We start from the raw sequence: 467,624 nt of genomic DNA on the forward strand, positions 1-467,624 counted from the left end.
ACCAACTGCAGGTTTCAAGGTTTCTACCTTCAGGGTTTCGGCTGAAGGAAACTTTGAGGAGAGGCTTAGATTCCAGCCCACTAGTTTCGCTATAACTTTTCTACTCAGTGCTTTGTCAATACAGTCTCCTCCTTCCAGTCCTCCCCCTCCTCTGGTCCCATCATTTATCAATCAATCAAACAATCGTATTTGAGTGCTTACTGTGTGCAGGGCACTGTACTAAGCACTTGGGACAGTACAATATAACAGAATTAGTAGACATGTTCCCTGCCCACAGCCAGCGTATTTATTACCAAAGGACTTTTATGGGATGTGGGCATCTCCAGCTCAGTGTGGAGGATGCTGGGGTATGTTCTCTCTCTGCCCCTTTCTTCCTTTCACCCTGAGGGGTGGACGGTAGGACATTGAGCCCAGCAGACTGGATGAATTCCTGAGGTGCCAAGCCATTTGGTGACACTTCCAGGAGTGAGGCTTTGGGGGCTATCCTTATGACATCACTACCTTGTGAGGTTAAGTGCCAAAAGGTCTTGAATTCCCTCTGAAATAACTGGGGTGGCAGCACTCAGCTATCAAGGAATAACCAAAAACTTTCAAAATTATCACTCTGATCAATGTATGTCTCTCGACTCATGGCCGAAAACCACTGCCCAGGTCTGCACACCTCAAGGCAACTGGAAACTAATGCAATGATCCACTTGATTTGTTTCGTGGCCCTGGCCCAAAGGGATAATCCAGATACAGAAATCTACTTAGAGGTCTTAATGATCGGAAAGGATGTACACAGAGAGCAAATCAGCTGGAACTCTGTCCTCAATCCTCCCCATAACTTGGGCTGTGTAGACCTAACCATTGTTCCTTGCACACTGATTTACACTAAGTAATATCTGGGGTTTTCATTTATAAAGATTCAGAGCAAGCAATCAATCGTATTTATTGAGCGCTTACTGGGTACAGAGTACTGTATTAAGCCTTTGGGAAAGTACAATACAACAGAAATGGTAGATACGTTCCCTACCCACAGCAAGCTTTTCAAAAATCTACACTCCAAGGATTCTAGGTCTCATTCTCTCACTGTGCATCTCTCCCGTGGCATATCTGCTGAACCTGTCCTTTGGCGTACTGCCATCAATGTGCTGATCTAGCCCAAGTAAACAATCTCAGCTCTCAGAAGACTGTCCCACAAATGGCTGCCACACAAATACCTGGGAGGACTCCTTCTTTCATATAATTATGGCACTTACTAATTCTTACTATGTGCTCAGCCCTGGGGGTAGATTATTAGACTCTGAGATTTGGGGGAGGGAGGGACACTTAATGTAATAACCCCAAACTAGACCAAAATCAGCCATCCGGAATTTAGCACCATCCACGGAAGTCGTGGGATTAAAAGCTTCAGACAGGACCCAGTCAAAAAGTTGTGTGAAGGCCCCAGTGAGCATGGCTGAACCAGATTCCCAAACTAGATAAGATCAAAGTTGAAATTTAATCTGTACCTCCAAACTGGAATGAATCACAACAGAAAATCACAAAAGTTGAGTTTTACATGGTAATGATTAAAGCCACTGAAGTTCAAGACTGCCAGGGCCAAGAGGATGATTATCTGAGTACAGAAGACAGACGCTGTGTTTGAGAGCTTGCTTAGAGAAAGGGCAAGAAGCAGAGTTCAATCAACATTGTTACATTATACTCTTCCCAGCTCTTAGTACAGTGCTCTGCACACACTAAGCACTCAATAAATACAATGGATTGATTGATTCAGTCTAAAATAACCCCCAAATTAACTTGCCCTAGCTTCCATTTTGTCTCAGGCTTATGCCGAGAGGGATACTTTACCACGTGGCGATCCCTTTTGGGTGGGTTGCAGGGAGCAGGCGGGCACAGCACATCACATCACGTTACAGCAAGGCCATGAGCTAACTCAGGAGAACTCAGCCCAACCCCCAAGTGGAGGTGAGACTCTCCTACTCTTGAATGCCCCTTTGCTCCATGGGATTTGTAATCCACGTTTCCTGTACTTCAATTCTCCTGCCTGCCAAGTTAGGATTTTAAAGCACCTTTCTCTGTCCAGGGCTTAATTCTGCATCCTAGATACAAAGTTATAAGATTGGACACAGTCCTTATCCCACATGGGGCTCACAATCTATTTTATCCCAGCTATACAGGTGAGGAAACTGAGACCCAGGGAGGTGAAGTGATTTGCCCTAGATCACACAAGCCCAGGCAGAGCTGAGAGGGAAACAGTGTGGTCTAGTGGAAAGAGCATAGGCCCGGGAGTCACAGAACCTGGGTTCTAATCCTGGCTCTGCCACATCTCTGCTGTGTGACCTTGGGCAAGTCACTTAACTTTTCTGTGCCTCAGTTACCCCCTCTGTAAAATGGGGATTAAATCCTACTCCCTACTAGTTAAACTGTGAACCCCATGTAGGGCAGGGACTGTATCCAACCTGATTAACTTGTATCTTCCCCAGCACTTAGAACAGTGCTTGGTACATAGTAAATGCTTAACAAGTACGATTATTTTTGTTATTATTATTGAGACCAGAAACCAGGTCTCCTGACTCCCAGTCCCATGTTTTTTCCATTAGTCCATCCTGCTTGCAGGTCTGTTTTCAGTACTTCAAATGGAAATTAAGAAAATCCTGTCAGTATTGAAAATCTGCATATTTCCAATTAATCAATCAATTGTATTTATTGAGCGCTTACTGTGTGCAGAGCACTGTACTAAGCGCTTGGGAAGTACAAGTTGGCAACATATAGAGACAGTCCCTACATTACAGTTTATCAGGTGTCTTTGCTGGATTGGGTAAGTTAGAGTGAGCAGGGAGGAATCATATGTCTTTAAAAAGGGTCTAAAATATGAGTTCTGTATTTATGGGCCTGTTTTGTTTTTCAGCTTTTCAGATGTAACTGATGTTACCCTTAGAGAAGAATTCTGCACTCAGCTGTGTCCCAAAGACTATTATGCTCTGCAAATTTTAAGAAGTAATAATGTAGGTGATTTCTTTCACTGGGAATGTTCTGATAAACTTTGTTCACCTCCCCAGTATAAAATCCTGGGAAATTGAATTATAATCATTGAACTGAGAGGGGATGGATTGGTCCATGTGGTTGGAATGACCAATACAGGCCATTCTCCAGAATCCAACCCAAATGTGTGTGTGTAGTGAGAAACCATTTGGAGAAGAAAATGGCCTGTCTTAGTGGACAATGAAACATCTCTGAAGGAACAATAGATTGCAAAAACAAGTGCCCTGTTGGCTGAGAAGGAAATACCCAAGGTCCACCAAAAGCTTAAATCTTCTGAATGTGATTGCAAAGTACCACTAGGGGGAGATGATAAACCAATAGGAGGGCTGTTTAGTGGGGCCAGGAAGACATCATTTTTTTATTTCCTTATCTAGGAGCTCAGACCAGGCCACCTGCGGCGGGGGGGGGGGGGGGGGGGGGGGGGGGGGGGGGGGGAGAGATAAAAAGAGCTGTGTTCCCTGAAAGTTAGAAAAGTTTCTTTCTGTAAAGGATATGCAAAGGGCTGTATGGCAGACCAATGACACCACTCACTTTTCTTTTAGGAATATTGTTACAAAGCTAAACTTGGAGTAAGCTTACCTAGGTTGATACAAACCAAAGCCAAGTTTCAAGCCAAATAAAGTTCATTATTGTTCTTGAACCAAAAAGCCCTTCTTGCCCTGTCTGAGAACTAAGAGGGAGTTCTCTCCAATACCTCCCCTGGATGAGAATGGAATGTGTAGGTGAGGAAATTCCATGGGAGCAGAGATGTGATCTCTAGAAGTGTCAGTTTGACACATTACTTGGCCTAGAAGCAGGGAAGAAAATGGCTGCCTCAAGTGCATTCACCTTGGTCCACCACCACTGGCTTCACCATTTGCCTTTGGCCACCTCTGTGCTCATGGAGGGAATGTGTAACTAGTTCCACAAGGGAGAATAGAGGACACTGGGCAACAAATTCTCAGAACCTTGGGGAAAAGCATAGGTGCAGTCACACTGCTATTACCAGAGGTAGGAGAGGCTGTGACGACAATTCAGAGTAGATAAAACATAAATAAAGAGGGGGGTCAATTTGATGAAACTCTGCTCACCTTTTCCGTAAGAGCGGTCCTTGGAGCCCATTAAGCACCCTGTTGCTCGTTATTCTGTCGATTATCTGTAAATAGTGGATGCATAAGTGGATGCATGTCTATTTAGTATGAATTTCATTAATAAGGGTGTAGCTTAATTCTACTTGTTTCCTGCTTGAACTGGGTTGCAGAGAAGGTTCTCAACAGGAAACTACAGGGAGCTTTTGCACTTCCTGGGCAGTGGGACTGTGTAAAAATGAGACAGGCACACAATGGACTGGGGAAGTAGACACGCAGACATACATAGAGGGTTGCTCAAAGGTCTTAATGACATTACTACTAAACACACACACATGCACACACACACGCACACACACACTAGGCTTGGTAGAAGGTCCTTACACCTCTTGAGCCAGGGAGCAGGAGTGGCTCAGAATGCCTGTTCCTCACAGAGCCCAGGGATCAGAGCATACGGGGGCCTGGAACCTTGTCACAGGTCCAGCTTCTGGCCGGGCCCCTTCTTAGTGCAAGGGGCAAGGCAGGTGGCCCCAATCCTGTAGAGATAGTTGTCTCCAGCACCCCTAGGAGTTGGTACCCCAACTTCACCTAACTCTGTCCCAAGTTTTTTCCAAATAGGTTTCTGTAGAACCTTTGCCTGTCCAGCTGTCATTCAATCAATCAAAGGTATTTATTAAGTACTGTGTATAGAACACTGTTCTAAGTGCTTGGGAAAGTACAATAAGACATAGTTGGTAGATGTGATAATTATTATTATTAGTTCTTGTTAAGCACTCACTATATGCCAAGCACTGTTCTGAGCACTGGGGTAGATACAGGTTAATCAGGTTGGACACAGTCCCTGTCCTACATGGGGCTCACACTCTTAATTCCCATTTTACAGATGAGGTAACTGGGGCCCAGAGAAGTTAAGTGACTTGCCCAAGGTCACACAACAGACATGTAGCAGATCAGGATTAGAACCCAGGTCCTTCTGACTCCCAGGCTCATGCTCTATCCGCTAAGCCATGCTTCTTCTCTAAATAGATGCCCAACCAGACATGTGGTGGAGCCAGGATTAGAACCCAGGTCCTTGCCCATGAGGAGTTTACAGGCTGGAAACTAAAAAAATAAATAAATGAATTGCAGGTATGCACATAAGTGCTTTGGGACTTATGATGGATTGGGTCTTGATTCCTTTGAATGAAAATTAAACTCTTGAATATCTTTGGTTCAAATTTGCTGCAAAGTGTTCGCCTGTTTGGCGAACTGTGCCTGCATGTGGGATTTTCAAGATGGTCAGGCTCTCTCCCCAGTGATTTTCAAAACACTGGGTCTCATATGCACAGCTGTTGATCAGACACGGCATGGCTTCCCTGCAATTGATTCATCTTTTTTTTCCACTTCAAGAGGCAGCCAGGCTGTTTCACAGAAGAGCAGCATTCTGCAGGGCATGTGGGGGTTGTGATGATCACACCCTTTGGTTGCTGGAAGCTCTTGGTCTCTAGTAGCTGTAGGACTGAGAGATGCAGTTATCTAACAAACACCACTAGCCCAATATCATCCCCACAAGTAGTACAGCCAGTTACTGTCCTTGCCTGACAAGCTTAAGAAAGGATTGAGATCCAAGGGGCTGGAGATTCCCTCAAATGGTGGTTTCCTCTGTAAAACTCACCAGGGGAAAACAATGGTAAAGGTTAGCAACTTTAGAATGTTTCTATTGTCTGTCTTTCCCTCTCACCATTCCTTTGAAGACAAAATGTTGTCATGTGGTCTACTGGCAATTTTTTTGCTTAAGCACAATGAGATAATTGAGAGAAACTGACTGACTGGAAATTGCTGCATTAGTGGTTTTCTTGACTGGCTAACTCACAGGGTCTTTTCTAGTTCCATTAATGATTCTGGGCTACACTATTTCTCTTCTAGTATGTGGTGAGAGAGCTTCACGGAGGAACAGCCTGAGTGCAGGGATAGTGTGCAAATCAAAAGATGAATGGCAGTTGCTTTAAAGGTACTTGAGTCAATTTTTCCAGAGAATTGAGTGCGAAAACTTTACTCAATAATATTTATTAAGCATCTACTGAGAGCAGAGCACTGCATTACCATCGGCACCTCAAACTATCTTTCCACCGAAACCCTGTCCTCTCCCTGACTTTTCCATCACAGTGGGCAGCACCACTATCCTCCCTGTCTCACGAGTCCGTAACCTTGACGTTAGCCTCAACTCATCTCTCTTATTCAACCCTGCATATTCAATCTGTCACCAAATCCTGTCAGTTCATCCTTCACAACATTGCTAAAATCTGCCCTTTCCTCTCCATGCATACTATTGCCTCATTAATCCAAGTATTTATAATAATAATAGTAATGATGATGATGATGACATTTATTGAGCATTTACTATGTGCAAAGCACTGTTCCAAGCGCTAGGGAGGTTACAAGGTGATCAGGTTGTCCCATGTGGGGCTCACAGTCTTAATCCCCATTTTACAGATGAGGGAGCTGAGGCACAGAGAAGTTCAGTGACTTGCCCAGAGTCACACAGCTGACAAGTGGAAGAGGTGGGATTTGAACCCATGACCTCTGACTCCAAAGCCCATGCTCTTTCCACTGAGCCACACTGCTTTATCCTATTCGGCCTTGATTACTGCATCAGCCTCCTTGCTGGGTTCATTCATTCAATCGTATTTATTGAGCGCTTACTGTGTGCAGAGCACTGTACTAAGCACTTGGGAAGTACAAGTCGACAACATATAGAGATGGTCCCTACCCAACAAAGGGCTCACAGTCTAGAAGGGGGAGACAGACAACAAAACAAAACATGTAGACAGGTGTCACAATCGTCAGAACACACTAGACCACACTGCTTCTCCGCCATCAATACAGCGTGACTCAGTGGAAAGAGCACGGGCTTGGGAGTCACAGGTCGTGGGTTCAAATCCCAGCTCCGCCAATTGTCAGCTGTGTAACCTTGGGCAAGTCACTTAGCTTCTCTGTGCTTCAGTGACCTCGTCTGTAAAATGGGGATGAAGACTGTGAGCCCCACGTGGGACAACCTGATCACCTTGTATCCTCCCCAGCACTTAGAATGGTGCTTGGCACATAGTAAGTGCTTAACAAATGCTGTCATTATTATAAATAAATGAGAGATGTGTCCATAGGTGCTGTGGGGCTGGTCAGAGGGAAACAAGGGGGGGAGATGGACTCTGGTTTGGGGGTGAAGAGCCTGAGGCGGGTGAGGTGATGGCAGGCCTGAGGCCTGCTCCACAAACCAGCCTGGACCTCACGTCTCCTCTGGAAATGAAGAGGCTTTGACAGGAGAGGATGAGCCAAAGTCAACCCCAGAAGAGTCGGAGGCCTCGCTGAGGGGATTTTGGGGTGGGCCTTACTTATACTCCTCCTCCTTGGCGAGCAGTTCTCCTGGCAGGTTGGGCGAGGCCTCGGGGGTCTCTGCCTCTGAAATGGGACAAAGTGCACTCAGCCCCCCGTGCCCCCGCAGCAGGCACCTGCCCTCTGACTCGGTGCCCCCTGCCCGGCCTGGCCCGGCCCTGCCCCAGCCCTCCCACGCCCCGGTTCCAGCCCCACTACCTGGGACGCTGGGGGGCAACCAGGAGGGCCCCATTGCCATCCCGGCCTTCCGTCCGCCATTGCCCCGCTCCTGCTGTGGGTTCCCTGCCTCCTATCTCTCCCCACTCCAGTCCATACTTCACCCTGCTGCCTGAATCATTTTTCTCTAATACTGCTCAGTCCACGTTTCCCCATGCCTCGGGAACCTCCAGTGGCTGCCCAACCACCTTGGCATCAAACAGAAACTCCTTACCATTGGCTTTAAAGCACTTCTACCTTACCCCCTCCCCCATGATTCCCTACTACAACCCAGCCCAGCCCACATATTTCACTCCTCTAATATCAGTGTATTCACTGTACCTCGAGCTCACCTATCTCTCTACCAACCTCTCGCCCATGTCCTGTCTCTGGCCAGGAATGCCCTCCCTCTCCATATCTGACAGACACTCTCCCCACCTTCAAAGCCTTATTAAAAGCACGTCTCCTCCAAGAGGCCTTCATTTCTTCTTCTCCCACTCCTTTCTGCATCACCCTTGCACTTGAATTTTCACCCTTCATTCACCCCTCCCTCAGCCCCAGAGCACTTTTGCATATACCCATAATTTACTTATGTCTTCTCCCCCTCTAGACTGTAAGCTTGTTGTGGATAGGGAACATGTCTGCCAACTCTTATATTGTACTCTCCAAAGCTCTAAATACAGTGCTCTGCACACAGTAAACACTCAGTAAATACAATTGATTGATTGAGATAGGAGTGGGGTTTACAGAAATAATCCCTCCTCCCCAACTCCTTTTGCTTGTCGCTAGGTCAGCAACTAAAGTAGTTTAAGCCATTTAGATAATAGATGAGGCAATGAGACTGCAGTTCCTTAGCCCCTCATCTTGGAGGTCTTCACCAGTTAAATAGGTCAAAGTTCAAAATGACAATAATCCTTTTTTGAACCCTATTACCCACCTAGGAACTTCATCCGATCATTGGTGTCTAGTGAAAAATCAAGTGTTTTTCAAAAGCAAAATATCTGGAAAACAGTGTAGACAAGTTGATAGAGCATCGCCCCATGATTTAGGAGATGTAAGATTGAAACTCAGCTCTGCCACTGATTCAGTCGGTAACTTATTGGAGGGCCCTTAAGCTCTCTGGGCCTCTGGTTTACTATTTGAAAACTGGGGATAATAATGTCTACCCCAACCTACCATCTTGGGATTTCATGAAATATGTATGAAAATCTCTAAATAAATCCATGATAGACGTTTTATCCATCCAGTCCCTTGTAGTCAGTGAACAATTGGGGTTAACTGCCAACAGTTTTGCATTTCTTCGATGATCAGTATATTCAGATTTATGCAGGATGTGGGTTCCGCTGACCCTCCAAAATGTTTTCCCCATACTTCTCTATGATCTGATCCTGCTAGGTGGCCTCGTGGTATGTCTGATATCGATGATGTCATCCGTCGATCAATCATATTTATTGAGCACTAACTGCATGCAGACCACTGTATGAAGTGATTGGGAGAGTACAATGCAATCAAGTTGGAAGACACATTTCCTGCCCACATTTCCTGTTTACAATCTTGAGGGGGAGACACATTAAAATTTATAATGTATACAATATAACACAGTTGGTCTACATGTTCCCTGCCCACATGGAGTTTACAGTCTAGCGGGGAGACAGACATTGACGTAAATTACAGATACATCATTCATTCATTCATTCATTCATTCAATCATATTTATTGAGCACTTACTGTGTGCAGAGCACTGTACTAAGCACTAGGGAAGTACAAGCTGGCAACGTTTAGAGAAGGTCCCTACCCAACAACAGTCTCACAGTCTAGAACAGGGAGACAGACAACAAAACAAAACATATGGATAGGTGTCATCAGAACAAATAGAAATAAAGCTAGATGTGCATCATTAACAAAATACATAAGTGCTGTGGGGCTGAGGGAGGGGTGAATAAAGAATACAAATCCAAGTGCAGAAAGGAGGAAATGAGGGCTTAGTTGGGAAAGGTCTCTTGGAGAAGATGTGATTTTCATAAGACTTTGAAAGTGGGGAGAGTGATGGTCTGTTGGATATGAATGGGGGTGGGGGGCTTGCCAGGACAGAGGCAGGACATGGGGCAGGGATTGGTGGTGTGATAGAGAAGATGAAGGTACAGTGAGTAGTTTGGCATTAGAGGAGTGAAGTGTGCGGGCTGGGTTGTATTGGGAAATCAATGAGGTAAGACAAGAGGGGCAAGGTGAGTGGGAACATTAAAGCCAATATTATTAATAATAATAATAATAATAATAATGACGACGGTATTTGTTAAGTACTTACTAAGGGTCAAGCACTATTCTAAGCACTGGGGTAGGTTGGACAAAGTCCCTGTCCCACATAGGGCTCACCGTCTTAATCTCCATTTTGCATATGAGGTAAATGAGGTACAGAGAAGTGAAGTGACTTACCCAAGGTCACACAACAGACAAGTGGCAGAGACAGGATTAGAACCCAGGTTTTTCTGAGTCCCAGGTCCTTGCTCTATCCACTAGGTCATAATTTCTGTTTGATGCAGAGGAGGATAGTCAACCACTAGAGGTTCTTGAGGAATGGGGAAGCATGGACTGGAACATTTTTAGAAAAAGATCCAGGCAGCAGCATGAAGAACGGGCTAGATTGGTGAGAGGCAGGAGTCAGGGAGGTCAGCAAGGAAGCTAATGCAGTAATCAAGGTGGGATAGGCTAAGTGCTTGGATCAATGTGGTAGCAGTTTGAACGGAGATGGAAGGGTGGATTTTAGTGATGTTGTGAAGGTACAACAAACAGGATTTTCCTCAAAAATCTCCAGTGGCTACCAATCAATCTGCGCATCAGGCAGAAACTCCTCACCCTCAGCTTCAAGGCTCTCCATCACCTTGCCCCTTCCTATCTCACCTCCCTTCTCTCCTTCTACAGCCCACCCCGCACCCTCCACTCCTCTGCCGCTAATCTCCTCACCGTGCCTTGTTCTCGCCTGTCCCGCCATCGACCCCCGGCCCACGTCATCCCCCGGGCCTGGAATGCCCTCCCTCTGCCCATCCGCCAAGCTAGCTCTCTTCCTTCCTTCAAGGCCCTACTGAGAGTTCACCTCCTCCAGAAGGCCTTCCCAGACTGAGCCCCTTCCTTCCTCTCCCCCTCGTCCCCCTCTCCATCCCCCCCATCTTACCTCCTTCCCTTCCCCACAGCACCTGTATATATACGCATATATGTTTGTACATATTTATTACTCTATTTATTTATTTTACTTGTACATATCTATTCTATTTATTTTATTTTGTTAGTATGTTTGGTTTTGTTCTCTGTCTCCCCCTTCTAGACTGTGAGCCCACTGTTGGGTAGGGACTGTCTCTATATGTTGCCAACTTGTACTTCCCAAGCGCTTAATTCAGTGCTCTGCACACAGTAAGCACTCAATAAATATGATTGATTGATTGATTTGGGGATAGATTGAAAGTGTCAGAATTCTATAGTTGCTGAAACTCAACTAGCACTGAAAAGGTGAGAAGCAGCTTGGCCTAGTTGATAGAGATTCTTAAGTTTGGCAATAGCAAAATAGTCAGAATTCACATAAATGTGTTTAAAACACTACTGATTGGTGTCTCGCAGCAGCAATGAAGCAAATAGGAGTTTATTTTTGCAAGTCATGCTATGTGTTGTGTTGGCTGCTGATTGCTGGAGGCTTTTGTAGGCCTCCAACACAACAGGAGCCACTATGGAAGTTCCTTGCTTATTTCTTGCCGGTACCATCCCCTGTCAATATCAATGGCTGGCATGCAGTCCCACCTGTAGTGTTTGGATTTTGTCCTTTTCAAACCTGCAATTGTAAAATTCAGAATCACTTGCATCCGGTGTCTGAGTGTGCAATAGGGTGCATTTCATCGCTCTTCATTTGCATCCTATCACAGTTTCCCAGAAGTGACTGCACCCAAAAAGCTTGCCAAATGCTGAAGTTATAGATAAAGCTTGTGGTTAACCTACATGACACTTATTTTATTTCCTTTGCAGTCTTTTGCTCATAACACAGAGCCCTAAATTACTATATATAAACAGCGAAGTGTGGGGCAGAACTCAGCAGTGAATGTCTTTGTTCATTTTCAAATGCTCCCACTCTTGCCCTGAATCAGATAAGACCCACCTCACCACACAAGCTTTCTGTTGAGGGGGAAGGAAGGAGCGGGGCTAACTCCTGGGCTGGTTGGCAGGATCCAAGAAACTTGATGAGCACTGAATAATTTCATCTGGATGTGAATGAAACAGGCAGAAAATCCACTTTTCAGAAAGCCAGTCCCACCAGTCTTCACAAAATATCACTGATTCTGTGATGGTAACACATTAAGTAGCAATCATGGTCTCGGTCAATGCATAATGTAACCTCTCATCCCCTTTGGGATGAGGTGATTAGATGGGTCTTAAAGGGGAAGAGGGGTGTCTATTTGGCACTCTAACTGTGCACACAAACTTTCACCAACTTTGCTTATTCATTCTATTCCACATGTAAAGTTAAAAGGCCCTGCCATTTTGTTCCTCAGTGCGATTGAATTTTAATATCACTCTCAGGTTTATAAAGAAGCTCCCCCACCCCATCCCGAAGATAGTATGAGCCACAGTTCAGATCATTCCCAGGATAGCGGCTTTCGGAACACCTCACTGGCCCAGGTTCTTCAGCTCAGTCCTAGAAAAGATGCCATGCCATTGGATGCATTGACTGCAATCTCAGTTTGAATATTTCATTTCACCCACCCTCCCACCCAGATCCTGCTCATCAAGGTGATCCAACCCAAAGCAATATAGTGCAGAATTCTTCCACAATTCCTTAAGGATTTGCCCCTCTATTTTTTAAGATGGTGGGCATTTCCTCCATATTGCCTCCGAGTCATTCAATTGATAGTATTTATTGAGGACTTCCTGTGTGAAGAGCACTGTACTAAGGCCTTGGGAGAGTACCATAAAGTTAGTAGAGTAGGGACCGTCTCTATCTGTGGCCGACTTGTACTTCCCGAGTGCTTAGTCCAGTGCTCTGCCCACTACAAGCAAGCGCTCAATAACAAATGCCATTGCAGCATGGCTCAGTGGAAAGAGCCCAGACTTTGGAGTCAGAGGTTGTGGGTTCAAATACCGGCTTTGTCACTTCTCTGCTGTGTGACCTTGGGCAAGTTATTTCACTTCTCGGTGCCTCAGTTCCCTCATCTGTAAAATGGGGATGAAGACTGTGGGACAACCTGATCACCTTGTAACTTCCCCAGTGCTTAGAACAGTACTTTGCACATAGTAAGCGCTAAATAAATGCCATCATTATTATTATTATTACAATGTGTGGCTGGAGGGCATTCCAGGCCAGGGGAAGGACTTGGGCCTGGCAAGAATGAGGCCCTTTCCAAGTCCCTTCACTTTTCTGGGCCTCAGTGACCTCATCTGTATTTATTTTATTTTGTTAATATGTTTTGTTTTGTCGTCTGTCTCCCCCTTCTAGACTATGAGCCCACTGTTGGGTAGGGATCATCCCTATATGTTGCCAACTTGTACTTCCCAAGCGCTTAGTACAGTGCTCTGCACATAGTAAGCGCTCAATAAATACAATTGCATGAATGAATGATCCCTGCCCTCAAGGAGCTTACAGACTAGTTGTGTGGGGAGAGGGGCGGTAGGGCTGGGGCAGAACTCTGTGTGTCAGGAGGTGCTCTCCAGATGTATAAAGTCTAGGACTGAGTCATTGTCATTCCTTTCTGTTGACCGAGGGAGGATTGAGCACGGTGCTGGTCAGTGACGTGCTTCATGTATTATTGACTCCACACTGGCTCCACTTTCAAGTAATTTTTCCTTTGATGAAAAGCCTGGCGTTGACTAAAATATAAAGATGTTATTATTGATCGACAGAAGCTAACAGGTCCACTCATGAAACTTCGATTGTAGGAGGTTTAGAAGCTGTCATGGCTCTGGACTCAGAAGCTGCAATAGGGCCTGATTGTGGAATCTTGCACAGAGCTCCTTCCCATCTGCTGGAAGCACTCTTGATTATTATAGTAATAATAGTATTTATTAAATGCTTATTATGTGCTGAGCACTGTTCTAAGCATTGGGGTAGATTCAAGATTATCAGTTTGGACAGAGTTCCTATCCCCTATCTAGATAAGAAGAAATAAGACTTAATCCCCACTTTAGTCAGTCAATCGTATTTGTTTATTACTATGTGCAGAGCACTGTACTAAGTGCTTGGGAGAGTACATATAGCAGATGAGGAGGCACAGAGAAGTGAAGTGATTTGCCCAAGGTCATACAGCAGAGAAGTGACTGAGCCAGGATTAGAACCTAGGTCCTCTGACTCCCAGGCCTGTGCTCCTTCAACTAGATTACGCTGCTTTTCTGATGTTTTGCTTTGTTCCGTGGTGTGTTGGTAAAGGAGGACATGGCGGAAGGGGAAGGGAAATCTATTTTGCCACCTTCCTCTTTCATTTCACTTCAAGAAAGGCAAATTTAAATCCATTGACCCTAAAGTCAGCTCAATCAGAGTAGCTGGTGCTAAGGCTGACATTTTACCAGTGCATTTCTGGGAGGGTTAACTGATAAAAGTAAAGATGTTCATTTGGGAGAAAAATCACAGATACATTTCTATTTCTGCTCTTTAAGAATCTTGGCAATATTTAGCAGGAGGGTGGATTCAGTGAGACATTCTTGAAAGAGCAAATAAAATAAATAATAATAACTGTGGCATTTGTTAAACACTTACTATATGCCAAGCACTGTACTAAGCAAGGGGTTAGATACAAGACAATTTAATCCCACATGGAGGAGGAGGAGGAAGAGCAGATCTTGAATCCCCATTTTGAGGATGAGAGACCTGAAGTACAGAGAAGTTAAGAGACTTGCCCTAGGTCACATAGCAAGTAAATGGCAGAGCTAGGATTAAAACTCAGGTTAAAACCCTCTCCCTCCCAGGCCTGTGCTCTTTCCACTGGACCATGCTGCTTCCCTCATCTACTCAAATCTTTTAATCAGAGAAATTTTGGAAATAGACTATTTGGAAAAAGCCACTCGAGAGAAGTGGAAAAAGTCAGTCAGGATCGTACTTGACGATGAAGACAGGGTGAGGTAAGCAGATGAGGGGCCTGACCAGTGATCCAAAGCGTGGTAAGCAGGAACCTCTGCTCAGCACTGACTACAACCAATGGATGGAGGAACTGTGATTGGATTCAATTTCCTGGTTTTCCCAACTTTCTCTGTAAGGGACATTGTATTTTCCTAGCCTATTAAACTGCTCCTGATTTTAATGGCCTCTGGGTATTCAGCCCCCTGTCCTTAGCTGCTCAGTTGCATTTTGCATTATTTTCTTGTATTTATTGGCAGGTTTCCAGCTCTGTTCCCCCTAAGAGGCATGAGTGCAAATAAGTGCCACAGAGCAGAATCAGTAAGGCACAGTGGTAACACAGTGGATTTTGAAGTTGGGCAGTAAGAGCAGTTCGTGTCACACCTCCTTCCTCAAAAAATGTCACATCTAACCTCCATCAGGGGTTTTCCCAGCTTCCCCATTCATTCATTCATTCAATCGTATTTATTGAGCGCTTACTGTGTGCAGAGCACTGTACTAAGCGCTTGGGAAGTACAAGTTGACAACATATAGAGACGGTCCCTACCCAACAGTGGGCTCACAGTCTAGAAGGGGGAGACAGACAACAAAACAAAACACATTAACAAAATAAAATATATAGAATAAATATGTACAAATAAAATAAAGAGTTATAAATACATACAAATGTATATACATATATACAGGTGCTGTGGGGAGGGGAAGGAGGTAAGGCGGGGGGATGGGGGGAGGGGAGGGAGAGGAAGGAGGGGGCTCAGTCTGGGAAGGCCTCCTGTAGGAGGTGAGCTCTCAGAACACCAGTAGCAACAGCCATCATCTTTGTTGTTGAGCTAAAGAGGATGGTGAGTCTATTTTCCTTCCCTATTGATTTTTCCCTTTGCCCCACTTGCTCCTCCCCTTGCCTGGTCTCCCAGTGGCAGCATAGCAGCCGCAAGACTGCAGAGTGCCAGGTTTCCCCCACCCCAAGACTTCAACCTGGTGCTCTGTTGGGAATCAGCAGCATGGCCAAGTGGAGAGAGCCTGGACCTGGAAGTCAGAGGACCTGGGTTCTAACCCCACTTCTGCCAAATGCCTGCTGTGGGACCTTGGGCTGGTCACTTAACTTCTCTCTGTCTCAATTCTCCTGTTCTCCATCCTGCTTAGACTGTGAGCCCCATGCCATACAGGGACTGTGTCCAACCTAATTAACTTGTATCTGCCCCAGTGCTTAGAACAGTGTTTGACACATAGTAAGCAATTAACAAATACCATGAAAAAAATCCCAGAAGGTGCTCAGTGAATACCATATGACTACTACTACTACTAATATCTCCTCCAGCAGCTGAGACCTGTCCTGAGAGATAGGCAGCTGGAAGGGTGAGCTATAGACTCAGGAATGATCTGCTCTGGTACTGTTCACAGAGGGCACTTTCTGTGCCTGTTATACTGCCACACCCACTGTTTCCTGTGTCTATATCTGATGAGATGAATCAAAGCTTTTGACCATAAAATCCACTATGAGATAATGCCAGGCTTCTGTAATATACAAAGTCCCCATAGTTCTGATCTGATTTGTGAACACATTGAGAAAAGGGTTACCTGGTCACCAGCCCCTGAATTCATTTAGTGAAATTCTACATCAGTTTTACTCATTCATTCATTCATTCAATTGAGCGCTTACTGTGTGCAGAGCACTGTACTAAGTGCTTGGGAAGTATAAGTTGGCAACATATAGAGATGGTCCCTACCCAACAATGGGCTCACAGTCTAGAAGGGAGAGACAGACAACAAAACAAAACATATTAACAAAATAAAATAAATAGAATAGTAAATATGTACAAGTAAAATAAATAAATCTGTAATCAATCAATCAATCAATCGTATTTATTGAGTGCTTACTATGTGCAGAGCACTGTACTAAGCGCTTGGGAAGTACAAATTGGCATCACATAGAGACAGTCCCTACCCAACAGTGGGCTCACAGTCTAAAAGGGGGAGACAGAGAACAGAACCAAACATACCAACAAAATAAAATAAGTAGGATAGAAATGTACAAGTAAAATAAATAAATAAATAAATAAATAGAGTAATAAATATGTACAACCATATATACATATATACAGGTGCTGTGGGGAAGGGAAGGAGGTAAGACGGGGGGATGGAGAGGGGGACGAGGGGGAGAGGAAAGAAGGGGCTCAGTCTGGGAAGGCCTCCTGGAGGAGGTGAGCTCTCAGCAGGGCCTTGAAGGGAGGAAGAGAGCTAGCTTGGCGGATGGGCAGAGGGAGGGCATTCCAGGCCCGGGGGATGACGTGGGCCGGGGGTCGATGGCGGGACAGGCGAGAGCGAGGTACAGTGAGGAGATTAGTGGTGGAGGAGCGGAGGGTGCGGGCTGGGCAGTAGAAGGAGAGAAGGGAGGTGAGGTAGGAGGGGGCGAGGTGATGGAGAGCCTTGAAGCCCAACATATATACAGGTGCTGTGGGGAAGGGAAGGAGGTAGGGCGGGGGGGATGGGGGAGGAGGGGGAGAAGAAGGAGGGGGCTCAGTCTGGGAAGGCCTCCTGGAGGTGGTGAGCTCTCAGTGGGGCTTTGAAGGGAGGAAGAGAGCTAGCTTGGTGGATGTGCGGAGGGAGGGTATTCCAGGCCAGGAGGAGGACGTGGGCCGGGGGTCGACGGCGGGACAGGCGAGAATGAGGCACAATGAGGAGGTTAGTGGCAGAGGAGCAGCGGGTGCGGGCTGGGCTGTAGAAGGAAAGAAGGGAGGTGATGTAGGAGGGGGTGAGGTGATGGAGATCCTTGAAGCTGAGAGTGAGGAGTTTTTGCCTGATGCATAGGTTGACTGGTAGCCACTGGAGATTTTTGAGGAGGGGAGTAACATGCCCAGAGCGTTTCTGCACAAAGATGATCGGGGCAGCAGCGTGAAGTATAGAATATGTGAAGTATACTCGGCACATGGACCTCTATTGGACAGCCCAGAAGAATGTGGAGGAATGTCACCCAATTCTACATCTCCAGCCCTGATCACTCTCCCCCTCTCCAGTCTCGTATCTCTTCCTGCCTTCAAGATATCCCTATTTGGATGTCCTCCCATCACCTCAAACTTAACATGTCCAAAACAGAGTTCCTTATCTTCCCACCCAAACCCTGTCCTCCCAATGACCGACTTTCCCATCACTGTAGATGGCACCATCTTTCTTTCCTGTCTCACAAACCCATAACCTTGGTGTTATCCTTGAGTCCCCTCTCTCATTCAACCCACATATTCAATCCATCACCAGATCCTGTCGGTCCCACCTTTGCTAAAATCTGTCCTTTCCTCTCCATCCAAACTGCTACCACATTAATACAATCAATCACCCTATCCTGCCTGGGTTACTGCATCAGCCTCTTTGTTGACCTCCCAGCCTCCTGTCTCTCCCTACTCCAATCCATACTTCACTCTGCTGCCCGAATCATTTTTCTAAAAGAACGTTCCGGACATGTCACCCCACTCCTCAAAAAACTCCAGTGGTTGCCCATCCACTGTATAAAACAAAAACTCCCTTCCATTGGCTTTAAAACAGTCCATCATCTTGCCCCCTCCCACCTCACCTCAATTCTCTCCTTCTACAACCCAGCCCGCACACTTCACTCCTCTAGTGCTAACTTCTCACTCATTCTTGCCTGTCTCGCCACTGACCCTGGTCCACGTCCTGCCTCTGGCCTGGAATGCCCTCCCTCCTCTAATCCAACAGACAACCACTCTCCCCCACTTCAAAGCCTTATTGAAGGCACATCTCCTCCAAGGGGCCTTCCCAGACTAAGCCCCACTTTTCCTCATCTACCACTCCCTTCTGCATTGCCCTGACTTGCTCCCTTTGCTCTTCCCCACCCCACCCCCCACCTTCCTGGCAGCCCCTAAGCACTTATTTACATATCTGTAATTTTATTTACATGTATTGATGCCTGTCCTCCAACCCTAGATTGTGAACTGGTTGTGGGCAGGAATGTCACTGTTTATTGTTGTATTGCACTTTCCCAAGTGCTTAGTACAGCGCTCTGCACACAGTAAGTGTTCAATAAATTGGAGAAGCAGTGTGGCTTAGTGGAAAGAGCACGGGTTTGGGAGTCACAGGTCATGGGTTCTAATCCCTGCTCTGCCGCTTGTCAGTTGTGTGACCTTGGGCGAGTCACTCAGTTACCTCATCTATAAAATGGGGACGAAGACTGTGAGCCCTATGTGGGACAATCTGAATAGCTTGTATCTACCCCAGCACTTAGAACAGTGCTTGGCACATAGTAAACACTTAACAATTACCAAAATTATTCTTCTTATAATTATTATTAATAAATATGACTGAATGACTGAATGAATAATGGATGTGGAGGTGAAATTTTAGATAAGCTGATTTGGAATGAAAATATTAGCAGTGTATGCGAAGGGCAAATGTAGACCGAGAAATCTCACAGCCCCAAAATGAAAGGTGGCTTTCTTCCCTTGTAGAGTCTGGTACAATTTTAGAGAACTGGAGCACTTATTACGTTTGGCTAATGGGTTAAATCTAAATGATGACAGTAGAGTTTAACATGGCACAGTGCATTAACTATGGCCAGGGATCAGCAGCTCGGGCAGCCATGGAAAGTACCTCCCATGCCACTATTGCTACTGCTCTCTCCAGCTGCCACTGCTGTTTTGGTGCAGTCCTACAAATTTTAATATACAAGCAGCTCTGAGTAGAGTGCCCTTGAAGCCATTCTTTCTGTGGCAGGTGTGGACAGGAGAAAGAGTAGGAAAAGGAGGAGCAGGAGGAGATCGAGGAGGAGGAGGAGAAGGACGAAGAAGAGGATGACAATGATGACAAAGAGGAGGAAAATGGTATTTAAGTGCGTACTCTGTGAAGCATTGTTCTAAGTGCTAGTGTAGATAGAAAATACTCAGGTAAAACACAGTCAGTGTCCCATATGGCTCACAGTCTAAGTATGTGGTGAAGGTCTCTTATAGAAGACAAAAACTTAGTTTCTCCACCTTCACTTGACCCCAAATTGCCTTAGATGTTTTGTTTCATTTCAAAACGTCTAAATTTATGTTCAGCTCATATGGTCCCAAACCAATTCTAAAATCATCCTCCTAATTGGGCATAATTTGTTTTTCTCAGTGAGAAGCCAACAAATAATAGGAGAATTGCAATTCAGGATTGAAGCATCAACAGGGAATTAGGAATGGGTGGGGATGGACTCTGAGGAGGAGCTTGTTGGAATCTCTACAGTTGACAGATGTGTGAATTACAAATGCTTTTTTAAAAACCTTAAACTGGAAAAGAGCAGGAAAGTCAAATTCCTCCCATATAAGCCAAACATCAACCTAGAGGTCATGATGCGAAGCTTATTGATAAGCAAGTAAATTGGGAACAATCCTTTCCACAGAGAGAGGTTTATTGGAAAAGTCTCCAGTCACCTAGTTTGGCAATGCTCCAAGGGCTAAAAGTCCCTGCCTTCTGAGTTGGGAAAATGCCCAAAGGACTGGTTAGCTTGAGGCTTCTTCGACTAATTCAGCAAAGAGGCTAAACATCAAAACAGAACATTCCAAATTAAACCAAAATAAACCCCTAGCCCAAACTTGCAGCCCATCCAAGGAGAAGAGAAAACAGCTTTTTAGACTATGGATCTGTTCCCCTATCCCCTTCTTCATATACATTGTCAGGTTTAAGGATTTCAATAATAAGACTTCGTGGAAGCTTAGGGCCAGTAGCTTCTTTGGAGCATCTATTGGTTTGAACTGAAATCACTTGATCTCAACTGAGTTTCACTACATTCTGTCAGCCAGAAAAACCTCCTTTCTGATTTGTGCCCCAAGTCTGAAACAGGGTCTTCAAGTGATAGGAGAGCCAAATGAAGGAGAAGCCTCCTAGTTACATCAGAAATGCTAAGTTTTCTCTTGGAAAGAAGCCTCTGTGACATAAATCACAGTGGCCTTCATTTCTAGGCCTAGCCGTGCAGTTAAAGCACCACATCATTACTCAGTAATTTATCTCCTGTCAAGTCCCTTGGTTTAACTTTATGTGCTGTGATGGCATCAATCCTCAGCAATGTGTGAGAAGACACTTTGGTACCTAAGCAATGTAAACTAATGGGAGCACCTCCAAGAGAGAAACTTTCATTGTTGGTCAGTAAAATTGCTCCTTGGGAAAGACATGTCCAGGTTTCCTTCCCTTGGGGGAGAATGGCTCCTAGGAACAGTTGGAATCTCAATCACTTGCTCTAGTCCCCATTGCCTCAGCCAGTTCTACCCTTAAACTGTTCATTGAGAAAAGATTAGTCAATTGAAGAGCAAGAACTGAGAGGAAATATGTACATTTGGACACTGAATGAATAATGTACACATTTTAGGCAAACTTGCCTGCAAGCTAGATTTTTGTACAATGCACTGTACTAGACATTTGGAAAATGCAGATTAAAGAGACATGTTCCCTGCCCACAAGGAGCTTACACTCTAAGTGGGGAGACAAACATAAAACTGAAAGTCGTGCCTATAGTAACACACAAGTTGTAAATATTCCTCTCTCAGGGTTGCACCCGTAGAGTTTCCAGTACTCTACTGTCTCGACTATGGGAGGGAGAGTCAAGCAGAGGCATACCCATTACATTCCTAGCTTGGCCAGTGGCTAGCGAGTGAAAGGCGATCTGCCATAAATCAAAACTCTCCTGGGCTGGGCAGCAGTGGCATGGGAGAGATTCGAGGGTGGTGACTCAATTTACTGCACAGAAGGAGGCAATGGTAAACCACTTCCATATTTTTACCAAGAAAACTCTATGGATATACTACCAAAACGATTGCAGATGGAAGTGGGGAGTTCTGGGAGAGATGTGCCCATGATGTTGCTATGGGTAGGAAACAACTTGACAGCATAAGACAAGACAAGTTATAAATATAGAGAGAATGGTGCCTATAGGCACCACTTTCAGCTTCCAACTCAGGATAAATATTGTGGCCCAGATTTTGGCTGCAGTCTCCCCTAATATCATAATCAAGGCTGAGGCCATTGTGTCAATAGAACTACAGCACTGAGTTTAATGTATGAAAGTTCACCATGTCCAAATTTCCAAGTAGATGTAGTATAATGTTATTATCTTGTTATCCTAGGTGAAACCAACAGCAAAATATCTCGGCCTGGAGAGAGGAAGCGAGGTTGCCTGATGGAAAGAGCATGGGCCCGAGAAGAGTCAGGGAATCCGGGTTCTAATCCCAGATCTGCCACTTACCTGCTGTGTGGCCTCGGGCAAGACACTTAACTGCTCTGTGCCTCAGCTTCCTCATCTGTAAAATGGGGTTTCAAAGCCTGTACTCCCAACCCCTGGGACTGGGAGCCCGATGAGGGACAGGGACCATGTTTGACTTGATTCTCTTGTATCTGCCCCAGTGCTTTGTACAGTGTTTGGCAAATAGAAAGCACTTAATACTACAGGTGTTACTAAGAAATGATAACATTCTGCCCTCCATTCCTACAAGAGACTGGCTTGCTAGGCGGCAGACTATTAGGCACCTCAGCCCCCACTTATAAAATGGGATTAATTATCCCCTCCTGAGAGGGAGGGGTAAATAAGGTGGGCCAGGAATGTGGCCATCTGAAGGGGAAAACTATGGAAATGTAAGAACAGTATCATCTAACTATGCCTGTGGTGGTGCTTGGCCTCTCCCTGTTCTAATAATAGTTATGGTATTTGTTAAGCACTTACTATGTGCCAAGCACTGTTCTAAGCACTGGGGGAGATACAGGGAAATCAGGTTGTCCCACGCAGGACTCACACTTTTAATCCCCATTTTACAGATGAGGTAACTGAGGCATAGAAGTTAAGTGACTTGCCCAAGGTAATACAGCAGACAAGTGGCTGAGTTGGGATTAGAATTCAGGTCCTCTGACTCACAAGCCCATGCTCTTTCCACTAAACCATGCTGCTTCTCTAATAGCAAGGCCCACAGTCTCAGACTGGTCTGTTATTTTTACACTCAATCAGCAGGTCCTGTAAAATCATTCCATGCAAATGACAGCTCTGTGTAGCTGTAAAATGGGAAGTGATCGTGTGTCCTTTTTGCCCGCAAACATTTCCCTGAAACTACAATTTTGGTATTAGGGGAGCGGGTCACCGCCATCCAGGCTTCAAGAGTTATCTTGAGGTAGGAGATGAAAGCGGTTCCTATAGAGTCACTTTACTTGTAAATACATAGAAAATAAATGGTTTTATGTTTTACTCCTCTCTTAAAGGGTGAACTCTTTCTCAGCAGAGAACACGTCTCTTCAATCTGTATTTCCGGAAGACCTAGTACAAATTCACTGCACCAAATGGGCATTCACTCTATACTCCCACTATTGGGACGTAGGTGGAAAATCTCAAAAATCTCCAGTGGCTACCAATCAATCTGCACATCAGGCAGAAACTCCTCACCCTGGGCTTCAAGGCTCTCCATCACCTCGCCCCCTCCTACCTCACCTCCCTTCTCTCCTTCTACAGCCCAGCCCGCACCCTCCGCTCCTCCACCGCCAATCTCCTCACCGTACCTCATTCTCGCCTGTCCCGCCATCGACCCCCGGCCCACGTCATCCCCCGGGCCTGGAATGCCCTCCCTCTGCCCATCCGCCAAGCTAGCTCTCTTCCTCCCTTCAAGGCCCTACTGAGAGCTCACCTCCTCCAGGAGGCCTTCCCAGACTGAGCCCCTTCCTTCCTCTCCCCCTCGTCCCCCTCTCCATCCCCCCCATCCTACCTCCTTCCCTTCCCCACGGCAGCTGTATATATGTATATATTTTTGTACATATTTATTACTCTATTTATTTATTTATTTTACTTGTACATATCTATTCTATTTATTTTATTTTGTTTGTATGTTTGGTTTTGTTCTCTGTCTCCCCCTTTTAGACTGTGAGCCCACTGTTGGGTAGGGACTGTCTCTATATGTTGCCAATTTGTACTTCCCAAGTGCTTAGTACAGTGCTCTGCACATAGTAAGCGCTCAATAAATATGATTGATGATGATGATGATGATGAAAGTCTAACATATTTACTGCTCTCTTCTCTCATTTCTCATTTTGCCATTGAGCAGTTAAAACAGTTTCTCCCTGGGGTTCTAAATTAGTGGCTTCCAACAGATATGCTACAACCTGCCCGTGTGATGTGGCAACCACGTGGGTGTGCCCCAGCCATCCTGCGAACTGCCATGTTTGCTTCTCTTGCCACCTACAGAGGTGGTGACATGCACATCCTGTGAGCCTAGGACTTTGTTTCGTCTTGAAGCACACAGAAAACATGATGAGAAAGATGTGAGGAGCGTTTGCTCAGTGTCCATCAGATTGCAAGCTCTTTTTGGACGAGAATCCTGTCTACCCACTCTGTTATATGGTACTCTCCCAAGCTCTTAGTACAGTGTTCTGCACACAGTAAGTGCTCAAAAAATACCACTGTTATAAGGCCCCTCTTCATAACCAAGAACAAAGAGGATTGAAAAGCCCTGTTTGAAATATCCACAAGCAGCTCGTAAATATAGGCGGTTAAATGGCAAAGGGGAAGGGTAGACCTTATTTTTCAAGTCATCAGTTAGTCATTCACTCTCACCACGCACACTCATTCACTGAAAGATAAAGAATTTTCCCCACTTCTCCAGATAGGATGAACACCCTCTTCATTCATTCATTCATTCATTCAATTGTATTTATTGAGCGCTTACTGTGTGCATAGCACTGTACTAAGCACTTTGCAGTATTGGAAGTAGTAATTTTAAAATCTAAACACTTACATTGGTCCCCACACTCCAAGTGATTTCTGCAGTAAATTTCCTGTACTAAAATTATGTTTGTTGGATGTCATTTTGTCTCAGTGGGTGGTAGAAGGGATCCCAGTGGTCTGTTCATCTGTGACCTGTGGGTTTTTTTTGTTGTTGTTCATTTGTTTTTTTGTTTTTTAAATATATAGGCAGACCTGTTTGGAAATTTTTCTTCTGCTATTGTGGACCAGCTACACCCTACAGGCACTGCATCCTTATGCTCTGTGTATTTTTCCAGGATGAGAACTATTTGGATGTTGGTTTGTGATGTGGCCATGTGACCCAGAGAGAGAGGTGATGTGGCTTGATTTTATAATTAATCTTCAAAGGATAAGAAACCAGGCTCTTTTTCCCCCCCTCTTCATCAAGTCTAACTCTACTGTCATTCCTAAAGTTAGAGGTTCTGTTCTCATTTACCAGTTTTGTGATTTGCATTTCTGCAGAGTGTGATGTGCAAACTCCAGAAGTAGTGATCCTTGAGTCTTCTAATCAGACGTGTGTTCACAGATCTGACTGTGCATCAAGGTTGATGCACTAATCTATTTGGGCAGAACTGAGCACTACATGGCTCATGTGAAATTAGGAAAAAGATTTAGAAAAATCCACTTTGAAAATACCAACCACAGAGTAGGATATCTTTTCCTCTTAGACATGCTGCTGGCAACCTGCTTAATAAGGTTTTTAATAGAATCAATGTACACTTTACAAGGAAATATGCTTTTCTGTACACACACATATCTATGCACATACATATGTGTAAAACTGGCAAATATTACATTTAATGCTGCATTTTGCATTCAGTGATCATTCAGTATTTACTGAGCACTTACAGTGTGCAGAGTGCTGTACTGAAAGCACCTGGGAAAGTATGATAGAACTTTATCATGTATGGTGTAGATTTCTGCCTACAAGGAGTTTACAATCCAGCAGGGGAGAAAAGCATTAAATAATTGACAAATAGGAGGAAGAAGAGCTCAAATAGTAGAGTATGTGAAGTGAAGGGTACAAAAGTGAAGTGAGAAGTAGTGAATGTAAAAGTGATGAGGTAGTGCAAAAGTGTGGAGAAGATAGTAGGGAAGATGGACCTTGGGGAGCAGAAGGAAATGAATCTTCCCTATCTTCTCGGCACTTTTACAATAGACGAAACCAAAGCTAGGTAAAGGGGATGAGAAGGGTTCTTTGGGTTCTTCATCTATCAATCAATCAAATGTATTTTTTGAGTGCTTATTATGTGTGGAGCACTGTACTAAGCGCCTGGGAGAGTACAATACAGCAGAATTAGCAGACACGGTCCCTGCCCATAATGAGTTTATTAATTAATTAATTCATTCATTCATTCATATTTATTGAGCGCTTACCGTGTGCTCTTACTAAACCTTCGGAGAGTACAATACAACAATAAACAGACACATTCCCTGCCCACAACAATTTTATAGTCTGGAAGGGAGGAGAAAGACATTAATATAAAAAATAAATTACAGGTATGTACATAAGTGCTGCAGGGCTGGGAGGGAGGAAGAACAGAGGGAGCTTGTCAGGATGATGCGGAAGGGAGTGGGAGAAGTCAGGGAAGGCCTCCTGGAAGAAATGTGCCTTCAATAAAGCTTTGAAGGAGGGTAGAGTAACTGTCTGTCAGATTTCAGGAGGGAAAATATTCCAGGCCAGAGACAGGACTTGAGCATGAGGTCGGGGCCGAGATAGGCGAGATGGAGGCACAGTGAGAAGGTTAGCATTAGAGGAGTGAAGTGTGCTGGCTGGGTTGCAGTAGGAAAGTAGCGAGGTGAGGTAGGAGTGGATGAGGAGATTACAGTCTGGAGTGGGGAGATTAAGAACAAAGAGTTGGAGAAAAAATGGTCCTTATGGTCCAGTGCTCTTACAGTTTTGTAACCTTGGGGAATATATAAGGACAGCAAGGATCATGGTTGAAGAAAAGCCATCATGACTGTCCCCAAGGCCAAATCACTTCTGGCAGCAGCAGCTAGCAGTGAACTCTCTGAGAGAGGTATTTAGTTCCTGTGCTTGACAGTGTCTGACTCAGGCTTGTTGACCTGGTTTTGCCCTGGGGAAAGAAGGTTAAGAGAAGTTTGGAATAAATCTGCATAGAGCTGAATGTTCTTGTTACAAATCACTCTAAGTAATCAGATCATACAAAAACAGTTCCTGAGACTTTGACCAAACTTAATGCTGAGGAACTTTTGATGCACATGCTTAATTATTTTGTACTATTTTACACACTCTAGCTCCTCAACGATGGGTATAATTATCATTTATTTATTAATAGAATTACCATTAAAATTGCCCTCTAGGCCATAAGCTCCTTGTGAGCAGGAAGCATGTCTACCTACTCTGTTGTATTCTTCCAAGCGATTACAACAGCACACAGTAAGCGCTCAATAAATACCACGGATTGATCGAATGGGATAGCTGGGTCAGAAACTATAGGTCTCCAGAGCCTTGTGGGAGCCTATTTCTCATGGCAGGTGCCCCATCTTTGAGTCCTAGAATCCTAAGGGTTCATATCCATTCCCTCCAAGGACTGTGGATGGACTTGTACCATATAGAACATCATGCTCAGTACAATTTCCAGAGGCCCCAGACCTGTGCGCTGAGGCGCTTAGGTGCTCCTAATCACTTCTCTGGGAGAGACTCTATGCTTTCCAGTAGTATCCTCCTCCCCGCCGACCCCTCTCCTGCTCTCACAGTCACCACTGTTGGGTCGGCTGGGGGTAGGGGAGACTTGTCCCAGAATTCGTCCCCTGCGCAGAACCAACTCGTTCCACCCCGGGTTCCCAGCCATGTATTCCTCACTGGGGAACATTCTGATTCCATAATGGGGAACTTTAAAGAGACTCCAAATCAAATGCCTCCATTTTCCTTTTCCTCCTGTGGTTCCTTTAAATGCACTGATTAATGTCATAGCTGAATCACTGCCTCCATCCTGTTCACTTTGGGTTGTGTGACCTTCCACATATGTGGAACAAAAACCACATTTGCACTGGAATAAGAGAATTCCTTCTTAATCTTTATTATCCTACTCCTCACCACCAAATGTTACTTCTAGCCCATCTCCCTGCCACTAGTAATCACCTTCACATTCAATCATATTTATCGAGTGCCTACTGTATGCAGAGCTCTAAGTGCTTGGGAAAGTACTGGGAAAAAAAAAAGACCTGGTCTCTTATACCAAAGGCGCTTTGAATCTAACTGCTTCATCCACATCTTTTCCCTCTACCCATTACCGTCCCCCAGTTCCCTCAGTTCTGACTGCTTTTTAAATCTAACTCCGCTGCCTGAGCCTTGGACCCCATTTATATTAATGTTGGTCTCCCCCTCTAGATTGCAAACTCTTTGTGGGAAGGGATCATGTCTGCCAAATCTGTTGTATTCTTCTCTCCCAAGTGCTGTACAGTGCCTTGCACACAGTAAGTGCTCAATAAATATCATTGATAGTGATGATGATGGTGATGAAGATTCCCCTCTCATCTCTTAACAGTACTGACATCCACCATCCACCCCTCTGTCATCACAATCTTCATCCTTTGATTTCCTTCTGGCTCCTTCCCCTCTGCTTTTAAATATGCTCAATTCTCTCTCATATGCCTGCAGCCTCCAGCTATCATCTTTGTCCTTTCATTCCTGTCCAGACTCATTGAACAGGTTGAATTTGCCCGTTCCCTTCACTTCTTCTTCACTAAGTTTCTTCTTCAAACCCTGTAATCTGGATTTCACCCCTTTCATTCAACTGAGATTGCACTCTCTTCAGTTTCCATTGTCCGCCTTCTAAGTCTAATGGATCTGCTCTGTCCTAATCCTTTTTGACTATCTTTGACACTATTGACTATCCACTCCTCCTACCCACTCCTTCTAGAAACTCTCCAACCTTGGTTTTACTGACACTGTCCTCTCCTGCTCTCCTTTCTGCCTCTTTGCCTGCCCCTTCTCAGTTTCTTTTGTTGGCTCTTCATCCTCCCCTTGACCTTTAATTGTGACTGTCCCAAGAGGCTCTAATAATGATAATAATAATGGTATTTGCTAAGCACTTACTATGTGTCAAGCACTGTTCTAAACTCTGGGGTAGATACAAGCTAATCAGGCTGGACAAAGTCCCTGTCCCACATGGGGCTCCCAGTCTTAATCCCCATTTTACAGATGCGGTAACTGAGGCGCAAAGAAGTTAAGTGACTTACCCAAGGTCACAGCAGACAAGGAGTGAAGGCGGGATTAGAACTCAGGTCCCTCTGACTTCCAAGCCTGTGCTGTATCCTCTAGGCCATGCAGCTTCCTGTTCTGTTCTGTTTCGGGTCTTCTCACTCTTTTCACTCCACATTCACTCTTGGGAAGCTCATCTACTCACAGGGTTTTGGCTATCACCTCTACGTGGACGATTTTCAATTCTCCCTCACCAACCCCAACATAGAAACAGCATGGCTTAATGGATAGAGCACAGGCCTGGGAGTCAAATGGTCATGGGTTCTAATCCCAGCTCTGCCATAAATCTGCTGTGTGACCTTGGGCAAGTCACTTCACTTCTCTGAGCCTCAGTTACCTCATCTGTAAAATGGGGATTAAGAGTGTGATCCCTGTGGGGAACAGGGACTGTGTCCAACCTAACTTGTACTTACCCCTGCATCTAGAACAGTGCCTGGCACATAGTAAGCACTTAACAAGAACTATTATCATTACTATTATTTCCCCTCCTTTGAAATCTCACATTTCTTGCCTCCAGGATGACCAACTGACATCTTACGGTCAATATGTCTAAAACTGAGCTCCCCCATCTTACTTCCAAACCTTCTCCTTTTCTTAACTTTCCAATTGTAGTTGCCTACTCCACCATTCTCCCTCTCCTAGAATCTCATCACCTGGGTGTTTATTTTTACTTTCACCTTGCTTTCACCTCCCTCTCTCAGTCTTTCAATCCCACCTGTTTTTCCTTCACAATGTTTACCAAATCCACACCTTGGAGATCCTAGAATCTTCCTCTGTCTGCTAAGAAGAAGATCAGGACGTGTGTGGCTTAGTATGGCAGAGTGTAGCATGTGCTGCTGTTCAACTACCTCAGCATACCAGCGAAAGAATGCGCAAAATATCTTTCTCCAGACTGCTGTGCAGGTGTCTTCTCCAGGACAGATTTCCCCAAAGGGAGAACACTGAGCTGTTCAGAATGGGAACCCAGAACAGAGGAGTCCACCCACTGATTTGAGAAGCAGCATTGCCTAGTGGAAAGAGCGTGGGCCTGGAAGTCAGGAGGACCTGGTTTCTAATCTCGGCTTTGCCACTTGGTTGCTGTGTGACCTTGGGCAAGTCACTTCACTTCTCTCTGACTCAGGTACCTCATCTGAAAAATGGAGATCAAGACTGTGAGCCCCATATGAGACAGGGACTGTGTCCAACCTGATTTGTTTATATGTCCTCTGCTGCTTAGTACAGTGCTTGGAACATAGTAAGTGCTTAACAAATACCACAATTATTATTATTATTATTATTATTATTGTTATTATTATTATTATTACTTGACACTACAATGAACACAGTTCAAGTTTACCAGGACTTCTCATTGCTCCTGTCAAAAACATTGCTTATCAGAAACACATATCTCACTCATCTTCTTTTGGGAGCCTTGCTAGGTAGGCATTCACTTCAGCACTAAATAAATTAAAGGTATTAGTATTGGCAGAAAGTAATGGGAAAGGAACCTGAGGAATGCAGAATGAGTGGATGGGGAAAAATAAACTTTGAAAATAGCCAAATGATTTGATGCCTAAGGGCCTAAAAGGAATACACACTGATGCATAACTTATGTGGATCTAAGTGACTGATGTGAGGGAGAAATTGCAATTGGTAGGACTACTCCCCTGCCCTCACTGTTGCTCAGATGAAGAGGCTCAGAAACTCCAAATCTCTAAAATGGAGGTAAATGGGATACCTCATTTGTGACTGGTAGGCAAGAAAGTAAGTATATATATGTATATCAGTCTCTCATGCAGATGGTAACTGGAAAGGAACTTCTGTATGCATTATAAACACCTCAGACACAATGCTGTTTTTTTCAAGGGCTTAGTCCAGTGATTTGCACACAATAGGTTCTCAATACATGCTGCTGCTGATAGACACACACACAAACCCACACACTCCCTTATATATCTAGATACAGCTGTCCTTTGCATTGGAAGATGACACTACCCTGAATGATGTTCTACCCATGTGTGCAAATGTGTCTGAAAAGACTGTTGAGACACACCCTCCTGCACTGTTTACAAGTAAGGCTAGATCGTTGTTGTACTAAGGGCCTCATCAGGCCTCTCTGTTTTCTTGTCTGTCTCCTTAGGTCCTAGATTCATGAAGACTTTGCCCTAGAAGAGCAACCTGTCCTGATTTCTGCCCACCAGGCTGCTCTGTCTGCTGCTGTGGGCTCCCAGCTGTTCACTGCTATACTGCATTGTTTGAGAGTGCGCGTCACCAAAGCTGGTATCATAATGCCCTTCTGATCCACTGGGAAGCTGCTATGTGAATGCCACATCACCAGAATCTTATTCTCTCTCTCTCTCTCTCTCTCTCTCTCTCTCTCCCCCACACACACCCCCACCCCCCTCCTTATCTCTCATTTTCCCCTGTAGCCATTCAGATCCACTATGCACTTTTAAGGGAAATGGAGTGATTGCTCTGTTTTAACCATCATATAATAATTGATTAATATTTCTTAAGCGCTTACTATGTGCCAGGCACTGTACTAAGCTCTGGGGTGGATACAAGCAAATCGGGTTGGACTCAGTCCCTGTCCCATGTGGGGCTCTAAGGTCTCAATCCCCATTTTACAGATGAGGTAACTGAGGCATAGAGAAGTGAAATGACTTGTTCAAAGTCACACAGCAGACAAGTGGCAGAGTTGGAATTAGAACCCATGACCTTCTGACTCCCAGGCCCATGCTCTATCCACTATGCCATGTCATTTCTGACATCTGCTCCAGTATTGACCTGGACTGCAAATAATACTTTGGGCTTCCAAATATGACTAAACATCTCAATGAGCTGTTATGTGAACTCAGATCACAGCTCCTACCTTTCAGTGATGGCCACAGAACTTAGGGAAAAATACCCCAGTGTCCCCAGACTGCATCTGTTTTCCTCTCCTCACTACTGGCTTCAAAGATCTCCATCACCTTGCCCCTCCTACTTCACCTCCCTTCTCACCTTTTACAACCCAGTCGGCACACTCAGCTCCTCTGGTGCTAATCCTCTCACTGTGTCTCGTTCTGGCCTGTGACCCCTGGCCCACATCCTACTTCTGGCCTGGAATGCCCTCCCTCCTCAAATCCACAAAACTAGCACAATTCCTCCCTTCAAAGCCCTACTGAAAGCTCACCTCCTCCAGGAGGACTTCCCGGACTAAGGCCCCTTTTCCTCTGCTCCCCCTCCCATCCCCATCACCCCCACTCGCTCCCTCTGCTCTACCCTGTCCCCACCCCACAGCACTTGTGCATATATATGCACATATTTATAATTCTATTTATTATATTAATGATGTCTATATATCTTCATTCATTCAGTCAGTCATTTATTGAGCACTTACTATGTGCAGAGCACTGTACTAAGCACTTGGAAAGTATAATTCAGCAACAGAGACAATCCCTACCCAACAACGGGCTCACAGTCTAGAAGGGGGGAGACAGACAACAAAACAAAACAAGTAAACAAGCATCAATAGCATCAATATAAATAAATAGAATTATAGATATATATGCATCAGTAATAAAATAAATAGAATAATAAATATGTACATATGTACGCAAGTGCTGTGGGGCAGGGATGGGGGTAGAGCAGAGGGAGGGAGGGAGTGGGGGTGATGGGGCAGGGAGGAGGAGCAGAGGAAAAGGGGGGCTTAGTCTGCACATAGAGTAGAGAAGCAGCATGGCCTAGTTATAATTCTATTTATTTATATTAATGATGTGTATATATCTATAATTCAATTTATTTATATTGATGCTATTGATACCTGTTTACTTGTTTTGGTGTCTGTCTCCCCGCTTCTAGACCGTGAGACCGTTGTGTCTATTTGTTGCTGAATTGTACTTTCCAAGCACTTAGTACAGTGCTCTGCACACAGTAAGCTCTCAATAAATACAATTGAATGAATGAATAAATTCAGAGAAATTCCTCCCCAGCCCCTACTCCCTGTTCAGCAGAGAGCCTCAAAATGCAAATTCAGCAGCCAGTAGTCATATGTGAAGTTAAATTAAATGCTTACTAATAGAGACTTACAAGGAGTTGAAGGCCTCACGTAATAATAATTATGGTATTTGTTAAGTGCTTACTATGTGCCAAGCACTGTTCTAAGCAGAGGTAGACACAAGGTAAATAGGTTGTCCCACGTGAGGCTCACAGTCTTAATGCCCATTTTATAGATGGAGTAACTGAGGCACAGAGAAGTTAAGTGACTTTCCCAAGGTCACACAGCTCACATGCAACCCCCAAATTGTAAACTGGTTATACGTACACACATATACACACACACTTACACCAGGGTTTTGCCCCAGACTGTCTTAGTCATGTTCATGTCATGTTCATGTCATGATAAGACTGTGAGCCCCACATGGAACAACCTGATTACCTTGTATCTACCCCAGCGTTTAGAACAGTGCTTGGCACATAGTAAGCGCTTAACAAATACCAACATTATTATTATTATTATTATGTTCAGTGTCTGCAGCCAGGGAAGGCTCCCTTATGTAATCTGTTACTTCCCCCTATCTGTAATATATTAGTATCCGTCTGCTCTGCTAGATTGTAAATGCCTTGAGGGCAGAAATTATGTCTACTAACTCTATTGTGCTCTCCCAAGCACCTAGTCCAGTAGGTGCTCAGTAAATACAATTGATTGCTTCTTCTGAGGGAAGTTATCAGCTGGCTGATGAGGCACTGAACACTACTCAAGCACCCTGACATTTAGTCCCTATGTCTCCCCCTGCCCCCAACCAGTGCAGTTGGTCACGGCCTTTCCACTCTCAATAATAATCCTTTTACTGCTGAGATTCCCTCTAGAACAAAGTCTTGATGGGAGATAATACCATCCATTCAGTAGCATCTCTGGGATCCAGTGCCTGTGGAGACTACTCTCCTGGCTCTAGCTTCACTTCCTTGAGGACTCTGAGCTTGGTTCTCTTCTGAGCTTGGCATTTTTGAAGTGTTAACAGAGGCTGTGTTGGGTGCAGGGGGCTGGGTTTTGAGGTCTTTGACTTGCGACGGTGAAAACCAAAACCACCTCTAATTTGTACTGAGGGGTGCCAGGGGGCCAAAGAGTAGCATCTATCCCCGATTCCACCTGGCTCAACTGTTGTAATGTGTGAGTGGGGACATAGGGGGTTGAGGAATGGAAGGAGCCCTTTGGGTAGTACCGGGAGTGGTTTGTCTCAATGGCAGTGTCCACCCAAAGCTGGATGGGTGCATGACAGAGCACCCACACATCTTTGAGGTGCTGGGGTTCTGTCTAAAGATGCCAGAGCTGCCACATAGACTCTGGGGCTCTGCCCGACAGTACCTGACTGAAGCCCTGCAAGCCCAGCACAAAATAAATGCTGCATTGATCTTTTTTTTTCCTCCTCCAAGACAAAGGACAGTCGGTTTCCCCAGCACGCCAGCACGAGCGCGCGCGCGCGCGCACACACACACACACTCTCTCTCTCTCTCTCTCTCTCTCTCTCTCTCTCTCTCTCTCTCTCTCTCTCTCTCACTCACCAGCCCGAGGGGCCTACAGTCAGCTTCTCGTTTTATTGGAACCTAGAGATGCTTTATGGATCTGCATGCCCACATCTTATTCCCTTTTCATATGTTCAGGGTAATATTTTTCATCTTGTTTCAGAACCTATATCATTGACAAGGAAACAAATCCAATTATTGCTCACACATTTTAATACTCCCATCTCATTCCCAAGAGCTCCCTATCATCTGGGCAGGCAAATGAATGAGGGATTGGTTGTTGACTAGAGAGTAAATGGCTCACCTTTCAATTCTTATTGTTCTAGAATTTTACAAATGCTAAGGCCCAGGTCATTGATCACAGTCCATGCCCCTATTGCAGTTAGGAGATAATGGAACATGTCAGCCCTTGTTTTGCACAAGAGGGACAACATCAAAAAGCCAAGAGAACAATATGAGATATAGTATAGCTGACTATTGCTTCCTAAACATATTTTGCTTCCTAAAAATCTTAGTTTCTAAACTCCCTGACTCGCCTGTGGTGAGAACAAGGCGTCCCCAATTTCTTCACAAGTTTTGGCTGACGGAAACCTACTCTGTACCATTCAGGTTCTGACCCTATAAGTCCCTTCTCTTTTCATGCCATGCTGTCATTTCTGACTTTTCCTCTCTGCTTCCATGTAGCCTCTTCTTCTGGTAGGGATGGTGCCCTGAGAGGACAGAAAGGCTGGAGAGAATCAGAGTTCATCATCCCTAGTTTGCAGTTTTCTAAGTAAGGCTTGGGGCCGGGAAGCACTCTGGACTCCTTTGGGAACACTCTGCAGATAAATACAAACAAGGCTCTCCCCTTTGGATGCTATTCCCATAAAAAAACCAGCCCTGTTTCAAGGAACACAGGAGAGAAAAAACTGGGATGGGAGAGCCATTTAAAATGCTGGCATGGAGATGGAGGATGAGGAAGCAGCGTGGCCTAATGGAAAGAGCACAGGCCTGGGAGTCACGAGATCTGAATTCTAATCCCAGCTCTGCTACCTGCCTGCTGTGTGACCTTGAACGAGTTACTTCACTTCTCTGGGCCTCAGTTTTCTCCTTTGTAAAATAGGGCTTCAGTACCCGATTTCCTTCCCCTTTTGCCTGTGAGCCCTAGGTGGGACAGAGACTGTGGCTGAGCTGATGTCTTCAACCTACCCCAGTACTTAGCACACTGCCCATAGTAAGTGTTTGACAAATGCCACAATTATTATTATTCACTCTCCACAAGAGGTACTTTCAGTTTTACCTTGCATTCTCAAACTCCCAAATTCAGTAACATTAAAAGATCTCAAATGAACAAAAAGATTACATTGCAGCTGAATTTTCCAAGCGCTTAGTACAGTGCTCTGCACACAGTAAGTGCTCAATAAATACGATTGAATGAATTAATGAATGAATTGCAGTAGATAAAAATAGCACCTTTTCTCCCCTTCTCCTCCCCACTTCAACCCCACCTAGATGAGAATAACATTTTGCAGTACCTTTTTCCTCTTATTGTTTCTAGGATGACTGCAGTCCTGCCTGGAGGCAGCGAGGTAGATGAGATGATTCTGGATGTCTCCACTCGACATCCTTTTATTCGGGTCTTCATCTAGCCTTGCCCCCAGCAGTAGCACGAGATGGTAAGACTCTCAGGGATGTACTCTTTACTTGAATAGCAGCCCAGAAGAGGTCATCTTAAATTTGCCTCATATTAACAAAAAATGATTTTTCATTTTATTACGCTAGCCCTGGGTGGAAATTTGCATTTCAAATCATAGGATTAAAGGGGAAAAAATTTTGCCCCAGGGTAAACTTAGTTTGGCCTAAATAATTTATATTCAAAGCGATGGTATACAGAATTCAGAAACACAGGAGAAGCTCTATTAGTTTAGGAAATGAATGACTTTTTTTGCTTTGACTAGTTATGATCATTATTCAGTTTTCTACCAAGCAAATGGTTCGCCCAGCAGGTGCTAGGCTCCATATTAAATTATTTCACTAACTACATTATCGGGCTTAGCCAAGATCCGGAGACTATGATGCCTGACTTGTGGAGTTTCCTAGTCGTTGGCAGGTACTTGGGAAGGTCATTTAGTCCATTACTGTGCAACACCTTGCATGAAACAACCTGTCCTTACTGTGCTTACCTGTCCTGTTTTTAAAGACTCCAAGAAAGGAGGCCACCAGCTCTCTCAGTAACCCTTTGTAGGATTTAAAAGGCTTAAATGACTGTCAGATAATTCTGATGGGTATTTACAGATCAGCTTCTCCATAGGCTGAAGTGAAATCCTTGGTCCTCTCTGAGGACTAATGAGAAGTGCCTTTGATGTGGTTCCAGAGAGCTTCACTGAGCCAAGGTGCTGCAGTTCAGCATAGTTCTCTTAAAGCTGAGGGAGAACAAAGCCAACTTTTGAAAGATGGATAATTAGAAAACAGAGGGAAATATGCTGAAAGCTCTGTTTCTCATTTGTTGGTACCTAGTCAATCTTGCAGGAAGATTGGCCTGAAGAGAAATATCATTTCTGGGAGTCGTCCTTGTTTTTGGCTAGTTCACAATCTTTCTCAGGGTTGGAAGCTGTTCCTTGGCTAAAAATTGATGAATGAACCCAGATAAAGCCCAGCAATAGCTCAGAAACCCTCAGTGGGTTTTCCACCATTCATTTTTTAAATGCTTCCTGACAAGTTATTTCAGTTTTAACAGACCTAACTAGAAAGATGAATTCTGGGGACTCAAGTTTGACCTGCTTATTTTTTGCTCTGGAAAGCTGACAGCTTACATTTCCTGGTGAAATTATGGGCAGTTTACCTGTGGATAAATCATCTCATCTCTGCACAATGGCCTTAACCCAAACAGGCTGGTGGCAAAATTTTGAGCACAGCTTTAATGGGGCAAAAAATTCAAAATAACTTCTTATAAATGAGAGCAAAGGCAGGTTTAGGGGGCATGGGACCACCAATTTGAAGAAGCCACCAGACCAAAACCCTCCCCCTCCCACAAGCAGTAGAGCCCCTTAGGAAAGTGGTGTCAGCTTTTCAATTTGCATATAGGTGTGAAGTTGGGAACAGGGCCTTTGGGGTAGAGCTTTGAAGGGACAAAGGAGGAAAGGGGGGCGGCAAGAAAAAGAGGGACTGAAGAGGAAAGCAGAAGAGAAGGGTAAGCAAAAGTTATTCACTTGTGCTGTTTTTCCTCTTCTTCATTTTCCACCACTCCTTTCTAGTCCTTACTGATCACCTCTTGCCTCCACCCCAGAGCTTTATGAGGAGGAGCCCTTTTCCCATTTCATGCAGGGCCAGCTTCAGATACTAAACAAAGTAAGTTATTGTGCATGGCACCAGTAAGCAGGGGCCTTCCTAAGATGGCATGGCTTCTCTCAAAGATGGCCATGCCGGTACTCTTCTCCAGGTGGCCAAGTAGCTACGCTTCTCCAAGATGACAGTGGGGTGAAAGTGAGATATTAGCCAAGAAGAAGTCAGGGTCTCAGAGGAGAGCTGCTTCAGTGCTCGGTTGAGGGGCAGTCTTAGAGGGGGAGTGGCGCAAGGTTCTTCCGCAAAACATTGTGCATATATTATCCTCTTGTCTTGCTTGTGTGTGTGCAGCATGATGGGGTGGCATCACAGAGAAGGGAGGCAGCCCTACTGTCTGTGCCCCAAGGTGACCTATGCCTGACCCATCCAGGTAGCCTGGAGGAGCCACTATCCAGGGGGACAGCACTCCAGAGCTGCTGGAGCAGTGGGCCCACCCCATGGGGAGGCACTGTGCTGCTTTTAAGCCAGGATCCTCTAGCCTCAGCCATGACTGCTGTTACTACAGAAGCAACCTGTCTCTGCTGCTGTGAGCTGGGTTGTTTCTGCCATGCAGGAGCCACAGATCCCAACCTGGAAGCAGTTCAGCAAATGTGTAGCTCTGAGGGGAGAGCACCACTGTCTCAGCAGCTGTGGAGCACCAATCCATCCTGGTCCTTATAGATCCCCTGGACTAGCTGGACCAATTGGGTGAATGGCTTCTCATAGAGCTTCAGGCTGAAAGTCAGAGCTACCTCTTGTACCCAGCCCTGGTGTCGTTTGAGGACTAGAAAGCCAATGGAGGCACTATTCTCCTTCTCTTTTTCCTGCCTGCAGGATGCAGGCAGTTGAGCTTCCATTTTAGCTCCATCTTTCTGGCTCTAAGGGGTAGAATGGGCTAGCTGCAGGTGCCCATCCTGCCCCCCAAACTGTGGCTATGAAACATTTGACAAAGCTGATGCCTTTGCCTCCTCAGTGCCAGCTACATGGAGCTGATTGCCTGCTGGATCCTCGATGGAGTTGGCACCTGTGCCTGAGGGGATTGCCTTATTTTGATCCTCACCATCCAGTTGTTGTTTTTGTTATGTATATATATAGATATTTGTTAAGTGCTTACTGTATGCCAAGCACTATACTAAGCATTGAGGTAGATCTAAGATAATTAGGTTTGACAGAGTCCATGTCCCACATAGGGCAAACAATCTTAATCCCCCTTTTACAGATGAGGTAACTGAGACACAGAGAAAATAAGTGACTTGCCCAAGGTTACACAGCAGACAGGTGGTGGAGCCAGGATTAGATCCCAGGTTGACTGACTCCTAGGCCTTTGCTCTTCCCACTAGACAACACTGTTTCTGTGTGGGTGTTGAAACCTTTTGAGGTGATCTTGCTATTAGTCAGTGTGTCTTACTGAAGGGCCTCCTTTCTACATTTCCTTTTTCAAACTCAATACCCAAATCGCTGTTCGTTTCTACCATTTATCTGATCTACCATTCATCTGCGTGTCACTTTGTTTAATCATCATTTTTCACCGAAAGTGAGGTCTTGCCCAGAGGCAGTGTGATAGACAGGAAAACCTTGCCAAGTCCCCATCCTTAGGATTCTGACACCAAGTCAAGATGACGATGACCTTGGAGAAACTACTCTCGTATTCCTCTTTTAATGTTTATCTGCTTTTCATTTCATCGATTACTAGTGATAAGAATGTTTTCTCAGAGTGAAGGAACAGCTTTTGCTTTTTGTAACTTTTTCACACTCCAAATGACACTTATTGAGGTAGCAGCAGCAGCCCCAGGTTGTGGACAGGAAACATGTCACTGACTGTTCTATTGTTCTCTCCCAAGAGTTTAGTACAGTGCTCTGCACTCAGAAGCACTCAATAAATACCGATGATGATGATGGAACTGCCAAGAAGTACAGCTGGAGGCCTAGATCTTTTTGTAATGGTAATGGTATTTAAGTGCTTACTATGTGCCAGGCACTGTACTAAGCACTAGGGTAGATAAAGCTAATTAGGTTGGACAAAGTCCATGACCCACATGAGGCTCACAAGTCCTATCCCCGTTTTGCAGATGAGGTATCTTGCAGAGATATTAAGTGACTTGCCAAAATTCACACAGCAGACAAGTGGAGGAGCCAGGATTAGAACACAGGTCCCTCTGGCTCCCAGGCCCATGCTCAATCCACTAGGCCAGCATCACTGGCTTAATAAATCCCTCAGTGATGTACATACCAAAACAATCGGGTCAAATCCATTTAACCAAAAGAACTACTTTCAGAGGAGAGAAAGGAAGTGGTGTGAGAGTCTCTATGTGCTAGAACAAACCTCTTCAGGTTCTCCCCATCCGGGATGCAGGACTTGCATTTGGAGGGACAAATGTCCAGCAATCCCAACTAATGTTGAGACTTTCTAATCCTGTTTTTTTGGTCAGGCAACAAAACATGGGGAGGCACTGTGGCCCAACAGAAAGAGCACAAGTCTGAGAGTCAGAAGACTTTGCCACTTGGCTCCTCTGTGACCTTAGCTAAGTTACTTAACTTCCCAATGTCTCAAATTCCTCCTGTGGATAAAATACCCGCTTGTCTTCCCTCTAAGAGTATGAGCACTTTGTGGGCCAGAGACTGTCTGATTTATCTTAGATCTACCTCAGCATTTGGCACATTAAAAGGGTTTAATAAATGCCATTATCATTTTTTTATTAGAATGATTGGACCTGAGCCCAAATTGGAATTAGCAATCAAATGAGTACATTATGGGATTTGCCTTTGAGTAGTCTTCACCTTGGACTAGTTCTTGGGCGCCATATTCCCATAAGCTACATTCTTTTCAAGCCTGCCAAGTGAGGCTGTAGCAGTCCAGATATGGGCTCTCCTGAGAAGATCCAAGAAAACCTCAAATCCAACTGGACATTTGCTTTGGGGGATCTGCTTTTGGGGACGCATGTGCCATGGATACATTACTCTCTTTTTTTTACCATCTAATGGAAGTTTTCTGCCTGGGTGGAGAGGCAGTGAACATGACCTGCATCTTCCCCATCCTTAAATAACATTCATTAATTCCTCTTGGGCATGGTTCAATTCTAGACATGATACAGATAGGGTCAAGCAGAAAGGCCCCTTAAGCCTAGCAGCTTATATGCTCAACATCAAAGAGGATTCATTTGGAGCATGTTTAGCAGGTAAAATGACGATACAGATGGAAACAAATGAACAAAAGAAGCCAAATGTTGGCAGTGCGGTATTTGCCAATTTTAAGCGTGTTCAGATGTGTAGGGCAGACAGAGTTCCAACTAATCAGAACAATTAGAAACATCTGACAAATAATAGAAAGAGGGCAATGAGTGATAGGGTCCTAATGGTGTTTTTCCAGTAGGGCAAAGTCCCAGCTGAAGTTTTCAAAACATAGAAGATTTGCAAAGCGTGACATTCAGCAAAGGTAGGAAATGGAATCATGATTTCAACACAGGCTGAACTATGGTAATATCTTTCAAATCTTGCTCTTGCTCCAGTGGAAAGAGCACTGCTCTTCAGTCAGGAGTCAGGAGAGCTGAGAAGCAACCTGGCCTAGTGGAGAGAGCACGGGCCCAGAAGTCAGAAAGTCATGGGTTCTAATCCTGCCTCTGCTGGGACCTCGCTGCTGTGTGACCTTGGGCAAGTCACTTCACCTCTCTGGGCCTCATGATCTCATCTGTAAAATGGGGATTAGGACTGTGAGCCCCACATGGGACAGGGACTGTGGGCAACTCAATTTGCTTGTATCCACCCCAGCACTTAGTACAGTGCCTGGCTCATAGAGCTTAACAAAAACCATCATTATTAATAATGACAATTGCAGTATTTACTAAGAATTTACTACATGCCAAGGACTGTACTAAGTGCCAGGGTAGATTATAGATCAGACACCATCACTGTTTTCATAGGACTCACAGTCTAAGGAGGAGGGATAAGAGGTACTGAATCCTTATTTTACTTATGAAGAAACTGAGGCACAGAGAAATGAAGTGACTTGTCCCAGGTCATGCAGCAAGCAGGTGGTGGAGCCAGGATTAGAACATAGGCCCTCTGACTTCTAGGCCTGTGCTCTTTCCCCCAAGCTACCCTGGAGTATAGTGTGAAGTTCCACATGAATGTTTCATCACATACTAATCTCATCTGGTTTCCTTTTTGCCTTCTTACCAACCAGATCCAGGCAGCAGGACATCAATAAGCCAAGTCTCTCCCTTTAATGTGTTTTACATCTCATCTATAAAATGGGAATTAAGACTGTGAGCCTTTTGTGGGACAACCTGATCAGCTTGTAACCTCCCCAGTGCTTAGAACAGTGCTTTGCACATAGTAAGTGCTTAATAAATGCCATCATTATTATTTTACTTCTGGTTTGACACAGAGGAGAGATTTCTGATGGGAGCATGGTTTCCCTGTTCCTGGCTTCCTGGCAGGAGTGATGTGGATGATGGTGGATTTTTAAATCTTTTCAGGTGTTTAATCAATCAATCAATCAGTCGTATTTATTGAGCACTTACTGTGTGCAGAGCACTGTACTAAGCGCTTGGGAAGTACAATTCGGCAACATATAGAGACAGTCCCTACCCAACAGTGGGCTCACAGTCTAGAAGGGGGAGACGGAGAACAAAACCAAACATACTAACAAAGTAAAATAAATAGAATAGATATGTACAAGTAAGATAAATAGAGTAATAAATATGTACAAACTTATATACAGGTGCTGTGGGGAAGGGAAGGAGGTAAGATGGGGGGATGGAGAGGGGGACGAGGGGGAGAGGAAGGAAGGGGCTCAGTCTGGGAAGGCCTCCTGGAGGAGGTGAGCTCTCAGTAGGGCCTTGAAGGGAGGAACAAACATCATCATCATTATTATTAGAATTAACTTCATTATCTCTAAGCTCCCCTTCTACATCTTATCCCTGTTGCTTGGGCCATGAACGATAATGAGAACCGTTATTTTCCTGAAAGGGGAGCATTACCAGTAGCTCAGGTGAAAGTTGCACAGCTCTAGGTGGAATCAGTATCAAGGCACTGGGTGAGGCAGTACAGTCAGATAAAGGATATAGCTCACAGGCTCAGGTACTGGAGGCCACTTGTTTGGTGATTTTTGCTTTTGCTCTGGTTTTTGCATGAAAGCTGAAAAGACTCCACCAAGTCACGTTGACTGTCATGTGTATATTCATTTTCTAACAAGACACCACTTGTCTTGTCTTATGCTGTCGAGTCGTCTCTGACCCATAGTGACGCCATGGACACATCTCTCCCAGAATGCCCCACCTCCATCTGCAATCATTCTGGTAGTGTATCTATAGAGTTTTCTTGGTAAAAATTTAGAAGTGGTTTACCATTGTCTCCTTCCATACAGTGAACTTGAGTCTCCGCCTGGACTCTCTCCCATGCTGCTGTTGCCCAGCACAGGTGAGTATTGACTTGTAGTAGTTTGCCTTCCACTCGATATCTGCTGTCTAAGCTAGGAGTGGAATGGGTATGCCTCTGCTTGACTCTCCCTCCTGTAGTTGAGACTGGTAGAGTACTGGAAACTCTCCAGGTGCAACCCTGAGAGGGGGAAAGAAGACATCATTGATGGTGAAATTCATCTATGAGTCTATGGGTGACTGAAAAAACTAATGTTCCCCCCCTCCCTTTTTTTTAACGGTATCTGTTAAGCACTTACTTTGTGCCAAGTACTCTTCGAAGTGTTGGGGTGGGTAGAAGATAATCCGATTGGACACAGCCCTTGTCCCACATGGGGTGTGCAGTCTAAATTGGAGGGAGGTGGATTTAATCTCCATTTTACAGATGAGGTAACTGAGGCACAGAGAGGTTAAGTAACTTGCCCAAGGTCACACAGCAAGCAATTGGCAGAGCTGGAATTAGAACCCAGGTCCTCTGACTCCCAGGCCCATGCTCATTCCATTAGGCTACATTGCTTCTCACTAGTCCACACTGCTTGTTGCATTGTCATGCCTGATGTTTGCAGTGCCTGGCCCCATTTTCAATCTTACCTCCTTTTTTTTCTCGTACTCCAAAAGTCTCTCCCTTAGTGATAGCGGTACATCACACTGGTCCATCCTTTACAATTGACTCTCCCTCTTTCACTAGGCAACATGACCTAGTGGAAAGAGCACAGGCCTGAGAGTCAGAGGACCTGGGTTCTAATCCTGGCAATTCCAGGTGTCTGCTGTGTGACCTTGTCTCTATGACCGTGTCTCTGTGCCTGTTCCCTCATATGCAAAATGAGGATTCATTCAATACCTCTGCTCCCTCCTACTTAAAATGTGAGCCCTATGTTGGACCTGATTATCTCATGTCTGCCCCACGCCTAGTACAGTGCTTGGCATGTAGTAAGCACTTCGCAAGTGCCCTAATCATTAATTATTAATATTATTATTATAATTCCTGCATATTCAAGGGGGTTTTCTGGTTTGGCAATGGGCAGGGAGGTGAGTTGATTAAAGGGAAAGTGAGGACTCAACACATGTGCAAATAGGAGTTGTTCCAAGTAAAGGGGAAAGTGGGCTGTGGAGGGAATGAGAAAATGGAATACAGGGGATGAAGTGAAAATGTGATTGAGGGATCAAACAGAGAGGAAGGAAGAATTGGGTTTGATGAGAAAGATGATAAGAAGAGGCAGACAGGTGGAGAGCTTTGAAAGCAAGAGTGTCTCTTACATCAAATACAAATTAAACAACAGGGAGTCAGTAGAGGGCTCTAGGTAAGGGAATAACATGCTCAGCATGGAGGATGGAAATGCTGATCCTGAGGTCGCTACCTTGCAAGATTTGCCTTGAAATAACCTCACTAATTTCTTTAAACCCGGGTCACCCTTGTGCTTGCTGTGATTTGCTGTGGGGTACCCAGTTAATCACAAGTCTTCTCTACAGGGCCTTGATTGGGAAAATTTCCTGGGTTTGGATTAAATTTGGGACATATCGAACACCCCCTAAGTCCTCCTTGCTGTCTCAGCAATAAGGTGGAAATTAAGGGTGCATGAGTTTTCCCCTTAAAGGCACAAACTATTCCTGGATCCAAATGAAAAAGGATGAAAGTCCTGGCTATTTATTTTGCCTTTAATTCTCTAAGATTAAGGCAATGCTTAGTCTGTTCTCTGAGTTTCTTAAAGGAAAGATTTTGCTTATTGACTGTGCCCTCAGTTTTTCTGCTGAGAATTTTAAAGCGACTCAAGGTTTCATGTGGTAATTTCATCTTCCTGGGAGCATGGTTCCTAAATACAGGCCTATACCCCAGGTTATAACCATTTCACATAAAAATAATAGTAGTAATAATAATAATTTTGGCAGTGGTTCATTCATTTATTCAATTGTATTTTTTGAGTGCTTACTGTGTGCAGAGCACTGTACTAAGTGCTTGGAAAGTATAATTCAACAATAAAGAGAGACAATCCCTGCCACAACAGGCTTACAGTCTAGAAGGGGGAGACAGACATCAAACCAAGTAAACAGGCATCAATATAAATAAATAGAATTATAAATATATATACATACATATCAAAACAAGTAAACAGGCATTAATATAAATAAATGGAATTTTAGATATGTACATACGTACACAAGTGCTGTGGGGTGGGGAGGGGGTAGAGCAAAGGGAGTGAGTTTGGACGATGGGGAGGGGGAGCTGAGGAAAAAGAGGGATTAGTCAGGGAAGGCCTCTTGGAAGAGATGAGCCTTCAGTATGGCTTTGAAGGGGGGAAATGTGACTGGCAGATTTGAGGAGGGAGGGCACTGCAGACCAGAGGTAGGACATGGGCCAGGGGCTGATGGCGGGACAGGCGAGAATGAGGCACAGTGAGAAGAGGAGCGGAGTGTGCAGGTTGGGCTGTAGAAGGAGAGAAGGGAGGTGAGGTAGGAAGGGGCAAGGTTATGGAGAGCTTTGAAGCCAATAGTGAGGAGTTTTTGCTTGATGCAGATTGGTTAAGCACTTACGATGTCCCACAGTACAATCACCCCTAAAAGAACAATTTCTGACCATTCTTTTCACCGCATGGGCACATGGATGCCCCTTGCTGTACTCCAAATGCCTGGCACCATTTTTGTTTCTGTACCTTGGCATCATGACCTTCTAGAAGCCTCTATATTCTGGACCGCTTATCTTTTGTTACTCTGTCTCAACTATCCACAACTCTGGTATATTGTCTTAATTGTGTCTTCCAAATGTTTCTTCTGTCCACCTTATTTACAGTCCTCACATTTCAGCTCATCACACTGTTAATAATAATAACAATAATAATAATAATATTTATTAAGTGCTTACTACATTCATTCAATCATATTTATTGAGTGCTTACAGTGTGCAGAGCACTGTGCTAAGTGCTAGGGTAGATGCCAGATAAACAGGTCAGATCCAGTCCCTGTCCTACATGGGGCTCAAAGTCTAAGTGGCAGGGGAAAACAGGTATTGTAGCCCCATTTTGCAGTCAAGGAAACTCGGGGACAGAGAAGTTAAGTGACTTGCCTAAGGTCACACAGTAGTTAAGTTTCAGAGAAAAGACCCAGGTCTCCTGACTTCCACATCTGTGCTCTTTCTCCTAGGTCATGCTACTGTTGTTTGGGCATTCTACAGTTGTCCTTTCTTCTCAAGTTGTCCCCCAAAGAAAAGTGTAATGTGGTGAGCACTGCTCTGATGCTGGTGAAGGTACTGTACTGCAGGACCTCATTTTTGTGATTTTATCTAATCAGTTTGACCTGAATCTTAATACCAGCTTGGAGCCGCATATTGTTAGTCCCCCAGAGGGCATGTTAGCCTTTTAGAAACTCCTACTAGAAAGCTAATGTTATTAGGAAATCGGGCTATGTATCAGACGTATAGGCTCCCATGTCTTTCATCTTTAGTATATTGGTTTCCAATTCTGCTATTTTATCTGCAGAATTCTGAGGAAGTTTCCAGCTATTCAGAACCTCAGTGAATATACATTCACATTCCAGAATTACCACTTCACCACCCTCTTCTTCTTCCTTCTTTGCCTTTTCCTCCTCCTCCATTTCTCCTCCCCCTGCCCCACCCCGCCCCTGGCCATTCTTCCTTCTCCTTTTCTTCCTGTTTCTCTTTGTCCTCCTCAAAAATGTACTGAGAGATCATTGACTGCTTGGCATTGTAACAGACTCTATGGGCTAAACATAATTTAGAAGCCAAGACTGCTCTGTCTGTTCTACGGTTTTAAAAGTGACCCTATTTGGGGTACCTTAAGGAGTGACCAGGAGTGAGACTTCCAGGGGTGGAGCTTAAGGGGCAGGGCCAGAAAGAGAATTGAGGAGAGGAGTAGAGAGAAGGAGAGAGAGAGAGAAGAGAGTGGGAAAAGAGAAGTGGAAAAGGAAGAGGAAAAAAAGGAAGCAAGGAATAAAGGGGAAAAGATCAGGACAATGAAAGAAGGAGCTTACCTCCTTCTCTACTGCTGTTGTTGCTGTCACCTAGCATTCTCTACTGCTCACCTGCATTTGTTTTGCTGCATTCAGGCTGTCACTGTCCCCACCCAACCCAGAAGTTCTGCCACTGCCTCTACCACTCACGCCAGCTGGTGATGCTAGGTAGCGGTGAGAGGTGGGTAGAAATTGTGGGTGCCCGGTGCTCCAAAGTTGGTCCTTCTGAGCTGTGGATAGTGGGGTTTCTGATGCAATTGGGTGAAGTGCTTCCTCCAGCTGCACTGGAAACTCCCATCCATAGTCCAGAAGAGCAATGGCAGCAACTGCTGATGTCCCTGCTGAAGAACCACCACTACCACCCTTACCACCATGGGTTAGAGGTTCTGTCCCACTCCAAGTAGGATGTCTGGGCACCTTATTTATATGGGTTGGATAGAGAAAGAAGTGGCCAACTGCCTTGGCCAAGAGAAAAGAAGCAGGTGAATGGGCCTGAGGAACCAATGAGGCAGATTTTCAGTCATGTCTTCCTAAAAAAAGCAGCCTTTCTTTGAGAAGCAGCAGGGTGTAGTGGCTAGGGCACGGGCCTGGGAGTCAGAAGGTTATGGGTTCTAACCCTGGCTCTGCCACTTGTCTGCTGTGTGACTTTGGGCAAGTCACTTCACTTCTCTGGGCCTCAGTTGCCTCATCTGTAAAATGAGGATGAGATTGTGAGCCCCACATGGGACAGGGACTGTGTCCAACCTAATTTGCTTGTATTCACCTACAGTGCTTGGCACATAGTAAATGCTTAACAAATACCATAATAATAATTATTATTATAGCATTGGAAAAGATTTATGTCTCACAGACACATTTCTATCTCACTTCATTTTTTTGCCAACATAATGGGCAAGTCTATAGTTGGATCTTCCTAACTCTTAATTTCAGCTCATGCTTTCATCTTTTTGTTGACCGCTTCTAATATACTAAGCACATACCTTTCTCCTCCCCTCTGCCAAGTAATTCACGGTGGCTGTTGCCTAAATGAATTTCGTTCCGCATTGATGCTTTATTTCCTCTTTGACCCTAGGCAGTCAGAGCAAGCAACAACAGTGTATGTAAAAGATAATATTCTGAACCCAGACATCAGGGGACTCCTCTTCAGGGTCTGGTGTCCCCAAGCAGAAAGCCCCTCACTTGTTCTTTGATTGCAAAAAGTTATGCAAGCTGGGAGAATGCAGTCAGGATACACAGAGATCCTCTTTGCTCATGCATTTGTTTCAGAAAAGTTGAGATGGCCTCGAGAAGAATGTTCACACATACTCTAAGCATGTTCACACATACTTTTACTCTAAGCATGGGGAAAGCATCTGACTGAGGCAAACATATCTAGGGCCCACCTGCATAGTTTGAGTATTTTCTGGCTTGTGACCTCTGTGAAGAACAGCAGGGCAAAAAACTGCCTAAAGCAGAGTGACAAAGAAAAAGAAGAAAGTGCCAGGGCCCAATTCACATCCTGCTTTTGTATTACTGGTATTTCCACATCTGAGGACACATCTGCCACTTACATTAGTGGACCTCTTCCCATAATCAATCAACCAATCATATTTATTGAGACTTTGCCATGCACCAAGTACAAGGACAATACAGAAGGCAGTTGGAGAAGAGGAAATGAGGGTCTAGTCGGGGAAGGTCTCTTGGAGGAGATGTGCCTTCAATAAGGCTTTGAAGGTGGGGAGAGGATCATCTGCCAGATATGAAAAGGGAGGGCATTCCCAGCCAGAGGCAAGATGTGAGAAGCAGCATGGCTCAATGGAAAGAGCCCGGGCTTTGGAGTCAGAGGTCGTGGGTTCAAATCCCAGCTCCGCCACTTGTCAGCTGTGTGACTTTGGGCCAGTCACTTAACTTCTCTGTGCCTCAGTTACCTCATCTGTAAAATGGAGATTAAGACTGTGAGCCCCCCGTGGAACAACCTGATCACCTTGTAACCTCCCCAGTGCTTAGAACAGTACTTTGCACATAGTAAGCGCTTAATAAATCCATCATTATTATTATTATGTGGGTGAGAGGTCGGCGGTGAGATAGACGAGATTGAGATAATGAGTAGGTTGGTATTAGAGGAACAAAGTGTACGGGCTGAGTGGTAATGAGAAATCAATGAGGTGAGGTAGGAGAGGGCAAAGTGATTGAGTGCTTTTAATAATAATAAAGGTAATAATAATAATAATGGCATTTATTAAGTACTTACTATGTGCAAAGCACTGCTCTGAGTGCTGGGGAGATTACAAAGTGATCAGGTTGTCCCACGGGGGGCTCACAGTCTTAATCCCCATTTTACAGATGAGGTAACTGAGGCCCAGATAAGTTAAGTGACTTGCCCAAAGTCACACAGCTGACAATTGGCGGAGCTAGGATTTGAACCTATGACCTCTGAATCCAAAGCCCATGTTGTTTCCACTGAGCCAAACTGCTTCCCCCAGTGGCATTTGTTAAGTGTTTAAAGCCAATGGTAAGGAGTTTCTCTTCGATGCAGAGGTGGATGGGCAACCACTGGAGGTCTTGAGGAATAGGGAAACACGAAGTGAATGTTTCTGTAGAAAAAATGATCCGGGTAGTTGAGTTAAATATGGACTGGAGTGGGGAAAGAAAGGAGGCCGAGAAGTCAGAAAGGAGGCTGATTCAGTAATCAAGGCGGGATGGGATAAGTGCTTGGCTCAATGTGGTAGCAGTTTGGAGCGAGAGGAAAGGGTGGATATTAGCGATGTTGTGAAGGTTAAACTGACAGGATTTAGTGACCGATTGAATATGTGAGTTGAAAGAGAGAGATGATAATGCCAAGGTTACAGGCTTGTCAAACGGGGAGTGTGGTGGTGCTGTCAATGGTGACAGGAAAGTTAGGGGGAGGACAGGGTTTGGGTGGGAAGATAAGGAGTGCTTGGAGGGGTCATGTAACTCAACAAACTGGGATAATCATTCTGCCTCTGCCCATGTAGTTTTATATGCCTGGCAATGGCCCCATCAACTCTGGGGTGAAAGTTGCTTTTATTGATTACGGGTGGGAAACTTGTGAAATTTGACCTTGAATAATTCTACCTCAGGGTGGTATTTTTATCATCTGCCTTATGCTGTATCTGCTGTTCTTCCCGTGAGTGTTTATTTTTGCATGCATCTGTAATTATGAGGAGTTTTTTCCATTAGTAATTGATAGAAAAAAAAACATGTAATTGGGAAGCCATGGAGCACTCCTGGAATTAACTGCTGTTTGTGAATTGTTAAGTTTGATTTTTTAGAATTTGTCCTTTGGAGAACAGATACTGCTTCACAGTAGCTAGTTACTAGCTAGTTAGTATAGGATACTAACTGGGCCAGTAGCAATGTGAAAAATATATAGCAAAAAGTTGTGAGAAGGAGAAAATTTGCTGGAAAGGATTGAGTACTGTGACCCACTCATCTGCCCAACAGGGTATACTAACAATAATGATGGTATATGTTAAGCGCTTACTATGTGCCAAGCACTGTTTTAAGTGCTGGGGGAGATACAAGGTTATCAGGTTGTCCCAGGTGGGGCTCACAGTCTCAATTCCTATTTTATAGATGAGGTAACTGAGGCACAGAGAAGTTAAGTGACTTGCCCAAAGTCACACAGCTGACAAGTGGCAGAGCCAGGATTAGAACCCAAGAACCTCTGACTCCCAAGCCCGTGCTCTTTCCATTAAGCCACACTGCTCCTCTAGGAGAAAATTAGAATGTCAAAATGTTAACCAAGAACTCATTTTCAAATCATTTTAATAACTTAAATCTTTTCTGCCCATTCTGAAATGATTAACCCCCCATTTCCACCCATTTCTTCCAACCTTGGAATGCCATTTCTCTCTTTAGGAAAGTCATCTCAGGTCATCTTGGACTTTTCAGTAGAGCTGGGTGTGGGCCTTTTAAGAAATTCTGGTGTTGATGATGCCACAGAAAGGGCCCCTAAAGTGTAAACAGAAAATAAGAAGGTCAATTGCAGATTAAATCACAAATCTGGAGAAAAGCAATCCACCATGGACTTAGACTCAAGCTATCCACTGGAAAAACTCCAACTTGGCTAGATTTATGAGGGGTTATCTTAGATTATCTAACCCAAGCACCAATTTAGAGTAGTAGAGTTTATCCTGCTTTCTAGGCTGGGATTGCTTTATCCGTTTAAACAAGCAAAACAAACAAACAAAAAAGCACCCCCCCCCCAGACACATGCTTTATTCAGAAATAAAGATAAATAAATAAAATAAAGAAATAAATGTCAGAAATAAACGACACAGAAGAGACAAATACAGAAGGAGGCAGACAGAGAGGAGAACAGAAACAAAATAGGAATCAGAGAAAGAAATAGAGGCAATCAGGCAAATGGTAGAAATATAGAATGAGACCCAGAGGTAGACACAGTGACAAGAGACTTTACCTGCTATTGCCACTACTGTTCTGCTAACTTAGGGGTCTCCTGGTGCTACGCCCATCATGGCCACAGCAGTGGAAAATGGAACTTCTGTGTATACTGCTAGCTGTGGATGTTGTGGCTGAATGGCGTGGCTGACCATGGGATTCCATTCATGGGTGTAAATGTTGTTGAAAGATGGGTTCTTCCATGCTGGACACACCAAAATATGATAGAGCACCTTCCTTGCCCCCTAACCCAGTGGGAGTGAACACGACATCTCTCTAAGTAGGGGTGCTTGGACATTCATTCAGTCAGTCATTCATTCAATCATATTTATTGAGCACTTACTGTGTGCAAAGCACTGTACTAAGGGCTTGGGGGAGTACAATACAGCAACAAACAGACACATTCCCTGTCCACAATGAGCTCACAGTCTAGGGGGGGAGACAGACATTAATATATATAAATAAATAATTACAGACATATACATATGTGTTGTGGGGATGGGAGGGAGGATGAATGAAAGGAGCAAGTCAAAGTGACACAGATAGGAGTGGGAGAAGAGTAGAGGAGGGCCTAGTCAGGGAAGGTTTCTTGGAGTAGATGTGCCTTCAATAAGGCTTTGAAGTGGGTATTAGTGAAGGTCATCTAGATAGCTGTCGAATGGCAGCACTATCCTTCATCAGCAAGAACCAGACATTGGATTACTAATTTCGTAAGTCTTTGGTTTGGGGTGGGCAGGGAAGAGGGATATCCTGCCATCAGCAGGTCAGAGGTTTGAGTTGTTTTTGCAGTTGAGGGGAGGGGTGCATTGAGCCATCCACACTCTGCTGCCCAGTCTCCATGGAACCAACACCTCACATGGAGAAATGGGTGGCAAGGGCAGGGGAGTGCAATCTATGATTTTAGGATGGAATATTTCTGTGAGAGTGGTCAGCAGTAGACATTTCTGTGCCCTGAAACCTAACAAGGACCTGTTGTCCAAGGTAATGATTTCATCCTTCTAGAGTCCTTTAACACCCTTGACCTTTTCCTCCTAGCCTCCCTAACATTCCCTCTTATAATCAAAGTGGTAATCACTGTGTTGTAAATAGAGCATTTGAGAATGAGTGATCTTAAGAAAAATATTTAAGCAATTCCCTAGCCCTCAAAAGGTGCCTTCCGTAGCATGGCATTTTACGCAGCCACAAGCAACACACCCAACTAGGTGGGCCTTTATGCAAGCAGGTGGTCTTCCCCTGCATATGGCTTCAGACTCCTAGGTGAGGGAGAAAGGCTTGTGGAACAGGATGACCAAACCAAACTGCATCTCTCTTTTTTGCCTCTGAATGGTTGTTTCCAGCAGGGTCAACGTTAGATGGTTCAGTTCATCCATTGGTGGTGATAGTGGGGCCATTTCTGGAAAATGATTTCTCCCGCCAATGTTCAGTCCATATCTCCCCACTGAGAGTGACTGGTAGGATTCCCAGATAACGATAGCATTTATTAAGTGCTTACTATGTGCAAAGCACTGTTCTAAGCGCTGGGGGAATACAAGTGATCAGGTTGTCCCAAGTGGGGCTCATAGTCTTAATCCCCATTTTACAGATGAGGTAACTGAGGCACAGAGAAGTGAAGTGACTTGCCCAAAGTCACACAGCTGACAATTGGTGGAGGCGGGATTTGAACCCATGACCTCTGACTCCAAAGCCCGTGCTCTTTCCACTGAGCCATGCTGCTTCTCAGATGCTCTTAGCACTGGCCTCTGTGAGTCTCTAAGACTCTGAGAACTGAGGATCTGGGTCCCTGAGCCATGAGGGAAAACCCTAAACTCCAACCACCATTCATGTGTTTGAGATAATTTTCAGTTATGCCTCTTCTGAAGCATATATGTGTATTTAGCTTAGCTTATTTTTTCAGGCAGAAAGTAAACTATAGTAAATAGAACTCTCAGAAATAGCATCTCTCAGACAGGGAAATTCACAAAGGAAATGATTATGTTTGTTTTTAGAGAGGACTGACAGTGTTGGGTATGAAGTGTTTTAAATAAGTTAATTTAACTACTCAATCTAAGTGTTCCACTATGTGGGAAAAGAAATGCAAGGATTTAATATCTGTATTAAAACACAAGTAGATTTAGCAAGGGCTCTGCCCAGCTCTACCTGCATTTATAGCAAACTGGTCCCTCTCTCACAAATACTTTCCCTATATCAAGCCCCAGCTTACCTCCTCAGTCACCATAGCTACCGACGGTGTGGTGATGGTGTGGGTGAGTGTGTGTGTGTGTGTGTGTGTGTGTGTGTTTGTGTGTTTGTGTAATAAGATTAAATAAACATCATCAACAGAATTTATTGACCACTCTGTACTACGTTTTTGGGAAGAATACAATAAAAGTAGAATATACAGTCCCTGCCCTAGTGGAGTTTACAATCTAATGGGGGAGAGAGGCAGATACCAACTGTTTGCATAATGGGAACAGGAGGACAAACACAGATGCAACTGGCAAAACTGGTAAAAACAAAAGCAAGCAAACACGAATAAAGAAATGTAAAACACAGATGTATTTGTGAGCACTAAAGGTAACTAATGGAATGAGAAACATAACCAGGGATGTGGGGAATCAGGCAGTCAGGCAAGCCACCTGGAGGAGGTAGCATTTTAGGAGAACTTGGAAATGGGAGGGGAACAAGAAGTGGTCGATGTGAGGACAAGGGGTTGGAGGAGGGAGAAGTGTGGATGACATAGTAATTGGGCTTGGGAGGAGCAAAGAGTGTGAGTTAGGGTGTAGTAGAAACAAAATATACATAACTAGAATTCCTTGAAGTGAAATGGAAATGCCAGATTTGAGTATAAGTATTCTCCATGAATAGAAAGGAGGAGGGGGAGCTTATTCCCTGAGCTGGATCCTGGCTCATGAATGTGTGTAATTAATGTAAATACTTCAATACTTCAGTCTGGACAACACCCGTAAGTCCCTCACCCTACTAGTGAGGTTCAACCCCGGGTGCTGGGGGTGTCTTTGTGGACTGTGTGGCTGAAAGTTCTCATTTTACAACATGACTGGCCTTTCCCACATCTACACATTCACCCACTTCCACTTCAGTGGGGACCCCCTCTGGCCCTACTTCCAACCCCATTCCAATGACTGTTGTGAAGATGAGAATGTCATGACCAACTGCCCTGTGCCCTGAGGGGACTCAAGACAAGGATGTTCTCCAGCCACACCCAGCAACCTCTCCCCAGCAGACCACCTCCCTGTGACTCAAAGACAAATACTCTGTGTAGGGGCAGATTCATCATTCTGCTGCTCGGACGGAGACTTCAAGCAGAATGACACCCCTTGGATTTTTCATCAGAAATTGGAAATAATTTTAGTTGTCTTCTGAACATCACTTGGTGTTTTTTCTGAACAACTCTGACCTTACTTTCATCACTTCTTATTTTTTATAAAGTACCCGGTCTCCCACTCCTTGCATGAGACCGGCAGGAAGCCACTGTAAAACAGAAAGGAACCCCTCCGCAGTAGCTACCATGTGGGTCTTCTCTAATTTGTACGGCACAAACCTAAGCTAGGGCCATCTTCTTTAGTTGACTCTCATAGTGCTTGTAATAAGGACAGAATGCCCATATTTATGAATATCATGGAGTATATAGGTGTTTTCCAAAAAATTCTTATTGAACACCATTTCAGATGGGACCCACTAGGTCTTTAATCTTTATCCCTACCCTAGGTCTCTATATATTCTATTTTGTGGCTCCATTGTTCCCTTCGACATCACCAGCCAGAGCCATGATGGCCCAGAAGTTATCTCCAAGGACAGGTTTAGTCCAAGATGACTCTCACAGAATGTCAAATGACAGAAGCACTTTATCTAAAAATTCCTCCTGACTGCAGAAGAGATGTGAGGGAAGTAAAATAGAGAACTAGCAAAAATGCTAGTTTCTTATAGGTATTCAGTAAAAATGGGCATAAAATGTTGCCTCTCTTGAAATGAGGCAGGGTTTATCCCAACTTCTTTCCATTGAAAAAAAAAAAACCCTGACATTGCTTGTCACATAATGTCAGCATGGTTTATAACATGATGATGCACCATCCTAGGACACAGTGTGGTTCCTGCATGACAGGATGACAGCTTTCCCATATTTTACAAACATAAAAGTGCTTTACAACTGCATTCATAGAATCGTCTGTGAGGCTGCTGGAGATTGGTAGTGGTGGGTTTAGAGAGGGAGCTGGGCATGAACAGGGATTTCCGCAGTCATGGGGATGAATGCTAGAATGAGGAAAGCGGTAAACTTTAGATCAGTTAGGATTCTGGACATTCTTTTGCTCAAAAGTTGACATCATTTGAAAAGAAGGCTGGAAGTAAGTGGGCAAATGGGTAAGAGAGGGGTTAAACATGTCAAAGTCATTCAGCTGATCCTAGAGTGAAAGGGAGGAGACAAAAGGTTTCACATAATTGGATGGTGCTGATAACATTGGCAGTAAAAAGATAATGGGTAATGAGATACAATGACCAGAGAGTTAACTACTTTCTGTCACAGATAGTGGAGAGGGAATAATAGAGACTCCACATTCAAATGCCATAAGAAAATGAAATATGAAATATGTGCTACCCACCTCTGGAGAATAAAGAAAAACACTAAACCAAAAATCAAAGTGCTAAGAGAGAAAGATTTCAAAGGATTCTAGTCCTGGTAAAATCAAGACACCAGTGTTAGAGCTGAAGAGACTTATATAGATGTGAATGGGTGTTTTTTGTTAATATCAATCAATGGTATTACAGTCTCACAGTCTAAATAGGAGCCCCATTGGCTAGCCATCTCCTTCCACATCAAACAGAAGTTCCTGAGTTCCCTTTCTGTCTTTTTTTCATCATCTTCTCTGTCTTAGCTGTTTCTTCCTGCCGGTCTCCTACTCCTCCTCCCCTCCCTTCCCCTCCTCTTCCTCCTCCTCCCTTTGGTCACCCTCCTTCTCTGTAACTTCTTTTGCCAGGTGTGACTCACTCACTCCATTTTTCAAGAGTTAGGAAATCAAATCTGAGCAAACTGGACAAATACATTTAGAGAGGTTGCTCTCAGGTGGACATAAACAAAATACTGTCATGGCCAAAAACATAATTTCTAAGCCAGAAAATTGCATTTTCATGTGTGCGCATAACTGTGACTAGTTGGACACAATATGTACTTGTTTTTAGAACAAATGCCTCCTATGCAACGTGGCTAACTCGATTCTGCTTATCCATTAGTGATATGCTTTCTGCAGTATATTAATAGCTTTTGTTTGCCCACGTCTTAAGATGTCAAATAACCCCCAGATTGTATTGGTAACAGAGACCTCCACTTCATTCTTTTGCACCACTTTAGCCTTCAAGACAGATGGGTGCCCTGACACTTCCTTGAAATTTTCCATTTTACAGACCCAGCAGTTTGTGACACGTTTTCTTTGTGAGCATACTACGCTTGCTGCATAAGAGGGGATACAAAACCTTCAGCTTTCTATTTCCAGCTTCAGACAATACCCACAATGTGCATAAATGCAATAGAGCATAGATAAAGCAAATGCTGAAGTGTTTGAGTTAGAACTACAACAACAGAAATCAGAGCTGAAAGGGCAAACCTGTCTGTGGCACCAGTTGCTTTCTCCAACCCTTGCCAGAAGCTTTGCACTTGGTAGCCCAATCATCATCATGCAAACTTTCCTGGGGAATTTAAAAGTGAAATCCCCTCCAAAAAGAGCAAATTGCTTTTTGACAACCCAGTTTAACACTACTGCCACCAGGAATATGATCTCTAGTGGGAAGCAACCCCCAAATGGGAAACAGCGTGGCCTTGTGGAAAGAGCCTGGGCCTGGGCCAAGGTCACTTGTTTGCTGTGTGACCTTGGGGCAAGTCACTTAATTTCTCTGTGCCTCAGTTACCTCATCTGTGAAATGGGGATTAAGACTGTGAGCCCCGGGTGGGACATGGACTGTGTCCAACCCAATTAACTAGTTAGTGTCTACTCCAGTGCTTAGAACAGTGCGTGGCACAGAGTAAGCACATAAAAAATAACATTTAAAAAATGAGGGAAAAGACTGATTCTTATGAATCTTCCCTTTTTAAAACTCACTGAATGCATCTTCTCTCTTTTAGCCTGTTGAGTATAAACACAATAAGAAAGAACTACTCAAGATGTTCTTTTAGGCTGGGATATATTTTCCATATGTTCGTGCCGTGAATTAAATAGAATTGCTATTTTGAGGCATATTTCAAATTCCAGAATGTTTTTCTTATTTTCTTCTCAGCCTTTTAGGGGCTCAAATTAAAAACACCAACATACTTCCCCAGGTTCATTTTGGGATGCTTATTGTACACTGCATCACTTTCTGACTCTGGCACTTAATAAAAAAAGAACCCAAACCGAAAGATCCTGTATGAGTAGAGAGCCACTCTTACTGATTATCTGCTATTCTCTCTTAAAGAGTTAATGAAAAGGACCACAACATTTTTTTAATGGTACATGTTAAGTACTTATTACGAGCCAGGCACTGTGCTAAACACTGGCATAGATATAAGATCAGGTTAGACAAAATCCCTGTCCAACATGGGGCTCACAGTCTAGGTAGGAGGGTGAACAGGTATGGAATCCCTATTTTACACATGAGGAAACTGAGGCACAGAGAAGTTAAGTGACTCTCTGATTGTCTAAGGGGCTTCTTCCTGCTGCTTCTCCTCCTCCTCCACTTCCTCATCCTTTTCCCCTTCCTCCTTCTCTTCTTCCTCCCTTTTGTCACCCTCTACCTCTGTCACTTCCTCCAGCTTAACTCACTCCATTTTTGTCTGTTGCTTTATCCCTCGCTTTGTGTGTTTTGCCTCCTCTATCATTTCCCTTGTGCTTCGATGTCTGGGGCCCTTTACCTATCTTTTCTTTATGGTATTTGTTAAGCACTTACTATGCACCAGGAACTGTACTAAGTGCTGGGATAGATACAGGTTAGACACAGTCCATGTCCCACAGTCTTAATCCCCATTTATTCATTCAATCAATCATACCATTGAGCACTTAGGTGTGCAGAGCACTGTACTAAGCACTTGGAAGAGTACAATACAACAATAAGCAGATGCATTCCCTGCCCACAATGAGTTTACAGTCTAGAGAGGGGGAGGCAGACATCAATACAAATAAATAAAATTACAGACATGTGCATAAGTGCTGTGGGGCTGGGAGGGGGGATGAATAGAGGGAGCAAGTCAGGGCGATGTAGAAGGGAGTGGAAGAAGAGGAAATGGGGCTTAGTCAGGGAAGGTCTCTTGGAGGAGATGTACATCCAATAAGACTTCAAAGACAGAGAGAGTAATTGTCTATCGGATTTGAGGAGGGAGAGCATTCCAGCCCAGAAGCAGGACATGGGCAAGTGGTTGGTTTTAAAGGTGAGAGCGAAGCACAGTGAAAAGGTTAGCATTAGAGAAGCAAAATTCTGGGTTGTAGTAGGAGACTTAGTGAGGTGAGGTAGGAGGAGGCAACGTGATTGAATGCTTTAAAGCCAATAGTGAGGAGTGTTTGTCTGATGTGGAGATGGATGGGCAACCACTGGAGTTTTTTGAGGAGTGGGGAGAAATGACCTAAACATTTTTGTAGAAAAATGATCCAGGCAGCAGAGTGGACTGGAGTGGGGAGAGACAGGAGGCTGGGAGGTCAGCAAGGAGGCTGATGCAGTAATCCAGGCAGGATATTGTGAGTGATTGTATTGACATTGTAGCAGTTTGAATGGAAAGGAAAGGGCAGATTTTTGTGATGTTATGAAGTTGGAACTGACAGGATTTAGTGATCGATTGAATATGTGGATTAAATGAGAGGATAATGCCACGGATAGGGGCTTGTGAGACAGGAAGCATGGTGGTGCCATCTACACGCACTCCCTTGGTGACCTCATTCGCTCCCACGGCTTCAACTATCATCTCTACGCTGATGACACCCAGATCTACATCTCTGCCCCTGCTCTCTCCCCCTCTCTCCAGGCTCGCATCTCCTCTTGCCTTCAGGACATCTCCATCTGGATGTCTGCCCGCCACCTAAAACTCAACATGTCCAAGACTGAACTCCTTGTCTTCCCTCCCAAACCCTGCCCTCTCCCTGACTTTCCCATCTCTGTTGACGGCACTACCATCCTTCCTGTCTCACAAGACCGCAACCTTGGTGTCATCCTCGACTCCACTCTCTCGTTCACCCCTCACATCCAAGCCGTCACCAAAACCTGCTGGTCTCAGCTCCGCAACATTGCCAAGATCTGCCCTTTCCTCTCCATCCACACCGCTACCCTTCTCGTTCAAGCTCTCATCCTATCCCATCTGGACTACTGCATCAGCCTTCTCTCTGATCTCCCATATTCGTGTCTCTCCCCACTTCAATCCATACTTCATTCTGCTGCCCGGATTGTCTTTGTCCAGAAATGCTCTGGGCATGTTACTCCCCTCCTCAAAAATCTCCAGTGGCTTCCAATCAATCTGCGCATCAGGCAGAAACTCCTCACCCTGGACTTCAAGACTCTCCATCACCTCGCCCCCTCCTACCTCACCTCCCTTCTCTCCTTCTACAGCCCACTCCACACCCTCCGCTCCTCTGCCGCTAATCTCCTCACCGTACCTCGTTCTCGCCTGTCCCGCCATCGACCCCCAGCCCACGTCATTCCCCGGGCCTGGAACGCCCTCCCTCTGCCCATCCCCCAAGCTAGCTCTCTTCCTCCCTTCAAGGCCCTACTGAGAGCTCACCTACTCCAGGAGGCCTTCCCAGACTAAGCCCCTTCCTTCCTCTCCCCCTCGTCCCCCTCTCCATCCCCCCCATCTTACCTCCTTCCCTTCCCCACTGCACCTGTATATATGTATATATGTTTGTACATATTTGTTACTCTATTTATTTATTTATTTATTTTACTTGTACATATCTGTTCTATTTATTTTATTTTGTTAGTATGTTTGGTTTTGTTCTCTGTCTCCCCCTTTTAGACTGTGAGCCCACTGTTGGGTAGGGACTGTCTCTGTATGTTGCCAACTTGTACTTCCCAAGCGCTTAGTACAGTGCTCTGCACACAGTAAGCGCTCAATAAATATGATTGATGATGATGATGATGATCTACAGTGATGGGAAAGCCAGAGGGAGGACAGGGTTAGGGTGGGAAGGTAAGGAGTTCTGTTTTGGACATGTTAAGCTTGAGGTGATGGGAGGACATCCAATAGAAATGTCTTGAAGGCAGGAGGAAATATGAGACTGCAGAAATGGAGAGAGATCAGTACTGGAGATGTAGATTTAGGTATCATCCTAAATCTAGAGGTGGTAGTTGAAGCCATGGGAGCAAATAATAATAATGATAGTATTTGTTAAGTGCTTACTATGTGCAAAGCACTGTTCTAAGTGCTGAACAGCAAATGAGTTCTTCAAAGGAGTGGGTGTAGACAGAGAACAGAAGGGGACCCAGAACTGAACCTTGAGGGATACCAACAATTAGGGGGTGGTAGGCAAAGGGGAAGATTTTACAGATGAGGTCACTGAGGCACAGAGAAGTGAAGTGCCTTGCTGTAGATCACACAGCAGACCAGTGGCAGAGCTGGGATTAGAACCCTGGTCCTTCTGACTCCCAGGCCCATGCTCTATCCATTTGGCCACACTGCTATTGCTTCTTCAGTAACAGTAGCACCAAGCCGGTCCAACCTCAGAAATTGACTCCCAGTTTTTGGCTGTGATGTGGCATTGTCTGAGGCTTTGTTTTACTATGTCCTTAAAATTTTTCCCCTGTACTCAAACTTTTTCCTCTGTCCCCCTGGATTTTAGTTTCCCAATTTCAGTTCTCCATAGAACAGCTGTTTAGGTAGCCGACTGTCAGTCATTCTCCTCTTGCATCCCACCCCTCATAGCTATGCTGAGGTGAAGACAGTTTCAAGGCAAAGAGCCCTGCTTCATTCCAGAATTTCATTGCTTGTGATCCTATCCTGTCATTTGGTATTGAGTCTGGCCTGTAAGTGACACTGATAAAATTGCTCAAAGAGTTGACTATGGTGCCTCTGTAGGGACTAAATCTCACAGCCAAAGCCAAGATTGAACAATGCTACAGAGCTGTAGAATTTTAGTTTGGTCTGGAGCTTGATAACACAATGACACCACACTTTCTTCGACAGCCTTTCAAAGGATGTGCCGGCCTTCTTGTTTCAGTTTTCTAGTTCCTTGTCTATCATAAACTCATTATGGGCAGGGAACATGTTTGCTAATTTTGCTGTTGTACTCTGTACTCTCCAAAGCACTTAGTACAGTGCTCTGCACATAGTAAGTGCTACAGAAATACCATTGACTGATTGTGTCATTGGTGAGTGTGCTGCCTAGGTGACAGAATTCTGAGACAGTGTTTAACTGTATTGTCAATATCAATTTTTGGTGATGTGTATGGTTTAGAATTATCATCAGCGAGTAACACTTAGCTGATTTTGTGAGGCGGTTTACATTATTTTGCTTGTTTTCTTGGGTATGGACCGCTAGAGCAGCATGGCTTAGTGGAAAGAACATGGACCTGGGAGTTAGAGAACCTGGGTTCTAATCCTGGCTCTGCCATGTACCTGCTGTGTGACCTTGGGCAAATCACTTAATTTCTTTGTGCCTCAGTTCCCCCATCTGCAAAATGAGGGTTCAATATCTGATTTCCCTCCTTCTTAGACTGTGAGCCCCATGTGGCACCTGATGACCTCATAACTACCCCAGCACTTAGCACAGTGCTTGACACATAGTAAGTGCTTATTATAATTAACATTATTATGATGATTATTATCCATAACCCACATGCAGCGTTTCTTGAGCATCATCAAGGGCTTTGGATGATGCTCAAAGTCTGTTGAGTTGGAAGATTTCTCAAAGGTGTGGAAGCATATTCCAACACTTGCAATCAGTTCCCTGGTTGCATCTTTCAGTACACATTCTGCTTTACTCCATCGGCAGTGGGGAATGGATCCAACAGGGCATCCTGACCAGCCATGTCATCGTAAAGTAGTCTCCGTATCTTGATGAATTTTTCAGGGTAGCCAAATTTGTTAAGTAATTTTCAGAATCCCAATCTAATGATGGTATAAAATTCCTTCATTCATTCATTCAGTCATATTTATTGAGCGCTTACTGTGTGCAGAGCACTGTACTAAGTGCTTGGGAAGTTCGAGTTGGCAACATATAGAGAGGGTCCCTACCCAACAACGGGCTCACAGTCTAGAAGGGGGAGACAAACAACAAAACAAAACAAGTAGACAGGTGTCAATACGATCAGAATAAATAGAATTATAGCTATATACACATCATTAATAAAATAAATAGAATAGTAAATATGTACAAGTAAAATAAATAGAGCAATAAATGTGTACAAACATATATACAGGTGCTGTGGGGAGTGGTAGGAGGTAGGGTGGGGGGATGGGGAGGAGGAGAGGGAAAAGGGGGCTCAGTCTGGGAAGGCCTCTTGGAGGAAGTGAGCTCTCAGTAGGGCTTTGAAGGGAGGAAGAGAGCTAGCTTGGCGGATGTGTGGCGGGATGGCATTCCAGGCCAGGTGGAGGACATGGGCTGGGGGTCGATGGCAGGACAGGCGAGAACGAGGTACAGTGAGGAGGTTAGCAGAAGAGGAGCGGAGGTGCAGGCTGGGCTGTAGAAGGAGGGAAGGGAGGTGTGGTAGGAGTGGGCGAGGTGATGGAGAGCCTTGAAGCCGAGAATGAGGAGTTTTTGCTTGATGCGTAGGTTGACAGGCAGCCACTGGAGACTTTTGAGGAGGGAGTAACATGCCCAGAGCGTTTCTGCACAAAGATGATCCGGGCAACAGCGTGAAGTATAGACTGAAGTAGGGAGAAACAGGAGGATGGGAGATCAGAGAGGAGGCTGATGCACACAGTGCTTTTGTAAGGTCTGAGAAAACCACATGCTCTTCCCTGAACTTTCCCTGTTATTAGAAAAGTGGTTTTTTTATGGTATTTGTTAAGTGCTTACTATTTGCCAGGCACTATAGTAAGTGCTGGGGTAGACGCAAGATAATCGGGTTAGGCACAGTCCCAGTCCTACATAGGGCTCAAGGTCTAAGTAGGAGGGAGAACAGGTATTGAATCCCTATTTTACAGATGAGGTAAGTGAGGCCCAGAGAAGTGAAGTGACTCACCCAAGGTCACACAGCAGATAAATGGTGGAGCCTGGTTTAGGACCCAGATCCTCTGACTGCCAGGCCTGGGCTCTTTCCACTAGGCCACACTGCTTTCTACATTGTGATTCTTGAAGCATTCGCTTGATGATATTCTTTAGTAGCCAACCCAAGAATACTCTGGCTAGGATCTTGCTGAAGAGTAATAAAATGCTTCAGTAACTTTTGCAATCTGATATTTTGCCTTTCTTCTTGAAGACAGTGCAGATGGTGTCATCTTTGAGATCCTGTGACATTTCTTCAGTGTTCCAATTGTTGAGGAGGAGTTAGTGGAATTGTTTGGGGTCCCCTCCATGTTTGAAGATCTCAACAGGTACATTACTGAGTCCAAGTACTTTCCCATTATGCATAGCTCTGCCTGCTGCAATGAATTCTCAATAGTGGGTGCACTATAGATAGAGGAAATAGATAAATTAGATCGACATATCTGATGATTTTCTTCACAGTAATTGGGAAACAGTATTTACATCTTTCATTGTTGCCACAGAGAAAAACAACCAAAAATTATAGATATGTACATACGTGCCGTGGGAATGAGAGTGGAGTGAATATCAAGTGCTTAAAGGGTACAGATAATAATAATAATATTTATTAAGCGCTTTCTATGTGCAAAGCACTGTTCTAAGTGCTGGGGAGATTACAATAATAATAATAATAATGATGGTATTTGTTAAGCGCTTACTATGTGCAAAGCACTGTTCTAAGCACAGGGGGGAATACAAGGTGATCAGGTTGCCCCACGGGGGGCTCACAGTCTTAATCCCCATTTTACAGATGAGGTAACTGAGGCACAGGGAAGTTAAGTGACTTGCCCAAAGTCACACAGCTGACAATTGGCAGAGCCGGAATTTGAACCCATGACCTCTGGCTCCAAAGCCTGGGTTCTTTCCACTGAACCACGCTGCTTCTCTAATCCAAGATCCAAGTGCATAGGGGACAAAGAAGGAGTAGGGGAGATGAGGGCTTAGTCGGGTGAGGCCTCTTGGTGGAGATGTGATTTTCAGTCCAGTCAATCATATTAATTGAGAGTTTACTGTGTGCAGAGCACTGTACTAAGTAATTGGGAGAGTACAAAACAACATTAAAAGGACACAGTCCCAGCCCAAAATGTGTTTACAGTCTAGAGGGAGCTTACAGTCTAGAGGGATTTTAGTAGGGCTTTGAAGTGGGGAAAGTGGAGGTCTATTAGATATGAAGGGGGAGGGTGCTCCAGGCCGGAGGGTGGAAATAGGAATGGGGTCAGCAGCCAGACAAATGAGATCGAAGTGCAGTGAGCAGGTTGGTGTTAGAGGAGCAAAGTGTGCAGGCTGGATTGTAGCACGAAATCAGTGAGGTAAGGTAGGAGGGGGCGAGAAGGTTGAGTGCTTTAAAGCCAATGGAAGGAGTTTCTGTTTGATGTGAAGGTGGAAGGGCACCTTCTGGAGCTTCTTGAAAAGTGGGGAGACAGGGACTGAACACTTCTTTTTAGAAAAATGATCTAGGCAGCAGAGAGAAGCATAGATCGGGGTGGGGAGAAACAATGGAAAGCCTAGTGGATAGAGCATGGGTTTAGGAGACAGAAGGACCAGGGTTCTAATCCTGGATCTGCCACTTGTCTGCTGTGAGACCTTGGGCAAGTCACTTGACTTCTCTGGGCCTCAGTTGCCACATCTGTAAAATGGGGATTAAAACTGTGAGCCCCATGTGGGACAGGGACAGTGTCCAACCTTGTATTTACCTCAAAATTTAGTACAGTGCCTGACACACAGTAAGCCCTTAACAAATACCACAATTATTATTATATTATTATTAGTAGTAGTAGTAGTAGTATTGACAGGCAGGGAGTCAGCAGGGGGGTTAATGCAGTAGTCAAGGTGGAGAATGACAAATGTTTGGATCAGTGTGGTACAGGTTTGGATGGAGAGGAAAGGGTGATTTTAAGTGATGTTATGTAGAACTGACAGGATTTAGTGACAGATTAAATATGTTGGTTGAATGAGAGATATGAGTTGAGGATAATGCCAAGGTTATGGGTTTGGGAGACAGGGAGTGTGAGCCCGTTGTTGGGTAGGGATTGTCTCTATCTGTTACTGAATTGTACTTTCCAAGCACTTAATCTAGTGTTCTGCACACAGTAAGCGCTCAGTGAATACGATTGAATGAATGAATGAATGTATGAACGACAAGGGGAGGACAGGGTTCACATGGAAGATAAGGAGTTCTGTTTTTGATGTGTCAAGTCTGAGGAGTGGGTGGGACATCTAAGTAGAGATGTCCTGAAGGCAGGAGGAAATGCAAGACTCAGAAAAGGAGAGAGGTCAAGGGCTGGAGAAGTCCATTTAGGAATCATCCACATGGAGATGGTAAATGATGCTTCCACAATCTCTCAGACACCTCCATCACCACTGAGACTTTGAGTCTATTTCATCTATCTTTTTGTGTTGTGTTTTAATGTTTCATCACTCCTATTATGTCTGTCTCCAATCCCTTCTCCACACTTAAACTTTTAGGTTGTGAGCCCCATATGATAAGGGGTGGGGACTGTGTTTTATTCCCACCTGTGTATTTTTCACCAGAGATTAGTGTAGTGTTATGCACACAATAAGTACTTAATAAACACTATTACTACTACACCTAAAACTTTTTGCAGTTTTTACATATATATATATATATTCACTTTGGGCTAAGTGATGGAATCTATTCTTTTCATCCTGAAATATTCATCCTCCTACCTATTTTATTCATTCATTCAGTCAGTCATATTTATTGAGTGCTTACTGTGTGCAGAGCACTGTACTAAGCACTTGGAAAGTACAATTTGGTAACAGATAGAGACAATCCCTGTGGAGACAGACAACAAAACAAAACAAGTAGGCAGACATCAATAGCATCAAAATAGATAAATAGAATTATAGATATATACACATCATTAATAAAATAAATAGAATAATAAATATGTACAAATATACACAAGTGCTGTGGGGCGGGGAAGGAGATAGAGCAGAGGGAGGGAGTAAGGGCAATGGGGAGGGGAGGAGGAGCAGAGGAAAAGGGGGGCTTAGTGTGGAAGGCCTCCTGGAGGAGGTGAGCTCTCAGAAGGGCTTTGAAGGGGGGAAGAGAGCTAATTTGGCAGATGTGAGGAGGGAGGGCACTCCAGGCCAGAGGTAGGACATGGGCCGGGGGTCGATGGCAGGACAAGCAAGAACAAGGCACAATGAGGAGGTTAGTGGCAGAGGAGTGGAGTGTGCGGGCTGGGCTGTAGAAGGAGAGAAGGGAGGTGAGGTAGGAGGGGGCAAGGTGATGAAGAGCTTTGAAGCCAATAGTGAGGAGTTTTTGCTTCATATGAAGGTTGATAGACAATCACTGGAGATTTTTGAGGTGACATGCCCAGAGTGTTTCTGTAGAATCTTTGTTCTTCCTGATCACAGTATTTGTAATAATTTTTGTCTGTCTGTCTCCCTCATGAGATGGTTAGTTCCTTGAGGGTAGAGAATATGCATTTTGCTCATGGCATACTCTCCCAAGTGCTTTCAAAGCATTGTGCACTCATTAGGCACTCAATAAATACTATTGATTGATTGATTGGAAGCTCCACTGATCTTTATTACTCTTCCAGCATTTGAAAACAGCTACGGTGGCTAAAAGTGAAATTCTGAGGGGTCCTGTTGGCTGTAGTCCTGATCCCACTCCAGTGAGAGGTGGGGCAAGACTGCATCAGTTAAGTCCCTCTCAAGATCATCGTGATCTTGTAGTCCTGCTTTCAAAAGAGACCGGGTTTTGGCAGGTGGAAGGTGGAGCACCTTAAAGACAAACACCATCTTGGCCTAGTAGATAGAGCAAGGGCCTGGGAGTCAGAAAGACCCAGGTTCTAATCCCAGCTCTGCCACTTGTCTACTGTGTGACCTTAGGCAAGTCACTTCACTTCTCTGTGCCTTAGTTCCCTCATCTGTAAAATGGGGATTAAGACTGTGAGTCCCATGTGGGACAGGGGCTGTGTCCAACCTAATTAACTTATATCTACCCCAGTACTTAGAACAGTGCTTGACACATAGTAAGCACTTTACAAATGCCATTATCATTATTATTATTATATTAATTGTTAATAATAATAATTAATAATAAAGCTTGGGGCTCAGCCCTTCAAACCCAATCACCATCTGGGATTACATCCAGACTCATTATGATGATTCAGATGATGATCCCTGCCCCACTTCTTTTATATAGAGAAGGATCAATCAATCAGTGGGATTTATTGAATGCTTACTGTGTGCTGAGCACTGTACTGAGTGCTTGGGAGAGTATGACAGAGTTGGTAAACATGCTCCCTGCCCACAATGAGTTTATGCAGTCTAGAGGGGTGAGAAAATAGCTTCCTTTGAAATCTATTCTGCCATCAATTGAGATTCCAGTCTCTGTGCCCCATCTAGGTTTGCCAGTTAAGCATATAAAAGATAGGAGAGTAGTGAAATATTAACACTACTCTTAATGGCATCCAGCACTAAAATCAATCAATCAATCAATCAATCGTATTTATTGAGCGCTTACTATGTGCAGAGCACTGTACTAAGCGCTTGGGAAGTACAAATTGGCACCACATAGAGACAGTCCCTACCCAACAGTGGGCTCACAGTCTAAAAGGGGGAGACAGAGAACAGAACCAAACATACCAGCAAAATAAAATAAATAGGATAGAAATGTACAAGTAAAATAAATAAATAAATAAATAAATAGAGTAATAAATATGTACAACCATATATACATATATACAGGTGCTGTGGGGAAGGGAAGGAGGTAAGGCGGGAGGGATGGAGAGGGGGATGAGGGGGAGAGGAAGGAGGAGGCTCAGTCTGGGAAGGTCTCCTGGAGGACGTGAGCTCTCAGCAGGGCCTTGAAGGGAGGAAGAGAGCTAGCTTGGCGGAGGGGCAGAGGGAGGGCATTCCAGGCCCGGGGGATGACGTGGGCTGGGGGTCGACGGCGGGACAGGTGAGAACGAGGTACAGTGAGGAGATTAGCGGTGGAGGAGTGGAGGTTGCGGGCTGGGCAGTAGAAGGAGAGAAGGGAGGTGAGGTAGGAGGGGGCGAGGTGATGGAGAGCCTTGAAGCCCAGGGTGAGGAGTTTCTGCCTGATGCGCAGATTGATTGGTAGCCACTGGAGATTTTTGAGGAGGGGAGTAATATGCCCAGAGCGTTTCTGGACAAAGATAATCCATGCAGCAGCATGAAGTATGGATTGAAGTGGAGAGAGACACGAGGATGGGAGATCAGAGAGAAGGCTGGTGCAGTAGTCCAGACGGGATAGGATGAGAGCTTGAATGAGCAGGGTAGCAGTTTGGATGGAGAGGAAAGGGCGGATCTTGGCAATGTTGCGGAGCTGAGACTGGCAGGTTTTGGTGACGGCTTGGATGTGAGGGGTGAATGAGAGAGCGGAGTCGAGGATGACAATGAAAGAAAATGGAGTTTTATTCTGGCCATCATGCTCTACTCTGCAGGCACCTGGAATTGGCTAAGCTCATTCAGACCCGCTTAAGATGTATGATCTTTCTTGGTTAGCCGTCAAATGATTGCTTTCAACTTTGGTGTTCCTTTCTATTATTCTTTCAAAGAAATGGACTGAGGCAGGTAAGCAGGTTTCCATTTAGTGATTTGTTAGCTATAATAAAAAAAAGATGACTGGAATGGAAATCTCCTTTTTTTTTCACAGTCTCCTGGGTATCATTCAGTCAGCAGCAGTCTTTCAGAGGCCAGATGCATTCATTTGAAAGATTTAGGGCAACAGTGGAACCCGTAGGTCATCCAGTGGGAAAAGGCAAGTTTTCAAACAGCTTTTCATTTGGACAGTTGAATCAGAAAGAGTCTGGTTTCTTGGAGGTATTGTTGAATGGGATCAGAAAGTGGGCTGGATCGTGGTCAGGATGCCTTAGCAATGTAAACTGGATAGTTCATTCAGTCAATTATTGAGTGCTTACTGTGTGCAGAGCACTGTACTAAGCGCTTGGGAAGTACAAGTCGGCAACATATAGAGACGGTCCTTACCCAACTATGGGCTCAGTTCAGGCAAGGGGCCAGTTTTGCAGGCACCCAGAGAAGAGTTTCAATCAGCCTTACTAGACTGTTGGCCCCTCTAGACTCAAAGCTTGTTGTCGGCAGGGAACGTGTCTATCAACTCTGTTGTATTGTACTCTCCCAAGTGCTTAGTGCAGTGCTCTGCACACAGTAAGTGCTCAATAAATCCGATTGATTGACTGATTGATTGATTGATCAATCCGATTGATTGAGCTGTAGAAGAAGAAAAGGAAGGATGAAAAAATTCCTAGGCATTAGGGGCAATTGTAGTGAACCACTGATGAGAGCTAAACACAAATAACTCCCCACAATGGGTAGGTAGGTTTGGAGGCCTGTCCAACAGCTGACAAAATGGAGCCCTAAAAGATTCAGTGCTCTAGTTCCTCTGCTTCACTCTTGAGTAATTGCTCATGGAAAATCAATTCCCAAAATACTTCCCTAGCAACGTTTTCACCCCAGCTCATTCCATGTTCTTTGTTTGGTGTTTTTTTTAACTAAATAGTGAAAACAAAAATCCCCCGGGAAATGCATCTTGTTTGGGATGATCAGGCTCTCTGTTTTTCTCAGTCTCTCTGGTATTGCTCATTCTGCAAAGCCAGTTCCCTGCTGTTGAGCAAGAGCAATGAATCATTGCTTGTTTGCTTCCCCTTTTCTGAGTCTGTGTTTCCACTTGCCATACTTTGTGCCTGTGCCAGATGTGTCCTTTCCAATCACTCAGGAGCTCACTGACATCATGTTGAACGTATGAAGAGCTCTTATAGCCACTGTGCCTCTTACATCCGGCTCCAGGCTTGGGTTTGAAAATTAATTTCCTAACAGATGCAAGGGCTTGCTGGGTCAAAACAGGAGGAGAGGGTATGCAGGTGTAAAGAATCTCATCTTAGATTTAGCAAGAAGCGGAAAGGAAATAAGATCCCATTCTTTTCAACCCTTCAGCTTCGTGGTGATGTATATACTATAGTCTTGTCTTGGTGGTTTAGGTGTTCTCCTGCCTGGGCCAGATTAGTTCTAGACTTCTATGCTCCAAATTATAGTAGAAGCTATAGGTATCAAGGAGAAGTATCTGCAGAGAAGTGGCATGGCTCAATGGAAAGAGCATGGGCTTGGGAGTCAGAGGTCATGGGTTCAAATCCTGGTCATGGGTTCAAATCCTGATCATGGGTTCACTAGAATTTATCAGGCACTTAGTTTGCACAGAGCACTCTGCTAAACGCTTGAACGTACAATATAGTTGGTACACTCTGCTCATGAAGAGCTTACAGTCTAATGGGCGAGACGGACATGAAAACAAACTACAGGTAAGGGAAGGAATCTAGTAAAAGGATATGTATGTAAGTGCTCTAGGGGTGGGGTGAGTATGTAATTGCTTAAGGGGTGGGACTAAGTGAATGAGTGAGGAGAAAGGGTGGGAAAATAGGGTGGCAAGAGGAGACCTTCATCAGGAAAGGGCTTCCACGAGAAAATATCATTTCAGAAAGGTTTTCAAGATGGAGAGAGTGCTTTCCCCTTCTCCCACTCGCTTTTGCACCACCTTGACTTGCTCCCTTTATTAATTTCCCCCACAGCCCCACAGTACTTATATACATATCTGTAATTTTTAAAAAAATTTTTGAGTGTCTGTCTCCCCCTCTAGACTAAACTCGTGAACAGGGACTGTTAGTTGTATTGTTCTATTGTATTCTCCCAGGCATTTAGTACAGTGCTCTGCAAACAGTAAGCACTCAATAAATATGATTGACTGACTGGCTACCTGGTAGGAGGAAGGGCCTGAGCAAAGGGTTGATGGTGGGTGAAGCGAGAACAAGGGATGGTGAGTAAAATTGTGTTAGAGGAGGAAAGTGGGCAGGCTGTGTTGTAGTGGGAGAGGAATGAAGATAAGTAAGAGGGAGAGCTGATTGAGGCCCTTAAAGTCAAGGGTAGAGAATTTTTCTTTGATGCAAAGATGGATGAGCAACAACTGGAGGTTTTGCAGAGTGGGGAGATGTGCCCAAAACAATTTTTTAGAAAATGATCTGGGCGGCAGAGTGAAGTATGGATGGAGAACTCCTAGAACGAGTCGTCTACACTTGCTGCCTCGAATTCCTCAACGCCAACTCTCTCCTTGACCCCCACCAATCTGGGTTCCGTCCCCTACACTCCACCGAAACTGCCCCCTCAAAGGTCAACAATGACCTTCTTCTTGCCAAATCCAACGGCTCCTACTGTATCCTAATCCTCCTCGACCTCTTAGCTGCCTTCAACACTGTGGATCACCCCTTTCTCCTCAACACGCTGCCTAACCTTGGCTTCACAAACTCTGTCATCTCCTGGCTCTCCTCTTATCTCTCTGGCCATTCATTCTCAGTCTCCTTTGTGGGTTCCTCCTCCCCCTCCCATCCCCTTACTGTAGGGGTTCCTCAAGGGTCAGTTCTTGGTCCTCTTCTGTTCTCTATCTACACTCACTCCCTTGGTGAACTCATTCGCTCCCACAGCTTCAACTATCATTTCTACACTGATGACATCCAAATCTACACCTCTGCCCCTGCTCTCTCTCCTTCCCCCCAGGCTCGTATCTCCTCCTGCCTTCAGGACATCTCCATCTGTATGTCTGCCCGCCATCTAAAACTCAATATAAGAGAAGCAGCGTGGCTCAGTGGAAAGAGCATGGGCTTTGGAGTCAGAGGTCATGGGTTCAAATCCCGGCTCCACCACTTGTCAGCTGTGTAACTTTGGGCAAGTCACTTAACTTCTCTATGCCTCAGTTACCTCATCTGTAAAATGAAGAATAAGACTGTGAGCCCCACGTGGGACAACCTGATCAACTTGTAAGCTCCCCAGTGCTTAGAACAGTGATTTGCACACAGTAAATGCTTAATAAATGCCATTATTATTATTATATGTCCAAGACTGAACTCCTTATCTTCCCTCCCAAACGCTGCCCTCTCCCTGACTTTCCCGTCACTGTAGACGGCACTACCATCCTTCCCATCTCACAAGCCCGCAACCTTGGTGTCACCCTCAACTCTGCTCTCTCACTCACCCCACACATCCAATCTGTCACCAAAATCTGCCAATCTCACCTCTACAACATCGCCAAGATCCACCCTTTTCTCTCCAACCAAACTGCTACCTTGCTGGTTCAATCTCTCATCCTATCCCAACTGAATTACTGCATCAGCCTCCTCTCTGATCTCCCATCCTCCTGTCTTTCCCCACTTCAGTCTATACTTCACTCTGCTGCCCAGATTATCTTTTTACAGAAATGCTCTGGACATGTTACTCCCCTCCTCAAAAATCTCTAGTGGCTGCCTGTAAACCTACGAATCAAGCAAAAACTCCTCACTCTTGGCTTCAAGGCTATCCATCACCTCGCCCCCTCCTACCTCACCTCCCTTCTCTCCTTCTACAGCCCAGCCTGCACCCTCTGCTCCTCTGCCACTAACCTCCTCACTGTGCCTCGTTCTCGCCTGTCCCGCCGTCGACCCCCAGCACATGTCCTTCCCGTGGCCTGGAATACCCTCCATCCACACATCTGCCAAGCTAGCTCTCTTCCTAACTTCAAAGCCATACTGAGAGCTCACCTCCTCCAGGAGGCTTTCCCATACTGAGCCCCCCTTTTCCTCACCTCCTTCCCACCCCCCCACCCTACCTCCTTCCCCACCCCACAGCCTTTATATATATTTGTACAGATTTATTACTCTTTTTTACTTGTACATATTTGCTATTCTATTTATTTTGTTAATGATGTGCATATAGCTACAATTCTAATTGTTCTGATGATTTTGACACCTGTCTACATGTTTTGTTTTGTTGTCTGTCTCCCCCTTCTAAACTGTGAGCCCATTGTTGGGTAGGGACCGTCTCCATATGTTGCTGACATGTACTTCCCAAGCGCTTAGTACAGTGCTCTGCACACAGTAAGCGCTCAATAAATACGATTGAATGAGTGAATGAATGAATGAGACAGGGGAGGTTAGAATCAGGAAGGTTGGAATTTATTGGAGCAAAAGGCATAGTGATCAAGGGGCCCAACTTTGTGAATAATTATTTAGCTGAATCTAGGGAGTGGATAATGGTAATGGAGGTCAGGGAGAGTTTGGATAAACAAAAGCCACACACCATCATTATTTTAGACCATAAATTTCAGTATCCTGCTCCACTAATTATTGACTACATTGATTAGAGTGTCACTTCTTCTAACTGCCCTGGTGCACCCATAGGGAGAGAGACTGAAAAGCAAAGAAATAGCCCAAAGGAAGGTTGCAGGAGGGAGAAAAAGGAGAAACAAAAGTCCTGGGTCACCCTGAACCTGGATAATTAGTCCTTGAATAATTGACAGTTAACTGGATTTGGTTTTCAACTATTACACTCTTAGAATCATTGACTCTGAGAGCTGGAAGAGAACTAAAGAAGTCACTTGGCCCAGCTCTCTATCTCCTGGCTGGTCAATAGATACCTAAACCACCCAGTTGGTAAGGCAATGTTCTTTCTTACTATCAAATAATTATTTTTCATGTCAAACTGAAATTTCTGGCAGTTGAAACCCAGTTCCTCTTGCTTGTTCCTCTGAGGAAATGGCGAACAGCTGACCTGTAAAGTTCCTTACATGGCTACATAAGCCATCCTTTCGCCTCCTCATCTCAACGAAACATATTTCACCTTTTCATTGCCCCTCTTTGGTATCTATAGCCCACTGACAACCAAAATTCAGTCACTAAAGCCAGGCATTCTGGCCTTAGTAGGACACAAATCAGCCACTGTAGCTGGATCTGGAAGCTTTACAAGGGAAAGACTTGATTCCTAGAATAGCAAAATATATTGCAGCACCGTAATTGTAAGCCAGATGTTTCCTTCTCTGAAATAAAGAGCTTTGCAAGATGGTCCTTTACCACATTGCACTTGCATAATTATAAGTTGGGTCTCAAGTAGGTTTTCAGTATGATTCATTTGCCACAGCCTTTACGCTTATGAGATCCAGGGTTCTTTAAAGATCAAGTTACTGGCAGCATGTGAAGTGTAAAAAAATCAAGGGAGTTCAAGATGCCATATGATGGATAATGCACTGTTGATCAATGGTATTTAATGAGTGCTTACTGTGTGCAGAGCACTGTACTAAGCGCTTGGGAGAGTACAATACAACAGAGTTGGTAGTCACGTTCCCTGACCACAGCGACCTTACAGTCTACCCATGTCTCAATCTTAGGCATGCTTGTGTTTCCTAAAAGCTTGCTGGGCACTCACTTGTTGGGCATGCAATTTCTAGATTAATGAGGAAACTGAATCGGCTAGAAGGTTGAATAATAGACAGCAGCCAAAATCTTCATTTTCAATGTGTTGCCACTTTTCCCTCTTTCATCATTATCATCATCATTAATAATAATGATGGCATTTATTAAGTGCTTACTATGTGCAAAGCACTGTTCTAAGCGCTGGGGAGGTTACAAGGTGATCAGGTTGTCCCACAGGGGGCTCACAGTCTTAATCCCCATTTTACAGATGAGGTAACTGAGACAAAGAGAAGTTAAGTGACTTGCCCAAAGTCACACAGCTGACAATTGCCAGAGCCAGGATTTGAACCCACGACCTCTGACTCCAAAGCCCATGCTCTTTCCACTGAGCCACGCTGCTTCTCTAGTATCATTAGTATTTATGGAGAACATACTGTGTGCAGAGTACTGTACTAGGTCACTGGGAACATAAAATCAAAGTCAAAATCTCTTTCCCTTTCTTTGGGAAGCTTACAACTCTGAAAATGACTAGTTTTTTGACATTGGTTTACTTTAATTGGAATGCTAACATCCACTGCTTTCCTTCCTAATCACCTTAGGGTTATTCAGTGATCTTAATGGAAGTCGAATGGGTGATATGCAGAAATATGTGCAAATTAATGTCTTGGAAATTTCCACGTCTCCAAATGGCTAATTCAATTAATCATTTATTGAGCCCTTACCGTGTGGAGATCACTGTACTAAGCACTTGGGAGAGTGCAATACAACAATAAACAGACACATTCCCTGCCCACAATGAGTTTACAGTCTGGGGGGTTGTGGGGGCTGGAGATTACAGATTACATAAATGCTGTGGGACTGGGAGGGAGGGAAAAAGGGAGCAAGTAAGGGCAACACAGAAGGGAGTGGAAGAAGAGGAAAGGAGGGGGCTTAGTCTGGGAAAGCCTCTTGGAGGAGATGTGCCTTCAATAAGGCTTTGAAGTTGGGGAGAGTAATTGTCTGTCTGATTTGAGGAGGGAGGGTGTCCAAGCCAGAGGCAGGGCATAGGCGAGGGGTCGGCAGTGAGACAGGCGAGATAGAGGCACAGTGATAAGGTTAGCATTAGAGGAGCAAAGTGTGTGGGCTGGGTAGTAGAAGAAGAGTAGTGAGGTGAGGTATGAGGGGGTTATTATTATTATTATCATCAGCGAGTAAATCATTAGCATTTATTGAGGACTTACTGTGTGCAGAGCACTGTACTAATTGCTTGAGAGAGTTCAATAGAATTAGAAGACACAATCCCTGCCCACAAGGAACTTAGAATCTAATGGAGAAAGAGAAATAAAATAATTTACAAATAGGATAAAAAAGTGCTCAACTAGGTGAATATGTAAAATGAGATGCACAAAAGGGCAAAGGAAGGTGAAAAAATGCTGAGATGATAGTAGGAAGGCTGGGAGCTAGGAGAAGAAAAATGAATGGGGATAGCCTCCTGGAGGGTGGGATTTCAGAAAGGTTTGGAGGATGGGGAGAGCTGTGGTCTGGTGAATTTGAAAAGAGAGGGAGTTCCAAGCAGAAAGAGAGTGAGCCAGGAGTCAGACGTGAGAAAGTTGAGAATTAGGCACAGTGAGAGGGTCAACTTGAGAGGAATGGAGGCTGCTAGCTGAAGTGAAGTAAGAGAGGAGAGTAGATAGGTAAGAGGGAAAGAGCTAATGGAATGCATTACAGTCTGGTCTTGTGTAAAGAGTGAAGTCAGAAGACTTGGGTTTGAGTACCAGTTCCACCACAAGTGTCCTGTGTGACCTTGGGCAAGTCATTTAACCTCTCTGGGTCTCAGTTTTATTATTATTATTATTGTTATTATCATTATCATTATTTTGCTAATAATATTATTAATGAGCACTTCACAAATACCACTATTATTATTATTCCTACTAGTAATAATAATAATTGTGGTATTTGCTAAATGCTCAGTAATAATAATAATGATATTTGTTAAGCCTCTATTATGTGTCAAGCACTGTTCTCAGCGCTGGAGTAGATACAAGACACAGTCCCTGTCCCACATGGGGTTCACAGTTTAATCCCCATTTTACAGATGAGGTAACTGAGACACAGAGAAGTTAAGTAACTGGCCCAGGGTCACCTAGCATACAAGTGGAAGAGCCACAATTAGTGGCTCAGTGGATAGAGCATGGGCCCAGGAGTCAGAAGGACCTGGATTCTAATCCTGACTCTGTCACATGTCTGCTGTGTGACTTTTGGCAAGTCACTTCACTTCTCTGTGCCTCAGTTACCTCCTCTGCAAAATGGGGATTAAGACTGTGAGCCCCATGTGGGACTGGGGCTGTGTCCAAACTGATTAATTTGCAACTACCCCAGTGTTTAGAACAGTGCTTGGCACATAGTAGGTGCTTAACAAATACTATTATTATTATTATTATTATTATTATTATTATTATTAACCCAGGTTGTTCTGACTCCCAGGCCTGTGCTTTATCCACTAGCCTTGCTCTACTATGGCACTAAAGTAGGCACAAGATAAACAGGTCCCACATGGGGCTCAGTCCAATTAGGAGGGAGAACAGGTATTGAATCCCCATTTTGCAGACGAGGGAACTGAGGCACAGAGAAGTTAAGTGATTTGCCCAAGATCACACAGCAGGCAAGTGGCAGGGTAGGGATTAGAACCCAGGTCCTCATACTTCCAGGCCTGGGCTCTATCCCCTAGGTTATGCTGCTTTTACAGTCCTTCTGCATTTATCTTCATTTTCAGGCAGTACTCAAAAATGACGTACATGTTATAATGATAAGTATTTACAATGTTTCTAAAGCCACATCCTGTTGCAGTTTTACAACAAGAGACTCCTTTATGGCAGGCCAAGGGCAGTGGGATGGGAGTGGGGTCACTCTGGAGCTATAGGGGGAAAGGGGGAGGAAGTTTAAAGGAGAGGGGGTGGGGAAGAAGAAGCTGGGAGAATGAAGAGGTTACCTATCATGGAATCTCTTGCTGACATTACAAATACAATAACTGAGTATGCAATTGTGGGGAATTTGGGTAAAGATAGGGTATCTGACCTTGGTTCAGGAACTACTCCCCATTTATAACACTGTCCCCATGAGAAAATTGTTTCTGATTTACAAAGTTTCCACTTGGACCCAATTCTCAGGAACCATTTGTGTCACTATTCTGAAGACTGCCTGTGCTTAGGACCCCATTAGGCAAAAGTGTAATACATTAGAACATAGTGGTGCTGCATATGTGCATGTCTGACACTCTTGCACCATGGAACTAAATTTTTATGCTCCAAAATATGAGATAAAGACTGAAGTTTAGCAAACTTCTGTGGTTATGTGTTTTTGCTTTCAAAGGACTGTCCCATTTCTTGTTTTGTATTTTATACTTCCACAACTTCTTATTCCCATCATTTTCCAGAGGTGGAAAAAGAGGCCCAAAGAGTTGTTGAGTAACTTGTCCAAGGTCACACAGCAAAGCTTCATGTTCCACAGTTGATTCTTTAACCCATTCTCTAGACACATTGCCATTCTCATTATCCTTTGCTCTTGTTCCCTAATCGCTGCCACTATAGTTCAGTCAGATGGAACCAATAGGACAAGACAACATTGTCCCAGGTGCGGAGTATGCGTTTCCATCTAAGCTGCTGTGCCGAACTAGATCCCGGAGATCTCAGATCGCTTAAGCACAAGGAAGCAGGACGCTCTGGTGTAGGTTAGTAGGGTTTATTTCTAACAGTTCATTCATTCATTCAATCGTATTTATTGAGCACTTACTGTGTGCAGAGCACTGTACTAAGAGCTTGGGAAGTACAAATCGGCAACATATAGAGACGGTCCCTACCCAACAACGGGCTTACAGTCTCTTCTCAGCTGGAATGGGCTCAGCACACACAATGATAATATTCAACAATCAATCTATTGTATTTATTGAGCGCTTACTTTATGCAGAGCAATATACTAAGTGCTTGGGAGAATGCAATACAATAGAGTTGGTAGACACATCCCTGGTCCACAAGGAGCTTACATTCTAGAAAGGGAGACAGACATTACAATAAACCACGGATATGTACATAAGAACTATGGGGCTGAGGGTGGGGTGAATAAAGGGTACAAATCCAAGTGCAAGAGTGGCAGAGAAGGGAGAAGGAGTAGGGTAATTGAAGGCTTAGATGGGAAAGGCTTCTTTGGAGGAGATGTGATTTTAATAAGGCTTTGAAGGTGGGCCAACAACAATCCCACCCCAATCCCTAATTGACCAGCTATCAAGGATACATCTACCATCGGAGGCTCCAAAAAAATTAAGGACTAGCTTCTGGCTACCAGCTACAATTCTGTGGGCTGCAGAGAAGTTCAATGGTGGTCATGGGGTTTCTCAGCTTCAGAGTCAGGTGCATAGGTATGAGATCAGCTTCCTCTTATTGATTGGTTAGGTTTCTATCTCTTGGTCAGTGAAGTTTCTACTTCCCTGAAATCATGAGCTATGTAGTCATGGCTGCTTAGCAACAGAGTTGTCATTATGTAGCTATGGGCCTGGCTCAGCTAGATATGGGAGCCTAGTGGAGTTCATACAGTGGTCTTCCCGGTCATCCATTATCCCTATAAGCTAGTCGGGTTCATGTGGTGGGGCTGGCAATCAGGTGCAAACCCAATTGCTGACTAACCATCCAGAGTGGTTTACAGAGCAGTGCAGAGGGTTTGACTGGATTGAAGAGATGTTAGGATTAAGGGGTTCTTTTTTCTGCCTTTTAGACCCTTTAAAGACCCTGAAAATCAGCAGTTTGAAACACGGTGGAAAAGCTAACTTTGTATCATGATCATTTGTCCAACAGACTCAGCCAACACCAGATGCAGCTGCATCTGAGGGTGGAGTGTGGTACTCTGAAAAGTAGTTGCTACCCAGAATCTTGTCCATCACTGAAAAAGAGAAAAGAAAGAAAGCAAGCCCTACTTGTCCCCATAGAGTGTCTGAGAAAGGTGTAGACTTGAGGGCCAAATAGGGTGATTCTTCAAGTTTTGATTTCTCCAAAGCACAGCTGTGATGGGCAGCAGCTTTTCTGTTTTGTAGACATTCAATGTTCCTGAGTTTCTGGTTGAATTTCAGTATGAAGCACTGGAAAGAATAGCAGTTTCTCTTCTGAAAGCTCTCACATTTCATTTCTAATCTCATTTCAACTGAACCAACCTAGAACAGTGGTGTTCAAACTTCATTGTCCCATAACCTCCTCTTCCAGTGCCACAGACAGCAAAAGAAAAAGACAAACACAGTTCATCTTGCTCTTGTTGTGGTAGCAGATCTTGAGAGGGCCCCAGGAAGTGGAGAGCATCTATTATGGCCCTCCATTGGTTTGTCACTCCACCCAAAATCTGTGATAATGATGATGATGGCATTTGTTAGTGCTTACTATGTGCCAGGCCCTGTATTAAGCACTGGGGTGGATACAAGCAAATCTAGTTGGACATGGTCCCTGTCCCATTTGGGGCTCACAGTCTCAATCCCCATTTTACAGATGAGGTAAGTGAGGCCCCGAGAAGTGAAGTGACTTGCCCGAGGTCACAGAACACTGCAGCTCCAATCTCTGTTCTTTTCTCTTTGGAAAAGGCTTTTCCAGCCCTTGTCCTTATCCTAATGCCTACTGTCTGACTGAACCTTTGGTTTTAGAGTTTCCCTCTAACAACCCCCACAGGTCCTGAGAAACACTGGTGCATTCAACTGAACTTGCATCGTTTTCATTTCAATGAGTAATGCATTTGTTCCCAGGAATATTATCCATTTGGCACAATGCTAATGCAGGGTCTGAGCTCTAGTTAGCTCCCTGATTCACAGAAATGATTCTCTGATCCCCAGAGGTCCAATATTCTCTGAGCCAGAGTTTACATGACTTTTGCTCTGAAGGACGGGGAAACTAAATTCTGTAGTTTTTGAAATGGCTTGGGATTTCTCCATTATCACCCACAGAATGTGTCGGCTGACACCTTCCATGGGTGTCCTCTTCAGCCACGTCACGGGCTTGAGGTCTTGTGTTAGATCGAGAAGGTACACCAGTATGTTTCAATAGATTAGATCAGAAACTGAGACAAAAGAAAAAATCCTGTGCTCCTCCTTAAATAAACCTTCCCCTACCAAACCCAAAGCAACTACTCAGACAGGTGTTGCTGTGTCTTGTTACAAAAGTCTGTCAAACTTGTGCCTGAAAGACAGTAAATGCTTCTGGCATGCTGTTTTGGATGCAATTTTCATGCTATTATTCATTTAATTTGGAAATGCATGCCAGTTCTTCTGACCGCTGCACCTTTCTTCTCTGTGCCCCCCAATTCCTGCAGTCTGTTTCCCCTGCTCATCCCCAGTAACCATCCCCCTGAGTCTTGGGGGCAATTTGGGTTGTCGCAGCCTGGAAGAATGACATTAGGACCCCATCTTGCTGAATCCAGGTTTTAGCGTAGGACTGCCTGGAATTTCCCTTTTAGAAATCTCCTGGTGGCTCATGGCGGGGGTTCATTCATTCAATTATATTTATTGAGCACTTACTGTGTGCAGAGCACTGTACTGAGTGCTTGGGAAAGTATAATATAACATTGAACAGACACATTCCCTGCCCACAAAGAGCTGCCTGAAGCAGCGCTCTCTTTTGCTTGGAGTGCTTAGTACTGTGCTCTGCACACAGTACAAGTTCAGTCAATAATATCATTGATATTGATTGATTGATACATTTATCAATCTGGCGGAAATTTTTTCACCTACCCAAACCCACTGAATTTTCAAGACTTTTTTGGAATGCATTCATACATGGCTCAGTAGTCAATATACAGTGCTTTCCAAGAGATGAGAGTAAAAGTCTAGCTACCCAGCTACTTTTCATCATTGATTGGTTGATTGATACATTTATCAATCTGGCGGAAATTTTTTCACCTACCCAAACCCACTGAATTTTCAAGACTTTTTTGGAATGCATTCATACACGGCTCAGTAGTCAATATACAGTGCTTTCCAAGAGATGAGAGTAAAAGTCTAGCTACCCAGCTACTTTTCATTATGTTTGTTAAAAGTAGTAGTAATAGTAGTATTTACTGCACATTCCATGTAGTGCAGTGCACTGCACTAAACACTTGGGAAAAGCAGCTTGGCTTATCAGAAAGAGCACAGGCTTGGGAGTCAGAGGACATAGGTTCTAATCCTGGCTATGCCACTTGTCTGCTGTGTGACCTTGGGTAAGCCACTTAACTTCTCTGTGCCTCAGTTACCCCATCTGTAAAATGGGAATGAAGATTGTGAGCTCCATGTGGGACAACCTGATTACCTCATATCTACCCCAGCACTTAGAACAGTGCTTGGCACATAGTAAGCACTTAACAGATACCATAATAATAATTATTATTGTTACAGAAGAAAGACATAATATGGTCCCTCCTCACAAGGAGCTTACACTCTAACAGAAGAAAGATGGTATTCATAAGTATATGAATATATGTATATATGTACAGGTATATATACCTGTATATATGTATATATGTTTGTACATATTTATTACTCTATTTATTTTACTTGTACATATTTATTCTATTTATTTTATTTTGTTAATATGTTTTGTTTTGTTGTCTGTCTCCCCCTTCTAGACTGTGAGCCCGCTGTTGGGTAGGGACTGTCTCTATATTTTGCCAACTTGTACTTCCCAAGTGCTTAGTACAGTGCTCTGCACACAGTAAGTGCTCAATAAATACGATTGAATGAATGAATGAATAAGTATCCAAGCGTGTGATTTGTGAGGAAGCTCCCGTAATGACTGCCAATTGAAAAGAGAGGTAGACCTGGTTGTTGTTCCAAACCAAGGAGATGCAGAGTCTATAGTCAGTACAAAAACTGAGCAAACAACACAAGAGCCAGATTAATAGGAATCCATGGTGCATGGAAACCACTGGGGTGAAGGGTGGCTGTTGGCGGACGAAGAAGGATGAAGGATTGAGGCCATAACTGGAAAACCGACTACATTCTGTGAGATGAAGGAACTAGGCTTAAGAACTGGTGGAGTTTGGGGGCTGGGGGGAGAATTTATCACTTAGTCCAAGTGAATTTCAAACCCATAATTTCTTGTTCTCTATTTGTAAAGCTGTTTGTCTCCCTCTGAGGATAATGAGAAGGTTAATCAGTTAATGACTTAAGTGCTTGTGAGCTCCTAAGCAATCTCTTGTCCTTGACCCACAATACCATTCCCATTTTAGCTGTGTAAAAAGGTGAAAGAGTTGAGATGGGGAACAGGGAACATCCTTGGAATCTGGGCTGAAGTTGTGCCGAGGGTTGCTGGGGATTGGACCCAGGACTGCTGGGAAGAGCCCTGGGATCAGTGAGGGTTATATAAAGAGGGGGAAAGTATCCCAAGCTTTCCTTTTTGGTAAGCATGGAGAGGAGCTAATCTCTCTTTAAACATATCAGCTTTACTTCAGCTGTGTGGATCAGTGCAAAGAGTGACACCCTAGATTTTTCCCTGGCTGTTTCTCCACCTGCCCGCTCTTTGACCCTTGCAGCTAGCAGACAGTTCACTGGGGATCAAGACTGGGAGAGTGGGGTGCAGTTCTTTGGTGTCCCAGCATTTCTCCCAACACGGATAAAGCCCCATTCTTGTGTCTCTGGGAGTGGCACCGGTGACCGAAGCACATCAAAAGGTGAATTTTCCATGTCATGAAATCTGGGGATCCGAAAGGGTTCTCCTTTAAGATGAAAATCTGGACTTCCTTTGGCTCTTTCCTTAGCAGTAGCATTTTCTGAGCTTCCCAAACCCTTCTCCATGCCCCGCCTGCTCTGATGTGGTTACCTAGAGCTGTAGTTCGTGCAATTGCAACTATTTCATTTTTGATAAAAACCAACCAAACAAAAATCATGAATAAATCAATGAGGCTCCAGAAACTGGACATTTAGGTCAGGTTTTCCTGCTGCTATTTTAGGAGAATGCTGACCAGCTGCCTTCTAGTCCTTCAGAAGACAAAGAGGAAAGTGTTAGATTACAGTCAAAGATTTTGCTTCTACTAAGGTGACTGTATTTTTCAGAGCCCAGAGTGGAATGGGGGAGCCAAGGGCTAGGAGGCAAGACCTTTATGGTGTGAGGTAAGGCCTCTAGTGGGTAGAGCCAAATTGAATAGGCTGGTCATGATTTAGGGCTTCGGCCCCACCTTCTAGAAAGTTTAAGATGGAATCCACTCGGGTCCTGCCTTCAGCTAGTATGGTGGGAAGAGACCCCACGGTTCCATAACTGCAGTTGCCAGGTGGAGGGCGCAAGGGAAGTGAAGGCCCTCCTCCTCTTCAGCAGCAGGAGTTGCTACCATTACTACCTTGGCTTTTCTGGCCCACTCTGGAGCTGGGCATGATGGGAGTTTCCAGGGTATCTAGACCTAAGTTTTCCAGTTACACTATAAATTTCCTTTCATACATGGCCCCAGGCAGGGCTGCCTACAGAATTTTCCCTGAAGTAGGGGTGTGGGGAAATGCCAGCCCCTCCCTAAGTGGGGCAGCCCAAATAGAATGTTAAGCTGAGCACATCACATTAAGTAAGCAGAGTAACCTAATGATGTCATAAGATTAAATAGGCCCGAATCTAGAATGTTTTTTCAGAGTCACTGCATTTCCCTCCTGGGTTTCCCTTAACACAGGCTTCTAGATATGATTAAATACATAAAATTAAATAGGCCTCTACATACGAACGAATGAATGAACACAGGTTCAGCTTCTGACTCAGGTGGAGGGAGGCTGGGCCCTTTCAAATTTTCAAGCCACTGCCTCCCCTCCTGACAGTGTGACATTTGATGGCTACCTAGCTCACTTACTATCTGGCCTCAGGTCAGGCCAGAACAGTCACAGCAAAATCTGGGGCTGCTATCCTCCTACCCAGAAGGTAGCAGTGACCCTGGGTCATCTGGCCCAGCTCACTGAGGCTCCTTCCAGGGGTACTTCTGTCTGTTGGCAGCTCTCCTTCCCCCTTCAAACCCTTATTGAGGGCACATCTTCTCCAAGAGGCCTTCCCTTACTAAGCCCCGCTTTCCTCTTCTCCCATTGCTTTCTGTGTCGCCCTGACTTGCTCCCTTTGTTTATTCCCCCTTCCCAGCCCCACAGCACTTATGCACATATCTGTAGTTTATTTATTTATCTATATTGATGTCTATCTCCTTGGCTGTAGATTGTAAGCTAGTTGTGGGCAGGGAATGGGTCTGCTTTATTGTTGTACTCTCCCAAGCACTTAGTAAAGTGTTCTGCGCACAGTAAACTCTCAATAAATATGATTGAATGAATGAACGAATGAATGACAGCAGCCCCAACTCAAAATGGCTCACCAGGCTGGGCCTCCAGGGCTGGGGCTGCTCCTTTAACCACTTTCTTTTTGCTAGATGTCAGCAGCAGCAGCTTCAGTGGCTTGATTCAGGCCAGGCTAATTGAGTTGGAGTTGCTGAGGCTACCTTTGTCAGTGCCCAGGTGGTTGGTGAGTCACAACTTCTCTGTGCCTCAGTTTCCTCATCTGTAAAATGGGGGTTCATTACTTCTAATCCTGGCTCTGCCACTTGTCAGCTGTGTGACCTTGGGCAAGTCACTTCACTTCTCTGTGTCTCAGTTACCTCATCTGTAAAATAGGGATTGAGACTGGGAGCCCCATGTGAGATAGAGACTGTGTCCAACCCGATTAACTTGTATCCACCCCAGCGCTTAGTATAGGGCCTGGCACATAATAAGCACTTAACAGATACAATAATAATAATAATGATAATCTTCTCCCTATTAGACCCATTTGGGAAAGAGACTGTATCTGATCTGATTGTATTGGATCTACCCCAGCACTTAGTACAGTGCTTGACTCGTAGTAAGTGCTTAACAAATATCACTATTATTATTATTATTATAGATAATAATAATACTGACCCAGAAAGTGGCCCCAGCTCAATTTGCCCATCCTCAGGCTGATGGCCAAAGATGGTGGCAGCATCAAAGCACTTAGAACAGTGCTTTGCACACAGTAAGTGCTTAACAAATGCCATCATCATCATCATAGGATTAGATTAACAGGGGCAGAAGCTACCAACACAAACACATATGCACATGTATGCACACGCACGCACACACACATTCACCCTGCTCCTCCTGCACTGTAGCCACCACTGAACTGCTAGTAGCTACAGCAGCTTCTGTTGTTGTCAGCATCATCCTTTCTGCCCAGCCTGCAGTTACCACAAGCTGTTTCCTGCTGGTTTTCAGCATGACCACCCTGCATGAAGTTCCCTCCTGGGAATGGTGTGAGTTGCCATGATGGCAACAACAGAGCAGGAGGGAGAGGGTAAGGGTAATCTGCAGCTGTAAGCTTGTTGTGGGCAGGGATCGTGTCTACCAACTCTATTGGATTGTATTTATTTTATGGTATTTGTTAAGCACTTACTATGTGCCAAGCACTGTACTAAGTGCTGGGGTAGATCCAAGTTAATCAGGTTGGACACAGTCCCTGTCCCACAGTGGGCTCACAGTCTTAATCCCCATTTTACTGATGAGATACTCTACCAAGCACTGCATACAATGCTCTGCACACAGTAAGTGCTCAATAAATACCACCGAATGATTGATTGATTGATTGAAGAAGTGGGCAAAGCAACACATCCTGCAGAGCAAGGCATCCTGCAGGTTATTTTTGGGGTGGCAGGATGGTCATTTGCAATTCATGTCCATGCAGGATGCATCAGCCTAGGTGTCCTCTCCAAGGGGGTGATGGGGCAGTTTACCCTCAAAGTTTTTCAAGCTAAAGTCTCAGCCTCACTCATCCCAGGTCTCTGACAATAATAATAATGATAATAAAATAATAATAATAATAATAATAATAATAATAATAATAGTAATGGCATTTGTTAAGTGCTTACTATGTGCAAAGTACCATTCTAAGCGCTGGGGGGGATACAAGGTGATCAGCAGCATGAGAAGCAGGTGAGAAGCAGCATGGCTCAGTGGAAAGAGCATGGGCTATGGAGTCAGAGGTCATGGGTTCAAATCCTGGTCTGCCAATTGTCAGCTGTGTGACTTTGGGCAAGTCACTGAACTTCTCTGTGCCTCAGTTCCCTCATCTGTAAAATGAGGATTAAGACTGTGAGCTCCCCGTGGGACAACCTGATCACCTTGTAACCTCCCCAGCACTTAGAATAGTGCTTTGCACATAGTAAGCACTTAATAAATGCCATTATTATTATTATTATCATTATCAGGTTGTCCCACGTGGGGCTCACAGTCTTAACCCCCATTTTACAGTAACTGAGGCTCAGAGAAGCTAAGTGATTTGCCCAAGGTCACCCAGCAGACATGTGGCGGAGCCGGGATTAGAACCCATGACTTCTGACTACCAAGCTCCCAAGCCCGGGCTCTTTCCACTGAGCCACTCTGCTTAGTTTCCAGTCAGGACTAAAAAGACCCAAAATGGGGTGGGGGCTAGGCAGGTTTAGCCTGTTCTGTGAAGCCTATTTCCTCCCAGTCGACATTTCCCTTAAAGTTCTGCCTCCTTTATGCCCTAGCATTCAAAATGAAAAGTTGTCCCTAAGCATCATAGACATTGTAGGTTAGACATCAGGAAGAACTCCTTGATGCTGAACATTATCAAATATTAGAAGAGTGAAATTCTGGAACCTGTAGATATTGGAGAATAGAATCTCTAGGCTGTAAACTCCTTGTAGGCAGGGAACGTGTCTACCTACTCTGTTGTATCGTTCTCTCCCAAGCGCTTAGTACAGTGCTCTGCATACAGTAGGCACTCAATAAATACCATTGATTGATAGGTAGTCAGTCATTTATTTTAAATGGTTTGGGTGTAATTTTGCTTAGGGACATGAGGATGGATTAAATGACCTCTAATTCTAGGATTGGCAATACTTGATAGTAAGACAGAAGAATCAAGACCTTTGTGGAAAGGAAACCTTTGAACAGCTTGGAAAATGTTCTTTTAAACGAAAACAAATATGTTTGGTCTGATCCATGCTGTGGAAACTTAAAGAGACAGTCCTGAATACTTTCAAAGAGGGTCTTGGCGCTCTTAACCCCACCATGTACATAGCTGTCCTTCGTTTTTTGAAGATGATGCACTGGTCAATGAGATTCTGCTCATGAGTGGGAGTGGCTGAAAAGACTGCTGCAGGATCCACACATCCTTCCTTGTTCGCAAGAATAGATCTTTGTTGCACTAATGGGTTTATCCAACATCAGGCTTGTCCGTTTCAGCTCTGCCTTCTCATGGGTCCTAATCCTGTCTCTGCCACATGTCTACTGTGTGACCTTGGGCAACTCACAACTACTTGGGGCCTCAGTTACCTCATCTGTAAAATGGGGATTAAGAGTATGAACCCCATGTGGGACAGGGACTGTGTCCAGTCTGATTAACTTGTATCTACCCCAGAGCTTAGAAAAGTGCTTGGCACACAGTAAAATGTTTAACAAGTACCATAATTATTATTGTTATTATTATAGTTTATAGATCTCTCATTGCATTCTCAAGCATGGATGTGTAGAATTGGTTTAACAGAACCGGACATACCACACAGCCCTTCTTCAACTCTGACTCAACCAATCATTTCATCCTTGAGTAGCCTACGCATCCTGGTGAATTTCTCAGGATAGCTAAATTTGCTTAGTTCTTTCAAGGGCCCTAACCTGTTGATGGTGCCAAATACCTTGCAAAAGTGTTTGTTAAGCACTTACTATGTGCCAAGCACTATACTAAGTGCTGGGGTAGGTACAAGCTAATCAGGTTGGACACAGTCCATGTCCCACATGGGACTAATTCCCATTGTACAGATGAGGTAACTGAGGCTCAGAGAATTTAGGTGACTTACCCAAGGTCACACAGCAGACAAGTGGAGAAGCCAGGATTAGAACTCAGATCCTTCTGACTCCCAAGCCCATGCTTTAACCACTAGGCCACACTGCTTCTCTATATAATTTGATATCAAGGTCATGCTGTTGCTCTCTGCATTTTTTCTGCCACAAAAATCTAGTCTGATGCCACAGTGTGATTCAGGTAGTGCATGATTGACCATGTTCCTCAGAATTTGTGTAGAAAGATTATCTAAAATCTTGCCAACAAGCATAAGAAGTGAAAATTCCCCATAGTTTCCATAGCCAGTTTTCTCCCATTTCTTCTTGAAGATGGTGTTTATTGGTGGCATCTTTAAACTCTTGTGGCATCTCCTCAGTAATACATGGGTTGGGGTTCATGCAGGAGTCTTGAGGATTAGGCAGTAGTATTCATTAAGCACTTTCTATATGCAGAGCACTGTCCTAAGCACTGGAAAATATACAGGAGGGAATTAGACACAGTCCCTCCCCTCCACACTTGCAGATTGTTCAATCCAGCTGGATAAGATTGTGAGGTGCTTGAGAGCAGGGATCATGTCTGCTAATACTATTGTACTCTCCCAAGCACACAGTACAGTGTTCTGCACAGAGTATTCCCTCAATCAATCATTGCTAATTTGTGAGCGCTTACTGTGTGCACAGCACTGTACTTAGCACTTGGGAGAGTACAATATAACAGAGTTGGTAGATATGTTCCCTGCCCACAATAAATGCTATTGATCGCTTGACTGCCAAGGGTGTATTTTTCATAAGGAAATAGTCATTTGACACATTTTCTGCTGGAGGTATACAGGAATTAAAGATCGATATGAGGATTTACAGGACACTTATGGAGCTTGCATACATTCTTCAAGAAGCTATTTTGGAGTGTTGCTGAGCTTGTGGCTAGACTTGCTCCTTAAGTCACTGATGGGGATCACCTTTACAGCCCATAGACTACAGGGGCAACACTAGTATGTGTCTGCTGTGTGACTTTGGACAAGTCACTTCACTTCTCTGTGCCTCAGCTACCTCATCTGTAAAATGGAGATTGAGACTGTGAGCCCCATGAGGGACAGGGACTGCATTCAACCTGATTTGCTTGTATCCACCCCAGCGCTTAGTACAGTGCTTGGCACATAGTAAGTGCTTAACAAATGCCACAATTATTATTATTATCATTTTGCCTTCAGAGCACTTGCTATTCCTTCCCATGTTTGAACTAACTGCACCCTCTCTGGCTATGACCTGGCTTTACCATCCCAGGGATTTTTTTCCCATTCTACTCTACTGCAGGATGAGAGTCAGAGCATTGAGGAAAATGGTCCCGCTTCATGCCCCTTTTATGTCATAGGGACCCTGCCCCACTGTTGCAAAGTGTCATGTGTGTGGAGTTGGATTCAGGGGATGGAGATTCATGTATTCTGGGATGTGGGGAGAGGTTTCACTTCCAGGTGAGCAGGGGACTGCAGGTCAGCTCCAGGGCTGCCCCATCCCTGCTGATGTTGTGTACATGCAATGGCCATCTTGGGAATCTGGTTTGGGCACCATCTTAATAATCAGCCAGAGAGCCAAGCAGCCAGAGAAGTGGAATGGCCTAGTGGAAGGAGCACAGGCCTGGGAGTCAGAGGATGTACATTCTAATTCCGGCTCTGCCATGTTTCTGTTGTGTGACTTTGGGCATATCACAACTTCTCTGTGCCTCAGTCACCTCATCTGTAAAATGGGGATTGATTGTGAGCCCTATGTTGGACATGGACTGTGTTCAACCTGATTAGTTTTCATCAACCCCAACACTTAGTACAGTGCTTGACACATAGTAAGTGCTTAAATACCATTACAAAAAAAAGCAGCAGCTATGTTGGTAGAGTCAAAAGGCTCATGATCGCTGCCCAAGTCACACATCCCTGAGTGGTGCCAGACCCCTTTTCCTCTTCCACTCTTTCTTAGCCTGGGGCTTGAGAATACATTGACTCTCCTGCTGCTGAACTCTGGTTGTCTGAGAGAGGCAGGCAACATCCCTTCTTGATAATAATAATAATGGCATTTATTAAGCGCTTACTATGTGCAAAACACTGTTCTAAGCGCTGGGGAGGTTACAAGGTGATCAGGTTGTCCCACAGGGGGCTCACAGTCTTAATCCCCATTTTACAGTTGAGGTAACTGAGGCCCAGAGAAGTGAAGTGACTTGCCCAAAGTCACACAGCTGACAATTGGCGGAGCCGGGATTTGAACCCATGAACTCTGACTCCAAAGCCCGGGCTCTTTCCACTGAGCCACACTGCTTCTCGATCTTGATGCTTCTTGATCTTTCAGAGGTTCTCATTCCAGGGCTTCAGGATAGGCTGATCTTTCCCATCCTCCTGTCTCTCCCCGCTTCAGTCTATACTTCACTCTGATGCCTGGATTATCTTTGTACAGAAACGCGCTGGGCATGTCACTCCTCTCCTCAAAAATCTCCTGTGGTTGCCTGTCAACCTTCGAATCAAGCAAAAACTCCTCACTCTTGGCTTCAAGGCTCTCCATCTCCTCGCCCCCTCCTACCTCACCTCCCTTCTCTCATTCTGAAGCCCAGCCCGCACCCTCCACTCCTCTGCTGCTAACCTCCTCACTGTGCCTCGTTCTCACCTGTGCCACCGTCGACCCCTGGCTCACGTCCTTCCTCTGGCCTAGAATGCTCTCCTTCTGCACATCCACCAAACTAGCTCTCTTCCACCCTTCAAAGCCCTACTGAGAGCTCACTTCCTCCAGAAGGCCCTCACAGACTGAGCTCCCCCCTTTTTCCTCTGCTCCTCCTTCTCCCCTCCCCATCGCCCCCCTCCCCCCTCCCCTACCCCTTTTCCCTCCTCACAGCACTTGTATATATTTCTGCATATTTATTACTCTGTGGCTCAGTGGCAAGAGCATGGGCTTGGGAGTCAGAGGTCATGGGTTCAAATCCCAGCTCCGCCAATTGTCAGCTGTGTGACTTTGGGCAAGTCACTTAACTTTTCTGTGCCTCAGTTACCCCATCTATAAAATGGGGATGAAGACTGTGAGCCCCACGTGAGACAACCTGATCACCTTGTATCCTCCCCAGTACTTAGAACAATGCTTTGCACATAGTAAGCGCTTAACAAATGCCATCATTATTATTATTATTAATGACGTGTATATAGCAATAATTCTATTTATTCTGATAGTACTGACACCTGTCTACTTGTTTTGTTTTGTTTTCTGTCTCTCCCTCTAGACTGTTAGCCCATTGTTGGGTAGGGACTGTCTCTATATGTTGCCAATTTGTACTTCCCAAGCACTTAGTACAGTGCTCTGCACAAAGAGCAATAAATATGATTGAATGAATGAATAGCCTAATTCTCCTTGACCTCGGTGCTACCTTTGACACCGTGATCCTCATGCCTAGATTATAAACTCGTTGGGAGCAGGGAACATGTCTATCAACTCTGGTGTATTGTACTCTCCCAAGCATTTAGTACAGTGCTCTGCACACAATAAGTGCTTAATAAATACCATTGATTGATTGATTATTTGGTGTTTGTCCCTCCAACTTGATTGTAAGCTCCTTGGGAGCAAGGCCTGTGCCTTTTAACTCTATTGTACTCTCCCAAGTGCTTAGTACAGTACTTGGCACCATGAAGGTGCTCAAGAAATATTATTGATTATTGGGAAATGTAGTTCCTAGGCAAGTTTTCCAGCTTCCTGTTATCACTTCCTCTCAGTCCTTTAGCTCTGCTTCCAAAAGAAGTCTGAAGTCAGCCATGCTAACAGGAGATTCTGATACATTTTGTCAGCACTCTTTCACATTCATTCTGAGCCGGTGAGGGGTAAGATACAAATTGGGAACCCGTGATGAGTTTTGTGCTGAATCCTTGTGATGGGAAAGAAGGCATAGTCTAATAATTATTACGGTATTTACTAGGTATTTTCTAGGTACTTACTAGGTGATGAGCGCTGTGTTAAGCACTGAGGTAGAGACAGGCCAATCAGATCTGACACAGTCCCTATCCAATACAGGACTCACAGTGTATCATGCCCATTTTCTAGATCAGGATACTGAGACACAGGGAGTGTAAGTGACTTGCCCAAGGCCACACAGCGGGCCATTGGCAGAGCTGGGTCTCCTGACTCTCAGTCCCATATTCTTCCTCCTGCAATAGGAAGCTGAAAGAGCCTACATTTGGCCATCAAAATGTGCCCCAAATTCTAGGGTTGCCCAAGTGTAGACATGTTCAACTTGTGGTCCTACTAGGTTGTCAGAAGCCTAGGCAGAACAGTTAGCCAGATGTAGGGAAGCAGGAGGGCACGTAGTTGAGTCTACCTTTCTCTGCGTTTGCTAGCAGCCTGGCTCCTTGTTCCTGACTTAATGGGCCACTGGCTCTACTGCTCCTACCACTAGGGATTGCTCTTAGGGTTTCCGCATTCTGGATCGGCCACCCTGAGAGATAGTCCTTCTGTACTGGAAATCCAGAGAGAACAGCCCTTTGCAGCAGCAGTGGAAGAAGTTGCCAAGATGTCCTGATTTACACGGAATGGTCCCAATTTTGGGCGTTCCACCTGACCAGCCTAAGGTGGAACCTATTACGACTCTGCTTTTGGCTGAGAGAGAGCCACTCGGTCATGGTGGGGATGGTAGCAACAACCATTGTGAGGGTGGCTGCCATTACCACTACTGAAGCTGAACCATTATCTCCATGCCAGTGATGCCAGAAAATCTTCTTTCAGTGGCATAGGAAATGCCCATCATCACCCTGGAAGAGCTGGTTCTCGTGTGGCTGGCATCTGGGTGACTGTGATTACCATCAGCCTTCAGATGCCACTGCGGCATATTCATAGCACTGTGCTCTGAGTGGGGAGCGGTGGGAGCTGATATTATCCCTTGGGCTCTGTCAATGCGGCTCCAGTGTGGCATGCAGGGCCCAGGCAGTGGTGGGAATGGTACCTTGTACTGCCTCTACCCAGAGTGTGTTCATGTGTACATGTGATTCTATGTCTTTGTCTGTATCTGTACTTCTCTAGGTGAGGCGTGTGTTTCTATCTGTACATCTGTGTCTTTATCTCTTCACATGTGTGAGTTGTCCCCACTCTCCATCCCTTCTTTGTCCCTTTCCTGTCCCTTTCTTCTTTTTCTGTCCCTTCTCCAAGCCCCCTCCCTCTCGGTCTTTTTCTTTCCTTCCTGTCTTCTTTTCTCACTGTTCTGCACATCTGTCTCTCTATCTCTTCTGCCTTTTCACTCCTGCCCTCTGGAGGTCCCGCATTTTGGCCCACTTGGAGCTCCCACAGATCTGGTCACTTGATAATAATAATAATAATGATGATGATGATGACATTGATGGTATTTAAGTGCTTACTACGTGTCAAGCACTGTTCTAAGTGCTAGGGTAGATACAAGGTAATCAGGTTGGACACAGTCCCTGTCCCACATGGGGCTCACAGTCTTCATCCCCATTTTACAGATGAGGTAACTGAGGTGCAAGGAAGTGAAGTGACTCACTAAGGTCATGCAGCAGACGAGTGGCGGAGCTGGAATTAGAACCCAGGTCCTTCTGACTCCCAGCCCATGCTTTATCCACTAGGCCATGCCGTCCCTCTATTCTCAAGCAGGAGCCAGCCTGCTAGGAGGAAAGGTGGGGAAAGGGTGGTCTTGGCTGCATCTACCCTCTCTTTTCCTCAACTGACTCCCACCAGGGGAAGATTATTTGGGTAAGCTCTTTGCGTATGGGCCAAGGGCAGGTGTGTGTGTGGGGTGTGTGTGTGTGTGTGGGGTGTGTGTGTGTGTGTGTGTGTGTGTGTGTGTGTGTGTGTGTTTCTCTCTGACCATTTCTTCTGCCTCTCTGCTTTTCTCTCTCTGACCACCTCTGCCTCTCTGCTCTGTCTCCATTGCTCTCATTTTCCTCATTTCTCTCTCCTCTAATTTTGTGCCACTGTTCCTGCCCCCATGGGAGCCCTGCCTACTAAGGCTGTTTACCAATTTCCTTTCTTTTGTTCTCTTTAAAAGGAATGGATGATGTTAATCATTTGACGAAGCATGCATTAGTAATTGTTGAGGTGTAGCCCATTTACAAATACATAATCACATAATTACCTAAATGGTCCATCCACAGGAAGGAGTTTGACATGCCTTCCTCAGTTACTATTGGCTTGAGAATCCTTAAGGGAAATGGAGCCAAGCTTTAGCACTGTCTCTGAGTGAGTAAAGCCACACTGCAGTGATGATCGGTTCACAGAACCAAATCTTATTTGCACACAATACTGAAGTTGCAAAATGCCTCTGCTCTGAAAAATTTTTGTAAGCTTAAAAATGTCATAATTAAATCCAGAGGAGCACAATACTCTCACTTAGCCACTCTTGTTAATGTGATTGAATGCACGTGTAATGATAACAATATTACAGCCACAGAGTAATTGGGATGGTTTTTACTCCTCACCAGATATTTAGGTTTTGTTTTCTTTGTATTATTATGGCCCCTAACAGATGGTTATTACAGAAAGCTGCCTGCATAGCAAAGTGCCATAATATTTCATCCAGAGTACTAAAAAAATGAGAAACTCGATTCATTTGACTTATTTTTGCCACTAGCAAATGATCAGTTTATGCTTCAAAGGCTGGAGAGGCATTGATGGATGTCTTCAGAGTTTTGGTCAAGAATGATTTTCATTTCTTCCTTGTTCCTTAGAAAAGACTTCACAAGAGCTTAACAAGAGCACTAAAGTGCATCGGCTGCTGCAAAAACATGGCAAAACAAACAGACAAGTTTATTTTATCATGCTGAACCTGTTGATGACTCTAGTTGAACTTAAAGGTTTAGGGAGGCAGGGAGCAGTTCACAACCTATTGAATATCTTTTCTCTTGCATTGACTCACCAACAGGTAGTGGGAGGGAGGTTGTGTCTATTTGAACAGGTAGTAGGAGGCAGTGTCTATCACTGATGAAAGTGGTCGCTTTCTTGCTATATTTTACCTGCTCTGCCAGGGAGGGAGATGGGCTAATTTTAGGGGCATTGCAAATGTTTTAAGAAATTGGTAACACCAGTTGCCTTGTAATGGAGCAGCATTCTTGGACCACCAATCAATGGTATCTATTGAGCATTTGCTGTGGACAGAGGACAAAACGGTTGGCATGATTCCCTGCCCTCAAGGAGTTTACAGTCTAGTGGAGTTTACAATATCTGAAAGCAGATCATTGTGTGTCTCAGAGTCACTGAGACGCTGAGTGGTATGGTGATCGTGGGACATCAGCTACTGGTCTCAATCCTTTGTGACTGATTCCTTAGAATTCAACTCCTTTACCTTGGATATGCTTCCATTCCCTCCAAGACAACAGTTATTATCATTATTAAATATTGTATTTGTTAATCATTTACTACGTGTCAAGCACTGTTCTAAGTGCTGGGGTAGATACAAGTTAATTAGGTGACACAGTCCCTGTCCCACTTGGGACTCAGAGCCTAAGTAGGAGAAAGAACAGGCATTGAATCTCCATCTTACAGATGAGGAAACTGAGGCCCAGAGAAGTGAAGTGACTTGCCTAAAGCCACATTGCAGGCAACTGGCAGAGCTGGGATCTGAACCCAGGTTCTCTGACTCCCAGATCCGTGCTCTTTCAACCAGGTCATTCTGCTGCTGCTGCTCTTCCATCTCCTTTCTCTCCTCTTTGCTCTTCCTTTTTCTCCTCCTCTTCATCACCCTGGTAATAGACACTCAGCTTCTCAATTTAGGATGCATATGTCTCAGCACTTCCATTGATAACCTACAAAATTCAGTGTTCAGGATCTTAGCTTACTGCCAGCCAGAAGTGTCAAATCCCTGGGAGAGATGGGGGTTTAGAACTGTGGAGGTGAAGCCATTGTTTTCACCCATAAAGTCTTTTAGACTGAAATTCCAACCTCACTCATTCCAGCTCTCCAACAGGACACGGGAACTTCCAAGTGGGGATGGTAAGACTTAAAGCAGGTTTTGGTAGCCCAAGAATTCTCCTAAGCCTGTCCTCTTTGATTTTTAACTCCAAATCCTGATCCCCTTTTTGCCCCTACACTCAAAATGAAATGTTAACCCCCCATGCTGTGGTATTGAATAACACTTGTGCCCTTGCTCAAGGTCACTGTATCACTGTAATTTTTGCCCCCCTAGTCTCTCTGAGAGCGGCAAATTCTCTTCCAGACATGTTGAGATTTGCTAACTTGTCATGATAGAGGTTAGGCATGGGCCAAGAGTAGAAGTTGGCAGTCTCCAATTCACCATGAGGCCTCATTGAGTAACTGGAAATTTTCCTCAGATCTTTCATGATCAATGTATAACTGAGCTGATTTCTCATCGCTTTGAGAGGAAAGTGTAAATGAGGCTGTCCAGGCTAACTCCATTCTTAAGAGCAATTCATCTCTATTAACCTTTGATTCCTGAAAACCTGAGACACTCTGATTTTTCAAGCTGCTGATTTAAACCCATGTGTTTGAATGCATTCTCTCCTGTAATTCTGTATTGTCAATCTGCCCTCAAATTCTTAATGCTGTTCGATGTGATTCTGATCTGAGGAAAGTAGGCACTTATATGTTACTTGCCATTAATCAAAGATAAATCTTCACCCTGAAGCAGAGAGGTCCTTCTAATTCTAAAAATTACAAAAACAGAGCATGATTATTGTCGTAGCTACCTCAAAATAAATGAGATTAATCAAAGCTTGAGAAGCTAATTATAAAACAATGCTCTCCTAAAGGTTAACTTTAATTACTTCAATGTTTATTGAAAACTGTCTTGAGTCAGAGACTTACTTGGTTCGCAGTGGAGGTGGGGGAGAATAGTTGTTGAAGAAAACTCCCCTTACAGCTATCTTGGCCACATTCGAAAAGTCCCTGGACTGGTGACACTTACCTTTTCTCACCCACAGCTTCTTGGGTTAGGGGCACCCTGGTGCTTTGGATTTAATATGGCATTTATTAAGTGTTAAGTAGTTTGACCCTCATAGATGCAATCTCACCATCTTCTTTGAACTGAAGGACAGCACTATTATTACTACTAGTAGTAGTATTTGAGCACTGTACTAAGTGCTGAGATAGATACAAGGCAAACGGGTTAGGCAATCTTTGTCCACAGGGTGATCACATGATAGGGAGAACAGGCATCTTACCCCCACTTTACAAATGAGGGCACTGAAGCAGAAAGAGGTTAAATGGTTTGCCCAAGTTCAGAAGGCAGGTCTCCTGACCCCTAGGGGTCTCCTAGACCATGTTCTAAATACTCAGCCATGCTACCTCCAAAAGACTTTATAAGACACGGTAAATCCCAACTGCGATTACCATCTAAATTTACTTGCCTTAAACTGGAACTTTGCCCATGCAATGAACTTTTAAGGATTCATCTCACCCATCTGGTCCTCAAGAAAAGCCTTCTTTCTTTTGGATAGTACCCTGAATCCAGTTTCCCAAGATAAGTCAATCCTTGTTTATCATTGATCAAAGCTTTGTCCCGCAACTGACAGAAAATACTCACTCCTGAATTTTCTTTTGAGGTAAATGCCTTTTTTCTAGACAGTCTTTTAGGATGTGGCTCTTCTTCTAAATCCACTTTATTTAGCTAAAGATTCCCTGAGTCTGTGCAATGCAGGCTCAGAAAGGTTAAGTGACTTAGCAACTATCACACAGCAAGGAATGTCAGTAGTCGCAAGAAATACAAATCCCTAACTCTTGGGTCTCTTGATACTAGAAAGTGATGGTATTACATTAAGGTTCTAATCATGTGATATGTTCTACTGAGCATTTAGAAATGATATTAGTGTCCACAATGTCATGACAACAATCAAGAATTAACATTTTTTCTTGCATTACGGTTATGAGCTGAATAAAATAGTTTACAGAAATTAAGCAGGGGGATTCACATCAGCTTTCTTAGGCTTTGCTGAAGCTACAGAAACTACTTCCTTAACTGATTTTTATTTCTTTATAATGTAATAGTTTTATCAGTAGCACATTGAAGAATTCAACATTTTGGGAAGCAACATGGTGTAGTGGATAGGGCACTGGCCTGGGAGTCAGAAGCTCATGGGTTCTAATCCTGGCTCTGCCACATGTCTGCTGTGTGACCTTGGGCAAGTCACTTAATGTCTCTGTGCCTGTTACCTCATCTGTAAAAAATGGGGATTAAGAGTGGGAGTCCAATATGGGACAGGGACTGTGTCCAACTGATTAACTTATACTACTCCAGTGCTTAGCTAATAGTAAGCACTTAACAAGTACCACAAATATTATTATTGTTATTATTATCCTACAGATTAAAGGCTTAGTTTTAGAATGTGGTTGTGAATCAGTGTCTGTCTTCCAGTATCTGTTAGATTCTCAATTTTATATTCTTTTACTTATTCTGCTATTTCATCCTCATATATTTGAGCTACTTCCTACTATATGCTGCTCCTGCTATTAGTAAATCATTTTTATTGTTTCCCTCATAGGTTTGTGAGGTTTCTGAGGGAAGGAAATACAATAATAATAATGATTATGGTACTTGTTAAGTGCTTACTAGGTGCCAAGCCCTGTTCTAAATTCTGGGGTAGATACAAATTAATCAGGTTGGACACAGTCCCTGTCCCACATGGGGCTCATGCTCTTAATCCCGATTTTACAGATGAGGTTACTGAGGCCCAGAGAAATTAAATGAATTGCCCATGGTCACACAGCAGATATGTGGCAGAGCCGGGATTAGAACCCAGGTCTAACTCCCAGGCCCTCGCTCTATCCACTAAGCCACACTGCTTCTCAAAATAGGTGTCTTAGCTTCTCTTGTACTCTCCCAGGAGTTTAGTACAGTGTTTCACACTAAGTAGGTGTTCAATAGATAACCCTGTTTGCTAGTTGATTCCATAATGAATGGCAGCAGCCTGTGATCATGGTAAAAAAAGACCTCAGAAGCTACCGCTATTCCAAAGATTTTGCTTCTAGCCTAATGCAGGATTTCTGGCTACTTTAACCATTGGGCCTTCCAAACAATCTTGGGTACTCAACCATTTCTGGAACTCCCAGAGCAACATATTTCTATAGACGAAGAAAAATATTCCCAGAAAAGTACTATCTTGGTTGGATTTGAAAACAGTTTTAATGTTCCAGAAGCAAAGCAGATACTGCTGGCGACCTTGGGAAAGCAACCTTCTTTTACAAGCACCATTGTCAAAAGAGAAATGATTTTTTTTCTCTGTGGGTCAGGAATGTGTGTACCAACTCTGTTATATTGTACTTTCTCAAGCACTTAGTACAGTGCTCTGCACACAGTAAGTGCCCAGTAAATATGATTAATTGATGTATTGCTTCAGACCCAATGGCATAAACGTGTCCGAATGGCAGCATGATTTGGGGGGATAGTTGTCTCTGGTGTAACTCTCATGGTATTTGTCAACAATTAAAAAGTGTGAGAACGAAAGTGTATAATCTGGATTGCCAAGAATACGCTGATACCTGTCCATGAACTTGGTGAATTAATCCATGTCTCATTTAAACCTTTAGGCTCCAAACCACTGCCAATCAACCATTACACCATCCTAAGAGAAAGGTAGTGTTTAGTATTAATGCCTACTCTTTATTGTTGGAATTTTTCATTTTCGAGCTAAAATTACTTGAGTACTTGGGAAAAAAATTACCTGCAATAAAGCAGTTGGAAATCAAAGAACAATTTAAGTTGAGTACAAAAGGAAATGATCATTTCCTCCCTGATCTACATAATATTGCTATTGCAGGTATTTGTGTTCATCATTGTTTTGTTTCATGAGTTAATGGAATGTTATATTAGCTTTCATCAGAAAGAATTCATGAGGGTAGAGAATTCAGATCAGTGTGAACTAAATATAGCCAAATTAGACTGCATAGTCTAAATGACAAAGGGTACCACTACAAATCACTAGAGCATTTCAATCAATCGATCATATTTATTGAGCGCTTACTATGTGCAGAACACTGTAGTAAGTGCTGGGGAGAGTACAATACAACAGAATTAGCAGACACATTCCCTGCCCATAACAAGTTTGTGGTCTAGAGGGGGAGACAGACATTAATATGACTAAATAAGTAATTTTAATATATAATTTAAAGATCTGTACATAAGTGCTGTGGGTTTCAGGGTGGGGCAAATATCAAATGTCCAAAGGACACAGATTGAAGTGCATAGGCGATGCAGAAGGGAGAGCAAGCTGGGGGAAAGAGGGCTTAATTGGGGAAGGCCTCTTGGAGGAAATACACATGTATTTCATCCAAATTTTACAGTGTTCATGGTGGAACACTGAGCAGACTTCCAGAGAGTCGCCCACACAGGAGCACAAAGGGAATTAAGTTTGATTTTTATTACTCAATTATCTGCTATTCAGGGGCTGATTATCCCCATTTGTGGTTTACCCAGAACCTGGGTTTATTTTCCTTAAACCCTCCTACACCTGGGTTTTGGATGATTTCATTGCTCGTTAACACTTCCACCAGAGGTTGGGCAGGGGAATTCAAAGGGAAAGAGGATGGGGAGTTAGTCAATTTTGCTGCTCGGTAGAAATTCCCAAGCAAGGTTTGCTGAGAGAAATGGCTGAGGTTGTGGTTATAATGAAATTAATCATTATCAGTTTGGCACAGTTTGGATGTAATCGGAGTTTGGGGTGGGAGGGGAGAGGTGTTTTTTTCCTCTTACAGACCTAATAACATGCTAATAATAATAACTGTGGTAGGTGTTATGTGCTTACTATGTGTCAAGCACTATTTTAAACCCCAGGGAAGATACAAGATAATCTTGTCAGACACTGTCCCTGTCCCACACAGGGTTTACAATTTAAGTAGGAGAGAGACCAGATATTGAATCCTCATTTTACAGAAGAGGGAACTGAGGCACAAGGTCACATAGCAGGCACATTCGTTCAATCATATTTATTGAGCACTTACTGTGTGCAGAGCACTGTACTAAACGCTTGGGAAGTACAAGTTGGCAACATATAGAGATGGTCCCTACCCAACAGCGGGCTCACAGTCTAGAAGGGGGAGACAGACAAGAAAACAAAACATATTAACAAAATAAAATAAATAGAATAGTAAATATGTACAAGCTACATGGCAGAGCTGGGATTAGAACCCAGGTCCTTTGTCTCCCAGGCCTGTGGTCTTTCCACTAGGCCACGCTGCTTTGAGGTCTGATAAGAAATTTCAAGCAACACAGAGGGAAAACAGAAAATATTATTTTCTCCTACTTCCTCACGAAAAACCAAGGCAGGGAACAGATAAATGGCAAACAAGTGGGAGGGAAAGAAGAAAAAATTATTTTCTCCTGCTTCTCTGTGAAAAACCAGTATAGGGGAACAGAAAAATAGCAAATGTAGAAGGGAAAGCAGGAAATATTCCTATCTCCACAAAAACTTCCAGCAAGACCCTGCCCCACCCTTCTTCCTCCCCCTACCCTGCTCCCTCTTTGCTAGCAATGCTGAAAAACAGTTTTAGTAGACTTGAGAAAGGGAATAGTTGTTTTCATTCATTCAATCGTATTGATTGAGCACTTACTGTGTGCAGAGCACTGTACTAAGCGCTTGGGAAGTACAATTCAGCAACAAATAGAGACAATCCCTGCCCACAACGGGCTCACAGTCTAGAAGGGGGGGACACAGGCATTAAATCAAGTAAACAGGTATCAGTAGCATCATTATAAATAAATAAAATTATAGATATATACACATCATTAATAAAAATAAATAGAATTATAATTATCAATATGTACATATATACACAAGTGCTATGGCGGGGGGGGGGGAGGGGGAGGGGTAGACAAAGGGAGTGAGTCCGGGTGATGGGGAGGGGGAGTAGAGGAAAAGGGAGGGGCTTGAGCTGCTTCTAAAATGGTCAATATTCGGGGAATTCAGCAAACAGGAGAATCTCGGGCTGGCTTCATGGTACCAATTACACTGCCTCTGACTTTACTGCCTTCTCTTCCTTTTCATCCTCTCTTTGAGTCCAAACACTTTTCTAAGCATTCCCCAATTAAGTCAGTCAAATGAGATTTTTTTTTCCTGCTTAATAGTCCTGATTGGATGACATTCTCCACTGCTCCAACTCATTCTTGCTATGGTTATTTTCTAGGATTTGTGTTCTTGTAATGTTCACCTGCTGTAGAGTTGTTTGCAAAATCTACACGTCCATTAGTGTTGTCTGGAATTGTTGTCTCTTTAAGTTACTTTGTAGAGTGCCATATGCAGACATACATAAACTTCATTTGCTACTAGATGACTGATTCTCAGACCTTATCAATTCAAGAACCACTTTAATGAGGCAACAAGACAGGGTAGGGACCAGTTGTACAATTGAAAAAAGGTAAAACGAAGAAAAATTTTAAAACACTTAACTGGTGGGGAGGGAGGAAAGGAACCATGGGAATGTGGGCAAGGAAGAATGAATTTAGGGATGTGGCAGGCGAGCACATGGGAAGCAGCTGGGCGTAGTGGATAGAGCACGGGCCTGGGAGTCAGAAGGTCATGGGTTCTAATCCCGGCTCTGCCATTTGTCTGCTGTGTGGCCTTGGGAAAGTCACTTCACTTCTTTGTGCCTCAGTTCCTTCTTCTGTAGAATGGGGATTAAGACTGTGAGCCCTATGTGGGACAGGGACTGTGTCCAACCCTATTTGCTTGTATCCACCCCAGTGCTTAGTACAGTGCCTGGCACATAGTAAGCACTTAACAAATATCACTGTGATTATTTTTTATTATTAATAAAGACTTTTAAGACCTGTGTTGAAGATGGGGGGAGGGAGGGGGCAGAGGGAAATTGAAAAAGTGGCAACATGGGCAAGCTGGGAGAGATTTGAATGGGGCAGGGTAACAGTGGGCTTACCTGGCCACCCCCAAGGGATGCCAGCGAAGGATGCCACTATAAATTCACCAGTCACCACATTGTCATAGAAATCCCTCCCCCACCATTTTTAGTCCCCATCACTCCCTCACTTCCTCACTACCCTACCCACAACCTAGATTTGGCTCACCAGGCTAACTGACTCCCATCTGCCTGCTACTTGGGGCTAACTCTTTTGTATTTCACAGTCTTTTTCCAATCCGGGTGTTACATACCTCTGACTTGCTACCTGGCCTTGACTCCTTGGGCCTCTGACCTACATCTCATCCAACCTGCAATGCCTGTCCCCTGTTCCCGCCCTATGACCTCTTTCCCTTCTCATCCTCCACCACACCACCCTTCACTAATCTGCTTGGGAGCTTCTTGACCTGTTCTCTTCTTCTTAGGTTTAGACCTTTTGAATGAAAATAGAAAGGGAAGCAGTGGTGTCATTTAAAAAAGAAGAGCACGCTGGTTTGCTTTCTGAGTAACTGTAATGCTGTGTCATACAAGCAAATCATCTCCTCCCCTCTGAGATGGTTCTTGCTGGAACTCCCATTTGAGCTCACTCACACCTTCCCAGAACTTTGCTCAGTCAGAACACATCAAGAGTTGGTGGAAAATCAGAGTCTCCTGCTGTCCCCTTCTCCTGGGGAATATGTACCAGCAAGAACCTCCCAGAACCTTCTGCTGCCACCCTGCAACTCAAAAATTATCCTGAAAATTGAATTAGAGTTCAGTGTTTCAGTCCAGCCTGGTGGCTGAAACTAGCTGCCTTCCTGAAAGGCTTCATCTTTTGACATGCAGATATTCTCATTTTAAAAACAGTGTGAAGTATTTTACTAAAACTAAAGATATATTTGAAAATTATTTGAATAAACAGGGAATACACATTTAGCAAGTATAGATCTTACACTTCTAAATAGCATCACTAATGGCCTGGAGAGTATTGAAATACAGCCTACTGACAAAAGTCAGTCTTTCCTTTTTCCGCACTTACAATTTGAGCTTCTGTGGGTGTTCTTCATTCTCGCCTGTTGTGAACTTTGGTGAACAATGATTCCATGTCACCCCTGTCCATACCCTTCTTGATTTTGTCACCTGCAATCCTGTCCCCTTTCAGCCAGGGTTTCATTTGTGCCAAGATTTGGGAGTCAGCCCTGGCACCTGTGGGCAGAGCCCTGGCACCTCTAAGGTATGTGGCCATATAGCTTGGAGGGGACACTGTTTCAGAGATTGAGTACCTTGCCCAACACTGCTTGTACTTAGTCCCAGAAATAAAGGCATTCCACTCCTCAAACTCTCCCTCAATTTTGCCTGGCACTTCTGTCCCATTCAGTGCCTCCCCACTTTAGGCCAGAAGGTGTTTAGTTTGGCTGCAGAGACTGGAAGAGGTGCCAGCACTCAACACTCCCTCCCTTCTCTGAATTCAGATTAAATACTGCTTTCAGCCTTGGTTTTTCCAAACTGAGGCCCTCTCACCATTTCAGCCTATCCTCCTACGGAAGCTTCTCCACACCTTTCATCACCATCTTGGTGGCTCTTCTCAGAAGTTTCTCCAGCTCTATTATGTCCTTTCCAAGATTTATTGACCAGAAGGTCATGCTGAATTCCAGGGGCAGAAGTAGCTGGGCCTTTTGTTTAATTGTCTATCCCCTTCTTGATTATGCCCAGTACATTGTTGCACTTTTGGGTGACATACTGAATGAGGGATTTGAAAGAACAGTCAACAGTGAAAGCTGATATCTTCCCTGAATCATTGCTTATATCTCTGGGTCCATCATCATACAATTGTAATTTGGGGAAGCAGCATGACATAATGGATAGAGCAAGGGCCTGGGAGGTAAAAGGTCATGGGTTCTAATCCTGGCTCAACAGCTTGTCTGTTGTGTAACCTTGGGCAAGCCACTTCACTTCTCTATGCCTCAGTTACCTCATCTGTAAAATGGGAATTAAGAGTATGAACCCATGTGAGACAGGGACTGTGTCCAACCTGATTACCTTGTACCCCCTCTAGACTGTGAGCTCGTGGGCAGGAATGTGTCTGTTGTTATATTGTACTCTCCCAAGCGCTTAGTACAGTGTTTTGCACATGGTAAGTGCTCAATAAATATGATTGAATGAATGAATGAATTTACCCCAGCGCTTAGAACAGCTTGGCACATAAGTAAATGCTTAACAAATGTCATAATTATTAATTCAAGCATATTTATTGAGTGCTTACTGTGTGCACAGCACTGTACTAAGCACTTAATTATTATTATCATTACATTATTTTACCCTCCCTCTTCCAATTTGATGATGTTAAATAAAACCTATCCTAGGCCCAGTTGCTGGGGAACCCTACTATTTACACTTCTGCAATCAGAAAAGTCATCGTTCACCCTGACTCTTTGTTTCCTGTCTTTTAACCAGTTTTCTGTTCATGGAAGAACATTCCTTCCAATCACATGATTGCTCAATTTTTTTTTAAACTGTGGATAAGGACCCTTGCTGAAGGCCTCGTAAAAACCCTACATCCATATTATGCCCACTGGTTCCCCTCTATCAACATGGTTGTTGACCTTTTCAGAGAATTCCAGCAAATGAGTGAGGCATGATTGTCTTACAGAAAAGAAGTTACTTTTCCCCAACAGGTTGTGATTTTATTAAGTGCTCCCACAATGATGTCTTCTCCACAGCTTTCAAACATTCTCAGGTCTCCCATCCCCCTCCTACCATTCCTCTCCAAACTCCTTGAGCAAGTTGTCTATGCCCACTGCCTCTACCTCCTCTCCTCCAATTCTCTCCTTGACCCCCTCCAATCTGGCTTCCAACCCTTTCACGCCAAAGAAACTGTCTTCTCGAAGGTCACCAGTGACCTCCTTCTTTCCAAATCCAAGTGCTTCTCCTCTCTATCCTAATCCTACTTGACCCCCCAGCTGTCTATGACACTGTGGACAATCCCCTTACCCTGGAAACATTACCTAACCTTGGCTTCATTCATTCAATCATATTTATTGAGCACTTACTGTGTGCAGAGCACTGTGCTAATAGCTTGGAAAGTACAATACAGAAGTAAAGAGAGACAATCCCTGCCCACAACGGGCTCACACTGACATTGTACTCTCCTGTTCTTCTCCTGTCTCTCTTGCCACTCCTTCTTAGTCTCTTTTGCAGGCTCCTCTGCCTCCCACACCCTAACTGTGGGGATTCATTCATTCAATTGTATTTATTGAGCGCTTACTGTGTGCAGAGCACTGTACTAAGCGCTTGGGAAGTACAAGTTGGCAACATATAGAGATGGTCCCTACCCAACAGTGGGCTCACGGTCTAGAAGGGGCAGAGAACAAAACAAAATATATTAACAAAATAAAATAAGTAGAATAAATATGTACAAGTAAAATAAATAATAGAGTAATAAATATGTACAAACATATATACATATATACAGGTGCTCTGGGGAAGGGAAGGAGGTAAGGCGGGGGGGATGGAGGGGGGAGGAGGGGGAGAGGAAGGAGGGGGCTCAGTCTGGGAAGGCCTCCTGGAGGAGGTGAGCTCTCAGTAGGGCCTTGAAGGGAGGAAGAGAGCTAGCTTGGCAGATGGGCAGAGGGAGGGCATTCCAGGCCAGGGGGATGATGTGGGCCGGGGGTCGACGGTGGGACAGGCGAGAACGAGGCACGGTGAGGAGATTAGCGGCAGAGGAGCAGAGGGTGCGGGCTGGGCTGTAGAAGGAGAGAAGGGAGGTGAGGCAGGAGGGGGCGAGGTGATGGAGAGCCTTGAAGCTGAGGGTGAGAAGTTTCTGCCTGATGCTTAGATTGATTGGTAGCCACTGGAGATTTTTGAAGAGGGGAGTAACATGCCCAGAGAGTTTCTGGACAAAGACAATCCGGGCAGTGGCATGAAGTATGGATTGAAGTGGGGAGAGACAGTGGGGATCCCTCAAGGCTCAGTTCTTTACTCTTAAAACACTTGATATTCATCCCACCCTCATCCTTATAGCATTTATGTACACATTTGACATTTATTTTAGTGTCTGACTCCTCCTCTGTAAGCTTCTGGTGGGCAGGGAACGTGTCAACCAACTCTGTTGTTCTACACTCTCCCAAGCATTTTGTACAGTGCTCTGCACACAGTAAACACTCAGTAAATACCGTCGACTGATTGATCCTAATCTCAATTAGGTATTCAATCAAGTTTCTGTGAATGAAAGTGATATCTATGTCTACAACTCCCAGGATCACTCCTGGAACTCTTTTTCTAGATGGGAGTTACTATATCATGGCTCAGTGGAAAGAGCCTGGGCTTTGGAGTCAGAGGTCATGAGTTTGAATCCCGGCTCTGCCACTTGTCAGCTGTGTGACTTTGGGCAAGTCACTTAACTTCTCTATGCCTCAGTTACCTCATCTGTAAAATGGGGATTAAGATTGTGAGCCCCCCGTGGGACAACCTCATCACCTTGTAACCTCCCCAGCGCTTAGAACAGTGCTTTGCACATAGTAAGCGCTTAATAAATGCCATTATTATTATTATTATATCCCACAGTGCAGCCTTGTGGAAAGAGCACGGGGCTGGGAGTCAGAGGACTAGGGTTCTAATCCTGCCTCCACCACATATCTGCCATGTGACCGTGGGGTAAATCACTTAACTTCTTTGGGCCTCAGTTACCTCATTTGTAAAATGTGGATTAAGACTGTGAGCCCCATGTGGGACAGGGACTATGTCCAACCCAACTACCTTGTATCTACTCTAGTGCTTAGAACAGTGCTTGGCACATAGTAAGTGCTTAGAAAATACCACAATTGCCACTATTATTATTTGGCAATACACTCGTCCTCTGGTTCAGTGGCTGTTTGTAACAGTAAAATGCAGGTTCTTGTCTAGAGTTCTGCAACTTGTCAAAGTTCCTTCAGAATTCTCTGGTAGATGCCACTTGGACCTAGAGATTTGTTTACTTCTGGCTTATCAATTTGGTATACCCCCTCATAAACAATCGCCATAATTTGATCCAGTTCCTCCAAGCTGTCTGCTACAAAAAACAATCCACATGTGAGACTCTTGCATCTTCCTCAGAAAAGACAATTTAATATTTCATCTTCCCCAGACCTCTTTCCACCGTGAGGTTTCTCTTTGGCAACTACATTAAAAGAATGCTGCCTGAACAGTCAATCAGGTAGGATGCTGCCTGCACTTACTCTCTGTCTCTCTCTTATTGCTTCTGTCTCCCATTTCCAAGTCTGGTTCTGTACCTTTTGTCATACTGCTCAGAAAACCTGCCATCAGTATCCAATTTTCACATGCTGGACCTCCTTTTGTCCAGCAATATTTCCCAAATAAAGTTTCGCCCCTTTGCCCAAACCTCACGTAGAAGTAAATTTTTCTTTCTTTTTTTTTTGGTATCATTCAGCTGAGTGTGAGCTCCTCTCCATTAGCCACTGATTGTGCTTTCTTGGTGCATTCTAACTCAATATTTTCTGGGCAGGTATCTCATTTCTCTACTGCACCTACTGCCAATCCCACCTTGCCATGGAAATTATTGCATCGTTTTGTGTCCTTGGTACCTCTCTCCAATCTACTGCAATAGATTGCCAGTTTGGGACAACATCCCAAACATCAAAGATAATGAAAAGGGAAAAATCACCAAAGAGAGTGATAATGGTCCCTGTTAATACTTTGTGTCTCATCCCAGATATGTTCTGCAGCATCAACTAAAGCTTGCTTAAGGGCAGTTTTCTGTTGATATTAAAACCTGTATTGACTAAAGACAACATCGTAATCCGAACAAAAGAGCACGGCTTTCAAATCGAGTCACTATGTCCTTGCCAAAAAGTTAGTGTAAGTTCCATCATACCAACTTTTGCAGTTTGTGAGTGGCCTAAAGGAAAGAGTCCCAAAGACTACCCTGTCCTCTTTGCCACTATCCAGTCTTACATCCCTTCTTGCGTCCATGACATCTCCACTTGGATGGCCTGCTGGCACTTAAAACTTAACAGATCCAAAACTGAACTTCTCATCTTTCTTCCTAAAACCTCCTCGCCTCTCAATTTCCCATCCCCATTAACAACACCACCAGGCTTCCTGTGACTGAAGCACACAGCCATGGTATTATTCTCGACTCTTCACCATCACGCTGCTCTCTACTGCTAAAACCTGCTGATTTTTCCTCAGAAACATTTCACGAATCCACCGCTTCCTCTCCACCTTTTTGACCGCTACCCTGCTCAAGCAATTATCAGATCACAATTGGATTACTGTAGCAGTCTCCTTGCTCGTCTTCTTGATGCCAACCTCCCCTTGATTCAGTCCATATGCCACACTGCTACCAGAATAATCTTCCCGACAAGTCACTCAGCACACATCTCCCCTCTCCTCAAAACCTTCCAAAGGTTTTCCATCTCCCTCCACATCAAGCAAAGATACCTTACCAATGACACTGGCTCCCTCCACCTCACTTATTGGCTCTCCTCACCCACTATTCCCTGCTCGCCCTTCTTGCCTCTCCCAAGCCTGCCTCCTGGCTGTACCATGCTCATATTTTGCCCACCTCCAACCCCTTGCTCATTTTGTCCCCAGGGTGTGGAACTCCATTCCCCCTTATATCCACCAGACCTTGACCCTACCCACCTTCAGAGCCCTCCAAAAATCCCACCTGCTTCTCCGACTCTTTACAAGTTCCTAGATTCCTATCAACCCTTCAGCTGCCCCTTGCACTTATGCATCTATTTATTTAAGGCTACCCTCAGCACCTGTGTATATATACACATTCACTATTTCAATGTCACTCTCCATATTAGAGTGACAGGTCCTTGAGGGCAGGGAATGTGTCTTGTGCTTTTTGGGGAGTTTAGGAGGGCTGTGAAGGCTGTGGAAGAAGGTGAAACCACAGGCACTTAGTACAATACACTGCTTAGCAGGCACACAATAAATACTATTCCTCTAGGAGTGAGAGAGAAGGGAAGTGGGGGCACCAGAGATTCAGGAGGGAGTTAATGTTCTGGAATATCTGGTGTGGCTAATGGCCATGGGAGTTGATGAGAGAGGAGATGTAGTGTTGTTGAGAGGAAGAGAGGGCAGAATTATAGCAAGTAAGGATGAATTGGAATTGAGTGAAGTTGACTTGGTGTCTGGATTTCCACCACCAGCGCTCCTCAGCATGAGCACAGGACCAGAGGAAGTGTATTGGGGAGGAGATCTAGGGCTGCATGTTGATGTGAGATTGGCAGAGGGACAGTGGAGTGAGGGAGTCGTTTTCTGTGGATAGGGGGGAGTTCAGGGTGTGGATTTGTGCATCAAGATAGGGGAGGTGGGACAAGAAGTCCAAATGGTATATGACAGTCTGGGATAAGTGAAGGGGGTCTGGAGAGGTCTCCATTGGGGTGGTGGAGAGGATAGTTGTGCAGCAAGAAAGAGTGTGGGAGATAAGGCAAGTTAGGAGGTTGAGGTCTGAGAGTGTGATTTCAGTTGATGAGTTTAGAAATGGTACAATGACTAGTGATGATGAGATCCAGCCTGTATCCAAGTAGGTGAATAGGTAAAGTGCAGTGGAGTAGGGGGTAGGAGGAGTTGAGGAGTGAGAGGAAGTGGGCAGCTGGGGAGGGGTGGGTCATCAGGAGCATCCATGTGGATATTGAAGTCCTTGAAGATTAGTGTGGGAGAGGAGAAGGGGAGAAGGAAAGTAAGAAAGGCTTAAACGTTATTCAGGAAACTGGAGATGGGGCTAAATGTGGGGAATGGAGTTGGGGAGATATGACAGCAACTAGTAACTGTAGTGGGTGACAGAGGAGGTTGCAAAGGACTTTAGAGGAAGAAAAAGAAAGGGATGGTGGGGAAGTGATAGCAAAAAAATAACATTGAGAAATGAAGAGCAAGCCAGTTCCACCCATTTTCTGATGAGTTCAGGAGGGCAGGGAGGGCAGTAGGAGGTGAGACCCCCTCAGGAGCGAGCAACAGGGAGAAGTTGTTCTCTGGTTTGAGCCAGGTCTTGGCAATGGTGGGAAAGAACAGCGACTGGGTTAAGAACAGATCAAGGATGAAGGGGAGTCTGCTCACAATGGAGCAGGGCTTCACAGGCTGCATTTAGACAGGATTATGGGTGTGGAGGATAGCACAGGGAGTGGGGAAGGGTTAGATTGGAGTGAGCTGACGTGTGGTTTGAGGGATGGGGAGGTTTGGGGCTGTGGCACAAGACAGCTGAGATATGCTGAACAGAAGAAGGGATTGGGGAATGTCACATCATGGTAAAGAGCTACAGGGTCTAATCCCTGGTCCTGAGTGACCACAGCTCCCAGCGCGTGGTTCCATGAGAGAGTAGCTTCCTGACCATCTCAAGATTCTGGAGTTTGGTCTAATGTGATGTGACCATTTCTGAGCTCGAAGAAAGGAGGTCGTGGAATGCCTCAGGTGGGGGGGGGGGGGAATTCTTCTTGCTATAGGTTACTTATAGTGGAGGGGAGAAAAGAAGGTAAAGGAAAAAGGATTCAAGGGAAATCTGAACGTTCATGAGGAGTCTTTTGATAAAGCCGCTGGCAAAAATGCCCAGATGGTATGGAAAACCTTGGAGTTCTTCTGTTTTGCTTCTGATATATTTTCCCAGGGGCTAAAAAGTGCATTGAATGAAACCAGTGAACACTCAATAAATACCATTACTACTAATCCATAGGGCTCAGCATTATTTTTAAACTGGGTCAGTGTCCCATAGGCAGGTATTAGTGTCAGCAGAATTACAGCCAAGAGACACTGCAACCTATTTCACATTGATTCAATAGGGTCAGTCATTCCTGCTTTTGGTAGCCCTGATGTCAGAAGATGAGGACTGTAAGGGAGGAAGGCTAGGACTGAGTAAGGTTACTGAGGAAGGTTGTAGAATCTCCATCTTGGTGATGTTTTAAAAAAGAACACCCACCCACCTGGTCTGGTTTATATGCCATTCACCAGGCCGAAGGCAGTGGGGGTTGGAACAGATGAGTTCTTCCAGTTCATTGCAGTTCTACAATTCTATAATAATTACTCATTATCACAGTCATCATAACCATATCGTTGTTTTATTGACAGGGATGATTAACATTTTGGTGGGCCCAGGGCAATAGAGAACTGCCTCTCCCAACATCCTTACCCCCAAGTCTCAATGCATATGATCTCCTTCTCATTACTCCTGGGAATACTTATGTCCTAGAGCAGCCACTATGGCAGACAAAGAAAGAAAGAAAGAAAAGAAAGGAAGAAAGAAAGGGAGAAAGAAAGAAAGAAAGAAAGAAAGAAAGAAAGAAAGAAAGAAAGAAAGAAAGAAAGAAAGAAAGAAAGAAAGAAAAAGAAAGAAAGAAAAGGAAAGGAAAGGAATGAAAGGAAAAGAGAGTGAGCAGTGGTATGTCCTAATGGAAAGAGAATGGGCCTGAGATTCAGAGGTCACGGTTCTAATACCAGTTCTGCCACTTGTCTACTGTGTGACTTTGGGCAAGTCACTTAACTTCTCTATGTCTCAGTTTACTCATCTGTAAAATGGGGATTCAATGTCTGTTCTCTGTTCTCCCTCCTTCTTACATTGTGAGCCCCATGTGGGCCCCATGTGGGATAGGGACTACATCCAACTTGCTTATCTTGTATCTACCCTGGTGTTTAGTACAGTGTTTGGCACAAAGTAAACACTTAAAAAGTACCATAAAAAATCAAAAAAAGAGAGAGGGAGAGGAAGGAGGGAAAGGGGACTGTTAGGGTGTGTTCTCTAAATAGCTGTGATGAGTTCTGATGGCCCTGGCATTGGGAGGCTCTGGGAGGCCAAAGCAGATGACCAAATGCCCAATCATTTAAGCATATCTGTTTTCAAACCATCTTTCATTGGAGGACCATGGTGCGACTAAAGGAATTCCATATCTGGAGAGATTTAAGTAAAAGGGCAGAACCATGAACATGAAAAGCACCCCAAATTCCTCATTTCTAGAACACCCTTGCCCAAACAAAACTGCTAGGGCCACTTTCTTAGCAAAGAATTCTGCTAAACCACTGAAAAATGTTTTGGGGTGTGTTAATAATAATAATGGCATTTGTTAAGCACTTACTATGTGCCAAGCACTGTTCTAAGCACTGGGGTAGATACAAGGTAATCAGGTTGTCTCATGTGGGGCTCACAGTCTTAACCCCCATTTTTACAGATGAGGTAACTGAGGCACAGAGAAGCGAAGTGATTTGCCCAAGGTCACCCAGCAGACAAGTGGCAGAGGCTGCATTAGAACCCATGACCTTCTGACTCCCAGGCCTGTGCTCTATCCACTATGCCATGCTGCTTCTTGTTGTTCCTAGCTTAGCAGCAATTCAGTTATTACAAAATGAAGATGCAACAAAGTCCCTTAGACAGCCAATAAAAGTGCCTGATAAAAGGATATAGACAATGGCTATAAAAAATAAAAGCACTGTGATTGACTCAGGTTTAAGAAGATGCATTATGCAGATTATAGGTGGATTCAGGGTGCCTAGCAAATGGATTTTGTTTCAGGCTCTTGCTTTTGGTTCTATTCTTTCTTTTTTCCTTAAAGGACAGATATTACTGGATTGCTGTATACTGAAGTGGATCTGTACTCAAGCCCTCAAAATATGGATTTGTGATACAGGTACTGACCCAATTAACTAATGCACTGAAAATGTTGCTGCTCTTGTTCTCAATGTGTGACCAAGAGTGATGTTAGTACAAAAAGCGAAACTTGATGCATCCCGACCTTTTCAAAAGAAGGTCGCCTTTTCATTTTCCCACTGAACATGGAGGTGGGGGCCTTCACCCACCCATTTGTAGATCATTTTAGCAAATAAAACTACTGCTAAGAGACCAAGCATCTCCTTTCCCAGCAACCACTCCAGATAAATCTAGTTGCACTGACTTCTAAATTTCTGAACAACAACAAAAACACTTTACTGTAGAAGCTGCTGACCAAACCCTGAGGATCGAGGCCTGCTGATACCAGAGAAGTGAGAGATTACCAGAGCGAAGAGGACCAACCAAAAGCTCTGACTTGTACTGTGAAAGATGGCTGGAGGCATAATGACTACAGCTGCCACTCAAAGTGGGTCTCCGTACCATTTAGAGAAATAATAGTCACACGTTGTATTGACTTACATCTCGCAGAATCTTTGTTCCTAGGGTCTCAAAATGCTTAGCCACCACCACCTCGGTCCCCTTGTAAAAACATCCCTGTGAGGCAGGTAGAGAGCATCTATTAATCCCATGTCACAGGCCCTCAGTGGGATTTATTAAAACTGCATCTTGTCCCAGAGGCCTTCCTGAACTAAGCCCTCATCTACTCTACTCCCTCTCCCTTCTGTGTGGCCTATGAACTTGGATCTGCACCCTTTAAGCACTTGACATTCACCCACGGCACTTACATACATTGCTGCAGTTTATTTAAAGTCTTTCTTCCCCCTAGACTGTAAGCCTCCTGTAGGCTGGGAACATGTCTACTGACTCTGTTGTATTTTCCCAAACAGTACAGTGCTAAGCACACGGCAGGCACTCAATAAATACCATTGATTGATTCAGTTATTTAATAGCCTATATGAGAAGTAGATCCCCTCTCAGGACCATACCTGGAGAGTTTCCAGTACTCTACCAGTTTGGGCTATGGGAGGGAGAGTCAACCAGAGGCATGCTCATTCCATTCCCAGCTTTGGCCAGTGGCTAGAGAGTGGAAGGCAATCTGCTACAAGTCAAACTCACCTGTGCTGGGCAGTAGCAGCATGGGACAGAGTCGAGGGCAGAGATTGAAGTTTACTTCGCAGAAGAAGGCAACGGTAAACCACTTCCATATTTTTACCACAGAAACTCTAGGGACACACTACCAGAACGATTGCAGATGGAGGTGGGGTGTTCTGGGGGAGATGTGTCCATGGAGTTGCTATGGGTCGGAGATGACTCGACAGCATAAGACAAGTCAAGACACGAGAAGTAGAGAATCCAGGTTTTCTCCATCTTGAGTTACACTTCCCATATTCTCTGATCATCTAACCTTTCCTGAGTGCACTCCTAGTCTTTAGTGCCAAATAGAACCTATGGAAGAAACAGGGGCCCTTGGTTTTAAGGAGATCCTATAGAGTAGAAGAATGACAGAAAGTTCTTAGACTGGAGTTTTAGCACTCACTCTAAGGCAAGAATTGCAATGTTATATGCTATGCTCTTTGAGCTCTTTGGAGAAGGATGTCCGGTAAAAACAAGGTATAGTACTACTAAAATTTCAAAGATTTAAATGAACCTCCTCCCCCCTCCCTCACCCAAGGAAAAACCCTTTATTAACCCCAGCTATTTTTTTTCAGTGCTTCTGCGAATTCATCTCAGACTACCTGAGTGATTAGTTCCTGGCCTACAGTTAGTTTCGGCTGATTCCCTGCTTCCTCAATAAAAAAAGGTGCGTTGAATAAAATAACATAGCCCAGCTCTCTCTTCCTCTCACCTATGTTTCTGGGATGGGAGGACTGGAGATGGGCCAGATGGCCCTTCCAAGCCCCTGGGTGAAAATAGCACGGTCCTGATCGGCTTAGTAGCCCATCACTGTTGGCAGACTGCAACAGAAGTAGAGGTGGGGGAGAGGGATTAAGTGAACATTTTCTGAGTCAGGATGAATGAATGAAGATCTCTGCATTAAGGGGTTCACTGATTGCTTTTTCATTTCTCTTGACAGGTTCTTCAGATGATTACAGGGCATGTTAGTTCAGATAGCCCTGTCCACAATATAGATGCCACCTTTTAATTTCTAGCATGGCCTGGGACAGGGCATTTAAGGGTAACAGGAAATAAAGTCACACCCAGAGGCAAAGAGATGTACCCAAAGAGAACAGTCAGAGCCAGAGAGATGCAGAAAAACAGTGATTGCCCAAATTGAAATGCCCAGTCACCTTAGTCACAACCTGGGCATGTATGGTATTATATGTGCTTTCCCAACTTCCCCGTCACTGTCGATCACACCTCCATCATCCCTGTCCCAGAAGTCTGCAAACTTGGTGTCACCCTCACTTTTCGTCACTAGTTTTCAGCTCCCGAATTCAGTGGACCTGCTAAATCCTGCCAATTCTTCCTCCCCAAATTTCCCAGGTCCACCCAGACAGGCCTCCCATCAGTTCACACATTTGTTGTACCATGGTTTGACTACTGATTCAGCCTCCTCACTGGTCTCCCTGCCTCTACTCTCCACCCTTTCTCCCTACTGCTGCCCAGATCATCTTCCTCAAACATTGCTCAGCACACATCTCTCTATTCCTCATACACTTCCAACAGCTGCCCATCTCTCTCCACATTGAACAAAAACTCCTCAGCATTGGCTTCAAGGCTCTGTTCCAGCTTTTTCCATCTGGAATATTGGCTCTCTTCACCTGCTGCCCCAGCTCACACTCTGCTCCTCCTAGGCTCACCGTCTAACTGTAGCTAGCTCTTGACCTGCTTGCTCATGCTGTTCACATGACCTGGAACTCCTCCCCACCAAATCCAGAAGATCTCAGCCCTCCCCATCTTCAAAGGCCTCCCAAAATCCCACCTCCTCCAACAAGCTCTCCATGGTTAATTCCCAACAAAGTCGTATCGACCCAACAGCCACACCTGGCACCCGATTTACTTGTATCCACCCCTATGCTTAGTACAGTGCCTGACACATAGTAAGCCCTTTAACAAATGCCATTATTATTATTATTTCCTCTACCCGATAAACTCGTTGTGGGTGGGAAATGTGTCTACCATCTCTGGTTGGATTGAACTCTCCCAAGCGCTTAGTACAGTGTTCTGCACACAGTAATTGCTGGGTAAATGCCATGGATTGATTATGAGTCTGTGTCTATTCAATTGTACAATTCGTGATTTAGCCTGATATTTTATTTGGGGATATTCTACTCCCTAACAGATTCTTCTTTCTACTGCCCCCACGATTATAAACCCCTTCTGTAGAATGGCTTTTGCTTCAGTCGTACTGAACCAGTCACTGAATGCAGTGCATGGCACTCAGTAGGCATTCAATAAACATCATTACTACTATTCCTACGCCTGCTACTATTACATTCAGTGGGCGTGCGGCTCGCCTAGAATATCTTAGAATCGGCGTGTTGTGGCTCCACATGCTTGAGGGTGTACATGAGTCTGTGGGAATCGGTGCGTTCATCCCGGTGAAGCGTATACCTCGAAATCGGTAAGTGCCCGGGCATGTGCATCGGTTCCTGCGAGCATCGTGCGTCCTGTCTCTGTGGTTTGCCGGGACCCCACTCCTACCCCCCCACCCCCCACCACTTTCTTCCCCTTCTCTCCCCGAAACACGAGGTCCTCGCCCCAACTCTTTCCTTCGGGATCTCCCCGCTGCGGCTGCCGCGCGGAGGGGCGGCCAAGAGAAGGCGGAGCGGCTGCGGTTGGGGAAAAGGAGAAGCCAGCGATCGAGCAAAAGAGCACGACTCCTGCAGCGAGAGGCGGGAAGAGCCGCGGGCCGAGCTCTGGAGCGACCCGGACCTGCCCCGTGCCCAGCCCCGACCTCAGCTCGGACCTGCCTTGTGACCAGCCCCGATCCCAGCCCGGCCCGCCCCCGTGCCCGGCCCGGAACTGCCTCGTGCCCAGGCCCGGCTTCCAGCCGTGCGTACATGCTGCACGGGAGCTAGGACGCAGCCCCCAGTTAGCCTCGGCGGCAGTAGCGTGTCCCGCTCTCTGAGCCGAGAGCTGCCGCAGTTCCAAAAAAGCTGGGCCGAGCGGCACTTACCCCGTAGGGACTTAGCGGCAAGTAGGGCTGCGCTGGCGGGGGGAGGCAAGGAGGAGGAGGAGGAGGGAGAAGAAGAGGGAGGGCCCCTCCGAAGGGGTTCACCTGCCACAGCCAAGTGCGGCGCTTGCCCTCCCTCCGGCTGCCTTCTTCCTTCCCTTTTGCTCTCCCTGGCTCTGGCTTCGCGGGCTCGCTGTCTTGCTATTGCGCTTTCTCTTTATTTCTTCCTGTCTCTCAGTCCAAATCGCAGCCCGGGGAGGGGAAAGGAGCAAAGTGGCCAGGAGCAATGCCAACAGCCACCGCCTCCATCCTCGACCTGTCCCGGACTGTGGTGCTGGCCGAAGGAGGGAATCCCACCACCCCGAAAGACCACACAGGTAAGCGACCTGAGTCCGCTCTCCGCCTCCAGCCAGCTCCCCCAATCTCGCCAGTACCCCCACCCCCCACCCCCGGTCCCTCCGACACCTCCGGAGGAGATCTTGAGAGTCCAGAGAATGCCCGGAGGGCTGGCCACAGCCTGGGCAGGGATACCTGAGAGCTGGACTGAAACTAGGCAGTATGCCGCCAAAAGAAGGTTCTGATTTTGTTTCTTTTAGCTTCAGAATCCATTTGTAGTGCTGAGGTTTCTTTCCCTTTCTCTCTGGGACGATCGAACGGTGATCTCGGTGTAGCTACTGGGCCTAACTGGATCTGCAAGAGAGGGGAAACTTGTGAGCATTTTTCCTCTCAAGAGAGGGGCAGCTCTGGGCAGTCCGATTTCAAACCCACCTTGAGTTGCACGGACGCCGAAAAATCCCGAACATTGCACTTCTGCCGTTATCCTTTCAGAGGCTCTTGGTACCTGGCACGGGGCATAGGACATTTTGCTTAATTCAGGAACCTTGGGAATAAGCCGGTAGTGAAATATTCTTCTATTGCATCACCCTAGGTGAATGCATTTAAGGGGTTTCTTCGATTAAAAACAAAACAAAACAAAATCTGAATTCAGAGCAATAGCCAAAAAAAATAGCTTTGAAGTTATTTGGAATATGATCAATGCTTAATTTGACGTGTTTTTGCTGGGAGAAATGCAGGATCTTTCAAAAAATAAAACAAACCTCTGATCTTTGTAGGAAACAGCTGTAGCCCTGGACCCTGTCTGCTTCTAAGAAATAATCATTGCATTCTCTTCTGTTTTACTCAACTTTGTTTTAGAAAAAAAAAATGCCCCAAGCAAATCTTCAGCTTCACACTGATTTCATTGTGATGGGGTTCGAAAGGTGTGAGTCTATGTTCTCTTGGCTCAAGCTAGGCATTCCTTCTTTCATTTATTGGGATAAGGCCAGTTTGGAAATTAGGAATGTGGGAAATCCAGTAATAATAGTTTGAGAGCTCTACTAAAGGAAGACTAGTTTTAAATGGAATGAACATTTGACCAGACAGGATTTGCTAAGGGATCAGTCATAGGAATCAATAAATTAAGTAGCTGTAACTGTATGAAAAATCAGTTCAGATTGTATTCTAATTAAGGCTTTGATAAAGGTGACCTTACCAAAAAGGAAAGACAGACTGATGTGGTATAGGGAAATAGTGAATGCACAAGATAATCTTCTTAAAAAAAGTTCAGGTTTGTAATTCCCACTTTCTAATTTTTGCATGCAGAACTGTTCCTCGATTTACATGGCTTAATGCCTTGCTTACTGTGGATCATATTTTTGGTCATGGCTGGATGCACTTTACATGTAAGCATACTGAAGGGGTCATTATAGAAACAGTCTACTGTGAAAACTTCCTAAAGGCAAATCTCTCTTTTCTGGAATTAGTAGTTGGAACACTTTATTGCAGTTCAGCTACCCAAAGGTAACTAATTACATTTGCTCATTTTATGTGATTTGTGTCAAGGATCATACTATAAAGAAATGAATTGGAGTTTAAAACCACACCACAGGGGCATTGCTGGATTTCCCAGGCAACTTTACAAAGTGAGTCATGGATACATAAATAAATAATTTATTTATTTTACTTGTACATATTTATTCTATTTATTTTATTTTGTTAATATGTTTGTTTTGTTCTCTGTCTCCCCCTTCTAGACTGTGAGCCCACTGTTGGGTAGGGACCGTCTCTATATGTTGCCAACTTGTACTTCCCAAGTGCTTAGTACAGTGCTCTGCACACAGTAAGCGCTCAACAAATATGATTGATTGATTGATTGATTGATTGCAGGAACACTAAAAAAAATAGCCGTAGACTATTAGGGAATGATGGAGGGATACTTACCTTGGAAAGGGTATTAAATTTAGGGTCACTGAGCATGCAGAAATGAAAGTTTTAAAGGAAATGAGTCTTCACAGAAATAACAAACTCAAAGCCTAGGGCTCATTAGATCATCCCCTGACAAGTATGCAGGTTAACTTAAAGTATTACATTTTCTTGCAAACAATAATAATATAATAATAATCACTGTGGTATTTGTTAAGCACTCACTATGTGCCAAGCACTGTACTAAGCACTGGGGTAGATACAATATATGCAGGTTGGACACAGTCCCTGTTCCACATGGGGCTCACAGTCTAAATGGGAGGGAGACCAGGTATTTAATCCCCATTTTGCAGGATAGAAAGTGCCCATTTTTAAGGAAGGTTTGTGACACCAACGTTTGTATAATCCCTCTATTCTCACACATATCCACAGAACTTGCCTATGAATTAAAAGCACATCGAATTATGTTTTTGGTAGATTATATAAATTAGGCAAATCTTTGGTCTCTCAGTCTAAGTATTGAATTGTACTCTCATAAGTACAGTGCTCGGCACATAGTAAGTGCTTAATAAATACTGTTGTTTGATGAGTTCAGCCCAGCTACTTAGGTGCAATAATTAATATAATAATGATTTGTGCACCCCTCATTGAAATTTAATGCTAGTACATTAAAAATATTTTAAATGACTATCCTACACTAGTGTTATTTGATGTGCTTGTATCACCTGAGAACTTCTCCCATTTCTCTCACCTGTCATCCAGTTTACATTTTAAGACTTTGACTTGAGATCTTCAGCCAGATCATGTATGGCCATATAGTTCGAGGAACTTAGCAGGAAGTAGCTGGGAAATGAAGTTGAAGTCATACACAACTCTTGTAATGCCATATGTTACAAGTCACGTTAACTTCTCTGTGCCTCAGTTCCCTCATCTGCAAAATGATTCTGATCTCCCTCCTACTTAGAATGTGAGCCCCATATGGGACCTGATTATTTTGCATCTACCCCTGTGCATAGTACAGTGTTTGGCACATAGTAAGTGCTTAACAAATACCATGATTATTTTGTACTGTTATTATTCATGGCTAATCTCCCTTATCAGGTGATAGTCTTCCTCTGGCTAGTGTTCATAGTCCAACACTGCATTTGCTGCCAATATATTTAGGAAATCTGTCCATGCCATTGAAGATGGGCCAGGAGCCAGGACAAGAGTACATAAGTCAGCAGCCTCTGTCATGGATTAGTCCATATTCACCTAGTTCCACTAACCACTAAGCACCTATTGGTTCTGGAAGTGTGAGTGCAAATCCAGTACTCATTTAGTTTTCCCTCGCCCGCATATTCCCTAAACGAATAATGGAATTACAGGCTTCGAAGATGGGTAGCCCTTTTTCTTTAGGGTGTCAAGCCAGCCTAACCTTTACATGATTGCTACTGCTGTCAAACCTTAAAGCTATTTTATAAGAATGTACCATTTGAAATGCACAGTGCCTTTTTTCTAAAGCAAAGGGAATATACTTACTCCAGGATCATCTAAATGAGGGTTCAGCTAATCTCCGGTTTAGTAGGCAGTTCTCTGAAAGGGAGATCCCTGCTTTAAGCATTAATTTCCCCGGGCCTCAGCAGTCCAAACAGTTCATCACATTGACCAACTTTGCAGAAGTGTTAGAAGGTTCTTTGCCAAGCAGGAAGTGAGCACATAACATTTACTTCAATTGTATTGCCTTCCTGAGCTCAAAGTGAGGTTTGGATTAGCTGACCTCAGAGTTGTTTCCATCTCTGGCATCGGCAAGTTTCTTCTTGCATGACACTAGGACCCTCTCAGTTGAAGAACTCTGCTTTGGCCTGGATCTGGCCTGCTGACCTCAGCTTAGTTTTTGGAAGGTGGACATGTCTAGAGGGGGTAAGTAGGTCCACCCCCTCCCCATCCTCGGGGCTGGTTGCCTCATACCAGGGAGGGTCTGCAGGAGAACCTGCACAGGCTCAGGTCAGTTTGCAAGGCCTGCAGGGCCTGGAACAAATTTTGTTTCCATACCCCTGCAGGTTCCTCTTTTAGGCTGGGGGACTGTGACAGCTATTGTCTCACTGTTATACTGCTACTGCACTTTTATGGCAGTATCACTGTTCCACTGGATTCCTGGAACTACAACCCCTAGGACACAGCTCAGTCCAGGTTGGGCCACTGATTTTTCTGCCTTTGCAGGGCTCTAAATTGAACCTTCTGGCAAGAACAGTGACTGTAACTTCAGTGTGCCTTCTCAGTACTGTGTACATATGCAGAAGTGTGTGGGTTTCCTCTGAAACTAGAATCACACGTGAACAATACAGAGCATATATGTGAAACCCTGCTCTGAAAGTTAGGACTTGCTTTATCGTTTTTTAAATGGTATGTGTTAAACACTTACTATGTGCCAGGCACTGTACTAAGTGCTGGGGTAGATAAAAGATAATCAGGCTGGACACAGGCTATGTCACACAGCCATCACATAGTGGAGCTGGGATTAGAACCCCTTGTTCTCTGACTCCCAGGCCCACGCTCATTCTACTAGACCTTGCTGTTTCTCCTTGTGTGACCCTTCTTGCTTTGTTGTGTATGTTCTTTTAATTGTATTTATTGAGTGCTTACTGTGTGCAGAGCACTGTACTAAGTGCTTGGAGAGTACAATTCAGTAACAGATAGAGACAATCCCTACCCAACAACGGGCTCACAATCTAGAAGGGGTCCTTCCCCCCAGCCCTCCCCCAAAATAGGTTGGACTCATTTGGACCCAGACAAAGGAAAAGCAAGCTTGGGTCATAGGTAGCCTCAAATTCCTTGGCTCAACTTGGGTTGACCTGGATCTAGATTGAGTCATTTCAGACTGTGCAGAACTCCAGTGTGTTGTCATGAGGTGTTTATTCAACACGTCCAACAATTCATACTGACAAGCCAAAGACTCATACATTGTTTGGAATTTAGTTTTTGATGTATATGATTTTGGGTTGCTTTTTTAAAAAAATGATTTAACTGTTATGAGTCCCTTGAGGAAGCCTAGGTTAATGGTTCTTTTGAAAAATTGTAATTGTACTGGTTTCCTAATAAGAGAAAATGCCACACATAAGGTGTCTAAGCCTCTTGTGTAAACAAAGCCTTAGAATCATTTATGTAATCACAAGGTCTTGGAGAGTCTCTTTAAACTGCCTGCTCAGTTACTTTCTCACCACAAGTATTTTGGTCTTTACAGTACACTGCCCACTACCAGCATTTCAAAAAGTTTAAATATTCACCAAAATGCTTATGGATTCCAGTCTGCAGGATCCTGTGGTCACAGTCCCTTTGTACTCTGTTTAGCCACCCGACTAGGCAAATAACCAAACTGTTAGTTTCTGGTTTTATTGCCTAGGATCTGAAAAACATTTTAAAACAATGTCCATACTCAAGTACACACACTCCTCTACAAGAAGACAAAAAGGAGTTGATCTAAGGTGGCTAGATGTTCTGTTTTGGGTTAAACTCTCAGAAAATGTTTGGGTTTGTCCTGCTCCCCATACTCTGTACTTTGGGACATGTTCATATCCAGAAAAACCCGAAAGCTTAGCAGGTTGGTGATCCTTTGAAATGAAGGAAGGATGGAAATGCACACATCGTGGCTGATGGGAGGAGGGGTGAGATAAGAGAGAGTATTCAGCATGCATCTGCCTCCCAACTGGTGGTGAATGAGCAAGAAAATGGGGAGAAGAGCAAGGGGAAGCAGAGGGAGGGACAGGGTGCTCTATAAACGGGGCCCTGTGGAATCTGGAGCTATAGAATTGCCTTTCCTTGACCCTTTGTCCCCACTGACTTTAAGGGTCTTCCCCCATTTCACCTAGAAGAGTGCTGTGTCAAATTGGCATATGTCATATCTACTTCAGCACTTAGTGCAGTGCTTGGCACATAGTAAGCACTGAACAAATACCACAATTATTATTATTATTAAGATCAAGCAATAATACACTACAATATATACTTTTCACTTGAACCTGAAATTGTATTTTGTGGTTATTGTTGTTTAGCCCCACTGTTGTCCTGTACCCAGTGGTAATATCGCATCAAGTGAAGTAGCATGGCACAGTGGATAGAGCATGAGCTTGGGAGTCAGAAGGTCATGGGTTCCCGGATCCACCACTTGTCTGCTGTGTGGCCTTAGACAAGTCACTTCACTTCTTTGTGCCTCAGTTACCTCATCTGTAAAATGGGGATTAAGATTCTGAGCCCTATGCGGGAGAGGGACTGTGTCCAACCCAATTTGTTTGTATCCACCTCAGCTCTTTGTACAGTGCCTGGCACGTAGTAAGCACTTAACAAATGCCATAATTATTATTATCATTATTATTAAGTTCAACAGTCATATATGAGATATAAGGAATATGTGATTATTCATTGTATGTGTATGTTCATATGTGTTCTTGGTTGCTTCAGTTTCAGAACTAGAATTCCTATTTAAGAGGGAGTTTGTGAATTATTAGTTGATTTTGCGACTTGCTGACTTCTATTGCTGCCGGGGAGGCATTCAGCTAAGGTGGTTGGGGGCGGAGGGGGTGGAAGGAGGAGCAGCAGCATGCAGGAAGTTTCCCATGTCAATACTCTTGGGCCCCTCGGGAACCCTCTGTTACCACTTCGACACAGCTAGCTACTTAGACGAGGGTTAGGCCCCCATCATACTCCCACCTAGGAATCATCACTGCTTCTGGATAGCTGACCAGTGGCAGTAAGCAAAAACACAGGTGTGAGGGCTTCCCACATCTTTAGAAACCTCTACTCCTAATTTCAGAGCAAAACTCTTTTCTGTCTTCAATTTTTTTTCTTTTGCTCTTGTAACTGTAACTGCACCGGTATGCATGGTATTTATATTTTCTACAAGTGACTTCTGGGAGGAAAAGTAATCTGTTTTTTGATCCCTAATGTGATATTTTCCCCCTGGCAAGAGCTGGTTCCAGAGATGTACAATGACAGTGACATGACATGCCACCGCATGAGTCAAAATAATGGGTATTTTGATGAGATACTGGCTTGTGTGAAGGGAAATGCTATTTTCAGGTCTTATATTTGCTGGCTCAAATCACTTGTGCCTATTTGACAGATTAGTCCGCTATTTGCATAAATTGGACTTTTGGGGGTGGGGAGAGGGAGACTTTGGATAATTATGAAACCAGCCCAGCTTTGTACATCCTGACAGGTATACTTTAGAGAAAGATTTTATTCTATTTAATGAAATCAGTGGCTTTTTCTTAGGATTGGCATTTGGTTTACATGTCAAAATTCAAAATCTTCAACAATACCAAAAAAGAGGTAATTTCCAGAGTACATTTGTATGCTACTTTTATGGGAACAATCAAAGATTTATTTTCTGTGGTAATTACAGTGGTGGCCAGATGTGGGCAAAACTTGTGTTTGTCTTTGCCAGATTGTCACAATAGTCCTAGTTATGTTTGGCAATTTTTCACAATTTTATTAGAAATTCAAAGCAGCTGGAACAATTGTGAAAATCCATAGGCAATTATATTGGGGGGGGGATTGTTTTCCAACTCATGTAAGATTTTAGAAATATTTATTCTGTAATTTCAAGTAAGAAATTAGAAGTCGAGAGGAGAGACAACTGGCGGTTCTAGCAATGAAGAAAGACATACATCTTTTGACTTCTTTGAAAAGCAGTTAGAATTGTTACCTTCCCTAAAGTCTCTTCCTGGATGCTGCCAGATAAAATCTTACTGTGTACCAAGAAGAAATGTTTTTTGGGTAAAAATTGTAAAATTTCTACTTGGGGAAATTTGGATATTTTATCCTGAGGAAAAAACAGCCATTGATTAAAGCAGAGCAAATGCCTTCCTTTGTCAAGCCTCACATCTTTCCCCCTGGATAAATGAGCAGATTTTTTTCAAAGACACAGTTAAAAGCTTATGTAAGTGTAAAATTGTGAAAGTGCAACTGCATCTTCCAGACTCTTGGATCTCTTTCACTGATGCTCTCTTTGCTCTTGCAATGCAGGTTGCATAGATTATTGGAGATGGGAGAGAAGGGCTCTTCTCTGGGCTAGCAACCTTGAAAATGTTAATTGTTCTGATTTTTCTCACTGCTCTTTACTTCAGTACTGAGGGAGGCCCAATTCTAGATTCCCAGTTTGCCTCCAACTGTTATTATTTTTTTGTTTTTTGTTTTAAGTGGTTCAATGTTCAGGGCCTATTTTCAGTCTTCTCTTTTTAAACGAAAGGAGGGTAAGAGTTTCTGGAAAGTCTGCCTGCAGGCCTAATAATACAAGAGTGCCATGGCATACTAAACGAGAATATTTTCTGCAGGAAGGTTGCTAGAACCAGAGGATTGAACTCCAGTGCCTGGGTTTTCTCCCTGCATCCTTCTCTGCCTTGTTTGTGGTCTTGGAAAATTTTCTCAATTGAGAAATGAAAATCATATTGTTTGTTACATATGCACCTCCTGGTGAGACACCATGGATTAATGAAATATTTCCAAAGACTTTGAACTTCTCACAGAAATTACACCACCAACTACATGGGGTTATGTGTCTTTGATGATGATCAGACCAGTTGCTGCATGCTTTATGAAACCATAAATCATTTATTTGTAAGATTAAACTACAGTTGTCTCTCTCGTGCTCTGCTGCTTCCTGCCGATTCTGCTTCTTGGCCTCTAAAGGCATACTATCTTAAAATCTTCCCTTTTCAATAAATATTCACATATGATATTCAAAAATGAACAATAATGTAAATATATTAAACAATTCCAGACTGTCTTTTCACTCTGGTTGACCTTCTTAAAGGACTTTGTCATTATTCCTCATCAGGCAATCGATGGTATTTATTCAGTGCTTGCAGTGTGCAGATGTTTCCCTCTAACTAGCATTATTTGGGATATCCTTGTTCATCCTTTGTGATCTGACATTTTCCAAATGCAAGCTGTTTTTCTATATCAACCAAATTCAGATTATCTTCTAATATTAAGGTGACCTGGCTTTTCTTTGGGCTGAGGAGAGAAGTCCCTGGGCATGGCTGGAAATGATCATCTGGCCATGTTGGAATCTATTTCCAACCTGGGAGTGTCACTTTTTGCATACCCAAGTAGCCACAGTTGCCACCAGCCTCCTGTTGTCTGCTATCAGCCCTCCCCACTCCACCTCCCATTCCCCATCACCTCCATCTGGATGATGACAGTGGTAGCCACCAGGTCCTCCAGCCTGGGCAGAGTAGCTGAGCCAAGTAGCAGCAGCCCAGACCCAACTAGGAGGTTCTCTTTCCCTTTCTCATTTCCATCCACCCTCCCCCACTTCCCCCACCTCTCCATCAATCAATGGTATCTATTAAGCACCTACTGTGTGCAGAGCACTACCTAAGCACTTGGGAGAATACAGTGCAATAGAGTTGGTAGTCACATTCCCTGCCCACAATGGGTTTACAGTCTAGAGGATGAGCTCCTTCCTCTCTTTTTCCTATTCTCATTTCCCTGTCTCTCTTGCTCACTCCCTCCTTCACCCTTTCCTCTTCACTTTCTCTCTCTTTCCCTCCTCTACCTTCCCCCTTTTTTCTCTTCTCTCTCTGTCTTTCTCTCCCTCCTTCTCCCTCTCTCTCTCCCTTCTGTCCATACCCCAAACCCCATGGTGGCTAAATTTCTTGTTACCCTCTCTAACATATAACTTTGCTCATTATTGTTTCCCATCAGTTGCATACATAATGCAATATCTATTCATACAATATAAGAAGCAGCATGGTTTAGAGGAAAGACCATGGGCTTGGGAGTCAGAGGACTTGGGTTCTAATCCCGGCTCTGCCTCGTATCTGCTTTGTGACCTTGGGCAAGTCACCTCACTTCTCTGTGCCTCAGTTACCTCATCTGTAAAATGGGGATTAAGACGTGAACCCCACGTGGGATAACCTGATTACATTGTATGTACCCCAGTGCTTAGAACAGTGCTTGGCACATAGTAAGCACTTAACAAATACCATTATTTATTATTATCACATAATGAATTAGTTTAAGCTGTTTGGCACATTTTTAATTGTTATATTTATATACAGTTTATGCACTTCCAGTACCTTTCTCCATATGCCTCATTCTGTACTTCTATCACTATTTGATTCCTAATGAAGGAATCTGCTCGAGTTCCAGAATTGCAGGGTTGACCTAAATTCTTTAGTAGATAGATTGCAACAGTTTCGAAGCCTCCCTGTTATCCTACTTGAGAGTTAAATCTTTCCATTACTTCATTGTCCTTTGGTAAACTAGTCCTGAAATCTCTGAATTACTGGGCTACAGTTACCCTTTTCTAGCTCTTGAGATTTAATTTATTAAATAAGGACCATAGGAAGACTGGAGTAATAATAACTTGAATTCATATACCATTTATTTTTCCAAAATGCTTTCACACCACTTATATTCTGTGTGAAGTAGGGGGAAGCAGGTACTATTATCTCCATCTTACAAATGAAGAAGCAAAGACAGGGAGAGTTTAAGGTGTTTGAAGGCACACAGCAGGCCATTGGCTGATCTGGGAATAGAACCGAGGAATCCTGACTCCCAGACTCTTTCCACTAGGCGCCTCTTTAATTCACTGTCATCAAGGTACCCTCTGGAGTCAAAGTTTTGCACTCTAGTCTATAGCTAAAGGAGACAAACCTAGCCAAAAGAACAGTGGTCATCAGGAACAGTCAATCAGTCAGTTATATTTATTGAGCTCTTACTGTGTGCAGAACACTGTTCAAAGCACTTGGGAGAGTACAATATAACAATAAACAGACACATACCTTGCCCACAATGCATTTAAAGTCTAGAGGAGGTGGCAGATAATAATATAAATAAGTAAATTACAGATATGTACACAAGCACTCCACTTCCAAATTCAGCATCACTTGTTTCAACTCATTCTACATCCCTGGGCTTTACTGAACAAGTTGAAAAGCAGTGTGGCCTAGTAGACAAGCTCAGGCCTCGGAGTCAGAAGACCTGGGTTCTAATCCTAGCTCCACCACGTGTCTGCAGTGTGACCTTGGACAAGTCATTTAACTTCTCTGTGCCACAGTTTCCTCATCTGTAAAATGGGGATTAATTCCTACTCCCTCCTACCTAGACTGTGAACCCCATATGTGACAGGGACTGTGTTTGATCTGATTAAATTGTATTACTCCAGTGCTTAGAACAGTGTTTGACACATAGTAAGCACACAACAAGCACCATAACAGGTACATAACAAGGCTGACAGATGGCTGAGAGATAGTTGTGGGGGGAGGTGGAAGTTATTGTGGATGTGAGGATACTAAGCACTGTAAAATCTAAACATGGGTAAAATGCCACAGGCCACACCTAAGCATGGTCAGATGCCGCTAAAACAGTAAAGGAAGGTGCTGCTTCTTTACTCCAGGTGATAGCTGTGCAGATTATGAGAAACTCAAACTCATTTTGACTGCAGAAAGGGGATTTAATACCTGTCCAAGTACTTATCCTCTTCTGCTTTTATTACTGCATCTGCCTCCTGGCTGACCTTCCTACCTCCTGTCTCTCCCCTCTCCATTCCAATCAATCAATCAATCAATCAATCATATTTATTGAGCGCTTACTGTGTGCAGAGCACTGTACTAAGCGCTTGGGAAGTACAAGCTGGCAACATATAGAGACAGTCCCTACCCAACAGTGGGCTCACAGTCTAGAAGGGGGAGACAGAGAACAAAACCAAACATATTAACAAAATAAAATAGAATAGATATGTACAAGTAAAATAAATAAATAAATAAATAGAGTAATAAATATGTACAAACATATATACATATATACAGGTGCTGTGGGGAAGGGAAGGAGGTAAGACGGGGGATGGAGAGAGGGACGAGGGGGAGAGGAAGGAGGGGGCTCAGTCTGGGAAGGCCTCCTGGAGGAGGTGGGCTCTCAGTAGGGCCTTGAAGGGAGGAAGAGAGCTAGCTTGGCGGATGTTGGGAGGGAGGGCATTCCAGGCTAAGGGGATAACGTGGGCCGGGGGTCGACAGCGGGAAAGGCGACAACACAGCACGGTGAGGAGATTAGCAGCAGAGGAGCGGAGGGTGCGGGATGGGCTGTAGAAGGAGAGAAGGGAGGTGAGGTTGGAGGGGGTGAGGTGATGGAGAGCCTTGAGTCAATCAATCAATCAATCAGTTGTATTTCTTGAAGCCGAGGGTGAGGAGTTTCTGCCTGATGCGCAGATTGGTAGCCACTGGAGATTTTTGAGGAGGGGAGTAACATGCCCCGAGCGTTTCTGGACAAAGACAATCCGGGCAGCAGCATGAAGTATGGATTGAAGTGGGGAGAGACACGAGGATGGGAGATCAGAGAGAATGCTGATACAGTAGTCCAGACGGGATAGGATGAGAGCTTGAACGAGCAGGGTAGTGGTTTGGATGGAGAGGAAATGGCGGGTCTTGGCAATGTTGCGGAGCTGAGACCGGCAGGTTTTGGTGACGGCTTGGATGTGAGGGGTGAACGAGAGAGCAGAGATGAGGATGACACCAAGGTTGCGGGCTTGTGAGACGGGAAGGATGGTAGTGCCGTCAACAGTGATGGGAAAGTCAGGGAGAGGGCAGGGTTTGGGAGGGAAGACAAGGAGTTCAGTCTTGGACATGTTGAGTTTTAGGTGGCGGGCAGACATCCAGATGGAGATGTCCTGAAGGCAGGAGGAGATGCGAGCCTGGAGGGAGGGGGAGAGAGCAGGGGCAGAGATGTAGATTTGGGTGTCATCAGCGTAGAGATGATAGTTGAAGCCGTGGGAGCGAATGAGGTCACCAAGGGAGAGAATATAGATCGAGAACAGAAGGGGACCAAGAACTGAACCTTGGGGAACCCTCACAGTAAGGTCATGGGAGGGGGAGGAGGAGCCTGCAAAAGAGACTGAGAATAAACAACCAGAGAGATAAGAGGAGAACCAGGAGAGGACAGAGTCTGTGAAGCCAAGGTTGGATAGCGTATTGAGGAGAAGGGGGTGGTCCACAGTGTCGAAGGCAGCTGAGAGGTCGAGGAGGATTAGGATAGAGTATGAGCCGTTGGATTTGTCAAGCAGGAGGTCATTGATGACCTTTGAGAGGGCAGTTTCCGTGGAATGTAGGGGACGGAAGCCAGACTGGAGGGGGTTGAGGAGAGAGTTGGTGTTGAGGAATTAGAGGCAGCGTGTGTAGACAACTCATTCAAGGAGTTTGGAAAGGAATGGTAGGAGAGAGATGGGGCGATAACTAGAAGGTGAGGTGGGGTCAACAGAGGGGTTTTTTTAGGATGCGAGAGACATGGGCATGTTTGAAGGCAGAGGGGAAGGAACCAGTGGAGAGTGAGTGGTTGAAGATGGAAGTTAAGGAGGGGAGAAGGGATGGAGTGAGAGATTTCATGAGATGAGAGGGAATGGGGTCAGAAGCACAGGTGGCCGGAGTAGCACTTGAGAGGAGGGAGGAGAGCTTCTCTGAGGATACTGCTGGGAAGGATGGGAGAGTAGCAGAGAGTGTTGAGAGCCGGGGGGTTGGAGAAAGGGGGGGAGTGACTTTGGGGAGGTCGGACCTGATGGATTTAATTTTGTTAATGAAGTAGGAGGCCAGATCATTGGGGGTGAGGGAAGGAGGAGGGGGGAGGAACCGGGGGCCTGAGAAGGGAGTTGAATGTACGGAAGAGCTGACGGGGATGATGGGCATGGGTGTGAATGAGGGAGGAGAAATAGTTTTGTCTGGCAGAGGAGAGGGCTGAGTTAAGGCAGGAAAGGATAAACTTGAAGTGAACGAGGTTGGCATGGTGTTTAGACTTTCGCCAGCAGCGTTCGGCAGCTCGAGCATAAGAGTGAAGGAGGCGGACAGTGTCAGTGATCCAGGGCTGTGGGTTAGTGGTACGAGAGCAGCGAAGAGAAAGGGGAGCGAGTGAGTCTAGCTGAGTAGAAAGGGTAGAGGTGAGAGCAGTAATCTGATCATCAAGACTGGGTAGAGAGGAGAGGGAGGCAAGGTGGGGTGTGAGGCGCTCAGAAAGATGGATGGGGTCAAGAGAGTGGAGATCTCTGTGAGGGAGTAATATGGATTTACAGGGGAAAGGAGTGTGAGTGAGGAGGCAGGTGAGAAGATTATGATCAGAGAGAGGGATTTCAGAGTTGGTGAGGGTGGACACAGTGCAGCGGTAGGAGATGATGAGGTCGAGGGTATGACCAAATTGGTGAGTGGGTGAGGTGGGGTGGAGCAAGAGGTTGGCAGCGTCAAGGAGAGATAGAATGCGGGCGGCAGAGGAGTCATCAGGGATATCCATGTGGATGTTGAAGTCTCCGAGGATCTGAGTGGGCATGGTAAAGGAGAGACGGAAGGTGAGGAAGGGGTCAAAATCGTTAAAGAAGTTGGAGGTAGGGCCGGGGGGGGGGGGGCGGTAGATGACGGCTACAAGAGTCTGGAGGGGGTGGTAGAGGCGAATAATGAGCTTCAAAGGAAGCGAAGGAAAGGGAAGGGAGAGGAGGGATAGTGCGAAAGCGACATTAGGGGGCGAGAAGGAAACTGACACCTCCTCCTTTTCTGGTGAGTCTGGGGGAGTGGGAGAAGAAGAGGCCTCCACTGGAGAGAGCAGCAGAAGAGACCGTGCCGTCTGGAGACCACGATGTTTCAGTTAGGGCGAGGAGGAGTAGAGCGCTGGAAAGGAATAGGTCCAGGATGAAAGGGATCTTATAACGGAACGGGGGTTCCAGAGGCCACACTTGGCAGTAGCTGCCGAGGGAGGGGGAAGGGTGCGAGGCGTGGGGAGGGTTTGGATTGGGATGAGTTGGCGAGGGCCTAGGCGGGGAGAGTGGGAAGAGGGGTGGCGATGGAAAAGGAGAACTGGGATGGGGTGGGGGCGGGGAGAAGGGGGGCAGGGGGCTGGGAGGGAGGAGTGGAGGACTGGCGCTGGTACAGAGGGATCCTTGGTAGGGGGTGAGGGGGAGTCGTCTTTGTGGGGGAGAGGGAGGGAAAAAGCTGGGTGGGAGAGGGGAAGGGGAAGGTGAGGAATGGGAATGGCAGTTGGGAGCAAGGGAATTGAAAGTTCATGGTGAGGTCAGCAGGGCGAGTGACAGTACAGCGGGAGGTTAACAATTGAGATGCAGAAGTGACAAAACAGTAGCAATGATATAAATAAGTGATGGCATCACTGGGAGTAGTGAAACGATTAACATGCTATGGCAATAGTAAAATTGGCAGATAATGATGTCACAGAGAGCAGATACAAACTATTATGTACTGGAGTAGGGTGGACCTGTTAAGGGGATCAGGGAGCAGAGATACCTGGGGAGAGGAGTGAACAGCCAACTAGCATGGGAGGGCTGAGTAGGTGCGAATGAGGTTGTTGTTAATGTAACTTTTGGTGATAACAAGGGCCTTTTTCTCGGGGGGGGGGGGGGGAGTCAGTCAGGACCGGACCGGGAAGGGGGCGATGGGGGGCACTTTAAGGAAGGTCGCTTAAGTGCGGGGGATGGGGGGGAGCAGGAGGGGGCCAAGGGGGCGCTCTGAGGAGAGGATCCTTCCGGGAGCAGCAAGGCCGCGCGGTGTGATGGCGGGCGGGCCGGCCTCTCAGGAACGGAGTCCCGGGCGTCTATGGCGGCGCTCTGAGGAGAGGATCCTTCCGGGAGCAGCAAGGCCGCGGGGTGTGATGGCGGGCGGGCCTCTCGGGAACGGAGTCCCGGGCGTCTATGGCGGCGCTCTGAGGAGAGGATCCTTCCGGGAGCAGCAAGGCCGCGCAGTGAGTACGGCCACACTTACTCTGCTACCCTGATCATTTTTCTAAAACAAAAGTTCAGTCCATATCTTCTCCAGTGCTCAAGAACCTCCAGTGGTTGCCCATCCACCTCTGCATCAAACAGAAACTCCTTACCATAGGCTTTAAAGCACTCAATTAGCTGCTCCCTCTCTCCAACCTTACCTCACTAATCTACTACTACAGCACAGCCTGCACACTTTGCTCCTCAAGTGCCAGCTTACTTACTGTGCCTCAAACTCATCTATCTTGCCATTAACCCCTTTCCCACATCCTCCCTCTGGCCTGGAACTCCCTCCCTCACCATGTACATTAGACCACAAATCTCTCCACCTTCAAAGCCTTATTACGGTCACATCTCCTCCAAGAGGCCTTCCCCAATTAAGCCCTCTTTTCCCCAGCTCCCTCTCCCTTCTGCATCAGCTGGGAACTTGGAACTGTGACCTTTGGGCATTTGGTATTTGCCCCACCCTCAATCCCACAGCACTTATATATATATATATATATATATATATATATATATATATATATATATATATACATATATATATATGTGTATATATATATATAATATAGTGAAAATTATTTATAGTAATGTCTGTCTACCCCTCTAGTCTGTAAATTCATTATGGGCAGGGATCATGTCTACAACTCTGCTGTATTCATTCAATCGTATTTATTGAGTGTTTACTGTGTGCAAAGCACTGTACTAAGCACTTGGGAAGTACAAATCGGCAACATATAGAGACGGTCTCTACCCAACAATGGGCTCACAGTCTAGAAGGAATAATAATAATGATGGTATTTGTTAAGTGCTTACTACTAATAATAATAATGTTGGTATTTGTTAAGTGCTTACTATGTGCCAAGCACTGTTCTAAGCACTGGGGGGAGATACAAGGTAATCAATGTTGTCCCACGTGGGGCTCACAGTCTTAATCCCCATTTTACAGATGAGGGAACTGAGGCCCAGAGAAGTGAAGTGACTTGCCCAAAATCACATAGCTGAGAAGTGGCGGAGCCAGGATTAGAACCCATGGCCTCTGACTCCCGAGCCCGTGCTCTTTCCACTGAGCCATGCTGCTTCTCTATGCAGCTTCTCACTGCTTCTTTACTATGTGTGAAGCACTGTTCTAAGTACTGGGGAGGATACAAGGTGATTAGGTTGTCCCACATGGGGCTCACAGTCTTAATCCCCATTTTACAGATGAGGTAGCTGAGGCACAGAGAAGTGAAGTGACTTGCCCAAAGTCACAAAGCAGACAAGTGGCAGAGTCAGGATTAGAACACATGACCTCTGGCTGCCAAGCTTGTATTCTTTCCACTGAGCCATGCTGCTTCTCTGTATTGTACTCTCCCAAGGTCTTAGTACAGTGTTCTGCACACAGTAAGCACTGAATAAATACTGAATACTGAATAAATACCATTGATGATGATGATGTCCTTAGACTGGGAACCCCAAGTGGGATAGGGACTGTGTCCCACCTGATCAACTTGTATCTATTCCAGTGCTTAGAATGGTGATTGCCACATCGTAAGTGCTTAACAAATACCATTAATTATCAATAACTTTTATGTAGCCAGCTCCTGGAATTTGGCACCAATATACCAGGTAATTGGAAGACACTAGATCAGGTAAGCTTCTTGAGGGCAGGGATTGTGTCTTCTAATGTTTTTCCCCCAAGAATTCAATAACTACTATTGATCGATTGAAGATACCTGCAGAAAGGCAGAAAATATTAGCTACTGGGTAATTCATTTTCAGATTTGCTGTTGAAACGTTTACCTATATCAATGTTAATTATTTAATAATAGTGCAACTAAATTTCATAAAAAGTGAACAGAAATGCATGGGATCTCACAGGTTTTGCTGAGTGAGAATGAAACCATTTAATGTAGTTCTTATGAAAAGAACCAAGCTCTTGTTTCAAAGTAACCCAGTTTTAGTATGGGCAAGAGAGCAAGAGTAGTCATTGTTTCCACTGGAAATCATATGTCTGGTTACTGGAGTTTTTTAGCTGCTTGCATATGTTTTGTGAATGTAACATTTGTGAAGGACTCAGGATGAAAACAGGGAAAGTGGAAAAAATATTCAGCCAAGTTTTGATTTGGAGTGATTTGGTTTTAGTAGCAGCATGGTATATGCTGTTGATAGGGGATTTACTCTGCTGCTCATATCATTTTTCTACAAAAATGTTCAGGAGTGTTTCCCCACTCCTCAAGAACTTCTAGTGGTTGTCCATCCACCTCTACATCCAACGGAAACTCTTTACCATCGGCTTTAAATCACTCAATCACCTTGCCCCCTCCTACCTCACCTCACTACACTCCTACTACAACCCAGCCCAAATACTTGGCTCCCCTAATGCCAATCTTCTCAATGTACCATGATCCTTAGAAAGCCAGTGAAGCTTCGTGGCAAAAGCAAGGGCTTGGGAGTCAGAGGATGTGGGTTCTAATCCCGGCTCCTCCACTTGTCTGCTGTGTGACCTTGGGCAAACCACTTCACTTCTCCGTGCCCCAGTTACCTCATCCGTAAAATGGGGATTAAGACTGTGAGCCCCACATGGGACAACCTGATTACCTTGTACCTACCCCAGCGCTTAGAGCAGTACTTGGGACATAGTGATTGCGTAACAAATACCATCATTATTATTGTCTTTCTTGCCGCCGACCTCTCGCCCACATCCCGCCTCTGGCCTGGAAGGCCCTCCTTCTTTATGTCTGAGAGACAATTACTCTTCCCCACATCAAAGCTTTATTGAAGGCTCATCTCTTCCAAGAGGTCTTCCCTGACTAAGCCCTCTTTTCCTTTTCTTCCACTCCCTTGTGCATCTCCCTTAACTTGCTCCCTTGATTCACCACCACCCCGCCCCCCCCCGGCCCAGCCCCACGGCACTTATGTACATATCTGTAATTTTATTTATTTATATTAATGTCTGTCTCCCCCTCTAGACTGTAAGCTCATTGTGGGCAGGGAATGTGTCTGTTATATTGTACTTTTCAAGCACTTAATACACGTACTCTGCACACAGTAAGTACTCAATAAATACGAATGACTGTGTATGTGTGATTGTAATTGAAAGTCAGCCCCTTCCATGTTGATCCCACAGAAATAGGCACATTTTGTAGCTTGCTGTACCACAGGGATGAGTAGGGTGTCCTCAGCCAAGAGACCAACATCAAGGGTTTGGGGAAGGAAAGGGGAAAGTGACCTAAACTTTGTATGCTATAAGGAGGGCAAGGGGATGCGTGTTAGTGTTGGCACCCTCTCTAAGAACTTTGGGGCAGGGGAGGTTCAAAGCTAGCACACCTGATCCCAGTTGCAAAAAGTCATCATTTGGCCTTGATTGCAAAGGTTAGCTCTTGAGTGGGTGACAAAGGCAATGTGACTTTAAATATTTGAAGGTGAATTAGTCCAAGGGAATATAATAGTCATATTTAAAGTTTTGTTAGGTCTGGGGAAAAAATATCAAGCAGGTACTGTTATATAAGGCCATTTCTAGGCAGTGAGGGAAAGTGACAGGTGAACTGCATAAAAGGAAAGTAGTAGGTAAACTGTGTATGCAATTCATTGCCTTAGGTCACACCACGAAATGCAATAGGTGCATTTAAAAGGACACCAAACAGTTTATGCATCAACAGTGCAACACTGTAATAAACCAGTGGTATTTATTGAATGCTTACTGTATGCAGAGCACTGTACTGAGCTCTTGGGAGAGTTCAATGCAACAAAGTTGGTTAGACACATTCCCTGCCCACAAGAAAGTTATAGCCTAGAGAGCTAAACTGTAAGGTCAAAATGTTAAAATCACTACCTATTGTGAGATTGTGTGTGGCCCATGCATTCTCTCTCTCTCTCCTCACCCAGCCCCCCACTCCCTACCAGTCTGCTGAGTGGCAGGAGGAAGGAGAGATGCAACTGAAGGAACTCCTCCCCTGCCTCTGCCAGCAGCCCGTATATGCTCGTGGCCTAGGCGGGCAGAGCAACCACAACTGCTTGGAGCTTTTTTCTGTGGCTTTGGGGAAGATTCTCCAGCAGCAACACTGGTCACAGTACATGAGTGTTGAGGTGGTAGTTAGAGAAAATGACATGGGGAGGAAAAACAAATTCATCTGGGCAGGCCTCCTGGAGGAAATGTGATTTCCTTCCCTAGATTAAAAGTTCATTGTGGGTAGGGACCATGCCTGCCAATTTGCTGTATTGTAAAAATAATATTAATAATGGTGTTTGTTAACTATTTACCATGTGCCAGGCGTTGTGCTAAGTGTTGGGGTGGATACAAGCAAATTGGGTTGGTTACAGCCCCTGTCCTACATTGGGGCTCACAATCTTAATCCCCATTTTATAGAACAGGGAACTGAGGCCCAGAGAAGTGAAGTGACTTGCCCAGAGTCACACAACAAGTGATGGAGTCAGGATTAGAACCCAGGTCTCCTGACTCCCAGGCCCATGCTCTACCAATTAGGCCATGCTTATACTCACCCAAGCAGTCTGCACACAGTAAGCACTCAGTAAATACCCTTGATTGATTTGGAAGGGTTTTGACAATGGTGAGAATTATGGTCTGGCAGTTTTGAAGGGAGAAGGAGGTCCAGATAAGAGAAAGGGCATGAGCAAGGGGTCAGGGGTGGAAGAGATGAGAATGAGGCATTGTAATTAGGTTACCTTGAGAAGAAGGGAGAGTGTGAGCTGGGGCATAGTAGGAGAAGAGAGTGGATAGATAAGGAGGAAGAGAGCTTTAAAGCTGATGGTCAGAAATTTCTACTTGATATAGAGAGGAATCAGTTACCAATGGAGGTTTTTGAGAGCTGTATGCAAATGTTTTAGTAAAGTGATCCTGGCAGCAGAGTGAAGAATGGACTGAAAGCAGGGAGACCAATGAATAAGCTAATGAAGTAGTCAAGCCAGGATGTGACAAGGGTGGAACCAGGGTGGTGACTGTTTGGATGGAGAGGAAGGGGCAGATCCAGGAAATGTGGTGGTTGGGGTGGGTGGGAATCTGACGGGAGTTAACAGACTAAATGTGAGACTTGAAAGAGAGAAAGGAGTCAAACCTAATGCCAAGGTTTCAATCTTTGGACAGGTTGAACAGAAAGAGTGGTGGTGTCCACTGGGATAGGAAAGTTAGGCAGAAGAGAGGGTTTGGGAGGGGAGGTGAAGCGTTCAGTTTTAGACATATTGAGCTGAAAGGGCAGGCAGGAGATGGCAAGTGTAAAGGTGCCACGGAGGCAAGAAGTGCGAGATTGCAGAGGAATTGGTTGGTCGGGGCTAGCGGGGTAGATTCCGGGATCATCCGTATAGATAAAGTTGGAGCCAGTGGGGTCCATGAAAGGGTGGCACATTTTTCTCGACGACTCGTTCGTTGTTCAGCAGAAATCCTTCAGGATGAACTATGTAAGACAGCCCTCCCCCGTGTGTTTAGGACAATCAGTGTGCCTTCTCTACTGAAATACTTGGTCGCCCTATGTAGCGGGACTTTCCGTGAAGCTCGGGAGGAAGGAACCCAGGCTGACCGCGGGGACCGAGCTCTGTTTCCTCCGTAACCGAAGCGCGCGTGTGCGTGTGTGTGGGGTGAACCTGGAACTGACACCCGCGGCAGAGAGGACCCCAATTTGCCCCTCCGGCCCCCGCCACTGCCTCTCTCGGGGATGCGGGAAGGGAGGGAGCAGGAGAGCTGCCGTTACTGCTGCCCGGTAGAAAAACTGCATTTCCCGGTGCGGGGGCGCTCCCGACCCCACCTTTGGATTTTCTCCCAAAGCTTAATACAGTACTCTGCACGTAGTAAACGTTCAGTAAATACAATTACACAGTGGCTGTGACTGGCCGGATGCGGGGGTGGGCGGGGGGGAGTGGAGAAGAACATTCTTTCGATTTGGAAAAGAAGTAAATGTCCCGTGCTGGTGAGCCCCTCGCCCCCAACCCAGGGGTCTGGGCCCCGAGGAGCCCGGGTGGCTACTACCTCTCCCGGCCCCCCTCCGCCTCCAGGGCGTGGGGGAGAGGCAACCCCATTCATTCATTCAATCAATCAATCGCATTTATTGAGCGCTTACTGTGTGCAGAGCACTGTACTAAGCGCTTGGGAAGTACAAGTTGGCAACATATAGAGACAGTCCCTAGCCAACAGTGGGCTCACAGTCTAAAAGGGGGAGACAGAGAACAAAACCAAACATACTAACAAAATAAAATAAATAGAATAGATATGTACAAGTAAAATAGAGTAATAAATATGTACAAACATATATACATATATACAGGTGCTGTGGGGAATTTATTGAGCGCCTACTGTGTGCAGAGCACTATACTAAGCGCTTGGGAAGTACAAATCAGCTTCCAAGCCCTTCCCGTAGCAGGGGCACTGATCTTAGAAGCGGGGAAGGAGACGGATTTTGACGGTTCATAAGCATTCTTTCCGTCCCCCAGTCTCTGAGTCCCGCTCTGATCTAACTATTACCCGGGAATAGGGGGATTTTAATAAAGCTTCCGCTGAGACGCGGCGGCCTCGGCCCCAAACCCAAACCCCTCTCGCAGCAGGGACAGTGGATTGGGGGAAGGATACACATCCTCTCCGTCCCTAAATAAAGTGTCAAATTCTGTCGGCTCCAAACCCCTCCCGGCTCCCAATTTTGACTTGTCAGAAACATTCTAACCGTCTCTAGTAAAGCTTTAGTAAAGTCTCCGAGCCTGTCGGCAAGGACCAATCAAAGAACGCGGCTCATGTCGAGGATTAACCAATGAGAAATGACGTTTTATAACCTTGCCGCAGATTAACTCTTTCAACTGAGTGAAGGTAGATCCGCTAGGGGCGCCAAGGACGGCCATAATCCAATAAAACAGACAGTAACAATAATAATAATAATAATAATAATTATTATTATTATTATTATAATGGTATTTGTTAAGCGCTTACTATGTACCAAGCACTGTCCTAAGCGCTGGCATAGATACAAGGTAATCAGGTTGTCCCACTTGGGGCTCACAGTCTTCATCCCCATTTTACAGATGAGGTAACTGAGGCACAGAGAAGTTAAGTGACCTGCCCAAGGTCACACAGCTGACAAGTGGCAGATCCGGGATTAGAACCCATGACCACTGACTCCCAAGCCCGGGCTCTTTCCACTAAGCCATAATAATAATACTAATTGTGGCATTGATTAAGCCCAACTATGTGCCAGGCACTGTATTAAGTACTGGGGTAAATACAAGCAAATCAGGTTGGACCCAGGCCCTGTCCCAAGTGAGGCTCACAGTTTCAATCCGTATTTTACAGATGAGGGAATGGAGGCCCAGAGAAGTGAAGTGACTTGCCCAAGGTCACACAGCAGACAAGTGGCAGAGCTGGGATTAGAAACCATGACCTTTTGACTCCCAGGCCCAGGCTCTACTCACTAGTCCAAGCTGCTTCAAGACTGAGTGGCCACAGAGAAAGGAAGAGAGTCAGGAGACAACATGTTTGAAAAAACTAAGGTTAAATAGTGTCTCCAGGAGAAGGAAGTGGCCTACAGGGTCAAAGGCAGCCGAGAGGTCAAGTAGGATTAGGATAAATCATAGATTTGTCAGGGAAATGAACACTTGTGGCTTTGGAGAGTGCAGTCTCTGCGGAGTGAAGGGGGCAGAGACTATATTGTAGAGGCTTAAGGAGGGCGCTGGAGGAAAGAAACTGGCGGCAGCGTGTGTATACAAACAGTTGGAGAAGTTTAGACAGGAAGAGGGTGGAGGGAGATGGAACAGTAGCTGGATGATGCAGCGGGATCTCTGAAGGCCCTTTTTGGGATTGGGTTGAAGTGGATAGGTTTGAAGGCAAAGTGGTGGAACCATCAGAGAATGAACGAGACTGAAGGTGGCGTCAAGGAGGGAAAAAGATGTTCTAAATGTTTTTAAGAGGTGAGGGGGAATGGAGTAAGAGGCACAGGTAGAGAGAATACATTTTGAAAGCGGATGGGCAATCCCTTGGAAGATGGCTGGGAAGATGATTGAGAGGATGTTGGGGAGGTGAGCAGGTGATTTGAGGGCAGCTCATGCCTGATGGTTTAGATTTTTCTCTCTTTCTGTCCTGATATTTTTTTCTCCTTACCTTATCTTAGATCATTGTCTCTGCCCCGTAGAAGCCCCTCCCACTAGCACTGTACCTGTAAGTACAGTCATTTCTACTGTAACTCAGTAGTTGTGTTCTTGGAGAAAATTTCGTGCTATGGGAAAATCCTGTTAAAGTAGCCATTGATTCAAAGGAAATGACCATATTAGGGAGTGGGTGGTTCAAACACAACACTGTTGCTGACATTTTTTATACAAATTCCCCCATTACTGTAGCCACAACTAGCAGTATGCTTCAGACCCGTGTCATTTATTGCTATTTTACTGTCTTAAATGCTGTAAAGTGTCAAAAACACCAAGACGTACTGTCCTTGATAGCACAATGCAGTAAGACTACAGCAGAAGCTGGGAAGCATAGAGGCATCACATCTTGAATGATGCTGCATCAATCATATTTATGGAGTGCTTACTGTGTGCAGAACACTTTACCAAGTCCTTGGTAGAGTACAGTACAACAGAGTTTGTAGACACATTCCCTGCCCGCAGAGAGCTCACAGTTTAGAGGAGCAGTCAGACATTCATATAAATAGAAGCAGCATAGTCTAGTGGAAAGAGCACAGGCCTGGAAGTCAGAGGATGTGCATTCTTAATCCCAGCTCTGCCTCTTATCTCCTTTGTGACCTTGGGCAAGTCATTTAACTTCTCTGAATCTCAGTTACCTCATCTGTAAAATGGGGATCAAGACTGTGAGACCCATGTGGGACAGGGACTGTGTCCAACCTGATTACCTTGTATCTGCTCGTGCGCTTAGAATGGTGCTTGGCACATAGTAAGTGCTCAACAAATACCAAAATTATTATAAATAAATGACATGGATATTTCTTTCTTCACCAAATCTATTGGCACCAACTTGTGGGTCGTGTTGTGCCCAGAACAGACTAGTGATGTGGGACAAATGATCCCCAATACTTCCATCATGTTATGCCTAAATTGTGGAATGAAAACATTTGTTATATCAGGACTGACTACTGATGAATTTATTTCCATTGGTTAAATAATAATGTATTAGGTTGCCAATAATATTACAAAGAGCATATTAATAATTTGCAGGTTTTTAAAAGCGTGGTACACACACAAATGTGTAATTGTTTAAACAGCTCATCCACAGAATTGAAATTGACATCACTGTTGTAGGGGAAATCGATCCAAAGTAATTTTCTGCAACTCTCTGGCATACACAGATGAGTTATACATCTTTGGACTTCCAGCTTTGCAATCAGGAATCTCTTTCTAATTACTAACTTGAATTCTTATGTTTTAACATTTTCATAACCTAGCTTTAGTGGTACCTGAAATTAGTCATGATCAAAATAAGTTTGATAGACTACTAATTCCTTTTCCGTTTAGTTGCAATTAGCCATCTGTCCTATGGAATGCAGGTCAAATAGTTAATCATACTTTCAGTTAACCAATTACAGCCCCCCAAAGTTGTACTAACTTGTGAGATTTTTGCTCAGGCAGATAAATGGGTATAAGATAATAGCTGTAAGAGTGAAGCTGCTTTATGACAAAATGACCCCTGACTTTCAGAAAAGCTAGTATTGAATTGGTGCTCTTAGCACTTTGTACCTATCTGTAGACCACTCTCAGGTTCGCACTTGGGGAGTTTCCAGTACTCTACCAGTCTCGACTTTGGGAGAGAGAGTCAAGCAGAGGCATACCATTCCATTCCTAGTTTGGGCTGTGGCTAGCGAGTGGAAGGCAATCTGCTACAAGTCAAAATTCATCTGTGCTGGGCAGCAGCGGCATGGGAGAGAGTCAAAGGCATCAAGTTGACTGCGCGGAGGAAGGCAGTGGTAAACCACTTTAATATTTTTATCAAGAAAACTCTATGGGTACACTACCAGAATGATGGCAGATAGAGATAGGGCATTCTGGGAGAGATGCGTCCATGGAGTCGCTATGGGTCGGAGATGACTCGACAGCATAAAACAAGACCTATCTGTAATTTGTTTTAAAGTCTGTCTTCTCTGAGCGTGGCTTAGTGGAAAGATCATGGGCTTTGGAGTCAGAGGTCATGGGTTCAAATACCAGCTCCGCCAACTGTCAGCTGTGTGACTTTGGGCAAGTCACTTAACTTCTCTGTGCCTCAGTTACCTCATCTGTAAAATGGGGATTAAAACTGTGAGCCCACCGTGGGACAACCTGATCACCTTGTAACCTCCTTAGCACTTAGTGCTTTGCACATAGTAAGCGCTTAACAAATACCATCATTTATTTATTTATTCTCTCCCTGTAGACTGTAACCTCCTTGGGGTCAGGGAACATGTCTACCAACTCTGTTATATCATATTCTCCCCAAACACTTAATACAGTGCTCTGCACACAATAAGCACTCAATAAATACCAGTGATTGATTTATCTGATGAAAATAATAATAATAATATAATTATGGTACTTGTTAAGTGCTTATGATGTGTCAAGCTTTGTTCTAAGAGCTGGAGTAGATACAAGTTAATCAAGTTACACAGTCCCTGTCCCACATTGGGCTCACATTCATAATCCCCATTTTTTACAGATAAGGTAACTGAGGCACAGAAGTTACTGCACAGTTAAGTGACTTGCTCGAGGTCACACAGCAGACAAGTGGTGGAGCCGGGATTAGAACCCTTGACTTACTGATTCCCAGGCCGATGCTTTATCCACTATGCCATGCTGCTTCCCGAGCAGATGCAGTCCCTGTCCTAAGAAGGCTAAGAGGGAGGGAGTGCTTACATGTGGCAAGAGAAGTTAAGTCACCTACCCGAGATCATACAGCAGGCACGTGGCACAGCTGGGCTTGGAACCTAGGTCTACTGACTCCTAGTCCCATGCTTTTTCCACTAGGCCACATTCCCTCTTATGTGATGTACCGTAGAATGCATTCTTAATTGTGTTAGTTTCTCAGAGAATGCTCCGATTGGAAATCGATAGACTCTTAGCCACCGCCCCCTTTCCAAATGATCAAAATGAGTCCACCATTTTAAAGCATATTTTTTTTGTGACTGGTCTAAAGGTGCGATTCCAGTGAACTCCTCAGTTAATTTTCCAACTGAAAATTATCCACTGAAGAGCGAATATGATGAATGTTTCTCCAATGTCTCGGTTTCAATGCAACCCTCCCTTGCAAGCTTGCTAATTAGGTCATCCATTTACTTCTGATATGCTGTGCCTTGATTTTTCAGGACTACTGGGAAATATGTTGTAGAGGGTTTAGGAGACCTATTCATTTATTTTATCAAAGAACATTTTTTTAAATGCTACCTTTCCTTTACCTTATTATTTCTCAATTAGTTAACTTATCTATCTGTCCTATGTGGTTGCAATCTTTCATCATAGAACATGAGTCATGGCCTAGAAAAGTCTTGCTTTTATGTAAATTTCTGGTGGCAATATAATTATTTGGGCACAGAAACAATAGACTCCAACACAAATACATTTTTAAAATTAGATCTAGTGCTCTGCACATGTCTAGATATTTCCATCCTGGGGAAACTGAATAGTGTGTCTAGACAGTTGCCCCAAGGAAATGCTGCATATCTGGGGAGGCTGGGGGAGGGGGTGGCTCTGGACCAAAGGGTCAGGCACCTCATAAAGAATTTGTACAGAACAGAAGAGTTGGAGAAGGTTTTTGGAAGAAATCTTTATCTCTTCTAACAAAGGAATCGCAAGATGTACAAGCCAGAGGACCTGTGTTCTAATCTTGACTCTACCACTTGTCTGCTGTTTGAACTTGGGCAAGTCACTTAACTTCTTTGTGCCTCAGTTACCTCTTCTGTAAAATGGAGATTAAATCCTACTCCCTGCTACTTTGACTGAGAGCCCCATGTAGGACAAGGGACTGTGTCCAACCTGATTATTTTATATCTCCCCTGGTGCTTAGTACAATGCTTGGCACATAGTAAATGCTTAATAAATGCCAAAATAATAATTATTATTATTTATCAAACACTAACTGTGTGCCGAGCACTTTACTCGGTGCTGGGAAAGCATGCAGTGAGCCCGCTGTTGGGTAGGGACTGTCTCTATATGTTGCCAACTTGTACTTCCCAAGCACTTAGTACAGTGCTCTGCACACAGTAAGCACTCAATAAATACGATTGAATGAATGAATGAATGAGTGAATTAGGTACGGTCCCTGACCCTGAAAGCATTCACAGTCTAAGACTATAAGTGAGGGAGAGGTGACTGGAGGCAGATACGTCAGGAGTGATGAAACGATAAAAAATACAGTGGCATAAAAGTCAAGGATAAATACACAAAATAAGAACAAAACTCAGCAGTGTGCTGTGGCTAGAGGGACAGAATTTCAGGCTCCTCACAGCTCAGAGTGGAAGGGACCCCCATAGACACAGTGACCACTAGAATAGCCCTCAGTATTCCAGAGGTTTGTGGAGACCTCATGCTGCGAGGGCTGTACCCTTTCTCCCTGGGGTGGTGGAAGGCAGGACGGAATTTAGTCTCCCCAGTGGCACAAGGGGAGCCGAGGTCAGTTCCCGGGAAGGCAGTATGGTTGGCTGTCTCTCTGTCCAGTGGAGGGGACACTGAGAGCTCGTGGCAGCAGCATCACTTAACCCCGGCACACACACAGAGTGCGTCAGGAGCATGGGTCCCCGGATGACAGGGAGGGAAGGCAGGGCTGTTCTCTGTTCCTTTGCCTGGCCATGGTGGAGAGGAGCCCGGACCTTTCCTGGGAGGTGAGACCGCAATCACTGGCTGTTTTGCTGGAGACGACCACCCTCTCATTCACTGTGGTTCTCAAGTTTAAAAATAAACAAAGAAATCCCGAAACAACTGTGAGATGAATTCAGTGCCGACTCAGGGACATTTTTGATTGGGGAATGAAATGGGTTCTACTCCCAGCTCTGCCACTTGTCTTCTGTGTGATCTTGGGCAAGGCACTTATCTTAGCCTCAGTTACCTCATCTGTTAAGTGGGGATTAAGACTGGGAGCCCCAAATGGGACACGGACTGTGTCCAACCTGATTAGCTACCCCAGTGACTACCCCAGTGCTTAGTATAGTGCTTGGCACATTATAGGTGCTTAACAAATACCTTCTTAGAAAAATGAAATTGCTCCGTGTTTCTGAGCTGGAAAGCTATAAAGAATCGCCGCTGATTCTTCCAAGTAAAGAGGCACCCGCCCCTCAGCCTCTTACCTACTGTCAGGGATTCTTCTATCACATGGAGTACGTTAGGCCGACCCAGAAGACAATGGAACTTCTTCCACAATGCAGTAACAGAAAAGTCCTCCTGGTTTGAGGCAGACAACAACTTGCAGAACCTTTGAGCTTCCCACACTAGCATGACACTCAAAATGTGGAAATCATTAAACTGTATGCTCTCTGTGGGCAGCAATCATGTCTCCAACATCGATTGTACTGGCCTAAGCAGTAAGTAGACTGTAAGCTCATTGTGGGCTGGGAATGTGTCTGCTTATTGTTATATTGTACTCTCCCAAGCGCTTAGTACAGTGCTCTGCACACAGTAAGCACTCAACAGATACGATTGAATAAATACAATTGAGTGAATAAGCATAGTGCTCTGCACATGATCAGTAGAAAATGCAAAATATAAAACATAATGAATGCAGAATAAGACACTCGAATACTATTGATTGATTGGAAATGTTCTGATGAATATCGAGTTATTGAGCAGCCAATGCTATATTTCTTCATTAGAAACCAATTAAAGTACTGTTGAAACATTGTGAGCATAATTAGTAACAGGGTGGAATAACAATTTGGTCTGACTGTAGCTGTCTCCTACAGGTATGTAATTATAATTCTGATTATTATCACTAACTGGCAGTTTACTAAACAATTGTGTCTGTCCATGGTTTTCATGCCTCTCTCACTTTAAAAATCAGCATCACATTGGCATTCACCCTGGAGCATGTTATGTCATCACCATTTCCAGGAAGCATTTTAAAGACTAGTTGTCTACATCTTCTCTTTCCTACCTTTCAGCTATCCAGAAAAGAAAGGGAGATGCCACAAAGATATTCTGAGTTTGTTTTAATGCCAGTGTTCTCGGAAAGTAACAAGCCCTCCTATGTCAGCCCTGCAAATTGTTAATGATGGTAATTGGTAAGCGGTTACTATGTGCTTGGCACTGTACTAAGCGCTAGGGTGGATACAAGCAAATCAGATTGGACAAAGTCTTTGTGTTCTGTGAGACTCATAGTCTTGATCCCTGTTTTACGGATGAGGTAACTGAGGCATGGAGAAGTGAAGTGACTTGCCCAAGCTCACAGAGCATTTGTCCAGACCCCAAACCTTAGATCTGGCTATATTTTGTGGGAAGTCTGGATTGTGTTTTTTGCATATATGGTTCCCAAGTGATAGTAGATGTGGAGAGCTAGTGTAAGGAGTTGGGAATAGTGATGGATTCTCCTGTCAGGAATGACAACAGAGCCTTCCATGATCCTGATATTTCAGGACCAAGAACCTGCACAGAGAAATTGATGGTAGTGCTAGGGGCTTGCTCAGTGCCTTTAGCAATCTCACTTCCCCTGACAATCAAGTTCCCACCGAGATCTGGAGTACAACCTGAGTGCAATGGGGAGTGCAACTGGAGAAGCAGCTTGGCCTCGTGGGTAGAGCATGGGCCTGGGAGTCAGAAGGACCTGGATTCTAGTCCTGGCTCTGCCACTCGTATGCTTTGTAACTTTGGGCAAATCACTTAACTTCTTTGTGTCTCAGTTACCTCATCTGTACAGTGGGGATTATGACCATGAGCCCCATGTGATACGTGGACTCTGTCCAACCTGTTTATCTTGTATCTACCCCAATGCTGAGAACAATGCCTGACACATAGTAAGCAGTTAACAAATGTCATAAAAAAACCCCAGCAAGTAAGCAGGCTGGGGTGCAGCCTTGCTTACATAGCCCTGATAAATGTGGAAAGAAATCATGAACAATTTGGGATATGTGAAACAATTGTTAGACTGTACTCTCCCAAGCGCCTAGTACACTGCTCTGCATACAGTAAGTGCTCACTAAATATGACTGATTGATTGATTGTTACAATTTGCAAGACTGAATGAGAAGCAGCGTGGTTCAGTGGAAAGAGCCCGGGCTTGGGAGTCAAAGGTCATGGGCTCTAATCCTGGCTCTGTCACTTGTCAGCTGTGTGACCTTGGACAAGTCACTTAACTTCTCTGTGCCTCAGTTCCCTCATCTATAAAATGGGGATTAAGACTGTGAGCCCCACGTGGGACAATCTGATTACCTTGTATCCCCCCAGTGCTTAGAACAGTGCTTTGCACATAGTAAGCACTTAACAAATACCAAAATTATTATTATTATTATTACTTCACTTCTCTGTGCCTCAGTGACCTCATCTGTAAAATGGGGATTAAGACTGTGAGCCCCACGTGGGACAACCTGATTACCTTGTAGCTACCCCAGCACTCAGAACAGTGCTTGGCACATAGTAAGCACTGTTAACAAATACTTAACTTAACAAATACTATCATTATTAAAACGTTTCAAGCCAAAGTGTGTATTCCCTGGGCTCTGCCCAGGGCCTGGTAGAGTGCTCAGCAAATGCAGAATGAAGGTGGTAGGGGTGAGCTTTCATCCTAGTGGCTGTGATTTTTAAAAAGAGTGATGGGGGTCTGGGAAGCGGTCCTCAGCTTTGACTTCAGGGAATGAGGAACTGGGAATGCTAAATAAGGAACCCTTTCTGCAGAACAAGGCTGGATGGGGGTGCCACCCAAAAGCAAGAAGCAAGAGTGAACAGGTGCTGCTCCAGCCCTCTCTGTTTTGGGAACTTCCTTATTTTGTGGTGGTTCATTTTGCAAGGTCAAAAACTTGTAGGCTCATCCATGTGACAAAATCCAGACAGCATTTGCTGATCATCCTCAGCGGCAATGCTGTTCTCTAGACCAAGTTGTATTCTGCAATAATTGACTGCAAGTCAAGCGTAACTTGAGGCTCAGAGATAGACTCTTTTACATAAAGCCATGGGTCTATTTTTAATTTATTTATGTTTTGGTCCACTTCTCTGTCTCACCAATAGACTGGAAACTCCTCAGGGACAGTGATCATTGGCCCTGCTGTTGTTCTTTCTCAAGAGCTCAGTATGGGGCTTTGCACTCAGGATGGACTTGGTAATTACCATTGATTGATTGTTGGATTGATTGACTGATGGATGAAGAGAGGGGCTTTCTCTCCCTTCTGAAAGGTGACTGAGAAGATGGTTTCTTCCTGCGGCGGGCCGCCAGGGCTGCCGGGTGGGACAGAACCAGTTGCATGGAACAGCCCAGCCTGGGTGGCTGTGTTCAATGCGCTGCACCTAGAATGCACTCAATAAGTACTGTTGATTGATTGATTGACCACATTTCTTCCCTAAATGCCACGTCAGTCAGTGCCACATTTCCTCCCATAATACCACTTGAACGCTTCCACGTCACCTAAGCACTTGGACTTCAGTCACTCACTCTCATAGCACGGATTTGCATATCTTTGTACTCTATCATTTCCCCATTTTTAAAAATTCATTTCAGTATCTGTCTCCCACATTAGATTGTAAGTTCTTTGAAGGCAGGGATTGTGTTCGTTATCTCCATTTCCTCTCCAAAGTACTGAATAGGGTGCCCGACACATGAGAGGCCTTCAGTAAATACTGCCAATTGATGTGGTTTGAGCCAATTGGGGCCTGTGATCGTATCTGAGCCTGCTTCCTGGTTTCCCAGTCTTCACTGAGTCTTTGCTTGAGGAGAACATCCCTTGTCCTGATGACTGCCCGCTGTGTGGGGGTGTCTGCTCCAGTGGTCTCTCCCCAGTCCCCTGAAGACCCCATCTGCAATCCCCACATGGGACGGGGACTGTGTATGACCACATTATCTTGTATCTATCCCAGTGCTCAGTACATTGTTTGACATATTGTAAACACTGGACCAATCCCACAATTATCAGTGTGGGCACCTAATGGGAATAAACATGAGAGATCTTTAAGAGAGCAACGTGAAGGCAAGGTGACACCCTGCCCCCCCAACTCTGACTGCCAGAGTTCATGGCAGGGAAAGAGAATTGGAGACACACCCTCATTCAGTGCTGGATTCCCCATCTGTGTTTATCTTGTCACACCGTCCTCCTTCCCCCAAACTTTCCCTCTGCTTTTATCCCGAACTGTCTCGGCAGGGCAGGGCTGGGCACAGGGGAGAAGGACACAGCCAGGGACACAGCCAGCATGCTCATTGCTCGTTTATTGGAATGTGACGCTCGGATTACAAATCCTGATGACGCTCTGGTTGGCTCATAGTTGAGTTCTGCATCAGGTGTGTGTTCAGCATCGTATACCCCCGGCTACAGGTTGGTCTTCGGGGGCCAAGTCAGTTCCTTCTACTCCTGGGGATCTGCCTCCTCCTCCTCCGCCGAGCTGAGGAAAGAATGGGAGAATTATGGGGGAGGTGGTTCCAAAGGCGTGGTGCACTGGCTGGATGGCACAGTCCCCTCTCCACAACCTGGTATCCACTCCCCCCTCCCCGCTCCCAACGTAGTAGCCGCAGAAGGTGCCGGGACCGAATACTCACATCTCCTCCTCTTGACTCTTTGAGTTGATGGCTTATATCTTCGTTTCCGGGATGGGGCTCTTGGGCGTCGGCGACCTCTTTGCATCGAACGCTGAGTGCCGGCAAGCCTAGCCATGGCTAGAGGATGTGGCCTCGACTGCTGTTACTCGCGTTTGGGGCCTTGCCTGGTTCCTGCCCCCCAATTTATAGCCCACGGACACTGGGGAGGACCCAGGGCGCCTGCGGGGTTGCTTTCTGTGACTTCATAATTCACACCCCCCACCTGCCCCCCATGAACCGAGGTGGAGGCGGGGGTGGTTGGAGACAAAGGTTAAGTTGGAGAGAGAAGTGACAAAGGGCAAAATGTCTCAACCCATCCCGAGCACTTAATCATGAGTCCCTAGACAGTTGTCCATTGAATGACTGAGTCGATTGTTCAGGACTTCAGTAAGGACATGATCGCTCTACCACCTATTGGATCTTGGTCCCTACTCCTGCTCCTACTCTTTGCCAATGCCTTGGGATGCCCTGCCCCTCCACGCACCCTCAGGAAACTGGACACCCCTGGGGGGGCAGTGATCATTGTCCCTGCTCTCGTTGCCCTTTCCCAGGTGCTCACTATGGAGCTTTGCACACTCAGGATGGGCTCGGTAATTACCGTTGATAGCCCGATGGATTGATTGACTGATGGATGAAGAGAGGGGCTTTCTCTCCCTTCTGAAAGGTGACTGAGAAGATGGTTTCTTCCTGCGGCGGGCCGCCAGGGCTGCCGGGTGGGACAGAACCAGTTGCATGGAACAGCCCAGCCTGGGTGGCTGTGTTCAATGCGCTGCACCTAGAACGCACTCAATAAGTACTGTTGATTGATTGATTGACCACCTTTCTTCCCTAAATGCCACGTCAGTCAGTGCCACATTTCCTCCCATAATACCACTTGAACGCTTCCACGTCACCTAAGCACTTGGACTTCAGTCACTCACTCTCATAGCACGGATTTGCATATCTTTGTACTCTATCATTTCCCCATTTTTAAAAATTCATTTCAGTATCTGTCTCCCACATTAGATTGTAAGTTCTTTGAAGGCAGGGATTGTGTTCATTATCTCCATTTCCTCTCCAAAGTACTGAATAGGGTGCCCGACACATGAGAGGCCTTCAGTAAATACTGCCAATTGATGTGGTTTGAGCCAATTGGGGCCTGTGATCGTATCTGAGCCTGCTTCCTGGTTTCCCGGTCTTCACTGAGTCTTTGCTTGAGGAGAACATCCCTTGTCCTGATGACTGCCCGCTGTGTGGGGGTGTCTGCTCCAGTGGTCTCTCCCCAGTCCCCTGAAGACCCCATCTGCAATCCCCACATGGGACGGGGACTGTGTTTGACCACATTATCTTGTATCTATCCCAGTGCTCAGTACATTGTTTGACATATTGTAAACACTGGACCAATCCCACAATTATCAGTGTGGGCACCTAATGGGAATAAACATGAGAGATCTTTAAGAGAGCAACGTGAAGGCAAGGTGACACCCTGCCCCCCCAACTCTGACTGCCAGAGTTCATGGCAGGGAAAGAGAATTGGAGACACACCCTCATTCAGTGCTGGATTCCCCATCTGTGTTTATCTTGTCACACCGTCCTCCTTCCCCCAAACTTTCCCTCTGCTTTTATCCCGAACTGTCTCGGCAGGGCAGGGCTGGGCACAGGGGAGAAGGACACAGCCAGGGACACGGCCAGCATGCTCATTGCTCGTTTATTGGAATGTGACGCTCGGATTACAAATCCTGATGACGCTCTGGTTGGCTCATAGTTGAGTTCTGCATCAGGTGTGTGTTCAGCATCGTATACCCCCGGCTACAGGTTGGTCTTCGGGGGCCAAGTCAGTTCCTTCTACTCCTGGGGATCTGCCTCCTCCTCCTCCGCCGAGCTGAGGAAAGAATGGGAGAATTATGGGGGAGGTGGTTCCAAAGGCGTGGTGCACTGGCTGGATGGCACAGTCCCCTCTCCACAACCTGGTATCCACTCCCCCCTCCCCGCTCCCAACGTAGTAGCCGCAGAAGGTGCCGGGACCGAATACTCACATCTCCTCCTCTTGACTCTTTGAGTTGATGGCTTATATCTTCGTTTCCGAGATGGGGCTCTTGGGCGTCGGCGACCTCTTTGCATCGAACGCTGAGTGCAGGCAAGCCTAGCCATGGCTAGAGGATGTGGCCTCGACTGCTGTTACTCGCGTTTGGGGCCTTGCCTGGCTCCTGCACCCCAATTTATAGCCCACGGACACTGGGGAGGACCCAGGGCGCCTGCGGGGTTGCTTTCTGTGACTTCATAATTCACACCCCCCACCTGCCCCCCAAGAACCGAGGTGGAGGCGGGGGTGGTTGGAGACAAAGGTTAAGTTGGAGAGAGAAGTGACAAAGGGCAAAATGTCTCAACCCATCCCGAGCACTTAATCATGAGTCCCTAGACAGTTGTCCATTGAATGACTGAGTCGATTGTTCAGGACTTCAGTAAGGACATGATCGCTCTACCACCTATTGGATCTTGGTCCCTACTCCTGCTCCTACTCTTTGCCAATGCCTTGGGATGCCCTGCCCCTCCACTCACCCTCAGGAAACTGGACACCCCTGGGGGGGCAGTGATCATTGTCCCTGCTCTCGTTGCCCTTTCCCAGGTGCTCACTATGGAGCTTTGCACACTCAGGATGGGCTCGGTAATTACCGTTGATAGCCCGATGGATTGATTGACTGATGGATGAAGAGAGGGGCTTTCTCTCCCTTCTGAAAGGTGACTGAGAAGATGGTTTCTTCCTGCGGCGGGCCGCCAGGGCTGCCGGGTGGGACAGAACCAGTTGCATGGAACAGCCCAGCCTGGGTGGCTGTGTTCAATGCGCTGCACCTAGAACGCACTCAATAAGTACTGTTGATTGATTGATTGACCACCTTTCTTCCCTAAATGCCACGTCAGTCAGTGCCACATTTCCTCCCATAATACCACTTGAACGCTTCCACGTCACCTAAGCACTTGGACTTCAGTCACTCACTCTCATAGCACGGATTTGCATATCTTTGTACTCTATCATTTCCCCATTTTTAAAAATTCATTTCAGTATCTGTCTCCCACATTAGATTGTAAGTTCTTTGAAGGCAGGGATTGTGTTCATTATCTCCATTTCCTCTCCAAAGTACTGAATAGGGTGCCCGACACATGAGAGGCCTTCAGTAAATACTGCCAATTGATGTGGTTTGAGCCAATTGGGGCCTGTGATCGTATCTGAGCCTGCTTCCTGGTTTCCCGGTCTTCACTGAGTCTTTGCTTGAGGAGAACATCCCTTGTCCTGATGACTGCCCGCTGTGTGGGGGTGTCTGCTCCAGTGGTCTCTCCCCAGTCCCCTGAAGACCCCATCTGCAATCCCCACATGGGACGGGGACTGTGTTTGACCACATTATCTTGTATCTATCCCTGTGCTCAGTACATTGTTTGACATATTGTAAACACTGGACCAATCCCACAATTATCAGTGTGGGCACCTAATGGGAATAAACATGAGAGATCTTTAAGAGAGCAACGTGAAGGCAAGGTGACACCCTGCCCCCCCCAACTCTGACTGCCAGAGTTCATGGCAGGGAAAGAGAATTGGAGACACACCCTCATTCAGTGCTGGATTCCCCATCTGTGTTTATCTTGTCACACCGTCCTCCTTCCCCCAAACTTTCCCTCTGCTTTTATCCCGAACTGTCTCGGCAGGGCAGGGCTGGGCACAGGGGAGAAGGACACAGCCAGGGACACGGCCAGCATGCTCATTGCTCGTTTATTGGAATGTGACGCTCGGATTACAAATCCTGATGACGCTCTGGTTGGCTCATAGTTGAGTTCTGCATCAGGTGTGTGTTCAGCATCGTATACCCCCGGCTACAGGTTGGTCTTCGGGGGCCAAGTCAGTTCCTTCTACTCCTGGGGATCTGCCTCCTCCTCCTCCGCCGAGCTGAGGAAAGAATGGGAGAATTATGGGGGAGGTGGTTCCAAAGGCGTGGTGCACTGGCTGGATGGCACAGTCCCCTCTCCACAACCTGGTATCCACTCCCCCCTCCCTGCTCCCAACGTAGTAGCCGCAGAAGGTGCCGGGACCGAATACTCACATCTCCTCCTCTTGACTCTTTGAGTTGATGGCTTATATCTTCGTTTCCGGGATGGGGCTCTTGGGCGTCGGCGACCTCTTTGCATCGAACGCTGAGTGCCGGCAAGCCTAGCCATGGCTAGAGGATGTGGCCTCGACTGCTGTTACTCGCGTTTGGGGCCTTGCCTGGTTCCTGCCCCCCAATTTATAGCCCACGGACACTGGGGAGGACCCAGGGCGCCTGCGGGGTTGCTTTCTGTGACTTCATAATTCACACCCCCCACCTGCCCCCCATGAACCGAGGTGGAGGCGGGGGTGGTTGGAGACAAAGGTTAAGTTGGAGAGAGAAGTGACAAAGGGCAAAATGTCTCAACCCATCCCGAGCACTTAATCATGAGTCCCTAGACAGTTGTCCATTGAATGACTGAGTCGATTGTTCAGGACTTCAGTAAGGACATGATCGCTCTACCACCTATTGGATCTTGGTCCCTACTCCTGCTCCTACTCTTTGCCAATGCCTTGGGATGCCCTGCCCCTCCACGCACCCTCAGGAAACTGGACACCCCTGGGGGGGCAGTGATCATTGTCCCTGCTCTCGTTGCCCTTTCCCAGGTGCTCACTATGGAGCTTTGCACACTCAGGATGGGCTCGGTAATTACCGTTGATAGCCCGATGGATTGATTGACTGATGGATGAAGAGAGGGGCTTTCTCTCCCTTCTGAAAGGTGACTGAGAAGATGGTTTCTTCCTGCGGCGGGCCGCCAGGGCTGCCGGGTGGGACAGAACCAGTTGCATGGAACAGCCCAGCCTGGGTGGCTGTGTTCAATGCGCTGCACCTAGAACGCACTCAATAAGTACTGTTGATTGATTGATTGACCACCTTTCTTCCCTAAATGCCACGTCAGTCAGTGCCACATTTCCTCCCATAATACCACTTGAACGCTTCCACGTCACCTAAGCACTTGGACTTCAGTCACTCACTCTCATAGCACGGATTTGCATATCTTTGTACTCTATCATTTCCCCATTTTTAAAAATTCATTTCAGTATCTGTCTCCCACATTAGATTGTAAGTTCTTTGAAGGCAGGGATTGTGTTCATTATCTCCATTTCCTCTCCAAAGTACTGAATAGGGTGCCCGACACATGAGAGGCCTTCAGTAAATACTGCCAATTGATGTGGTTTGAGCCAATTGGGGCCTGTGATCGTATCTGAGCCTGCTTCCTGGTTTCCCGGTCTTCACTGAGTCTTTGCTTGAGGAGAACATCCCTTGTCCTGATGACTGCCCGCTGTGTGGGGGTGTCTGCTCCAGTGGTCTCTCCCCAGTCCCCTGAAGACCCCATCTGCAATCCCCACATGGGACGGGGACTGTGTTTGACCACATTATCTTGTATCTATCCCTGTGCTCAGTACATTGTTTGACATATTGTAAACACTGGACCAATCCCACAATTATCAGTGTGGGCACCTAATGGGAATAAACATGAGAGATCTTTAAGAGAGCAACGTGAAGGCAAGGTGACACCCTGCCCCCCCAACTCTGACTGCCAGAGTTCATGGCAGGGAAAGAGAATTGGAGACACACCCTCATTCAGTGCTGGATTCCCCATCTGTGTTTATCTTGTCACACCGTCCTCCTTCCCCCAAACTTTCCCTCTGCTTTTATCCCGAACTGTCTCGGCAGGGCAGGGCTGGGCACAGGGGAGAAGGACACAGCCAGGGACACGGCCAGCATGCTCATTGCTCGTTTATTGGAATGTGACGCTCGGATTACAAATCCTGATGACGCTCTGGTTGGCTCATAGTTGAGTTCTGCATCAGGTGTGTGTTCAGCATCGTATACCCCCGGCTACAGGTTGGTCTTCGGGGGCCAAGTCAGTTCCTTCTACTCCTGGGGATCTGCCTCCTCCTCCTCCGCCGAGCTGAGGAAAGAATGGGAGAATTATGGGGGAGGTGGTTCCAAAGGCGTGGTGCACTGGCTGGATGGCACAGTCCCCTCTCCACAACCTGGTATCCACTCCCCCCTCCCCGCTCCCAACGTAGTAGCCGCAGAAGGTGCCGGGACCGAATACTCACATCTCCTCCTCTTGACTCTTTGAGTTGATGGCTTATATCTTCGTTTCCGGGATGGGGCTCTTGGGCGTCGGCGACCTCTTTGCATCGAACGCTGAGTGCAGGCAAGCCTAGCCATGGCTAGAGGATGTGGCCTCGACTGCTGTTACTCGCGTTTGGGGCCTTGCCTGGCTCCTGCACCCCAATTTATAGCCCACGGACACTGGGGAGGACCCAGGGCGCCTGCGGGGTTGCTTTCTGTGACTTCATAATTCACACCCCCCACCTGCCCCCCAAGAACCGAGGTGGAGGCGGGGGTGGTTGGAGACAAAGGTTAAGTTGGAGAGAGAAGTGACAAAGGGCAAAATGTCTCAACCCATCCCGAGCACTTAATCATGAGTCCCTAGACAGTTGTCCATTGAATGACTGAGTCGATTGTTCAGGACTTCAGTAAGGACATGATCGCTCTACCACCTATTGGATCTTGGTCCCTACTCCTGCTCCTACTCTTTGCCAATGCCTTGGGATGCCCTGCCCCTCCACTCACCCTCAGGAAACTGGACACCCCTGGGGGGGCAGTGATCATTGTCCCTGCTCTCGTTGCCCTTTCCCAGGTGCTCACTATGGAGCTTTGCACACTCAGGATGGGCTCGGTAATTACCGTTGATAGCCCGATGGATTGATTAACTGATGGATGAAGAGAGGGGCTTTCTCTCCCTTCTGAAAGGTGACTGAGAAGATGGTTTCTTCCTGCGGCGGGCCGCCAGGGCTGCCGGGTGGGACAGAACCAGTTGCATGGAACAGCCCAGCCTGGGTGGCTGTGTTCAATGCGCTGCACCTAGAACGCACTCAATAAGTACTGTTGATTGATTGATTGACCACCTTTCTTCCCTAAATGCCACGTCAGTCAGTGCCACATTTCCTCCCATAATACCACTTGAACGCTTCCACGTCACCTAAGCACTTGGACTTCAGTCACTCACTCACATAGCACGGATTTGCATATCTTTGTACTCTATCATTTCCCCATTTTTAAAAATTCATTTCAGTATCTGTCTCCCACATTAGATTGTAAGTTCTTTGAAGGCAGGGATTGTGTTCATTATCTCCATTTCCTCTCCAAAGTACTGAATAGGGTGCCCGACACATGAGAGGCCTTCAGTAAATACTGCCAATTGATGTGGTTTGAGCCAATTGGGGCCTGTGATCGTATCTGAGCCTGCTTCCTGGTTTCCCGGTCTTCACTGAGTCTTTGCTTGAGGAGAACATCCCTTGTCCTGATGACTGCCCGCTGTGTGGGGGTGTCTGCTCCAGTGGTCTCTCCCCAGTCCCCTGAAGACCCCATCTGCAATCCCCACATGGGACGGGGACTGTGTTTGACCACATTATCTTGTATCTATCCCAGTGCTCAGTACATTGTTTGACATATTGTAAACACTGGACCAATCCCACAATTATCAGTGTGGGCACCTAATGGGAATAAACATGAGAGATCTTTAAGAGAGCAACGTGAAGGCAAGGTGACACCCTGCCCCCCCAACTCTGACTGCCAGAGTTCATGGCAGGGAAAGAGAATTGGAGACACACCCTCATTCAGTGCTGGATTCCCCATCTGTGTTTATCTTGTCACACCGTCCTCCTTCCCCCAAACTTTCCCTCTGCTTTTATCCCGAACTGTCTCGGCAGGGCAGGGCTGGGCACAGGGGAGAAGGACACAGCCAGGGACACGGCCAGCATGCTCATTGCTCGTTTATTGGAATGTGACGCTCGGATTACAAATCCTGATGACGCTCTGGTTGGCTCATAGTTGAGTTCTGCATCAGGTGTGTGTTCAGCATCGTATACCCCCGGCTACAGGTTGGTCTTCGGGGGCCAAGTCAGTTCCTTCTACTCCTGGGGATCTGCCTCCTCCTCCTCCGCCGAGCTGAGGAAAGAATGGGAGAATTATGGGGGAGGTGGTTCCAAAGGCGTGGTGCACTGGCTGGATGGCACAGTCCCCTCTCCACAACCTGGTATCCACTCCCCCCTCCCCGCTCCCAACGTAGTAGCCGCAGAAGGTGCCGGGACCGAATACTCACATCTCCTCCTCTTGACTCTTTGAGTTGATGGCTTATATCTTCGTTTCCGAGATGGGGCTCTTGGGCGTCGGCGACCTCTTTGCATCGAACGCTGAGTGCAGGCAAGCCTAGCCATGGCTAGAGGATGTGGCCTCGACTGCTGTTACTCGCGTTTGGGGCCTTGCCTGGCTCCTGCACCCCAATTTATAGCCCACGGACACTGGGGAGGACCCAGGGCGCCTGCGGGGTTGCTTTCTGTGACTTCATAATTCACACCCCCCACCTGCCCCCCAAGAACCGAGGTGGAGGCGGGGGTGGTTGGAGACAAAGGTTAAGTTGGAGAGAGAAGTGACAAAGGGCAAAATGTCTCAACCCATCCCGAGCACTTAATCATGAGTCCCTAGACAGTTGTCCATTGAATGACTGAGTCGATTGTTCAGGACTTCAGTAAGGACATGATCGCTCTACCACCTATTGGATCTTGGTCCCTACTCCTGCTCCTACTCTTTGCCAATGCCTTGGGATGCCCTGCCCCTCCACTCACCCTCAGGAAACTGGACACCCTTGGGGGGGCAGTGATCATTGTCCCTGCTCTCGTTGCCCTTTCCCAGGTGCTCACTATGGAGCTTTGCACACTCAGGATGGGCTCGGTAATTACCGTTGATAGCCCGATGGATTGATTGACTGATGGATGACGAGATGGGCTTTCTCTGCCTTCCAGGACGTGACCGAGGAGTTCGTTTTTCCCCACGGTGGACCACCAGGCCGGTTGTATGGGAGCGAACCAGTCGAATGGAGCAACCCAGCTTGCTTGGCTGTGTCTAGGGAATGGGCAGCTGACCCATACTAGATTGTATGCTCGTTGAGTGCAGGGATCGTGTCAGATAGCTCTGTCTTCTCTCCAAAGGTCTTAATACAGTGTTTCATACCTATGAAGCACTTAATAAATACTGTCTTTTCTTTATATTTTTTTAGTGCTTACTATGTACCTAGCATTGTACTGAACACTGGGTAATTACAAGATTGAATACAGCCCCTGTTTCACCTAGGGTTCACAGTCTTGATCCCTTTTACAGGTGAGGAAACTGCGGTGCAGATAATTTAAGTGACTTGCCCAAGGTCACACAGTAGACTAGTGGAGGAGCTGGGAATAGAACCCAGGTCCCCTGCTCCCAGGCCTGATAGATTTATTGAGTTTGGGCCAGGAGGGATCTGTGTTTGTCTCCGCGCCTGCTTCTCGGTTTCCCACCCTTCTTGGAGTCTTGATGATTGTCTGCTAGGTAGGGGTTGCCTCTGCAGTGGTCTCTCACCAGTCCCCTGCTGACCCCTTCTCCTACTACCTCCCAGTCCATACACTTGGCTCCTGTAGCTCCAGCTTACTCACGGTACCCTGATCTTGTCTATCCACCCCTTTCACACATCCTCCCTCTGTCCAGGAACTCCCTCCCAAGTCATATCTGACAGACCACCACTCTCCCCGCCAGCAAACCTTTATTAAGGTCACAACTCCTCCAAGAGGCCTTCTCCGAATAAGCCCTCTTTTCCCCAGCTCCCTCCCTTGGGCATTATGTTTGCATTTGGATCTGTGATCCTTGGACATTTAATATTATCCCCGCCCTCAACACCACAGCACTTATGCACCCATCTTTAAATTATTTATTATAAATCATGTATGTCTGTCTCCCCCTCTAGACTGTAAGCTCATTGTGTCAGGGAGCACCCGAGTTGTATTGTACTCTCCCAGCACGTAGTAAAGTCCTCTGCATGTAGTAAATGCTCGGTAACTACCACTGATGAAATACCACTGGTGATTTGCAATCCCCATGTGGTACACGGACTGTGTCCAACCCAATTATCTTGTATCTACTTCAGTGCTTGGTACACTGCTTGACATATAGGAAGTGCTCAACCAATTGGACGGTTATTATGACTGCAGACTCCTGCAGAGAACACAGATGAGGGGTTTCCCTGAAGGATTAGCGTCTTCGTGAACAACCCTGCTATTAGGCAAAGCTCTCCAAGATGATCCACCAAACTGGGGCAGTCCCTTGTCGCCTCAGCCATCGGCAGAGTGGTTTAAATTTGGTGAGGTGCCGGCCCAGTGGGAAGTTAGGGAACCAGCGTGGCCTACTGGAAAAAAGCACAGGGCTGGGAGCACCTGGTTCTAATTCCGACTCTGCCACTTGTCTGCTGTGTGACCTTGGGCAAGTCGCTTAACTTCTCTTTGCCTCAGTTTCCTCAACTGTAAAATGGGAATTCGATACTTATACTGTGAGCCCCATTTGGGATGGGAACAGTGTCCAACCTGATTACTACCTTGTATAATAATAAGAGTAACTGTGGTATTTGTTAAGTGCTTAATGTGTGCTGGGGTAGATACATGCTAGTTGGTTTCGACACAGTCCCTGTCACAACTGGGCTCACAGTCTTAATCCCCATTTTACAGATGAGGTAACTGAGGCACAGAGAAATGAAGTGACTCACTTCATACAGCACACAAGTGGTGGAACTGGGATTAGAACCCAGGTCTTTCTGACTCCCAGGCCCGTGCTCTATCCACTAGGTCAAGCTGCTTCCCCAGCAATTGGAGCAATGCTTGATACATAGTAAGCTCTCAACAAATACCATTGAAAACAGCAGTCAAAGACTCTTCACCTCTAAACAATGGGAAGGGAGCTCTGCTTATTTTTGAAGGTCTTTTGTTCTATTTATATGTCCTAGACTAGCTGAGCATCATTTCAAAGCCAGTAAATATCATCCTGTCTTTCCAGGTGATGTGGAGTGACTGATTGAATCACCTACTGCAGGGTGAATTTTTCTTCTGGCCCAATCGGGCGATGCCGTGCCAGGTGGCTTTAAAAAGCCCTCAGAGCTTTATGTCCAAAGCAGCGACGGTTGGGAGCTGGCCCTGGAGCTGCCTCGGTACCAGCCCTCCGAGACTCTTCCGAGCCATTGGACATGGGCAGAGGAGTCACCTCCCCTGCCTTGTCTGGCACAGTGGAGCAGACTTGTATGAGTGTTCATCTTGGGAATTGTCCGGGAGGGGCTTGTAGCAAGAGACAGACCTGGGAAACAGCTTGGCCTAGTGGATAGAACACAGGCCTGGGAGTCAGAAGGACCTGGGTTCTAATCCCAGCTCCACCACTTGTGTGCTGTGTGACCTTGGGTGAGTCAATTCACTTCTCTGGGCCTCGGCTACCTCGTCTGTAAACTGAGGAGTGTAAAATGTGAGCTTCATGTGGAACAGGGATGTGTCCAACTCAATAGCCTTGTATCTACCCCAGCACTTGCCTTAATGGAAAGAGCATGGGCTTGGGAGTCAGAGGTCATGGGTTCCAATTCCGGGTCTGCCACTTGTCTGCTGTGTGACCTTGGGCAAGCCACTTCACTTCTCTGTGCCTCATTTACCTCATCTGGAAAATGGGGATTAAGACTGAGGCCCACATGGGACAACCCGATGACCTTGTATCTACCTCAGTGCTTAGAACAGTGCTTGGCACGTAGTAAGCACTTAACAAATACCACATTATTATTATTATCGCATATCCGACAAGGGGTCTTTTACAGAGCAGCGTGAAGGAAAGGTGACCCCAGCCCCCTGGAACTAAATGCCAGAGTTTTGAGAGATGCTCCTGCAATCGGGGCTGGAATCCTGCTTTGTGTTCATCCCTGTCAAACCCTCCTCTGTTCCCCCACCCACATTTGCCTCTGATCCATCTTGGGGGGCAGGGTTGAGGGCATGGGTCAGGACACAACCAGGGACACGATCAGTGTTCTTGTAGCCCATTTACTGGAATACTACTCCTGGGCTAGAGATGGTGGTGATGTTCCCAGCCTGTTTAGGGCACAAGTTCTTCCCTGTTGGGAGCGTATTCGGTGTCACAGTCGCCCTGCCATGAGTTCTTCTTCAGGGGGTGGTGGTAATGAAATCAGAGTCTTCTCAGCCAGAGGTTCTGCCTCCTCCTCCTCCTCCTCCGAGCTGAGGGGGCAAGAGGAGAGATTATGGGGGAGGTGGCTCCTAAGTCACAGGTGTGCTGTCTTGATTACATGCCCCCCTCCCCACAACCTGGCACCCACTTCCCCATCCCCGCGGAGTAGCCACAGAGGGCGTCGGGACCGAATGCTTACCTCTCCTCTCCCTTCTCTCGGCTCTGCTTGTCAGTGGCTTGTATCTTCGCTTGTGGGTAGGGGGCTTCGCGCGCAAGAGATTTCTCTGCAGCTTGCGTAGAGAGCGCGGACGCTTGGCCATGGCCAAGTCGGGATACAATGTCCGTCACCTGTGTCGGGGGTCTTGCCTGGCTCCCGCACCTCAATTTGTAGCCCAGGGACATTGAGTAGGCCCCAGGGTGCCTATGGAATTGCTTTTTGTGTCATCACAATTCACCTCCCTGTGAATGGGGGCGGGGGCGGTGTGGAGACAAAGGCCAAGTGGGGAGAAAAGGGACCAAGGGCAAAATGTCTCAACCCGTTCCGAGCACTTAATCGTCCCTAGTCAATATTCTATTGAATGACTGAGTCGATTATTCAGGGCTTTAGTCCAGATGTGGTCATTCTACCATCTATTGGATCCAGGTCCCGCTTTCTGCTCCCACTATTTGCCAATGCCTTAGGATGTCCTGCCTCTCCACTCACCTGCAGTAGACTGGAAACCCCTTGGGGACCGTGATCATTAGCTCCGATCTTGTTGACCTTTCCCCGGGTGCTCAGTGAGGGGCTTTGCACTGAGGATGGGCTCGGTAATTACTGTTGATTGCCCGATGGATTGATTAACTGATGGATGAAGAGACGGGCTTCCTCTACCTTCTGAGAGGTGACCAAGGAGATGTTTTCATTCATTCATTCATTCATTCATTCATTCAATCGTATTTATTGAGTGCTTACTGTGTGCAGAGCACTGTACTAAGGACTTGGGAAGTACAAGTTGGCAACATATATAGACAGTGCCTACCCAACAGCAGGCTCACAGTCTAGAAGGGGGAGACAGACAACAAAACAAAACATATTAACAAAATAAAATAGAATAGTAAATATGTACAAGTAAAATAAATAGAATAATAAATCTGTACAAACATATATACAGGTGCTGTGGGGAGGGGAAGGAGATAGGGCGGGGGGATGGGGAGGGGTAGTGGTGGGCCGCCCCGCGGTGGGCCACCGGGCTGGCTGGGAGGGACAGAACCGATTGTGGGTGGCTGTGTATAGGGGAATGGGCAGCTGACCCTATTCCCCCCCCCCCCCCCCCGCCATAAATACCACTTAAATCGGTGCCACATGCCACTACAGGACTTCCACCTTACTAGAACGCACAGGCAGCCCCTCTCTCACATGGCACGTATGTACTCAATCGCTCTACTCTGTTTCTTTCCCCTTCCTCTAATTTGTTTTAGCATCTATCTCCCCACTTCATTGTAAGCACCTTAAGGGCAGAGATCATGTCTCCTAATTCTTTTGTACTCTTCCAAGTACATAGTACAATGCTCTCACTCACTCAGTCAATCAATCAGTGGCATTGATTGAACACTTACTGTGTGAGGAGCACTGTACTTTGGGAGAGTACACTACAATGGAATTGGTAGACAAGTTCCCTGCCCACAAGGAGCTTACAGTCTAAAGGGGGAACAAGTGCCCAATAAATGCTACTGATTGGCTATTACATTGCATGTAGAATCCCTAACTGTCAAGTCATAAAACATGATAAAGGGAGCTGCTTTTTTGTTTTGTTTTATGTTTTTATGGTATTAAGTGCTTACTATGTGCCAGGCACTGTACTAAGTCCTGGAGTAGATACAAGCTGATCAGGTTGGACACAATTCCTGTCCTATATAGGACTCACAGTCTTAATCCCCATTTTATAGATGAGGTAACTGAGGCACAGAGAAGTGACTTGCCCAAAGTCACGCCGTAGACACATGGCTGAGCTGGATCTAGAACCCAGGCCCTTCAAATTCTATACAAAGGCTTGCATGAATAAGGGAGTTTTGCCCCAAAACTAAGGGAGCTCTTGTTCCTGAACCATTCTTCAGCAAAAGATAGTCATTTAGTTGAAATTTAGATTGCGACTAAAATCATTTATCTTTTGGTGTTTTAGCTCCTGTTCTTCTCTTCAAGATGGGTGAAATTTTGTTTGTTGTATTCTCATTCATTCATTTATTCATTCAATCATACTTATTGAGCGCTTACTGTGTGCAGAGCACTGTACTTAGCACTTGGGAAGTACAAGTTGGCAACATATAGAGATAGTCCCTACCCAACAGCGGGCTCACAGTCTAGAAGGGGGAGACAGACAACAAAACAAAACATATTAACAAAATAAAATAAATAGAATAGTAAATATGTACAAGTAAAATAAAGTAATAAATATGTACAAACATATATACAGGTGCTGTGGGGAGGGGAAGGAGGTAAGGCTGGGGAGATGGGGAGGGGGAGGAGGGGGAGAGGAAGGAGGGGCTTATTCTGGGAAGGCCTCCTGGAGGAGGTGAGCTCTCAGGAGGGGTTTGAAGGGAGGAAGAAAGCTAGCTTGGCAGATGTGCGGAGGGAGGGCATTCCAGGTCAGGGGGAGGACATGGGCCGGGGGTCAACAGCGGGACAGGCAAGAACGAGGCACAGTGAGGAGGTTAGCAGCAGAGGAGCTGAGGGTGCGGGCTGGGCTGTAAAAGGAAAGAAGGGAGGTGAGGTAGGAGGGGGCGAGGTCATGGAGAGCCTTGAAGCCAAGGGTGAGGAGTTTTTGCCTGATGCGTAGGTTGATTGGTAGCCACTGGAGATTTTTGAGGACTTTCCCAAGTGTTTAGTGCAGTGCTCTGCATATATATAGTAAGTGCTCAACGCCAACTCCCTCCTCGACCCCCTCCAATCTGGCTTCCGTCCCCTACGTTCCACAGAAGCTGCCCTCTCAAAGGTCACCAATGACCTCCTACTTGCCAAATCCAACGGCTCCTACTCTATCCTAATCCTCCTCGACCTCTCAGCTGCCTTCGACGCTGTGGACCACCCCCTTCTCCTCAACACGCTATCCAACCATGGCTTCACAGACTCTGTCCTCTCCTGGTTCTCCTCTTATCTCTCCGGCCATTCATTCTCAGTCTCTTTTGCGGGATCAATCAATCAATCAATCGTATTTATTGAGCGTTTACTGTGTGCAGAGCACTGTACTAAGCGCTTGGGAAGTACAAGTTGGCAACATATAGAGACAGTCCCTACCCAACAGTGGGCTCAATGATGGCATTTATTAAGCGCTTACGACATGCAATGCACTGTTCTAAGCACTGGGGAGGTTACAAGGTGATCAGATTGTCCCACGGGGGACTCATAGTCTTAATCCCCATTTGACAGATGAGGTCACTGAGGCATAGAGAAGTGAAGTGACTTGCCCAAAGTCACACAGCTAACAATTGGCGGAGTCAGGATTTGAACCCACGACTTCGGACTCCAAAGTCCAGGCTCTTTCCACTGAGCCATGCTGCTCCTCCTCCCCCTCCCATCCCCTTACTGTAGGGGTTCCTCAAGGGTCAGTTCTTGGTCCCCTTCTGTTCTCGATCTACACTCACTCCCTTGGTGAACTCATTCGCTCCCACGGCTTCAACTATCACCTCTACACTGATGACACCCAAATCTACATCTCTGCTCCTGCTCTCTCTCCCTCCTTCCAGGCTCGCATTTCCTCCTGCCTTCAGGACATCTCCATCTGGATGTCTGCCCGCCATCTAAAACTCAACATGTCCAAGACTGAACTCCTTATCTTCCCTCCCAAACCCTGCCCTCTCCCTGGCTTTCCCATCATTGTTGACGGCACTGCCATCCTTCCCGTCTCACAAGCCCGCAACCTTGTGTCATCCTTGAGTCCTCTCTCTCGTTCACCCCCCACATCCAATCCATCACCAAAACCTGCTGGTCTCACCTCCAAAACATCACGAAGATCTGCCCTTTCCTCTCCATCCAAACCGCTACCCTGCTCGTTCAAGCTCTCATCCTATCCCAACTGGATTACTGCATCAGCCTACTCTCCGATCTCCCATCCTCCTGTCTCTCCCCACTTCAATCCATACTTCACACTGCTGCCCGAATCGTCTTTGTCCAGAAATGCTCTGGGCATGTTACTCCCCTCCTCAAAAATCTCCAGTGGCTACCAATCAAGCTACGCATCAGGCAAAAACTCCTCACCCTCGGCTTCAAGGCTTTTCATCACCTTGCCCCCTCCTACCTCACCTCCCTTCTCTCCTTCTACAGCCCAGCCCGCACCCTCTGCTCCTCTGCGCTAATCTCCTCACCGTGCTTCGTTCTTGCCTGTCGCGCCGTTGACCCCCAGCCCATGTCCTCCCCCTGGCCTGGAATGCCCTCCCTTCGCACGCCTGCCAAGCTAGCTCTCTTCCTCCCTTCATAGCCCTACTGAGAGCTCACCTCCTCCAGGAGGCCTTCCCAGACTGAGCTCCCTCCTTCCTCTCCCCCTCCTTCCCCCCATCCCCCCCGCCTTACCTCCTTCACCTCCCCACAGCACCTGTATATATGTATATATATTTGTATGTATTTATTACTCTATTTTATCTGTACATATTTATTCTATTTATTTTATTTTGTTAATATGTTTTGTTTTGTTCTCTGTCTCCCCCTTCTGGACTGTGAGCCCACTGTTGGGTAGGGACCGTTTCTATATGCTGCCAACTTGTACTTCCCAAGCGCTTAGTACAGTGCTCTGCACACAGTAAACACTCAATAAATACGATTGAATGAATGAATGAATGAAACAGCATTGATTGATTGATATTCTGGGAATAGTGGAAAAAAAAACAAAGGTCCCCAGAAATGTTTTATAGGTAGGCCTCTCAAGTTGCTCTTTTGCTTTAATTTGTATCAATAGAACATAAATCCACAGCTTGCTGACAGTGGAACCATATGGTAACTATTTCAAACACATTGGTACTGCTATGCAGATCATCTTGGCTGTACTTGGGTGGAAGAGATCAAATTTTCATTATTTGGCATTCTCAAGGGGGCTCATTTTCCAGACTTCAAGCTCCTTCAAAAGCCTGAAGGGTTTGTATATGATAAACCCTCAGTGGGGGTGATTTTGATCCATTCTGGTGACTTTTGTTCTAGTGTGGTCTCTGGTAGGGACTATTGCATATGCAACCTTTGGAGTAGATTCAGTGCATTTTGTTAGCATTTTTGAAAGCAAGATTCTAGTAGCTTGGGCCAACAAGTTCTGTTTACACAGATGTTACAAAACCACCCATGCACTGCTTACTAATTTGCCTGAGCTCTGAACCATAACCAACAAATCAATCAACTAGTCAGTCTGTGGTACTGCATTCATTCATTCATTCAACTGTATTTAGTGAGCGCTTACTGTGTGCAGAGCACTGTACTAAGCGCTTGGGAAGTACAAGTTGGCAACATATAGAGATGGTCCCTACCCAACAGCGGGCTCACAGACTAGAAGGGGGAGACAGACAACCAAACAAAACATAATAACAAAATAAAATAAATAGAATAAATATGTACAAATAAATAGAGTAGTAAATACCTACAAACATATATACATATATACCGGTGCTGTGGGGAAGGGAAGGAGGTAAGGCAGAGGGGATGGGGAGGGGGAGGAGGGGGAGAGGAAGGAGGGGGCTCAGTCTGGGAAGGCCTCCTGGAGGAGGTGAGCTCTCAGTAAGGCTTTGAAGGGAGGAAGAGAGCTAGCTTGGCAGACGTGCGAAGGGAGGGCATTGCAGGCCAGGGGGATGACGTGGGCGGGGGGTCGACAACGGGACAGGCCAGAACGAGGCACAGTGAGGAGATTAGTGGCAGAGGAGTGGAGGGTGCAGGCTGGGCTGTAGAAGGAGAGAAGGGAGGTGAGGTAGGAGGGGGCGAGGTGATGGAAAGCCTTGAAGCCAAGGGTGAGGAGTTTTTGCCTGCTGTGTAGGTTGATTGGTAGCCACTGGAGATTTTTGAGGAGGGGAGTAACATGCCCAGAGCATTTCTGGACAAAGACAATCCAGGCAGCGGCGTGAAGTATGGATTGAAGTGGGGAGAGACAGGAGGATGGGAGATCAGAGAGGAGGCTGATGCAGTAATCCAGTCAGGATAGGATGAGAAATTGAACGAGCAGGGTAGCGGTTTGGATGGAGAGGAAAGGGCAAATCTTGGCAATGTTGCGGAGGTGAGACTGGCAGGTTTTGGTGACGGATTGGATGTGAGGGGTGAACGAGAGAGCGGAGTCGAGGATGACACCAAGGTTGCCGGCTTGTGAGACAGGAAGGATGGTAGTGCCATCAACAGAGATGGGAAAGCAAGGGAGAGGGCAGGGTTTGGGAGGGGAGATAAGGAGTTCAGTCTTGGACATGTTGAGTTTTAGATGGCGGGCAGACATCCAGATGGAGATGTCCTGAAGGCAGGAGGAGATGCTAGCCTGGAGGGTGGGAGAGCAGGGGCAGAGATATAGATTTGGGTGTCATCAGCGTAGAGATGATATTTGAAGCCGTGGGAGCGAATGAGTTCACCAAGGGAGTGAGTGTAGATAGAGAACAGAAGGGGACCAAGAACTGACCCTTGAGGAACCCCTACAGTAAGGGGATAGGAGTGGGAGGAGGAGCCTGCAAAAGAGACTGAGAATGAATGGCCGGAGAGATAAGCGGAGAACCAGGAGAGGACAGAGTCTGTGAAGCCAAGGTTGGATAGTGTGTTGCTTATCAATCAATCAGTCAATCATATTTATTGAGCGCTTACTGTGTGCAGAGCACTGTACTAAGCATTTGGGAAGTACAAGTTGGCAACGTATAGAGACAGTCCCTACCCAACAGTGGGCTCACAGTCTAAAAGGGGGAGACAGACAACAAAACCAAACACACTAACAAAATAAAATAAATAGAATAGATATGTACAAGTAAAATAAATAAATAAATAAATAGAGTAATAAATATGTACAAACATATATACATAGATACAGGTGCTGTGGGGAAGGGAAGGAGGTAAGATGGCGGGGATGGAGAGGGGGACGAGGGAGAGAGGAAGGAAGGGGCTCAGTCTGGGAAGGCCTCCTGGAGGAGGTGAGCTCTCAGTAGGGCCTTGAAGGGAGGAAGAGAGCTAGCTTGGCGGATGGGCAGAGGGAGGTCATTCCAGGCCCGGGGGATTACGTGGACCGGGGTTCGATGGCGGGACAGGCGAGAACGAGGCACGGTGAGGAGATTAGCGGCAGAGGAGTGGAGGGTATGGGATGGGCTGTAGAAGGAGAGAAGGGAGGTGAGGTAGGAGGGGGCGAGGTGATGGAGAGCCTTGAAGCCGAGGGTGAGGAGTTTCTGCCTGATGCGCAGATTGGTAGCCACGGAGGAGGATTGTTGCTTAGAGAAGCAGCGTGGCTCAGTGGGAAGAGCTTGGGCTTTGGAGTCAGAGGTCATGGGTTCATGGGTTCAAATCCCAGCTCTGCCAATTGTCAGCTGTGCGACTTTGGGCAAGTTACTTAACTTCTCTGTGCCTCAGTTACCTCATCTGTAAAATGGGGATTAAGACTCTGAGCCCCCCGTGGGACAACCTGATCACCTTGTAATCTCTCCAGCACTTAGAACAGTGTTTTGTACATAGTAAGCGCTTAATAAATGTCATTATTATTATTATCATTATTAAGAAGGACTTATTCTTGTTGAGGACTTATTGAGCACTTACTGGGCAAAGTACTGTATTAAGAATTTGGGAGAACAACAGTCAGTAGACACGTTCCCTGCCCACCAGGTGCTTATAGTCTAGGGGGGAAACCAAGGTGGTAATTGAAGACATAGGGCGAATGAGTTATCCAAGGGAGTAGGTGTAGATGGAGAATAGAAGGGGACCCAGAACTGTATCTTGAGGGACCCCCAATGCCAGAGGGTGGGAGGAAGAGAAGGAACAAGCCAGTGAAACTGAGAAGGAGGAGCGATAGGAGGAGAACCAATAGAGGATAGTGTCAGTGAATCCAAGGTTGGCTAAATTTATGAGAAGGGGGTGATCTGCAGTATCGAAGATAGCTGAAAATTCTAGGAAGATTAGGATAGAATAGAGGCTGTCAGATTTGATGAGAAGAAAGTCCTTGGCTGTTTTTGGGGAGTGAAGGGGGCGGAAGCCAGATTGGACGGGATATAGAAAAGATTTGGAGGATAGGAAGTGGAAATGCGAATGTAAACAGATTTCTCAAGAGTCTTGGAGAGAAATGGCAGGAGGGAGCCGTGGGGCCAAGGGAGGGTCTTTTTAAGATAGGGGATATATAAGCATGTTTGAAAGCAGTGGGGAAGAAGGGGACGAAATCAATCAAGCAATCAATCATTGGTATTTATTGAGCACTTACTATGTGCAGAGCACTGTACTAAGCATTTGGGAGAGTACAATACAACAGGGTTGGTAGACGTGTTCTCTGTCCACAATGAGAAATGGGGGCTTAGTCAGGGAAGGCCTCTTGGAGAAGATGTGATTTTAATAAGGCTTTGAAGGTGGGGAGAATAATGGCCTGGAAAACCGTCTGGAAAGCCTCCTTCTGTGTAGAATGTCACACATTCTCACTCACTCATCTAAGTAGGGTGATCTCTGGTCCCCTTCTGTATAACTGAAGATTCCGTTTCAATATTATACCTTTCATTGAGAGATTTGCATCTTGTCATTAGAGAACTCAGGGAGTTTTTCAATTACACATGGACTTCACCATCCAAATTATGCAGAGGCCATTGTAGGAGGCCCTCTTGTTCCTTCTTGAACCAGTTGCCGGGATCAGTAGTAAAAAGAGACACTGTCACTAGCTATTCTAATTTCGGCAAAAAAGTGAGTTCAGTTTAATTAAGCTCCATTGGTGGAAAGCATTGGTTCCCTATTTTTGTGTTTATGTGAACTTTTGGAAATTCACATCTTTTGAAAACACGTAAAGTATATAACCGTTACCCTGAATGTCCATGGAGATCTTTGCTACTCTCCACAGGTATGTGAGAAAAATGGTCCTCACTGAAGTGTAAAGGACCAAGAACCATCTTTAATTTTCCACCAGTTGAAAAGACTGGCTCATGATTGCTTATGGACTGCATCCTCCGATTGGTTCACACAGACAGGATCTTATTGGTGGGGCTATCTGCCCATCGTTCTCACAGGGCACATCTTCTGATTGGTTCCCACAGACAGGATCTTATTGGTGGGCACCTCTGCCAATCAGGTCTGTATCCTCTGATTGGTTCCTTCAGGTGGGGGCAGCGGTGGTGGAGCGGCTGCCCCCCAGGGGTCAGGTGGTCTGTGTCTGTTTGAGGTGGGTCAGTGGGTCAATTTCAGGCAGTGTTTTACAGTTTATAGTCGCTGTAGCTTTATTAAAATCCACATAAAAGAAGCTAAAAGAGAACAGCGCTCCTTTTCTCAAACCAGTTTTCAAGTGGTAGTGGGATCATAGTGGGATACACAGAGACCAAGAGAGAGACAGAGAGAATATTTCTGAAAGATCAAAATCAGTGTACTTTCTCATCTCCAGCACTCTGCCACACTCATCTCCTCCCCAATCTGGGCAGGACTGCCGTTCCTGGATATCCCTCCTCTCCACCCCTCAAAACTGACTCCTTAAACCATAAGCCCAAGCCATTGGCATTGCCACTGTGCTGTTAGTGTTATCAAGGATTTTACATATGAATCCAGAATCCTGTGTAAACTGGTGGGTTGTAGACTTCTTTGTAATGCTGGCTCTTCTGCATTTCTTTTCCGGGAAATGGGAGGGGAAGTAAATTTCCTGGTAAATCTGAATGTGAACATGCCCCTTTCATTGTGAGCCCTCATTAGTCAAGCTCCCCAGCTCCCAGCCAGTGGTGAGTCCTCCGTGTCCCACAACCGCTAGGAAGAAGTGTGAGATTTAAGTTAGAATTTGGGCCAGAAAGCTTCCGAAAAAACTCTCCCTGGACCCCACTGCACCTTCCAGTTATTGCCCCATCTCTCTCCTACCCTTCTCTACCAAACTCCTCACTGCTTCCACTTCCTTCTCTCCAACTCTCACCTTAATCTCCCTGTAATCTGGCTTCCTCTCCCTCCACTCCACTGAAACTGCCCTCTCCAAGGTCACCAATGAGCTCCTCTTTGCCAGATTCAACAGAGTCTCCACATCAAACAGAAAAACCTCACTGTCTGCTTTAAGGCACTCAATCTGTTCTCTCTTTCCTACCTAACCTTGCTTCTGTCCCACTAAACCCAACCCACACAATTCGCTTAGTACTTAGTACAGTGCTCTGCACACAGTAACTACTCAATAAATGCCATTGATTGATTGATAGAAATATAACAGGCTTGGAACCGAAGCAGTGTGGCCTAGTGAATAGGGTACAGGACTGGGAGTCAGAAGGACCTGGGTTCTAATCCCAGCCCTGCCACTTGTCCGCTGTGTCATATTGGGCAAGTCACTTTGCTTCTCTGTGCCTCAGTTTCCTCATCTGTAAGGTGGGGATTAAATACCTATTCTCCCTGCTACTTAGTGGAATCCCATGTGGGTCCTGATTATCTTGTATCTACCCCAGGGCTTAGTACTGTGTTCGGCATATAGTAAATGTTTAACAAATACCACAATCCTCTTCCTCCTCTTCCCCCCTTTCCCCTCTTTCCCCTCCCCTTCCTCCTGCTCCACCTCCTGCTCTTCCTCCTCCTCCTTCTTCCTCCTCTTCCCTCCTTTCCCCCTCCCCTTCCTCCTCCTCCTTCTCCTCCTCAGTGCTTAGTGTACTAGGCACATAATTAATACTATTATTATTCTTGAAGGAAACAGGCATCACCTTCCTTCCTGCTCTTGACTGCAAAAATGATGAAATTCTGTGACGACTACAGTCACTGAATTTCTGATAGTCTCCAAATCGGAGGCCTGATTTGGTAGTGATAACGATTCTTCAGTTCAAGCACTAGTCTAGAAGATCAGGCTACCTGAAGCAGACCAAAGGCTCTTTTGCAGCCTCTTATCATGTAGCTCAAGTTTTGGAGTCAGCTTTTAGAAATTCACCCTCTGAAAGCCATCTCAGGAAAGGCTACATCAGGCCATAAGCAAAATGCTGAGAGGTGAAATGTACACAAAAATGACTAGTTAAGTGGCCTGGCCTTTTTAAGTAGTCAGCAGGTATATCAGATGATGGTAGCAAAAACAAAAATTGCCCATTTTTAAGATCAGAGTGAAAACCTGGAAAGCAAACTCTGTAGAACAGTGTAAACAAGAGGAATAGAAAAAAGTTCCAATAATGAATTACCTGGGTCCTTGGGGGAAAAAATGATCATAAAATGTTTTAGTATTTTGAAAAAAAACAAATGTAAATATTGTTATAACATCAACATTTTTGAAATTCCTGGTTAAAAGTAACAATCGTTCAACGTGAAAATACCTTTGTATTTGGAAAAGAGAAACACCATAGGTAAGACCTTAAAAAGGGGAAATGTAAGTAGCCTATATCTCTGATCGTCCCTGTTCATAATTTTCTGATTTGTTCTTTAAGAAGTAGAGTAAACTTGCAAATGTTCCAGATTGAAATGTCAAGTCAAGAAAGCACTTTTGGCATTTTCCTATGGGGTGTGGCCAAGATCCAGTATTTGAAGTGGAAAACTAGAAGTCTTTACTCTAGACTTTTCTTTGAGCTCCACACCCAGGAGTGTTGAAGCGCAGGAAAGGAGAGAGTCCAGGAAAGAAGAGAGTCCTCACCCCTAGCCTATAGCCTTCACCCCTCTCCCCCGACCCCAACTAAGTGGAAGCAGGTGTGTTTACCCACTTTTTAACCGCTTAGTGGTTGCAAACAAGGAGGGGAATGCTCAGGCCTTTTATTTCTGGCCCTGGAATGGGCTCAATCAATCAATCATGGGTATTTATTGAACGCTCACTCTATGTAGAGCCTAATACTAAGCACCTGGGAGAGTACAAATACAATAGAGTTGGTAGACACGAACCTTGTCCACAAGGAACCTCAGTCTAGAGGGAGAGACAGGCATTCAGATTCATTTATTCATTGTCGTATTTATTGAGTGCTTACTGTGTGCAGAGCACTGTACTAAGCGCTTAAGATAAATTACAGATTGGGGAGAAGGCAAAGTATGAGTATCTGTAGAAAAGTGCCGGGGCTTCTTTTTTTTTAATGGTATTTATTAAGTGCTTACTATGTGCCAGGCACTGTAGTAAGCACTGGGATAGTGACAAGCTAATCAGGTTCAACACCGTCCATGTCGCACAAAGGACTCACAGTCTTAATCCCCTACAACAGCTGAGAAGCAGCATCGCGTAGTGGATAGAGCACAGGCCTGGGAGTCAGAGCATCATGGGTTCTAATCCCAGTTCTGCCTCTTGTTTGCTGTGTGACCTTGGGCAAGTCACTTCACCTCTCTGGGCCCCAGTTGCCTCATATAAAATGGGGATTGAGACGATGAGCCCCACGTGGGACAGGGACCGTGGCCAACTTGATATGCTTGTATTCACCCCAGCACTTAGTACAGTGCCTGGCACATAGTAAGTGCTTAACAAATACTATTATTATTATTATTATTATTTTACAGATGAGGTAACTGAGGCTTAGAGACGTTACGTGACTTGCCCAAGGTCACCCAGCAGACAACTGGTGAGGCCGGAATTAGAACACATGTCCTTCTGAGTCCCAGACCCGTCCTCTATCCACTAGACCATGTTGCCTCAGACTTCGCCCCCAGGCTCAGAAACAGGACTCAGATGTACCCTTGCTGTTCTGCAGTCTCAAATTGGGCAGAAGGCTAAAGATGGGAGTGCTGTTATACCCCTGTTGAGATCTGCCAGGATCTCAAAAGGGGATAATCTGAATAAGAAGCAGGTAGCAGCGTGTGAGCAGGGGAAGAAGGGAAATTTAATAAGCTTGTAAATGATGATTCTTCCTCAGACGTTTGCTGCAAACTGTTAGAATGTTGCATAGCTTAAACAATTAAAGGGCTTGTTTATGACAACAGTAGGGATTGATCAAAGGCTCAGGAAAGAGGAAGATACTGCACATTTTCAAAGAGATTCTAAACCATATTCTCCTTACATGTTTACACAGGAGGTAAGAGCAGTACTTTTTGTTTGTTTTTTTCTTTCACACTTGCTTACATTATGTGCAGAATGTCAGCTATAACTATGAATTTTCTGGCTTTTGTTAATTTGATACCAAACTCTTAAGCTATTGTCTGATCACAATGTGTGTGTGTGTGTGTGTGTGTGTGCTTCTCATCGTATACAGACACTGAACCATAGCATATAATTCGATAATACAGTAAGTAGCTTTTAATCTAGAATTTGTCTACTGACCAAAACAAAGGAGTTTGCATCAGTCAGAAATAGCATACTGTATCTCAAAGATATACCAATGATAGAGACATTCTGAACCTTCTTTGTTACTATAAAATGACGGATATGAATCATTTTAATCAGTCAATCATATTTATTGAGCACTTAGCATGTGTAGAGCACTGTACTAAGCACTTTGGAGAGTACAGTGTGAAGCCGTTAACTCATCTCCTGGAAGTAATGCAAGAATAATTTTTTAAATTAAAGAAACAGGCATATAAAGAAAAAAACACTTGTGTGAATAATATGCTTTCCCAAAGGATTAATGAATTGTCAGTCAGTAAATACTGAATTTCCACTTGCAGAGTGTATAGCATTGTACATATTGTCCCATGTCAATTATGGGACATGAAAGATGTATGCATACTTATTTGTCTATGTCTAGACAAGGTCTCTGTCTTAATGGAGGGATGGCTGGGTCCCAGTTAAAATCTTGATACTGGTGGCTTATGAATTTGAGGGCACACCTGTATATATGTATATGTGTTTGTATACTCTATTTATTTATTTTATGTGTACATATTTATTCTATTTATTTTATTTTGTTAACATGTTTTGTTTTGTTGTCTGTCTCCCCCTTCTAGACTGTGAGCCCGCTGTTGGATAGGTACCGTCTCTATATGTTGCCAACTTGTACTTCCCAAGCGCTTAGTACAGTGCTCTGCACACAGTAAGCACTCAATAAATACGATTGAATGAATGAATGATTAAAGTGAAGAACTACCAAAAGTGCTTGAAGAGGAGAGTGTTAGGTGAGGGCAAGGAAAGGAGTTCAGAGAGACTTCTGATGTATTCTTGATGTTTCCCATCTTTCTAAGGGTATAAAGTGGGTATAAAGTGAGAAAACCATTATTAGACAGTCCATGTCTAAATGCTACAAATCACACAGGTGCTTTTGAGGCCATAATCTAAGATCTGGATTCTAGTCCTGACCCTGCCACCTGCCTACTGTGTGATCTTGGGCAAGTCACTTAACTTCTCTGTGCCTCATGTTCCTCATCTGTAAATTGGGGGTTCACTGCCTGTTCTCCCGCTGCTGGCGTAAGTCTAAACACCATGCCAACCTCGTTCATTTCAAGTTTATCCTTTCCTGCCTAAACTCAGCCCTCTCCTCTGCCAGACAAAACTATTTCTCCTCCCTTATTGACACCCATGCCCATCATCCCCACCAGCTCTTCCATAGATTCAACTCCCTTCTCAGGCCCCCGGTTCCTCCCCCTCCTCCTTCCCTCACCCCCAATGATCTGGCCTCCTACTTCATTAACAAAATTAAATCCATCAGGTCCGACCTCCCCAAAGTCACTCCCCCCCTTTCTCCAACCCCCTGGCTCTCAACACTCTCTGCTACTCTCCCATCCTTCCCAGCAGTATCCTCAGAGGAGCTCTCCTCCCTCCTCTCAAGTGCTACTCCGGCCACCTGTGCTTCTGACCCCATTCCCTCTCATCTCATGAAATCTCTCGCTCCATCCCTTCTCCCCTCCTTAACTTCCATCTTCAACCACTCACTCTCCACTGGTTCCTTCTCCTCTGCCTTCAAACATGCCCATGTCTCTCCCATCCTAAAAAAACCCTCTCTTGACCCCACCTCACCTTCTAGTTATCGCCCCATATCCCTCCTACCATTCCTTTCCAAACTCCTTGAACCAGTTGTCAACATGCGCTGCCTCGAATTCCTCAACACCAACTCTCTCCTCGACCCCCTCCATTCTGGCTTCCGTCCCCTACATTCCACAGAAACTGCCCTCTCAAAGGTCACCAATGACCTCCTGCTTGCCAAATTCAACGGCTCATACTCTATCCTAATCCTCCTCGACCTCTCAGCTGCCTTAGACACTGTGGACCACCCCCTTCTCCTCAACATGCTATCCGACCTTGGCTTCACAGACTCCGTCCTCTCCTGGTTCTCCTCTTATCTCTTCAGTCATTCATTCTCAGTCTCTTTTGCAGGCTCCTCCTCCCCCTCCCATCCCGTTACTGTGGGGGTTCCCCAAGGTTCAGTGCTTGGTCCCCTTCTGTTCTCGATCTACACTCACTCCTTTGGTGACCTCATTCGCTCCCACAGCTTCAACTATCATCTCTACGCTGATGACACTCAGATCTACATCTCTGCCCCTGCTCTCTTCCCCTCTCTCCAGGCTCGCATCTCCACTTTCCTTCAGGACATCTCCATCTGGATGTCTGCCCGCCACCTAAAACTCAACATGTCCAAGACTGAAAACTTTGTCTTCCCTCCCAAACCCTGCCCTCTCCCTGACTTTCCCATCACTGTTGATGGCACTACCATCCTTCCCATCTCACAAGCCCGCAACCTTGGTGTCATCCTCAACTCCGCTCTCTCATTCACCCCTCACATCCAAGCCATCACCAAAACCTGCCGGTCTCAGCTCCGCAACATTGCCAAGATCTGCCCTTTCCTCTCCTTCCAAACTGCTACCCTGCTCGTTCAAGCTCTCATCCTATCCCATCTGAACTACTGTATCAGCCTTCTCTCTGATCTCCCATCCTCGTGTCTCTCCCCACTTCAATCCATACTTCATGCTGCTGCCCAGATTGTCTTTGTCCAGAAACGCTCTGGGCATGTTACTCCCCTCCTCAAAAATCTCCAGTGGCTACCAATCAATCTGCGCATCAGGCAGAAACCCCTCACCCTGGGCTTCAAGGCTCTCCGTCACCTCGCCCCCTCCTACCTCACCTCCCTTCTCTCCTTCTACAGCCCACCCCGCACCCTCTGCTCCTCTGCTGCTAATCTCCTCACCGTACCTCGTTCTCGCCTGTCCCGCCATCGACCCCTGGCCCACATCATCCCCCAGGCCTGGAATGCCCTCCCTCCCAACATCCGCCAAGCTAGCTCTCTTCCTCCCTTCAAGGCCCTACTGAGAGCTCACCTCCTCCAGGAGGCCTTTCCAGACTGAGCCCCTTCCTTCCTCTCCCCCTCGTCCCCCTCTCCATCCCCCCATCTTACCTCCTTCCCTTCCCCACAGCACCTGTATATATGTTTGTACATATTTATTACTCTATTTATTTATTTATTTTACTTGTACATATCTATTCTATTTATTTTATTTTGTTAGTATGTTTGGTTTTGTCCTCTGTCTCCCCCTTTTAGACTGTGAGCCCACTGTTGGGTAGGGACTGTCTCTATATGTTGCCAACTTGTACTTCCCAAGCGCTTAGTACAGTGCTCTGCACACAGTAAGCGCTCAATAAATACGATTGATTGATTGATTGATACTTAGACTGTGAGCCTCACAGGGACTTGGTATGATCTGATTATCTTGTATGTACCCCATCACTTAGCATAGTACAATACCACAGTTATCATCATCATTACTCTTATTGTTGGTGGTGATGCTCTTATGATCATAGCTCTCAAATACAAACCCTTAATTGAAAGCTCCAAATTCCACATGGCTCTTCCATTGTAACATAATTTTTTTTTCCCTTCCTTCCCTTTGTTTCTGTACAGTTGACAAGATCTGTACAAGAAGAAATAGGGATTTGGAGAAAAGGGGTTTCTCACCTCACTCAGCTCACGTTACAAACAGAAGGCAAGGAGAGAGAATGGGGTGGGGGGCGGGGGTGGGGGCGAGAAGAGAGAGGGAGAAAGAGAGAGAGAGAGGGAGAAAGAGAGAGGGAGAAAGAGAGAGAATGTAATGTGTAGAGCAAAGGAAGAAAATGGGAAGAGAGGGAAAAGCAGATGTAAATTCCTGAACATTACGATGGTAATTGTATAAGTATGCCTACAGATGCCATGAGGGATGCTAGCTGTTTAGCAGAAGAAAATAGCAGAATACTATATACGTTCTGTAATGATATTGACTCCTCTGTGTTTACTTGAAAGAAGCGGGAGACTCTTGAGCCTGCTAGATATCTTGTCCATTATCACAGAAGAACTAATTGAAATAGGATGTTTCAGTTCACTGTGCCATTTTGGTTCTTGTTTCAGCATCACTGTGTTTTTCATTTTCCTGTTCGAACCTGCAGGTCAGTGTCGCAGAGTATTTCCACCTCAGCTCGGCACTTTCCAGATCACCCGTGGCAATGGCACCACCATTGGGACAGTGATAACATTCCAGTGTCCCTCTGGGCACCAGCTGGTGGGACAAGGCATCGTCACTTGCATTTGGAAAGGAAACAGCACGCAGTGGACCTCAGGGACACCCACATGCAAGCGTAAGGACTTCCTTCGGCATTTTGGCCTCCCAAATAGCTACTTCCTCTCTCCCTGAAATGCCAGCCTCTAAGAGCAGTCCCAGTTCTGGAGGCACTGCCCACATCGATGATCTGTATTAACAAGGTGCAGGGGGTTCGTCACACAACTACTGCTTGGCTCAAGCCCCATCTTACCCCTCACTGGAATTCTGCTAGGTTGGCCAGCACTGGCCTGTTGCAGAAATGGTATGGAGACTCACGGGGTGAGAGGTTGCAGCTCATCCGCTCTCACTCCATTGAGGGAAGTGTCTGGATAGCCAGTCTTGGTTGCAGCTGGGAGTTTGGGAGGGAAGGAGGGAGGGAGGAAGAAGAGAAACAAAGTCTCAAGCTGTGGCAGGGCCCATTACATTAAGATGCGGAAGTGCAAAATGCCTAGCAGTGCCCCGAGGGAACCTGAAAAGCAGTTTCTACAGGTGCTACTACCAGTCGGTAGGTGTCTAAGACATAGTCAGTAGCAGCTCTTCCAGAGTCAGCTTGGCCCTCAACTTCCTAGCAGATTCCTCCAGTTATTACATCTGCCCTCAGAGCTTTAACAGAGTGTGTACCATCCACATTCTCCCACCGATGCACAGTCTCTCGCCACCCATCAAAAGAGCTGAAAGAGTCAAAACGTACTCAACTTGTTTTCTCTTTAGACTCGCCCCGAGTCCCAAATTCTCAGCGTCTCTTAAGAGCCTTTACCAGCCGAGAGAAGGCAAATCCCTGGGCCCGATCTTAATGCAAAACAAGAGTCAAGTGCTTATCTAATGCCTTCACGTGTCTCTGATGGAGATATGAGGATGGCTTTGCCTCTTGGAACAGATGTTTAGTTAGTTCCCCTATTCTGGTCCTCTCCCTTTGTTAGCTCCTCTCGCCAGGGCGTCTAATCTTTAGGACTTTGCCGAGGGCTCCTTTAAGGCATCTTCTTATTTGTTACTTCTTCACGATCCACCCTCCTCTTATGATGAATCTCTCCCCGAATTGGGACAGGTCTTTTTGCCTTGGTTGCGGTCACCAATGTCTTATGGGCCAAGGATGGCTGACAAGGTATGCTGGGGCCTAAACTTGTGGGACCTGGTCAGGCCAGGACGAAGCTGAGTGTCCTGTGACAACCTCCCTCTCTTTCAGGGTCTGAGGTGGGAAGGAGGGGAGGAGAAGGCTGTCCAGCACAATGGCAGTTTGGCCTTGGCGTGCCTCTTCTGGCTTTCTAGATGGACCACCGTGATCCGCAGAGCAATGTGAAACCACTCTCAGGCCGCAGTGCCTCTCAGAAGCGGCCCCCTGACCCGTTTCCAGATCAGCCTGGATAACTCATTTGAGGTCTGGGGCCTGCTTGTAGGCCATGAGCTGGGGTTGTGCTCAGACCAGGCCCTCCCACACCTGAACTTACTGGAGGATCGGTGCTCTTTCAGCCTTTCCCAACTTCAGGCATTTAATACATCTTGCAGGTTAACTATAGAAATCTTGGTGGCATTGTGGGCAAGGAACGTAACTACCAACTCTGTTATAGGGTACTTTCCCAAGTGCTTAGTACAGTACTCCGCCTACAGTGACTGCTCAGTAAGTGCCATGGATTGACTGATTGGCAGGAGCAAGCCAAGAAGCCCTGTATTAAAGAAGTTGGCAAAGTGTACCTGCACAGACCAAACACTTGCACCCAAGTAATGAGTGTAACTGCATTAAAACACAGGTAGCATGGACATGTAGCTCCACAGCATGAACCTTTACACAAACATGCGCCCAGGCATGCATCTAGGTTTTGAGCATTCTGAATCACTAGTGAAATAGAAACAGTTTGCTCATCTCCATGAAAAGGAAGGATTGTGATGTGTAGCCCTCTTTATTAGCATGGCAGCCCACGAGACCCTCTTTTCCCCCTTGCCTTTTTTTCTCCATTCATGCTTGGGTTGAAAAGTGGGGAGAAGGTGTCGTGTTTGCATTTGCTATCCTGATGATATTGCTTTTCAGCTCTCTTGCCACTGGTAATTTTATGTTTTATTAATTGCGGTGACAAGTTAGCTGTGAACAGTGTATTACTAATTTACAACCAGGTGGGTGATTCAGCCTATTTTGAGAGATTGCTGCCATCTCCTACACAAATTGAAACCAAGCCAAAGTCTTCCAGATATCTTAATGAATCCTCAGCCGTGCGTCTGTTTTTGTTATTAACTCGTGTGAAAATCAGAAGGCTTAGATGCGGTTTAAGGAGAAGGTGAAAGCTACGTTTAATATGGCCTCTGGCAACCGTGCAAAATGTCTCTGTATTTACCTCATTACAGCTCTGTCCAAATATGAGACCTTTGGTTTCAAAGTAGCTGTGATCGCCTCCATCGTCAGCTGTGCAATCATCTTGTTGATGTCCATGGCTTTTTTAACCTGCTGCCTCATCAAGTGTGTTAAGAAAAGTGAGAGGAGACGAACTGAAAGGTAGGGTTCTTGGAACACCCAAACATGAAGTTCGGAAAGATGTTTAGGATGTCCAGTCGAGGCTTTTAAGGTCATGTCTTTCCAAGTTCGAAACTTGAACTTGCTGTTGCTGACTGTGATTTTCTGGTCTTACACTGAGAATATGGCCTTTTTGCCATGTGATTCAGTCATATGAAAATAACTGGAACTCAACATTCCTGCTGCAAAATATGGTCCATGAGTAAAAAGACACAGCCTAAGAGGATCGTGAAAGGAATGAAATTTTCTCCATGTTCATTTCCTTCATCATTTGCTCTTTGGTTCTTAGAAAGGCCTGAACATGAAATTACTCTGAGAGTCCCACAGTCACTCAAGACACTACAGTACCTAAACATAGAACAACTCCAAATATGGCCACCAAAGAAGGATGTGTCAATAAATCCTTATATTGAAGCAGTGTGGGTCAATGGAAAGAGCATGGTCCTGGAAGTCTCTGACCTGCCTGCTGGGTAGCCTTGGGTGACCAAATCACTTCACTTCTCTGTGCCTCACTTTCCTCATCTGTAAAGTGGGGATTCAACACCTGTTCTCCCCTCAGTTTAGATCCCCATGTAGGACAGGAATTGTGTCCAACCTGATTATCTCTTACCTACCCTAGTGCTTAGTATTATAATGCTTGCCACATAGTAAGCACTCAATCTATACCACAGTTGTTATTACTATATTGTTTTTGTCTTTCTTGCCCTTGTCTTAAGTGGCTCCTTTTTTTAGATTGAAGCTTTTTTCAACTGCGGAAAGCTGTAAGGAAACCTGAGGGTTTTTCCCAGTCATATCAAGGAGGTTGCATTTATTGTTCAGTGCTTATCTTTAGGTTAGTTAGCCCCAGAGTCTGTTGGTGGTATGCTATGCTGCATATTCTACAAAGTTCCTGAGCTTTGTAGAAGAACTCAACTGCAGTGTGGCCTAATGGATAGAGCACGGGCCAGGGAGTCAGAGGAACCTGGGTTCTAATCCCGGCTTGTCCACTTGTTTGCTGTGTGATCTTGGGCAAGTCACATCACTTCTCCTTTGTCTCAGTCCCCTTATCTGTAAAATGGGGATTAAGACTGTGAGCCCCACATGGGACAAGGACTCTGTCCAACCTGATTAGCTTGTACCTACTCCAGCACTTTGTACAGTGCCTGATACATAGTAAGTGCTTAAGAAATAGCATAAAAAACAAACAAACCCAGGAGAACCTTGAGACCAGGTCGGCTCAGCCTGGGGCTGAACCTGCCAAGCTGGGATTGAGCTCAAATGGTTTCTCAAATGCTTAGTACACGGTAGGTACTCAATAAATACCACTGATTGATTGATTTACCAGGTTCCCTGCTGCTTGTTGTTTGGAGCTAGTGCAAAGGCACTGGCCACAGTAACTCACAAGACAGCCTCCATGCCTCCAGGAAGCCAGTTTCCAACCATTTCTAGTTTGGCCCCAAGCACTGGAAGGGCCTCTGTGACTCTGCCATAGCAAATATCAGACTCGGGGAGATTGGAACCAAATCTTGAATTTCCAGCTCAGGTAAAACCGTCCTGTAGCCCTGCCCAGCACAGCAGGGCAGCAGGTAATCTGGATTGGGGCGGAAATAGTCCACTTTGAATAATTATAGCACCAATAATTCCTGTAAAACCCTCAGACACAAATGTTTTACTGAAAGATGGTTATTATGAGTGCTTCGTGCAGAGTCAAAACAGTATCTCCAACTGTGGCTAAGGAATTACTAAACTGTACATCAACTTTTGAATGTGTTTCTCTTTTTTAAAATTAGGAATGGTATGGAGGGGAGAGACAAGGGATAAAATGCCTTGTCATATAGGGGAAACAAATCTGCTATAATTTCAGGCCTCCATGGCCTGTGGGGAGTGTTTGAGGAGCAGCGTGATCTAGAGGTAAGAGCACGGGCCTGGAAGTCAGAGGGCCTGAGTTCTAATTCTGGCTGTGTCACCTGCCTGCTTTGTGACCATGGTCAAGTCACTTAACTTTTCTGTGTCTCAGGTTCCTCATCTATAAAATGGGGATTCACTCCTTGTTCTCCCTCCTACTTAGACTGGGAGCCCCACGTGGGACAGGGATTGAGTCCAACCTGATTATGTGGTATCTGCCCCAGACCTTAGGACAGTGCATGGCATGTAATATGTGCTTCACAAATACCACATCATTATTATTATTATTATCATTATTATTATCCACCAGGAAATTTTTCTAACTCAACAGCTCAAAAACATCACTGAAAGAGTTTTTGAGACATTCACCTAGAAGCTGCTCCATGTGATGCATGTGCTCTAGAGACATAAAGACTGAAAAAACATGGAGGTAAACAAACTGTTGTAGATTCAGCCCCATGCTATGAACTGATAGTAAACCTCAAAGAAGGCTAAGTTTATGAACTAATCTACACCAGGGAAATTCTAAATAGTAGGGTTTAAAATACCAAAGATTCTCAAATTCTGCCACCAATGCAACGTACTCTTTAAAAATGTTAGGTAGATTAAAAAATAGAAAGCAAAATCAAGAAGGACTTTGGTAATCTGATAGGTATTGAGCTTAAAGAAGCAGGGTGGCAAGTGGAAAGAGCATGGCCCTGGGAGTCAAAGGACCTGGGTTCTAAATCCAGCTCTGACACCTGTCTGCTGTGTGACCTTGGGCAAGTCACGTGACTTCTCTGTGTCTCAGTTACCTGTAAAACGGGGATTAAAACCATGAGCCCCATGTGGGACATGAACTAGATCTAACCTGATTAGCTTGTATCTACCCCAGTGCTTAGGATAGTGTCTGGCACATAGTACGTCCTTCATAAAATACCACAATTATTATTATCATTGTTGTTTTAAAAAGTTTCCTACTCAATTAAAAGCTTGTAAAGTCCCAGCAGTGTCCATCTCATGCTCTTTCTGACTGTGGGATATCAACCCATGACAGAAAACACATCCAGCTTCTTGAGCAATTTTACAAATGTCACCTACAAGATTGTATGCTCCCTGAGGGCAGCGATTGTGTCCCTTTACTGTAGACTCTAAGATCATTGGGTTTTTTTATGGTATTTGTTAAGCACTTACTCTCTTCCAGGCACTGTACTAAGCACTGGGGTACATATAAGCTAATCATGTTGGACACAGTCCGTTCCCAACATGAGGCTCATAGTCTTAGTGGCCTAGTGGAGAAGCAGCATGGCTTAGTGGAAGGAGCCTGGGCTTGGGAGTCAGAGGTCGTGGGTTCTAATTCTGACTTGGCCACTTAGCTGTGTGACTTTGGGCAAGTCACTTAACTTCTCTGTGCCTCAGTTACCTCATCTGTAAAATGGGGATTAAGACTGTGAGCCCCAAAGTGGGATGACCTTGTATCTACCCCAGCGCTTAGAACAGTGCTTGGCACATAGTAAGCGCTTAACAAATACCATAATAATTATTATTATTATTTTACAGATGAGGAAACTGAGACACAGAGAAATTAAGGGACTTGCCCAAGGTCACACAGCAGACACATGCCAGTTTTGTTGTGGGCAGGGAATGTGTCTACCAACTCTGTTGTGGTGCAGTGCTTAGTACAGTGCTCTGCACACAGTAAGCACTCAATAAATATGACTGACCAATTGATTGTACTCTCTCAAGTACTTAGTTCAGTGCTCTGCACACGGTAGGCACTCAGTAAATACCAAAATGAGTTCTTTGCAAGCATTCAGTTCACCAGCAGTGAGGTCATGCTCAGGGCAGCATTGGTTTGACGAGCCATATGAGAAAATGGCTAACAGTAGGATTCATTTCATTCATTCAATCGTATTTATTGAGCACTTACTGTGTGCACAGCACCGTACTAAGCACTTGCCCCAAACAGCTGCTGTGTGACAAATTGAAATGAGGCGTAAGCTAGATGGTAAGCCCGTTGTGGGCAGGGAATGTGTCTGCTAATTCTGTTGTAGTATACTCTCCTGAGCACTTAATACAGTGCTCTGCACATAGTAACCACTCAATAAATATGATTGATTGATTGAGGGAAGGCAGGACAGATGTTTTTAAATATATAAGAATGTACAGTGCCAAACAATGGGGTGTAGCAGTGGAAGATTGGAATCCAACTACTGCAGACAGACCATCTGGGCATGTGACAATTAGAAGAGGGCTGGAAAGGAAAAACACAAAAACAAAATGCAAGCTGCAGATCCATCAGCACAGACAAATGCAATGGAATGGATTGCCAGTTGTGCAGGAGTTTCTACAGCCCCACACCCTCCTGCAAGGATACGACTGCGCAGTCAGTGGTATCCATCCTCTTCAAATACCAAGTCCATATATAGTCCTGCCTCCTTTTTCCAGATGGTATTAATGCTGGCCTGGGGGCTTCTTGATGTAAGGGTGAAAGTGAACACAAGAAAATACTGAACTACTTTGCGGGATGGTTTGGGAGCCATCGCATTGTTGTCTGAGTTTGCCCCTCCATAGAAAGTGAAAAATGATTTTGGTGTTTGGGTTTAGCGATTGTCAGTCGATCAATCATATGTACTGAGTGCTTACTGAGTGCAGAGCCCTGTACAAATTCTTGAGAGGGTACAATATAACAGAGTCAGTAGACATGTTCTCTGCCCACAGTGAGCTTACAGTCTAAAGGACAAGCTTGCAGATGAAAAAATATGGTTTTGAGATTAGGCACTCAATGAATGGCACTGATAGATTGCTGCTTGGAGAAGCAGCGTGGCTCAGTGGAAAGAGCATGGGCTTTGGAGTCAGAGGTCAGGGGTTCTAATCCCGGCTCCGCCACATGTCTGCTGTGTGACCCTGGGCAAGTCACTTAACTTCTCTGAGCCTCAGTTACCTCATCTGTAAAATGGGGATTGACTGTGAGCCCCACGTGGGACAACTTAATCACCTTGTATCCTCCCCAGCGCTTAGAACAGTGCTTTGCATATAGTAAGCGCTTAACAAATGCCATCATTATCATTATTATTATTATTATTATCGATCAAAATTACTTCTGAGCTAGAGCAACAGTTACAAGATAGGAGCACATCCAGAACAGAATGTGCCATCTGCCTTATTAAGACTGGCTAAAGTCTTGTGAGAACATTGTCCCTTGAAAGAATGGAATGAGGATAGGATTCTTCCCAGTGCTGCTTCTCAGTAATCCTAGATTAGAAAGAGGAGTGATATGAAGTTTAGCTTCTGTTAAGTGCTCAGACATCTCTAGCATAAGAATAAATGTGTCAATTATCAGTAGTCCTATTTTCATATGGTCAGTGTCCTTCCTTTAGGTTGTTAGTTAATAATAATAATAATAATAATAATAATGTTGGTATTTGCTAAGCACTTTCTATGTGTCAGGCACTGTTCTAAGTGCTGGGATAGATACAAGGTCATCAGGTTGCCCCACGTGGGGCTCACAGTCTTAATCCCCATTTTACAGGTGAGGTAAATGAGGCACAGAGAAGTTAAGTGACTTGCCCAAAGTCACACAGCTGACAAGTGGCGGAGCTGGGATTAGAACCCATGACCTCTGACTCCCAAGCCCACGCTCTTTCCATTGAGCCATACTGCTTCTTAGTTAAGGTGAAACCCTGAGAAAAGCAGCATGGAGAGAGCAGGGGCATGAGCGTCAGAGGACCTGTGTGCAAATTCTGCCAACACCACTTGCCTGCTGTGTCACCTTTGGCAAGTCACTTAACTCCTCTGTATCTCAGTTTCCTAATTTGTAAAATGGGGATTAAAATACCTTTTCTCCCTTCGACTATGAGTCACATACAGCATGGTTCAGTGGATAGAGCCCGGGCTTGGGAGTCAGAGGTCATGGGTTTTAATCCTGGCTGCACCACATGGCTGCTGTGTGACTTTGGGCAAGCCACTTAACTTCTCTGAGCCTCAGTTACCTCATCTGTAAAATGGGGATGAAGACTGTGAGCCCCATGTGGGACAACCTGCTGACCTTGTATTCTCCCCAGTGCTTAGAACAGTGCTTTGCACATAGTAAGCGCTTAACAAATACCATCATTAATTAATTAATTAGAACAGTGCTCCAGCACTTAGAACGGTGCTTTGCACATAGTAAGCTCTTAACAAATACCATTATTATCATTATTATTATTATGTGTGATAGGGAATATGTTTGACCTGATTGTGTTATATCTACCCAAGTGCTTACTATGCCTGGCACTATTATTATTATAAAACTGTTTTTGCATCTAATACGTGAGAAAAATCCACTGTTCTTTCTGGATCCCTCTATGGAATTAGCGGCTACCCCTGTGTCGTTCACCAACTGGATACAGAAGAAAACAATTCTGATCTATTTTATTTCTTCAAAAGCTGATTAAAAAAATTTTTTTTCATAATACCATAACAGAATGAGTGGGCTCTGTTTAAAAATTAGTCAGATAAGGGGCCTGATCGGCCCTTTTCTCTCCATCCAAACCGCTACCCTGCTCATTCCAGCTCTCTTCCTATCCCGTCTGGATTACTGTATCAGCCTCCTCTCCGATCTCCCATCCTCCTGTCTCTCCCCTCTTCAATCCATACCTCACGCCGCTGCCAGGATTGTCTTTGTCCAGAAACATGCTGGGCATGTTACTCCCCTCCTCGAAAATCTCAAGTGGCTACCAATCAGCCTACACATCAGGCAGAAACTCCTCACCCTTGGCTTTAAGGCTTTCCATCACCTCGCCCCCTCCTACCTCACCTCCCTTCTCTCCTACAGTCCAGCCCGCACCCTCCGCTCCTTTGCCGCTAATCTTCTCACCGTGCCTCGTTCTTGCCTGTCCCGCCGTCGACCCCCGGCCCACGTCATCCCCCTGGCCTGGAATGCCCTCCCCGCGCACATCCGCCAAGCTAGCTCTCTTCCTCCCTTCAAGGCCCTAATGAGAGCTCACCTCCTCCAGGAGGCCTTCCCAGACTGAGCCCCCTCCTTCCTCTCCCCCTCCTCCCCCTCTCCACCCCCGTCTTTCCTCCTTCCCCTCCCCACAGCACCTGTATATATGTATATATGTTTGTATGTATTTATTACTCTATTTTATTTGTACATATTTATTCTATTTATTTTATTTTGTTACTATGTTTTATTTTGTTCTCTGTCTCCCCCTTCTAGACTGTGAGCCCACTGTTGGGTAGGGACCGTCTCTATATGTTGCCAACTTGTACTTCCCAAGCACTTAGTACAGTGCTCTGCACACAGTAAGCACTCAATAAATACGACTGAATGAATGAATGAATGAATGAATGAAGGTCAGGCCCCTACGTAAAGGATGAATGAAGGAACAGTCAGTTTGTAATGCACAAAATGTAAGGAATGGAAACAGAATAAATAGAAATACTATGGCATGTGGTTCTTCATCACAGTGATGTGTCCAGTACTTTTAAACTCAACCGAACAGCCACCCCGAGCACTCCATCCTCAGTACTTGTGTATATATGTTCATATTTTATTGAGCAGTCGATTTATTTGTTCTAATTACATTCTTTTTAGGACAGTCTCCCTCTTTAGAGATAAGCTCCTTATGGGCAAGGAACATGTCTCTTGCTTTTAATATACTTTACTAAGTGTTTAGTACAGTGCATTGCACCCAGTGAGTGCTCAATAAATACCATCACTCTTACAACTGCTACATCTAAGATCAGTTCATTTGTCTTCCCAGGGATATGCAGTTGTGGTACCAACTGAGAAGTGAAGAATTGGAAAGCATGCAAGCTGCTTATTTTGGTTTTAAGGGCCAAAATAATAACAATAATAAACTGAGAACCAGAGCAACATTCGATGAAGAGAATATTGTGGCGTACATTAACCATAGCTTCTCCAGGTGAGAGCCGCTGGCGATGTTTCAAAATAAGGTCAAACGTTGATTTTTAAAGATGTTGGCTTCACAGATTTAGATTTTTATGAAGTTTGTATAATTACACAACAAACAAGTAGAGAACTAGTGAGTCCAATACAGTAGGACTTTGTATTAATAATAATTATGGTACCTGTTAAGCTCCTACTCTACACCAAGCACTGTTCTAAACGCTGAGATAGATACAAGTTAATCAGTTTGGACACAGTCTCTGTGCCCCATGAGGCTCACAGTGTAAGTAGGAGGGAATAGGAGTTAAGGCCCATTGTACAGATAAGAGAACTGATGCCCAGAGAAGTTAAGTGACTTGCTCAGGGTCACACAGCAGACACATGGCAGAGCTGGGTTTATAACCCAGGTCTTCTGACTCCTAGGCCTGTGCCTTTTCCACTAGGCCAGGCTGCTTCTCCATTCCCTGGTAAGGACTGTCCAGGAACTTTCACCCTCTCTGGTCACTTTGGGAGGGTCATTAGCCCTTTCAGAACATTAAGTGGGCTGCAGTTTATGAATAGTTTATGGATTAAAAATAAGAATATCTGCAATTTAAGGAGGAAATGGAGAATTTAGAAAAGCCAAAACAGGTTATTGCTACCTCATAGTTAAAATGATTTAGAAAATGCTGCAGCATATGCACAAAGTATGCAGAAATGCATTAAATGGTTCATTTCTTAACATTCTGAAGGAATAAATGCTCTATTTAGAGAGTCCAGTTTACTACAAGGGAATATGTTTGGGCACAGGCAAAATCGAGGGTGGAGGCTTCTATGACTTCAGGTCAATAACAAAATCCTATTCATTTTTTGTTCATTTCTTAGGAATTTGTTGCCAGCTAAATTCAGTTATCTATTTGACTATAAATCACGTTTATCATTTATTCTGTAAATGCACTATCTTGTTGTTCCATCGGTGGAAATTAGGTGATGGGAAGAATTTGAGCCTGGAGTTCATGATTATATCAGTTCTAGTTGCCACTACGGTAAACTTTCTCCAAAAGGTTGCTTTTTGTTCGTTTGCTTGGTTGTTTTTTTTGCCCTACTATTTTCAAAGTAACCTTTCAACTACATCTCCAATGTTTATTCATTCATTTATTCAATCGTATTTATTGAGCACTTACTGTGTGCAAAGCACTGTACTAAGTGCTTAGCATTGTACTAAGTTTAGAAGTTAAAGTGTTCAAACAATGGTAGAGAAGCCTACTTCTCAAAAGGACAAGCGTCAAAATGGTTTGGGTTTTACACTTCTTTCAGAACCGTAAAATAATTCAGAAAAAGCTGTAAGATGTCACCTGGAACTTGAAATATGATTATGCTTTCGGAGGAAAGAGTAGGCTCCAATGTGTTTTATTCTGAGATGACTGTCCTGTAAGAAAATGTACATCCAAGCTAAATATGAACATAGTAGTTCTTTCCTTTTTATTTTATTTTAAGTGTAGTGAGTTGCTCATTAAATTGAAATGGTTAATAGCTTGTTTGACTAATAGGGTGACCTGGGTAAGAGTTGTTCCAGAATTTCCACCCTCACACCCTCCTAATCAGTCAATCAATTGTATTTATTGAGCGCTTCCTATGCAGAGCACTGTACTAAGCACTTGGGAGAGTACAATACAAGACTTTGGGCAAGTCACTTCAGTTTTCTGTGCCTCAGTTACCTCATCTGTAAAATGAGGATTGTCTGTGAGCCCCAAGCAGAACAACCTGATCACCTTGTATCTCCCCCAGTGCTTAGAACAGTGCTTGCGCTTAACAAATGCCATCATTATTATTATTACAATACTACAATAAGTGGACACATTCCCTGCCCACAACGAGCTTACTAAGAGACATCACCTTCCTTTTCCTCTGGACATTCCCTCCTCCCCCATTCCAGCCCATCCCTCCTGTAAATGCTTATCTCCACCGGAAAACCCTCCCCCTCCTTCTCCTTAGTCTTTTTCTTCTCCCTCTCCCTCTGCTTCCTCCTCTTGCTCCCAGACCTCACTCCCCTCCTCCAGAAAGTCCCTACCTCCACACCCCACTAGTGAACTCCTCATGGTCCTTTTCTGAAGTTTGAGGAAGGTGCTGCCCCTTGGGAAGTTTTGTGTGTCCAATTTCCACTTTTATTGGAGCTCTGCCAAAAAGTCTGGGGTTCTTAGCTTCCTGGGAAAGAAGGGGTTGTGTGGCAATGTGGAGTCCAGGTGAAGTCTCCCCCTTTTAGACTGTGAGCCCACTGTTGGGTAGGGACTGTCTCTATGTGATGCCAATTTGTACTTCCCAAGCGCTTAGTACAGTGCTCTGCACATAGTAAGCGCTCAATAAATACGATTGATTGATTGATTGATTGATTGTCCCTAACCAGAAAATCTGGGCCTTTGTCGTCCTCGCTCAATCAGGTGAGTGGAGAAGATGTCTGTCCCTGGTGCTTTTGAGCAATGATACTGTGAGATTTTGTAGAGGGAATTTAGAAACCATTTGTAGAAGGTGAGATTTAGGTGTAAACAAGACTATGACACCTTGTGCAGTCTCTTCATCTCCTCCTCTTCCCTATCCCCATAGCTGTGGTATCTCTGTCAATCAGTGCTCAGCGCTTAGAACAGTGCTTTGCACATAGTAAGCACTTAATAAATGCCATTTAAAAAATCAACCAATGGTATTTATGGAGAACTTACTGTGTGCAGGGCACTGTACTGAGGGCTGGGAGAGTACAATGCAACATGCTCCCTGCTCACAACTAGCTTACAGTCTAGAGGGCTACCAGACTTTCTCAAAGCTTTCATTTTTTTGTAACTGCATCTAAGGGTTCTAATTCTGAGAGAGCCATTTTTAGAGCTTCAGGATCCTTCTAGACTGTAAGTTGGTTGTGGGCAGGGGACATTTCTGCCAATTCTGTTATATTGTATTCTCCCAAGCATGTAGTTCAGTGCTCTGCATACAGTAAACGCTCAAGAAATGCAATTGATTGATTGGAATTCCAACCTAACATGCTTGACTGTGAATAGAAGTGGAAGACCAATAGATCGTAAAGTCCAGGAGGACAGGAACCATGTCTTTTACTTCTGTTTTTAGGCTCCCAGGTGCCTAAAACCATGCTCTGCACACATTTAGAAATCATCATCATCAGTGGTATTTATTGACCTTTTATTGTATGCAGACCCCAGTACTAAGCACTCGGGAGACTACAACAGAGTTGGTAAACACAGTCCCTGCCCACAGTGGCTAAATCAGATGATTCTGAGGGTGATGATGATAATGTAGCACCAACTATAAATTTTACAATGTTTTATAGTCATCTGAAACTATATGTAGATATAATTTCCAGTGACTATATACATAGATCATATATATGTATATACATGTATATACACACACATATATATCTCAGTGCATGTTGTTCCTAATTTACAATTCATTTTTAGAAGCATTACTGTGGTCTCTGACCTCCAGGGAGGCTAATCTGAAGTAGTTTACAGATGATAAAATCTTCTGTTCCCTGCTACAGATAAACACTCAATTTAAGTGGCAGAAAAATCTGAAACAGAAATCCGATGACTGCATTTTTAGCTTTTGTTTTTTTCAAAAGATTTCCCCAACCAATTATAGGTGATTATACTACAAGAAAAGTCTACAAAAAGATTAAGAACTGATTTTTAATATGAACAGCTGTAGGTCCTGCAGTGTTGACACTGGCAGAAAAAAAATGCATCTCATTTAGATTCGTGTTTCTCATCATCATCATCAATCGTATTTATTGAGCGCTTACTATGTGCAGAGCACTGTACTAAGCACTTGGGAAGTACAAATTGGAAGATTATCTGTAATTTTAGAAGAAAAACAAAATGATGATGATGATGATGGTATTTGTTAAGCGCTTTCTATGTGCAAAGCACTGTCCTAAGTGCTGGGGGATACAAGTAATCAGGTTGTCCCAAGTGGGGCTCATCGTCTTAATCCCCATTTTACAGATGAGGTAACTGAGCCCAGAGAAGTTAAGTGACTTGCCCAAAGTCACACAGCTGACAATTGGCGGAGCTGGGATTTGAACCCACGACCTCTGACTCCAAAGCCCGGGCTCTTTCCACTGAGCCATGCTGCTTCCCTAACAAAAAAAGTTCCCTAACAAAAAAATGGGAATCTGGAAAAATCTAAATAGAAAAGTTTTTGCTGTCCAGGAGCTAAAGTACCCTAGAAGCAGCAGCATGGCTTGGCAGAAAGAGCATGGACTTGGGAGTCAGAGGTCATGGGTTCTAATCCAAGCTCTGCCACTTGTCAGCTGTGTGACTTTGGGCAAGTCACTTAACTTCTCTGTACCTCAGTTACCTCATCTGTAAAATGGGGATTAAGAAAAATCTCCAGTGGCTACCAATCAATCTGCGCATCAGGCAGAAACTCCTCACCCTGGGCTTCAAGGCTCTCCATCACCTCGCCCCCTCCTACCTCACCTCCCTTCTCTCCTTCTACAGCCCACCCTGCACCCTCCACTCCTCTGCCGCTAATCTCCTCACCGTACCTTGTTCTCGCCTGTCCCGCCATCGACCCCCGGCCCACGTCATCCCCCGGGCCTGGAATGCCCTCCCTCTGCCCATCCGCCAAGCTAGCTCTCTTCCTCTCTTCAAGGCCCTACTGAGAGCTCACCTCCTCCAGAAGGCCTTCCCAGACTGAGCCCCTTCCTTCCTCTCCCCCTCGTCCCCCCTCCATCCCCCCAATCTTACCTCCTTCCCTTCCCCACAGCACCTGTATATATGTATATATGTTTGTACATATTTATTACTCTATTTATTTATTTATTTTACCTGTACATATCTATTATATTTATTTTATTTTGTTAGTATGTTTGGTTTTGTTCTCTGTCTCCCCCTTTTAGACTGTGAGCCCACTGTTGGGTAGGGACTGACTCTATATGTTGCCAACTTGTAATTCCCAAGAGCTTTGTACAGTGCTCTGCACACAGTAAGCGCTCAATAAATACGATTGATGATGATGATGATGATGACTGTGAGCCCCATGTGGGACAACCTGATAACTTTGTATCCATCCCAGCGCTTAGAACAGTGCTTGGCACATAGTAAGCGCTTAACAAACTGTGAGCCCACCCTCTAGACTGTGAGCCCACTGTTGGGTAGGGACCGTCTCTATATGTTGCCAACTTGTACTTCCCAAGTGCTTAGTACAGTGCTCTGCACACAGTAAGCACTCAATAAATACGATTGATTGATTGATTGAATGCCCTCCCTCCCAACATCCGCCAAGCTAGCTCTCTTCCTCCCTACAAGGCCCTACTGAGAGCTCACCTCCTCCAGGAGGCCTTCCCAGACTGAGCCCTGGAGCGGAGGGTGGAGCCCCCTCCTTGCCCTCCCCCTCGTCCCCCTCTCCATCCTCCCGTCTTGCCTCCTTCCCTTCCCCACAGCACCTGTATATATGTATATATGATTGTACATATTTATTACTCTATGTATTTATTTATTTTCCTTGTACATATCTATTCTGTTTATTTTATTCTGTGAATATGTTTGGTTTTGTTCTCTGTCTCCCCCTTCTAGACTGTGAGCCCACTATTGGGTAGGGACTGTCTCTGTTTGTTGCCATCTTGTACTTCCCAAGTGCTTAGTACAGTGCTCTGCACACAGTAAGTGCTCAATAAATACGATTGATTGATTGATTGATTGATTGAATGTCCTCCCTCCCAACATCCGCCAAGCTAGCTCTCTTCCTCCCTTCAAGGCCCTACTGAGAGCTCACCTCCTCCAGGAGGCCTTCCCAGACTGAGCCGTGGAGCGGAGGGCGGAGCCCCCTCCTTCCTCTCCCCCTTGTCCCCCTCTCCACCCCCCCGTCTTGCCTCCTTCCCTTCCCCACAGCACCTGTATATATGTATATATGATTGTACATATTTATTACTCTATTTATTTTACTTGTACATATCTATTCTATTTATTCTGTTAATATGTTTGGTTTTGTTCTCTGTCTCCCCCTTCTAGACTGTGAGCCCACTGTTGGGTAGGGACCGTCTCTATATGTTGCCAACTTGTACTTCCCAAGCGCTTAGTACAGTGCTCTGCACACAGTAATCTCTCAATAAATACGATTGATTGTTCCCTGCCCACAAAGAGCTTACAGTCTAGAGAGGGAGACGGACAATAGAAATATATAAATTACAGATATGTGCATAAGTGCTGTGGGGCTGGGAAAGGGGATGAGTAAAAGAAGCAAGTCAAGGCGATGCAGAGGGGAGTGGGAGATGAGGAAAAGAGGGCGTAGTCAGAGAAGGCCTCTTGGAGGAGATGTGCCTTCAATAAGGCTTTGAAGCTGGGGAGAGTCATTGTTTGTCGGATATGTCTCTTTTGCGAGCTCCTCCTCCCCCTCCCATCCCCTTACTGTAGGGGTTCCTCAAGGGTCAGTTCTTGGTCCCCTTCTGTTGTCTATCTACACTCACTCCCTTGATGAACTCATTCACTCCCAGGGCTTCAACTATCATCTCTATGCTAATGACACCCAAATCTACATCTCTGCCCCTGCTCTCTCTCCCCTCCTTCAGGCTCATGTCTCCTCCTGCCTTCAATACATCTCCATCTGGATGTCTGCCCGCCATCTAAAACTCAGTATGTCCAAGACTGAACTCCGTATCTTCCCTCCCAAACCCTGCCCTCTCCCTGACCTTCCCATCACTGTTGACAGCACTACCATCCTTCCCGTCTCACAAGCCTGCAACCTTGGTGTCATCCTCGACTCTGCTCTCTTGTTCACCACTCACATCCAATCCGTCACCCGCAACATCGCCAAGATCTGCCCTTTCCTCTCCATCCAAACCACTACCCTACTGGTTCAATCTCTCATCCTATCCCGACTGGATTACTGCATCAGCCTCCTCTCTGAGCTCCCATCTTCCTGTCTCTCCCCACTTCAGTCTATACTTCACACTGCTGCCTGGATCATCTTTGTGCAGAGACGCTCTGGGCATGTTACTCCCCTCCTCAAAAACCTCCGATGGCTACCAATCAACCTACGCATCAGGCAAAAACAGCTCACTCTCGGCTTCAAGGCTCTCCATCACCTTGCCCCCTCCTACCTCACCTCCCTTCTTTCCTTCTACAGCCCAGCCCGCACCCTCCACTCCTCTGCTGCTAACCTCCTCACTGTGCCTCGTTCTCGCCTGTCCCGCCTTCTACCCCGGGCCCATGTCATCCCCCTGGCCTGGAATGCCTTCCCTCCGCACATCCGCCAAGCTAGCTCTCTTCCTCCCTTCAAAGCCCTACTGAGAGCTCATCTCCTCCAGGAGGCCTTCCCAGACTGAGCCCCCTCCTTCCTCTCCCCCTCCCCAACCCCCCCGCCCTACCTCCTTCCCATCCCCACAACACTTGTATATATGTTTGTACAGATGTATTACTCTATTTTACTTGTACATATTTACTATTCTATTTATTTTATTTTGTTAATATGTTTTGTTTTGTTGTCTGTCTCCCCCTTCTAGACTGTGAGCCCGCTGTTGGGTAAGGACTGTCTCTATATGTTGCCAACTTATACTTCCCAAGCGCTTAGTACAGTGCTTTGCACACAGTAAGCACTCAATAAATACGATTGAATGAATGAATATGAAGAGGGGAAGGGCGTTCCAGGCCAGAGGCAGGATGTGGGCCAGAGGTCGGCGATCTGCGGGGAAACAGAGAGGCACATCTGCCCGGAACGTTGCCAATTACCACCAGGGGGCGGTAGAGGTCTCCCTACAGCCACCGACCTCTTGCCCACATCCTGCCTCTGGCCTGGAACGCCCTCCCTCTTCACATAATAATAATGGTAATAACAGAGAAGTTAACTGACTTGCCCAAAGTCACACAACTGACAAGTGGCTAAGATGGGATTAGAACCCACGACCTCTGACTCCCAAGCCCATACGCTTTCCACTAAGCCACACTGCTTCTTTGTCTGACAATTACTCTCCCCTGCTTGAAAGCCTTATTGAAGGCACATATACTCCAAGAGGCCTTCCCTGAATAAGCCCTCCTTTCCTCTTCTCCCACTCAATCAATCAATCGTATTTATTGAGCGCTTACTGTGTGCAGAGCACTGTACTAAGCGCTTGGGAAGTACAAGTTGGCAACATATAGAGACGGTCCCTACCCAACAGTGGGTTCACAGTCTAGAAGGGGGAGACAGAGAACAAAACCAAACATATTAACAAAATAAAATAAATAGAATAGATATGTACAAGTAAAATAAATAAATGGAGTAATAAATATGTACAAACATATACATATATACAGGTGCTGTGGGGAAGGGAAGGAGGTAAGGCGGGGGGGATGGAGAGGGGGGAGGAGGGGGAGAGGAAGGAGGGGGCTCAGTCTGGGAAGGCCTCCTGGAGGAGGTGAGCTCTCAGTAGGGCCTTGAAGGGAAGAAGAGAGCTAGCTTGGTGGATGTTGGGAGGGAGGGCATTCCAGGCCAGGGGGATGACGTGGGCAGGGGGTCGACGGAGGGACAGGCGAGAATGAGGCACGGTGAGGAGATTAGCGGCAGAGGAGCGGAGGGTGCGGGCTGGGCTGTAGAAGGAGAGAAGGGAGGTGAGGTAGGAGGGGGCGAGGTGATGGAGAGCCTTGAAGCCGAGGGTGAGGAGTTTCTGCCTGAAGCATAGTTTGATTGGTAGCCACTGGAGATTTTTGAGGAGGGGAGTAACAAGTCCAGAGCGTTTCTGGACAAAGACGATCCGGGCGGCAGCGTGAAGTATGGATTGAAGTGGGGAGAGACAAGAGGATGGGAGATCAGAGAGGAGGCTGATACAGTAGTCCAGACGGGATAGGATGAGAGCTTGAACGAGCAGGGTAGGGGTTTGGATGGAGAGGAAAGGGCGGATCTTGGCAATGTTGCGGAGCTGAGACCGGCAGGTTTTGGTGACGGCTTGGATGTGAGGGGTGAACGAGAGAGCGGAGTCGAGGATGACACCAAGGTTGCGGGCCTGTGCGATGGGAAGGATGGTAGTGCCGTCAACAGTGATGGGAATGTCAGGGAGAGGGCAGGGTTTGGGAGGGAAGACAAGGAGTTCAGTCTTGGACATGTTGAGTTTTAGGTGGCGGGCAGACATCCAGATGGAGATGTCCTGAAGGCAGGAGGAGATGCAAGCTTGGAGGGAGGGGGAGAGACCAGTGGCAGAGATGTAGATCTGGATGTCATCAGTGTAGTGATGATAGTTGAAGCCGTGGGAGCGAATGAGGTCACCAAGTGAGTGAGTGTAGATCGAGAACAGAAGGGGACTAAGAACTGAACCTTGAGGAACTCCCACAGTAAGGGGATGGGAGGGGGAGGAGGAGCCTGCAAAAGAGACTGAGAATGAACGACCAGAGAGATAAGAGGAGAACCAGGAGAGGACGGAGTCTGTGAAGCCAAGGTTGGATAGCGTGTTGAGAAGGGGGTTGTCCACAGCGTTGAAGGCAGCTGAGAGGTCGAGGAGGATTAGGATAGAGTAGGAGCCGTTGGATTTGGCAAGCAGGAGGTCATTGGTGACCTTTGAGAGGGCGGTTTCCGGGTCGAGGAGAGAGTTGGTGTCGAGGAATTCGAGGCAGCGTGTGTAGACGACTCGTTCAAGGAGTTTTGAAAGGAATGGTAGGAGGGAGATGGGGCGATAACTAGAAGGTGAGGTGGGGTCAAGAGAGGGTTTTTTTAGGATGGGAGAGACACGGGCATGTTTGAAGGCAGAGGGGAAGGAACCAGTGGAGAGTGAGCGGTTGAAGATGGAATCAATCAATCAATCAATCATATTTATTGAGCGCTTACTGTGTGCAGAGCACTGTACTAAGCGCTTGGGAAGTAAAAGTTGGCAACATATAGAGACAGTCCCTACCCAACAGTGGGCTCACAGTCTAAAAGGGGGAGACAGAGAACAAAGCCAAACATACTAACAAAATAAAATAAATAGAATAGATATGTACAAGTAAAATAAATAAATAGAGTAATAAATATGTACAAACATATATACATATATACAGGTGCTGTGGGGAAGGAAGGAGGTAAGATGGGGGGATGGAGAGCGGGACGAGGGGGAGAGATGGAAGTTAAGGAGGGGAGAAGGGACAGAGCGAGAGATTTCATGAGATGAGAGGGAATGGGGTCAGAAGCACAGGTGGCCGGAGTAGCACTTGAGAGGAGGGAGGAGAGCTCCTCTGAGGATACTCCTGGGAAGGATGGGAGAGTAGCAGAGAGTGTTGAGAGCTGGGGGGTTGGAGAAGCGGGGGGAGTGACTTTGGGGAGGTCAGACCTGATGGATTTAATTTTATTAATGAAGTAGGAGGCCAGATTGTTGGGGGTGAGGGAAGGAGGAGGGGGAGGAACCTGGGGCCTGAGAAGTGAGTTGAATGTACGGAAGAGCTAACGGGGATGATGAGCATGGGTTTCAATAAGGGAGGAGAAATAGTTTTGTCTGGCAGAGGAGAGGGCTGAGTTAAGGCAGGAAAGGATAAACTTGAAGTGAACAAGTTTGGCATGGTGTTTAGACTTTCGCCAGCAGCGTTCAACAGCTCGAGCATAACAGCGAAGGAGATGGACAGTGGCAGTGATCCAGGGCTGTGGGTTCATCCCCTCTCCCAGCCCCACAGCACTTATGTGCATATATGTAATTCATTTATTTGTATTGATGTTTGTCTCCCCCCCTGTAGACTGCAAGCTCGTTGTGTCAGGGAATGTGCCTGTTCATTGATGTTGATGATGATGATAATAATAATAATAATAATAATAATAATTGCATTTGTTAAGCGCTTACTATGTGCAAGGCACTGTTCTAAGCGCTGGAACTGTTCTAAGCGCTGATACTCGCCCAAGCACTTAGTACAGTGCTCTGCACACAGTAAGTGCTCAATGAATATGATTGATTGAAGTAGCCATTTGGAGACCTGGAAATTTCCAAGACATTAATTTGCACATATTGCTGACTGTGGGCAGGAGCTGTGTCTGTTTATTATTGTATTGTGCTCTCCCAAGTTCTTAGAACAGTACTCTGCACACAGTAATAATAATAATTACAATTGTGGTATCTGTTAAGCACTTACTAGGAGCTTCATTCAGTCGCATTTATTGAGGGCTTACTGTGTGCAGAGCACTGTACCAAGCGCTTGGGTGAGTACAGTATAACAATAGACACATTACCTGTCCACAACGAGCTTATAGTCTAGAGGGGGAGGCAGGCATTAATATGAAGAAATAAATTACAGATATGTACATAAGTGCCGTGGGGCTGGGAGGGGGGATGAATAAAGGGAGGAAGTAGGGGCGACATATAAAGGAGTGGGAGAAGAGGAAAGGAGGGCTTAGTCATGGAAGGCCTTTTGGAGGAGATGGGCCTAATCACTTTAAGACAAATATTTTCCAAGCATTTGGTGTTTAATAAAATGGGCCTAAGTCAATCAACTTTGCACTTAAGTTCTCTTTAATTTTAGTGATAACAGTTGAAAAGTAAATAAAAGTGGAACCACAAGTTATACCTAACATCTGTTTTCAGGGCTAACCATCTGTTGTTTGATATTAACAGCCCTTTGAGAGCACCAGTGTGTGCTGGTTCCAAATGTATAGTTCAGTACATAAATTGCACATGTACTTTGTAGATGAGGCTGCCTGCCTACTTCCACTGTGAAGGTCATTTTGAGCATCATTTCCAGAATTTGTTGAAGATTTTCCAACAGCCCGGAAAGCAGCCTTTGGAGGCAGGAGATTCAGGTTTGAGCCCCAAATCTGCCACTGGCCTACTGTGTGACCTGGAGCAAGCCATTTTACCTCTCTAGACCTCAATTTTCTCATTTGTAAAATGGGGATGAGATAGATTTGGAGCTCCATGTAGAACAGGGACTCTATCTGATCTCTTCTGCTTGTATCTATGCCAATGCTTAGCACAGTGCTTGGTACATGGTAAGTGCTAATAAATGCTATCATTATTATTATTACTACCACTAATAATACTCATTATTGCTGGAGGTAGGCAAAAGCTCATCAGTTCTTGAGCATGCACTCTCTGTGCATGTCAGTATAGCAGCAAGTGTAATAAACTTGCTTTCAAAACCCTCCCTTGAGATACTGCCCCACCTCCCTCCTACCATTCCTCCCCAAACTCGTCAAGCGAGTAGTCTACACCCACTGTCTCAAGTTCCTATCCTCTAATTCTCTCCTTGACCCCCTCCAATCTGGCTTCCATCCCCTTCACTCCACAGAATCTGCCTTCTCAGAAGTCACCTTCCTGCCTAGTCCAGTGGCTTCTACTCCATCCTAATCCCCCTCGGCCTCTCAGCTGCCTTTGACACCGTTTATCATCACCTTCTCCTGGAAACATTATCCAACCTCGATGTCAATGACATTGTCCTCTCCTGGTTCTCCTTCTATCTCTTTGGCTGCTCATTCTCAGTCTCTTTTGCGGGCTCCTCCTCTGCCTCCCCTCTCCTAACTGTGGGGGTCCCTTAAGGTTAAGTTCTGGATCCCTTTCTATTCTCCATCTACACCCACTCCCTTGGAGAACTCATTCGCACTGATGGCTTCAACTACCATCTCTATGCAGATCATTTCCAAACCTACATCTCCGGGCCTCCTCGCTCTCCCTCTCTGCAGTCTTGCATTTCCTCCTCCCTTTAAGACATTTCTACATAATGTTCCACCGACACCTCAAACTTAACATCTCCAAAACAGAACTCCTTATATTGCACCTAAATTCTGTCCTCCCCCTGATTTTCCCATCATTGTGGACAGCACCACCATCCTTAATTTCTCTCAAGCCCATAACCTTGGCAGTATCCTTGACTCTCCTCTCTCATTCAACCCTCATATTTAATCTATCACTAAATTCTGTTGATTCGCCCTTGTCAACATCACTAAAATCTGCCCTTTACTCTTCATCCAAACTGCTACCAAATTAATCCAAACACTTATCCTATCCCATTTTGATTACTGCATCAGCCTTCTTGCTGACCTCCCTGCCTTCTGTCTCCCCCCACTCCAGTCCATACTGCACTCTGTTGGCAGTATCATTTTTCTACAAAAACGTTCAGTCCATGCATGTTTCCCTACTCCTCACAAACCTCCAGTGGTTGCCCATCCACCTCTGCATCAAACAGAAACTCATTACCTTTAAAGCACTCAATCACCTAGCCTGGTCCTACCTCACCTTGCTACTCTTCTACTACCGCCCAGCTCATAACACTTCGCTCCTGTAACACCAACCTGTACCTCTATCTCATCTACTCACCGACAACCTCTCTCCCATGCCCTGGAGGCAGGGACTCCGACAGACAATTAATCTCTCCACTTTCAAAGACACATTGAAGGCACATTTTCTCCAAGAGGCCTTCCCTGACTATTCCCTCATTTCCTGTACTCCCTCTCCCTTTATTCACTCCTCCCTCAGCCCCACAGCACTTATATGCATATCCATAATTCATTTATTTATATTAATGTCTCTCTCCCGCTCTAGACTGTCAGCTTGTTGTGGGCAGCAAATGTGTCTACCGACTCTGTTATAATGTACTCTCTCGAGTGCTTAGTACAGTACTCGGCACACAGTAAGTCCTCAATAAATATGAGTGATTGATGGTATTTATTGAGTGCTTACTGTGTGCAGATCACTGTACTACAGGTCCTTGGGAGAGTGTGATATATATGGTATATAGACACTATCCCTGCCCTCAAGGAGCTCAGTCGAGCAGCTTGGCTCAGTGGGAAGAGCACGGGCTTTGGAGTCAGAGGTCATGGGTTCGAATCCCTGCTCCACCACATGTCTACTGTGTGACCTTGGGCAAGTCACTTAACTTCTCTGAGCCTCAGTTCCCTCATTTGTAAAATGGGGATTAAGACTGTGAGCCCCACGTGCGACAACCTGATCACCTTGTATCCCCCCCGCCAGCACTTAGAACAGTGCTTTGCACATAGTAAGCGCTTAACAAATGCCATTATTATTATTATTATTGTTCCTCCCAGACTTTTCAAATGCTCTCACTAGAAAAAAGAAAATGATATCTCCATTGTTAATTAAAAATTTAACTTTTTGCTTGAGTTATTTCAGGAAAAAAATAGTGATGGAAGGAGGGTTGGGAAGTGGGAAGTGTATATATAAGAGAACGTACCAACTTTAGATTTCAAAGCTGCATTCCTTCATAGTGCAAGAGTGCTATTCACCTTGGTTAGGGGGAAACTCCCAAATCCTTTATATAAGAATAGAGGCACTGTCATTACCATGTCAGGCTAGTGGTTCATCCAGTCAGGAATCCTCCGCCAAGCTAGCTCTCTTCCTCCCTTCAAGGCCCTGCTGAGAGCTCACCTCCTCCAGGAGGCCTTCCCAGACTGAGCCCCTTCCTTCCTCTCCCCCTCGTCCCCCTCTCCATCCCCCCATCTTACCTCCTTCCCTTCCCCACAGCACCTGTATATATGTATATATGGTTGTACATATTTATTACTCTATTTATTTATTTATTTATTTATTTTACTTGTACATTTCTATCCTATTTATCTTATTTTGTTGGTATGTTTGGTTCTGTTCTCTGTCTCCCCCTTTTAGACTGTGAGCCCACTGTTGGGTAGGGACTGTCTCTATGTGTTGCCAATTTGTACTTCCCAAGCGCTTAGTACAGTGCTCTGCACATAGTAAGCGCTCAATAAATACGATTGATTGATTGATTGATTGATTGAATCCTGTCACTGACAATGGTCAAGGGTTACTTGGAGGAAATGTGTGTGTTTGCTTTTTGTGACTGAAGTAACATTCAACATCCCTGACTTTCCCTGTAGCGTTGCATTACAGATTTCTTCTTGAAGCTGTTGCTATTTTAAGCCTCACAACTCCCTGGGCTAACAAATTCCTGGCTAGGTGAAGAAGCAGCATGGCCTAATGGGTAGAACATGGGCCTGGGAGTCAGAAGGACCTGAGTTCTAATCCTGGATCTCTCACTTGTCTGTTGTGTGCCCCTGGGCAAGTCATTTCACTTCTCTGGGCCTCTGTTCCCTCATCTGTAAAATGAGGAATAAGGCTGTGAGCTCCACATGAGGGATGGACTGAGTCCGACCTGATTCGCGAGTGTCTACCCCAGCACTTAACAAATACCATAAAGAAAGTGTTTCCTTTTGTTTGCTTTGAGCCCACCACCTTCAAGCTTCAACAGATTTCCCTTCATCTGTTTGTGGAATTTGGTGAATAATAGTTCTGTGTTCACGCTCCATGCCATAACCTAATAGACTCAATTACGATCTCCACTCAGCCTTCACCTTTCCATACTGAAGAGTCCTAATTTTTTCATTCTGTATTTTCATTGAGCACTTGCTGTGTGCAGCGCACTGTACTAAGTGCCTGGGAGAGTATTCATCCATTTGTTTAATGGTATTTATTGAGCGCTTACTTTGTGAGAGCACTGTAGTAAGCACTTGGAAGAGTACAGTGCAATAGAAGTGGTTACCCATGCTTCCTGCCCACATCGAGCTTACAGTCTGGAACATATGGAAGCCTTTCCCTGACCCCCCAGCTATTTTGGGTGCCCTTTTCTGTACCCTCCTCCAACTCTCTCACGTCAGTCCTGTCAATCTTGTCAGGCTATGCTTCTTCTTCACCTAGCCAGGAATATGTTAGCCCAGGAAGTTGTGCAGACTGAAACTATTCCAGGTGGAGGCGTAGTCATTTCATATTGGTGCAAAACTGGACCTTTGGTTTTGTTTTCTGTCCCTTCCTAATAATGCACAGCTCAGACTATAAACTCATTGTGGTCAGGGAATGTGTCTGTTTATTGTTATATTGTAACAGTAAGCACTCAATAAATACGATTTACTGACTGACTGCTGCCAAGCATTGAACCAGTCATTTTAAAAAACAGTTGAGAGTGACTGCATTCTTTTCTTAGTTGTGACTGATGGCTCAGAATCCATCATGATGTAGTTGTCTTTTAAATTACTTTTTTCTAGGTTGCACTGACTGACATTGAAACTGATTTTTTTTAAAGGGTATTCATTATTGGCTTACTAGATGACAAGCCCTGGGATGCATACAAGGTAATCAAATCAGACACAGTCCTGGTCCCATATGAGGCTCACATGCTAAGAAATAGAGAGAAAGTGTGTAGCTTATTCCCATTTCACCAATGAAGAAATTGAGGCCCAGAGAAGTTGTGACTTGCCCAGCTTCACATAATTGGGCAGTGGCAGAGGAGGGACCAGAATAGTGTGGCCTAGTGGAAAGAACACCAAACTGGGAGTCACAGGTCTTGGATTCTAATTCCCGACTCCACCACTTGTCTGCCGTGTGACCTTGGGCAAAACTACTTCTCTGTGCCTCAATTACCTCATCTGAAAAAAGGAAATTAAGGCTGTGAGCCCCATGTGGGACAGGGACCATGTCCAACTTGACTTGCTTGTATCCATCCCAGCATTTATTACCATGCCTGGCATATAGTAAGTGTTTCACAAATACCATTAGGGAAAAAAAGAAAAAAAAAAACCAGTTTCCTGACTCCTAGACCTGTGCTCTATCTACTAGACCACTCTGCCTCCCTATTTTCTGTCCAGTCAGCAATATGAGGTCTTCCTGAAGTTTATCCCTCCATCAGCAGTACAGACTGAAGTGGAAACTTCATTGGGCCTCATAACTGTGTTCAGTTGGCCCCACTGAGTCCCTAACTGGTTTAATACTTTTGACATGGTTTGTAACTGGGCTGAGAGCAATTGCCAAACTCTTCTTTGCCTGGGGCTGGTATCCCCCATGAGGTACTGTATGCTCAATTGTATGCCTCTGAAGAGTTTAAAGAGTTTCAACTTTCGCCATCCCAAGTTGATGGCATACACCGGGCAGAGTCTGTTCGGCAAGATGCCATCTCATTTATTTTCAGAATCTGCCTCATAGGGATCAGAGTCTGTCAGTCATCATTCACTGTGGGCCAGCTAAGCTGAACCAGAAAGGCTTAGGGAACTCAGGAAAATTGGGATCGAATTCAAAGGAAGTAAAAAGGTCTTAATGGTAGTAAGTGAAATGTTTGTCAGCTTGAGGGGATTTTCAGAATTTACTCAATCCCTTTTAGAATCCCGGGCTACCGCTCCAGTTACTTTCTGTCTCAGCTCTCCATCGGGCTGCAAGGTGTCATGCAGGCAAGAGCAACCCAGTCAACTTGAAGCTGATTTCTTACAAAGGAAAGAAAGGCAGGGAAAAGGGAGCAAAATAAAACAGTAGAACCAGTGATTCAGAGCTGTGAAGGTTTTAAAAAAAAGTGGTGGGAAATTAATATTTAACAAGAATTCAGTTTTTATGCAGAGTAGGAATAAAAATAACCATAAAATAAAGTTACAAGGCCCTTATGAGAAGCACTAGGTAGATAGAGAAAATAAAATGGGCACAAATCAGCCGGCTTCATGGAAATGAAGTTGTCCAGGCAGAAGGCCCGGCTTGGCCCGGTATTCCTCCCTGGAATGGTGGCATCCTCTTGTACTCCAAAATAGCCCAAATCCATCCGCTCTCAACTTCTTACTACTGCCTTCTGCTCCCCTGTCAACTAATCAGCAGTCACCTTTGTTGGGAGAGAGATGGGAAGGGTCCATGGCTGAGGTTGAGTGAACACGTGAGGTGCTAATTCCAGGAGTTTCTATATCAGAGTTCAGCCTGGATAAATGAGGAGTTTGTTATTCTTATTCTTGCATTTGTTAAGTGCTTACTGTCAGCGCTTAGAACAGTGCTAGTGCTTAGAACAGTGCTTTGCACATAGTAAGCGCTTAACAAATACCATCATCATCATCATGTGGCAAGCACTCTTACAAGTGCTGGGGTAGACATATAATAATCAGGTTGGACACAGTCCCCTTCCCGCATGGGGCTTACAATCCAAGTAGAAAGGAGAACAGGCACTGAATCCTCATTTTACAGGTGAGGTAACTGAGGCCCAGAGAAGTGAAGTGACTTGCCCATGGTCACCCAGCAGGCAGCCGGCAGAGCCAGGATTAAAACCCAGGTCTTCTAACTCATAGGCCCTTACTCTATCCACTAAGCCGCACTTCTCCCAGTTTTTGCATGCCATGGGGCTTTTTTTCCTGGATCTGTCAGAATGGGAGGCCTCCTGAGCTGACTGTCATTTTCAGAAGGCCTGGCAGAACAGAGGGCCAGTGGCTCTCTTTCTTTAACTTGGAGTGCCTGTTCCGGGGACTCCTGTCATACTTGCCCAAGTGCTTACTACAATGCTCTGCACACGGTAAACACTTAATAAATACGATTGAATAAATGTTCAGTTATGTTCCTCCTCCCCTCCAAGTTCAGGCAGGCTGTAGTGGATTGAGGGGTGCAGCTCAGGACCACTCATGTTCCTAGAAGCAACCATTTGAGGCCATGGGCCCATCAGGAATGAATTGTATTGGGTCAGTGTTATTTAATGAGCATTCAGCGTATGCAGAGCACTGTATTAAGCGCTTAGGATCAATCGATTGTGTTTACTAGTGCTTACTGTGCAGAGCACTGTAATTAGCACTTGGGAGAGAACAATATAACAGAGCTGGTAGACATGTTCCCTGCCCACAACGAGTTTACAGTTAAGAGGAGAGTACAGTAGAGTTAGTGGACATAATCCCTGCCCTCAAGCAGCTAACAATCTGGGGGCCAAGACAGATATTAAAAGAAACTACAGGTAGGAGGAAGCAATAGAGTAGAAAGCTATGCATGTAAATGTTATGGGGTGCAGTGAGTACCCAAGTGCTTAGGTTGTGGAAAAGAGCACAGATATGCAAGTCAAGAGACTTGGGTTCTAATCCCAGCTCTGCCAATTGCCTGCTGCGTGATCTTGGGCAGGTCAGTTGAATCTTCTGTGCCTCAGTTTCCTCATGTAAAATGGGGATTAAATACCTGTCCTACCCCAGTGTCTGGTACAGGGCATAGTATGCATTTATCAAATACCACAATGATTATTAATATTAATATTATTATTATTATTATATGGCAGTTGGTAAGCTATAGTATGAAGAGATAAGAAATTAATCCAGGAAGACTTCCTGGAGGAAATGTGATTTCCAAAGGGCTTTGAAGATGGAGAGAGCAGTGATCTGCTGAATGTAGAGGGTGAGGGAATTCCAGATGGAAGGGAAGCCTTGAGCAAGAGAAAGATGGCAGGAGAGATGAGAAGGAGGCACATTAAGTAGGTTAGCTTGAGAAAAATGAGGAGTGTGAGCTAGGGTGTACTGAAAGAGGAGTGAGGATAGATGGAGGAGGGAGAGCTGTTAGAGTGCCATAAATCCATTTGTCAGGAGTATCAATTGGGAAGCAATGTGGCTTATTGGAAAGAGCACAGATCTGGGAGTCAGAGGTTCTGAATTGTAATCTCAGTTTTGCCACTTGCCTGCTGTGTGACCTTGGGCAAGTCACTCAGCTGCTCTGTGCCTCAGTTTCCTCATCTGCAAAATGGGGATTAAATCTTATTCTCTGATTCTTTGACTGTGAGCTCCCATGTGGGACAGGCTCTCTGTCCAACCTGATCATTTTGAATCTACGCCAGCACTTAGAACAGTGCTTGGTATGTAGTAAGTGATCAATAAATACCCTATTTGTAATGATTATTATGCAGAGAGGATTGGGCAATCTTTGGAGGTTTTTGAGGAGCTGGGAAGCATGTGCAGAACGATGTTTTAGAAAACCCATCTGGGCAGCAGAGTGAAGTATAGACTGGAGAGGAGAGAGCCTGGAGACAGAAAGGTCATATGTATGCATGTACACATTGTCAGAGCAGGCAAGTACTAAAGCCTGAGTGTTCCTTTACTGGGTGCATTTTTTTCAACTTGGGTCCGATTTGCCCCATGTAGAAGTAAGCACAGCTACTCTCCATGTAGTAGAAGCCAGTTCTGCCTCTGTCCTAGTTCTTTCCCGCCAGGTTACTGGCCACAGTGGGCCAACAATCTGTCAGGGACATGCGACAGTCATCCTAAATCCGTTTCCTCATCTAGACATTAACCACTCTTTCCTGGGACCCCAAATTTCTCATGCGTCTTTGAAAACTTCCATATGACTTACGTTTCTTTCCTTTCGTACAACTGCACAAGAAAATCCTGCTGTAGATTTGGTGTTAGTAAAGTGTGAAAAAAATAAGTTTTTCCGCATGCGTGCAGCAGTTGTTGCCTTCTTCTGGGATAAATGATTGAGATTTTACACTTTCCAGAGCAAGATATGTAAAGTTATTCCTCCTACAGCAACTGTATGGTTTAACACACAGAACACATGGTCCAGCAGAAAGGTTAACTAGATGGTGAGCCCATTTCTAGACTGTGAGCCCATTGTAGGCAGGGATTGTCTCTATTTGTGGCAGAATTGTACTTCCCAAGCGCTTAGTACAGTGCTCTGCACACAGTAAGCCCTCAATAAATACTATTGAATGAATTTAACACCTAGAGCAAAACACCTGGACACCAGGCTGCTGTCCAACCTGATTATTATATGTCTATCCCAGCACTTAAAACAGTGCTTGGCACATGATGATGATGGTATTTGTTAAGTGCTTACTATGTGCAAAGCACTGTTCTAAGTGCTGGCAGTGTTCTAAGCGCTGGCACTGTTCTGAGCACTGATAGTAAGCACTTAACAAATTCAATAATAAGAATGAGACCACACATTTGTATTTCTTTACTTTTCTCACATTAAATATTTCTGTCATTCATACTTTTGTATTAATGACTCTGTGAACTGGGTTTGCAGACCTTTGGTACATTGAAAATCAGGAAATTTAATTTCGAGAGATGAGCAAAACAAAGATCTTCCTTCTGGTTTTTCAGAGTTTTTGATTTCCATAATTGAAAATTATGTTTTTGAGGGCAAGAAGATCATTTCCACTGTGCAAGGTAATTGCTCAAGATATGCATAAGAGACTGCAACTGTGAAATTGTTAAATTGCTGCAATATAAGGAGTAGAAACTTTCTAATGGCACTGAACATCTCCCCCAAGGCTTGATGTGCCTTTGAAATTAGTGGGTGACTGGGAGACAGGGGTCCAGGAGTTAATAATGGCATTTGTTAAACACTTATTGTGCATGACAGTTCTAAGTGATGAGGTAGATACAAGTTAATCAGGTTGGATGCAGTCACTGTTCTACACAGGGCTCACAGTCTAATTAGGAGGGAAAACAGGTGCCAAATCCCTATTTTACAGTTGAGGAAAATGAGGCACAGAGAAGTTAAGAAACTTGCCCAAGGTCACAAAGCAGGCAGTGGCGGAGCCAGGATTAGAACCCAGGTTCTCTGAGTCTTAGTCCCATTCTGCTGACAAAGCCCTCCATAGCTGACAAGCAGCATGGCGTATTGGCTAGAATATGAGCCTGGGAGTCAGAAGGACCTGGGTTCTCATCTCAGCTCTGCCACCTTTTTTTTTTTTCCAAAGGTATTTGTTAAGCACTTAACTATGAGCCAGGCACTGTTCTAAGTTCTGGGGTAGATACAAGCTAATCAGGTTGGACAGAGACCCTGTCCCACATGGGGCTCACAGTCTCAATCCCCAGCGTGGCTCAGTGAAAAGAGCACGGGCTTTGGAGTCAGAGGTCATGGGTTTAAATCCCAGCTCCACCAACTGTCAGCTGTGTGACTTTGGGCAAGTCACTTAACTTCTCTGTGCCTCAGTTACCTCATCTGTAAAATGAGGATTAAAACTGTGAACCCCCCATGGGACAACCTGATCACCTTGTAGCCTCCCCAGTGCTTAGAACAGTTCTTCTCACATAGTAAGCTCTTAACAAATACTATTATTATTATTATTATTATTTTACAGATGAGGCTACTGAGGCCCAGAGAAGTGAAGTGATTTAACCAGCATCACACTACAGGCAAGTGGCAGAGCCAGGATTAGAACCCCAGTCCTTCTGACTCCCAAGTCCCCACTCTATCCACTAGGCCATGCTGCCTCCTACCTAGACTGTGAGCCCCATGTAGAACGGGGAATCTTGTCCAACTTGATAACCTTGTATCTACCCCAGTGCTTAGAACAGTGCTTGGCACAGAGTAAGCACTTAACAAACACCATAACAAATACTATAAATAGCCTTAAATTCCAGGGCCAAGATTGCTAACTCAGGCCTGATGAGGGTGTGGAGGATTGGGCGGGGGGGGGGGGGGATGGTTTCCTACCACTTCACGTCTTGTTTTTCTTCTGCTTGTGCCCTGCTGGACTAGACCTGACTATTATAAGGAAGGAGGAGAGGAGAGGAAAGAAGCAGAACATGGAGATGCTTTGAGATTGTGGGGGCGATATTGTGTGCTGCTGGATTTGAAATCCTTGCTGGCCTCGAGTTCAGGTCTACCATCAGGACCCTGAGGAGATTCATTCATTCATTCAATCATATTTATTGAGCACTTACCATGTGCAGAGCACTGTACTAAGCACTTGGGCAGTACAAATTGGCAACATATAGAGACGGTCCCTACCCAACAATGGGCTCACAGTCTAGAAGGGGGAGACAGAGAGACAGACAACAAAACAAAACAAGTAGACAGGTGTCAATACCATCAGAATAAGTAGAATTATAGCTATATACACATTATTAATAAAATAAACAGAGTAATAAATATGTACAAATATATACAAATGCTGTGGGGAGGGGAAGGGGGTAGAGCAGAGGGAGGGAGGGGGCGATGGGGAGGGGAGGAAGAGGAGAGGAAAAGTGGGGGCTCAGTCTGGGAAGGCCTCCTGGAGGAGGTGAGCTCTCAGTAGGGCTTTGAAGGGAGAAAGAGAGCTAGTTTGGTGGATGTGTGGAGGGAGGGCATTCCAGGCCAGAAGTAGGACGTGGGCCAGGCTGGGTCGACGGCAGGACAGAATGAACGAGGCACAGTGAGGAGGCTAGCGGCAGAGGAGTGGAGTGTGCGGGCTGGGCAGTAGAAGGAGAGAAGGGAGGTGAGGTAGGAGGGGGTGAGGTGATGGAGAGCTTTGAAACCAAGGATGAGGAGTTTTTGCTTGATTCGAAGGTTGATAGGCAACCACTGGAGATTTTTGAGGAGGGGAGTGACATGCCCCGAGCGTTTCTGTACAAAGATAATCCAGGCAGCAGAGCGAAGTATAGACTGAAGTGGAGGGAGACAGGAGGATGGGAGATCAGAAAGGAAGCTGATACAGTAATCCAGTTGGGATAGGATGAGAGATTGAACCAGCAAGGTAGTGGTTTGGATGGAGAGGAAAGGGTGGATCTTGGCGATGTTGCGGAGGTGAGAGCAGCAGGTTTTGGTGATGGATTGGATGTGTGGGGTGAATGAGAGAGCGGAGTCAAGGATGACACCAAGGTTGTGGGCTTGTAGTGCCGTCTACCGTGAAGGGAAAGTCAGGGAGAGGACAGGGTTTAGGAGGGAAGATAAGGAGCTCAGTCTTGGACATGTTGAGTTTTAGATGGCAGGCAGACATCCAGATGGAGATGTCCTGAAGGCAGGAGGAGATATGAGACTGGAGGGAGGGAGCGAGAACAGGGGTGGAGATGTAGATTTGGGTGTCATCAGCATAGAGATGATAGTTGAAGCCATGGGAGCGAATGAGAGTTCACCAAGGGAGTGAGTATAAATGGAGAACAGAAGGGGACAAAGAACTGATTCTTGAGGAACTCCTAGGGCCACCCGATCCTATACCTGAAAGGAAACCTGATCTGCCTTTCTGCTGACCATAGTCCTGGTCTTAGTCCAGGTTTAAATCCAATACGGCTGGACCGTATCAGGAGAACAGACAGATTTCATTAGGAGACTAACGTGTTTTTATTACCCAGATAATAACAGGATCAGAACATAGTTAACTGTATTCAGCACTCAGGAAAAAGGGTGTTTTCCTTGAAGAGGCTTGCTAATGATGCCTGTCTACTTGTTTTGTTTTGTTGTCTGTCTCCCTCTTCTAGACTGTGAGCCCATTGTTGGGTAGGGATTGTCTCTATCTGTTGCTGAATTGTGCTTTCCAAGCACTTAGTACAGTGCTCTGTACACAGTAAGCGCTCAATATATATGATTGAATGAATGAATGAAGAAATTTTTAAAAAAGAAACAGAGCAAAGATCAAGCATTACATAAAAATAATAATAATCGTGGTATTTTTTAGGAACTTACTGTGTACCAAGAACTGTACTAAGAGCTGGGGTAGAGAATGGGATAATGGGGTCAGACTCAGTCCGTACCCTACATGGGACTCCCACCCTCGATAGGACAGAGAACAGGTAGTGGATCTCCATTTTACAGATGAGGAAATGGAGGCACAGAGAAGTGAAGTGATTTGCCCAAGGTCACACAGCAGGCAAGAGGCAGAGCTGGGTTTAAAACCCAGGTCCTCTGACTTCCAGCAAAGTACAGCACAGCGATGGGCAATCGAAAGGGACCAATCACAAGCCAGTGTTTATGGCTTCATATACGTACACCCGGTCACTGCCAATAGTGTCATTGTACAACAACAAAAGTCTTATACATATACATATAAATATATATATGTACATATATATATACATATATATATACATATATATATATATATATATATATATATCAGCGTGGCTCAGTGGAAAGAGCACGGGCTTGGGAGTCAGAGGTCATGGGTTCAGATCCCCACTCTGCCACTTGTCAGCTGTGTGATGTTGGGCAAGTGACTTAACTTCTCTGTGCCTCAGTTACCTCATCTGTAAAATGGGGATTAAGATTGTGAGCCCCACATGGAACAACCTGATCACCTTGTATCCTCCCCAGCGCTTAGAACAGTGCTTTGCACATAGTAAGTGCTTAACAAATACCAAAATTATTATTATTAGAGAATCAGTGTGGCTTAGTGGAAAGAGCCCGGGCTTGGGAGTCAGAGGTTGTGGGTTCTAATCCTGCCTCAGCCATTTGTCAACTGTGTGACTTTGGGCAAGTTACTTAACTTGCCTCAGTTACCTCATCTGTAAAATGGGGAATAAGACTGTGAGCCCCACATAGGACAACCTGTTCACCTTGTATACCCCTCAGCGCTTCAAACAGTGCTTCGCACATAGTAAGCACTTAACAAATATCATTATTATTATATATATATGTATTTTACTTTTGAAAGGCACTGTCAAAAGGACAAATCCACAAAATTCAGGAAATCCACATTTTTCTATGGTGTTTTTTAAGATCTCACTGTGTGTCAAGCACTGTTCTAAGCCCTGGGGAAGGAATAAGATAATCAGGTTGGACACAGTCCCTGTCCCACTGAGGGCTCACAATCTAAGTCAGAGGGAGGAGGATTTAATCCCTATTTTACAGATGAGCTAATTTAGCTCCAGAGAAGTGAAAGGACTTGCCGAAGGTCACACAGCAGACAGATGGCCGAGCCAGGAAAAGAACTCAGGTCTTCTGACTCCCAGACCCATGCTTTTTCCACTGGCTATGCTGTGTCTCAGCTCAGAATGTGCAGTGGAATTGAATGAAGGAAAAGGTATGCTGGACTGAATTACAGTTCATTCTGCCCTCCTACATTATGCTCCTACAGTATTACAAAGGAAGAGAATCACTCTTCAAAATCTGAGCAAGTTCAAACATTAAGAAACAACCTGGATTCCACCCACCTGTTTCCACTCTCCTGCTGCTCAGCAGGTGAACCTGCCTTTAAAAGGTAAATCTAGCTAATTGGTTCCTGGAATTTGTAAAACCCATCACTCCCATGTTGTGCTCAAAGTGTAGGTGAGATGGTAATGTTAACCCAATCCTTACGTCCTATAAACAACTCAGATGGAATTCCTCCTAGTAGTGAGAAGTCTGGCAAAAGATGCCATCAGTAATGTCTTCAAGGAGATAATGCAAGAAGCAGGGTGGCTTAATGAATAGAGGATGGGCCTGGGAGTCAGAAGGACCTGACTTCTAATCTCGGCTCTGCCACTTGCCTGCTGTGTGACCGTGGGTAAGTCACTTAACTTATCTGTGCCTCAGTTACCTCATCTGTAAAATGGGATTATGACTGTGTGGGACAGGGACTTTGTTCAACCTGATAAACTTGTAACTACCCCAGCACTTGGTACAGTGTCTGGCACATAGTATGTGCTTAACGAATAACACACACAAAAAAAAAGACCAAGACCTGAAAGAGTGGGAAACTGAACCTGAAAGAAATCAAGCTTTGAGCAAGTGAAAATCTTAATAAAGATGGAAAATATCATCTAAAATCATCATACTGCACAGTACTGAAAAGCTGAACCTAAAGGAGATCAAGCTGTGAATTAGAATCTTAATAAAGTTGGCAAATATCACCCACAATTCTAGTACTATAGAACAGTCTTCTTTTAGGGCTCTTTGGCTCTCCAATATTGAATATCCTGTAACGTTTACTTTGGTTTAAGCATTTCCCTTCCCCTCCCTTTGAAGTATTTTGACTGACTTGAATGATTAGAGCCCACTTCATTAGGTTTTGACAAGAAATTTAGAGATAGTGACAGATAGTGCCTTTTTGCCGAATAGGATGTAAGCAATAACACTTGGAAAATTAAGTGTTCTATATAACTATAAGCATCCAATTCAAAGATTTCATTATTAGAACATACTTGCATTGCTATGTGATCTTGTAACCAAATTTATTGTAACATTTACTTAGCACCTTTATTGTGTAGGGAGCACTGTACTAAGTGTTTTTGAAAGAATCCAATGAAGTTAGAATACCAGATCCTTGGCCTTAAGGATTTTACAGTCAAACTGGGAGGGAGACTGACACCTAACGAAATTACAAATAGGGGGGACTAATAGAATAAAAAGGATACGTACATGAGTGCTGTAGGATGTGTGGGAATTTAAGTGCCTAGGTGGCGTTTTAAATATATTTATTTTGTTTGGGTCAATTTTGTAGATTCTGAGAACACATTAATGCAACTCAGATGATTTCCTCTGGGAAATTATGCTTCGTGCAGGGCTTTTTCACTTAATTTTATTTTCATAGAATAAATGAAGAGTGATGACCAGAGTATAGTAGCACACTTCTGAGGTTGCTAGTGCATACTGCCAACAAAGCATCATTCTTACAACACTGGTGAGTGCGGGAAGGTCTATTGAATGTTTTTCAGACTGATACAGAAGTTTGCAGGTTTGGGGATTTTTTCCTATTGGGTGCCCCTAATATATACATATGGGCATATATTCATATGTATATATATATATATATATATATATATATGCATACATATGAATTATACCATTATGGGGATACAAATATAGTGTCTAGTTTATTTTTATTTAATTTTACACTACTAATTCACATCATGCTTCACATTTTAAATGAAGTAATTCCGTGGTTTTTAAACGCTCTTAATGTTCATTTAAAATAGCCCATGATGATTCTACGTAAGTCTTTATCCACTTCCCCTTATGATGCTTCCCCATGGTACCTGCAGAGTTTTGGCAGGTCTCCTTCCAGAGGCAACTCATTCTGAGATTTGGGAAATTGCAGGTTTCTTCCACTCATGCTGACATTTACCCAGATTCTACAAGTATCTTCTTGGTGTATGCTGGGTTGATAGCCAAGACCACGGCCACTCCCACCTGGTCCATACGAGGCTGTTGGCCACCAGTCAAAATGGCTGCTTTCATCACCACCCAAGTAATGTCCCCCTCCCCCCCCAACCCAGGACAACTGGCCCATCCTAGAGCTGTGTATGAACAGGCCAGTATGGCCATGATGGCCATTGTGGCAACCTAAGGTTTTTGGTGGCAGGATGGAATCCTGAAATTCATGATCATCCTGTCCATTTCAGGATGTCTGTTCACATCAATCTGAGGTCCAATGGTGATTCTGTCAATATCCATAAACTCTAGATCTGGAGGACTGTTCCTAAAATAAGATCCTAGTAATGGAGATGAAATTTGGTGCAGACTGCTTCCCGATTCTTAATTAGCAAGTGTCAGATTGCCTCTATTCCAGGCTAGAGATCTGAAATGAATCATGCAAATCCATTGTCCTTTAATGTGATGATCAGAGTATGTTGCCTTTACATGAGGTGAACTGCATAGCGCAGTAGGAGAAAAGGAGCCTGTTCTGAGAAGCTCCCTCTAGACCGTAAGCTCCCTGTGGGCAGTGAACATGTCTCCCAAGCAGTTAGTACAGTGCTCTGCACCCAGTAAATGTTTAATAAATTTGATGGATTGATTGCTTGCTTTTTATTCGAAGCCTATTTTTCATCCCAACACACAACATGGCCACTGGTAATATTCATCGTATAGGGGACAGTATATTCATTTGGATTCCTGGGAACCCAGAGCCAGCTTGGGTTATTGCTTTCTTCCTCATCAGTTTGCTTTCTGATTGGCCCAAGAGAACACTTGATTGATGGCTTCATGAGGCAGCATACCTAATAGTCATAATATGTATCAAGCCTGTACTGAGTACTAGGAATGACTACATGGATGAGAATTAGACACGGACCCTGGCCTTCAGGGTGCTCTCAATCTAATCAATCAGTTGTATTTATTGAGTGCTTACTGTGTGCAGAGCACTGTAAATAAAGCAGGAAGATGGGACTGGCGATAGACGCATAAGGAGAGAGGGAGAAATAGAAACACTAAAATAACATAAAAGACAAATACAGAAAATGAACTCATTCTAATTGCACTAGTCCCCCACCCAGCCACTGGCTGCCTGGATTCTGGGGACCCCTTGCGGCTGTTTATTCATTCATTCAATTGTATTTATCGAGTGCTTACTGTGTGCCGATCTTTGTACAAAGCGCTTGGGAGAGTACAATACAAAATAGCCTGGCTGGGATTGGAGAGCAGCAAAGCCTGAGAGCCTCTGTCAGTCAAATCATGTCAGGATTCCTAGGGTAGATTTGGAGATAGGACTAGCGATGGTGCCTCCATGATCAGTTGGGGTACAGAGACTGATTTCCTGCTGAGAGTGTGGGGTTCTTCACTAAGCATATGGTTTGCTCAAATGTAAGCTACTTGAGGGCAGGGAATGTGTATCTTTTTTCTGATATTCTCTCCCAAGTGCATAGTACAGTGCCCAATAAAAACCACTGATTGATTGAAAAATTTGCTGCAGCTGAACTTGCCTGCACTCACATATTCATTTTAGAAATGAGTAGAATCAGTTGGTAATGTTTTAATCTAAATATATGGGGCTTCAGATATGTTTTTGCGTACAGATTTATTATTTATTTAGTGAGAAGCAGCATGGCATAGTGGATAGAGCACAGGCCTGGGAGTCAGTCATGGTTTCTAATTCTGGCTTTGCTACTTGTCTGTTGTGTGACCTTGGGCAAGTCACTTCACTTTGCTGTGCCTCAGTTACCTCATCTGTAAAATGGGGATTGAGACTGTGAACCCCATGTGGAACAAAGACCGTGTCCAATCCAATTTGCTTGTACCCACCCCAGTGCTTAGTGCAGTACCTGGCACAAAGTAAATGCTTAAAAAATATCACAGTTATCATTGTCATTATTATTATTATTATCTTTTTCCAGTAGTGACAGGTACTGGCTCTATACTTTACCACCTCAGGTCTGCCACACCTCAAGTGGAAGTAGAACGGTAACTTGTTAATTGAGTTGAGGTTGGAATAATCCCATTATATGAGACATTCTTATTATTAATTCTTCTAGCCAGAAACAATTCTCTGTGCCACAAAGAAAATGTTCTTTATTGTTCAGGCTTCCATTTGTAGCTCAATATCTGCATACCTGTGTAAAAGTAAAGGTGAGTTTCTTTTCAGTTTCCCTTCCACTGCCTCTTCCCTTTTTGTTTAGTATATTAATGTAAGTCAGAAGAAAGTGTTGAAAGAGAGCTTAGAAGAAACAGTGGGCACCTGTTCAGGTTTAGCCACACGGCCCTAGGAGAATTGCAGTACTCATTTCCAAAGTCAGTGTGCCTCTGGGTCACTTCAGATAAGTATTAAAATGAAAACAAGTGAGGAGACGGCAGGCAACTGTCATTTAGAACAGTCTCAGGCAGAAATTCGAGCAAGAGAGATGAGCCAAACCATGCTGGCATATTTTGTCTACCTGCGGTTGTTCAATAATCATTCATTCATTCCACGATATTTAATGAATGCCTCCTGTGTGCAGAGCACTGTACTGTATTTGTTGGAAAGTACGATAAAAGCAGAAGACAATCTCCCGACAAAGTGGAAACAGAAAAATTATGGAAAGATGGATAAATAGATGGAGAGTGAGAGCTGATGCTGTTTAAGTGCTAAGAGTTTAAGTGCGAAGAGTGGCTGTTCTAACAATGCAACCTTGAGTGTTTAGGAGAAGATGGATTTGTCACGTGGGCTTTCATGTGGCATATTTGGGACTAGAGGGAGTTTCAGGAAGGGAATAGGGCAGGAGCACGGATTCAGAGACAGAGGAGTCAGGACTGAGGCTCAGTAAAAAACTTACTTTAGGAGGAGTGGAGCGTACAAGGTCGATAGAGCAGATATGTATGAAACAGAGAGCTGATAGATTGCCTTAGTGTTAATGGTGAGTAACTTAATAACAATAATAACAACAATAATAATAATTGTGCAGAAACGCTCTGGGCCTGTTACTCCCCTCCTCAAAAATCTCCAGTGGCTACCAGTCAACCTATACATCGGGCAAAAACTCCTCACTCTCGGCTTCAAGGCTGTCCATCATCTCGCCCCCTCCTACCTCACCTCCCTTCTTTCCTTCTACAGTCCAGCCTGCACCCTCTGCTTCTCTGCTGCTAACCTCCTCACTGTGCCTCGTTCTCACCTGTCCTGCCGTTGACCCCCAGCCCGTGTCCTCCCCCTAGACTGGAATGCCCTCCCTCCGCACATCCGCCAAGCTAGCTCTCTTCCTCCCTTCAAAGCCCTACTGAGAGCTCACCTCCTCCAGGAGGCCTTCCCTGACTGAGCCCCCTCCTTCCTCTCCCCCTCCCCATCCCCCACGCTCTACCTCCTTCCCCTCCCCACAGCAACTGTATATATGTTTGTACAGATTTATTACTCTATTTATTTTACTTGTACATATTTACTATTCTATTTATTTTACTTTGTTAATGATGTGCATCTAGCTTTACTTCTATTTATTCTGATGACACCTGTTCACATAATAATAATAATAATAATGTTGGTATTTGTTAAGCGCTTACTATGTTTCTTTTGTTGTCTGTCTCCCCCTTCTACACTGCGAGCCCATTGTTGGGTAGGGACCGTCTCTATATGTTGCCAACTTGTACTTCCTAAGTGCTTAGTACAGTGCTCTGCACACAGTAAGCACTCAATAAATACGATTGAATGAATGAATGAATAACAATAATGGCATTTGTTAAGCACTTACTATTCATTCAATTGTATTTATTGAGCGCTTACTGTGTGCAGAGCACTGTACTAAGTGCTTGGGAAGTACATGTGCAAAGCACTGTTCTAAGACCTGGGGAGGATGCAAGGTGATCAGGTTGTCCCACGTGGGGCTCACAGTCTTAATCCCCATTTTACAGATGAGGTAACTGAGGCACAGAGAAGTTAAGTGACTTGCCCAAATTCCCAGAGCTAACAAGTGGTGGAGTCAGGATTAGAACCCATGACCTCTGGCTCCCAAATCCATGCTCTTTCCAATGAGCCATTCTGCTTCTCTAAAATTTTATTATAACAATGATGGCATTTGTTAAGCACTTACTATGTACAAATCACTGTTCTAAGCGCTGGGGAGGATACAAGGTGATCAGGTTGTCCCACCTGGGGCTCACAGTCTTAATCCCCATTTTACATATGAGATAACTGAGGCACAGAGAAGTTAAGTGACTTGCCCAAAGTCACATTGCTGACAAACGGCTGAGCCAGGATTTGAATACATGACGTCTGACTCCCAAGCCCGGGCTCTTTCCACTGAGCCACGCTGCTTCTATTAGATGAAGATTAGTCAGAATCCTTACTGAGTAGAAAAGTTGCCAACTTGCACTTCCCAAGTGCTTAGTACAGTGCTCTGCACACAGTAAGCGCTCAATAAATACGATTGAATGAATGAATGAAGAGGAGGGTATGCCCATCTCTCACAATCAGTGGTATTTGACATAAATGTAGTGATCATCAATTCATAATTTTCTCCTTGGACCCCTTTATCCTGTTGCTTTTCATTACTTTCTTTCTTCTTTGCCTAATGATTCCTTTTTGTTGGCATTGGAATTACTTTCAGTGCATTTACCCGTGGATCTATAAACAGGTAACTCTGCAAACATCCAACAAAAATTGATGAATTTTGAGTCATAGAGAGAAAAGCATTTTCATGTTCTGCACCTGCACCAACCCCTGAATCATGTTGAGACTGAACTATGCATGCATGACTAGGTAATCTCACTATATGCCCCCTCTGTATTTTTTCCTTTAGGTATTTTCATTTCTTGAAATGGCAAGCTACGCTGCCTCAGTTTTCTGAGAAAGTTTGTCTTTGGTGCACTGTAGACCTATTTTTCAGAAATGCTTATGCAGGCTTACAGGTAGCTGTGGGAATTTCAAACAACTGCTTGACAGTAACTCCTAAATTTTTCTACCCTCTAGATTGCTAGATTATAACACCTCGAGGACAAGTGATCATGTCTGCCAACTCTGTTGTACTGTGCCAAGCACTTAGTACAGTGCTCAGCACACAATAAGAACACAATAAATACATTGATTGATTGATTGATTAGTGAGTTCAGAGAGGGTAGGTGGTGTCTTTGGAATAACTACATAGTAAACCGAACTTTGGCAAACTCAGAAATGCAGAATCATTCTCCAGTTCCATGGCAGAATCAACCAATGTTATTGATTGAGTGCTTACTTTGTGCAGAGCATTGTACTAAGCGCTTGGGAGAGGACAGTACAACAAGGTAGACATGATTCCGCCCTTAAGGAGCTTTTAGAGTCGAGTGGAGGAGACAGACATTAAAATAAATCAAAAGTCAGGGAAATAGCAGAGTAGAAGGATATGTATTTATGGGCTATACATAAATGCTTCTGAATTCACTTAATCCCTAAGAAATTCAAACCTGAAAAAAGAATGTCTTCAATACTTTTAACCAGAATCCACTTTTAGAGGATGAAAAATGGAGCATCTTCCAGCTCTATGCTCATCATGTTCCCAAAAGGTTGTTGTTGATAGCAGGGATTTCATGAAGACATTCAATAATTTATTGAAGTTATTTTAAGTTATTTAAGACTCACATCTCCAGTGGAAGACTAATAGTTTGGGTTTTGTTATGTGACCTTCTCTTCAGTGTTTGTTGCCAGGAAACAGTGGGTGAGAGTCTTGTGATGTAGCATATGAGCCCAGCTATAGCTCAGACTCACATCTTCAGTTAGTGGAGCCTTTTTTTTCTGATAACGACAAGCTGGCTGTGGTTTCGAACTTCTGATAGCCAAACAGCTCGAATGAAAAAATACGAGGCAGTTTTCTCTAGCTTTCAAGGGAGGATCATCTATCAATCAATCAATTGTATTTATTGAGCTCTTACTGTTTTCAGAGTACTGTACTAAGTGCTTAGGAGAGTACAGTATAACAGAGTTGGTAGATTTGTTCCCTGCCTATGAGCTTACAGTGTAGAGGAAGACATCTGATTTGTGGCTCCAGTTTTGGGATAGTGCAAATGAGGGTATTTTGGGTTGTTGCCCCCACCTGAACATATGCTTATGAGGGGGAGAATTAAGCTAATCATTTCCTTTATTGGTTGTTCAGCCAACTGTTTATCAAATAGTTATTTGCAGAATACTTAGCTGTAATAGTTGTCTTGCGTGCAGAACATTTCACTGTAATAACTGTCCTTCACATTCAAAGACACACCATAGCTAATCAATGTTAGCCACCTGTAGGTATGGCAGCAGCTGTTTGGGTATATGACTGTCATTTCTTCTGGGCATAGGTCGTATTTATGAAATCACATCGAGGGAAGCATAGCTACTGTGCAGGTAGACCAACTTTATTCTGGGACCTTGTTGTTTGGGATCTTGTTTTGAGTAAAGCTCATAGGTGACATTAGTGGAACTGCTAATCAGGTTAGATGTGACATGCCTGTGGGGAGTCCAGCTTTCTCAACCACAGAGAAGATCAGCCCATATTATGGCTCTGTAGAGCTTTGGTTTGGCCTGAAGCATGTCACCATAAGGTTTCCCTCTGTCTGGCATCAATCAATCAGTCAATCAGTGGTATTTATTGAGGGCTTACTGTGTGCAGGACACTGTACCAAGTGTATGTTGCCTAGATAGCAGAATTTGGGGACCGCATTCTGTTCCATGTTGCCAATGAGGATCTTTGGTTATATGTAAGATTTTGCTGATGTAGCCTGATCCTGTAACTTAGGTTTCTTTAGGTTTAAAACAGTGCCCTGCACTTAATAAGTGCTCAGTAAGTAACCTCGATTGATTTATTATTAGTCCATAGCACTCTGCTGACTGCCAAAAGAATATAGAGGTCTTGGGGTTGCTACATGTACTTCTGTATCTCTCATGCTAAAAGAATCATGCCTGCTATGTCAAGCTGTAGTCTAAAACCACATTGTGATTCCAGGAGTTGACAGGTAATAATATTCTTTAGTAGTCAGTCTAGAGAGACTGTGACAACAATACTGCTAGAAATGGAGAACAGTGAGATGTCAAATTGTGATTTTTTCCCCTTTCTCCTTGAAGAGGGTGAGGCTTTTAAGGCCCTGTGACATCCCCAGAGCTTAGAACAGTGCTTTGCACATAGCGCTTAATAAATGCTATTATTATTATTATTATTATTATTATTATTATTATTATTATTATTATTATTATCATCATTATTATTATTATTGTCTCCTCAGTGGTCTACTGGGTAGACCATGGTCCTGAGAGTCAGAAGGATGTGGGTTCTAATCCCGGCTCCACCACTTTCCTCCTGTGTGAACTTGGACAAGTCATTTAACCTCTCTGGGCCTGTGTTACCTTATCTGTAAAATGGGGATTAATACTGTGAGCCCCATGTGGGACAAGGACTGCATCCAACCTGATGAGATTCTATCTACCTCAGTGCTTAGAACAGTGCTTGGCACATAGTTAGCGTTTAATAAAAACCATCATTCTATATGTTAAGAAAAAGTTTGTGTAGGACGTCAAGCAGCATGTCCCATCAATACCATCAGGTCGAAGTGCTTTAACGTTTTTCATGGCTCTGACTATAGAACTGACTTCCTCAAATGTTGAAACTAGAACCATGTCTCCACATGTTATCAGACCTCTATGCCTTTTAAGGCTTCAGCTGCAATAGTAGGTGCGTGTTCAAGAAATCATTGGTGTGTTACGTCCTGTCTCTGATGAGGGTGTAACCATCTTCACTTTTCCATGGTGCCATGACATTTAATTTGGGGCTGTATACTCTATCAGAGGTTGGCAAAATGGCCATGGTAAAAACTTGAAAGTCCATAATAGCATTCATATTACAGACTCTGTCACATGTTTGTGTTATTAGTAGTAGTAATATTTTTAGTAATAGCATTAATAGTTGTATTAATATATAGCATGGAAAGTTGTCCGCTATTTTACGGGTTTACTAACTCAGTGACATGATGTCCTGTCTCATCCCATCCCTCCCCACTTATTCCATCTTCCAGTGTCCATCACTAAGTTCTATCATTTTGTCAAAATGTTGTTTTGCTACATGGCAATGTGATCTTTTTTTAAAAAAATGTATTTGTTATTTGTTAATACAAATTGTCTACTCTGTGGTGTTTCCAGTGACAATGTATGGATCAGAAAGCTGGACAGTGAAAAAACAGGATAGAAAGAACATCGATTCTTTTGAAATGTGGTGTTGGAGAAGGCTTATGTGAATACCATGAACTGCCTGAAAAACAAACAAATGGATTTTGGAGCAAATTAAACCAAAGTGGTGTTTGGAAGGTCAAGTGACTCGACTTAGATTAGCACATTTTGGACACATAATCAGGAGGACTAATTCTCTGGAGAAGACACTAATGCTAGGAAAAGTCCAGGGAAAACTTATAAGAGACAGACTGGCAGCTAGATGGATAGAGATCGTGACAACAATAACGGAGGAACCATTAGAAAGGTTGTGGATTATGGCATAGGGCAGGACGTTCCGGAGAAAGTATATCCATGGAGTCACTATGAATCGGAAACGACTCGACAGCACTGAATAATAATAGTTTGTTAAGCACTTACTGTGTGCCAGGCACTGTATTAAGCACTGGGGTAGATTCAAGCTAATCAGGTTGGGCACGGTTTGAGTCCCACATAGGGCTCCCAGTCTTAATCCCCATTTTACAGGTGAGGTAACTAAGACACAGAGAAAAGTGACTGCCCAAGGTCACACAACAGACCAGTGGCAGAGCCGGGATTAGAACCTAGGTCCTCTTACTCCCAGGATCATTCTCTTTCCACTAGGCCGCTCTGCTTCTCTTTTGATTGTGTACAGAGCCTTGTGTGGCTTCAGCCTTGGCTTCCCACAATTTGTTGCCTATTTTCCTTAACTTGACTTGCATGTCATGTCACATGTTTCAGTAGGCTGCTCGCATTTGTCAGTGTGGCTCAGTGGAAAGAGCACAGGCTTGGGAGCCAGAGGTCATGGGTTCTAATCCTGACTCCACCACTTGTCTGCTGTGTGACTTTGGGCAAGTCACTAACTTATCTGTGCCTCAGTTACCTCATCTGTAAAATGGGGATTAAGACTGTGAGCCCTACATGGGACAACCTAATTACCTTGTATCCCTCCCAGCACTTAGAACAGTGCTTTACACATAGTAAGCATTTAACAAATGCCATCATTATTATTTGTCAAGATCATCATGCAGAGTGTTACTGATGCTTTGCTTGTTTTGCTGCAAGTAGTTATTTAATCTCCGAGTCCTGTTGGCAGTGATCAACTCATTGTGCCTAGAATTCCGGTGGCTGCCTGGTAAACAACATTACTATTTACAAAGGAATGCATCACCTCTTTTTGTACTTGGAAATTAGATTTTAGTATTATGGACTTCTCGGGGTTCTTATTATTTTCAAAAAAGAAAATGGTAGAATCAGTCTATGCAGCTTGCCCTGATACCTCAGGAAATCATTCAGCAGTGAAAGAAGATGCTCCCCTCAAGTTAATCATTTTCCCCAGTTTTTTAGAGTTTGTTTAATATAAAACAAAAATATAATTTTATTAATTAAAAATCCTACTGTACCTAATAATTCTATAGTCTGTTCCACCTCTACGGGCAAAGATTATTTGGTGATCCTGTGCATTTTTGAGTGAAAAGACACCACATTTTTGAGAAAGTGAGTATCCTCAAATTAATTTTCCTTTACTTTCAGAAACCCTGAAGAATGGACTCTAGAAATCAAAAATTTGACAGGTTGCGGCAAAAGTGATTTGTGGACAGATCTGAACAGAAACAGTAGAATATCTCTTAGACACTCCATTCCAAGACCTAACATTGCCATACACACAGTGAGTACAGAGCATGTGGTGGAGGTCTATGGATGTGACAAGGAAATTCAGAAGAAACCTGAATCTCACATACCAGGATAGAAGCATTTGTTGGATAAAAATGAAACACTGAGAAATACCTGGTACATGTGCCTTAAAACTACGTTAAAGGTGACCATATTATTCATGCCAAGTCACAAGTTTTAAATATCTATGTGGACATTCATAAACATGCTTTCAGTTTCACCTAAAAAACATAATGCTGATACACCAAATCAAGTTATCAACATGCTGAAATTGTGTCCATTGCAAAACCATATCGTGTTCTTGTACAGATACTGAAATCATAGCAACTGTAGATTTGCTTCTTTGAAAATCACTAACAAATATAAATGCATTCACCTGCAGAATTCTTTTAACCTGTGCTTCTTTTGTAAATGTATAAGAGTGGGAAAAGGAAAAAAAACACACCATATTTTTGCACAGTAGGATGAGAAAATTACAATAAATATTTCCTTTTAAAGACTGTGAATGGTACTTATTGTGGAACATTCTTTGTTCTTCCTTTGAATATGTGGGAAAATTTTCTGTGGGGCTTTTTTCTGGTTTCAATTTTATATAGCAAAAGTTCCACTTAGCTTCTTTCTTTCTCTGTGGAATCCCAGAACTTTAGGGGGGAAGGGACCCTGAAATATCCTAAAGAGGTGAGAATCTGTCCTATTTTTAAAGACCTCTAAGGGAGGAGATTCCTCAGTCCACCTCAATAGAGTGCTCTACAGAGTGGACCCATCTCCTGGTGTCCACAGATTGAGAACTAGTAGTTTTAAGACTAAGAAAAAAAAGTGTGTGTGTTGGGGGTGTGTGTGTGTGATATTCCAGGGGGATATTCACAAAATAATGTGTACGTTATCTGTTTAAGTACAACTGGCGAAGCAGGAGTCAAGTCAGTCACCCACCTCAACAATTTAGAGCCAACTGAGGAGTGTCTGAGCTGGACTTCAGAGTGGCCTGGAAATCAAGCCCTGAAAGCTGTGAGGAATAACAAGATGCAGCAGACATACTTTCTCATAACAGACGTTTTTGATTTCTATCATTCATTAATGCAATCTGGTCCATCAGGCTGTAGAATTATAACAAGATAAAAAAACACTGTCATCGAGGTTTATGAGTCCTGTTGTTCTTAATGCCTCCCAATGTCTAACAATCTCCTCATGAGTTTAGTTTATTAGAACTCTCCCCAACTCCCCCCACCCCAGTTTACTTTCTTGCACATATAAAAACTATTATTAGAATCAAGATGAGTGCTGTGCAGGATGAAGGTGAAAGTGGTCGAGAATATTAAACAGACATTTGAAAATGATGCTGATTAAATAAACCCTTTAGCTTGTTCTCTAGCTAATGACTTGAAATGGATTTGTGTTATAAGCCCAGAACTTCAGAACTACATCCCCAAGAATGGTTTATATTGCTTGGGATATTTATAATGAGTTATCCATAAAACATCCGGAAACCTACAAATGCATTAAAATAGCAACTCACAGTTTATGCATGTTGGAAATTCACTGCCATATCTAGGAACAAAGTGAACTCATTTTCAGAAATTAAGGATGACAGATGGGTGCAGTGTTCCAAGGCAAAAAAAAATGTATGCATTCTTTGTGAATGTGCACTTTAGGCATTTGAGTAATATAAAGAAATACACTATGACATCTGAGGCACATCTACAGCTGCTAATATCAGCCTCCAAATTGTAAAGCAACAAGATGCTGGTGAAAACAGACTTCAGAGGGAAGTCTGAGAGGCCTTTTAAGCCAATTTGGGAAACATGTATTATAGCTAGCTACTATCAAGCTTGCTGATAGCTACTTTTGTGAGATAAGAGGTCCAGAAAAGACTAAACAGATTTGGAATACATTCAACAAAATGTACATCCCAAATCCCAGATTCTGCAGCTGGAACCTGTGTGAGTAAATTAAGACCACTGCTATTAATTGGTCAGAACAGTGGTTCATCCAGTCTAATGTTCAGTCTCTGACCATGGCAACAGGATTGCTTGGAATGGCAGAATGACAAATGCTTACCTTCCCATCCATTCTAGCGGTTAAAGATGTACCCTCTTAATATCCCAAATTTTCTCTGTCTCTCTATCACACTTGTAACTCCTTATGGTCTGTTTATTCAGGAATTCATCCCCTCTGGACATTTTCAACTGCTTAAATTTTTGTGGTAAAAAATTCCATCTGCTTACCACTTGCTGTGCAAAGAAGTGTTTCATACAGGGTGAAAGTGTTTTCTTGGTTTTGAATCTACCAATCAAGCTTCAGTGAGTGTCCCTTTATCCTGACGGGCATGAGATTTGGTGAAAAGCAATTCTATGTTTTCTGTGTCCACAACTTTCATGATTTTGTAAACTTCAATTTTAAACCCTCTCAGCCTTCATCTTGAAAGACCTAATCTTTCCCATGAAAACTTCTCCCTCAGGCTAATGTTGTTAATAAGGCCTTCCCTAATTAATCCCTCTATGCCTTGACTCCCTCTCCTTTCTGCACCCTGAATATGGACTCTTTGGGCATTTGACATTCACCCCATCCTCAGCCCCACAGCTCTTATATTCATAGCTGTAATTTATTTATTTATACTAATATCTGTCTCTCCCTCTAAACTCTAAACTCAATGAGGGCAGGGAATAGTTCTACCAACTCTGTTGTATTGTACTCTCCCAAGTGCTTAGAGAACAGTGCTCTGTAAGTGCTCAATAAATACCACGGATTGAGTGATTGATAAAGAAACAGCTACAAGGAAGCACACATCAGGAATTTGCACATTTTCTCTGTGAACCCAGGCTAGCCCTTCAGAGTAAATTGTGGAAAAAAATGATGGTTGCCAATTCCCCTTTGGTTAGACTGAAAATGAGGCTGGGACCATAATAATCACTATGTCTAATGACCACAGTAAGCGCTCAATAAATACCACTGATGATAGTAAGAAATGAAAGTGGAAAATCATCAGATTTGAAGTTAAGCTGTACTCACATGCCATTTAATACAGACCTGAGAATCAGTTGGAGAGAAATGCTTAGCTTTCAATCTCTGTGAGCTATCTGAAAACTCTATCTGAAAAGTCCACTTTTTTTTCCAGACTAGCTCTGCAGAGTAAATTGTGGAAAAAAATGATGGTATCTTTATGAACTGTATATAGGTCATCAGGCATAAATTAAGAAATAAGTGGAATGTGCTCCAATTTTTTAAAAATCAAATAATTGTAGTTGTGTGTTATCCACATAATTCAAGTTCCCAAACACATTTTGCTTCAACTATCTTTTAACAGTTTTATTGTACTAGACTCTCACAAGTGCTTAGTACAGTGCTCTGCATACAATAAGCACTCAATAAATACCATTGATTGATTAATCTTGATATTTGTACATTCAGATATTTTGGGCAGAAGCATCCAGAAGCAGCAAGGCTAAGTGGAAAGAGCACGGGCTTGGGAGTCAGAAGACATGAGTTCTAATCCCGCTTCTGCCACTTGTCAGCTGTGTGACCTTGGGCATATCACTTAACTTCTCTATGCCTCAGTTACCTCATCTGTAAAATGGGGATTAAGAGTGTGAGCCCCACGTGGGATAACCTGATTACCTTGTATCCACCCCAGTGCTTTAGAACACTGCTTGACACATAGTAGGTACTTAACAAATACCATTATTATTATTATTGTTATTATTCATTCAGATAAATAAGCAGCATGGCCAGTGGAAAGAGCACGAGCCTGGGTTTTCAAGGACCTGGATTCTAATCCCAGTTCTGTCACTTGCCTGCTGTGTGAACTTGGGGAAGTCACAACTTCCATGGACCCCAGTTCTCTCAACTGTAAAATGGGGATTCGATATATGTTCTCCCTCCTACTTAGACTGTGAGTCCCATGAGAGTCCCATGAGCTGGACAGGGACTGTGTTCAGCCTGATTAACTCGTATCTACCCCAGCGCTTTGAACAGTGCATGACACATAGTATGACCTCCTTCCCCCCCTCCACCGCCCACACCATCACCACCAGGGAGCCGAAGTGTTCTCTCAGAGGCATAGAGGATCTCCACCCATGCCACTCTGGGTGCACTGCTCTCCCCACCTCATGCACACCAGGCCATGTTTCCCCACTCCTCAAGAACCTCCAGTGGTTACCCATCCACCTGCACATCAAACAGAAACTCCTTACCATTATTCATTCATTCATTCATTCAATCGTATTTATTGCTTTAAAGCCCTCAATCATCTTGCCCCCTCCTACTTCACCTCACTACTATTACAACCCAGCCCACACACTTTGCTCCTCTAACACCAAACTTCTCATTGTACCTCGATCTCATCTATCTCGCCGCCAACCTCTCTCCCACATTCTGCCTCTGGCCTGGAATGCCCTTCCTCTTCATATCCAACAGACAATTACCCTCCCCACCTTCAAAGACCTATTGAGGGCACATCTCCTCCAAGAGGCTTTCCCTGACTAATCCTTCCTTTCCTCTTCTCCCACTCCTCTCTGCGTCACCTTGACTTGCTCCTTTTATTCATCCCCCCTCCCAGCCCCACAGCAGTTATGTACATATCTGTAATTTTATTTATATTAGTGTCTGTCTCCCCCCAGACTGTAAGCTCACTGTGAGCAGGGAATGTGTCTGTTATATTGCCCCAAGTGCTTTCTAGAGTGTTCTGTGCACAGTAAGTGCTCAATAAATACAATTGACTGACCTATTGACAGACCCTCTCCCCTGCTTTACAGCTACGGTGATGGGAGAGACCTAGATCTGCAAGCCTGCACCAGTAATCTTATCACAGCTCAGGGCCATCATTTATAGTCCAAATGGAGGACACAGTTGGAATTCTCTGAGTCTTGAGCAGTGATCTTGTCACTTGTACAGACATGGACTGAAATCATTTTGGGGGGCCTTTAATACCCTCAGAGTTAATGGTGCAACTGGGATTCTTAAAATCCCTGTGGTGTGTGAAGTAATGCCTTGAAGATTAGTTTGCTTTCTAAACAAAGCTTTTCCTTTTCAAAATTGGATCTGATTGGGTTTCTCCACATTCATTTTTCTGAGCAATTCATAGACATCAAAGTAATGGATGATAATCAGTTAAATCAATTTTAAGAAAATAATCAGGAACAAAAATAAGTAATTTACAATTCATTCTAGAACTTCATTACAGGAGATAGCAGTACTGGACATAAAGTAAAAAAATGATTTGCTTAGCAATGCTCTTTTATCTACTCAATTTAGAACACACTGCTGGCAGCTTTCCTTTTCAATTCAAGTTGTTTGAACTAGAAAAGTATGAAGTACCAGTATAAAACCTGGGAACAAATGATGGTAGAAACCTAAGAATTTTTGTTACATTTGGGCCTGGAAATTTGACACTTGGTTCAAAAGGCCATTTCCTAGCTTTTCCCTTAAAGTATGGCCATCACGGGCAAAGTTCTCCCCCTAGTGACCTTGCAAAGATTCATTTTAAATTGTGTATTTTGTGGGGTTTTTTTTAAAAGAACAGGAATCTGCATCTGTGTGTATGACTATGGAGATATTATTCCTTGGAAAATGTGACTTTTCCAGTGCTGTGCTTTGACTTTTGAGTAATTTGTTGTGGTCTCTAATAATGGTTACAATTGCAGCACTTAGCATATCCAGTATGTATGTAGTCATACATATTATTATCTTAAATAGCATTTTATTCGGTAGTAGATTAAGTATCACACTGATTTAGGATACACCCAGTTGGCATAGAAATACTACCTTTTCCAGCTGACTTTACTAAAAACAGGATGTGTTCTATTTTTCCATCATCATTGCCTTTCCCTTTCTTGTGTCTCATAGTTACTATTCATAAGTAAAAGAATGTGTTCAAATGTACAGGAAGGCTTCAACTTACAATGAATGCCATTTCCAACATCTCTGAATTTGCAACTGTTCCAGGTTTATGACTTCAGGTCTGATTTTACACCAGGTTCATGAAGTAAGTATTTCATAACGTTGCCCCCTCCCTCTACTTGCTCCCCACACCACTACCTGTTAGTGCCACTCCTGCCATTGCTGTCATTCTCCCTCTCTCCCTACCCACCGGGAGAAAGGCAGTGGCAGCAGGAGAGATGGCAGCAACTCTTCCCTCCTCTGTCTCCTCCCTTCTGTCTCCCACCACTGCTGATGGTGGTAGAATCTGAAGCAGCAGTTACTGGGCTATGTAACCCCCTCACCTCACTTGTTCCCCTTTCCCCCACCTCTGTGATCACCAGTCCCAGCCCAGCCCCAGAGGACAGGGACCACAGGTTGTGGAGGGGGCTGGATGCGGCAGCAGAAAAAAATGACATCCAAGACTCCTGAGAAGACTCCAGTCAGGAATCCTTCAAAAAGTCCATCCAAATCACTTCACAACACCCAAGAAACCTTGTCCAATCAGACCCACCCATGAGCCCATTTTTCTAAAAACAAAATAAAGGGTTTTTACATTTTCTATGGTTTTTGATCATCTGTAGGTACAGGTAGTGCACAGGGCAGTAAGTACTTTACTACATTTCATTTTGAACATATTTTTAACTGACTATGATTTTTATATAAGCGTGATTACTATTTTCTATACATAAAACATTGACATGTCCATTTTACTTCTGATGAAGTTAAAAGTCAGGTACCCTAACATAGAACCTCTCTGGCTTCCTATTAATGTAGCCATAGTACTCATCAGTAATCGATTAAGTACACCATTCTGGGTAATTTGGATAAAGGTAGAGCATCCACTCTTGGTTCGGGAATCAATCCCCCCTCTCTTCTAAGACCTCTGCTGGTGAAACAAAGCTGTGCAAGACTGAGATTTTACTTTCATTTCACCAATACAACAATAATCTCTGTTCTCCAGAGCAGGAAGCAACTTTTCCAGCAGTCTTCCTTTCCATAGTTCCAGATATAGAAAACTCCAGATTTTATGGATAATGCTATACAGAAAATGTAAGTAGTAACTAAAGAAATGAGCAATTAAAGAAGTAAGGGGAAAAGCGTTTTTAAAACAATTCCAGTGGTTTTAAGGAGGGAAAAAGAGGGGGAGGTGAAAAGGAAGGAAAATTCAAAAGCAGGAGAAGGATTTTAGGAAGTTTTTTTTTTTCTGGTATGATTGGGAATATTTTCACATTTAGGTAATTTGTGGGGGAAAACCAGCTTTAGGTAGTTATTGAATTTGTAATTTGACTCACTGCTTCGATGCTAGATATGTTTTTTTGACATTTGTGCATTCACTAAATAAACTTCCTGTTTTCTGGGTGAGAGAAAGAACCAAATACAGTTTTAATTAGACAAATTAGGCATTTGGAAAAGCAATATGCCAGATAACAGAGTGTAATATTTAACATCTAGCTAAATATAGTCCTTTTCTAATTTAGCATAATCACAGTGAAGTTTCCAAGATAAACATTGCATAAAAATGATTATGTTCTGTAGGGAGGAGTTAGACTCTTCAATCAAGCCCTGTTAAAATCCCTTCTTTGTCTTAAAACTTAGACTGCATTTTAAATGAGTTTTCAAACAATCATGTCCTTCCCAGACTAATGAAAGATAAAGTTCGGACAATAACGTGGCTTTAACTCTCCCGGTAATTTGGGAAAGGAAGTATGGGGAATTGGGAGGAGGAGAGGGATGGAAGGAAGTTTGATTTCCAGGAAGACCAGAATGACTTATGGTGAACTCATCTGGCATTTAAACCGAATCCATGTAACCTAAAGGATGCCTTCAGTATAGCATACATACGCCTTTGGTTTCTGTTTTTAGGTCTCTGACAAATGTGCATGGTATTAAATTCACATGACTATTCTGGATCTATATTTAAGTGGTTTTCTGCCTGCCACATGCTTCATGTTGACTTTCTCCAAAGGAGAATGGGCTTTTTGTTATCCTTTTGTCCCTAGGCACAAGATTGAACCTCAAAGCAACTGCGATTTTCATTATGAGTGTAACATCAAATGTTAAAGGTCCCAAAGTTCGGGCAACACATAAAAGGGCCCAGGATGAAATAATGTGTTCCTGAGTGTCACAGTACAATATCCGCTATCTACTATCTGATTTTTATGCAAGAAATTGCCATTTTGTTACAGTTGTTCATGCATTATGAAATAGTTTAGACATTGGAAATAAATTAGATTCTGTTCTGTACACTAATGGTGCAGTGGATAGAGCACAGGCCTGGGAGTCAGAAGGTCATGGGTTCTAATCCCTGCTCCACCACTTAATAATAATGATAATAATAATGATGGTATTTGTTAAGCGCTTAGTGCAAAGCACTGTTCTAAGCGCTGCAGGGATACAAAGTAATAAGGTTGTCCCACATGGGGCTCACAGTCTTAATCCCCATTTTACAGATGAGGTAACAGGCACAGAGATGTTAAGTGACTTGCCCAAAGTCACACAGCTGATAAGTGGTGGAGCTGGAATTAGAACCCATGACCTCTGACTCCCAAGCCCATGCTCTTTCCACTGAGCCACTCTGCTTCTTTATAATAATAATGATGGTATTTGTTAAGCACTTACTATGTGCCAAACACTGTTCTAAGTGCTGGGGTAGATACAAGGTAAGCTGGGGTAGATACAAGGTAAGCAGGTTGCCCCACGTGGGGCTCACAGTCTTAATCCTCGTTTTATGGATGAGGTAACTTAGGCACAGAGAAGTTAAGGACTTGTCCAAAGTCACACAGCTGACAAGCGGCGGAGTTGGGACTAGAACCCACGACCTCTGACTCCCAAGCCCGGGCTCTTTCCACTACACCACACTGCTTACTTACTTATCTTACATGAGAAGCAGCGTGGTGTAGTGGAAAGAGCCCGGGCTTGGGAGTCAGAAGTCGTGGGTTCTAATCCCGGCTCCACTGCTTCAATCAATCAATCAATCAATCGTATTTATTGAGTGCTTACTGTGTGCAGAGCACTGTACTAAGCTCTTGGGAAGTACAAGTTGGCAACATATAGAGACAGTCCCTACCTAACAGTGGGCTCACAGTCTAGAAGGGGGAGACAGAGAACAAAACCAAACATATTAACAAAATAAAATAAATAGAATAGATATGTATGAGTAAAATAAATGAATAAATAAATAGAGTAATAAATATGTACAAACATATATACATATATACAGGTGCTGTGGGGAAGGGAAGGAGGTAAGAAGGGGGGATGGAGACGGGGACGAGGGGGAGCTTGTCAGCTGTGTGACCTTGAGCAAGTCACTTAACTTCTCTGGGCCTCAGTTACCTCATTTGTAAAATGGGGATGAAGACTGTGAGCCCCACATGGGACAACCTGATGACCTTGTACCTATGCCAGTGTTTAGAACAGTGCTTGGCACATAGTAAGCGCTTAACAAATACCAGCATTATTATTATTATTATCGTGTGCCTTGTGACCTTATGCAAGACACTTTACTTCTCTGTGCCTTAGTTACCTCATCTGTAAAATGGGATTGAGACTGTGAGCCCCATGATGGACAAGGGCTGTGTCCAGCCTGCATTGCTTATATCCACCCCAGTGCTTAGTGCAGTGCCTAGCACATAGTAAGTGCTTAGCAAATGCCATTATTATTATTATTAATAATGATAAACAATAAGTGTTATTAGTCATGATCATTGTCAGGGATTTTTAAGTTATAATGCAGAAGAGTATGATTGGAGGGGAGAGGGACCCTGAAATTTAAATTAAATTAGTTCCAAAATCTTAGGGAAGGATAAGTCATTCTGCTTAGTGCACCCAGTAAACCAAATTCTCCCCTCGCCTCACCATGTCATCAGATCATTTGTAGTGTCAAGGACCAGAATGTTTTCAGACACAGAGGAGGCTACATCTGCTTTCTGCACCACCAGAAGCCAGTTCTGCATTACAGGATGACCCTAACCAGGCCCACCTGCTGTCTAATACTGCTCTTGCTTCTTCACAGAAGCTATTTTGAAATGAAATTAGCCGCAGCGGTGCCAGAGTGTGTTCTTGAAACTGGGAGGGAGCTCATATCCTCATGCAAGCGTGAGAGTGGCAAACTAACCGGGGGAGCCTCTGGGGTCCTACTACCCCAGGCCCGCCCTTTAATCCAGCACTGCAGCACTAGGGAAGTGAAGATTTGAGGCAACTATTCTGCTTGGATCAACCAAGTCAGAATCACATTTTTTGCCTCCACTGAGGCAAAATTAACCAAAGAGGAATTGTCCAGATTCTCCATGTTCCTTCAGTCACAGAGCCCTAGCTGGAGAGTTCTCTGCAGAGGTAGTAAAAGTCACCAAAATTAGAGAGAGCAGAATTTGGTCATAAGAGCAAAAGTACTTTGTTCTACAGAGATAATTCAATTACAAATTCCATCTGGCAAGAATGAATATTTTTCATGGATTCCATTAGGAGCTCTGCTGTATGCTCCCCTTTCACCCTTTCACCTTAACCCTGAACAGATATTTTACAAAGTCCTTGAGAACTAATCTACAATAGTAATAATAATGATGGTATGTATTGAGTGCTTCCCCTGTACCAAACACTGTACTAAGTGCTTGGGTGGGTACGAGATAATCGGAGTGGACACAGTCCCTGTCCCACATGGGGCTCACAGTCTAAGAGGGAGGGAGAATGGGTGTTTTAGCCTATTTTACAGATGAGGAAACTGAGGCATAGAGCGGATAAGTGACTTGTCCAAGGTCACACAACAGGCAAGAGGCAGAGCTGAGAGTAGAACTCAGGTCTCCTGACTCCCAGGCCTAGGCTTTTCCACCAAGACATGCCTCATCTCAAGTAATCCTCAAAAATCTCCAGAGGCTACCAATCAACCTACACATTGGGCAAAAACTCCTCAACCTCAGCTTCAAGGCTCTCCATCACCTCGCCCCCTCCTACCTCACCTCCCTTCTCTCCTTCTACAGCCCAGCCCGCACCCTCCACTCCTCTGCCGCTAATCTCCTCACCGTGCCTCGTTCTCGCCTGTCCCACCGTCGACCCCCAGCCCATGTCATCCCCCTGGCCTGGAATGCCCTCCCTCGACACATCCACCAAGCTAGCTCTCTTCCTCCCTTCAAGGCCCTACTGAGAGCTCACCTCCAGGAAGACTTCCCAGACTGAGCCCCCTCCTTCCTCTCCCCCTCCTCCCCCTCCTCCCCACCTTACCTCCTTCCCCTCCCCACAGCACCTGTATATATGTATATATGTTTGTACATATTTATTACTCTATTTTATTTGTACAAAGCTATTCTATTTATTTTATTTTGTTAATATGTTTTGTTTTGTTCTCTGTCTCCCCCTTCTAGACTGTGAGCCCACTGTTGGGTAGGGACCGTCTCTATATGTTGCCAACTTGTGCTTCCCAAGTGCTTAGTACAGTGTTCTGCACACAGCAAGCGCTCAATAAATATAATTGAATGAATGAATGAAGTAATATTTTTGCCACAAAAAGGTGAAAAGGATTTCATCTCTTCAATGCACTGTAAGGTTCCACCACGACACAGGGCAGGTAGTCCAGTTGTGAGAGTTTTGAGACTCAAGCTTCCCAGCTGGGCCACAATCAGTCTGGGTTTGGTGTAGGTAGTCGAGTAGGGAGCAGTTTTGCTCCAGTCTCCTTGCAGTGGCAGAAAGTGCCATCTGCCCAAGCCATGGAGTCAAATTTGGGGCAAGAATCCCCTCTCCAGGGAAACCTCACCACCCTTTACTAAACCATTCTGAGTAATCGTATTCAGTGATGTACAAAATGGGTGAGGGCACAGTGATTTCTGCCACTGATAAGAGCTCAAATATACTAATACTACTACTACTACTAAAAATCATAATGGTGGTGGTATTTGTTAAGTCCACAGTACTAAGTGCTGGGGTAGATATAAGATCATCAAGTCAGTCCCAGTCCCTGTCCCACAGGGGACTCACAGTCTAAGTAGGAGAGAAAACAGGTATTGAATCCCCATTTTACAGAGGAGGAAACTGAAGCTTAGAGAAGGTAAGTGACTTGCCAGAGCTCACACAGCAGACAAGTGAAGCAGTGTGGCCTAGTGGATAGACCACGGGCCTGGGAGTCAGGAGGACCTGGGTTCTAATCCCAGTTCCCTCCCCTTGTTTGCTGTGTGACCTTGGGTAAGTCACTTCACTTCTCTGTGCCTCCATTATCTCATCTGTAAAATTCATTCAATCATATTTATTAAGCACTTACTGTGTGCAGAGCACTATACTAAGTGCTTGGAAAAGTACGTTACAACAATAAAGAGTGACAATCCCTGCCCACAATGAGCTCATAGTGTAGAGGGGGAGACAGACAATACAAATAAATAAAATTACAGATATATACATAAGTGCTGTGGGCTGGGAAAGGGTGGGAAGAGCAAAGAGAGCATGTCAGGGCGATGCAGAAGGGAGTGGGAGATGAGGAAAAGTGGGGCTTAGTCTGGGAAGGCCTCTTGGAAGGAGATATACCTTAAAATGGGGATTAAGATGGTGAGCCCCATGTGGGACAGGGACTGTGTCCAACCTGATCAGCTTATATCTATCCCAGCACTTAGTAAAGTGCCCTTAACAAATACCGTAAAAAAGGCAGCAGAACTGGGATTAGAACCAAGGTCCTCTGACTCCCAGGCCCGTGCTCTTTCCACTAGGCCAAGTTCTGTTTTGTGATCACAAACCTCATCCATTCTTCCTTCTAGTTGTGTGGCACTGGGCACAGAGGGACTGGGCAAGAGAGTGTTGACGGCTCAGCACGAACCATTACCACTCCTGCATAAACAGCTCAAGCATATGTCCTGTGAGTGGTAGGACATGCTCTTCCCTTCTTATTCATGTCTGACTGGCAAGGATGGGCAGAAAGGTGCGTTACCATATTTTCATGGGCAAAGGGTGCCAGTGTGCAAAGGCACTTTCCCTGGTGGATACATTCTTATCAGCAGCAGCAGCATTGTCTTCAAAATTGAAGGACAACTCTATAAAGATCCTACCTTCTTTGTTTCCCCTTCCAATTCTGAATCCAAATCAGAATTTGATTTCAGTGCAGTGATGAGAACCAGCGTGGCTTAGTGGAAAGGGCACAGGCTTGGGAGTAAGAGGTCAAGGGTTCTAATCCCAGCTCCACCACTTGTCAGCTGTGTGACTTTGGGCAAGTCATTTAACTTCTCTGTGCCTCAATTACCTCATCTGTAAAATGGGGATTAAGACTGTGAGCCCCATGTGGGACAACCTGATAACCTTGTATCTATCCCAGCGCTTAGAACAATGCTTGTCACATAGTAAGCGCTTAACAAATACCAGCATTATTATTATTATAATCTCTGAAAGCAGTCATTGACAACCCCTTATCCATGAACCAAGACCTCTGGGACTTCACCCACAGTACATCTCTGGGCCCAGGCATTCCGTAATGTGTTCCTGTCAAGATTGTGCTAACAATAATAATAATCATTGTGGTATTTGTTTAGCACTTACTATGTGCCAAACACTGTGGTAGATACATGATAATCAGGTTAGACACAGTCTCTGTCCCACTTGGGGTTCACAGTCTAGGAGCAAGAACAGGTATAGAATTCTCATTTTACAGATGAGGAAACTGAGGCTCAGAGAAGTAAAGTGACTTACCCAAGGTCATTCAGCAGACAAGTGGCAGAGACAGGATTAGAACCTAGGTCCTTTGACTTCCAGGCCCGTGTGCTTTCCACTATCCTGCTGTGTTTCCTGGGTTACCCTGCTGAGTTTGACATTTCCATTGCCTATTGCTGTTTTTGAGTCTTCCTCAGGGCATGAGGTTGCTGAAACAAATGTGCAAGGGAATGGATTTTGGTGTGTGTGTCTCTGAAAAACTGGCAAAGTACCCATCCCATGCAAACTCTGAGGATGGCAGACTCTGGGTTTAGCTTTGCATTAAGCAGTGTGGCTTAATGGAAAGAGCACAGGCTTGGGAGTCAGGGTTCTAATCCCAGCTCCACCACTTGTCAGCTGTGTGACTTTGGGCAAGTCACTTGACTTCTCTGTGCCTCAGTTACCTCAACTGTAAAATAGGGATTAAGACTGTGAGCCCCACATTGGACAACCTGATCACCTTGTATCCCTCCCAGTGCTTTGAACAGTGCTTCGCACGTAGTAAGTGCTTAACAAATGCCGTTATTATTATTATTACTTTGCTTACTTCCTCATTTCCCAGTATTCTCTTAGTTCTTAATGTAAAAGAAAGTGGGTTTATGGTAGAATTGTGAAGTAGATCTGCTTTCATCACGGTCTTAGAGGTCTGGGGGCACATAGCACCCACAAATCACTATAGATCAGAGCTCTTTTGATTCATACCTCAAGGACACTGAAGTAAAAATTCAAATTGAGAAGTGAATAAAGGAGGGAGTGCAGGAAGCTACAAAAGAAGGAAAGAGGGAGCCAGAAAACTGTTCTTACTGAAATTGATTACTGCCAAGTGAACAGTATTTTCCACCCAGTTAAGATACATCCCTTGTTGAAGGTCAGTGTGTTCTGCATATGCCTGTATTCTGCTATTTTCTGTTAAGTTTTACTATGGTATGACAGACTCAAAAGGCACTTTGCCTTTCTCTGATTGCTGTCCCTCCTGTGTTTTGGTGTTCTGATTCCAAATTGGCGTGGCTGCAGGAACATGGACCTTCTAAACTCCACTACCTACTCAGTCACGGTCAGTGTTATACTGCAAGGCCTAGCATGGGCAGGTAAGAAACCTAGTGTTGAATGTCACGTGACGTGGATATTTTCTGAGTCACTGGTCCAGGGAAAGAGCACCGCTCTGGAAATCAGGAGTCCTGGGTTCGAGTTCCGGCTCTCAGCTGCAGCTACCGTTAGTGGTGAAGGTTTCTGACTGCAGAACCAGCTGGAGTGTTCCACGATGTGGACGGGTCCAGAAGGAATCCTGAAAAATAGCTGGCTAACATGAGTGGCAAAAGCTACCAAGGCAACCGCTTTGCCGGGTTATCCCACTACTACACAGCGTTGGCATTATCCTGAGGGCACTCGGGCATACACGGGCCATGTGTGTGAAAAAGCCTTTCTGTACATTTGCATTGTGCCTGCCTACTCACTCGTGGCACTCTGTGCCCAAGTTGGAACATAACTGGCAGGTAAGAGAGAGTGTCTGTGGAGTTGCATAAACCACTAGCACTATAATCGATTTCCGAAAGCCTCTCAGGACGGAGGCTTGTCCCTCTTTTCCAACAAGACACTTCATCATCATCACCACCTAGAAAACCCACCTGGAAATCTGCAGTCATAAATGCGGGTTATGGGGTTCTCTGAGGGCCACACTTTGCCAAAACTCCCAGTCTTGTTTGTGCTTTTCATGGAACTTCTCCCCAGGAACCTTGCTGAGCACCTGCATGCTGGTGGGATCATCTGCCAAGGGGAACCGTTAATGACATGGGGTCTCTTCATGGTTCCTGTCTCATGAGATAAGACTCATATTTAATTAGGGGCCTTCATTAGAAATGTTTTCTTCAATTTAGAAAACCCACTCTCCCCCTTTTCCCCTTAGCATTGAAAATCGAGCTGTCCACTTCATCTTGCATTTCCACCTTGTGGAGAAATAAATGAGTCCAATTTTCTAATTGCACAATTAAAGTAAATTATGCACCCAAAGATAAATTCCACATGCTGAGTTTAAATAGGCAAAGGTTGTATTGGGGGCATTATGCATGGAAATTACACATGGAACAGGTATAGTGTGTTATTAAAAGCCATAATTAATTGCTTTTTAAGCCTAGTGATTATTTTAAATTCAAGCTTATAGTCACAATGCCAATCATGTGTGTTTTCAGAATTCACCCTTTGCTATCGCTATAGTTTTACAGAGTCAATTGTCTCATGTCCCTTGAGTAGTTACAGTCCTGTCTAAATGTCCTGAAAAGAACCGATTAGTAAATTACATTTTATCTCTCCACTCCTTTCCATCATCAGCTTCTCATAAAATCTTCTATTCACAAGAAGGTTTACTGAGTAAATACCAAATAAGAGAAAAACATCCTGAATGTATCCATGGCCAAAATAATTACATTGGGAAACAGCATGACCTACTGGAAAGAGCATGGACCAGGTAGTCAGAGGATCTGGGTTCTAATCCCAGCTCCACCACTTGTCTGCTGTATGACCTTGGACATATCACTAACTGTTCTGTGCCTCATAGGTAAAATAGGGATTAAGACTGGAAGCCTTATGTGGGTCAGGGACCGTGTCTGACCCGGTTAGCTTGCACCTACCCCAGTACAGAGTACAGTGCCTGGCATGTAATAGGTGCTTAACAAATACCAAAGAAAATTTATCCACCTCTATATTGAAATGCAGTGGAGGGACTTAAAGGATGTATGGAAAGTAACAGTCACGTGGAGCAGAGCTCTTCACTGACAGCAGCATGGCCTCATGGAAAGAGCCCCTGCCCATTAGAACATGGGTTCTAATCCCCACTCTGCCACTTATTTGCTGTGTGACCTTGGGCAAGTCAACTCACTTCTTTGTGCCTCAGTTCCCTCATCTGCAAAATGGGGATTCAATGCCTGTTCTCCCTTCTCTTAGACTGTGAGTCCCATGTGGAAGAGGGACTGCGTCCAACCTGATCATCTTGTATCTACTCCAGCGCCTAGTACAGTGCTTGGCACATAGTAAGCACTTAGCAAGAACCACAATTATTATTGTTATTATGTCCCCACCTCGCTGTTTGTCCAATGGAAAGAAGAAAGGTGTAGGAATCAGGAGACCCGGGTGCTAGTCCTGGCTCTCAAAATACAAGACTGCCTACTGGGGCTTTGCTCTCAGAGTTAAGTTCAGTTTGCAGTTGGCATCTCACTGCTGTCTATTACTGGCCAGGTCCTAGCCAGAGGCCTTCTGGGCTGGCTACTGAAGAATCTCATTGCATCATGGCTCAGTGGAAAGAGTTCGGACTTGGGAGTCAGAGGTCGTGGGTTCAAGCTCGGCCAATTGTCAGCTGTGTGTCCTTGGGCAAGTCACTTAACTTCTCTGAGCCTGTTACCTCATCTGAAAAATGGAGATTAAGACTGTGAGCCTCACGTGGGACAACCTGATCACCTTATATCCCCCCCAGCGCTTAGAACAGTGCTTTGCACATAGTAAGCCCTTAACAAATGCCATCATTATTATTATTGTTATTATTATCATTGACCACATGCTTTTAGAACTCTAATGTGGTTTCACACCTCAATGGGCCACAGTGACTGTGGTCTGTGAGAAGTATCAGATACACATCTACAGGGAGAAGCACCAACACCTGTGTCTAGATTTAGAGACTATAAAACACAAACAATTAGCTCCATTAGTGCATTCATTCATTCAATCGCATTTATTGAGTGCTTACTGTGTGCAGAGCACTGTACTAAACGCTTGGGAAGTACAAGTTGGCAACATATAGAAACAGTCTCTACCCAACAGCGGGCTCACAGTCTAGAAGGGGGAGACAAACAAAAAAAAACATAATTACAAAATAAAATAGAATAGTAAATATGTACAAGTAAAATAGAGTAATAAATATGTACAAACATATATACAGGTGATGTGGGGAGGGGAAGGAGGTAAGGCAGGGGGTAGAGGGGGAGAGGAAGGAGGGGGCTCAGTCTGGAAAGGCCTCCTGGAGGAGGTGAGCTCTCAGTAGGGCTCTGAAGGGAGGAAGAGAGCTAGCTTGGCGGATGTGGGGAGGGAGGGCATTCCAGGCCAGGGGGAAGATGTGGGCTGGGGGTCGACGGTGAGACAGGCGAGAACGAGGCACAGTGAGAAGGTTAGCAGCAGAGGAGTGGAGGGTGTGGGCTGGGCTGTAGAAGGAAAGAAGGGAGGTGAGGTAGGAGGGGGCGAGGTGATGGAAAGCCTTGAAGCCGAGAGTGAGGAGTTTTTGCCTGCTGCGTAGGTTGATTGGTAGCCACTGGAGATTTTTGAGGAGGGGAGTAACATGCCCAGAGCATTTCTGCACAAAGATGATCCGGGCAGCAGCGTGAAGTATAGATTGAAGTAGGGAGAGACAGGAGGATGGGAGATCAGAGAGGAGGCTGATGCAGTAATCCAGTCGAGATAGGATGAGAGATTGAACGAGCAGGGTAGCAGTTTGGATCGAGAGGAAAGGGCGGATCTTGGAGATGTTGCGGAGGTGAGACCAGCAGGTTTTGGTGACGGATTGGATGTGAAGGGTGAACGAGAGAGGAGAGTCGCGGATGACACCAAGGTTGCGGGCTTGTGAGACGGGAAGGATGGTAGTGCCATCAACAGTGATGGGAAAGTCAGGAAGAGGGCAGGGTTTGGGAGGGAAGATAAGGAGTTCAGTCTTGGACATATTGAGTTTTAGATGGTGGGCAGACATCGAGATGGAGATGTCTTGAAGGCAGGAGGAGACACGAGGCTGAAGGGTGGGAGAGAGATCGGGGCAGAGATGTAGATTTGGGTGTCATTAGCATAGAGATGATAGTTGAAGCTGTGGGAGTGAATGAGTTCACTGAGTGAGTGTAGATAGAGAACAGAAGGGGACCAAGAACTGACCCTTGAGGAACCCCTACATTAAGGGGATGGGAGGGGAGGAGGAGCCCACAAAAGAGATTGAGAATGAACGGCCGGAGAGATAAGAGGAGAACCAAGAGAGGACAAGAGTCTGTGAAGCCAAGGTTGCATAGTGTGTTGAGGAGAAGGGGGTGGATCTATACTGCATCTATACTCTGGCATTCACTTAGTAGGTTTGATGACCCTACGAAGCTCACGTTGCCTAGTGGTAAAAGCAGGGGCTTGGGAGTCAGAGGACGTAGGTTCTAATCCTGGCTCCTCCTCTTGTCTGCTGTGTGACCTTGAACAACTCAACTTAACTCCTCTGTGCCTCAGTTACCTCATCTGGAAAATGGGGATTAAGAACTGTGAGCCCCATGTGGGACAACCTGATTACCATGTATCTACCCCAGCACTTAGAACGCACATAATAAACACATAACAAATACCATCATTATTATTATTATTATCATCAAGATATGGAGGGATCGTATCTACCAACCCTATTGCATTGTACTCTCCCAAGTGCTTAGTGCAATGTTCGACACACAATGTGTTCAGTAAATACCACTGATTGATGGATACTGATCCAAGCTAGCATGGTTGGTCAGGTTAGACCTGGGGGTGCTCTTTCTGATCCATTCCCCCTTGTCAATCAGTCAAACAATAGCATTTATTGAGTGTGAAGCTTGTCCCCTAGACGTCATGGGCAGGGAATGTGTCCGCTTAATCTATTGTACTCTCTCAAGCTCTTAATAGAGTGCTTTGAACATAGTAAGCTCTCAATAAGCTCTCAGTGTCAGGCACTGGGGTAGATATAAGCTAATCAGGTTGGACACAGTCCATGTCTCTCAAGGGGCTCACAGTATCAATCTTCATTTTACAGATGAGGGAACCGAGGCACAGAGAAGTGAAGTGACCTGCCCAAACTCACACAACAGACAAGTGGCAGAGCTGGGATTAGAACCCAGGTCCTTTTGACTCCAAGGCCCGTGCTCCATCCATTAGGCCATGCTGCTTCTCCACTCTATGTGCAGAATACTGTACTATGTGGTTGGGAGAGTTCAGTAGAGTCGGCAGGCATACTCTCTGATCTCAAGGAGCTTACACAAAATAGGGCTGTATAGGCTGTGAGAAGCAGCATGATGTAGTGGATAGAGTATGGGCCTGGGAGTCAGGAGGTCATGGGTTCTAATCCCAGACCCACCACATGTCTGCTGTGTGACCTTGGGCAAGTCACCTCACTTCTCTGTGCCTCACTTATCTGTAAAATGAGGGTTGAAACTGCGAGTCCCACATGGGACAGGGACCGTGTCCAACTTGATTTGCTTGTATCTACCCCAGTACTTAATACAGTGCCTGGCACATAGTAAGCACTTAACAAATACCATCATTATTATTATGAAGTCCAGCCCTATTGAACTTACTCTGCACAACTGTGCTGGAGGACGCCACAAGAGATCTGGACGTTGGTCTTAGAGCATGCTTCCAATCCTCTCAGAGACCGAACTAAACAGGTTGTGAGCATCATCAAAAGCCCTAGGGACAGTCACTCAAGAACTGTTATATGCCGATGACTGAGCCTTAGATTCACATTCCCAAAAGGGAATGCAGAGGATTGTGTGACCTTGGGCAAGTCACTTCACTTCTCTGTGCTTCAGTTACCTCATCTGGAAAATGGAGATTGAGTATGTGAGCCCCACGTGGGACAGGGACTGGGTCCAACCCGATTGGCTTCTATCTACCCCAGTGCTTAGTACAGCGACTGGCACACAGTAAGCACTTAACAAATACCATTATTTTTATTTTTATTGTTATTATTGCTAATAATAATAATAAACCCCTTTGGAGAGTTATCCCAGGGCTACAGACTGACAATAAATCCAAAGCGAAGCAAAGCAAATCCATTCAATCCCTTATACCGGGGCCCCAGGGCGTGCTGCATGGGAGAGAGGCCACCCCACACCCCACACACTCCTAGAACTCCCACTGGACACTTCTTCTCCAGCTGGGGGACATGGGGAGCGGGGGCAAGGAGTAGCCTCGCATAGGAGTAGCAGAATGAGAGGCCTTCTCAATGTTAGGAAGGCTGTGGCTGCGGCTATAACCGTTGGACCCTGAACCTCGAGAAGCCCCAATGTCTGCCCCTCTAGCCACCATGCCCTACCTCTCATTTAAATTAATCCAATTATGGTGTTTAGTAAGCCTTTTCTGTGTGTCACAGACTGTTCTAAGCACTGGGGTAGATACAGTCCAGTTAGATTGGACACAATCCCTGGGGTTCACAGTCTAATTAGGAGGAGGAACAGGTATATACTGTTGTTGTACATATAATGTCCTCTTTTATGTTATTTTTGTGTTTTGATTGTTTTATCATTCCTTATGTTTTCTGTCATCTGTCCCATAGAGAAGCAGCATGGCCTAGTGGATAGAGCATGGGCCTGGGAGTCAGAAGGACTTGGGTTCTAATTCCGCTTCCACCACTTGTCTGCTATGTGACCTTGGACACGTCACTCAACTTCCCTGTGCCTCAGTTACCTCATCTATAACATGGGGGTTAAGATTTTGAGACCTATGTGGGACAGGGACTGTTTCCAATCTGATTGGTTTATATCCACCCCAGAGCTTAGTACAGTGCCTGGCACATAGTTATTATTATTATATCACTTCCTTAGATTTTAAGTCCCTTTAGGATCAAGGAGCATATCTAATTTTCCCCATTCTCCCTGCCTCAGAGCTTAATAGCATACTCTGCTCAAAGTAAGCGCTTAATAAATACCATTATTACCTACACATGCACAACATGAAATTGAATGTTGCCATGGAATTCTGTTACCTAGGCTTCACACTGTCCAACAATAATAATAATAATAATGATGGTATTTGTTAAGCACTTACTATGTGCCAAGCACTGTTCTAAGCACTGGAGCACTGTTCTAAGCGCTGGCACTGTTCTAAGCACTGGCACTGTTCTAAGCACTTGCAAAGATAAAGGAAGTAGAAAATCAAATCAAGATGATAAGTATTTAGAAAATTAGCAAAGTTGTGCTGGCAACAAGGCATTACCCTTCATTCAAAAACAATGGTCTACAGAACTGTAGTACTGTCCAATCTTCTAAAATGTGGGTAAGACCTGGACTCGCCAAAATCACCACAACCATCTCCTGGAAAATCAATCAATCAATCGTATTTATTGAGCGCTTACTGTGTGCAGAGCACTGTACTAAGCGCTTGGGAAGTACAAGTTGGCAATATATAGAGACAGTCCCTACCCAACAGTGGGCTCACAGTCTAGAAGGGGGAGACAGAGAACAAAACCAAACATATTAACAAAATAAAATAAATAGAATATATATGTACAAGTAAAATAAATAAATAAATAAATAAATAAATAAATAAATAGAGTAATAAGTATGTACAAACATATATACATATATACAGGTGCTGTGGGGAAGGGAAGGAGGTAAGACAGAGGGGATGGAGTGGGGGAGAGGGGGAGAGGAAGGAGGGGGCTCAGTCTGGGAAGGCCTCCTGGAGGAGGTGAGCTCTCAGTAGGGCCTTGAAGGGAGGAAGAGAGCTAGCTTGGCGGATGTGGGGAGGGAGGGCATTCCAGGCCAGGGGGATGACGTGGGCCGGGGGTCGACAGCGGGACAGGCGAGAACGAGGCAGTGGTGTTACTATGGGCCATTAAGTAGCAAGACCAAGCATAAACAATGAAGTCCTGGAACAAAATCACTTCCACTAGCATTAAGGCGATGCTTATCAAAAGATATTTTTGCTAGGTAGGAATGTGTCTGTTAATTGTTATATTGTACTCTCCCAAACGCTTAGTACAGTGCCCTGCACACTAGTAAGCACTCAATGAATACGATTGGCTGACTGACTAGCCTGGTATAATGGCTGAAGGGAGAATACCCAAATATCTACTGAAGAGTGAGCTGAAACAGGATAATTGAAAGCTAAGTGAACCAAGGAAATGTTTTAAGAATACAGTAAAAAAAACCCCAAACCTTAGGAAATGCAAGATTTCGTCTGAACATTGGCAACTGATAAAGAGATGGCTCTTTGAACAGATGCTGCAAAAGTGTGAGACAAAGAGGTAAAGATGAAAACAGCATCGGATGCTGCGAAATTTGTGTGTATATAATAATAATGATGGCATTTATTAAGCGCTTACTATGTGCAAAGCACTGTTCTTGGGATGGTCAGACCTGGATCAGCGACATTCAGGGCTGTAGGTAAGCCTCACTTTCAGAGGCCTTATCTTCTAAAGAGAAGAGTGATTTTGTATTCATTCAGTCATTCAATCGTATTTATTGAGCGCTTACTGTGTGCAGAGCACTGTACTGAGCGCTTGGAAAGTACAAATGTGTGTGTGTATGTGTGTGTGTGTGCAAACACACTGACTCTTGGGAAGATCTGCTGGTGAATGAGCTGCCAAGTCAGGCTTTTCTGTTTGCTGGCCTGGCAGAAAGGGAGAGAAGCTCCGAAGGGAATCCAGCATCCTCTATTGGCAATAAAATTTTGTACAACATACTCAGGGAGTAGGCGCAGGGCACTACCAGGTCTGAGCTATTCCCCATTGTCTTCGTGCCTTACCTAAGGTATAGGTGGGCCAAATCCAGGTGCTTCAACCTGTCCTAGATCTGCTCTGCAAAATCTACATACATTCATAAGGTACAATATGAGATCTGTTTCACCAGAGGATAAAAGTCAGGCAGATGTGGGAGGAGGGAGGCTTTCTGGGAAATGGGCTATCCAGCCCTTGGCGAACATAGCAGGATAACTAGTTTAGCCTGCTTGTCTGCTTGTGAGGGGTTTCTGTTTCCATACTGTGTGAATGCTGAGATTCATTTGTCTATAAAAGATAAAAATTGATTCCCAATTGATTACTTGGCTTATGAGAGCTTCCTTTTCCTCAGAACTTTGAGCTGTTCTCAGGTAGGCCACAGAAGGAGCAGAATACTTCCAAGCAATCAATAGATGGTATTTATTGAGCATTTACTGGGTTCAGAGCACAGTACTAAGCACTTGGGAGAGTACTATGGATGGTCTGCATCTTCCCCTTCTCAACAAGTCCATTGAGGTTGAATGTAATTTGGGCTTTTGGAAGGCAAAATGAGAAGCCTCTGACATGCTCTCTCCATTGCCTACTGAAGGGGAGATTTGGAATCAACCAATCAATCAATTGATCATATTTATTGAGTGCTTACTGTGTGCAGAGCACCCTACTAAACTTCTGGGAGAGTACAGTCTAACAGAGTTAGCAGATATGTTGCCACTTGCCTGCTGTGTGACCTTGGGCAAATCACTTAACTTCTCTGTGCCTCAGTTACCTCATCTGTGAAATGGGGATTGAGACGGTGAGTCCCATGTGGGTTAGGGACTGTATCCAACCTGATTACCTTGTATCTACCCCAGTGCTTAGAACAGTGATTGGCACATAGTAAGGACTTAACAAATATCATAATAATAACAAGCTTACAGTCTCCTGTATTCTTTGTTCCACACTTCAGTTGGTTTTCTTTTAACAATTTGTTATTTGGAGCATCATGATGGGTCTTTCTCAGAAAGTAAAATGTCATTGATTGGTTCAGCATTGAGTGCTTGGGTTTTTTATTTCCTGCATAGACATGCAGATGGATTTTGTTTAAAGAATTTACTCAAAAACACAGCCAATGATTATTTGCCCATGTTTAGTAGTTGCCCTATTTAAGACTGACTCAATTATGCCATAACATTTTTTTAAATACCTGTTTGGGCTAGAATGTGATTAAGAAATTAGGGCATGAATGTTCTTCTGACAAGGTGAGCCTATTTGGATTCAGTATGCCACATTAACCAAGAAACTTGCTTCCCTTAATGGGAGGTTTCAAAAGAACACCACCTTCATATTATAGGAGAACTGGGTGTGTTTTATGCTGTATTGCTTTTTTTTCCCTCTTTACAATCATGCCAAAAATGTGTGGGTTTTTGTTTTTTGGCCAATTGCAGTAAAGTTATTGTCTTCCTATTTCCAATTCTGAGATACTGCTCAGTATCCCCCCAATTGGGGTAGGGGAAACGGGAGGGAGTTTAGGTACCATACCATTTCTTTTGTGTTGTGCTTTAATTGCACCTGTCTTTCCTTTGTTGACCCACTCAGTCTTAATCAGAAGGGTTTTGAATAAAAATGAAGAGCCAGTTGAGGCAAAGGGAGTGATGGTGGAAGAGTTGGTACTTGGTAAACTGTGCTGGGCAGCCACCTGGGTATGGGAGTACTTGACTATTTTTTTGTGTATATATGGTATTTGTTAAGCACTTACTATGTGCCAGGCACTGTACTAAGCACTGAGTAGATATGAGGTGATTGGGTTGGACACAGTCCCTGTCCTACGTGGGGCTCACAGTCTTATTCCCTATTTTATGGATGAGGTAGCTGAGGCTCTGAGAAGTTACTTGCCCAAGGTCACACAGTAGACAAGTGGTGGAGCCAGGATAAGAAGCCAGGTCCTTCTGACTCCCAGGTCTGTGCTCTGTCCACTAGGCCAGGCTACTTCTCTTGACTTTAATGGATTTCCCACCTGTGTTAGTTGTGGACAAGGAGATCCATAATAATAATTATAGTAATAGTAATACTGGCATTTGTTAAGTGCTATGTGTCAAGCACTGTACTAAGCACTGGGATAGATACAAGATGATCTGGTCCCACGTGGGGCTCAGTCTAAGTAGGAGGGAGCACAGAAATTGGATCTCCATTTTGCTGATGAGGGAACTGAGGCATAAGAGAAGTGAAGTGACAGGCCCAAGGTCACATAGCAGACAGAGCCAGGATAGAACGCAGGTCCTCTGATTCCCAGGCCCGTGCTCTTTCCACTAGGCCACACTGCTCCCCAGAATCACAGAATCACTAGGTTTCTAGCAGTATGGCATAATGGATAGAGCACAGGCCTGGGAGCCAGATGGTCATGGGTTCTAATCCCAGCTCTGCTACTTATCTTCTGTGTGACCTTGGGCAAGTCACTTCACTTATCAGTGCCTCAGTTACCTCATCTGTAAAATGGGGATTGAGACTGTGAGTCCCACATGGCACAGGGACTCTATCCAACTCAATTTGCTGGTATTCACCCCAGTGCTTAGTACAGTGCCTGGCACGTAGTAAGTGCTTAACAAATACCATCATCATCGTAGGCCCAGGGTGTACTGGTGATAGAGACTCTTTTCCTCAGATTTCTTTTGCCCTTGTTCCAGCCACTTCCCTTTGCCATTTACCCACATTGTTTGCCTTCCCCACAATCAAGTCCACAATAGTCCGTGATCCTTTCATCTTCCTCTAACTCCCATAATATATAGGTATTTCTCCTCTTCCTCTTCCTTCTTTTCATCCTCAGCTGGGTCTATTTGAAAAAGCATGAACCTGGGAGTCACTCAACTTCCCTGTGCTTCCATTACCTCAGCTGTAAAATGGGGATTAAGACTGTGAGCCCCATGTGGGACTTGGACTGTGTCCAACCTGATTATCTTGTATCTACCCCAGCACTTAGTACAGTGCCTGGGACATAGTAAACACTTAACAAATACCATTAAAAAAACCAATGAAAAAAATACCTTTCCTAAACTCTTCCTAGCCACTCTCATTTCCCATGCCTCTAGTCCAGATTCGGTCACATTCAGGATCTCTAGGGAGTTCCTGCTGCCCCTGAGCTTTGTGTGAGGAATTTTGAGGATATGGGTTGACTTCCAGATTGCATAATTCGTTAGCAAAAACAAAACTCCCTCCACTCAGGGCATGGGTTTCCTGTGGCAGTAGCTGTTGTGAACATGTCACTCCCCTCCTCAAAAAATCTCCAGTGGTTGCCTGTCAACCTACGAATCAAGCAAAAACTCCTCACTCTCAGCTTCAAGGCTCTCCATCACCTCGCCCCCTCCTACATCATCCCCCTTCTCTCCTTCTACAGCCCAGCCTGCACCCTCTGCTCCTCTGCCGCTGACCTCCTCATTGTACCTCGTTCTCACCTGTCCCACCATCGACCCCAGGCCCATGTCCTTCCCCTGGCCTGGAATGCCCACCCTCCCCACATCCGCCGATCCCCTGGCCTGGAATGCCCTCCCTCCCCACATCCGCCGATCCCCTGGCCTGGAATACCCTCCCTCCCCACATCCACCAAGCTAGCTCTTTTCCTCCCTACAAAGCCATATTGAGAGCGAACCTCCTCCAGGAGGCCTTCCCAGACTGAGCCCCCTTTTTCCTCTCCTCCTCTCCATCCCCCCGACCCTACCTCCTTCCCCTCCCCACAGCACTTGTATATATTTGTAGATTTATTACTCTATTTTACTTGTACATATTTACTATTCTATTTATTTTGTTAATGATGTGCGTGTAGCTATAATTCTATTTGTTCTGACGATTTTGACACCTGCCTACATGTTTTGTTTTGTTGTCTGTCTCCCCCTTCTAGACTGTGAGCCTGTTGTTGGGTAGGGACCGTCTCTATGTGTTGCCGATTTGTACTTCCCAAGCGCTTAGTACAGTGCTCTGCACACAGTAAATGCTTAATAAATATGATTGAATGAATTAATGAATATGAGATTGCAGTGAAGAGAGGTCAAGGCTAGAAAGGTAGATTTGGGATTCATCTGTTCTGGGGGGGGTGGCGGCGGTAGTTGAAGTTATGGGAGTGGACAAACTCCCCAAGAGAATGAGTGTAGATTGAAAAGACAAAGAGACTCGAACTGAGCCTTGAGGGACATCCACAGTCAGAAAAACCAAAGTTAGAAAGTAAATCCAGGATTAGGCGGTGGCCTACAGTGTCAAAGGCAGCTGAGAGGTTGAGGAGGATTAGGACAGAGTAGAGTCTTTAGATTTGTTGAGAAGAAAGTCATTGGTCAGACATAGCTATAATTCTATTTATTCTGATGGTTTTGACACCTGTCTACATGTTTTGTTTTGTTGTCTGTCTCTCCCTTCTAGACTGTGAGCCCATTGTTGGACAAGGGACTGTCTCTATATGTTGCCGACTTGTACTTCCCAAGCGCTTAGTACAGTGCTCTGCACACAGTAAATGCTTAATAAATATGATTGAATGAATTAATGAATATGAGATTGCAGTGAAGAGAGGTCAAGGCTAGAAAGGTAGATTTGGGATTCATCTGTTCTGGGGGGGTGGCGGCGGTAGTTGAAGTTATGGGAGTGGACAAACTCCCCAAGAGAATGAGTGTAGATTGAAAAGACAAAGAGACTCGAACTGAGCCTTGAGGGACATCCACAGTCAGAAAAACCAAAGTTAGAAAGTAAATCCAGGATTAGGCGGTGGCCTACAGTGTCAAAGGCAGCTGAGAGGTTGAGGAGGATTAGGACAGAGTAGAGTCTTTAGATTTGTTGAGAAGAAAGTCATTGGTCAGACATAGCTATAATTCTATTTATTCTGATGGTTTTGACACCTGTCTACATGTTTTGTTTTGTTGTCTGTCTCTCCCTTCTAGACTGTGAGCCCATTGTTGGACAAGGGACTGTCTCTATATGTTGCCGACTTGTACTTCCCAAGCGCTTAGTACAGTGCTCTGCACACAGTAAGCACTCAATAAATACGACTGAATGAATGGTGACCTTGGAGAGAGCACTTTTGGTGGAGTTGACGGTGCAGAAGCTGAGCTATAGCTGGTGGAGGAGGGATTTGGAGGGGAGGAAGTGGAGGCAGCTGTTGTAAACAGTCTGCTAAAGAAGTTTTGACAGGAATAGTAGGGGGGAAGTGGGACAATAACTTGATAATGCAGTGGCTTTTTTTGGATGGGGAAATATAAGCATGGATGAAGCGCTCAGTACAGTGCTCTTTTAGACTGTGAGCCCACTGTTGGGTAGGGACCGTCTCTATATGTTGCCAACTTGTACTTCCCAAGCGCTTAGTACAGTGCTCTGCACACAGTAAGTGCTCAATAGATATGATGGAATGAATAAATCACCAGAGAGTGAGTGAGTGGTTGAAGATGCTGGTCAGGGAGGAGATGAGTGGGTGCAAATGCTTTAATGAGTTGCAAAGTGAAGGGATCAGAGGCATAGGTAGAGGTGGTAGATTTAATAATAATAATTAATAATTGTGGTATTTGTTAAGCATTTACTATGTGCCAGGCACTGTACTAAATGCTGGGGTGGATACAAGCAAATTGGGTTGGACACAGTCAGTCCCTGTTCCACGTGGGGCTCATAGTCTCAATCCCCATTTTACAGATGAGGGAATTGAGGCCCAGAGAAGTGAAATGACTTGCACGAGGTCACACAGCAGACAAGTGGGGGAGCAGAATTAGAACCCATGACCTCCTGACTCCCAGGCCTGCAATCTATCCACTACACCATGCTGTTTCTCATGAATGCTTCCAGACTGTGAGCCTGTTGTGGGCAGGGATTGTCTCTGTTGCTGATTTGTACTTTCCAAGCACTTAGTCCAGCGCTCTGCACACAGCAATTGCTCAATAAATACAATCGAATGAATGGCTAGGGGAAGAGAGAACTGGAGAGGTGAAGAAGAGACTTTGGGGAGTTATTACGTGAACACATCTTATGTTCAATAAGGCCCCAAGCTTAATCAAGTACTCGCTGGAGTGCTTGGGGAGTACAAGTTAGCAACATATCCTCGGCATTCATTCATTCATTCAATCGTATTTATTGAGTGCTTACTGTGTGCAGAGCACTGTATTCATTCAGTCATATTTATTGAGCGCTTACTGTGTGCAGAGCGCCGGAGTAAACACTTGGGAAGTACAAGTTGGCAACATATCCTCGGCATTCATTCATTCAATTGTATTTATTGAGCACTTACTGTGTGCAGAGCACTGTATTCATTCATTCAGTCATATTTATTGAGCGCTTACTGTGTGCAGAGCACCAGAGTAAGCACTTGGGGAGTACAAGTTGGCAACATATCCTCGGCATTCATTCATTCATTCAATTGTATTTATTGAGCGCTTACTGTGTGCAGAGCACTGTACTCATTCATTCAGTCGTATTTATTGGGCGCTTACTGTGTGTAGAGCGCCGGACTAAGCGCTTGGGGAGTACAAGTTGGCAACATATCCTCGGCATTCATTCAATCGTATTTATTGAGCGCTTACTGTGTGCAGAGCACTGGGAAGTCCAGGTCGGCAACATCTAGAGCCCAACAGTGGGTTCGCAGTCAAGAAGGGGGAGACAGAGAACAAAACAAAGCATATTAACAAAATAAAATAAGTAGAATAAATATGGACTTCCCAAGCGCTTAGTACAGTGCTCTGCACACAGTAAGCGCCCAATAAATACGATTGAATGAATGAGTGTATATATGTTTGTATGTATTTATTACTCTATTTTATTTGTACATATTTTTCTATTTATTTTCTTTTGTTAATATGTTCTGTTTTGTTGTCTGTCTCCCCCTTCTAGACTGTGAGCCCACTGTTGGGTAGGGACCGTCTGTACATGTTGCCAACTTGTACTTCCCAAGCGCTTAGTACAGTGCTCTGCACACAGTAAGCGCTCAAATACAGCTGAATGAATGAATGGAGTCCGCCTGGAGGAAAGGGCGAGGGGGAAGGCGAAGACTTAGCCACACAACTTCTCATTTTTCCCAGGCCCTGCCTATCTCCCGAGTCGGTCCTAGCCCGGAGCGGGAGAGAGAGGGGAAGGGTGAGAGTCCCAACCTCCGGACTAGGTCTTTCTCTCCTAGGGAGCACGCTGAGCGGGTTAAAGTCTCCTCCGGCCCCAGCGGGGGCAGAGAAAAACCTTACTCGGCAACCCAGGAAGGGCGGGGTACGGTGAAGCGCGCACTTGGGGCGGGGGAGGGTGGCACGCGAGGCCGAGCGGACGGGGGTTGGGCCTCGAAGGCTCGGTTTGTCCTGCTCGTTGCTGGGAAACCTGAGCAGGGGCTGCTCTGCACCCAGTAAGCGCTCAATAAATACGATTGAATGAATGAATGAATGAATGGGGCGGGGGAGGAGGCGGAGCCCGGACTTCGGAGGGTTGGGGGAATGGAAAAAACTAAAGGCAGGGACTTCGGAGCCCATGGCTTGCCTCCGCCCACAGTGGGAGGCCCCGGCTACAGACCGGGACAGTCTGCGGCACTCCGGCCCGCTGCCCTGTAATATGCCAGGTCAGTGTCATCCCCTGAGAGAGACCGATCCCCCTCTCCGCACGAGGCCTGTTCTCCTAGGGCCCGGTCCCACCGGGCTTTCTCCGGTGGGGTCGAGGAAATTCCCGCCCCCCCCCACCGTGGCCTTTCCCGTTTCTCCCACCGCCTCCGCCCCCCACCCGAAGGACTCGGGTGCGATTCGGTTAAGGGGGCTCGTCACGCCATGGACGAAGGCCGCTTGGTCCCGGAGTCCCGAGCCGGGAAGGAGGGCGCGGCAAAGGGCACAGGCAAAAGAGTTGGGCAGAGGGAGATCATAAGGCAGGTTTCATTAAAAAAAAAGTTGGGGGGAGGGGGCAACAGACCTCCGTGTAGGTCTGAGCGGGGGTAAAAGTTGTTCTGGGACAAGGGGGTCCCACTGGTGAGCCCCATTGGGCTCTTGGAACCCTTCCGAGCCTTGGCAATGGTTTGCAACCCTAAGTACGTTCACGGTGGCCCAATCGAAGTAGTTCCCATTTAGTATGAAAATGTTTTCAGTGGGTTAGCAGGGATCTCTTCACTTCGGGACATCATACTGTTCCGTTTAGTAGAGGAATGGATCGACTTAAAGGACACAGAAAGTGCCCGGGCTCGTTTCACGTTCACTTTCATGACAAATCAAAATGGGTATAAATAGCACATTCCCCAGAAAAACCTCAGCGGCTCTCATGTGCGTTGGGAGAGCGAAGGAATCAGGAGTGGTTTTCATACCGGCACTAGTTGGGGAAAATAAATTCAGGCCCTCCCCTTAATCGGCCACCAATACGGTAATTAAGTTTACTGGAGGAGGAGGAAATGAGGCCTGGTAGCTGACCAGAGAGGAAAAAAGTGATGGGACTCGGGACTTCTTGGCCCCCAGCCCCCATGTTCATGGGGCCAAGACCATGCCTTCTCTAGAAGGCAGTGCTCATCGTGTCACCAACATTAATATCTTTGCTGCTGCTGTGGTTTCTTTTCGGGCAGAGTTTATGATGATATTTGAGCAGAGGCAGTAAGATCAAGGGTCAGTAAGGTAAGAATGTAACAGGAAGAACAGTAAAACACTGACACTGTCTTAGCATGCAATATGTCTTTGACCTAATGTGGGAGGGATAGCCTTTTCTGCTTTCCACAGTCCTAGATCTCCTCCCTTCACGTGACTGACAGAGAGAATCAAGTTACAAAGATGGAAAGAACCAGGTGACTTCCAGGCTGTGAAATTGGAGTTGTCAAAGTGTTGTCAAAGTATTGTCTAAAGACACACTAAAATAATATTTGTTGCTAGAAAATTAAAATACAACATAGTACAATTCTTTTGAAGCTCAATTGCCATCATTTAATAATTGATCCACTCTTCACTGGATAAGTTCAACAGCACTTTTTGTAATTGCACCTAATGCTGTCCTTAATGATATTCCAATATGATATTCTGAGTATCAGATTTAAAAAGGAATTAATCATATTTTATGTGCCACTCCTTTCCTGCTGAGTCATCTTTTTCGGAAGCCTTACAGACTAGAGTGATGTCCTGATTCATTGCCTGTGTAACTGTGGTTGGCAAAATGGGCCCCTGGATCAGTGTATGGCAGGTTAGTGCCATTTAAACATGTTTCTGAATATTTTGCTCCAAGCATGCCAAGTCTCCCGTCACATGAGCCTGTGCACATTGTCTACATTCCCTCTCTTTTCCCTAAAATGACACACTACCTCCTCTACTCAGGAGTGGAACAGCTTTCTTCAAATCTGGCAAACCTGGCCCAGGCCACACATGGCAAATAGTCAGTGACTGGATTTCTTTCTGAACAGTGAAACCTGAACCTTCTTACTGCAGAACCCACCTAGTCACCAGTGGAGGCAACAGAATTCTATCACTTTGGCTTGAATTTGGGGGATAGTTCTCTGGATAATTCAGGCCAAAGAGTAAGGTATTCAGGCTTGAATTTCTCAGGTAATTGCCGCTGGTGAGACCTAGTCAGAATTTGCTTACCACAGAAGAATTAAGGAATTATCAAGGGGAAGGAAGTGGACAAAGAGTAATTCTTACCACGAATAAATAATTTTTGATCGTGTGCAATTTTGTTGTTTCCTCTATGCATTTTATCTGCTAAACCAGCCAGACAGAACACATGGAAGATTCAGGACAGGTCTCACGAAATATGCTTGCTCATACAAGAAACTAAATGGGTGAGTGCTTTGGAAAATAAAAATAAAAAACCTATAAGGAAAAACCCATTTATAGTAATGATTGTGGTATTTAAGTGCTTACCGTGTGTCAAGCACTGTTGTAAGTGATGGGATAGATACAAGCTAATCATGTCAGACAGTCCTTGCCCCACATGGGGACTCATAGTCTAAGCAGGAGGTAAACGGATTGAATCCCAATGTTACAGATGAGGAAACCGAGGCACAGGTAAGTTAATTGCCCAAGATTACACAACAGGCAAGTGATGGATCCAGGATTAGAACCCAGGTCCTCTGATTCCACTAGGCCATGACACTGCACTTCTGAGGGTAAATTAAAATTAAAACCATGTCGCCTGGACCAGATAAGTCATAAGAGTTAGTGGGTTTTGGGCACCCCTGAGGTAGAGCATGTACACTGGAAATCTATGTCCTCTCAAAGTCACACTGGATTTTCTTTTTTTTTTGTGATTGGGGGCCTCGCTCACAAATAATTTGCTAGTCCCTTTTGGGACAGATGAACGCTCTACTACAAGGAGCAGGTCCTCAGAAACCCCAGTGGGGCAATTTCACCCTTGGCATTGGCCAAAATGTCCAATTTTAGGATTTTTCCTCTATCCTTACAGTCCAAGCAAAAGCCAGATCAGAAGGGCCCTCAAGAAATGGCTCCACACTCATTTCTCCATGGCTCTGTTGTTCATGTATGGCTGTTTTACGGGCTGCTAGGAGTTGTAGTCCCAGCAGCCAAGGGGATAATGGCACATGTGGGGAACTGCCACATATGCAAGGCAGTAACTGTTTGGAAATTAGTTACGGGCCCCTTCTGCTCCAGCTTGGGCTCGCCTTTGGTTTGGTGAGGTCTCAGCAGCTGAATTGCAGCATTTCCTCTGTCCATCCCCATAATGAGGGACTGGTTCAAACCCAACTGGTCAGCCTAGCTGTATGGGCCAAGTTCAGCCTGTGTCTCAGTCCCATACGCACTCCCACCCAGTTGGAAAGAATACCAGTTTATCTTAAGGATATATGTATAGTGTGCTTTTCCCTGAAACTCCTGGATCAAAACAGAGGCCACTCTAAATTAAACTAGGCTTCATGGCAGAGGAGTTTCCCTTTTAGGGAAAATCAGCAACAGCTGAATATAAATACATTTTACCAGGTCCGCTCCCTGTAAGTGGATGCTCTGGGAAGCAATCTTAGAGCTAAGCCAAGATAACCGACTGGTGGTTAAGATGTATCAAAAGTCACTCCACTGATGGATCGTATAGTGGATTGGGATAACTTGCACTTTTAAAAATGTTTACTGATGTAATCCAATTCCTATATTAATGAGTCACTAAACTCAGATTTGCTATAGGCTTCTGATTTCACTTTTTCATGATCATATATTTTAGTAGAGAAAGGAGACAGTAATACATAATGACATAAACAATGGATGTTTTGGCAGTAGACCGATGGTCCAGCCAATCTCCAACAGTGGCAACAGAAAGCGTAAGAGTGATGGTGGCCTTCCTTGACATCCACCCCGAATGCTTGTGGATGTAAGGTATAAAACGCCTATTTTCCCCCTCTCATAACGCATCACGGATCTAAAGCCTATGAATCTATTTAAAACCACCCAGGGAGGCTATTTTGCCCCCTGGTAATGCATCTTGAACCAGTCATTCATGAATTGATCCAAACCCATTTTAAACCTGCTGATATTTTCAGTCTGCTCAAATTAAATGATCAGAAATTCCACATTTCTCACCTGCTGTATGAAGTTTCCTCTTACTTTGAACTTGTCACCACCTAGCATCATTGGGTGCCCCCTGGTCCTCGTGTCACAGGAGTTGGTGAGTAGCAATTCCATGTTTGCTCTGTTCTGGCTCTTTGTAATTTTATACATTTTAGTCATTTTGTGATAGTTTGAGAGTCCCCTGTGGGCCAAGGGCAGTGTCTGAATTATCATCCATGTACCTGTCCCTGATATTTAGTACAGTGCTTTTATATAAAGGAGGAACTTAGAAAATGTAGTAAATAGTAGTAGTCATTCTCTTCTGAGTTTTACATCTTTTCAAAATGAAGAATCCTAAACTTTTCAGTCTATCCTTATACAGAAGCTTCTCCATGATTCAATTTATTCATGGGGATTTTTTTTTGAAGGGTATCTGCAAGAATAAGTGGGAAAAGATTTAAATACAGCATTCCTCCCCCCAACCCACCCACCCCGCAATCTCTCTAGCTAGTTGAAGAGTTGGAAGCTGAAATAATGCATCTGTTAAGAAAGCCCTAGCAGATCTGGTAATGTTATATACTGGATTGTTTGTGTTCCTTAGCAGAAGAAGAGTGATATTTCTATAGAATTGTAGTATTTCTTTTGCTGTAGTTGTCTCACATGATTTAGGTTTAAAATAGCATCCTTTACTAATATCCCATTACTTCTCCCTTCCCTCTTTCTCCCCTAAAAACCCACATCCTTCTTTGTTCTGTTTTCTATTTGCAGTCCTTTCTGAGCCCTTAGGTGGAAGAACATTTAAAATCCTTTTGCAAGCCCAAAGAGTACAATTGAAGTTTCAAGAAGTGTAGTTGCCAAATGTTCTTCATTTCCTGTGCTGTCCTATAAAACAGGGTGGTTATTAAAAGAGCAGTCATTTTACTAACGGTTTTATAGGAGGAAAAAGTTGAACAAAGTGAAAACATAATGTATCCTATCTGGGCCAGAAACTTTCAACTTTGCCATTTACAGAACTTTTACAGTGGACACAAAAGTGCTTTGGTAGAAGAATTCTGATCATTTTCAGTGTGACTGGGGCAGAGTCTAAAGTGGGGAGGGGAATAAAGAGAGGAGTTAGAAGAGGGAAGGCGAAACAGTGGGGAAAGCAAAAAGGGGAGAGGAGGAGCAAGTGGAAAATGAAAAAAGAGAGAGGCAATGGGTAAGGTAGAGCAAAGAGAAAATGGGGAGAAAGGGAGAAAGAAGAGATAGGGATGGGGTGTGGGACTTTGCTCCACTTCCCCCTCCCCCCACCTTCCTTCCCGGCCTGCTGCTCTGCCACTGCTGCTGCAGCTCTCCAGTCTATGCAGCTGCCACGTGGCTCCAGTATTTCTGCCTAGGCTGCAGTGCTGGGTGACTGATGCCATCTTTAAACAACATTGCCATCCAAGTAGTGGTGATAGTGGTTGACTGGGAAAAGTGGGCCACCATGGCCAAGCTAAAACTGGCCCTTCCAGACCAGAGATGAAAGTTTCTGTGGGAACAGGATCAGGTAGAGCATGTATTTCTAGCTGGGCAGGAATAACCATAGGCAGCCTGGACAGGCCAGTTTAGCCATGGCGGAAATAGCAGCAGCAGTGGTGGCTTAATGGGTTTCATTTTAGGCTTGGCTGGACAGAATACTAAAACATACAGCCTAGCCCTCTCTAAAGCAAAATGTCTGTTCACATTATACTGTACCTACATCTCTGTTCCATGGCCTTTTAGACTGTTGAGGCCCTTTTAGACTGTGATCCCATTGTTGGGTAGGGACCATCTCTATATGTTGCCAACTTGTACTTCCCAAGCGCTTAGTACAGTGCTCTGCACACAGTAAGCTCTCAATAAAAATGAATGAATGAATGAATGGCCAAAGATTGCAAATGTTACCCCTGGCAGCCATCTCACCATGCTTGCCACTTACTGGGGGTGAAGAGGGTGGGGGTGTGCAGGACCAGACAGGAGGGTATGAATGAAACAGCACAAACCATCGCTACTAGTGCAAAAAGAACTCGAGCACAGAATCTGCTGGTGGTAGGAGAAACCTTTCCTTTCCTCCCCACCCTATGAAACAGAGGCCACACACACAGCAATGCCATCAGACAGCAACCTGGCTAACTGATCAGCCAGTCTTAGGGATGTAATGCTCACTCCAAATGGCAGGGTTTTATTTTATTTTATTCATGCACCGGTCATCATTTCTTGGGATGTGAAAATGGCTTATTGTGTCATTCCACCTCTCCTCCCTCAAACTCTCCCCTCTCTCCCTCCATTTTGGGTAGCTGATTAGGAATTAAGACAACTTTTTAAAAAGTTTTTGCTTCTGAAGTGAGACATATTCTAAGAATAGCTTGCCATTGAAAAGTTGCCAAGTTAGCTGAAAAGTGCTGGCTTCCTGAGGTTGTGGTTCGATGTTTGGGTTCGCTGGGATATCCTGGCCCCTTGCCACTCGGGGGGAGCATTATGCAGAGACCAGTGGTTAAGAGGAGAAAGGCATACCCTACTGCATTGTCATGGGCACAGTGTTCAAATGTACAATAGGTTCTCAGTGTAACCCAGGGTTGCAACTCACTGCTAACAGTGTCCTCTATGAAGCGAAGGACAACTCTGAGATTTTTAGGGTGGGGCTATACCAAGCTGTTCTCTTCCTGATCTGCCAGGAAGAGTTACTAAATTGTCAATCAGAGACAAATTGTGCAATGCTAGAGTGTGCTTTTTATTGTGGCTTAGAGGGTTAGTCCATGGTCAGACATAGAGTCCCAGAGTTGGAAAGAGCCTTGAGAGCATCTGGTTCAGCCTCCTGCCTTTAGGCAGGTCAATAACTAAACTGTTCAGGACAGATGGTTGTTTAATTTGGATTCTACTTACTACTCTCCCTTATGTCCTCAGGTATCTCACTAAATCTCTATAGGCCCCTAGTTTCTCCTTCTGTAAAAGAGGGTGAATTATGCTTTTCATCTCCCCCTGCTCTCCTTCCCTGCTCTCCCCATAAAGGTGTTGTGGAGATTTTTTACTAAAGCCAGATTCACCTTCTGGGTGATTCTGGGATAGCCAGTCAAACATCTGTCTAATTAGAAAACAGGACCACAAAGCTGTCAACCTAGACCATACCTCAGTGGACCAGCTATGTATTTCAAACATAATTTTTTAGTAGAAAAATCTGGTTTGGGCCCAGAACTGCACAGCACTTAGTGCTAAGGGCCAACTTAAATTAACAGGTAGCATCCTCTTTTTATGAGCCACACACCACACCACTAATTTTGTCTCAGAGCTCGCCTCAGGAATCCTGAGCAGAAGTCTGCCTAATTGACAAGCCGTATTTCAGGATTTTGCAGCCCTTAAGGTCCAAGCAAGCTGGTAGTAGAATGGGGACGAGAGGAGAGCATCAACCTGACAGATGTCGCCTGAGAGTGCTAGCAAATGGACAGACCAATCGGAAAATAGGGAAGCACCCATAGGAATTCCATCTCAGAGAAAAAAAACTGTCCACACCAGCGAAGTCTAATGTTTTTCAATTCTAGTTTGTTGAGTTTCTACAAAGGAACTAGTAGCGAATCCCCCATCCCAACCCCAAAATTAAGTGGCTAATACGTCAGATATCATTAGCATCATTGATGCAGCCAGTTTTGCTCTGACACAGTAATTATGTTCTTGAGGAACCCAGAGTTATGGAAAAATTAAGTTATAGCATAGTCAGTTGTCCCATAATGTATGTTTTCATTATGAGATTGGATAGAAAGCTGTTGGAAAATTAGGGAATGCTCTTCCAACGGTATATTAGGTGACCACAAGTTGGTACTAGTATTGTGTGGCATTGGCCGATCAATCAATCAGTTGTATTTATTGAGTACTTACTGTGTGCAGAGCACTGTACTAAGCACTTGGGCCAGTACAATGCAAGAGAGTAGGTAGACGTGTTCCCTGCCCACAATGAGCTTACAGTCTAAAAGGGAGACAGACATTAATATAAGTAAATTACAGATATGGACATAAGTGCTGTGAGGCTGAGGGTGGGTTGAATTCTAAGGTTCAAATCCAGGGAGTGGGAGAAGAGGAAATGAGGGCTTAATTGGGGAAGCCTCTTGGAGATGTGCTTTTAAAAAAGCTTTGAACGTGGGGAGAGTGATCATCTGTTAGATATGAAGAGGGGAGGCCATTCCTGGCAGTACATGGGTGAGGAGTCAGCAGTGATACAGATGATATCAAGGTATAGTGAGTAGGTTGGTGTTAGAGTAGTGAAGTGTGCAGTCTGGGTTGTAGTAGGAAATCAGGGTGGTAAGGTAGGAGGGGCCAAGATGATTGAGTGCTTTAAAGATGGTCCAGACGTGGTCAAGATGTACAAGATGTTTTTTGAGAACACGACTACCACATCATAGCAGAACTGGTGGTACCTACACCATTTGAATAAGCACAGCTATTTCTTCCTGCACTAAATCTACTTACACCAGTTTATGAATAGCAGTATAGTGCATGGTGGGAAGAATGTTCCCTAATTTTTCAGTAGTGTGCTAACCAAATCACATAGTGGAAACAAGGGTTATAGCAGAACTGATTGTCAAGTTTGTCAGTATGCCGTAAGATTTGCCCTGTGCAGGCACGTCCATATTCTTGGTAGATACCTGGGGTCCAGTTCATATTTCTTATATTTCTCCAAAAGCCAATGGATTATATGCTGGAAACTTCATGCTCCATTTACCCTAGCTTCAACTAGTTGTTCCTACTCACAAAGTTAGAGAAAATAGGAACAAAATATTTAGGCCCCTGTGGCCAGTAGAGTCAGTGCAAATGCGCCCTTGTTTCTAAAGTTTTCTTGAAGACTGTTACTTGTAAGTAATCATTAGGCATCAATTGCCTCTCACAGTTTTAGTCTCAATATCCTGGGCAAATTAAAAAAAAAACTGTGGAAATTTACAGCACTGGAAATATACTACCAACTTATTGATTAAGAAGGAGCCTCTGCTCTGAAATAATGTATTCCTGTTTATAATCTTTGAAAAAAACCTCCATTGATTTATACTTTTTTCAATCTTATAACCAGGTTATGCTTGTAACACAACACACTGTTGACTTGAAGGTTGGGCTGACCATATGGCATTCTTTTTTCTTTGCCCATTCCATATTCTCATTTATTAAAGACTCAAACTCAAAAAATTACACACTGGGAAGCAGTGTGGCCTAGTGTAAAGAGCACGGGCCTGGGAGTCAGAGGACCTGAGTTCTAATCCTGGCTCTGACACTTGTCTGCTGTGTGAACTTGGGCAAGCCACTTAACTTCTCTGTGCCTCAGTTCCCTCATCTGTAAAATAGGAATTAAGACTGTGAGCCCCATGTATGACATGGACTGTGTCCAATCTGATTAGCTTGTATCTACCCCAGTACAGTGCCTGGCACATAAGCACTTAATACCATAAAAACAAAAAGCAAACCAAAAAATAAAGCTGGGTTAAAAAATAATTACGGTAATGGTAGGAAGTAAGAGCAAATGTTGAAACAGAGCTGGAGTGTTAAAAATAAGCCACATCTTTCACTCTTGAATTTAAATGTTATTGTCCATTTCTCCTCCAATATGTTGGAATGCCTTGTTTTATCACCTTGAGTATCTCCTCAAAGTTATATATTTTATATGGAGTTTAGATTGACAACTATGAAATGAAAGGGGGATTTATCTGAAACATTATGTACAGAGGAACTAGTAAACCAACATGAAATGTAAGGCTGAGAAGCAACATAAAAAAGAAGCATCCATAAATATACTTGACATTTGCCTATAATACTTGTCCAAGGACCTCATATCACTTTGCACATGTTCATTGATCAATTTTAGGAAACTCAGTTTTCATCATCTTTTACCCTGTTATGAAATTCGTTTTGGCTTCTGCGGGAGTCATAGGAAAAGAGAGTAAGAAATTATTGAAATGTAGGCAATTAATATTCAGAACCATCAATTCTGATTTTCAGCACTGCTAAAGGCTTCCAAGTGTGTTTTAAGACTTTTTAATGTAGTGGTATTTAGTTGGTATTGTTTCAGGGAACCAAAATCAGTAGAGGTGACATGATGATGTGATGTATGTTCCTGATGTACTACGGAGCCCGGGAAATGGGCACACTATGCACTTTCAGATGAAAGCCATTTGCATGGTAGCTGATTTAAGTGGGTCTATTTAAAGAGCAAAAACCTCAGAGAGTGGGGCCAAATCCAAGCAAGTGAACGTGTATCTGAATTTCGTTCCCCACACAATTTCAATTGGAAGGGGAGATGCAGTAGATTTTAAACCGGAAACATATTTAGAAAGTTTGGCACTGATTGATTTATTGATAACACCATCCCTTCTGTCTTTCGAGCCCCAAACCTTGGCATTATCGTTGAGTTGTTACTCTTTCGGCTACCCGCCTTTTCAGTCTGTCACCATACCCTGCTGGCTTTTCCTCCAGAACATTTCCAGAATCCCCTTCCCCCCGACCCCACTTCCTGTCCATCCAAATGGCTACCATGCCAGCCCAGGCACTTGTTATATCCCAGCTGGACTACTACATCAGCCGCCTTGTTGCTCCCCATCGCCATTCTCTCGCCTTTCTAGTCAATATTTCACTCTGCTGCCCAGATCATCTTTTTAAGACATCATTCTGCACACATTTCCATATTCCGCAGAAACTTTGAATAGTTTTCCATCCCTCAAAATATCAAGCAGAAACTCCTGACCTGTGTCTTCGAGGTGCTCGATCAGCTCTCCCCACTACTTTGTCCACTCTCTCTTCCCACTACACCCCAGCTCACATACTTCATTCCTCTTAAATTAATCTTCTCACTGTGTTCTGCTAATGTGTCTTCTGTGGCCAACCTTTTGCTTGCACCCTCCCCACTGCATGGAACTTTCTCTGCCTTCACATCCAACAGATCAATTGGTCTCACCAACTTGAAAACCCTTCTGAAATGGCATCTCTTCCAGGACATCTTCCCCAATTTTCTAATCTCCCCCAATTTTCTAATCTCCCCATTTTATATCTATTCTACGGCCACATCGGGACTTCGGTACCACTTGGGAGCTCATTTCCTACCAGCCTTCCACCCTCACTCCCCCATCAAAAGCACTTATATGTATATCTTTATACTCTAATCCTCTGATCTGTAATTTACTTTAGTATCTGTGCCCCCTGTTAGATTGTAAGCTCCTTGAGAGCAGCACTCACATTTTATGACTATATTGTACTCTCCCAAGTGTTTAGTACTGTGATATGCATATAGTAGATACTCAATAAAAAACTTTTGATTGATTGAATGATGCATAACCTGAAGTTTTGCAAATGCTTCTCTGGTATGGTAGTTTTTTTGTTTTGGTTTTTTTTTTCTTTATAAATGTCACCAAAGTTCCAAGAACAATTTCAGTGAATGCTGCAGTTGATAGCCACTGTGAAAGCTTCTGTTGTTTTGGAGAAGCTTATATTTTTTGGCATTTGGTTGAAATTCCAACACTTGAAATTTAGGAATGTATTTACTACTTTCAAAATGCACTTTCTGCGCCTGTGTATGTTCCATGGAGTTAGTGGGCTTAAATAATTTCATCTGGTGAGGCTGAGCAGGAAATTTGATTCAGGAAAATTAATCAGTCAATGGTATTTATTGGGCATTTACTGTGTATAGAGACTTATATTAAGCACTTGGGAGACAACAGTGCAACCGCATTGGTAGACATATTCCCTGCCCATAAGGAGTTTGCCAGTTTAGAGGAGGAAATTAATGAATACAGAATTAAAAATCTTCCACTAAATTTTACACCTTTTTCTTTCAGAAGGTTTGAGCTTGGAAGGAAACAAGTTACCAGCTGGTAAAAGTGGTTTATGAAGGTCTTTATTTTGCTTTTCAGATCAGACTTTCCGCGACCAACTGGTGCAAGACACACCTTTTCTAATAAGTAATGGCAGATTAAGTGAACAGGAGGTTGATAAAATTATCCTCCAGCTAAACAGATACTATCCACAAATTCTCACCAATAAAGAAGCAGAAAAGGTATTGACTTACACTTGCAAAATTCCGGAGCCTGTTTTGATTTTGGATTTAATGATACTGTACCTGACTTTACTTTCATTACAAATCTAAATGGCTGCCACAGCTAATGCTTAAAGAAGAAATTCTAAATGTCAGCAGATTTGTGCTTTTATTTGTCTAATCAGTGAGCTAATTCTGCCTGTAGGAAAGCCAGGAAAAGATGAAGTTTGTCTTTTAATATTTCAAAATCTCTTAATTTTGGAATTTTTGTCCTTTTCTAAAAAATATTCAGGAGGAAAACAGATTACAGGAGAAGAAACAAAATAATTGATTTTTGTAGTGACTCACAGTTCCCATATTTAGTAAGTAGGCTAGGTAAAGGCAAATAGATAAATGTGATGAAACCCTGGCATTCAGAGACCAGTGGTGCAAGTTAGTGGTTAACTTTTATAAGGCACAAATTGTGTTTTCTAGAAAGCCCAAGCTGTGAAAATTAGCAGTTAATGTGATGGAATCGAATAGCTGAATAGAGTACATTACGGTTAAAATAATGTTCCATGACATCCCCAAATAGGCGGGAAGGTCACTCTTTTTGATAGTCTATTCCATTATCCAAATAGCCAAGGGGAGATCCATTAAGGCAGGAAAGGCCCCCATAGCCATGGTGGTAATGGTGGGGGCTTGGCTGCAGGGAGGAAGAGGGAAAGGAAGAAGAGTAGGAGACTGTTTACCTTTTCCTCCACCTTGACAACAGCAGTAACCTCTACTGCAGTTGCCACCATCAGTGCCATAGCTGAATTGGGCCTTCCTGGGGCCAGTTTATCCAGAGTGACTTGCCCAGGCTTCCACTGTTTCCACCCTTGTGGCAGAGGCAGTGGCTATTCATTCATTCAATCATATTTATTGAGCGCTTACTGTGCAGAGCACTGTACTAAGCACTTGGGAAGTACAAGTTAGCAACATATAGAGATGGTCCCTACCCAACAGTGGGCTCACAGTCTAGAAGGGGGAGACAGAAAACAAAACAAAACAAAACATATAAACCAAATAAAATAAATAGAATAAATATGTACAAGTAAAATAAATAGAGTAATAAATATGTACAAACATATATACATATATAAAGGTGCTGTGGGAAGGAGGTAAGGTGTGGGGGGTGGGGAGGGAGAGTAGGGGGAGAGGAAGGAAGGGGCTCAGTCTGGGCTATCATGGTGGCTGTGGTTGGACTGGCCTGTCCTGAGTTGTGCCACTGCTTCTGTCTGGTGGTGTGGCCCAGGCAAACAGGACTGAGCTCAAGCCACCACCGTTGTCACTCAGCCAGAATTGACCATTCCAACAGTATTGGCGACCCCTGCTGAACTGGCTCATCCTGGGCTGGGAAGCTGAGGGAGTGACCATTTCCCCTCTTCCTTGTCCACTGTCCCCTCTCCTATGTCTCTTTCCCCCCATTCTCCTCTCTCCATTTCTCCTCCCCTCTCTCTGCTTTCTGACCCATTTCTTTCTGGCCTTGACCCCGGAGGCCTCACTGCCCACCCCCCACATGCAGCCTTAAAACCAAGGGTTGAACTTTCTAATTTGACGAGGTGATAGGGCAAGGCCTTTTTTGCTTCAGTACGCTTCCCCCACAGCTAGTTCTTACAATCTTGCACAGTAACTGAGGACACTAGTGCTAGGGGTGGTTATTTGCTACTTGCTCTTTTCTGTCCCCAGAGAGGATTGAAGTAGCCATAATCTGACCCAATCCTGAAATAGCAATAAGCAACCTGAAAAGAGGAGAAGGTAGTGTGAGAAATCATTAAACTGGTTGGGAATCCATTTTATGACACTTTTGTGGGAGTTTAGAACAGTAACATCAATGAACTCTAAGGAATTCTAAATGAATCAATGCATTCTAAAAATAAAGGCCTAAATTCTGATAATGTACTTATCCTTTCCTTTGTTCTCACCACATTTCTGTGAAAAAGAAGAAGCAGTAATTATTGTCCTTGTTTTATGCTTTGGGGTAAACTGAGGCCCAGAGTGGTTATGACCACACAGTAAGTGGCAGAGCTGTGGCTAATATGTGCCTGATTTCCAGACTAATTCTCTGTAAACTAGAAAATGCCGCCTCCATATCTTTTCCCTTTTTTGCAGTGCTTTTAGTATATAATTAATATTTAACACCATCGCACAGTACATGTGTCAGCAGTGTGGCCTAGTGGAAAGAGCACGGGCCTGGGATTCAGAGGACTTGGGTTCTAATCCTGGCTAGGCCCATCTAAGGCTGTGTGACCTTGGGCAAGTCACTTAATTTTGTGCCTCAGTTACCTCATTTTGTAAAATGAGGATTCAATATCTGTTTCCCCACCTACTTAGATTGTGAGTCTTGTGTGGGACAGGGACTGTGCCTGACCTGATTATATTGTGTCTTCCCCAGCGCTTAGGACCATGCTTGAGCCATAGTAAGCACTTAACAAATATCACAATTGTCATTATTATATGCACAGTAATCAGGAAGCCAATCTTTGATAAAGTTTAGGGATCAAGGTCAGGCATCAATTTCATAGGAAGGGTTTTTTGGACACACATCTGAAGAATCCAGATCTGGTTGCAGTTTGAGCCCTTGCTAATGTTTACTGCCCAATGATGTTGCCAATATTTTACATTTGCAGCCTTCATCCTAATTCTCCCTTCTGGTTTCCAGTTCAGAAATCCCAAAACATTGCTCCGTGTACGTTTGACCCACTTGCTAAATCATCTTCAGAAGAAAGGAGAACGTGATTGTCAGGAATTCTACCGAGCTTTATACATCAATGCCCAACATCAATATAACAGCTTGCCAAGCCGGAAAATTATGAGTAAGTTGGGTTGTTGATGGTGATTTTGATTTATTGGGTCAAAGTTTGCATTGCCTTGCCTAGTTAAAAAATAGAAATTCCCTTTAAGAAATAAGTGCACCTTTTCACTTGTTTACCTGCAATTAATGCACGTTCATCATGTTGAGCATTTCATTCTGCCAGACAAAGCCTACTAAAATCTTTTTAGCTTTTTGCGTTTTTTATTGCAGATCATTTTTGCTTGCTTGGATGTGGTTTTTCTAATCTATCTTCTGCATAAGACTTTTGAGGGTGACAGATGCCAACTTGAGACAGACTAACAAAATTTGAGCAGTAAAGGTTTTAGCCATTCTTTGGATTCTCTATGAACCACAGTGCTATGGTATGAGTCACGATACTTTTTGTGGCGGTTAAGTTTTGTTTTGTTTTGTTTTTTTACTGTGGAAGTGGGTATCATGATGGCTCGTAGTTCTGTATCACTTTGCAGAAAGCTAAATGAAAAACTGTTCTCTGGTTGTTGTTGGTGGTGGTGGTAGTAGACATAGCACATAAAGCACATAGTAAATACCATTGATTGATAAATACCATATATTGATAGTAGTAATTGGCATTTTTTGAGTGTCCACTGGGTTCAAGGCATGGTACTAAGCGCTTGGGGAACGTACAACAGAAGCATACAGTCCCTGCCCCCAGTGAGCTTACTTTCTAAGAGGGACACATGAAAATATTTGCAAATAGAGCAATCAGAATAGTGTAATTGGTTGTGTGTAGACACAAGTGCTGAGAATGGGTATAAAGAAAATATATCTGCTAGAGCTTGGTGTTTGGGTTGATATGACTGGAGGTGTTGATGGTCTGTTGTATATGAAGGGGGAGGGAGTTCCAGGCCAGAGGGAGGATGTGGGCAAAGGGTCATTAGCGAGATAGGCAAGACTGAGGAACAGTGAGTAGGTTGGTTTTGGAGGAGTTAAGTGAGTGGGCTTCATTGTAGAAGGAAATCGGTGAAGTGAGATAGGAGAAGGTGAGCTGATTAAGTGTTTTAAAGCCGAGCTGATTGAGTGTTGTAAAGCCAATGGTAAGGAGTTTCTGTTTTATGCAGAGGTGGAGGGGCAACCGAGTAACCAAGAGTAGTATGAACTAGAGTGGGGAAAGACAGGAATCAGGGAAGTCGGAGAGGAGGCTGATGCATTAATCAAGGTAGGATGGGATAAGTAGCAGTTTGGATGGAAAGGAAAGGGCAGATTTTAGCAATGCTGTGTAGGTAGTACCGACAGGATTTGGTGAATACCTGGGTTGAATGAGAGAGATGAGTTGAGGATAATGCCCAGGTTACGAGTTTGAGACAGGAAGGATGGTGGTGTTGTCTACAGTGATGGGAAAGCCAGGGGGAAGACAGGGTTTGGGTGGGAAGATGAGGAGTTCTGTTTTGGACATGTTTAGTTTGAGGTGTCAGCGGGACATCCATGTAGAGTTGTCCTGAAGGCAGGAGGAAATGTGAGATTGCAGGAAAGGAGAGTTCAGGGCTGGAGATATAGATTTGGGAATCATCCACATAGAGATGGTAGTTGAAGCCACAGGAGTAAATGAGTTCTCCAAGGGAGTGGGTGTTGGTGGAGAATAGAAGGGGACATAGAACTGAACCTTGAGGGACTTCCCATTAGAGGGCAAGAGACAGAGGTGGGGCCCACGAAGGAGACTGAGAATGAGCAGCCAAAGAGATAGGCGGTACAGCCAAAGTTAGTTCCTGAGCATTCTTTTTAGTTATTGGCAATTTAATCAATTAGTGCAAGAAGCATAAAAAAGGGGTAAGTACAGTGTTGAGTTGGAGCTAAACTATTTAGTTAATTTCTGCCCAAAACAAATGAACCATAACCTGGTTAATTACTGCTAAGATTTTGAACCTTGGATTATTCCAAAGGCTTGAGTTTGGTGACTGATTCTCTGGTAACCTTACCACACTGCTTGGGTTCAGGTGTAGGGCAGAACACTTTCCCAGTGGGTGGGAAGGAAAACGCTCTTGCTAGTGCTCAATGCCATAACAGTGTCTTATCCAGTCACCAAAGAATCTCTCTCTCCTGTTTAATGCAATATCACAGATCCCTCTTGGAATTATAATTAGCAGTCGCTGGCAGGTTAATACTGGGTGACTAGGGATTGGCCTCAAGTCTGACTTCATGGTAATACAGTGCTCTGAGTATCTCTTAACTCTTCCCTGACTCATAGTTTCCAAGAAAGGCCATTAACTAGGCAATCTAAATTTCCTGCACACAAATAGTTAATATATCTTAGCTGATGTGGACCTGTTAATATTTCAAAGCTGTTAAATTAGATTAAGTGCATTTTCATCTTTTTCAAAAAACCAGGTGACCTTACAATTACATTTTTATATTTTTTAGCATGTGAGAAGCACTTTTCATTTGTCAGATGTATGCCATAACTGTTTTCGTCAAGGATTTCTAATTAAAGGTCAAGCAGGAGGAAAATTAGAAATTAGATATGAGGTGTTGGATTTTAATTGGTGATGGGGGGCACCTACAACCTTTTCCGAGCACATTGAGTGGTTTTTTTTTTTGTTAATCCTTAATTTAGAATTGGACTCTTTCTTTGAATGCTACATACTACTTTTGTATTGGATCCTAATCTCCCATCCAAGTTCCTGAAGGGCCCTCAGTGCACCTCAGGAGATGCAAAGAAAATTGCTTCTTCCCTTCTTCTCTACTAATTTTCAGCAAAACAAAAATCTCTCCTGAGTGAATAGCTGTGTAGAGCAATGTCCACTAGTCATCTGAGAGTTGTCAGAAGGGATAGCTTGTACCTACCCCAGTGCTTAGTACAGTGCTTGGCACAAAGCAAGCGCTTAACAAATACCATAAAAAGAAGGGGGAGGTGTGGAGCAGTGGTGGCAGCGCTCACAACAGAATCTTGAGGAATGTGCACCATCATTATGCCAAGGGCCCATCCCTGGGCCCTGATAATCCTAGTATAGAGAATGGAAACTTCTCCCACTTTATATTCTCCCAAGTGCTTAGTAAACTGCTCTGCACATAGTAAGTGCTCAATAAATACCATTGATTGATTGATTGTGACATCAGCCTGCAAGGATTCATGATAACTGCTCTTGCCCCTCTTCAGAGGGGAGAATCTGGTTCTTTGATATATGTTCTTTAAACAAGTACTGCAGGTTCTTAGAGGATAAAAGCTGGATCCCATTTTTAATTCTCTAGATGCAATTTCCTTTTTGGAAAATGAGAAATCCTTCACTTGGTGACATTCCATTCCATTGTAATGTGATGGTCCCCATATCCTTTTGAGGGCTGATGGACTGAAGTCTGAAAGAAGACATAATTGATGTTTATAACACCTTGAAGGGTGTGGATGGGGCAAGCATTGAATTGTTTTCACCAAATCCCACAATAAGACGATGAAGGGACAACAAAAGAAAACTCTTCATCTAGCAGGTGATAAATATATGGAATTTGTCACCACAGATAGTTTTGCAGGCTGAAAATATCAGCTGGTACAGTCAATCAGTGGGATTTATTGAGCCCTTACTGAGTGCAGGGCACTCTACTAAGCACTTGGAAAAGTACAGTATGACAAAGTTGGTAGATGCCATCCCTTCTCAGAGGGAATTTACAGTCTGCAAGAAAATGTTCAAGACGATCAATTGCAGAACCACAGATATGTGGAGAAAGTTAAGCATGTCCATGGCATATCTGTAAACGTTAGGGTAGTTGTCAAAGGAGTACAAGAACAGTTCCTCCAACGGGCCTGTTACTACTGTCAGAGGCAGAATATGGGGCTGGGTGGATAAATGTGTGACCCAATAATGGTAGTGTTCGTGTTGGTCTGTTCTTGTCTTACCTTTGAGGTGTTCTCTTGGGGATTGCTAACAGATGTTTTGTATGAAGCAAACACTTCCCCATCAGCCAAACTTGGTGAAATCTTTTGCCAAAATTATTGGACACTTCAAGTGGCCTAAAATAATTTGCTTAGCAAAGATAAAGTCAAAGGTAAAGGGCTATTCCCCTCCATGGCCATGAACCAGTTTCAGTGTAGTCTTTTGTTTTGCACTCCCACGTCAGCATTCTCAAGTCCAGGCATCAGACTCAGAGTGAAAATTGCTTCTACAGTAGCCATAGATGCAGAGAATAATTGAGCTTTTTATGTTCACATTATTTGTGTCCCCAGACCCTCCCCAACCCTTCCCATTTTGAAATTGTCCCAGTGGATTTGAGTGCTTTTCCCAGCTTGAGTCACATAAACGCATTTTCCATGCTTAAAGAAATGTTTTTATAGGGGAGTCTTCTGAGCTGCCAAAACTCAGATGGGTTTGGCGCCTTAGGAAAAATACAGCCTCATGTAAGTGTGAACTGCTCCTGGCTGCTTTCCAGTGGTTAGTTCTACCTCTTAGAGAAATAAAATTCAGTCCTGATAAATGCCAGCAGTCTTGTGTCTTTAGGAGATGTTAATTCTATATGTACAATTTAAAGTTCCTGTAGAAAATAGTCAGTTATAATTTTAATTTTGCATGAATTGCGACCAATATGTGTTCTTAGTTGAACCCCATTACTAATGATTGATATGTTACTTTTATTTCTAGAAACCTCAGATTCCACAGAGATAGACACTGACAAGGAGAAATATAATCTAAATGACAGGGGTAAATACAATATATTCAGAAACATTGAAGAGCAAAACTCTAAATTCTTCCCCTTCATCTATCTCTCTGTTCATTTATTCCTAAGACATCAATCACTGTGGTGATGGCCAGTCAGTTGTTCAAAAATCTAAGTTATTGCTGGATGGAAAATTCTTCCTGTGTCCTCATGACAGTTATTGAAGTTCTTCACTTCTTAGTAAAATGAGCTTCCTATTGCACATGTAAATGTATTCAAAACTGATGCTTGGTGATTGTCCTGGACAGTTAAAATCATCTAAACAAATCAGATAAATTGACGTGTTATGTATAAATTTGGATAAATTCATTAGGGATAAGCATATTTTTCTTTTCCTCTTACCCCGACCTTGATTATTTTCAAAGAGAACATGAAGTGGAAATTTTCATATATTGTTCCAGTGGGTTTGGTGGCAAAATAGAGAGAGATTGGAAGCCCTTTAAACCCATTGCAAATCTTATTTCCCCCTTTGAGTACATTCCCCATGTTTGGTTTTGGTTGGGGATTGCCTTGCCTAATTATAATGGTCCAGATTTTCAACCAGGTTCATTCTGGCCTTTAAATTTGTAACCACAATTTTTCCATTCTTGTTTTTTTTTTTCTTGGGCGGGTCTAAAAGCTACATTTGCACAAGTCACTCTCTCCTTCTATCTCTTCTCCCCCCCCCCCCACCCCGATTTGTTTGTATGGAAATCTTTTGCCTACAGCAGTGCATGCCTTTTCCCATCACATCTATAACTGGAAAATGAATCCCCAGTATATGATTAAATCCGTTTCGCCTTTCTCTACTTTCAATTTTTTCTGTAGTGTCTTTGAGAATTATAAAAAGTTCATTAGCTAACAGCAAGCAGTACCTGGTTAATTACCTTTGCTTCCTTTTCAGGTCCCATGTTCTTCCTTGCTTGCTTCAGTGTGGCTGCAGGATTAGCATTTTTAATGTACTACCACCAACCAGGTATGAGTATGATTGAAGTATATTTTTCCTTTTTTTGGTTGTCCATTTACTGCAAATGATTTCAAAAGTTAAATTGTGGTTTTCTTTAAGTATTTAAACCACAATTAGACATTTCTGAAATAATCCCAGGAGATAGAGTTACCAACATGGGCACCCCGAGAGCTCAGTTCTCCTGTACTTTGAAAGTCAGTTCCATATGCTTCACAGATGCCCTAAGTGTAACAGAGAAAGAGGCACAAGAAGAAGTCCAGAGCAACCTTATCTCTACCTCTGCGTGCACTGTACCTTGGGATCCAGCTTTAAGGATGGCCCCTCTCTCCCCTCCATGCCTCAGTCCTCTTCTCAGGACTCTGTGAAAGTAAGGGGGCACATGGTGGGGCTGCAAAATCCCCATCCATCCCCTGGATTTAGCAAAAGCAACAAGGTCAAGTCCCTGCGGTGGTCTGAAGGCATTGCATCTGGCATATACTACCATTCATTCAATCGAATTTATTGAATGCTTATGGTGTGCAGAAAACTGTACTAAGCGCTTGGGAGAGTACAGTATAGCAATAAACAGACACATTCCCTGCCTGCAACGAGCTTACAGTGTAGAGGGAGCTTATGGGGCACCTTGGTTGTCCTGCCACCAGCCCAGGAACCTGCTCCTGAATTCTTTCCCTGAGCCTAGGGGTCGGATGAATCATGAGCAAGAGTCTTCATGTTTGCCCTCTTTTCTGCAATTCTCCTTCATCCTCTGCCTCTCTTAAGCACCAGGCTGGGCTTTGGCTCCCACTCCTTCCTCCTTCCCCTTTTAAAAAAGCTAAGGGTGGAATGGGGGTAGGCAGGATTGGGGAGGGGTTTTGGTAGAGTCTAAGCACACAGAAATGGTGCCCTCACCTTAGGCAACAGATTAGCACCTTTCACCACTAAGAACAACCCAGTAGTCACAAGCGTTTATAGGATCTTGGAATTTTAGAGCTAGAAGGGACCTCAGCATGTTATATAATCCAGCCTCATGCTTCTCACAGAACTATACCTAAACTCAACCGTATACTCCCTTTTTATATCAATCTCAGTAAAAAAAAATGGAGTGCTATCTAGGTCTGATGGCCCTGGTTTCGATGGAAACCCAAGGGAAGTGGTGCCACTAATTATGTAATTGTACTAGGCATATTTTCCTGCAAAAATACTCAGCTCACACTGTATTATAATTGGGTTCTGAAGAGCAACCAGTCAGTGATATTTGAGTGCTTGTTGAATGCAAAGAATTATATTCAGAACTCAGAGTAAAACAGAAGCAAAACACCTGTTCCTTGCCTTCAAAGAGCTAACAATCTAATTGAGAAAGAAACCTTCTTTAATTGATATTTTTTGTGGGGGGGGCAGGGCATCCACTTGTTAATAACTGTCTCTTTAGATTCTGAAGCATTTACTTCACCTCTCATTCTGTTTATTCTGTCCCATATTCAGATCACATATTCTTTTCTCTGCCATTCGCTCTATTGGAATGTTTTCCACTGACACATGTGAGAAATATCAACAAAGCATTTCACTCCCATCTGTTTTCCATGAAAACTGGATGGGATTTTTCTTTGAAGATGTTGTGCAGGGAATGGTTTCAAAGGCACATGCCACAGGAAATGATAGAATCTTTTTCACCCAATTTTACTCCTAGAAAGTTGGCTGAGCTCAGATGCAAGCACTGGCGTGTACTATCAAATTAGCCTGAACGGAATGGAGTTTTTTCAAAATGAACCCCAGGTTGACTGCTACTTAGAAGAAGTAGTTAACAGGAGAGACACTGCATGTTTGAAATATTATTCTGTGGCTCTATAATTCACTCAGGGCCAGTACCCAAACAGCATGTGTAGCCAACTTTCAAAAGAGCAACAACTAGCCTTGGCTTTGGAAATCACATTCAGCTCCATGTTCAAGCCCTCTGTGTCCTTTAAGTCATAGCTCATTGAAATATTTATGGGTGAAAACAAAGTCTTTTCACACACCCACGAGGTTTTCCTTTATGATAGCCTCATCCTTTGAGATCCATCTGGATATCCATCATTTTCCACTTCCCTCCAATACGTTTTCCCCCTTAAACCTGTCTGCTAATTCAGCTGTTCTCTCCAAAGTACTTAGTAGGCTACTCTGCACAAAGGTGGACTTGAACAAAGCAGTATCTGCCCTCAAAGAGTTTACAGGCTAAGTCAGTCAACACTGATGTGGGCAATCATTAAAAGGACATAGAAAATTCCATCCACCTGCTCAGACATGGAATAAATCCTTGTGTGGCTCAGTGGAAAGAGCCTGGGCTTTGGAGTCAGAGGTCATTGGTTCAAATCCTGGCTCTGTCACTTGTCAGCTGTGTGACTTTGGGCAAGTCACTTAACTTCTCTGTGCCTCAGTTCCCTCATCTTTAAAATGGGGATTAAGACTGTGAGCCCCACGTGGGACAACCTGATCACCTTGTAAACTACCCAGCACTTAGAACAGTGCTTTGCACATAGTAAGTGCTTAATAAATGCCATTATTATTATTATTATTGTGAATAAAGTGCACTGTATTATGATAAGATATCTTTCCTAAGGTTGCAGCCCGAACCATTCTACCAACAGGAGCAAAGGCCTCTTTGTCAAAGAAGCCAGCATCTTAGTAAATTCCTTTTCAGGCAGGTGGATTTTAGAAGTGCTCTATCAGGAGATGCTGTGGGTCTGGGTGGTGGCCTGAAACTCAAGTGAAGCAAGTTACAGGGAAATGAGGAAATGAAAATGGTGTTCTTTTATAACCTGAACAGACAGCTTTCTTTGATCATATTCCTGAGTATTTTTTAAAGCAGGACCTCTTCAGTCATCAGTCAAGTTAGGGTAAGGTTCAGATTGACTCATCTATCATGACTATAAGTATTGGGTTTTTTTTTTTGCTGGGCTGAGATTATTTTAGGTATTCAATTGGATGATGAAGTTAATGGAGTGGAATAGAGTTATTGCTATAAATAATTTATAGGGCTTTTTTTGCTTTAGGTATCTGTGTGTCTATATAAAAAAAAGTCAATGCTGCTGTCTGGGTTATCACTAAACTCTGTGACTGGCTAGGAGGCAGGAACCAGGCAGCAATTGGCTGTTTTGTTGTGCACAGAGCATTGGGGGCCATTAACAGCACATCCTCGAGACTGCAAACTCACTGTGGGCAGGTATCGTATCTACTGACTCGGTTGTGTTGTACTCTCCCAAGTGTTTAGTACAGTGATCTGCACACAGCAAGTGCTCAGAAAATACCATTGATTGATTGATAACCTTGCCTGCAGACAGGTCAATGGCTGTCTGCTTACCTCCCACCTGTGATGGTTTCTGTGGTTGCATGTTTACTTTAAACTTCTGGTTATGGAAACCACAGCTCCCATGAACCAATCTGTGTCAGTTTCACTGTACATCCACAGCCAGCTACTGCAGTGGAAGGCACACTGTCCCATCCATATTGGAACACCACATTGGATGGCTACAGGAGGCACCTCCAAATGCAGCTGCTGTGGGCCTAATGCTAACTTATGCTTCCTAATGCTTCTAGACTGTGAGCCCACTGTTGGGTAGGGACCGTCTCTATATGTTGCCAACTTGTACTTCCCAAGTGCTTAGTACAGTACTCTGCACACAGTAAGTGCTCAATAAATACGATTGAATGAATGAATGAATAAACTTAACCACCTAGTTTACCCTTACAGCTGCAGTGGTTTATGTGGCAGGGAGTTAGTTCTAAAAATGTTTTTGTTTCCTTTTTTTTTCCCCAATCTGAAATCATCAGTTTGCCTTGGGACAAACACTCAAGATTATTGACTATCCCCCTCACCTCAACAGCTGTCTATCCACACTGCACACAAACAAGTAGGCATACCTAACACTCTTTATTGGAAGAACAAGTGCCTAGGATTAAAATAAGGTTAATTAAGTGAGACACAGGATAAGTACTAGCTATTTATCTTGAATGATTCAGGGTGGTTTCCAGGTACAAAAGCCTAACTATTGAAAAAAGCAGTATGTTTCAGTGAATAGGTCACTTGATTTTCTTTTTTTCTTCCATTTTCTCTTTCTTCCAGATCCCAAAGTCTTCAAGGGTGCCAGAAGGGTAATGGGATTCTCCCCAATTATCATAGGAAAACACATCAGTCCTTATTTCTTGGCATTTTTGGAAGACAACTTGGAGCAGTAAGGGACACGGTTCCATCCATCTCTTCTGCATCTTCTGGATCTCCTGCCACATGCAAAACAGCAGTGCCCATATTTACAGCCTACCCGAAATTCCTATACCAAAGAATTAGTTACCTTACTCTAGCAATGAAGATACTATTCAGGGGTATGTTCCAAAGGTTAGCTCTATACCATCTGCTTTTTCTGTAGGAGCAGATTGTTTATTTTTTTAACTTTTTATTTTAAAATATTTATCATTTTGATAGGTAGTTTTTTCAACCATACCCAAAAATATGTTTCAGTGTATCGACTATCCAAATATTTAAATGGATGTAGGTCTCCATAGCCATGTTAGCATGTTTTTTGTCTTTTTTTAAAAAATGTAAAAGTTTTGAGGATTTATTTAACTGCTTCTTAAAGGTCAATTTTACAAGGACACTTTAAAGACTACCAAAAGCCTTATTAAGCATAAGACAGGTGTTTTTCTGTAATTGCCCCTTCTGTCCATGCACCAGAATCTGAGAGATAGGTACCTAGGTCTCATTCTGTGCCACAAAAGCATGGTAGGGCTTCTTAACTCCCTCTTGTGTCTCTTCTTAGTCTTTATTTGGGGAACCTTGTTCCAAATACCAACCTCCATTATTATCTATTAAACTACAGGTGATCGTTTGTTAAACTGGTGCCAAGTCAGATGGACCTACCTTGTTGATTCTTTTGGGCACTGACTCCAGCACTTTTCCATGGTAATGAAAGACAGTCCTGACAATGAAAGTTTCTTTTTTTTTTCCTGAGATGAGAAACTGAGTGGGAATGTGCCAGGAGAGTTTGGAAGGTTTCTGATAAGTTATGTATCTGAAAGGACCTCCACATGAATAGTTCAAGTTAGCAGCATACTTATAAATAGCAGAAGGAGCATAAATTCCTTTGTTTGGGTTTAAATAGGGTGTTTTCAGGACATCAAAAGTATTTTTTTAACTCTCCCACATGTACCTGTTTTGCAACAGGTAGGGGGAGTATTAATTAAGTCAAACCTAATCATTCTTTTGTTATTGCAGCATGAAGCCTTTAAACAAGATCTAAATAAGCAAAAAGAGTTTGAGACTTAAGGAGGCACAGCTGTCTAACACGATTTAAAATGAGAGGATTTTTCCAGAGTATTTTTGCTTGAATGGAAATTCTTTAAAAAACCCAAAGGCTGTTAGCTTTGGGTTAGGAATCTGATCTCAGGCCTATTCATAAACCTGTTTATCCTTCACGTTTAAGGTCATACTTAAAGGAAATTGAGGTATGGGGGAAATCCAGTGTATAGACAATTTAGCAAAGTGCAGTGCAGCACTTGACTATAGGGGGGATGTTGATTTTAATTGTTTTGGTGTGAGCTGTGTTCACCAGCTGAGAATGGTAGGTGTTTGTTTTTGGCAGGGTAAACTGAGTTAGTGGGATTGCTTCACTTAAGGGAAAACTATGTTCTCACCCTAGTTAGCCAAGGGGAAACAGGGTGATATCTCATTTCCTTTTTCTTTCGAGTATCAGCTTTAAAAAACCATGGAATGATGGTAATGGCAAGGTAATTTATTCCAGAAACTCTTTTAGACTTTTCTCCCACCTGTCCTTAGCTTAGTGTAATTTTAAAATTCCAGCAGATGGACTTAAGAGAAAAATTATGTATTAAATACTTTGGTGTACCATACATTATCTAACTGGGCATTACCTTTCTATACACCCACACTTATATGATATTCTTGACATGAATAGCTTTTTATTGGCGTAATGGCAGGGAGGAGAGAAGAGGGACAGATATTCATTCATTCATTCAATCGTATTGAGCGCTTACTGTGTGCAGAGCATTGTACTAAGTGCTTGGGAAGTAGATATGAACTTTCACTGAACTTCAGAGTTTCTCTGCATTACTAAAAATGACATTTTCAATTGTACAGCGAAATATGATCAAATTTGAAGGATAGTCCTGCATGATGACCCAGACAAAAGCACAAAATGTAGAATTTTGCATTTTAGCAGTATAAGGCATTTCCAAAGTAATAGTTGGGATTTCAGATTGGGATTTCATTTTCCCATAAATAGAAGGAAGGTGAAGTGTGGTCATCCAAGCTCATAAAATTCTTAGTACTTTTAAACAGAATGGCATTACCAGTGCTCCACAAAATCAAGATGTTGTGCAAGTGATCTGTGTAGTCTCCTGACCAACAAGTGTAGAGATTAAATGATCATTGGGCCCCTCCTATTAAGACCCCTGTCACATTTCTGCACAATAGTCATGATTGTGACAACGTCAGAACATCCTGAAAACTGTTACTCACTGTCTAGGAAGCCACCCAAAAATGGGATTTTTCATTTGTATGATTTCCTAACAAGAGACTAAGTTTTTCTCTGCCTCTCTCCTTAAGTCTCTTGAGAGTTTGAGCAAAAACCAAATAGCATTTTCCTCAGCCAAAAATGACCACTGATACATTCTTTAATCTGCTTATTATATAAAAAAAACTCAAATAAATCCTCTGCAGAACTTAGCATCTATTGGTCTGTGTATGCCAAAATAATTTTCAAAAAAAAATACCTTATAAGAGTCGGCCATGTGCTGTTTGTGCTACAAATGCTTCATGAGGTTGTGTGATCTTAACCAAATGAAATTTAATGCAGGCAAAATGTGATGTAATGCTAAGCCTCTTGTCTCTGGGAATGTAAATAACCTATCTTAGATGTTGTCTCCTATATGGGATACTGTTCAATTGTAACTTGTGATACATTAATACCGAATTCTATGTAAAGTTATTTTAATAAAAAATAAATGTTTTTAAAGATGACTTCACATGGGTGCCTCCTAGAGGTTGGCTTTGATTTTCCTTGGTTGTTGAATTTGGAAGGAAGATGTAGCAATTGATGATCTGAAATTTCATTTCCTGGGCTTTCTTGAGAGAGGAAAAATGTCATTATTTACAGTTTTTCCCCCTCAAGGAAGAAGTGCCATCTGAAGGAAACTCACCTTTTACTTAGTAGTTTGTCTCTTCTGGGGAAGAGAGAAGTTTGCTTTTTCTGAGCTACTCAATTGCAGCATTGGTAACAGTCATCAGTATTGTAAATTTATACTTCATATCCAGCTTAATCTACTCATTTTTCCTTGTGGTTTAATGCTTACAAGCCAATTTTCCCTTTCATTATGAAATAGAATTTCTTTTGTTCAGCACTAAAATGAATATGTGGCAGTGCACGTAGACTTGAATGACAAATTACCACCCTGTATGTGCTTCTCCATTTGCAGTTAGAATCCCGCTCCCTCTGTGTTTCACAGACCCACTTTAGAGAGTAGAACCAAGTTTTTCATTTCTCATTTCCTGCAACAGTAAACACCTGTACAATTCTTCCTGCTGTAAAGGTGCAAGCTCATCCCAGCAAGATCCCAAATATTAAATATATCAATTAATCAATGGTATTTGTTGAGCACTTAAAAGTTTGCAATCAATCAGGCAAGCAAGTAAGCAAGGCCTGTTGGGGAAATCCTCTTGTGCTCCTAGGTGTAGAACAGGCATGAAGTTCCTGTGTTGCAGCTCCAGGAGCCCTATTTTGGGAGACTCATCATCCAATTACCTTGTGTATCCAAGGTCAGGTCACCTGGGGAAACCGAACTGGTTCAATCTATCGGTTCCATCTCACTTTTTCAATGAAGTGTTACAGCAGATCATTTTTTTTTCTTTCCATTGGGAGACAGGATTGTCCCCCTGTAAAAGTTATGGTGGCATTTCTGAAAGAAATTTTTAAGTCATTCAAGTGCCACTGCAATATTCCACTATCCCTAGGAGACAATGGCAACTGCTAGTATTGGACAAAATATAGGCTGAGGTGGTTTGGGGGGGCGTTGTGGGTTTTTTTTAGTTTAGCTTTTATCTTTCACCTTTATTTATGGTATTTGTTAAGCACTTACTATGTGCCAGGCACAGGTCTGAGCCCTGGTAATCAGGTTGGACACAGTCCCTGTCCCACATGGGGTGCACAGTCTTAATCCTCTTTTTACAGATGACATAATTAGGGCACAGTGAAGTTAAGTGACTATTCTGTGGAGTACTGCACAGGTGCAAAGTTTTAGCTCCTAATAATCTCCTTTTTTAAAGATGTCATTACAAGGGAAACATTCTTTTGCTCCCATGAGCTAAAGAAAAAGTTGATATGAAAAAGGTGAAAATATATTCAGACCTCCAAATCAAAGAAATAAAAAAAGGTTTCAGTGTCAGTGACTGTGCCTGCATATGAAAAATCTTTTGAAAATACATTTTCAAGGCAGAAAATCAATTTTTGGTCAGATTCTGAACAGGGTAAACCTCATGTAACCTAGTGGAAAGAATACGGGTCTGGAAATCAGAGGCCCTGGATTCTAATTCTGGCCCTGCCATCTGTCTGCTGAGTAACCTTGGGAAATCATTTCTCTATGCCTTAGTTTCACCATCTGTAAAATGGGGCTTTAATACTTGTTCTCGTCCCCCCTTAGGTTGTGATCCCAGTGTGGGACAGGGACTCTGTCTGACCTAATAATCTTGTATCTACCCAGCATTTAGTACAGTGCTTGGCACATATTAAGAGATTAACACATTATCATGATTATTATCAATCCCTGTATTAGATTCTAAACTCCTTGAGAGCAGAAAATATGTGCTCGGCTTCTGTTGAAGTCTCCAAAGTGCTTATTAGGATGTTTCTCACACTAGTGCTCAGTATATACCACTGAGTGATTGATAATTGGCTGGTAAGGCAAACATTTGTGAAGCCATTGACCAACTTAGAGTCCACCTCTGGAATTCTTAACAGCAGCACTTCTGCCTGATGATCTCTGCACTTAAAACTTTTCAACCCATTCTCAGCCCGGACCCCTTACCCTAACCCACTATTACCTGGAGAAGATCTAAGATATCAAAGTTATGTCAAATGAAAGAACTGTTTGTTAATAATCTCAATCGTTATCAAGAGTGCCTTTTTGGTCATCTGAAGAGAAGGGTTGGGAAGTGTTTGCAAAACCAGTGGGAGGCAATGGAAGAACCATCTGAAGAGGAGATCAAATCTTCTGGTTTCTTCTTGTTCCCAGTAGCTGAGACATCCAACAAAGAGTTGAGAGACTGGAATGCCCAATTCCATCCCTCCTCCTCCTCCTCTACCACCCTTCTCCACTCATCCCCAACCACATAGGTTGGACAGACTCCCAAGTCAATCATGAGTAAAACAAAATCTCAAAGGAAATCAAAAGCTGACTTTCACCACTTGCAACAAATGGGATCAATCGGTAAAAGTTACAAAAGAAAGAACTAGCTGCAAATTCCCCTTTGATTTAATTGATAATGAGCCTGCTTCCATTTGGGTAAGAAAAATATGGACTGGGGATTTTGTTGATTCAAATGAACATTGCTTTTGCCCCATACAGATGCTGCCTATGTTTAGAAAATAATTTTATTCTTCCTATTTACAAGTATTCTTTGTATTCAGTTATTACTGTTATTGTATTTTATGGTATTTGTTAAGCGCTTACAATGTGCCAGGCACTGTGCTAAGTACTGGGGGAGATACAAGCTAGTCAGGTTGGACACAGTCCACGTCCCATGTGGGGCTCACACTCTTATTACCTATTTTACAGATGTGGTAACTGAGGCACAGAGAAATGAAGTGACTTGCCCAAGGTCTCACAGCAGACAAGTGACACAGCAGACATTGAGAAGCAGCCTGGCCTAGTGGAAAGAGCATGGGCCTGGAAGTCAGAGGACCTGGGTTCTAATCCCACTCTGCCAATTGCTTGCTGTGCGACCTTGGATGTCACTTTACTACTCTGTGCTGCAGTTTCCTTGACCGTAAAATGGAGATTCAATACCCATTCTTCCTCCTCTTTAAGACTGTGAGCCCCATGTGGGACAGTGACTGTGTCCAACCTAATTAACTTGTACCTACTCCTGCACTTAGAACAGTGTTTGACACATAGTAAGCGCTTAACAAGTACAATAAAACAAATAAACAAGTGCTGGAGCCGGTTTTAGAACCCAGGTCCTTCCGACTCCCAGGCCCGTGCTCTATTCACTAGCCCATGTTGTTTCAAGGAGGGTTCCAATTTTCAGTGTGTACATAATCAATGACAAATGCAAATCAATCAACCAATAGTATATATTGAGCACTTACACTGCAGAGCACTGTACTGAGTGCTTGGGAGTACAGCAGAGTTGGTAGACACATTCCCTGCCCACAGTGTGCCCCTAAATTAATCTCCTGTGGGGAGGGAACCTTTCTACCAATTGTTGTACTATCCCAAGTGCTTAGTATGGTGCTCTGCACACAGCATTCAATCAATCAATGGTATTTAAGTGTTTACTGTGTGTAGGCCACTGTGCTCTCTTTGTTTTTTACATCCTCAGTTTCATACCCACTTGCTGAACCTCTGGAAGAGATCTATTTAGTAAATGGGGCCTCTGAGGAAAGGTTATCATAAAGAGGAAGCTGAAGAGAGACAAAGTAGACAGGGAGTCGAAAGAAAATGGATTTAGAGGGATGAGCCAAAAACAACACTGCTGGGAAAAGTATCTGATGTGACAAGCACAGATTTGAATCACTATAGACAATACCACTATCTTCCCTGTTTCACAAGCCTGTAACCTTGGTGTTGTCCTCCACTCATCACTCTCAAACAGCCATATATTCAATCTGTCATCAAATCCTGTCTGTTTTACCTTCACCTCATTGCTAAAATCCACCCTTTCCTCTCCATCCAAATGGCTACTATGCTGATCCACTTATCCTATCCCGCCTTGACTACTGCACTAGCCTTCTTGATGACCTCTCTGCCTCCTGTGTCTCCCCTCTCCAGTCCATACTTCACTCTACTGCACAAATCAGTTTTCTAAAAAAAAGCTCAGTCCACACCTCCCCACTCCTCAAGAGCCTTCAGTGGTTGTCCAGCCACCTCTGCATTAAACAGAAACGCCTTACCATCGGCTATAAAGCATTCAACCACCTTGTCTCCTTCCTTCCTTCCTTCATTCATTCATTAGTATTTATTGAGCACTTTCTGTGTGCAGAGCACTGTACTAATTGGGAGAGTACAATTCAACAATAAGACACATTCCCTGCCCACAATGAGCTTAAAGTCTAGAGGTGGTGGAGACAGACATCAATACAAATGAATAAATTAACAGATATGTACATAAGTGATTGTATGCATAAGTGCCATGGGGCTGGGATGAAGGAAGAACAAAGGGAGCAAGTCAGGGTGATGCAGAAGGGAGTGGGAGAAGAGGAACCTCGCTGCTTTCCTATTACAGTCCAGCCTGCACACTTTGCTTCTCTAGCACCAGTAAATTCCCTGTGCCTGATCTTGTCTATTTCACCACTGACCTCTTTCCCACAACATTCCTCTGGCTTGGAACTCCCTCCCCCTCTACAATACACCAGACTTCCCTCTCTCCACCTTCAAAGTCTTAAGCTCACATCTCCAGCAGGAGGCTTTCCCCATTTTTTTAAAGGTATTTTATGGTTTTTGTTAAGCTAAGTGCTGGGGTAGAAACAAGCTAAATCCAGTTAGACATAGTCCATGTCCCACATGGGGCACTCAGTATTAATCCCCAGTTTACAGTTGGTGTCACTGAGGCACAGAGAAATTAAGTGACTTGCCCAAGGTCACACAGCAGACAAGTGGAGGAGCCTAGGATAAGAACCCAAGTGCTTCTTACTCCCAGGCCCATGCTCTATCTACTAGGCCATGCTGCTTCTCCATTCAGGCCACTTTCAGCTTAAGTGATTGGAATTAAGACCCCTTTTCCCATTCTCCCTCTCCCTTCTGTGTCATCTGGGCACTTGAATCTACACTCTTTGGGCATTTGATATTCACCCCACTCTCAGCCTCACAGCACTTATGTTTATATCTGTAAATTATTTATCTTAATATCTGTCCCCCTCTCTAGATTGTAGGCTCATTTTGGGTAGGGAATGTGTAAACCAACTCTGTTTTCTTTTACTTTCCCAAGTGCTTAGTAGAGTGCTCTGCATAGGTAAGCACCACTGATTGATTGATTGATAAATATGCCCATTACAAAAGGAGAGATTTGAGTTGGGACAATTTCAGCGGCATTTATCAAATGACTGCTGGGTACAGAATACTGTTCTAGTTGTTTGGGGCATATTCTGTGGAAGTAAAACCATAGAGGTAAACATAAGAGATGCAGCATGGCCTAGTGGAAAGAGCACAGGACTAGGAGTCGGAGGACATGGGTTCTAATCCTGAGTGCCACATGTCTGCTGAGTGACCATGGGCAAGTCACAACTTCTCTGTGCTTCAGTTACATCATCTGTAAAATGGGGATTAAGACTGTGAGCCCCATGTGGAACAGGGACTGTGTCCGACTTGATTACCTTGTATCTAACCCCAGTGCCTAGAACAGTGCTTGGTACATAGTAACCACTTAACAAATACCACAGATAAATAGAATTAGCACTTTCTTCAGGAGACTTTCCCAGATGAATTTGCCATCTCCCCAGGTCATACATATCTTCTCAACTAACTCCTCAGCTCTGTGCACCACCTCTGTATTTAGGCACTTCGGTACATACCTACTTAGATATACTCTGCTATTAAAGCACTTCCTTATTCAAATAGCCATCTCTCCGTTGGGTTCTTCCTCCTGTTTTGTGTCTCTCTCCTCCTCCTCCCCCTCCCATCCCCTTACTGTGGGGGTTCCTCAAGGTTCGGTTCTTGGTCCCCTTCTGTTCTCAATCTACACTCACTCACTTGGTGACCTCATTCACTCCCATGGCTTCAACTATCATCTCTACGCTGATGACACCCAAATCTACATCTCTGCCCCTGCTCTCTCCCCCTCCCTTCAGGCTCGCATCTCCTCCTGCCTTCAGGACATCTCCATCTGGATGTCTGCCCGCCACCTAAAACTCAACATGTCCAAGACTGAACTCCTTGTCTTCCCTCCCAAACCCTGCCCTTTCCCTGACTTTCCCATCACTGTTGACAGTACTACCATCCTTCCCGTGTCACAAGCCCGCAACCTTGGTGTCATCCTTGACTCCGCTCTCTCATTCACCCCTCACATCCAAGCCATCACCAAAACCTGCCGGTCTCAGCTCCGCAACATTGCCAAGATCCGCCCTTTCCTCTCCATCCAAACCGCTACCCTGCTCGTTCAAGCTCTCATTCTATCCCATCTGGACTACTGTATCAGCCTCCTCTCTGATCTCCCATCCTCTTGTCTCTCCCCGCTTCAATCCATACTTCACACCGCTGCCCGGATTGTCTTTGTCCAGAAACGCTCTGGGCATGTTACTCCCCTCCTCAAAAATCTCCAGTGGCTACCAATCAACCTACGCATCAGGCAGAAACTCCTCACCCTCAGCTTCAAGGCTCTCCATCACCTCGCCCCCTCCTACCTCACCTCCCTTCTCTCCTTCTACAGCCCAGCCCGCACCCTCCGCTCCTCTGCCACTAATCTCCTCACAGTGCCTCGTTCTCGCCTGTCCCGCTGTCGACCCCCGGTCCACGTCCTCCCCCTGGCCTGGAATGCCCTCCCTCTGCCCATCCGCCAAGCTAGCTCTCTTCCTCCCTTCAAGGCCCTACTGAGAGCTCACCTTCTCCAGGAGGCCTTCCCAGACTGAGCCCCCTCCTTCCTCTTCCCCTCGTCCTCCTCTCCATCCCCCCTGCCTTACCTCTTTCCCTTCCTCACAGCACCTGTATATATGTATATATGTTTGTACATATTTATTACTCCATTTATTTTACTTGTACATATCTATTCTATTAATTTTATTTTGTTAATATGTTTGGTTTTGTTCTCTGTCTGCCCCTTCTAGACTGTGATCCCACTGTTGGGTAGGGACCGTCTCTGTATGTTGCCAACTTGTACTTCCCAAGCGCTTAGTACAGTGCTCTGCACACAGTAAGTGCTCAATAAATACGATTGATTGATTGGTAACTCAAAGTTCCTCGAGGGCAGGGATCATGTCTTCTAACTCTTTTGTACTCTCCCAAGTGCTTATTAGTAGTAATTGCAGTAATGATGTTTATTGAGTGCCTCCTAGCTGCAATGTATGCTTCAGTTAGTGGTACTTATTGGGTGCTTACTGTATGCAGAGCACTGTACCAAGTGTTTGAGAGTACAATACAGTGGAAATTGGTAGACACAACCCTGCCCAAAAGGAATCAATCAATCAATCAATCAATCGTATTTATTGAGCGCTTACTGTGTGCAGAGCACTGTACTAAGCTCTTGGGAAGTACAAGTTGGCAACATATAGAGACAGTCCCTACCCAACAGTAGGCTCACAGTCTAGAAGGGGGAGACAGAGAACAAAACAAAACATATTAACAAAATAAAATAGAATAGATATGTACAAGTAAAATAGAGTAATAAATACGTACAAACATATATACATATATACAGGTGCTGTGGGGAAGGGAAGGAGGTAAGGCGGGGGGGATGGAGAAGGGGAGAAGGGGGAGAGGAAGGAGGGGGCTCAGTCTGGGAAGGCCTCCTGGAGGAGGTGAGCTCTCAGTAGGGCCTTGAAGGGAGGAAGAGAGCTAGCTTGGCGGATGTGCGGAGGGAGGGCATCCCAGGACAGGGGGAGGACGCGGGCCGGGGGTCGACGGCGGGATGGGAGAGAATGAGGTGCAGTGAGGAGATTAGCAGCAGAGGAGCAGAGGGCGCGGGCTGGGTTGGATCCCGGAGGAGTTGGGCCGTGATCGACACAAGACGCCTTTCGCCATTAGAAATGCCTCCGGTCGCATGGCTCCCGATCAGCGTGATCCTCACCACGTGGCTGAGGCTCAGCTCCACCATCCCTGATTCTATCTTCCTGTAGAAGAAGTCAGGGGAGCCGGTGCCGATGGCCAGCTGCACTGTGTACATCAGGGTCTCCTGGACGGTGAGGTAGCCCAGAAAAGTGTCCTCCTGCAGGGCATAGGAGATGCAATCCTGAAACTGGTCGGGAACTTACAGACTGGAGTGGAAGACAGACATTAAAATAGATAATGGATAGGAGAAATAGTAGAAATAGCAGAATAGAGTATAAACTTTTGGAAAAGCACGACAGAAGGTAACAGGTTCCTTGAGAAGCAGCGTGGCTTAGTGGAAAGTGCATGGGCTTGGGAGTCAGAGGTCGTGGGTTCTAATCCTGACTCTGCCAATTATCAGCTGTGTGACTTTGGGCAAGTCACTTCACTTCTCTGGGTCTCAGTCACCTCATCTGTAAAATGGGGATTAAGACTGTGAGCCCCACGTGGGACAACCTTATTACCTTGTATCAACCCCAGCACTTAGAACAGTGCTTGGCACATAGTAAGCACTTAACAAATACCATCATTATTATTATTCACTAGGAGGCTATGTTTTAATGGGGATGCTCCAGTACCAGAGCTCAGAGCTCTGCACACAGTAGGTGTTCAATAAATTCAATTGTATTTGAGTGCTTACTGTGTGCAGAGCACTGTACTAAGTGCTTGGAAAGTACAATTCGGCAACAGAGACAATCCCTACTAGCAATTGATTAATATTTTCCGGACCTGACTTCCTGTGAAGCTGGAGACCAGATGGACAGTCTGGATTTGAGTTTGAGGACAGGGAAAGAAAAGGGCTTGCCTAATGAGTCTGTCACAGTGTAAGAGAGAACTGGGAGATGGGAGCCCAGGCCTAGGAGTCAGATGACCTGTACTTCCCAAGCACTTAGTACAGTGCTCTGCACACAATAAGCACTCAATAAATATGAATGAACGGGTTCTAACTCCAGTTCTTCCACTGGCCTGATGTCACTTAACTGTGCTTCAGATTTCTCATCTGTAAAATGCAAATACAATACCTGATCACCTTCCTACTTTGACTGTGAGCCCCATGTGGGACAGGGACTGTGTCCAACCTGATTATCTTGGATTAATCAATCATATTTATTGAGCACTTATGTGCAGAACACTGTACTAAGCACTTTAGAGTGCAACAGAATTAGCAGACACATTCACTGCCCTTAACGAATTTACAGTCTAGAGGGATCTATTCCAGTGCTTAGTACAGTGCTTAACAAATATCACAATTATTATCATTAGTATTAATAAGAAATGCTACAGGAGCAGGAAAGGGGGCAGAAAAAAACAAAGAAACTGGAAAGAAACAGCAGAAGGAACTTTCTGCAGAGACTTAGGGGACCTTGAACAAATATTCCATCTCTCTTGAGGCTGCAGGGGAGAAACTTCCAGCTCTCTTGAGCTTAGGTAACCCTTAGAGTAAGGTTGTCAATTGCAGACAATTATTTTCCAAACAGAATGATGGAAAGGGGAGAGAGAGAAGAGGGCAGGAGGAAGGAAAAAAAGGGAAGCGTAGAAGAAAAGAAAAGGAAAAAGAGGAGAGATGGGAGGAAGGGAATGTCTCTCTTCCACCACCACCACCCCCCTCACCTGTTCTGGATATCGCTCCTGCAACAGGTGAGTTTCTCTCTTCTTGACCCAGGTGAACGTGGGAGCTGATTGGGTGGCTTGGGGCCGTGGGGAGGCAGAGCTGGGTGGCATGTGAGCTCCTTCCCGCTCTGGAAAAGTTAGATGTTAGTTTTCCACCATTGTCCCAGCAACTACAGATACCCTGTGCGCCTCCGCTCCCCTATCCAAGAGGAGGGCTCCGTGCCAGGAAGCTGGTATACAACTCCGAGGGATATTGTCACAGAAATGAGGTATAGAGCAAATGGGATTCTTCTTGTTGGTACCCTGGTTTGGCAGCCACCTCTATTTACAAATATTACACAGTGCTTATAGGCTTTTTTGGACACCACTAATTCTACCTGCTTTTGACAGATTATTTGCTAATTTATTGACAGTGGGCAACCCTACTTTAGAGAGGCTGACTGAAAGCAATGCTCCTGAGAAAAGGATCCAAGGTTGGAGGTGTGACACAGACTTGAATTTTCGAGACTTTAATAGCACTATTCCAATAACCATCTCACTTTCCCCTTAGGTCAGAGGCCTTGATGGCAAACAGCCATCATCAAATTGCTAGCCAGAAGTACTCCCTGAAAGCTCTGGTTTTTGATGGCTTGCATTAACGTCTGTTGTCAGATCTTAATCCAGTCACTGGTTTCATGGCTAACACTGGTTCATGGGCCCTTTTGAAGGGTTCAGAGAAAGGTATCACTGATCTATTAATTCAATTGTATTTAGTGATTATGATACTTGTTAAGGGCTTACTATGTGCTAAGGGCTGTTCCAAGTGCTGGAGATGATACAAATTAATGAGGCTGGTTATACTAAGTGTTTCCTGTGTGCAAAGTACTGTACTAAGCATTTGGGAGAGTACAGTATATCAATAAACAGACACATTCCCTGGCCACAACAAGTTAACAGTCTTCAGGGGGAGACACATTATTGTAAATAAACTACAGATATGTACATAAGTGCTGACATACATTAACAAATTACAAGTAATGTAAATTAGTAAATCCAAGTGTTTGTTTCTTGGAAGCAATCTCCTTTGTATGTAAATATGGCTCTGGCTTTTCTGAATCTTAGGTGTATGTCAGTTTCTTTTCCCTTTGTAAGTAAGGCCTGTCTTGTCCTGCCAAGCAGAGGCAGTGCCCTGGTGCAGGCAACGGTGATGAGAGGCATCAGTTTGTGAGTGAATGTGTGTCTCATGTCTCTGTATGAGTAGCTGTTATCCCTAACAGCTGTGCTCTCTTTGGCCGTACTTCTCTGTGCACCTCACTCTGTCTTTCTTTGTCTCTTTCTCTAGCTCTCACTGTTGATTTCCTTCACTCTCTCTGTCCCTGCCCCTTTCGGGCTCTCTTTCATTATGTCTCTTCTCTGCCTTTTTGGCCCACGTCCTAGAAGTCCAACCTTCTTTTTACATTTTGCAATTTCAGGAAGTGCTGGCATGGTGGCCATGTTGGTAGGGGCAGAAGGCACACAATTATTGTCTGAGGCTGGCCATCCTAACCTGAGTTGGGGCAGAAGGCACACAATTATTGCCTGAGGCAGGCCATCCTAACCTGAGATTTGGAACTTCAATCCCTTAACCCCCTGTTGTTGTTAAACACTTACTATGTGCCACACACTGATCCAAACGCTGGGGTGGATACAAGGTAATTAGGTTGGAGACCGTACCCGTCTCCAATCGGGCTCAAGGTCATGGTCCCCATTTTACAGATGAGGAAACTGTGGTATAGAGAAGTGAGGTGACTTGCCCCAGGTCACACAGCAGACAAGTGGCAGAGCTGGCATTAAAACACAGGTCCTTCTGACTCCCAGGCCTAAGCTCTAGCCTTTAAGCCACTGTCAGCTCATTGTGGGCAGGGAATATGTCTGTTTATTGTTGCATTGTATTCTCCCAAGCGCTTAGTACAGTGCTCTATGCACAATAAGCACTCAATAACTACAATTGAATGAATTGAATGAATGAATAAGGTGGCTTGGCTAGCTCTGACGGCCTCCCCTTGGCCGTTCACCAGCCCTAAACGATCCCAAAGCTGCCTGGCCCATGAGGTAAATAAATACCTTTTCATGAATGCTTGTTCTTTGGCGACTTTATTTTCAGCAGAGCAAGGTGAGGGCAGGCTGAAGGGAAGTTTGAGACAGAAAACTTCCAGAAGCAGGCTACCCCAAATAATCGCTAGGGAAGGCGGGCAGTGCTACTGATTTTCCTAACAGATGTTATTTTGGAGAGGAGCAGGGGTTTTAGGGGAAGGAAGGAGGAGAGATTTCTGGAGAAGTGAAATCTTCCTAAAACAACTCTAGTGCATGTATAGGGTAAGCAGGAGTCAGGGAGAGGGGCAGTAGGGACTGCAGTTTGCTGGCTCAATCCTATTGAGCACTTACTGTGTGCGAAGCACTACACTAAGTGCTTGGGTGAGTAACTTAGGAAGGCAAGAAAGAATGGTGCACTGAGGGAACCCAGTCCAAGCAGGTTTCTGAGAGGGATGCAGAGTGCAGGCAATGGGGGAGGGCTTGGTGCCTGGCCTGGGCTCTGAAAAGGGTGTTCTCATGGGAATTGTGTCCAAGCAGCTATGGGTTTTGAGCTTTATGCTTCAGGGTTCTTCAGAAGACTGCTGTGCCTTTCTGACATTTTAGCCCCATCTTTCCTTCCCTTAGCTCCTTGATGACTGAAATGGGCAGTGGAATTCAGCTTCCTTGCTAAAACTGCTTCCCCTCCAGTCTTTTCAGTCTAAGTCGAAAAGATTGGGTGGGTAAGGGCATGGTGGTGGCCAGGAGCAAGGATTTCAGTAAAATAACAAAAATGTCCATCAAAATTTGAGCCTTGCAGAGTAGCCTGTGTTCTCCTGGCTCAGCTTCCCAAGTGGCTGGAGGATTCTCAATCTCCAACTTCACCCTGCTAAAAATTAAGTTTGTTAGTGTTGCTTACTTGCTTGGCATAGATGCTAATTCCCTGGGGATAGTGCTCATATGCCTCCATGGCTTTCCGGCTATAGGGACAAAGATTTTGTTTCCTCACCCACAGATTTTAGAGTGAGGATCCTTGCTCCTCCCTAATCTCTGACAAGACCTGAGTGCTTCCAAGCAGGCCTGAAAAGACCCCAGTTCATTTATTTCTGGCCCATTAACTCTTCAAAATCTGCCTGACCTGACATTCCTAATCCCCACCCAACCTCTATCCCCAAATCCCTCTTCCTTTTTGCTCACACACTAAAATGTAAAGTCAGCCCTTAGTCTCTCCATGTTCAGAATTGGATACAGATCATTTCGTTGAAGAAAGAAGTTGGTCTGGGTTTTGGTTATGCAGCCCCAAGTCAGCACCTGTTTCAGTCCTTCCAGGAAAAAATGAATGATACCAAAGAAGTAGCAGTAGTAACAGTATCATAGGTGTTAAGTGCTAACTGTGTACAAAGCATTGTACTAAAGTGTTGGGAAAGAATACACATATGAGAACTAGACATGGCCCCTGGCCCCCAAGAATAAAGTGGGGAGAGGAGACTGACAAACATACAAGGAAATAAGAAACAATAAAAGCACTAAAAGAACATAATAATAATGGCATTTATTAAGTGCTTATTATGTGCAAGCACTGTTCTAAGCGCTGGAAGACAGATAAATACACAGAAGAAAAATGACCCGCCCCCGGCCCCTACAAACCTGCCTACCTCTGTCATTTCTTTTCCTTTTTTTTAATGGTATTAAAGTGCTTACTCTGTGCCAGGCACTGTACTAAGCACCGGGGTAGATAGATACAAGCTAATTAGGTTGGACACATTCCATGTTCCACATGGGGCTCACAATCAATCCCCATTTTATAGGTGAGGTAATTGAGGCACAGAGAAGTTGTGACTTGCTCAAGGTAACACAGCAGACAGCGTGGCTCAGTGGAAAGAGCATGGGCTTTGGAGTCAGAGATCATGGGTTCAAATCCCAGCTCTGGCAATTGTCAGCTGTGTGACTTTGGGCAAGTCACTTAACTTCTCTGTGCCTGTTACCTCATCTGTACAATGGGGATTAAGACAGCCCCCCGTGGGACAACCTTATCACCTTGTAACTTCCCCAGTGCTTAGAACAGTGCTTTGCACATAGTAAGCACTTAATAAATGCCATTAAAAAAAAAAGTTGCAGCGCTGCTATTAGAACACAGGTCCTTCTGATTCCCAGGCCCATGCTGAGTGTTTCTGAGGTGTTTCCCAATACTTGTTTTTTTTTTTTCCAATTAAGATTCTGCACAATCTTGCCGGACATCATGGCCAGTTCAGCTATCTTGACCTCTGTACTTGGAAAACTTCCCTTATCTGACCATCTGGGGAGGGTGTCCTCTTCTTATCATTCCATGGTTTGAATTTTCTATCCTTCCAGGCACTCTGCTTTTGTCCTATTGCATTCATTGGTTCAGCCCTCTTCTTGGAGATGAAGGGATCATCTGGTTCTTTTTCAGGCCAATTGTCCTTTGGCTAATTCTCTCCTGCTTCTCGGCTGCTGCCAGCAACTGTCCTGATTTAATAATAACGGCATTTTTTAAGTTCTTACCATGTGCTAGGCACTGTTCTAAGCACTGGGGTGGTTGCAAGCAAATCAGGTTGGACACAGTCCCTGTTCCACTTGGGGCTCAGTCTCAATCCCCATTTTACAGATGAGGTAAATGAGGCCCAGAAAAGTGAAGTGACTTGCCCAAGGTCACACAGCAGACAAGTGGTGGGGCCCAGTTTAGAACTCATGACCTTCTGCCCAGGCCCATGCTCTATCCACTATGCCATGCTGCTACCTTGCCCTTCCTGTACTCCTTTGCTACTGCATGCAACTGCTCCAACTCAACTTTCCGCTCCTTGTAGCATTTCCCCTTTCATAACTTCCACACACCCACCCCTGCCAACCTCATTGGCCACCTCAACACAAAGCAACATGGCTGGACAGTGGGTTGGGAGCTGGAGGGCAAATGCTGCTGCTGTCTGTGGCCTTCCCACCAAGTTGGTGTAAGGGAGGCAGGACTCCTGGCTCAAAGGCATTCAGTCCATGCGTGCAGCAAACCTTCTGACTGGAAATTCCTATGACCTGCCACTGGCTAACCCCTGGTGCTGAAGGAGGAAGGGTGAAGGATTCTGGGCACCTACAGCTCAAGTTTCTGAGTGGCACAGAGAACATTTGGTTGAAGTGGAAAGAGAAGGCACCCAAATAAATAGAGGAGGAAGCCTTAGGGGGAAAGGCCAGAATCCATCTCTCCCTTCTGGTCCAAACTCCATTCCTCCACACTCCTAAAAGGCTCTCTGGGATTCATGGAACTGTACTGTTCTTGTGACATCTTCCTTAATGTCAGGGCTCTTTATCAATCCTCTCTCCTTCAGGGGACAGCTCGAGCTGTTCCCATGTTGGACTTCCCCCTTTATCTTGGGCTGAGTAGGAAAAATTAAATCATGATGCAATGCAATGAAAGTGTACAAGGACCTATCTCCCTGTCCTTCCATTGTCTCATGGCAATTTAAGATTGCCTTGATTGTTCCTTTTTGTGGAGGAGCTGAGCTGCATACATTATTCGGAGTTACCGTCATCACCCCCCTGAAAGAGCCCATTGTGAGGGTAGTATGGGGAGAATCATGCTGGAAAACATGCCGTGCAGCTCCATTTCACTAGATCAGCTGGTTAAAATTCAGCCCAGGCTTTAAAACGACCTCACGATAGCTGAACCAGAATATGATACTTTTTCGAAGACCTTTACTGCCACCTAGTGGATATAATGGGTGTAAGCACCTTAGAGATCGAAGGATAAATGCTCTCACTTTGCACTCAAATCAATAGTATTTATTGAGCGCTTATTGTGTGCAGTTAGCACTTGGGAGACTACAGTACAATATGGTAGAGATGAGCCCAGCCCACGAGGTGCTTACAGTCCAGAGCAATTGCTTTTTCAGTTTGCTACTAAGCCCAAAATGCACCCATCCTAAGGGAACGGCAGGCCTGAACTCCCATGGCTTGGGCCAGGCCTTCAGTTCAATCGTATTTACTGAGCGGTTACTGTGTGCAAAGCACAGTACTAAGTGCTTGGGAGAGTACAGTACAACAGGAAGATGACACATTCCCTGCCCACAATGAGTTTACTATCTAGAAGGGGGGAGACATTAATATAAGTAAATTACAGATATATACCTAAGTGCTATGGGACTGGGAGGAGGAAGGATACTGTGAGCCCGTTGTTGGGTACGGACCATCTCTATATGTTGCCAACTTGTACTTCCCATGTGCTTAGTACAGTGCTCTGTACACAGTAAGCGCTCAATAAATACGATTAAATGAATGAATGAAAAGGAGCAAAGGAAATAAGTCAGGGCAAAGAAATAGGGAGTTAAGGAGAGGAAAGGGTGGCTTAGTCAGGGAGGAGATGTGCCCTCAGTAAGGCTTTAAGGGTGGGTGGGGAGAGTAATAATCTGTCAGATTTGAGGAGGGAGGGTGTTCCAGGACAGAGGTAAGACGGGGGCCAGGGGTTGACAGCAAGACAGGTGAGATCGAGGTACAGTGAGAAGGTTAGCACCAGAGGAGTGAAGAATGTGGGCTGGATTGCAGTAGGAGAGTAGTGAGGTGAGGTAGGAGGGGGCAAGGTGATTTAAGGCCAATGGTGAGGAGTTTTTATTCATTCATTCAATCGTATTCACTGAGTGCTTACTGTGGGCAAAGCACTGTACTAAGCACTATTTGATGTGGAGGTAGATGGGCAACCACTGGAGTTTCTTGAGGAGTGGGGAAACATGTCCTGAGTGTTTCTGTAGAGAAATGATCAATCAATCGTATTGAGCGCTTATTGTTTGCAGAGCACTGTACTAAGCGCTTGGGAAGTACAAGTTGGCAACATATAGAGACAGTCCCTACCCAACACTGGGCTCACAGTCTAGAAGGGGGAGACAGAGAACAAAACCAAACATATTAACAAAATAAAATAAATAGAATAGATATGTACAAGTAAAATAAATTGAGTAATAAATATGTACAAACATATATACATATATACAGGTGCTGTGGGGAAGGGAAGGAGGTAAGACGGGGGGATGGAGAGGCAGATGATGAGGAGAAGAAGGAGGGGGCTCAGTCTGGGAAGGCCTCCTGGAGGAGGTGAGCTCTCAGTAGGGCCTTGAAGGGAGGAAGAGAGCTAGCTTGGCGGATGGGCAGAGGGAGGGCATTCCAGGCCAGGGGGATGATGTGGGCTGGGGGTCGACGGCGGGACAGGCAAGAACGAGGCACGGTGAGGAGATTAGAGGCAGAGGAGCAGAGGGTGCGGGCTGGGCTGTAGAAGGAGAGAAGGGAGGTGAGGTAGGAGGGGGCGAGGTGATGGAGAGCCTTGAAGCCCAGGGTGAGGAGTTTCTGCCTGATGCATAGGTTGATTGGTAGCCACTGGAGATTTTTGAGGAGGGGAGTAATATGCCTAGAGCATTTCTGGACAAAGACAATCCGGGCAGCGGCGTGAAGTATGGACTGAAGTGGGGAGAGACACGAGGATGGGAGATCAGGGAGGAGGCTGATGCAGTAGTCCAGATGGGATAGGATGAGAGCTTGAACGAGCAACATAGCAGTTTGGATGGAGAGGAAAGGGCAGATCTTGGCAATGTTGCAGAGCTGAGACCGGCAGGTTTTGGTGATGGCTTGGATGTGAGGGGTGAATGAGAGAACGGAGTCGAGGATGACACCAAGTTTGCGGGCTTGTGAGACGGGAAGGATGGTAGTGCCGTCAACAGTGATGGGAAAGTCAGGGAGAGGGCAGGATTTGGTAGGGAAGACAAGGAGTTCAGTCTTGGACACGTTGAGTTTTAGGTGGTGGGCAGACATCCAGATGGAGATGTCCTGAAGGCAGGAGGAGATGCGAGCCTGGAGGGAGGGGGAGAGAGCAGGGGCAGAGATATAGATTTGGGTGTCATCAGCGTAGAGATGATAGTTGAAGCCATGGGAGCAAATGAGGTCACCAAGGGAGTGAGTGTAGATCGAGAACAGAAAGGGACCGAGAACTGAACCTTGGGGAACCCCCACAGTAAGGGGATGGGAGGGGGAGGAGGAGCCAGCAAAAGAGACTGAGAATGAACGACCGGAGAGATAAGAGGAGAACCAGGAGAGGACGGAGTCTGTGAAGCCAAGGTTGGATAGCGTGTTGAGGAGAAGGGGGTGATCCACAGTGTCGAAGGCAGCTGAGAGGTCGAGGAGGATTAGGATAGAGTATGAGCCGTTGGATTTGGCAAGCAGGAGGTCATTGGTGACCTTTGAGAGGGCAGTTTCTGTGGAATGTAGGGGACAGAAGCCAGACTGGAGGGGGTCGAGGAGAGAGTTGGTGTTGAGGAATTCAAGGCAGCGCGTGTAGACAACTCGTTCAAGGAGTTTGGAAAGGAATGGTAGGAGGGAGATGGGGGGATAACTAGAAGGTGAGGTGGGGTCAAGAGAGGGTTTTTTTAGGATGGGAGAGACATGAGCATGTTTGAAGGCAGAGGGGAAGGAACCAGTGGAGAGTGAGCAGTTGAAGATGGAAGTTAAGGAGGGGAGAAGGGACGGAGTGAGAGATTTCATGAGATGAGAGGGAATGGGGTCAGAAGCACAGGTGGCCGGAGTAGCACTTGAGAAGAGGGAGGAGAGCTTCTCTGAGGATACTGCTGGGAAGGATCAATCAATCAATCAATCAATCGTATTTATTGAGCGCTTACTATGTGCAGAGCACATAGTAAGGATGGGAGAGTAACAGAGAGTGTTGAGAGCCGGGGGGTTGGAGAGGGTGGGGGGAGTGACTTTGGGGAGGTCAGGCCTGATGGATTTAATTTCATTAATGAAGTAGGAGGCCAGATCGTTGGGGGTGAGGGAAGGAGGAGGGGGAGGAACTGGGGGCCTAAGAAGGGAGTTGAATGTATGGAAGAGCTGGCGGGGATGATGGGCATGGGTGTCAATAAGGGAGGAGAAATAGTTTTGTCTGGCAGAGGATCCGGGCAGCAGAGTGAAGAATGGACTGGAGTGGGGTTAGACAGGAGGCTGGGAGGTCAGGAAGGAGGCTGATTCAGTAATCCAGGCAGGATAGGGTGAGTGATTGTATTAACGTGGTTGCAGATTTTAGTGATGTTGTGAAGGTGGGACTGACATGATTTAGTGATGAAGTAAATATATGGGTTGAATAAGAGAGAGGAGTCAAGGATAATGTCAAGGTTCCAGGCTTGTGAGACAGGAAGGATGGTGGTGCTGTCTACAGTGATGGGAAAGTCAGGGGGAGGACAGGGTTTGGGTGGGAAGATAAAGAGTTCTGTTTTGGATGTGTTAAGCTTGAGGTAATGGGAGTAGAGATGTCTTGAAGGGAGGAGAGGGAGAGAGATGAGGCCTGGAGATGAGATTTGGGTTTCATCAGCATAGAGTTGGTAGTTGAAGCCCTGGGAGTGCATGAGTTCTCCAAGGAAGTGGACGTAGATGGAGAATAGAAGAGGACCTAGAACTGAACCTTGAGGGACCCCCACGGTGGGAGGCAGAGAAGGAGCCCATGAAAGAGACTGAGTAATCAGCCCAAGAGACAAGTTGAAGGTCATCTGGTGGCAACAGGTCCCCCTTCCTGATGTCTCTGAGAAGCAGTTTAGTGATGATCCCTTCACTGGACCTGTCTGGAAGTCAATGTGTCCCAGTGGACCAGAACCTAGGAAGATACAATCCTAACCATTGAACCATTAGGCAGATGAGTGACCAGCATTGTCATCTAGCCAGATACAGTTGATAAAGTTTGAAACAGCTCTTTACCAATAATAATTATTCTTCATTGTTCTTATTGTTATTAATTTTTTAAAAAAATTATTAACAATTATTCTTAACAATTTCACAATTATTTCCAATCATCCTTCTGTTGCTTTCCAAATCCTTGGGATATGATGCCTAAAATTTTCCCAGTACCCTTAAAAGGAACACAATTTTCCAAGACAAAAATATACACCCAGATCTTTTATATATGATCTGAAACAGCATTCAAGGCTTACATTTGTTTTTAACTATTAACACAGTGGAAATTTTATATTAGATCATTTGAACCAAAAGATTGTTAATAAAGTTTCTCAGCCTAATCATATTTTAGTTAATTCTTAAAAGCCATTGTGAGAATGAGAAAACTCCAGATTCAATTATCATTCCAAGTTTTTCCTTCCAATCTTAGTACTGTCTTTACACCAAGCAATATTTCTTTACACCAAATTTCAATATTACAGGTTATCCAAAATTATATAAAAACAGAACACATATCCTCATGTTTTTTTTCACCACACAGTTAGTTCCATATTGAACATATCAAGGTAAATTTCCTTGTTCAAACCAGATATGAAAATGACAGTTTATATTCGACTTGCCAATTTACCAATTTAGCAAAATCTAATGCAGTAGAGTTTCAGAAATTGATCAAATCACCACCCCTACAGTCATTTCTAGCCTGGGAGAGCAATTGCAGCTTCACACTTAGCCATTTGATTGAGAGAGGCACCCTTTGCTAGAGGGAGGTGCCTTCTCAAATTTCCATCTGATCTCCTAACCTGATCCATCCGGCCCCCTAGGGTTCTTATTCCCAGAAAGGCGCCCCCCCCCCCCACCCCCCGAAAAGAAGTGGTTAGGAATTGGATAGGTTTTCTCACCCCCATGACTCAGTTGCCGATCCCCTGCAACTAACCAGGTTATTTCCAGAATGGCTAAGAGAAGGGAAACATTAAAAACACTAGACCTATAAAATGACTTTCAACTTGTGGAGCTATCCAAATTAAGTTAGGAATTTCTCTTCACAATGTACAATACACATTTTCAGAACACAGGCAGTTCATTCAAACATAACTCATTATACACACACTTAACAAGAGGGGAGCCTTAATCCCAACATATTTACACAATCTTTTTGGCACTTATTCATTCATTCATTCATTCAATCGTATTTATTGAGCACTTACTGTGTGCAGAGCACTGTACTAAGAGCTTGGGAAGTACAAGTTGTCAACATATAGAGATGGTCCCCTACCCAACAGCAGACTCACAGTCTAGAAGGGGGAGACAGACAACAAAACATATTAACAAAATAAAATAAATAGAATAAATATGTACAAGTAAAATAGAGTAATAAATATGTACAAACATATGTACAAATATGTTTGTAAATATGTACAAACACATTGCCAAGATCCGCCCTTTCCTCTCCATCCATACCACTACCCTGCTCATTCAAGCTCTCATCCTATCCCGTCTGGACTACTGCATCAGCCTTCTCTCTGATCTCCCATCCTCGTGTCCCTCCCCACTTCAATCCATACTTCATGCTGCTGCCCGGATTATCTTTGTCCAGAAACGCTCTGGGCATATTACTCCCCTCCTCAAAAATCTCCAGTGGCTACCAATCAATCTGCGCATCAGGCAGAAACTCCTCACCCTCGGCTTCAAGGCTCTCCATCACCTCGCCCCCTCCTACCTCACCTCCCTTCTCTCCTTCTACAGCCCAGCCCGCACCCTCCGCTCCTCCGCCGCTAATCTCCTCACCGTACCTCGTTCTCGCCTGTCCCGCCATCAACCCCTGGCCCACGTCATCCCCCAGGCCTGGAATGCCCTCCCTCTGCCCATCCGCCAAGCTAGCTCTCTTCCTCCCTTCAAGGCCCTACTGAGAGCTCACCTCCTCCAGGAGGCCTTCCCAGACTGAGCCCCTTCCTTCCTCTCCCCCTCATCCCCCTCTCCATCCCCCCAATCTTACCTCCTTCCCTTCCCCACAGCACCTGTATATATGTATATATGTTTGTACATATTTATTACTCTATTTTACTTGTACATATCTATTCTATTTATTTTATTTTGTTACTATGTTTGGTTTTGTTCTCTGCCTCCCCCTTTTAGACTGTGAGCCCACTGTTGGGTAGGAACTGTCTCTATATGTTGCCAATTTGTACTTCCCAAGCGCTTAGTACAGTGCTCTGCACACAGTAAGCGCTCAATAAATACGATTGATGATGATATATACATATATACAGGTGCTGTGGGGAGGGGAAGGAGGTAAGGTGGGGGGATGGGGAGGGGGAGGAGGGGGAGAGGAAGGAGGGGGCTCAGTTTGGGAAGGCCTCCTGGAGGAGATGAGCTCTTAGTAGGGCTTTGAAGGGAGGAAGAGAGCTAGCTTGGCGGATATGCGGAGGGAGGGCATTCCGGGCCGGGGGGGAGGACGTGGGCCAGGGATCGACAGCAGGACAGGCGAGAATGAGGCACAGAGATGTTCGCAGGTCATCATCAGGAACCTTTCTTCATCAAGGATGTTAGGTACCACGTAAAAGCACCAAAGGTCACTCTCGGACACTGATCTCTCCTATGAGGCTGGTTTAGTACCTGCAATTTAAACTTGGTAACTTGGTTAGTACTGGTTTAAATGTATATGTCAATCCCAGAAGAAAGCCGGTATCTACCAGGAAGGAGACTTCCTGGTGGTCATTTAGTAGGACAGTCATCTGCGAGGAGCACCCGGACTGGGAGAGGGTGGCGGCCACCGTCCGCTGGCCGGGCCCACTGGATCCCCTTTCTAGCTTCCTTGCTCTTTGGCAGGCAGAGCTGTTGGGGTCTTTCTTCGCTCGCCCCGGGTCAGCAGCTTCAGGATATCAGTGGGCAGGTCATCCATTGGGCAGATAAAGAAGCAGAGAAGCTGCATGGCTTAGTGGAAAGAGCATGGGCTTGGGAGTCAGAGGACATGGGTTCTAATGATCATGGGTTCTAATCCTGGCTCCACCACTTGTCAGCTGTATGACTTTGGGCAAGTCACTTAACTTCTCTGTGCCTGTTACCTCCTCAGTAAAATGGGGATTAAGACTGTGAGCCCCATGTGGGACAACCTGATCACTTTGTATCCCCCCAGCACTTAGAAGGGTGCTTGGCACATAGTAAGTGCTTAACAAATACCATCATTATTATTCTAATGCCGGCTCTACCACTTGACTGCTGTGTGACTTTGGACAAGCCACTTAACTTCCCTGTGCCTGTTACCTTATCTGTAAAATGTTTTTAGACTGTGAGCCCGCTGTTGGGTAGGGACTGTCTCTGTATGTTGCCGATTTGTACTTCCCAAGCGCTTAGTACAGTGCTCTGCACATAGTAAGCGCTCAATAAATACGATTGATGATGATGATGATGTAAAATTCGTAAAATAATAATGATATTTGTTAAGCACTTACTATGTGTCGAGCACTGTTCTAAGAACTGGGGTAGATACAAGGTAATCAGGTTACCTTATGTGGGACTCACAGAGAAGCAGCATGGCTTAGCAGAAAAAGCCCGGGCTTGGGAGTCAGAGGATGTGGGTTCTAATCCCGACTGCCACTTGTCTGCTGTGTGACCTTGGAGAGCCAATTAACTTCTCTGTGCCTCAGTTGCCTCAACTGTAAAATGGGGATTAAGACTGTGAGCCCCATGTGGGACAAACTACCTTGTATCTACAAATACCATAGTTATTATTATAGGACATTAGGCAATACTGGTTGAATGTAGTCAGATTGGCCCACTGAAGGGTGCTAATCCTTCCCTGTTCACTCCGGGGGATTGTCCGAACCCAATGCACCGTGAGGGTCCAGAGGGTCCGACCTTGACTATGAGTGTGGGTTGTGTCCCAGCACTTAGTACAGTGCCTGGCACATAATAAGCTCATAACAAATACCATAATAGTAATAATAATAATAATGTCTACCCCTGGGCCCAAATCTCCAGCTAGTCTATCTCTGGGTCCCCAGGGTCACAAGCAAGCTCGTTGGAAAGCTGCCTGATCTCGGTAGCAGTGAAGGTAGTAGTCTGGGTGGTGACCTTCCCCTTGGGGTCCCACTCTTCCTTGATAATGGGATAGATGGGCTTGGACTGCCACCTGGGGTTTTGTGGGGGCACCTCCCCAGCCAGCCTGGAAGTCTAATGGTTCTGGCTCCGGGGAAGGGTCGTGGGGGTCCCCCTCCTCTTCACAGTCACCGTCCCCACATAACCCTGAATACGTGACCTGCTTAATCTCCTCATTCACTGGGAGCTTCCTCTGCTTTTCCAACTCTTTAGTCACCTGGGTCACCAACTTGGACTGCAAAAGGGCCACCAGCTGCATTTTTACCTCGGCCTCTGTCTGAAATAAGAGGCATTTCATCTCACACTCCCTTAGTTTCACCTCTAGGTCTTTCTTTTCCTCCTACCACCCTTTTCAGTCCCCTACAGTAGTTTTCAATGCTGTTGTAAGGAGGCTGTGGAGGGCAGTCTGTCCCTTTCTTTTCCTGATCCAGGTGGCCTCCAAGCCTGGCCAGATCATCCCAGTGATTTCCCCACCCAGCAGCTGTCCCACCTCGAGGTTTTCCATCCCTGATCCTCAAGGAAGGCAAACAGCCTCCTCAGCTCTCTGTCGCAGATCCCACCCTTGTCAGCATATATGTCACACGTCGCCCGGGGATGGGTTCAAGGATTGGGGGGGGCGAGAGAGAGAGAGAGAGAGAGAGAGAGAGAGAGAGAGAGAGATCTAAAGGCTGACCACTATTCTGCATAGCAAATTGAATTTCCCTTTTTGGAAGGATATAATTATTTCATTATTTTGGACGCGGTGAATTGAACCTCTCCTTTCAGGAGTGGTATGATTAATTATATTGGGGTTTCCCTATCTGAAGGAATTCACTTGTGTTGCTCTCATGCGGCGAAGCACCTAGCCTCCTGCCTATGAATGCTCAGTGCAAGACTCTCACCCGTCCTGCGGTCCTTCACTTAGTGCAGACAGAGCGGGCATCCCACACTCTCGCAGGGGTGACATGCGAGTGGCTGCTGCAAGTCCTGTTTGGCTGCCTGAAGGTCAGAGGCCACAGGTATTTATTACCTGTCCTACCAGGCCAGACGTTTCCGGCCTCCACTTGTTCAATTTCCGCCCCCTCCCCATCCAATATGTTCTTTGATTGGCATGGGGGCAAGGGACAGCTTTTGTATTCCTGGCCTGGGATGTCTATCTAGTGGTTTCAGTGCAGGGGTGGTATCCCACCAGCTCTTCCAAGTTCTGCCTTGCTAGTTAGGGAAGTCACGGATAGTATTTGACCTGGAGATGGCGGGTGCCATATGGGGTTCACAACCTTCAAGCCTGATAACTGGAACATGCCCTTTCATGTACAAGCACATAAGCTCATTGTGGGCAGGAAATGTGTCTGTTTATCATTATATTGTACTCTCCCAAGTGTTTAGTACAGTGCTCCACACACAGTAAGTGCTCAATAAATATGATTGAATGAATAATAATAATACTGGTGGTATTTAAGTGCTTACTCTGTGCCAAGCACTGTACTAAGCTCTTGGGTAGATACAAGAGAGTCAGGTCAAACATGGTCCCTGTTCCTCATTGGGCTCACAATCAAAGTGGGAGGGAGAACAGGTATTAAATCCCCATTTTACAAATGAGGAAACTGAGGCACAGAGAAGTTAAATGACTTGCCCAAGGTCACACAGCAGAGATGTGGCAGAGCTGGGATTAGAATCCAGGTCCTTTGACTACCAGACCTGTGCTTTATCCACTTGGTCACGCTGTTTCCCTGTATGTTCAGTATATGAACACACATGTCTTTATAGTGAACTTACATGTTGGTGAATAATAATTATGGTATGGTCCCTGTCCCAGATGGGATTAAGTAGGAGGGAGAATGGGTATTGAATCCCCATTTTACAGTTGATGAAATGGAGCCACAGAGATGACAATAGAAACAGCATGGCTCAGTGGAAAGAGCATGGGCTTGGGAGTCAGAGGTCATGGATTACTGTCTCAGCCTCCTCTTCCATCTCCCATCCTCCTGTAATCTCCCCACTTCAATCCATACTTCACACCGCTGCCCAGATTGTCTTTGTCCAGAAATGCTCTGGGCATGTTACTCCACTCCTCAAAAATCTCCAGTGGCTACCAATCAACCTACGCATTAGGCAGAAACTCCTCACCCTCGGCTTCAAGGCTCTCCATCACCTCGCCCCCTCCTACCTCACCTCCCTTCTCTCCTTCTACAGCCCAGCCCGCACCCTCTGCTCCTCTGCCGCTAATCTCCTCACCGTGCCTCGTTCTCGCCTGGCCCGAGTCGACCCCCGGCCCTCGTCATCCCCCTGGCCTGGAATGCCCTCCCTCCCAACATCTGCCAAGCTAGCTGTCTTCCTCCCTTCAAGGCCCTACTGAGAGCTCACCTCCTCCAGGAGGCCTTCCCAGACTGAGCCCCCTCCTTCCTCTCCCCCTCCTCCCCCTGTCCATCCCCCCCGTCTTGCCTCCTTCCCTTCCCCACAGCACCTGTATATATGTATATATGATTGTACATATTTATTACTCTATTTTACTTGTACATATCTATTCTATTTATTTTATTTTGTTAATATGTTTGGTTTTGTTCTCTGTCTCCGCCTTCTAGACTGTGAGCCCACTGTTGGGTAGGGACCATCTCTATATGTTGCCAACTTGTACTTCCCAACCTCTTAGTACAGTGCTCTGCACACAGTAAGCACTCAATAAATACGATTGAATGAATGAATGAATGAAAATTATTAGGTAACTTCCCCAAGATCACTTGCCATCACTAAATTCTGTCAGTTCTACCTTCACAACATGGCCAAAATCAGCCCCTTCCTCTCCATCCAAACTGCTAACACATTAATACAAGCACTATCTTATCCTGCCTTGATTATTGTATTAGCCTCCTTGCTGACCTCCCTGCCTCCTGTCTCTTTTCATTCCAGTCCGCACTCCATTCTGCTGCCCGAATCATTTTCCTTCAAAAACATTCAGACCATGTTTTCCCCATTCCTCAAGAAACCCCAGTGGTTGCCCATCCACCTCCACATCAAGAAAAAATTCCTCACCATTGGCTTTAAAGCACTTAACAACCTTGCCCCCTCCTACCTCACTTCGCTGCTCTCCTACTACAACCAAGCCCTCACACTTTGTTCCTCTGGTGCTCACCTTCTCACTGTACCTGTCCCCACTTCAATCCATACTTCACGCCGCTGCCCGGATTGTCTTTGTCCAGAAACGCTCTGGGCATGTTACTCCCCTCCTCAAAAATCTCCAGTGGCTACCAATCAATCTGCGCATCAGGCAGAAACTCCTCACCCTCGGCTTCAAGGCTCTCCATCACCTCGCCCCCTCCTACCTCACCTCCCTTCTCTCCTTCTACAGCCCAGCCCGCACCCTTCACTCCTCTGCCGCTAATCTCCTCACAGTGCCTCGTTCTCGCCTGTCCCGCCGTCAACCCCCGGCCCACATCATCCCCCTGGCCTGGAATGCCCTCCCTTCCAACATCTGCCAAGCTAGCTGTCTTCCTCCCTTCAAGGCCCTACTGAGAGCTCACCTCCTCCAGGAGGCCTTCCCAGACTGAGCCCCCTCCTTCCTCTCCCCCTCCTCCCCCGTCCATCCCCCCGTCTTGCCGCCTTCCCTTCCCCACAGCACCTGTATATATGTATAAATGATTGTACATATTTATTACTCTATTTTACTTGTACATATCTATTCTATTTATTTTATTTTGTTAATATGTTTGGTTTTGTTCTCTGTCTCCCCCTTCTAGACTGTGAGCCCACTGTTGGGTAGGGACCGTCTCTATATGTTGCCAACTTGTACTTCCCAACCTCTTAGTACAGTGCTCTGCACACAGTAAGCACTCAATAAATACGAGTGATTGATTGATTGATTGTACCTCGGTCTCTTCTATCTTGCCACCGACCTCTCACTCCCATCCTACCTCTGGCCTGGAATGCCCTCCCTCCTCATATCTGACAGATAATTGCTCTCCCCCACTTCAAAGCCTTATTGAAGGCACATCTCTTCCAGGAAGCCTTCCCTGACTGATCCCTCCTCTCCTCTTCTCCCACTCCCTTCTGCACTGCTCATACTTGCTACTTTATTCATCCTCTATCCCCTCCCCACAGCACATATGTATAGCTGTGAATATCTCTAATTTATTTATTTATTTATATTGTCCGTATCTGTATTAATGTAGAGAAGCAGACATGGCTCAATGGAAAATGCACAGGCTTGGGAGTCAGAGGTTCTAATCCTGGCTCCGCTGCTTGTCAGCTATGTGACTCTGGGCAAGTCACTTAACTTCTCTATGCTTCAGTTCCCTCATCTGTAAAATGGGGATTAAGACTGTGAGCCCCACGTGGGGCAACCTGATTACCTTGTCTCCCCCTCAGCGCTTAGAACAGTGCTTGGCACATAGTAAGTGCTTAACAAATACCACTATTATTATTATTATTATTATCCCCCTCTAGACTGTGAGCTTGCTGTGGGCAGAGAATGTGTCTGATCTTATATTGTACTCTCCCAAGCACTTTACAGTGCTTTGCACACAGTAAGTGCTCAATAAATACACATAATAATAATCACACAGAAGGCAAGTTGTGGAGCCAAGAGTAGAACCTAGGTCCTCTGACTCCTTGGCCCATGCTCTTTCCACTAGAATACACTGCTTCCCAACTTCTTTGAGTTGCCAAATTTGCTTAGCAAAGGCCAGAGTCCTGGTCAATTGATGGTGTAAAATATTTTTGTATGGCCTCTTAAAATACAGCACTAAGGTCTAGGTGCTGCTCTCTGCACTTCTCCTTTACTTGCTGTGTTGGAAAGATCCTGTCTGCTCTGCTCTATTTTGGTCTAAAGCCGCACTGTTATTCAGGAAGTGCACAATTTACTATATTCCTCAGTATCCTGTTCATAAGGATTCTGGCCTGAATCTTGATGGCAAAAGAGAGCAGTAAGATGTCCTGGTAGTTTCCAGAGTCAGCTCTCTCTTTCTCTGGAAGATGGGGATTCTGGGGCATTTTTGAGGTCCTTCTGTGCTCCAAATATTGAGAAAGCTAATGCAGTATTGACAATAGATACAGACCAAGTATTTCAGGCAAAATATCAGCTTAGTGAATAACTTTCAGCACAATACAATCTAGCTAACCTTCCACACATGGATAGGATTTCACTGTCAGTGGCATCTTCTTCAAATACACACACACACACGCACACACGGTTGCCATACATTCAAACATGTTGATATACATCAGAACATGTGTGCACAAGTACAAATGCAAGAAGGGGGAAAAAGCTGAAAGATATTATTATTATGATATTTATTAAGTGCTTTTGTGCCAAATGCTGTTCTAAACTCTGGGGTAGACATGAGTTAATCAGGTCTGATGCAGCTCCAGTCCCACATTGGGCTCACAGTCTAAGTAGGAAGATGAACAAGTTTTGAATCCCCATTTTACAGAAGAGGAAACCAAAGCCCAGAGAAGTGAAGTGGCTTGTTTGAGATCACACGTCAGGCAAGCGGTGGAGCTGGGATTAGAACCCAGGTCCTTGGACTCCCAGACCCGTGCTCTTTCCACAAGGCCATGCTATTCCTCTGAAGACTGAAGCACTCTGAAGCTTAAAGATAAATAAGCAAGAAGAATGTTATAGAGACAGTGAGTGCAATATGTGGTGAGTGAGATAGTGAAGGAGGGTGTGGCAGCAAGATAAAGGTTGAGGAATACTTCCCTGCCTAATATACTGAAGGATTTTGTGTTTTAGAAAGAATTCTTAAGCCATGTGAAGTGAATGAAGTGCCTTCCTATTAGAGCACCCAGAGACAAAAGAAACCTGTATTGTATTAGTACTGCTTTGATTCGGGAGCCAGTGTTTACACAGGCTGGGAGACAGCATTTCCAAACTTTGAATGACAGAAAGGCTGTTTGGAACCAGAAACTAGTGTTTAACAGATGACAAAATGCAATGATCACATCAGAGGCAGTTGGACTTCTCATCTGAGCTTCCCTTGAACCTAGCTGATACTTGACAGTAACACGGGTAATTTGGAGATAATATGGAGAACATATAATGTGCATTGTATTCCCCAAACACTTAATACAGTGCATTGCACCCAGTGGAAGCTCAATAAATACCATGACTCATTCTGAATGCCAGTCTATGGGAGTACAATTGTTTCTCAGGCTGTTTTGTGCCCTAATAGTGGAGGGGTGGGGAAATAAAAAAGAAGGAGAAAGCTGTGATAGAGCACATAGTTGGGGGAGCCCCAGTGGACTATCTAGGCCCCTCACCCGGAAATGGGTTTAGGGACCCTTGGGACCCTTTGCCTAGCCTGCTCTGGGGCCATAACTCAACTATACCCTCAGCCTTCACTTTAAGAGCTGATTCAAGCCTGAGAGATGGGGAGAACAGGGTGGGGATACAGCAGTGTGATTAGGGCATAAATGACCTCCTTCTTGCCAAATCCGATGGCCTCTACTCCATCCTAATCCTCCTCGACCTCTCAGCTGCCTTGGACACTGTCGACCACCCTTTTCTCCTGGAAACATTATCCAACCACTGCTTCACTTTCACTGTTCTCTCCTGGTTCTTCTCCTATCTCTCTGGCTGTTCATTCTCAGTCTCTTTTGTGGACTCCTCTTCTGCCTCCCATCCTCTAACTGTGGGTGCCCCTCAAGGCTCAATTTTGGGTTCCCTTCTAGTCTCCATCTACACCCACTCCCTTGGAAAACTCATTTGCTCCCATGGCTTCAACGACCACCTCTATGAGGATGATTCCCAAATCTACACCTCCAGCTGGGATCTCTCTCCCTCCCTGCAGTCTCACATTTCCTCCTACCTTCAAGAAATCTCTACTTGGATGTCCTGCCGACATCTCAAACTTAGCATGTCCAAAACAGAACTCCTTATCTTGCCACCCAAACCCTGGTCTCCCCCGATTTTCCCATCACTGTAGACAGCACCACCATCCTTCCTGCCTTGCAAGCCCATAACCGTGGTGTTATCCTTGACTCATCTCTCTTATTCAACCCACACATTCAATCTATCATTAAATTCTGTCAGTTCAACCGTCACAACTTCAGTAAAATCGGGCCTTTCCCCTATCCTATCCTATCCCGCCTTGAGTACGTATCAGCCTCTTTGCTGATCTTCCTACCTCCCGTGTCTCCCTACTCCAGTCAATACTTCACTCTGCTGCCCAGATCATTTTTCTACAAAAACATTCAGTCCATGTTTCCCCACTCCTCGAAAACCTCCAGCAGTTGCCCAGCCACCTCCGTATCAAATAGAAATATCAAATATCAAATAGAACTCCTTACCAATGGCTTCAAAGTGTTCAATCACCTTGTCCCCACCTACCTCACCTCGCAGCTCTCCTACTACAACCTAGCTGGTACACTTCTATTTTCTAATGCCAACTTACTCACTGTAGCTAGATCTCATCTAGCTTGTTGCCGACCTCTCACCCACATCCTGCCTCCGGCCTGGAACATCCTCCCTCTTTATTTCTGACAGATAATTACTTTCCCCATCTTCAAAGCCTTATTGAAGATACATCTCCTCCAAGAGGCTTTCCCTAGACCCTCATTTCCTCTTCTCCCATTCCCTTCTGCATCACCTTGATTTGCTCTTTATTCATTCCTCCCTAGCCCCACAGCACTTATAAACATATCTGTAATTTATTTATATTAATGTCTGTCTTCCCCTCTAGACTACGAGCTCATTGTGGGCAAGGAATATGTCTACCAACTCGGTTGTATTGTACTCTCTCAAGCACTTAGTACAGTGCTCTGCACACAGTAAGTGCTCAATGAATACGATTGATAGGAAAGGTGCTAACACACATGTGCAGCTTTTCACACACAAAAACCAATGGGCGAAAGGAACTACATATCCCCAAACTGCACATGTGAGAAAACAAAAGTGCATTCTGGGTAGTCCAGCTGGGAGTGGGATCCAGAAACATATTGGTCACATTCAGACTTATTTCCAATTCTTCTTCTAGACATGGGTTGGACCTAGATGCCAGGGCCCCAGGATTCTTATTCTTTGACATTTTCCTGGAGGAATTTGCGATTTTTCACTGAATGAAGTACAGCACACTGACCTGAGTCATAGAATGAGGTTTTTGAAAGACAGTGCAGTTCAAAATGTGACCAAGGCATTTCTGAAGGTGCAATCCTGGGAAAGTTCCTGTTGCCTAATCCTTCGAATCAGTGTAGTAAATGTTCCTCTCTTACATGAAATGAAAATCATGCATGCACTCCAAAGTTGCATCATTTGCTTTTTTTAAGGGACTTTCCAGTTTGGCATTCTTTGGTGTCAGTTCTCAAGTCATGTAGTCCCAATTTGCTTAATGTTTTGAAAGAATCTGGGCCTGATTCTAGGGGGCAGAAGCCACTGGGGTCTCTAAACCTCCCCTCCCCTCCCTTCAGTTATTTAATAGATCATCAGACCATGAGCTGGTCCTCCTCTGAAACAGTTGTTGTCAAGCAAGTCCCATTCAAAAATTCTAGTGGCTATTTCTTCAGCTCTTGAGGGACAGAGTGTCAGAGTCAGTAGTGGAGGAGAAAATTGAGTTTTTCAGTGAGAAAATCCTTTTTTAGCAAGATCCTGCACAGGGTAAATGTCATGTGACTTAGTGGAAAGAGCATGGACTTGGGAGTCAAGAGATCAGTATAGTGCCTCACACATAGTAAGCACTTAACAAATACCATTATTATTATTATTAATCCAGGCTCTGCCACCTACCTGCTCTGTGACCTTGAGCAAGTCACTTAACTTCTTTGTGCCTTGGTTTTCTCATCAGAAAAATGGGGATTCAAGACCTGTTCTCCCTCCTACTTATACTGTGAATCCCATGTGAGACAAGGACTGTGTATGGACAGTATGTATGATTGATTGATTGTTTATTTTGTATTTTGTATCTACCCCAGAATTTAGTACACTGCATGTAATTAGTATTAGTATCGTCATATGACCTCATGAACCAACACATTTACAGCAGAAAGAAGTGGCATATTCAACAATGATGTGCTTGACATATGGTAAGAGCTTAACAAATATTATTTTTATTATATGATCTTGTGATCCAGCACATTTATAACAGAAAGTGCCATATTCAACAGTGGTGTACTTGGCATATTGTAAGGGCTTATCAAATATTATTATTATTATCATTATATGACCTTGTGATCTAGCACATTTACAACAGAAAGAAATGGCACACTTTCCAGTGTAAAAACTGGGAGAAGGCTTCTGAGGATGGCACACAGTGATATTGTGTTCCATTGTTACAGGCTGTACTCCTAACACTGTCCAGCTATCTTATACTGGGTGCCACTTGTCACAGAGGACTGGACATGGCTTTGAGACTGTAGATGACTCAGAGGAACTCATGATTCATTTCTGGAAAAAATAACTCTAGGGCATTTCCTAATGCTCTTGGGAAAACCCAAGCATAAGTCTAATGTGAGTAAGCAGCATGGTTTAGTGGATAGAGCACAGGCCTGGGAGTCAGATGGTCATGGCTTCTAATCCTGGCTCTACCACTTGTCTGCTGTGTGACCTTGGGCAAGTCACTTCACTTCTCTGTGCCTCTGTTACCTCATCTGTAAAAATGGGGATCAAGACTGTGAGCCCTGTCTGACAGAGACTGTGTCCAACCCAATTTGCTTGTATCCACCCCAGAGCTTAGTACAGTACCTGACACATAGTTAAGTGCTTAACAAATACTATAATTTTTATTAGAAGAAGCAACATGGTGTAGTGGATAGACCACGGTCCTGGGAGTCAAAAGGTCATGGGTTCTAATCCCAGCTCTGCCACTTGTCTGCTGTGTGACCTTAGGCAAGTCACTTCACTTCCCTGTGCTTGTTACCTCATCTGTAAAATGGGGATTGAGACTATGAGCCCTACATGGGACAGGAACTGTGTCCAGCTAAATTAGCTTGCATCCACTCCAGGGCTTACTATAGTGCCTGGCACATAGTAAGCGCTTAATATCATTATTATTATTATTCTGCCCTGGACATTGGCCACCTGGTTAGTGAAAGAAAGCAGCACCCTGGGTGTCTGAGCAGCCCAATTTAGGACTGCACTGTTAACCCCAAATCAGGAGGGGGAATAGGAAAGGTGCACTAAAGTGGGCTTGCTACCACAAAACAAGTTTCACCAGAGGACCATAAATGGGAATGCATCTGTTTATTGTTATATTGTACTCTCCTGAGTGCTTAGTACAGTGCTCTGCACAAAGTAAGCGCTCAATAAATACAATTGAAAGAATGAATGAATAAGCCTGGTCATGTCAAAACAAAAGCCTACCAGACAGAAAGAAAAGAGCAGTTGTGCATTGGACATTAACACACTACATAACCAATGCCAACTGCAGTCACTTGTTAAGGAAAATGGCAGTTGCTGATTTCCTGAGGAAGGGTAGATCACAGAAGTATATGCCAGATATTACTTTTTTCTGAAAAGGCCTTTCCCCTTTTAAACAAGGGCTTGCAGGCCTAAGTTTCACAATCAGCCAATTGTTTGTCCCAAGCCTTTCTAAGCTTCACCTCAAGGAATCTAAAAGCTGGTGGGAGACAAGGATTTTGAGGCTCTGGGAAAGTCTTTCAATGCAGCTGGCTGAGATCATCATCACGAGTCCTGAATCAGCCATACAAAAGCTCCTATGATCTGATGACCTCCCCAAGGAAGCACCTATCCAGCAAGGCATATAGATGATTATGAACCTCTTCTCCAAATCAGCAAAGAGCTATGGACTGACCATTTAATCAATTGATGGTATTTATTAAGCACTTACTGCATGCATAGCACTGTACTAAATGCTTGGGAGAGTGCAGTACAACAGAGTTGGTAGACATTTGTCATGAGAAGCAGCATGGCCCAGTAGATAGAGCCTGAGTTTGGGAGTCGGAAGGACATTGGTTCTAATCCCGGCTCCACCACTTGTCTGCTGTGTGACCTTGGGCAAGTCACTTCACCTCTGTGCCCCAGTTACCTCATCTGTAAAATGGGGATTTAGACTGTGAATCCCATGTGGGAAATGGACCGTGTCCAACCTGATTAGTTTGTTCTACCCCATTGCTTCATATAGTGAGTACTAAACAAATACCATAAAAAAATTTAAAAGACTGAACTTTGAGGCTAGTGCATATGTGGCAAACCCTACACACAATCCAGAATCTCCATCAATGACACTCAGCTGACTGATGCTACTACATTCTGTTACCTTGGTTGTCCATTGTCCACAGATGCAAGGATTGACAAGGAGGCAGAAAGCACAATTTAGAAGGCTTTGGGAGCAGTGTGGCCAAGTAGAAATCAATCATTCAATCAACGGTATTGATTGACTACTTACTGTGTGAAGTGTACTGTGCTATGAGCATGCTGTGACAGATTTGATAGGCATGTTCCCTGTCCATAAGAAAAGAGCATGGGTCTGGGAGTCAGAAGATACCAGTTCTAGTCCCATCTGTGCTACTTCATTCATTCATTCAATCGAATTTATTGAGTGCTTACTGTGTGCAGAGCACTGTACTAAACGCTTGGGAAGTACAAGTTGGCAACATATAGAGACGGTCCCTACCCAACAGTGGGCTCAGAGTCTAGAAGGGGGAGACAGAGAACAAAACAAAACATATTTACAAAATAAAATAGAATAAATATGTACAAATAAAATAGAGTAATAAATACATACAAACATATATACATATATACAGGTGCTGTGGGGAGGGGAAGGAGGTAAGGCAGGGGGATAGAGGGGGCTCAGTCTGGGAAGGCCTCCTGGAGGGGGTGAGCTCTCAGTAGGGCCTTGAAGGGAGGAAGAGAGCTAGCTTGGCAGATGTGCAGAGGGAGGGCATTCCAGGCCAGGGGGATGATGTGGGCCGGGGGTCGACAGTGGGACAGGCGAGAACAAGGCATGGTGAGGAGATTAGCGGCGGAGGAGCGGAGGGTGCGGGCTGGGCTGTAGAAGGAGAGAAGGGAGGTGAGGTAGGAGGAGGAAAGGTGATGGAGAGCCTTGAAGCCGAAGGTGAGAAGTTTCTGCCTGATGCGTAGGTTGATTGGTAGCCACTGGAGATTTTGGAGGAGGGGAGTAACATGCCCAGAGCGTTTCTGGACAAAGATAATCCGGGCAGCAGCATGAAGTATGGATTGAAGAGGGGAGAGACAGGAGGATGGGAGATCAGAGAGGAGGCTGATACAGTAATCCAGACAGATAGGATGAGAGCTTGAACGAGCAGGGTAGTGGTTTGGATGGAGAGGAAAGGGCGGATCTTGGCAATGTGCTGCTTCCTGCTGTGTGACCTCGGATAAGACACTTAATTTGTCTGTGCCTCAGTTTCCTTATCTGTAAAATGGGGATAAGATAATTCACCCTCCCTTTTAAACTCTGAACTGCATGTAGAACAGACACTGTGTCTGATCTATATTAGTACCTCACAGAGACCTCCGCTCTCTCGACCCCAACCATCTTTCTGAGCGCCTCACACCCCACCTCGCCTCCCTTTCCTCTCCACCCAATCTTGATGATCAGATTACTGCTCTTAACTCTACCCTCTCTACTCAGCTCAGCTCCCTCACTCCCCTTTCCCTTTGCCACTCTCGTACCACTAACCCACAGCCCTGGATCACTGCCACTGTCCGCCTTCTTCGCTCTTATGCTCGAGCTGCTGAACACTGCTGGCGAAAGTCTAAACACCATGCCAACCTTGTTCACTTCAAGTTTATCCTTTGTTGCCTTAACTCTGCCCTCTCCTCTGCCAGACAAAACTATTTCTCCTCCCTTATTGATACCCATGCCCATCATCCCTGTCAGCTCTTCCAAACATTTAACTCTTTTCTCAGGCCCCCTGTTCCTCCCCTTCCTCCTTCCCTCACCCCCAACGATCTGGCCTCCTACTTTATTAATAAAATTAAATCCATCACGTCTGAGCTCCCCAAAGTCACTCCCCACCTTCTCCAACCCCCCGGCTCTCAACCCTCTCCACTACTCTCTCATCCTTCCCAGCAGTATCCTCAGATGAGATCATCTCCCTCCTCTCAAGTGCTACTCTGGCCACCTGTGCTTCTGACCCCATTCCCTCTCATCTTATGATATCTCTCGCTCCATCCCTCCTCCCCTCCTTAACTTCCATCTTCAACCGCTCACTCTCCACTGGTTCCTTCCCCTCTGCCTTCAAACATGCCCATGTCTCTCCCATCCTAAAAAAACCCTCTCTTGGCTCCACCTCACCTTCTAGTTATTGCCCTATCTCCCTCCTACCAATCCTTTCCGAATTCCTTGAACGAGTCGTCTACACGCGCTGCCTCGAATTCCTCAATGCCAACTCTCTCCTTGACCCCCTCCAATCTGGCTTCCATCCCCTACATTCCACCAAAACTGCCCTCTCAAAGGTCACCAATGACCTCCTGCTTGCCAAATCCAATGGCTCCTACTCTATCCTAATCATCCTTGACCTCTCAGCTGCCCTCGACACTGTGGACCACCCCCTTCTCCTCAAGATGCTATCCAACCTTGGCTTCACAGACTCCGTCCTCTCCTGGTTCTCCTCTTATCTCTCCAGCCATTCATTCTCAGTCTCTTTTGCGGGCTCCTCCCCCCCCCATCCCCTTACTGTAGGGGTTCTTCAAGGGTCAGTTCTTGGCCCCTTTCTGTTCTCTATCTACACTCACTCCTTCATTCACTCCCATGGCTTCCACTGTCATCTTTACGTTGATGACACCCAAATCTACATCTCTGCCCCTGCTCTCTCTCCCTCCCTTCAGGCTCGTGTCTCCTCCTGCCTTCAAGACATCTCCATCTGGATGTCTGCCCGCCATCTAAAACTCAGTATGTCCAAGACTGAACTCCTTATCTTCCCTCCCAAACTCTGCCCTCTCCCTGACTTTCCCATCACTGCTGACGGCACTGCCATCCTTCCCGTCCCACAAGCCCACAACCTTGGTGTCATCCTCGACTCCGCTCTCACGTTCACCCCTCACATCCAATCCATCACCAAAACCTGCCGGTCGCACCTCCGCAACATCGTCAAGATCTGCCCTTTCCTCTCCATCCAAATTGTTACCCTGCTGGTTCAATCTCTCATCCTATCCCAACTGGATTACTGCATCAGCCTCCTCTCTGATCTCCCATCCTCCTGTCTCTCCCTACTTCAATCTATACTTCATGCTGCTGCCTGGATCATCTTTGTGCAGAAACGCTCTGGGCATGTTACTCCCCTCCTCAAAAATCTCCAGTGGCTACCCATCAACCTACGCATCAGGCAAAAACTCCTCACTCACAGATTCAAGGCTCTCCATCACCTCGCCCCCTCCTACCTCACCTCCCTTCTTTCCTTCTAGAGCCCAGTCGCACCCTCCGCTCCTCTGCCGCTAACCTCCTCACTGTGCCTTGTTCTCACCTGTCCCGCCGTCGACCTCCGGCCCAAGTCCTCCCACTGGCCTGGAATGCCCTCCCTCCACACATCCGCCAAGCTAGCTCTCTTCCTCCCTTCAAAGCCCTACTGAGAGCTCACCTCCTCCAGGAGGCCTTCCCAGACTGAGCCCCCTCCTTCCACTCCCCTTCCTCCCCCTCCCCATCCCCCACCTTACCTCCTTCCCCTCCCCACAGCATTTGTATATATGTATATGTATATATGTTTGTACATATTTATTACTCTTAGTTGTACATATTTATTCTATTTATTTTATTTTGTTAATATGTTTCGTTTTGTTGTTTGTCTCCCCTTTCTAGACTGTGAGCCCGCTGTTGGGTAGGGACCGTCTCTATATGTTGACAACTTGTACTTCCCAAGCGCTTAGTACAGTGCTCTGCACACAGTAAGTGCTCAATAAATACGATTGAATGAATGAATGAATGATCTGATTATCTTTAATGTACCCAGTGCCTTAAATACCATTATTGTTATTAATAATGATAATCATTCATTAATTATAATATTGTAGACTGACATACAAAGTGTGGTAGTTGAAGAGTCTTACCTTCTTATGGTCAGGAGATTTAGGCCTACCACAGGTACCACATTTGAATTCTCAAGTAGTTCCACCAATGTCATCTATGTGCACTACTTAACCAACTCAAATGGCAAAACAGAATTACAAACTGTGGCGTCCTGGAACACAGAACTAAGCAGTGCTCATGACACCAAGCTTTTTCCCTGTGGGAAGGATGGGTGACAATAGATACCCAAACTGCCTCTATTATGGTGAACTGCCCTGGGGAAACCATAAACAAAGCAGACAGAAGAAAGACTTTAAAAACATGACAAAAATCTAAAATGATGTGGCAGAGAGGGGAACGGTAAGGTTATGGGAGTAGCAGAGGATCATTTGAGTGTAAGGCAACTGGAAATGCGGAGACCGGCTTAGAAGAGAGACTATGGGAAGATCATGACACTGAAACAAGCAACAAAAATTGGCGTCATGCGCTCTGGGTAGCAAATGGTAAAATGCAGCAAGGGGCATGTGAGACGTGGGAGCAATTGTTGGTGATGGGCGGGTCTCATTGGTATCACCCACAGAAATCGGAATCATAATCATAATGATAATTATGGTACTTGTTAAGTGCTTACTATGTGCCAAGCACAGGGGCAGATATAAGTTAATCAGGTTGGACACAGTCCCTGTCCCACATGGGGTGCTCACTCTTAATCTCCATTTTACAGATGAGATAACCGAGGCCCAGAGAAGCTAAATGACTTGCCCAACGTCACACAGCAGACATGTGGCAGAGCTGAGATTATAACCCAGGTCTTTCTCCCTTGGTGACCTCATTCGCTCCCACGGCTTCAACTATCATCTCTATGCTGATGACACCCAAATCTACATCTCTGCCCCTGCTCTCTCCCCCTCCCTCCAGGCTCGCATCTCCTCCTGCCTTCAGGACATCTCCATCTGGATGTCTGCCCTCCACCTAAAACTCAACATGTCCAAAACTGAACTCCTTGTCTTCCCTCTCAAACCCTGCCCTCTCCCTGACTTTCCCATCACTGTTGACGGCACTATCATCCTTCCTGTCTCACAAGCCCGCAACCTTGGTGTCATCCTCGACTCTGCTCCCCTCACGTCCAAGCCATCACCAAAACCTGCTGGTCTCAGCTCCGCAACATTGCCAAGATCCGCCCTTTCCTCTCCATCCAAACCGCTACCCTGCTCGTTCAAGCTCTCATCCTATCCCGTCTGGACTACTGCATCAGCCTTATCTCTGATCTCCCATCCTCATGTCTCTCCCCACTTCAATCCATACTTCATGCCACTGCCTGGATTGTCTTTGTCCGGAAACGCTCTGGGCATGTTACTCCCCTCCTCAAAAATCTCTGGTGGCTACCAATCAATCTGCGCATCAGGCAGAAACTCCTCACCCTCGGCTTCAAGGCTCTCCATCACCTCGCCCCCTCCTACCTCACCTCCCTTCTCTCCTTCTACAGCCCAGCCCGCACCCTCCACTCCTCTGCCGCTAATCTCCTCACCGTGCCCCGTTCTCGCCTGTCCTGCCATCGACCCCTGGCCCACGTCATCCCCCTGGCCTGGAATGCCCTCCCTACCCACATCCGCCAAGCTAGCGCTCTTCCTCCCTTCAAGGCCCTACTGAGAGCTCACCTCCTCCAGGAGGCCTTTCACACTGAGCCCCCTCCTTCCTCTCCCCCTCATCCCCCTCTCCATCCCCCCGTCTTACCTCCTTCCCTTCCCCACAGCACCTGTATATATGTATATATGTTTGTACATATTTATTACTCCATTTTACTTGTACATATCCATTCTATTTATTTTATTTTGGCAATATGTTTGGTTTTGTTCTCTGTCTCCCCCTTCTAGACTGTCTCTATATGTTGCCAACTTGTACTTCCCAAGCGCTTAGTACAGTGCTCTGCACACAGTAAGTGCTCAATAAATACGATTGATTGATTGATTGATTTCTGATTCCCAGGCCCGTGCACTATCCACTAAGCATGCTTCTTCTCATGGATTCAGAGAGCTGGAAGGGACCTTAAGAGATCATCCACTCCAACCCAATGATTTCAGATAGGTAAAAGCCCAGACTCTCCAAGATAGATGTCTGTTCATTCTCTCTTAAAAGATCTCCAAAGATAAAGATTCCCCAGATTGCCTTGGTTGCCCCCAATAAGGAAGTCCTTCCTTATGTCTAAACAAAATCTAGCATGCTTTAATCTAAGCCTTTTCCTCTTGTTTCACCCTCATGGCCATAGAAAATAACTTATCAGCATCCTAAAGATTGTCATCAAGTGAGTGGCCCTTTAGGTTTCTGTTTGCTCTTCAAATTTAGTTATTTTCATTTTTCCTCACAGGGCCTATTTTCCAATACTTTCCCAGTCTTCATTTTTGTTACTTTTCTTTGGAAGGTCTCTATTTTCCTTAAACCTTTTTAATGGGTGGGGATTGAAACTGGACATGGTGCTTTAATTAAAGCCCGAAAAGTACAATGTAGGGTGGAATGGTTATTTCCTTTCTCCTGTGGAAAAATCCGAGAACTATGTTGGCTTTTCTGAATATCAGCATTATATTGCTGACTCACATTCAGCTTTTGAGCAACTTCACCTCTTCCTTGCTCAAATGCTCTCATATCTACATTCTTCTCTTTCCTAGGTGTCTCCCAAGGGGAGATTGGCCATCTGTGTCTTGGTCCCTACCCCTCTTGCCTCTTTAAAATATTTTCTCCCATATTCCTCCCAACTCATACTGCTAACTCACTCATATCTGACGCTTTCCCCTCTGCCTTCAAACTAGCCCAAGTCTCCCCCATACTCAAAAAACCTTCCCTCAACTCCCCACATGTTTAGCCCTTCCTTGTCCGTCTCCCAGATCCTATTCCTGTCCGAACTCTTTGAATAAACTGTTAATACTCACTGCCTCCACTTCCTCTTTACCAGCTCGCTGACTCCTTTCACTCATTTAACTCCCACATTCCGTCTGTCTCTAAGTCCTACCAGTTCATCCTCCACAATATGGCATAGATCCACCCTTGTCTCCTCTTAGCTAGACTACTGTACCCAGTTTCCTTAATGGGTTTCCCAGTCTCTTGTCTCATCAGTCTCGCCTACATACAGCTGCATCTATCATCTTTTTAAAATGCCAGTCCATACACGTCATTCCCTTCTTCAAAGGTCTCCATTGATGGCTTATTGTTTCTAGTATGAAAGAAAAAACATAACTATTAGTGCCAAGGCTCTTCATCGACTGTTTCTGGCTTCATGATCCACTCTTTTTTCTTACCACACCCTAGTTATTGTTCTACATTCTCCCCAGGTAAACCTCAGAATGTACCTTGCTCCAAAACCTCCTGTCAGCAATACACTGCTCCTGCCTTTCCCTCACAGCTCGGCCAACCCACAACTATCCATCTTTCAAAGACCTCCTAAAAAGTCAATCTGTCCTACTTTCCCAGCACAATATATTGCAAACACTGTGGGCAGAGATTCTCTATACATTGTACTCTCCCAAGCAATTAGTGCAGCATATAGACAGTAAGTGCTCAACAAATATCATGGATTGATTGATTAGCATAGTGTATTACACTCGGTGGGCACTCAAATACTCCTACTGTTTAGCGCTGATGCATACCTCGATCTATTTACTTATAATGATGGTATTTGTTAAGTGCTTACTATGTGCCAAGCACTGTTCTAGTACTTATCTGCTGAATTTTGTTTTTCATAATTTTCTCTATTTCTTTGGCAACTTGTGTCTGTGTGTCTTCCTCATTACATGATAAATGCCACGAAAGCAGGGACTGTGTCCCTGCTGTTTTCTGTAGATCCTCAAGCATTTACATTTAGTACAATGTTCTGAACACAGTGGGTGTTCAATATGGGTTTTGACGATGTCTCTTTTTCCTCAATAAATGCCACTGTTTGAATGAATGCTATATTTGTGCCCACTACTTTTCTCCATCCTGCATTTGTGCTATTTGTTTAATCCCTAAAAACATTTAACTTGTCCTTGCCCTATTGAATTGCATCATGTTTTTCAAGAGCATTCTGGTAATTTGTCTAAATCACTTAGAATTTTATTTCTGCCCTCCAAATTTTCAGCAACCCTTCCCACTTTAGAATCATATGTAAATTTACTAAGCCTGCTCTTGATTCCTTCACCCTAGTAAATCTCCTATACCGGGGGTGTTCGGTTCTTGAAGAACCTCTTGTTATGGGATAGTTATAGTAACCATTAATTCAGTGGGCTAAGGGGCAAATGGTTCTGAGGTACCATCATGACTGACAGTTTTTTCTATACAAATTCTTATAGGTGTATTCTGATTTCTGAACTACCAAATGATTCCAAACATAAAATCTGGAGCTAAAGAAAGCATGAATTGCTAACTTGACTGGGATCCATAAGTCCCATCCAACATTATGTCCAATTGCTTTTTTTTAAATGTATTTTGTTAATCACTTATGCGCCAGGCACTGTACTAAGCACTGGGGTAGATACAAGATAATCAGATTGAACACAGTCCATGTTCCATATGGAGCTCACTGTCTTAATCTCCATTTTACAGATGAGGTAATTGAGGCACAGAGAAGTGAAGCAACTTGCCCAAAGTCACACAGCAGACAAGTGGCAGAGCTGGGATTAGAACCGAGGTCCTTCTGATTCCCAGGCCCATCACTGCCAGAAAATCAAACTCCCTCCCCACCTCACCCTTCCCCACCTCACCCTTCCCCACATCATTTCACTGCTACTCTACTCTGTCTTGACTAGGTTTTCTCCCCATTCAAACCCTAACTTGATCCTCCCCTCACTGTCCTCCCACCAACCACCCCCACTTTTTTTAAAAAAAAAGAAAAAGTGAGGCAAGGTGCTTTCCTCAAGATGCACCTCCTTCCCAACTCTTGCCTGTCTTCAGCAGCAGCCAGCACTCAACATAGAAACAGGAGATGTGGTTAATCTCCAGAGTTACAGGTGAGGACAATTTGCAGCTGCCAGTGGAAACAGAGCCAGTGGAAACAGTGGAAGGAGGGGAGGGACAGGAGAGTAGGGAGGAACATGAGGATATCAGCTGCCTTCTGCATCGCCCTGACTTGCTCCCTGTATTCTTCCCCCCATCCCAGCCCCACAGCACTTACATACAGGTCTTTAATATTTTTATATTAATGTCTGTCTCCCCCACTCTAGACTGTAAGCTCATTGTGAGCAGGGAATGTGTCTGTTTATTGTTGTATTGTACTCTCCCAAGCATTTAGTACGGTGCTCTGCACAAAGTAAGTGCTCAATAAATACGATTGAATGAATGAATGAACTAGTGGACTGGAGCTCCAGAAGGGAGGTCCTAGGGTAGGGGGTGGAGTCCATGGAGCACAGTAGGCTTATATTAGAGATAGAGAGTAGTGGGGCAGCCACGTGACATGGAAACAACCCCCTCCCCGCTTACTTGAAGGGGGTGCTCAGTAGCTTTTTCCTGCCCACTTCTTCCAGGCCGTGGCAGTGGTGCATGGTTTTGGGGCACACCTCACTGATGTACCAAAAAATAAAATGCCGGTAGGTAAAAGGGTTTGGGGAGATAGGGGGGCATGGAGTCAGAAAAATCCTTAGGAATAATGGTGGGGAAGGGACAATGGGAGATGGGGTGATGGGAAATAATGATGGTATTTAAGCACTTATTATGTGTGAAGCACTGTTCTAAGCACTGGGGAGGATACAAGGTGATCATGTTGTCCCACGTAGGGCTCACTGTCTTAATCCCCATTTTACAGATGAGAGAACTGAGGCTCAGAGAAGTTAAGTGACTTGTCCAAGGTCACACAGCAGATATGTGGGGAGCTGGGATTAGGACCCATGACCTCTGACTCACAAGTCCATGCTCTTTCCACTGAGCCACGCCGCTTCTCTAAATGAGTTACAATGAGTTACAGTGTTAGTTTTACTTACCCATGGAGCCTGATCATCATGCTGGGGATGGTTCTGCAACAGAACCTAACAAATCACATGCAAGTCTATTTGGAAAACAGCTGTTCATGGTACAGTCACATTTTTGAGGATCACAGCGCAGGGAAGCAGTGTGGCCTAGTGAAAAGAGTACAGGCTTGGGAGTCAGAGAATCTGGGTTCTCATCCCGACTTTGCCACTTGTCTTCTGTGTGACCTTGAACAAGTCACTTAACTTCCCTGTGCCTGTTACCTCATCCGTAAAGTGGGAATTAAGACTGTGAGCCCAAGTGGGACATGGATTGTGTCTGATCTTCTTGTATCTACCTTAGTGCTTAATATAATGTCTGTCACAGAGTAAGTATTCATTCATTCAATCGTGTTAATTGAGTTCTTACTGTGTGTGGAGCACTGTACTAAGCATTTGGGAGAGTGCAATACAACAATAAACAGACATTCCCTGCCCATAACAATACCATAAAAAAGGTATATTGAGCGGTACACCTGTATTATGTCATCACTAATAGAAGTTGTATACCCTTACTGCTCATTATAATACTGAATTAAATTCTATGCAGCTGCATAAAGACAATGAATCAGAAAGTACTTTCCAGTACCACAAGGCTGAGGGTCTAAGACGTGATAACTCACACTTGCACATAATCGATTCTTCCTACTCTGACTCTACATGCTTCAACTTGCAGATCATGTTACATCCAGAAGAAACTCTGGATGCTGTGGGAGGAACGCTACCTAATTCTGCCATCTTGTTATATTTGGTCTCATCATCATCCATGTTTTCACTATGCATTTTGCCTAGAACACTGCTAGGGAATTAGGAGAGTTGTCCCTCAGCTTGGTGACACAGTTGATGGTGAAATTGCAGCCATGAGTGTCTTTGGGAGAGAGGTTATTTTATGCTTTGCCCTTGAAAAATACTACTTTTCCAACCCCTTTTCATTTGGGAATGAGCTTTGCTCAAGCCATACATTTGAGTGGGTTTTGCAGTAGTGGTTGTGTTTTGTGCTGATCCATCCACAACTAGGGAACATTCTTATGGTATTGAGAACCCATTTCATAATCATAATGATAATAATAATAATAATACTTGCGGCACTAGTTAATTGCTTACTGTGGGTCAAGTGTTGTACTAGGCCCAGGGGTAGGTACCAGATAATCAGATTGGGCACAGTCCCTGTCACACATGGGGCTCACAGTCTAAGGGGAAAAGAGAACAGATATTGGGCTAGATGTGCCATATTATCAAAAGGAATTGCTTTGGGGTATGTGCCAAGCACCTGACTAATGCAGCACAGGTTTTCCTTTCCCTGAGGTTTTGCAAGAACATAACCCCTGTGTTATAGAACTGGGTGTATTCCCAAATTGTGGAATAGAAATGTGTGTTATAGCAAAAGAAGAGATCTTCTTCTGGAAGATCTCAACTGGAAGAGATCTCAACCCAGGAGGACACACTCTTGTGGAATTCTACTCAATAGCCCCCTGCCTTACCATCCCCATCTCCTGCCACAGGACACCAAGTCATCAAGAACAGCTGCCTAGAGTAGCTATTTTTCTAAACAGCTCTAATAGGACAAAATTATAAGCAATAGGAAAGGGGCCACCTGTAATGGATTGGCCCTTTCAAAAAATCTGCATCATTTCTTAGGGACCTGGGAGAATGCGATAGACAATTCCAGTCTTTTTCTTAGTTGCATGATATCACTGCAACCTTTGTTATCCTGTTCCTTACTGAGACCCCCATATCTGGGCAAACTTGATATAGAGGTAGCCTCCCTGGCTTCTTTTCCTCTGATCTTCCACTAGATAGGGAGAAAAGCAGGAGGGGCATAGAGATGGAAGAGGGAAGTGAATTTGGGAATGTGGTATAGAGGCATCCAGGACTCATGAGCAAACAGGGAAATCATTTTAGGGGAAAATAGAAGGAGAGTTTAAAGAGGGGTTGAGGGAGCAGGAGAAGCCAGTGGGAGGGGAGGCAGAAGGGAGTAAGCAGGAATACCTGAATCCCAGTAAGTCTCAACAAGAGAGATCAAACTTTCCCTGTTACCGCCATTCAGGTGATGGAAAAGTTAGGAGGAGGAGTGAGTTTAGGAGGGAAGATGAAGAGATGTGTTTTGGACATACTTACTGAGTTAAAGATGTCAGTTGGTCATCCAGGTGGAGATGGCCTGGAGGAAAGAGGAATTGTGTGATTGAAGAGCAGGAGAGAGGTTGGGGCTGGTGATGTGGATACACTTAGAACAGTGTTTTGCACATTATTGTAAAATGTTATTGCTATTCTACTACTAATGTGAGTGACAGCAAAAAGGAGGAAAGCATCTTGATTAGAATATTGTATCAGCCTCATTGCTGATCTCACTACCTCCAGCTTCTCTTCCCTTCCGTCGATACTCCATTTTTCTCCTCAGATCATCTTCCTGAAAGGTTGCTAAGCACAGGTCTCCCCTCTTTTCAAAACCTTTCAATGGTTGCCCATCTTCTTCCACATCAAAGCCTCCTTACCATTGACATCAAGGCTTTCCTCCAGTTCTCTCCATATCTACTACTCCCCTGCTCACTCTTCCCTTCTCCCAAGTCCACTTCCTGGCTGAACTCCATTCTTATCTTGCCCGCTTCCGACCCCTTGCTCCTGCTGTCTTCAGGGCCTGGAACTCCCTTCCCACCAAATCCTCCCCACCACCATAGTCCTCCGAAAATCCCACAAGCCTTCCCCAACTAATCATCAGTATCAATGCCTGTCTTTCCCTTTAGGGCAGAAACTCTATTAATAATAATAATGATTATGGTATTCGCTAAGTGCTTACTATGTGCCAAGCACTGGTAGATACAAGGTAATCAGGTTGTCCCTTGTGGGGCTCACAGTCTTACTTCCCATTTTATAGATGAGGTAACTGAGGCACAGAGAAGTTAAGCGACTTGCCCAAGGTCACACAGCAGACAAGTGTCAGAGCCAGGATTAGTACCCACTTCCTCTGATTACCAAACCTTGCTCTTGCCCCTAGGCCATGCTGCTTCCTAAGCCAATTACCTCCATGGTGGCCAGTAACACAGGTTTACTACATGGCTTTTTTGAGGATATCTGAGCTGCAGCAGCCACCCCTTCCCCCAACCCCCTCCTCAGTTTTTCATCCCAGGTCTGCCAAGTGAAATACTGGGAACTCCTACTGCTCTCCCACTCTGCCTCTCAGGGCCATTGCAGGGCTGAACAGATTTTAATTGCAGCAGCATGTTTCACCCAGAGACTCCTACCGGTCTCCTATACCTCTAGACCTGTTGGAACTTTCAGCATTATCTTTTAAGTTGCATTTGCATTTTATACTGTTTCCTTTTTCTTTTTGCATCTGTCTGTAAACCCCTCCCCTCATTATTCTTACATTGTGAGCCCCGGGAGGACCAGGGAGCTAGTCCAATTCCCACAGTTTATTCCTCCCCCACCCCAGCACTTAGTACAGTGCTTTGCACACAGTAGATATCATAAATGCTATTGCTACCACTACTTCTGAGTCATAAGTGGGAAACCTGTTTGTGGGCAAGAGACATGGCTTGTGCTTCTGCTGAACATGCCAACTCCTTAGTATAATACATTGTATTCATGCAGCATAGCTCAGTGGAAAGAGCCTGGGCTTTGGAGTCAGAGTCATGGGTTCAAATCCTGACTCCACCTCTTGTCAGCTGTGTGACTTTGGGCAAGTCACTTAACTTCTCTATGCCTCAGTTACCTCATCTGTAAAATGGGGATTAAGACTGTAAGCCCCACATGAGACAACCTGATCACCTTGTAACCTCCCCAGCGCTTAGAACAGTGCTTTGCACATAGTGCTTAATAAATGCCATTATTATTATTATAAGGTGCTCAATTAAAAACCACTACTATTATTGTTTATGGTATTTGTAAAGCACTTATTATGCGTCAGGCACTGTACCAAGTGCTGGAGTAGAAACAAGCTACTCAGGTTAGACACAGTCCATGTTTCACTTGGGGCTCATAGTTTTCATCCCTATTTTACAGATGAGGTAACTGAGACCAAGAGAAGTTGAGTGACTTCCCCAAGGCCACATAGCAGACATGTGGCAGAGCCAGGATTAGAACCCAGGTCCTCTGACTTCCAGGCCCATGCTCTTTCCACTAGACCATGCTATTACTACTACTACTACTACCAGAAATAGTAGTACTACTACTACTGCACCAGCCTTCTCTCTGATCTCCCATCCTTGTGTCTCTCTCCACTTCAATCCATACTTCATGCTGCTGCCCGGATTATCTTTGTCCAGAAACGCTCTGGGCATATTACTCCCCTCCTCAAAAATCTCCAGTGGCTACCAATCAATCTGTGCATCAGGCAGAAACTCCTCACCCTCGGCTTCAAGGCTCTCCATCACCTCGCCCCCTCCTACCTCACCTCCCTTCTCTCCTTCTACAGCCCAGCCCGCACCCTCCGCTCCTCTGCCGCTAATCTCCTCACCGTACCTCGTTCTCACCTGTCCCGCCATCGACCAAGCGCTTAGTACAGTGCTCTGCACATAGTAAGCGCTCAATAAATACGATTGATTGATTGACCCCCAGCCCACGTCATCCCCCGGGCCTGGAATGCCCTCCCACCCAACATCCGCCAAGCTAGCTCTCTTCCTCCCTTCAAGGCCCTGCTGAGAGCTCACCTCCTCCAGGAGGCCTTCCCAGACTGAGCCCCTTCCTTCCTCTCCCCCTCATCCCCCTCTCCATCCCCCCCATCTTACCTCCTTCCCTTCCCCACAGCACCTGTATATATGTATATATGTTTGTACATATTTATTACTCTATTTATTTATTTATTTATTTATTTTACTTGTACATATCTATCCTATTTATTTTATTTTGTTAGTATGTTTGGTTTTGTTCTCTGTCTCCCCCTTTTAGACTGTGAGCCCACTGTTGGGTAGGGACTGTCTCTATATGTTGCCAATTTGTACTTCCCAAGCGCTTAGTACAGTGCTCTGCACATAGTAAGCGCTCAATAAATACGATTGATGATGATGATGATGAGAAATAAGAATTTCCTGAGCAAATAGCATTGGTGGTTGAAGAGAAGCAGTGGAATCTGTTCCTCTAGATATCTTTCAAAATATGGGAGCGTCTCCTTTTCCTAGGGCAGTTTAAGTATGGTCTAACCCAGAATAAGGGGAATGGATTAAATCAAGATCTTCTCCAAACCCCTTCCAGACCCAGAATCTATAATTGCTTCAAATATATTTTATTCCTTGACAAGACTGGCACACATAATAGCCCAACCAACTAATCTTTTTTATTGTGGGGTTTGGTCAAAATTGTCTGGCAGTTTAACATTTCCCTTTCCAAAATGTTACTTTTACTCTTGCAGATTTAGGACTCCAGAGGAGACGGAAATTAAATTCCATTTTCCCGGGCTCTCAGTTGCCCTGGGATGAAAATTTTGAGGATCGAAATCTTGTTGGAATGAACTCTCTCTCTAGGAAGGTCATTTGGGACTAGATAAATAACATTTTCTCAGTGCACAATTTGTATTTAAATCTGTGCCAAAGAGAGCAATTTGCTTATTTGTGCATTAGGGCCTAGAGTTGTTTGAGTAATACTAGGCTACTCCTTTAACTACAGACTCTACATAGATATCATATTTCTTAGGTCTAGGGAAGAAAAGATAAATAATTTAGGAGCCCTTCTATTTAGGGAACAGACATAATGATAACAGAGGGACCAAGGAAACCAGCATTCACAGATTCAGGAACAGTACCAGACTTTAGCTAAGACTTAGTCCTCCACTATGATAATCCTCACTTTGCATTTGACCCCTCTACAAAACAATGTAGGTATTGGGTACAGCAAGAAAATAGTCACCATCATACCTTTGATTAAATGTTGTTTAAACTCATTTAAATTGGCTCAGGATGTTAAAGAATGAGCCTATAACAGTAGTGAAACTACTATGCCACTGGTTTATTTCCAAAATGATTGACCACAGGGCATGCCATTTCCCCCTCCTCCAACACAACTCAACCAAGAACCACATCTAAAGTACAGCCAAACAGAATATGACATTATTCTTATCCTTCACCTTACAAAATGCAACTCACTGGATTCTCTAGCCCTGACAGGAAGTATTGTGAAAGATACACTGCTCATGCCTCCCTTATCCTAAAAAGAAACCCCACTCTTGACCCCATGGCTCCCTCCAGTCACGGCCTCATCTTCCTCCTGCCATTCATCTCCAAACTCCTTGAGTGAGTTGTCTATCCCGACTGCCTCCACTCCCTCTCTTTTTAAATGGTATTTGTTAAGGGCTTACTACGTTCCAGGTACTGTTCTAACCGCTGGGGTAGATACAAGCTAATCAGGTTGGACACGGTTCCAGTCCCATGTGGGACTTACAATCTTAATCCCCATTTCACAGATGAGATAACTGAGGCATAGAGAAGTGAAGTGACACAGCAAAGTCACACAGCAGACAATTCTCTCTTTGACCCCCTACAATCTGGCTTCCGCCTCCTTCACTCCACAGAAACTGCCCTCCCTAAGGACGCTAAGAATCAAATACCAGTGATTGATTGAAAGAACAATCAAGATTCCACTTTTTACAGGGCCGTCCCTCTTATTATCCAAAATGTGTGTTTCAGACCAGTTTGCACTCAGGCAGTCAACATAGTGTGTGCCTGTTGTGTGCAGAGCACCACTGAAGACATGGTCTCTGCTCTCAAGGAGCTAGTCCCATAATAGTCCAATGGTTGTGGCCACTTGAAGGTCAGAAGGAGTCCTACTAAGCCCTAGGCTCAGGTGGAGTCAATATATGACTTCTTAATTGAATTGGGTAAAATCTGGGAAGTACTAACCATGAAGGAGGAGGCTGAGGAAAGTCTCAGTTGATGGAAAACTTTAGGCTGCTTGTTCTTCCAAAGGCCCAACTTAGACTTTTTCTGTCAGATTTTCCTGTGAAATCACCAGGAGTTTGGACCAAGGGAAACACAGATTCAGACCTAAAGCGAAGAGATTTTTGGTCTGGTTAAGGGATGGAAAATCTCCCCAGTTGATAAACTCCCAGCAACCTGCAGTCAGCCTAAGGGTAAAGCTATCCAAATCCCATCAGGAAATGTGTATCCCCACTCTTAAACTATCAATTTCATCAGGGAATGTCCTTATGGAAGGACAAAAACAAACATGTTGACATTGCATTGCTCATTTCCCAGAGTTGTATTGTGTTCCAGTTAAAGGCAGATCAGGTAACAGCAAGATGAAGAAAAGCAATTACAAATATGTGCCTATGGGCCAGGTAGATAGTAGTGTACTTTTGAGAGGAAGCTTCTTACCAAAATGGAACGGTGATAGCCCAAGAAACTGCCTGAGGCCAGGATGAGGAAAGGCCTGACTGTCAATTGAAATAAATGAATTGTAGGGCCAGTCAATCAAGGAAAGATAGGGATGTTGGATGGCATATCCCTAACCATGAAGTTGGAAGTCTTGGAGGAAAACCATCACACAGTTCCTCCAACCCACATGTTCATTCAATCAAGCAAGCAATTAATGGTATTTACTGAGACGTACTCTTCTTCTACTTCTTATGCCATCTAGTAGTTTCCAAACCATAGTGACTCCATGGACACATCCTCTTCAGAACTTCCCATCTTCTGTCATAAGGTCATTCTAGTATGTGTATCCACAGAGCGCTTACTCTGCGCAGAGCATTATACTTAGTGACTGGGAGAGAGAACAATACAACAGATTTGTAACCTCTGGACTGTATGCTCACTGCAGACAGTGAACATGTCTGCCAACTCTGTTGTACTGTACTTTCCCAAGCGCTTAGTATAGTGCTCTGCACATAGAAACTTTTCAATACCATTGATTGTTGGTAGACATGTTCACTGCCCACAAGGAGCTTACAGTATACAGGGATCAACCAATCAGTTAATCAATAGTTCTTGAAGTTTACTGTGTGAAGAGCAGTGTACTAAAGCACTTGGGAGAGTACAACAGAGTTGGTATGCACGTTCCCTACCCACAAGGAGCAGCATGATCTAGTGGATAGTACACAGGCCTGGAGTAAGAAGGACCTGGGTTCTAATCCTGGCTTTGCCACGTTTCTGCTGTGTGACCTTGGGTAAGTCACTTAACTTCTTTGTGCCTCAGTTACCTCATCTGTAAAACGAGGATTAAAACTGTGAGCCCCATGTGGGACAGGGACTGTGTCCAACCTGATTAGCTTGTATCTACCCCAGCGTTTAGAACAGTCTCTGGCACTTAATAAGCACTTAACAAATACCATCATTATTATTATTTATTAAACACTCACTGTGTGTGGAGCACTGTACAGTATCATACGGTACAGGAGAGTACAATGTAACAGATGTGGTACACGTTCCCTGCCCACAAGGAGCTTACATTCTAGAGGACTTTTATAGGAGAACCAGTTACATTTTTATTTGTGACAAGCATAAAACCTTTAGGTGTAGCATAATAAATTAGAAATAGACACAAATCATACATCATCTTTATTATATAAATTGCCTTGAGTTCTACTACTTCAAAAATTGAGCTCTATGAACAGAACAAAATAGAGACAGGTGCGTGATTGCTGATAGTGCACAGAAGGGGGAGAAGGCCTATCTTGTTCGAGTCATTGGACTGATAAATGTCACAGGGGAAATGCCTGTTGATCACAGACCTTCAACTTTACTGAGCTGAGCATAAGAAAATGCTTCAATCCCAACTATCTACATGGAGGGTCCATGCGTTTCCATGCTGGGCTCGATAAATAATGTGGGTTGACACAGCCAGAATAAAAGATGTGGACGTGAAACAAACAAACAAAAACCCCAAAAATGCATCCAGGACTGTGAGCCCGTTGTTGGGTAGGGACTGTCTCTATATGTTGCCGATTTGTACTTCCCAAGTGCTTAGAACAGTGCTCTGCGCACAGTAAACGCTCAATACATACGATTGAATGAAGTTATATTCTAGTCATCCTGAGCTGCCTAGGGCAGTTGAGAAGTTCCCATTACATTGTGTTGTAAAGGTAAACTCCGTATATGCCATTGCACACACAAATCCTGGGTTAATGAAACAAAAGCACCCTTATAGAATTCTGGCACCTCACCCGGCCTGACAAAATAGAACTAAATAAATCACGATCTGCTACGATCGATCTCTGGTGGATAAACCTCAGTCCGCACCTGGTTTTCTCAGAAAACTGTTTGCCTTACTAAGGTAGACGTATCAAGTTATTAGGCAATGCATTTTCACACTTTGTTTGTCACAAGATTGCATCAAACTAATTGTGTGTTTGGAGAATACACAGATTACTTTACCCCATTACATGTGGCTCTTGAATTAACAGCCAAATTGAGGCAGCCCAAATATAAAGTTGTTCCTGAAGATTTGCGATTGGCTAAAGATAATTTGAATGGCTTCTATTAACTCTTGGCCATCCTTTACTTTCCAGAGAGCAGACTGTATCTGTAGGCATGAGTAGCAGTCAATTTTACACGTAGGTTTCTCAACTTTGCTTTACTACCGATGCTTGGATTGTACCAGAACTCCTGTCTAGGAATAACTGTTGATTCAGGGGACATGCAGGAAAGATCTTAGCAGACATAACCATCTAGTTAAAGCAAACATCTGAATAGTCGAGATCTTACAAGGCATTTGGTAAGGACTATTTTCTAGGGGAAAATGGCATATCATCATCCTGAAATGTTTCAATGACAACATGAGAGACTGCTCATTTGCATAGAGACACACTGGAGCATTACAATTTCATCAGTGTTGTAGGAAGTGCCTAACTTTTCAGATCATATGGCACCTTTGGAAGTTGCTCAACCTGAGATTTACAAGCCTGACAGTTGAATGGAGGATTTTGGACTTTTCACTGATTTATGTCTGCAGAAACAATACAGTGAAATTGCTCTAAGTTGACTCAATCAAATCTTCACTATTTATTAAGCCCCCCTCACCAGGATGCATGGCACTATTAGTTACTACATAAAGCATGAAAAACATATAAAACTTTATTTTTAAAAGCCTTTTCTTGGCAGTTATAAGGTGCAATTATACTAGCTTTCCATGCATTTCTAGGTCACCAGATAAAATAACCAATCAATGGTATTTGAACACATACTGTTATTCCGGACTCCCCTTTTTTTTTTCTCCCTATAAAAGACGTGTTTTAAAAACAATGAAAAACTGGTAGCGTACATAATTTTAATGACATTCATTTCTGAAAGGTTGTCTTGTTTTCACTGAGCCCAAGCCATTAACTTGCTTCAAAAAGGATTTCTGCCCATGAAAAACATGTGAATCTGGATTTATAACCAGTATTGGGAAAGGAAAAATGGAACCCTTTGAAAGGAGAGCACTTCCATGTGCTCTCCTTCAAAAGTTTATGCGAGTAGAGCTTCGAAGAAATAGTTTTCTTGTATGGGTGCCTATGGTTTCACCCCCTTCCCCCCCCCCCCCCCACTTCTCTAATTGTAAAGGTCAAAAAGAAAAGAAGGAATGGCAGAAGAGGAAGAGCTCTCAGATACCTAGTGAAAATACGATTGCTGCTGGGTTGGTTGGTTGCATCCAAAAATGATAGAAGCAGCTAGCTCCAGTGAACACTATTGTCAACTGTATTTAAAAAGCCAAAGAAAGGAAAGTGTCAGAAAATGGGTACCAAGATCTATAAAGACATACCATAGGAGATGGAGGACAGTTTGTGGAGAGAAAAGGACTAGTCTGCCATTTATTTACAGAAGAAAATGAAGAAACAATAGAAATCAGGTAAAGGGAAATAGCAGAGGCCAATAGCTGAACCATAGCAGAGGGGAAGAAAAGACAGTCCCAAGTTACCTGTGAGGAAGCAAACAGGAAAGAAAAGGATCTGGGCAAATGGAAACAAGAGATTCAACCGAGTGGAGGCTGGGAATTATGGAACATCACTTTTAGGTGACAGCCTGGCTCCTGGTGTTTTGGAGCCACTTAAGAAACAATAGGCACTGATCTGAAGCTCCTAACCACTGGAGTAAAGGCTTTAGGGTCTGGGAATGTTTTCAGGAGGAATTAGAAAAAGGCCAATTGAACTCTATTGTTAGAGAAGAGGCAATAAACATCAATAATTAAGAAACAGAAGAGTAAATGAGAACTAGAGTTCTATGAAATAACTGTGGTCTTGTTTCCAAGAGGGTGGATTTTTTTTCCTCAACACACTAGCCCTCAAAAAGACAAAAACCTGTAGTAAGATCACGCAGTTGATCATTCAAACTCTGTCTCCCTCACAAATGTTGAAGAATAATACTATATTTAGAGAGCACTGGTTGGAAGGCATTTACTGATGTCTACAGCCTTCATAATTGCTCTTTGAGGTAAGGGCAGCCGGGTATTACATTTCCCATTTTACAAATGGAGAAATAGCCCATTTGAACCCTACCACTATGGTTAGAAGGAATGCGACAAACAGCAAAAAGAGGCAGAATGGGGAACAGAAACCCTGATTACTAGTCCAGGGATTTTTCCATTGGATCACCTCATGTACACAGACTTTGCTAGATGAATGAATCATACTAAATGACAGTAATCCTCAACCAAGAAGGTTCTTGTTCAGCTGAGCAATAGGCAATGTTTGTAGCTCACACAGCCTAAAATGCTATGCTCTGATGCATTCTACCACCTCTGCATACTGGCAGATTACTGTATGGAAAAGCAAAACATGATCTTCACTTGAAGACAATCTACAGTCTCCCATCAGTGAACTGATCAAGCTGCATTCAATTGTGCATGTACAAACATAACAAAGGTAGGCACCAGATAGCTATTTATGTCTTTAAAAAAAGGTCAGTCCATTGCAAGGAAATAGAATCATCTGAATGTTCCAAGAAAGAGATGATGATAAGCTCTGTTTGCTAACTACATCATTACAAAATGATTTGGACATTTAACCAGAAACAAACTGGTTGTTAGATTTTTTTTTTTTCAATGTCTACAGAAAGTTTCATTCTAATTTAAAACATAAACTTTGGAAGCCAAAGGACAAGTAGTGATGCCTTGTCCTTTGTATTACAGCAGGCAGGTCCCAGATCCATTGACAGTAATGTTTTTTGTTTGTTTTAAAATTTTGTGGGGGGGGGTGCTTTGGTGGGGTGGAGAGGGGAAGCAGTGGGGAGAGGAGGGAGGCACGGGGAATCTGGTTACAGGCTCCAGCAGCGTAAATTCTTGCAAGCAGTTTTCCTGATTTTCTGATTAAGGGTATTGTTTTCTTCTGACAGCCTTCAGCATGAATTAGAAGTTCAAAAAATGAGCAATGCTGAATTTTTCAGGCAATTCCTCTGGTTCTCTGAGAACACCCGAGAACAGCTTGTAACTATAATAGCAGAGATTTGGCAATACAACTGATGGATAGGAGGACAGGGAAGCCCTTGGTTTCTACAGAGAAAATGATTCTCTTTTTTGTTGTTGTAGTTGTTAAGCAGCTTCCTAATCATCAGCAATCCAAAGGCAGCAATGTCCTAAATTCTGGCTATTCAGTCACCTTTCTGATTGATGCCCTGATTTCTAGCAAGCTTCTATGAAGGTAAAAGTAGAGTCTTTGAATCCCAGAAAGTCCTCTTTTATACTGGCTCCTTTTTATCTTCAGTACTCATTTTTCCAAGTAGTATCAAATATGTTACACAGTCAAAATTAGTTTCAAGGCTGGAAAATCCAGAAACAGAAAGATCTGTTCTGGTGGCAAGAAATAGTGAGAGTGGATGCGGCCTAGGGAAGGCCGACCTCTTCATCCTTGGCTTTCATTGGGGATTTCTAGGATGGCCCAGACTTTCTTGACTTCCAGGCACCAAGGGGCAGCAAAAAAGTACCAGTTGGATGTTCTGCAAGAAAGACAAACAAGAAAACTGAGAGCCATTGAATGAAGTGCCACAACGTGCACCGTTGCTACAGGAGCCATGGCGGCCAGCCACGTCCTCGCCTTTCCTGTTCCATTCCCCAGCAGCTGGGGTTGGCATTCAATCAGGAGCAAATCCAGGTTGTTCTTTAGTGGAGGCACAGGGGTGGGGAGGGGGAAGAGTTATATCCTCTCTCAAATTGAAAGAAAGTGTTTCAAGCTCAAAATGCACTGAGTTTCGTTTGTTGTTATTGCTGTTGGGCCAGAAATCTACAACAGAAATCTCATCTCACATCACTGCTTTGCATCAGTAATAATGGACGATCAGACCACCCAATTTGGCCTCTCAGAACACCAAAAAGGGTAGCTGCTTGTAACTCAGTTTCAAAGATGATGAGAGAAATTTATTGAAAAACCTAGGTTGGTAAGAGCCACGACAGTGGTTTGCCCAGAGGTTACACCCAGGCCCCTTCTCCCCTTACGAGATGGAGGAAACTATTTGGATGCAAAGAGTGTGATGAGAGACAGATGGAGGGGATTTCAGAGACTACTAGCTCACCTGTGAAATTTCTACTGACTGGGGGACATGTCTGGTACTGGTTTCTGCACCCCAAAGGCGGTGATAAAGATATTGACGACCACAATGACGAACACCAGTCCTGTTGCCAAGTTGTTGAGGAAATCCAGTTTTGCGTGCTTTGCAGGATTATTAAGGTCATGCTTTACTAAAACCAAGAAAAAGTAAAAATGGAATGATAAGTTTGGCTCCACCAGAACACACTGCAATGCCAAAAATAAGACATTGCCTCTAAAAAGAATTTTCCCAATGAGATAACTCATTAAAGACTTGGAATCAACAATGTCTTCTTCTCCCTTGGAAAGACAGCAAAGAACACATCATTGGAAGGTGAATACTGTACTTCAACTGGAAAGATCCACTTGATGTTTAGGACAGAAACCATTCCTTTTGTCAGTCTTTTGCATGTTTCCAGTACAGCCAGAGACTGGGTTTTAAACCAAAAGTTATGCTTTAAAGTAAAAGTTACATTCCTGTTTTCTTGGTGGAATAGCCAGAAAGACAACCCTAAGACTAAGCCCCTCTGTCCTGAAACCCTAGTTGGCTGGCTTTTTGTTTTTCCTCTGGGACATAACTGGGTACATGTTGCTGTCTCTGCTCTATTCAGAGGTCCTCATTTGGGGACAGATGTATGTAAAGATAAAAGCAAGTCATTAAGAGAAGCACTGACCAGGCCAGTGTTAAAAATTAGCAGTGTTAAAAATTGAAGCTGAATAACCAAAATCAATCCCTTAATCATTTATTGAACACATTGGGTGCAGAGCACTGAATTAAGCACTTGGGAGAGCACACTGAATTAAGCACTTGGGAGAGCATGGCCTAGTGGATAGAGCATGCGCCTGGGAGTCAGAAGGACCTGGGTTCTAATTCCCTCTCTGCCACCTGTCTGTTGTGTGACCTTGGGCAAGTCACTTCACTTCTCTGTACCTCTGTTCCCTCATCTGTAAAATGGGGATTAAAACTGTCAGTCCTATGTAGGACATGGACTGTGTCCAGCCTAATTTGTTTGAATGCACCCCAGTGCTTAATACAGTTCCTGGAACATAGTAAGCACTTACATACCACAGTTATTTTTATTCCAATATAACAGAGTTAGTAGACACATTCCCTGCCCTCAACAACCTTGCAGTCTAGAGGGCAAAACACACCTGTGCATGCACTAGAGTTTGGCATAGTCAGCTCTCCCCATGTCAACAACTGGATCTTTTGGTAAACTGATAAGGTGCCTAGAAATCTGGCTCGTTTCAATGAATGGTTTGCCTGGGTCAGGGACACTCAATTATAGTATATCTTAAAGCTTTGTGCTTGAAGCAAAGCTACTGCTCAAGGTAGAACAGCTAAGTGGCTCACCTGAAGAGGGGTTAGAAGTACCCCAGCTGTCACTTACTTTCTTTTCAATTCCTTTTCTCCTTTCATTTCCCTTCCCTTGGTGAGGGCTTCTAATGGTATGACAGAACTACAGACACAAGCCTAAAATAAATGTTAATGAGCTTCATTTCCAAGTTATGAAAAAGAAATAGAAGAATAGTGGCCAAACTGGGACAGGAGAAGGATTTTTAGAGGCAAGGGATGATTATCCAGATATATCAAGGAGGGAGAGGGAAAAAGAACAGGAATGAGGGACTGAGACAAAAGAAAAATGAGAAAAAAGAGGCACAAAGGCTACTTTTGTACTTGTGTGTGCTCACGCTTGGCTACACACAGGCACCGAAACAGATAACCTCAACGGAGGAAGGAGCAGCAGCAGGAGCAAGAGAAAGAAAACACAGCAGGTAACAAAGCTGCCACTACTGCTGGGAGCCGAAAAAGATTTCCCACATCTATTGGCTCCTTCAGCTCCTATGAGCTCTGTGTCAAGCAATTAGCCATTTTGGGTGCTCTTTCTCTTCTTCCTATATCCTTTGGCTGCCGCTCAGATCCAGGCTCTGTATTGCCACACCAGCAGTGAGTTTTGTAGATTCCAGCAACTTTCTTTTGGATAGTGAGACCAGGGGACAGAATCTGTGATGACCCCACTTGACCAGCCATGCCTGATCACCTTATAAATGAGGATATTATATAACCATGTCTGTGCTTACAGTCTCTAGGTTATAAGCTCACCGTGGGTAGGGAACATGTCTACCAACTCTGTTTTATGTATTCTACCAAGCGCTTAGTACAGTGCCCTGCATACAATGAGCGTTTAAATACCATTGATTGATTGACTGATTCTGTGACGAGGACTGCAGGAAGCTGGGGAAGGGTATGGGAAGACAGTGAAAAGTCATATAAGTCTTCTGACAAATTTACTGTAAAAATGAATGTTGAATGTTAAACAGGATGGAGTAATTAGAGTCCTAATTTTAATTTATGAAGTAGAATCTAGGAATCTTGTCAACCCAGGAAAAATATGGTAAGTCAATTTAGGAAACCAGATTGTCAGTTGCCCTGTTTCTCATGTTACTAGCTATTCAGTTAACATCATTTGGCCTGTCTTGGGCCCCACACTAGTCACTGTATACAGCATGGTAATGGGAAGATTCCATATTCAGTGGGTTCACAAACCTGTTAGACACAGAGAACAGAGAGGAAGGGAGGAAAATACACTGTGTTGAAATAGGGCAGAAAACATTGGACTGGTTTCAGGCCCACCATCTGACAAGTGTACTCTAAAAATACAGAGTTGGCAGATATGAATCTAATGGCTGTGATGAAGGCAGGCAGATGTTTCCTGAAGTTTTCTCAAAGCCACAGCTGAAGAGGAAATTTTCCTCAGTCAACTCAGACTAAGTGCCAGGGTAACCAATGGAACCATGAATGAACAAGCTTTAGCTAGATGAGGCACAAAATGGTCTTTGTGGTATCTGTAGTCTCTGACACTCTGCTTCAAGTCCAACGCTGGGAATCTAAATGGATTTCTTGTACAAGTGCCCCCAAAGTCCAATTTTCCAAAAATCAGGATGCTGGAAAAATTATGCCCAGACAAGCATGGACTTAGAAGTGCTTGAGAATTTAATCAGAGAACAGGGATGATCGTTGTTGTTGTTATTTATTGTATTAGGTGCTTACTAGGTACTAAGCACTATACTTTACACAGGATCATCAGCTCAGACACAGTCCCTTTCTTACATGGAGCTCACAGACCTTGTAGGAGGGAGAACAGGTAGTGAACCCCCATTTTACAGATGAGGGAACTGAGGCCCAGAGAAGTTAAGTGACCTGCACAAGGTCACACAGCAGGCAAATGACAGAGTTAAGATTAGAACCCAGGTCCACTGATTCCTTGGCCTATGCTCTTTCCACTAGGTCATGTTCTGTTATATAGATATGCCTTGATGTTGAAATAAATATTTCCCCACAAGTGTTTTCTTCTTGGGCATATACAGGAAGAAAGTGCACTGATGGTTTCCAGAAATTTGGGTAGTGACAGCTAGACCACCGATGGATCTCTATCAAAAACAATACAACTAAACTCTTAAATTGAATTATTGCCCTCCTATCTATAATATGAACAATCATCATCAATGGTATTTATTGAGTGCTTTTTATGTGGAGAGCACTGTTCGGAGCACTTGGTAGACACTTTCTCTGCCCACAGTGACCTTACAGTCTAGAGGGGGAGACAGACATTAATACAAATACATGATTTATAATATATAATTTATAGTTATATACATAAGTGCTGTGGGGTTGGGAGTGGGGTGAATATCAAATGCCCAAAGGTCACAGATCCAAGTGCATAGATGATGCACAAGGGAGAGGGAGCTGGGGAAAAGAGGGCTTAACTGAAGAAGGCCTCCTGGAGGAACTGTGACCTTAACAGGGCTTTGACAATGGGGCGAGTGGTGGTCTGGGGTACGTGGAGGGGGAGGGAGTTATAGGCTCGAGGGAGGACGTGGGCAAGGAGTTGGCTGTGAGATAGATGAGACTGGGACACAGTAAGCTGCCACTAGAGGAGCGAAGGGGGAGGGCTGGACTGTAGTAGATCAGTGAGGTAAGGTAGGAGGGAGCAAGCTGATTGAGTGCTTTAAAGCCAATGGCAAAGAGTTTCTGTTTGATGCAGAGGTGGATGGACAACCACTGGAGGTTCTTGAGGAGTGGGGAAACCTGGACTGAATATTTTTTTAGATCAATCAACCATATTTATGGAGTGCTTACCCTGTGCAGGACACTGTAGTAAGTGCTTGGGAGAGTACAAAACAACAGTATAACGGACAAGTACCCTGATTACAACAAGCTGACAGTCTAGTCCCATCCCGTTGCTGTGGGGGTTCCCCAAGGTTCAGTTCTTGGTCCCCTTCCGTTCTCGATCTACACTCACTCCCTTGGTGACCTCATTCGCTCCCACCGCTTCAACTATCATCTCTGCGCTGATGACACCCAGATCTATATCTCTGCCCCTGCTCTCTCCCCCTCCCTCCAGGCTCGCATCTCCTCCTGCCTTCAGGACATCTCCATCTGGATGTCTGCCCGCCACCTAAAACTTAACATGTCCAAAACTGAACTCCTTGTCTTCCCTCCCAAGCCCTGCCCTCTCCCTGACTTTCCCATCACTGTTGACGGCACTACCATCCTTCCTGTCTCACAAGCCCGCAACCTTGCTGTCATCCTCGATTCCGCTCTCTCATTCACCCCTCACATCCAAGCCATCACCAAAACCTGCCGGTCTCAGCTCCGCAACATTGCCAAGATCTGCCCTTTCCTCTCCATACAAACTGCTACCCTGCTCGTTCAAGCTCTCATCCTATCCCGTCTGGACTACTGCATCAGCCTCCTCCCTGATCTCCCATCCTCGTGTCTCTCCCCACTTCAATCCATACTTCATGCCGCTGCCCGGATTGTCTTTGTCCAGAAACGCTCTGGGCATGTTACTCCCCTCCTCAAAAATCTCCAGTGGCTACCAATCAATCTGCGCATCAGGCAGAAACTCCTCACCCTCGGCTTCAAGGCTCTCCATCACCTCGCCCCCTCCTACCTCACCTCCCTTCTCTCCTTCTACAGCCCAGCCTGCATCCTCTGCTCCTTTGCTGCTAATCTCCTCACCGTGCCTCGTTCTCGCCTGTCCCGCCGTCGACCCCCGGCCCACGTCATCCCCCTGGCCTGGAATGCCCTCCCTCTGCCCATCCGCCAAGCTAGCTCTCTTCCTCCCTTCAAGGCCCTACTGAGAGCTCACCTCCTCCAGGAGGTCTTCCCAGACTGAGCCTCCTCCTTCCTCTCCCCCTCATCCCCCTCTTCATCCCTCCCGTCTTACCTCCTTCCCTTCCCGACAGCACCTGTATATATGTATATATGTTTGTACATATTTATTACTCTATTTATTTAACTTGTACATATCTATTCTATTTATTTTATTTTGTTAATATGTTTGGTTTTGTTCTCTGTCTCCCCCTTCTAGACTGTGAGCCCACTGCTGGGTAGGGACTGTCTCTATATGTTGCCAACTTGTACTTCCCAAGCGCTTAGTACAGTGCTCTGCACACAGTAAGTGCTCAATAAATACGATTGATTGATTGAGGGGGAGACAGATGTTAATATAAATTAATTACGGATCTGTTCATAAGTGCCTTGGGGCGGTGGGGGGCAGAGGGAGATGGTGAATTAAGGGAGCAAGTCAGGGCAACACAGAAGGGAGTGGGAGAAGAGGAAATGAGGGCTTAGTCAGGGAAGGCCTCTTGGAGGAAGTGCCTTCAATAAGACTTTTAAGGTGGGGAGAGTCATTATTTGTCAGATTTGAAAAGGGAGGACATTCCAGGCCAGAGGCAGGATGTGGGTGAGAGGTCAGCGGGGAGATATACGAGATCGAGGTACAGTGAGTAGGTTGGCATTAGAGAAGCAAAGTGTGTGGGCTGGACTGTAGTAGGACAGGAGCAAAGAGATTGAGTGCTTTAAAGCTAATGGCGAGGAGAGTTTGTTTGTGGAGGTGGGTGGGCAACCACTAGAGGTTATTAAGGAGGGAGGAAACATGGACTGAACATTTTTGTAGAAAAATGATCTGGGCAGGAGAGTGACGTATAGACTGGAGGAGGGAGAGACAGGAGGCAGGGAGGTCATCAAGGAGACTGATACAGTAATCAAGGCAGTATAGGATACGTGCTTGTATTAACATGGTAGGAGCTTGGTGGAGAAGAAAGGATGGATTTTAGTGATGTTGTGAAGGTTGAACTGATAGGATTTAGTGATGATTAAATTTGTGGGTTGAATGAGAGAGAGGAGTCAAGGATAATGCCAAGGTTATGGGCTTGTGAGACATGAAGGAAGGCGATGCTGTCTACAGAGATGGGAAAGTCAAGGGGAGGACAGGGTTTGAGTGGCAAGATAAGGAGTTCTGTTTTGGACAGGTTAAACTTGAGGTGACGAGAGGACATCCAAGTAGAGATGCCTTGAAGGCAGGAGGAGATGCGAGACTGCAGAGAGGGAGAGAGATCAGGGCTAGAGATGTAGATCCCCATCCACATAGAGGTGGTAGTTGAAGCCATGGGAGTGAGTGAGTGTTGAAGCCATTGGGAGTGAATGAGTTCTCCAAGGGAGTGTAGATGGAGAATAGAAAGGGACCTAGAACTGAACCTTGAGGGACCGTCACCCCTGCTCCCACCACTGCTGGTGGGAGGCAGAAGAGAAGCCTGTGAAAGAGATGGAGAATGAGCAAACAGACAGATAGGAAGAGAACCAGGAGTGGATAGTGTCCATGAAGCCAAGGTTGGATAATATTTTCAGGAGAAGGGGGTGGTCCACAGTGTCAAAGGCAACTTAGAGATCGAGGAGGATGAGGATGGAGTAGCGGTCACTGCATTTGGTAAGAAGATCGTTTGTAACCTTTGAGAGGGCAGTTTCTTTGGAGTGAAGGGGATGGAAGCCAAGGTTCGACAATTTTTCAAGGAGAAGGGGGTGTTCTACAGGGTTGAAGAAGGCTGAGAAGTCTAGGAGGATTAGGATAGAGTACATTTCGCAAGAAGAAGGTTATTGGTGGCCTTAAAGAGGGCTGTTTCCATGGTATGAAGGGGATGGAAACCAGACGGGAGGGGATCAAGGACAGGACGTGGAGACAGCAGGTGTAAAGAACTCTCTCACAAAGTTTGGAGAGGAATAGCAGAAGGGAGATGAGGTGATAAATGGAGGGAGCCGTGGGCTCAAGGGAGGGTTATCTTAGGATAGGGGATATGTAAACATGTTTGAAAGCACTGGGGAAGAAGCCTTTGAAAAGTGAACAGTTGAAGATGGCAGTCAAGGAGGTAAGAAGGGAAGGGGACAGTGTTTTAACAAGGTATGAAGGGATGGGGTCAGAAACATAGGGGAGGGGGTAGATTTTGAGAGGAAGCTACAGATGCAAAGATAAATAATACCTTGAAATTGTAGATCATATTTTTTTCCAAAGTGCTTTCATATCAATTCATCCTCACAACATCCCTGTGAGGTAAGGGAAAATAGGGATTATTATCATCCCCATTTAAGATATGAGGAAACTGAGGCAAGGAGAAGTTGGACAACCTGCCCAAGGTCATATAGCAGGCCAGTGATAGGTCCCAGACCTGTGCTCTTTTCCCTAGACTGCACTGTTGGCTCATTATCATGAAACCACTTAGACTGTAAGATCCTTGTGTGCAGGGTTCGTGTCTACCAATTGTACTCTCCCAAGAACTTAGTACAGTGCTCTGCACACAATAAGCATTTGATAAATACCACTGATTGATGCCTCAGACATTTTTGACCAATCAACATTCATCATGCAGCTCCTCTCAGTAGAACTGCTGAGCTACAGTCTGTCTAAAGGAGCTTTGAGGAGAAGCAGAAAATGGAGGGGCAGGGAGAATCAAGGAGAAATTGAGCCCTGGGCACTAGGAGGAGGAGGAGTTAGTTGTCTTTCACCAGCTGCATCTTTTCACCAGCTGAGTCTTTACCCAAAACATGGGGCTGCGGAAAGGCCTCCAACACACTTATCTCTCCTACTCCCGTCTCCCTTGAACCAGCTCTCTCCAGTTACGTCTCCTCTCATTTCCACTGTGGCAGCTGCCATGGCTTGTATCATTCCTGCTACAGCTCTCTGTGCTTCATCACCCTTCCCTCCATTACTGGATAGAGACCATAGACAAGGTCAACCTGAAATACTTTCATACCAGTCTTTGGCTAGCTAAATAGGTTTAGCTAGGAAAAGGTTTTTTTCCCCAATTTTTGAAAAAAAAAAAAAAGCATTAACCTAAGGCTGAACTGAATCTCTCCAGCCAAAGGGAAAAATGTCCTACCATTTCAAGTCTATTTACTACCATGAAGAGGTCTTTCACTGGATAGTTTGAATTATGAAGGCCTCATTCTGGTATTCAGTGAAGCCAGCTAAGCAGCCCAATTTTTGTACCAAAGATGTCTAGGCCCACGGATGAGAATTGCCTTTGTGAGTAAATACCCTGCAATGGGGAAGGGCTGTTCAATGGGGTCTATAGGGCCTTGGGAGTTAATTTCAAATGTATTAAAAACAAAACATTTTCTTCAAAACTTCACTCATTTCAATGCCCAGTGGGGTTAAAGGGACACTGCTAGAGGAGTCATGCAATGACTCTCTGGGCTCAGTGAAAATCTGAATACTGCCATAGGAACCATCAAGATATATAATTGGTATTAACCAGCCTGTGCTATCTGGAAACAGTGAAGGCCAAAGGGGAGGAAGGTCTGAATATGAACATTTAATCAGGAAACCACAGTGAAGCCCACACATTTGAAATAGTTACCTCTAAGTTAGAAAAAAGTTCCAAAATGAACTTTAGCTTCCTGCTTATGCTGATAATGATTAAAATAGTGGATGATATCATGAGTGAGAGAATGAGACCACAGTGGGCCAACCTTCTTGTTCTCAATACAGTAAAATCTCATCTTGTTTAGTTAAGACTGGGCATGATCTAGATATGCCTGATTGAAAAGGCTTGGTTAGTCTGCATCTCTGACAATAAAAAAATTTGGAAGAGTGAGCAAATTCCTATTAGCTCTCATCTCTTAGCTGGGTATCAGCCCAAAAAATAGCCTTTGTGACTAATGGTTGGGAGACTCTAAAATGCTGCCTACTTAAGTCATTAAGCAGACCTGCAGGCTGTTTACTTCTCTAGACTGCTTGACCTGGAAAAATGTGAACGCCTTGGCATTATATTTATATCAGGCATGTCAAACGCAATAATAATAATGGCATTTATTAAGCACTTACTATGTGCAAAGCAATGTTCTAAGCGCTGGAGAGGTTACAAGGTGATTGGTTTGTCCCACGGAGGGCTCACAGTCTTAATCGCCATTTTACAGATGAGGTAACAGGCACAGAGAAGTTAAGTGACTTGCCCAAAGTCACACAGCTGACAAGTGGCAGAGGCAGGATTTGAACCCATGACCTCTGACTCCAAAGCCCGTGCTCTTTCCACTGAGCCACGCTGCTTCTCTGTGGATGTGCAATCCTGTGGATGTGCCGCTTATGTGCTTAAAAATTTGCCCATGGGGCACACTTCAATAAAGCTGAAAATTTCTAATGAATTATTTGTAGAAGTGCATGTGACTATTAAATAGAACAAAAGGGGATGAAATTATTGATTAGTACAATCTTTTACTCATAACTTACAGATACAGTGTTGGTGGGGCTCTCATGCTGGTGTAGACAGTGGCCTAAGACTGAAGGTAGAAAAGGAGAGAGACATTGAAAGGTCAAGATAGAAAGAGATTGAGAGACAGAGAGGGTGTATACCACAGAAGGAGTCACAGAAACAGATGAGAAACGAGAAGAATGAGAGTGAAATGGAATGCCCTCGCTTACACATATACAGCTTACCCAGATCTTCCCTGTGGGTAGTAGTGGCAACAGAAGCGGAAGGAAAAAAAACACAGCAAAAGACTGCCCTTTTACTGCTTTAGCAGGGCTCCTTACTCTGGTTGCAGGGGCTGCTGTCATCATTGCTCTTTAGGACTTTAGTATGGTGTGGCCCTGGAATGCTAGAGAGCAGCAGGAATAGCTGCCTTTTCAGCCTGGAGTCGAAGCCACAAGCAAAATTGCCACTGGTGAATGTGGGAATGTGTTTCACCTGATTGGCTTGTATCTACCCCAGTGCTTAGTTCAGAGCCTTGCAGATAGTAAGCACTTAACAAATACCATAAAAAGTGGTAGAAAGTTAGAATGACTTTATACCAATAAGAAGAGACTTTGAACGAGTCTGTTCACCTATCTAATTTTTTAGTTTTCAAATTGTTATTCACATCTCTATTAAGCAAAAATGCCACATTGTGCTACCTGTCATAATAATAATAATAATAATAATGGTATTTGTTAAGCACTTACTATGTGCCAAGCACTGTTCTAAGCACTGAGGTAGATACAAGGAATCAGGTTGTCCCACATGGGGCTCACAGTCTTGAGAATCAGTGTGGCTCAGTGGAAAGAGCACGGGCTTTGGAGTCAGAGGTCATGGATTCAAATCCTGGCTCTGCCACATGTCAGCTGTGTGACTTTGGGCAAGTCACCTAAGACTGTGAGCCCCTGGTGGGACAACCTGATCACCTTGTAACCTCCCCAGCGCTTAGAACAGTGCTTTGCACATAGTAAGTGCTTAATAAATGCCATTATTATTATTATTCATCCCATTTTACAGAGGAAGGAACTGAGGCACAGAAATGTTAAGTGGCATGCCCAAGGTCACACAGCAAACAAGTGGCGGAGCTGGGATTAGAACCCATGTCCTCTGACTCCCAAGCCTGTGCTCTATCCACTAAGCTACGTTGCTTCTCTAGTCATCTATACCATTTTCTAATGCTAAATTGAAATGAGCTTTAATCACTGTATTCAAGTACAGATTTTGAGAGAGAGGGAGCCAATATTTTCAGCTTAGATGACAAAATACCAGGATTCCTTGTAGTCAAAAGTTCAGCATCGACAAGAAGGACACTTGATTTCTGGGCAGCAAAGCTGGGTGACACCTTTCTAATAGGGACTTAAATAGTCAGCACTCTGCCCTAAGGTGCAAATGGGAAGGCAATTTGGGTCTTTAATACATACCAAGGAATATTAGAAGCACCCCCACTCCCACCTGGAGAACCAGAGAGATGCTGATGAGGACGATAAGTGGGGTGAAGAATGAGAAGGATGGTCCTTGCTCTATCACTGCCTTCAGTTGGGATGCATTGGCCATCAACAAGGCAATGTCCAACATGCTCTCTGCTGCGCTCTTCTTGTTGGCATAATGGTTCACATTGATCAGGCGGCCTCCCAACCTCCAGCGGGAAGGAAGCTGAAAGCAAAGGAAGAGAAAGCCCATGAACAGCACAATGCGGCACGGGAGGCACACAAATTCCCCCAATTGCACAGACTGTTGTAAAAATGCAACTACCTTAGATGCTATCTACACTTGCTAAATGTTCCCTTTGGCAAATTGATCCAGTACAAAAGTCTCCTCTTCAGGCAAATCAGAAGACATGCGGTCCTCTCTTAACAAATCAGAAGAGTAGTAGATAAAAGAATCCAGAATACCAAAAAGTGGTCCACTTTGCTCATTTACTATCAATGACATGGGGATCCCTAAGATGGAGCCCTGGACTATTTTCCTCCTCAGTGGACAAAGTGGCATATATTTTGCCTCTCCATCCTGAACTTCAACGTGGGTTCAGAGCCACCAGCTTCTATATAGTGATTCACATGTCCTTGGGTGTTCTCTTAAACTTCCATTTATGCAGAAAAGCCAATCTGATTCTTTCCAGCAGAACTGACTTTGGAACATGTGGGCATGCTTTACCATGAACCATTTAATATTTTACTGAACTGCCATTTAAACAGCTCTAGTCTGCTTTGCATTGAGAAAAAACAATGTACACAAGCTATGCCATCGTTAGTGCTCTCAGTGCATTGAAAAGAATTCTAAATGAAGTATTTTTCCCATAGGAAATAGTACCATTATTGTCATTACTATGGTATTTACTGACCACTTACTGTATTTCAAGGACTGGACTATGTGATGCACAAAATGCATTATTATGTTTCTAAAACCCCATAATATTAACCAAAAGGCCATCAATATATTTTAAAAGTGATTAAAAAGAAAAAATGTAGTTACATGATCAAAGAGTGATATGATTTTATTTTGATGGGAGGCTTTGAATTAGGTTTTTTTATTTGAGAAGAAGCATGGCAAGAGCATGGAGCTGAGAATCAGAGGACCTAAGTTTGAATCCTGGCTTTGCCACTTGCTTGCACTGTGACCTTGGACTTCTCACCTAACTTCTCTTTACTTCAGTTTCCTCATCTGTAAGATGAGGATTAACTAGCCATTCTCCCCCTCCCTGCACAGACTGTGAGCCTGATGAGGGGCAGGGACTACATCTTAGCTCAGTCAATCGATGGTATTTATTGAGCGTTTATTGTGTGCAGAGCACTGTGTGCAGAGGTCTTTGGCAGAATACAATGCCATAGAGTTGGTAGCCACAATCTCTGCCCTCAAGTAGTTTGCATTTTACTCTCAGAAACACTTAGTACAGTGCTCTGCACTTAGTAAGCGCTCAATAATTACAATTGATTGGTTGATTGATCGATTACTGAGAAGAGCTCAAGGTTTGGTTCTCAGTTGGAGTGTCCATTCCTCTTCTCAGGAAGAGTCCAACTGAGTCGCTAATGGAGCCAGGACACAGGCAGCCCGGGGTATCTGCTTATGTTGTATCTACCCCAGTGCTTAGTACAGTCCATGGCACAGAGTAAATGCTTAACAAATACCACAATTATTATCTACATTGTGGTAATAATGATAATGTGTATCTTTATACATTATTAATTTTCAAAGTGTTATCATTCACTTATTCAGCAAAAATAGGCATATTGTGCTAATAATCATCTATGACAGCAATAATAATAATAAGAAGAACAATGGTAATAGTGATATTTGTCAAGCATTTACTAGGAATCAAGCAGTGTACTAAGCGCTTCTTAGTTCAGTGTACTAAGCTGCTTCAGGAAGCAACGTGGCCTAGTGGACAGAGCATAGGACTTGGAGTCAGAAGAATTTGGGCTCTAATCCCGCTCCACCACTTATCTCCTGTCTGACCTTGGGCACTTCTCTGTGCCTCAGTTACTTCATCTGTAGAACAGGGATTAACATTGTAAGCCCCATGTGGAACATGAACTGTGTTCAACCTGATTAGCTTGTATCGACTCTAGTGCTTAGTAGAGTGCCTGGCTCATGGTAAGTGTTAAATACCATGAAAAAAAAGCACTGGGGTCGATACAACTTAAGTAGGTTGGACACAGTTCCTGTCTCACATGGGGATCAAAGATGGGGTCAGCAGGGGACTGGTGAGAGATCAATGTAGCGTACACCCCCACATAGTGGGCAATCATCAGGAGAGGGGGTGTTATCCTCAAGAAAAGACTCCACGAAGACAGGGATACTGGGAGGCAGGCTCAAATACAAGCACACGCCCCAGCTGGCTGGCTCACAACCAATAAATCAATCGACAGTATTTACTGAGGACCTACCAGGTGCTGAGCACTCTATTAAGCCCTTTGGAAATGATCCTTGCCCTTAAGGAGCACACAATCGAGCGGGAGATAGATACTGAAATGAATTAGAGGAAGGGAGAGGCAATAGAGTGATCAAGTACATATGTGCCAAGTGAGTGAGGGGCTGCCCATGTGATCTGGTGAGATGGAAGTCCTGAAGTGGCATTTTGTGGGGGGAAATGTAGTATTGACTGAAGTGGTATTGGGGGGTGGGGAAATAGCGTCAGCTGCTTATTCCCCAATACACAGCCACCTGTACTCTGGGCTGCTTCATGCAACCAGTTCTGTCCAACCCAGCCGGCCCGGTGGCCCACCGTGGGGAGAAACCATCTCCTCAGTCACCTCTTGGAAGGCAGAGGATGCCCATCTCTTTATCAGTCAATCAATCCATTGAGCAATCAATTGTAATTACTGAGCCCATCCTGAGTGCAAAGCACTGTAATGAGCACCTGGGAAAGGTCAACAATCGTGAGGCCAATGATCACTGTACTAAAGGCATTTCCAGTCTACTGTGGGTGCGTGGAGAAACAGGGCATCCCAAGGCACTAGCAAATAATGGGAGCAGGAGGAGGGACCAGGATCCAATACGTGGTAGAGCGACACTGTCTGAATTAAAGCCCTAAACAATTGACTCAGTCATTCAATGGACAATTGACTAGGGACTCCCAATTAAGTGCTCGGAATGAGTCAAGTCATTTTGCCCTTTGTCCCTTTTCTCCCCAACTTGGTCTTGGTCTCCAACCCCCACCACCCCCATTCACAGGGGGTGAATTGTGACATCATGGAAAGCAACCCGACAGGGGCCCTAGGTACCGCCCTCCACTGTCCATAGGCTATAAATTGGGACACAGGACCCAGGCAAGGCCCCAGACGCAGGCAACTGCAGTCGAGGACACATCACCACTTAGCCATGGCTAAGGTTGCTTGCCCTCTTTGTGCAATCCAAAGGGACTCCCAACACCCGAAGGCCTCAACCCGCAAACGAAGATACAGGCCATCGACTCAAAGAGTAAAGAGGAGGAGAGGTGAGCATTTGGTCCTGGCCTTCTCTGTGGCTACTCCATAGGGAGGGGAGAGTGGGGAATGGGTGCCAGGTTGTGGGAAGGGGGCTGTACCATCCAGCCAGTGGACCTATGCCTTTGAAACCACCGCCCTCATAATCTCTCCCGTTGCTCCCTCAGTTCATCGAAAGAAGAAGAGGCAGACACGCCGCCACAGAAGGAACTGACTTGGTCCCTGCCAGCTCCCGAAAACCAACCTGTAGCTAGGGGACCATAGCAGCGAACACAGACCTGATGCAGAACTCAAACCATGAGCCAACCAGAACGTCATCAGGATATGTAATCCAAGCATCACATTCCAATAAATGAGCAATAAGCATGCTGCCTGTGTCCCTGGCTGTGTCCTTCTCCCCTGAGCTCCACCCTGCCTGCCAAGACGGACCACCTTTTCTTCACTTTGCTCTGTAAAAGACTTCTTCTTGGATATGTGATACAGGTGTGCCTTTACTTCTTTGATCATTCTCCACCCAGTTGAAGTGCTTGATTTGTGGCACACTTATGGGCCACGCTCTCTGATTGGTTCTTGCAGACAGGCTCGGATTGATTTGGAACATTGTCCAATCCCATCATGTAATCTGCTGCAGATGAGGGCACAGGATCTCAGGGCAATGGGGAAAGAGACAGGCCTGCCTTCTACCACAAGCCCTTCTCAGGCAATTCCCAGGATTCCTCTGCCCACATTCGGTGGCTCGGAAGAGGCTCGAAGGGCCGAGACCGAGTTGTTTCCAGGGCTAGCTCTCAACTCTCGCTGCCCTGAATACACAGCTCCGGGCGCTTTTTAAAGCTGCTTGGCATGGCACAGCCTGATTGGGCTGGAAGAAAAATCAGCTGGCAGTGGGTGACTCAATCACCCCACATCACCTGGCAAGACAGAATGATATTTACTGGCTTTGAAATGATGCTCAACTAGTCAAGGACATATAAATAAAACAAAAGACTTTTAAAAATAAGTAGAAATCTCCCATTGTTTAGATGTGAAGGGTCTTTAACTTCCTGTTTCATCCTCAAAGAAATATTTTTAAAGTATACAAAATGTCTGGGCTCTAAACAATCCATATACACTGTCAATAAATGTCAAGTATGTGTTTGTGGGGTTGCTTCTTGGGCCAGAAGGCCCTGCAGTGGGGGACACTGAAACTCAGTCACCTCACATCACCGGGCAAGACAGGGTGCAATATCCACTGGTTTTGAAACTATGCTCAGCTAGTCTAGAACATATAAGTAAAATTTCTGAGGTGATTTTGAGTATTTTTCGATTGGTGCTGCTAAGCTTCTGAGGGGCAGATAAAGGTGTCTTTGGGGATGCATGATTGGAGTGGAGCTGAATGTCAAGCCAGAATATGTCAGGGTTCAGCTCCCCTCTTTTTCCTGGGTTCAGAATTAACACCCTGATCTCTTTCCCTAGATTCAGCACTTCCTCTGTCCCTCAACCAAAATTCACAAATTAACATTTTATCTAATTCTTTCCCATCCAAAGGAAATCACCCCAGGGAGGTTCTCACCCAAAAGTCACCTAACTTCTCTGTGCACCAGTTACCTCATCTGTAAAATGGGGATTAAGACTGTGAGCCCTATTTAACTATTTATCTACCCCATCACTTAGTACAGTGCCTTGACCATAGAAAGTACTAAACAAATATTAAAAGAAAAGATAGTATTAAGTGCTTCTCAGGCTTCTCCCCTTTGGAGAGGAGATAGAGCTCTCTGACATCATCCCTGCCCTCAAGGAGCATACAATCTAGTATGTGTCAGCTGCCCATTCCCCTATACACAGCTAACCGGGCTGGGCTGCTTCATGCAAACAGTTCTCTCCCATCCAGCTGGCCCGGCATCCCACCATGGGGAGAAACCATCTCCTTGGTCACCTCTCAGAAGGCAGAGGAAGCCTGCCTCTTCATCCTTCAGTCAATCAATCCATCCAGCAATCAACGGTAACTACCGAGCCCATTCTAAGTGCAAAGCCTCATGCTGAGCATCCCCGGGAGAGTAATGGTCTGTTGGATTTGAGGAGGGAGGGTGTTTCAGGCCAGAGACAGCACTTGTGCAAGGGGTCGGTGGTGAGATAGACAAGGTCAAGGTTCAGCGAGAAGGTTGGCATCAGAGGAGCAAAGTGTGCGGGCTGGGTCGTAATAGGAGAGTAGTGAGGTGAGGTAGGTGGGGGCAAGGTGATTTAGTGCTTTAAAGCCAACGGTGAGGAGTTTTTGTTCAATGCAGCAGTGGATGGGCAACCACTGGAGTTTCTTGAGGAGTGGGGAAAAACATCCTGAAAGGTTTTTGTAGAAAAAAATGATCTAGGCAGCACAGTGAAGTATGGACTGGAGTGGGGAGAGAAATGAGGCTGGACATCAGCAAGGAGGCTGTTACAATAATCACCTTTCCTTCACCCTTTACTTTGCTCTCTAAAAAACCTCTAATCTCTGTTCCTATTAGGAGCCCAAAGTGATAATAAATGTGTGATTGTTAAGTGCTTATAATAATAATAATAATGATGGCATTTATTAAGCACTTACTATGCGCAAAGCACTGTTCTAAGCACTTATAATTTGTCATACAGTGTACTAAGCTCTGGGGTAGACAGAAGGTAACAGAGAAAGCTATTTTCTCACCCACATTTTGAGACACACTGGCAACTTTCTTCTCCTCCATCCACCCTGCTAGCCACCCAGACCACCTATGGCTTTAGTTGTTCCAGACCTGAAGGGAAAGAAAAGCCAAAGAGGAAGAGCCTCTTTGAAGAACCTCATCCCGCTGATACCAGGGCATTAACTAGGGGCTAGACTATGAGCTCCTTATGTGCAGGAAATGTGCCTGCTAATTCTGTTGTATTGTACTCTCCCAAGGCTTAATACAGTGCTCCGTACATAGTAAGTGCTTAATAAATATCATTGACTAATTGATTGGACAGTTTTCGTAGATACCAGAGCAGAAGAAGCACAAGAAGTCAAATGCATTATGCCATGCATGAAGAGTAATGTCATAACAACATACACACCAGTTTGTGGAAATATACTAAGGCCAACTGAACACAGAGCATTTCTCCAGGCTCACTGAGATCAGGGATCATGTCTTCTTACTCTATTTTCCTCTCCTGAGCACCAAGTACAGTCCTCTGGATACAGTAAGTTCTCAGTAGATACGACTGATCACTTGATTGATTGAACCAGGGGGATCTCTGACACCTCCGCCAATAACTCTAGAACCTTTTTGTTCCCCTTTAAGGTCTCTCTGAACACGGGTGCTCTTTCTGACCTGTGGAATCAATAAATATTATTTATTGAGCATTTACTGTGTGTACAGCATTGCACTAAGGACTTGAGCACTGTGTTAGGAGATTGTGGAATTAGGCACAGAAGCTAAGGTGAAGGGACAGTAGGTGTTAAAATAAAAATATTGAACATAACAGTGGTTGGCGCCCTAACCATGCCAGAGAGGAATAGATCAACTGAAAACTGGACTGCCTGTTATAAAACTGGACACTAGGTCACCCTACAATTAACCCCTCCTGGTTCCAATACTATTCAACAACACCCCGGCCCTGCACCCCACACTTCCCCCTGCCTTTGCCAACCACATCCTTTCCCTCCATAAAGAGCCTTCCTCCCAAAACACCTCCTCTCTGATACCCTCCCAGATTAATCTCTTCCATTCCCAGCCATGCCATCCCCTGAGCCTTCTTATATGCTCCTGTATTTACCTATTCATTAGTTTGTCTTTGTTTCTTGCAAGAGTAAGGAAGGACTGTGCTCATTAACACATCAATGGAAGGATGGAGTCTCTATCTCAGCTTCTGTTTCTTCCTCTCATTTACATATACTACATCCATCCATCAGTAAGATCACTAACCAACCCCTTTGGGAAACAATTTTAAACAATCACAAATGACCAAACTGTGGTGTGACTATCTTGGAGAGATGTTTGCATGCTTTGTTGAGTTTATTTGGGCTTTTGCTTTGATCTTGATTATCCTTGATTTAATAAACAGCTGTTTCAGCTCACTGCTTCTCTGTGGCACTAGTGTGAATGTGCATCTGGTCCTTTAAGAAGGTGCCTTGAAGGTTGAGTCAGCCACCCAGCTGGACTTGATTAAGAGTCCGAGATAAAAAAAAGTGTGTGAGTTGGTGGGGTGGAATAAAGCAAGTGTGGGTAGAGTAAGGTGGGAGGGAAGAAGGATTGATTGATTCTGCCTGGCCCTTTGTAGGTGCAAGCAAGCCTTCCCTGCCTAGGGGAGTTTATTTTGTTCCTTGGAAGGTATGGAGGTTTCTAGGGCCTGGATACTGCAAATTTGGGAACGTGCATGAATATATGTGGGTAAGAATTGTGATACTTATTGAAACTCAGTGTTGCTGAGAGGGGGTGGCTGAAAACGAGAGTGCAAAAGTGTGTGTATGTTGGGGGGAATCTAAGAAAGAGGTGATTAGGTGTAGGGAGTAGCAAAGAGTTCACTTCTGTGATTAAGGCTGAGCTTGGTGGTATTATTGCCTTCTGCTAACAGGATGTTTGAAAGGAAATTGCTTGTTTATTTCTATGTGTATCTTGTCTTCTTGTGTCTCAAGATGATGCAAGTGATAATGTGATCCTGCTTATGTGAATGAAAAGACTAACATGAGACTCCTCAATCCTTTCTACACTCTGTGTGCATAAAGAAAGAGCCTTGTTAAATTACTGTCTCTGACCTGTTCCTGTCTTCCAGTTTGCTTTATAGGTTGGGGGGCAACATTGTCTGGTGGGTCAAGTATTGGCCTGAGAGTGAGAAGGACCTGGGTTCTAATAATGGCTTTGCCACGAGTCTGTGTGACCTTGGGCAAGTCACTTCTCTGTGTCTGTTACCTCATCTGTAAAATAGGGATTAAGAGTGTGAGCCCATGTGGGACAGGGACTGTGTCCAACCTGATGACCTTGTATCTCCTCCAGTGCTTAGAATAGAGCTTGGCACATAGTAAGCACTTAACAAGTATCATTATTCTTTTTATTAAGTGCTTAGTACAGTGTTCTGCACCCAATAAGTGTTCAATAAATATGATTGAATGAATTAATTATTTTTATTATCCTGGTGTTTGTGCCACCTTCACTTAAGTGAGGGGTATGCCCTCTTTCCTACCAGGCTGCCCTTTCAATTGTGCTTACATGTAGGTTTCTGGAACACTACACCTGGGTCTGCATTAACTTTTCTGTCTTAATCTGGATCTCTGTGGCAGGGACTGAGGCTGAATTTATACCTTAGTAGTGGTGCCTAGTCAGTTATCTTGGTCTTAAGGGCCACTCGGCAAATGAACATGGTAGGTTGGGCTAGTGTGGCCCTCTATGCCTTATAGCTCAGATCACTGTTAGGGTATGACCTTGGGTTTCCATATCTCACTATAGGGAATGGTATTGGAACAGCATTTGAAATAATAATAATAATATTGGTATTTGTTAAGCGCTTACTATGTGCAAAGCACTGTTATAAGTGCTGGGGGGAACACAAGGATATGAGGTTGTCCCATGTGGGGCTCACAGTCTTAATCCCCATTTTACAGATGAGGGAACTGAGGCAAAGAGAAGTGAAGTGACTTGCCCAAGATCACACAGCAGACATGTGGGGGAGGCGGAATTCGAACCCATGTCCTCTGATTCCCAAGCCTGTGCTCTTTCCATTGAGCCACGCTGCTTCTCATACAGCACAGCATCCAATTTTCTGGAGCCTCTGTGTTTCCCTGAAAGAAGGGTGGCTGGAAACAACTGGTGCCTGAGGGGAATCTGACCCAGAAAACTGATGAGCAACAAAAATGGGCTTCCACCAGGATCTAACATACCTTGGTCTCTTCTAGGTTTCTGGTTTCCTACCCTTTCCCTGGCTTAAAAATTCAGTGTCTGACAAAGAATAAGGGGTACAGAAGCTGATGGTATATCGTGACTAAAACCTCCAGACCCTTCTCTGACTTTTTTTGGCTTTGGAAGCGAATGAGCCTGTCTTGTATTGTGCTCAGTAACTACTATATCTCTAGACTCTGCCCCTTGCTCTCCATCCCTGCTGCTACCACTTTGGTCCAAGTACTTGCCATCTTCTGCCTCAATTGCAGCATCAGCCTCTTCTAAAAACTGCTTCTGCTGGCAGGCACAACTCTTCCCCACTTCCACATTTCCCCGGAAACGGCACAATCAGGGTTGAATTTCACTCCTGTATTCTTCCAAATGCTGAGTATTGTGCTCTGGAAACTAAGTGCTCAACAAATAATATTGAGTGATTACCTATGCCTGTCTTTGTAGGAGTAACTTACAAACATATTTGATGCAACTAAGCAACTGGTCCCTCTACTTTAACAGCTGCGTGAAAGCAAGCTTTTAAATCTTGATTTTTGATGATCAGAGGCAATATTAATGTTTCAAATGAGTTCAACTGGAAATCTTACTTTGTCATACATTTTAAGATAAAGAAAGCTGTTGCTGTTTCCCCTTTTCTAGGGGAGAATAATAATTACAGTGGTATTTACTATTTGCTAAGCACTGACATAGGTACAGGATGATCAATTTGGCTACACTTCCCATCCCTCACAGGACTCCTAGTCTAACAGGGAGGGAGAACAGACACTGAATCCCTATTTTTACAGATGAGGAAACTGAGCCTCAGAGAACTTTAATGACTTGCCCTAGGTCACTCAACAAGCAAGCAGTGGAGCTCGGATTAGAAACCAGGTCCCCTGCCTCCCAAGCCCATGCTCTTCTACCAGACTACACTGAGGAGGTGGGACTGCACTTGGCTTAGTTTTAGCTTATCTCAATTAACTCTAGCAATGCATATCATCAAGGAAGATAACCTTAATGTAATGAAAATTAGATAAAAGATGGAGCCCAGGCTGAGTAGAGCCTGAGCAATTACTGATTATTCATTGTCATTTGTTAAACTCTTACTGTGTGCAAAGCACTGTGCTAAGTGTTTGGGGAAAATACAACACTGAGTGACAATCCCTGCCCACAGTGAGCTCACAGTCTGGGCGTGTGAGGGGGGGAAACAGACACCAATACAAATAGACATCAATACAAATAATTAAAATTACAGATATATACATAAGTGCTCGGGGGGGGAGGAAATGGAGTAAGTCAGGGTGACGCAGAAGGGAGTGGGAGATGAGGAAAAGTAGGGCTTAGTCTTGGAAGGCCTCTTGGAGGCAATGTGCCTTCAGTAATGCTTCGATGGGGGGGATGGTAATTGTGTGTCAGATTTGAGGAGGGTGGGCGTTCCAGGCCAGAGGTAGGAAGTGGGCCAGGAGTCGGTGGCAAGACAGGTTAGAAGGTTAGCACCAGAGGAGCAAAGTGAGTGGACTGGGTTGTAGAAGGAGAGAAGCAAAGTGAGGTAGCAGGTGGTAAGGTGATGGAGTGCTTTAAAGCCAACTGTGAGGAGTTTTTGTTTAATATGGAGGTGGATAGGCAACCACTGGAGATTTTTGAGGAGGGGTGGTGATATGTCCTGAACATTTCTATAGAAAGGTGATCCAGGCAGTGGAGTGAATTGTGGACTGGAGTGGGGTGAGGCAGGAGGTTGGAAGGTCAACAAGGAGGCTGATGCAGTAATCTAGGTGGGATAGGCTAAGTGATTGTATTAACATGGTGGCAGTTTGGATGGAGGGGAAAGGGTGGATTTCAGCGATGTTGTGAAGGTGGGACTGACAGGATTTGGTGATGGGTTGAAAAAGAGGAGACAAGGATAATTCCAAGGTTATGGTCTTGTGAGAGGGGAAGGATGATGATGCCATCTACAGTGACAGGAAAGTCCGGGAGAGGATAGGCTTTGGGTGGGAAGATAATGAGCTCTATTTTGGACATGTTAAGTTTGAGGTGACAGGAGAACAGAGGTGTCATTGAAGGCAGGAGAAGATGTGGACCTGGAGAGAGGGAGAGAGATTGAGGGAGATGTAGATTTGGGTATCATCTGCATAGAGATGGTAGTTGAAGCTGTGGGAGCAAATCAGTTCTCCAAGGCAATAAGTGTAGATGGAGAATAGCAGGGGATCGAGAACTGAACCTTGAGGGACCCTTAGAGTTAGGGGTTGGGAGGCAGAGAAGGAGACTGAGAATGAATGGCCAGAGAATGGTCCTGGGGTTCTATGTGCATGGGGAGATGGTGGCATTTGAGAGGAGGCAGGAGATCTCCTCTGGAGACACTTCTGGGAAGGATAGGAAAGTTGAAGACGGGGCTGGGAGGGGGAGGGACTGAGGAGGGGAAAGGGCAATTTTAGGGAGCTCATGCCTGATGGTGTTAATTTTCTTAAAAAGTAAATAGGGATGAGAGAGGCAGGGGGATAGAGGGCCTGAAGAGGGAGTTAAATTCTGGAACAACTGTCAAGGGCACTTGGCATGGGTGTCCAGAGGAAAAGAGATAGTTTCGCCGGGCAGAGAAGGGGGCAGAATTAAAGCAAGGATAAAGTCAGCCTGATATTTAGATTTCCACCAGCAATGTTCTGCAGCTGAAGCACAAGAGTGAAGGAGGCAGACTGCACAGGTGATCCAGGGCTGTGGATTGAGGGTTAGTGGTATGAGTGACTAATAATAATAATAATTGTATTATTTGTTAAGCACTTACTATCTGCCAGGCACTATTCTAAGTGCTGAGGTGGATATGAGCAAATTGGGTTGGACACAGTCCCTGTTCCACATGGGACTCACAGTCTTTATCCCCATTTTACAGAGGAGATAACTGAGGTATAGAGAAGTTTAGTGACTTGCCCAAGGTCACACAGCATGCAAGGCACTTATCAAATGCAGGGGGGGAAAGCCTCCATTGGCAACAGGTCCCAGTACTTTCAGTAACCTGGCCTCGTACAGTTTTTAGAAAAGATTACTCTAGACTAAGCTCATTTTGGGCAGGAATGTATCTACCAACTCTGTATCATACTCTCACAAGTGCCTAGTACAGTGCTCTGCACACAGTAAGTGTTCAATAAATACCATGGATGATGACAATCAAAGTTACTGCCTGGGTTTGGGAGCTAGAGCAACTAAACACGACACTGCTTCTACAAATAGTTGCTGTTCATTCTAGATGTCTGAAAAAGAGCTGCAAAGACTAACAAATTTTTGTGTCCAGAGGTCTGTGTGGCCAGCATTCATTCTGTTATAAGAAAAGAATGGTAACCGATTCGCATGTATGGAAATAATTATATGGAGTACTTCAACCAGGAAGTGGCTATCTCTTAGCAGCAAGAGCAAAAAAGCAAGTTTAAAAATGAGTCTGGGAGAATTGAGCTGAGCTGGCAGGTTGCCTGCTGATGACAGCTGAAAATGAACGAAGTTTTTATCTGAACAGTAAAAAGCCTTTCTGTTTCAAGGGTTATCACGGCATGTCCTCTCTGTGCTCATTTTGCACGGAAAGCACAGGAAATGGATTTCATGCTGTGGTTGGAAGAACAATATGCAACTGCTAACCTTGGCAAGAAATGCTTTTTGTGAACAGTGTGGCAGCTTTGTCGTTTCCAAGGCCACTGAGCTCAGATTGCCTTTGCAAAGCACCTTTTCTTGCCTTTGGTACCCACTGATTGGGTCTGCTTAGGGAAGGTATATTTTTAGTGGACGAGTTCATTTTTGTCCCAAATTGGCAAGGGACCTAACTGTAAGTGCCACATATGGACATAGCTGCTGGACTGACAGAACATTTTGGGCTCTCCCAGCCCACTGGTCTGTTCCTGGAGACCTTGGGGTAGTTTCTTGAGGCACTTGGGGCTGACAACGGGCAGAGACAATAAGCACATGCCCGCCACTATCAATTGGCTAGATTCCTGGGCCAATCAAGAGGCATCATGAGGGCATTTCTTTCAGAAAAGCACTGTCCCCAAGACCCCAACTTAACACCACTTTTCAGGCGATCAGTCAATCAATAGTATTTACTGAATGCTTAACTGTGTGCAGAGCACTGTACTAAGTGGTTGAGAGACTACAACACAACAGAGTTGACAGACATGATCTCTGCCCTCCAAAACAGCAAATCTACTTATCCTCTGCTGGCTAACAAGAGTGCTTTCATTAGGACTTGAATAGATACATGTGAATACTGCAATTTTTTTTTCTCTTCTGATATTAACTCTGCCCGTGCTCAGAGGCAATTTTTGAACTCTGGCCACTGTGAGACTAATGAAGGGGCATTCCTGTGCCTGGAGCTCATGGGCAGGAAATGGGTCTACCAACTCTGTTATTGTACTTTCCCAAGTGCTTAGTACAGCAGCGTGGCTCAGTGGAAAGAGCCCGGGCTTTGGAGTTAGAGGTCATGGGCTCAAATCCAGGCTCCACCAATTGTCAGCTGTGTGACTCTGGGCAAGTCACTTCTCTGTGCCTCAGTTCCCTCATCTGTAAAATGGGGATTAAGACTGTGAGTCCCCCGTGGGACAACCTGATCACCTTGTAACCTCCCCAGTGCTTAGAACAGTGCTTTGCATATAGTAAGCGCTTAATAAATGCAATCATTATTATTATCATTATTATTACAGTAATAATAATAATAATGGCATTTATTAAGCGCTTACTATGTGCAAAGCACTGTTCTAAGCACTGGGGAGGTTACAAGGTGATGAGGTTGTCCCACGTGGGGCTCACAGTCTGAATCCCCATTTTACTGATGAGGTAACTGAGGCACAGAGATGTGAAGTGACTTGCCCAAAGTCACACAGCTGACAATTGATGGAGCCGGCATTTGAACCCATGACCTCTGACTCCAAAGCCCGGGCTCTTTCCACTGAGCCACGCTCTGCACATTAAGTGCTCAATAAATACCATTAATTGACTGCCACCAAATGGCTCAATAAATACAATTGAGTGATTGATTGGAAACTACCAACCTTACCTGAGGGCATTCGAGCACATTTTAGCCCCTGGCCCTCACTACTACTTCCCTGCTCCTGGGTGAGAGGAAATGTACTAATGAATATATTGTGGTTTTAAATGGCCCTGGAATGGTGGTGTCATAAGGCAGCCCCTAATCAATCAATCAGTCAATCGTGTTTATTGAGCGCTTACTGTGTGCAGAGCACTGTACTAAGTGCTTGGGAAGTACAAGTTGGCAACATATAGAGACAGTCCCTACCCAACAGTGGGCTAACAGTCTAAAAGGGGGAGACAGAGAACAAAACCAAACATACTAACAAAATAAATAGAATAGATATGTACAAGTAAAATAAATAGAGTAATAAATATGTACCAACATATATACAGGTGCTGTGGGGAAGGGAAGGAGGTAAGATGGGGGGATGGAGAGGGGGACGAGGGGGAGAGGAAGGAAGGGGCTCAGTCTGGGAAGGCCTCCTGGAGGAGGTGAGCTCTCAGTAGGGCCTTGAAGGAAGGAAGAGAGCTAGCTTGGCGGATGGGCAGAGGGAGGACATTCCAGGCCCGGGGGATGACATGGGCCAGGGGTCGATGGCGGGACAGGCGAGAATGAGGCACGGTGAGGAGATTAGCAGCAGAGGAGCGGAGGGGGCGGGGTGGGCTGTAGAAGGAGAGAAGGGAGGTGAGGTAGGAGGGGGCGAGGTGATGGACAGCCTTGAAGCCCAGGGTGAGGAGTTTCTGCCTGATGCGCAGATTGGTAGCCACTGGAGATTTTTGAGGAGGGGAGTAACATGCCCAGAGTGTTTCTGGACAAAGACAATCCGGGCAGCAGCATGAAGTATGGATTGAAGTGGGGAGAGACACGAGGATGGGAGATCAGAGAGAAGGCTGATGCAGTAGTCCAGACAGGATAGGATGAGAGCTTGAATGAGCAGGGTAGTGGTATGGATGGAGAGGAAAGGGCGGATCTTGGCAATGTTGCGGAGCTGAGACCGGCAGGTTTTGGTGATGGCTTGGATGTGGGGGGTGAATGAGAGAGCGAAGTCGAGGATGACACCAAGGTTGCAGGCTTGTGAGACAGGAAGGATGGTAGTGCCGTCAACAGAGATGGGAAAGTCAGGGAGAGGGCAGGGTTTGGGAGGGAAGACAAGGAGTTCAGTCTTGGACATGTTGAGTTTTAGGTGGCGGGCAGACATCCAGATGGAGATGTCCTGAAGGCAGGAGGAGATGCAAGCCTGGAGAGAGCAGGAGCAGAGATGTAGATCTGGGTGTCATCAGCGTAGAGATGATAGTTGAAGCCGTGGGAGCGAATGAGGTCACCAAGGAAGCGCGTGTAGATCGAGAACAGAAGGGGACCAAACACTGAACCTTGGGGAACCCCCACACTGAGGGGATGGGAGGGGGAGGAGGAGCCTGCAAAAGAGACTGAGAATGAACGACCGGAGAGATAAGAGGAGAACCAGGAGAGGACGGAGTCTGTGAAGCCAAGGTCGGATAGTGTGTTGAGGAAAAGGGGGTGGTCCACAGTGTCGAAGGCAGCTGAGAGGTCGAGGAGGATTAGGATAGAGTATGAGCCATTGGATTTGGCAAGCAGGAGGTCATTGGTGACCTTTGAGAGGGCAGTTTCCATGGAATGTAGGGGATGGAAGCCAGACTGGAAGGGGTCGAGGAGAGAGTTGGTGTTGAGGAATTCGAGGCAGCGTGTGTAGACAACTCGTTCAAGGAGTTTGGAAAGGAATGGTAGGAGGGATATGGGGCGATAACTAGAAGGTGAGGTGGGGTCAAGAGAGGGTTTTTCCCCCCTCCCCCCCAAGAATGCTAGGCACTGGTTATTTTGCTAGTGGTGCTGGCTGTCTGAGCCCTGGCATCTGGAAGGAAAGGAGCTGAATAAAACATGACCTCAAAATCACCACATTGCTCCCAGTTCCAACTAGCTCCTGTTGACAGTTTATAGTCTGGCATGGCAGCCCATCTTACCTTTCGATGGCTGAGCCTAGATACTCCCCACGTCTCCCATCGTTACCCTAACCTGTTATCAACACTGAGTATTTAGGGGAAAAGAGTGGGGACACAATTCTGAACGCTTTGAGTCCTGGCTTCTATTTCTTTCTGGATTTTTGCTTTATCAGTCATGTTTGCTAAACTGAAAAGCAGCTTCATTACAAGAAGCAGGTCTTCCGACTGTTGCCTATCAGCAGCGCTATGCCTCTTTCTTATCCCCTTTCTCTTTTCTAAATGGAGTTTAAGTGCTTACTATGTGCCAGGCACTAGGGGAAGCAGCATAGTGTAGTGGATAGAGCACGGGCCTGGGAGTCAGGAGGTCATGAGTTCTAATCCCACCTCTACCACTTGTCTGCTGTGTTAATTTAGGCAAGTAACTTCACTGCGCTGTGCCTGTTACCTCAACTGTAAAATGGGGAATAAGACTGTGAGCCCTATGTGGGACATGGACTTTATCCAACCCGATTTGCTTGTATCCACCCCAGCACTTTGTACAGTGCCTGGCACATAGTAAGTGCTTAACAAATACTATAATCATTATTATGATTAAGTGCTGGGGTAGATACAAGCTAATCAGATTGGACACAGTCCATGTCCCACTCAGTCTGAATCCCCATTTTACATATGAGGTAACTGAGGCACAGAGAAGTTAAGTGACTTAAGGTCACACAACAGACAAGTGGCAGAGCTGGGATTAGAACCCAAGTCCTCTGACTCCCACACCTGTGCTCTATCTCTAGGTCATGCTGCTTCTGACAGCTCCTTCTCTCTCCTTCATTCCTTTAGCTCCATGTCTTTTTTTTTTTTTGAGGAAGAAGACAGTTAATTGTCATTGGTAATATTCATGGAAACTTGATATCAAATGGCTTTGGATGTTACCGATGTCAACCTAGAAGTGAAAACTTTAGAGTCCCTGTGCCTAAAACCAGGAAAGATCATTTTACGAACTTGTTCTGAGTATGGTATGGAGTCTTTCTGTAGTTGAGGTAGTATGGTCTAATTTTTGGAAGGGATAAGGTGTTTTCTTTTGCTCATTTAAAAAAAGTCAAATAGATTTGTAGATACTTGAGATTCTGGACACCCCAAAAGGAAGCCTAGGCAGAAAAAGCTTGAGAACTGCTGCCTTAGAATATACTGCTAAAGTCACAGTCAAACCTTCTCTTTCCTCCCCGCCACCGCCAACTCACACACCCACACAAACCCACCCCCTATATTCCTTGAATTCTTGTTAGGCAACATATGCATCTATCCTCAACTATCCCTGGCCAACACAAATGTACCTTCCATGTGAAAGAAGCTCTTTTAAATAAGTTTGCCTATTATGCCAAGCAATGACTGAAAGTCATAAAGGTGTTGGCAACAGTTGGGAGAGGGAAGCATCCAGTCCATGGGTCAGTTTGTACCCAACCCAAAAAACATCTTGGAGAGTACTAACAGGATTAAGCCAGTACTTAGATTTCCACCCTCTCCCACAACAAAATAATGTGGCTGATTTGGTACAGGGTTTCCTTGTATCTGGTTATGAATAAGGGTGATAAGAATGGGTGGCTTTTTTCCCCTTATGTAGACAAAATACTCTCTTGGTTCTGCAAATGCTAATCCCTCATTCCTTTAGCTGATTTCTCTCTACTCTCCTCTTCAAATTCACTTGGAGTGCAGCAGCTTTATCAAACTCCTCTTCATGCTACGCACTACATTGGATGTTTGGGGAACAAACAAAAGAGGAAATATGGACACAATTCTCATCCTCTAATGTCCTTTCAACTACTGTATCTATGCATACATCTCGCAAATGTAAATGTCCAGCCCTTGCCTTCTCAAATGCTCTTAATGTGACCAGAAGTCCTGAAATAGGAAAGTCGCACTGTAGGAGTGGCTCCATCCTGTCACCTGAAAACCACTCCCTCCTTTGGTAGGAGTAGTGAAAGAAGGGGCCTCGCAGGCCTTCTGTCATGGTGGTGATGATGGTGGCATGGCAACATCCTTTTTTTTTTTTTTTCTTCTGGCCTTTGTGGCGTTCATTCATTCAATCGAATTTATTGAGTGCTTACTGTGTGCTGAGCACTCTACTAAGCGCTTTGAAAGTACAATTTGGCAACAGAGAGACAGTCCCTACCCAACAATGGGCTCACAGTCTAGAAGGGGGAGACAGACAGCAAAACAAGTAGACAGGTGTCAATACCATCAAAATAAATAGAATTATAGATATATACACAGTAATAAATATGTACAAATACACAAGTGCTGTGGAGAGGGGAAGGGGGTAGGGCAGAGAGAGGGAGTGGGGGTGATGGGGAGGAGGAGCAGGGGATAAGGGCGGGGCTCAGTCTTTGAAGGCCTCCTGGAGGAGTGGGCTCTCAGTAGGGCTTTGAAGGGAGGAAGAGAGCTAGTTTGGTGGATGTATGGAGAGAGGGTATTCCAGGCCAGAAGTAGGACATGGGCCACGGGTCAATGGCAGGCCAGGTGAGAATGAGGTAGAGCCAATCCCACTCCCATGCCAGTTTTTCTGGCCCACCCGGGGATGTGAATGATGAAAAGTTTCCAACTGTGCTGGAAACTTCTGTTTTCACACGGGCCCTGAGGATAGGCCAGAACAGCCACCACTGGAGCCAGGGTTGCTGCCATTTCTGTTTGGGTGGCAGCAGGGGAGGTGTCTTTGGATGAACTGGTCCATCCTGGACTGGACAGTTGCTGCTTCTGCCTAGGTGGCAGCTGTGGAGGAGGGCAGAAGATGGAGGCAGCAGATGATGACACTTTCCCTATTTGCCTCTTTCTCACTTTCTTCCCTCTTTTTGTCCACCATTCCTTTGCAACCCTGTCTGACCCCCCACCCCACTTTTTTAAAGAATGGCCCCTGGCCCTCCTTAGATGACCAGCACTCTGAGCACTTTGCCAACTCTACAATGATGTATTTCCTGCCTTTGGCCAGCCCACACCTTAAGCTTGACATGGACAAAACTGAACCCCTCATCTTATCCTCCCAAATTCGCTCCTCTTTCTAACTTTCCCATCACTGTTAACACCAATGTCCTCCCAGTCACACAAGCTCCATCCCTGGTGTGTTTTTTTTTTTTTGTCATCTCTCTTATATACCTCCCTCACTCAAATTTTTCTTGTCTTATCAGTCTTTTCAGAGGCCCTTCCTTGAGGCAACACACTCCCATCACCTTCTGGCTGGCCCGCTGCAACAGATTCTCCTTACTGGTTTCCTTACTTCCAGCCTCTCTCTTCTCCTGTCTATTTTACATTTGACTGCATTTAAATTTTTAAATCACCAACTGGAACATATCATTCCACTCCTCAAGTCTCCAATAGCTACCCATCGCTTCTTGCATAACAGAAACTCCCGACCCTCGGCTTCAAGGCTGTCAACAACCAGCTCCCTCTTACATGGGGGTGCCAGCTCCCTAGGAGTGAGGCCATCATTATTATGGGATTGTCACTGAGGGGGTGGCACCAATACATCAGTTTTGTGGTCAGGGTGGGGAGCAGTGGTGAGGTTGTCCCACCCGGGAGGCTGGAAAGGGACCAGTAGTGGAACTACTGTATAAGCTCCACTCCTTGTCCCCTGCCAGAAGGCCGCGGTCCCTGGTGTATTTCCTGGGTTCAGGGGCTGGGTCAGAGGGTCCTCTCAATCCCTTCTCCACCACCACCTGAAGCCTAAGGGGGAGCCCTCTACCTCTCTTTCCTCCTTATTCTCACTCTTGTCCTCTTCTCTGACCGTGCCCCCCCGCCTTTTCTATTTCATTCTCACCCCCTCTTCCTTTCTCCCTTCCCCCTTCCTCTTTGTCCCACCGGCAGTTTGTTCCATGCTCCAAATGAAAAACGTCTCACTTCTCCCAAGCAAACCTCCTCACCCACCCCTCAACCCTTCCGCCTTTCCTTTGTTTCAGCTCTGCCCAGCCACAGCCTTCCCTTCCTTTCAAGTCACCTCTATGACAAACTCCCTGATTAATTGTCCTGCTCACCTTCTTGATGATACCATTCCCTCAGCCACCTCAGTATTCTTCTGTATTTATTCCTTTGTGAGTAATGGGCTTATTTGCTTATTTCTAATCCCACCTTCTTGTAACTATTGCATATTTGTAAATTTGTCAGTTTGCCTTCTCCATTTGATTATAACTACCTCAAGGGCAGGAATTCACCTTTATTTTTTGATAAGTAGTCTTTGAGCACTTATATTGTGTGCAGAGCACTCTACTAAACCCTTGGAACAGTACACTACAATAGAGTTGGTCAATGCAATCCCTGCCCACAAGGACTTTACAGTCTACAGAGGAGCTTACTTCTTAATATCCCAGCAGCCACCTAGTAAAATGCTCAGCACAAGAAGCTGGTGATTATTGATGATAAAAGGACATGAAAACGTTCTGCGGAGAATCAATCTTTTACGTGCTCTGATTCCTTCAACCAGACATCCTGTTTCTGAGATATTGGATTTACTCTGAATTGTAAATTATGCAGTATGATTTACAGCACTCCAAATTATCCCTGAATAATTAACTGGGCCATTAAAAGGGTTTGCCTGGATTTAAATCTCCTGGAAATGCCCAGTCACTGCAGTATTTTGGACACACTGAAGGCCTGACTGGGAATGGAATTCAGTGGGAAAAATGTACACACCAGCTGATGCTTCACCTATTGGGAAAGGATGAGATCAAGATATATCCAAGCACATTTCAAGGCCCATTTTAACCCTCTTCAAAATCCAAAATGAATTATATAAAATATATACATTTTTAATGGTATTTAAATGCTTCGGTCTATTTGGAGGAAGGAGGATTAAATCCCTACTTTACAGATGAGGTAACTGAGGAACAGAGAAGTTAAGTGCCTTGCCCATGGTCACACAGCATACAAGTGGCAGTGTGGGTTTAAAACCCAGGTCCTCTGACTTCCAGGATTGCGTTCTTTCCACTAGGCCATGCTACTTAAAATAATATACTCCATTTCATCATCTACCATTCTCTAGTAAATGAGAAGAAGAGAAAGATCTGGAAAAAAATGTAAACTGACCATGGATGAGAGGGATTTTAGTACTATGATTTTTTTTTTTTCAACCATGAAAACTCTGCTTAGAACTGTTTGGCAGCTAAAATGCAGTAGAGTGTGAGATTTCCGAACTAAATGCCTTTGTTCACAGAAGGCCTCTCAAGCTTATTCTATTTTTAGCTACTAAGATGTATGAGGATAGGGAGGAGGGGGCATCTTCAGTGACAACGGATTAGCAGGTGTTGGGCAGTAACCTGCCTTTGACTTGCTTGATAAACATCCAGATAAAAGGTCTACAGTTTTCTAAATGGCAGGAAAAATCCAGTAAGTAAACAATCAGGACAGAAAGGGTATATAGACTGCGGAAAAGAAAAACTAACAAAAGCAGTCTATTAGCAATATTGTAGTACTAAAGCAGGAGTTGCTAAAACCCTGGGAGGGATGTCTTTTTTTTTTTTTTATAAAGATTACCAAGGACCAGATTTCTGTCTTCAAACAATACCCAACTCACAAATATCCCACAAAAATTACCTATTGTGCCCAATGGGACCCACCTAATGTCAGTTTTACTGGCAAAATATACATTTTTCTCCAAAGGCAGCTAAAAAATAGGGTGATTTGGTACTAGCATTCTTAGTCAAAATCCCTTGTGGAAGGACTGCAGAACATTTGGTCAAGACTTGAAGGCAGGTGTCTTGAGTGTGGGGTGTATATTTTGTTTTTTGCAAAATTCTTGCAGATTGGGCGGGGGGGTGTATGTGGTGGGGGGCGGGGGGGGGGAATAGGGCTCGGGTTGGAAAAACCCCAGAATGCTACTTATCACTCATTCAATCGTATTAAGCGTTTACTGTGTGCAGAACACTGTACTAAGTGCTTAATCAGATGGATTTGTTTGTGGAGCAAGTTCTGAACAGGACTAGGGGAATGAGACTCCAGAAACGATTAAGGTAAGTGGTGAAACTACTACTGGGGCAGAAGGAAAGGCCTTGGCCCATAGAGAGGCAGGGCCTTTCCTAGGTGCTTAGAACTTGTACATGTTGTTCTGTGAACCCTCTCAGGCCAACCCACAGTGCTGACAGTGGCAGGAGAGGGCAGCAGCAGGGTTCAGCATTGTTAGGATGGGGGCCTCTACCTCAGTTAGTGGTAAATGTAGCTTTACACTTACCAAGTCAGTCATTTTCATCTAAAAAAATTTTCAAAAAAGACACCTGATCCTGGGCAGAGACAGCCATTAAAAAGATTTTCCCCCACCCCCCATGGCTAACCAGTGGGAGGCAGTTTTTACACAATTACAGCTTATCTCAATATGTAAGGTATTGGGCAAATCTTCCTGGAGGGGTTAATACAAATCTCAGTAAGAGTTCCAATATTTGAACCACAAAATACAACTAAAATGTCTTGCAAATTGGCTTAGAGAAGATTTTAAAAAGGGGGAAAAAATCCTCCAAAAATTTCCCTCTCACTGGGAGAAGAAATAAGCCTTCAAGTTGCTAATTGAAACTGCCAGCAGGTTCTTTCCCTGATTTTTTAGAACTTGTTGTACTCATTCTGGTTTCTGCCACTTTAGGCAAGTCACATGAAACCAGGAAAAAAAATTATATTGGCTTCAACTTTTCCTCAAAGTAAAAGGGCAGCAATAGTTACAGATGCAAATAACAAATTAGAGCTAATCATTCTGCTACTCATTCATTCATTCATTCAATCGTATTTATTGAGCGCTTACTGTGTGCAGAGTACTGTACTAAGTGCTGGGGAAGTACAAGTCGGTAGCATATAGAGATGGTCCCTACCCAACAATGGGCTCACAGTCTAGAAGCCCACAAATCTTGATTATGAAACATATTGGGCTTAAAAATCTCATTATTTGGGCAAATGAGGAGGTCTGGGGGCACTAAAACACACAAACAAAAGTTTAAACCCAAATGATGGGGAGGGATCAAAGTGCACTCTAAAAAAACTGTTCTGTTTACTTCCATTGGACAACATCTTGGTCAATCAATCATATTTGAGCACTTACTGTGTGGAAAGCACTGTACTAAGTGCCTGGCAGAGTGCAATATGAGTTGGTAGACACTTTCTCTGCCCAAAACAAGCTCAGTCTAGAGGGGGAGACAGACACTGATATAAATAAATAAAATTACAGATATGTACGTAAGTACTCTGGGGCTGAGGAAGGGCAGAAGAAAATTTATGAATCTTAGCATAAGGGGAACACAGAAGGGAGTAGAAGAGGAAAATGAGGGCTTAGTTGGGGAAGGCCTCTTACAGGAGATGTGCTTTTAATAAGGATTTGAAGGGGGGGGGGGGGATCATCTGTCGGATGTGAAGAGGGAGTGTGTTCTAGGCCTGATGTGGGATGTGGGCGACAGGTTGGCAGCGAGATAACAATATTGAGGTACAGTGAGTAGGTTGGAATTGGAGGGGCAGAGTGTGCAGACTGGATTGTAGTAGGAAATCAGGGAGGTAAGGTAGGACAGGGCAAGGTGATTGAGTGCTTTAAAGAATATGGTAAGGGGTTTCTGTTTAATGCAGAGTTGGATGGGTAACCACCGGAGGGTCTTGAGGAGTGGGGAAACATCGACTGAACGGTTTTGTAGAAAAATGATCCTGGCTGAATTGGGAAGAGGCAGGGAGAGCAGCAAGGTGGCTGATTCAGCAATCAGGACAGGATAGGCTATGTGCTTGGGTTAACATGGTAGCAGTTTGGATGGACAAAAAAGACAGATATAGCGATGTTGTGAAGGTTAAACCGACAGGATTTGATGACAGATTGAATGCGAGAGATGTCGAGGATAACACCAAGATAATGGGTTTGTGAGACAGAGAAGATGGAAAATGAAATTCTATACATCTAGGTGGCAAGTACTGAGAAGTGTCAAACATCAAGACCTTGCTGAAAAGGAAAAAAAAATCCTTTTCTTTGGAGAAACTTTGCCCCAAGCTGAAGTGGTCTGTGGCAGTGGTCAATCAATCGTATTTATTGAGCACTTACTGCATGCAGAGCAATGCACGAAGCACACAGAAGAGGACAATATAACAGAATTGGTAGTCTCAATCCCCACCCACAAGGAACTTACAGTCTAGACAGGGAGACAGACATTAACATAAATTACACATATGTAAGGATGTGTTGTGGGGTGAATGTGGCCAGGTGGAATGAGCACAGGCCTGTGAGTCAGAGGACCTGGGTTCTATTCCCAGCTCTGCCAATTGCTTGCTGTGTGACGTGGGGCAGGTCATTTAACTTCTCTGTGCCTCAGTTTCCCCATCTGTAAAATGGAGATCCAATACCTGTTCTCCTGCTTACCTTAGATTGAGTGCCCCATATGGGACAGGGACTGTGTCTGACCTAATTGACTTGTACCTACCCCAGTGCTTAGAACATTATTTGGCACATACTAAGTGCTTAACAAGTACTATAAAACAAAACAAACAAGTGCAAGGGTGACATAGAAGAGAAAGGGGTAGAGGAGATGGTAGTCTTTCACTGGAGCCAGAGGCAGGTCTGGACCACTACCACCACTTCAAACCATTTTGGCTCAAACCAGGCGTCGGCCTGGAAGCCTGAGGCCAGAAGATGCTTCCCACTGTCACGGTCCCCACAGACTCCCTCTGATCTAAATGGGGTTTCTACCACTACCTGCTTCCCCTAGCCCTGAAAAATGCTGCCACCTTCCAGGATTGGAGTGGCCTCTAAGGGATAGTGGTGGTATGACACTAGTGACAACATTGCTCTGGGGGAGGAAGATTGTACTTTTGGGATGTCCTTGGCCAGGAGATGGAATCCATTGGAACTGGGGTCTAGGACAGTTGCTCCCCTTACCACAACTGCGTTGTTATGGGGAAATGAGTCGTCCTCTCCCTGGTAAACATGTTTCAATTATTCCATGGTATATTTCCTAACTTGTAGCTTTAGGGCTCTCCTCTCTAGTTCATACCTCACCCTGCTGCCGGATCATTTTTCTAATAAAAAAATGTTCTGTGCTTATCTCCCCACTCTTAACCTCCAATGGCTGCCCATCCAGCTCTGAATCAAGGAGAAACTTCTCACCCTTGGCTTCAAGACACTCAATCAGCTCATCCCCTTCCTACCTACTTAATGCACCTCTCACCTTCAGCCCCGTGCTCCTACCCTTTCTCCTGTCTGGAGCTCTCTTCCCCCCTCGTAGCCAATAGACCACCACTGTCCCTCTTCAGAGAGCTACTAAAATTGTTACTCTCCAAGGAAACCTTCCTTGACTGATCCCTCATTTACCCCAACCTTATTCTCCTCCCTTCTGCATTATCTAGGCACCAGCTTTCATACCTTCTATGCACTTTGGTACTCACCCCACCCCCACAGAATTTATATACACATATCTTTATATTCTGTTGCTTCCCCTCCCTGTAATTTATTTTAATGTCTGTCTCCTGCATTAGACTGTAAGCTCCTTTTGGGCAGGCATCATGTCTACCAACTCTGTTGTGCTCCTTGAAAACATGGATAGATTGTGAACAGCTGTATCACAGCGTATATTTCCCCACAGACTCATATGTTACAAATTGGAATCTGTTTCAAGACCTCTGAAAAGTATATGAAATTCCTTTCTGTACTATTTAGCATTCTAAACTGTTTCATTTTTGTTAGTCATGCAGGTCATTACAACACTAAGTGCAGAGTTGTAGTAAGATTATGAATCTTTGCAGGGAACTGCAGAGGTAGAATTTTCTTTCAACATTTGAGTGAAGAATTTTATCCAACAAACAGCCTCTTGTTTTCATGAAGTACCCTGTAGCAGGTCAATTCTTCTGAACACTTTCTTCCCACTTTGGAACTCCTCTCTCCATCAGGGTCTTTTTTCAGTCATTTTTATAAATTAATAATAATAATGACATTTATTAAGCGCTTACTATGTGCAAAGCCTTGTTCTACGCACTGGGAAGGTTACAAGGAGATCAGGTTGTCCCACGGGGGGCTCACAGTCTTAATTCCCATTTTACACATGAGGGAACTGAAGCACAGAGAAGTTAAGTGACTTGCCCAAATTCACACAGCTGATAATTGACAGAGCCGGAATTCAAACCCATGACCCCTGACTCCAAAGCCCTGTGCTCTATCCACTGAACCACGCTAATTTCATCTTTTTAAAAAAATTAATGAGATTTCTCAATCCTAAAATTTTAGTTGGTGTCAGAGACCACAGCTTCGTTGCCTGTTCTGATATCTTGAAATGGTGCATTAACTCACTGAAGTGTCAAACAAAACTGGTTGTATTTCTGGGCTGTATGTATCATAGGTGACTAACCTGGGAAAGATAGACTAGTAAACACCATTCAGAGGCTATCAAAGCACTTTGTAGATATAAAAAATGGAGAGGCTGTGATTTTTTCAAAAGTCATATCTGCTCTACCTACCCTAAACAATTATCCTTCTTAGTTCTCATCCTATTTGCTATCGCCACTGAGTCATTTCACCTAGCAATCATTTTTTAAAGATATTTTTAGTTCTCCTGGTTGCCTCCATTCTCCTTCCTCTAGATGTTCTGCCTGTATCTGACATTAAGTCCAGGTTTCCAAATGTCAAGCTGACAGTAGCACCTACTATCTTAACAGAAAGAGCATTGCCTCTCTGCAGACATTGAATTTTTTTTTTTTTTTTGGTGTGCTTGCTGGGAGTAAGAAAACACTTATTCCCAGGAGTCCCATGGCATGGTGCTCTTTATATCTCTTGCAGACAAAATAATGTGACCATGAAATGGGTGGAGCAGAATCAAAATTTGGGGTTCCATCTTGCCACCTGAAAAGCCCATTTTCTGCTGGGGTGGCAGGAGGGGACTTCATATGCCCATGGCAGTGATGACTCCAGCATTCATTCCTTCAATTGTATTTGTTGAGTGCTTACTTAGTGCGCAGCACTGTACTAAGTGCTTGGGAGAGTACAATACAATCATAAACAGACACATCCCCTGCCCACAACCAGTTTACAACATAGCAGGGAGGGGGAAGAGAAAGAAGCTTTATTTCAATTGGACTGCCTTAAACTGCTATACTGCAGTCAGTCTTTGAGGCCTTTGTGTTTTCAGAATATCCAGTCAGAAGTCCTGTTGTAAATTGGCAAGGGAATTGCAGAGAGAAGCAAAGGAGAAACTAGAAAAGCAGCATGACATAGTGGATAAAGCATGGGCCTAGGAGTCAGAAGGTTGTGTGGTCTAATCCCAGCTCTGCCACTTGTCTGCTGTGTGACCTTGGGCAAGTCACTTCTCTGTGCCTGTTACCTCATCTGTAAAATGGGGATTGAGACTAGGAGCCCCATGTGGGACAGGGACTATGTCCAACCCAATTTGCTTGTATCCACCCCAGCGCTTAGTACAGTGCCTGGCACTGCTTAACAAATACCACACTACACCTCCAGGAAAGAAGAGGCTGTCTCACTACCTTTTGCAACAGCAAAGGGTAGGTTCTGGAAGAATCCTAGCTGTAGAGAACGTATCTACCAGCTCTGCTATATTGTACTTTCCCAAGTGCTTAGTATAATGCTCTGCACACAGTAAGCACTCAATACGATTGATTTGATCGTAGCTCTCCAAAGTTTTCTCTGGTCGAGTGGAGACAAAATCTTTCTCCTTTCTCCAGGTGCTGGTAAAGTGAAGGGCTTCTGCCTGGCATAGTGGACAGAGCAAGGGCCTAGGAGTAAAAAGGTCATGGGTTCTAATCCTGGCTCCACCACTTGTCTGCTACATGACCTTGGGCAAATCCATTCACTTCTCTGTGCCTCTTCATCTGTAAAATGGGGATTGAGACTGAGCCCCAGATGAAACAGGGACTGCGTCCACTTTGATTTGCTTGTTTCCATCCCAGCACTTAGTACAGTGCCTGGCACAAGAAGTGCTTAACAAACACCGTCGTTATTATTACTTCAGGTCTTGGAAGTCGGCACCATATGGTAAAAGGGCACTATCGCCTAATTAAGATGACGGGCAGGGCCAAGACCACTGTGCTCTGCTGCCACCACTCTATTTCAATTGACCTATTTGGGTGGGGATGTTTGGTAGTGGCAGAGGATAAATACTCTTCTCTCTTTCTCTTCTTTTCCCCTCTACCTCTCTTCTCCCTTTTCCCTCTCCCTTTTTTTTTTGCTCTCTTTGCTCTTTCCCCTCTTCTCTGCTACCCCTCCCTTCTCTCTGCCCTGATGGCTTTTTTTGGCTCTGTTTCCATCCCTCCAAATCCAAATCCTGACCCAAATCCTAGCACCTTGTCGAGTAGAGGCTGAAAATGTGTCTTCCTTGGTCTCTAAACTCCATTTCACTCATGCAGGGACTGTGCAAATTTGTAATGGATTCCTCCTTCCCCAGATTTTAATACTTCCTCTTTCATTTAGGTGAACTGGAAAGAGGGAAGAATTACAACTGTATAAAAAGGTTCCCTGAACTTTCACTAGGAAGTGTGTTTCTGGAGTACATTATTCATAGTTTAAAATGATTAACTGAGATGTAATCATTAAAAGTAGCTCAAAGAAAGATGTATTGCAGCAACATTTATTAAGTTAAGGCATTCTTCACTATGTGTAGAGCAGGGTACTAAGTACTTAGAAACATACAATAGAAATAAATGACAGAGGCCTGCCCCTGAGGAGATTAGTTTTCTAATAGGAGTCACGAAGGATTTGTGCAGATAGAGCAGTTACCATGTGAATGAGTCCTCGAGCCTCATGATTTTCTTGGAAAGTGTGACCTTTTTTCATACCGTGGACCTCAACTGCCTTGGTGACCATCTGGCTAGCTGTCCAACCATTATAGTGATAATTGTGGTATTTGTTAAATCAATCAGTGGTATTTATTGAGTGCTTACTGTGTTCAGAACACTGTAATAAGCACTTGGGAGAGTAATAATAATCATGGTATTTAAGCACTTATGTGCCAGGCACTGTACTAAGCGCTGGGGTGGATACAAGCAAAGTGGGTTGGACATGGTCCCTGTCCCACATGGGGCTCACAGTCTCGATCTCCATTTTACAGATGAGGTAACTGAGGCACAGAGAAGTGAAGTGACTTGCCCAAGGTCATACAGCAGACAAGCGGTGGAATCGGGATTAGAACCCATGACATTCTGACTCTCAGGCCCGTGCTCTTTCCACTACACCTTGCTGCTTGTACAACAGAGTTAGTAGACGTGTTCCCTACCCACAATGAGCTTACAGTCTACAGGGGGAGACTGCATTAATATAAACAAATTACAGATTTGTTCATAAGCACTGTGGGGCTGAGGGTGGGGCCAATCAATTGTATTGAGCATTTACTATGTGCAGAGCACTGTAATAAGTGCTTGGGAGAGTACGATTTAAGAGTTGGTAGACACATTCCCTGCCCTCGATGAGCTTACAGTCCAGAGGGGAATACAGACATTAATATAAATAAATTACAGGTATATACATAGGTGCTATAGGGCTGAAGGGGGGGCGAATAAAGAGTGAAAAACCAAGTGCAGGAGCAACACAGAAGGGAGTGGGAGAAGAGAAAATGAGGGCTTAGTCGGGGAAGGCCTCTTGGAGGAGATGTGCTTTTAATAAGGTTTTCAAGGTGGGGAGACTGCCCAACTGCCCAAAGGATACAGATCCAAGTTAATATACACTAAACACTGTGTTAAGCACTCTACTCTGCACTGGGCTAGATGCTAGATAATCGGGTTGGGCACCAGTCCCTGCCCCACATGGGGCTCACAATCTATGTAGGAGGGAAAGCAGGTATTGAATCTCCAATTTACCGATTAGGAAACGGAGGCCCAGAGAAGTCAAATGACTTGTCCAAGGCGACACAGCAGATAAGTGGCAGAGCTGGGATTAGAACCCAGGTCTTGACGCCCAGGCCTGTGATCACTCCACTAGGCATGCTGTTACCAACCATCTATTTCTAATTTTCCCAACTCCTAAAAGGGCTGTCTGCTTCAGAGCCTGAAACTTGAATGATGGTCATCGAGTATAGCCCCTAGTTGTCAATGAAGTCATATGTTCCTAAGAAGTCTATTTTTGTGGCCAAGGCAATAGACTTGCCAGGAAGTGAGTGATCTGTAGTGAAGAGCATGTACTTGAGCAGAATCTAACCTACCCCTCCTAATTTCTTGACAACAGATAATAAGGTTATTTTCAGGGAAAAACTGTGTCTAGGTATTTTAATAAGCTCCACCCTTAAATCTCCTCCAAATCCAGCTCTGACCAACACTACCAGCATCGCCCAACTCTTCAAGGAGACTCTGATCAATCTGAGGCCCCATCCTGTAGGAAACTTAACCGCTCCAGAGAGCAGAACTCTTAAGAATGGCAAGAAGAGGGGTGGGGAGGGGGGAAATAAGGGGGCTCTGAAAACTCAGGTTCAGACACATGATTACTGACCCTAGCCCCACTACCCTGAGCAGCAGCAGTTACCCAGAATCCCACTCATTGGAAGGCATAAGACCTACTGGGACAATTGCTCAGATTGGCCTTGCCCAGGGCAGTCCTGAGTGGTGCTCCAGTGGCATTTGCCTCTTGTCACATGGTTGCTGTAGGTGCTTGCAGAAAATTTTATGTTCATCAGCTGTATTAGTTATTAAGGTATATGTATGAGTAGTTTCATTGGTGTTTGCAAGTGAAATACAAAGCTGAATCAAAGAAATTAAGACCCCTTTGGTAGAGTTGACTTAGAGCTACAGTACACCATGAGCCAAAGGAAGGTAGGAGCAGCGATATATTATAATAATACTTGTTAGGCACTTACAGTAGTGTTGAGTGCTGAGGTTGCTACAAGAAAAGTGTTGGGGGGGGAGAGAAGGGGACAGAAGGAAGGAAGTAGAGGAAACTTATTTAAGCCCCCATTCTTATCCTGCTGCTGCCGCCACCACCACCATCCGACACCAGCAGAGCTGTTCCTTCCCTGATGAAAACTCCAAGAATGTCTTGGAAGGAAGAGTTTTGCTGGGACTGGGCAGTCCCTGCCACTTCCAACTCCACCACTACCCAGGCCAGGTGATGGCAACAGCAGCAACAACCACAGCCCTGCTGAAATTGAGACAAATTCTTTAGAGTTAATGAAGTGGCTGGATAATGTTTCCAGCTATTCCTGAAACTCCCAGGTAGGGCCATTAGAAGGGCCAGCTAGGTTGATCATGGCATGGCCACCACTAACCTGGTTGAAAATTAGCCCATTAGGATGAGGGTGTGTGTGTGAGTTGCCGGGGGCGGGGGGGTGCCTTAAAGAAGCATAGTCGAGTAGCCTTGCTCCTTGTGTTTCTGTTCCCCCCCGCATAGCTCCATCTCTGTGTCTCTTTCCTCCCCTCAAGTTTATCATAAACTCAACCAGAAGATTCCCCTTATCCCATTTTCCCCTTTTCTAGGCTGCTTATTTCCGTAGTTAAAAAACAACAAAAAATCTGACAAAGAGAGTGTGGAAAGGTGGGGAGGGTGGAGGGAGATCCACTCCACAAACTGCCACCTGGCTCAGGCCCAGGAATTATGCACTTAAAAAGTGCCTGGGCCTAGATTGCCCTTTCCGGCAGGAAGTGCAAACAATATGCCAATCTTGCGGTGGGTAGCCCTCCCCATCCTGCAGTAGGCGTCGATGGGGCCCTTGCGGAAAATCCGGGCACGATCCAATTCCCGTTAGAGCAGGGGCGCTACCGCTCGGCCCCGGTCCCAGCTCGTGTGCGACCCCCGGGGACAGGGGCGGCCATCCAGCCGCGGGCACAGCAGGGGGAGCCCACTGCGTGTCTTACCCTCTCGACAGCCCCCACCTCCCCGTTCAGGTCGAATTCCTCCGGGCCCGCCGAGTCCATGGTCCCGTCGCCGCCGGGGCACACTGCTCCGCAACAAACTGCGGCAAGATTGGCCACGATCGGGGTCGGTCGTCGATCCCTTCCCACTCGGGACTGCGCGAACAGCCAAGTGGGGAGGAAAGGGTGTGTGCGTTCTTTGCCACCCCTCGCCCGCTCTCTGCGGCCCCAAAAGAGGGAGGGAACTGGCAAAGTCCCGCCACTTCTAGAGGCCCCGGGAGGAGGCGGGGGCAGGAAAAACAAACAAAAAAAAACCCAAAATGCCAAGGAAGAAGAAAAGCCCACAGTGGGCGGGACTCGCACAGCTTCTCTGTTAGAGAAGACTCGGCAGAAGCTCATCCTAGGATTCAAAGCTAAAGAGATGCGGCCGGCCTCCTCTCCTCCACCCGGCAATGATCCCCAAAAAACAGAAACCCGAAGCAAAAAAAAACTCTAGACTGCAGTTGCGGATCAAAGCCTGTCGCCACCCTTATTTACTCGGACTTTTTTTGTTGTTGTTGGTGGTGGTTTTTTGGCCGAGAAGCAGCTGCCTTAATAACAGCCGTGCAAATTAATAGAAGGGCGGGCACAGTCAAGAAGGGGCAATCCAAACTTCAGAGAAGCATCTCAGGTTATCTGCAGGGAATGTCTGCCAACTCTGTTGTATTATACCCTCCCAAGCGCTTAGTACAGTATTCTGCCCTCAGTAAGCACTCGATAAATGTCATTGATGATGATCTTTGTCCCCTATAGTAAGCAATACATAACAGCACAGAAGCCTAACATGGCTTCCTGCTGACTTAGTGTGGATGAAAATACATTCCTACCTAAAAATAATATGGGTGGCATATTGGTAGAAGTTTCTTATAGATCTCCAATCCAAGAGGGCCTTCAGTACTGCAAAAGAGAACTCAGAGGTAAGGAAGAACTTTCTGACAGGAGGATTGAACCCTGGTTCAGGCTACCTGGAGAGCCTTCAAAAAATGATGGACATGCACTTGCCAGGGGTGGTTGAGGGACTTAACTGTCTAAAGGGAGGAGGCTAGACTCAGGGACTTCTTGAGGTCCCTTCTAATTCTGTATTTTTGTTGTTGCTGTTGTTTATGAAACTGGATGGCACTGATTTACCATGAAGCACTACTTTTAGCTTAATTGGTAATTTGCCTCTTTGTGTTAGCGTATAAACATGGTCTAGGACTTCTCTCTGAAGCTCTTGATTATCAGAGATCCCCCGGATTCAGTAACCCATAGCTAACCTTAAATAAAAGCACTCTCATAAGAGCTCCTTTTTGTGGATGTCTGCTATATAAACTGGAACCTAAGATTGTCCCTTCTAGGGGTGATGATAATGTTCAGCATTACTGATTGCACCACCTACCTCACAAAGTATTGCTTAAGCCAGGGTGAGGAGGGAAGGGAAACTTCTGGCTTAAGTTCAACCTCAAGCTAGGTGACATCTGGAATGCAGAAATAGGTGACATCCTACAGTGGAGGGAAAAACAAAAGCAAGTAAATGTAGGGTAGGGATTCTCTGTGCCTGGTCCAGTGAAACAGAGGTGAGCCACATTAGACAATGTGAGGATTTCCAGGCTTTATCATGACTTTGAGATTTGATAGGAAATAAATGTAAATATTAATGGTTTAGGGGAAAGGAGTCAGGAGTCAGATTTCAATTATGGTCTAAATCGCTCATTCAGTGAATGACCACAGGACAGGACTTCACATAGCCTTATTGTAAGATTCTAAATCAAAGCAAAGCCGGGAGTGGGGGAAAGGCAATAGTGGAAAACATATGATGATAGTGTACCTAACCCAGGCTATCCAGTCATCTGATGTTTCCTCCTCTACTGCTGATCTTCAACAATGAAGAAACCTCTCCATATTTGCTGTGTACAGTAATCACATGACTATCAGTGAATGATCTGTCCATTTTGTGGCTGCCTGATACGTTTTTAAGCTTTATCTAGCTGTGATGTGAGCCTGTCTGATCTTTTCCCACAATCTACATAAGTGGTTCCTTGTAATTGACCAATCTCTCAATTGCTTACTGTGTGCAGGGCACTGAATGAAGCGATTGGGAGAGTATAATGCAAAAGAGTTGGTAGAGACAATCCCTGCCCACAAGGAGCTCAAGATCTAGAGGGGAAGACAGACATTAAAATAAATTACAGATAGTGGAAATGGGAGAGTATAAGGATATGGGCATAAGTACTGTGTGGGTGAATATCAAGTGCTTAAGGGGTATAGATTCATTCATTCAGTCAATCATAATAATTGATCACATACCGTGTGCAGAGCACTATACTAAGCATCCCATCAAAGGTCACCAATGATCTCCTCCTTGTCAAATTCAATGGCCTCTACTCCAACCTAATCCTCCTTGACTGCTCAGCTGCCTTTGACACTGTCGACTACCCCCTTCTCCTGGAAATATTATCCAAACTTGGCTTCATTGACACTGTCCTCTCCTGGTTTTCCTCTTACCTCTCTAGCAGCTCATTCTCAGTCTCTTTCACAGGCTCCTCCTCCGCCTTCCACTCCCTAATTGTGGGGATCCCTCAAGGTTCAGTTCTAGGACCTCTTCTGTTCTCCATGTACACCCACTCTCTTGGAGAACTCATTCGCTCCTATGACTTCAACTACCACCTCTGTGCAGATGATACCCAAATCTACATCTCCAGCCCTGATCTCTCTCCTCCGCTCTCGCATTTCCTCTGCCTTCAAGACATCTCTACTTGTATGTCTTCCCATCACTCAAGCTTAACACATCCAAAACAGAACTCCTTATCTTCCCCGCCCAAACACTGTCCTCCCCATGACTTTCCCATCACTGTAGATGGCACCACCATCCTTCTGGTCTCACAAGCCCATACCCTTAGTGTTATCCTTGGCTCCTTTCTCTTATTCAACCCACATATTCAATCTATCACTAAATCCTGTCAGTCCCACCTTCACAGCATCGGTAAAGTACACACTTTCCTCTCCATCCAAACTGCAACCACGTTAATACAATCATGCACCCTATCCCACCTGAATTACTGCATCAGTCTCCTTGTTGACCTCCCAGCCCCCTGCCTCTACCCACTCCAGTTCATACTTCACTCTGGTCCCCGGATCATTTTTCTACAAAAATGTTCAGGACATGTCACCCTGCTCCTCAAAAAACTCCAGCTCCAGTGATTGCCCAACCACCTCCGCATCAAACAAAAACTCCTCTGCACTGGCTTTAAAGCACTCCACCATCTTGCCCACTCCTACCTCACCTCGCTTCTCTCCTTCTACAACCCAGCCCGCATACTTCACTCCCCATGCTAACCTTCTCACTGTCCCTCTATCTCATCTATGTCATTTCTGACCCCTGGCCCTTGTCCTGCCTTTGGCCTGGAATGCCCTCCCTCCTCAAATCAAACAGACAATTATTCCCCCCGTACTTCAAAGCCTTATTGAAGGCACAGCTCCTCCAACCACCTTTCCAGACTAAGCCCCACTTTTCCTCATCTCCCACTCCCTTCTGCATCACCCCGACTTGCTCCCTTTATTCATTCCCCCTCCCAGCCCCACAGCACATATGTACAGATCTGTAATGTATTTATTTATATTCATTTGTTCATTCGATTGTTTTGAGCGCTTACTGTGTGCACAGCACTGTACTAAGCGCTTGGGAAGAACAAGTTGGCAACATATAGAGACGGTCCCTACCCAACAAAGGGGTCACAGTCTAGAGGGGGGAGACAGACAATAAAACAAAGCATGTGAACAGGTGTCAAGTCATCAGAATAAATGGAAGTAAAGCTAGATGCACATCATTAACAAAATAAATAGAATAGTAAATATGTACAAGTAAAATAGAGTAAGAAATCTGTACAAACATATATACAGGTGTTGGGAGGGGAAGGAGGTGGGGGGGGGGATGGGGAGGGGGAGAGGAAAGAGGGGGCTCAGTCTGGGAAGGCCTCCTGGAGGAGGTGAGCTCTCAGTAGGGCTTTGAAGGGAGGAAGAGAGCTCTTCCCCGTCTCCATGCACACGCCCCTTCCCGGACACCCTCACCCGAGCCTGAACCCCCACTTTCAATTCCTCACCATCTTCCAAAATTATTTCTCAGCCAAACTGAACAAATCCTACTCACTCCCCAGTGGGACGCCTTCTCCTGCCCTTTGGCCCGCCTCTTCCCCTTGCTTAGAAACCGAAGGTTGCCGACCCCAATGTGATCCCCAGGGGACCGAGCCGCCCTTCTGGAGTCAGCGACTGAGCAGCTCCGGGACGAGGGACTCATGGTCTGACCGACAACCCCCGGGGTGGGGAAGGAGACAGCTTGCCAAGTTGATGACCCATGGGCAACAGTCGGTGAAATTTGCCTCACTCTGTCTCCCCCTCTAGACTGTATGCTCGTTGTGGGGAGGGAATGTGTCTGCTTAGTGTTATATTGTACTCTCCCAAACTCCTAGTTCCATGCTCTGCACACATCAAGCACCCAATAAATATGATTGAATGAATGAATATATGTTAAGCACTGGGGTAGATACAAGATTATTAGATCATAGTCCCTGTCCCAGATGGGGTGCATGATCTAAGGAGCGGAAACCATGTAAAGAAGAAGAAAAATTATGGCACTTATTAAAGGCTTACTCTGTACTAAATGCTGGAAGAGATATAGGGATACAAGATTGGGACACAGCCCTTGTCCCCCATGGGGCTCACGACCTATCAGATTCTCTTTTTGCAGATGAGGAAATTGAGGCTGAGAGATTAAGTGACTTGCTCAAGGTCATACAGTCGGGTAGGTGGTGGAACCAGGACAAGAGTGAAGTCAAGAACAACAAGTTACAAATTAAGCAAAACAAGATAACAGTGTTTCAGTAAAAAAAAGCTAAAAGCAATTACAGTTGGGGTTGGTAGCAGATCTGATCCTGCCCCAGCAGTAGGCCCCGATGTTCTAAGAGAAAGACCACTTTTGGTAAAGATTAAAAAGAAAACAGAATAATCCCTGCAGTTCTTCTGGGTACCCCTCTTCTATCACTATGTCCACATAGCTAGTAACCCTATAACCTTAGTAACCATTAAATGGCATTTCTCAGAACAAGGTAAGTCGAGAATCATGAAAGTAGAAGGCACCTCAAGAGGTCAATTGATCTAAGTAGTTGGATGCCTCAGCCTGTCTGAAAGATAAAAACCAATTGTTGCCTCTCCTCTCTTTAAAGATCTTCAGGAATGGGAATTTTTATGGTATTTTTGAAGTGCTTACTATGCATCAAACACTGTTCTAAGCACCGGGGTAGGGACAAGTTAATTAGGTTGGACACAGTTCCTGTCCCGCATGGGGCTCACAGTCTAAACAGAACAGGGAATTCATCCCCATTTTACAGTTGAGGGAACTGAGGCACAGAGAAGTTAAGTGACTTGCCCACGATCACAGAGCAAACAATTGATGGAGCTGGAATTAGAACCCAGGTCCTCCGGCTCCTTGGCCCCTGGTCTTTGCTCTAGGACATGCTGCCCCTTGGGTAGACTTCTAGTAATTCCATTAATCAGTCAATGGTATTTATCGAGTGTTTACTGTATGCACTGTACTAAGTGCTTGGGAAAGTACAGTACAATAGAGTTGGCAGATGTGATACCTGCTCACAAGGAGCTTACAGTCTACAGGGAAAAACTGATGTTACAATAGATTAGGGATAGGGGAAATAATAGAGTATAATAATAATGATGGCATTTATTAAGTGCTTACTATGTGTAAAACACTGTTCTAAGTGCTGGGGTAGATACAAGGTAATCAAGTTGTCCCATGTGGGGCTCACAGACTTAATGCCCATTTTCCAGATGAGGTAACTGAGGCACAGAGAAGTTAAGTGACTTGCCCAAAGTCACACAGCTGACAAGTGGCAGAGCCGGGATTTGAACCCATGACCTCTGACTCCAAAGCCCGGGCTCTTTCCACTGGGCCATTCTGCTTCTCTAACTATTTACAGAAGTATTGTAGGGCTAGGGTAAGTATCAAAGTGCTTAAGAGGTATGTAGGCAAGTTCATAGTCAATGGAAAGGGAGTGTGGATGGGGAAATTCATTCATTCAACCGTATATATTGAGCACTTACTGTGTGCAGAGCACTGTACTAAGTGCTTGGAAAGTACAGTTTGGCAACATATAAAGACAGTCCCTACCCAACAACAGGCTCACAGTCTAGAAGTAAAGGGCTTAAAGGGAAAAGGGAAATAAAGGGCTTAGTCTGAGAAGGCCTCTTGGAGGAGATGAACTTACAATTACAATTGAGAAGTTTTTAACATCTCTCACCCAAACTTTCTCTTGATGTAATTTAATCACATTTTCTATTTTTTGTTTTCCGTGAACTTGGAGGAGTAATGCTCATTCTCCTCCAAAAAAAAATGTACTTGAAGACACTTATTAAATCAGAGCAACCAGATCCCTTGAGAAGGCTTTCTTACCAGAGCTATAGCAGTAGTCTAGCAAGTATGAGGCAGGGGTGAGGTGGGAAAGGAGGGTATGGAGGAGCACTTGAAGCAGTGGCAGGAGGTAAAAGACGAAAGTACAGGTTCCTTCAGCTGGGAACTGGTCGAATGGAAAAGGCATAGGACTGGACATCAGGAGACTCAGCTTCTAATCCTACCTCTCCCATTGGTGTGCCATGTGATCCTGGGCAAGGCACTTAACCCCTCCGCGTCTGTTTCCTTATCTGTAAAATGCAGATTAGCAGTGCTGAAAGTAGAAATGGGCCAGAATTTGACTTTGGTATAAGGAAAAGTCCCGGAACAGGTGTTCTGGGGTGGTGACAGGGGACTTTGGTCACCAGTAGCCATAGCCCCACCTCTCCCATTTTCTCCACCATGAGGCTGCTTGCCCAGTGGCTTCTTCAGGAGTTAACTGGCCAATCCCTCCCTCCCCCTCCAAAAGCCTGCTCATTCTCTTCTGTGGCCTTTGATGCCCCCTCCCCACCACTCTCCCTATCCCCCAAGAAAGCACAATTGCCACTGAAGTGGCAGGGGGCCATTGAAGTTCTGGATAAAAGTTTTTTCCTTTAAGCTTTGAGAATGAGATTTAATTAATTGTGGTATTGGTTAAGCACTTAATAATAATAATAATAATAATAATGGTATTTAAGTGCTTACTATGTGCAATGCACTATTCTAAGCTCTGGGGTTGATACAAAGTAAACAAGTTGTCCCACATGGGGCTCACAGTCTTAATTCCCATTTTACAGATGAGCTAACTGAGGCACAGAGAAATTAAGTGACTTGCCCTAAGTCACACAGCTGATAAGTGTCAGAGCCGGGATTAGAACTCACGACCTCTGACTCCCAAGCCCGTGCTCTTTTCCATTAAGCCACGCTGGTATGTACCAGGCTCTGTACTAAGCTCTGCGGTAGATTCAAGCAAATCAGATTGGACACAGTCCCCGTCCAACATGGGGCTCACCGTCTTAATCCTCATTTTACAGATGGGGTAGCTGAGGCACAGAGAAGTGAAGTGACTTGCCCAAGGTCATACAGCAGACAAGTGTCAGAGCTTGGATTAGAACCCAGGTCCTTCTGACTCCCAGGCCCATGCTCTACCCACTAGGCCAATATCTGTTTGCTCTAGAGTGTCATTTTCAATTGGGACAGGGACTTAGTCTCAGTCATTATCTTGTATCTACCCCATTATCGTCCTGAATACAGCCCTCCACACATCCTCCCCCACCCCCTAACTGGACAGCACCTCTAAAAATAATATCTGTCTGCCAGAAGCATTTTTTCTATATGCATTTTGGCCAGAGTGTGATGGCAGATAGAAGGAACACTTTTCTGACAATATGAGTCTTCCTTAATACAATGGGCTGCCAGAAGAAATATGTGTAAACATATCTCCAACATCAGATGCGGGGTGAGCTCTACAAAATGAGCTTTCCTCAGCACGGCATTCTGCAAGTACATAACCCCTACATTTAGGAGAACTAGGCATATCCGCATTTCCTAACCCTTCCCCAAGACCATGACAAAAACAATGAAAGGAAATTAATATTATTTTAAAGGGAACTGAAAAACACAAGTCACTGCAATGTTATGAAAAAAGTCCTTATCTGAATAAGTATGTTTTCTTCATTTCCAAAATCCCCTCTTTCGACACTTACTCTTGCCATCTGGTTGGAGGGTACGTGAGTACACACATCAGTCTTTGCAAACAGGGAACAGATGTTATTATGCCTCTTGTTTACAGATGCTGATATGGGAATGAGGAGACTCGGGCAACATAAGTCATTTGACGGAGGTTGCTGAACATGTCAGTTGTTGGCCTCTGGCAATGGAATCCAGATCTCCAGACTCTTAGGTGCAGTGCATTTTCCACTTAATCACTCTTCCCTTTGGGCCATTGCTTCTCAACCAAAGAGTGCCCTGGAAAACTTCCAGGTGAGTTTTGGGATTTTGCTGCCCTACTATCATGGATTTTCCTGGGCATGCCTGGACAGCTCCCAGGTTCAGAAGCACAGGCTATACCCATACAGTGAAGTGCAATAATAAAACCTGGGCGTTACCACGTTGGATTTTCACTGCGCAAATGATTCTCAGTGGGACATGCCCTCCCAAGAATACAGTCTCACTATCAGCAGCATTATCTCTGAACTGAAGGACACTTCTCTATGTAAACTTTCCCCACAAATGAATGGTGAGAGTCGGTGAAAATGGCACCTGGAATCAGTCTGCTCTCAGCCAGCAGGACTATGTAGATAATAGTTGGAGAAGCCTTGCACTAGACTCTGTGTATGTGTGTGTGCGCGCGCGTATGTGTGTGTGTGTACGCGTGCGTGCATGCGTTCCAGCATGCCCCAGATTCATGAATAAGAAAGAACTCCAGTGGGTCACAATGCAAAAACAACTGTAGGAAGCAATATGACTAGAAGCTTCATCCATGAATCAGGCCAACTTTAGACATTTGCATGCCCAAGGCAAGGAAATATTTTGCCTCTCCTTGCCCATCTGTAAATTGTAATCATGTTCTACCGTGCACACACACTATTCTGTATGATGTCACTATATTACATGACACAAAACTGTAGCTTAACATGATGTCATGCAGTGCCCATTTGACAAGCAGTGTAGTCTAGTGGATAGAGCACAGGCTTGGGAGTCAGAAGGACCTGAGTTCTAATCCTGGCTCTGCTACTTGTCTGCTGTGTGACCATGGGCAAGTCACTTCACTTCTCTGTGCCTCAGTTCCCTCATCTGTGAAATGGGGATTAAGACTGTGAAACCTATGTGGAACAGGGATTGTGTCCAGCCCGATAAGCCTGTATCTACCACAGCACTTAGATCAGTGCCTGGCACATAATAAGTACTTAACAAATTGTTGTTGTTGTCTTATGCTGTCAAGTCGTGTCCGACACATAGCGACACAATAGACATCTCTCCCAGAGCACCCCACTTCCATCTGCAATCGTTCTGGTAGCCCATCCATAGAGTTTTCTTGGTAAAAGTATAGAAGCAGTTTATCATTGCCTCCTTCCACGCAGTAAACCAATCTCTGCCCTCGACTGTCTCCCATGTCACTGCTGCCCAGCAAGGTGAGTTTTGACTTGTAGCAGATTGCTTTCCACTCACTAGCTACTGGCCAAGCTAGGAATGGAATGAGTATGCCTCTGCTTGACTCTCCCTCCTGTAGTCGTGAGTGGTCGAGTACTGGAAACTCTCCTGGTGCGACCCTGAGAGGGGGCTTAACAAAAATCACAATGAATTAATTAATTTCTTTGGGGGGCCCCATTGCTCCAGAGCCTTGTATTACTCTCCTAAATTCCTGTTAACATAGGCACTCCATCTGACTTGGGTTGGGTGCTTTCACATTTTTAACCACTGCCCCTGCTACACCTTGAAGCAGTTGCTTACGTCAAATGCTCTCTGAAACTGGTCCCTTCTGCAAATAATAGCACTAGAAATGTCTGTGGTGAATGGTTTTGGTCAGTGTTTCTCAAAGTTTGTCATCCCATAACCTGGATGTCCCCCATAAAAGAAGAACCTTCCACTTTGACGTAGATGTCACAGCCTGGGAAAGAGGAAGGGAATGGAGGGCTGGAGGATGGACCAGTTCACAGTTGCCACTACCAAATAGCTGTCAGAATGCTTCCAAGACTTCCTCAGATCTTCCCTTCTCCTTCCAATTTGAGAAACATTAGTTTAAAAGGAAAGTCCTGCCTATAGAATTCAAGGATGGATCATGGATTCCAAAAACCCGAATTGTCATCCTCAAAGCTGGTCTGAGGTGACTTTATTAAATTATGAGGAAGAAGATAAGGGCAGATGACAGAAGAGGAGATTAGAAGAAAGGGTTAATGTTTCAGGAGTCCTTTATCCTCCTTCCTACCAATTCAGAATCTAATGACTCATACTGAGTTGCTTTGTAGAGGAGAAAGGGAACATTAACTAGGCCAGGAGCCTTAGGGTTGAGCTGAAAGAGCCAGAATTTCTGTTGTTGTTTTATGTCTTATTTTTAATTTGGGTGTTATTGGATGCCACTGGGTACCTGCATAAATATTCTCAAAAAAGATGGTCCTGTCCATTGCGTTACCATATCCCTAAAAGACTACATTCACATGCAGAGCCATACATTCAAATAATTTTTGGACACCCAGAAGGCCCAGGAAAGAGTAAACATTTGGTGTCATTCTTGGAAAGTTACCACTCTTGGGAGAAGGGTTAGGCCCAACTTCCCTTCTCCTGATAGTCTTGGGGGTCTTCCTAAACTCCTGGTCAAATTTTCAATATCCCATTCATTTTACAAGAAGTATGTATGCCTTTATGCATTCCATTCCTAGCTTGAGCAGTGGCTAGCAAGTGGAAGGCAATCTTCTACAAGTCAAAACTCACCTGTGCTGGGTGGCAGCGGCATGGGAGAGAGTTGAGGGCAGAGACTCAGGTTTACTGCATGGAAGGAGGCAATGGTAAACCGCTTCCGTATTTTCACTAAGAAAACTCTATGGATACACTACAAGAACGATTGCAGGTGGAGGTGGGGCATTCTGGGAAGAGATGTGTCCATGGAGTTGCTACGGGTCGGACTCGACTCAACAATATAAGACAACAACAATGTATTCATTCAATCCTATTTATTCATTCAGTCATATTTATTGAGCGCTTACTGTGTGCAGGAGCACTGTACTAAGTGCTTAAGAAGTACAAGTTGGCAACATATATAGTTCCTACCCAACAGTGGGCTCACAGTCTAGAAGGGGGAGACAGAGAACAAAACAAAACATAGTAACAAAATAAAATAAATAGAATAAATATGTACCAATAAAATAGAGTAATAAATACATACAAATATATATACATATATACAGGTGCTGTGGGGAGGGGAAGGAGGTAAGGCGGGGAGGATAGAGAGGGGGAGAGGAAGGAGGGGGCTCAGTCTGGGAAGGCCTCCTGGAGGAGGTGAGCTCTCAGTAGGGCCTTGAAGGGAGGAAGAGAGCTAGCTTGGCGGATGTGCGGAGGGAGGGCATTCCAGGCCAGTGGGAGGATGTGGACCGGGGGTCGAAGGTGGGACAGGCGAGAACGAGGCACGGTGAGGAGATTAGCGGCAGAGGAGCGGAGGGTGCGGGCTGGGTTGTAGAAGGAGAGAAGGGAGGTGAGGTAGGAGGGGGCGAGGTGATGGAGAGCCTTGAAGCTGAGGGTGAGGAGTTTTTGCCTGATGCGTAGGTTGATTGGTAGTCACTGGAGATTTTTGAGGAGGGGAGTAACATGCCCAGAGCATTTCTGGACAAAGACAATCCGGGCAGGGTGTGAAGTATGGATTGAAGTGGGGAGAGACAGGAGGATGGGAGATGGGAGAGGAGGTTGATACAGTAATCCAGATGGGATAGGATGAGAGCTTGTATGCCTTAGGTAACAAAGAGACACTGTACGCATAATGATTCCTGCCTTCTAAGTGATTTTTTTCACCATGAAGAGAGTGTAATGATTGTATGCATTTGGAGGGCAGTGGCTGTGTCTTTTATTTCTGTTGTTTGCTCCCAGTAGGCACTCAGTCAATACAGTTGATTGATAAACGTCAGGTGTGAAATGCACATCAGCAGATAAATGATGCTCAGGCCCTGCCAATCCATACATTTAACCAAGATGATCTTAAACTTCTTTTTTTTCAATAAGCCTTCCATTTTGTTTCCAGTCTATTGTTGTCCCTTTGATCCAGCCCTGTTTATGTGGCTTGAGAGAGTGGTTGAATGAGTATGCCAAAAATAAGAAGAAGAGGAAAACATGCCATTTGTGGTGAGTTTAAAAGTAAGTTTTGTGTCATGGAACTTCCAAACCAGACCAAAAGTTCAAGCAAATAGAAGTTGGGGGCAATTTTCTAGGAAATGCCAGGTACAACACCTACAGTTCTTGCCAATTGAAAAGTAAGTTTTAAAGAGAGAGAAATAATATTTTGATATTTTTAGCGTTATTTTACATGATCACAATTCCAAGTACTAAATGTAATGTTAACAACAGCCACAGTCATTTCTCTTCCAGAGTCACTGACAACTTTTCTTCTTGTAATTCTTACTTTTCAGAGTAGTTTATGTCATTATCTTGGCAGATACATTTGGACTGAAGATTCTTTTTTTACTCTTGAGAATGGAACTGTGTGATTTACTTTTCCTCAAAACTTAAATTTTTAGGTCCTTTATGCCAGTATTGCTGAAAACGTAGCCATCTCTGGAATGGAACACTGCATCTGTTTGCTCACATAGTTGGAACTGTTTAAAAGTTTTAGAGAAATTGACAAGATCATGTAGGCTGACTTTTCTTGCCATACCAAAAAGTTTGAATGGCAAACTTTTGGCTGGCTGGGAGCCAAATGGCTGGGAGGCCCCCAGCGGCCTCCCCCCGTGCAGTGCGCACACCGCCCCCGAGCGCCCCCCAGCGGCCTCCCCCCGTGCAGCGCGCACACCGCCCCCGAGCGCCCCCCACCGGCCTCCCCCCGTGCAGCGCGCACACCGCCCTCGAGCGCCCCCCAGCGGCCTCCCCCCAGTCAGCGCGCGCACATCGCCCCGAGCGCCCCCCAGCGGCCTCCCCCGTCAGCGCGCGCACACCGCCCCCGAGCGCCCCCCAGCGGCCTCCCCCCGTGCAGTGCGCACGCCGCCCCCGAGCGCCCCCCACCGGCCTCCCCCCGTGCAGCGCGCACACCGCCCTCGAGCGCCCCCCCAGCGGCCTCCCCCCCAGTCAGCGCGCGCACATCGCCCCGAGCGCCCCCCAGCGGCCTCCCCCGTCAGCGCGCGCACACCGCCCCCGAGCGCCCCCCAGCGGCCTCCCCCGTGCAGCGCGCCCCCCGCCCCCGAGCGCCCCCCAGCGGCCTCCCCCCGTCAGAGCGTGCAAACCGCCCCCGAGCGCCCCCCAGCGGCCTCCCGCGTCAGCGCGCGCCCCCCGCCCCCGAGCGCCCCCCAGCGGCCTCCCCCCGTCAGCGCGCGCCCCCCCGCCCCCGAGCGCCCCCCAGCGGCTTCCCCCCTCCAGCGCGCCCTTCCCTGCACGTACTGAGCGCAACCGCCCTGCTCAACAAATCCCTGCAGCGGCATCCTCAACATCGTATGTATATATGTTTGTACGTATTGTGTATATGTTTGTCCGTATTTATTACTCTATTTATTTCTTTTACTTGTACATATCTATTCCATTTATTTTATTTTGTTAGTATGTTTGGTTTGTTCTCCGTCTCCCCCTTCTAGACTGTGAGCCCGCTGTTGGGTAGGGACTGTCTCTATATGTTGCCAACCTGTACTTCCCAAGCGCTTAGTACAGTGCTCTGCACACAGTAAGCGCTCAATAAATACGATTGATGATGATGATATACTATTATTATTATACTATACTATATACACACTACTATATATATTATTACTATAAGACTGTGAGCCCTTTTAGACTGTGAACCCACTGTTGGTTTGGGACCGTCTCTAGATGTTGCCAACTTGTACCTCCCAAGCGCTTAGTACAGTGCTCTGCACACGCTAAGCGCTCAATAAATACAACTGATTGATTGATTGATCATCGTCCGGACCCGAACCGCGTCGGGGGCAGGGGATGGCTCTCTTTGCTACCCTACTCTCCCAAGAGCTTACTACAGGGTTCACGCACTTATTCAGCCGTCGTATTTAGTGAGCGCTTACTGGGTACAGAGCACTGTATGCACTTCCTAGACTGTGAGCCCACTGTTGGGTAGGGACCGTCTCTACATGTTGCCACCTTGTACTTCCCAAGCGCTTAGTACAGTGCTCTGCACACAGTAAGCGCTCAATAAATACGATTGATTGATTGATTGAATGTTTAGAAATAGTCTGTCTCCTTAGAGCATGCCAGCCAAGTTTTAATAATTCTAGGCCTTAGAATGGGGTTTCAAGGAAATAGCTATAAAGGGCAGAGCTCCTTATGGCCAAGCCATATTTTCTTTTTTTTTTTTTATGGTATTTGTTACATTCCTATTATGTGTCAAAGACTCTTCTAAGTGCTGTGATAGATACAAGTTAATAGGTTGGACACAGTCCCTGTCCCACATGGGGCTCATAGTCTAAGTAGGAGGGAGTACAGGAGAACTGAGGCATAGATAAATTTAGTGATTTGCCCAAGGTCACACAGTAAAGCAATTGGTAGAGCCTGGATTACAGCCCAGTTTATCTGACTTCTAGGCCTGAGCTCTTTCCAATAGACCGCTTCCCCTCAGCATGTGATGTGTCTCTCTCAGTGGGTGATCAGCCACGATCCTCATTGTTAACCTTACTACTTCACTGGAGCAGCAAGGCTTAGTGGAAAGAGCACAGGCCTGGGGAGTCAGAGGACCTAGGTTCTAATCCCGGTTCTGCAACATACTGGCTGTGTGACCTGGGACAAGTCACTTAACTTCTCTGTGCCTCATGTACTGCATATATAAAAGGGGAATTCGATACCTATTCTCCCTCTCACTTAAATTGTGAGCATTGTATGGGACACAGACTGTGTTCAACCTGATCGTTTTATACCTTCCCCAGAGCTTAGAAGAGTGCTATATATTGTAAACACTTAAATACTACAATTATTATTATTATTATGAAAGCTGGTGCTACCAAATGCACAGCCATCACTCAGTTTCTGGGAATCGAATTGGGGAGAAACTGGAAAGCCCAGAGTTCATTCATTCATTTAATCGTATTTATTGGGCACTTACTGTGTGCAGAGCACTGTACTAAGCACTTGGGAAGTACAAGTTGGCAACATATAGAGACGGTCCCTACCCAACAGCGGCCTCACAGTCTAGAAGGGGGAGACAGACAACAAAACAAAACATATTAACAAAATAAAATAAATAGAATAAATATGTACAAATAAAATAAATAGAGTAATAAATACGTACAAACATATATACAGTTGCTGTGGGGAGGGGAAGGAGGTAAGGCGGGGGGGATGGGGAAGGGGTTGTGGCTGGATCCAGGGATAGGACTGGATTTGATACTTCTGAGCCTGTGGCAATATTTCAGTCATAACCAGGTCTAGAACCCAGGCATTTTAACTCTCAGGCAGGTACTGTATTACTTCCTTCCCTATTTATATAAAAAAGTTAAATAGGGAAGTCACATAAAATAATATTACAGTGCTTGGCACATAGTAAGCACTAACAAATACCATTATTATTCATATGTTCAAACACCTAGTCCAATGCTCTGCACAGTATAAGTTCAATACATGCTATTGATGATGATGTTTCCTGCCTTTCTAACTTGCTTCAAACCAGAAATTAAAATAGTGTTAGGGTGAAGCATCCGATTGTCTCCTGTAGAGTGTCTCTGCTTCCCCCTGCCACCCCCACCCATTGGAAGTTTTTTTTGAAGCTAAAACTTATTGTCATCCATTGGAAGTTTCATGTGGCTCAATAAAAATTGGTCCACACAGTCCAATCAAACATCATGTGGAGAGCTATTCAGTAGTTCGCCTAACTGGGAATTGTGCTCTCTTTGGTTAGGAAAAAAATAAAAAGTACTAGCAGAAATACCTGGTATTGGTGCTGATTAAACTAGTCAGCATAGGGTATTCTTTCCCTCATTCTCTTTTCCCTTTTTCTGTTTTTCCTCTTGTAGAGTCTCTTTTTATATTTTCACTTTACCCAATTCAGCTGCCCCTGCCCCTTTCTTGCCATATATTTTTCTTCCAGTCCATGTCACCTGGAATCCCCAAAGGGATAGCATGGTGGGAATTGGACCAGGCTAGGGACACTTAAAAAGGGGTCACTGCAATCTTCCCCTCTGCACCCGTCCTGTCTCATCTCCATCCTTCAACTAACTTTGGAGTTCCCAGGTGGCATAGGCTGGAAGGAAACACACAGCAGGAAAGGGTCAGGGATGTGAAAAGTGTGGCAAGCTTTATTTTTTTAAAAAAAATTAGAACATTTACTGTTTTGAGGAGGAGGGGGCAAGTGTTATGGGCAGGTGTGGAGCTTTGGGGGACCATGACTGGGGAGAGGGAAAGGGGAGCCATGGCAACAGGTTTAATGAGGAGTGGGGTGCACAAAGTGGGGAGGAGGGCAAGGCAAGTAAAAAGGAAAGAGTTTTTAAGTCTTATCTAGGCAATAGATGGCAGCAACAGGGTGATCTATCTTGCACTAGCAAGTGACAGAAAGCAAGAGATGCCCAGGTTTCATGGATTTGGGCAAGGACCCGGGAGGCTGCAGGCAAATTAAGTTGATCTAATAAAATTCAGAGCAGGTGGCAGATTATTATTATTATTATTACAGTATTTGGTAAGCACTTACTATGTGCCGGACACTGTATTAAGTGCTGGGGTGGATATAAGCACATTGGGTTGGACACAGTCCCTGTCCCATGTGGGGCTCACAGTCTCAATCCCTATTTTACAGATGAGATAACTGAGGCACAAAGAAGTTAAGTGATTTGCCCAAGGTCACACAGTGGACAAGTAGCAGAGGAAGGATTAGAGCCCATGACATTCATTCATTCATTCATTCAATCGTATTTATTGAGCTCTTACTGTGTGCAGAGCACTGTACTAAGCGCTTGGGAAGTACAAGTTGGCAACATATAGAGACGGTCCCTACCCAACAGCGGGCTCACAGTCTAGAAGGGGGAGACAGACGACAAAACAAAACATTAACAAAATAAAATAGAATAAATGTGTACAAAAAAAAATAGAGTAATAAATACGTACAACCATATACATATATACAGGTGGTGTGGGGAGGGGAAGGAGGTAAGGTGGGGGGATGGGGAGGTGGAGGAGGGGGAGAGGAAGGACGGGGCTCAGTCTGGGAAGGCCTCCTGGAGGAGGTGAGCTCTCAGTAGGCTCAGTGGAAAGAGCACGGGCTTTGGAGTCAGGGGTCACAGGTTCAAATTCCGGCTCTGCCGATTATCAGCTGTGTGACTTTGGGCAAGTCACTTCACCTCTCTGGGCCTCAGCCACCTCATCTGCCAAACCCGTGCTCTATCCACTATGCCATGCTGCTTCTCATGCAGTTGAGAAAGGATAGTCAGTAAACAGAAAGAAGGATAGCATATGACCAAACGGGAATTCACAGAGGTGATAGACCAGAAGAGAACCTCAATCAGCAGGCAAAAAGGGCTGGATTGAGAGCTATTTACTGGTGGGAGCCCACCAGGTCCCAGCTGGTAATTCCTGGTTTGGGTTCATGTGCTGGATCCTTTGCTGAGGGTAACCTCTAGACAGCCTTGAATCTGATTGGGGGTTAATTGCTATGGTAAACCCTGATGCATGGATTTTTTTTTATAGTTCCCATGACTGCTGTTTGTAGCCATACCCCTTTCAAAGGACCAGAGGACCTGGGTTTTATCCCAGCTTTGTCACTTGTCTGCTTTGTGACCTTGGGTAATTCACTTCATTCATTCAGTCATATTTATTGAGCACTTACTGTGTGCAGTGACTACTGTGTGCATTCACTTCTCTGTGCCTCACCTGTAAAATGAAGATTAAGACAGTGAACCCCAGGTGGGGAATGGACTGCGTCCAACTTGATTATCTTGTATCTAAACCAGCACTTCGAATAGTTCCAGGCACATAGTAAGCACTTAACAAATATCATTAGAACAACAAAAAAAGGCCAGCTTTGGGAGCCACTCCCATTGCTTTCAGGAATCCAGGATCTTGGACCTTGATGGATCATGGTAGCTGGGCCAAGCTTCCTAAGAAAGGATTCTCTTCAGAAGTTTGCATCAGTGACTCTTAAGATCTTAAGAGTGTGCACAGAAGACACATTAAGTAACATTTATGAACCATCTTATTCATTCATATTGTGCTAAGTGCTGGGGTGGATATAACATAATTGGATCAGATCCCGTCCCTGTCTTACACAGTCTCACAATCAAAAAGGGAAGGAGGGCAGGTTTCTTATTCCCATTATACAGATGAGGAAACTGAGGCCTGGAAAGGTTAATCAATATACCTACATTCACACACCAGGCTAGTGGAAAAGCTGAGTTCTATGCTCTTTCCACTAGGCGAGGCTGCTTCCCCTTCATAAACATGAGGACTCAGTTCTTAGCCTTTCTTATCCCTGGGGTCCTGTCACCTACAGTTTTGTGATCGGCTTATAGAACTCAATCAATCAGTTGTATTTATTGAGCAATTACCTTGTGCAGAGCACTGTACTAAGCACTTGAGAGAGCACAGTTCCCCTACTCCCTCTCCCTTCTGTGTCACCTATGCACTTGGACCTGTACACTTTGAGCACTTTGAGAATCTACCAAGTCTGTTATATTGTAGTCTCCCAAGCACTTAGTACAGTGCTCTGAACAAAGTAAGCACTCAATAAATAAGCTTGATTGAGTGAATCCTCTAAGGGAGTGGGTGTAGATGGGGAATAGAAAGGGACCCAGAACTGAGCCTGCTCAGGAGTTGCATGACTAGAAATTCAGGCAAAGAGCCCATGGATGAAGATCAAGATTATTTTGAAATATTGGGCCACCCTTAACCTTCATTTGGGGTGGGACTACAGAGTAACCTTTGAATAGATATTAGCAGCAATGACCTGTTGGATCATTGGATTTCATGGAAAGCGCTGGCTGCAAGAAAATTTCGAGGTTGTAGCCCCACAGTAGATGGTGGTGGTTATAATCAGCTCATCCTCATGCTGCATGGACAAGGTATTATTATTATTGTTATGAATAAAGGGTTCTAAGCACTTAGAACAGTGCTTGGCACATAGTAAGCGCTTAACAAATACCATTATTGTTATTATAAAGAATGTGAAAAAATAACACCTTGATTTACATAGTGCTTTTATTCCCAGAGCACTCACACATTACTTATCTCATTTTTGCCCTCAAAACAACCCTGAGAGGTAGGCAGAAAGGCAGCATGGATGCTGGACTAGAATACTTACCATTTTACCTATCTCCCAGGGTATTTGTGAATGCCAAAATGAAATAAGTATTGTGAAAGTGCTTTGGGAATAAAAGTGTTATGCAAAAACCATGTTTCCCCACTCTAAAAGAACCTCCAGTGTTTGTCCATGCACCTCCACATCAAACAGAAATTCCTTAACATTGGTTTTAAAGCATTCAATCACCTGGTCTCCTCCTATGTTACTTCACTAATTTTCTACTGCGACCTAGCTCACTCCGCTCCTATAACCCCAACCTTCTCATTATACTGCAATCTCTTCTGTCTCACCACGGACCCCTTGTTTATGTCCTGCCTCTGTTCTGGAACTGCCTCCCCATTCACATCCAACAGACCACCATTCTCCCCATCTTCAAAGTCATCCTAAAATCACATCTCCTCCAAGAGGCCTACTCTGAGCCCTCATTTCCCCTACTCCCTCTTCCTTGTACCATGGAATGGCTGAACCTGGAGTATGCCTGTATGTGGCTATTTTTGTCATATACCCCAAATGCCTTTTTCCTTTCTTCTGGATCAATGGCATGCCATTTCCATGAGAACTGTGGCTCAAACTTAGAAAACCTTTCTATCACTTTCTAAATTACCTTCTTTTTTCCTAGAAAAAAAATTATTTAGAAAAACAAATACCCCTGCTTTCAAATGATTACTATTTTGAAAGATAACATTTTGAGCCCTAAACCCTTTGAGCTCTCAAAATTTACCAGCATATAATAAAACTTTTCCTTTGTTTCAAAAGGAAATCCAAGGGAATTGTTAACTGTATAAAAGCAACCGATTAATGACCATGTCCTTTAAATTTTCAACTAAATACATTGTTTCTTAGGGAGATCAAGGACCCATTGGACTAAAATGGGATAAAAAGGAATAAAAAAGTGTCACATGTAAATACATTGAGGATGGGCTGAAAATTGTCACTGTAAACTGAATTCTCAACACCTCAAGTCATATCAACCCAATAGCGACCTCCAGCAAGTATGTAACACTTGTGTCTAAATGTACATTCAATTGTATATTCAATTATTTATTCTGATTATTCTATGTATTTATATGTTACTCTGCTCCATTAGAGTTTAAGTTCCTTGTAGACAGGGACGATGTTCCTTGCTTCACTGATGCTTTTCCAAGAGGTTAGTACAGTGTATTGTACCTAGTGGGCATTCAATAAATATCATTTTTAACAGTAGTAATATAGTTTTTAAGCACCTACTGTTATGCAAAGCATTATACTATGAGTTGTGAAAAAGAACATGGATGAAAATTAGACCTGATCCCTGGTCCTCAAGGGTTGCATAATCTAAGCATATGGAGTGGAGCTGGCAATGGATACTTAAGGAAAGGTGAAATAGTAAAGCACAAAAAAAGCATAAAAAGACAAGGTCAAGTATAAAGAGTATGGGCTTGGGAGTCAGAAGTCATGGGTTCAAATCCCAGCTCTGCCACTTGTCAGCTGTGTGACTTTGGGCAAGTCACTTAACTTCTCTGTGCCTCAGTTACCTCATCTGTAAAATGGGGATTAAGACTGTAAGCCCCACGTGTTATAACCTGATCACCTTGTATCCTCCCTAGCGCTTAGAACAGTGCTTTGCACATAGTAAGCGCTTTACAAATGCCATAAAAAAAACCCAAACACACCATAGTAGCCATAAAACAATGAGTCGAAGGAGCAGTTTGATGCAACTCACCATTCATGCAGGGATGTTTGGAATCTGAGAATCACAGCCACAGTCACCCCAGTCCCAGTATTCTAAAAATGTGAAAGGGTTCATGCTGGCCCTCTATCCTCACCCTCTCAGGGTAGAGAGGGCAGGATTGGAAACTATTGTCAAGGGGAGTTATAGCTAAATCAATAAATCAATCATATTTATTCAATCAATAGTATTTTTTGAGCACTTACTGTGTGCAGAACACTACTAAATACTTGTGAGGGCACAATATGACAGAGTTGATAAACATATTCTTTGCCCACAAGGAGCTTACAGTCTAGAGGGGGATACAGACATTGATATAAATAAATTATGGATAGGAACATAAATGCTATGGGGTTGAGGGAGGTGTGAATAAAAGGGTGCAATTTCAAGTGCAAGGGTGATACAGAAGGGAGTGGGAGAAGAGGAAATAAGGGCTTAGGTCAAAGAAGGCCTCTTGGACCAGATATGATTTTAATAAGGCTTTGAAGGCAGGGAGAGTGATTGTCTGTCAGATATGAAGAAGGAGGGCAGTCCAGGCCAGAAGCAGGATGTGGGCAAGAAGTTGGATGTGAGATAGACAAGATTGAAGTACAGTCAATACAATACAGGTTGTTTTAAGGAGCGAAGTGTGCTGGCTGGGTTGTAGCAGGAAATGATTGAGGTAAGGAATGAGAGGGCAAGGTGATTGAGTGCTTTAAAACTTATGGTAAGGAGTTTCTGTTTGATGCAGAGGTGGATGGGCAACCACTGGAGCTTCTTGAGGAGTGCATAAACATAGTCTGAAAGTTTTTGTAGAAAAATGATCCAGACATCAGCGTGAAGTATGAACTGGAGTAGGGAGAGACAGGAGGCAGGGATGTCAGCAAAGAGGCAGATGCAGTAATCAAGGCAGGATAGGACAAGTGCTTGAATTAGTATGGTGGCAGTTTGGATGCAGAGGACAGGGTGGATTTTAGTAATGTTGTGAAGGCTGTAGGGTGTCTTCCAGGCTACATGTGTCTCACTTTCTGTTCCTTCCTATCGCTGTCTGTTTCTGGCAAGTGACATTATTCACTTTAATCATAATTAGATTTCTCTGTTTGTAGTGACAATTTAATCAGGTGTGCTAGATCAGTGTGCTCCCATTCGAAGATCCATGATTAGTCCTCCTACTACTACAAGTGGCTTGTTAGCTTTTATGAAAGTGACCCCAACACAGTAAACATTAATCACTGCTCACTGGCAGAAACGCAGTCATCATCTTAGACAACCCTCCCTCCCAGAAAATTTGAGCCAAACTTTAGCACTTTATATATTCAAGGCCAGGTCTTGGATTAGTTGAATCCTAAAACTATATTTCTTCTTATTCTGTCTTCCAAAATAATCCATTGCTTGGCTATCACAGAGGGAAGGCCTCTAAATAGACATCTTTCTGCTTTAATTTTAAAAGGAATTAAGTTACATAAACATTACAATTACTGGGTCAGACCAATGGGCCTTCCAGCCCAGGATTCTGTCTCTGATACAGGCAGTAAAGGACATTTGAAAGAATAATGTAATGGTTGCTCTTCTTGATTCTGTACATGACATTCAAACTCTTTAAACTTTCCATTAAAAAAAAAAGCTTAATGGAGGAGATATCTCAATGAATCTTTGTAAACTCTTTTTAACCCTTCTAACATTCCTATAGGCTGTTTTTTTTTGTTTTGCATCCTTAAATTTTCCTGTAATGCCACATTATAGGCATCTTATCCATGTGTTTCATACAAACTCTCTTGAATTTATTATCTGCCACCACACCTTTCTTTTATAATAACTGTCATATGCTTACCACCTACTGTGTGAATAAATATTTCCTTTTGTTTAACTTGAACCTAACACTTTTAAACTTCTAGATGTGTCCTCTTAGTCTTGATGTTATGGGATTTGAGGAATGATAATTAATAATTGTAGTATTTGTTAGTGGCTCAGTGGAATGAGCACGGGCTGTGGAGTCATGGGTTCAAATCCTGGCTCCGCCACTTGTCAGCTGTGTGACTTTGGGCAAGTCACTTAACTTCTCTGTGCCTCAGTGACCTCATCTGTAAAATGGGGATGAAGACTGTGAGCCCCCCAGGGGACAACCTGATCATCTTGTAACCTCCCCAGCACTTAGAACAGTGCTTTGCACATAGTAAGCACTTAATAAATGCCATTATTATTATTATTATTACTATATTCAAGCACTGTGCTAAGTGCTGGTGTAGATACACAGTCCCTGTCTCACATAAGGGTCACAGTCTAACAATTCAGTTTTCACCCTAACATCCCATGATTTTGTAGTCCTTAACCATGACCTCTCTCACCTTTCATCTTTACAGGTTGAATTTTTTTGTCTAACCTCTTGGGGGAACTACTCCATCCATCTGATTGCTGTAGATGCCCTTTCTAGCTCTGCGATGTCCATCCTAAAATGCTGTGACCAGAAATGCATATATTATTTCAGTTATAGGATACAACGGTTTTAGGTAGTGGCAAAACTCTACAGTTGTTTGTTTTAAACAAGAAAGGGAAGCAGCATGGCCTAGTGAATAAAGAATGGACCTAGAAGCTAGAGGACCTGGGTTATTATCCCAGCTCTACCACTTACCTGCTGTGTGACCTTAGGCAAGTCACTTATCTTCTCTGTGCCTGTTTTCTCAGCTGCAAAATGGGGTTTCAGTATCTGTACTCCCTCCTACTTAGATTGTGAGCCCTGCGTGGGACAGGGACTGTGTGCACCTAGCCTAATTAACTTGTATCTATCTCAGCACTTAGAACAGTGTTTGACACATGGTAATAATAATAATAATAATAATTATTATGGTATTTGTTAAGTGCTTACCATGTGCCAAGCACTGTTCTAAGCGCTGGGGTAGATACAGGGTAATCAGGTTGTCCTACCTGGGGCTCACCCTTTTAATGCCCATTTTACAGATGAGATAACTGAGGCACAGAAAAGTTAAGTGGCTTGCCCAAGGTCACATAGCAGACAAGTGGTGGAGGCGGGATTAGAACCCATATTCTCTAACTCCCAAGGCTTTTCCACTAAGCCACGCTGCTTCTCATAAGCATGGTAAGTGCTTAACAAACACCATTTAAAAAAAACAAACCCCCCCCTGCAGAAAAAACAGGTATCTCACCTTACCCAGTCTACTAAACAGAAATAGCAAACAGCTTCACTTCTAACTTTGGACATGTTTCTGGGCAGGTCTCGTAGTGCCAAGTGAGGAGGACCAAAGGTAATTTGGTTCTTCTAGACTCTGAGCCCACTGTTGGGTAGGGACCATCTCTATATGTTGCCAACTTGTACTTCCCAAGTGCTTAGTACAGTGCTCTGCACACAGTAAGCACTCAATAAATACGATTGATTGATTGGTTTTGTTTCATCGGCATGTTTGCTTAAGTAGTACAAAAAGTTACAACTCTGAAAAAGTGAACCATTAGCTAGAAGAGCCCTAGCATGATTTCAGCAGTTAGTGTGGGTGAAAAGATTATTGATTTGTTTTTCTAGAGGTAATCACCAACTAAATTGTAGAAAATGAAAAGCAGGTCCTGCTTCTTTCATTAGTCTAGAATCCTGTCCAGGATGGACCATTAATCCTACTTAATGTTAAATTACAAGCATTTTAATATTTCTAGAATCCAGGCTCCAAACCTCTGGATTGCATTTATAATCCAAGAGGCATTTTGTGAAAACTATTCACCCAGGGCTGATGGTAGAGGAACAAGTGAGAAATTAATGGTTGTTTCAGCCATTTTCAAACCACTAGATAATTTTTTAGAAACAATAATTTAATTTTAATTCAAAGGGAGAGAAACAGGGGACCAGATCCAAATGCTTACACTTCCCTAATTATATGGCTCAGTAAATATACAAATGTCCATAAACATATATATTAATTTCCATTAATATTACAAAGTTCTATAGACATACAAATTTTCTTGGGCCTGAGGACACCATTGACATTTCCCCATGTAGAGAAATTGCAAACAGCTATGAAGATGAAGAAAAAGAGAGATGAAATCTTTCCTTTCCTAAATATATAATCTCCGCCCAACTTGGTGATTGCCCAGTCTCATCGCCTTCCAAAAAAATCTAATCTTCCAAAGGATTTGGGCACTAAGTTAGTTCTTCTGGATCTGGGAAAGAGTAACTCCCAAGACGAGAGATTTTGAGGAATAAACTTCCTCCTCCTCTTTCATTCCCCTTTGATTGAAAGTCTCCATCACCAGGCTCAGGACTGGCATTTCTCATGGTTTTTTTTTTGTTGTTTAAAGCCCCCAGATCCACTGGGCATGGTTTCTCCCATCCCCTTTGATTGAGCACTACAAAGACAGTCAGCAATCTGAATTCCCCATGCTCATTCCCCCCACACCCTCCCCCAACCCCTTACTCCTTCCACACACACCCAGTGACTTGCCTCTCCAGTTCTCCCTGCCTTAGTGAGTGGTGATGTTGTCTCTAGGGTCCTCTTTCCCACCTCTACTCTGCCCATGAATAAAAACAAACTGATGGCTATTATCTAAATGTTGTTTCTAGCCTTTGCATTTTTACGCATCTTATACATGCATCATCAGTCATCAAACAATACATATATATACTCAGCATTGTGGTGTATGGCCCCAAATGATTCTAGATCCTTCATCTGCTAACAGGGTCTGTTTTAAGGCTGTTGTAGACTATGGGCAGTGGTAGCCCATGGAAGCCCCCAAGCCCAAGTGTCCCTCGCTCCAGAACCTCCCCCTGACTCCACCCTTTGCTGGGGTGAGAGCAAAGGTAAGAGCAGGAAGGCAGGGTGGTTGGTGTTGGATTGCTTATGGTGGACCCCTCTGATAGCTGCAGGGGGACCCACCAAGAGCTGAGATATTTGCACAATTGCTCACTTTGCCCAGTGGTTAAAGCAGTCCTGGATTCCCTCACCAAAATGGAAAAATTCATGTATTTTCTTGTCAACCGTTTGGGTGGTTTGGTTCTGATGTCTTATCCCACAAGATAGACTTTGTCTTCACTTCAGTCGCATCACCATGTAATTTGGCAGAATAAGTCCTTGTACAGCATTATGATGAAGCAGAGCAAGTCGACCGATTATAAAGAACCTGCCATGCAAAAAGGCATCTTTAAACAGTTTTATGGCTCCTTACTATTGTAGACCTAAAAAACTGTGACAGTGTAGCGCCCTCTAGCTTTTGTTTCTCTCAATTGAACACAGTTTGCTTTTTTCAAGAGTAGAAACTAAGCCGAGTTCTTTGAAAAAATGTGTTTGTTTTCCTGACTGAACGCATTTTAATGAACAGGAAGAGTTGATTTGCATTAGGAGCTACAGTGAGTGTCATAGTGAGTATTATTATTATTTAGCCTTTATTAAGCTCTCATAAGTTGTTCGGCACTGAACACAGCATAATCTAAAAAAATAAAGGTGTCAAAATAAGCCTATGCCATAGCAAGGTGAAGGTCAAAGTTCTGACTTCATAATAAAAGTTCCTTCAGGGCAGCATACACTTCTTTAAACACTCCATTCTGTTCTCAGTTGAGCACAGAATGGAAGTAATGTGGTCTAGTGGAAAGAGCGTGGGCCTGGGAGTCAAAAGACCTGGGTTCTAATCCTGCCTCTGCCAAATGCCTGCTGTGTGACCTGGGGCAAATGACTTAACTTCTCTGTGCCTTAATTCTCTCATCTGCAAAATGGGGATTCAATACCTGGTCTCCCTCCTACTTAGAATGTGAGCCCCATGTGGGACCTGATGATCTTGTATCTATCCCAGCACTCAGTACAGTGCTTGGCATATAGCAGGCACTTATTATTTAGCATCCAGGAACTTGTGAGCACTCAAAAAACGTTGATTGCTGATATTGATTACTAATGATATTTGGTTGTTCCTACTTCTGGGATGCTGATCTACTTCACACTTCCCTTCCCTTCATTCCTTTTGCCACTCCCACCTTTCCCACCACTACCATAACACTCAAAACAAGGGGGATGTTTACAATGGCAGCAACTCATTTTCCAATGCATATATGCCCACCCCCTCTCTCCCCCCTCCTCACCCTCTCACCATCATAATCCAGCCACAGTGAGAATGGGGTCCTGGATGGTATGGCTATCACAATACCTACTGGATCATACTTAATAATAATAATAATAATAAGCACTATTTTAGGCACTGGGATAGATACAAGGTTATCAGGTTGTCCCACTTGGGGCTCACAAGTCTTGATCCCCATTTTACAGATGAGGTAACTGAAACACAGGGAAGTGAAGTGACTTGCCCAAGGTCACACAGCAGACAAGTGGCAGAGCCGGGATTAGAACCCATGGCCTCTGACTCCCAAGCCCGGGCTCTTTCTGCTGAGCCACGCTGCTTCTCTTCTGGCCTTTCATCTAAATCAAGGCTAAAGGTCATATTTGTGAAGTCATGGTGCAGTATTTATATGGTATGCTTCTACAACAAAGCAGTATATACTCTCTATGTGACCCACATTGTATTTTTGGGCAATGAATCCTTATGCTCATTTCTGTCATCTTTCCAACCAGAAATCAGCTTTTCATCTGTTTCTCCTACAAGCAGCATTCTACTTTAAATGGTTTAATTTTTTATATCTGGATGCACATGGCCTAGTAATAATAATAATAATAATAATAATGGCATTTATTAAGTGATTACTATGTGCAAAGCACTGTTCTAAGCACTGGAGAAGTTACAAGGTGATCAGGTTGTCCCCCGGGGGGCTCACAGTCTTAATCCCCATTTTACAGATGAGGTCACTGAGGCACAGAGAAGTTAAGTGACTTGCCCAAAGTCACATAGCTGACAACTGGTGGAGCCGGGATAGTAGGGAAGCAGCATGGCCTAGTGAATAGAACACGGGACTGGGAATCAGAAGGACCTGGGTTCTAATCCGGTTCTGCCATTTGTCCGTTATGTGAACTTGGGCAACTCACTTCACTTCTCTGGGCCTCAGTTACCTCATCTGTAAAGTGGAGATTAAGACTGGGAAGACTATGTGGGACAGGGACTGTGTCCAACCTCATTAGCTTGTATCTACCCCAGTGCTTAGAACAGTGCTTAACACATAGTAAGTGCTTAGCAAATACTATCATTATCATTATTATCATTATTACTTTAAATTATATTTGTTAAAATCCAGGGAGGGATATGATGCTCCCTCCAACCTTCTCCCAGTTCTCCCTCTCACCCCAGACCTCCTACTCCTTCATTCTTTCTTTCACTGTACATTTCCAGTGCTTAATTAGTACTGGGAAAGGTGCCAGGTAGCTGATTGCTGGCACCCCGCCTATTACCAAGGCAGCCAGTCACCAAATTTATCTTCGCCCCGCCAGAACTCGTGAGCAAATGCAGGGGAGAGGGGTGATGAGTTTGAGTAGTGGAAGATCCTCTAATTCTGAGACTGAGAACCCTAAGACACTACAGCAGCGTGGCTCAGTGGAAAGAGCACGGGCTTTGGAGTCAGAGACCGTGGGTTCAAATCCCGGCTCCGCCACTTGTCAGCTGTGTGACTTTGGGCAAGTCACTTCACTTCTCTGGGCCTCAGTTCCCTCATCTGTAAAATGGGGATGAAGACTGTGAGCCCCTCGTGGGACAACCTGATTACCTTGTATCTACCCCAGCACTTAGAACAGTGCTTTGCACATAGTAAGTGCTTAACAAATACCAACATTATTATTATTATTATTATTACAACACTCACTTCCAGAACTCACAGTTTTTCCTCTAAGCCACATATTCTCTCCTCTTAGAGTTGCCGGGTCTCAGCCCAAGCCCCAGACTTGAGCCCTGGCAAACCCCATTAAGCCCCAGGACAAATGTTGGCTTGTGAATTTCCTTTTCATGGTAAATAGCCCAGACAGTTCTTGTTCTGGAAAATTCTACCACTGTTGCAATTGAAAGGGATCATTCCCTGTCTTTGAATTGTATTTAAAAATCCACTTTAAATACCCTATATAGTACTGATGGGTGTCTGAAAAAAGGTTTGTGAACTTTATATAGACTCAGAAACTGCTGAAGAGATGTACTCCTTGAAGGCAGGAACTGAATCTTTTATTTTCATTGTATAGTATTAGCCCCATGTAGGACAGGGACTGTGTCCAACCTGATTAACTTGTATCTACCCCAGTGCTTAGATAAGTGCTTGGCACACAGTAAGCATTTAACAAGTACCGTAATCATTGTTGTTATTATTATAACGAATACCACAATTATTATTCAGCTACTCAGCTGACCCGACTAGTCAGCCTTAGCAGAAACATAAAACTAATAATGATGATAAAAGTAGTGGTAAGCACTGTAATAAGCACTGGGGTACAGGCCCCGGACTTTCAATCTAAGAGCCAGTCAATCAATGATATTTATTTAGTGCCTACTGTGTGCAGAACACTATACTAACTGCTTGGGAGAGTACAAAACAACAGAATTGGTTGACACATTCCCTTCCCACACTGAGTTGCAGTTTAGAGGGGGAGACCAATATTAATATAAATAAATTACAGATATGGACAAAAGTGCCTTGGGGCTGAGGGAGGGGGTGAATAAAAGGAGCAAGGCAGGGCTACAGAGAAGGGATTGGAAGAAGAGGAAATGAGGACTTACTCAGGGAAGGCCTCTTGGAGGAGATGTGCCTTAAAAGAACCATAAAATTCCCCCATTTCCCCAAGTTCAATGAGAGCTTAATCTGAGAAGGCCTTTTGGAGGAGATGTGCCTTTAAAGAGCCATAAAATTCCCCCATTTCCTCTCAGTTCCACTTCCCTAAAATAAGGAGCACAGATGAAGCACTTAGTACAGTGCTCTGCAAACAGTAAGCACTCAATAAATACGATTGAATGAATGAATGAAGGGCACATTTGGATAAAATAATGGCACACTGAAGAATGAGTGGAAAGAAAAGGATCTACATTGTGAGGTTCAAAAAAGTCAATCTTCCAAGTGTCTTTGACAACCCTGGGACTTTCATTAGGGCTGTGAGTAAGAGTGGATCCAGGAGCCAGTGAGGTGATGAGAGGCCACATGGCCTAGTGGCTAGATCCTGGATCTGGTAATTAGAATGAATTTAAGTTCTAATCTTGGCTCTGCCACTTGTCTGCTGTGTGGGGCAAGTCACTTCACTTCTCTGGGCTTCAGTTCCCTCATCTGTAAAATAGGGATGAAGACTGTGAGCCCCATGTGGCACAGGGACTGTACCCAGCACAATTTGCTCGTACCCACCCCTGGGCTTACTACAGTGCCTGGCACATAATAAGTGCTTAATAAATCCCACAGTTATTTTTATTGTTATTCAGAGGCCACCACCTCCCCGACAAAGAAACTACTGCTTTGTTGCGTGTTTCTCTAACCTCTTCTCAGGGAACACTTAGATGAAATCATTTTAGTGGCTAGAAATCCATCAGTAGCATTTATGGAGCACTTGCTCTGTGAAGAGCACTGTACTAAGCACTTGGAAGAGGACAATGTAACAGAATTAACAGACACATTCCCTGCCTCTATTGAGCTTACAGTCTTGAAAGACTGAAGGAAGCCCTTTTTCCCCTGTCTGCCCTCCACTCTACATCATCTCTGCTACCATATTAATCCAAGCACTCATCCTCTCCCACCTTGATTGCAGCATCAGCCTCCTTGCTGACCTCCCTGCCTCCTCTCTCTCCCCCACTCCAGTCCACACTTCACTCTGCTGCCCTGATCATTTTTCTACAAAACCGCAAGAAGCAGCGTGGCACAGTGGAAAGAGCACGGGCTTGGGAGTCAGAGGTCCAATATGTCCAAGACTGAACTCCTTAACTTCCCTCCCAAACCCTGCTCTCTCCCTGACTTTCCCATCACTGTTGATGGCACTACCATCCTTCCCGTCTCACAAGCCCGCAACCTTGGTGTCATCCTCGACTCTGCTCTCTCGTTCACCCCTCACATCCAATCCGTCACCAAAACCTGCTGGTCACCTCCGCAACATCACCAAGATCCACCCTTTCCTTTCCATCCAAACCACTACCCTGCTGGTTCAATCTCTCATCCTATCCCACCTGGATTACTGCATCAGCCTCCTCTCTGATCTCCCATCCTCCTGTCTCTCCCCACTTCAATCTATACTTCACGCTGCTGCCCAGATCATCTTTGTGCAGAAACGCTCTGGGCATGTTACTCCCCTCCTCACAAATCTCCAGTGGCTGCCAATCAACCTATGCATCAGGCAAAAACTCCTCACTCTTGGTTTCAAGGCTCTCCATAACCTCGCCCCCTCCTACCTCGCCTCCCTTCTTTCCTTTTACAGCCCAGCCCACACCCTCCACTCCTCTGCCACTAACCTCCTCACTGGGCCTTGTTCTCACCCATCCCGCCATCGACCCCCGGCCCACGTCCTCCCCCTGGCCTGGAATACCCTCCCTCCGCACATCCGCCAAGCTAGCTCTCTTCCTCCCTTCAAAGTCCTACCGAGAGCTCACCTCCACCAGGAGGCCTGCCCAGACTGAGCCCCCCTCCTTCCTCTCCCCCTCCTCCCCATCCTCATCCCCCCCACCTTACCTCTTTCCCCTCCCCACAGCACCTGTATATATGTTTGTATGTATTTATTACTCTATTTTACTTGTACATATTTACTATTCTATTTATTTAATTTTGTTAATATGTTTTGTTCTCCGTCTCCCCCTTCTAGACTGTGAGCCCGCTGTTGGGTAGGGACCGTCTCTATATGTTGCCAACTTGTACTTCCCAAGCACTTAGTACAGTGCTCTGCACACAGTAAGCACTCAATAAATGTGATTGAATGAAATGAATGAATACAATACAACCAGCGCCATGGTTTCCCAAATGGGGAGAGTCTAAGGAGGAAGGAGAGCAGGTATTCAATCACATTTTACAAATGAGGATACTGAGGCACAGTGAAATTAAGTGACTTGCTCAACATCATACAGAGGACAAGTGGCAAAGCCAGAATTAGAATCCAGGACTCCTGTGGCTGGCAGGGATAAGAAAGTGTGAGGGCACTGTGCACGCCACTAACAAATTGTTACATAGTAATCAATCTCTTCATGCAGGCACTTGGCCCCCAAGTCTGTATGACTTGTCCAGAGCTTGTTCATCCTTTACAATGGGAGCCTCCATCATCATCATCATCCTTACTCTCCTGAACACCTAGTACAATGTTCTGCATACAGTCGGCATTTAACAAATACTACTGATTGAATAATGGAGAAACTTCTACTTGGCTAAACTAGGCAAGATGCCAACCCAAAAGGAGATGCCGACCACATCTACGTAGAAAAAATTCCACAGAATTTGCTTGCATTTTCTTATCTCTGACAATATTTCACAGCTAACATTAGGGCAAATCATTTAACCACAGTTGAGCATGGTAGGACTAGGAACTTCCTGTGTCTTCCTGCAGGCTTCAATCAATCAGTCAATGACATTTGAATGGTGACTGTGTGCGATCAATCAATCAATCGTATTTATTGAGCGCTTACTGTGTGCAGAGCACTGTACTAAGCGCTTGGGAAGTACAAGTAGGCAACACATAGAGACAGTCCCTACCCAACAGCGGGCTCACAGTCTAGAAGGGGGAGACAGAGAACAAAACGAAACATACTAACAAAATAAAATAAATAGAATAGATATGTACAAGTAAGATAAATAAATAAATAAATAGAGTAATAAATATGTACAAACATATATACATATATACAGGTGCTGTGGGGAACGGAAGGAGGTAAGATGGGGGGGATGGAGAGGGGGACGAGGGGGAGAGGAAGGAAGGGGCTCAGTCTGGAAAGGCCTCCTGGAGGAGGTGAGCTCTCAGTAGGGCCTTGAAGGGAGGAAGAGAGCTAGCTTGGAGGATGGGCAGAGGGAGGGCATTCCAGGCCAGGGGGATGACGTGGGCCGGGGGTCGATGGTGGGACAGGCGAGAACGAGGCACGGTGAGGAGATTAGAGGCGGAGGAGTGGAGGGTGCGGGGTGGGCTGTAGAAGGAGAGAAGGGAGGTGAGGTAGGAGGGGGCGAGGTGATGGAGAGCCTTGAAGCCAAGGGTGAGGAGTTTCTGCCTGATGCGCAGATTGATTGGTAGCCACTGGAGATTTTTAAGGAGGGGAATAACATGCCCAGAGCGTTTCTGGACAAAGACAATCCAGGCACCAGCATGAAGTATGGATTGAAGTGGGGAGAGACATGAGGATGGGCGATCAGAGAGAAGGCTGATGCAGTAGTCCTGATGGGATAGGATGAGAGCTTGAACGAGCAGCGTAGCGGTTTGGATGGAGAGGAAAGGGCGGATCTTGGCAATGTTGCGGAGCTGAGACCGTCAGGTTTTGGTGATGGCTTGGATGTGAGGAGTGAATGAGAGAGTGAAGTCGAGGATGACACCAAGGTTGCGGGCTTGTGAGATGGGAAGGATGGTAGTGCTGTCAACAGAGATGGGAAAGTCAGGGAGAGGGCAGGGTTTGGGAGGGAAGACAAGGAGTTCAGTCTTGGACATGTTGAGTTTTAGGTGGCGGGCAGACATCCAGATGGAGATGTCCTGAAGGCAGAAGGAGATGCGAGCCTGGAGAGCGGGGGAGAGAGCAGGGGCGGAGATGTAGATCTGGGTGTCATCAGCGTAGAGATGATAGTTGAAGCTGTGGGAGCGAATGAGGTCACAAAGGGAGTGAGTACTGGACTAAGCACTTGGGAAAATACAACAGAGTTGGTAGACATGATCTTTGTGCACAAGGAGCTTACAGTCTACAGGAGGAGATGGTAAATTATGGGTAGAGGAAATAGAGTATAAGGATATTTACATAAGTGCTGTGAGGACTTGACAGCTGTTTCTCGGGTGCGACTGGCTGCTCTATGCCCAGCTTTCTAGCAGGACCAGCAAAAGGGCAGTTCAGTTTGGTTCTTCCAAGCAGGTTCCTGCCCCATTATAGCAGCAACCGGGAGACCTTTGCAACCTTTGGCGTTGTCATGGAAGACTGGGACTGGGTGGGGGTAGGGGGGACATACAGGCAATGGTGGTAATGGCAGCTGGATGTCTGAGTAGGTTGGGTCCAGGTTGAGGGCAAAGGGCTGAAGCAATGGTGAGGTGGGGTGTTGGAAGTCAAGGATAGGCTGAGCTGGGCTGCCACATCCTTCTGAAAATGATGATCTTGATTACATAGTCCAACCATTTCTGAATAATAATCATGGTATTTGTTATAATAATAATAATGATTAAGGTACTTGTTAAACGCTTACTATGTGCCAAGCACTGTTCTAAGCACTGGGGTAGATACAATTTAATCAGGTTGGACACAGTCCCTGTCACTCTTAATCCCCATTTTACAGATGAGGTAACTGAGGCCCAGAGAAGTTAAGTGACTTGCCCAAGGTCACATAGCAGACATGTGATGGAGCCAGGATCAGACCCCTGGTAACTTCTGACTCCCAGGCCTGTGTTGTATCCACTAAGCCATGCTGCTTCTATCCACTAAGCACTGAGGTAGATACAAGATAATCAGGTCCCACATGGGGCTCACACTGTAAGTAGGAGGGAGCACAGGTATTGGATCCCCATTTTGCAGATGAGAGAACTGAGGCACAGAGAAGTTGAGGGAGTTGTCCAAGTTCACATAGCAGGCAAGTGGCAGAGCTGGGATTAGAACCCAGGTCCTCTGACTCTCAGGCCCATACTCTTTCCACTAGGCCACACTGCTTCTCAGAAGTGACACCCATGCTCATTGACCTCTCCAGTTGTTCCAGACATTTAACTCTCTCATCAGGCCCCCTGTCCCCCTGCCTCCCCCATCTCTTGCCCCCAATGACCTGGCCACCTACTTTATTAAGAAAATTGACACTATCAGACATAAGCTCCCTAAAATCACCCCTGCCCTCCTTCAATCCCTCCCTCTTCTGGCCCCCTCTTCAACTCTCCCATTCTTCCCAGCAGTATCTCTAGAGGAGTTCTCCTGCCTCCACTCAAAAGCTACCCTCCCCACCTGTGCATCCAACCCCATTTCTTCACACCTCATCAAAACTCTTGCCCCCTCCCTTCTTCCTTCCCTAAAAGCCATCTTCAATTGTTCTTCAAAGGCTTTTTTCACACTACTTTCAAACATTCCCATGTCTCCCCTATCCTAAAAAACACCCTCTCTTGACCCCACAGCTCCCTCCAGTTATCACCACATTTCCCTCCTACCATTCCTTTCCAAACTTCTTGAATGAGTTGTCTACACCTGCTGTCTCAAATTCCTCTCCTCTAATTCTCTCCTTGACACCCTCCAATTTGGCTTCTGATCTTTTCATTCCACAGAAACCATCCTCTCAAAGGTCACCAAAAATCTCCTTGTTGCCAAATCCAATAGCCTCTTCTCCATCCTAATCCTCCTCAACCTCTCAAGGAAATACTGTGGACCACCCCCTTCTCCTGGAACCGTTATCCAACCTTGGCTTCATTGACTATCCTCTCCTGGTTTTCCTATCTCTCTGGCAGCTCATTCTCAATCTCCTTCGCAGGCTCTTACTCTGCCTCCCACCCCCTAACTGTGGGGGTCCCTCAAGGTTCAGTTCTGGGTCCCTTTCTATTCTCCATTTATACCCACTCTCTTGAAGAACTCATTGACTCCTGTGGCTTCAACTACCACTTTGATGTGGATGATACCCGAATCTACATCTTCAGCCCTGATCTCTCTCCCTTGCTGCTGTCTCATTTCTTTCTGCCTTCAAGACATCTCTAATTGGATGTCCTCCAGTCACCACAAGATTAACATGTCCAAAACTGAACTCCTTATCTTCCCACCCAAACCCTGCCCTCCCTCTGGCTTTCCCATCACTATAGATGGCACCATCATCCTTCCTGTCTCACAAGGCTGTAACCTTGGCATTATCCTAGACTTCTTTCTCTCATTCAACCCACATATTCAAGCCATCACTAAATCCTGTTGATCCCACCTTCACAAAGTTGCTAAAATCTGCCCTTTACTCTCCATTCAAACTGCTACCATGTTGATACAGTCACTTATCCTGTCCCTCCTGGATTATTGCATCAGCTTCCTTGCTGATTTACCAGCCTCCTGTCTCTCCCCACTCCAGTCTATACTTCACTCTGCTGCCCATATTTCTCTGCAAGAATGTTCAGGACATGTCACCCTGCTTCTCAAAAAAACTCCAATGGTTGCCCATCCACCTCCACATTGAACAGAAACTCCTGATTATTGGCTTTAAAGCACTCCACCACCTTGCCCTCTCCTACCTCACCTTGCTTCTCACCTTCTATAACCCAGCCTGCACACTTTGCTCTTCTAGTGCTAACCTTCTCACTGTGCCTCGATCTCACATATTTCACCACCGCCCCCCTAACCCATGTCCTGCCTCTGGCCTGGAGTGCCCTCCCTCCTCAAATCCTACAGACAATTACTCTCCTCGCCTTCAAACCTTATTGAAGGCACATCTCCTCCAAGAAGCCTTCCCAGACTAAGCAACCCCCTTTCCTCTTCTCCCACTCTCTACTGCATCGTTCTGACTCGCTCCCTTTATTCCCCCACAACTCAGCCACACAGCATTTATGTACATATCTGTAATTTATTTATTTGTATTGATGGCTGTTTCCCCCTCCCCCCCCCCCCCCACCTCTAGACTGTAAACTCGTTGTGGGAAGGAATGTGTCTGTTTATTGTTATATAGTACTCTCCCAAGAGCTTAATACAGTGCTCTGCACATAGTAAGTGCTCAATAAATATGATTGAATTAACAAAAGTGGCATTAACCCAACCCCCAACTTTAGGCTCACTACATTCAGAGTAAGAACCTGAAAATAGAGAACATGTAATTACTCAGGCAAACCAGTAGTCTGACATTTTCTACCCAAAAAAATATTTTTAAAAACTACACTTGCTCCATGCAAATATGGCTATAATTTAGATGAAGTGGGATCCTTTTGGGGGCTATGTTTTAAAAGACGGAAGTCAGAGGGCCCAGATTTTCATTTCAAGTGTGGGGTCAAAAAGTGGGGCAGGATTTTAATTGGGGATGAGGACTGGGAAGGAGCCTGCTTCAAGGCTATAAGATCAGAAATTCACGATTTAAGGTTCTTTCAGCTGTGATTGAAAACTCTCATTTCTTGTCAGAGATCTGGGGTGCGCGAGTCATGGGCTCAAGGTCATAAAACTGTTTGGGCCATCACCCCCGTGGAGTGGGCATTTGTGAAGAAATACAAGTTTAAAGTAATTAGGCTCCCTCTTCCCAAAGTGCAACCTCTAAAGTCTTATGTCTCTGAGACCATTATAGCTTCTTTAAGAGAAATAGTCCAAATTCTGGGTTACACCATCTGTCTTTTTCCATGGGCTGACTATACGCAAGGCTCATATTTTTAGCTTCTGTGCCTCAACCTATTTCAGTAGGTTATGTTGTCTTACTCTGATCTGTCTCCAATTCTCCCTTTTGTCCCCTGTGTGTTAGCTACTTCAGAATATGTTCAACAGCTCTGTATCATGCAGAATGAAAATGCCCCCTTTTTTTTTTCTGGCAGAATGTGAATGTTTGCCTTCATCATTATTTTGTTCTCTAATCAAAGTGAATTGCATACTGGGAACATAAAAACATGGAGCTACTTACCACACTTCAGACCTTAATGGCTGCCATGGAAATAATGCATTTGCATTCAAAGGATTTATAATGACAGTCTGCCTAAGCTTCTACTGACTGTCAGTGGTCCTGATCAATCACTCAGTCAATGAGTGCTTATTGTATGCAGAGCACTGTACTAAATGCTTGGGAGTCAGAGTTGGTAGTCACATTCTGTTCCCCACCCAATTAACACTGATTTGTTAATTATGGACAAGCTGACCCCAGATGATTGTGTGTTTGGAGATGAAGAAAAAGACTATAGGTCCTAAAAATAGGGAAACAGCAGTCACTGCAGCCAACCTGCTTAAAGTAGTTTCTCCGTAACCCACTTAATCTAGGGCAAATGAACTTAAATATTCCTATGAGAAAGGAGGGCATAACATGCCATATTGATCTATTGGCTAAAGATAGAGACTGAAGAAACTCAAAGGCAATGGCACCTAAATTTGCAACCCTCACATGAAGCTACTCATGATCATTCCTCTTAATAATACACTAAGGTATTCAGAGTACAGTTTCATTTCAATAATTAACTTTGTTGGCATGACGAGGAATATAAGCAATGCCAGAGTTAAAAAGATTAATCTGCTGGGCATCAGAAGCCAGGACCCAAATATATCCTGTGTCCTTGTATCTCATTACTGATTATTTCAGCTTGGGGGAGAGGCTGTCCTGTTTTGTGAGAATGTTTCTTTCCCAATTTATTTTCATCTTTTCAAATCTCTAATTCAGGTAATTTGGGAAAGAATTGTTCCTCATATCTTTCTTTCTTTTTGAATGAAGCCAGCTCAGGAAGTGCCTGTCTGTTTCAGTTTCCTCTCTCCTCCCCCACCTCCTGCTTCACCAATTTCAGAGTCTATTTTTCTACAGTACAATCCTGGTATTCTTCTGTGGCCTGAACCTTGGTTTATAAAGCTAGCTACATAGTGTAGGGGTGTGAAAATTGGTTAAGTAGGCCATTTCTCCATTTCTGAAAACAATAATCCTGGGCACTGAGTGAGGAATAGGAGAGGCAGCAAAAGTACAAAGCTACAGGGAACCACATCAAAGCTCCCAGTTCCATAATGAGAGATGACATCCAGGCCTGGACAAAGAGTACATAAAGCAGCAGTGATAAAAAGTGACAGCACAGACCCAGGCCACCAGTGTTCTTGGTTTTGTCTATACCAGGCTCAGTTGAGACCCATGCAGTTTGGAGCCTGTATGCCTCTAGGGCTCCAGGGCCCAGGGCATGAATCCCTCTCCCTGAAGGAGTAGAGAGCAAGCAAAAGTCTCCAGGCTATTCAGAACATTGGGAAACTTATGGCAGTTTGGGCCAGGGCAGCCAGAACTGAAGCAGTGAGGAGCCATGGAGATACCAAATTTATCTCCTATAACCAGTAACCAACTGCCGTTTTTCCTGTTGTTGTTACTGTTGTGCTGACCGTAGCTTGTTTTCTAATCAATAATATTTATTGAGTGCTTCCTATGTGCAGAACATGCTACTAAGCGCTTGGGAGAGTATAACAGAGTTAGTAGACACTTTCCTTGCCCACAATGAGCTTACAGTGTTGAGGGGGCTAAAGGCATAAATAGAAATAAATAAATTACAGATATATATTGAAGTACATAGGGCAAAAGAAGGGGAGAATAAAGGGTGCAAATCCAAGTGCAAGGGCAGAGTAGAAAGGATTGGGAGAAGAGGAAAGGAGGGCTTAATCAAGGAAGGCCTCTTGGAGGAAATGTGCTTTTGCTAAGGCTCTGAAGGTGGGAGGAGTGACCGTCTGTTGGGTATGAAGAAAGAGGGAGTTCCAGGACATAGACAAGAGGTAAGTGGTGAGATGGAAGAAACTGAGGTACAATGGGTAGGTTGGTATTAGAGGAGCAAAGTGTGCTGTTTGTTTTGTAGTAGGAAATCAGTGAGGTAAGTTAGGAGGGGGCAAGATGATTGAATGGTTTAAAGCCTATGGTAAGGAGTTTCTGTTTGATGTAGTGGTGGATGGGCATCCACAGGGGGTTCTGGAGGAGTGAGGAAACATGGACTGAATATTTTTGTAGAAAAATGATCCAGGCAGCAGAATGTAATATGGACTGGAGTGGGGAAAAGACAGGAAACAGGGTGGTCAGCAAGGAGGCTGATGCAGTAATCAATTTTCCTTTATTTCCGTTTGTGTCTATATGCCCCCCTCTTTAGATTGGAAGCGGCACAAACCTGAGAATCAGAAGATCTGGCTTCTAATCTTTCCTCTGCCACTTGCCTGCCTACTTAGACTTTGAGCCCCATGTGGGGCAGGGGCCGTGTCTGACCTGATTATCTTGTATCTACTCTAGCACTCAGGACGGTGCTTGGCACATTGTAAGCATTTACCAAATATCACGTTCAGTATTGTGAGGTCCTGGTGGGGCCAGGCATAGGTCCGAATCATTGTTCGTGAATTTTTCCAAGCACTTAGTGCAATGCTTTTCACATTGTAAGTGCTTAACAGATGTTGTTATTGATTGGTTGCTTGTTTCCGAAAATCAATGGGAACACACATTGACCAAGTCAGCACTGAGTAAATCATTTTGAAGTAGAGAGATTGATTCCTCCTGAATCTCAATAATGCTACTTGCTATTGATATTTGATTCATTTGTGTGCAAGAGGGTTTTGTGACTAGTACTTTTTTGGTTACTCAACCCAACATGGGGGAAATGAAGTAGATTGGGATTGTTCTAGAGGTCATTTTTTCCATGAAATCATGTCTTCAAGCTCAGCCCCTGATTGGCTTCAGGAGACCGCTGCTGCCCAGGGTTGCTGGAGGCCCTAATGTCCTTTCTGCATTCCTGATGTCACCCACCTGAACTCTGGGGACCGTGGAAGGGCATTGAATTTTTTTTGTCTCCAAATGCTGGGCTGATCAGGGTCCTGGTCCTGGAATCCCAGAAGGTGCAAATTGCTTAAAGTCCATTTGATTGGATTACAGGCAAGCATGGATGCCTCTATCTGATCTTCTTCCACCCAGGTGAAGGAGTTGATTTATGACCTGCTATTGACCCATATTCCCTCATTGTTTCCTGTACACGGGATCTGATTGATTTAGTAGATTGTCAATCTGTCAATTCAATTTGTTACAGAGATGGGGTGTGGGGGAGCTGGGAAATATCCCCAGGAGTCCCACACACCTGTGTGAACCTTGAAAACTATGTCCTGGCTCCTTGGAGGATGGGGGTTGACCCCCCCTACCTTCAAAATCTCCAGCAAGCCTTACAACACTGAGTCCTGGCTCCTCAACAGGGATGGGAGAGAATGTCATCCCCATGAACCTCACCCCCCCACAAAAAGTCACAGTGCTGCCTCCCAACTCCTCAGGTGTGTCATGTCTACCACCATAACCCACGACCCCAGTGGCCTCTACCTCTTAGGAGGTTGGATGGGGGTGGGGAGGCAAAGACTGAGTTGCTGCAGGTAGCAGCGGGAATCATGGAATAACCCACCCTCCCTCTTCTCCTGCTCTCTCCCCTTGTTGCTAGGCTGGTGACTACTTATTTTAAACCACTTAGACAATGGAGGGGGCACTGAGATAAGGAAACCAATCATCCAGTCATCGTGAAGGACTTGTCTGATAAATGGGTCATAGCTCAAAATGACACTGTGGCTTTGTAAAACCACAGTGGAGGGATGGGAAGTGAAACACAAATGGAGCAAGAAAGGACATTTTAGCTGCCATCTTTGTGGAACATCCAGCTGGGGTGTTTGGCTATTAACCAAGAGTTTGTGCTTCAAATCCATCTAAGGGGAGTTTGAATCGGAGGCTTTAGTGGTGGAAGAAAGCTTTAACCAGTATTTTGTTTCTAATTTTTTTAAAAATTGTGTATTTTAAGTGTCAAGCATTATTCTAGCATTTTTGTCCTCTGCAATTTCACATTTCCTCCTGCCTTCAGGACATCTCTACCTGGCTATCTCTCCAACACCTCAAGCTACTCAGGTCTGAAACAGAACTCCTTGTCTTCCCACCCAGACCCTATCCTCCACTGTCTTGTCCATGATGATGATGATGACGATGATGATGGTATTTCTTAAGCACTTACTATGTGCCAAGCACTGTTCTAAGCGTAATCAAATTGTCCCATGTGGGGCTTACATTCTTAATCCCCATTTAACAGATGAGGGAACTGAGACACAGAGAAGTTAAATGACTTGCCCAAGGTCACACAGCAGACAGGTGGCGGAGTTAGGATTAGAACCCACGACCTCTGACTCCCAAGCCCGTGCTCTTTCCACTAAGCCATGCTGCTTCTCCCATCACTGTAGACAATACCACTATCCTCCCTATCTCACAAGCCCGTAACCTTGACATTGCCCTTTGACTCATCTTTCTCATTCCATCCACATATTCAGTTACCAAATCTTATCAGTTCAGCCTTCACAGCATGTGCTTGATCCACTCATTCCTCTCCATCTAAACTGCTATCAAGTTAATCCAAGCACCTATTCTATCCCAATTTGATTACTTCATCTGCCTTCTCACTGATCTCCCTGCCTCCTGTCTCTCCCAACTCCAGTCCATACTTCAGTCTTCTGCCCACTTCACTTTTTTATATCAATCAATCAATCAATCGTATTTATTGAGCGCTTACTGTGTGCAGAGCACTGTACTAAGCACTTGGGAAGTACAAGTCGGCAACATATAGAGACAGTCCCTACCCAACAATGGGCTCACAGTCTAGAAGGGGGAGACAGAGAACAAAACCAAACATATTAACAAAATAAAATGAATAGAATAGATATGTACAAGCAAAATCAATAAATAAATAGAGTAATAAATATGTACAAACATATTTACATATATACAGGTGCTGTGGGGAAGGGAAGGAGGTATGACGGGGGATGGAGAGGGGGACGAGGGGGAGAGGAAGGAAGGGGCTCAGTCTGGGAAGGCTTCCTGGAAGAGGTGAGCTCTCAGTAGGGCCTTGAAGGGAGGAAGAGAGCTAGCTTGGTGGATGGGCAGAGGGAGGGCATTCCAGGCCAGGGGGATGACGTGGGCTGGGGGTCGACATCGGGACAGGGGAGAACGAGGCACAGTGAGGAGATTAGCGGCAGAGGAGCGGAGGGTGCAGGCTGGGCTGTAGAAGGAGAGAAGGGAGGTGAGGTAGAAGGCGGTAAGGTGATGGAGAGCCTTGAAGACGAGGGTGAGGAGTTTCTGCCTGATGCGCAGATTGATTGGTAGCCACTGGAGATTTTTGAGGAGGGGAGTAACATGCCCAGAGCGTTTCTGGACAAAGACAATCCGGGCAGCAGCATGGAGTATGGATTGAAGTGGGGAGAGACACGAGGATGGGAGATCAGAGAGAAGGCTGATGCAGTAGTCCAGACGGGATAGGATGAGAGCTTGAACGAGCAGGGTAGCAGTTTGGATGGAGAGGAAAGGGCGGATCTTGGCAATGTTGTGGAGCTGAGACCGGCAGGTTTTGGTGACGACTTGGATGTGAGGGGTGAATGAGAGCGCGGAGTCGAGGATGATACCAAGGTTACAGGCTTGTGAGACGGGAAGGATGGTAGTGCCATCAACACTACCAATAATAATAATAATAATACTGTTCAGTCTATGTTTCCCACTCCTCAAAAACCTCCAGTGGTTGCCCATCTACCTCCACATCAAACAGAAATTCCTTACCATCAGCTTTAAAGCACTCAATCACCTAGCCCTCTCCTAGCTTACTTCCCTGATTTCCTACTACAACCCAGCCCACACACTTCACTGTAATGCCTGTACCTCAGTCTCATCTATCTCACCACTGACCATTCACCCACGTCCTGCCTCTGGCCCAGAAAGCCCTCCCTCTTCATACCCAACAGCCAATCATTCTCTCCACCTTCAAAGCCTTATTAAAATCACAACTCCTCCGAGGGGGCTTCCCCAACTATGCCCTCATTTCCTTTTTTCCCACCTCCTTCTGTGTCACCCTTGCACTAGGATTTGCGCCCTTTATTCACCCCTCCATCAGCCCACAGCACTTATGCACATATCCATAATTTATGTATTCTTATTAATGTCTATCTCCCCCTCTAGACTCTAAGCTCGCTGTGGGCAGGGAACATGTTTACCAACTATGTTATACTGTACTTTACCAAGAGCTTAGTACAGTGCTCTGCACACAGTAAGCACTCAATAAATACAGTTGATTGATTCTAAGCACTGGGGTAGATGCAAGTTAATCATACTGGATGTGGTTCTTGTACCACATTGGGCTCACAGTCTAGGAGGGAAAAGAGCATTTGATCCCCACTTAACAGATAAGGAAACTGAGGCCCGGAGAAGTTAAGTGTGGGGCCCAAGGTTACATAGCTGGCAAGTGGCGGAGCTGGGATTAGGGCCCTGTCCTATGACTCCCAGGCCTGTGTGCTCTTTCCACCAGGCCATCCCTGCCCAAGATTACCACAGGGTGAGGTAACACAGCTGGTGGAGGGGAGGGTGGAAAAGCCTAAAATGTTCTCTGTCCATTAGGTGGATTCAGTGACATCCAGGTGGCCAGGGTAGGCTCAGAGGCAGGACTAGCAGCAGTGGCTTCAATAGCATTAATCTTGTGCACATGGCACAACCCCCACTCACATTAAATTGGTGGCTAACATTAGGTTTGCACCATGTTTAGTCAGATTAAAGCCAGATCTTTCACAGAAAGTGGCTACCCTTTCCCCAGAAGTATAACAGAAGACACTCTCTAGAAAGAGGTAAAGGAGTAAACAGAAGAGTGTTTCAGATTCTCGAGTGTTAAGCCACTATAATATTTCTGACATCAAGAAAGATATTCAGAACCAGAAGTAGCTATGGTAATTCCTGGCCTCAGCTTTCCCAGAAGAGTTGACAGACTCCCTTTCCCAGACCTCATAGCAACAGCAGAGGCCTAATCATGACATGGGGAACCACTTTCTATGATGCCTGTTGTTAATGAAAGATTGTCACTCTGCCTGGTATCAAGCATCAGGAGGCTTGTTGCTAGGGGAAGGCACACATTAGCTTTGTAACTTTCAGGTGACGCAGTCAGTCTTTGTAGATCTATGAGTTTGAGAATAAACCAACCAAAATACAAAAGAAGTATTTAAATGCTTTTTTTCATTTAGAAATTGGCTTTTAGCTGGAGCAGAAATTACCTATTTTCAACTCGGGTTGCAACAGGGTGGTGCTCTTTGAATCAGGCTGTTATTTATAAGATTCATTAAATTGCCTATTCAAACAAATGTAGTAACATTTCTCATCAGCCCTTTCTTTTTCTAGTCACTAACCAGGAACTGCTGAACTTTATATAATTCAGATAATGATTGCTATCTTTTTCTTGGAACACCTAATATTTTAAATGAAAATTAATAAAGGCAAGAAAAGTATAAAGAGAGTGGTGAAAGGGTAGTTAACAAGTGGCTTAAAAAGTCACATGTGATTTCACATGACTTTCCTGGTGTGTAATTTGATGATAATATGTGGATAGTCTTTGTGGTAAATTTCTTTAGACAGAAGCCAGTGTTCAAAGAACCTGCTACTTTTTAGTTGAATTTTAACAAAAAGAGAAATTTGGTGAATATGCTAATTAAGCCATAGCTTTCACAGCTGTCGCCAATCCATCCTCATCTGTCTAGACTCCCAGGTCCATCCTCTTTCCACAAGGAAACACTACTAGTTTCTCATACTGTAATTTCTATACAACTTTTTTATAAAAGCTTGATCCTTTTTGTTAACAAAAGATGGTTACTATGTCCTCCGCAGAGATTGCCGTGAAAAGCAGAAGGAGGTTCTGACAGAGTCAGTGCCAGATTGGGTCTTAAACATTGACTTGGAAAGTACCAACATGGAAGGTGGGGGTGTTGGGAAGTTGAGAAGTGGCAGCTCCTCTTCTTCTGGCTGCCACTCATGAATGACTCCTTTCAGGCTCTGAGGTTGTCCAAAACGGGTAAGGATCTGACAGCCCTATCCCTCTGATTGGTTAAAGTTTGACAATGCCCATCTTAAATCAGTAGCAGCCCTCTTGGGAACGGGGACCTGGAAGGAAATGAAAGGAGTCTGGAACATGGGAAAAATGCTTGGGGATTGGACAATTCAAACAGACTTCCCTCTGTTTATTCCCTTTCTTACCATACCCTTCCTTTCACTATGTGGAGTCCCTCTAGACTGTGAGCTCACTGTGGGCAGGGATTGTCACTGTCTATTGTTGTATTGTACTTTCCCCAAGCGCTTAGTACAGTGCTCTGCACACAGCAAGCGCTTAATAAATGTGACTGAATGAATGAGTGGGCAAAACCCATGCTGCTAGTGCAAGTTTTTGTTTGAGGGCAGCCCCAACTCCACAGGAGCATATGTCCAGGGGGCATCACCTCTACTGTTTATGCTATAATTGCTGTTTTTTGGGGGAAGCTCTGAGACAATACCTTTTCACTTATCCTGCATGCACACGAAATGTACTGTAATAATGCTGAACGGAATGGGAGGGGACAGTGAATTTTTTTTCCTGCCTCAAGTCAACCTTGCCTCTTCCCTCAGAGTCTTGGGGTCCACTAAGTAACATAGCCCTCCTCTGCTAGCCATTGTCAGGGTCAAGTCCCATCCCACAGGAGAAAGGTGGGCAGAAAGCTGACATCCCAATTTTTAGAATGTTGGGAAGGTTATTATCCTTGTACCCTTCTCCAGCACTTAATGTGGTGCTTTATACAAAGTAAGCACTTAACAAATGTAATACATTCATTCAATCGTATTTATTCAGTGCTTACTGTGTGCAGAGCACTGTACTAAGTGCTTGGAAAGTACAATTCGGCAACAGAGACAATCCCTACCCGACAACGGGCCCACATCCATTGTCACCACCATCAGACCGCAGATGAAAACCCAACTGATTACATAAGGGCCCGACTCCATGTCTACATACACTCTACATGAGAAGCTGCGTGGCCTGATGGAATCAGAAGGACCTGGGTCCTATTTCTGGCTCCACCACTTGTCTGCTGTGTGATCTTGGGCAAGTCACTTAATTTCTCTGTGCCTCAGTTACCTCATCTGTAAAATGGGGATTAAGACTATGAGTCCCATGTGGGAGATGGACTGTATCCGACCTGATTAGCTTGTTACCTATCCCAGTATTGAGTACAGTGTCTGGCTCATAGTATGTGCTTAACAAATGCCATAAAATATTTTTCTGCCACTTCTGAGGCTGCATCCTATTTCAGCAACTTTAAACCTTGATCATAGAATTCCTCTGCATTATGACCAGGTAGATCATTAATTATACAGCTGTCAGATTGTTTGTTCCTGAACAGAGTAAACAAACAAGATTCTGGTTGCAATGTATGTTTTGATTTGTAACAGGACAAAGGAAAACACGGAAATCATGTTCCCTGAAACATTTTAGCTAAATTGTCTTCAGATACCCCAATTAGGCTGTGTTTAAGCATTGGAACTCAAATAGGATTATAGTATTTTGTGTCCCTTTGGCTTGCAGACTGAAGAATGAAAGGAAAGGATAAGGGAAAAGGTATTCTTGCAGAGCTTCCCCAAGAGAATGACAATTACAGCATTAGCAGTAGTGGTGATGCCCTCGGGATATAAAAGGGTTTCCCCCACCTTTGCTCCTGTGGAGTTGGGGGGTAGCACGCAACACATCCCGGAGCCCATCTGCACTAAGCATGCCATCAGCCTAACCAGGAGTCATTAAAACTCATTGTGGGCAGGGAATGTCTATTTATTATTATATTGTACTCTCCCAAGCACTTAGTAAGTGCCCTGTGCACAGTAAGCGCTCAAAATATGATTGAATGAATGAATAAAACAGAACATAATCCGAACCAAGCTGTGGGCAGTAAGATATCTAGGCCCAGAACAGCACTCTTGGAGTTTGTTTGGAAGAGCTACACTAGCAGTATAAGTTTTGTCCAACCAGATGCTACATTGTGAGGGGGAGGGTCGGGAAAGGAGGGGAACAAAGAAGAGCCCCCATGTAGCCTTTTCATTTCTCTCTTGTACCACGGTGGCTTCAGAATGACGTGCGCCATGAGGCAAAACCCTGATCGGGCACCTCTTTGTATGACTCCCATGAGAGATCAGGTGGCATGTGCCATGTGACAACATCACCCTGTGCCACCTGCCTGGCAAAGTGGAAAGAAATCTCTGGGTAACTCACTTCAGTCCCAGGCAGCCCCCCAGCCAGAATGGTGGTGCCAGGGAACGGGGTCGCCAGTACCCTGCCACTTCACTTTGCAACCCCCCGGCCCCATGCCACAACTCACCCTGGGGTGGAGGTCCACTCTGGCTGCCCATGCCAGCAGGGTACATCTCTGAGTACCTGCGGCCACTGGCTCCTCCCCGGGCATCCCCAGAATGACAGCTGTGGGCTCCTATGGGCTCAGGATTCTGGGGCCTGGGCTCCATCCTCCCTCCAACCCCAACCTAGGCTGAGGGGAACATTTGACTCCCCACACTCCTGCTCTGTTGACTGTTGCTTCTTCTCACCCGCCTTGCCAGTGCCCCCATTTCCTCTGTTGCCCACCCACCTGCCCTCACCACCCCTTCCCTTCAATGCCCCCTGGTCACCTCCACAACCCAACACTATTTAACCCCCTACCTCCTGCTCCGATCTGGTGGCCTAAGTGATAAACTGGAAAACAAACCTTCTATTTCAGGAGGAAAAGAAAAAGTCAAAGATGGCTGTCACACATGCAACATGGCTGAGGGGTGCACATGCATGGCTGGCAACTTGATGAGAGCTCTGGATTGAACACCAGCTTGAGTGAGTCAGGAAGAACGATGCCACTCCTTGAGTGCATCACACTAAGGCAACCGCTTACCTTGCTTCCCTTATGAGAAGCAGTGTGGCTCAGTGGAAAGAGCACGGGCTTTGGAGTTAGAGGTCATGGGTTCAAAACTCGGCTCCGCCACTTGTCAGCTGTGTGACTTTGGGCAAGTCACTTAACTTCTCTGGGCCTCAGTTATCTCATCTGTAAAATGGGGATTAAGACTGTGAGCCCCGCGTGGGACAACCTGATTGCCTTGTAACCTCCCCAGTGCTTAGAACAGTGCTTTGCACATGGTAAGCACTTAATAAATGCCAATATTATTATTATTATCTGAAGCCACCTCTGCCCCTGTGCATATGCACCCCAGCTCTGCGCATTCCTCTCTTCTCCCAAAGTAGGCATCGCCACTTCTCAGCTTGGGGAAGGAAGGATAGTGTTAATGTAACAGCCCTTTTGGGGGATTCTTTGGAGGGGCCTAGATTTGAAGTATATGTCACTGAGTTTCACTAATAGACAAAGGTTTCTTCTTGCACTGCCTGTAAAAATAATCATTTGAATTTAAGTATTTTCTAGTCCAGTGCTGTAGTTAAGAAAACTGTTCTCTACCCACAGAAACTAATGTAACCACATCAATTTTGTTTTTTCCAACATCAATATTTGAGACAACCTGTAAAAGACCAAGATTGGATCCAAATAAACACTCCAGCCTGATGTAATTCTGGAGGAAGCCTACATTTAATAGTGTGTGTTTGGCCAGAGCAACATTTTATTTTCTTCTCTGGAAAGCCTGGAATCTTCCCTGCCGCACTATCTCAACAGTCTTGGTCATTAGGTACATTCAGAAACCTTCAGATTCCTTTTTGATTAAAACCACAAACAAGCCAACTTCAGAAGTCCTTCTTGTTACATTAACTTGTAAACCTGGACAATGCTTCCCATAATTCTTACCCACCCTCTGACTGCTTGCAGGATGAACAAGAGCAAGCCCAAGTATTCCCTACATACGCATTCAGATAGATTTATATATTGCAGTCAGGCTTTATCAAAACGGTCCCTCAGGTTTTGGCCAGAGGTGGCATTAAAAAAAAAAATCATATTGTAAGCAAGTGCAGCTCTTGTACTGCTGCTATATCTGGTAGAGAGGGCCAGACTGGACTGTGAGGGAAGCATGGGGTATGGTTTTACTCCCCCTCTTCCCTCCACTCCCCCACCCCCCAACACACGCACACACGCACGCATGTGCACACACACACACACACACACACACACACACACACACCCATCCAATCCCCCCCCCCCATCCCATCCCCCACTGCTCCTTCATCAGGGCATGGCTGTGCAGGACTGAAGGTTGGGTGATGCTTGGAATGGCTTTTCAAAATATTGAGAATGCTGGGAAATTTTCTGTTTCTGGATTGGGGGAGGGGGAAAGAGATCATCATAAGAGCTGATCTAGGATCATCTAGATATGGTAACCCCTAGGCTTGTGTGTACACTCAACCCACTCATTTTAGGATAAGTGGTGGCCATTTTTATTTTAATGTTTTAATAATAATTTGAGGACTGGAGGTGTTTATGTGGGACTCTACATCAGCCCCAAGCCAGAAAAAGTTGCAGCAAGGAGAAAGAGGTAGAGAATTCCCCAGCTTCATTGGGACTTCAGGGCAGGTATAGAAGACTGCAGAGTTCTGAGGCTACTGGCATGGCATCCTGAAGCCATGCCCTAGGGGCCTTGTGCACTTTGGAGGGTCTTGCTCAGCAACTGTCCAGGTTCTGCTATTGCCAATTAGTTCCACATCAGATTAGGTGCTCTGGATGGTAAGCTCAATGTGAGCAGAGAACATGTCTACTAACCCTGTTATATTGCACAATCCCAAACACTTAGTACAGTGCTCTGCACACAGTAAACACTAAGTACCATTGATTTATTGATTGTGCTTCCAAACCATCTGTGTATTCACTTGGGTCTTTTAGCAGCTAACAAAGTGGAATTAACTTTGGGTGACCTACTAGCAGGATGGGTTTCCAAATAAATCCATATATATAGATAGATATAAAAGAGGAGTATATATATATATATATATTTACAGTATTTGTTAGCACTTACTATGTGCCTGGCACTGTACTAAACACCAAGGTAGATACAAGTTAATCAATCGTATTTATTGAGCACTTATTACGTGCAGAGCACTGTACTAAGCACTGGGAGAGTACAATATAACAGACAGAATTAGCAGACAGCTATCTCTGCCCATAATGACTTTAATCAGGTTGGACATAGTCCCTGTCCTACATGGGACTCACAGTCTTAATCCCCATTTTACAAGTGAGGTAACTGAGACACAGAGAAGTTAAGTGACTTGCCCAAGGTCACATAGCAGACAAGTGGCAGAGCAGGGATTAGAACCCAGGTCCTTCTGACTCCCAGGGCCATGTTCTAATCCCTAGGACACACAGCTTCTATATGTCAAACACCTTCACAGATCACTACCAGCCCCTCTTTCTGAGTCTTTCTGAGTGTGTCAAAGATGCATCCAAGCTGAGTAGTGCTGAAGATGACCACTGTCAAAGGCTAGAAGCCCAGGAAGGCTTTGGGCTGGGGTTGGGAGCTTTTAAATATGTGAAGTGATTCAACTGAGAACATTTTAAAATAATATTTGCAGGCCTAGCATTAGCACTTTGTGTCAAATGTTGGAGCAGATGGGGCTAATGTTGACTGAGATGGTGTTTAGTAGGGTTTTTTTTTAATCTCCCTGGGAGCTAAATGGGGAAGGGGATTGCTGCTACTTTCTCCTTTTCCCAGGCCAGCAGAAGTGAGGGTTACTGGGGTGAGATTTAGAAAGGAGGGTTTATACTCTGTTGCTTCCCCTCTTTGTAATTTATTTTAATGTCTATCTCCTCTGTAAAAGTGTAAGCTCCTTGAGTGCAGGGATCATGTCTACCAACTCTATTGAATTGTACTCTCTCAAGCGCTTAGTACACTGCTCTGCACTCAGAAAGTGCTCAATGAATACAGATGATTGGTTGACTGATTGATTTGGCCTCTCCATCCAAACTGCTACCACATTAATTCAAGCATTTATCCTATTCCACCTTGATTACTTTATCCGCTTCCTTGCTGTCCTCCCTGCCTCCTGTCTCTCCCCACTCCAGTCCACACTTCATTCTGTTGCCCAGGTCATTTTTCTACAAAAATGTTCAGTCCACGTTTCCTCACTCAAGAACTTCCAGTGGTTGCCCATCCACGTCCACCTCGAGCAGAAACTCCTTACCATCGGCTTTAAAGCAATCAGTCACCTTGCCCCTTCCTACCTCACCTCGCTACTCTCCTACTGCAACCCAGCCTGCACACTTCACTCCTCTAATGCCAACTTGCTTACTGTACACCTCGATCTCATCTATCTCACTGCCGACTTCTCGCCCACGTCCTACCTCTGGCATTTCAGCCCTCCTTCTTCATATACGGCAGACAATTACTCTCCTTCCCTTCAAAGCATTATTGAAGGCACATTTCCTCCAAAAGGCCTTCCCTGACTAAGCCCTCTTTGACTTGTCTTCCACTCCCTTCTTCATTGCCCTGACTTGCTCCCTTTATTCATGCTCTCTCCCAACCCTATGGCACTTATGTACATTTATCTCTAGACTGTAAGCTCTTTGTGGGGAGGAAATGTGTCTGTTATATTGTATTCTCCCAAGTGCTTAGTAAAGTGTTCTGCACAGAATTGATTGAAAGAGACTTCCTGAGCTGGGCTGGAAGTACTGAGGTTATTGCTGAGGTTGGATCTTGGCTAAGTGGGCCAGGAGGCCTATGGATGATTACTGAGTTAAGCAGTGGGTATGAAGATTCCCATGTGTTCAGGGCTTGTGTTAGAATTTTGGTGATCCCAACATTTTTCTGCCTGGGAGGACCTCAATGATGAAGGGGATTGTAAAAATGCAGAGTGGCCTAATGGGAAGAGCATTGGTCTGGTAGTAAGGGGGCCTGGGTTCTAATCACATCTTGGCCCTTTGCCTGCTGCATGACCTTGGACAAGTCACTTACCTTCTATGCCTCAGTTCCCTCAGGTGGAAAATGGGCATTCATTACCTGTTCTCCCTCCTACTTAGACTGTGAGGCCCATGTGGGAGAAGGACTGTGTCAGTCCTGATTATCTTGTGTGTTTAGAATAGTGCTTGGCACATAATAAGCGTTTAATAGACACCACAGTTATTATAGATGACCAAATCAATATTGTTTTGGATGTGGAGACCAGATGTAGTGTTCATAACAGACTATAAACACCTTGATCAGGTGTCTTTTCTTTGTTTTGAAAAGAGCCTGTCACAGCATCATATATATTAAGGGCACCATCTCGTTGCTAGTTCATAGCTTTGGTAGCTCAGAGTAGGACAGCAGGGTGGAGCTGAAAAATCAGGAAATCAATCAATCAATCAATACCATTTCTTTATCTCTGTCCCTCTGTGGATCTCTCTTGCCATATTCCAATCAGTACTGTTGATTGATTGATCGATTGGAATACAGTAAGAGAAATCCAGAGAGGGACAGAGATAAAGAAAGGTGGAGGGAAGTGAGAGTGGAGGCAGAGAAAGGAGGGGGCAAAAAGAAGGCAGGTGAGGAACAGAGAGAGGGGACAAAGGGGATAGGAGGTGACAATAAGAGGACAATGAAAGACATAATCAATCAATCAATCAATTGTATTTATTGAGCGCTTACTGTGTGCAGAGCACTGTACTAAGCGCTTGGGAAGTACAAGTTGGCAACATATAGAGACAGCCCTACCCAACAGTGGGCTCACAGTCTAAAAGGGGGAGACAGAGAACAAAACCAAATATACTAACAAAATAAAATAAATAGAATAGATATGTACAAGTAAAATAAATAGAGTAATACATACGTACAAACATATATACATATATACAGGTGCTGTGGGAAAGGGAAGGAGGTAAGATGGGGGATGGAGAGGGGGACGAGGGGGAGAGGAAGGAAGGGGCTCAGTCTGGGAAGGCCTCCTGGAGGAGGTGAGCTCTCAGTAGGGCCTTGAAGGGAGGAAGAGAGCTAGCTTGGCGGTTGGGCAGAGGGAGGGCATTCCAGGCCCGGGGGATGACGTGGGCCGGGGGTCGATGGCGGGAGAGGCGAGAACGAGGCACAGTGAGGAGATTAGCGGCAGAGGAGCGGAGGGTGCAGGCTGGGCTGTAGAAGGAGAGAAGGGACGTGAGGTAGGAGGGGGAGAGGTGATGGAGAGCCTTGAAGCCAAGGGTGAGGAGTTTCTGCCTGATGCACAGATTGATTGGTAGCCACTGGAGATTTTTGAGGAGGGGAGTAACATGCCCAGAGCATTTCTGGACAAAGACAATCCGGGCAGCAGCATGAAGTGTGGAGTGAAGTGGGGAGAGACACGAGGATGGGAGATCAGAGAGAAGGCTGATGCAGTAGTCCAGACGGGATAGGATGAGAGCTTGAACGAGCAGGGTAGCAGTTTGGATGGAGAGGAAAGGGCGGATCTTGGCAATGTTGCGGAGCTGAGACCGGCAGGTTTTGGTGACGGCTCGGATGTGAGGGGTGAATGAGAGAGCGGAGTCGTGGATGACACCAAGGTTGCGGGCTTGTGAGACGGGAAGGATGGTAGTGCCGTCAACAGAGACGGGAAAGTCAGGGAGAGGGCAGGGTTTGGGAGGAAAGACAAGGAGTTCAGTATTGGACATGTTGAGTTTTAGGTGGCGGGCAGACATCCAGATGGAGATGTCCTGAAGGCAGGAGGACATGCGAGCCTGGAGAGAAGGGGAGAGAGCAGGGGCAGAGATGTAGATCTGGATGTCATCAGCGTAGCGATGATAGTTGAAGCTGTGGGAGCGAATGAGGTCACCAAGGGAGTGGGTGTAGATCGAGAACAGAAGGGGACCAAGCACTGAACCTTGGGGAACCCCCACAGTAAGGGGATGGGAGGGGGAGGAGGAGCCTGCAAAAGAGACTGAGAATGATAAGAGGATAATGATAAGAGGAGAACCAGGAGAGGACGGAGTCTGTGAAGCCAAGGTCGGATAGCATGTTGAGGAAAAGGGGGTGGTCCACAGTGTTGAAGGCAGCTGAGAGGTCGAGGAGGATTAGGACAGAGTATGAGCCGTTGGATTTGGCAAGCAGGAGGTCATTGGTGACCTTTGAGAGGGCAGTTTCCGTGGAATGTAGGGGACGGAAGCCAGACTGGAGGGGGTCGAGGAGAGAGTTGGTGTTGAGGAATTTGAGGCAGCGCGTGTTGACAACTCGTTCAAGGAGTTTGGAAAGGAATGGTAGGGGGGATATGGGGTGATAACTAGAAGGTGAGGTGGGGTCAAGAGAGGGTTTTTTTTAGGATGGGAGAGACATGGGCATGTTTGAAGGCAGAGGGGAAGGAACCAGTGGAGAGTGAGTGGTTGAAGATGGAAGTTAAGGAGGGGAGAAGGGATGGAGTGAGAGATTTCATGAGGTGAGAGGGAATGGGGTCAGAAGCACAGGTGAGGTGGCTGGAGTAGCACTTGAGAGGAGGGAAGAGAGCTCCTCTAAGGATACTGCTGGGAAGGATGGGAGAGTAGCAGAGAGTGTTGAGAGCCGGGGTGTTGGAGAAGGAGGGGGAGTGACTTTGGGGAGGTCGGACCTGATGGATTTAATTTTGTTAATGAAGTAGGAGGCCAGATCGTTGGGAGTGAGAGAAGGAGAAGGGGGAGGAACCGGGGGCCTGAGAAGGGAGTTGAATGTACGGAAGAGCTGGCGGGGATGATGGGCATGGGTGTCAATAATGGAGGAGAAATAGTTTTGTCTGGCAGAGGAGAGGGCTGAGTTAAGGCAGGAGATGATAAACTTGAAGTGAACGAGGTTGGCATGGTGTTTAGACTTTCGCCAGCAGCGTTCGGCAGCTCAAGCATAAGAGCGAAGGAGGCGGACAGTGGCAGTGATCCAGGGCTGTGGGTTAGTGGTACGAGAGCGGCGAAGAGAAAGAGGAGCGAGTGAGTCTAGCTGAGTAGAAAGGGTAGAGTTGCGAGCAGTAATCTGATCATCAAGACTGGGTAGAGAGGAGAGTGAGGCGAGGTGGGGTGTGAGGCACTCAGAAAGATGGATGGGTCAGGAGAGCGGTGATTTCTGTGAGGGAATAATATGGATTTACAGGGGAAAGGAGTGAGAGTGAGGAGGCAGGTGAGAAGATTATGATCAGAGAGAGGGATTTCAAAGTTGGTGAGGGTGGACACAGTGCAGCGATAGCGATAGGAGATGATGAGGATAAGAGGATAAAGGAGAACAAAGAGAGTGATGAGGGCTTCTGCCCGGGTGGTCTAGGAAGCAGCGATAATAATAATAATAATAGTGGTATTTGTTAAGCACTTACTAATTGTCAAGCACTGTTCTAAGTCCTGGGATAAATACAAGCTAATTAGGACACATTCCCTGCCCCATGTGGAACTCACAGTCTTAATCCCCATTTTACATATGAGGTCACTGAGGCCCAGAGAAGTTAAGTGACTTGCTCAAGGTCACACAGCAGACAAGTGGCAGAACCAGGGTTAGAACCCATGTCCTTCTGTCCCCCATGCCCATGCTCTATTGCAATGAGCAGTGGCAGACAGAAGCAAATGGAGCTATCAGGCTGCCCCTGAACTGGGTCTTCTAAGTCCCATGAAGGGATTTCCACCATGGTTGAATAACATGTTTTCAGTCATGCCAGAAACTTATATCAACAGCCCAGGAGGTCCAGTTCAGTTGAAGGGCAGATGTCAGTGGCAGAAGCACCTGTTGTTGCTGCTTACATTGCCACTGTGGCTGAGGGCCTTTAAGTTCTTATAAGGTGTCATGCACTGTGCTAAGCAGATCCTCATTTTACAGATGAGGAAACTGAGGCCCAGAGAGATGATGTGATTTGCCCAAGGTTTCACAGCAGGTGAGTCATGGGGCTGGGATTAGAACCCTGGTGTCCTGAGTCCTGGTCCTGTGCTCTGCTTCTTGCACTGAGGCCCAAAATGGGCCCTTAAATGGGCTGTATCCATGACGTATAGCTTTTTGAGTTCCTGTCTCCCCCATTAGATTATAAGAGAATGTGTCTTCTATTCTACAGTACTATTCCAAGTAGGCACTCTTATTTCCTGCCTCCAACATTTTACTCACATCTCTCCCAGAACTTGGTTCTCCCTCCCTCTTCAAATCTGACAGACCATCCTTCTGAACCCACCTCTTCTCCCACAAATAATTCAGCATTTCTGCACCAACTATCCACTTATGTACTCACTACATGGTGTAGTAGGTAGAAGACAGACACAGGAGTCAGAAGGTTCCATGGGTTCTAATCCCAGCTCTGCCACTTGTCTGCTGTGTGACCTTGAACAAGTCACTTCACTTCTCCGTGTCTGTTAACTCATCTGTAAAATGTGGCTGTGAGCCCCATGTGGGACAGGGACTGTGTCCAACCCGATTTGCTTGTATCCATCCCAGTGCTTAGTACAATGACTGGCACATAGCAAGTGCTTAACAAATACCACAGTTATTTTTATTAGTAGTAGTAATAGTAGACTATAAGCTCTTTGTAGACAGGGATCACATCTACCATTTCTGTTGTACTGTACTTTCCCAAGCACTGAGTACAGTGCTCTACACATAAGAAGTGCCTAATAAATTCCATTAATTGCTCACAACCTATTATTGATAGGTAGCATTTCTGTATATATCAGTTTGCATACTCTACTATTTAAGCATCAACTGTTGTACTGTACTCTCCCAAGTACTCAGTACAGTGCTCTGCACACCATGAGTGCTCAATAAATACCACTGATGTTGATGATGGTCAACTTATATACATGTTCACTTTCCTCCTATCTGTAAATTATTTCAGTGTTTGTCTCTCCTGCTAAATGTAAGTTCCTTGAGGGCAGGATCATGTCTACTAACTCTATTGTATTCTTTCAATCACTTAGTACAGAGCTCTGCAATAATAATAATAATAATAATAATTGTGGTATTTGCTAAGCACTTACTATGTGCCAAGCACTGGATTAAGTGCTGGGATAGATACAGGAAAATCAGACCCCACATGGGACTCACATTCTAAATGGGAAAGAGCACAGATATTGAATCCCATTTTTGTAGATAAGTGAACTGAGGTATAGAGAAGGTAAGTGACTTGTCCAAGGTTACACAGAAGGCAAATGGCAGATATGGGAATTGCAACCCAGGTCCTCTGACTCCTAGGCTTGTGCTCTTTCCACTAGGCCACGCTGCTTCCCATTGTGCTACTCTGCTTAATAAGCACTACAGATTGATTTATCAATAGCAATAATAATAACAATTGTTGGATTGTTCAGCATGCACTATATTAAGTGCTGGGGTAGATACAATATGAGTAGATTAGACATAGTCCCTCTCCACATAGGTCTCACCCTCTATAAGGTAAGTGAAGCACAGAGAAGTTAAGGGACTTGCCCAAGGTGATAATGAGGAGTGCAGGCAATGAAAATCATTTAACACTGATGATGCAGAGAAAATTCTTTCCAATGGTTTCTACTATGTTTCTTGGAATGTTTTATGGGGGTTTATCATAATAAAGTTTCTTTGTGGTTTTTTGTATTCAAGTGAATATGGATAACCAGTTCTAGCATTGATTGTGAGATTCTCCAGACACTGATGACACACTGAGATAAAAAGACACCTCTTCCTTGTGGGCAGGGAATGAGTCTTCCAAGTCTGTTGTATTGTATTCTCTGAAATGCTTAGTCCAGTGCACTGCACACAGTAAGTGCTCAATAAATACCATTGATTGATTGATTGGTTGCCCTCCCTCTTTAACTTCCCATCCCAATTCAGGAAAGCTATAGTATAGCATATACAACCATTAATTATTCATATTCATAATGGAAGTGCACTTGTAAGTATTCCATTTACAAGATCTGATCCTCTACTGAGGGTATGTTCAAATAGAAACTGGAGTTATATTGATATTGTATTACTCAGACCAAGTGGGAATATTATTAATTTGGGAATGGGGAGAGAATGGGAAATTTTTCCAAATGCTACAAACAATAAATTGATGAGAAAGGGAAATATACCATGTAACGGATAAATATCCCTAAATACAGATTTGTTATACTATGCTGGAATTAAAAAATATGTCTTTATAAACCATAATCAATCAATTAATCATATTTAATGAATGTTTACTATGTGCACCTGGGAGAGTACAGCAGAGTTGGTAGATACATCCCTGTCCACAATGAGCTTACAGTCTATAGGGGAGACAGACATTAATATAAATAAATGATTTACAGATATGTTCATAATGATGTGGGACTGATGGTGGGATGAATACTAAGTACGATGTGGGACTTAGGGTGGGATGAATACCAAGTACCCAAAAGCACAGAACCAAGCACATGGATGAAACAGAAGGGAGAGGTAGTCAGGAAAAGAGGGCTTAATTGGGAAAGGCCTCTTGGAGGAGATGTGACCTTAAGAAGAAGAAGGGGATGGAGTTCCAGGCTAGAGGGAGGATGTGGGAAAAGGGTCACTGGTGAGATAGATGAGATCAGAACAGTGAGTAAGCTAGTGCTAGAGGAGCAAAGAGTGCAGGCTGGGAGTAGTGGAACATCACTGAGGTAAGGTAGGAGGGAGACAGCTGACTGAGTGCTTTACAGCTGATCGTAAGGAGTTTCTGTTAGATGCAGAGGTGTATGGGAAACTACTGGAGGTTCTTGAGGAGTTGAAAGATGTAGGCTGAATGTTTTTTTAGAAAAATGGATCCAGTTAGTAGAATGAAGTATGGGCTGGAGTGGAGAAAGACAGGAGGGAGGGAGATCAATGAGGAGTTTGATGCAGTAATTAAGGTGGGATAGAATAAGTGCTTGGATTAACATGGTAGCAGTTTGGATGGAAAAGAAAGGGTGGATTTAGCAATGTTTTGAAGGGTTGTAAGAGAGAGATGAGTTGAGGCCAGTGCCAACTTTACAGACTTGTGAGATAGGATAGTTGTCTACAGTCATGGGAAAGGCACAGTGAACTGTCCTCAAGCGAATGCTAGAAGAGCAGGGGCAAAGTTGGATGAAAATAGATTTTTTTTCCAAACTGTAAATTTGTCTTTCCTTCCCTAGGCTGTAAACTCCTTGTAGGCAGGGCACATGTCTACCAACTCGGTTATATTGTATTCTCTCAAGTGCTAGTATAGTCCTCTGCACTCAATAAATATGGTGGATTGATTGATTCCCCTTCTCCCCCTTCCAAGGTAGAACTTATGCTATTGATGCCTGTCTACTTGTTTTGTTTTGTTGTCTGTCTCCCCCCTCTAGACTGTAAGCCCGTTGCGGGGTAGGATTGTCTCTGTTGCTGATTTGTACTTTCCAAGCATTCAGTGCAGTGCTCTGCACACAGTAAGTGCTCAACAAATACGATTGCATGAATGAATGAATGAATGAACTTAAAAACCTCTCTGTTCATGAGAAGCCAGGTTGGAAAGGAAGACTTTGTGTCCTTAGACTAGGAAGAAAGCATGTTGAAGAATATAGAGTAACACTTGTTTTTTAACTGCCCCAGAATGTGCCCAGGATTTGTGCACAATCCATCAGCAATATATGTATTTAGCAGTCTTTGGTTTTCAAAGATGACACAACTGATGGTAAAAAAAATCCAGTGAGCACATATGGCACAGCTACTATATCAAGAAACATCACCTCCACCTGCTGGCATTGATGAATTAAATGAATTTTCCAGCCAAGAATTGTCTCCATTACATATCATTTTTGTTTTTGATATGTAAATGTGCTTCACTCTGTTAGTTCATTGCCCTTTAGTGTGCATTTTGAATTTGCAATGGGGAAAACAAACTTCTAGGCTATTTCTTCAATCCCATTAGTGCACTTTAGTTGGGGGGCTAGTGGCAACTTTCCCTATATTTACTTTGATTGGTCTTTTGATGTTTGGGAAAGGATACGTATTTATCTTGGTGCATTTCCACAATTCTCAACCAAGTAGTCTTTTTTCCATATGTGCAGGTGGGATGGGGAATATGATATGTCTGCTGTATTTCTCTAAAAAGCCTGGAGCAATTTCTAAAGTGGTTGTATTTTAAAACACTGTTAAGTACAGGGAGGCTGAATTTACTGTGATCAGATAGGCAATTTATTCACATTTTCCCCATGCATATAAACTCTTCTTTATAATAGATGTTCCTAAAATAGAGAGCAGCTTGAATAATTATTGTGTACTTTACCATTTTAGACTCAACACAGAGAAACTATACATGGTTAAAAACCTAAGATTTGTCACATCATATTAAAATGTAAACTCAAGAGCAAGATTTCTCCCCAGTCAGGGTAAGGTCTGGTAGCCCCCTTATTGCTGATGGATGAAAATATTCTACAGCTAAAATGATTCTAGAACTGTTTCAACATAATTCTTGGAATTCTATATTCAACCTTTTAGAGCATTCATGTGGGGCCATTTGTAGACCCAAGAGGTCAACCAGGGCCAAATCAAGACATGAAGTTCAAACTTTAAGATCTCTAGCCCTCAAACCAGAGACGGTGATGGGCCTACATTTAGAATTGGTTGGAACCACTTCGAAATGGCTGCTTGACAGTCAGTGATCTGGATCCTGAGAAGTCATATAACATATCTTGCTGTGAGTATGGTAAAAGCAAATACTTTGTAAACCAACACAATGATTTACTTTTAAGAAACAATACAGTTGATACAGTCATGGTTAAGATATAGAATAATATTTTTCATGATATAAGATAATTCAGTTCAATGTCTCATAAGTGTTCATTAAGCTCCTTGAGGGCAAGGATCATGTTTACTGAGTGACTCTATTGTACTCGCCCAAGTGCTTAGTCCCATGCTCTGCATACAGGAAACTCCCGGTTAATACCACTGATTGATTAATTCATGGGTGGTAGTCACCAAGACAAATCAAGTGAGGAAAAACAGAAACTGTCCTTCTACCACCCAGCACCCTTACTTTGCTCCTCTAACACCAAGCTACTCACTGTACCTTGATCTCATCTATCTTGCCGTGCCGACCCATTACCCACATCCTGGAGCTCTCTGGCCCTCCATATATGACAGATGATCAGTCTCCCCACTTTCAAAGCCCTATTAAAATCACATCTCTTCCAAAAGGCCTTCCCGGACTAAGCCCTCCCTTCCCCTCCTCCCTCTCCCTTCTGCTTTAGCCTTGCACATGAATCTGTACCCTTTATTCACCCCACCCACAGCCCCACAGCACTTATGCACATATCCATAATTTGTTTTAATGTCTCCCCCCTCTGGACTGTAAGCTCCTTGTGGGCAAGAAACAGGTCTACCAACTCTGTTATAGTGTACTTTCCAAATGCTTAGCACAGTGCTCAACACACAGCAAGTGCTTAATAAATGCGATGGTTGCTTTCCTCTTGGTAACTTCATGACTAAGAAACAACAGAAAAACTATTAAAAGCTAAACTTAAAAAAAGAAAGCCCACAGCACTATACTCAAGTACTCCTAAATATGCATAGCCCCTTGGATCTTAATGGAAGTCCTGTGCAGGCAGTGAAAAAACAAACAAGAAAAGGTGGACCAGAAAGCTATGGCAGCAAATGGTAAGAACATTGTAGTAACAGAACAATATGTGGTAAACCAGCATTTCTCTAATGACAGAGCGATATTAAATGTGGTATCATTATATCTGTTCACCTTGCGGATGTCAGGTACACAAACATTTCCTTTGTGGGCAAATTTTAATTACTCTGCTTCATGAAATAGGGATATAGTTATCTCTTAAGCATCAAACAGTTGAAAGATGGACCAACTAATTTCCTGTCCCTGGGGTCTATAAAAGGTTTCTGCTCTGAACAGTGAGTAACAACATAATGAGTGTGGCATGGAGCTGAGTGGACATTTTTCTAACCAAAATCAAACCTAGCATGCAGGGTGATAGGAGATTCAACTGTATGCTCAGGGTTCCTTTTCCAGAAGCTTGTTCCATCTTGCATTGGGAATTGTTCCTTCTAGTGACTACATGGGCCTTAGGTGTTTTCTTGTTTTCTCTCGAAGTAAGATTTCAAGTTAACGCTACATATAAGAAATAATTGTGACCCAAGACACAGCAGTCTAAAGCTGCAATTCCCAATGCTCGTCGTATTGCTGTTTTCTCTTGCTTTATAATGACTGTATATACTAGCCCTGAATAGGACTCTACTTCAAGAGAATCAAGTGTGGTGAGTCCAAACTCCTCTGGAACAAGAAAGGTTCACAGCAATTGGACTTCTAATAAGATGTTTGACACTGCTGCCCTTCTAACTGTTATTAATTGTCTGTGCTGTGTTAGCAATTTTTGAATATTTCAGTGTATGGTCCCAGAACAAGAGTTAGAGGAACCCACCCCATGCCCAGACCCCACTGACCATACTGTAAAGACCAGAAACACAGCTGTCATGTCCTCATTATCTTCATCCTCATGCCTTGTCTCTTCCCAGCTCCAAAGGGCTGTGCAATCTACCGAAGACTGCCACCCTGCCCCAGAAAGCTGTGATGGCTGAGCTAGTAGTGTCACCCCATGGTGCTAAGGCATGATGGGAGCATTAGCGACTGATCCTTGACTGAGCATCTGGGATTCTCAGAACCCCACTTATATCCACTAAGTAGATCATTTCCATCTTACTACCACCATATTTGAGGAAAGCAGTGTCTGTTTGCAACTTTGAGAAAAACTGTACAGTGGCCATCTTTGAGAAGGATAGTGGTAGTGGCCATCTTTAGAAAAGCTGGGCAGCAGCCATCTTTGAGGGAGAAGAGTGGCATCAGTCATCCTTGAAAAAGGCAGAGACTGTGACCATCTTTGAGAGAAGTCGAGTGGTGACCATTTTTGAGAAGAGTCCACCCATCCACCTCCTGATGTGTGGCACCCCAAGGAAACCTCTTATTTTGCTTACCATGGGAATCTGGTCTTATTGTGACTATCCCTGAATGCTCCCTTGTGGCCCACAGTACTGGAAAACTCTTCTGCCAGCCCCTTAGCCATCCCTGACCCCTTATCTTTTTCCCCAGTGGAAGGGGACCCAAAGCCAAAGCTCTTCCATTACTGTTATTAAAAAAAAACCTCTATCATTGGAATGTTAAGACCCCACAGCACATTACATTGATTCAGTGAACATGGTCTCTCCAATGTTGTTTAAAAAAAGGAAACATTGAAAATTTGCCAAAATGAAAGATACTCAGGATGAGATAAGGGTGGAGAAAACCTGCCAGGCCCTAATCCCCAGACAGCATATCAAAACTGTAACTATCTTTACCATTTATTCATTTACATTACAAAACTGAGTACAAATGGTCTGTTTCAGATGAGTCACTTGATTTTAAAATATTCCTAACCTATGCTACATTTAAAGGTGCATGATTCATTTTACATAAAACATGTCATTTCCTGGGGGTGGTTAAGTAATTCAGAGTGCACTTCCCTTCTCTCCATTCTTCTGTGTTCTGAACTATTTCACTAGTCAAATTTGCTTAGATCCCCACACAATTCTTATATGTGGGGTTTTTTTCCCTCTGGACTGTTAAAGACTAACAAGGGTAAGCTTTTAAGTAACATTTCTTAGCAACAAATCAGAGTGAAAATTTCAGCAGAAAACCAGCATTGTTAGCTTTCCACTATCTTTGGAATTTTACCAAGAATCAAATGCTGGATCAGATAAATGATATAAATTCTATAAATCTGTGGCAAATGATCTCTGCTACAGTATATCAGAACCTTTGATTCTCATTCTGAGTAAAGTCAAGAAGCACAGGTAACTAAACAAAGAGCTGAAATAAATGGCTTCAGGAGATGTGATTCAATCTTTGGGCAAATGCTCAAAATTACTATTGTGTTAGTTTCATTTTCTTTAGTTTGGATTACGTCCCAATCAGAGCATTTATGAGGATCCATCTTGTAGCAGCGATAAATGTTCCATAGAGATGAAATGCCTCCAGAAATCTGTTGTTAATTACTTCATGATTGGATTCTAAACAAATTAAAGACACAATGAAACACAGAAAGGTAAACACATTAGAATTATTAATTTATTTTCCCCTATGATTCTGCAGGGGGTGGGAGGAAGGGGGGGTGTGTGAATGAAGGATTTTCCTCAACAATCTCCAATTTCCTAATCTATAAATTATTTTGGCATCATTCTGGTTTATAAGGGATTGACTAAAAATATGCATGTACAGCTTTCCCAAATGTGCAATAAAGGTGGTGAAAGAACAGGATTTGCCCTTCACCCTCCCACATATCCCCCTGACAAAAATAGAGTCCGAGTTGGATAACCTCCCTCTTCCTGGTATATATCCCTGTACTCTCTCATTCCGGTAGTGTAGAGCAACTTGCTGGAAAAAAACTATACATTTATTCTGCCTGTTCATTGTGAAATATGGAAATGATAAATCCACCATGCATTATTTAGCAAGTAATCCAAAAACATGAATTTTATTTTCATCTTAAACTTTAGCCTGGAGTTCTAAAACTCAATGCTAAAGCTTCTGTTAGGAGAGCAAATAGGTAAGTGCGCCAAACACACACAAATTACTGTGGAATCTCTGGGTACCGTACCAGGAACAATAAAATGTCACTATGTTGTTCACCAACTCAGACAACACATCCTGAATACAGATTTATGAATAATGACTTTGTTTACTTACCTGGGTTTGAAATGGCTATAGTAGAATAGGTATGTTGAATTGGAACTATAAATTAGTTGCATTTCCTGTTACCATTCATGTTTGTCCCCACCTATTAGCCTTATACATTTTTTCACAGTATTTCTAGGACAGCAAATCAATTAATCAGTGGTATTTTTTGAACCCTTATTGGGTGCAGAGCACTGTACTAAGTGCTTGAAAGAGTTCAACAGCAGCAAAAGATATGTTCCTGCCTTCAAGGACTTTACAGTCTAGGGAAAAAGGAAGACGTAAATTATTTACAAATAGTGGGAGCAGGATGAAGTCAAAGGTACATCCATTAGTAGCAAGAGTATAGTACAAAGAAATAAATGGATAAGTGAATAAATAAGTAGAATATGTAGATTGATTAATAATCAGTGACCTAAAAATTTATTTCATATATAACTGCTGAGGATAGGTGCAATTATGTAAGTGCTAAGGGTGGCTGTTGGGTCGATGTGCCAGTGAGGAGACTGTTGCAGTAATCTGTCTTCCCTTCTAGGCTAGGAGCTCCTTGTGGGGTGGGATTGTGTTTACCAACTCTATTGTATTGTACTCTCCCAAATTCTTAGTACGGTTCTCTGTACATACTAAGAGCTCACTAAATACCATCGATTGATTAATTGATATTGATTAATATCAATTAAAAGAAGCAGTGTGGTTCAATGAAAAGAGCACGGGCTTGGGAGTCAGAGTTCATGAGTTCAAATCCTGCTCTACCACTTGTCGGCTGTGTGACTTTGGGCAAGTCACTTAACTTCTCTGTGCCTCAGTTACCTCATCTGTAAAATGAGAATGAAAACTGTAAGCCCCACGTGGGACAACCTGATCACCTTGTATCCTCCCCAGCGCTTAGAACAGTGCTTTGCACATAGTAAGCACTTAACAAATGCCATTTATTATTATTATTATTCTTTATTGATCATGAAATGAAAAGAGCTTGAACCAAGATGGTGTATGTTTGGGTGGAGAGGAAGGGGTGGCTATGGGAGAGACCTAGGAGGAAAAACTGGCAGGATTTAGTTACAAACTGAATGTGAGCAAAAGACAGCAAGGAATGGAAGATGACACTATGGTTGTGGCCTTCTAAGACAGTGAAAGTGGTGGTGTTGTCAACAGAGATGGGGAAGTTAGGTGGAGGGGTGGGTTGAGGATGGAAAATGAGGAATCCAGTTTTAGATATGTTAAGCTTGAGATGCTAGTGGAGCACTCACGTGGAGGTGTCTTAGAGGCAAGAGGAAATTTGAGTTTGTATAGCAAGAGAGACTAGGCCTATCCACAAAAGATTGGAAGCTGTGCAAGTGGATGAGAGCCCCAAGAGTGTGTAGAATGAGAAAAAAAAAGACACCTTGTGGGACACTTTCCATTAGGGGGTTAGAGGTGGAAAAAGAGCCAATAAATAGGACTGAGAATGAGGCAGTCAAAGAGGTAGGAGGAGAGAACTAAGTGAGAACAGCCAAGGCAAAAACACTCTTTCAGGAGTAGAGAGTGGTCCACAGTGTTGAAGATGGATGATTGGATGAGAGGTCAAAGAGGATTAGGATGGCCTATTGAATCTGGCTATGAGGAAGTCATTAATAACCTTGGAGAATATGGTTTCAGTAGAATGGAGAAGGTGAAAACCTGATTTTAATGTGGGAAAAGAGGAGAGTTGATGGAGAGGAAATAAAGGCAGTGGGAATATGCAGCCTGTTGGAGGAGCTTGGACAGGAATATGGGGCAACTGCTGAAAGGGGCTGTAGAATCTAGAGAAGGCTTTTTTAGTACAGGGGAGGCTTGGCTGTGTTTGAAGACAGAAAGAAGTCAATGGAGCATGAGAGGGTAAGGTGGGTAGTAAAGTAGGGAGGAGTTTGGGAGCAAGTGTTTATAAGAGGTGAGAGGGAATGGGGTCAGAGACAAGGTAAAGGCAGAGGGAGATCTCTTTTTGAGGGACTGTTAGAAAGGAGGTTACCTCTTCTGCTTTCTCCTGCCTTCTCAGTGCTCTATCGACATTTTGAGACAATGAAAAACATTAAAAAAAACCCAAACCTATGAAAATGGTGTGCTTCCCTTTATTTGTTGCCCAGCTCCATTGTATCAATCCTTGTAGGATCATGGCCCTGTTTTCTCTGAAGCTTTTCTAATTTCTCAAAAAACTATTTTGTCTGAGCTAGAGAAACAGAAAGTTTGCACAAGAAAAGTGAATGCCTACTTAAACTTCTTCAAGACTCTAGGCATTGGGTGCAACTGGCCAGTGCTACACTATAAATCAAAAGGAAAGAGCCAACTTGTCTGCTGAAGCAATTTGCTGCAAAATAAAGCAAAAACTTCTCAAGTTGAATATTCTTGACAAACTGATTCAAAGACATTTTTAAGGAAACCTAAATAAAATGATGTTACAAAACTCTTGGGGTGGAGGATAGATACTTCATTTTCTTCTCCTTGATTGGATTTTATTCTAAATGCATGGGAAAGAACTAGGGGTGAGTAGAAGTAATAATGATAATGGTATATATTAAGTGTTTACTGTGTGCTTAGTACACCGTACTATGCACTGCGGTCTTGTCTTTTGCTGTCGAGTCGTCTCCGACCCATAGTGATGCCATAGACACATCTCTCCCAGAATGCCCCACCTCCATCCGCAATCATTCTGGTAGTGTATCCATAGAGTTTTCTTGGTAAAAATATGGAAGAGGTTTACCTTTGCCTCCTTCCATGCAGTAAACTTGAGTCTTCTCCCTCGACTCTCTCCTGTGCCACTGCAGCCCAGCACAGGTGAGTTTTGACTTGTAGCAGATTGCCTTCCACTCGCTAGCCACTGCCCAAGCTAGGTATGGAATGGATATGCCTCTGCTTGACTATCCCTCCCATAGTTGAGACTGGTAGCATACTGGAAACTCTCCAGCTGCAACCCTTAGAGGGGAAGCAATAGGGTAGATATAAAGTATTCAGGTGGGACACAGTCCCTGGCAAACTAGGACTCACATTCTAAGTAGGAGGGAGACCAGGTATTGAATCACTATTTTACAGATTTGGGAACTGAGGTACAGAGAGATTAAGTGACTTGCCCAGGGTCACATTGCAAAGTCAGAATTAGAACCCAGGTCCTCTGACTCTCAGGCCCATGCTCTTTCCACTAGGCCACGCTGCTAAGACTTAGTATCCTCGGCCTTGGAGCTGTGAAAGTTAAATGCTCCATTGGTGTCTGACTGTGACTTTCCTGCTCATATTTAACTTTATTGACACAATGAGGGGCCCCAGGGCACCTTCCCAATACCTTTTTCTCTCCCCAACCCCAGTTCTCTTCTGCAGTAAAGCAATGGTGACAGACTGCCATTCCTGATCCCAGGTGATCCAGGTTCCTCTTTCAGAGGTAGTAGGTAGAATCAGAATTATTAATCAAATATAAGCCCGACGTTGAAAATCATGTACTACCCAGAACTAAAGAAAACTGACACAGCCTAAGATTGGCAACAATAATCTGCCACTATAAATTGTCACTGAATTCTGCTCCTTGGGGAGCATATTGTCCAGTGGTGTGCCAATTGACAAAGAAGTAGAAAACCAAATCAGGAAGACAGTAAATTGGGAAGTTTTGTCACTCTCATTTGAATGAGTTGTCATTGTACAGAAAATGAATCTGTGCAAAGTAGAGGTCGAGCCCAGCCTTCTAAATGGCTGATTATCTAGCTATTATGCCACATCTCCCATTTGACTTCTTGAACAGTTTCATCAGTGCAAAACAAAGTCAGCCTTAAGATCAAATAGCAAAGTCCTTGAACTAGGGGTAGGACATTGTGGGTGGAACACAGGGGTGTGGGGAATTTTGAGACAGAACATCCCTTAGAGCTTTGAGGAAACTGGGAAAGAAAAGACGGTGATAGGGAGGAGAGACAGGGATTTTTTTAAAAAAGGAAAGGGGGCCAGAAGAGGCGGGGGGGGGGGGGGGGGAGAGCGAGAGAGAGTGTGTGTGTTTTGGGGGGGAGACAGTTAAATAAAGATGAAGAGGGAAAAAGAGAAGGGGTAAAATGGGGAATGAGAGAGGTCAAGATACTCACTGTTGCTGTCACTGTCATTTTTCTCACCCTCACCAGTAGGCTGGCCAGAAGTCCAGTATTATACTGTAGAGGCTGGTTTTCAGCTGGCCTGTTCGATGTCTAGACTTATGGTACCAAATGCTTTTATGCCCATTTTAAAATTTTTGCTCCAAGCCTCCCTCCCCTGCAGCTCCTTCCAGGTTCCATGGCTGAGATTCTGTGCCAGGCTTCACACAGACCTGAGAGGGTAATGCAATGGCTTTGGAGCAGCTGGGACGATCCAGGTATCCTGGAGATATGCTCTAGGTTTGGGCTGAATTGAGTGGACTATACAAAATGGCATACCTATGACATATGACAGTCCTGCTGTCTGCTGGCTTGCTTGTATCACGAGCATTTCAGGGGCCAGTTTTTGGGAGTTCTGTCACTGGCCACGCTACCCACCGGGGTCTAGGATGCCATGAGGGTGAGGCTGCCCAAACAGCCTGAGGCAGTCTTCCAAGATCACAGTGGGGGTAAAAGCTCTGGAATTGCAGCTCTGGCCTGCCTGGTGAAGGTGAAAAACACGGTGGTGGCTGTGGCCACCCATCCAACAAGCAGTACATAAAGTCAGTCAATCCATCAATAGAATTTTTTAAGTGTTTATGCAGAGCACTAGGCTAAGCCCTTGGGAGAGTAAAATCACAAAATAAAAGGCAGTTTTCACTGCTGATCAGACATTGATCATTTCAGATACACTCAGCTAAACAATCAGTAGGATAAAATTCATTCATTTAATCATATTTATTGAGCACTTACTGTGTGCAGAGCACTGTACTGTTTGGGAGAGTACAATAAACAGATGCATTCCCTGCTCACAACAAGCTTACAGTCTAGAGGAAGACCTTATAATGTAAAAGACAAAACACACACACATTATGTGGTAGCTGATTATACAAATTGAAAAAAGAAGCAGCATGGCCTAGTGGAAAGATCCAGGGCCTGGGAGTCAGAGGATGTAGGTTCTAATCCCAGCTCAACCACATGTCTGCTGTGTGACTTTGGGCAAGTCATTTAACTTCTCTGTGCCTCAGTTACTTTAAAATGGGGATTAAAATGGGGATTAAGACTGCAAGCCCCATGTCGGACCTGATTAGCTTGTATCTACCCCAGTGCTTAGAACAGTGATTGGAACTTAGTAAGTGCTTAACAAATACCACATATTAGAGAAGCAGCATGGCTCAGTGGAAAACAGCCTGGGCTTTGGAGTCAGAGGTCATGGGTTCAAATCCAGCATCCACCAATTGTCAGCTGTGTGACTTTGGGCAAGTCACTTCTCTGTTCCTCAGTTACCTCATCTGTAAAATGGAGATGAAGACTGTGAGCCCCCCGTGGGACAACCTGATCACCTTGTAACCTCCCCAGCGCTTAGAACAGTGCTTTGCACATAGTAAATGCTTAATAAATATTATTATTATATTATTATTATTAGCTAATCGAAAGTTCAGATAGCGAAACCCTATTTTGTTTTACCTTAGACAAGTAGGTGGCCAATTATATTTGGTTATTCTGATCTTTCTTTGGATTTTTCCAAATTAACGTTGGTTTGTGGTGTAAGTTCAGATAACCTACATCTAGATAATTGACTTTATATTATATAAATTTCCTGTGTCATTGGGTTCTGATCCCAGGACCAAAAGCCTTTCCCAGATTTGAATTTTATAGGCTAAGATTACTATGTGACTCTCCCTTTGGGTTGTTTTTCTCCTTAAACTCATAAAGCCAATTTGATTGGGCCTCTTTGAAGCTGCCATTGCATCCAAACAATAGTGAATTTTATTTTTCTTTTCCTCTTCCTTCATCTTGACTGTCCCACTAATTCTCTGTTGCCAAAACATGGTGCAGTTCCTTCCTTCTGTTCAATGAGTCAGAACAATGCACTGAAAATAGCTGGCATGCCCCAGAAGGTATAAGTCTTCCACACTTCTTCGGGGAGACGCTCTTCAATTCCCTTAATTATCTGCACATTCTTCTACTATGTCTAGTCTTTCACTCTGAGAGGAACTGAGTGAATGAAACTTTTAATATGTGATCTAATCAAAGCCTTGCAGGGTAACTAAAAATCGGTCACCCATGAAATATTCACTATCCCTTTCTCTCCTTGCCAGTCCTGAAGGATGAGAAATCGGCCTGAACAAGTCCAATAGCCATGCTGAGGTTCATTAATATTTTTCTCATTAAAATGCTTGTTTGTTTGCAGCCCGATTTCTTTTAAGCCCGGCCCCTGCTGATTTGAATGGCAGTGCTCATCCCTTTAGCTCTAAAGAGGCAGCCTGACTGGAGCTTTGCCCTGGTTTGGATAGTCGGGGTCCAACCCGACCTGGCCTGAGATCGACAAGCATGGAAAAATAAGGGGCCCACCACAGCCGAATTCAGAATTTTCAAAAGGTTTTCAAACAGCAGGGCTGACAGCGAAAGGGGTTCGGCCCTTTTAAATAGCCAAGAGGGTTGGTCGCATTGGCAACATTCCCCAGTCCCAGGAGGCTTCCCTTACCAAGCACGGTATTGCGTGTCCATGCTTAATACTCTATGGACTATTTTGGTTTCCATGGCATATGGTTTTGAGCAACCACAGTTTTCCGTTTTCATGCATCAGCCTGCCACCTGGCAGTTCACATCGTCTGTGCTCTTGCTCACCGCCTGGGGCGCTCCCAGTGCAAGAATCAGATAGACGTGTGGGGTCTGTACACTCCTCATGTTGAGTCTTGTGCTGGGCTTCACACTGTTTCAAGCCAAGCGTAGTATTTCACATTTTTCTTCTGATTTCGTTGTGATTTTTGCATTTTGTCATTTAATCAAGGCTTCTAAGCAAAAGTCAGTGAGAACTTTGTGTTGAGGGCATGGAAAGCTAACCCATCAGTCAACCAATCAATCAGTCAGTTGTATTTATTGAGCACTTGCTGTATGCAGAGCTCTGTACTAAGTGCTTGAGAGAGTACAATATAACAGTAAAACAGAGTTGGTAGACACATTCCCTGCCCACAACGAACTTACAGTCCAGAGGGGGTGACAGACAATAATATAAATAAATAAATTACAGATATGTACATAAGTCCTGTGGGGCTGAGGCTGAATCAATCAATCGTATTGACTGAATGCTGACTATGTGCAGAGCACTGTACTAAGCGCTTGGGAGAGTACAATATAATAGAGTTGGTAGCTATGTTCGCTGTCCACAATGAGCTTAGAGTCTAGAAGGGGAGACAGATATTAATATAAATAAATTTTGGATTTGACATATCCTGAGGGTGGGATGAATAAAAGGTGCAAATCCAAGTGCAAGGATGACACAGAAGGGAGTGAGAGAAGAGGAAATGAGGGCTTAATCAGGGAAGTCCTCTTGGAAGAGATAGGCTCTTAATAAGGCTTTGAAGGTGGGGCAAATGATTGATAGGAAGACAGAGGGAGTTCCAGGTAGAAGCGAAGACGTGGGCACGAAGTCAATGATGAGATAGACAAGAACGAGGTACATTGAGTAGGTTGGCATTAGAGGAGCAGAGTGTAGAGGCTGGGTTATAGTAAGAAATCAGCATGGTAAGGTAGGAGGGGGTAAGGTGCTTTAAAGCCAATGGTAAGGAGTTTCTACTTGACGTGGAGGTGGATGGGCAACCACTGGAGAATTTCAAGGAGTAGGGAAACATGGAATGAACATGGAATGATCTGGGCAGCAGAGTAAAGTATGGCCTGGAGTGGGGAGAGACAGGAGGCAGGGAGGTCAGCAAGGATGCTGATGCAGTAATCAAGGTGGGGTAGGATTAGTGCTTCTATTAAGGTGGAGGAAAGGGTAGATTTTAGTGATGTTGTGAAGGTTGGATTTGGTGACAGATTGAATATTTGAGTTGAATGAGAGATGATTGAGGATAGTGCCCAGGTTAGATTTGTGAGACAGGGAGGATGGTGGTGCTGTCTAAAGTTATGGGAAAGTCAGGGGGAGACCAGGTTTTGGATGTGAAGATGAGGAGTTCTGTTTTGGACATGTTAAGTTTGAGGTGTCAGTGGGACATCCAAGTGTCCTAAAGGCAGGAGGAAATGTGAAACTGTAGAGAAAGAAGAATAATCAGGGCTGGAGATGTAGATTTGGGTATCATCAGCATAGAGGTGGTATTTGAAGCCATGTGAGCAAATGAGTTCCCCAAGGGAGTGGATATAGATGGAGAATAGAAGGGGACCCAGAACTGAACCTTGAGGGACCCCCGCAGTTAGGGGATGGGAGGCAGAGGAGGAGCCTGTGAAAGTGACTGAGAAGGAGCGGCCAGAGAGATAGGATAATAATAATAATAATAATTTTGGCACTTGGTAAATGCTAACTATGTGCCAAGAATTGTTGTAAGTGCTGGGATAGATACAAGGTAGTCAGGTGGGACATAGTCCCTGTCTGATATAGGGCTCACACTCTAAATCCCCATTTTACAGATGACGTAACTGAGGCCCAGAGAAGTGAAGTGACTTTCCCAAGGTGACATAGGAGACATGAGGTGGAGCTGGGATTAGAACCCATGACCTTCTTACTCCCAGGCCCGTGCTCCATCCACTAAGCCACGCTGCTTAGAAGAGGACAGTGTCAGTGAAGCCAAGGTTGGATAGTGTTTCCAGGAGAAGGGGTTGGCTGACAGTGTTGAAGGCCGCTGAGAGGTTGAGGAGGGTTAGGATGGAGTAGAGGTCATTGGATTTGTCAAGATCATTGGTGACCTTTGAGAGTGCAGTTTCTGTGGAGTGAAGGGGGCGGAAGTCAGATTGGAGGGGGTCAAGGAGAGAATTGGAAGAGAGAAAGTGGTGGCAACTCAAGAATTTTGGAGAGGAATGGTAAGAGGGAAATGGGGCAAACAACATATTCACTGTAGAAATTGGTGTGATTTTTCTAGAATAATTTGGATTATAAAAAACTCACTGCCTTAAAGGTAAGTAAAAACAATGTTTACACTAAACCAATACTATTTATGGGGCACCTCTATGAACAGCATTGTATTAAGCTTTTGGGAGAGTACAATAGAGAAGCAGTGTGGCCTAGTGGATAGAGCACGGGCCTGGGAGTCAGGAGGACCTGGATTCTAATCCCAGGTCAGCCTGCTGTGTGACTGTGAGCAGGTCACTTACCTTCTCTGTCTTCAGTTACCTCATCTGTAAAATAGGAATTAAGACTGTGAGCCCCATGTGGGACCGGGCCTACGTCTAATCTGATTAGTTTGTATTTACCCCAGTGCTTAATACAGTGCCTGGCACATAGCACTTAACAAATACCATAAAAAAAGCAAAGGACTCAGCCCCTATCCTCGAAGTGTTTACAGTATAGTGTGGGAGACAGACAGGCGGTGAGAGCAGGAGAAAGAAGAAAGATACAGAAGATAGTAGCACGAGTATGTCAGAATGGAATAGCTGAGCTAATTGATTGAGTGTACATATATACAGTAAGTGCTGAGGCAGGTAGAGAAACATAAATCCTATTGGGCAGTCATGATTTATGGCATAAGGAATTAATCAAGGAAGGTTTCTTGGAGTAGATGGGACTTTGGTGCACCTTTGAAGATGAGGATAGCTGTGGTCTGGGTCAATTTGCTCCAGAAGGGGGTTCCAGGCTGAAGGCACAGAGTGAGTGAAGGGCTGGATGTGGAACAGTTGAAAGTGACATATGGTTAAAAGGTGAGCTTGGGAGGAGCAAGGAGTGCAAGCTGGGAAATAGGAGGTGAAGAGAGCTGATTTAAATTATATATTACAAATTATTTATTCATCTTAATGTCTGTCTCCCCCTCTAGACTGTAAGATCATTATGGGCAGGGAACATGTCTGCTAATTCTGTGGTACTGTACTCTCCCAAGCACTTAGTACAGTACTCTGCACATAGTAAGCACTCAATAAATACTATTGACTGACGATTGATTGGGGAAAGCTGATGGAGAGCATACTTATTATTCATATTTGTCATGTTTAGTGCATAAATGGAGCGTTTTTCTCAACATTCACAAATCTTAAACTTTACCCAGCATGACCGAAGCTGTGGACTCCCTGATCTCATTTATTCCATAAACATTTGGTCTTACTCACCACAGGGATTTTCAGGACCTAACCCCAATAGTTAGTGAGGGAAACCTGGATACATAAATATGCTTCATTAATTTGGCTTTATTTCCTACTGAACGGGAGTTGAAGCCAGATAAAAGCAGAACACATCATTATATGCATTTAACCTCATCTTCTTTCTCTTCCCTCCTCCTCCTGCCTCGTCTCCAGGGAGACCGAGACAGCAAAAGGAGGGAGAGGCTAACCAAGCCTCATGCTGGCCTGGCTCAGCTCCACAAAGCTCAGGTCCTGGGGAACCCATGGGTTGGTTCTGACCCAAGCAGAACTCTTGTGTAGTAAGGCATTTAAGAGAAGGGGGAGTTTTCTTCCATAGCAAATAAGATTTAATTAATAATAATAATAATAATAATGGCATTTGTTAAGTGCTTACTGTGTGCAAAGCACTGTTCTAAGTGCTGGCGTAGATACAAGGTAATCAGGGTGTCCCACGTAGGGCTCACAGGCTTCATCCCCATTTTACAGATGAGGGAACTGAGGCCCAAAGAAGTTAAGTAACTTGCCCAAAGTCACATAGCTGACAAGTGGCAGAAGCGGAATTAGAACCCATGACCTCTGACTCCCAAGCCCGTGCTCTTTCCACTACTCTGGCTCTACAGAGAACACTGAACCTGAGGAGCAGCGTGGTCTAGTGGATAGAGCACGGGCCTGGGAATCAGAGGGATCTGGGTTCTAATCCCAGCTCCGTCACTTGTCTGCGGTGTGACCTTGGGCAAGTCACTTAAATTTTCTGTACCTCAGTTACCTCATCTGTAAAATGGGGATTATGACTGTGAGCCCCATGTGGGACATGGACTGTTTCCAACCTGATTATCTTGTATCTACCCTGTGCTTAGAACAGTGCCTGGCACATAGTAAGCACTTAACAAATACCATAAAAAAACCAAACTTTTACACTGTGGCCAGGACCTGCTCAGTACTAGACTAGCCCTGAATTTCTGGTTCCAGGTAGGAAGTGAGGGGAAAGAAAGAAATATTGGGTATTTTCTTCTTAGGCTGATGTTGGTGGGTCAATTCGTGCTCACAGGCGGCCTGGCAGAGGTGGAGAATGCTGATGGAGTGATGCAGTCTCAAGCTTTTGTTCTTTGGTTTGGCCTTTCAGCATGAACGGCAGTTCCTCCACAGTCTATCCTGTCTGACACTGCCAGATACATTGGGGGAGGAGATGTACTCATGCACAGAAGACTGCTACATAGGATGACAATGTTTAGCCCCTAAACACTTGGTCACTCAGTCAGCATTCCTCCAAGCTCCTCCCATCTTTCTTCCATCCCCTCTCCTCTTGCCACAAATCTAAGCTAGCCCACTAATTTTTCACAGGTAAGAGCAAATTATCATCATCATCATCATCATCAATCGTATTTATTGAGTGCTTACTGTGTGCAGAGCACTGTACTAAGCGCTTGGGAAGTACAAATTGGCAACATATAGAGACAGTCCCTACCCAACAGTGGGCTCACAGTTTAAAAGGGGGAGACAAAACCAAACATACTAACAAATTAGTTTGATACCCTTGGATTAGAGGATTTGTTTAAGATTCTCTTTCACTTAGGAAGTGAAACCCCAGGGTATACTTCACTTGACTGCTCCACTCATCTTTCTAAATATCATTCTGTAAATATCTCTCCTCTCCTCAAAAACTCTCAATGGTTAATCAATCAATCAATGGTATTTATTGAGTGCTCACTGTACACAGAGCACTGTTCTAAGCACTTGGGAGAGTAAAATACAAGAGAATAAGCAGGCATGTTCCCTGCCCATAATAAGCTTACAGTCTAGAGCTTAATCATTCTTTTCTGATCCAAACAGAAACTCCATCAGCTCACATTCCCTCATCTATCCACTCTCCCCAGCTCACACTCCAGGTTCATCTTTTCACTGTGACTTGTTCTCTATTCTCCCTCTGACTCTTGATTCATACCTTCTCCCTCTTGCCTGGAACTCCTTCCATCTTCAAAGCTCCTTGTCCTCAGCTTTCCCCCATCTTCAAAGCCCTTCTGAAATCCTATCTACTCCAGGGAGTTTTCCCCAATGAATTTTTCTTCTCCCTATGCTGCATCCTTCCAGCTATCATCTAGTCTGTAAGCTCATTCAGTGCTGGGAACATGTCTACCCAACTCTGTTATATTCTCCCAAATGCTTAATACAGGGCTAAATAAATACAATTGATTGACTGATCATCTCAGCATCACCTAAGCACTTTTGCACTCCCAACCTCCTGCAGTACTTTTGTACTAGTCAATTTATATACTCTACCATTTAAGTACTTTTTTCACCCATCTGTATATCATTATGCACCTGATCCTCCTGTTAGATTGTAAGGTCCCTGTGAACGGGGATCATTTCTCCTATACCTACAGGATATAGCTATCTCCCAAGTGCATGGCACTGGGCTTGGAACACAATAGACAATCAATAAATACTATTGATTGATTGATCCTTTAGCTAGCGGAACCATTATGAATTAATCTGGGAAGAATATACACTTATTCTGTCTTCAGTATTTGTCTCATTGTTATCTGTTGACATCCTTTGATGTAATCTCATCCCTTATATGTTTACATTTTCAATCATTCAATCAGGTATAGTTATAGAGCCTCTGTCATGTGCAGCACTGTACTGTTTGGGAGCGTGCACTAGAAGTGGAATATAAAGTGCTCTCCAAGGACTCCCATTGTGTTTAGCTATAGGACCATCATTTTCTAGGTATTTTAAATTTTATTTCATTTTGCTCTTACTCCTTTATTCCCTTAGAGAGGCTGAACTGAACTGCTAAAATATTTTTTAAAAAACACCCAAATGCATGTAACATTTGTGATTTAAGGACAATATTTATTTTAGGATTTCTTCTGAGGATGGTATTATTTTTAGCCCTCTCTCTGAATTAATTTTTTTCTAGTCCCCTTTCTCAACATTCATCATAACAAAAATAGATCTATACCTGCTACTTTCTATTTCAGTATTATCTTTGTCCCAGAAATCAGTTACCTGGATTTCAATTATTTAGCATTCATCTCATTTTGGCACAATGCTAAATTTGACCTTTTTTATATTCTGTTATCTGAAACTGGTTTCTACTTGCACTTTTCTCTGGTTTACTAGGTTGTGGAGATGAGTAATGAAAGCAGGAGGAGTAAATGAAAATGAGATATTGAGATCATCAAAGAATTTCTTTATTCAACCCAAATGCAAGGACTATGTTAAGCTTTAAGACTTCCATTGTGGTTCTGCCTCCAGGTTAGTAACTGGAGCAGAAAATGACACAGCATTAATGGCTCTAGCAGAAAAGCCTGTGAGAATGAGAGTGCAAACTTCAGTCAATTTCATTCTGATCTCAGTTTGGTGATCTTCAGGGCCTCAAGCCCTGTGTAGCTTGGGGTGTGTGTGTGAAAAAAAGAAACCCTAAGCAATATAAAAAAATATCTAAATGGGTATAAGGGCTGGGAAAGTAGTAAAGAGAAAATTAACCATTTAGATGGCAGATCCAGAGAAGCAGCATGGCTCAGTGGAAAGAGCGCGGGCTTTGGAGTCAGAGGTTGTGGGTTCAAATCCTGGATCCACCAATTGTCAGCTGTGTGACTTTACTTCTCTGGGCCTCAGTTACCTCATCTGTAAAATGGGGATGAAGACTGTGAGCCCCCCCGTGGGACAACCTCCCCAGCACTTAGAACAGTGCTTTGCACATAGTAAGCACTTAATAAATGCCATCATTATTATTATTATCCAGACCCTTAATTACTCTTTTATGTTCTATTCTCCCAGAGTTGGTCACTTCTGGTTGGTTCCTTCAAAAATTTTCACAGGGCTTGAGGAAACTGAGGTATTAGAAGCTCATACATGATTTATTGTATAATGTGCTTATTTTTAAAATAGCATCTTATTTGCATGTGTTGTGTTTTGCGCATGAATTCAGAAAAAAAAATTGAATAGAAAGATTACATTGTAGAAGGGATTACTCTAAAGGAAACTGAATTTGGGTCTCAGTTCCCTCATCTGTTGGGTAGGGACTGTCTCTATATGTTGCCAACTTGTACTTCCCAAGCGCTTAGTACAGTGCTCTGCACACAGTAAGCGCTCAATAAATACGATTGATGATGATGATGATGAAGATATTCTGGTTTTTTTTAAACTGCAAAATAAGATGATGTACCTAAATTGCCTGACTTTTATAAGTGAAAATTGAGCATTGTTGAACTGTATGTTGAGCTGTTTCATTTGTTACAATGATGTACAGAGGGGGCAAATTGTGAAATTTTGTAATTCATGAATTTGAGTACTCTTTCAGGCCATTGGCTAGAAAGAGACATAGTCATGAAAATAGACTGTGATGAACAAAAGGCTATCTTCTTTCCAAAAAAAGGCAGGTTTTAGAAATCACATATTCAATCCTCCCACCTCAATGTATCCCCACACACATTAAATTACAATTTTTCCCAGAAATGTTAGGTTGAAAGTCTGACTTGCCTAGTGGACTCATCAAAAAATATAATCAGAATGATCATAAATGTTGAACTAAGAATCTATTTTAAGGATAGGGTTTACCTTAAAGACAATGATTCCTCATACTGATAAAGGAAACTTCCCAGTTTTATCAGTAATGTAGCAAAGTCAGGTATGTAAAGCTTCCTTTTCCCTTTGTGCCCTTTCTCTGGGGCCAGGCAATGGGTTAGCATCACCATACAATTTGGGGAGACAGACAGGTGACATAGGTTTGCACAATTCCATCCAGGAATGTAGCTTCTTAACAACTGTCATGAAATTGCAGACCAAAGGGATGAAATGAAAATGTGTCTTCACTGGAGATTAACAACTGTACTCTGTGGCCGTGCTTCCTATTCACTTTACAAGTTCCTTTTTGTTGACTTTCCCATCCTGCCTGCAGAAAGGCATATGTCTTATTCCTGTACTAAGCAAATAAAGGCAACAATGAAAATATGGTCATCGCTCCCATGAGCATATATCAAGGATTTCAGTATTGCTCATCTCAAATGAGATAAACTAAGAAATTTTCATAGTATTCACTATGAAAGTTGTGACTTTCCATTGAA

At 44.7% G+C, this 467,624-nt stretch overlaps 4 protein-coding genes, 6 long non-coding RNA genes and 4 other non-coding genes across 18 annotated transcripts; 6 read left to right on the forward strand and 8 right to left on the reverse strand.

The window, feature by feature from the left end:
• The first annotated feature begins 114,867 nt into the window (after positions 1-114,867).
• Positions 114,868-115,006, forward strand: LOC119920642. The gene has a single exon (XR_005448373.1). It is a non-coding gene; the product is annotated as a small nucleolar RNA SNORA7 (small nucleolar RNA).
• A 2,926-nt stretch (positions 115,007-117,932) lies between these two features.
• Positions 117,933-229,847, forward strand: SUSD3 (sushi domain containing 3). 2 transcript variants are annotated; one of them, XM_038740394.1, is made up of 6 exons: positions 117,933-118,393; positions 181,050-181,238; positions 183,536-183,683; positions 191,315-191,476; positions 228,618-228,753; positions 229,652-229,847. In XM_038740394.1, exons 1-6 carry the CDS (start codon positions 118,303-118,305, stop codon positions 229,709-229,711), a joined length of 786 nt encoding a protein of 261 aa, XP_038596322.1. In that variant the 5' UTR covers positions 117,933-118,302; the 3' UTR covers positions 229,712-229,847. The 2 variants fall into 2 exon arrangements, with proteins under 2 accessions (XP_038596322.1, XP_038596321.1); XM_038740393.1 differs by lacking the exon at positions 229,652-229,847 and having other exon boundaries at positions 228,618-229,222.
• Positions 143,652-143,788, forward strand: LOC119920629. The gene has a single exon (XR_005448360.1). It is a non-coding gene; the product is annotated as a small nucleolar RNA SNORA7 (small nucleolar RNA).
• Positions 151,245-151,736, reverse strand: LOC119919735. The gene is made up of 2 exons (XR_005447719.1): positions 151,592-151,736; positions 151,245-151,437 (listed from the first exon to the last, which is right to left on the reverse strand). It is a non-coding gene; the product is annotated as an uncharacterized LOC119919735 (long non-coding RNA).
• Positions 153,299-153,810, reverse strand: LOC119919737. The gene is made up of 2 exons (XR_005447721.1): positions 153,646-153,810; positions 153,299-153,491 (listed from the first exon to the last, which is right to left on the reverse strand). It is a non-coding gene; the product is annotated as an uncharacterized LOC119919737 (long non-coding RNA).
• Positions 155,354-155,845, reverse strand: LOC119919734. The gene is made up of 2 exons (XR_005447718.1): positions 155,701-155,845; positions 155,354-155,546 (listed from the first exon to the last, which is right to left on the reverse strand). It is a non-coding gene; the product is annotated as an uncharacterized LOC119919734 (long non-coding RNA).
• Positions 157,408-157,960, reverse strand: LOC119919733. The gene is made up of 2 exons (XR_005447717.1): positions 157,755-157,960; positions 157,408-157,600 (listed from the first exon to the last, which is right to left on the reverse strand). It is a non-coding gene; the product is annotated as an uncharacterized LOC119919733 (long non-coding RNA).
• On the reverse strand, positions 159,462-159,972 carry LOC119919736. Its single transcript, XR_005447720.1, has 2 exons — positions 159,809-159,972; positions 159,462-159,654 (listed from the first exon to the last, which is right to left on the reverse strand). It is a non-coding gene; the product is annotated as an uncharacterized LOC119919736 (long non-coding RNA).
• A 5,809-nt stretch (positions 229,848-235,656) lies between the features above and the next one.
• CARD19 (caspase recruitment domain family member 19) lies at positions 235,657-286,635 on the forward strand. Of its 4 annotated transcripts, XM_038771910.1 has the most exons (7): positions 259,266-259,318; positions 261,430-261,496; positions 271,085-271,227; positions 273,890-274,043; positions 278,626-278,685; positions 279,585-279,656; positions 283,726-286,635. In XM_038771910.1, the coding sequence occupies exons 2-7, from the start codon at positions 261,493-261,495 to the stop codon at positions 283,836-283,838; spliced, it is 546 nt and encodes a 181-aa protein (XP_038627838.1). In that variant the 5' UTR covers positions 259,266-259,318; positions 261,430-261,492; the 3' UTR covers positions 283,839-286,635. The 4 variants fall into 4 exon arrangements, with proteins under 4 accessions (XP_038627836.1, XP_038627839.1, XP_038627837.1 ...); XM_038771908.1 differs by lacking the exons at positions 259,266-259,318; positions 261,430-261,496 and adding an exon at positions 235,657-235,721; XM_038771909.1 differs by lacking the exon at positions 261,430-261,496 and having other exon boundaries at positions 259,239-259,318.
• NINJ1 (ninjurin 1) lies at positions 283,808-397,961 on the reverse strand. Its single transcript, XM_038771704.1, has 10 exons — positions 397,925-397,961; positions 397,395-397,447; positions 392,304-392,355; positions 388,250-388,319; positions 387,387-387,648; positions 355,339-355,570; positions 333,043-333,082; positions 296,238-296,365; positions 294,607-294,744; positions 283,808-283,880 (listed from the first exon to the last, which is right to left on the reverse strand). The coding sequence occupies exons 1-9, from the start codon at positions 397,959-397,961 to the stop codon at positions 294,662-294,664; spliced, it is 957 nt and encodes a 318-aa protein (XP_038627632.1). The 3' UTR covers positions 283,808-283,880; positions 294,607-294,661.
• LOC119950022 lies at positions 358,691-359,208 on the forward strand. Its single transcript, XR_005457325.1, has 2 exons — positions 358,691-358,850; positions 359,007-359,208. It is a non-coding gene; the product is annotated as an uncharacterized LOC119950022 (long non-coding RNA).
• Positions 396,982-397,119, reverse strand: LOC119920622. The gene has a single exon (XR_005448352.1). It is a non-coding gene; the product is annotated as a small nucleolar RNA SNORA7 (small nucleolar RNA).
• Positions 397,962-398,438: 477 nt separating the features above from the next.
• LOC119949870 (vegetative cell wall protein gp1-like) lies at positions 398,439-400,914 on the forward strand. Its single transcript, XM_038771705.1, has 4 exons — positions 398,439-398,453; positions 399,566-399,666; positions 400,059-400,085; positions 400,203-400,914. Exons 1-4 carry the CDS (start codon positions 398,439-398,441, stop codon positions 400,912-400,914), a joined length of 855 nt encoding a protein of 284 aa, XP_038627633.1.
• A 54,299-nt stretch (positions 400,915-455,213) lies between these two features.
• On the reverse strand, positions 455,214-455,351 carry LOC119920476. The gene has a single exon (XR_005448219.1). It is a non-coding gene; the product is annotated as a small nucleolar RNA SNORA7 (small nucleolar RNA).
• Positions 455,352-467,624: the final 12,273 nt, after the last annotated feature.

Source organism: Tachyglossus aculeatus, chromosome X1 (assembly GCF_015852505.1).
Source record: "Tachyglossus aculeatus isolate mTacAcu1 chromosome X1, mTacAcu1.pri, whole genome shotgun sequence".
NCBI classification, from domain to species: Eukaryota; Metazoa; Chordata; class Mammalia; order Monotremata; family Tachyglossidae; genus Tachyglossus; species Tachyglossus aculeatus.

Coding starts and splice junctions, on each gene's coding strand:
- NINJ1 (XM_038771704.1), bottom strand. CDS start 397,961: ATGGACAGGACCATCTTTTTTGAGAATATTTATGCAG. Junction 392,356..397,394: donor CTTTTATGGGGGACATCCAG/GTTATGGGATGA, acceptor TCTTTCTCTTAG/AACATCGGGGCCTACTGCTG. Junction 296,366..333,042: donor CAACTGACATCTTTAACTCA/GTAAGTATGTCC, acceptor TAACTTTTCCAG/AGCGGGAAGGAGCTCACATG.
- SUSD3 (XM_038740393.1), top strand. CDS start 118,303: ATGCCAACAGCCACCGCCTCCATCCTCGACCTGTCCCGGACTGTGGTG. Junction 118,394..181,049: donor CACCCCGAAAGACCACACAG/GTAAGCGACCTG, acceptor TCGAACCTGCAG/GTCAGTGTCGCAGAGTATTT. Junction 181,239..183,535: donor AGGGACACCCACATGCAAGC/GTAAGGACTTCC, acceptor ACCTCATTACAG/CTCTGTCCAAATATGAGACC.
- CARD19 (XM_038771908.1), top strand. Junction 271,228..273,889: donor CCAATAAAGAAGCAGAAAAG/GTATTGACTTAC, acceptor TCTGGTTTCCAG/TTCAGAAATCCCAAAACATT. Junction 274,044..278,625: donor GCCAAGCCGGAAAATTATGA/GTAAGTTGGGTT, acceptor TTTTATTTCTAG/AAACCTCAGATTCCACAGAG.
- LOC119949870 (XM_038771705.1), top strand. Junction 399,667..400,058: donor AGGAAAACATGCCATTTGTG/GTGAGTTTAAAA, acceptor TTAAATTTTTAG/GTCCTTTATGCCAGTATTGC. Junction 400,086..400,202: donor ATGCCAGTATTGCTGAAAAC/GTAGCCATCTCT, acceptor CATACCAAAAAG/TTTGAATGGCAAACTTTTGG.